At 40.7% G+C, this 552,651-nt stretch overlaps 2 protein-coding genes and 1 pseudogene across 9 annotated transcripts; 1 reads left to right on the forward strand and 2 right to left on the reverse strand.

Annotated features, from left to right (window-relative positions):
- Positions 1 to 64,153: 64,153 nt before the first annotated feature.
- On the reverse strand, positions 64,154 to 69,824 carry LOC116758306 (annotated as a pseudogene).
- A 120,286-nt stretch (positions 69,825 to 190,110) lies between these two features.
- Positions 190,111 to 423,720, reverse strand: DEUP1 (deuterosome assembly protein 1). 5 transcript variants are annotated; one of them, XM_032639856.1, is made up of 24 exons: positions 423,661 to 423,720; positions 423,020 to 423,141; positions 410,663 to 410,817; positions 339,028 to 339,179; positions 321,769 to 321,822; positions 306,131 to 306,221; positions 302,859 to 303,543; positions 301,560 to 301,613; positions 298,666 to 298,822; positions 293,409 to 293,869; positions 291,916 to 291,988; positions 265,264 to 265,435; positions 263,543 to 263,638; positions 256,436 to 256,570; positions 251,675 to 251,788; positions 249,427 to 249,669; positions 243,350 to 243,495; positions 239,856 to 239,961; positions 234,807 to 235,013; positions 233,021 to 233,107; positions 215,145 to 215,168; positions 211,847 to 211,998; positions 206,058 to 206,172; positions 190,111 to 190,898 (listed from the first exon to the last, which is right to left on the reverse strand). In XM_032639856.1, exons 11-24 carry the CDS (start codon positions 291,960 to 291,962, stop codon positions 190,722 to 190,724), a joined length of 1,821 nt encoding a protein of 606 aa, XP_032495747.1. In that variant the 5' UTR covers positions 291,963 to 291,988; positions 293,409 to 293,869; positions 298,666 to 298,822; positions 301,560 to 301,613; positions 302,859 to 303,543; positions 306,131 to 306,221; positions 321,769 to 321,822; positions 339,028 to 339,179; positions 410,663 to 410,817; positions 423,020 to 423,141; positions 423,661 to 423,720; the 3' UTR covers positions 190,111 to 190,721. The 5 variants fall into 5 exon arrangements, with proteins under 5 accessions (XP_032495747.1, XP_032495746.1, XP_032495749.1 ...); XM_032639855.1 differs by lacking the exon at positions 321,769 to 321,822 and having other exon boundaries at positions 190,722 to 190,898; XM_032639858.1 differs by lacking the exons at positions 298,666 to 298,822; positions 301,560 to 301,613; positions 302,859 to 303,543; ... (4 more) ...; positions 423,020 to 423,141; positions 423,661 to 423,720 and having other exon boundaries at positions 190,722 to 190,898; positions 293,409 to 295,088.
- A 54-nt stretch (positions 423,721 to 423,774) lies between these two features.
- SLC36A4 (solute carrier family 36 member 4) lies at positions 423,775 to 469,920 on the forward strand. 4 transcript variants are annotated; one of them, XM_032639861.1, is made up of 11 exons: positions 423,775 to 423,947; positions 434,584 to 434,707; positions 435,897 to 435,987; positions 437,437 to 437,525; positions 438,551 to 438,646; positions 440,704 to 440,788; positions 445,888 to 446,115; positions 448,055 to 448,153; positions 451,168 to 451,337; positions 459,752 to 459,921; positions 465,867 to 469,920. In XM_032639861.1, the coding sequence occupies exons 1-11, from the start codon at positions 423,896 to 423,898 to the stop codon at positions 466,172 to 466,174; spliced, it is 1,512 nt and encodes a 503-aa protein (XP_032495752.1). In that variant the 5' UTR covers positions 423,775 to 423,895; the 3' UTR covers positions 466,175 to 469,920. The 4 variants fall into 4 exon arrangements, with proteins under 4 accessions (XP_032495752.1, XP_032495755.1, XP_032495754.1 ...); XM_032639864.1 differs by lacking the exons at positions 434,584 to 434,707; positions 435,897 to 435,987; positions 437,437 to 437,525 and having other exon boundaries at positions 423,796 to 423,947; positions 465,867 to 469,919; XM_032639863.1 differs by lacking the exons at positions 423,775 to 423,947; positions 434,584 to 434,707; positions 437,437 to 437,525 and having other exon boundaries at positions 435,894 to 435,987; positions 465,867 to 469,919.
- Positions 469,921 to 552,651: the final 82,731 nt, after the last annotated feature.

Below are 552,651 nucleotides of genomic sequence, written 5' to 3' on the forward strand. Positions count from 1 at the left end.
CGCAAGTAGTGATAATCTACTCTAAGGCAGATTTATCCTAAATTTTATCCTAAATATAAAATTTGGATTTATCCTAAATATCCTCATAAAAATCTCACCGTTTAACAGAGTGAACGACACCCTCAGCTGCATCTTTACAACAGCGGAACGCACATTTTGTGCTATCATTTCCTGTAATATCTTCCAATACTGGCAGATGGTGTTACCTCCAAGTGCAATTCAGGAAGAACGCACTTTGAGGGCAGAGGAGACAGTGAGCACCAATCACCCTTTCTGGCCTTGCTTCAGCCCAGCTTGCCATCTTTTGTTCAATTCGTTTCAAGACATATGTATTGAATACCTATTATGTATACTGTGTAAATTGGAAAAACCTACAATTTTCCCTTCTCCTGTGAGTCTTCGTTACTTTCACACAGCTGACACTTCTGGTCACCAAATGTATGGGGTTTCCACCTCAACAAGTAATTCTCTGTAGGACACCAGCAGGGTGTTCTATACAATTTAACTCAATATTTAACCCTATCCATCTGGAGATGGTGTCAGATCCCACAGGCTGAGGGCTCAGTCCCACAAGAATGTTCCCATCCTCCTTCAGATGGCAATCACAAATAGCAGGTCCCCAGGTTATCCACAACTTCTGTCTTGGCTACTAATTGGAGGTTCCCACGCCCCCCCTCCTCACGTTCCATTACTTTGCTAGAGCATCTCAGAACTAAAGGAAACACATTTACCAGTTTATAAAAGGATATGATAAAGGATACAGTTGAACAGCTAGATGAAGAGGTACAAAGGGTAAGGTCTGGGAGGGTCCTGAGCACAGGAGTTTCTGTCCCCATGAAGTTGGGGTGTGTCAGCCTCCTGGTATGGATGTGTTCACCAGCCTGGAAGCTCTCTGCATCCTATGTAATTGGGATTTCAATGAAACTTCCCCACGTAGATATGATCTATTATTGACTCCATTTCCAGCCCCTCTGCCCTCTCTGGAGAAAGGGGAAGGGGCTAAAAATTCCAAGCTTCTAGTTATGACTTGACCTTTCTAGTGCCCAGTGCCCAGCCAGGAGTCACCTCATTAGAACAAAACATAGTCCAAGTGCTCTGCTCTTATCACTTAGGAATTTCCATGGGATTTAGGAGCCCTATGTCAGGACAGGGTCAAACACCAAATATTAGAACAAAAGGTGCTCCTAGGGCTCTTATCACTTAGGAAATTACAAGGGTTTCAGGAGTCCTGGGTCAGGAGCCAGGGAAGAGACACCAATATATATTTTTATTATCTCAGGCTGTGCTAATTGCTAGGGATGCGTATGTTAATAAGGTAGAGTCACTGCCCGCATGGAGTTTACCATCTGGCAGGGATTGGAGACTTTAACCAAGAGATCGCAACTGTGACAAATAAAAAGCACCTCTTAGGTGCCAGGCCTTCTCCTGGACACTTTACATCCATTATCTCTATTAAGTAGATCTTGTTATGCCCAGTTTAGGGTACCAGTGCTTAGGGAATTTAGGACATTCAGATTTGGGATTTGAATTCAAGTTCGCATGATTTGATAGTCTAGAATCTTATGCTATCCAACATGGCAGCCACTAGTCAGTCATGTGTGGGTGTTTAAATTTAAAGCAATATATATATTAGATGAAATTTAAACATTTAGTTCCTCAGTCACACTGGCCATATCTCAAGTGCTCAATAACCACATGTGGCTAGTGGCCACTGTACTGGACGGTGCAGATATAGGACATCTCCACTAGAACTCACAGAAAGTTCCATTGGACAGCACTGGTCTAGACTCTTAAAAGTCTAGATGCAAGCTCAACTTCAAGATCCTATGCCCAGAACAGATTTCCAAACCCCAGGAGTCACCATAATCAGCATTGTTTCTTTTCCCTGAGCCATCAGTAAAGAAGCTTCTGAATAGGGACTTAACCCTGGCACACTTTTCCAATGTTGCTGTCTTGGACATGACCTTGATTTGGAGGTGGATCAGAGGTTCTGTTTGTAATGGGAAGTGTGCACAATTTAATGAGATAATAAATCATACCCTTCAATGTGAAGCCTGGAACATAGTAGGCACTTGTTAAATGCTAATATGATATTAAAGAGTGTGGAATGTGGAGTCACAATACTGGATGTGAGGCCCAGTTGATCACTTTCCAACCGTGTGGCCCATACAAATCAATCAGTTTCTCTGAACCCTAATTTCCTTAATTATAACATGGAGATAATATCTGACCTTGGAGACTGTGAAGACCATGAGCTATCAGATATGAAAACACTCTGTTAAGTAAAGACTTTGTAAAGTAAGGTATTATTTTTGCCCTCCTTTGTGCCCTGAAAAAAATGATTAAAATAATAAATTCCTAATCACAGCTTGTTTACCTGTGCTTTGCCTCTTTTTCCTGAAAATGGAGGACAGAAAAGATATGGTTTATTGAGGGCCAGAATTACAAGAGACTACTCAGGGTTTACTGCAGTAGAAAGAGGAAAGAAAGAATAGGGCAACAGTGTGAGCCAGCATAAATCTTCGCTAATTCCCTGATGGTCAGGGTTGCAGGCGTTGCCCACGTGTCTGTGGAGCAGATGCTCTCCTGTGTCTTGCATTAGTGAGTCCAGATAAGCCTCAGATAAGGGCTCCAAGTGGACCCTATTGACCACCTGTGACTGCCCAAGCGTTCATGCACAAGTCCTGGGGAGCAACGTGCCTCCGGGGCCTCTGTCCTCTCCCAAACAGAGCTGTGTCCTGAGAATGTCCAGGTGGCAGACTGCCAGACATGCAGGAGAAACAATCTACCTTAAATCCAGCTCTTTCCATCTTTCCATTCAGGGACTGAGGGTTCCGAGGAAGTTTTAGCCCACTTTTGAAAAGGCTTGTTAGGGCAATTCCTTTTTCTCCCATATCTGCAACCCATACTTATAACCCCAAAGTCAAGATCCTCCCCGAAGGTCCCTGAGTCACCGAGATCATCATTTCCATGCTGCCCATGCTTCTTCACCACTTCCCAGCTCTCACTTGGTTCTCTGCCTGCCCGCCAGGGCACAGGGCTCCCAGTAGGAAGTTGCCCCTTTGTGGGGCATCAATGGAGGGGTACAAGTGGGTAGTGCACACACCCCCTTTACTGTCCAAACCCTTTGCTTCCCACAACATCATCACCCAAGAGTCAATGAATGGGTGTGTCAGACTTTACCAAACAGCTAGCTTAACTAGAGGGAACGATAATAAATGGGGGTGAGGGTGGGGTGAGGGGAAAGGGTCTTAAAGAAAAACCAAATGGCTGTCCTCAAAGTCAATGGTAAAGCATGCGCAGAATTCACCCTTCAGAGGGGAACCCTGGGCTGGGGGGACACACCCCAATTCCCAGCCAGGATCTCCATCCTCAGGTAGAACATTCTTCTTCAAAGCTCAGAGCGTACAGAACCATCACCCTTTAATGGAAATCCTGCTGCCCACCCTTAGGAGTATTAAATAACAAAAATTCAACTGAGTAAATTTGAAGATTGAATTGGTTTTATTCAACGATTGATGAATCAGGCAACATTCCATCTAGCAATAAAAAAGGAGCGCCAATGAGTTGTAGAAAAGGAAGGCGGAGAGGGGCAGAAAAGGGAAACTATTAGCCAAAAATGCATTGTTTTAGGCAGGCTCGACCTCCTAAGGGGAACGGAAGGGACCTATTGGGCGCTAACCAGGTAATTCCAGGTGGAATGGTTAAAGGTTACAATCTGGGGGGAGGTTGTAGCTGTAGTTAGGTTGGGTATTGTGTCTTGGTTTGCTGACTTGGGACCTTAACACAAGTGACTTCATTTTGGGCCTGTTGTTTCTTTTTAACAGGGTTTTTTTCTGGTCCTAAGCGCTGGGAACACAGAAGTCCCATCAGTACATTTCACAAAGTCTCTGAGTTGTACCAGCAAGTCTCAAATGTAACAGAATAGTTTAGGATCGGCTTTAACTTGTCCTCTTCAAAGTCTCTTAGCTGGGGAGAGGTGCACATGGGCCTCTTCAGCTTTCCGGGTGATCCTAGATATAACTGTTAGGGCACTTGGACACACTGGCACACTAAAAACACACGCACACACGCACAATACAACCTAAATCCATATTGAGGAAACGAAACATATTTCTAACCCGCAACATGGTCCACTGAGGTACTCTGGCCCATCGGTAAAATAAAACTATTTTGAAGGCAGGACTAGAAAATTTTTAAACATAAAATTCTCTCTCTGCTCGTTTGGGGTACTCCTCCTCTTTGGTGTGCACTGTGTATCTGATTTATACCTAACCAGACCTCCTTAGAAAACACAGGAATGCCTGCTCGACCGAAAAGAGCAATTTTCTCCTGGTGCAAGAAAGGTAACCCCTTAGGAGATAACACTCCTTTCTCAATCCTGTAAGGGGTCACGATGGCCCACTACCCACCTTGTACATGCAGATCTGGACTATATAAACTGTCAGTATGTTACTTTGATGTATAATCCTTTGTCTGGAAAATGTATATGACTGCTCTGACCTCTAATGGGTGAAACGGTCCTCAGAACTTTCTGAAAGACTGTCTCCCAGGTTATAATCCTCAGGTTGGCTCAAATAAAGTTCTCTGTTTCTTTCTTAGATTGACTGTTAATTGATTTTTCGTTGGCACCGTAATAGAAGTAGAACATTATATTATTATGCAGAGTTTTGTCAGTCTCTGTACGTTCCTTTTGCCATGCCTTCTTGGTGTAGGGAAAACTGACACATTTTGACCATCCACTACTTGGCTACTCAAAAATATCTAGTCAGGGCTTGACAATTAAAGTTGTTTGTTCAGTGTTTACTTTTGGGGATCCTAGTTTGCTAGGGTGGCTATAACAAAGTACCACAGGCAGGGTGACTTAAACAACGGAAATTTATTTTCTCACAATCTGGACTCTGGAAGTCTGAAATCAAGGTGTCAGCAGGATTGGTTTCGTCCGAGGTACGTTTCCTTGGCTTGTAGATTGCTGTCTTCTTCTGTGTGTTCACATTGTCTTCCCTCTTGTGTACATGTAAGCAGCTCTTTGCAACCCCATGCTCTACTCATCTCCAGCCCTAGCACACCTTTCGAATCTTTTAATCACACAATACTTTGCCTAACTTGTCGGTTCTTTCTGTAGATCAAAGAGGTAGAAATGAAGAATAAGTAATCAACAGATAACCAGATCTCTTCCCTAGCTTCCCCTTCAGTGATCTGGTGAACAAACTGTATGCCCAAACTGTGAACAAGATAACATCTAGAGGAAGATCAAGAGGAATCGACCAGCCTGCACACCGTGGGGGATGTCACCGACTCTGACTCCCTATCTCAATGATTAACTGAGATCACTTCGCTGTTTCCCTTCAAAAGCTTTCATAACCAAGTAGAATCTTCAGAGGTGGTTTTTGGGGGATGCTGAGTCCACCGTCTCCCCAGATAGCCGGCATTCTGATTAAAGGCACCTTCCCTTTCTACCATTTGTGAGTATTGATTCTGTAAGCGGTGAGCATCGGGGCCTGATTCGATAACATACCCATATCCTAATCTCTTCTTACAAGGACACCAGCCAGCCATATTGGATCGTGGCCCACTCAACTGACCACGTTGTTACTGAATTTGCTCTTTAAAGACCCCCATCTCCAAATACCGTTGCATTCTGAGGTTACTGGGGGTTAGGTTTTCAACATATGAATTCTGGGCAGGGAGTGGGTGGTAGAGGTAGAGACACAATTCTGCTCATAACAGGGGACGAGATTCAATTCTCGGGCTGGGTATTTTGCAGCATGTTCTGAAATCTTTGTATTCTGAAGGAAGGCAGCCGGAGGTGCTGTCATCCCCCAGTCCTAGAGACCCCCAGGGGCACAGATGGGTTGGAAAGGAGGTGGGATTTCTCCGGTGTCTACACAAACAGCGAATTCATTCTACACAGTGCTGCAGGCCTACCCCTTGTTGTTACAGCAGCATACCACTGCGTGCCTATTCTCAGAGAATGCCGGAAGATTCACCATGACCTCTAACATCAATTTAAACTCGGATAATGAGTTTTCCTCTCTCTCCTTTTTTTTTCCTGAAACAATGCTCTGCATACTATGACTCCTTAATAAAAAGTCTTGAATAGAAGCTATTGTGATAAGGCCTCGGAATCAAAAGGACCTGCCCCATGCAGAAGCTCCACCCCTTACTGTGTTCTCAGAGGCAATTCACTCAGCTCATTCCACAACCAATTACTAAGCACAGACCATACGCCAGGCATGGTGCTAAGTCTGAGAGCCACAGAGATAAATAAGATCAAATTCCTCCCTCCAGGGGTCTAGTAGAGGCTGAGGGAAAGTAAACAAATGATGAGCACACAGCATATAATAAGGGTCATAAGAGCAGGCTGCAGTGGGAGTTCAGAGCCCTGGGGAGGGGGGTCAGGAGGGGAGGCCAGGGAAATGTTCTCAGAGGCAATGACTGAGTGATCCCAAAGGAGCAAGAGAAGGTAACCAGAGGGTGAGGGAGGGGAGCGTTCCAGGCGGAGGTGTGGTAACCATCCATAACATGGGGATAGGACCACCTAACTCAGAGAGCTCTTGTCAGAATGGATGGTGAAAATCGTACGTATAAGGTGTCCAGCCCAGTCCGTGATAGGTGCTGACCAAAGGTAGTTCAGGGGGCCCATTCTGCCCTTTGAACTCTTGTATTCTCTCCCCTCGTTTCTTCTTTGTGGCAAGGCCGATCTGGGACTCAGCAAGATCTCCCCAAGATCAGTGTGAATTTAGGGTCTGGCGAAAATCATCCTTTCTCTGTCTGCTATGTCAAAACCACCCATAGTTTGTGCATCTTAATTCCAGAAGTTGCAAGGGGATTCAGCCACCTTCTCGATGGAAAATAAGGGAGTCCAGGAATGCACAAAAAGAAGCACAGTGGAATGGTTTGAGAGTGCCGGTTCATGCCCCGAATTCTCCTCTAGCCTGATCATTTCTATCACGGTAAATAGACTCTGTAATTAAAAATCACTAATGTTTCATGACAGCATGCAACTGGATTTGGGGCACAAAGGCAAAGGTTGGGGGTGCGCTGATATGGGATGGGGACACCAAACACACAGATACTGTGCTGGGAAATGGTGTCATTCACTACAGGGCCATTCACTAACAAAAATTCTTCTCATTTATATACAGAAATAATGAGGCAAAGGAGCCCCTTTTAAAAAATAAAAAGGACAGAGAAGATAAGCAAAAAAACGAGGGATCATTTAGAAAGCCACAGTAACTTACCTGCCTGCTTTCCTTTTCTGGGAAGATTTTTATCTCTGCCTGCATTGTTGTAAATTACTTAGTAAAGCTGAAATCAAAACTGGTTTTCAGTTTCTTCCACCTCTGTTTGACCCCTGTGTAAACAAGAAACCACATGGGTTTCTTCATATTCTTAGCTGTGTAACATAACAGCCCCCAAGAAACCAGGATTTCTGTTTCCAATTGACCGTGACCATGGGGCTAACAGATCGGGGATGGCAGGGAATCAAAAGTAGGTTCCTGGTGCTGCCACGGAGGGGAGGGATTCTCCAGGCTTCCTGAGAGCACGGCACCTGCTGGGTTAAGCAGAGCCTGTCCTTGGTACCCTTGCAAAGCGGCCAGAAGGAAGGGAACCTTGGAAGAAATCTAGTTCCATTCTCACCCTTGTAGGAAAGGGATGTTTTCCTCCAGCCTCTGAGAAGGTCTGCATCCTGCGAAAATAAATTAGGCAGAAAATTACTTTTTGACAAACTTGACCGAGGCTGTGAAAGTCGTTCTAAGTTTGAAGAGTGATTGGAACTGAAGGTTTCTTTTTTTTTTTTTAATGATCCTTTCTCTCTTCTTTCTTTTTTAAAAAACAGATTAAACAGATTGCCCCAGGGGAAAGAATAGGAATTCAGGTAGAAGGTGAGTCCTTTTCTAGTGTGTCTGATTCTGATGGGGAGTTCTTATCTTCATTTGCATGTCAATACTCAGGGCCCTCTTAGACTTTCTAGGTATACTGGATCAGTCTGTCAAATTTTCTATTATTTCTCATTGCACGTGTATCATGTTTATGGATTAAGCAGGCTTTCCTACTAGTCTTGGGGGAATACAACCATCATATTTAAGCTGTTGTGTCTACAATGATTTGTTATCTATTGCTGGGTGACAAAGCACCCTAAAGCTTAGCATCTTAACACAACCAAGATTTATTGTTTTCCTCAATTCTGTGGGCTGACTGGGCAGTTCTTCAGTCCCACATGGGTCACGCAGACGACTGTGTTCAGCTGGCGGATGGGCTGGGCTGGAAGGTCCATGAAGGCCTCTCTCTCATGTCTGGGGTCTGGGCGCTGACAGTCAGCTGAGATAGCTCTGTTCTCCTCCATGTGGTCTGTCTCTGCACACGGTCTCATCCTCCAGCAGGATAGCTTGGACTTCCTTACAACATGCTGCTGGCTTCCAAGAGCATGAAATCAGAGTGCCAGACCCCTTAAGCGCTTAAGAGAAAGGCCCAGAACTGGGTACAGTGTCACTTCCACCGTATTCTGTTGGTCAAAGTAAGTGACAAAGACAGCTCCGATTCAAGGGAAAGGGAAACTGATTCTACCTCTTGGTGGGAGAAGCAGCAAGGACAATTAGGCTGGGGAGGAGTTATTTGTAGCCGTCTTTGGAGACATCTACCGCAATGGTAAAATGCGTCCTAAACTGATGCTTTAAAACACATTCTGGGGCTTCCCTGGTGGCGCAGTGGTTGAGAGTCCGCCTGCCGATGCAAGGGACACAGGTTTGTGCCCCGGTCCGGGAAGATCCCACATGCCGCGGAGCGGCTAGGCCCGTGAGCCATGGCCGCTGGGCCTGCGCGTCCGGAGCCTGTGCTCCGCAACGGGAGAGGCCACAACGGTGAGAGGCCCGCGTACCGCAAAAAAAAAAACAAAAAAAACTCCATATTCTGGGAAATTGGGGATTGTCAGTATTGCTGAGTGGGTGCTGGATAGACTGATGGTAATTAATAATGATAAAACTTATAGCTACTATTCATTAAGCACCTCCTTAATGTATGCTAGGCAGGGTCTTAGGTGCATTACCTCTGTCTTCTAGAAAACAACTCTGAAAGGGTGGTATTATTATATCCATGTTACATATTAGGAAACTGGGGCTAGAGATTCTGTAACACAGTGGTTCCCTGTAGCAAGCTGTGAAAGATGCTGAATGGGGCCTGCTGCCTCTTTGCCATCCTCCCTCCCCCTGTTTCTCCAGAATGCCCCACCTTGGCTCTTCACCAGCCTGGGCCATACCAGTCAGACACCCTGCCTCCTTTCCCTGTCTGAAGGTCTGTTGTGAATAGACTCTATCCAAACTTGCTTTCTGCTCAGTGACAAAAAGTGCTAAAGGGTTTTTAGTTAAACGTATTCCATTAAATATGTTATTCTTTTAAGTTGTCAGCCTTGACTCACCCAGTTTTTCTTTTTTCTTAAAAATGTACTTAGCCCAGAAAAGTCAAGAGAATTTTGAAGAATTTAGAAAGGTACTTGCTCTACAGCTATTAAGACTTATTATGAAGCTATATTAACTTAAAAATGTGGTATTAGCGCCAAAGTAGACAGCTGGGACAGAATAAAGAGCTGAAGCTCCACCCCAACCCACACAGAGAATCCCATGTAGAAGAACGGTTCCACCAACAAGGGTGGAGTATGAGTCAATGGAGAAGAAATGGACCTTTCAAAGAATGGTTCTGGGTAACCAGCCATTCATACAGAAAAGTACAAAATTAGATCCCTAGTTCACAACATACACAAAAATAAATTTCAGGTGGATTAAAGGCCTACATGTAAACAGGTGAAGAAAATATGCAACTATTTCTAGAAACTTGAGTGTAGAAAAGGATTTCTTAAATAAGACACTAAAGTTCAAACCATATTGAGGAAAATGGTTAACTCAAATGACATTAAAATGTAGAATGTCTGTGAAGTTGAAGATGCCTATACCCCATAACCCAACTATTTGGGTTACAGGTAGATCTAGAGAAACGCTCCTATGTAGGTGTGAGGAGAAATATAAGGTTGTTTATTGAAGCACCACGACGTAAAAAATGAGAAAGAACCTAATTGCTCCTCAGCAGGGGAGTAGAAAAATAAATTGTGGTTTATTCATATAATTTAATAATATTAGCAGTTAAAATGAATAAACTAGATTTATATGTAGCACCATGGATAAATCTCAAAATCATGGTGAGTGAAAAAAACAAGTGTGAAAAATTTGTATGGAATGATGCCTTTTATGAAAAATCTTAAATGTAGGAGATGATATTGAACATTTTAAAATATAGCTACTTGCATATGTAGAAAAACATAAAACACACACAGGAAGATACACACCAAGTTGAAAACAATGGGAAGGAGGAAGGAAACTAAGATGGTACATAGGGGGCTTCATATGTATCTTTATGGTTGGTTTCTTAAGAATAATCTGGACTAAATATGGTGAAATATTAATATGTGTTAAATCTAGGTAGGGGTAACGTGAGCTTTTATTAAATTACTATATTTTTTCTTACGTTTTAAAAAGTTAATGCTTTTAGAGCCCTTAAAGAATGATAGGGGGGGGACCTTGAAGATGGCGGAAGAGTAAGACGCGGAGATCGCCTTCCTCCCCACGGATACACCAGAAATACATCCACACGTGGAACAACTCCTACAGAACTCCTACTGAAGGCTGGCAGAAGACCTCAGACCTCCCAAAAGGCAAGAAACTCCCCACGTAACTGGGTAGGGCAGAAGAAAAAACAGAGACAAAAGAATAAGGACGGCACCTGCACCAGTGGGAGGGAGCTGTGAAGGAGGAAAAGTTTCCACACACTAGGAAGCCCCTCCGCGGGCGGAGACTGCGGGAGGCAGAGGGGGGAGTTTCGGGACCGCGGAGTAGTGCACAGCGACGGGTGCGGAGGGCAAAGCGGGGAGATTCCTGCACAGACGATCGGTGCCGACCAGCACTCACCAACCCGAGAGGCTTGCTGCTCACCCACCGGGGTGGGCGGGGCTGCGAGCTGAGGCTCGGGTTTTGGTTTTGGACGGAGCTCAGGGAGAGGACTGGGGTTGGCGGCTTGAACATAGCCTGAAGGGGTTAGTGCACCACGACTAGCCGGGAGGGAGTTCGGGGAAAAGCCTGCACCGGCCGAAGAGGCAAGAGACTTTTTCTTCCCTCTTTGTTTCCTGGTGCGCGAGGAGAGGGGTTTAAGAGCGCTGCTTAAAGGAACTCCAGAGACGGGCGCGAGCCGCAACTGAAAGCGCAAACCCCAGAGACGGGCGCGAGCCGCGGCTGAGGGCGCGAGCCCCCGAGACGGGCGCGAGCCGCGGCTGAAAGCGCAAACCCCAGAGACGGGCGCGAGCCGCGGCTAAAACCGCGGACCCCAGAGCCGGGCGGGAGACGCTAAGGCTGCTGCTGCCGCCACCAAGGGGCCTGTGTGCGAGCACAGGTCACTCTCCACACCCCTCTTCCGCGGAGCCTGTGCAGCCCGCCACTGCCAGGTTCCCGGGATCCAGGGACAACTTCCCCGGGACAACGCACGGCAGGCCTCAGGCTGGTGCAACGTCACGCCGGCCTCTGCCGCAACGTCACGCTGCCTCTGCCGCCGCAGGCCGGCCCCGCACGCAGTGCCCCTCCTTCCCCCATCCCCCAACCCCCGGCCTGAGTGAGCCGGAGGCCCCGAATCAGCGGCTCCTTTAACCACGTCCTGTCTGAGCGAAAAAACAGACGCCCTCCAGCGACCTACACGCAGAGGCAGGGCCAAATCCAAAGCTGAGCTCCTGTGAGCTGTGAGAACAAAGAAGAGAAAGGGAAATCTCTCCCAGCAGCCACAGAAGCAGCAGATTAAAGCTCCACAATCAACTTGATATACCCTGCATCTGTGGAATACCTGAATAGACAAGGAATGATCCCAAATTGAAGAGGTGGAATTTAGGAGCGAGATCTATGATTTTTTTCCCTTTTCCTCTTTTTGTGAAGGTGTATGTGTATGCTTCTGTGTAAGATTTTCTCTGTATAGCTTTGCTTCCAACATTTGTCCTAAGGTTCTATCCGTCCCTTTTTTTTTTTCTAAATATTTTTTAATTCAATAACTATATTATACTTTATTTTATTTTTACTGTATCATCTTTCTTTCTGTCTTTTTTCCTTCTTTCCCTCCTTCCTTCCTTCCTCCCTCCCTCCCTCCCTCCCTCCTTTCTTTCCTTCTTTGCTTCTTTCTTCCTTCCTTCCTTTCCTCCTTTCCTTCTTTCTTTACTCATACTTCTACTAATTCTCCCTACTTTTTCTCCCTTTTATTCTGAGCTGTGTGGATGAAAGGCTCTTGGTGCTCCAGACAGGAGTCAGGGCTCTGCCTCTGAGGTAGGAGAGCCAACTTCAGGACACTGGTCAACAAGAGACCTCCCAGCTCCACATAATATTAAACGGTGGAAATATCCCAGAGACCTCCATCTTAACACCAGCACCCAGCTTCACTCAACGACCAGCAAGCCACAGTGCTGGACAACCTATGCCAAACAACTAGCAAAACAGGAACACAACCCCACCCATTAGCAGAGAGGCTGCCTAAAATCATAATAAGGCCACAGACACCCCAAAACACACCACCAGACGTGAACCTGCCCACTAGAGAGACAAGATCCAGCCTCATCCAGCACAACACAGGCACTAGTCCCCTCCACCAGGAAGCCTACACAACCCACTGAAACAACCTTAGCCACTGGAGACAGACATCAAAAACAACGGGAACTACGAAAGTGCAGCCTGCAAAAAGGAGACCCCAAACACAGTAAGATAAGCAAAATGAGAAGACAGAAAAACACACAGCAGATGAAGGAGCAAGATAAAAACCCACCAGACCTAACAAATGAAGAGGAAATAGGCAATCTACCTGAAAAAGAATTCAGAATAATGATAGTAAGGATGATCCGAAATCTTGGAAGTAGAATGGACAAAATGCAAGAAACAGTTAACAAGGACCTACAAGAACTAAAGATGAAACAAGCAACGATGAACAATGCAATAAATGAAATTAAAATCACTCTAGATAGGATCAATAGCAGAATAACTGAGGCAGAAGAACGGATAAGTGACCTGGAAGATAAAGTAGTGGAAATAACTACTGCAGAGCAGAATAAAGAAAAAAGAATGAAAAGAACTGAGGACAGTCTCAGAGACCTCTGGGACAACATGAAACGCACCAACATTCGAATTATAGGGGTTCCAGAAGAAGAAGAAAGAAAGAAAGGGACTGAGAAAATATTTGAAGAGATTATAGTTGAAAACTTCCCTAATATGGGAAAGGAAATAGTTAATCAAGTCCAGGAAGCACAGAGGGTCCCATACAGGATAAATACAAGGAGAAACACGCCAAGACACATATTAATCAAACTGTCAAAAATTAAATACAAAGAAAGCATATTAAAAGCAGCAAGGGAAAAACAACAAATAACACACAAGGGAATCCCCATAAGGTTAACAGCTGATCTCTCAGCAGAAACCCTACAAGCCAGAAGGGAGTGGCAGGACATACTGAAAGTGATGAAGGAGAATAGCCTGCAACCAAGACTACTCTACCCAGCAAGGATCTCATTCACATTTGATGGAGAAATTAAAACCTTTACAGACAAGCAAAAGCTGAGAGAGTTCAGCACCACCAAACCAGCTTTACAACAAATGCTAAAGGAACTTCTCTAGACACGAAACACAAGAGAAGGAAATGACCTATAGTAGCGAACCCAAAACAATATATAAAATGGAAATAGGAACATACATATCGATAATTACCTTAAATGTAAATGGACTAAATGCTCCCACCAAAAGACACAGATTGGCTGAATGGATACAAAAACAAGACCCTTATATATGCTGTCTACAAGAGACCCACTTCAGAACTAGAGACACATACAGACTGAAAGTAAGGGGATGGAAAAAGATATTCCATGCAAATGGAAACCAAAAGAAAGCTGGAGTAGCAATTCTCATATCAGACAAAATAGACTTTAAAATAAGGACTATTAAAAGGGACAAAGAAGGACACTACATAATGATCAAGGGATCGATCCAAGAAGAAGATATAACAATTGTAAATACTTATGCACCCAACATAGGAGCACCTCAATACATAAGGCAAATACTAACAACCATAAAAGGGGAGATCGACAGTAACACATTCATAGTAGGGGACTTTAACACCCCACTTTCACCCATGGACAGATCATCCAAAATGAAAATAAATAAGGAAACACAAGCTTTAAATGATACATTAAACAAGATGGACTTAATTGATATTTATAGGACACTCCATCCAAAAACAACAGAATACACATTTTTCTCAAGTGCTCATGGAACATTCTCCAGGATAGATCATATCTTGGGTCACAAATCAAGCCTTGGTAAATTTAAGAAAACTGAAATTGTATCAAGTATCTTTTCCGACCACAACGCCATGAGACTAGATATCAATTACAGGAAAAGATCTTTAAAAAATACAAACACATGGAAGCTAAACAATACACTACTTAATAATGAAGTGATCACTGAAGAAATCAAAGAGGAAATAAAAAAATACCTAGAAACAAATGACAATGGAGACACAACGACCCAAAACCTATGGGATGCAGCAAAAGCAGTTCTAAGGGGGAAGTTTATAGCAATACAAGCCCACCTTAAGAAGCAGGAAACATCTCGAATAAACAACCTAACCTTGCACCTCAAGCAATTAGAGAAAGAAGAACAAAAAAACCCCAAAGCTAGCAGAAGGAAAGAAATCATAAAAATCAGATCAGAAATAAATGAAAAAGAAATGAAGGAAACAATAGCAAAGATCAATAAAACTACACGCTGGGTCTTTGAGAAGATAAACAAAATAGATAAACCACTAGCCAGACTCATCAAGAAAAAAAGGGAGAAGACTCAAATCAATAGAATTAGAAATGAAAAAGGAGAAGTAACAACTGACACTGCAGAAATAAAAAAAATCATGAGAGATTACTACAAGCAACTCTATGCCAATAAAATGGACAATCTGGAAGAAATGGACAAATTCTTAGAAATGCACAACCTGCCAAGACTGAATCAGGAAGAAATAGAAAATATGAACAGACCAATCACAAGCACTGAAATTGAAACTGTGATTAAAAACCTTCCAACAAACAAAAGCCCAGGACCAGATGGCTTCACAGGTGAATTCTATCAAACGTTTAGAGAAGAGCTAACACCTATCCTTCTCAAACTCTTCCAAAATATAGCAGAGGGAGGAACACTCCCAAATTCCTTCTACGAAGCCACCATCACCTTGATACCAAAACCAGACAAGGATGTCACAAAGAAAGAAAACTACAGGCCAATATCACTGATGAACATAGATGCAAAAATCCTCAACAAAATACTAGCAAACAGAATCCAACAGCACATTAAAAGGATCATACACCATGATCAAGTGGGGTTTATTCCAGGAATGCAAGGATTCTTCAATATACGCAAATCTATCAATGTGATAAACCATATTAACAAATTGAAGGAGAAAAACCATATGATCATCTCAATAGATGCAGAGAAAGCTTTCGACAAAATTCAACACCCATTTATGATAAAAACCCTCCAGAAAGTAGGCATAGAGGGAACTTTCCTAAACATAATAAAAGCCATATATGACAAGCCCACAGCAAACATCATCCTCAATGGTGAAAAACTGAAAGCATTTCCACTAAGATCAGGAACAAGACAAGGTTGCCCACTCTCACCACTCTTATTCAACATAGTTTTGGAAGTTTTAGCCACAGCAATCAGAGAAGAAAAGGAAATAAAAGGAATCCAAATCGGAAAAGAAGAAGTAAAGCTGTCACTGTTTGCAGATGACATGATACTATACATAGAGAATCCTAAATATGCTACCAGAAAACTACTAGAGCTAATCAATGAATTTGGTAAAGTAGCAGGATACAAAATTAATGCACAGAAATCTCTGGCATTCCTATATACTAATGATGAAAAATCTGAAAGTGAAATCAAGAAAACACTCCCATTTACCATTGCAACAAAAAGAATAAAATATCTAGGAATAAACCTACCTAAGGATATGAAAGACCTGTATGCAGAAAATTATAAGACACTGATGAAAGAAATTAAAGATGATACAAATAGATGGAGAGATATACCATGTTCTTGGATGGGAAGAATCAACATTGTGAAAATGACTCTACTACCCAAAGCAATCTACAGATTCAATGCAATCCCTATCAAACTACCACTGGCATTTTTCACAGAACTAGAACAAAAAATTTCGCAATTTGTATGGAAACACAAAAGACCCCGAATAGCCAAAGCAATCTTGAGAACGAAAAAAGGAGCTGGAGGAATAAGGCTCCCTGACTTCAGACTATATTACAAAGCAACAGTAATCAAGACAGTATGGTACTGGCACAAAAACAGAAAGATAGATCAGTGGTACAGGATAGAAAGCCCAGAGATAAACCCACGCACATATGGACACCTTATCTTTGATAAAGGAGGCAGGAATGTACAGTGGAGAAAGGACAGCCTCTTCAATAAATGGTGCTGGGAAAACTGGACAGGTACATGTAAAAGTATGAGATTAGATCACTCCCTAACACCATACACAAAAATAAGCTCAAAATGGATTAAAGACCTAAATGTAAGGCCAGAAACTATCAAACTCTTAGAAGAAAACATAGGAAGAACACTCTATGACATAAATCACAGCAAGATCCTTTCTGACCCACCTCCTAGAGTAATGGAAATAAAAACAAAAATAAACAAATGGGACCTAATGAAACTTCAAAGCTTTTGCACAGCAAAGGAAACCATAACCAAGACCAAAAGACAACCCTCAGAATGGGAGAAAACATTTGCAAATGAAGCAACTGACAAAGGATTAATCTCCAAAATTTACAAGCAGCTCATGCAGCTCAATAACAAAAAAACAAACAACCCCATCCAAAAATGGGCAGAAGACCTAAATAGACATTTCTCCAAAGAAGATATACAGAATGCCAACAAACACATGAAAGAATGCTCAACATCATTAATCATTAGAGAAATGCAAATCAAAACTACAATGAGATATCATCTCACACCAGTCAGAATGGCCATCATCAAACAATCTAGAAACAATAAATGCTGGAGAGGGTGTGGAGAAAAGGGGACACTCTTGCACTGCTGGTGGGAATGTGAATTGGTTCAGCCACTGTGGAGAACAGTATGGAGGTTCCTTAAAAAACTACAGATAGAATTACCATATGACCCAGCAATCCCACTACTTGGCATATACCCTGAGAAAACCAAAATTCAAAAAGAGTCATGTACCAAAATGTTCATTGCAGCTCTATTTACAATAGCCAGGACATGGAAACAACCTAAGCGCCCATCATCGGATGAATGGATAAAGAAGATGTGGCACATATACACAATGGAATATTACTCAGCCTTAAAAAGAAATGAAATTGAGCTATTTGTAATGAGATGGATAGACCTAGAGTCTGTCATACAGAGTGAAGTAAGTCAGAAAGAAAAAGACAAATACCGTATGCTAACACATATATATGGAATTTAAGGGAAAAAAATGTCATGAAGAACCTAGGGGTAAGATAGGAATAAAGACGCAGACCTACTGGAGAACGGACTTGAGGGTATGGGGAGGGGGAGGGGTGAGTTTTGATAGGGCGAGAGAGAGTCATGGACATATACACACTAACAAACGTAGTAAGGTAGATAGCTGGGGGGAAGCAGCCGCAAGGCACAGGGATATTAGCTCGGTGCTTTGTGACAGCCTGGAAGGGTGGGATGGGGAGAGTGGGAGGGAGGGAGACGCAAGAGGGAAGACATATGGGAACATATGTATAGGTATAGCTGATTCACTTTGTTATAAAGCAGAAACTAACACACCATTGTAAAGCAATTATACCCCAATAAAGATGTTTAAAAAAAAAAAAAAAAAAAAAAAAAGAATGATAGCAAAGTTGTGAGGTCCAGGTCGGCATGAGAGAGACAATTTGGAGGATTAGATTGCCTGGGAGGCTTGTGAAGTACCTGTTGGCTGGTCAGCTTTCCATCCCAGGACCATATCCTTCAGACTCAGCCCTGGTCCAGCCAAAGTTCCAGGCTCCTTCCACTGCTGCTTTCTTCTGACCCAGTCTCCAAGCTGCCTTTGGGGATTCCCGCCCCCAATGCAAGTGGAAAACAAGTTAAGTCTTTGCTTGTCTCTACTCATCAATTCCAGTTACCCAAGTTCATTCCTATTCTCCGTTTCATCGTTAGGCATTTGAATACCAGAGATAAATAATGATGATGCTGTTGAAGAAGGAGAGGAAGTCCAGAAGGCCTTACTTCTTGAAAAATCTTTTTTTTTCAAGGCTGTGTCATCTCTACTATTTCAGTGGCTTTTCACATCAAGCCTATAGACAGAGCAGGTGTTTTTATTCCCATATTACTGTTAAAGAAACTGAGTCATTGAAGAGCTTGAAAACGTGGCTAGGCCATCAAAATGATTGGTGAGATGGCCGGCACTGGAAACTGTTCTGAAGGCACAGCTTAAGGCTCTTTCCAATATAATGAGCTGAGCGTGGTATGTGGTATTGTAATACCATGGGTCCCCAAGGGAGCAATCAGAGGGGTTGAATTGCATCCCCATGAAAGATATGTCCAGGTCCTAAGCCCCAGTACTTGTGACTGTGACCTTATTTGGAAATAGGGTCTCTGCGCATGGAATCAAGTTAAGATGAGGTCATACTAGATTAGGGTGGGCCCTAAATCCAATGGTTGGTGTCCATACAAGAAGGGGAGAAGAGACACAGCCACACACACAGGAAAGAAGGGCATGTAAAGACAGAAGCAGAGACTGGAGTGATACAGCTATAGCCAGGGAACACCGAGGATTGCCAGGAGCAGCCGAAAGCTAGGAGAGAGGCCTGGGGGACAGGAGAGGGCCTCTTCAGAACCTTCTAGAAGAACCAATGGAGAATCCACTGCCCCCACTGACATCCTGATTTTGGACTTCTGGCCTCTTGAAGTGTGAGAAAATAAATTTATGTTGGTTTAGCCACTCAGTTTGTGACAATTTGCTATGGCTGCCCTAGGAAACAAATACAACCTACAGGCTTGGGGTGATTCCAGTGGAGGTGACTTCTCAGCTGAGAACAGAAGGGCTAGAATAGGGATGGTGCTGGGAAGGTGTTCAGCCGCAAATAACAAAAATCCCATCCAAGGTGGCTGAAACAAATAAGGTTCCTTTGTTTTCACATAACAAGAGGTTCAGAGATAAGCAGTCAGGGTTTCTGTAATTGCCCATGCCATAGGGGACCTGGGCCCTTCCATATTTTTACTCTACCATCTCTAACTTGTTGGCATCTTTTGTCCTCTTGCTTGTTGCTTTATGGTTGAAGCTGGCTCCTGAGCCACTCGGCCACACATCTGCATTCTACGCAGAAAGAGGATGGAGGAAAAAGGAAGAGCCTTTTTCAAAAATCACCAGCAGAATTCTACTTAGATTTCTATGGCCAGAACTGGCTTACATTTCATATGGCCATCCCAGCTGCAAGGAAGGGACATAGATCTTTGTATTTTTAGCTTTCCAGCCTCTAAAATAGAATGTAATAGAAGGGCACATGTGAGAAGAAGTTGATAATTGGTGTTGAGTAAGCAATTCTACAATACCTCTAAAATACCATTGTTTTAGATCAAATTTTAGGACTGGCAGTATGCATTGAGAAAATCAAAATAATAGTAGTTTAAACACATAAGAGTCTGGATGTAGGCAATCAAGGGCTGGTATGGAGGCTCCACAATCATCGAGAGAAAAGATTTCTTCTATCTTTCTTTTCCTTTATCCTTAGTGTTAGCTTCCATCTTCATTGTGGACTCATAAACCAAATGGCTGCTGAAGTTCCAGTCATCACAGTTTCATTCCAGAAAGCAGGAAGGATGAAGGGGGATGGCAAAACAGCATACTCTAGACACTTGTCCTTCTTTGGGAGAGTCTTCCAACCAATATCTCCCATTCTACCTCACTGATCAGTATAAGAGAGAAGAGAGGGTGAAAAAAATTGCTTTTATTGAATAAAAACAGGGCTGTCTCAGTAAGGGAGAAGAAGATATGTATTTGGGTATGCAATAAGCAGCTTCTGCTTCATAGGGCAAGTTAGTTTCAACTCAAGTGGCGATTTTAACTTATTTGTAGTGATTTCCCAGAGCACTGTGTTAAAAAAGATTCTGAGGCAAGGATCTGGGCTCAGCGTGTAGAGTGCAATGGCTGATTATGGATCTTGATCATGGTCATGAGAGTGGGGGGTAATGATCTGTATATATGTATCTTGAATTTGCTATTCCTGGATATGTTAACCAGTGAACACTGGGGTTTAAGAAAAAAAAAAAAAAAAAGAATCCGCCTTATATCCTTTCCTTCCCTTCCCTGGGTAGCTCCTGTGCTGGCACAACGCCTGATGCCTTACCGGCCCCTGCACAATAACTGGTTGTTGAATGGATTCCTCTTCCCTTGGAAAGGGTGGGAGAAGCTCATCTGCTGGTGACAAGGGTGACTGTGGGAAGATGTATTAGTTTGCTGGGGCTGCCATAACAAAGTACCGCAGACTGGATGGCTTAATAGAAGCAATTTATTTTCTCATGGTTCTGGAGGCTAGGAGTCTGAGATCAGGGTGTCCGCAGGGTTGATTCCTACCGAAAGCTGTGAGGGAAGGATCTGTTTCAGGCCTCTCTCCTTGACTTGTAGATGGCCATCTTCTCCCTGTGTCTTCACATGGCCACCCCTCTGTGCCAGGGCCCATATCTTCCTCTTCTTATAAGGACACTAGTCATATTGGATCAGGCCCATCCTAGGGACCTCATTTTAAGTTAATTACTTATTTAAAGGCTCTATCTCCAAGTACAGGCACATTCTGAGGTACTGGGTGTTAGGACTTCAACATATGAATTCTGGCGAGGGGTCGGGGTAGGGTTTGTCCCGTTACAGCCCATGACAGAAGATGTTCTTTTCCCCCGTGACTGTGTCAACCTGCCAAGCAGCCCAGGGATTTAATAACATTGACATCCAATTACCAATCCATTATACTTCAGTTTAAATCAAAGTAATACATGCGTGTGCTTTAAGAAAAAGTCCAATTGTTCTGAAGAGCTTATGCTGGAGGATGGCAGTCGCCTGTCCATCCCCTCCCTCACCCAGCCCATCACGTATGGACTGCTTGCTTTAGTTCACGTGCTGACTCCTGCCCTTTTTTAAATAATAGATCTTTTTTTTGCAGTACGTGGGCCTCTCACTGTTGTGGCCTCTCCCGTTGCGGAGCACAGGCTCTGGACACACAGGCTCAGTGGCCATGGCTCATGGGCCCAGCTGCTCCGCGGCATGTGGGACCTTCCCAGACCGGGGCACAAACCCGCGTCCCCTGCATCGGCAGGTGGACTCTCAACCACTGTGCCACCAGGGAAGCCCTGTTAATTTATTTATTTAAAAATAAACAGACCTGGCCCTATCAATCATGGGGACTATTAGGTGGGGTCATTTATAATACACCCTATGCCATTCCCCTGTCCTCAGAGACTGGTCCATGTAGAGTCATGTAGCTCAAACTAAGCCAACCAGAGCTCTTCCCTGGAATTTTTCAAACACATCTGAGAGAGAGTCCTCCTTCCTCTAGATCATTAAACCTGAATGCTGTAAGCCCAGACCAGCCTGTGCCATGTCCCTTGCCATGTGGAGAAAATCCACTTGCAATAAAATAAATGAAGCCAAAGTACAAAAAGGAGCAGAGCAGATTAGAGAGACAGAGTTCTCCATAGCATTTGAGTCCCTGCTTATGGGGCTCCCTAAGACCAGCTGCATCCATGACTGTGGATTCCGACACATCTCCCAGTTTGGGGTGGTAGAATTGGGCATCTGTCATTGGCAAAGAATCCAGATAATTCCCCAGTAGATGGAATATAAACACATTCAGCAAACTTTCTATCTAATCAATAGGATCACTAATCACAGGCCAAAACCTTTCATTTCTAGGTTTGTTTCTTGGGGGCCCTTTTCAATTTATGGGTCCCCGATTTTTAGCAAGGCTATTTAGAGCACTAGCTAGCCTATAGCTATGGGCTGGTGGTTCCCAGAGGAAAATATCATACCTTTCACTGAGAAGATGTTTCAGGATACAGGAAAGGGGATAATATTAATATTAATTCATACAGGAACTATGATTATGTAAGTACCATTTACATATTTCTCTTTAAAGTAACTTTTATATTGAACCTTTTTTCTATATACAGATGTGGAGTTCCTCTGATGGGCTTCTAACAGTGTCTAACTCATAAATTCCCTTCTTGAAAAGACAAATACCATATGCTAACACATATATATGGAATTTAAGAAAAAAAATATCATGAAGAACCTAGGGGTAAGACAGGAATAAAGACACAGACCTACTGGAGAATGGACTTGAGGATATGGGGAGGGGGAAGGGTGAGCTGTAACAGGGGGAGAGAGAGTCATGGACATATACACACTAACAAACGTAAGGTAGATAGCTAGTGGGAAGCAGCCGCATGGCACAGGGATATCGGCTGGGTGCTTTGTGACCGCCTGGAGGGGTGGGATAGGGAGGGTGGGAGGGAGGGAGACGCAAGAGGGAAGAGATATGGGAACATATGTATATATATAACTGATTCACTTTGTTATAAAGCAGAAACTAACACACCATTGTAAAGCAATTATACCCCAATAAAGATGTTAAAAATAAATAAATAAATTCCCTTCTTGCTTTCAACTATATGATATGTAAAACACTTACAAGGCATTTACATTTGAGTGCTGGTTAGTATATAGATATGATGGCCAGATTATATTTTCAATGAAGCATCCCATCTAAATGAACGCTTATATCTCTGCTCCCAACAATATTTATAAGAAAACTTCATATTGTGACAAAATATACACATTTCATTCTGGTGAGGTGACATTGCTAATAGCAGAGAATAGTGGCCTGGAAAGTCTATTTTTTCACTGGAGATACATAGAAACACTTGCCATTGAGGTTTTGTTTGCCCTTCAATGAATTGCATAATCTAAGAATAACCAATTATACCTTCCTTCTGTCATAAAGCTCTTAAAGCACTTCACAATCAATTAGCAGCTCAGGGACATCATTATTACAGACATTTTGCAATATGAATGTATTCAGAGTTAGTACAGAGTAAACTTGACTGGTAACCAGTAAAAGTGGGGTGAGGTAGTAAGACAAACCAGCAGGCTTTGAAGTTTCTGAGGAAAGCTTTCTTTTTCTTTTTTTTTAAAAATTAATTAATTAATGAATTTTTGGTTGCATTGGGTCTTCGTTGCTGCGTGTGGTCTTTCTCTAGTTGCGGCAAGCCGGGGGCTACTCTTCTTTGCAGTGCGTGGGCTTCTCATTGCCGTCGCTTCTCTTGTAGCGGAGCACGGGCTCTAGGTGCACGGGCTTCAGGAGTTGTGGCACGCGGGCTCAGTAGTTGTGGCTCTCGGGCTCTAGAGCGCAGGCTCAGTAGTTGTGGCGCACGGGCTTAGTTGCTCCAGGGCATGTGGGATCTTCCCGGACAGGGAAGGCACTGGCAGGCAGATTCTTAACCACTGCACCACCAGGGAAGTCTCGAGAAAAGTTTTCAATGTCTCACCAGCTTACTGGCAAAGCTTCTTGGTCCCTCGCTTTTATTTTTCTCTTATTGCTTTTCTCATTATTTATGCATCGTCCATTAAATTCAGCACTGGAGCCAAGGTCCGGTGCTTCTGCTTTTCCAAGTTGCATTGCTGCACTGCTGGTCTTGCTTAGATACGCTCAATGTGTGTACCCAACTGAGACAATGTCCAATACTGCATAATTATCCAGTGTATTTGGTTGGCACAGGTCAGCAAGCTGGGTGATTTAGGTCAGAGTGGATTTTAGGTTAAGGTCATGCTAGAAACTATTCAAGACTCAAATCTAAAATTCAAATGCCACCAACCTCTGATCCAGCCCTTGAAAGGCTGTTGAAGCCCTGTCCAACGAACTATTTGCTCATAACAATGGGTGACCTGAAAGACGGTAAAATAATATGGTACAGTTACATACAGTGTTAGATATAAACACTGCCCATGACATTTTTAGTTTACATGGTAAGTTTGTTTGAATCAAACATAGGCCAGATTTAAATAGCTCTTTATGGATCCTCCTAAAGGGAATTTAAGGTAGTTTGAAAAACCTCCTACAATTTACTTCCACTCTCTGGAGGTTCTCAACGTAAGTAAAATCTGAGTATTCTGTCTTATTTGCTAGTTTAAATCAGGGAGGGCCCTAGGAGCCTGGGATGACCTGTAAGTTGTCCCAAGCTGGAATGGACTACTCAGCTCTTTTTTCTTAGCTAACCCCTGCCTTCAAGTGAGAGACAAGTCATGTTTTAGCAATCAGTAACAGTGTGGTAGGCTGAGTAATGGCCCCCCAAAAGATATTCCTTGTTTTAATCTGTGGAGCCTATGAATATTACCTTATATGGCACAAAGGAAAAAAAGAAAGAAAGAACTTTGGATAGGATAAAATGAAGATAGGATAGGATAAAATTAAGGATCTTGAAATGGGGAGATTATCCAGGATTATCTGGGTGAGCACTAAATGTAATCATTTATATCCTTATATGAGGGAGGCAGAGGAAGATTTGACACAGATAAGAGGAGAAGGCAAGGTGGCCACAGGGCCAGAGATTACAGTGATGTGGCCACAAGCCAAGGAATGCCAGCAGTCACCAGAAGCTGGACAGGCAAGGAATGGATCCTCCCTGAGAGCCTCTGGAGGGAGCATAGCCCTGTCAACACCTTGATTTTGGACTTCTAGCCTCCAGAACTATGAGAGAACACATTTCTACTGTTTTTAGACATCAATTTGTGGTAATTTGGTATAGCAGCCCTAGGAAACTAATACAAACAGTGAAGTGAACTGATATAAGGGCACAGAAAGGAGGATTCACAGCTGTCCCAGGATCTGCCTCAAATTAGGAAGTCTAAGGGCTCCAAAAGACAAACCGAGGCTAATTGTTTGTGTCCAATAATGTTAATTGCTAAAGAAATTAAGGCGAGTTTGAGACTGGTGGTAGAAATCCGGGGACTTCCCCAAACTTCGATTACACCCTGCACCGCAGACTGTACAGTGTCTCAAATCTGTGTTGTGTGTGTGTAAAAACGTTAGATGCTAATAGTCTGTGGAAGTTTTCCTTTTTCTCAGCTTTGTCTTGATCTAATGGAACTTCATTCTGAGAGTTATTTTCTCTGGTTCACTTACCTCTGTGGCAGGAGACTTTTTACAGGATGGCTCCTCAAATGGTACAACTGCACTATGCAAATCTTTTTGAAACCCAGTATCTTGGTGGTTCTTTCAGGCAAAAAGGAAAGTCTGGCATCTTGGGGGCTCTGCCTGCTGGGAGTGGACATACTGCCCCCATCAGGCTGCGAAGTGTCAGAGCTTGTCAGGGCACTGGAAAAGTGAGCCTGGAGCTGCTGGGTGGAGGGGAGCTGCTGTGCTATCCCAGGGCCATCCGAGTTTGGCTGAGAAATAACATGTCTGTTGCAGTAGGGCTCTCGCTTCTGACCAGAAGCCCCTGGGGGAAAGCACACACTGGGTGTGCTGCTCACTCTTAGGGGCTGGAAGAAATTTGGCTGAATAGAACAAAGTGATTCTGAGGACAAAATGGCTCAATCAAGTGAAAAGTGATTTCAGAGCTGACATCAGCCTGACGTTAACAACCAGGTTCTCATTATTATCTGCTTTTGAACCTCAGTAGGAGAACTTGCCTACCTTTGATACTATAAGCACAATGCTTCATGTTTAAAGATTAAAGCAGCTTTCTGGCGTGTTGGAAAGAAATCACATGGGAATGGTTTTCACAGCGAGAAGCCAGGCTCCCTCAAAAGGATGTCACTCTGCAGCAAGATTATCGTCCCCTCCCATGAATATCAAAAAAGCCCATGATTAATTCTTGCCATTAGGAGCCCCATCTCCTGCTACTCTTACGTTTAAGACCGAAACAATATAGTCTGATTACCATTGTCCTGTGCAGTTTCCATTGCAAGGGCAAAATGTGAAATGTAGGAATTTTTTTTTTTTTTAACATCTTGTCACTCCAGATGCAGATATACTTTGGAAATGGAATTAGAAACAATGCAACGGTAATTAAAGACTGGTGTCTTCCCTGGCACTAAAACACAGCCCGTAATGCCAAGAGTTTGATTGGCAGTATGTAATTAAAAGCTGCTTTAAATGGTTATACTAAACATAACCAGCTTCAAAAAGGTGACAGAGGGGAACAATTTTGTTTTTTGTTTATTTGTTTTTTTTCTGTTTTTTTGCAATACGCGGGCCTCTCACGGTTGCGGCCCTTCCCCCTGCGGAGCACAGGCCCCGGACGCGCTGGCCCAGCGGCCATGGCTCAAGGGCCCAGCCACTCCGCAGCATGTGGGATCCTCCCAGACCGGGGCACGAACCCGTGTCCACTGCATCGGCAGGCGGACTCTCAACCACTGCGCCACCAGGGAAGCCCGGGAACAATTTTAATATAGGAATTTTTTAAAAAGTTAGACACATTTAGAATATGTGTAAAACACCTGATTAAACACTTAAAATGAAATCCCTAGGGTGCACTGAAAGGGTTATATTCCACAGTTTTTGCTTTCTTATTTACATGAAGTGATAATTTAGTGCACACTGTATTTGCAAAAATTGCCAGTTAATGTGTATAAATTTTAGAGAAAAGGAGAAGTTTGAAACAACAAAATGATGGAATTTTAGAAGATAAATTTCAATATGCCTGAATTTATCCCTTTTCATTGATACAATTTAATATCATTCAAATAGAATTTAATAATTTTAAAATTTCAATTTTTGGTTTTACTGTATATAAATTATACCTCAATTATAAATATTAATTGTTGGTCAATTTGAGTACAATATCTTGGTGGGGGAGGAGGAAACATTTAAGAGAAAGAAAAGGAGGAAGCAGGAAATGCTTCTTCCTGCTCCCTAAGCAATACTTACATGAAGGCCCATTTATTTGCAGAACCATTGGAGTTGCAATGTCACTAGGGAGTTACCAAAATGCAGAGAAAAGCTTGTTTTAAAGATTGAAAAAAAATTAACTTGATTTAATATGCATATTTATGAGTTTAAAATAGTTCACATACATTTTGTTAGTGTGAGTTTTATTTGCTTTTGCTGAAAACACTACCCTTGATGCTCAAGCCTGAGGCTACCTGGTTATTCACATCCAGGCCCACAGCTGGGAAGAGGCACTGACAGAATCAGAGAGCATGCATCCAGGTCCGACAGGCCTTCCTTGGTCCCTTTAGATGACTGGTGGTTTTCTCACCACTGCCCTTACAGTGCAGCAGACCCTGTTACTTACTCATGTAACCAGCCCTGAACTTTCTTCTTTTAGAATTTAAGGAAGAGATGGAACTCACCTGACCACAAGTAAACAGGCACAGGAAGTCCTGATTGGCATTATTAACCTTTCCTAAAGAGAAGCACAGCAGGGCCCTTGAAAATGGCAAGTTGAGAGCTTTAGACAAATCTGAACAGCCCAAGAGAAAAATGCTGCTAAATGGGTTCACAGCCAGCCCCTTCCCTCCCTGCCTTCCGCTGTAAATTGCTTTGTGACAGCAGGAGAGGTGGAGAGGAACTTTACCTCCGTTGGAGCAGCGTGGGCTCTTTGTCAGGACTCGGTTCCATCCTGACTCTCAGATCAAGTATGATGACAATTCAGATAACTATCCGCAAGGGACTTGCTGTCTTTTTCAGCATTGGCAGTAACCGCTATTGTCTCATTAAGTGGCCCAGTCACACATGGGAAATCTAGAACTGCTCGTAGGTGTTGTGGGGGTAACAAAAGTGTAAGGTGAAATCCATCGGGGAGCACTGAGTCTGCGTGGGACAGTCACACACACACACACACACACACACACACACACACACACACACAGTGCTTATTTGCCACCAAAAGAAGGAAGGGAAGAAGGACGGACAGAAGGACGGAAGGATGGAAGGAAGGAAGGAAGGAAGGAGGGGAAAAAGGAGATAATTTTGTTTTATTTTTAACATTTTATTTTATATTAGAGTATAGCTGATTAACAATGTTGTTTTGGTTTCAGGTGTACGGCAAAGTGATGCCGTTATACATATACATGTATCTATTCTTTTTCAAATTCTTTTCCCATTTAGGTTGTTACAGAATATTGAGCAGAGTTCCCTGTGCTCTACAGTAGGTCCTTGTTGGTTAGCCGTTTTAAATACAGCAGTGTGTACATGTCAATCCCACACACCCTAACTATCCCTCCCCACCCTCCCCTCTGTAACCATAAATTTGTTCTCTAAGTCTGTGAATCTGTTTCTGTTTTGTAAATGAGCTCATCTGTATCAAAAAAGAGGTAATTTTAAAACAAACCCCATTGCTTTCCAAGTGATCCCTGATCATTATTTTTAAACTGAATTATTTAAGATTAATTTATTAGAGGTTCAATGCTTAATTTTTTAAAAAACTAACTTCTTCGCATTAAAAAAAAAAAAACCCCAGCATTTAATTCCTAGTAATGTTGGTTCAGACATTACACTACCTATGTCTTGCTACCTATTTTGCTCATAACAAAACAAACAGAAAAGTACTTCCTTGGAAAAGCTCTGCTTTTCACTGTGTTCTCATCCTTATTGTTTGTAATAGCAGTGAAGTAACATTCTTGCTGTATCCAGGAATCCTTGAGTTTTGAGAAGTGAAAAAGAAGCTTCTCCACTTCTCCACAGACCCAGGAGAAGGGGGTAAGAGCCCAGGAGAGATTGCGTTTAGTTACACGGGATCACAAACGGCGATTTATGCATTCCTATCTTTCCTTTAATATTTCTCCAACTCTGTGGGATGTGAAAGGGGCTGAACTCCCATCAGACCCAGCAGCAAAAGAGGGGAGACACAGCCTGACTTAAAAGCATTTGAGGGGCTTCCCTGGTGGCGCAGTGGTTGAGAGTCTGCCTGCCGATGCAGGGGACACGGGTTCGTGCCCCGGTCCGGGGAGATCCCACATACCGCGGGGCGGCTCGGCCCGTGAGCCATGGCCGCTGAGCCTGCGTGTCTGGAGCCTGTGCTCCCCAACGGGAGAGGCCACGGCAGTGAGAGGCCCGCGTACCGGAAAAAGAAAAAAAAAAAAAAGCATTCGATTAAAATACAGCTCTTTAATATTTTGGGGGGAAATAATTACAAATTTACAGAAAAGAGCCCGAATAGTAAAAGAACAACTATATAGCCTCCACCCTGTTCCCTAATCCCAAATTCCCTAATGTGGTATTAACAGTTTACCACATTTGCCTTGTCATTGGCTCTCTTTCCATATTTTTTTTTACATACAGGTTTTTTTTTGAACCTTTGAGAATCAATTGCAGATATGATGCCTCATTACTCTCTAATACTTCACTGTACATGTCCTAAAAACAAGGACATTCTCCTACATGACGACAGTACAGTCATCAAAATCAGGAAATGAACACTCATACACTACTCCCATCTAGTCCTCAGAGCCCATGTCGATTTCTCTGGTCGTCCCAATTATGTCCTTTTCTGTCCCAGGATCAAACCCAGGATCACATGTTGCATTACTTGTCGTGACTCCTTTGTCCCCTTCAATCGGGAACAGTTCCAGGCTGTGCTGCTAAACTGGCTCACTGGGAGAAAAAAGAAGCCCTAATTTGTAGTGGTTGCCAATTTTTATGGGGTACATATTCCCATTCTAGCCAATTTCAAGTTACCGGCTTGATATCACTGTCATTGAGCAGCAGTGTTAGGAAGAGATGCATGCAATTGATTTTCTAAAGTGGGTCTGAGCCAATACCAGCTGGCTCCCATACACCGCTGACTTCCTCTGTCTTTTTGTATTTCATGACTACGGTATGATTTTTTTTAAAAGAGTACAGGCCAGTTACTTTTTAGAATGTCCTTCATTTGAAGTTTGTCTGATACTTGTTCATGTTTAGATTCAGTTTATCCACTTTGTGGCAGGAATATCACAGAAGTGATGCTGTATTCTTCTCAGTGCATTATACCAGGAGGCACATGATGGTGATTTGTCCCATCACTAGAGATGATAAAAGAGATGTTCCATTCTGTTATTATGTGGTAAAACAGTATCTAACCAGATTTCTCCACTGTAAAGGTAAACTGTAAGCATTTTATACCTTATACAATAAGTCATCAATAAGCATTTTATAGGGAGATACTTCTAGACTTAAATGTCCTCCTGAAAATTTTACCTACTAGTTTTAGCGTCCATTGATGAATCTTGCTGGATCAATTGTTCCTATTATAATCACCAAATTGTTCAGTTCCATGAACTCTTTACAATTATCAGTTGTCATTCTACAATAGGTCAATCCTTCCCTTTCCCTCAATTTCTTTATTTTTATTTTGTGGATTCATGGATCTCTATTTTATTCCGTGAGTTATAATTTGTTACTATCATTATTTATTTTGATACTGAAATATTGCAGATTTGGCCAGGATGAGCCCTTTTAAGATGGTGCCTATGTTCTTCTGACAGACTCATCATTCTTGGATCAATTTCTTACTTTATGGCACAAAATGTTCCAGGTATATCTTATACTTTCCCTGCATCAGCCGTGGAATTAGCCATGTTCTGAGTAGTCTCGGTTCCTTTGAGAGAATGGATTTCATTGCTCCTAGGCCTTCTCAGAGAGCCAGGAAATCTATGTACACACCCACATGCATGCACACACATACACATATGCATTGTGGTAGACATGAAAATGTACCACTCAGATCCGCCTACAAGGAAGGACTTGTTGCGGAGAAATGTCTTGCCCAGTATCACCCCTCTCCTGGGCAGCCAGCCCGCATCTAATGACTGATTGAAGAAAGGGATACAGATTGGTCATTTTGGTGCAGTGAGAAAAAATCTGACAGGCCCTGTGTGCTCCAGAGTGGAGCTGACCAAGACTGCCCTGGGCCGGCATCGCAGTTCAACGTCTTCTTCTGCCCAAGTTGTTTCCTTCCACATGTTTTGATCCCTAGTAAATATCCTATACTCCAATCTTCATCTTAGTGTTTGCTTCCAGAGAACCCAATCTGCAACACACACACACACACACACACACACACACACACCCCTATTTCTACATTTGTAAATATATAAGTTCAGACCAATATTTCCAATTCTAACCAAACACCATGGGTTTATTCCAGTCTTCCCCTCCCCCACCATCACCAATATATTCACTTATTTCTCCATCCCTCCCTCTGTAAGCAGTCTCCTAACCAGGCAGGATGCCTCTTCATCCATAGCCCCAACACCAGGACCACGCTGGCCCTGCGGACCCCCCTGACTGTGTTAGCTGCACCCTCAGCACTGAACAAGGGGGAGGGGAATCCAGTTCACTTTATAAGATAGGGGTTTAAAAAACTCCATATGGAAATACACTTTAGTCCATTCTCTACATCTGCATCTTTATGCCTGTCCTGCTCCTAGGTTCATTAGAACCAAGACACTGTGGGGGGGGGGGGGGCGGGGGAGGCTAAGCTGACAAAGTGAGAGAGTGGCATGGACATATATACACTACCAAACATAAAATATATAACTAGGGCTTCCCTGGTGGCGCAGCGGTTGAGAGTCCGCCTGCCGATGCAGGGGACACGGGTTCGTGCCCCGGTCTGGGAGGATCCCGCATGCCGCGGAGCGGCTGGGTCCGTGAGCCATGGCCGCTGAGCCTGCGCGTCTGGAGCCTGTGCTCCGCAACGGGAGAGGCCACAACAGTGAGAGGCCCGCGTACCGCAAAAAAATAAATAAAATATATAACTAGAAGCAGCCACATCGCACAGGGAGATCAGCTCCGTGCTTTGTGTCCACCTAGAGGGGTGGGATAGGCAGGGTGGGAGGGAGGGAGACGCAAGAGGGAGGGGATATATGTATACGTATAGCTGATTCACTTTGTTATGAAGCAGAAACTAACACACCATTGTAAAGCAATTATACTGTAATAAAGATGTTGAAGAAATACATTTGATTTGATTTGAGTGTACGTTTCAACAGTATATGATACTTACTTCCATTTTACCGGTGACTGAGGTCTATTAAAAATGAAATTCTTGGGCTTCCCTGGTGGCGCGGTGGTTGAGAGTCCGCCTGCCGAGGCAGGGGACGAGGGTTCATGTCCCAGTCCGGCAGGATCCCGCATGCCGCGGAGCGGCTGGGCCCATGAGCCATGGCCGCTGGGCCTGCGCGTCCAGAACCTGTGCTCTGCAACGGGAGAGGCCATAGCGGTGGGGGGCCCGCGTACCGTAAAAAAAAAAAAAAAAAATTCTTTCTTAGAATTTCATCTTGTGTCAAATGGAGAAAGGGTTATCAAAATCAACATTCTGGCACATATGATAGAAGAGAAGTGTCAAGAGACATCCCTAATTACTTTAGGAAGTTGCTTAGTAGAAATAGCAATCTCTACCAGCTAAGTCTTCACAGAGGCAGTGGGGCTTTGAACTGGCTTCTCTAGGATGTATTGGATTTGAATAAATGGATCAGAAATGGATCAGGAAAACAGAAAGATGGGATATGGTGCCAAGAATAGGTAGAATGAGTAAAAACAAGGAGTACTGGGGGGAAGTGAGTAGATCAATTTGGCAAAAGAGAAAAATTCATGCAGGGGGAATGAGGAACAGAAACTTGGAAAGTTAGCTTGTGGAGAGGATCCTGATGATGCTTCCGATTTTATTTATTTATTTTTTGCGGTACGCGGGCCTCTCACTGCTGTGGCCTCTCCCGTTGCGGAGCACAGGCTCTGGACGCACAGGCTCAGTGGCCATGGCTCACGGGCCCAGCCGCTCCGTGGCATGTGGGATCTTTCTCGACCGGGGCACGAACCCGGGTCCCCTGCATCGGCAGGCGGACTCTCAACCACTGTGCCACCAGGAAAGCCGCAGATTTTATTTTATAGGCAATGGAGAGCTACCTTTCATCTTTGGAGCGTAAAGATAAAGATATATAGCAGCAATGGTCAAGATGCATTGGTGGGAGAGAAAGCAGTTAGGCCATTATTGCTGTGGTTTGAGTTTTGATGATAAAGGCACTGGTGGGTTGCTGGATCAGTCAGGGTTCAATCAGGAAAGCAGATCCACTCTGAATATATGGGATAAGGATTTGTTATAGATACAGACCTTAAGTATCATGAGAGAAGCCATGGAAGTAAGCGTCTGAAAGGGGGAGTTGGAGCATTTGAGAAAAATCCACTTGCTAGTCTCCCTGAAGCACTGGCACAGGTGGAAAAGTTGGAGCTTCAGTTTGGAGGATAGGTATGTGTAGCCTCCAGGGTGGGACCACAAAGGAGAGGTGGTAGAAATCTCTATGGGAAGTTGCATCTCTGTGTAGCTACTGTTTCTGTAGGTTTCCAGCCATGTGTCTGGTAGTGAGCACAGGCTACTGTTAGTCATAAGGGCCAACAGCTGGGAAAGAGAGCCAATCATGAAGTAGATGAGAGCAAGACAGCCAGATGAGAAAGAACCCCCCTCCAAAAGACCACCTCTGCATCTGTCTGTCTTCACTTCTCATCATTATGACCTTCAGAGAGCAGTGGCTGCTCATTCACCTCACCTTTCAAAACTTGCTCAGATTCTTTGAATTACTCTAGGTCCTCTGGGAAGTAGAAGCCAAAGTGGGGTTAACAATGCAAGATACTTTTTTTTTTTTTCCTGGCTGCGTTGGGTCTTCGTTGTTGCACGCAGGCTTTCTCTAGCTGCGTCGAGCGGGGGCTACTCTTCGTTGCGGTGCGCGGGCTTCTCATTGCAGTGGTTTCTCCTGTTGCGGAGCACAGGCTCTAGGTGCGCAGGCTTCAGTAGTTGTGGCACGTGGGCTCAGCAGTTGTGGTACGCGGGCCCCAGAGTGCAGGCTCAGTAGTTGTGGTACGTGGGCTTAGCTGCTCTGCGGCATGTGGGATCTTCCTGGACTAGGGATCGAACCCGTGTCCCTTGTATTGGCAGACAGATTCTTAACCACTGTGCCACCAGAGAAGTCCCTGCAAGAGACTTTTTAAGGGAACCATCTGTGAAGGAAAATGGAGAGAGAGCCAGGGTAGGAGGGAGGCTGAAAGAACCATCAGACCATGAAGGAGGTCTGGCCCTGGGTGAAGGAGAGAGGGAAGAAAGGAAGGTTGGGTGGATCAGTATAGTTCTAAGAGAGTTTGGCAAAGCCACTGGGAAGTCCTTAAACAAAATCAGAGGAAAGTCCATCAGAGGAATGTTCCATCTCACAGTACAAGCCTGCTTTAGTATCCCTGCCATGCTCAGTCATTGTCTGAGAGTGGCCCATGGGAAGTGTGACTTGGGTGCTTACATGGTGACAGATTTGAGAGTCTAGCATCTGGGGCCAGTCAGTTGCCCTCCCTCTAGCTAGAAATCCAAGAATCTTATTCTCATGGTCACCACATTCTTCTCTTGATCAAGTCTCACCTGGAACCATATAGGGAATGGATTAAGTTCCAGCTTAACCAAACTGGCCACCGTTGGTAATAGTAGGGATAAGCAGAGGACTTGGGAAATGCCTCATTAAGGCAGAAAATGACAGGATGGTGACTGGATGGATGAAGGGGCCAAATAGAAGACTAAGGTCAAAATGTGTCTTGTCTAGGCTGCTGGGGATCCTTAAGAGAAAGAGAGAAGGAAATTAGAAGCAAGAGCTGGTCTGGAGGACAGCTGACAAATCCAATTCTAGATGAACTGGAGGTCCTGGAAGGAGATGCAAGTAGAACTATCTAACAAGCATCTGGAAACACTAGACTGGCTCTTGGGCAAAAGTGCAGGGAGAAAGATTGGATGGCCCTGCATGCAGAAGAATTTGTGGAAGGCATGAGAATACGTGGGTTCTAAGAGAGTGGAGAAAGAAGAGAGGACTTAATCCAGGCTTGTGCCCACATCTAGGGGGACTCAGAGAGTAAAGGGACAGAAGGACCATTCCAAGATAGAAAGGAATTGAGAACCAAGATCACAGGCTGCCACCAGGGTCAGAGAAAGTAGAGTCTCAGGGAGGAAGCACCAGCAATATCAATGCTCCAAAGAGGCCAGGAGACTGAGGACACACCACAGCTGCCATGAGATTTGGGATTAGAAGCTCATTTGTGTTTTTGCATAGTGTAATTTCCAAGGATAGGTAGAGACAAACGCAGATCTCTGGACATGAAGAAATGAGCAGCAGGTTACAAAAATGAGGGATGTGAATGTAGGTTAGTGGAGCCATCTGACCCGCATGGAGAACCAATGAAAGGTTCTCCAGCCAAGGCAGATTTGACCAGAATTGTACATAGAGAAGGAGGAGCCAGTGGGAAAAAGAGAGACTGACAATATTAAAAAGGACAAAATCCTGAAAGAGCCTGGAAAGGTGGAATCAAGAGCTCAGGGGAAGGAGAGGTTAATGTCAGAAAGAAGACACATGTATTCTTTTCACACATACATATCCCCTCCCCTGCTCCCAGCAGAGGAAATCCTGGCTCCTTCTCTAGAGGTCATGCCCATTATCCTCAGACTAATTAGCATCATGCATTTTTACTACTAACAATACCTCATAAGCTGATCATACATTCACAAAGTAAAAATGTAAGTTGCTTGGCTTTTGCTTATTAAAACTAACTGCATGGAACAATTAATAAAGAGAAATATCTTGCAACTCACTAGAGAAGAATCATCCATAGACGTCAGTGTTCTGGTATTTTATTCCTACATTAAATTTAAGGACATGGGGGATTGTTAAACTGGCTTTTTATTTGGAGATTTGTGGAGTTAGCATATTCCGAATGTCTTTGGCAAGATAATTTAGGTAAGAAAGTTTGTGCATATCTTTTAGTGCAGGTGACAACATTCCAATAACGTATTTTACAGAGAGCAGAACACAGTCATTAATAACGCAACATCCTCACCGGTCATGCATATTTCTTTTTTGTAGCAAGCATCTTGTTTGGTAATGGCAGGACAGCAGAGTGACTATCCTGCCACACCGACATTCATGAAGTCCAATCCATTTTATGAAATGCACATATAGAGACTTTCTGCTCGACTCTTTCTAAACTGCTGTCTCTATTCTTACGACTTAGGGATTTGGGAAATACTCTCCTGGTAAAATACTTTAAAATGCATCTCCCCTGCAGTATATCCATTATGTCAATTGAACTACATAAGAAATTCTTAAAATATAGCCTGCTTTATTTATTTATTTTTTAAAAACTTTATTGGAGTATAATTGCTTTACAATGGTGTGTTAGTTTCTGCTTTATAACAAAGTGAATCAGTTATACATATACATATGTTCCCATATCTCTTCCCTTTTGCGTCTCCCTCCCTCCCACCCTCCCTATCCCACCCCTCCTGGTGGTCACAAAGCACTGAGCTGATCTCCCTGTGCTATGCAGCTGCTTCCCACTAGCTATTTACCTTACGTTTGGTAGTGTATATATGTCCATGCCTCACTCTCGCTTTGTCACAGCTTACCTTTCCCCCTCCCCATATCCTCAAGTCCATTCTCTAGTAGGTCTGTGTCTTTATTCCTGTCTTACCCCTAGGTTCTTCATGACAATTTTCTTTCTTAAATTCCATATATATATGTGTTAGCATACGGTATTTGTCTTTCTCTTTCTGACTTACTTCACTCTGTATGACAGACTCTAGGTCTAACCACCTCATCACAAATAGCTCAATTTCGTTTCTTTTTATGGCTGAGTAATATTCCACTGTATATATGTGCCATATCTTCTTTATCCATTCATCAGATGATGGACACTTAGGTTGCTTCCATGTCCTGGCTATTGTAAATAGAGCTGCAATGAACATTTTAGTACATAACTCTTTTTGAATTATGGATTTCTCAGGGTATACGCCCAGTAGTGGGATTGCTGGGTCATATGGTAGTTCTATTTGTAGGTTTTTAAGGAACCTCCATACTGTTCTCCATAGTGGCTGTATCAATTCACATTCCCACCAGCAGTGCAAGAGTGTTCCCTTTTCTCCACATCCTCTCCAGCATTTATTGTTTCTAGATTTTTGGAGGATGGCCATTCTGACTGGTGTGAGATGATATCTCAGTGTAGTTTTTTTTTTTTTTTTTTGCGGTACACGGGCCTCTCACGGCCGCGGCCTCTCCCGTTGCGGAGCACAGGCTCCGGATGCACAGGCTCAGTGGCCATGGCTCATGGGCCCAGCCACTCTGCGGCATGTGGGATCCTCCCGGACCGGGGCATGAACCCGTGTCCCCCGCATCAGCAGGCGGACTCCCAACCACTGTGCCACCAGGGAAGCCCCATTGTAGTTTTGATTTGCATTTCTCTAATGATTAATGATGTTGAGCATTCTTTCATGTGTTTGTTGGCAGTCTGAATAATTTCTTTGGAGAAATGTCTATTTAGGTCTTCTGCCCATTTTTGGATTGGGTTCTTTGTCTTTTTGTTATTGAGCTGCATGAGCAGCTTGTAAATTTTGGAGATTAATCCTTTGTCAGTTGCTTCATCTGCAAATATTTTCTCCCATTCTGAGGGTTGTCTTTTGGTCTTGTTTACGGTTTCCTTTGCTGTGCAAAAGCTTTGAAGTTTCATTAGATCCCATTTGTTTATTTTTATTTCCATTTCTCTAGGAAGTGGGTCAAAAAGGATCTTGCTGTGATTTATGTCATAGAGTGTTCTGCCTATGTTTTCCTCTAAGAGTTTGATAGTTTCTGGCGTTACATTTACATCTTTAATCCATTTTGAGCTTATTTTTGTGTATGGTGTTAGGGAGTGATCTAATCTCATACTTTTACATGTACCTGTCCAGTTTTACCACCACCACTTATTGAAGAGGCTGTCCTTTCTCCACTGTACATTTCTGCCTCCTTTATCGAAGATAAGGTGACCATATGTGCATGGGTTTATCTCTGGGCTTTCTATCCTGTTGTTGGAAGATTTTAATCAGTTTCAATTTCAGTGCTTGTGATTGGTCTGTTCACATTTTCTATTTCTTCCTGGTTCAGTCTCAGAACATTGTGCATTTCTAAGAAGTTGTCCATTTCTTCCAGGTTGTCCATTTTATTGGCATAGAGTTGCTTGCAGTAATCTCTCATGATTCTTTGTATTTCTGCAGTGTCAGTTGTTACTTCTCCTTTTTCATTTCTAATTCTATTGATTTGAGTCTTCTCCCTTTTTTTCTTGATGAGTCTGGCTAGTGGTTTATCAATTTTGTTTATCTTTTCAAAGAACCAGCTTTTAGTTTTATTGATCTTTGCTATCATTTCCTTCATTTATTTTTCATTTATTTCTGATCTGATCCTTATGATTTCTTTCCTTCTGCTAATTTTGGGTTTTTTTTGCTCTTCTTTCTCTAATTGCTTTAGGTACAAGATTAGGTTGTTTATTCGAGATGTTTCTTAAGGTAGGATTGTATTGCTATAAACTTCCCTCTTAGAAATGCTTTTGCTGCATCCCATAGGTTTTGGGTCGTCATGTCTTCATTGTCATTTGTTTCTAGGTTTTTTTTTTGCCCTATGCGGGCCTCTCACTGTTGCGGTCTCTCCCGTTGCGGAGCATAGGCTCCGGATGCACCGGCCCAGTGGCCATGGCTCACGGGCCCAGCCGCTCCACAGCATGTGAGATCTTCGCGGACCGGGGCAGGAACCCGTGTCCCCTGAATCGGCAGGTGGACTCTCAACCACTGCGCCACCAGGGAAACCCTCTAGGTAGTTTTTGATTTCCTCTTTGATTTCTTCAGTGATCACTTTGTTATGAAGTAGTGTATTGTTTAGCATTCATGTGTTTGTATTTTTTACAGATCTTTTCCTGTAATTGATATCTAATCTCATAGCATTGTGGTTGGAAAAGATACTTGATACAATTTCAATTTCCTTAAATTTACCAAGGCTTGATTTGTGACCCAAGATATGATCTATCCTGGAGAATGTTCCATGAGCACTTGAGAAAAATGTGTATTCTGTTGTTTTTGAATGGAATGTCCTATAAATATCAATTAATTCCATCTTCTTTAATGTATCATTTAAAGCTTGTGTTTCCTTATTTATTTTCATTTTGGATGATCTGTCCCCATTGGTGAAAGTGGGGTGTTAAAGTCTCCTACTATGATTGTGTTACTGTCGATTTCCCCTTTTATGGCTGTTAGTATTTGCCTTATGTATTGAGGTGCTCCTATGTTGGGTGCATAAATATTTACAATTGTTATATCTTCTTCTTGGATCGATCCCTTGATCATTATGTAGTGTCCTTCTTTGTCTCTTGTAATAGTCTTTATTTTATAGTCTATTTTGTCTGATATGAGAATTGCTACTCCAGCTTCCTTTTGATTTCCATTTTCATGGAGTATCTTTTTCCATCCCCTCAGTTTCAGTCTGTATGTGTCCCTAGGTCTGAAGTAGGTCTCTTGTAGACAGCATATATATGGGTCTTGTTTCTGTATCATTCAGCCAGTCTGTATCTTTTGGTGGGAGCATTTAATCCATTTACATTTTAGGTAATTATCGATATGTATGTTCTTATTACCATTTTCTTAATTGTTTTGGGTTTGTTATTGTAGGTCTTTTCCTTCTCTTGTGTTTCATGCCTAGAGAAGTTCCTTTAGCATTTGTTGTAAAGCTGGTTCGGTGGTGCTGAACTCTCTCAGCTTTTGCTTGTCTGTAAAGGTTTTAATTTCTCCATCAAATCTGAATGAGATCCTTGCTGGGTAGAGTAATCTTGGTTGTAGGTTTTTCTCCTTCATCACTTCAAATATGTCCTGCCACTCCCTTCTGGCTTGCAGAGTTTCTGCTGAAAGATCAGCTGTTAACCTGATGGGGATTCCCTTATGTGTTATTTATTGTTTTTCCCTTGTTGCTTTTAATATGTTTTCTTTGTATTTAATTTTTGACAGTTTGATTAATATGTGTCTTGGTGTGTTTATCCTTGGATTTATCCTGTATGGGACTCTGTGCTTCCTGGACTTGATTAACTATTTCCTTTCCCATATTAGGGAAGTTTTCAACTATAATCTCTTCAAATATTTTCTCAATCCCTTTCTTTTTCTCTTCTTCTTCTGGGACCCCTATGATTCGAATGTTGGTGCATTTAATGTTGTCCCAGAGGTCTCTGAGAATGTCCTTAGTTCTTATCATTCTTTTATCTTTATTCTGCTCTGCAGTAGTTATTTCCACTATTTTATCTTCCAGGTCACTTATCCATTCTTCTGCCTCAGTTATTCTGTTATTGATCGCTTCTAGAGTATTTTTAATTTCATTTATTGTGTTGTTCATTGTTGCTTGTTTCCTCTTTAGTTCTTCTAGGTCCTTGTTAAATGTTTCTTGCATTTTCTTTATTCTATTTCCAAGACTTTGGATCATCTTTACTATCATTATTCTGAATTCTTTTTCAGGTAGACTGCCTATTTCCTCTTCATTTGTTAAGTCTGGTGGGTTTTTATCTTGCTCCTTCATCTGCTGTGTGTTTTTCTGTCTTCTCAGTTTGCTTATCTTACTGTGTTTGGGGTCTCCTTTTTGCAGGCTGCAGGTTTTTAGTTCCCGTTGTTTTTGGTGTCCGCCCCCAGTGGCTAAGGTTGGTTCAGTGTGTTGTGTAGGCTTCCTGGTGGAGGGGACTAGTGCCTGTGTTCTGGTGGATGAGGCTGGATCTTGTCTTTCTGGTGGGCAGGCCACATCTGGTGGTGTGTTTTGGGGTGTCTGTGGACTTATTATGATTTTAGGCAGCCTCTCTGCTAATGGGTGGGGTTGTGTTCCTGTCTTGCTAGTTGTATGGCATAAGGTGTCCAGCACTGTAGCTTGCTGGTCATTGAGTGAAGCTGAGTGTTGGTGTTGAGATGGAGATCTCTGGGAGATTTTCGCCGTTTGATATTTCATGGTGCTGTGAGGTCCCTTGCGGACCAGTGTCCTGAAGTTGGCTCTACCACCTCAGAGGCACAGCGCTGACTCCTCCTGGCTGTAGCACCAAGAGCCTTTCATCCACACGGCTCAGAATAAAAGAGAGAAAAAGTAGAAAGAAAGAAAGAAAAAGAATAAAATAAAATAAAGTTATTAAAATAAAAAATAATTATTAAGAAAAAAAAATTTTTTAAGTAAAAAAAATAACGGACAGACAGAACCCTAGGACAAATGGTGAAAGCAAAGCTATACAGACAAAATCTCACACAGAAGCATACACATACACACTCACAAAAAGAGGAAAAGGGGAAAAAATCATAAATCTTGCTCTCAAAGTCCACCTCATCAATTTGGGATGATTCGTTGTCTATTCATGTATTCCACAGATGCAGGTACATCATGTTGATTGTGGAGATTTAATCTGCCGCTCCTGAGTTTGTTAGCAGAGATTTCCCTGTCTCTTCTTTGTTCGCACAGCTCCCGGGGTGGATTTGGCCCCGCCTCTGCGTGTTTGTCGCCTGAAGGCGTCTGCTGTTCGTTCAGACAGGACGGGGTTAAAGGAGCAGGTGCTTCGGGGACTCTGGCTCACTCAGGCCGCGGGGAGGGAGGGGTGTACGATGCGGGGCGAGCCTGCGGCGGCAGAGGCCGGCGTGACGTTGCACCAGCCTGAGGCGCGCCATGCGTTCTCCCGGGGAAGTTGTCCCTGGATCACAGGACCCTGGCAGTGGCGGGCTGCAGAGGCTCCCGGGAGGGGAGGTGTGGAGAGTGACCTGTGCTCGCACACAGGCTTCTTGGTGGCGGCAGCAGCAGCCTTAGCGTCTCTGGGGTCCGCGCTGATAGCCGCGGCTTGTGCCTGTCTCTGGAGCTCCTTTAAGCGGCGCTCTTAATCCCCTCTCCTCGCGCACCAGGAAACCTAGCCTGCTTTATTTATATAAGGATAATTATTTTTGGAGGATGCCATGCTTAGAAGGAGTAGGGGGAAGAACTAATCGCTGTATTGGAGGACCGTCCTGGGACTCAGCATCTTTGGAAGAGCAGCTAGGAGACCATTCAAAAATATTGGTTTGGCCAAAAACCTCGTTCGGGTTTTTCTAGAACATCTTACACGGAAAAAACCTGAACGAACTTTTTGGCCAACCGAATACATCAAGCAAATCAAAAGGTCAGCATTCCTCTCCTTTTGTAAATGAAAGGGAAAAATGAAGAAAGCGCATGCTCAGCATCGCTCTGGTTAAATTCCTTCCTGTGGGCTGCTCTGCCAAACCTGGCTTATTGAGACTAACTGGAGAGAAGTGTCCGATTTATAGAATGTTTTCCAAGAAATGCACTTAGTAACTCAAACCTAAATGCAAATGGTAACTCAAACCGGGTACAAATTTTGCCAGGTGGGTGTCCTGGCAGCGCCAGTTCCCAGACTGCAGCCGACAATGCTTTGTAATTAGCATAGCGACTGTGTGTGCAGTACATTGATGCTCCTAAAGGTCTGTCTTTAAGCCCGTTTCTTAATCTTCAATATTCTCCCCGTAACTTTGTTTACCCTAGTAAGTAACCTTTTGGAAATAAACTTTAGTCATGTCCCTGTTCCATGAACTCAAATTTAGTGGGACCTCAATTAAGGAGGATTTATTTGTGTGTGTTTGTGTGCGTGTGTGTGTGCACGTTTTCTATGCATGTTTTTAGCCATTTTACTTTTAACCCAGGAAGGAGAAAAAGAAAACATCAAGACATCCCAAGTTATAGGCCACAATGCCATATAAGTTCTGCACATGGTGATAAGGGCATGGTCCTCAAGGGAGGTGAATTGATATTTTTTGAATGTATGCCAAGTTCCGGACCCTGAATTAGGTGATTTTGTATTAGAATCTAGGATTTATAAATCTCAGCCCAGGGATTCTTGAATATAATAGCCTAGTCATCTAATTCTTGTAATATCAAAATACACTCCCTTGAAAAGACCCAAAGAAGCTCAGGAGATAGCAGAGTAATCAGGAGTCACTTAGGTAGCAGCCTCAACTCGCTGCAAAAAGTAGATGACCTAGAATAAAGACAAAGAAGAAAAAACAACCAAAAAACGTGTGTCCCTCAAAACAAGACAACAAAAAACTCTGAAGCAAATCAAATACAGAGCAAGTAAAACAAACGGACTCAAATCAGCAAACTTGAACTCATGCACTTTTCTTACAGTAGAGCTTCACGACTTCACTGAGAATTATATTGGACCCAATTTTAAGTGGCTTGAATGAGTGCTGTCTTAGCCAGCTGGAGATTAGAAGCAACGTGTTCCATTAAGGTGCTTCTAGTGGCAGCTCTAATTCTAACTGAAGGAAGAGCTATAGTCCTCTACGTCTAGCAGATGTCCAAACTCAACACCTGCCAATCTAGGGTCTCTGATGTAGAGGATGAAGTGCTTCAATAATCCCCACATGTATTTCTATATTATAGCACAGAGAACTATGACCCACATTTAAATTTTATTTTACTTTTAAAATTTTTATTGAAATACAGTTGATTTACAATGTTGTGTCGGTTTCAGGTGTACAGCAAAGTGATTCAGTTTTATATATATATATATATATATATATATATATATATGTTCTGTTTTACATTCTCTTCCATTATACATTATTACAAGATATTGAGTATAGTTCCCTGTGCTATATAGTAGGTCCTTGTTGCTCATCTATTTTATATATAGTAGTGTGTATATGTTAATCCCAATTTATCCCTTCTCCCCTTAAATTATATTGATGAGGAATATTTCATTTGTGACAGAGATGGAAAAACACTATGTTTTCTTTTACTTCATTCATTCTTTTCCTCAATCATTTACTTGCTCATTATTTTCATCCACTCAACAAAATCTGATGTGGCTGAGGTGTTTCTATATTAAGACGTTATTAAGGAAATACTGTATTTTCAGGTGGTCTGACTTCCGATTGATCTTAAATCACTTACACAGATCTAGCAACTTTTAGGATCCAAATGCAATCTGGGGAAATGTTTCCCTGATGAAAGGGAAATGAAGAACTCTGGAGTAGCCATGAGAATGAAACCACAATCCAAGGCGGTTCTTTTGAGAAAATTTTAATTGTGAGTGAATGAATGCTCTTTGTCATTAATATAGATCTTGTCCATATAAACAGAGAAAAACCACTGAGGCAATGTTATAGATTTAAAAGAATAAAAGGGAAAAGGAACAGAAGAGAAACAAAGAAGAAAGAAAAGGAAGAAAACATTAAATAAAACAAGAGGAGGTCCCCACTCTGAGCAATGCGAATACGCATTAAGCTACTTCTCAGCTCAGGATAAAATAAACTCTTCAACTGCACCAAAATAATGTGCCGACACAATAGGTACAGAGAACCAGCCTGAACTATGTCCTAAGGCAAAGTTTACCTTTGCTTGAAAACTCTCTTTCAGAATTCGGTTCCATTTATATATTCAGTTCTGTTTAGCTAATTTCTCAGACATTTATTGAGTCTTAAAATAGGGTAGGCCTATTCAATCTATGCACGCTGTTAAAACTGTCTCTTACCAATTAGTTCCAAAAATATTTGGAGACACACACACACACAAACACACACACACGCCTACATTTTTATTACTTTTAAATAACCCTAATCAAGTGTGCCACTTCCTTGTGATTACTGTCTTTTCTTTTCCTAAAAAAATTGGAAACCAGAGATGTCAAGTCTTACACAAACAGCTAAAAGTAACTATAATAAAACTGATTCAATAAAACTGTGAAATTGGGTAACTTGATTTTCTTTGCTTTCATGACTTGCCTTTCCTGTAACATCATTTAATTTCCTCATTTGTTGAGCACTTACTGTCAGGCATTAATAAACCTTTTCTCAGAAAATATTTTGATATCAGTTATTTATTTACTTATTTATTTGTTTATTTACTTACAAGTGAATATCTATCCATCTGAAACACGAGGGAAGGGGACAGGGCACAACCTTTAAAAGAATGACATAGCCATAGGACATGACAAAAACTGGTTCTAACCAACTAGGTCCAAGATGGTAGAAGACTGACTTCCAGTAGACCTTGAGCCTCATTATACACTCATTGTAATACATTAGCATCTACATGACACACCCACCAGCGCCATGACAGTTCTGAGGACAACCATAAAAAGCCAAAAAGTGGGCGGTGGCCCAGTTCCTGGAAATCTCCACCCCCTCCCCAAATAATTGCAATAATCCTCCCACTCATTAGCCTATGAAATTACCCAGCCCATAAAAACTAGCCATGCCATATTTCAAGGCTCTCTCTCGCCTACTGAGATGACCCACACTCTGTGGAGTGTGTTTCTCTCTAAATAAATCCACTTCTTACCTATAACTTTGCCTCTCACTGAATTCTTTCTGTGACAAGACATCAAGAACCTCAAATTCACCGGGAACATTATCTATCTATCTATCTATCTATCTATCTATCTATCTATCTATTCTTTTAAGTGCCAGGCTAGGTACTGGTGTTTCACCAATAAACAAGATAAATATATTTACAGTCCAAGAGTATGGTCTGTAAATCAATGTGTTGCCTTCCCCAGGGTATCTACTTTTAAACTCTCCCAGATTGCAGAATAAAAGGCTTCGAGCTGTAAAAAATCGGAGTAAAAAAACTATTTCCCTACCCTCTTATCATAGTGTCTGAGGCCTGAGAATTAAACTGACAAAAGACAGACTAAGAGAAGAAAAGTCATACCCATTTTATTTGATGTTAATATTTTAATTTTTAGCGCATAGAGACCTTCGCAGAAAAGAAATGAAGACCCAAAGAGGTGGTTAGACCTGGGGGCTTATATACCATTTTAACAAAGGGCGATATATTTGTAGAAAAATGACAAGACAAAGGAAAAGGGGTTTGGGCTTCTGGGAGCGGTAAATTGTGGGAAGGTAAATATATAGGGAAAACTAATGGAAGATAAGTGTTATTTTAGTAAGACTTGTTTGTGCAGACCCATCTCGGGGCTGACTTTCTATCTCCATTGGTAAGGGTTGTTCTCCACCTTGTACGAGAGAGAGGAAGGAGAAAATGTTCCCAAAGGAAACTTTTTAATCTGCTTTTAGGCAGATAGGGGGAGGGCAAAGAGCTCCTTCCATGTTTGCTGCTTCTTAATTTCTTCAGCTCAAAAATAATCCTTATGCCAAAGTGGCATATTTTGGAGTGGCATATTCTGACCCCTTTCAGTACCTTATTAAAGGACTCCTTATATTAAAGGGGTGGGATATTGGGGCCTGGAGACTGAATGGATGGGGACCACATCCCCATCTGGATAAAGGCATTAGGAAGGTGGAGGCTTTCTTTCTGGAACAAGTTACTGGTTATCTGCACAGCATACTCTCCAGTAAACCTTCTGCGATGGTTTCTTCTAAGCTGTTGAATTTGCCTTCTTCTTTTAATCAGACTTTAATTTGGGCTTCTATTCACTGAACTCCCTGGTTCCACCCCAGTGTTATGCTCTTCGTTTTCCATCTCCCCTGTCTTCCCCACACTCCACCCCCGTGACCTGGTGGAGCTAATTTCCTTGGGCTGTGAGCTTTCCTATTGGTTATGAATGTAGGTGAAAAGAGGGCCCTGGAGACAGCAAATCAGCACTCCTTAGTCTATAACTCAGTGACCTTGGGCAACTTACCGAATTTTCTAAACCTAGTTGCTTCAGCTGCAAAAGGCGGTGCTAATAACTTCTGCCCCAATGTCTCTGTGAGAATTATATGTATGAGAAACTCTCAACTAATAATAGCTAGCGTTTATTGCGTACTATGGAATGCCAGGCACTTTTCTAAATACCTGAAGTGTATTTATCTCAGTAAATCATTAACAGAAATTGTATAAGTAGAAATCATTCTTTTCAATCTCCTTTTTTAGAGGAGGAAATTGGGGGCAGAGGGGAAGCAGAGACACCTGAGGTCATATGGTTATTTAGGTGCTAGAGCTGGGTTTGGGATCCAATCTGTCGGTCTCCAGACTTCTGTTTGTAACCCCTATCTTATTGGCAGCCAGCACAGGCTAATATTCTCTCATTTCTTTGAGTGTTTCCAATGCTTGCCTACCGGCCTCCTGGTCCTCTCTGCGGACCCCTACTGGACACCAACACAACAGCACCAGTAGTCCCTTGGGCCACCGAGGGCTCCCTTTCATTAAAGCTTGTGGCAGATGAAACCTGGCAGGAACCTTCTCCTCAGGGATCCCCCTCTCCCTGCCCTATTGCATCACACCAGCAATCGCCAGTCTCTGCCCACAGGTCTAACCAGCTGCAGAAAACCTGAGTCTCTGGAAGGCAAACACGAAAGCTCACAGGGTCTGGCGTTCAGATCCTTCTCTTCCAGTTTTGACCCAACTCCCCAGAACAGTCACTTAGACATAGTGCAGCGAAACTGGTTTGATGAGTGATTTCCAGGCTTCGGTTTGTTCCCTCTCCTGATATCTGTTCTCACGTAGCTGAAGGCCGGTGGACTGGAAGAATAAGAAACTCTCTTTGCGGAGCCCAATGAGAAGAAACTACCAGAGGTCAACTTCAGCTCCATGCAGAGGAGACTTTTTAAATTTTTCTTCAACAATTGAGTTTGTTTCCATCTATAGAACGGGCTCTCAGAAGGATGGGCTCTCTGTCTGTGGAAGTGTTCAGGCCCAAGGAGGACTCCTAGTCCAAGGCACTGGAACGTCATGGTTCCCAGTAAAAGCAACGTGGACTTTGAAATCAAGTTGAGCTGGGATCCCAGCAACACAACTTTCTTGTGCATTGAATGAGTCACTTAATCTTGCTGAGTTTCCTTGTGTATGAAACGGAGTAAGGGCTGGGGAGAGGGTTGAATGATATGGCACCTTGACTGGTGCCACACTTAGAGGGCACTCAACAGATGGTGTTTATTTATTTAACTGACACTCGTAGAGGCCTTATTATGTGTCAGACATTATTCCAATTGCCTTGCAAATATTAACTTACTGATTCTCATGATAGTCTTATGAGGTAGTACTCTTTATTATATCTGGGTGGAATATTGGATGCAGTGATTTCTAAAGTCCTTTCCAACTCTGAGAGTCTATGACCAGGATCTTGACATGGTGATGCTAATAACAGATCCAGCCGGGCAGCTCTTGGTGAACAGAACTGATTCTCGAAGGACTGTTTGATTATATTAGCTACTAGCTTTCCTGATCCTAAGGGTCAGGCATTTAGATGGATGCACTCCTCAACTCTCATACAGCTCAGGGCCCATGAAAATACCTCCCAATCAAGCATTTTCTCCCTTACAGTCAAGTCCATTAACAAAATTTTCCAGTGTCTTTGAAAGCATACTCTGCCTGCCTGGAAAAATGTTCTCCTTTTCCCCCTTCTCTCCCTTCTCTGCCTTCTTTTGCTTCTTATAATTATTTGCTACCATGTACTTAAGTGTGCCAAGATCCATGTTAAACTATACACATGTATGTGCATATCTATACACATACATATATACATACATACACACATTTTTGAGTGATGTGAAACACTTGTGTTTTGGTAAATTCTTAAATATGGTCCAGTCTGATTTCATTCAGGCCCTTTGCTTATTTACATAGCTGCTTTATGTGCCTGGGATCTGTTCCTGTCCCCGAAGATCCCTTCCTCCCTGTCTGGGAGCCCCTGCTCCAGCTAAGTAAATAGCAAAACTCAGGTTTCCCCTGACAACTTTCTCATTATTTAGAAGAAAGGAAAAGTGCTTTATAATGAAAGGTGATCAAAACAAGATTGAGGTAAAAGACAAGGCAATCAGAAGGTAGAAAATGAATATGGCATCTAAAGAACTGCATAAGGCTGTGAGAGACCAGGCCAGTACAAGCTGGTAATTATGTGTTAAGACTGAAGAATTACTCACAAGCTAACATTTTGCATGATGGATTTTCTGTGAGTAAATGCATGGGTCGTTTTTTTTGTTGTTGTTGCTCTCATAGATTTTTTTTTAAACCAGAAACATAGCCTAGAAGGAGGGAGGAATAAAAGGAGAATCATTCCTTCATTCTTGATATAATCATTCAATAGTCATAGATTAAGTTTTTATTTTGGCTAGTTTGGGGTCCCCTAGTATGGGAAGTATTTGGAAAACTATAAAAGCAAACAAATTGATAAAACGGTAAAAAAAATGGCCTTTGCTAAAAGGTGAACAATGGTTATCCATTCAAGAAAAAATATGGAAATTTACCAGTCAGTGCCTTTAATTATAGGAGAGGTTATAATAAACAATAATGGTCAATAATTTTTCTTTGCCAGGTGGAAAAAATAAGAAGAAATAGGTTTCAGCTACAGTAAGAAGAGTTGAGAGGCTATAACGGAATCTCATTATAGAATTATTAAGAGCCCGTGTGACTAGGCTGTGTTAGCACAGCGCATGGCTGTGAGATAAGGACCTTCTCACTCTACTTTCTGTTGGTCTCATTACTCACTACACCCACACACCCTCAATCTCAGTTCCAGTGGGACAGATTGTTGGAGCTGCTCCTGCCACCTGCCTAATTGGCATTGCTGGGCGGCCTCTGCTGTGTCTGATTTGACTCCCAACATCACACCTCCCAGGCTCCAGCTGGGGCAGGGGACAGGGCAGCAAGCCCAGCATTAGGGGAACTGGCTGGCAGGTCCTGCTCCCCAGGTTGCTTTCCTTCTTTGGACTCCTGTTTTCTCATCTATAAAATAAGCAAGTTGGTCTTAATGCTAGTAGTTTTCCAACTTTGGTGTAGTGAAATCTTTACAATTATTGGATTTTTTTTTTTTTTTTTTGGAGACAGTGCTTGTTTAAAATTTAGAATTCTACCTGTTTCCCCACATAAATTTTTATTTAGTTAATCTGGAGTGGGGCACAGGACCCAAGATCCTGTTTATTAATAGGCATCTGATATGAGTGATCCTGGGCTAGGGTATTAGTTTGCTTGGGTTGCCATAACAAAGTACCACAGACTGGGTGACTTAAAAACAGGAATATATTTTCTCACAGTTCTGCAGGGTAGAAGTCCAAGATGTAGCTGTTGGCAGCTGTGGTTTCTCCCGAGACCTCTGCCCTTGGCTTGCAGATGGCACCTTCTTGCTGTGTGTTCACATGGTCCTTTTCCCTGGTGTCTCTGTGTGTGTCCTAGACTCTTCTTAGAGGGACAGTCAGATGGGATGAGGGCCCACTCTTGTGATCTCATTTTAACTTAATCAGCTCTTTAAGGGCCCTATCTCCAAATACAGTCACATTCTGAGGTGCTGAGGGTTAGGGGTTCAACAAATGAATTTGGGAGGGGGACACAATTCAGCCCCTACCAGCTAGATGATCTCTAAAATTCTACGACTGATGACAGCTAGTTCATACCTCTTTCTACGCTCAGCTTCCTTTACGAGTCTTCTTATAGAACTATCGTGGAATAGCGAAATGCCTATATTTATAGTCTCTCCACTTCTCCAGCCAGAGTTCCCAGCATTACTTTGGTGACATCTGGCCTTAATCTCCTGGCCCTAATTGCTATTACTACCCAATCTAAGGTGTCTGTCAGCCCGCCCCTCAACTCCTGCACTGATCTGAGGTCTATTATTGCTTTATTTATTTGTTTCCTTATTTCCTATCTTTCTCCCCTGCTAGACTGTAAATTCCGCAGATCAGCCTATCTGTATAGTGTGTTTTGTCCCTAGCACCACACACAGTGCCTAGCATACAGTAGGCATCACTAAATACGGATGCATGAATCAATGACTGAACAACTGATCTGAGTTGCGATGACCTTAAGGTCCAGTCAACCACAGATTTACCTTTTCCTCTTTATTCTTTCATGGGGACAACGTTTAAGAGACTTCTCCCCAGCCAGAGGGAATAAAATCTTTGGAATACTATCCTCCATATCTATGTAGAGGCCTGGGAGAGGTGAAAATTATGCTCACTTATCATCCTACTAATGTCTTAGTCACCAAAGTCCTCATAGTGCCCTGGATCTAATGTACCCGGACTGTACTACCCTGAGACAGGTCAGGGACAGAGGGAGGCAGCTCATCAGCCAAGAACAAACGTCACACACCACCCGTGATGTCTAAAGTCCTGCATGGATGAGTCTGCGTGTGAGACAGGCTGGGACCTGGGACACTCTACCAGAGTGCTTGCACCCGGACAAAGTCTCCTCAAGCAACAGAATACAAAGAAACTATAAAGGCCTAAAGGTAACTGCACGCAGGCATGGTTGGGGCAATGATGAACAATAGGATGCCAAAAGGCCACAAACCAACTGCCATTTCTGAGGTGCTGGGAGCAAAAGCAGGGTATTGTGCATGATCCCTGAACACAGCACCATGATGGAGGGGGGGCAGACCACCTAAGCCACACCTCCTGCCCAACCCACCCATCCCCCCCCCCCTCTCCCCATTTAAGGGACCAGCTCCCCACTGCCCCTGGTTGGGGAGCGAGAAAGAACACCTGCTTCTTTTTTTTGGTCCCTTGTGCTGTAGCATAGCCCCTATAAAGCCTTGCCCGAAATTCTCATCTGGCCTTATTAATTTCTACTGATTGGAGAGTTCAAGAGCCTGGGGTGGTAACACATGGGTCCCCAACTGGAATCTAGATGTGATCATCCGTCTTCTTGCAGATGGCCAAAAGCTCTTTTTATAAACTTTGGGCCTGAGACATTTGCTAGGAAAACAATTAAGCTTTTTATTGCCTGTCATTCTTTTAGCTTGATGGAGAGATGCTGGACTGTGTCAATAAAAGCAACACTATTAATGCAATAAGACTAAAAATAAATTAAAAAACAAAAATATCAACAATAGTTTAAAACAGACACAGTCTGTGGCACACTGAAGATAGGTGAATTTTAATCTCAGATTGGGTTGGATCTACCTAAATGAAAGTGGGATCATATCTTCGGGCTACAAGGAGGCAATATTTTTAGATAGCGCTCATATATATCTTCACTGAAGGCCTCAACCCCACATTGAGTTGATTGCTTTTTCCTTATATTTATTAAATTTGAGAGCAAATATTTGTTTCCATGCCTATTTCCTCTACTATACCAGTGGTTCCTAGAGAGAAATAATCACATCTTATTTATTTCTGCATCTCCTACACGTGCTACATGGCCTCAAAAATTGAATGAAGAACAAGGAGATTTAAATATTATTGACTAGTAGATATTGCCAAAATGTTTTATGGCAGATTAGACTGAGACACGTTAATTATTGCCATGATCATTCTAACATAGCCCACTCTCAATAATTCTATTTACCGAATTAAAAAAAAAAAAACCCTGGTTTTAGTCTAAGGCTAAAATTTCTTAGAATGGGGAATGCCATGCATGTTTGGGGGAAGAAAGAAGCCAGAAGAAGGATGCCTGCATGGCCCACCTCTGGGACTGCAAAATGATTTTCAAATTATCCCAAGTCAGACATAATCAAAAAAGTAAATGTACTGGAGCGGAGTCAAATATCTGTAGCACAAGGCAAAGCATCTACAAAAATCATCTTGTGCTCCAAATTCTACACAGTGTCATGCCACTCAATAATGTACATAATAGTGAATTAACTCTAATTATTAATACCAATAGTCCCATTCACTGAGAAATCAGTTTATAATAAAGAGTTATTTAGTTTCCAAGCTCCCGGGGCCATAGCCAAGCACCTACCTGCCAGAGAGGCAGTCATGGGGGATCACTATTAATTATATGTCCTATTATTCCTCTTTCCCTAAGAAAGAGCAACAATATACGCTCCACATCTAATGAGGGCACGAAGGATCCATCCGTGCCCACCTCGCTATTTCAGGTCCTTCTATCAGGGAGATTGTCCTGCGTTGGCACCTAGGACCACTCAGCAGGTAACACAGCTCCTTAAGAAGGCTTTAGAGCTGCACAGAAATTCCCTTTTATTTTTTTTTAAGAAAACATCTTTAATCTCACAGTACAGTACCTTGAAAAGTACAGTAGTGCAGTACAACAGCTGGCATACAGGGGCTGGCATCGAGTGAACAGGCAAGAAGAGTTACTGACTGGAGGAGGGAGAGGAGGTGGGAGATGGTAGAGCTGAAGTATCGTCAGCAATAGGAGATGGAGGCCAGGCTGTAATTTTACTCACGCCTGATGTTGATGGTACAGGTTCTGGTTCCTTGCTGGATTCGATTCTGTCTACCCTCTTGAAAAAAAAAAAAAAACGATCCAGTGATGTCTGGGTAATAGCTCTTTTTTTCTCGTCATAGACGACACGCTAGCCCTGTATTGCATTCTGAATGGCTGCTGCAACCTTCGTGTTCCATTCTATGTTCAAGAAATTCCCTTCTTGAGCTAATCTTTCTCACTGTGCTCCCAACCAAACTGTTTTTTTCTTGGGGGGGAGATTATAAAAGAGCCATGAATCATCCTTAAGTTGAACAAGACTTTTACAGCTGTCTTTTATTTATTTATTTATTTATTTTGCGGTACGCGGGCTTCTCACTGTTGTGGCCTCTCCCGTTGCGGAGCACAGGCTCCGGACGCGCAGGCTCAGCGGCCATGGCTCACGGGCCCAGCCGCTCCGTGGCACGTGGGATCTTCCCGGACCGGGGCACGAACACGTGTCCCCTGCATCAGCAGGCGGACTCTCAACCACTGCGCCACCAGGGAAGCCCTGAACAAGGCTTTTAAAAAAAATTATGGTAAAATACATATAAAATGTATCATTTTAACCATTTCAAAGTGTACAGTTTAATAGCATTCAGTTCATTCACGATGCTGGGCAAGCATCACCACTACCCAAGTCCTGAAGATTTTCATCACCCCAAAAGGAAACTCCATCACCATTAAGTAGTCACTCCCCATTCCCTCTTCCCCCACACGTGGCAAACACTAGTCTGCTTGTCCTCTCTATGGGTTTGCCTATTCTGAATATTTCATATTCAGTCTGTGGCCTTTTGTGACTAGCTGCCTTCACTTAGCTAGGTTCATCCACTTTGTGGCATGTATTAGTACTTCATTTTTTTATGACTGAATAGTATTCCATTGTGTCACAGTTTGTTCTTTAGTTGATGAACATTGGGTTGTTTCCATCAACCAGACTTTTTTTTCTTTTTAAAAATTTTTTATACAATTTTTAAAGATTACTTTCCATTTATAGGTATTACAGAATATTGGCTCTATTCCCTGTTCATCAACCAGTCTTTTTAAGGAAAGCCCCTATGCATTATCTCCACCTCCTTAATCTAGTGGGGTCTGGCTTCTGCCCTAACAAGAATAACAGCCAGTATCGACAACAGCCGATGGTTATGGAGAGCTTGCTCTGTTCCAAGCATTGTGCACAGTGGTTTACAAGTATAACCCCACTTAATCCTCATAGGGCAAAAGCTTGTGCAGGTTAGTCTTATACCAGGCAGCCTAGCAGAGGGGCTGGGGACTGAAATCCAGCTGAGACTCCACTGGCTGTGTCCATCCTGTGGGAGAGGCACTGGGCTCCCCAGTGTGCACAAAAGCAACTGTGTCAACAGCACTTTGGGTAAATATTATCATTATTCACAACCTATACTTAAGGAAAGTGAGAATTAGAGAGTTTCCGTAATATTCAAGATTATACAAAGATCTAACAAAGAGGAAGACACCAGGGCTTAAACCCAGAGGCAACTGAGTCCATATCCTCTGCTACCATCCTGTACCAGGATAACGTTGGAAAGGACTTCTGTGGTCTCCCTTCTTCTTCCAAGATTTTCTTCTACCATAATCCAAAGTAAAATATGTATTTTACACTGTGACCCAGTACCTAATGCACATATATAACAAAATAAATTTCATGAAACTACACTTAACCTTAGTAACTGCAATGCACTTTTCCATTCTATTCCATTAAAAAAAATACTGGTGAAGCTCCACTAAATTGACTTCTAACAGACAGTCACCCACACTTTAAAAACCATGGCTGAAAACTCAACCATCCATTTTTTCAGTCTTTTTGCACTTGAACTTCTGGTGACATTTGACACTGTTAGATGGACCTCTACTTCCTGAAATTCAACCTGTTTTTGGATCACTCTCTCCTGGGCTTGAGAACACTTTTTCCAGCTCTTTCCCCACAGCTCCTAATCTCAGTTAATGCCTTCTCTACCTTTCTAATCTCTCAAGGTATATAAAGAACTCTTACAACCAAAAGATAGAACAGACGCTTCAAAAAAGAATATATACAAATGAGCAAGCACGTGAAAAAAATTCTCAACGTCATTAGCCATCAAATAAATGAAAATTAAAACCACCGTGAAATACCACTACATATCCACAAGAATGTCTAAAATTGAAAAGGCCAACAATGCAAGTGTTGGCAAGGACATGGAGCAATGTATATTGCTGGTGGGAATACAAAATGGTGCAAACACTTTGGAGAATTGTTTGGCAGTTTCTTGTAAAGTCAAGTTTACATTTACCATGTGCTCTAGCAATTCACTCCTAGTTATTTCCCTGACGAGAAATAAAAACGCATTTCACACAGAGACTTGTACAGAAGTGTACATAACAGCTTCATTTGTGGTAGCCCCAAATGGAAACCAACAAAAACATCCATCAACAGGTGACCATTGGTACATATAAACAAATAGAATTTGGTACTTCCACTCAACAGAATACTATTCAGCAAAACAAAGGCACAAACTACTGACAAAGAAAGTATTCTATATGAATTTCAAAAATATTATGCTGAGTGAAAGAAACCACACACAAAAAAGAGTGCATACTGTAAGATTCTACCTATATGGAATTCTAGAAAAGAAAAAACTAAGTTCTAGGGACAGAAAACATATCAGTGTTTATCTGGGTTGGGCGGTGTAGGGGAATTGTTTACTGACTGTCGAGGGCATAAGAGAACTTTTGAGATGATGAAAATACTTCATGTCTTGGTTGTGTGTATATTATATATGTATTATATTATATATTATGTATATATTATATATATATTATATATGTGTATATGGGTATATATATTTGTCAAAACATCAAAACTATATACTTAAAATTGGCACATTTTAATTTTATGTAAAGCATAACTTTATAAAGTTAATTTAACCAGTCAACTGGAATTTTTAAAAAAGTGTTCAACCTCTTCCTTCTCTTCCTTTTTGTCACCTCCTACAACTAATCAGTTATTCAATTGTCCTGCCTCGACTTCAAACATTTCTCTCAAATGAGTCTCTCCTCTTACTCTCTATTGCCTGGTCTTAGTTCGGGTCCTCAATCTCTCTCCTGCGCCGAGGTGAAAGCATTCCATTTTTCCCCACTCCCTCTCCCCTCAACTCCAGCCAATGTTTTCCTTCTCATCCATCTAATCATATCCTGTCACTCCCTTTATGAAAAGCTTCCGTTGGCTACACTTTGTCTACAGGTTGAGATACACTTTCATACTTTCCTCTCTCCCTCTCTTCATCCCACAAATAATTATTGGCAAGAGACAGGCATTCAGCACACCATGCAGAACCATTCACAAACTAGACTCTCTCCAGGCTCACCTTTAGTCACCTGGAACTTTCACAACTCCATATCTTAATACATTCTGTACCTGTCACCTGTTTTTTGCTCTTCCCTCTCGCTCTTCTTATCTTTTTCTATTTCTTAGAGATTCCCCTTCTGTGAAGCTTTCCCCCACCTACCCAGGCAGATATAGGTGTCTCGAAACCTTTTACTTAACCGTAACATAACATTGCCTGGTTATCATTTCACTGTCTATGAAGTCTGTTCCCTTTTTATTTGCTTTTAAATTTTTTAAAATTAATTTTTATTGGAGTATAGTTGCTTTACAATATTGTGTTAGTTTCTACCGTACAGCAAAGTGAATCAGCTATATGTATACATATATGCCCCTTTTTTTGGGATTTTCTTCCCATTTAGTTCACCACAGAGCATTGAGTAGAGTTCCCTGAGCTATACAGTAGGTTCTCATTAGTTACCTATTTTATACATAGTATCAAGAGCATATATATGTCAATCCCAATCTCCCAATTCATCCCGTTCCCTCTTCCCCCTTGGCGTCCATACGTCTGTGTCTCTATTTCTGCTTTGCAAAGAAGATCATCTATACCATTTTTCTAGATTCCACATATATGCGTTAATATGTGATATTCGTTTTTCTCTTTCTGACTTCACTCTGTGTGACAGCCTCTAGGTCCATTGTTCCCTTTTCAGACGGTATGATTTGTTGTTACAGACCGCTGTATTCATACCTGTGCCTCTAACAACTAACATGATGGTGCTTAATAAATGTTTATTAAATTAGAAGAACCAGGCACATACATTGCCTATATTTCTATTGATGATGAAGTTAGCAACATAAATTCTCCTGTTAAAATTAATTTTTCCTCCTCCTGTCCTCCCATAATCTTTTGTCAATGCCTCTCCTGTATCACTTATTATTTCCTCACTTGATTGTGAACTTTAAAAAAGTTTAGAAATATTTTAAGCACCTCAGAAAGTGTAGAGTGAATAATACAATAAACTCCCAGGTACCCATTCTTGTCAAATCTTAGCATTTTTGCTCTATTTTCTTCAGATGTGTTAAAAAATTAAAAATAACTTTTATAGATATAGTTGAAGGTTCCTAGGACCCTTTCCCAATGTCTTTCCCTTTCCTTCCCCTCAAAGGCAATCACTGGGCTTCCCTGGTGGCGCAGTGGTTGAGAGTCCGCCTGCTGATGCAGGGGACATGGGTTCGTGCCCCGGTCCGGGAGGATCCCACATGCCATGGAGCGGCTGGGCCTGTGAGCCACGGCCGCTGAGCCAGCGTGTCCAGAGCTTGTGCTCTGCAACGGGAGAGGCCACAACAGTGAGAGGCCCGCGTACTGCAAAAAACAAAAATGCAATCACTCTCTTAAATTTGATGTTTATCATTTCTTTGCATATTTTTATACCATGTACGTACAAATTCACAAACAATGCATGGTGTTTTTACAGATTTTAAAAATTTATATAAATAAATATAATACTGCACATATTATTCTGCAAGTTGTTTTGTCTTAACATTATATGATGATCTGTCCATGTTGATACCTGTAACTCTAATTTAAATGAGTGAGATAATAAATATATGGCAGGGAATTCCCTGGCAGTCCAGTGGTTAAGACTCTGCACTTCCACTGCAGGGGGTCCGGGTTCCATCCCTGGTCGGCGAACTAAGATCCCACATGCTGCATGGCCCGGACAATAAATAAATAAACGTACACGTTAAAAAAAATATATATATATGCTAGCATAAATGTTCAACGAGGTGTAATCTAACTGTGTAAGCAGAGAACGTGTTATATTGTGCAGTCATGGTTCTCATAATTTGCCAGCTACAATATGTGACTTGCCAATCATTAGCCTGCCTTCTGCTGACTGCCGTACTGGAGACCATGTCACAGTATAGTACAGATATCTCTGAAGACACATTACATTAAGAATCAGGACTGGACAGCATCTTTCATAAACTACAGAGATGGACTAAATCTACAGGTTTGAAATTTATCAAGGACAAGTGTAAGGTGCTGCATTGGGGTAAAAAAAATCCAGTGGCACAAATATAAGAGGGGGAGATGTGACTTAGAAGAAGAACATGAGCAGAAAATGGTTTTTTTTTTAATTGACAAGTAAGCAAGGCTGTGAAAGGCAGCTCCAGTGGGGAACCACTGGGCTGGAGTCTGGAATGAGGAAGTTGGGCGATGGAGTACACTCCTCAGGGCTGCATGGACCTTACCGGAAGGCAGGCTTCAGTTTCTGAATGTGGAGCTTGTGCAGAAGAAACTAACGAGAATGGCTGAAGGAAAAGGTAATGTTTTCAAGAAAAGAGGTTGAGCTCCATGGGGATCTTGATGTGTGATTTCCATGATGGAAAGGGAGTTCCGTGTGGCCCTGAGAGAGGCCTGGGCCAGTCCTGTTCCTCTTTCTGAACTGCTACCTCGGCACCACCACCTGCCCTATCACAGAAGCTGGAAACCTGGGAAGGGTCCTCAGCTCTCCCTCACGTCCTGCCCTCCTACCTACCTGACCATCATTTTACCTAATCATTCAGCAGCTTTGGATATTGGAACCAGTCTTCCTGCATGAAACACTATCTCCTGTTGGTTTTGTGGGTCGCCTGTATTCCTAAATTTCCTCCGACCTCTAAGAATGCCAGAGGTGCAACTGGATTTTGTGGAGCCGGAAGGAGTTTCAATTTGGGGGGCTTTCTTTAAAAGAATACCAAATTATTAATAAAAGGTCTTGAATGGGGCCCATACAAGAGAGAGAATTATTTTTCAGCAAATCCATCTCAGGCCTTTTTACACTAATCTTCTTCTTTCAAGCCACATGGTAAAATTCCTGAAGACACACCCAAACCCTTTTCTCTTCTAATGCTGTACACTTTCCTGGTTTGGAGGAATTCATATCTTAAATGTCCATGACTACCTGGTGACTCCCAAGATTATGTCTCCAGCTCTGGCCTTTCTGTCTCCAGTCCCATGCTCAGACTTAGTCATCCTGACTAAGCTATCTCACAGACACTGCACATTTCCTGTGGCTGAGACTGAAAGGTGGCCTTCTCCCTCACCACCTGGTCCTTTTATAGGGTCCCCATCTCACCAAATGGCACCAGCATCTACCCAGCTCTGAAAGCTAGATGCCCAGGCACCATCCTTAACACCTCTTTCTCCCTCAGCTTATATCCAGTCACATTTAACTTTATCTCTTTTCTCCTCTCCATCTTCATTACCACCTTCCCAGCCAAGACACTATCAGGTCTTGGCTGGACCACCACAATGGTCTTCTGACTCGTCTTCCTACATTACTATCTGACATCCTCCCCCACCCCTTCTCTCCTCTACACAGCTGCTGGGGTATCTTTCCAAAAGGCCTTTCTGATCAGATATGAACCTGATCTTAGAATGTTTTGAACGCACCTATTACATTTAGGATAAAGATCAAATCCTTAACTAGGCCCTAAAGGCCCTGCCTGGTCTAGTCCTGCCCAGTTCTCAGCTCCCCTCCCACCAACCTGCCTCTGCTCTTCAGTCTCTCAGGCCCTCCGGCATCCTAGCCTTTGCCTGGAAATCTCTTCCTCAGCCTCCCACTCCTGACTCCTCAAACTAGGTCAGGTTCCCTGATTACTCTCTCTTAAAGAGCATCATTTCACTCCCGAGTCTATGGATTCAGTATTACACATTCACTAGTGTGATTGATTTGATTGATTTAATGTCTGGCTTTCAACTAGACGCGGCTCCATGCAGGCTTAGACCATGCATGTCTCTGTTTGCTTTTCCATGTGTCTAGACCTTGCTCATAGCAAGTCCTTCAATATGTAATTGTTAAAGAGTGAATAGACCCCTGGGAAGTGGATAAAACAAAATAAAATAGGATGATGCAAGCCTAGCTTCTAGGTCTTGGGCCAGAGAATCTTTAACTTTGAACAAACAAGATTCAAGGACACTATAAGTTGTGGAGGCATGTGCCCTGTTACGCCAGAAAATATATTCCTCTCAAAAGGTTAGGATTTGGCAATTCCCAAAGTCCAAGGACACGACTTTGCTGTCAGGGCCATCTGTCTGCCTGCCTGTAGCTTTAATAGACTGTTTTCCAAGTATGCATTGACGTCAGCGGGAGTTCCTTGGGCTCAGAGCACCTGACTCAGCCTCTGCAGTGCAATTTGGAGAGAAGGATTTGTCCTGAAGACATTTCACCTGCTACCTCTTTGGGGCTTAAAGTGAAATTTAGCTTTTATATGTTTTTTTTTTTTTTTTGCCGTGGTGTAATTTAACCTTCAGTTGCTCTTTGTATTTCCTATTTCATTATTTACAGACTATTAAATAAAAATCTAAATGTGGAGCTGGGGCTGGGGGAGGGGAGCAGAATGAAATTCTTTTTGGTCTTTTGCCAAAGTTCCAAACTGGCACAGTTAAAGGTACAAGGAGAAATGTTTTGTCACTTTAGGGTACGATAGAGGCTGCAGGATTTTAAGTGTTCCATGCCTTTTTTATTATTAAAAAAAAAAAAAATCACCTTCAACCTTCAAAATAAAATGGGATCCCAGAAAACCCTCACCAAAGGACTAATCAGGGCAACATATTATAATACAAGAAATATGCTTGTAGGGCTTCCCTGGTGGCGCAGTGGTTGAGAATCTGCCTGCCAATGCAGGGGACACGGGTTCGAGCCCTGGTCTGGGAGGATCCCACATGCCGCAGAGCAACTAGGCCCGTGAGCCACAACTTCTGAGCCTGTGTGTCTGGAGCTTGTGCTCCGCAACAAGAGAGGCCGCGATAGTGAGAGGCCCGAGCACCGCGATGAAGAGTGGCCCCCGCTTGCCACAACTAGAGAAAGCCCTCGCACAGAAACGAAGACCCAGCACAGCAAAAATAAGTAAATAAATTAATAAACTCCTACCCCCAACATCTTCTTTAAAAAAAAAAAAAGAAATATGCTTGTAATGAAACAGATATCCTGTCAACTGTTCATAAAAAGTAGTCACATGAAACCTTACATTTCATACGGGCTTCTTTAAAATACAATATAGCAAGATACTACAATATTGTCAGAAATGTTTGCAAAGGCCTCAAAATAAAGTTCTCCTTCATTAGTGCTCTCAAAGTGTCTTGGACACACCTTCATGTAGTGCCTCTCACGGCACTGTGATAAGTTGTTTGAGTGTCTCCTTGTTGAGACTGGGAAACCCCTGAGGCTGGAGCACATTTTTTACCTATTTGTGATAGGCCTATCTTCAGGGTGTCTGGCTCATGGTAGGTGCAAAGAGAACAGGAATCAGATTCAGAGAATTCTGTGCTCCAATCCTGCTCTCATATTTTCAGACTCTATGACCTTGGCAAATTCCTAAACTCCTCAAGTTCCATCATTCTGTAAAATGGGGAATCACACTTCCTCACAGAGCAGCTATGAGAATGAAATGAGATGTGTGTCCTGCATGCAGTAGGTACTCCATAAATGTTATTATTAAGGACTTAAGAACTAGGATTCTGGGCTCTGCCTTTTGCTAGCTCTGTGACCTTGGGCAGTCCCATAACCACTCTGAGCCTTGGCTTCTCCATTGCAAAATGGGACTAATAATATCTACCCATCAGAATTGCAGTGAGGAACAGATTTTAGACTATTGGATTCAAAGGACCAAAAACAGTCTAGTGACTAATACACGGTTGTCGATCATTTATTTTTTCATGTAGGAATGTTCCAAAAAATAAACGATCATCTACCCTCACCATAAAATAAAGAGTATTTTAACACCAAAAGAATAGGAAGAATTAATTTCTTTAAATGAAGATATCTTTAAAGAAAAATGTTTTCCAATGGCTTTATTTTAGACTGATGACAACTTTAGTCTTGTGCCAGCACTAGTCCACATCCAGCCTTTGGAAACCATTCACTATGAGGATTAAATGAGATGATGTGTGTTAAATAGCTGAGCATAGAGCCCAGCACACAGGAAACACTAAATAAGTTTAACTGCTCCTATTTAATATTATTTTATCATCATCATACATTAAAATACATAACTCCTCCATTAAAAAGACTGATAACCGAATGAACAAATGCCTGTTATGTTTGTAATCAGTGGAGCTAAAGAAGGAAAAGAGGTAATGATACGAATGACTGGTCAGAGGCTTTGGGAAGAAGAATATTATTGGTAAACATTCACTGAGGGCTTCCTACATTTCAGGTACTCCTCTTAAGTAATTTACACGTATGATCTCATCTGTGCTTCATAAAAGCCCCACTTTTACAGGTAAGGCAACAGAGAGGTTACAGAACTTGGTCCAGGTTACCCGTTAGGAAGTGGTGAGGCTGAGATTTCAACCCAGACAGACTCCATCACCATAATCTTCTGCCTCCCTCTAATAAACATAAGATATAGGATAAATTCCAATTTAAATGATACGTTGAAAAAAATAGAGAAAAGAAGTAAAACGCGATTGAGAGGGAGAGCGGCAGACTGTGTCATTGAACTAGATGCTGGGCAGCAAAGAAAAGCATTAGATGATGGGCGCGTTGCCCCGTAATCATACCTAGTTTTATGTAAAAATGTCATGCTCCGGCAATGTGTCAGATACCATTTTCAGTGCAGTTCTGAAGAATTTCATGTGTCAAGGGCTTGACACATCATCTTTGTTTTCTGCTGCGCTTCTCCATCTGGGTTTTCTGAAGTGTGTCATACCTTTGATAGCGATGCTTGGAAGGGGTTAGGGGTGAGAGTGAGGGGGAAGCATTCCCCATTGTCTCTGAGTCTTGTTGAAGTGTTTTCAATCCTCGGTATTGCCAAGACCGCTAGGGGGAAGTGCTGGGAGGGCACCATGTTCCATCTGGGGTAGGGGTGGGATGCCAGGTGGGCAGGGGTAACCTCCTTGGCACTGGTCACCTGCGTAGAACCCAGGCTGGTGAATCAAACTGCCTGAGAAGTAGCCACTGCTTCATTGCTCTCCACCAGCTCCATGGCGGGGGACAAAAGCCCGCTCCGGAGACAGGCCCGTGCAGAATAGAGTGAAATAAGAGGTCACATTTTCCCAGAGCCTCACTGTCAACACGTGGCCAGCGCCTAGCCAAAATTGGCAGCCGTGGCCACCCAAACCTCCCTCCAGCCCAAAGCAGAGAGACTGGCTTCTTGGAGATGGTTCCAGCCATGCCCTGGATCGTTCCCAAGCTGATGCTCCACAGGGACCCGTGGAGGACCCAGCCAAGGTCCCAGTGTCTTGGAGGGGGCTGCCAACACCAGTTGCTCTTTTGAAGACCGGATACCTCTGTGTGGGTTGAGATCAAGGCTCTGGGGTTCACGGGATGCCAAATCACACATGCTTTCTGCCGTCTCATTATCAATCTTGTTTCTTATTAACCCAAACAAACGCTTTAGCCTTGACATCTGTGTTAGCACAAAAAGTTATACCCTCTTCGAGGTTTAAATTGATAGCATTTTCTGTGTTCCAGGCACTGAACCAAGCACTTTATGTGGATTAGCTACTTCTCCCAGCCACCCTTCACAGAAAGTGATGGGAAAGCACAGAGAGGTGTAGTAACTCACCAAGGGGCACACAGCGAGTATGCTTAGAGACCAGATTAACTCCAAAATCTAAGAGCTTTAACCACATATCAGCATCTCTCTCCCGTGAGGGTTGCAAAAAGAACGATTATTTAAGTGTTCAAGTCTCTATTTTCTTCCTGAATGAATTACAAGCTCCTTGAGGGAAGGGACCATTTCTTACCAAGATGCTTCCATAATGTCTCCGTCAACTTGTATTGCTGTAAAAAAATGCGACAGGCTGGGTGGTTTAAATAACAGGCATTTATTTCTCAGGCTGGAGGTTGGAGATCAGGGTGCCAGCCTGGTCAGGTCCTTGTTGAGGGCCCTCTTCCTGGTCATGTCCTCACATGGCTTTCCTTGGGGAGCGTACGCAGAGAGAGACCGTTTCCCCCTCTTATAAGGGCACAGATCCCATCCATAAGGGATGAGACCTAATCATGACATAATCATCTCCCAAGGGCCCTACCTCCTAATACCATCCTATTGGGGGTTAGGATTTCTACATACAAATTGGGAAGGGGACACAGACATTCAGTCCATAATACATAGTATTCATTGGTGCATTTGGGAAACATTTATCAAGGACCTATTATGTACTAGGGACTCTGCTAAGCATTTGCCAAAGCAAAGATAAAAAATCATCAGGTCTGTTCTTCGGAAGCTAACAGTCCTATGAGGGTAATACCCAGGGAAGTCGATGAGTTATTACAAAATAACCAAGTCTACCTGGCATGACATATGCCACGCTAGCAGATCTGAGCAGGTTTTTTTATAGACTATTAACATATTTTACCTTAGATGCAATAAAAAAGAGTGTTATTATCAGATAAAATACTTAAATTAGTCCAGTGGTGGGTGTAGCTTAATCAGAAATATATATTTGGTCTTTATTTCCAGTTCCTGACACAGAGCTCCTAAATCCTTTTGGAATTTCCTGAGTGATAAGGATGCTAGGATGTTTTTTGTTCTAATGAGGTACTCTTGGTGGGGCCCCCAGATAGCTTCAGGATGGGGGCATGTTGCCAGAAAGACCAAATCTTGATTAGAAGCCTATAAATTTCAGCCTCATTCCCCAGCCTCCGGGGAGGGGAGAGAGGCTAGAGATTGAGTCAATAACCCATCATGCCTACATGATGAATCATCCAGGAAAAAAAAAACCCTAAATAACAGGGTTTGGAGAGCTTCTGGTTCAGGGAACGGATCGAGGTACTGGGAGGATGGCATCCCCAGAGAGGACATGAAAGCTACATGCACTGCCCTTCACTTTCAGGCCCTCTTCATCTCGTCCCTTTGGCTGTTCCTGAGTTCTAGCCTTTATAATAAGTTGATAATATAGCAAATGAACTGTCTTCCTGAGTTCTGTGAGCCGTTTTAGCAAAGTATCAAACCTGAGGGGGTGGTGGTGGGAACTCCCAACTTCTAGCCGGTCTGTCAGATGCCTCAGGACTTGTGACTGGCGTCTGAAGTGAGGGCAGTCTTGTGCAACTGAACCCTTTAACTTGTGGGATCTGATGGTAACTCCAGGTTGGTAGTGTCAGAATTTAATTTACCTGTAGGACACCCAGGTGGTGCCTGGAGATCAGAACTGGTCGCTTGTGTTGGAAAGGCACCTCAGTGGCATTCTTGAGAGAACAACATAAATTTGTTCTTCGTTAAATGCGATGAACATCAGAAGACACAAACTTTTCTGTCAAAAGTGGGTAGCCAACTCGAAAGCACATACAATTTCATTAAAAAATAAATAAATTTATTTATTTATTTATGGCTGCGTTGGGTCTTCGTTGCTGAGTGTGGGCTTTCTCTAGTTGCGGTGAGCAGGGGCTACTCTTCATTGCGGTGCGCGGGCTTCTCACTGCAGTGGCTTCTCTTTGTTGTGGAGCATGGGCTCTAGGCGTGCAGGCTTCAGTAGTTGTGGCACACGGGCTCAATAGTTGTGGCTTTCGGGCTCTAGAGTTCAGGCTTAGTAGTCGTGGTGCACGGGCTTAGTTGCTCAGTGGCATGTGGGATCTTCCTGGACCAGGGATCAAACCCAAGTCCCCTGCATTGGCAGGCGGATTCTCAACCACTGCGCCACCAGGGAAGTCCCACAATTTCATTTTTCATGAATTGTATTAAGATCAAAATAAGAGATGGGCGTTCAAACATTTTACCTTGTGTAACCTCGTGTCCAGATTCTTAGAATGGCCTCCTAACTCATCTCCCTGCTTCCACTCTTGTCCTGCTCTAATCTCTCTTCAATGAGCAGCCCGGGGATATTTTTTTTTTCTTTTTTGTGGTATGCGGGCCTCTCACTGTTGGGGCCTCTCCCGTTGCGGAGCACAGGCTCCGGACGTGCAGGCTCAGCGGCCATGGCTCATGGGCCCAGCCGCTTTGCGGCATGTGGGATCTTCCTGGACCAGGGCACGAACCCGTGTCCCCTGGATCGGCAGGCAGACTCTCAACCACTGTGTCACCAGGGAAGCCCCCGGGAATATTTTTAAAACAATAAATCAGACCATGTCACTTGACGTGCAAACTCCTCCTCAATGACTTGCAGTTCTTTTTAGATTAAAACACAGATTTCCTACCATGGGCTGCAGTGACCTGCATGATCTACCTCCTAACTCTACAAACTCATATGATGATGACGATCGATAGACAGATAGCACTTACTGAGCATCCACTATGTACTCTACACCCTTTGTCTCACTGAATCGTTCTGACAGCCCTAGCTCCCCTGCTCTGAAATTTACAAAGCAGCTACACTCTGCTCCTTTCTATTTCAAATACCCACAGAGCCCTGTCCCACCTCTGGACCTCAGCATTTGCTCTTGGTCCCAGAGGCTCTTGTTCCAGTTCTCATGGCTGGCTCATGTGCATCCAATCAGGAGTCTGTGCAAACGTCACCTCTTCAGAGAGACCGTCCTTGACTTAATCTAAGCAGCTCCCTCCCATTGTGAAATCCTTTCCTGTGATGACTTCTTGCTGATGAGGACTTATTGGAGCCTACAATGGCTATGTTTATTTCTTTTCTTGTGTTCGTTTGTTTTTCCACCTAGAACATTTTTTTTCTCTAATAGCTCTTGATTTTAATACTGTTACTGGCTTTCCAACATAATGAATATATTTAAAAATTCATAGCAAAATCCATACACCTGTGGTCAATTAATGACGACAATGGAGGCAATAATATATTAATACAATGGAGAAAAGACAGTCTCCTCAACAAGTGGTGGTGGGAAAACTGGACAGCCATATGCAAATCAATATGAACACTCCGTCACACCATACACAAAAAAACTTCAAGATAGCTTAAATACCCAAGTATAAGACATGACACCACAAAACTCCCAGAAAAGAACATAGGCAAAACACTCTCAGACATAAACTGTAGCAAAATATTTTCTTAGATTAGTGTCCCAAGGCAAAAGAGATATATAAGCAAAAATGAACAAATGGGACCTGACCTAAAAAAACTTAAAAGCTTTTGCACTGCAAAGGAAACCACAAACAAAACGAAAAGGCAACCTAGGGAATGGGAGAAAATATCCGCAAACGATGTGACCCATAAGGGGCTAATCTCCAAAATATACAAACAGCTCATACAACTCAATAAAACAAACAACCCAATCAAAAAGTGGGCAGAAGACCCAAACAGACACCCCTCCAAAGATGACACACAGATGGCCAACAGGCACCTGGAAAGATCCTCAACATCAATAACCATTAGAGAAATGCAAATCAAAACCACCACGAGATATCACCCTACAGTAGTCAAAATGGCCACCATCAAAAAGTCCACAAACAATAGATCTGGACAGGGTGTGGGGAAAAGGGAACCCTCCCACATTGCTGGTGGGGATGTAAACTGGTGCAGCCCTCATGGAAAACTGCGTGAAGATCCCCAAAAAAACCAAAATTAGAGCCACCACACCCAGCAATTCCACCCCTTGCCATACATCCCCAAAAGATGAAAACTCTAATTCAAAAAGATACATGCACCCCAATGTTCACAGCAGCACCATCCACAAGAACCAAGACACTGAAGCAGCCCAAGGGCCCATCAACAGATGACTGGCTTAGGAAGATGTGGCATATTTATATACAATGGAATATGTATTACTCAGTCACAAAAAAGAACTAAATGTTGCCATTTGCAGCAACATGGATGGACCCAAGAATATCACGCTAAGTGAAATGTCCAACAGAAAAAGACAATTAAAGATTTCACTTATAGGCGGAATCCAAAAAAATAATACAAATGAATCTACATAAAAAACAGAAGAACTCACAGACAAAGAAAATAAACTTATGGTTACCAAAGGGGAAAGGGAGGGGTGGTGGGATAAATTAGGAGTATGAGATTAACAGATACAAACTACTATACATAAAACAGATAAGCAACAAGGATTTACTATATAGCACAGGGAACTATATTCAGTATCTTATAATAACCTATAATGGAAAATAATCTGAAAAAAATATCTATAACTGAATCTCTTTGCTGTACACCTGAAACGAACACAATATTGTAAATTAACTATATTTCAGTAAAAAAAAAAAAAATATATATATATATATATATATATATTTAATGAACAATGCTATGACGCACCATACCTACCCCCACCTCACTGTCTTGTTCTGCTCGGAGCATAGCAAGCCACTGCTGTTTATACACAGAAGATAGCCATTCTGAAGGTACTAGAGAATCTTGTTCGATAATTCTCGTGGAGGCCAAATCACTGATAATATACTGTAACCTTAAATGTCTGAATACTGACACAAATGGTTTTCCTTGCTCAGTTTCAAGGAAGGTCATACCTTCAAAATCTTTTCTCCTCTTAGAAAACCAGACATCTGTTTCAGTCAAAAGCTGTTTTAAAGATCCATTCCAAGAAAGGACAAGTTGAAGGAACACCCACTTTTTTTTTTTGCGGTACGCGGGCCTCTCACTGCTGTGGCCTCTCCTGTTGCGGAGCACAGGCTCCGGACGTGCAGTCTCAGCGGCCATGGCTCACGGGTCTAGCCACTCCGTGGCATGTGGGATCTTCCCGGACCGGGGCACAAACCCGTATCCCCTGCATCGGCAGGCCGACTCTCAACCACTGCACCACCATGGAAGCCCAGGAACATCCAATTTTTAAGGGCTGTGTATACATCCATCTCCACTTGCATCACAAATAAGTTAGATGAACCAATGAGTTGTTTCATGACATTTATACTGAGTTCTTTAAAATGTTCAACATTCTGGTGAGTCATCAAATTGTTTAGAAGCCATTCAAGGCACTTTTTCTTTACAGAATCCAGTCCACAGGTCCCTGCCGATGTGTAATAGCCACATACGGGTTTTCACACTAATTGTTTCCTTCATTGTCTCATCACACTGCTGTATTAAACCATCCAACTGTAGCATACAAGCTGCTGCCAAAATGGCAATAACTCGACTGGGCTTTATTAAGACATCATCTCGTTACAATGACCCAAATGTCACCTGCAGTGCTTCTATATCAATATTCTGGTCTGGAGTCTCCAGTTCAATAATATTCATGCTGGACTCCTTCCATGAACCACTGAACATACTAGGAAAGTAGCCAGATTGACATAAATACATTTTGTGTAAGCTCCACTCTTCTAGAGCACAAATCTTAATGTCACTGTTTTCACCATTTAAAAATAATGTTTGATAAATATATTTGAATGTACTCTTCAGTGTTTTCCTCCGAGGGGTGTTGAGGAGTCGCTGCTGCCCATCCCCTTCCTGCTCATCCTCGTCTGTCTCGGAACCGGGGTGACAGCAGCAGAAGGCCCCGCTGCTCCGCTTGCGCTTGCGGCTGCCCGGACAGTAACAGAAGCCGTGCGCGGCCGCGTCGCCACCAGTCTCCGGCCTCCGGGCCGAGCCCCCAACCCCAGAGCCCGGCTCCTGCTGGGCTCAGGCTCGCCCCTGGTGGCGCAGCACTCGGCTGCTCAGCGAGCGCATGGGTCATGGCTCGCAGGGACTTCAGAGAGCGCACCTCAGTGAGCCCGACGAAGGCGGTTTCCCGTCATGGCCCGGCCGCCACCGCCGGCCTCCATGTGGCCTGCGTGCCTACACTGCCACCTTCTCACGTGCAGCCCGGACCGTTGCAGAGGGCGCTGCTGCCTCCATCCTCTGCCCTGCTCCCCGCGTCTGCCTGCGCCGCGCGCCCGGACCGCAGGCGAACATTTTTTTTTGAATTTTAGTTTTTTTAATACAGCAGGTTCTTATTAGTTATCTATTTTATACATATTAGTGTATATATATGTCAACCCTATCTCCCAATACATCCCACCCCCCCCCAATGTTTTGTCCCCTTGGTGCCCATATGTTTGTTCTCTACATCTGTATCTCTATTTCTGCCCTGCAAACTGGTTCATTTGTACCCTTTTTCTAGATTCCACATGTATGCATTAATATACGATATTTGTTTTTCTTTCTGACTTACTTCACCCTGTATGACAGTCTCTAGGTCCATCCACGTCTCTACAAATGACCCAATTTCATTCCTTTTTATGGCTGAGTAATATTCCATTGTATATATGTACCACATCTTCTTTATCCATTTGTCTGTCGATGGGCATTTAGGTTGCTTCCATGACCTGGCTATTGTAAATAGTGCTGCAATGAACACTGGGGTGCGTGTGCCTTTGAATTATGGTTTTCTCAGGGTATATACCCAGTAGTGGGATTACTGGGTCATATGGTAATTCTATTTTTAGTTTTTTAAGGAACCTCCATACTGTTCTCCATAGTGGCTGTATCAATTTACATCCCACAAACAGTGCAAGAGGGTTCTCTTTTCTCCACACCCTCTCCAGCATTTGTTGTTTGCAGATTTTCTGATGATGGCCATTCTGACTGGTGTGAGGTAATAACTAACTCATTGTAGTTTTGATTTGCATTTCTCTAGTAATTAGTGATGTTGAGCAGCTTTTCATGTGCCTCTTGGCCATCTGTATGTCTTCTTTGGAAAAATGTCTATTTAGGTCTTCTGCCCACTTTTTGATTGGGTTGTTTGTTTTTTTGATACTGAGCTGCATGAGCTGTTTATATATTTTGGAGATTAATCCTTTGTCCGTTGCTTTGTTTGCAAATATTTTCTCCCATTCTGAGGGTTGTCTTTTTGTCTTGTTTATAGTTTCCTTTGCTGTGCAAAAGCTTTTAAGTTTCATTAGGTCCCATTTGTTTAATTTTTTTTTATTTCCATTACTCTAGGAGGTGGGTCAAAAAAGATCTTGCTGTGATTTATGTCAAAGAGAGTTCTTCCTATGTTTTCCTATAAGAGATTTATAGTGTCCAGTCTTACATTTAGGACTCTCATCCATTTTGAGTTTATTTTTGTGTACGGTGTTAGGGAGTGTTCTAATTCCATTCTTTTACATGTAGCTGTCCAGTTTTCCCAGGACCACTTATTGAACACACTGTCTTCTCTCCATTGTATATCCTTGTCTCCTTTGTCATAGATTAGGTGACCATAGGTGCATGGGTTTATCTCTGGGCTTTCTATCCTGTTCCATTTATCTATATTTCTGTTTTTGTGCCAGTACCATACTCTCTTGGTTACTGTAGCTTTGTAGTATAGTCTTAAGTCAGGGAGTCTAATTCCTCCAGCTCTGGTTTTTTTTCCCCAAGATTGCTTTGGCTTTTTGGGGTCTTTTGTGTCTCCATACAAATTTTAATATTTTTGTTCTAGTTCTGTAAAAAATGCTGTTGGTAATTTGATAGGGATTGCATCAAATCTGTAGATTGCTTTGGGTAGTATAGTCATTTCACAATATTGATTCTTCCAATCCAAGAGCATGGTATATCTCTCCATCTGTTTGTGTTGTCTTTGATTTCTTTCATCAGTGTCTTATAGTTTTCTGAGTACAGGTCTTTTACCTCCTTAGGTAGTTTTATTCCCAGGTATTTTATTCTTTTTGTTGCAGTGGTGAATGGGATTGTTTCCTTAATTTCTCTTTCTGATCTTTCATTTTTAGCATATAGGTATGCAAGAGATTTCTGTGCATTAATTTTGTATCCTACAACTTTACCAAATTCATCAATTAGCTCTAGTAGTTTTCTGGTGGCATCTTTAGGATTCTCTATGTATAGTGTCATGTCATCTGCAAACAGTGACAGTTTTACTTCTTCTTTTCCAATTTGTATTCCTTTTATTTCTTTTTCTTCTCTGATTGCCATGGCTAGGACTTCCAAAACTATGCTGAATAATAGTGGTGAGAGTGGACATCCTTGTCTTGTTCCTGATCTTAGAGGAAATGCTTTCAGTGTTTCACCATTGAGAATGATGTTTGCTTTGGGTTTGTTGTATATGGCCTTTATTATGTTGAGGCAGGTTTCCTCTATGCCCACTTTCTAGAGAGTTTTTATCATAAATGGGTGTTGAACTTTGTCAAAAGATTTTTCTGCATCTATTAAGATGATCATATGGTTTTTCTTCTTCATTTTGTTAATATGGAGAATCACATTGATTGACTTGTGTATATTGAAGAATACTTGCATCACTGGGATAAATCCCACTTGGTCATGGTGTATGATCCTTTTAATGTGTTGTTGGATTCTGTTTGCTGGTATTTTGTTGAGGATTTTTCCGTCTATAGTCATTAGTGATATTGTTCTGTAATTTTCTTTTTTTGTTGTATCTTTGTCTGGTTTTGGTATCAGGGTGGTGGTGGACTTGTAGATTGAGTTTGCGAGTATTCCTTCCTCTGCAATTTTTTGGGAAGAGTTTGAGAAGGGTAGGTGTTAGCTCTTCTCTAAATGTTTGATAGAATTCACCTGTAAAGCCATCTGGTCCTGGACTTTTGTTTGTTGGGAGATTTTAAATCACAGTTTCAATTTCATTACTTTGTGATTGGTCTCTCCACATAGAACATTCTGTAAGCTCTTTATGGCAGTTTCCTCATCAGTCTTGCCCGCTACTCGGTCACCAATACCTAGTGTGTGCAAGGAACAGAGGAAGTGCTCAATATGTATTTTAAAAAATTTTTATTGGAGTATAGTTGACTTACAATGTTGTGTTACTTTCTGCTGTACAGCACAGTGAATCAGTTATACATATACATATATCCACTCTTTTTTAGATTCTTTTCTCATATAGGTCATTACAGACTATTGAGTAGAGTTCACTTTGCTGTATAGCAGGTCCTTATTAGTCATCTATTTTATATATAGCAGTCTGTAGATGTCAATCCCAATCCCCCATTTATCCCTCCCCACATTCCCCCCTGGTAAGCTCAATATGTATTTGGTGAATGATATCTTAAGAATATTAAGTAATAAATTCTAAAAAAATCCTATACATTTCTTTGTAAGTAGTGACCACCTAACCATGTCAATATTTGTAACTTAACATGCCTGGTTTTAGTATGGTCACTAGATAGGCATGCATTTGTTGCCTGAGTAGCCATACAAAAAGCAGGTCAGGTGAACCTTGGGGAAGCATACCTAAGGGTTTCAGATGTAACTGGATGATCAGGTGAGTACTGCCACGCAGTTAAGAGCAGAGAACTGTGAGAGGAAGGAGTGAGAGCTGTCTGGGGCTGTCAGAAAGTCAGCTGGTACGTGCTCTTTTGTTGGGGAGTGGTTTGGTGTGGGCTGGGCCTTGGGATAGAGGGTTAACGATGGAGGGGTGAGGAGTCGCAGGAGATTAGGTTGAAGGTTAGACCACAAACCATGGAGAAGGGTGCTGAATACCATGCTAAAGAGGACGAACTTTGTGCTGGAAGCATGGTTGGCCGTGGAAGTGGGAGAGAGCTTAGGAAATCAGAGTGATTAGATCAATGCCACACAGGTGAGGGAACATGGATTAGAGAAAGCAGAGCCTGTGGGCAAGACATGAGGCCTGTGGTGTAGTAAGAATGAAGAGGATGCTGGGCATTGAGGTAATGTTCAAAGTGTTTGCTCAGTAAATGGCAGATGTTCAAAATATGCAAGCTGAAATATACAACACATCATATGAACTGGTTAAAGGAAATCTGGGTGGTGCGATAGAGAGGCATATGCTTCTTTAACCCCAGTGTGACTGTTAATGTATAGACAAGCATTGTCTGTCCTTGAATGAAGGACTGTAGATACAAATTGTAGGTAAGGCACAGCATTAAGAACTAGAAGGGTGGTATGCGGGCCTCTCACTGTTGTGGCCTCTCCCGTTGCGGAGCACAGGCTCCGGACGCTCAGGCTCAGCAGCCATGACTTATGGGCCCAGCCGCTCCACGGCATGTGGGATCTTCCCGGACCGGGGCACGAACCCGTGTCCCCTGCATTGGCAGGCGGACTCTCAACCACTGTGCCACCAGGGAAGCCCTAGCCTTGCTCTTTTCACCAGGGCTTTTTTCACATTCCCTGACTATGTCACATGCTTGCCACCTCCAGATTTTTGCCCCTGATGGTTTCTTTCCCCTATCCCTGCTGGCTGAGATCCTACTCATTTTCCTTGGCCAAGATACATAGTCATGTCTGATGCCTTCCTTACTTTCATTCAGATGAAACCCATTGCTCTGCTCTGTGCTCCTGTGTCATTCGCACTGAAGTCTATTATGTGAATATGCACTCGGCACAATCTGTGGTGAGTAACAGAGTAGTCTCTTTTTTAAATTGAAGTTTAGTTGATTTACAATATTGTGTGATTTTCAGATGTGCAGCATAGTGATTCAATATTTTTGCAGCTTATATTTCATTATAGGTTATTATAAGATGATGGGTATAATTCCCTGTACTGTACAGTAAATCCTTGTTGCTTACCTATTTTCTATATATAATAATATCTGTTGATCTCATGGCCCTAATTTGCCCCTCCCCCCTTCCCTTTCCCCTTTGGTCACCAGGAGTTTGTTTTCTATATCTGTGAATCTCTTTCTGTTTTGCATATACATTTATCTGCATTATTTTTTAGATTCCACATATAAGTGATATCATATAGTATTGATATTTGTCTTTCTTTGTCAGACTTATTTCACCGAGGATAATATTCTGTAGGTCCATCCAATTTGCTGCAAATGGCAGTATATTATTCTTTTTTATGGCTGAGTAATATTCCATTGTGTATATGTACCACATCTTCTTAATCCAGTTGTGTGTTGATGGGCACTTGTGTTGCTTCCATGTCTTGGCTATTGTAAATAGCGCTGCATCAATCTTTTCAAATTAGTGTCTTTATTTTTTCTGGATCTATACCCAAGAGTAGAATTGCTGGATCATATGGTAGTTCCATTTTTCATTTTTTAAGGAACCTCCATACTGTTTTCTATAGTGGCTGCAGGGTGGTCTCTTAAACCAGACTACCTGTGTTTGCTCTTGACTAGCCAGGTAAGTTACTGAACCACCCTGTGCTTTAGTTTCCTCATTTGTGAAATGAAGGTAATAATAGTATGAATAATACTATCCACTTGTAGGGTTGTTGGAAGGATCTTATGAGCTAATATGTATGAAATGCAAGAACAACCCCTGGCACATAGTAAGGCATTGAGTATGTTAGCTACTTCCCTGCTTGACTGTGGGTTTCTGAGAGTAAGTGGTGTAGGTCTTACTCTTTTCTGTGACCCCAGAGCCTGGCCAGTGGGTGGCTCACTGTGGTCCTCAGAGAGTGCTGCTGAGTGAATGGATGGCACAGGTGAGGAAACTGGGGCTCTGAGCAGTTAAGGGGCATGTCCACAGCCCCACGGGAGCATGCATGCAGGGCCTCCTGAGACTCAGGTCAGTGCTTTTAGGTTGGCCATTGAATTGGTCATGTATGAATGTGGAGTAAGCTATTCTGTCTGTGTGCCTTTAGCACAGAAGACTCAGTGCATTTAAACTCACTTTTCAAGTTGCCTTTTATGACATCTAGGAGAGCGACATTTACAGTTACAGAACATAAAAAAAAAGTGAATGTAAATGTAACTTTCTGAAATTACTGTGATTTAGGGAATGATAGGTGTTATTTTTTCACAAGTTTTATGTACTGTGAGTGCATGCTATAGAATAATCTGAACAACAGTTGCAAATAAGCCTGAAGAGTACTTATTTCTCCGATAGGATATGATGGCAGTGTGTGCCTTATCTTTCAAACATTTGCAAAATGTGTGGCATTTCTAACAGTTTAAGTGTGAGATATTTCCTCACGATATTTATTGGCCTAAGACGCTGTGAAACAGAGGCATACACATGTTTTGGGGCCCTGATTCAGAACCTCCATTCCCTAAGTGTGTGCGCTAGGGAGAGGCAGGAGGGCAAGAGAGGGTCCAATTTCCTTCCCTCACAACGAAGACCTCTTGTCCTCTACCTGCAGGTGTCCCCTCTGCCCCGACTCTGGGGTCCAGTTCTGGTTTGAGGGGGAACTTAAGGAACCCAGATCCATTGCAGGTTAGCTCTGCTGTTGGGCCCACTGATCTGGGTCCTGATGCCAGGTAAGGAAAACAAGTTATGGATTGCCCTATCTATGTCAGGCTCCTACATGCTTTATCTCACTTACGCTTCATAAGAAAGCCACATGTGATGAAACAGGTGCCTAGAGAGGTTAAGTGACTTGACTTAACCAGGATTCAAAATCTGGTGCATGGTGGAAACAACCCAAATGCCCATCAACTGGTGAATGGATTAACAAAATGTGGCATATCCGTACAATGGAATAGTATGCAGTCATTAAAAAAGTGAAGTACTGATACATGTTATGTATTAGGATTCTCCAAAGAAACAGAACCAATAGGAGATATGTATATATGTATGTGTGTGTGTATATATATATAAAACACCTATATTATAATATATATTAAATATGTTAATATCGGTATACCTATATATCTCCTACCAATAGGAGACATATAAAATATATTAATATACTATGCATACATAATAAGGGATTAGCTCACATGGTTATGGAGGCTAATAAGTCCCAAGATCTTCAGCCTGCAAGCCAATACTCAGGAGAGCCAATGGTATAGTTCCAGTCCAAGTCCAAAGGCCTGAGAACTAGGAGAGCCAATGGTGTAAGCTCCAGTCTAAGTCCAAGTTCATGCTTGAAAACAGGCAGAGAGATAGAGAACAAATTTTCCCTTGCTCGGCATTTTTGTTCTCCTCAGCCCCTCAATGGATTGGATGAGGCCCACCCTCCCTGGGGAGGGCAATCAGCTTTACTCTGTCTACCAATTCAGATGTTCATCTCATCCAGAAACACCTTCACAGACACACCCAGAATTAATGTTTGACCAAATATCTGGGCACCCCATGGCCCAGTCAAGTTAACACATGAAATTAACCATCACAGGTTACTCCATGGATGAAACCTGAAACCATTATGCCAAGTGAAAGAAGCCAGACACAAAAGGTTACCTGTTGTATGATTCCATTTATATAAAATGTCCTGAATAGACAAATGCAGAGAAACAGAAAGCAGATGAGTGGCAGCCAGGACCTGGTGGGCAGGTGGAATGTGAGTGACTGCCTAATGGGTATGGGGTTTCTGTTGAGGGTGATGAAAATGTTCTGGAACTCGACAGTAGTGCTGGTGGCACAGCACTGTTAATGTAATTAATGCTACTGAATTGGACACTTTAAATCAGTTAAAAGGATAAATGTTATGTTCTGTGTATCCTGCCACAATTAAAAAACCAGCACATCTATCTTTGAAGACCTTGTTATTCTCATACAGCAGGATGTGCTTCGGCTGCGTCCCTGATTCACGGTGATTTCTCTCTGGAGAAACTGCTTAGTCTTCCAGTCCCCCTACTGCAGGGGCTGCTTGCTTTTTAAGGCCACCCCTCCGCGTCTCTCCTCTTCCTGCAACAGCCGGGTTGGAGATTTGTCCTGGGGGGCGGGGGACCTATGACGTCACTCATTCTGGCTTCCTGCCTGCTTGTAGCTTTTGGCTGGGTGCTCCTACATCTCTCTGGTTCCACCTGATACCTGCTGCCCGTCTAAACGCTCATCTTCGGCCTGTCATTTTGCGGGCTGGATTTCCATAGTTTGTTGCTGGGCCAGCTTGGCCTGGCCCCATCTCAGGGAGCTGGTCAGGCTGACCTGAGTCAAATGCTTTACGTGTCCTCCTCTCACTCACCTTATGCCCTTTCCCTCGTAGACACTTCCTCACTCTCCTACCCTACTCCTGACTTACCTGTTCTGCTTTTCTGACTGCCTGTACCTGTCAAAGTGTCCCCAAAGTGACAACTAGTCCTCTGCAGAAATTGGGTGAAGCCTACTCATTCTGGTGTTTCTTACCCTTCACCAGCTGGGCCCATCTTCCCAGTGTCACCCATACCCACCCCACCCCTAATTAATCTTCCTAACATGTGCATCTAAGAGGCAAGACAGTGTAGAAGGGAAGAAGCCACATGATCTAAAACAGAGAAGAAGTGAAATGATAGGAATTTTGAACACAGAAGGAACGAAGAAACCATCACAAGCTCAAAGGAACATGGTAGGGGACCCTTGGGGTCTTACAGCATCACTGAAATCACATGATACAGGCAGCTATGGCTTTCATCCAATTCCCCCATCCCAAGGCCCCTGTCCTCTCCTGTGGGTGCTTAATGCTACGGAACCCTTTCTTCCTGCCAACACGATCCACACACCACCTCCTCAGCAGCCTTCGGTCACCCGGAGACAGGGCACAACCTGCTATTCTCTGAATAAGCAGCCATACTTCATTTGCCATGAATTTCCCAATGTCCCCGCCTGAGAAGGATGATGTCATTAGACATGTAAAGGGGAAAAAGAACGCTTTTCATCTTCCAGCTACAAAGGAAACAGGCTGCCTCTGGAAGAGGTGGTAGAGCAGGAAAAAAGCCCTAAGCGAGGCCGGGCTCACCTGTGCGGGGCAGGCTGCGTAGAATGACTTGGAACCTTGTCAGGCTTCCCCGGGAGGAAGGAGAGGTACAGAAGCTGGGAAATAGGCTCCATGCTTTGGCCTGAAAAAAATCGATCTCCTGCTGATTGAGAGAATCAAGCACTTTCCATCTCTCAATCCTATCAGGTACTGCAGTAAATACAAAGAGGAAAAGGACACAGTCCCTGCCCTCAGAGAGGATTTTTGCTGAAGGGGATGGGGGTTGGGGGCGGCAGGGGGGCAAGATACAGCCTCTCTGCCAGGCGATCCCTGCACATGGTCAGTGAGCAGTGGGTGGTGTAATAAACGGGGATTCAGAGGAGGCCGGAGCACTGGGGGCTGAGAAAGCTTCTTGGAGAAGGGGGAGCCATACCCTGAGGAATGGGGGGATTTGGGACCTAGAAGGGAGAGCCATTCTGGGTGGAGGTCCCTTGTGACACAGTCAGGGGACGGTGAGGAGAAGCCTGGCTGAAGCTGAGTACAGAAATGGCCGAGGAAGGATGGAAAGGAAGGTGGCAGGGAAATGTGGGGAGGGCTTGACCAGTGTGCGACTTTGAATGACCTCGAGCCTAATTTCCTCATCTCCAAATGGCCGTGAAAAGACCATGATGCTTATAAGCATCATTTAAGGCACTTGATGGGAAACCCTAACCCAGCACTCACCACTGTCCGGGGCCTCAAAAAACGGCAGTGCTGGGCTGAGATGCTTGGGCATTATCCCGCAGGCTGTGTGGAGACACAAGGGCTGCTGAGCAGGAGAAGGATTTCAAAACCCAGACAGAGAGGGAATTATGAAGGATGTGAGAGGGGCTTGTGAAAGGTTAATCCCCGTCTGCTCTGACGGAGGCTGGCAGAGACGGAGAACTCTAATGGGAGACACTGAGGTCCTGGAGTTACCGGAATGGGAAGCCTTTCAGTGATCTCTCAGACCCTGCTTGAGGCCATCAGATCATGTTGGAAATCTTTTCCCGAAAGCTCTCTAGAGCTCTCAGGCGGTAGGGGCTGCCAACCCCCAGTTCCCCCAAGCGGAAGCAGCATGTGAGGGATAGGACAGGAGAGACCCTCCTCCCTTATCAGTCATCACTGCCAGCCGTTTTTCACTCCAGCAGAAATTCAGCAGGTATATTAAAATGCATCCAGGCACAATAAAATCTTGTTTGAGGTTTAAAATACAGCTTGTCAGATGAGTATTTAGTGGTGTGTTTTAATATGCATAAGTGCAAACTGGAATTTAATGTGTAGGCTAAAGCACACATCAGCAATTTCGTAAGTGAGCTAACATTGTAGTGTACGTGAACAACTCGGGGGGCCTGTGGGGGGAAGGGAGAGAGGAAACAAAATAACATAAAACTTTGGGATCTTTTTTCTCTTTATTATTTATTTTATTTTATTTTTTAAATTAAATTTTATTTATTTATTTTTTCTACAGCAGGTTCTTATTAGTTATCTATTTTATACACATTAGTGTATATATGTCAATCCCAATTTATTATTTATGTTTTTAAAATTTAATTTATTTTTTATACAGCAGGTTCTTATTAGTTATCTATTTTATACATATTAGTGTATACATGTCAATCCCAATCTCCCAATTCATCCCACCACCACCAACCCCTGCTTGTCCCCCTTGGTGTCCATACGTTTGTTCTCTACATCTGTGTCTCAATTTCTGCCTTGCAAACTGGTTCATCTGTACCATTTTTCTAGGTTCCACATATATGCGTTAATATACGATATTTATTTTTCTCTTTCTTACTTACTTCACTCTGCATGACAGTCTCTAGGTCCATCCACATCTCTACAAATGGCCCAATTTCATTCCTTTTTATGGCTGAGTGATATTGCGTTGTATGCAGGTAGCACATCTTCTTTATCCATTCGTCTGTCGATGGGCATTTAGGTTGCTTCCATGACCTGGCTATGGTAAATAGTACTGCAATGAACATTGGGGTACATGAGTCTTTTTGAATTATGGTTTTCTTGGGGTATATGCCTAGTAGTGGGATTGCTGGGTCATATGGTAATTCTATTTTTAGTTTTTTAAGGAACCTCCATACTGTTCTCCATAGTGGCTGTATCAATTTACATTCCCACCAACAGGGTAAGAGGGTTCCCTTTTCTCCACACCCTCTCCAGCATTTGTTGTTTGTAAATTTTCTGATGATGCCCATTCTAACTGGTGTGAAGTGAGAGGGATCTTTTTTCTTCATTCCTCTAAGTAGGCCCTTGAATTCCCAGGTGACTTTATAATGGAGTTTCCTCTTACTTATCGATTTTTTAAAAAAAATTATTTATTTAATTAATTTATTTTTGGCTGCATTGGGTCTTCATTGCTGCGCACGGGCTTTCTCTAGTTGCAGCGAGTGGGGGCTACTCTTTGTTGCGATGCGTGGGCTTCTCATTGCAGTGTCTTCTCTTGCTGCGGAGCATGGGCTCTAGGCGCTTGGGTTTCAGTAGTTGTGGCATGTGGGCTCAGTAGTAGTGGCTTCGGGCTCTTGAGCGCAGGCTCAGTAGTTGTGGCACATGGGCTTAGTTGCTGTGTGGCATGTGGGCTCTTCCCGGACCAGGGCTCAAACCCGTGTTCCCTGAATTGGCAGGCGGATTCTTAACCGCTGTGCCGCCAGGGAAACCCTGATTGATTATTTTACCTTATGTTTTACTGAGATAGAATTCACATAATATAAAATTAGCCCTTTTACAGTGGATAATTCAATGACATTTAGTACATTCACAGGGCTATGCTCTGCATCCATCATCTCTTTCTAGTTCCATAACATTTCCATCACCCCAAAAGGAAACCCTGCATCCATTAAGCAGTTACCTCTCCTTCCTCCTCCCTCTGGCCCATGGCAACCACTCATCAGCTTTCTGTCTCCATGGATTTAACTATTCCAGATCTCTCTCTTTAATTTTAAAATTTATTATTAATTTTTTGCTTTTTTCTGTCTTAAGATTCATAGAAGTGTGTGTGTGTTTCTCTGGATCACAGGCAATAATGCCTGCTGCTTTGGAGAAATTCAGAGGTAGCAATGCTGGGAGCCAATATGTCAGAGGTTGTTGAAAGGAGAGGAACTACAGGATAGAAGGTATACAGGTAAGGCTGTAGAACCAATACCTGTAAGGCTAGGAGACAGTCCTACCAATTTTTTCCCAAGGGGGCTAGTAACCTTTTTGTATTATCAGCCCCTTGGCAGTCTGATGAAGCTCTTGGACCTCTTCTTAAGATAATAATTTAGATGAAATAAAGCATACAGGATTACAAAGGAAGCCAATTATACTGAGATGCAGTTATAAAATATTAAAGTATTTGGTGATCAAGTGTTATGTATACCTTGTTAATACATTGACTAATGAAACCTAGCTGTGGATCTAAGAACACTGTAATTTTAAAGTAGTGAGGGGTGTAAATTATATTTTGAGATATCTGCAACACTATAATGTGATATGAAAACATCTGAGTTCTATTGATGCCAAAGTCACAGATATTGCTAATAATACTGTGGTTTGTTGCTTATATTCATAATGGAAAGGAACATGCATGGAAGCTAGTGAAAGCAAAGCTATCATTTTCCCCCAACCAGATTTATCCACAGACTTTGCTTAAGAATCCTTGTTCTGGAATCAGCGGTTTCTAACCTATTTTCAGCCACGGATTCTTTGAGAATCTAATGAAAGCTATCTGTAGGCCATCTCACCTACAGATAAATGCATTATCTACAGGTATAAAAATTATATCATATTTGTGGAACTCCTAATGGACATCCATGGACCATTTCCAACCATGGACCCCCGGTTAAGAACTCCAATTCTACACGTACCAGCACAGCAGTCAAGGGCAGTGTATGATTTAGCATTTCTTAGCTGTAAATAACAGAAACTAACTCTGGAGCCAGGCAGTTTTAGAGGACCTCTGTAGCAGAAGCTTCTGGACAGTCTTATCTGTATCCCATATCTAGAATAAGTAAGTTCCATCTGGGGCCAGGTTTTCAACCCTTGATCATTGTTCCAATGTCTGAGTGGGCCTAGCTCAGGTCACGTGCCCGTCTCTGCACTAGAGGAGAGCTGGGCACCTTGATCAAATACCTCAGCAGACTGTATCTAGTGAGGAAGAATAATTTCTCAGAGGAATTTGAGGCACTATTATCAAAAAAGAAAGGAAGAAAACAGAAAAGAAAAAAAATTACCGTGGCTATAAGGCAGGCAAGAGAGAAGATAAATTTTAAGTCCCATGAAAACTCATGATGAGTACTGATTTTTTAAATTATTATTATAAGACATACTTTTTGGGAACATGTTGATATCGCTCTCAATATGTGTATACACTGAAAGCAGCTCTCTCCTCCCAATGCCCAGAGAAGTAAACTGTTGTTCAATCAAATCAGCGTTGTATCTTACAGCTGAGTCTTAGAACCAGGGAACTGTGGTCTCTCAGAGTCAATCAAAGCCATACAGGCCAGATTTCCTGAAGCTTCAGAAAGTGCTTCCATTCCTATACTCTTCATGCCATTTTCTTTTTTTTTTTTTCCGGTACGCAGGCCTCTCACCTCTATGGCCTCTCCCGTTGCGGAGCACAGGGTCCGGACGCACAGGCCCAGCGGCCATGGCTCACGGGCCCAGCCGCTCTGCGGCACGTGGGATCCTCCCGGACCGGGGCACGAATCCGTGTCCCCAGTATCGGCAGGCGGACTCTCAACCACTGCGCCACCAGGGAAGCCCGCCATTTTCTCTTAATCTCTGCTCTTCTAAAGCATACTTACTTTGTCTAGTGTGGCTCTTCTTTCATATCAGATGTTTACCACACAAGTAAACGCTGAGATGAAATCCAGTTCAATTAAGCAGGTGTTCACTGAACAGCAGCTACGAGTCGAGCTCTTTTCTAGGCACTGTGAGCATCGTGCAAGGAGAATAAAACAGAGTCACCTGCTCTCCAAGAGCTTACAGCTTAGGTGTAGAGGCTGCACACACACAGGAACCAGGTAAACCACTCACCTGGACTGGTAACCTAAGTGATCCTCACTTGATGTGCTCACCCAAGTGCCGCCACCGGGAATCAGGAGTTGAGAGAGCAGAGTGTGGGTTGAGTAGTGAAGGAAGACCATCCCTGTCCTGTGTCTGTACCTGTGAGGCCACAGGTCTCCCAGGACCCCTCTCTGAAAGCAATGAGGTACCGTGGAGTTGCACTCCTTGTCCTGGCCAGCATCCAAGAAATACAGAATCCCTGGTTGAGGAGGACCACGTACCCCCACCATGGGCTCCCCATGGAGCCACCCCCCATTCATCTCGCAGGTCTCTGCTTTAAGGTCACTTCCAGAAAGGTCCTCCCAGACCTCTCACTTTAGAATTAGTTCCTGTTATTAAACTTTCTCAAGGTGCCTTGTTCTTTTTCTTCAAAACACTTAAAATCATTTGAAATTACATGTTTATTTTTCTCTCCACTGGTCTGTGAGCTTTTCTAGGGAGGGAAAGGACTGTGTATTTTTTGCTTGCCTCTGCATTCACAAAACTCAACAGCAGTGCCTGCGCATACGAAGTGCTCAGGAAATACGCATGGAGTGATGGGAGAGTTAAGTATAGGCTAGAAACCGCATCAGTGCTTTCTGATGATGATGAAGCTCCTTTGAGGACAAGCGCACAGTTGATAGGAAATGCCATTTGATGTTAAAAAATGTGCCAGACCACAGGGGCAGCTGGTATATGAGTCATTGATGAACATCTTAAGGGTTAGGAGTCTGAGAGTTAAGGTAGTTAAGAAACATTGCTTTTTGGTTTGGAATTGAAAACCTGTGGTGAAATACTTACAACCTATGCAAAAAAGGTGGGGTCTCCTGCTCTGTTCCACCCACGCCAACCATTCCAACCGTTCTGCCTTTAACGGGGCTCTGGGGAGTTGTGTGTTACTGTGCTCTTACTTTCCCGAGCCCCCCCCCCCCCCAAAATGCCATGAAACACTGAACGGAATTAGATGACCATGAAGACAGGCAAGTTAATGAAGCTCTTATTTCTGTTGAAATAGAAACTTAACACTTGTCAGCAGGGAGAAAGTTGTGAAGAAATTAAGTTGAAAGAATCCACTGGTGTTGCTGGCTTGAGAGTTTGCTTTGGTTGCTAGCGGTGGGGTGGAGTAGGGATTCCTTTACATTCTTTAGCTGAAGACTTAAATTTCAGAAACCCAGAAGCAGTGAGCATGAAGATCTTGGTTGAACTTTTCATTACTGCTCCAATGTCTTTGTACAAATGAAAACAGAGATCCTAAAACTTTCCTTATATGGGATTTTACAGCTTTATAAAAATGGGCAAGTCTCCCTTTACTGTAGAATTGAATAGGTATAAAATTTGGTTTCAAGTCTTTATTTTTTTAAAAAAGTATATATGTATGATATTACTACCAGTGAGAAAAAGACTTTTTTTTTTTTTTTTTTTTTTTTTTTGCGGTACGTGGGCCTCTCACTGTTGTGGCCTCTCCCGTTGTGGAGCACAGGCTCTGGACGCGCAGGCTCAGCGGCCATGGCTCACGGGCCTAGCCGCTCCGCCGCATGTGGGATCCTCCCGGACCGGGGCACGAACCCGTGTCCCCTGCATCGGCAGGCGGACTGTCAACCACTGTGCCACCAGGGAAGCCCCGAAGACATTTTTATTATAATACTTGATACTTATGCAGTAGTCTTCTCTGAGGAATTCAAATTCCAGCTAAGTGTATGAAATGGGTAGGCTAGCTTCTGGTGGAAATGTAAATGTATGGGACTTAATGCTACACCACTTGTCAAATACAAGAAATTGGGTATTTTCCTCAGTTTAGGGAAGATAAATTTCACCCCTTTTCTAGTTCTAGAAGAGTCTTTCCAGAATGTCAGCTTCTGGGAATTCTTATCGGATTTAACTTTAACACCAGTTGTGTACCTGCGGAGGGAAACATTGCCAAAGGTGTTAACTGTTTGACGTCTGTATTCAGTTGGGCTTTAGGTGAATTACTTAAGTGTGCTAGGTCTCAGTTTTCCCCTTTGTAACACAGGGATTAAAAACAATATCTCCTCTTAGGAGTAAGTAGCCCCCCTCTGTTGGAACGGTGTTGGTGACCTAAGAAGGACTCCCTTGGTCACAAGCACACACCTACATGCCTGCATGCATACATACACACGTGCACACGCACCTACACACGTGCTCTGTCATTGACCAGACCCCAAGCCCAGAGCCTCATTCCTGACCGGACATCTCCGGAGCCACCACCAATCTCCTCCTGACCCACGGCCACAGACGTGGTCCTGGGAGTGAAGCCTCCTTAGGCTGTACATTCTAACCAGCTAATGTGTCTGCCATGTAGGCGACAGGCAGGAAAGGAAACAGAGGCACGATTCAAACAACAACAGTTGAATGAGTGATGGTCTATTGAGTCTGCTGAGCCTTTGCGGGGGTCACCCAGGTCTCTGAGATTGTAAGGTAGTAACGTCCAAGGCTTTCAGATTGCATGGCCCTGTAACATTACAAAGACGTTTAGGGGGGGGTACTGAGATTGCCAACTTTTTATTTTGCTGAAAAATGGCTGAAAACAAAACCCCAAGCTATCACAAATCTCATATTCATTGATACAAAAATAGAATGCATTTAGCTTTACATTGCTCTAATAAGATCTTGTTTTGCCCCTGAGTAGTAAAAACATCTCCAAGGACCTGCGGCCGTCAGCAGATGAGCCTGGAACCCTGCTGTAGAGGCTACACAGCCGGGTACGGAAGGGGCCAAGGGAGCAATTTTATGAACATACACGGCTAACCTGTGCTCCTGGCAGCTGCAGCCAGGCCACGAACCCAGTTTTAGCTTTGAGGCTTCCTACTTCTGCAAACACACTCTGAGGCACGCTGCCTTCACCATTCTAGACCTCCCCTTTCTTACTTCACTGCTTCTATAATTTATTTCTCAAGACTGGCACAGCCCAGCGCAACATGGCACATCTAACGCACAAGGTAGTGTTTCCTCCTTCATCCTGAGTGTGAGTTCCTGTCGTCTCCACAGTGTCACAAAAAGGTGTGTCTTCCACAGACCTATACCCTCATGTTCTCTTTGTTTTTTTCACCATTCTTACAAAGCTAATGTCATGCGGACTGAGTCAGAGAATCATAAGGCCCGTATTATTCATTCATTCATTCATTTAATAAATATTGAGAGCCGATTATGCCCTAGGCTCCACACCAGGTGTTGGGGATATAGTAATGGGTAAACAAGCACAGTCCCTTCTCTCATGGAGGGAGACCATGACAGAAACAAACAAACAAATAAATATATATTTATAAAATGTGATGAGAACAGTGAAAAATCAGGAGTGTCATGAAAGAGTATCACAGATGGAGTAGTTAAGAAAAGCTTCCCTGAGAAAATGACATTTAAGCTGAGGCCTGAGAGATAACACAGTGGACATTCATTGGCTTTGGTCACCTTCCATCCACTTTCTCTTCTTTTGGTAACAACACCTGATGATTAATTTTGGGGGATTTCATTTGGGGAGCCCCATTCTTCTCGGGTTGGGGTTGTGATCAAGCTAGGTCATGTGACCAAGCCAGGTCAAGCTGGCTTTCATTCAGGGCTTGGAATCTTGTGTGGAGTGATGCAAGGACAGAAAAAAAATTGGAGTGGGCAGAGTGTTCTGAGGGATGGGTTTGCCAAATGAATGCCTCTGGAGGGCTAGCTGCACCAGACCCTGTGGGGCAAGATGAAGACTTTGGATTTTATCCTAAATGTAAAGGAAAGTTGTAAAGCTCTTTTGAGCATGGGGAGGATATTTTTGGTAGCAACCAATGTCACAAAGAAAAAACAACCCACCGAACAATCCAATCCAAGAAACAGTGTAAAGATCTTTGAGTTGGTCATCTTAGTTTTGCTCTGAGCCAGTTCCAGGACCCTAGGAATTTGTAAGACTTTTCTAATCTCACTTAGCCCCAGTGTCTTTATCTATAAAATGAGGTGGTAGATTAGCAGATCTAACTTCCCTTCCTTCTCTGATGTTCATGATCTATAGTCAAACCATGTCAAATTGGACAAGGTGTCCATCATCAAGAAGATTATTATAAAATAGAGAGATAAGGACTTCCCTGGTGGTCCAGTGGTAAAGAATCCACCTTCCAGTTCAGGGGATGCGGGTTCCATCCCTGGTAGGGGAGCAGAGATCCCACATGCCACGGGGAAACTGAGCCTGCACGCCACAACTACTGAGCTCACATGCCTCAACGAGAGAGCCCACGTGCTGCAAACTACAGAGCCCACACGCTCTGGAGTCTGCGCACAACTAGAGAGAAGCCCACGCCCGCAACGAAGAGCCCGCGCCCCGCAACAAAAGATCCCACACGCTGCAACTAAGACCCGATGCAGCCAAAAAAAAAAAAGAGAGAGAGAGAGAGAGATAAATACCCAACCTCTGTAACACCTGCTGTGCTCCAAGGAGTTATAATGTTTAACGTGGTTTTTAAGCTGATTTTGCCAGCTTATTGTCCCGTTGGCTGCAAAAGGATTTCAACCGGTACTAGGCTCAGTAGCCATTCAATGAAGAACTTTGAAAGAAGGAATGACTTAAAGTGTGATACTCTGCTAAGTGGAGACACATTCACTTCAATTGAATGCTTCATGACAGAAAACACTAGTGAGAGTATTGACTCTTGGCTGAATTTCACCGAGACCTTGCACCTGTCGAAACGCCTGTGTGTGATGTGTCTCTCAGTTATCTATTGCTGCCAGCACTTAGTGGATTAAAGCAACCACCATTTTATTTCTCACAACTGTTGGGTTGCCTGGGTCATTTTGGCTAGTCACGCCTAGGCTCACTCATGTGGCTACATTCAGCTGGTGGGTTGGCTGGGGTTTGCTACAGCTGGGATGGTGAGCCTCTCTCTGCCTGAGTCTTTCATTTTTAAGGAGGTTGGACCAGATTTCTTCACTTTCTTCACAGTGTTTCAAGAAGGCAAGGAGCGAGGCACACGTGCTCATCAAACATCCCTGCGTTTGCCATGTTTGTTGATGTCCTAGTGGCCAAAACACGTTGTGTGGCCAAGCCCAGGGTTAATATGGGAGGGGGCTACGTCCTGGGCATGGGTAGGCAGTGTGATACATTAGAGGTCCACACTATGTGGACTTTCCCTCTTAGATATGCATTGCAAGATATGCAACTTTAACTTATAAATTCTGGTACTCTCACACACAATGTACATGTTATTTCTAGTATAAGAAAGCATTTGGAGTCACCTTATTAAGGGACTGAACCCTACAGCAAATGGTTCTGTTTGCCTCACAAAATTATTCATTAATTTTTTGCAGTGGTCTTAGAAAGTTATGTATATATTTAGAGGAAAATGGCATTTACAATTATAATGAATTAAAGCAATGTATATTGCAGAAACACTGCCCCAATTTGGAACTGAGGCTTGCTAATTTCATATTAGCAGCATGTATATCCTTCCAACCCCTCTGCCCTAGCATGTGGGTGCCTGTCTCATCCACTAGACCTCAGACTCCTTTGAGGGCAAGAATCGTACCTCACCAATGTTTGTTTCCCTCACACTTCCAGCACCTACAACACTCAGTGGATGCTCCCTAAATGCTTGTTAAATAAATGAATCGATAGTTGCCTTTTATTAAACACCTATATGTTCCAGGGACTTCACTCACAGACTGGATCACCAATTCTCTCAATGTCACAGATAAGCACCATTCTCCACAATTTACAATTGAGGGGACTGAGGTGCAGAAAGCCCAAGGCGGATGGGCTGGGATTCCAGCCCAGTCCTGTCTGATGCCACTTCATTGCACTCACTGCTGTTTTATGTGCAGAGCAGGAAGGAGACTGTTAAAAATGAAAAGACGGCCTCAAGGTGTTGAGAGAGGGCAAGGAGAAAACAGGAAGAATCTGTAGACCGCAGGGGCCCTTAAACATTGACTGCCGTCGCAATAAAATAAACACTTGTTCATTAAGAGATTGGCCACTGAAACCCAGGGGGAAAACCTACAGGAGAGCCAGTTCTACAGCTCTTAAGACCAGCTCATAACTGGTCTTAAAACCCAAGACCCATTAATTCTTCGGGGTGGGGAAGGCCTTGCTCCCGGGGCTGGCTCTCTTGGGTAGGTGACAGTACCCCACATACAAGGGTATTAAGGTGTCCCCAGATGAAAAGGTAGCCATCATTTTACTTTTTGCCTATAGTTTTTATTACCTACTAGGTTAGTAATAATAGTAACAGTGGCTACCACTTAGATACAGTATAGGTGGGGTGGAGGGGTTGAGCAAAGTGCTTTACACAGAGTGCGGGATCTCAATTAATCCTCACGACAACTCTGTGAAGTAGATTTTATTACTCTTAATTGATAGATGAGGTAACTGCCCAGGGAGATTAGCTTTCCCGAGAGTTCCCAGCTTTTAAGTGGTAGATCTATGTAAAACCTAGGTCTGTTTGACTAAAGGCCCTGAGTAACTTTGAGCTGCGGGACTTGTGCAACTTTGGTGCTAGTCTGAGGTGGGGAATTGTGAATCCTATTTATTCATGCAACGCTGCTCAAGTGTGTGTGTGTGTGTGTGTGTGTGTGTGTGTGTGTGTGTGTGTAATTTACAACAACAACAAAAAATCCAGGTGGGGATATCTGTCCTCTGGAGGTTTAGAAGCCTACGTGGGTGGAGAGCGGCCAAAATCTCTACTCATTCATTCACCCTTTCACTGCTTCAAGAAGTATTTGTTGCGCCCTTGGATATTCCAGGCAGGGCGCTAACCTAGCCCTAGGAGAGAGAATGACGAACACGAGAGACGTGGTGTTTGTTCCCCAACCCTATTTTACTTTTTCGTAGGCGAGGCATTCAGATTTAGAGAAGCAGGAAATGTATCGACCCAGGTGGGGCACGGAGGAAGGGCGCCGAGAGGCTGGCTGGTCAGGGCAGGCTCCCCGGAGGCAGCGGCGCGGCCGGGGCCGCCACAAGGGAGGGTCTCCAGCAGAGCGTAACCGGGCTGGGAGCGAGCCTTGGCGCGGGGGCGGCCGGCGAGTTAGGGTTAGGGCGAGAGGATTCGCCTTCCCGGCGGCAGAGGGCGCCTGGCGCTGCGGTCCGGCGCGCCGGAGCCGCCCGCGCGGACGCCGACAGAAGAGGCGAGGCGGGGAGCTCGAGCGGCGGCCACTGCCACGTCTTCCCGGCAGTGGCGGCGGCGGCGCAGGAGGAGGTGAGCGGCGGCGGCGCGGGCGGGCAAGTGGGCAGGGAGCGGCGCGGGCGGGCACCGGGCACCGGGCGGGGGTGCCGGCGCCGGGACAGCGCGGTTCCCGCCACGCCGGCTCCTCCTCTGCGCCGGGCGGACTGCCGAGGCCCGGGCGCCGAGCGAGTCCCGAGCGCAACTCGTGCCGGCGGGGCGGGCCGGGGCCGAGGGGACACGAGCCTGCGCGCCATTCGCGGCGCGGGACGCGGGATCCCCGCCGCTGCGGGGCCGGCGCCGCGGCCGGGAAAAGTTGGGGCGGACAGAGCCCCAACGGGCCGGGCGGGAAGTGCGGGTGCACGGCTGACACCCGGGGCGCGGAGGGACGCGGGGAGAAGGGGGTCTGGGCCGGAGGCGGGAGACGCGGGTCCTCTGCGGGCGGAGAGGAAGGGGTGCGCTCAGATTCTCGGGCTGGAGCAGGCAAGTGTCCGGCGGAGACCCCGCGAGTGAGGAGGGAGGGAGGCCCACGGGGGGCGGCCACTGGGGGGACCGGAGGCGAGTGGGTGGCGGGGTAGAGCGATGGGCAGTGGGCTTTGCCTCCTCGCGCCTCTGTTGGGGCCGACGCTGAGAGAGGGGTCGGGCTCAGAGTGGGGGACGCCTCTTGGCGTCTGAAGATCCGGTGGGGAGTTCCAGTAACTGGTGGAGGAGGGAGCGGAGCGGTGCTTCCTCTAAGGCTTGGGTCAAATACCGTACCTCCCGGTCTGCCAGATTCACCTCCCAGACTGCAGTGCTTTTGTCTTGGGGAAGTTGAGGAGGGACCCCTGAGTGGATGGGATATTTAGATGTTCCCAGGGGAGTAAGATTGGGCTGCATGAAATCATAACTGTTGCCGGGAGAAAACGCAACTCTGACCCTCCCCTAGCCACCCACCCACCCCATTCCCTCTCCAGTACCGGCAACGTCTGGATTCCCTGGACTGGGCTAGCAGATCCCCAAAGCCCTGCAGCGCGTCTGCTCACAGGGTCGTGGGTATCCTGAAGGGGCGTAAGACATGGCCTTTTATTCTCTGGGACTGAGGTTGGCTATTTCAGAAACAAGTGGTTCTGGAGACGCTGGATGATTTATTAGAACAATCTGTGTGGTGCCCCTTGACAAAGGAGATGACTCATGTTAGCTTTTTTTTTTTTTTTTTTTTCTTCCCCTTCCAAATAAACTTCGTATTCACGACACAAGTATGCCAGGTCATTTGCAACAGTGATAGAGCTGGAGATCTACACTGTAGGCCTTGAGCCCTTGTGCTAGTCCTAGATATATTAGCAAGGATTATGGCCTTGGATGCATCACTTCCCCTCTCTGGAACTCAGTTTCCTTATCTGCAAAATAGGGTATAAATAAAGAGCTAGACAGTCTGATGGCGCAGGAGAAGGTATCTAAGGGAGACTGACATCTTTTTCCTTGTAAGTCGAGATCGGCCACACAAAATCAAACTCAGCCTATTACAAAGAAATTAGGGTGGACTGAACACAGCTAAGAAGCAAGAAAGGCTGCCTAAAGTAAAACAAACCCCAAAACTAATAATAATTGGTATTAGATTTACAGTTTGGATATTGCTCTCATGCAGGCGGTTAGTGTACATGGCTGTCCAGCTGTCATTACCATAAAGCTGTTAACTGTGCTTAAAAAAATTACGTATGTTTCATCTGTGGACCTGAATTTTATTCTTTTGTTTGAACCTTCAAGCCTGGAGTAGATGCTCAGTTGGATGGGTCTTGGCTCAGCCTTTCTCGAAGAACCTCCCCAGGATCTCTCATTGCCATAGTAGCCTAGATTTCCCTCCTGTCTGACTGATGCTGCCATCCTTGTACCAACACACTTCTGTCATCGTTTCCGTTCTAGCTTGAGAAGTGGGGAGCTGATCCCTGAGGCAAACAGTGCATTAGATGTAGCACATTAAAAATAGCTCAAGGTAATAATGTATCTGCCCCACCCGTATTCCCTAGACCTCCTGGGCGACCTCTCACTAGAGCATCTGTGTCACTTGCCGGCCATCTCGTTTTGGATGCTGAGGGTCACCACAGAGCTGAAATGACATGGTTGGGTCAAACAGCACATTCATGATCAAGCCATGATGCTGGAGGGAGAGGAGGATTTTTTGTGTGTTTTATCATAACTGAATGCTCCTGTCGTGTTCTCTTCCGTTAGTAGCTGTCAAGATCCGTATTGGGTTTGACCACATCATGTTCAGTAATCCTTTTCTGTCTGTTTCTTGGCAGCTACAGTTAGTGGTTATCTCTTAAGTTTGAGGTAGTGGTAAAATTATATCCTCTCTAACAGGTAATTAAGTTGAATCTTTAAAATATCTGTAGTTTATATGTGTGTGTGTGTATAAATTTTACTTTAGCTGAGGGCTGTTAAATTAATAAAAATCATGTTGCTAATAATAGTTGTCATTTGAGCCCCTACCATTGATCAGGGACTGTGAGGTGAGGAAACAAAGCTTAGGGTACAACTCTAAGTGCTACCACTGGCTTTCGCAAGTTACTGATGATCTTTGAAACCAAACAGTGTTTTACAATAGTGGAAAAGTAATTCTTAACTATCCTACAGGGCTGTGATATTGAATGAGATCTCATATATGAAAAGCAATATGGAAACTTGTAAAGCGCCCTCCAACCTAGGACAGTGTTTTACCCTAAGCACCTGGGGACACCCAGGTGCTTAGGGTAAAGCTTATGAGTCCGTGAGTCTTGATGTCTGATGGGCCTGGTGTACATGCTGAGCCCATCGCCTGGTCCCTCTGAGCCTGATTTCCCCGTGTGTAAAATCAGGATGATAGTATCTGCCTTGCATTAAATGAGTTGCACTTGTGAGTTGCAGTGGGTGCTCAGTGACGGTTGGCATCCAGCCCTTTCTCTCCCCTCGCCCATGGGCACTTGGGACAATGGGATTAAGTCTTCCAGTAGGAATTGTCCTCGAGGGAGAAAGGCTTGTAAAGTACATTTTTGTACTTATAAATAATTCTTTTAGCTTTTAGCTGCCCACCCCATCCTCAGCACATGCAGTGAATATTCTAGGACCTACCGTCATCTAAAAGGAGGGACTTGAACCAAGCCAGAAGCCAGAAGGGACACGTCTTTGGTAGGAGGCTGAAGATGGATGTAGCTAGTTTCCCCTTTGCCCATTGTGTGCCCTTCTCTCCTCTTTTATTCATTTTGTGGGACAGGGAAAAGATACTGAGTTTGGGGACTTCGAGCTGGTAGGAGGCACTGTTAGAGCTATAGTATAAGGTGGGAGGGCAGTGCAGATGTGGGCTGGGAAGGAGATGGAAGAGTTGACTTTGCCAGTAAAACCTGGACAGTTTGGTGTGGGGGAAGTCTCTTTTAGATGTAGGATTTGGCTAAATATGGGGCCAATTTGTATCGAGTGCTATAGGCTGTCTTGTGGGGCTTGGAAGTTTTTATGCTCCAAGCAGATTTTGACTGGTTGTGGTGGCATCATAAATGAGTTGCCATAGTAAGTTGTATGCGGAAAAGGAAATTAAATTCCAGGAGGGTGTTTGTTGTGACTGATGCCAGAATTTCTTTGAGAATTTTATTAAGATTCAGTCAGTCTATAAAAGTACTTCTTAGTCCTCTGAAGGTATTAATTAAGAAATATTTTTTTTTTAAAAAACCCAGAAGGGTCTCCTTTGTGAGCTTTTGAAATGTAATCTTCCTAAATCTTTGGAAAAAAATGAAGTCTTTAAAAAAAAATCACAGAGCTGTCTATTTTAAAAGCAGTTCCTCCAAAGTAATGTTTCCTTCTCTTCCCATCCCTTCATTCCTCTCACATTATTTTGATAATGAGTTAATTTTGGTGTCCTCTGCATCTTGGTAGCCTAATGTGTACGCCCCTTCATTTTTAGATCTCGGATATGCCTTCTTCTGCGTTTACTCGTATTCATTCGTTGCGAGGAGGTAGCACCGCGAGGTGGTGAAGAGCAGAGAGTCTGGAGCCAGCTTGGGGACAGGGAGAGTCGTGGTCATTCTTGGAGAGCCAGGCTCTCCTCAGCTTGGATTAACCCCCGTAGAAGCTCTGGAGGGCAATCCTGTTATTCCCATTGCACAGATGAGGAAACAGAAGCCTGTGCATCCTCATAGTTGGGGGCGGGGTGGCATGTGTCACAGTCCGAGCGGCAGCTGTGATCTCTGTGATGGCACAGCCTGGGCAGGCAGAAGTCGCGCCCACCCTGCCAGGGTTGGACTCCGTCCGGAGGCTGGGGTTTAGAAGGCTGGCTCCGTAGACTGTGTGGAAATGCCCTGAAGAGAGACAAGGCCATCGGGGTAATGGGCATGAGAGAGGATGAGGGCTTGAACTCAAGACGTTAAGATGGTGGCAGGGGTGATGCAGCAGAGGGAACGGGCCAGCATGGATGGTGCTCAGTGCTCTGGACTGGGGTTGAGAGACGAGCAGTCGAGCCCTCTTTTCTCTCCTCACCCCTTCCCTGTCGCCCCTCTCATCCTCACAGACTGGGTAGTGGAGATACTGTCTGTAGACTGCAAGCATCTCTGGAGAAACTCAAATTTGCCTCCTTTGGTCTCTCATGACAGCCAGAGAAAGATGCCTGAGGAAAACCCCAAAGCGCCTTCCCCTGTCTTTGCCCACCCTCCCTGGCCTTAGTTTCTGCCTTTCCTGGAGCATCTCAGGATGGAAGTCAGGTTCTCAGACCCCATTCGGAGAAGTGCTGGTTTGAACATTCAAACGTAGAGTGAAACTGTTGAAGGGGAAAAGCCCCCAAAGGGGGAAGTCTCCCTGGGGTGCAGTCGGCACCCCACAGTTCCCTGGTGGACCCAGTGGACCACAGTGGCTGTGGTCCTCAGTTCGGGCTGTTCCCCAAGGGCTGATCTGCCTCTAGGCGGGGGTGACTTGTGGTCACCAAGCATGCAGGGGCTGGTCGGGAATGGGGAGTGGAGGTGGGCGAGTTCTCAGTGGTGGCCAGCCCTGCAAGCAGGGGAGAACACCCTCCCCCGAAGGGTGCAGCCTCGGTGGGGAGCTGAGCCATACTCAGGAGAACCGGAGTCAGAGCGAGGGGACACGGTTGGTCCTGGTTGCTAGCGTCCGCTTGTCCCCATCATAGGATGCACCACTGCCGCATCAGAAGTGTGCTGGTGCCGTGCCCTCTCCCCTAGTCAGTGCCAGAGTCTGTAAGAAACTTGCCAGGCGTCCGTTTTCCAGAGTGCATAATAGCCGTGCCCTTCAGATAGTTTGTTCTTGCTGGGCTCTGGCCAGTTGGTCGGGTTCTGGCTTTGCTTGGGCTGCGTCCTCATGGAGAGGAGGCTGAGAGTTACTCTATTGGTCTGCTTGCTTCCTGGTGTCCGCAGTCACGGCCATCTCTGCGGTGAGTCACTGCACAAGGACTCCGCTCCCCTACTGTCCGATGGTCACCCCTTTCCCTCCGAGATGGGACTTCTTTTCCTTGACCTGTGGGTAGCCCCCAGCCGTGGACTGTTGAAATGACCAGTGAGTGTGGCGCACTAACAGGGTACCTATTTAATGGGAGGAGAGCGTTTTGTGTGGAGATGTCAACTGTCAGGCTGCCTCCTGAGCAGCATGTCCTAAGCACAGCCCCTCTGTTTTCCTTTTTGCTCCATGTTTAGCTGCGCGTGCGTGTTTGTTTTAATTATTACTAGGAAGCCAAAAAAGGTATTTATCAAATGTTTGAATTTACAGAGGTGTTACTATGGACAAGCAGAAATAGTAGCTATATGTTTATCCAGGATACCACTGATTTATCTCTCCTTATCCCACCTTGTTGCTGTTCTGTTGGAAGAACCCTCTGATTTGTATCCTGGTTCAGTTTGGATTTTACTGTTGAATGTGAATAGAGGCTGGCCTGGTTGTTTGCTGAAGTGGAGGGACTCGAATGGGTGGGCTTCAGGCTGCCAGCCTTGGCTGTCCCTGCAGCCCCGGGAGCCTGACATGCAGTGCCTTTGTCGGGAAGGTGGAGTTTGGCCGGGCTTTTCCTTTGCCTTTGCCTGGGAGCAGCTCTGCTGGTGACAGCAGGTGGCCTCCTCTCTGCTACGGGAAAGGGAATTCTCTCTTCATCTGGTTTTTACTTTCTTCTCATCCTATGGAGGTGAGAGGGAGGAGAGTCTCAGAAAAGTGCGTCCTGGAGCCAAGCGGGTTCAGGGCAGGACAGGTTTGCAGCTTCCACAGAGCTTACCCCAAAGTTTTCCTTGCACCCGGCATTTCCCTTCTTCCCTGTTGATCCCGATCCAGTCTTGTCATCTGTGGCTTAGAGACTGCACTTGAACTTTATCAGTCACTCTTGGGAAGACCTTGGAGTGTGGCACCGAAACTTGTCCAGATTGCTCTGTCAGTTTCACACCAGAACACGAAACCCTGTTTCGGTGGCTGTGGTGCTATTTTTAAATCAGTTCGATGGCTTTTTTCTAGATGATATAGGGGATACATGAATATATGATGCTCTTGCACCTCACCCTCCCATCCAAATAGTGGAGAAGTGAACAGCCGATGTAGAGTCCTCCTTCCTCTGGCACCCTTCCCCCATGTTGGGTCCTCAGCACTAACTAATTGTAATTTCCATCAGCCTGTGCAGACGCAAACACGTACAGTTTTGTTCCTTTTGTAAGCATAAATCTGATTGCATGATATATATCGTTTCATTATTTTATCTTTTCACATAATGGATCTTGTAGATCTTTTCTTGCATGTAGTTCTTCTCTCTTTTAATTTGTCTACAAAACATTTTATAGTATAGATATATCGTAATTTATGAGTCAGTCCCCCATTGATAGGCATATAAAGTGACTCATGAGTTTTGCTATTATATCTCCATACATACATGCTGTTATGCACACGTGCGTGTGTTTCTTTAAGGGTGGAATCAGTATGCCACAGGTTCTACTCATTTAAGCTGTTACAGCAAGTCCCCACACTGTGCTCGCCAGGGTTGTACTGGTTTAAACTACCAATAGTGTATGAGACTGCCCATTTTCCCACAGGCTGCCATTCTGCTAGGTGATAGAAATGGACAGTGTTTAGTAGGCATTTCATCCATCACTGGTATGGCTATGAGACTCGTTTGGCTTCCGGATCTTAATTGGGGCGGGGGGAGGTGTCTATCATAACCATGGAGGATGAGGGAGCTGAGCCCCCGAGGACCAAGGCTCTGCTCAGGGTGTCCTGCCGCCCGGGGTGGCAACGTGGCCCTGGAAGCCAGCGCTCCTGGTTTCACGTTCTCTCCGCTTTTCCCAGAGGCTGGGCACTGTAATAGAGCACTATAATTTTGGTGTAACCTGCCAGAGTCTTTCTGCGAGCCTCTCCCCGAGAAAGCAAGTGCTTATAAGCAGCACGTTGATACCAGTTCTGTTCTGCACAGCCAAGGCAGGGATTCCAGGCTGGTGAGCTGAACTGGGGGGAACGTATAAGGATCACATGATGGAAAATCAGACTCTCTTGCTTCTGAAATAGCCTCCATGCATGTAGTGAAGCGCGATTCTGCGTGTGGTGGGGCTTTCCTTCCAGCAGTGTGGTGATCCGTGCCCCACTTCCCTGGTTTGTTATGGGAATATTGTGATGGTTTGTCTCTGAGCAGGGTTCCTTAGAAGGTGTTCCAGGGGCCTGATCTGGTAGAGGACACATCTGGAGGCCATCACCTGGGCCGTCCCTGCAGGCTGAGCAGCCCAGTGGGTTTTGGGAGGCTCTGACTTACTGAATGACAGCGTCCTTTACCTGTGGTTCCAAGAGGGCCAGGGAGAAGGAGTGACGGAGGGGCAGCCCGGGGTGGTGAAGAGACTCTAGTATCGTTTCCAGCTCCCACTCCGTCGTTTATGGCTGTGTGACTTAAGCACGGTTATCCTTTCTCCCTGGGCCTCGGTTTCCTCACCTGTAAACCAGGAATAATATCAGTACCCACCTCACAGGGTTGTTCCGGGGATTCAGAGAGTAATGTTTGTAAAGCTCTGAGCGTATTACCTAGTTGTAAGCAACTACTACGCTTATTTGTGTCCTCCTGTCCTTAATAAGTGTTTTTTAAATGCATGAATGAGCGTTACATTTGCTAAATGTAAAAATGCACATCCTCTAGTAACGAATGTCAAGGAGGGCAGAGGCAGACCTGGATCAGCTGGGGTTGTGGGAGGGTAGCTGGCGAAGGTGGCAGGTTGGGCAGGAGAGCACATTTGATGTCCTCTTCCGACACCAGCCCTGCTGTGAGACACCGAGGCCCCAGTGCAGAGGCCTTCCCTTTTCTTAAGTAGATTGGGTGCTGGGGATCCTTCGTGCTGCCTCTCCCTTTTGTTTTTGAGGAGGCCGAGCCAGGCCCTGAGAGCTGAGGTACGGCTACGGGCCTGGTCGTTCAGAGCAGAGGTGGGACCAGGTCTCCAAGCCCTGGGAGGTTGAGGCTGCTTACCCTGCTTTACCTTCTGCCTAGTCACAGCCCTAACAGTGCTGGCCCTGGGATGCTGTCTGTGCTTGTTTCATACCCCCGACCGTGCGCACGTGCACGTACAACGGCAGGTTCGTTTGAAGTCCCTGGTTTGTTTGCTGATGGTTTTTACCCAAACTGGAGAGACCTGGGGTTGAGTGTGGGGAGGACTGTACTCAAGGCTCCAGAGACGCCCAGGCCACCCAGGCGCAGGTGGGCAAAAGGAAACCTCACTCCTGGGAGTGGAGCTTGGTGGAGGAGCCTGGTGTCTGCGGGCCTGGGAGGACCAGAGCTGGCTGGCGAGGACACAGGCAGGGCCTGGGCAGACTGCAGGGCTTACAGAATGCCAGGTGCAGAGGCCCGAGATGTGAGTCCAGTAGTGTGTGTGGAAGTGAACTACGAAAGCAAGATCAAGTGGCCTGCGGTGTGAGAGAGGTTTCAGAGTAGCACGTGGTGCGTGCCGGAGGTGCTGCCCTAAGTGTGCATCAGTGGCACGGAGACGTCACCTTGGCTCCCGGGGTCTGAGAGGGCCTCGCAGAAGCGGCGCAGATTAAAACAAGCCTTGCTTGCTCCTTGGAGAGCAGGTCGACCTGGCTTGTGATCCACCCTCAATTTGCAGATGCGGACCCTGAGAGCCGGTGAGCTCCGTGGTTCGGGGTCACGGCCCTGCCGAGGACAGGTGAGCCTGGAGCCTGCCCTGCCTGCCCTCCGCTCCACACGCGTGCTCACGGAGTGCTGCATATAGCAGCTGTTTGCTCGGCACCTGGAGTTGCTCAGGGTTACTTCTCAAAGGAGCAGGCTGGGTCCCAGTTCAGTTCTGGTCCTGGCTCTGCTGTCTCTGAGCAGAGCTGGGACGTTAGCCCCTCGGTTTTGCCCTCTTGTGGGGTGGGTATAGCACCCCTGTCTCCCTTCTAGGCTTGTCTTTGTTCACTCAAGAGCTGTTCAGCAAATACATTTTTTTATTCAGCTGGACGCTATTCTATGTGTCGGGCGTTTTGCACCAAGCAAAGGATGTCAAAATCTTCTTCTCCTGGAGCTTATTTTCTCCTGAGGGGCAGCAGACAGTAGCTGGTTATAGTTGATGGTACGTGTCCTAGTTTCTTAGGGCGCTGTGACAAAGGACCACAAACCGGATGGCGTAAACCTCAGGACCTTACCCCCTTGCGCCCTGGGGCTCTGAGGGAGGACCTGCCCCCTGCTTCTGCCCCAGCGTCTGGTGGTGCCGGCGTGCTTGGTGCCTGGATCTTGTGGCTGCACAGCTCTGCTCTCTTGCCTCCCTTACCACACGGCCTCTTTCCCGTGTCTGTGGCCCCTCTTTTCTTATGAGGGCCCACCCCCCTCCAGTGTGTCCTCATCCTAACTATGTACTTCTGGGAAGACCCTCTCTGCAAATGAGGTCACATTCTGAGGTTCCAGGTGGACGTGGATTTGAGGGGACGCTGTCCGACCCAGAACGGTATGCGAGGTAGTAATGGCTGCTGAAAAGTCCGGGCAGTGCCTGGGGCAGGGGGTCGGTGAGGTGCTGAAAGGTGGTGCAGGCAGGCCTTGCTGAGCAGGTAGTGTTTGAGCTTCCACGTGGAGGAGGGGTGAGGGGTGGAGGAGCTGAGGTATGGAGGGGATGTGGTCCAGGCCGAGGGAACAGCAAACACGGAGGCCTTGAGGTGGGCATGTGCGCCTGCCAGGCTGGTATGGGGACAGTGACGTGGAAGTCGTGTGTGTGTGTTTGTGAGGCTTTGGCCTCTTGCTCCCTGCGAGATGGGAGCCACTGTTGAGTCTGCGAGCATGCCGACAGCAGCGTTGGCGTGTGGACCAGCTCGTCAAGGATTTTTCCAAGTTCAGATGGCCATTGCAGCGCCTCGTCCGTGCGCCTAGATGTTTTGCAGTGATTGTTACTCGGCAGTTTCTTTTTGAAACGTCAGTGCTCTGTTGACCCTTGATCCACCGCCCTTTCCAGTCGGTTCTCTGTTCCTTCTGGATGCCTTTCCACCCACCCGCTTCCCCACACTGAAACCACAAGCATGAAGAAGAGAAAGTAGACAAGGCTGGGGGTGGCCAGGGCTGCTGGGAAGCCCGGCACGCGTGGCAGCCCTGGTGGGAGCTGCGCCTTCCCGCCAGCCCCGGGCCATCTGGTGAGCGCTGTGCCCACGGTGAAGGTGTTCCTCAACCTGGCAGACTTAGAAAGTGCTGAGGTCAGTGCGAGGTCAGCGCAAGCTCAGTGCGCTCAGCTCCCCGCATCCTTCTGTGGGTCAAGTCACTATGCCGTGAAAAGAGGTGAGTCAGCCGCCTCGGGCAGCGGCCTCACTTGGCCTGGAAAATACAGGGCAGGGAGGGACTTGCAGAAGCACCTGTGGAGAGCCCAGGAACCTGTTGGGCAGTCACTGCACTCACTCGGCCCGGGGCCCTCTCTGCCACCCACTTTGTCACTGGCCTGCAGAGTTTCACATTCTCATTCACATTTGCTCTAAAAACATTCAGGCCTGCGATGCGAGCGCCGTCATTACAGAGAAGAAGGCACCCCAGGTGTGGCTGGCCCCATGGTCCGGGGCCAGTTTGGTTTGCGTGGTCCTGGGGGGAATCATAACTTTGGATTCCCTGGCGTCAGAGCTGAAGGGAATCTCCTTATCTGGCTCACATTTAATTTCCTCCCTAGGCCTCCAAAGGAAAGGGCCTGGCATGTTTGTGATTGGGGCTCCGGAGGAGCGGGCCACGGGTGGCCTTGATTTCAGGCGCTCTTCCCGGTCTCCCCCTGCGAGGGTGGTGCCAGGAGCAGCCCGTCCAGCGAGGTATCCGGGAGGCCCCTGGCGCCACCGCCCCTCCGGGGAGCACCGCTTTAGAAGATAATTACGTGTAAGCAGAGATGGAAATAGAATTCCCCAGCGCTGGGAGCAGCTGCTCCTCTGTAGGATTTCAGGAGCTGCCTTTGGGCACCAGTCACTCATTAACCCCTGCCTCCCGGCAAAACACACACCCACGCGAAATGAAAGTGAGGCAGACTGTGCCGGGCTAGAGAGGAGCGTTAGAGTGTGTTTTGTGGGACTGTAGTTCCTCTCCAGAGTCTTTTCTGAGGGTGCTTCCCCAGCACAGCAGAAGAGCTTCCTTGTTTGCCAGACGCTACAGGAAACTTTGAATCAGGTAGCGTCCCCAGGAGTCTGTGGAGTCTGGCCTCGATTCCGCATTAGAGGCAGAGAGGCCATGCCCAAGAGTGGGAGCCAGGCAGGGCCCCAAGGGTTCTCGCAGAACAGGCTACTTGTCCTGTGCCCAGGTGGCCTTTGTCTCTGTGCTGACGGCTCTCAAGCACTTGGTAAAGAAGTGCTTGTACATAAGTACAGGATATGGGCCCTGATTTTTGTTTGTTTGTTTGGTTTTGGTTTTGGTTTTTTAAACTGGGCATCTGTGAGTTAGCTCAGGACCCTGAGAGCTCAGTCTCCTGGCCCCGCAGCGAGACTGGTCTCATCCCTGCAGCCTTGGGGCATCTTTAACCTAGGGGTTGGATGACATGGTCGTCACACATGTCTCCTTCCTTGTGCTCCTCGCAGCCCTTTGCACAGGTCCTGGGGTGATTTGCCTGCACCTACGGTGGGAGCTCCCTGAGGGCAGTGGGAGCCTGGCACGTGCGGAGCTTCCAGGAGCTTCCCTGCGGCCCTTGTCCTGCTTGGCCAGACCCCCAGGGTCTTGCTTTCTGGGTGAGCGTTGAGGCGGAAGGAGGAACAGGTGGGGGGGTTTGATGTGAACCCCCCTCCTGGCTCCGGGGGCAGGTGTCCCCAGCTGTTCAGCGTGAGCTCCTTGTTCCCGTCTCAAGTTTCATGCAACTTTTGATCCTTGTGCTAAACAAAGTGCCTGTATTTCTGGATGTTGTCATGAGAGTTGTTTTTGCAATTATTGGTAAGGCAGAAAAGAACGGATCATGACGACAAAGTTGTCTATATATTCCAAATTTAAGAAATGCCTCTGCATTAGAAAAACACTACAAAGAATTTAATTTCAGTGGTTGTGTCTGGATTTTGGTATTACAGGAGGTTTTTTATCTTTCTGTTTTTCGGCAGTTTCCATTTTCCATGTATTGTCTAGATAATAAAAGCTATCAAAATTGCTACAAATAATAAATAGCTGTTTATTAGGATCCACTATGTGCTATACACTGTCAGAACTTGCCATTACACTCTTATTTGATCCTCACTATGAACCTGTAAAGTTCTCTTTTTAAAAAAAATACAAATGCTGACATATTTTATTTTATTGTGGTGAAATCTACAAAACGTACCTTTTTAACCATTTTTAAGCTCTGTGGCATGAAGTACATTCACCGTGAGGTCCTTTCTTTAAACTCCTTATTTTATAAATGAGGAAGCTGAGATTTGGAGAAACACAGCTGCTTAAGGTCACAGAGAGTAAGGAGTTCCAGAGGCGGGATGTGGATGCAGGGCGATGATACTCGGAGGTCTGGGATCTCTGGTTTGTGGCTGTTGGAGTCTGTGATTACTTACCCTGCCCCATGATCGTCGCTTGATCGCAGAAAACCTGTGTGTGTCTCGTGTGTGTGTCTCCTTTGACAGCTCTAGGGTTGGGCTTTGCGTTTTTACAGGGAGGAGCGTGGTGAGCCTGGCTCGGGGCACGAGTGACTGACATAAGTGACACCAGGGTTGATGATTTCTGTAATCCTGTTTGTCTTTGTTCGAACCGTGGAAGCGTGTGTGTACATGGGGTGGCAGGGGGGCGAGGCCTGTGTGTTAAGAGTTCTGTCTCCAGCAGGTGCTCAGCCGTGGGGGACAGTGGAAGGAGCAGTGGCCTAGAGCTTAGATACCCGGCTTTCTCAGGTCTGGGCGCACGGTGTGGGGTGATTTTAGAGAAAGGGCATTGCACTTGGAGTTAGAAGTTCTGTGCTGTAGTCCTGATTTTACCACGTGGTTGACATGCTTTGGCCTCAATTTCCGTATTTCTAAGTGGGTGATAAAAATGCTTGTTGTGCTTGCCTCCCGTGATTGCAGAGGATTAAATGTCATGATGGGGGAAAAGCGCTAAGTAAACTAAAGGTCTACCAAGGAAATGTCTAGGATGGGAATTTTGAGTGCTCAGTGGTGGGGGGAGGAGTGTCTGTGGCTGACCCCGGAGACTTGAGAAGGAAGGATTTGGATGTGAAGAGTGGCAGGTTTGCTTTGGCTTGTTTTCTTTGGTTGGGGCCATCAGCGTGCTTCCTCCACCATTGCTTAGTTGGTGATATATAGGGTCCCATTGCCTGCCTGTATGTTGGCATGCTCTGGGATTTTACTGGCATGTGACTCTGCCAAGGTCCTTGGTCCACGCCCCCCCCCCCCCAACCTCCCCAAGACTCACATCCCTCTAGTGACATGAATTGTAACGGAGGAGGTCATTTTGTAGCCACATGGTGGTTGAAACTATGCAGCAACTTTCCCTAGTTTTGTCTGTCTTCCTCGTCTTTACAGCAAGTACCAGTCTGTCTGTTTCTATTCCCTAATCTTGAGGAGACAAACACAGGAGTGGGTGGGGCCTGGAGGATTGTTGCTGGTGAGGGAAGGCTCTCACCATCTTACGGTGGATGCAGTGCTTGCTTCTTCCTGCACCAAGACACCGTGCTATGCAAGACACTGTGGACTATCGCAATAAAGAAGACAGGGTCTCAGCTCTCAAAGAGCCCACTGTGTCCTGGAGAAGACGCAGCTACTCCAGAAACATCTGGGAGGGTGAGGGATAGGTAGCTTGCAAAGCAACTGTCAAGAGAGGTGGTAGCCCTTTGTCTAAATGAATGAAAATGCATCATAGGGGCTGGTCAGGGGGGTGAATTGTCAGCATGACTTTGGGACTCTTTGCTTTTTAACAACCACTTGAATCAGCTGTTTTAAAGCTAGGGCTTCTGTCTGGCTACCCCCAAGATAATTTTTTGAGCCATCACTGTTTCAGTGCACATTTCAAATGACAGGAAAGCCAAGGATTCTGTGTAGGGCCCTGCGGAAGTCAGTGGTCCCATCTCACCGCCTGCTTGGTTTTGGCTTTGGGAATGGTACTAGAAGACTAAGTAGGTCACGGAGATCTATTTTGAACTGAGCGTGGCTGGGCTGCCTGGACGTTTAATTTCCGGATCAAATCCTGTTGGACTTGTTTGCCCAGGAGGTTGGCAACGGGCATTCTCTGGTCAGTCGTGTTGTATATTTATAAAGTGTGAAGAGTCTGGAGGTAGGGAGACATGCCAGCCACTTCTCCATTCCTGTAGGTGCGCCGGTGGTGGAGAGGTTTCAGAAACCTTCCAGAAGCCAGGGGAGTGTAGTTTTCCCACGCTGCTTCCTTGAATTTTCTGAAAATGGTCGGTCCTCACTAACTTCATGAAATCTTTTTCTTTTAAAGAATGAAATTTAGGTAGTACCCAGAGCCGGTTGGCTTCTGTTTATATTAGTAAGAGCTGCTAGTTGCTGATTGAACCTTTTAGGTACATGATTTTTTTTAATCCTCACAACAACTTTGGAAAATGGGGATTACTGTCCCCGTTTTGTAGGTCAAGAAACAGAACCAGAGTGATGCAGTAACTTGCCAACAGACCCGGTGTGTAAGTAACAGGGCCAGAGATTTGAACCCAGGTCCTTCTGACCAGAGTCTGGCCTTTTGTACCACGCCACACTGGTCTTGGGAGCCCTGGGAATGGAAGACGTGCCCAGTTGGGAGTAGGGAGTGTGGTAGCAGCTCCTGGGCCTGTTGTGAGGCAAGGTGTGACCTTCCTCCCAGGAGGGGCCAGCCGTGGGTGTTGAGGATGCAGACCCCCCAACTCAAGGGGGCTTCTGGGTGCAAATGGAGGTATGTTTTAGGCTATCACTCTGAAATAACTGGACCACAGAATCCTCAGAATTTTTACTCTTTGTTGGATTTGTCTCCCGTTTCACTCTTTTGCTCTAGGTGTTCTTGCCTAAGACCTTGGGTGAGCGCGGTGAGGGGGTGAGGTCCATGAGAAAATGTAGGTGGTGATGGAGTCATTTAAACCTCCTCCCCTGCGTGCACGGGCTGTCCACCTGAATATCCCTCTATCTTCAGTACTCTGTTCTTTCCCTACATTTTTGAGAAGGAAATACAAGCTTTGGGGTATGCGTTTGCTTTGTCTTGCTCTGCAGTTTCTTCCCCCAAGCTGCTTACAGAGTCCCGGCAGTAATGCCGCTGCTCGAGGTTGTTTATATTTGTAGATGTGTTGGAGTTTTGGGTGCTTTGCACAGACATGGCCTCACCTGATGTTCCCAGCGAGACTTCCTCACCCCCAGTTCACGGACAGGGATTCTTAAGGGACATCACAGACCTGAGACTTTGAGGTAGCATACGCCATAGCCTCCTCTGAAAGTTTTGGACACATCAGAGGAGGCGTTTATTTAAAATCAGTTGTCTGGGGACTTCCCTGGTGGCGCAGTGCTTAAGAATCCGCCTGCCAAGGCAGGGGACACGGGTTCGAGCCCTGGTCCGGGAAGATCCCACATGCCGCGGAGCAACTAAGCCCGTGTGCCACAACTACTGAGCCTGCGCTCTAGAGCCTGTGAACCACAACTACTGAGCCCACGCGCCACAACTGCTGAAGCCCGTGCAACTAGAGCCCATGCTCCGCAACAAAGAGAAACCACCGCAATGAGAAGCCCGAGCACCGTCACAAAGAGTAGCCCCCTGCTCGCAGCAACTAGGGCAGCAACGAAGACCCAACACAGCCAAAATAAATAGATAACTAAATTTAAAAAGATAAATAAATAAAAATAAAATCAGTTGTCTTCTGAAAGTGAAATCATGCCCCCTTCAAGTGCTGTCCCCGCTGGCAGGTATGCAGTGGGGCTTGGGGGCAGCATCCTAGTTGGATGCTGGACCCAACCTAGTTTCCCTCCCAGCCATTTTCTAGCTTTTTACTTAACCTCTGAGTCTGTATCCTATAAATTGGGCATAATAATAATATCTAAAAGAGCTGGGTGAGATGTAAATGACACAGTGTACATGAAATCACCCAGAACTCAATGAACAGGTTATTATTTTCTGTCTTTATTTTATTTTATAGTTAATTTGAGTTTTAATTTACCTTCATTATGTAGAAAATGACACTGTTAAAAAAAGAGAAAAGAAAATGGCATTCTAGACCTGAAATTCAATTCAGAAGCAACCAGTAAGGCAATTATTGGATCTCATTCTTACAGAATTCTGAGCAGATATAGAAACTATGTGACACCATAAGCAATCTATTATAATATTAAACACATGTTCTACACATGTTCTGTCTTTATTTTAAACCAGCATGACTTGGAGAAATCAGCCCTCAGCTATAGGAGCAGAGGCCTGGGAAACTGTCCCCTCCCTAAGAGCCTTAGTAACTGACCTCTCCTGTAAACTCCCTCCTCCAAAGCAAGAGGGAGAGGATGAACCATAAGGACCCTAAAGAACCCTAATTTTAGCTAGAATTTTTCCAAGATTTTCCTATTCTTTTTGGTTTTGGAGTGGGGTAGCTGATGTTTGCTTCATTTGCTGGGACCAGAGCTCTGAGGAGTCCTTATTCATAACCACATGGCCACTCTCAAGTGCCCAGGCCCAGTATTTTAAAAAATGAAGAAATGCTGAAACAGGATTTTAGAAACAGGTATTTAAAATTTACACACTGGACACATTAATACTTTTAGCCTACACACATGCAATGACTGTATAATTATCTTGAGATGATTTTTTTAAACATCTTTATTAGAGTATAATTGCTTTATGATGGTGTGTTAGTTTCTGCTTTATAACAGAGTGAATCAGTTATACATATGTCCCCATATCTCTTCCCTCTTGCATCTCCCTCCCTCCCACCCTCTCTATCCCACCCCTCTAGGTGGTCACAAAGCGCTGAGCTGATCTCCCTGTGCTATGCGGCTGCTTCCTACTAGCTATATTTTACGTTTGGTAGTGTATATATGTCCATGTCACTCTCTCACTTTGGCCCATCTTACCCTTCCACCTCCCCGTATCCTCAAGTCCATTCTCTAGTAGGTCTGCATCTTTCTTCCCATCTTGCCCCTAGGTTCTTCTGACCATTTTTTCTTCTTTTTTTACATTCCATATATATGTGTTAGCATACGGTATTTGTTTTTCTCTTTCTGACTTACGTCACTCTGTATGAGAGCCTCTAAGTCCATCCACCTCACTACAAATAACTCAGTTTCGTTCCTTTTTATGGCCGAGTAATATTCCATTGTATATATGTGCCACATCTTCTTTATCCATTCATCTGTCGATGGACACTTAGGTTGCTTCCATGTCCTGGCTATTGTAAATAGAGCTGCAGTGAACATTTCGGTACATGAATCTTTTTGAATTATGGTTTTCTCAGGGTATACACCCAATAGTGGGATTGCTGGGTCATATGGTAGTTCTATTTTTAGTTTTCTAAGGACCCTCCATACTGTTCTCCATAGCGGCTGTATCAATTTACATTCCCACCAACAGTACAAGAGGGTTCCCTTTTCTCCACACCCTCTCCAGCATTTATTGTTTCTAGATTTTTTGATGATGGCCATTCTGATGGGTGTAAGATGATTTCTCATTGTAGTTTTGATTTGCATTTCTCTAATGATTAATGATGTTGAACATTCTTTCATGTGTTTGTTGGCAATCTGTATATCTTCTTTGGAGAAATGTCTATGTAGGTCTTCTGCCCATTTTTGGATTGTTTGTTTGTTTTTTTAACGTTGAGCTGCATGAGCTACTTGTATATTTTGGAGATTAATCCTTTGTCATTTGCTTCACTTGAAAATATTTTCTCCCATTCTGAGGGTTGTCTTTCGTCTTGTTTATGGTTTCTTCCCTTTGCTGTGCAAAAGATTTTAAGTTTCCTTAGGTCCCATTTGTTTATTTTTGGTTTTATTTCCATTTCTCTAGGAGGTGGGTCAAAAAGGATCTTGCTGTGATTTATGTCATAGAGTATTCTGCCTATGTTTTCCTCTAAGAGTTTGATGGTGTCTCTAATCCATCTTGACCTAATACATTTAGGTCTCTAATCCATCTTGAGTTTATTTTTGTGTATGGTGTTAGGGAGTATTCTGATTTCATTCTTTTACATATAGCTGTCCAGTTTTCCCAGCACCACTTATTGAAGAGGCTGTCTTTTCTCCACTGTATATTCTTGCCTTCTTTATCAAAGATAAGGTGACCATATGTACGTGGGTTTATCTCTGGGCTTTCTATCCTTTTCCATTGATCTATATTTCTGTTTTGGTGCCAGTACCATACTGTCTTGATTACTGTAGCTTTGTAGTATAATCTGAAGTCAGGGAGCCTGATTCCTCCAGCTCCGTTTTTCTTTCTCAAGATTTTTTTGGCTATTCGGGGTCTTTTGTGTCTCCATACAAATTGTGAAATTTTTTGTTCTAGTTCTGTGAAAAATGCCAGTGGTCGTTTGACCATTGAACCTGTAGATTGCTTTGGGTAGTAGAGTCATTTTCACAATGTTGAATCTTCCAATCCAAGAACATGGTGTATCTCTCCATCTGTTGGTATCATCTTTAATTTCTTTCATCAGTGTCTTATAATTTTCTGCATACAGGTCTTTTGTCTCCTTAGGTAGGTTTATTCCTAGATATTTTATTCTTTTTGTTGCAAGTAAATGGGAGTGTTTTCTTAATTTCTCTTTCATGGTTTTCATCATTAGTGTATAGGAATGCAAGAGATTTCTGTGCATTAATTTTGTATGCTGCTACTTTACCAAATTCATCGATTAGCTCTAGTAGTTTTCTGGTAGCATCATTAGGTGTCTGTATGTATAGTATCATGTCATCTGCAAACAGTGACAGCTTTACTTCTTCTTTTCCGATTTGGATTCCTTTTATTTATTTTTCTTCTCTGATTGCTGTGGCTAAAAGTTCCAAAACTATGTTGAATAATAGTGGTGAGAGTGGGCAACCTTGTCTTATTCCTGATCTTAGTGGAAATGGTTTCAGTTTTTCACCATTGAGGACGATGTTGGCTGTGGGTTTGTCATATATGGCCTTTATCATGTTGAGGAAAGTTCCCTCTGTGCCTACTTTCTGGGGGTTTTATCATAAATGGGTGTTGAATTTTGTCAAAAGCTTTCTCTGCATCTATTGAGATGATCATATGGCTTTTCTCCTTCAATTTGTTAATGTGGTGTAACACGTTGATTGATTTGCATGTATTGAAGAATCCTTGCATTCCTGGGATAAACCCCCCTTGATCATAGTGTATGCACCTTTAATGTGCTGTTGGATTCTGTTTGCTAGTATTGCGTTGAGGATTTTTGCATCTATGTTCACAGTGATATTGGCCTGTAGTTTTCTTTCTTTGTGACATCTTTGCCTAGTTTTGGTATCAGAGTGATGGTGGCCTCGTAGAATGAGTTTGGGAGTGTTCCTCCCTCTGCTATATTTTGGAAGAGTTTGAGAAGGATAGATGTTAGCTCTTCTCTAAATGTTTGATAGAATTCGCCTGTGAAGCCATTTGGTCCTGGGCTTTTGTTTGTTGGAAGATTTTTAATCCAGTTTCAATTTCAGTGCTTGTGACTGGTCTGTTCATATTTTCTATTTCTTCCTGGTTCAGTCTCGGAAGGTTGTGCATTTCTAAGAATTTGTCCATTTCTTCCACGTTGTCCATTTTATTGGCATATAGTTGCTTGTAGTAGTCTCTCATGATCCTTTGTATTTCTGCAGTGTCAGTTGTTACTTCTGCTTTTTCATTTCTAATTCTATTGATTTGAGTCTTCTCCCTTTTTTTCTTCATAAGTCTGGCTATTGGTTTATCAACTTTATCTTCTCAAAGAACCAGCTTTTAGTTTTATTGATCTTTGCTATCGTTTCCTTCATTTCTTTTTCATTTATTTCTGATCTGATCTTTATGATTTCTTTCCTTCTGCTAACTCTGGGGTTTTTTTGTTCTTCTTTCTCTAATTGCTTTAGGTGTAAGGTTAGGTTGTTTATTTGAGATGTTTCTTGTTTCTTAAGGTAGGCTTGTATAGCTGTAAACTTCCCCCTTAGAACTGCTTTTGCTGCATCCCATAGGTTTTGGGTCGTTGTGTTTTCATTGTCATTTGTTTCTAGGTATTCTTTCGATTTCCTGTTTGATTTCTTCAGTGATCTCTTGGTTATTAAGTAGTGTGTTGTTTAGCCTCCATGTGTTTGTATTTCTTACAGATTTTGTCCTGTAATTGATATCTAGTCTCATAGCGTTGTGGTTGGAGAAGATACTTGATATGGTTTCAATTTTCTTAAATTTACCAAGGCTTGATATGTGACCCAAGATAAGATCTATCCTGGAGAATGTTCCGTGAGCACTTGAGAAAAATGTGTATTCTGTTGTTTTTGGATGTAATGTCCTGTAAATATCAATTAAGTCCATCTTGTTTAATGTATCATTTAAAGCTTGTGTTTCCTTATTTATTTTCATTTTGGATGATCTGTCCATGGGTGAAAGTGGGGTGTTAAAGTCCCCTACTATGAATGTGTTACTGTCGATTTCCCCTTTTATGGCTGTTAGTATTTGCCTTATGTATTGAGGTGCTCCTATGTTGGGTGCATAAATATTTACAATTGTTATATCTTCTTCTTGGATCAATCCCTTGATCATTATGTAGTGTCCTTCTTTGTCTCTTCTAATAGTCCTTATTTTATAGTCTATTTTGTCTGATATGAGAATTGCTACTCCAGCTTTCTTTTGGTTTCCATTTGCATGGAATATCTTTTTCCATCCACTTACTTTCAGTCTGTATGTGTCTCTAGGTCTGAAGTGGGTCTCTTGAGGGCAGCATATATACGGGTCTTTTTTTTGTATCCATTCAGCCAGTCTATGTCTTTTGGTTGGAGCATTTAATCCATTTACAGTTAAGGTAATTATTGATATGTATGTTCCTATTATCACTTTCTTAATTGTTTTGGGTTTATTATTGTAGGTCTTTTCCTTCCCTTGTGTTTCCTGCCTAGAGAAGTTCCTTTAGCATTTGTTGTAAAGCTGGTTCGGTGGTGCTGAATTCTCTTGGCTTTTGCTTGTCTGTACGGCTTTTAATTTCTCCGTCAAATCTGAATGAGATCCTTGCTGGGTGGGTAGAGTAATCTTGGTTGTAGTTTTTTCTCCTTCATCACTTTAAATATGTCCTGCCCTCCCTTCTGGCTTGCAGAGTTTCTGCAGAAAGATCAGCTGTTAACCTTATGGGGATTCCCTTATGTGTTATTTTTTGTTTTTCCCTTGCTGCTTTTAATATTTGTTCTTTGTATTTAATTTTTGATAGTGATTAATATGTGTCTTGGTGTGTTTCTCTTTGGATTTAACCTGCATGGGACTCTCTCTGCTTCCTGGACTTAACTATTTCCTTTCCCGTATTAGGGAAGTTTACAACTATAATCTCTTCAAATATTTTCTCAGTCCCTTTCTTTTTCTCTTCTTCTTCTGGGACCCCTATAATTCAAATGTTGTCCCAGAGGTCTCTGAGACTGTCGTCAATTCTTTTCATTCTTTGTTCTTTATTCTGCTCTGCAGTAGTTATTTCCACTATTTTATCTTCCAGGTCACTTATCTGTTCTTCTGCCTCAGTTATTTTGCTATTGATCCCTTCTAGACAATTTTTCATTTCATTTATTGTGTTGTTCATCATTGTTTGTTTACTCTTTAGTTCTTCTAGGTCCTTGTTAAATGTTTCTTGTAATTTCTCCATTCTATTTCCAAGATTTTGGATCATCTTTACTATTATTATTCTGAATTCTTTTTCAGGTAGACTGCCTATTTCCTCTTAATTTGTTAGGTCTGGTGGGTTTTTATCTTGCTCCTTCATCTGCGCTGTGTTTCTCTGTCTCCTCATTTTGCTTAACTTACTGTGTTTGGGGTCTCCTTTTTGCAGGTTGCAGGTTCGTAGCTTTTGTTGTTTTTGGTGTCTGTCCCCAGTGGCTACGGTTATTTTAGTGGGTTGTGTAGGCTTCCTGGTGGAGGGGACTAGTGCCTGTGTTCTGGTGGATGAGGCTGGATCTTACCTTTCTGGTGGGCAGGTCCATGTCTGGTGGTGTATTTTGGGGTGTCTGTGGCCTTATTATGATTTTAGGCAGCCTCTCTGCTAATGGGTGGCGTTGTGTTCCTGTCTTGCTAGTTGTTTGGCATAGGGTGTCCTGCCCTGTAGCTTGCTGGTCATTGAGTGGAGCTGGGTCTTGGCATTGAGATGGAGATCCCTGGGAGATTTTCGCCATTTGATATTACGTGGAGCTGGGAGGTCTCTTGTGGACCAGTGTCCTGAACTTGGCTCTCCCACCTCAGTGGCACAGCCCTGACGCCTGGCTGGAGCACCAAGAGCCTGTCCTCCACATGGCTCAGAATAAAAGGGAGAGAAAAAAAGAAAGAAAGAAGATAAAATAAAATAAAATAAAGTTATTAAAATAAAAAATAATTATTAAAAAAAATTGTTTTAAGTAAAAATAAACAGACCGAGACAACCCTAGGACAAATGGTGAAAGCAAAGCTATACAGACAAAATCACATACAGAAACATACAAATACACACTCACAAAAAGAGAAAAAGGGAAAAAATATATATATATCGTTGCTCCCAAAGTCCACCTCCTCAATTTGGGTTGATTTGTTGTCTATTCATGTATTCCACAGATGCAGGTACATCATGTTGATTGTGGAGATTTAATCTGCTGCTCCTGAGTTTGTTAGCGGAGATTTCCCTGTCTCTTCTTTGTTCGCACAGCTCCCGGGGTTCAGCTTTGGAACTGGACCCGCCTCTGCATGTAGGTCGCCTGAGGGCGTCTGTTCTTCGCTCAGACAGGACGGGCTAAAGGAGCAGCTGATTCGGGCGCTCTGGCTCACTCAGGCCTGGTGGAGGGAGGGGCACGGAGTGCGGGGCGAGCCTGCGGTGGCAGAGGACGGCGTGATGTTGCAGCAGCCTGAGGCGTGCTGTGCGTTCTCCCGGGGAAGTTGTCCCTGGATCCCGGGACCCTGGCAGTGGCGGGCTGCACAGGCTCCCCGTAAGGGAGGTGTGGATAGTGACCTGTGCTCGCACACAGGCTTCTTGGTGGCGGCAGCAGCAGCCTTAGCGTCTCATGCCCGTCTCTGGGGTCCGCGCTGATAGCCGCGGCTTGTGCCCGTCTCTGGAGCTCCTTTAAGCCGCGCTCTTAATCCCCCTCCTCGCGCACCAGGAAACAAAGAGGGAAGAAAAAGTCTCTTGCCTCTTTGGCAGCTCCTGACTTTTTCCCGGACTCCCTCATGGCCAGCCGTGGCGCACTAGCCCCCTTCAGGCTGTGTTCACGCCGCCAACCCCAGTCCTCTCCCTGGAATATGACCTCCGAAGCCCGAGCCTCAGCTCCCAGCCCCGCCCGCCCCGGCGGGTGAGCAGACAAGCCTCTCGGGCTGGTGAGTGCCGGTCGGCCCTGATCCTCTGTGCGGGAATCTCTCTGCCTTGCCCTCTGCACCCCTGTTGCTGTGCTCTCCTTCGTGGCTCCGAAGCTTCCCCCCTCCGCCACCCGCAGTCTCCGCCCGCGAAGGGGCTTCCTAGTGTGTGGAAACCTTTCCTCCTTCACAGCTCCCTCCCACTGGTGCAGGTCCCGTCCCTATTCTTTTGTCTCTGTTTTTTCTTTTTTCTTTTGCCCTACCCAGGTACATGGGGAGTTTCTTGCCTCTTGGGAGGTCTGAGGTCTTCTGCCAGCGTTCAGTAGGTGTCTGTAGGAATTGTTCCACATGTAGATGTATTTCTGATGTATTTTGTGTGGAGGAAGGTGATCTCCGCGTCTTACTCTTCCGCCATCTTGAAGTTCCTAGAGATGATTTTTAAAGTCTAAATTTGCGGCCTCTGGACTTGCCTCTCAGAAGGCCTACTTAAGCATCTAGCAGATTCCGTCTCACATTTTTGACCATCTAATGGGAGGCCTTTCATCCTGCTCACCCTCCCTCCCTCTTGTAAGTTTGATTCTAGACAAGTATAGAGCAAGTTCCAGAGGAACTGGAAGAGTGGTCAGCAATTTTCGATCATTGGGGATTCCAATTTTGTGAATACTTGTCATGTGACCTTGAGCAGTTCACCTTACGTCCAGCCTAAGGAACTTATCGTCTCATCGGGGGGCAGCCCTGGAGTTGTGACTGTCCTGATGTTGCTGTGGGTGCAGACAAGGATGCTTTTCTTCCAGGCTTGAGTCTTGGCTTGGTGGTGGTGGTTTCTAATTCTTAATACATGAGCAATTTGTTAGCTTTGTTTTTTTCTATTAAAATAATTATAAATAGGATTGTGGAGTGGACTTTTCAGCATGAGCTGCTCTCTCCTTGGGCTCCTGGGCTTCAGTTACACCGTCTGGCACAGTGGGTTACAGTCACCTGTTTACCTTTCCATCTGCCCAGCTTGACGGCAAGCTCTGCAGGGGCAGGCACTTGGCCTCGGCCCTGTTACAGCTTACATGTCATGCTTTCATGTGGGACACAGCAGTTACCTACAGAAAAGATTTGAAGGCGTTGGGATCACTTGACATGGTGGAGAGGCTGTCGGGGGAGTCGTCAACTGCAGCCGTTTATTTTGCAGAATTGGCTGTCAACCACCAGGGGGCGTTGGGAGCTGTGTGGGCCCAGAGAGGCTGACAGTCCTCTGATGTTCAGGCCAGTCCTACAGAAGAGGCTTGTCTCCCTTCCCCACCCCATGCCCATAGCACCTCTGTTGAGGAACGTGGAACCAGGTACCAGGCAGGTGTCTTATAACAAGCCCAAGGGGTGAGTAGTATTATCTCCTATTTTATAGGCCAAGATCTGGAGGAGTCACCCAGCTAATACGCAGGCAGGTCGGTCACCATTTGAATGCAGGTCTACAGATTCCAGATCCCAGGCCCTTAACTAACCTGACACACTGCTGCCTCTGCCCTGGAGGCATATCCAGCCATACATATTTAATTAACCTGACAGCCCAAGAAACTTAAATTAGATGTAAGGGAGAACTTTCTGGTATTTTTTGCCTTAAAAAAAAAAAAACTTAGAGTTAATAGGGCATTCTAGAGCAGGACTTTTCAAGCTGTCATCCAGAATCCATAGTCACAGAATCAGTTTAGTGGGTTGACACATTAAAAAAAAAAAAGGAAAGGGACCTAGGGGTAGGAGATTAAGAGATACAAGCTGCTATGTATAAAATTAATAAGCAACAAGGATATTCTGTACAACACAGGGAATATAGCCAATATTTTATAATAATTTTCAATGGAGTATAATCTATAAAACTATCGAATCATTATGTTGTAGACCTGAAACTGTAATATTGTAAATCAACTGTACTTCAATTTAAAAAAAAGGAAAGAATTAAAAATATCACTGCATCACACATGATAAGGCTTAGTATATGTGAATGTGTCCCAGATTGTGATGGAAGTACATTTCTGACTGGAAATACATTTCATGGCCAAAAATGCCCTAGAGAGATGGGGATTCGTTTAGATCAGTATAGGTTAGATGGTAAAGTCCTTGGGGGTAGGGATCTGCTTTCTCTTCCTTTTTATGCTCCCACCATCCTTAACCCAGTGCTGGGTACATAGTTGGTCAGTTGGTCTGTCTGGGAGAACTCGTTAGAATTTTCCCTTCAGACTGGAAGAAGTCAGAACCCGCCCTGCGCTCTCCTCAGGAAGAGATGACGGTGGTGGTTCTTCCTGGGCTGTGTGTGTGTGAGGAGAGCAGAGAGCCACCCAGTGTGTGATAGTTTAGAGCTCGGCTCTGAAGTCCAAGCAACCTGGGTTCGTATTGTGTGTGCAGCGCCCAGGTGTGTGGCCCTGGGTCACTCTCTTAGCTTCTCTTACTAAGCTTCACCTTCTCTGTCTTTAAGCTGGGTGTAGTAACGAGGGCACCTACCGCAGAGTATGGTGAGGATGAGAAGAGAACTTGAGCTGAGGGCCTTTAGTACACTGCTTGGCATCCGTTGAGTGGCAGGAAGCCTTATCTGCTCCTCTTGTTTCTATGATTCATATTAAGAGAGATTAAGTGACTCATGCTGGACCTACTGCAGGTGGCCCCTTTTTGGGGCTCCAGTTCTGTGATGGTTGTGGATCTTGAACGGAACTAGCAGCCCAACCCTGTGGTTTGGTTGTGTAGTAAAAGGACGTGGTTGTTGCAGTGGAGCAGGTGTCTGTGCAGGGAGATGTTCTGGTTTCATAGTTTCGAGAGAACAAAGCATCTTCCGCATACAATGGGATGGCACTATTGTTGTAAAACCTGAGAATATAATGGCATTTCTTAGAAAAGTCAGGTGCTTTTTATTTAATCAAAAAGCATCAGTTTCAACTCAGTGTTATTTTTTTTTTTTTTTTTTTTTTTTTTTTGGGTTAAATGGGCCTCTCACTGTTGTGGCCTCTCCCGTCGCGGAGCACAGGCTCAGCAGCCATGGCTCACGGGCCCAGCCGCTCCGCGGCACGTGGGATCCTCCCAGACTGGGGCACGAACCCGTGTCCCCTGCATCGGCAGGCAGACTCTCAACCCCTGTGCCACCAGGGAAGCCCTCAGTGTTATTTTTTTAAACCACAATTTTCAAAAAGTAACTGTTTTCTGAAACTGAACATAGCCATGTATATGATTAAACTGGTGATTTTGTAATGTTTTTAAATCTTTATTGGAGTATAACTGCTTTACAATGGTGTGTTAGTTTCTGCTTTATAACACAGTGAATCAGTTATACATATACATATGTTCCCATATCTCTTCCCTCTTGCGTCTCCCTCCCTCCCACCCTCGCTATCCCACCCCTCCAGGCGGTCACAAAGCACCGAGCTGATCTCCCTGTGCTATGCGGCTGCTTCCCACTAGCTATCTGTTTTACGTTTCGTAGTGTATATATGTCCATGCCACTCTCTCACTTTGTCATATTCGAAGCTCCAAGATCTGGTACCTACTGATTTCTGAAATCGCCACCTGGGCCTGGCAGCACCACCGTCCAGTCAGAGTTAACTATGTGAAAGTAAATCTGTGACTTGTTGAAGACACTGGGCAAAATCCCAAAGGGACGCGATTTTGGCTTCAGCTTCTAATTTTTCAGGTCTGAGTCTGATCAGTTCTGTTGTCTAGGCTGGAGAGTCTTGAGCCTTCTTTCTCCCCATAGTTAAAAATATTTTTGTTCTTTATATCCCTTAGTGCTAATTGTTTTTTTTTTTTTTTTTTTTTTTTTTTGCGGCACGCCAGCCTCTCACTGTTGTGGCCTCTCCCGTCGCGGAGCACAGGCTCCGGACGCGCAGGCTCAGCGGCCATGGCTCACGGGCCCAGCCGCTCCGCGGCACGTGGGATCCTCCCGGACCGGGGCACGAACCCGCGTCCCCCGCATCGGCAGGCGGACTCTCAACCACTGTGCCACCAGGGAAGCCCCTAATTGGTTTTTTTTTGTGTGTCTTGGAGGGAAAGGTGATAGACACTAAAAATTATCCGGTGAAAGAAAGTTTCTGGTGTATACTTTAGTTGAAAATGTGACTTCCTCCCTTGCTTGGAAGCAGTCAAATATAAATGTTAAGAGCACGGATTTCAGCTAGACCTAGATTTCCATCCTGCCTGTGTAGCCTTTTTTCCCTCTCATTTTTTCCTGCTTCATTACGGCATAATTAACAAATAAAAAGTGTATATTTTTAAAGAATACAGTGAGATGATTTGATATACATATACATTGTGAAATGATCGTCACAATTAGGTACATTGACACATCCATCTCCTCACACAGTTACCACTTTTCTGTGTGTGTGGCGAGAACGTTTAAGATCTACGTAGCAAATTTTAAACATACAACACAGTATTATTAATTAGTCTCCATGTTGTACATTACACTCCTAGAATTTATTCATCTTATAACTGAAAGTTTGTACTCTTTGACCATCATCTCCTTGTCTCCCCGCTCCCCCAGCAAGCACCATTCTGTTCTCTGCTTCTCTATGAGTTTTGACTTTTTTAGATTCCACATATCAGTGAGATCATACAGTATTTGTTTCTCTGTGTCAGGATTATTTCACTTAACATAATGCTATCCAGGTTCATCTATGCTGTTGCAAATCTGCCTGTGCTTCTAACAAGCTGTGTGACTTTGGGCAAGTAGCTTAACCTCTCTGTACCTCATCTGTGAAATGGGCTAATGATAGTACTACTGCCTTATAGTTTGTTGAGGACTGAATGGGATAATATATGTAAAGCCCTCATTGTAATGTCTGCTCGTAAACTCTTCAGCACATGGGTGCTATCGTCGTCGTCGTCGTCGTCATCATCATCGTCGTCATGAATATTGTTTAGAGGAAGACCTTCCAGGAGACCAGGATTATAGACCTGGCTTTGCCATTGTTAACAGTTGGTCCTGGATATGTTGCTGAACCTCTCCGTACCTCGGTATTGTTTTCTCTAAAACAAAGGAGTGGCACGGATGCCTCACACTCCTTCTAGCTCTAATACTTGGCTTTGCATGCCAAGCATTCTGTTTTTTCTTGGGTCCAAGTGATGTGATGCTGGTTGCCAGGAGAATCCCACTTTCTGTGAAGGAACTGTAGCTCTCTGCCAGCTGTTGGTCCTGATAACCTTTGTTTTTCTTTCCTAGATTTTATATTCTCAGCAAATATCTCTTCCCCTAGCTTCTGTCAAATGACTCCTTGTGCTTTTCTATATTCCTTCCAGTGTATTCAGACCATACGTATGCCTGGTGGGCTGGAGTTCTCAAGTCTCAGTTTGACAGAGCCTTGCATGTAAGGGTTGTTACAGATAAGGGCGATCCCATCCCTTTGCTGTTGGTTTTTAAATCATGTCTGTGTTTGTCTTTATCACATTCCCCTGTCCAAGCACCAGGGCTGCCTGTATCTGAAGCAACCAGGGAAAGCCACTCACAAGAAAAGCATGACTTGTTTGATTCATAATAAGCTACCTTCTCGCTTTGTTTCCTTCCTGGGTTTAGTTCAAACTTCAAAGGGCTTACTAGAACTAATCTGGGTGTGATTTTATCTTTTGCAACTGCATCTTTGCTAGACTCTGCTTTTGCCAAAAGTGGAGCTGTGGAGTTAATCTCTGGCCTGCCGCTGGTATTTCAGGTGTATCTTTGTGTTCTCTGGGACAGGCGTGCACAGTGAATTAATTGAGTTGTTGTCAGCCCGCTTCCTAATCGAACACCTGCCCAGCGAATGCTACCAGCACGCCTGCCTGTTTCCTGACTTGCCAGCCGTCCCAGTCATGTCGGTGTCTTGCTTGTATCAGAAGAGTCGGTTTTGTCATTTGTGGTTAGCTAACTGTGCCTTCAGAGAGCTATTTTCTTCTTCACTTAATTTAAAGGTGTCGACGTGTCCTCTTTTGGTACAGTCCCTCTGCGTTCCCATCTTGCTACTGTCCTCCCAGCTAAAATCATTGGTGATTATCAGCCTCATAAAAGCTTCTGGAAGCAGATGTAGAGAGAGGGTATATGTGCACCCTGGGCTGCTTCTCAGGCTCGCTTCACTCTCCCTTGGTCCCAGACTAAGTTTCAAGCGAGTCATTCTTAAAGTGGTGCTCATGGTTTAGAGCTGATTCGAAATATTACTTTAAGGGACAGGACGTACAATTTTTTTTATTAAGACTTTACCTTTTTAGCGCAGTTTCTGGTTCACAGCAATCTTGAGCAGGAGGCACAGTGATTTCCCACATTCTACCTGCCTGTCTCCACCACATACGCAATCCCCCCATTGTCAGCCTCCCCCACCAGAGTGGCACGGTGGTTACAATTGACGACCCTAGGTTGACACATCATAGTTGCCCAGAGTTCATAGTTTCCCTTAGGATCCACTCTTGGTGCTGTACATTCACTGGGTTTGGACAAATGAGTAATGACATGTATCCATCATTATGGTATCATACAGAATGTTTTCATTGCCCTGAAAATCCTCTGTGCTCTGCCTGTTCGTCCTTCCTTCCCCACTAACCCCTGGCAACCACTGATCTTTTTTTTTTTTTTTGTGGTACGCAGGCCTCTCACTGTTGTGGACTCTCCCGTTGCGGAGCACAGGCTCCAGACGCGCAGACTCAGCAGCCATGGCTCACGGGCCCAGCTGCTCCGTGGCATGTGGGATCCTCCCGGACCGGGGCACGAACCCGTGTCCCCTGCATCGGCAGGCGGACTCGCAACCACTGCGCCACCAGGGAAGCCCAACCACTGATCTTTTTACCATCTTCATAGTTTTACCTTTCCTACAATGTCGTATGGTTGGAATATACAGTATGTAGCCATCTCAGATTGGCTTCTTTCACTTAGTAATATGAACTTAAAGTTCCTTCATGTCTGTCCATGGCTTGATAGCTGATATATTTTTAGAGCTGAATAATACTCCATCGTCTGGATGTATCACAGTTTATCCATTCACCTACTGAAGGACGTCTTGGTGGCTCCCAATTTTTGGCAGTCATGAATAGAGCTGTTATAATCATCCAAGTGCAGGTTTTGTATGGACATAAGTTTCACATCTTTTGGGTGAACGCCAAGCAATGTGATTGCTGGATTGCTGGTAGAATGTGTGTAGTTTTGTTAGAAACTGCCAAGCTGTCTTCCAATCCAAAATGCTTTATATTTCCACCGGCAGTGAATGAGAGTTCCTATGGTCCCACATCCTCGCTAGCATTTGGTGTTATTATCAGTGTTCTGGGTTTTGGCCGTTTTAATAGGTGTGTAGTAGAATCCTGTTGTTTTAGTTTGCATTTTTATGATGACAAATGATGTGGCAAGATATTTTTTTAAAGGGTGCTGGGGTGTTTTTTTTTGGCACCAAGGGTTTGTCTTTCCCAAAAGAAAAATGGTTTTACTAAAAATGAGAGCCAGAGCAGAGAATCCAGTCTTCCCTGATAACAGGAAGCTTTCCCAGTTTAGGGCCTGTGCTGGGTCCTCTCAGCTGTTTTCTTTGGTTCAGAAGTCTCAGAGCCCACCTCGTGGTTTTGAGTGGACCCTTGGCTTAGGTGTGATTTTGTTGTTAAAAATATTGTGGAGACACTGCAACCCTTGTTAGTTATTTGCTAGAATTGCATTTCTTAACTTTCTCTTCTTAGTGTTTTTGGCCTTTTAAAAAGAAGTGTACCGTTTGGGTTCCTTCTGCCCAGATTTGAACTTATGGAAAGAAGGGGTGAGACTAGAAAAACATTTTTTAAAAAAACTTCTTTGATCTCACTGAGGTTTTGCATTTTGCTTTCAGTGTCCTTTTGGCTTTTTGTAGTATTTCATATTTTCAAAATATTTTAAAGGGTTCCTCAAAAAGTTAAATGTAGAATTACCGTAGGATACAATAGTTCTACCCTCGGTATATGTGTGAAAGAAGTGAAAACAGAGATTCAAATCTTTATACAAATGTCCATAGCAGCACTGTTGACAATACCCAAATGGATACAACCCCGATGTCCATCAGTGGATAGATGGGTAAACCAACTATGGTATATCCATACAATGGACTGTTACTCAGCCATGCAAGGGAATGGAGTACAGGAAGATACTGCAACATGGATAAACCTGGAAAATGTTATGCTGTAGGTGAAAGAAGCCACAAAAGGCCACGTGTTGTATGATCCCATTTATATGAAATATCCAGAGTAGGTAAATCCATAGACAAAGAGGAAGCAGGTTGTTGCTAGGGGCTGGGGCAAGGGGAGCGTGGGGATTGACCATTTAATGGTACAAGTTTTCTTTTGGGGTGATGAGAATGTTTTGGAACTAGATAGAGGTGGTAGTTGCATGGCACTGTGAATGTCCTAAATGCCACTGAATCGAACAGTTTACCGTGGCTAATTTATGTTATGTGAACTTCACCACAGGTAAAAAAATCTTTGGAGGGCCAGCCCATATGTGTCCTTGCCAAGGGTGGCTTTTCCAGTGCCAACACATAAGAGTCGCTCTCCAGTGAGGCTCTTCAATGTGGGTGCAGCAGGGAGTGTGCGGCCCCCCTTCTTCGGCTGGGCTGGGCCTCGCTACTAGGCTCAGCTGATCACCAGCGGGGAGTTAGTCCAGAGAGCTGCCTGCCCTCCCCCCTCCCCTCAGCCTTTTCCCTCTTCTGTAAAGAGGGCTTGCCATGAGCATCAGGTGAGACAAGGGAGGAAGAGCTTGGCACCCTGTAAGTGGTCGTAAATACCAACCTTTGTCTCTGGTCTGTGGAAGGAGACAGTGAAGTGGACTCAGCTCAGAGAGAGAAGCAAAATGTTGGAACTAGAGAAATGGGGGTGATTTCAGTCATCTAGGTTTAGGTTAGACCTTTGAGAAAAGTATCAAAAACTCCCACTTCTCAGATTCCTTTTAGAAGCCACCATAACCACGTGCGGCCAGGGGAGCCAGCGACAACAAAGAATATTTGTAGAGCACGAAGAACTGTGCCTGGCAGGTAGCGAGGGCGAGAGAAGTGTTTGATTAAATTAAAGGAGAAGAGGGACTTCCCCAGTGGTGCAGTGTTTAAGACTCTGCACTCCGAATGCAGGAGGCCCGGGTTTGATCCCTGGTCAGGGAACTAGATCCCATATGCATGCCACAACTAAGAGTTCGCATGACACAACTAAGGAGCCCACATGCCGCAACTAGGCAGCCGGCGAGCCACAACTGAGGAGTCCGCGAGCTGCAACTAGGAGCCTGCCTGTCGCAACTAAGAGACCCGGCACAACCAAATAAATAAATAAAAAGAGGACTCCCCTGGTGGCGCAGTGGTTAAGAATCTGCCTGCCAATGCAGGGGACATGGGTTTGAGCCCTGGTCCGGGAAGATCCCACGTGCTGCAAAGCTACTAAGCCCGTGTGCCACAACTACTGAGCCCGTGCTCTTGAGCCCGCGAGCCACAACTACTGAGCCCGTGCTCCACAGCTACTGAAGCCCGAGTGCCTAGAGCCCGTGCTCCGCTACAAGAGAAGCCGCTGCAATGGGAAGCCCGCGCAGTGCAAAGAAGGGTAGCCCTCGCTCACCACAACTAGAGCCCGTGCGCAGCAACGAAGACCCAATGCAGCCAAAAATAATAATAATAATAATAAATAAATAAAAAGAGAGACACGTAGATCTCTTAAAAAAAAAAGGAGAAGGAAGAAAACCCCGGGTGGGTTGTAGCCGTGCTAACGAGGCAGCGGCCGGGTCCGTGCCTCCTGCCCACTCCTTTCCCTTACACGGGACCCCTCCGGGGGCTGAGTGCGTTAGCCCGTCAGTCTCTGCAGAGAATTGCGCTCCCGCCTTCAGCTCGGTGGACTTGGGTTTGTGTTTCTGATTCCTGGTTGCTTCCTCAGAAGGGACTTTAGCAGTCCTCTGTGCAGAGTAGAGGACTAAGAAGACGTGGACCTAAGGAGAGACCCCCTTCACTCAGTTGTAAGAACGGAGAAGGGAGGAGGGGAGGAAAGTCTGACTTTCATTGATGAAGAAACACAATGTGTATTTCCTCCTAGCACTCAGATGTAAATGGGTACATTGATCTCTCTTTTCTACTTCTGTTTGTACTAAGCGTCTTTACCGCACAATTAGCACCGTATTGTACACTGGCTGTTCTTTACTGTTGTTGCTCCACATTTTAGTGCCAAGTAGTGTCAGCCGTGGTGTAGAACGAGTGAGGTCACTGGACTTGGGGTCCGAAGAGCAGTGGCTTAGCAGTTGTGTGTGCAGGATTTCTACTTCTTTTTATTATTTAATCTGCCTTAAATAAGCCTTCTTCCTTCGTTTGGAACTGATACTTCTTCCCCCTTCTGGAGAAGTGCTTCTCTTCTGCCTACTCTTGGGACCTGCCAGGTGTGGTTCCTGATTGGTCCCCTGTGCCATCTGTGGACCACTGACCCGACTGGGCCAGTCGGGGCCCTCCTCGAATCTTTTTTTTTTTTTTTTGTAAAAGGGAAGAATTTATTATGAGGCCCCAGGTATCTCAGAGACTCCAAGGCAGTAATTTCAGCCATGTGATAAGGAGGTTAAAATGGGGCTTGAACCCGCCTGTTTCTACAGAGCTGCCAGTGCAGGGCTATCCTGTACCAAAGGGAATGTGAGGCAGCCTCCTATGTGGAGATTACAAAGGAAAAGCGTAAAACCGGTTTTACCACTTTGGGAGCCCTCAGCCAGATCAAAGAAATTAAGGGGAGGCGGTGCAGACTGTGGAGAGGGGAGAGGATTTGATGGAGGGATGTCTTAGGACATCATTTCAAAGGCATCTCCCTGGAGTTTTGAACTCGAGGCCCACGAGCCTCTTCGTCTGGGGTGGTGAGGCCAGGGACATGGGGGTCTGGCACTCCAGTGGCCCTGGTTTCCTGTCTGGAGGAGAAATCTGGGCTGCCCAGGGGTGGGAGGAAGCTGCAGGCAGAGAGAGGCCGGGAGAGGGACGGGGTCTCTGGGAGTCCCTAGGTGCCCAACGGCCCCGTCACTACAGCTAGTTTTCTCTTGTGCCCGCACCACTCGGAGGTGCTTTCTTTTGTTGCTTATAATAAAGTTCTGAGTAATAGGCACGGTGACCCTCAGCGACTCATTGAACTTGTCTCAGTCTGGTTTTCTCTCACGTGTGCAGCAGGTAACCATAATTGCCTCAGTTACTGAGATGTTCAAATAATGTATGTGAGAGCGTTGGGCAGAGTGATACATAGGAGATAAGCCATTACGAGTTTTGTGATTATTTTATTAACTACTTGACACTAATGATTTGATTATTCTGAGCGTTGTTTGTTTCTTAGTTTAAGTTAAACATTCTTGTTTTTGAAAAGTTTATTTTTATTTTTTTTGGCCTCGCTTGTGGGATCCTAGTACCGGGGGCCGCTGCAGTGGAAGTGCAGAGTTCTAACCACTGGGATGCCAGGGCATTCCCTAAACACTCTTTCAGAAACAAGTGATGCCTTTAGCACGTTCCATTTGTTTAAGTCATCGAGTTAAAATAATCTTGACCTATGTATTTGTAGGAAGTGAATGAATGGGTCTTGTTAAATTGTGGCCTTCTCAAGCCTAAAAAAGCTTTCTCCGAGTTGAGCCCTGTTTATGTCTTTGGTGAGTATTGAGTGTGGACTTCATATCAGATGGGCTGTTTTCCAGCCTCTGTGCCAGGGAAAATAATGCTAAAATTCTAGAGTGATTGCATGCTTATTTGACTTTGGAGTTAAGCAGCCTTGGGTTTGAATCCCAGTGTTGCCACTTACTAAACTATGTTGTCTTTTTGAGGCTCAATCTTGTCATCTGTAAAATGGAAATAATAATCCCAACCCTGCAGATTGAGGATTGTAGGAGATGTATTTAAGGTCCTTAGTTGTGCATTGTATGTGGTAGGTACTTAATAAATACAACTGTTACTATTAAAAATGACAGCTTTAGTAACAGTTGTAACTAAAGGGGGTAAGACTAGAAAATATGAATCTATTTGGAATCTAATGCCAAAATAAATTAATCAGTATAAAAATCAATCAACTACTATTGGGTGCCTTGTCTGTGCAAGGGATGGGGGTGGATGAATAAGAAGGTGTGTAATACCGTTCCTGTCTGTTGGGGGTATAGGTCATGTATATGTAGGAAAAACAGGTGACATACAAGGATCTGGGCTTTGGAGATGGCAGAGGATTGGAAACAGAGAGGCATGCCATAGAAGGCCTTGAGCTGATGGAAGCGAAGTGATGTAAAGAGTTAAACATCCAGCATGACCTTTGGAAGAGGCCTGGCTTTTCCTGTTTTATATTTGGTCTTCCTGATTCTCTCCCAGACCCGCTTAGTGTTCCTGATCATTATGATGAAGATCCCCACACCCATCGTGCATTCCAGAGTTTTAACATTTTTTGAAGACTCGTTTTCTCTGTGAACAGTTGGCCTTTTGTTGGCTCACACCCTTAAGTGACCAGAATTCTCCTGGCAGATTCTGCCTCCCCACTCCCATCTGCTGTGCCTTGTCTCAGTTTCCTGAACTGTAAGTGGCCTTTTCGGGAGTTTTATCCTGTTGCATCGCTGAATTGAGCACCTACCAGAGGCAGTGGGTGGGGCAGCGTGCTGGGGAGGCCTGGCGAGCAGAGTGATGCTGAGCCAGGGTGGTCCCTGCCGTAAAGCAGCTCACTTAGTAGAGGAAACAGATGGGCAGACGGACTCTAATTAAATGTGATTAGTGCTGGATGTTGGTCAGATAAGGAGAGACATTTGGCATGTCTTTCCCCAAGTCCCCAGGTCTTCCATCAGTCACTCACTCACTTCTGGGCATGGTTCACAAAGGCTGTCCACCTCCCCAGCACAGTCTGGAAAAACGCGTTCTGTATCAGTAGCTGTGGTTCTGGTGTGAGATCTCTCTACGTGGTTCCCTGCTTGGTGGAAAGCGTTTAAGTGAAGGCTCCCTTTGTCACCTCACCCAAATCCTCCCGGCAGGAAGTTTAGAATGTAGAGTCTGATCTTTCCATCTCCTCCCACAGACCTACACCTGGTTCCCGCCCCTCCCCCCCACCCTGCCACCGCCTGGTTCCCGTCTCAAATGGTACCGTCATCAATCCAGAGGCTTGAGAGTCACCTGACACCTCCCTCTCTCCCCTGTAACTGACTAATCATTCCCCAATCCTATCAGTTCTCTCTCCTCCATTGTCATCACCCAGGTCCAAGCCATCATCTCCAATTGGAGGTCATGACCCCGGTGACTGGGTTCTGAAATTGATTTAGAGGGTCTTTACCAGCATTAAAAAAAAAAAAGAAGTAGAATGGGAAGCATGAGAGTGGAGTACACATAGTAAGGTTGAGTTTTATTTTGTGAAAGTTGTGTTTGTGTATATAAGAGTTTTACAGAAAAAGGTTAACGTTGCGAAGGGCTTTTCATACACTGACTGACTTCTCCCCGCAACAGCTGATGCAGTGGTACCGTTGTTGCTATCTCTGCCTCACAGGAGAGGAACTGAGGCTCGGGGAAACTAGCCAGGGTCAGGCTGGTAGCCTGCCTCTCAGACACTGTGTGTGTGGACACATACTGGGTTACAAAGTAAAGTGTCTTTCTCACTCTGCAAGTTGTGGTAAAAACAAAAGTTGGAAAGTTTCTGTTTGACAGACATCTGTACCTTTACTGTTATCCTCTCTGCCTCTCCAAGCTGCAGCCCCAGTACTCTTCTGCATTGCAGATTGGATGCTGCTGCTTCTCTATAGCAAGGCCCTACGCTTTTAGGAGGGTGTGCAATCTATGTGGTCACAAGGCCTGCCTGTGCAACCTGGTCCTGCTGGCCTCCTGACCTCGCAGCTCTTCCTGGCTCGAAGGCTTTGAGAACCCCTGGGGCCCCTGTCTGTGCTCCCATGACCTCTCAGACTCAGGCCCTGCATGACCTGCCCCATGGTACCCTGGACTGCAAGTTCCCAGCACCTACTACATCTATAAAGAAATAGTTCCTTGTTCACTTGATGTCTGTTTGGGGTCCAGGGGTGCAGAGACTGGCATGCAGTCCCAGCCCCAAGGACAGTGTCTGGCATGTGAATCAGTGAATGCTCACTGGGTGTCCCGTTAGCTATGGGTGATGAAGAAAGGTGGAGGCTCGTGTTTGGCTTGAAGAACTGTTGGTCCACGTCTGTTGGGTGGGCTCTCAAATCCCCGTGAGGGTGGGCAGTGTGGTCGAGTGAAAGAGTCCTGGGCCTCACATCAAGAGATAGGGGTCGGGGCTTCCCTGGTGGCACCGATGCAGGGGAAACGGGTTCGTGCCCGGGTCCAGGAGGATCCCACATGCCGCGGAGCAGCTGGGCCCATAAGCCATGGCCGCTGAGCCTGCGCGTCTGGAGCCTGTGCTCCGCAATGGGAGAGGCCACAACAGTGAGAGGCCCGCGTACCGCAAAAAAAAAGAGATAGGGGTCCTGGCTACACCACTTCTTTGCATTTCAGCCCTGAGATGTAAAATGGGGGTGATGACAGTGTACCCATCCGTATCCTGGCTGATTATGACAATCAGGGGAGATAAATTGTGCATGAAAGTTACATGACAGCGGCGTTGGCTCTTTCGCAAGGTAGTGGTTTGACTTTTTCTCCTTTCTTACTTGGGACTTCTAGTGCTTGGCATGTCCCTTTGTGATTGGAGACACCCTCGGGGCCCGGTGGTAACAGGCCGACAAGGTCAAGGGCAGTTCTCTCATCTGTTGAGTGAGTGTAGCCCTGGGCCAAAGCCATTCAAATTCCTTCTTTAAGCTCACATATTGGTGATTTTTCAAACCATCATCTTTGACCTTGGGAGCTTTCTGTCTTAGAGTAGCGTGGTGTCAACTCTGTATTCTACATAGGCCCTGAAATCATACCTACAGTGAGAATAATTACAGCTTGCGTTTACTGAGCTCCTGTCACATGCCAGCTGCATGCTCACTTCCCTCTTCTCCCACCAACTTTGGGGAGTCCGTGGTGGACTCCCAGTCTTGCTGAAGAGGAAACTGAGGCCAAGTTCGAGAAACTTGCCAAGCTCTTCTAGTTGAGTTCCTTAGAGCACACCATTCTCATTTTAGTTATAACTTTCCTATTGATTTTTTGTTTTGTTTTTGTTTCGTTGACTTAGAAAATAATGACTCTATGCTCCTCGAGAGCAAATTTTAATAGCTGTCGTTTGTCTCTTCTCTGTGGTCTTGATTGGCGTAATCCACCTTTTCCTGGGTGAGACTCTTGTCGTCCAGGCGAGCATTTCCGTTCCAGTGGTGGACTCTGCACGGGCCGCCTTCCTCTCCAGGTGCTTCCTGCACCCTTTGCCCCCTGCCCTGTGGTGGAGTGGATAGATTGCGCACTCTGGAAATAGGAGCTGATTTTCCCTCCTCCCGACTTCTTTTTATTTCTAAAGGCTTCTGTTTGTCTTCTCTGGGCTGCATCCATTTTCCCTCTTTACTGCTGCGGTTTATTGCTCTTTACTGGCTCCTTTATTTTTATTCTTCAGACTTGCCCCCACTGCATCTTGATTTTGGTCTCTTTCGATTTTTAAAGCCCTGAACTCTGTTACTGATGATTTCCCTCATTTTGCAGTATTCTAGTTGGTTGCAAGTCTATTTTGCAAGACCCTGCTTCTTTCGCTTCCATTGTTAAATTTTAATACGTTTCTGTTCCTACTCTTTTATAGAAATTTATATTTCATTTTTTAGATTGTAGTAATGGACCTTCAGTGTGCTACAGTTTGACTTTCCATCAGACTGACTTGCTTTTAGAATCATTAGTTCACGGAGCAGAGGGCAGCTTTATGTTGTCCTTGCTCTTTCTTTAGAAGGCAGATCTGCCCGTGTCACTTTGGTGCACTACGCCCCTTCTCTGGTTCTTGTCTGATCGGTTCTGAACCCCTCATCACAGTGCGGGAGGCCACTGCTAGCCCTCTCCTGCTGCCTCTTCGCCCTTCCCTCCTCACCACCCATGACTGGCAGCTCGCCAACTTTTCGTTTCAGGACCCCTTTAAAAATTCTTAAAAACTAGTGAGACCCTCAAAGAGCTTTCAGTTATGTGGATTATATTTAGCAATATTTACAATATTAGCAATCAAAATTGAAAAGATTTTAAAGTATTCATTAAATTAGTTTAAATATAGCAATAATAAACGCATTACATAACACAAATAACACTTTTAATGAAAAATAACTATTTCTAAAGCAAAAAACGTTTAATGAGAAGGGCGCCATTGTTTTCCTCTTTTCCAGGTATCTTTAATATCTGCCTTAATGGAAGACAGCTGGATTCTCATCAGTGCTTTTGCCTTCATTCTGTTGCAGTATGTTGTGTTGGTTGAACTGTGTGAAGAAAATGCAGCCTTACATGGAATGTAGTTGGAAAAGGGAGGAATGGTTAATAACCTTTTCAGTTAATTGTGGAGAGTCTTTGAAACTACATCGGAGCTTGACAAGTGATAGTTTCTTAAAGGTTTGTTGCAGTATAGAATCTGAAGCCATGTATCAGTGAACTTCTCATATTCTGTTACATTAAAATCTTTTGGTCTGTCTTGCACTTTAAAAGGATCTTTTATGCATTTTGTAACATCATGCACGACTTATTTGGATAATATCACGTTTGTTAATGTCACTGCTGCTGTCATCTGAAAAGCCAAGTACTGAGATGCTCTAAAGCTCACAGTGGCCAATACAAGTTTTTCCAAATTTTAATGTTTGCTTGAAAGCTCAAACTTTTCTTTAGCAACAGATACTGTCAGTTTTCCTTGAAATAGCAAGCTCACTTTATTCCTTCTAAGAATACCCAGATCTGAGTCACCGTAGTTTTTCTGTCAGTCATTCTTTCAGTTTAAAATGGTGTTTGGTGGAAAGGAGTGGCTGATTCAGCTTGCAGCTCAGTTGTACGAGTGCTTTTTCTTCCCCAAAACCAACCACCATACTTTGGCTTGTAGCAGAAGTGCTTTATGAGTACTTCTCATTTTGTCACAAGGGATTTTAAAAAGATGTGTACTCGAGGTTAATATTTAACGAAATTAATAATTTTTACTGCCTAATTAGGATGTTCTTAGATGAAATTGACCTTTATTTTTTTTTTTAAACCGTGAGAGTATGGCAGTAGAGAGCACAATGACTACTAATACAGTCAGATGCCACTGCCTTGATTCTCGCTAAGGCACCAGCAGTTTTCCACACCATTGTTTTCGCACCATCAGTGAAATTATCACACCGTTGAAGTTAGTTTTGACCTGGCAGCACCCTCCGAGAGGGTCTTGGACCATACTTTGAAAACCACTGGAGAAGAACAAACTGTCTTCATTCCTCTGCACACATTGGACGCTCTTGCTTCCCGTCTGCCTGGAACACTCTCTCCCTTCTTGTGTCTAAGTGTGCAGATATTCACATATGTGTGTATATATGTATGTATACATGCATATATGTTCATGTGTCTGTCTGTCACTTCAGTTAATACTGGTTGTACTCATCACGTGCTCGTGGGTCTCTTCCAGTAGACGGTAGACTGTGAGCCAGGTGTCGTATTTATCTTGGGTGGCAGTAGCACCGAGTACCATGCCTATTAAATGTTAACTTGTTTAATGTTGCCTGTCTTCATCATCATCATATTATTATCATTTCAAGGGCTTAATAAATGGTCTTTGAACAAATGAAGAATTTGTGTTAGTATTTTCCCAGGGTTACCTTAGAACATTCGTTCTCTGATATCAGTAAGTGTTAATCATGAAAGGGCTTCTGTGGTTAAGTTGATTTGGGGAGTTCAAATAGGTATTTAATTGAAGCTTTCTCATATCCTTTATTATATAATATGCATTGTGATTTTTTAAGGGAGATGGGAGGCTACAGAATGTAATATTTCTCCAGTTGAATAGCACATGAACCTTCTTTTCTTGGTATATCTCATCGGGTTAGTTTCCTTGGAATTTTCTTTGGGAAATAATTTTGTAGACTGGCTTTTCCGTTTTTACAGATTATTAAATTGATTACCCACGTTTATTCATGCATTAATTTATACCTCAGGTATTTAACGAGTACTTCTTAAGGTTAGATGCTGGTAGTTTTAGGCATACAATGGCAAGCAAAAAGAAAAAAACAGACTTAGAGAAAATACACTATTTGTGTGAAGTAGATGGTTAAGTGGGAGATTCAAGTATCATCAACTGATCACCCGAAATTACAAGTGTTGTGTTGATAGTATGTTGGAAGGTACAGCTGTCTGTTGGTATCCAGGGGAGATTGGCCCCAGGACTCCCGCAGATACCAAAATCCCCAGATGCTCAAGTTCCTTGTATAAAATGGCATAATATTTGCATATAACCTCTACATATCCTCCTGTATACTTTAAATCATCTCTAGATTACTTATAATACCTAATACAATGTAAATGCTACGTAAGTAGTCGTAAATACAATGTAAATAGTTGCCAGTGTGTGGCAAATTTGTTTTGCGTTTTGGAACATTCAGGAAAATTTTTTTCTTTTTTCGAATATTTTTGGTCTGTGGTTGTCGAATCGGTGGATGTGGAACCTGCAGACACGGAGTGTGGACTGTACACAGTGCTAAACCACTTGCTTTCTATTTTTTTCATTTTCAAAGCTCTGCCAGTCCTGTTTAGGTATCCCTCCCAGCATTTGCTACTGCTGGCATCCCTGTGATCCAAAAGACTGATGAAGAAGCTCAGTAATGATGGGGGCCATTTACCCAGCCGTATCATCTGAGAGTATAGCGTGTTGGAGATAGGGTCTTTTAAAATGTGAGCCAACCTCTTCTTAGTGCCTGGCACATAGTAGGTGCTTTTATATGTTGATTGGCTGGACAAAGAGCGAATAAATGTGCTCAGAGACTAAAGGATAAACCCCGCGCTGTGGTCCCATTACTCCAGTGCCCGAGCTTGCTGCGCCGTACAGGGTGGGCTGAATAAAGCCGTATATATGCTTTTCATGCCTCGCGGCTCTGACCTGGCCCATGTTGGAGGGAACCAGTGACTTTTACCTTCTCTGCCCCCAAAAACAACACACGAAGCACATCCTCCTTTCTGTTTTGATCCAGTTCTGCCCATATATTGCGGGAAAATGTTAATACACTCTTTATATGAAAATATTTAATCAAAGGATGTGCTGTTGATACAGTAAAATTGGCCTTTGGTCCTCTGACTGCCTGGACAGATGGTAGCAGGAGGGTTTTGCAACACAATAGGATTGGACTCCGGACTTCGGTAAGAAGATTAAGCCGGTGTTTAATGTGATGATTCATTCTGTGAAGTCACCTACAGAGAAATCAAACATTTCCATGCTTATGAACCAGAGCTCTTGGTTTTGGGTGTGTGGCCCACGCCGCTTTGGGCTGGATGAGCTCTGGGAATGCGTAAAGACCTCCCTCTGGTCTCTCCTCCCCACTGCCACATGTGGATAGAGAGACAGGAAAACATGCAGCAGCTCAGATTATCCTCTTGTTTCAAAGCCTGAAACTTCTTCAGCCACATCATGTTCCTGCCAGAGTCTGAAAACAAATAGGCTTTAGAGAGGCTGAGGGTTGAGTGGAGTCACTTAGGGAATGGAATTCACCTGGGTGGCTGATTTTTCAGGTTTTGTTCTGAAACTGAATTAAGAAAATTCTCAGGGAGTTTTCTTGATTTCTGATTTTTATGATTGAGTTAGAGTTGCAGAAGTATGATGAGTTGCTAATTTAAAAAATTTTTTTCTTCGTTTCTTTGTAAAAGGAATTCACATTAATTGTAGAAATTTGGAAAAATACCAAAAGGCATAATGCTGAAAATTACCCATAATTCTAGTATTCAGAGATAATCACTACAAAACGTTTTGTTGTATTTGCATGCATTTTTATATGCATAATTAAGGTCATTGTGTATAAATTTTGATTTCTACTTTTCCCATTTAACATATGAATATTTTATCTTGCGTTGAGAGCAGTACAGCATGGGAGCTTGTGTTAGTTTCCTGTGACTGCAAATTTCTACAGACTGGTTGGCTTAAAACCACAGAAATTTATTCACTCAGTTCTGGAGACCAGAAGTCTGAACCAAGGTATAAGGATTGTACTCCCTGTGGAGGCTCTAGGGGAGAATCCATTCCTTGACCCTCTCAGTTTCTGGTGGCTGCTGGCATTCCTTGGCTTGTGGCCCTATCTCTTCAATACCTGCCTCTGTTTTCACATGCCTTTCTTGTGTGTGTGTGTGTGTGTGTGTGTGTGTGTGTGTGTGTGTGTGTGAGATCTCCCTCTGTCTCTCTTTGAGAGCATTTGTGATGGCATCTAGGGCCCACCCAATGATCGAGGATATCTCTCCATCTTAAGATTCTTCATCTGCGGAGATGCTTCTTCTATCTAAGGTAGCACATACAGGTTCTAGGGTTAGGACCTTTGGGGCCATGACTATATTCAGACTATCACAGGATTTAAGAGTATGGACTTTTTTTTTTTTTTAGCTTATGGTGGTCTACTTTATTTAATATCATGTTAATGTATGTTTTCTTCAATGGATATATATTTTTTTATTTTTCAAATTCTTTTCCCATTTAGGTTGTTACATAATATTGAGCAGAGTTCCCTGTGTTCTACAGTAGGTCCTTGTTGGTTATCCATTTTAAATATAGCAGGTGTACATGTCAATCCCACACTCCCTAACTATCTCTTCCCCCCACCGTTCCTACCTGGTAACCATAAGTTCATTCTCTAATTCTGTGAGTCTGTTTCTGTTTTGTAAACAAGGTCATTTGTATCATTTCTTTATAGATTCCACATATAAGTGATACCATACAATATTTCTCCTTCTCTGTCTGACTGACTTCACTCAGTATGACAATCTCTGGGTCCATCCATATTGCTGCAAATGGCATTATTTCATTCTTTTTAATGGCTGAGTAATACTCCATTGTATATATGTCCCACATCTCCTTTATCCATTCCTCCTCTGATGGACATTTAGGTTGCTTCCATGTCTTGTCTGTTGTAAACAGTGCTGCAGTGAACACTGGGGTGCACGTATCCTTTCGGACCATGTTTTTTCCAGATATAAGCCCAGGAGTGGGATTGCAGGATCATATGGTAGCTCTATTTTTAGTTTTTTTAAGGAACCTCCATACTGTTTTCCATATTGGCTGTACCAATTTACATTCCCACCAACAGTGTAGGAGGGAGGGTTCCCTTCTCTCCACGCCCTCTCCATCATTTGTTGTTTGTGGATTTTTTGATGATAGCCATTCTGACTGGTGTGAGGTGATATCTCATTGTAGCTTTGATTTGCATTTCTCTAATACTTAGCAGTGTTGAACATCTTTTCATGTGCTTCTTGACCATCTGTATGTAAGAGCATGGACTTTTGAGTCGGATTGTGTGGGCTCAAATCCCTGTGTGGTCTCTTGCTAGAAGGATGATCTTGAGCAAGTGTCTTAACACGTGGTGCCTCCATTTTCTGATCTGTAAAGTGGGAATAATAACAGTACCTACTGGGCATTCCCTGGTGGTCCAGTGGTTAGGGATGTGTGCTTCCACTGCAGGGGGAACGGGTTCCATCTCTGGTCAGGGAACTAAGATACTGCATGCCGTGCAGCACAGCCTAAAAATAAAAATAACAGTATCTACCTAAGTAGATTAAGAAGGTTCGTATATGTAAAGCACCTGATACGCTTAGGACAGTTCCTGGCTCATGTAAGGATTAACTGTTATTATTGTATTGTTACTTTTATTAGAAATACCGTGTAAAATGTCATTTTTATGACTGCGTAAAACTTGATTCATGAATCTACCATAATTTGTCTAATCATTTCCTTTTCTTGGCTGTTAACTTCATTTCTAATTTTTTAAATCTCATATATAACCCTGCCATGGATATCTTTGAGCATTAAGTTTTGTCCCCATTTCAGATTCATTCCCTAGTGTAGAGGTCTGAAAATGGAATCGCAACATTAAAGGGTGTGTACAATTTTAAGCCATTTAATAAGAATTTGTCAAATTGCTTCCAGGAAGCTTGTGCCTGTTACACTCCTACCAGTAGTGGAATGATGAGAGTGTCCGCTTTGCTGTGGCCAGACCTGCATCAGGTGTTATCATTTTAAACATTCTCTGGTATTTTGACATGGTCTGCCTCTTAAGGCTGAAATGTAACATAGCAAAAGGAGTCAACATAGTAGTTCCTTTGATAAGGAGTGTTCTTGCAAGGCAAGAAAACTTCCAATGAGAAATGAAATCCTTGCTTTGTCAAATTTCCAAGTGCTGCCTCCATCCTGTTATGAAGCCTGGAAACTTCCTGAGCGTTTTCTGAGGTTACAGGGCAGGATGTTGGGGGAGAGGATATGTCAGCAGCAGGACAGGCACACAAGGATTTTAATAAACCAGTTTTGTTTCCGTTCTCAAAGTTGGACATGGAAAACTCTGAGCATTTGGTGGGATGAGGGAGGCACACTTGAACAAAAAACCCTGATAAATTTAATCACTTTACAACTGAAGCCATTTGAGGGACGGGAGGATGGGGCAGGGAGGGAGCGGCTCCTGCACTGCCTGCAAGGTAAGGTGGGAGACCAGCCTTGGGAAGGGCTGAGGGAACAGTGTGCACCTGCCCCTCACCGCCCTGCCACCCGGCAGCCGCCTTTCCTTTACCAGGGGTGTCCGTTGCCGTCTGGTCTTGCCCGGGCTCCTGGGCTGCAGAGGAAGAGTTGGGGTCACAACTGAGTGAGAGGCAGGGCAGCGTTTTTTTTTTCTCCAGCAGTGAACTGATATGAGGGCACAACAGGTACAACTGGTCACGCGTGAATTCCACAGTATCTAAAGCAGTTGTAGTCGGCGGTATGGTGGCCCCAAAGATGGGTTTTGCTCTTTACATTTTCTTACATTATTGTTGTGTATTTAAATTTGGTTCTAATATGCTGTTGAATTCGGTTTGCTAGTATCTTGTTGAGTATTTGATCAGAACTCTTGAGAATGAGGAGATTTTACACTGGCTTCATTTACTCTTTCATGTGTGTCCCTACTCATATCAGGGCCCTGGAAGGCAGGAATTGAGAAGCAGCTTATGTATTTTGTATACCTGTGTTAGGAAATGTAGTATATCCTGCTGCTCCCTCCCTCCAGGGTGATCTCCCTTAAACCACATCATTATGTTGCCTTGGCAACTGCTATTTGCTATGCTTTTCTTTTCAGAAAAAGTTGTATAACCTTTTCCAAATAAGGTCCAAGTAATGTGACCTTATTTGGAAAAACGGTCTTTGTAGATGTAATTAAGATAAGGATTTTTTTTTAAAAGAAATTAAGATTTTATTCTAATGAGAGTCCACCAAGATTTCTACCCAAGGAGTGACATGAGTTAATTAACATTGCTTAAATCTTGTTGTCCTTTCTTTTTTTTTTGGCCCTGCCGTGCGGCATGTGGGATCTTAGTTCCCTGACCAGGGATGGAACCCGTGCCCCCTGCAGTGGAAGCTTGGAGTCTTAAGCACTGGACTGCCAGGGAAGTCCCAAGATAAGGATTTTTGAGATGAAGTCATCTTGGATGACTTCTCTAGTGGGTCCTAAATGCAATGACAAGTGTCCTTATAACAGAGAGGAAGAAAGAGATTTTACACACACACACACATGCACACACGCACACACACACAGAGAAGGCGGTGAAGCAGAGGAGTGATGTGGCCCCAAGCCAAGGAAAGCCAGCAGACACCAGAAGCTGGAAGAGACGGAGCATTTTCTTCTTCCCTAGAGTCTCTGGAGGGAGTGTGGCCCTGCCGACGCCTTGATTTCAGGCTTCTGACCCCCAGAACTGTGACAGAATAAATTTCTTTTGTGTTATGCCACCCAGTTTGTGGTAATTTATTATGGCATCTGCAGGAAACTTGTACACCAGTCTGTGCTCTGTTCAACAAGACAGTTCCACTGATTGTGTGCTTGGCTGTGTAGCAATGTCATAAGCAGTAAAAGCTTCAAAGCTGCCCTTAATTTCTGTACTTATTGTGAGCCAACAGCAAAGAGGTGGTGGATGGCACTGGTTTGCAGACCACCCTCTGAGTGCCACAGGTCCTGTCTCCCTCCCTGGTTTTGTGGACAAGGAAACTGAGGCCCGGAGGGGAGAAAGTGGGGCTGAGTTTAGAGCACAGGTGCCTCTGCTGCTGGGAATGGACAGATAGGATGTGGCACCAGCCTCCCGGGGGCCAGGTCTGGGGTGAGCGGACAGGATTGCTGCCCTTCAGCCTGTCCTGCAGGCCCGCTGGTGTCCCTGTCGCTGTTCTGCACCCTGCAGAGTGAAAGTTGATGCTCCAGTGAGCCCCTGGAGCACTGAGCTGCCTAGAAGGCCCAGAAGCCAGGAGATACTTGTGAAGCCATTGCTGCAGCTAATGAGAGTAACAGGGAAAGCACCCTGTCAAGGGTAGAAGTCACAGCTTGCTGTCGACTTAATTTCTAGCTGACTGCTTTAGTCTTTGTGGTTTGGGTCATATTTTCTCTCTGTAGCCCAATTTTAACATTCTACGTTTTCAGAGGGGTAATTATCTCTTAGAGAATATGGGATTAGACCACAGTCATCTTGGTCTTAATGCTGCTTGAATAAAGTCCGTCCAACTTAACCTGGCATTCAGACCCCCTGAAGACCCTTCTACCCTCCAGCCCTGCCTCCCAGCCCTCTGTTTCACACACCCTCATCTTTGAACTTCACAAAAACCATGCTCCCTAGTAGAGGGGACTAGAAGGTGTTAAGAGTCTTGGTGCCCTACAGTAGGTGAGTTCATGGTTGACCAACTCAAGAACCAATGGAAAAGTAGGTCAAGGGGTTAGAGGGCATAAATCTTTCAAGATCTCAGGGAAAAAAAAATGTTCACATTTACTAAAGTAGGCTCTAAAGGCAGCACAAACAGCTAGTACCAGTCACTAGCATATGAGCTAAGTCATCTGGTCTACCATCCGGCTCCGTTGAGCCACCACATGACTGTAGCCACATGAGTAAACCAGAAGAAAAACCACCCCGCTGAGCCCAGCACTAATTGCTGACCCACAAACCATGAGTAAATAAAATGTTGATTGTTTAAGACAAAAAAAAGCACAGCGCAGTAAATCAAGACTTATCCTTGAGTTATTACATTTCTCTTTTTAGTAGTGATAGGCATTGTATAGTTACTCAATTATTCCTTACTTGCTATAGACACTTTCAGAGTCTCCCACCTTTGTATTTCATTGAAATTCTTATTTTGTTTTGTTATGGATAGTACCCATGTTAAGAGCCCCTTTCCCCCAGTATCTGGGTCTCTATCTTAATATTTAATACTGCTGGGATTTTTTTTTTAAACATCTTTATTGGGGTATAATTGCTTTACAATGGTGTGTTAGTCTCTGCTTTATAACAAAGTGAATCAGTTACACATATACATATGTTCCCATATGTCTTCCCTCTTGCGTCTCCCTCCCTCCCACTCTCCCTATCCCACCCCTCCAGGCTGTCACAAAGCACCGAGCTAATATCCCTGTGCCTTGCGGCTGCTTCCCCCTAGCTATCTACCTTACTACGTTTGTTAGTGTGTATATGTCCATGACTCTCTCTCGCCCTGTCAAAGCTCACCCTTCCCCCTCCCCATATCCTCAAGTCCGTTCTCCAGTAGGTCTGTGTCTTTATTCCTGTCTTACCCCTAGGTTCTTCATGACATTTTTTTCCCCTTAAATTCCATATATATGTGTTAGCATACGGTATTTGTCTTTTTCTTTCTGACTTACTTCACTCTGTATGACAGACTCTAGGTCTATCCATCTCATTACAAATAGCTCAATTTCGTTTCTTTTTAAGGCTGAGTAATATTCCATTGTGTATATGTGCCACATCTTCTTTATCCATTCATCCGATGATGGGCGCTTAGGTTGTTTCCATCTCCGGGCTATTGTAATACTGCTGGGATTTTATGAATAATTTGTTGGATCTGCTCTCTGGGTTTCCCACATCTCTCTTCCTTTCCTCTCAGGTATTATGGGACAGTAGTTCAGAGGCCCAGGTCACTCCCTCTCATCTTTTATTTTTCCCAAGGCTTTGTTTCAGAAGCCTTTATTTCTTCACCCTCTGCTTGTTTGTTTTTTTAGTCCCAACTCTGGATCTCTTATTTTTAAATAAGTAATTTTTGTTTGCAAGGAACAGAAATGCTCTCATGCCAGCTGTAGTTAGCAGAGGGTCTGTTGCAGGAATCTCAGGAATGCAGGGAGCAGGCTGGAGCAGGAAGGCTCCTCTAGTTCAGGGGCTGTGCGGTCCTGTTCATCTCGTGCGTGCGTGTGTGTGTGTGTGTGTGTGTGTGTGTGTGTTTCTCTGGATCAGGGCTCACTGCTGCCTGCCTAAGTTTGCATGTCTTTATTCTCAAATGAGGAAAGAAGGAAGGGAGGGAGGCAGTGTGGCTGCTGCAACACGCCAGTCCCTCGGGGGAGGGGGGTGACTGACGCGAACGGACTTGGCGGGGGTGTCACAAAAAAGAGGTCTGTGGAGGGTAGTCCCACCAAACCTATTATACCTCTTTTCTGATTTCTCAACAGGAATAACCCGAGTCACCTTTCCTGGAAATCAGTTTGCTGAAACTATTGAAACAGCAGTTCTTGAAGAAAAGGTAAATAGAAGTGAATTTGTGTCCTACTAAAATTCTCTTAAGAGGGAAACCATGTTTGGAGGGTTGACCATCCCTGTCGTTCCTTAAACACACCCAGTTCTGTGTGTATTATTTTACCTTCCTCTGCCTGACCAAGGTCCTAGTCATCCCTCAAGGCCTTTATCAAGTACTGCCTGCTTTTGAACCCCACAATACTCTCTCCTTCTTACTGACACGATCCCAACGGGCTTTACGTTACCATTCGTGCCCCTCCTCTGACTGTTCTCTTGTGGCTGTATGGAATGCAGACGCTCCTTCTCTGTGACCCCCACCCCATCGTAGCACTTCCACACTTGATTGTAGTTGCCTGTTTTCCCCAGTTACTTCCCCGAGACATATCTGAATTGGGCCTTGGACATAGTAGATGGTCCATAAACGATTATTGAATTCACAGTGAATTGGCCTCCACTCTAGACGGTCAGCTCCCATGCGGATTCACTTTGTACCTCCACCACTACACCCTTGTAGGGTCTGTACTATAAATCCTTCTCAAATTGATTCTGTTCTTTGAGCATGCATCAGAAATTGTTAATCTTCTCTAGTTGTCCTTTGTGTTTTGGCTGGTGGTGAAATGAAGCAAAGCTTTTACATCTAGTTTTTATTTTTCATGGGCAATTTGGGTCCATGTAAAGAGGAGTAATCCAGAAGTGGGAGGGGAAGGGAGGTGACAGGCAGGTCAGGGAACCGGTGACGGTGGGAGCATGGCTCCCCACCCTGCCTCTGCCTCCCTGTGGTTGAATGGGATCACTCGAGGTGGGGTTTGGTCATGCCCCTCTTGTCTGCTGGATGGCAGATGCCCTCATCCATCCATCCATCCATCCATCCATCCATCCATCCATCCATCAATCCATCCATCCATCCATCCGTATGATCTTCCAAGCTACCTCAATCAACAGACAGTTGCATCTGAACCCACCTCCCTGCTCCAAACCTTTTTTGCTTTAAATCATTGAGTCAGCGGATTCCTTTTCTCACCTGCTTTTACTGCACCTGCTGAATATCCTGAAGACGTTCCTCACTGATGTAGGAATGTCATGTAATGTTATCTGTTTTGTTGGTCACCATCCTCTTAAGGGGACTTGTCCCAGCCTTTCCTACCTGACAGTAACCAGCAGTTGTCTCTTCCATTTGAGGAGTTCTTCTCCTTTTAGAGGGTGCTTCTACACACAGCACCAGAGTTTCTTCTCCTGCCAATTCTAGGAAACAGGCAGGGGCAAACGGTAACTTCCCATTTCAGTAAACAGGTTCAGAGCAGCTAGGCGTCCTGCGTGAAGCCACGTCGCCAATGCGAATGGCGTCTGGTTTTTCTCTCCCCTGCGCCACCTTGCGCATTCCCCTTGGAAGCAGCCGCTGCTGTCACAGAACCCAGGGGCTCTGTCTCACCCACTCCAGTGTTCCTCTCAGTGGGGGGAGCTTTGGCCTGCTGTGGAGAGATGCCGTCTGACCCTGGTGTTTCCTCTACCGCCAGCCAGGCCGCTTTCTTGAAAAAGTAGGTCTCTTCCTCCCGAGACCTTCCGATCAGTCTTATAAGTTTTATTTTGGTTGGGGTTTATTTAAATGCAGGAACTTTTAATTAGTTTACGTGAATGCTGTGCTGTCTTACTCTAGGAAGACATAGGAAGACACTCACAGGGTCTAGAGCAGCTTAATCTAGCTGTATCTAATGATCTTCTTCCCTTGCCTTCGCCTGTAAATAATTGCAGGTGGTACCATCAGTCAGGGTGGCAAAGCACACTGCTTTATTGCCATGTAGAATTGTTTAGTTAAATGTGATTTTTTAAAAAAATGGCTCAACTTTTAATTAGAAAGCAGATTGTCAAAGAGATTGGAAAATAGACCCATCATGATAGGAAACCAGGTTCCGGTCCAGAAGGAAGCATGTTAACTTAAGAGCAGGATGTGATTTCAGTGAGTCATTGTTTTCCTAAAATAGGCCGTCTTCTCCGGTGTTTTTTTGAGAGAGAGACCTTCCTCTACATCTGTACCGCCTTAGATTAACATTTTCCTGGGGGAGAGTCTACTTGGAATCCCCCGAACAGGGTGGTACAACCCAGCAGCGGAACTGTCAGGGCACAGGGCTAGATACCGAAACCCTTCTACCGGGACTCCTCGAAAACATCAGTGTCAAGAAATCAGCAGACCTGTTAATGATGCTTGTAATTGAAGAATCATCAGGTGCATACTTTACTTCCCATTGTGGTGTGATGCAAATCCCATTTTACTGTTAACAGCACTGTTTTCTTAGCCCCAAAGCTGGTGGTATCTGCTTTACTACTGGAGATCATCTTAGAAGCAGCTTGCGCGTGTCCTGGCCGAGTTTGGCCCCATGAGCTCCCTGTGTGGTGCACCACCCCACCTTGAGCTGGCACAGTGGTGGACACACAAGCACCCTGAGAGGAAGGCGGGAAGGGTCACCTGTGAGAACGGCCCCAGGCGTCCATCACTCCACACGACTCCTCTGTGCTTTGTACCTCCTTTTATACCTTTGATAGCAGCTAGTGAACTTGGATAGGTCATGGGCACCTCAATTTCAACTCTTGCTCTCCTATCACAGACCCTTTCCAGACCTCCCTTCCCCCCATTTCATTAAGGTGCACAGCTGTTAATTCACTTTCTCAAGCCAGAAACTGGGGAGTCGTCTGTTATCGTTCACCTTTCTCTTCCTCCAAATCACCAAGTCCTAGTGGTGCTTCTGAAGCAGATCTTGAACTCTTCTGGCTGCCCTTCCACATCCGTCTCCCGAGTCCCGTGACATCGTCATTTGCCTGAGTCACTGCAAAGGCCTTTGAACGGTTGCCCTGCTTCCACTTTCCCTCCATTCTGCTCACCACGTTGGACCCAGGGGATCTTTAACAATGCTTGTCATATCATTTCACTCCCTTGCTCAAAGCTGTCAGTGACCTCCTCCCACACTGGGATGGATCCCATGTGCCCAGCATGGCCCACAGAGGGGACTGTGCGATCTGGGCTCCGGGCCTGGCTGGAGATCCCACAACATTGTTGCCATCATGTTGAAGTAACTTGTGAGATGCTTTGCCCTTTCACTTTTGACTTCCTCGGCAGATCGCAGTGACTGATTTTCCAAGTCACGTTCCATGCAGTGGAATGCTCCCGGGGGACTTTACACTGGGGAGATCCTGGACGTTTGATTTTACAGTAGGGATTCTGTAGGCTGGGTCTCTACTTCTGAGGCTCCCTCCTGGATGGCAGTGATCTGATTCAGACATGCAAGTCCTTTCATCAATTCCCACAGGTGTGGGACTCAAAATTCCACAGACTCCCAAGTTTAAGGCATGACTGCAGGCTATCTACTAGTAATCACAGGGATGTCATTAAAAGTTACTGGAAAAAAACAAAACAAAACAGGGTAATGGTGCGATTTCAAGGATTGGATATGATGCGATGGCCACTGTCTCTAACTTACAAGATGACTTCCTCCCTCAGAAGAGGCAAAACCCGCCTGCATCTAAAGTGGAAGCCCACCAAGGTCAGTCACAGGGTTCTCAACCTCCTAAATAGGGTTCAATGGGTCATCTTCAAAACTACTTCCAATATAAAATAAATGGCAAAGTGCAACTTACTTAAATTTAATGAGAATTTAATACGTAATACTATGTACTGTTTGCTAATGCTGAACTTTTCTATTTTCATGAACTTTCAATAATTCATAAAGTTGTACATAATCTTAAGAATAAATCTCAAGATTAAGGTTATCTTGAATAAATTTCATCTAGATAAAACCACAAAAAAAAAAAAAAAGAAATGTGATTGATGTTAAATTACAGTCCATCCTCCATGCAGGTTCTGCACTGGGGGATTCAACCAACCATGGATAGAAAATATTTGGGAAAAAAAAATGCCAGAAAGTTCCAAAAAGCAAAAGTTGAATTTGCCACATACCAGCCTATTCACATAGCATTTACGTTGTATTAGGTATTACAAGTAATCTAGAGATGATTTAAAGTATATGGGAGGATGTGCCATAGCTTATATGCAAATACTATGCCATTTTATAGAAGGGACTTGGGTACATGGGGGAGGCGGGGTCCTGGAACCCGCCGCCTGCGGATCCCGAGGGACGACTGTACTGCAGGCTGGAGTTTCTGGATGACTGCCTCATCCTCCACTAGGAGTCTGGCTGCCTCGCCACGCATGCAGCGGTGTGTTCCAGGCTCCCATGGAGCGTGGACTTACACAGGCCCTTGGATTTCCCCTAGAATTTGGAAACAGTACCCTAAGAGTGCACTGTCACCACCGTCTTGAATTTGTGACAGTTTTTAATTGCTAGGAATCTAGATGTTTAATTGTCAATCACTGTTAGCTTGGCTTTCTCACTATTAGTTTAGCACCATTTGGTTGGTTGTTTACCTTGAAGAGTGAAGTGGTGCATATTTACGCCAGGGATGTTTTTTGGCTAACAAGTTTCCAACAACCTGGACTTTAAAACATGTGTGAGATTTAAACGAGGTCATTCATACCCCTCTCCTGAAGCAAGACATGCACCTCTCCTGCATTTGCTTCTACAGTGATTCTTCCCAGTTAACCACTGCATATGTTTTGCTGGGAAGGGGAAAGTGTGTGGGGGCGGGTCCCACACCCATCCACGGGCAGTGATTTTAGAGGGATTTAGAAGTGTTTGTCCTATTTAGGGCTTGAGAAAGCGGTGAGGTAAGGCAGGGAAACACAGGTTAGGCTGTTGCAGAAATCCGCATGAACCAGACGAGGGCCTACTGGTAGTGGGGATGAAGCGGGAGGATGTGCTGGGAGATGTTTAGGAAGAGGGGTTGGTAGGTCTTGGGGGACAATTTGACACAGGGGACGGGGGGGAGGGGAGACATCGAGGAAAACCCCCAAACCTCTGGCTTGGGCACCATTAGCAAGAGGAACAGGCTTAGATCGTTCATCAAATACTTACTGAACCCCTGGTGGGGGAGGTGGACAGAAATGATGAACTCTGAAAAGAAAAGGTGGAACGGAAGAAGGGTTATTTTAAAGGTGTAGAAGTAGGTGAAAGGGCACCTAATTTTGACTAAGGGGATCAGACAAGTTTTCTCAGCAGAGAGAGTGTATAATGCAGGCCAAGACGAGAAGCCCCGGGCATAAATGCACGTTGGCTTGTCCTGTACCACGTGCAGCGGGACAGGAGTAACGGCTGCTCTGAGGAATGGGGAGGCTGGAAGCAGGAAGACGTGCGGGGTGAGGCCTCGGTGAGGGCGGGGAGGACAGACGGGCTCTGGGTATGGGTGCAGCGTTGATTTCACTTGGAGGTGGGGGGGTGGGACCTAGAGTCGGGGCAGGAGGAGAATAATCAGGCCCTGGTGAGGGCGGCAGGGGGAAGCGGAGGTGAAGGGGACCAGGGCTGCCTTAGGAAGCAGCCTCACCGTGGTGAGCAGGGTCTCTGTGGCGCCCGCAGATGGGCCACAGGCAGAATCAGCAAGGCCGATTTCGTCTTCAGCGCTCCAGGGCCTCTTGTTCTGTGCCCTTTGCCCAAACCGTCCTCATCAACCGTTCAGGTTGGTAAACAGGCTTAAGGTTCAGCAAACAAGGCGGCCTTCAAATTAAAGATCAAATATGTATCACTTTGTTAGCGGCAGGCCCCACTTCAGCAGCCCGAGTTCATTGTCTGATGGGGTCCTTCTCCTCCCCCGACCCCGAGCTGACCCTTCGGAGACTCCAGAGAACACCTGGCATGCCACCGGGTAAATATTGGATAGCAGCCCAGTTTACCGCCTGCCTTTTGCAGAGTATTTGGATTTTGGCGGCGGTCAGGGCCTGCAGTGAAGCACAGATGATGGGCTTGGAGCCTTCGCCAGTGGGTCTGTAGCGTCCTCTTTGGAGTGATCTGCTTGCCTCTGCTCCTCGTCTGGCTCACCGGCTGTCAGCCGCAGGCCCCCGTGACCCTGCATCGTGGTGCTGCAAAGGCACACTCGTTTCAGGCGCCCTCCTGCCCTAGTTCTGCTCGAGGCTTGCTCCCACCTTTTTTTGTGGCCTCTGCTCTCTAATCAGAGGTGCAGCCCCTTGTAATGCTGTCTGTACTACAGCACGTCCCCCGCTCTCTGTCACCTTATGCTGCTTTGTCTTCCTTCATAGCACTTCACTCCTTGACACACTACATATTGACTTGTCTCTCGTCTGCCTCCTTTTCCTGGAATGTACGTTCCGTCAGAGCCAGAACTTTGTGTTGTTCATTATTCCATTCCCGCTGCCCGGACAGTGCCTAGCGCATCAAGGTGAATCAGTACCTGATGAGATGGACCAGTCAGTCCATCCGTCTGTATATGCACAGCAGTTGAGCAGTGCCTGGCCTGTGGTAGGTGCCCGCTAAGTGTTTGATGGAATGAATTGGTGAGTGAGTGACTCTGTGTGTGATGGGCTCGTCCCCAACACTTAGGTGCCCAGCAGGTGTCTGTGGAATAAATGGATGGATGTGAGAGCTTGCCGGTCTCTTTCTGGTGCTGGCCCTCTGGGTGGGGTGAGCCCCAGTCTCTGTATCTGAGGAAGGCCCAGGCGTGCAGCCTTGGGCGCATGTTAGTTGCGGCTGCTGTTTGCATTTGATGCTTCCGTCAGTCCCTCACTCTCTCTCAGTATGTGTGCCATCAGCCAGGCGCTGTAATTAACTTGCTGTAATTTAGCTTAGGGATGAATTTTTCATTTTAAAAATGCCATAAACAACTGGTGCTTGTGAGATGTTGGTTGTTAATGAAGCTCATGCCTAAGAGAACATGAGGACGGTGCTCCGCGTCTGGGAGAGAAGGGCTGTGAGCCCGCTTCCGGCCACAGGAGTGTAAGGAAGGCAGGGGAGTTCTGGCGGACTCGTGGCTCTGCATGCCCAAAGGGTTCCCCAGCGTGTAGGCAGAGCCCTGGGGTGCGTGTGGGTCCTGTTTACCCAAAGGTTTGGGGGAGATAACATTTAAAGAATATTAAAACAAATATGGTTGGTTGTTGGAGGAGAATTCAACATAGCTTCGTGGTTACAAGCAGGGCTCTGGAACCAGACTGGGTGCGTTTGAATCTGTCCCACCACTTATTTGCTTCGTGGTCCTGGGCAAGTTACATAACCTCTCAAAACCCCATTTCTCACCTCTAAGATGGGAGCCTGGGACGCAGTGAGAGCCACGGCAGGCTCTTATCACAGTGCCATGCCCGTTACGAGTAAACAGCAGGGGATAATGTTATATATGATCGCTTGACATTTAAAATAAGACACAATTAAAATTTTATTCTTGCAGTGGCTTTGCCCCAGACTTGGCCTCCAGGAATGAATGTCCCCTCTCCATATTTGAGATGGAAGAGTTAGAGAAGCACTGCCTGGAAAAAAAATCCAAAACAGTGCATACAATTGGCTGGTGTGCATGTCTTCATGAATTTCCCCCCAACCTCGCCTTAGTCTTGAGCTGCCACAGAGTTGAGCTGTCAATAACAAAGGGATAAATTAGTGACTCTTGCTTTTAGTACCTGCTGTCTTAAAGTACCTCATTGAATAGCACATGAAATCGAGAGAACCTGCAGGTTTGGATAAAGAATTGCTGTTTAAGGAATGACCACACCTAGAAGAGCCTGTAAATTTTCTCGTTCATTACTTCCTTTCATTCTCATAGGAGCCTATTATTCATCAAGGTAGAAAGACTGTCAGGGTGTTTCGGTGACTTCTCCTGGGAATGGGATTGAAACACTTACCAGCCCTTCCTGCCTTGAGGTCTCCATCCAGTGTTTTTCGAAGGCAAGTCACTTTCCATGGGATTAAACTGACATTTTTTTCTAATGAAATGAAACAAAGTAGAAAACTTCTGAGTGTGTTGCACATAATAAGCTTACATACCACGGCATAAAACTTTGGTTTTAGTTTGTGCTGTTAATTGTATTTCTTTCTGTGCATCTTAACCCTTTCAAAGCGTTGTTTTGTACCTTCTTACGGGAATTTCACTTAACTTCGTTTCTGTTTAGTCATCTCCTGTGTCCTTTCCGTGGTTGAGTTTGCTTCGGGTCAACTAGTGAAAACAAATTACTGTGCTTGAAGTTGCTGATCGCTGTGAATTTAACTCTAACTTGTCTGCGTTACATAACGAGATCCATCAAAGGCTTTTTTGCCCACCCGTCTTCAGTGGGAGGAACTGATGGTTGAGCCGCACCTGCAGAGCTTGGTGGAATTGCAAGGCAGGTCCCGGAAAGCCAATATTTCCCCAAGGCTGGGAGAGCCTCTTCACTGCTGGTTCTTGGAAGAAGCGTGCGGGGACTAGTCTGCCCTCACATGACCTTCTTTGTTCTCTGAGACCAGCAGGAGAGGCCTGGGAAATGTGACAGTAGCTTGAACAGAAAAGGGAGGGAATTGGCTTAGTGGAATGAACAGAACTGAGGCTCCTGCAGAGTTTTCCGCTCCTGAGCTCTGTGTGTGTTGGGGGTCAGGGAGGCGCACGTGGAGGGAGTGGGGCTCCTTGGACAGGCCACTGAAGCCTGAACAGCGGCAGCGCTTCAGATGCCGGGTCCTGGGCCAGGCGCTTTTCTTTTGCAATCTCATGTAACCCTCACCTTGTGTCATAGTGGCCTGACAAAATCCTGTCCTGGTTAAGTCTAACATCCGCCGACTCCATCCCCTGTACCTGCACGTTGGTGCCAGCCCCCAACCGCCTTGCTCTAAGATCTGAGGCCTCTGACTGCAGGCTGGTGGTCACCCGTCGTGCTCTGATGCATCCATCCCGCTTGCCTGCTGTTTCACGGCTTCTCTCTCTTCAGACTCCAGCATCTCCTCCCTCTTCCTGCCTCCCAAGCTGACGACCTTCTTCCCATTTCACCGAGAACCAGCAACAACCCTGCGAGAACTTGCACAGACTCCCACCGTCACCTTGGGCCCATCCGGGGCCAGCCCAGCTGGTGCTCCAGCTCCCCTGGGCGGCTCGCCAGCACTTCTTTTTCCTTCCTTCTCCTGATCCACCTTCCCCTGTGACACAAGCATTCTATAAGTGCCTTAAAAAACATCCATTGCTGATGGATGATGATACTTACATAGTAAATACTACGGGCCAGGCATTGTTTTCATATGCCAATTCCTTAAGGGATTATTCTCCCCATTTTTCAGATGAGAAATGTGAGGCACGGAAAGATTAAGGAACTTGCCCGAGGTCACAGGGCTGATAAACGGCAGGACTGGGATTGCAGTGCAGACACTCAGCCCCCGGGTCCTGCCTTGAGAAGCGTTGGCGACTCGTGGTCTCCGTTCTCTAGCCTGCTCCCTCCCTCCCTGCGACCCCCTCAGATCCGGGCCCCCTCCCCACCTCGCCACCCCACCAAAACTCTCCCCTCAGGTCACCGATTACCTATACGTGACCAAGCCTGATGAGCGGCTCCTTCTTCCTGGAGCACTTTCTGCACTTGCCTTCCAAGACACCTTACGCTTCCCGTTTTCTTCCTTTCGTACCTTTTTAGTCTCTTACTCGTTGCTCTTCAACTCTGCAAGTCCTAAACCTCAGAGCGCACTGGCCCTTCTCTGTCTGCGCTCGCTCCCCAGCCTGGCGGCTTGCAGTGCTGACAGCTGCCACGCTCCTGTCTCCAGCCCAGCTCTCTCCCCAAGCACGGCCTCATGCATCCAGCTGCCTGCTCAGTGTCTCCACTGGGGACAGCTAATCGCGTCTCAGACTTGACGCATCCCATTGTCCCCACGCCCCTACGTGGCGCCTCCATTCCTGCACTTCCTTGGGCCATAGAGCCTTTCATCATTTTATGTTTTCACACTCCAGTTCCAATCTGCTGGTGGATCTTGTTGGCTGTCCCCTCAAAGTACCCGACCACTTTTCCCCACGTCTGCCCTTCCCTGGGACCAAGCCACCACGTACCTCCTGAATAATTCACTCATGTCCTCGCCGAGCTCCTGGCCTCAGCCCTTGCCCCCTGCAGTCAGTCGTCCAGCAGTGCTTTTCCTTAGCACAAGCAGAGCCCTCCGGTGGCCCCCGTCTCGCACAGGTCACTTCCTCACCTCCTTTGAGCCTCTGGTCCGGTGTCACTTTCTCATGAAGCCTTCCTTGATTGATTTCTCTAATTTTGCAGCCTCTGTTCCCCCAACCTTTATTTTCTCTAAAACACGTAGCATCATCTGACACATAGTCTGTTCATTTGTTGGTTGTCTGTCTCCCACATTCCCTGTAAACTACCCAGCATGTCTCCCGACGTATAGTTGATGCTCAAAAAATATTTAAATGCTAGGTAGTTTTATCCCTGTTTTACAGACAGAGTAATTGAAGGTCTAAGGGCCACAGACTCCAGAAGTGCCAGGATGGGGATTAACACCCAGACGTGAGCTTAATTGCTCTGTCTGCTCTTTTTCTTGTGAAAAAGGACAATAATAGGTAAGATAAAGAGTTACCATGAGGAGGAAATGAATACTGCACAGGAAAGCACTTTGCAGGAATGTTACTTATCCGATTTATTGAGAACCCTAGCTTTTTATGTCTGTGTTATTCAGCAACCCACCCCAAAGTTCTTTTGTGTTCTCGGGTTTTTATTTGGGAGTAGCTGACACTGCCACCGAATTACACAGATTCTTCTTCCTTCACCCTCGGTGAGAGAAGTATGTACACGTGTTTGTGCCTGTCAGCTTCCGTCTGTGGCTCTGACCCTCCCCACAGGCCGGCCGGTCGGGAGCTCCCCGACCTCTGAGGCCGGTCGGCAGCGGGGCGCTGGAGCCAGCGTGCGTGGCTGTCACTGCTCATGTCTGTGTTCCCGGGAAGGCGCTTGTGTTATCAGCTGGTGCCTAGCGGGTGTCGGGAGCCCCATCCCGCTCAGTTCTCCTGGCAGCCTGCCCAGCCCCTGTCCCCGTCTCTGCGGCAGACAGAAGTGAGGTGATCACGGCCCATTACGGCTAAACCCCAGGGACGTACGGTGAAGTGAGCACACTCCATGAGCCACAGAGCTGCTGTTCTCGGCACGCAGTTTAGGTTTCCCTGAACTCAGGGCAGCTTCCCTGGGCTCACGGCGTAGAGCATGGAGTGGTGCAGCCCTCCTGATGCTTCATGTTTATAATGACGCAGCCAAGAGAAGAGCTGGTGGAGATCTGCCCCACATACACCCTTCTTACGTGTTGTTTATTCATTTGTGTTCCTGATTTTGCAGTAGGAGAAAAACGCAGCCATTTTCTCAGTGAGCATCTTACACCGCCTTTTCTGGAGACAGGAGAGCTGCAGGGCTTTGAAAAGGTGGACAGCGTGGAGGATGGGCGGGCAGTCTCTGGCCTCCATCCCTGGGAGCGGCCCTCCAGGCGGGCCGCCACCTGGGCCGGGTGTCTGTCCTTGCATCGACTGTGTGGGGAGGAGCGGGTGCAGCCGACACAGTCTGCAGCCACTTAACGGGCGCCCGTGCAACAGCCTGGGACATCCTGGGGGCCTTCTTTCTGAGCAGCCTGGCCCACCATGAGAGTTCAAGCAACCTGCAGTGCGTCTTTAAGCCCAGGACAGCTTCTGGGGGTCGGAGCAAGTAAGGAACAGGCTTTATCCGCTGCCAAGTGAGACAAGCACCTGGAGGGCCTGTGCTTCTGCTCACATACCCTCCCTCCTCAGCCTCCAGAGTTGACGGGCAGGAACCCGCCGTGAACTCTTGACCCTGTGTCCCGTGACTCCATGGGATGGCCCGGCTTCCTGGAGGCAGCTGGGTTGGATGGGAGGCAGACAGAGCTGGGTCTGAATCCCAGATGCACTCTGACTTACTACCTGGGCCCTTCCCTTCTCTGAGCCTCAGTTCCCTTGTCTGAAAATGGGATAAAAGCCGCAGTGCGGTTTGCGTGTTTGTAGAGGGCTTTAGTGCGGTAGCCTGACAGGTAGTGAGCCTTCGGGATGTGATAGCTACTGTTCCTAATTGTGGGCTGACCTGGAGGCACTGTCACTGTGGGGTCATGCAGAGAGGATGGGTGCACTTTGGAATTAGGTCTGAGTCCAGATCCTCGGTCCATTCATTCACGCAATATTTAATGAGTGATTGTTATGGATTTTATACCAGGGTTGAGACTCTGCTGGTTTCCTAATGGTCTTTGATCTTGGGCAAGTCACCATACTTTTCTTTTTTCACAAATTTATTTATTTTATTTATTTATTTTTTGGCTGTGTCGGGTCTTTGTTGCTGCGTGCAGGCTTTCTCTAGTTGCGGCGAGCGGGGGCTACTCTTTGTTGCGGTGCGCGGGCTTCTCATTGCGATACCTTCTCTTGTTGCGGCGCACGGGCTCTAGGCATGTGGGCTTCAGTAGTTGTGGCATGCGGGCTCAGTAGTTGTGGCTCAAGGGCTCTAGAGCGCAGGGTCAGTAGTTGTGGTGCACGAGCTTCATTGCTCCGTGGCGTGTGGGATCTTTCCGGAGCAGGGATCAAACCTGTGTCGCCTGCATTGGCAGGCGGATTCTTAACCACTGCACCACCAGGGAGGTCCCCATACTTTTCTGGATCTCATCTTCTTCACGTAAAGTGGGAGTGAGAGTGCCAATCTTGTGTTGAGAATGAAATGAGCATTTCTAAGTGGTAGCTAGCTGGTTTATTATCTTCTGCTATAACCTTTTCTCCTCTCCTGTAGAATTTTCTGCTGTAACTCTGTGCTTAGTACATGAGATGACTGCTTGTCCTCCAGCTTTGGTGTTCGATCCAGAGATGCTTGCTGAGCACCTGTTATGTGAGAGGCGTCCTGCCAGCCCAGGGCAATATTATTACTAGCAAGACACATTTGCTCCCAGAGGAGTGCTTAGTCCAGTGGGGACATCAGGGGCCCAGCCAGTTAGGCGGCGGCCACTGGTCGGTGCTGAAATAAAGGCATAAACCGAGTGCCGAGACGGCACCGAGGACGGAGTGCTGAAGGCCAGGCACAGGGGTGACCAAGGACGAGCGTCTATACCAGGAGGATGCTGGTGCATGGGGGAGGGCATGCGGCAGAGCTCCTGCACGGGCACGGGCACGGGATGTGAGCGTGTGGGGTGGGCACTCAGGCGTGTTGGTAGCCGTGGGTCATGTGAGGTATGATGAGGCTGGAGAGATCCATTAGGGCGGGGCTGTGAGGGCCCCGAAGCCCTCACCGTTGTGAGTTGAGGCTGTGATGTGGGAAGCTTATCAGGGGGCTGAACCTGGTGCTTATTGCATGGGGCACGCACAGCACTGCCCAGTTAAAGTGCCATGTGAGCCACTCATGGAATTTGAAGTTTTTGAGTAGCCCACGTTAAGACAGTGAAAAAAAAAAAACAAAAAAAACCCCAGGTGAAATTAATTTAATAATACATTTTATCGAACCCAGTATATCCACAATGTTATCATTTCTTGTAATTAGTATGGAAGATTTTAATGAGACAGTTTATATTCTTTCTTTTGGTACGGAGTCTTCAAACTCTGGTGTGTATTTCACACTACAGCTCAGTTTGGACCACAGCCACATTTCCAGTGCTAGTAGCCACATGTGACGAGTGGCTGCCATACTGGGCAGTGCAGCATTAGCCTGTCTGGGATACGGGAGCTGGGGGTGGTCGCTGTGATTCTGAACCTTCCCTCAATTGCCCAAGGCAACCTTCTTCTCCCATCAAGCCTCTGGGAAAACCTGCCCAGCAGCAGACTGGTAACCGGTGGTTTTCAGCAGGGAAGAGAGAGAAACTGGGGGGTTCCATCACCCAGGGGTTATATGGTTCAAAGCCAAAAAAAGGGCAGCATTCCCTGGTACCTCCCTCCGTACCTGTATCTGCAATGGAAAACCCTCCCTGGAGAGGGCGTTACTCTGTACCATTTACTGAGCATCTGGCTTGGCCTGTTAATCAATACCTCAGATAATACTTCAGTCTTTCTCCCCCAATGACTCTACAAAGCAGGTTTTCGTATCCCATTTTACAGAGGAGGAAAGTCAGGACATGAGAGATTAAGTACATTGCCCAGGGTTGTATAACTAGACACGGCAGAGCTGAGGCTCAAACCTGGTTTCAAACCCACGTTCTTACTTCTGCTCCTGGCTGTTTCCCTAATAGGTTCTAAGGCTGTCATGTACATTGTGATTTCTAAGTAGGAAGAAATATACATAAGGATTTTAATAAGCGTGTGTGTGCGTAGTATATGTATATATATGTATATGGAAAAAAGACTGGCTCAGCCAAAAAATCATAAAATGATTCTGTCTGAAAGGATGTGTTCCCCCTTCCTCTCTGCCCCCCCCGCCCACCTGCCCACGCACCCTGGGGACCGGTTGGAACATTCCAGTGCTGACCAGTTGCCATGGGCTTGTTGGTGGGGGAGGGGCACTGGTGGAACTCAAGTGTTTGTGAAGTTTCCGATCCCTTGGTTAGGGGAGCCAGAGGCAGGGGGTGGCCAGGTGGCAGTCGTGGTCGGGTTGTGAAGCTGGAACTCAGCTAGCGGCTTCTCTGTCCTGCCTGGGCTGCTTGCTGGGAAAGAGCCAGACTACACCTTACAAGCTTCATCTCTGATTTCCTCTCTGCAAGGGGCTGGTGAGCAATGACGTGGCCCCAAAGTGGGTAAAGGGCCGGGAAAGTACATGGGGAAGGCACTGGAGGATGCTGACTCTTCAGGCTTCGTGGTCAGGCTGATGTGTGTTTGCCTTTTGACTCTGACACCCCTAATTCTGTGACAGTGGCAGGGCTTTGGACTCCTCACTTGCAAAATTGGAGTAATCATTTTATCCGGGGCTCCTTCACTGGAAGGTACAGAGACCCACTGGAGCCAGCTCAAGTTCAAAGAGACGTCTATCCTAAGAGTCAGAAACAGGCCAGCATAACTCAACTCAGGAGTCTGTATAGAGCTGGGCCTTGCCGGGGCTGTGCTGGAAAGGTAAGAGCAGAGTCCCCCGTGTCCAGCTCTCAGAGCGCTCCCCTCGCCTCCCGTCTCCTCTCCCCAGCTTGGCTTCCTCTGTTGTCTTCCACACGTGGCATTGGATGGCTTCCCCGGTGCCCCCATCTGCAGGATTTTCCAGCTTGTGTGCCTTCATGTTTCTTGGTTTAGATGTCTGAGATAGAGGCTGATTGGTCCACTCCACTGAAGTTCCTCTGGTCAGTTCTCCAAGCCGCCGGATCCAATGGCCGCTGCTTTAGTTTCACTTTGTCTCGGCGGCGTTTGGAAGCCGTGCTCTCTTCTTGACTCTTGGTCCCTGGGTCCACACTTCTTTTCTCTCTTCACTTGCGTCTTCTCCACAGGCTCCTTTGCTTGCCCTTCCCCTCCTGTTCTCTGACTGTCACATGCTCAGGGCTCGGGCCTGGCCCTCGTCTCCATCTACCTTGTCCTTGGTGAGCTCACCTCATCCATGGCTGATGACTTCCAAATATAGATCTTCAGCTCAGACCGAGCTCTTGACTCATGTCCTCAACCACCTCCTTGATATTTCCATGGTGATGTCTAATAGGCACCCTCACACATGGATAGATGTGAACAGAGCACTTACATGTCCTTTCTCAAATCCATCGCCCCTTCCTGCCATTCTCCCTTCACCTCATAAGGCAGGATCACCATGCTGCCAGGTGCCCAAGCTCCAGACCTTAGGTCCACCCGTTATTCTCTTTCCCTCACACGCCATGTCTCATCTGCCATTAGGTACCCCCCAAATAAAAGCCCACTCCATCCTCCTGTCCATCACCACGGGCCCTCCCTGCCCTGCTCTAAGGGCCTCCCTTTTCATTCCCCTGTACCCCAGTCTCCACAGACCGGCCAGAGGAGCTTTTTGAAACTTGCACCTCCCCGTGTGAAGCCCTTCAGTGCCGTGTGCTGCTTTCGGAGTGAAACCCGACTCCTCACGGTGGCCCGCCAGCCTAAGGATGGCCTGGCCTCTGCGCCCTCTGCACTTCCCCTCCTGTCACCCTTCTGGTTCCTTCCGCTCCCCCTCTGCCTGCGGCTCTTCCCCAGCCTGTGTCCTGCTGGGCCCTTTTCCCTCGCCTCAGCTGTCATCTCAGAGGTGTTTTCCCTCCCTCCTCACCACTCTCTCTTCAGCCCCAGGGAGAGTGCGGGGCTGCGGTTTGAGGCCCACAGCACAGGTGAGTGAGATCAGGGAGGCCACCCACTGGAGCCTGACCAAGACCCCAGACTTCAGGCTGGCGTGTTTGTCCTTTAAATCCTGACCCAGACCGGCACTGTCCCAAGTGACGAGGCCTTTTTTTAAGCCTTGGAGAACTTCTGAATGCATCTCACAGGTGTCAAGAGCTGGTTGTCACGGGGGCTGCTGCCTATGCTTGTCCGCCACACCTCTGCGAGAGGATGCAGCCAGCAGCCGAAGGAGTGGGGCTGGGGCCCTTGTTAACTCTGGGCCTCTGGGGCTACCTGCCTGCGGCCAGTCCTCTGCGGGTGTGTGTGTGTGTGTGCCCTGTGAAGGGTCCTGTGGGAGAGTCCAGCAATGGGTCCGGTGAGGGGCCCTGTGGGGGGCTGGGTGACGGGCCACAGTGGGGTCCTCCTCTTTTCACAGGCCATTAGGTCCATAGGGAAATGGCTACAAATCAGGGTGCTGCCAATGGCCTGTCTCTTTTTAGACAATCTCGTGAAGCTGTGTCAGGGAGAGAACAGACCACGGCTCGGCTCATAGCTTTGGACAAGGGATGCCATCCACTGCTCTGTTAGATACTCTTTACAGACCAGCTGACTGTGCGCAAGACGTTTTTCCTCTTGCCCCTTGGTGTCCTCATCTCTGAGCGGGGGTAACGAGCCTGCCCGTCTCCCCGCAGGCTGTCTGTTGGGTGGGCTTCAGGAGCGTCAGCTAACGTGGATCCGGTGCCTTCTCTGTGCCAGGTGCCGTGTTACCCGGATTCTTGTCTCCTCCTCACCACGGTCCTGCGGGCGGGGCACTGCCATTATGCCACCTCCCCGGGGGGCGGCAGAGGCTGGTGAGCTCCGTGAGCTCTGACCGGGACCCCAGAGTGGGCAAGCGGTGGGGAGGGAGGAAGCGGCTGCGTCCGGCTGGCCGGCCCGTCCTGCCAGGTGTGGGCGGGCCAGGCACCATGTGGAGTGTTTTCTTTTCAAATCCTCAGTCACTCCTTCCGAGAAATTGTCCTCACTGTTCACATGATGACATTGAGGCCTCCTGAAGCCCAAAGCCATTCAGCCCGGAAGTTGTATGTCCTTAGTTTGAACCCAGGCCTGCCTGCAAGTTCTCTGAAAGATTTGAAAAGGAGAATTTGTAAAGCCGGGGGTTCCTACACCTGTCAGGTCTTAAGGAAGTTAAGAGTGGCTATTTTCAAAAGCCTGATGGAAGGCTTAAATTTGCCTAAATGGGGCTCTCCAGAACGTTAATATTTGCTTTTGGCTGGCATCATGTCATTCCAGGGCAATAATTTCAGCCCTCTTGCACCAGGAGAAACTGCACCTGATTATGGAGAATAGGAAAAAATTTCCGGGGTCCAATCGGGGATGAGAGGAGTGGTGAGATTAGGATCCCTCTACCGACAGGGAGATTCACACAAGACTTTTCCCGCCTCGGAACCCACATTCCACGTCCTGCCTGCCACTTGACACGTTCATGTAGGTGTAAATGTCATCTTCCTCGTCAGGGTGGTGACAGGCCACCCACTGTCCTGGGGCAAAACTGGGTATACAGTATCATGATACAAAAGTCTCTCTGTTAGAGGAATATTGGTGTGCACTGCTCGTCTGCCTCAGAGGGTGCCTCTCTACCAGCCCCCCAGGATGTTTTATGAAGGACATTTGTCTTTTTCATTTCCCTGCCCAGTAGCCAACCCCCCCCCCGCCCCCGCCGACTCCTTCACTGTGTTTAGAAACACTCCCGCTGTTTATAGAGGTTGGAAGGCTAGGCTGCGGGTATATTGGGTCTCAGCTTGGCTGGTCACATGCACCTGGTGACACAGAGAAGCCAGGGCCCTGGAGAATTCGTCCTGAAGGCAGTAACAGCAGCTCCATCTGGTTTCCAGGGGCAGTAGTTGTGGCCTCAGTGCCCCCTGCTTCAGTGGCAGTGTCCAGGTGATGATACAGCCTGAGGCCTCCTCCAGGCTCGTGGTGTGAGTGGGGCTCAGGTGATGGCTGCACAGCTCCTTGCCCTGCTTATTTCCTGAGCCAGGTCCTCTTTTCTGGGGATCCTATGAGGTGCCAAAGGCCTCTGTGTAAACTCCATCTCAACTTGAATCAGCCAAAGTCTGTTTCTGTTGCGTAAAGCTCAGAATCGGACTCGTATGGAGCTGTTGCTCTATAGTTACCCACGGCCTTTGATTCATCCCCCAGGCCCCTGACAGCACCGCTTCACCGCCTGAGCACCTCCACGGGGCACAGAATTTACGAGATCCTAGGTTGAGTGGGTGGCTGGACCGGAGGCTCAGCTGATCTCTCTTTATCGTCTGTCTGACCCAGCTCTCGGCTCTGCTTGCAACCTAGGGTGCACCCCTAGACCATGGGCTCTGTGAGCACAGCCCCGTGTGTTCCACCTCTTCCTCCACGCCTCGAGCAGAGCCTGGCACATAGGAGGTGCTCAGGAAGGTTTGGGTGGATGGGTAAAGGATCAAATGGAGATCAGAAAAGTCGGTGCCTCCGGGTTCTCTTCGGCCCCAGTGAGGCTGCCGCAGCCTGCAGTCAGGCCCTGGGCTCGGGCAGGAAGGGAGCCACGGTCCTGGGATCTGCAGGCTGCCGGCGGTTCAGCGCTGGAGGTTAGCTGGGGAGACGGTGGGATTTAGAACAGTGAAGTAAATAGGTGGAGCCTTGGAAGGGAGAAGGGTGCCCCCCTTTCCGCTGAGTGGAGGCGGCATAGTTAGTGCTTCCCAGTCCCTTTGTGTCATGAAAGCAGTCTTGTTCATCTGGTGCCCAGCACCTGGCCAGCTGCCCCTGGAGCTGAGGGGCCCTGTCTCAGTGTGCCGGTCACCTGTGCACAGCACACCTGCAGAAGCGCTGACGGTGATAGAGCCCCAGGAGCGTCCTGCTTAGCTCCACCACCCACCACTCAGAGGGGCTACGAGACCTCTTCTGTCCTTAATCCTTGGGCTGCTAAGCTGCAGATATCTTCCTGGTTTAGCGTTTGCCTTTGACTTTGCGATTCCTTTTCCTTTCAGTCTGTTCATTCTTGATCATGGTTCTCTCTACAGGAGATTCTGCACCCTGACCAGAGGAGCGTGACCCTTCCTTCAAATCCCTCTCCGGACGCACCCTCCTAGCATCCCCTAGGAAAGATGCGGCAGCTCAAGGGGAAGCCCAAGAAGGAGACGTCCAAGGATAAGAAGGAGCGAAAGCAGGCCATGCAGGAGGCCCGGCAGCAGATCACCACGGTGGTACTGCCCACGCTGGCTGTGGTCGTGCTGCTGATCGTGGTGTTCGTGTACGTGGCCACGCGCCCCGCCATCACCGAGTGAGGGACCTCCCCCCCAGAGCGGAGGCGCGGGAGGGGAGAGCAGAAGAAGAATGGCTTTCATCTGCAGAGATTTTCCTGATGCTGAGCTCTGAGCCAGAGGACCCTGTCTTCTCTGGTCTGTGACTTGATTAAAGTTTCTCCACTTCTCTTGGGAGGGAATAGGGAACGCTTTATCAGTGAATGTGCCACACACCTTATGGTCCACTTCATGTGCCTTTCAGACTTCAAAGCCGTGTGTGTGTGTGTGTGTGTGTGTGTGTGTGTGTGTGTGTGTGTGCGTGTGCGCTTCTCGCCTACAATCGATATGTAGCTCCACCTGGTGAGAGGAGGAATCTCTGGGTCATGGATCAGTTGGAATCAGTGCTCACCCCATCCCCTTTGCTTTGAACATGACTCTTTGCTACACGTGTTCATGATTTCCAAAGGGACTGTATTTCTTCTCTGTGCTTCATGTGATTTGAAATATGTCGACTCAAAAGTGAAATATTTATTTTTTGAATAAAGGAGATAATAGCCTTAAACTGGATGTTTATCTTGTTTTGCCAGGAGGTGGCCTTGCTCTCCCGGGAGCACAGGAAGGTGCTCTCCGTGCGGGTCCCCTGGCTGGGAGGTATGTCCCTCTCACCTCCAGTCCTCTGGGCTTTCTCCGTCTCCCCACTTCACTCCCTGCTGTGAATCACTTCCGGTAAAATTGTGTTTTTTGACGGGCTCGTTTTAAGATTGAGAGCCTCTTGAGAGGGCCAGAAAGGATGCATAAATTGGACTGTTTCAGCAAAAATAAGAGTTCTAATTGGAATGAGACCACAACTGCTTTTGACACCAGTTAGCAAACAGCAGCAACACAGATGTGGTCCTGGAGGTAAAGGTCAGGCTTGGTTCAGTTCCTGCAGAAAGGGTACAAATTGTCAACAGTCCAGCTGAGTTTGGGATGCAAATTGGCTGTGCTGGAAGGGTTGCTTCATTGTATTTTAGGGCATCGTTAGCCGTCCTGGTGGCTGGTGGAGTGGGCCCCTTTTGGAAGTCAGATTCATGGTTACTGCTCTGAGGGTGTCTGTTCCTCTGTCATTGCTGATTACGGGGAGATCTGTGGGGAGACAAGTGCTTGTCTAATCTCCGTGGCTGCATGACTCGCTCACTGATTGCACAGGCGTGTTCTGGGGGCATGGAGCGTCTTGGAGTGAGTCTCTAAGAAGACGAAGCAGCTGCTGGAAGGAAGGGCTCCAGCTGAAGCTCGGATGCTGGGCTGGGCAGGGCCGACGGAGCTCTGCGGGCCTCCGAGGGAGACCGCGTGCTGCCCCACGCTCACTCCAGTGCCTGTGGCCCTGGAAAGAGATTCGCTGAAACATTTATCAAATGCAGAGGCTGCTAGCATCAAGTTCCCCTTAGGTTTCCGTTTTCCTCCCCCTTATTTGGTTCTCTGAGGAGCCTTAGTGCTTGCTGGTCTGAGAAAGCCTGGAGCCTCCTGCCCCCAGGACGGCTCATTGGGGTGAAGGAGGGGGCGGGGCTTCTGCACCATCCCTGCCCTCACGATGGCCACTTAGCCACGAAATGCAGAGCTCTGCCCCTCCCTCCCCAAGGACAGCCTGTGTGAGGACAGCCTGTCCGCTCCAGAAGGAAGAGCCCAGGCTGTGCTGGGTCCTGGCCTCATCTGTGTTCAGTTTCCAGCCTACCCCTCAGAGCTGTGGATTTCCCAAACCCCCAGAGCTCAGTTTCCCCATCTGTAGTAGGCAGTCCAGGCACTTTCAGGGAAGTGGGCCTCTAGGGGAAACAAGGCTTTTAGAGCCAACCTGACTTTTTATGCAGGTTTTGCTGCCAGAACCCCTCTCAGTCCACTTCCTCCTGTGAAACTGGAGGCTCTCTTGCCTCGTAGGACTGTTGGGAGGAATCAATTGAAACAATACATTTGTGATGCCAAGTCTAGCACCTGGGATGTAGTAGTTACTCTGTAGTAATTTCTAGCATTTGACATGTATTCATGTAATACAGGTAATGTATACATGCACTGTTTTCCACGTATTAACTCATTTATTTCTCATATAGCCCTAGGAGTAGGTACTGTTAGCACTCAATTTTACTGCTGAGGAAACTGAGGTGGGCCAAAGGACTTGTTGCTGTCATACAGCTAGTCAGCGGAGGAACCCAGGTTTGCTTATTTTAATGCTTTTGTTATGGGAAGTTTCGCACATACACAAAAATAGAACGGTAATACAATATACCTCACGTACACCTCGACCAGCTTCAGCAAACCGCAACACGTGGCCACTCCTGCTCACCCATCTCCACTGCCCCTCACACCCAGACACCTTCCTGTGCACACGCACACCGGATTATTCTGTAGCAGGACAGGAGATGGGATTTAAACCCGGGCAGTCTGGCTCCAGAGTCCGTGCTCTTCATTATGAAGACCTGTTACCTCTTAATAAACACTAATTTCCCCCTCTCCACTCTCCCAGCCTAAAGTAAGCTTTCCTGCCCAGGTGTGTGAACAGCCCTCACTTGCCCACAGCTGCCGTGAACAACCTTAGATGCCATCTTTGGACCAACAGGCCGTAGTTTAGCTTTACCCACTGAGCGTCTGACACCCTGCCCAATCTCTCACCCTGTAGCGATCAAGGAGAAATACCTGTTTCGTGGGCTCCTTAGAAAAGCATCTCAGTATTCGTGCTTCGGACATTTCGGGTGTGACGTGAAAAGAGCCTGAGGTTTGGGGAGCAAAGACACGTGTGAATCCTCAGCCCGCCACTTTCTAACCAGATGACCTCAGTCAGGTCCCGTGACCTGAGCTGTAGTTGCCCCACATCTGTCAGGTAAGGTTCATTTTAACTATGTAGAGGATGTTGGGAGGATAAATGGAAATAAAAAAGGGGTGTGACATTGTTCCTAGGACATTGTAGATGCTCAATAAATAGCCATTCTCTGTTTGTCAGTGCGTTCAAACCTCACAGGACATGCATGAAGGAAGGCCAGCCTCCCAGGGTGTCACTTGCCAGACTGACACAAGACCTCACACTGGATGACAGATCCTGAGGTGCTTCTGGCCCTTGTTTTCTCCCACTGTTTTTCTCTTTTGTTGTCCATCGGGAAGCCTGGTGGAGTTGCACTGGATTTTCAGGTGAAGGCAATTACCAGGCAGGCTTGGTGAAAGCAGGCTGAAGATGGACTTCTGAAAGTTAACATAACTTTGATGTGAGCCCCCTCCTGGCGGGAACGAGGTGCCAATTTATTGTGGACTTGCTGGGTGGAATCGAACGATTCTCAGGGTAAACGGTACTCTCGTGTGGAGGCCCTGGGTGATGATTTGAGACACCAGCTTCCAAACTGGGCTCAGTTATTCAGTGGCTTCAAGGCAAAACCGAGTGATTTATTAGGAGTTTCACAGAAGGTCATGCTGGGGTTCTGCAACAGGATCTGGGGCTCTTGGCTTTCGGGGTCCTCATTTCAAAGCCTAACATTTCTCGAAGAGCAAATTCCAAAAGAGGAATCAGATTAGAAACAGGAATAGAAACCATTGTCGTTGGTTTGAAAGGCGTCACTTGTTGTCTTTTAAGAAAATCATACCAAGATGTATTTGTGTGTCTGCCGGTTCTAAAACCACCAGCTTTAATTCCTTCTCAGTCGGTTCAAAGGCAGAACAGCACACGCCTGTCTTTCCTTCCTGCATCCTTCGTGAGGTAACAGGAAGGAAACCTGTAGCCAGACTCATCTGTAAACTGGAGATGGTTTTTAACACCTGCCTCAGGTTTGTTTCGGAAGATGAACGAGATGACTGTCTTTCCCTTTTCCCCCAAAGGGTCTCACATCATTATTTACTTGCTAGAGGTAGAAAAAGAAGGAAGTCAATTATGGCTCTTGGATTTCGTTTTGGAAGGCTGCCATCACATATATGTGTGTGTGTATGTATTTGTGTGTGTGCATATACATGAATATATGTATCTTTTATAGCTCTGTGTTGAAAATGCCCCACGTGCTCTGTCACCGGAAGATGTCTGCCTTACTTTGAATGCAATTTCTTTTTCGGGAACCACCTTTAATTCTGTGTTCTCTACAACAGCGGTCCCCAACCTTTTCGGCACCAGGGACTGGTTTCGTGGAAGACAATCTTTCCGTGGACTGGGGGTGGGGGGATGGTTCAGGCGGTAATGGGAGCGATGGGGAGCGGCTGTAAATACAGATGAAGCTTCGCTCGCTCACTGCTCACCTCCTGCTGTGTGGCCTGGTTCCTGACAGGCCGCGGACTGGTAGTGGTCAGAGGCCCTGGGGTTGGGGACCCCTGCTCGACAATATTTGTCATGGACTCGCTTAAGCATTAAAAATCAGATACAGAATCTTTGGATCAAGGAGATAGATGAGTACCTTCCTCAGCTCTTCCAGAACATCTGTACTAGGATTGGGTAGGGGCTTGCACATCCTCGGAGGCCTGTCCCACCTGCCCCTGTGCCTCAGAGATCGGGGAAGAGCAGTTGTGCACGTATGTCCTGCCTCACCCACTGCATCAGGCTTAATTTTTCCTTATGAGTCTACGTCGTGCAGTAGCCAGGCTGTCCTCTTCTGTTCTGAGTATTTTCTCATTACTCTACAAGGCAAATGTTTCTGACTTCAGACTATGTCAGTTGGGTCATCTGTATTATCCCCCCGCCTGCCAGTTCTGTGGAAAGGAGCCAGTCTTTTCAAAAAGATTTTAATCACTTCAGCTGTTGAGTAATAACTTCAGGAGGGTAGACCAGAGTGAGCTTTGGGTACTCAGTGATGCCACGGTTAAGGGTCTCTCTCCTTCTTTTGTTCACTTCCTAATCATTGCATGAAGGCTGTCTCTTTGAACCCTCCCAGGAAGGAAACTTCTCCAACCTGTGACTGTTCCTTTTCCAACTGAAACAAAGCACAGCTGGCCACACGGATCACAGCCACTCTTGCAGAAAGCACAGTGAACTCTTTGGGATAAGGCCCAACTCCCAAGGCATCAACTCGTTTGGATTGGAATAAATTAAGAAAGCCCGTGATGAACTCCTCCTGCAAGGCCCTCCACCTGGAGTTACTTCTGCCTCTTACTGCATTACTGGTTCATTGAAAGTCTTCCATTTAATTCATCCACCCACATTCTCCAGAGACATTGTAATTCCCTGCCTCACACAGTCCTCCCAGGTTGGGCTTTAAAAGATGTAGCAATATCTACAAAAGATATATTTAAAGCAAAATTATATTAAAGATTGAAAATTTAAAAGATGGAAAAAGGGCTTCCCTGGTGGCGCAGTGGTTGCGAGTCTGCTTGCCGATGCAGGGGACACAGGTTCGTGCCCCGGTCTGGGAAGATCCCACATGCCGCGGAGCGGCTGGGCCCGTGAGCCATGGCCGCTGAGCCTGCGCGTCCGGAGCCTGTGCTCCGCAACGGGAGAGGCCACAACAGTGAGAGGCCCGCGTATCACAAAAAAAAAAAAAAAAAGTGGTCCACATCAAAAGATGGAAAAAATATGTGTCAGGCAGATTGAACAAAAGCCATGGTAGCAGTTTTAACATTAGCAAAACAGTTATAAGATGAATATGCCATAAGGGGCAAAGGATGTCATATTAGTAGTAACAAATGATATTTTATCGTGGACATGTATGTTGCCATCAATATAGCCTCAAAATATATAAAGCAAGTGACTATCACCAGACTAGAAAGTTTTAGTTGAAGATTTTAAGATATACCGTGCAGAAATGGATAGATCAAAAGCTGAAAAGAGCAGAGATATAGATTTGAATTGTAAAATTAATGAACTTGATCTAGTAGATAAATATAGATCTTTTCACTCAAGAGAGAATAAAGACTTTTTAAGAGCACACATGGTACAGAAACAAAAGCTAGCTTAAACATTTTCAAATTTGATGAAAAATATAAACCCATAGATTCAAGATGTATAACAATTTCAAGTAAGATTAAACACAAAGAAAATGACACTTAGGCACCTCAAGGTCAAATTGCTGAAAACCAAAACTAAATTGTACTGGGGTAGAAATCAGAGAGGCCTCAAACTTCTCTCTTTTAGTATTTGGCACTAGAAAAGCCATGCTGACAAAATTCTCAGAAGGAAAAAGCCCAACCCCAAACCTTTTTTTGTAATTTTCCTTTGTATATTGTTCATTTAACAAATATTTATAGTGCAGCTATGTGCCAGCTACTGTTCTTGGCATCGGAGATACACCAGTGAGCAAAACAGACACACGTTCCTGCCTGTGTAGTGTATACTCTAGTGAGGGAATATGTCAGACTGCCACTTATGTTTGAGTGTAATACATCGACGTTTATAAACATGGGAGAATTGACTGTATTTCTTATGAGCATTTCATGAAAAAACTGCAAGAGGATAAGCTCCAAACAAGCGGTAAATGAGAAATCACAGCAAAGGAATTTGCTGTAGGATGAAGACAGGATCCACAGTGGAAGTTACAGTTACAAAAGTTGGAAGTAAGAGAAGGTAAGAGGTGGCATAAGTATTCTGATTTCTTACTCTTTTATTATTAGGAGTAAAAAAGTTCATAATATACTTTATCAATTTATTTATTTATTTTTGTCTGCATTGTTTCTTCGTTGCTGCACGTGGGCTTTCTCTAGTTGCAGCAAGCGGGGTGTGCGTGCTTCTCACTGCAGTGGCTTCTCTTGTTGTGGAACACAGGCTCTAGGCGTGCGGGCTTCAGTAGTTGCAGCACGCGGGCTCAGTAGTTGTGTCTCGCAGGCTCTAGAGTGCAGGCTCAGTAGTTGTGGCGCACGGGCTTAGTTGCTCTGCGGCACGTGGCATCTTCCTGGACCAGGGCTCAGACCTGTGGCCCCCGCATTGGCAGGCGGATTCTTAACCACTGCGCCACCAGGGAAATCCAGTAATATACTTTAAAGTATAAAGGTAAGTACTGAAAGAATAAATAGAAATAATCAGCTAATTTAGCGGAGAGGAGAGTATGAGGAAGTAAAAGCATACCATTATTTTATTTTTTATATATGGTGTCAGTAGATAGAAGCTAAGAAATAGAGCGTTCATCAATAGGATAACCGCTGAAAGGTAAGACAGCGTAAACATTTTTTGAATGATCAGAACACATACATGAGCAAAGGAAACAAACCATATATTGAAGTTATTTTAAAGCATCAATGGAAATAGTTTGTGTATGTAAACATGATGACAGAAACAAGACCAAACAGCCGTCCTATCTGTAAATGTAAATGGTCCAGATATACTTAAAGAAAAAGGCTCAAATTGGATTATAAGGAACACCCAAGTATATGCTATATAAAAAAAGATACACCTTGAAGTGATTCAGAACAGTTGAAAGTAAAAGGATGGGCAAAATGTATGTCAGTGATACATGTGGAAAATAACAATACCATTAAAGGAGTGCTGAGAGGAACATTCACAGCTTTAAATACTTATATCTGTAAACATGAAGAAATGACACTGTCAGAGAAGAAGGAAACAGTGTTCACAGCCTCACTGTTAAAGTTGAATGGGAACGAAATATAAGAGGGAGAAAGGACACATGATAAAGTATATAATTCATGATGAAGATCTAAAAATTATGGATATGTATAAAAATCACATTTTTCTCAACAAAAATTACAGGAACTACAAAGCAATAGAAGCATATCAGTAAATGGAGACTTTAGTTCACCATTTTCAGCCCATGACAGAGCAAGTAAGTAAAAGATAAGGGTTTATAAGACCTAAACAACATAATAAAATAGACCTGACTCATATATATCAAATTCTGTCCTAACGATAGAGGCTGTGTCTTTTCAGGTTCCAGAAATATTTACAAAAATTATGTTACTGGGGCTTCCCTGGTGGCACAGTGGTTGAGAGTCCGCCTGCCGATGCAGGGACACGGGTTTCGTGCCCCGGTCCGGAAGGATCCCACATGCCGAGGAGCGGCTGGGCCTGTGAGCCATGGCCGCTGAGCCTGCGCGTCCGGAGCCTGTGCTCCGCAACGGGAGAGGTCACAACAGTGAGAGGCCTGCGTACCGCAAAAAACAAAAAAACAAACAAACAAAAAAAAGTTACTTGTGTTTGTCTACTTCCTGTAAATGATGAGCTCTGTGAGATGAAAAGGGAAATTTTAGAACCTTAGAGCTGAAAGCTCTATAGAAATGACTGGTTTAATCGCCTACTTCTTCCTGTATCACCCTGATAACCCTTTATCCCAGGAAGTAACAGAGGTGACCAATAAATATTTTTGAGTAAGTGAAAGAACAATGCACAAAAGAAAAACATAAATGGTCAATAAGCTCATGGGGGAAAAAAAGCACAACTTTATAACCAAAGTTATTTCTATTCAGATATCATAAGAATATAATTTTACCTATCAAGTTGGCAAAGCTTAAAAAAAAATAACATGCTCTAAATCCTTGCTTTATATATATAAATGCATACCTAGATACTGTGGTCAGCTCTGCAAAATGTCAAGCAGAACAGGTAACACACACGGTTCTTCCCAGTTCCAGATCCTCTCACGCAAACGTCCAAGGTGAGCCATGACCTTGAGGAAATGTACTACTTGTGTTAGGTCACATTCTAACTTTCCCTTTATTTCAGTGGGTGGCGTGGCCACAGGCAAGATGGCATCTCATCCTGATAGGCCCACAGCTGAGGTCGACCCATTTCCGAACAGCGCCCAGGAACTCTCTGCTTAGCTGCTCTTGCCCGTCACTGTGAGTCTGCCCCGCTTTGGTGCTCTCCCCCAAGGGAGTATCTACCCTAGGCTGACATTTAGCCTATAGCTGACGTGTAAATTTGCTACATGAAACTCAGAGTGCATTTCCACATAGCAATACAAGGTGCATATTTCATGGTTAGGTTTCCAGACTGGCCCACAAAAAACGGTTTGAATTTTAGAACCTTAGAGCTGAAAGCTCTATAGAAATGACTGGTTTAATCGCCTACTTCTTCCTGTATCACCCTGATAGATTCTGATTAGGTATCTAGGATTAGGAGAGCCTACAACTGGAGAGGATGGGCCCCAAATGCTTGTATTAATGAAACAAAAATCAAAAGCAGGCGAAAGGGTGTTGAAGAAGATTCCACATCCAAATACTTCCTCCTTCAAGTTAGGCTTTTGGGATTTGACCTCCTGCCTTCTTGTCTAACCACCTCCAGTTATGATGAGAGCTCATCTCAGCTACATCCAGAGTGGTAATTTGAGTCCATGTGCCTGAAGTAACCATGGGGCTGGGGCACATGATGACAAACCCAGATGTCACGTTAAACCCTTACAACCACTTTAATTCCTCATGTGTTGGCTCAGGCTATGATTATTTAAATAAAGACCTCTGGTTAATGAAGGCGAGTCAAACACATGCTCCCTCCTGATGATAAAACAACAGTGAAGGAAAAGGAACTAAATTCCCAGGAAGAAGAGAAAGTGAGAGGCCCTTTATCCACATCTAGGCCCCCAGAATGCGTCAAGGAGGATCATAAACTTCAGACAGAAGAGTATCTTCTCCAGGTAATTTAATAGACCCAGGAGAAAAGACCTAAGGACTAATGTTGTGGGCTCCCCAAGGAAGCGATCTATTTGGATTAGCCTTCAGTAGAGCCCTGGGCTTCAGTAAGCTCCACCAAGCCTCACCCACGGACGCAGAGCTTTTTAGTGCCTCACCCTTACATACAAGCAGACAGCTAAGGATCACAATACAATTGTTAAGAGGCCAAAATAAACAATTACAAAGCAATGCAGCGGAAACAGAGACCACACCGAATGGCTGGGTAATGACTGCTGTATTGGATGAAAGATTTCCTAACAGGAATGTGAATACGGATGCTTTAAATATGGTATTAAATTTTTTGTGTGTGCTGCACAGTGGACAAAACTGAGATCGTTAACGGGAAGACTGAGAAAGTTAATACCAGTCCATGCAATTTAAACAGAACTCCTGTTCAGAGAGCAATCATATTTACATGGACCACAGCAGAGTTGAATAAAACAAACAACTAGCGTCCATGATGCGGTGAATATCCGGGATGTAGGAAAATAGGGGTGGCGTATAACTGGAGAAGATGCGCTCACAATACTGATATGAGAGCAACGATAAGAGAAAGAGGATTTTGAAGAATCCAAATCCGGAGGGGGTTACATACCCACTGCTCTTATCCCCTTCCAAGTTAACTTTGGGAATGGACACTTGCCACCTAGGAAACCACTGCAAAAAGTGTAAGAACTAACTACTGTAAACACATTTAAGACCTCTGATTGTGTCTAGATTTCTCTAAAGTTTTAGCATCTAAGACAGCATTGAAGGAACATGTAGTGTTTCTTGTTGTTTGCATTAAGCTCTATAAACTACTACAGCCTGTGGGCCAAATTCAGCCTACCACCTGTTTTTGAACAGATGGAGAGCTAAGAATAGTTACTTTTTAAAAAATTAAGCCTTTTATTTATTTATTTTTTTTGCAGTACGCGGGCCTCTCACTGTTGTGGCCTCTCCCGTTGCGGAGCACAGGCTCCGGACGCGCAGGCTCAGCGGCCATGGCTCACGGGCCCAGCCGCTCCGCGGCATGTGGGATCCTCCCGGACCGGGGCACGAACCCGTGTCCCCTGCATCGGCAGGCGGACTCTCAACCACTGCGCCACCAGGGAAGCCCTAAGCCTTTTATTTTGAGATAATTGTAGATTCAAATGCAGTTGTAAAAAGTAATACGGAGCGATCCTATGTTTCCTCTACCTAGTTCTCCCCAATATTAACTTCTTCAAACCTGTAGTACAATGACCTAGTACAACCAGGATATTGACACTGGCACAGTCAACGGAGGCTACAAGGACGCTCTGTTCCCCTTTTATAGCTATACCGACTTCCCTCTTGCCCCACCCTCTCCATTGTCCCGTGGTGACCACTAACCTGGTCTCTATTTCAATGGCTTTGTTATGTATATATTTGTTATATAACAAAATGTACCCATTTAGGCTTTTTTTGCTCAGCGTAATTCTCTGGAGAGTCCTCTAGGTTTTATATAAGTCAGTTTTTTGTTTGTTTTTTTTTTTAATTGCTGTGTGGTTATTTCATGATAAGGATGTACCCTGTACCACTCCCCCGTTAAACTATTCACCTGTTGAAGGAACATCTGTGTTGTTTCCAGTTTGGGCTGTTATGAATAAGGCTGCTATGAACATTCATGTATAGCTTTTTGTGTGTGAACATAAGTCTTTACTTCTCTGGGATACAATGCCAAGGAGTGCAATTGCTGGGTCATGTGGTAGCTACCAAACGGTTTTTCTAGAGTTGCGGCCGGTACCACTTTACATTCCTACCAGCAATATAGTCCAATTTCTCTGTGTTCTTGCCAGCATTTCGTGTTGTCACTATTTTAAAATTTTAACTATGCTGATAGATCTGTAATGATACCTTACTGTGGTTTTAATTTGCATTTCCCTAACGACTAAACATGTTGAACATCTTTTTATGTGCTTATTTGTAACCTGTATATCCTCTTCAGTGAAATGTGTCTTCATATTTTTTACCCATATTCTAATTGGATTATTTGTTTTTTTGCTGTTGAGTTTTGAGAGATTTGTATACATTCAGATGCTAGCTCTTTTTCAGATGTGTGATTTGCAAATATTTTCTCCTGGTGGTAGCTTTTTTCATTCTCTTAATAGGGCCTTTAGCAGAGCAAAAGTTTTAAATTTCGATGACTTCCAATTTATCAATTTTCCCTTTTATGGAATGTGCTTTTCCTTTACATCTAAGAACTCTTCACCTAGCCCCAGGTCTCATAGCTTTTCTCGTATGTTTTGTTCTAAAACTTTTATAGTTTTACATTTAAGTCCATGATCCATTTTTGTATAATTAATTTTATAATTTTTTAATTACCAAAAAAGTTAATTATTGTATAAAGCATGACAAATTCTCTTGGTTTTCCTTCAGCTGAGAGTGTCTTGACTTCACTCTCATGCCTGAAGGACTTTTTCACTGTGTATAAGATACCGGGTTAATAGTTCTTTTCTTTCAGCCCTCAAAAATATTGTGCCAGTTACTTCTGGTCTCCATGATTTCTGATTAGAAATTTGCTTTAATTAAAATTGTTTTCTCTTTATAGCTAAGGTGTTGTTTCTCTCTTGATGCTTCCAAGATTGTTTGTTTTGTTTCAGAAGTTTGACTATAATATAGGCTTCCCCTGTTACCTGAAAGTAGAGCATTCCTGTGAAGCCTTTTGTAAGCCGAAACGGTGTAAAGCAAAGAAGCAATTCTTTTTTTCATAAAAGCAAAAGTTTTCTTCAGATTCCTTTTAGTGAGTGAAAACAGATACTAGCATAGGTCTTTTGTAGAAGCAAAGTGGTTTAAAGCAAACTTGCGAAAAGTAGGAGACACCTGTATGTCACAATGTGGATTTCCTTGGGTTTATCCCATTTGGGGTTTGCTCAGCCTCTTGGGAAATTTTCAGGCATGATTTCTTTGAGTACTTTTTTAGCCCTTGCCTTTCTCTCCTCTCCTTCCAAGACTCCAGTGACACAATTGTTGGGTCCCTTGTTATAGTTTCACATGTTCCTGAGAATCTGTTGATTTTCATTTTCATTCTGTTTTCTCCATGTTGTTCAGGTTGGGTAATTTCTATTGTTCACTGATTGTTTCTTGCATCTCCTCCATTCTGCTTGAGCCCCTCTGCTGAGTTTTTATTTGATATGGTATTTTTCAGTTCTAAGATTTCCATTTGGTTTTACTTTACATCTTCTATTTCTCTGCTGAAACTTCCCTTATTTTCATTTCTTCCTGTTACGTTTCTGATTGCTTGCTGAAGCATTTTATGGTGGCTGCTTGAAATCTTCGTTGGTTCATTCTAACGTCTGTGTCATCTCCGTGTTGTCCCTCATTGATTGTCTTTTCTCATTCAGGTTGAGATCTTCCTGGTTCTTGGTATGACAGTTGATTGAAACCTGGATATTTCGGGCATTATATAATGAGATTCAGGATCTTAATTAAAGCTTGTGTTTTAGTGGGCCTATTCTGACAATGTTAGAGCACAGATGGGGTGCAGCATCGTTCCCATCAGATGGTAGTGGAAACCCCAGTTTTTGACTCAGCTTCTATTGACACCTGGGGAGAGGGGTTCCTCATTACTGCTGGATGGGTGGGAGTTCTGGCCCCCCGGTAGTCTGTTACTGATACCACCCTGGCTGAGAGGGGCAGGGGTTCCTCATTACTGCTTCTGACATGGACTCCAGTCTCACTGTGGGGCACAGGAGGGTGGCCTCATTACCACCCAGCTGTGGTTAATATCCTGACTCTCCACTAGACCTCACTGATGCCCCCTAGTGGAGAAGGGTAAGGATGCTTTGTTACTGCCTCCTGGGGGCACCCCACATTAGTCTCCACTGGTACTCCTGAGGTGATGCCTCCTTACCTGCTGGCTGGGATGAAAGTGCTGCTGTTCTGCGGCCCTCTTGACACCACTTTGGTGGGGGATTTGGGTTGACGGTGGAAATCTAGGTGCTCTGCCTACCTTTGCTGGTGTGGTGGGAGAGGGGCTCCAGGTTGCTCTGTGGTGTTTGGCTCAATTAGAGTGGTTGTTGTCTAGAGGTTTTCTGCCTTGCTCTGCTGCCCCTTTCCTTGTCTTTTGTCTAGAGAGAGCAGACTCTGCGGGGGCTTTTTTGTTTGGGCCCATTGCCCTTTCAAGGTTGTCAGCGTTTTCAGCTCCAAGTCTGGGATATATAAGTGGATTAGTTTGCCTGGGCTCCTGTAACAGAGTACTACAAACTGGGTGGCTTAAATAATAGACGCAAAATTTGGAGTGCCTTATACATCTAGCATAGTGTCTTCAATTAAATAAATGCATTTTCTCCAAAATGAAGCTATTATGTTTGGCCATTAAATCCTTTATTTCCTAAAGTACTCGTTTTTTTTTTTTTTTTGCGGTGCGCGGGCCTCTCACTGTTGTGGCCTCTCCCGTTGCGGAGCACAGGCTCCGGACGCGCAGGCTCAGCGGCCATGGCTCACGGGCCCAGCCGCTCTGTGGCATGTGGGATCCTTCTGGACCGGGGCACGAACCCGTGTCCCCTGCATCGGCAGGCAGACTCTCAACCACTGCGCCACCAGGGAAGCCCTCATATTTTTAATATTCAAGTAGTGTCTAAACTAAGTTTTTATTTTCTAACCTCTGAGACTTATTTTTTTAACTTATTTTATTTTTATTTATTTTTGGCTGTGTTGGGTCTTTGTTGCTGCACACGGGCTTTCTCCAGTTGCAGCTAGTGGGGGCTACTCTTCATTTTGGTGCGCAGGCTTCTCACTGTGGTGGCTTCTCTTGTTGCAGAACATGGGCTCTAGGCGCGCGGGCTTCAGTAGGCTCGAACCCATGTCCCCTGCATTGGCAGGCAGATTCTTAACCACTGTGCCACCAGGGAAGCCCTGAGACTGTTTTTAAAATTAATTAATTAATTAATTAATTAATCAATTTATTCATTTTGGCTGCATTGGGTGTTTGTTGCTACATGCGGGATTTCTCTAGTTGTGGCGAGCAGGGGCTACTCGTGGTGAGCGGGCTTCTCATTGCGGTGGCTTCTCTTGTTGTGGAGCACAGGCCCTATGCACGTGGGCTTCAGTAATTGTGGCACGTGGGCTCAGTACTTGTGGCCTGCGGGCTCTAGAGCACAGGCCCAATAGTTGTGGCACACGGGCTTAATTGCTCAGTGGCATGTGGGATCTTCCTGGACAAGGGCTCAAACCCATGTCCCCTGCATTGGCAGGCAGACTCTTAACCACTGCGCCACCAGGGAAGTCCCACTGAGACTGTTTTGATTCATGCTTGTTTTTGTAAACTACTGTATTGAGATATAATTGACATATTAAAAAGCTGTGCATATTTAATGTATACAACTTGATGAGTTTAGAGATAAATATACATCTGTGAAATCATCTGTGCCGTTAACTTATCTATCAACTTCAAAAGTTTCTCCCCCTCTTTATTTATTATTTTACTGATGATTATTTTCAGAACATTGTGTGTATATATGTATGTATGTGTATACGTTGCTTACATATACATACATGTCTATATACATATACACACATTTGTGTGTATACATATATATGTATATGTTTATTTTCCTGAAATTCTTGGGTGCAACTCTTGTTAATATAAAAACCTTTTGTTATAAGCTAAACATTTTATGCAGCAAATGAAGCCAAAGAGCTGTTTTAATTTGGTTACTCATCATTTTATCCATCAAAGTCATTTGGGAGTGACTCATCAAATAATTTATCTCAGCTGAGAGATATGTTTGGGATTGGAAATGGTTTGAACTGAAACAGTACTGACTTTTGGAAAATTTTCCTCAAGCTGATGAAAATGAGGAATTTCAAAGCTGTTCTGATTTTCAGAAACAAACAAACAAAAAAGAAAAAGAAATCAAACCAAAATGGGAAGAATGTTAGCTCAGTTCTTTTTTTTTTTTTTGCAGTACGCGGGCCTCTCACTGTTGTGGCCTCTCCCGTTGCGGAGCATAGGCTCCGGATGCGCAGGCTCAGCGGCCATGGCTCACGGGCCCAGCCGCTCCGCGGCATGTGGGATCTTCCTGGACCGGGACACGAACCCATGTCCCCTGCATCAGCAGGCGGACCCTCAACCACTGCGCCACCAGGGAAGCCCAGCTCAGTTCTTTTCTATTTTGTCACTTTAATGTATAAAATTTTCTGATATAGATCTGTTATGTGCACCTCAAGTACAGCATAGCATCTACTTAGTATGGGCCCTTTGGCCTCATCTTATATAATAATCCTTTAGGTGGTTCACCATCCCTGATAAAAGGCATGTTGACTGGATAAGTGAGAAGCCTAGTTCTTTATTTTATGTGAAGCACACAGAGCCAAATAAATTTTATTGCTGATGGTTCTTCCTGTTAAAGGAGCAACCATATCATTTCTGTGTGAGTAAACAAAATTTAGGGAGTCACACATCAGGCTTCTCTTAATCTAGAAGCGATCTGGATTATCAGTTGTCAACTGTCATTGTCAAAACAAGTGTGGTTCAGTCTGACCACTTATGTCCTTGGGCATATTTTGTTTTTCCCCTCCTTGGCAGGCAGGGGAGGAAGGTGTACCAGTTTAAACTGTTAAGTGCAGCCTCTGCCATTAGGTGCCTTCCCGAGAGGGTTTACCTCTATCATGCTGAGTGGGATTCCTAAGGCAGTGATTCTCAATGGGGCTTTAAAGAAGGGAGAACCCTGGGCTGTGGGTGGCATCCCTGCTGCCAGCAACTCGTATTGCAGGGAGTCACAAGTCTTTCTTTGATTAAAAAAAACCCCAAACGTGGATAGATTAAGTCATCCACAAAAAAGGATTGTTTTTAGTGGTGACTCTGGGGGTTGGGGGTCACCTTATAAAGCCCTATGTCTGTTTAGAGGCAGTGTGACCTGGTAGAAGCAGCATGGACTTTGCAGTCCCACTGACTGGACATTTTCCAGATATCTGACCTTGAGATAAATCACTCAATCTTTTAAGTCTCAAAATAAAATGGGCCTAATTATTATTTTGAGGGGTTATTATAAAGATTACATTTAATGTAAAAGTCACCAATCATCGAAATTGACCCAAGAAGAAATAGAAAACCTTAATGGATCTATAACAAGGAGAAAAATTGAATTAATTACTAAAATTTTCTCACAAACAAAAACCCAGGCCCAGATAGCTTCACTAGTGAAATCCATCAGATATTTGAAGAAATAATGCTAGTTCTTTACAAACTCTTCCACAAAATAGAGGAGTAAGGGAAACTTCCCAGTTTGTTCTATGATGTAAAAATTGGGTTTCCCCTGGTGGTGCAGTGGTTAAGAATCCGCCTGCTAATGCAGGGGACACGGGTTCGAGCCCTGGTCCAGGAAGATCCCACATGCGGCAGAGCAACTAAGCCCATGTGCCATAACTCCTGAGCCTGTGCTCTAGAGCCCGCATGCCACACTACTCAGCCTGTGTGCCACAACCACTGAAGCCTGTGTGCCTAGAGCCCGTGATCAACAACAAGAGAAGCCCACGCAATGAGAAGCCCGCGTGCTGCAACGAAGAGTAGCCCCTGCTCGATGCAACTAAAGAAAGCTCGCGTGCAGCAGCGAAGACCCAACACAGCCAAAAATAAATAAATAAATAAGTAAAACTTTTTAAAGATTAAAAAGATAAAATAAAATAAAAATTGCCCTGATACCAAAGCCAGATAAGACATGACAAGAAAACTGCAAACCATTATTGCTTATGAATATAGACACAAAATCCTCAACAAAATGTTAGTAAACCAAATCCAACAGCATGTAAGAAAGGATTATACATTATGATTAAGCAGGATTTGTCCCAAGAATGCAAGATTGGTTCATCCTAAAAATAAGTTTATATAATATACTATATTAATAAAGAACAAAAACCACATGATCACCTCAATAGATGCAAAAAAAGCATTTGACAAAATCTAACAGCCAATCATGAAAGCTTTCAACAAATTAGGAATAGATGGGAACTTCCTTAACCTGATAAAAAGCATATAGAAAAAAACCTACAGCTAACATCATGCTTAATGGTGAAAGACTGAAACATTTTCCATAAGATCAGGCACAAGGAAAACATGGTTGCTTTCACTACTTCAAGTTGACATTGTACTGGAGTTTCCAGCTAGTGCAATCAGGTAAGAAAGAAAAAAAAAGACAGTGCACCCAGAATGGAAAGGAAGAAGTAAAAGCTGTCTTTATTTAAAGACAACATGATCCTTATGTAGAAAATTTTCTCTTTTACGGACTGTGATTTTGGCATCATAGCTAAGAAATATTTGCTTGACTCAACGACACAAATATTTTCTGCTACATTTTCTTCTAAAAGTTTTACAGTTTCAGGTTTTACATCAGGTTTATGATCCACTCTTAGTTAACATTTTTGTATAGTGTAAGGGTCTAGATTCATCCTTTTACATGCAGATGGATACCCCATTGTTCCAGACCATTTGTTGAAGACTATTCTTTACCCCATTGAATTATCTTGGTACTTTTTGTTGAAAAATCAACTGACCATAAATATAAAGCTTTATTTCTAGACTCTTAATTATTTCCCATTGATCTATATGTTTTTCCTTATGCCACTACCACAGTCTTTTTTTTGAATATTGGAATTTTATTTCATTTCTTTATACAGCAGGTTCTTATTAGTTATCTGTTTTATACATATAAGTGTATACATGTCAATCCCAATCTGCCAATTCATCACACCCCACCCCCACCGCCCAGAATAAATGAGCTCAGCAAAGTCACAGATGACAAGACCAATGTACAAAAATTGATTATATTTGGACTGGCTAAAAGTGCCTTCAGTTTTTAAGTAAAAATAAAAGACACATTTTTCATTTTCACCGAGAACTTGATAGAACAACGTATTCATCCTTTTGTTCCACTACCTTCTGCAATTTTTCCAGGACAACATTAAACACAACATTTGCAGTATAGGGGTTCCAGAAGGTGAAGAGAGAGAGAAAGGACCCGAGAAAATATTTGAAGAGATTATAGTTGAAAACTTCCCTAACATGGGACAGGAAATAGCCACCCAAGTCCAGGAAGTGCAGAGAGTCCCAGGCAGGATAAACCCAAGGAAAAACGTGCCGAGACACATAGTAATCAAATTGACAAAAATTAAAGGCAAAGAAAAATTATTGAAAGCAACAAGGGAAAAATGACAAATAACATAAAAGGGAACTCCCATAAAGTTAACAGCTGATTTCTCAGCAGAAACTCTACAAGCCAGAAGGGAGTGGCACAATATGTTTAAAGTGATGAAAGGGAAGAACCTACAACAAAGATTACACTACCCGGCAAGTATCTCATTCAGATTCGATGGAGAAATCAAAAGCTTTACAGACAAGCAAAAGCTAAGAGAATTCAGGAGCACCAAACCAGCTCTACAACAAATGGTAAAGGAACTTCTCTAAGTGGGAAACACAAGAGAAGAAAAGGACCTACAAAAACAAACTCAAAACAATTAAGAAACTGGTAATAGGACCATACATATCGATAATTACCTTAAACGTGAATGGATTAAATGCTCCAACCAAAAGACACAGGCTCGCTGAATGGATACATAAACAAGACCCGTACATAGGCTGTCTACAAGAGACCCACTTCCGTCCTAGGGACACATAAAGACTGAAAGTGAGGGGATGGAAAAATGTATTCCATGAATGGAGATCAAAAGAAAGCTGGAGTATCAATGCTCATATCAGATAAAAGACTTTAAAATAATGAATGTTACAAGAGACAAGGAAGGACACTACATAATGATCAAGGGATCAATCCAAGAAGAAGATATAACAATTACAAATATATATGCACCCAACATAGGAGCACCTCAATACATAAGGTAACTGCTAACAGCTATAAAAGAGGAAATTGACAGTAACACAATAATAGTGGGGGAGTTTAACACCTCAATTACACCAATGGACAGATCATCCAAAATGAAAATAAATAAGGAAACAGAAGCTTTAAATGACACAATAGACCAGATAGATTTAATTGATATTTATAGGACATTCCATCCAAAAACAGCAGGTTACACTTTCTTCTCAAGTGCACATGGAACATTCTCCAGGATAGATGACACCTTGGGTCACAAATCAAGCCTCCAAAAATTTAAGAAAATTGAAATCATATCAAGAATCTGTCCTGACCACAACGCTATGAGATTAGAAATGAATTACAGGGAAAAAAACGTAAAAAACCACAAACACATGGAGGCTAAACAATATGTTACTAAATAACAAAGAAATCACTGAAGAAATCAAAGAAGAAATCAGAAAATACCCAGAGACAAATTACAACGAAAACACGATGACCGAAAACCTATGGGATGCAGTAAAAGCACTTCTAAGAGGGAAGTTTATAGCAATACGCACCTACGTCAAGAAACAAGAAAAATCTCCAATAAACAATCTAATCTTAGACTTAAAGGAACTAGAGAAAGAAGAACAAACAAAACCCAAAGTTAGTAGAAGGAAAGAAATCATAAAGATCAGAGCAGAAATAAATGAAATAGAAACAAAGAAAACAATAGGAAAGATCAGTAAAGCTAAAAGCTGGTTCTTTGAGAAGATAAAAAAAATTGATAAACCTTTAGCCAGACTCGTCAAGAAAAAGAGGGAGAGGCCTCAAATCAATAAAATTAGAAATGAAAAAGGAAAAGTTACAACAGACACCACAGAAATACAAAGCATCCTAGAGACTACTACAAGCAACTCTATGCCACTAAAATGGACAACCTGGAGGAAATGGACAAATTCTTAGAAAGGTATAAACTTCCAAGCCTGAACCAGGAAGAAATAGAAAATATGAAAAGAGCAATCACAAGTAATGAAATTGAAACTGTGATTAAAAATCTTCCAACAAACAGAAGTCCAGGACCAGATGGCTTCACAGGTGAATTCTATCAAACATTTAGAGAAGAGCTAACACCCATCCTTCTCAAACTCTTCCAAAAAGTTGAAGAGGAAGGAACACTCCCAAACTCATTCTATGAGGCCATTCTATGAGGCCTGATACCAAAACCAGATGAAGATACTAGAATAAAAGAAAATTACAGACCAATATCACTGATGGCTATAGATGCAAAAATTCTCAACAAAATACCAGCAAACAGGGCTTCCCTGGTGGCACAGTGGTTGAGAGTCCGCCTGCCGATGCAGGGCACACGGGTTCGTGCCCCGGTCCGGGAAGATCCCACATACCGCAGAGTGGCTGGGACCGTGAGCCATGGCCGCTGAGCCTGAGCGTCCAGAGCCTGTGCTCCGCAATGGGAGAGGCCACAACAGTGAGAGGCCCGCGTACCGCAAAAAAAAAAAAAAAAAAAAAAACACCAGCAAACAGAATCCAACAACACATTAAAAGGATCATACACCGTGACCAAGTGGGATTTATCCCAGGGATGCAAGGATTCTTCAATATAGGCAAATCAATCAACGTGATACACCATATTAACAAATTGAAGAATAAAAACCATATGGTCGTCTCAAAAGATGCAGAAAAAGCTTTCAACAAAATTTAACACCCATTTATGATAAAAACTCTCCAGAAAGTGGGCATAGAGGAAACCTACCTCAACATAATAAAGGCCATTTATAACAAACCCACAGCAAACATCATTCTCATTGGTGAAAAACATAAAGCATTTTCTCTAAGATCAAGAACAAGACAAGGATGTCCACTCTCGCCACTATTATTCAACGTAGTTTAGAAAGTCCTAGCCACAGCAGTCAGAGAAGAAAAAGAATTAAAAGGAATACAAATTGGAAAAGAAGAAGTAAAACTGTCACTGTTTGCAGATGACATGATACTATACATAGAGAATCCTAAAGATGCTACCAGAAAACTACTAGAGCTAATCAATGAATTTGGTAAAGTTGCAGGATACAAAATTAATGCACAGATATCTCTTGCATTCCTATACACTAATGATGAAAAATCTGAAAGAGGAATTAAGGAAACACTCCCATTTACCACTGCAACAAAAAGAATAAAATACCTAGGAATAAACCTACCTAGGGAGCCAAAGACCTGTATGCAGAAAACTATAAGACACTGATGAAAGAAATTAAAGACAGTACAAACAAATGGAGAGATATACCATGTTCTTGGTTTGGAAGAATCAATATTGTGAAAATGACTCTACTACCCAAAGCAATCTACAGATTCAATGCAATCCCTATCAAATTACCAATGGCATTTTTTACAGAACTAGAACAAAAAATCTTAAAATTTGTATGGAGACACAAAAGACCCCGAATAGCCTCAAGCAGTCTTGAGGGGAAAAAACGGAGCTGGAGGAATCAGGCTCCCTGACTTCAGACTATACTATAAAGCTACAGTAACCAAGACAGTATGATACTGGCACAAAAGCAGAAATATAGATCAATGGAACAGGATAGAAAGCCCAGAGATAAACCCACGCACCTATGGTCAACTAGTCTATGACAAAGGAGGCAAGGATATACAATGGAGAAAAGACAGTCTCTTCAATAAGTGGTGCTGGGAAAACTGGACAGCTACATGTAAAAGAACAAAATTAGAACACTCCCTAACACCGTACACAAAATTAAACTCTAAATGGATTACAGACCTAAATGTAAGACTGGACACTATAAAACTCTTAGAGGAAAACATAGGAAGGACACTCTCTGACATAAATCACAGCAAGATCTTTTTTGACCCACCTCCTAGAGTATGGAAATAAAAACAAAAATACACAAATGGGACCTAATGAAACTTAAAAGCTTTTGCAAAGCAAAGGAAACTACAAACAAGACGAAAAGACAACCCTCAGAATGGGAGAAAATATTTGCAAATGAATCAATGGACAAAGGAGTAATCTCCAAAATATATAAACAGCTCATGCAGCTCGATATTAAAGAAAAAACAACCCAATCCAAAAATGGGCAGAAGACCTCAATAGACATTTCTCCAAAGAAGACATACAAATGGCCAAGAGGCACATGAAAAGCTGCTCAACATCACTAATTATTAGAGAAATGCAAATCAAAACTACAATGAGGTATCACCTCACAGCAGTTAGAATGGGCATCATCAGAAAATCTACAAACAACAAACGCTGGAGAGGGCGTGGAGAAAAGGGAACCCTCTTGCACTGTTGGTGGGAATGTAAATTGTTACAGCCACTATGGAGAATAGTATGGAGGCTCCTTAAAGAACTAAAAACAGAATTACCATATGACCCAGCAATCTCACTACTGGGTATACCCAGAGAAAACCATAATTCAAAAAGACACATGTACCCCAATGTTCATTGCAGCACTATTTACGATAGCCAGGTCATGGAAGCAACCTAAATGCCCATCGACAGACGAATGGATAAAGAAGATGTGCTACATATATACAATGGAATATTACTCAGACCTAAAAACGAATGAAATTGGGTCGTTTGTAGAGGCGTTAATGGATCTAGAGATTGTCATACAGAGTGAAGTAAGTCAGAAAGAGAAAAACAAATATCGTATATTAATGCATGTATGTGGAACCTAGAAAAATGGTACAGATGAACCGGTTTGCAGGGAAGAAATAGAGATGCAGATGTAGAGAAGAAACGAATGCATACCAAGGGGGAAAGTGGCAGCAGGAGGGTGGTGGTGTTGTGATGAATTGGGATATTGAGATTGACATATATACAGTAATATGTATAAAATAGGTAACTATTAAGAACCTCCTGTATAAAAAAATAAAATTCAAGTTTTCAAAAGAAAAGACTATGTGGTAGTGGCATAAGGATAAACATATAGATCAATGGAAAATAACTGAGTCTAGAAATAAAGCCTTATATTTATGGTCAGTTGATTTTTCAACAAAAAGTACCAAGATAATTCAATGGGGTTAAGAATAGTCTTCAACAAATGGTCTGGGACAATGGGGTATCCATCTGCATGTAAAAGGATGAATCTAGACCCTTGCACTATACAAAAATGTTAACTAAGAGTGGATCATAAACCTGATGTAAAACCTGAAACTGTAAAACTTTTAGAAGAAAATGTAGCAGAAAATATTTGTGTCGTTGAGTCAAGCAAATATTTCTTAGCTATGATGCCAAAATCACAGTCCGTAAAAGAGAAAATTGATTAACTGTACTACATCAAAATTCAAAACTTTATGTGCTTCAAAAGACACCATGAAGAAAACGAAAAGAGAAGCCACAGACTGGGAGAGAATATATGCAAATCATATATCTGATAAAGCATTTATATCCAAAATATATAAAGAATTCTTATAGCTCAATAAAAGAAGAAATAATTATAAAATGGGCAAAAGATCTGAACAGACATTTCACCAAAAAAAATATATGAATACTCAATAAGCACACAAAAGATGCTCACATGATTAGTCATTAGGGAAATGCAAGTTAAAACTAGCATGAAATACCACTCACACCCACTGAAATGACTCACCAAAAAGATAGTACCAGGTATGGGAGAGGATATGGAGAAATCGGAACTCTTAGGCCTTGCTGGTAGGAATGTAAAATGGTGTAGCTACTTAGGAAAACAGTTGGACAGTTTCTTTTAAAAGTTAAACATAGAAGAAACTAGGGGTAAGATAGGAATAAAGACGCAGACCTACTGGAGAACGGACTTGAGGGTATGGGGAGGGGGAGGGGTGAGTTTTGACAGGGCGAGAGAGAGTCATGGACATATACACACTAACAAACGTAGTAAGGTAGATAGCTGGGGGGAAGCAGCCGCAAGGCACAGGGATATTAGCTCGGTGCTTTGTGACAGCCTGGAAGGGTGGGATGGGGAGAGTGGGAGGGAGGGAGATGCAAGAGGGAAGACATATGGGAACATATGTATATGTATAGCTGATTCACTTTGTTATAAAGCAGAAACTAACACACCATTGTAAAGCAATTATACCCCAATAAAGATGTTTAAAAAAAAAAAAAAAAAAAAAGTTAAACATAAATTTACCATGTGACTCAAATTCTACTCATAGGAATGTACTAAATAGAAACAAAAAGATGTCCACACACAGACTTGTATGTAAACGTTCATCATGGCTTTATTCATAATAGCCTCAGTGGAAACAACTCAGATGTCAATGAACTCGTGCAATGGACAAAGGGAAATGTGGTTTATTGATACAACAGAACACTATTCAGCAACAATAAAAACAACAAAATATCAATACATGCTACAGTATGGACCACAAAAACATACCAAATGAAAGAAGCCAGATGCAAAAACCCACACTGTATATGAATCCATTTATACGAAATGTCCAGGTAAGTCATAGAGACAAAGTAGTTTAGCAGCTTCCTGGGGTCGGGCGTGGGAAGGGGGGTGACGGCACATGGGCACTAGGGATCTTTGGGGAATGATGGAAATGTCGTAAAATTGGGTTGTGGCAATGGTTGCAAAACTTTGTAAATTTAGTAAAAATCATTGCATTATACCCTTGAAATGGCTGAATTTTATGGCTTGTAAATTATTAATAGAACTGTTAATGATTAAATGAGTATATATTATAGTGGCCGGCACGTGGTCCTCCATAAATGATAGTCTTATTCTTTGAAGATGTATTTTCTCTTCTATGCCTCAAGAGGGCAAGGATGGCACGTGCTCACAGCTAGCATTTACTGAGTACTCACTGTTCCAGACTCTTTGCTAACCGTTTTATGTGTATTGCCTTCTTTAATCTCACAACTCTCTGACATTGTGCCTGTTCTACAGAAAAGGAAATGGAAGCTTTGTTATGGTCCTGGGGTCAAGGCATGAAGAATACCTGGCCTCCAACAGATCTAACCTGTCCAAATGTGTCAGGAACCTTTAAGACCTAAGAATTTCTAGTCTGTTCATGGGTCTGGCTAGGTGGCTCTGAGCATCTCCTTTGTGCTCTGCTTGGCCCTCCTGAAGCCTTTGCTGTTTGAAGCCTTGCTGTTCTAGATTACCTGGCAGTTCTGTGCAGTGAAATTGCTGGTCACCATAGCAATAATTACCTGGCTGACTCTGACTCATGTTTCTCCTTGTCACAAGACTGTGACTGCTCTTTGAGGTGTCAAAAATTTTTTTTAATGAAGTATAGTTGATTTACCATGTTTCAGGTGTACAGCATAGTGATTCAGTTTTGTATATATACACACACACACATATATAAACATATATATGTGTTTTTCGGATTCTTTTCTATTATAGGTTATTACAAGATATTGAGTATAGTTCCCTGTGCTATACAGTAGGTCCTTGTTGTTTATCTATTTTATATATAGTGGTGTGTATCCATTAAACCCAAACTCCTAATTTTTCCCTCCCCTGCCTTCCCCTATGGTAACCATAAGTTTGTTTTCCATGTCTATGAGTCTTTCTGTTTTGTAAATAAATTCATTTTTATCGTTTTTTTTTTTAGATTCCACATAGAAGTGATATCATATATTTGTCTTCCTCTGACTTACTTCACTTAGTATGATAATCTCTTGATCCATCCATGTTGCTGCAAATGGCATTATTTCATTCTTTTTTATGGCTGAATAATATTCTATTGTATATGTCTAACACATCTTCTTTATCCATTCATCTGTCGATGAGCATTTAGGTTGCTTCCAGGTCTTGGCTATTGTACATAGTGCTGCTGTGAACATTGGGTGCATGTATCTTTTTGAATTAGAGTTTTTGTCTTTTCTGGATATATGCCCAGAAGTGGGATTGCTGGATCATATGGTAACTCTATCTTTAGTTTTTTAAGGAACTGTTCTCCATAGTGGCTTCACCACTTTACATTCCCACCAACAGTGTAGAGGGCTCCCTTTTTGCCACACCTTCTCCGGCATTTATTATTTGTAGACTTTTTAACGGTGGCCATTCTGACCGGTGTGAAGTGATACCTCATTGAGGTTTTGATTTGCATTTCTCTAATAATTAGCAACACTGAGCTTCTTTTCATGTGCCTGTTGGCCATCTTTATGTCTTCTTTGGAGAAATGTCTATTTAGGTCTTCTGCCCATTGTTTGATTTGTTTGTTTGTTTGTTATTGAGCTTCATGAGCTACTGTGACCCTTCTTGACCTGTGTTGGAGGATGGTGCTGTGTGGCAGGTAGCCTCTGAACACTGCCCAGTTGGCTTCTGTGACTTGTGCCAATGTTTTTGCCTCATGCCTGCCTTGGGAGTCCCTGGTGGTCATGAAAATTTTTCCCCAGGCTCTTCCCTCAGCCAGGACTCATAGGCCCATTGCGCATTCATTGTCATCCCTGGCACAGTGAGTGCATCCTCTCTGTAGCAGGAAAGAGCCTTTCATCAGTTTGGAATGCTTTATCCCTTAGGGTTTAGCTCTTGGTGATGCTCTAGGCTGTGGGATTGGGAGGGTAGGACAGAGTTTCAGTTGCTAGTTGGGTATAAGTCCCTGGGCCCAAATCCCTCTCACAATCCTGGGATTCTAATGGTTTCATTTGCTCTATTAAGCACCATGGCTGCTGTTCTATATTAGATTCCTATTAGACATTAGTTAAAACACATAAAAGGAGTGTGTAGATGCTCAGATGGTCCTACGTTAGGTCAAGTATGAAGTGAAAATCTCCCCCCACGCCCATCACCATTCAGACAAATTCACAGTTCTGTGCTCCTTTCTGCAGCTGACAATTTGATATGGCTAGTAGTTTGTCTTGTATCTAAACTGCCTCAAACTTCCCCTACTTTTTGCCTTTGCTAAAGGCATTCCCCATGTTTGGATTCAATCCACCCACTGACTGCTACTTATCCAATACCTCCCTGTGCTAGGTGCACAGGGGAGGCAAAGAAGCCTAATACTCCTCTTTTCTAGGAGCTTTCAGGCCAGTTGGAGAGACTGGAGGCGCATGTATAAAGAGGAAATGTACATTAAGTGAGATAACGGGATGGGGAGGGGATAACTGCACAGCACTGTGAAAACCACGATTACGGATTGCTTGGGTCAGGTTAACCATGGTTGAGGCATGGCAGGGATCTAGACAAACTCACTGCAGGGCAGGCCTCTGTTTAGGCAGCCCAAGCTGCTGAGCTGATTTCTCTCCCAGAGGGGAGGGCGCTGTCTCAGGATCATGGTCCTGGGGCGACTGCATCCCACTTAGCCGGAGGGCGCTGTTGACAGATAATCCAGAGCTGTCCATCATTTTGTTTTAACTGACATTTGGGGGTTATCTGTGTTTTTCCAGCAGCCTTCCCTCCTTCAAATTTGGTTGATTCTCAAACCAGTTTGCTCCTGGATAATTAAGAAGTAAAAGTATATATTTAGGCCATTACAATGCAAAAGTTAACTCAAGTCCCACCTCCTCTTTGAGTTGCCTCCCAGCGTTAGGTGACCTGATTGGTCTTTCTCCTGTGGCTCTGCTTCTACTCCTTTCATTGTGTTTTAGCTCAATCATGGGCTAAACTGACTTTTGTAATATGAAGGGGGTTATAACCCTCTTCATGGCATGGTTTCTGTAGGAAACTGTATTCTGTCCTGAGGTAGTAACAGCACAGCTGCCTCTCCTTCGACCCCTCCCACAGCAACACATGGGCAACTGCTCTGTCAACTCCCTGGGTCCGGGGAGGGGAGGGGACGGGAGGAGGGGGGGGAGGGGAGGGGAGGGGCTGGGAGGGGGGGAGGGGAGGGGAGGGGCTGGGAGGGGGAGGGGACTGGAGGGGAGGGGAGGGGAAGAGGAGGGAGGGGAGGGGGAAGAGGAGGGAGGGAGGGGAGGAGGGGAGAGGGGCTGGGAGGGGGAGGGAGAGGGGAGGGGCTGGGGGGGGAGGGGGAAGGGGAGGGCGGGGAAGGGAGGAGCAGCAGGTAGGCCTCACTCCTCTCCTTTCACCATTCAACCAGAGCTGCTTGCTTTTTATCTTGACTGTATATATGTTGGGCTTCAGCATATGATTCCTTTCAAACATTGAATCCTGCAGTTAAGCAAAAACTATTGAAAACCAGTGTTTTAAGAAAGTGGGTATGAAGAGGAATGCCGAACCTAGTGATTTAAAAGAAGTTTGCTTGTGGACTTGACATAATAATCTGGAGGGGCAAATGCACTGTGAGTCCTGGCCATATTCCAGGTTCATGCTCTCTTGACTTTGTTAAGTTTTAAAATCATTGTAGTCCAGAGTCTTCGATTCAGCATGCAGACGTAGCGTATTTTAAAGATACGTACCTTTAAATTTTTGCATTGTTTGCATTTGCATTAGGGATATAAAGGTTTTAGAATTTGTTTATGGACTGTCCTTTACCTAAACATACTTTTTCTTTCCCATCTTCTAAAGATAACACTGAAAAGTATTCTATTTTCTCTGTGTCCAGGCTAGAAATTACTAAATTTCTAATTAAAGGTATGGTCACGGGTTATTTTCCTCACGTGGGTCATTGTACCCTCTGATGTTTTGCCATGAAACATGGCTTCTGTGGATAGAGCACTGCTCACCACCTGCTTGCTGACAAGACATAATGCTGGGAAGTGGTAAGAGCCAGAGCTGGGAATCAGAGGCTGGCGTTTCTGACTCTTGCTCACCGTGATTCTAGTAAGTTCTTAACAGCTTGATTCCCAGGAACAAGGATACTAGCCTTGCTGACTGCACAGGCTTGTTTTGGGCTGAAATGAATAATGCTCTCTGAAGGCTTTTTGCAAATATCAAGAGCTCTACAAACCCACGTGGTTGTTTCAGCTGAAGTGAACAGGGCTCTGCATTTCCCGTGGCAATGACACTTGTCTAAGGACATTGTGACTTATCTTTCCGTATGTGGAGATTTAGTTTCTTCAAAGAGAAAAAGAAAACTATAAAAACTGTAGGACTTAACCTGGAGTAATGACATGGGGATTTTTCGTAATCTTTATATAAATGTCATTTTTAAAGAAAGAAAAATGGATTATCATGCTTGTGTATCTGGAACTTGAGTTTCCTTGTTCACCACCACGCTATTACTATTCTTTACAGACTTGGCATTTATGTTTTAAGTCCAAAGAATTTCTCATTCTTTAATTGTATTTAAAACAGAGGTATGACAAAGGAGAAGGTAACAACAGCAGTGCTTTATAGTTTCTTTATCTTATGTCCATGAAGTAATAATTAGTACGAACAGGAAAGCATTAATATTTGGCACGTATGTTTTAAGTGTGCAAACAGCACATTCCAGGTCTTTTGTGTTAAAACAGAGAGACAGGGGGCTTCCCTCGTAGCGCAGTGGTTGAGAGTCCGCCTGACGATACAGGGGACACGGGTTCGTGCCCCGGTCCGGGAAAGATCCCACATGCCGCGGAGCGGCTGGGCCCGTGAGCCATGGCCGCTGAGCCTGCGCGTCCGAAGCCTGTGCTCTGCAACAGGAGAGGCCACAACAGTGAGAGGCCCGCGTACCAAAAAACAAACAAACAAACAAAAAACAGAGAGACATTACAAAGATGAATGCAGTAACAGTAAGCTGTATCTTTTTTTCCTAAAAGAAATGTTAGGATGTTTACATAGCTATTCATTTCAAAAAATCATTGGGTTTTCAAACCTAGTACAACAGAGCTGCACTTGATCTGTTTGTATTTAGAATATAGTGTGTCCCTTTCCCTCATCATGTGTTGTTACAGAGGAAATGGGTTTCAGTATACATGATTCAGGGGGGGGAAAAAACTGCATATTTAATTCCAAACTATTCCTCAGACTGGAGAAAAAAATCTCTTTTGGAGAAGTCATGTTTATTTTAGAGTAACTGTAGCTGAACAATTTGTTTGTTAATGCAGAAATACAAACAGCTTTATTGAACAAAATACTATTTTCTAGCTGCCTTACAGAAATGATTTACTCAGGACAACAGAACAAAATTTCTCAGTTTCGTGAATCAGCTTTGTAAATATTTTGCCAGAGCTTTTTTCCTTGGGGTGGGCGAAGCAAATAAAAAAGTTTAAAAGCTCATATGTGTCTGTTTTGTTTTAGCTTGGTGTATTTATTAAGAGTAAATTCTGTGTGTCTTTGCAGTTCATCAATATGTGTATTCAGAAGTTTTTCAAGTTCTTTTGCTCGCTTCTCCTCCTCCAGAAAGAAATGCTGTGCAGCCAAAGAAGCGGGGAAGGCTATATCTGGGGGCGACTAAAAAAAGAAAAAGAAAAGTTAGATGAGGAACACAAGGTCTTTTACAAAAAGTTTTCATATTTCTTGGTAAGCTTCACCCCTGACAAAACACTGCGACTCTTAATGAAATAATGTGTCTTAAGCTGAACTCTCTACACCAGTGTAATACAGCTGCTGCTAATGAAACGCTTAAGGAACGAAAACAGCAAGTGAAGAGTACAGTCGAGTCGGGCAAAGAAAGCTTATAGAGGAAAGAAACTTAAGGCTGGGCTTCAAGGGAGCTCGCTGCTGCATGGAGGTGGCCAGGTGAGGTGGGATAAAAGCATGATGTATAGTGGAGGTGGGTGCGTAATGCTGGGGCTATCTTGTTTGTCCAACTGCAGTTGAGAACACTTCAGTGATGAGTGCCTGCTTCCACCCTTCATGTGGTATGGAAGTGCTCAGTTAACTGTGACCTGTGTAGTGCTTATTTACACACGCACACATATACAATGTGTGGCTGAGGAATAAAGGGCAATGATACCATAATTTTAGTGTTTCATTCAAAATAATTTGTTCAGTTTAAAAAAAAAATAAGTTGGGGAAATCTGTACTTTAATTTTTTTAGTTCTGCGGCACCCCCCAGACTTTTCTTCAACTTTTGTTTTATGGGAAGAATGGGATTTTTATAAAGCGTTTGGAGAGTCAGCGATCTGTATGCAGGTGAACTGTTATAGGGGGATGTAGTTCACAAGTCTGGCCTCTGCCAGAAGTGTAGGGATTGTGGCAGATGACAGTGGAGTACTGCCAGCTTATCCAAGTAGTAGCCCCAACTGTAGCTGCCGTGCCAGGTATCACATCTTTACTGAAGTAGAATGTCACAGTCTTGGGGACATGGTATGCTGCTGTTGATCTGGCAAATGCATTCTTTTTAATACTCAGCAAGGAGGAAGATCAGAAGCAGTTAGCATTCTCATGGGATAGATGGTACACATCCATGTTCTCGCCCCAACATGTTTTATGTTAACGATGCTGTCATAATACACTCTCAAGGAGCCTGGACCACCTGGACGTTCCACGGACTGCAGACTATAGGACATGATACAGTAACATGAACATCATGCTAAGCCCTGATGAGCAAGAATTGGCAAGCATGTTGAAGGCTTGGAAAGACACAGGTACTCCAGAGAGTGAAAGGTAAACCCCAGAAGCAATTCAAGGCTTGACACTTTGTTTGTAGGTGTCTGGTGATATGGAACATGTCAGGACATCTCCTTTTAAGCACAAATTAATGTGCCTTGCATTTCTTATCACTACGAAAGGAGCATAAAGCTTGGTAGGTCTCTTCGGGTTTGGAAGGCAGCATGTTCCACTCTTGGGAGGAATAACCTGACTCATTTATTACGTGGACACAGAGGTAGTTTTGTTTGTTTTTGAGCAGGGCCCAGAGCAAGAAAGGGCTTTGCAGTAAGTTGGGAATGGGGGGGAAAGCAGTCCTGCTAGTTGGGTGAAATGACTTAGCAGCTCTCATACTAGAAGAATTTCTCATAGAGAAAAGTGCTCTGTGGAGCCTTTGGCAAGGTTTGGCGGGGAGTTGTGTTACAAACCCTTGAGATTCTGCAGCAAGGCCATGCCATCTGCTGCAGAAAACTGTATACTATGTGCAGAACAGTTCCTGTCACGCTAGTGTGCCCCGGTTGAGACAGAGCATCTAAGAAGTAGACAGGATGACTTGATCTAGCTTCTGTCCTTGGCCACTCCAGTGGAAATTATGCATGGGCCGAACAGCACCATCTCCCTTTTACCCAGGTTCATCTAGCTGCTGTTCCTGTTGAATGGCTGATCTGCTTGCAGTAGAGGCCAAAGCTGAGCTTCTGATACGGCACCGTCCCTCAAGGACATCAACCAGCCTCTCGGTGGCAATTAGATTACATCAGGTCCCTTACACTTTGGAAAGGGCAATGTGTTATCCTTACCAGAACTGATGGGTATCCTATAATTTGCCTTTCCTGCCTGCAGGGCCTCGGTCAGCACCACTATCCGAGGGCTCATAGAGTAACTGATTTACTGACATGAGATCCTGATTAATAATAAACGAACCTACTTTACAGCAGAGGAGTATGGCAGTGAGGGCATGACCGGGTATCTACTGGTTCTACCACATACAGCATGAAGTGTCTCCAGAGGATGCTGGCCTGATAGGCTTCTTGAAGGCACAGCTGAGGAATTAGCTTGGAAATCATATCCCGTGAGGATGGGGTGCCATTCTTCAGCATATGGTAGAGACTTTAAACCAATGGCTGTTATAGGCTACTGTGTTTGTAACAGTGATCTGGGAACAGAAGGGAGGATGTAGGAATGGCTTCACTCTCTGTTGGTCCTCTTGGAGAATTTGTTCCTTCTGTCTCTGTCTGGTTGGTCTACAGGTCTTTGGTCTCAGAGAAGCAATGCCTCTCACCAAGTGAGACTGTAAGAGTCTCCCTAAACTTAAAGCTTTGGCTGTACCTACTCACTTTGGCCTCCTAATGCTGACAGATCAGAGGCACAGAAAAGAGGTACTATACTGGCGGCAGTAACTGACCCCAAGCATCACGAAGAGGTAAGTCTACTACTACATAATGGAAGCAGTGAGGAATATGTTTGCAACTCAGGTAATCCACTGAGGTGGTCTTTTGGTGCTCTCATGCCCAGATTTAACTGTAGATGACAAACCACATCCTGATAAGGGCACGGGAACCAGGGGCTCACCCCACGAGGCAAGCCACCTGGACCAACAGAAGTGCCAGCTGAGGGGGCCGGGAACCTAGAGTGGGTGAGGAGATGATGAGTATCAGTTAAGCCCTTGAGACAGCATCAAGGGCTGTAGTTTGCTCTACCAACCCTCCTCTGCAAATTTTCCCAGAAATTATAACCAGCCAGAATCTTGGAGAAGCTATGCCTGAATGGAATGAACAACATGAAAAGCACATGTGGCTCCGAGTGGTTCAAGAAGTGGACCGCAGTGGATGCCGCTGGTGCTCCACCTGGATCCCTTCACCAGGCTGGTGCACCTATCCTCCAGCTGCTGTGGGTTTCGGCTGCTAACAGCTCAGAGCTGGCCACTTCTCTGGAGATCTGCCTGTGGCTAAACTGGAGCCTCCTGCCTCACCTGGGAAGTTACTCTTCCCCCCCTCTTCTCAGAGGCAGTGACTGATTGACACAGGGCCCAAAACACCAGCCAAGAAGATGGCAGAGTAGAAAGGCCCTGAGCTCACGTCCTCTCACAGGCACATCACAATCACAACTGTCTGCAGAACAACCATCGATGAAAAAGACTGGAACCTTCCAGGAAAGATCTTCTACGATGAAAGGCATAAAGAAGGAACCACAACAAGACGGGACTTGCGATATAATCAAATCCCATACCCTCCCAGGTGGGCGACTCACAAATGGGAGAATAATTATATTGTAGAGGTTCTCCCACAGGTGTGAGAGTCCTGAGCCCCACATCAGGCTCCCCAGCCTGGGGTTCCACCACTGGGAAGAGAAGCCCCCAGAGCATTTGGCTTTGAAGGCCAGCAGGGCTTAACTGCAGGAGCCCCACAAGACTAGGGGAAATAAAGACTTCACTCTTAAAGGGCTCACACAAAACCTCACGTGCACCAGGACCCAGGGCAAAAGTAGTAATTTGATAAGAGCCTGGGTCAGATCTACCTGCTGACCTTGGAGAGTCTCCTGGAGAGGTAAGGAGTGGCTGTGGCTAACCCTGGGGACAAAGACACTGGTGTCAGACATACCGGGAAACATTCAACTGCATGAACACTCCTGACAACTGACATCTTGGATCATTAGCACCAAGACCAGGCCCCACCCGACAGCCAGCAGGCTCCAGTGCTGGGGTGCTTCAGGCCAAACAACTAAGTGCGCAGGGACACAACCCTACCCATCAGCAGACAGGCTGCCTACAGACTAAAGAACCCACAGCCGCCTGTGGACACACCCCTAGACAGGGCCCAGCCCACCAGAGGGCCAAGACCCAACTCTACCTACCAGTGGGCAGGCACTGGCCCCTCTTGCCAGGAAGCCTGCACAAACCTCTAGATCAGCCTCACCCACCACAGAGCAGACACCAGAAGCAAGAAAACTACAATCCCACAATGCAGGCCTCCTGGGACTAGCTGGGCCCTGGCCCTGCCCAGTAGCAGGCCAACGCAACCTTCCAGACACCTTGGACCCCATAGTCAGCTGCCTCCCCCCGTAGTGATCTGAAATGAGCTCTGGGATCCCAGGGCCCTGCAGCCAGACTCTAGGAACCAGCTCTCCCTGCCACTATTCCAGCACTAACCCCAGGATCTGGCTTTGCCTGCCAGTGAGTTGGCGACAGCCTCAGTCTTTGGGACCCTGATTCCACCCACCAGTGAGCACTAGCCCCAGGGCCCCCTAGGATTCCACAACCAGCTGCCTCGTGACCAGGCCCCACTAAACAGCAGCCAGCAGCAGCAACTGCACAAGGCAGGGCCTGGCAACCAACCAGACTAGGGGCCAACCAAGCCTACCAGACCACCCACATAGCCTGTCATAAGAGGAGGACCCACCCAGCCCTCTTAGGGGGAACCCCTAGAGCATATACCGTGGGTGCACTGCTCGGATGCATAGGATGCCTTCTCCAAGGTCAAGAAACGTTAACTTACCAACCACATACATAAAAATACAAATAGCAACTTAGACAAAATGAGGTGGTAGAGGAGTATGTTCCAGACAAGATAAATCTTTAGAAGAACTAAGTGATATGGAGATAGTCAATCTACCCGAGAAAGAGTTCAGAGTAATGATCATAAAGATGTTCAAAGAACTCAGGAGGAGAATGGATGCACAGAGCAAGAAGTTAGAATTTTTTAACTAAGAGTTAGAAAACATAAAGAACAACCAGAGATGAAGAATACAATAACTCAAATGAAAAATACACTAGAAGGAATCAATAATAGAATAAATGATTCAGAAGAATGGATCAGTGAGCTGGAAGACAAGAGTAGTAGACATCACTGTTGCCGAACAGAAAAAAGAATGAAAAGAAATGAGGACAGTTAAGAGACCTCTGGGACCACATCAGGTGCACTAATATTCACATTATAGGGGTCCCAGAAGGAGAAGGGAGAGAAAGTGCCCAAGAAAATATCTGAAGAGGTAATAGCTGAAAACCTCCCTAACCTGGGAAAGGAAATAGTTACCTAAGTCCAGAAAATGCAGAGACTCCCATACAGGATTAAGCCACAGAGGAGTACACTGAGACACATAGTAACCAAAATGAAAAAAATTAAAGATAAAGAGAGAATACTAAAAGCAGCAAGGGAAAAGCAACAAATAACATACAAGGGCATCCCCATAAGGCTATTAGCTGATTTTTCAGCAGAAACTCTGCAGTTCAGAAGGAAGTGGCACAATATTTTTAAAATAATGAAAGGGAAAAACCTACAATCAAGAATACTCTACCCAGCAAGGCTCTCATTCAGATTGGATGGAGAGATCAAAAGCTTTATAGACAAACAAAAGCTAAAAGAATTCAGTACCACCAAACCAGCTTTACAACAAATATTAAAGGAACTTCTCTAGGCAAAAAAGAAAGGCCACAACTAGAAACAAGAAAATTATGGAAGGAAAAACCTCACCAGTAAAGGAAAACATAGGAAATCATCCACACACAAAGCTAGTAGGGAGGTTAAAACACAAAAGTAGTAAAATTGTCTATATCCACAATAAGCAGTTAAGGGATACACAAAACAATTAGATGTAAAATATGATATCAAAAACAGTAATTGGGCTTCCCTGGTGGTGCAGTAGTTGAGAGTCTCCCTGCCAATGCAGGGGACACGGGTTCGTGCCCCGGTCCGGGAAGATCCCACATGCCGTGGAGCGGCTGTGCCCGTGAGCCATGGCCGCTGAGCCTGCGCATCCGGAGCCTGTGCTCCGCAACAGGAGAGGCCACAACAGTGAGAGGCCCGCATAACGCAAACAACAACAACAAAAAACAAACAAACAAACAGTAATCATGAGGGAAGGAGAGTACAAATGCAAGGCATTTAAAATGCATCTGAAATTAAGAGATTAGCAACTTAAAACAATCATGTATATATGTAGACTGCTATACCAAAACCTCATTGTAACTACAAATGAAAAATCTATAATAGATAAACACACAAAAAAGAAAAAGGAATCCAAACATAACACTAAAGATAGTAATCAAATCACAAAAGAAGAGAACGAAGAAAAGGAAAAACAAAAAGACCTACAGAAACGATTAACAAAATGGCAATAAGCACATACATATCAATAACTACCTTAAATGTAAATGGATTAAGTGCTCCACTAAAATAAACACACTGGCTGAATGGATACCAAAACAAGACCTGTATATTTGCTGCCTACAAATTACCCACTTCAGTTCTAGAGACACATACAGGCTAAGAGTGGGGGGATGGAAAAAGATATTCTATGCAAATGGAAATCAAAAGAAAGCCAGAGTTGCAGTACTTATATCAGACAAAATAGACTTTAAAATAAAGGCTGTTAAAGAGACAAAGATGGACACTACATAATGATCAAAGGATCAATCCAAGAAGAAGATATAACAATTGTCAATATATATGCACCCAACATAGGAGCACCTCAATATATAAGGCAGATGTTAACAGACATAAAAGAAATTTACAGTAATATACTAATAGTGGGGGACTTTAACACCCCACTTACATCAATGGACAGATCATCCAGACAAAATCAATAAGGAAACACAGGTCTTAAATACCACATTAGACCAAATGGACTTAATTGATATTTATAGAGCACTCCACCCAAAAGCAGCAGAATACACATTCTCTTCAAGTGCACATGGAACATTCTCCAGGATAGATCGCGTGCTAGGCCACAAAACAAGCCTTGGTAAATTTAAGAAACCTGAAATCAAATCATGCATCTTTTCTGATCACAACGTTATAAGACTAGAAATCAACTACAAGAAAAAGAATTGCAAAAAGCACAAACATGTGGAGGCTAAACAATATGCTACTGAACAACCAATGGATCACTGAAGAAATCAAAGAGGAAATAAAAAAAATACCTAGAGCACAGCAATCCAACACCTCTGGGATGCAGCAATAGCAGTTCTAAGAGGAAAGTTTATAGCAATACAATCCTACCTCAGGAAACAAGAAAGATCCCAAATAAACAACCTAACCTTACACCTAAAGCAACTAGAGAAAGGAGAACAAACAAAGCAAAAAGTTAGTAGAAGGAAAGAAATCATAAAGATCAAAGCAGAAATAAATGAAATAGAGACTAAAAAAATAGAAAAGATCAATTAAATTAAAAGCTGGGTCTTTGAAAAGATAAATAAAATTGATACATTTTTTTAGCCAGACTCATCAAGAAAAAAGAGAGGACCCATATCTTAGAAATGAAAAAGCAGAAGTTACAATGCAACCAACACAACATAAATACAAAAGATCATAAGAGACTACTATGAGCAACTATGTACCAATAAAATGGACAACCTAGAAATGGACAAATTCTTATAAAGGTATTGATACAATCTCCCAACACTGAGAAATAGAAAATATGAACAGACCAATTACCAGTACTGACATTAAATCAGTAATTTTAAAACTTCCAACAAAAAAAGTCCAGGACCAAATGGCTTCACGGGTGAATTCTATCAAACATTTAGAGAAGAGTTAAGACCTATCCTTTTGAAACTATTCCAAACAACTGCAGAGGAAGGAACACTTCTGAACTCATTCTGTGAGGCCATCACCCTGATACTAAAACCAGAAAAAGATATCACAAAAAAAGAAAATTACAGACCAATATCACTGATGAACATAGAAGCAAAAATTCTCAACAAAATACTAGCAAACAGAATCCAACAACACATTAAAAGGAGCAAGTGGGATTTATCCCAGGGATGCAAGGATTCTTCAATATATACAAATCAATCAATGTGATACACCATATTAAGAAATTGAAGGAGAAAAACCATATGATCATCTCAATAGATGCAGTAAAAGCTTTTAATAAAATTCAACATTCATTTATGATAAAAACTCTCCAGAAAGTGGGCATAGAGGGAACATACCTCAATATTAATAAAGGCCATACAGACAAACCCCCAACTAACATCATACTCAATGGTGAAAAGCTGAAAGCATTCCCTCTAAGATCAGGAACAAGATAAGGATGTCCACTCTTGCCACTTTTATTCAACATAGTTTTAGAAGTTCTAGCCACAGCAATCAGAGAAGAAAAAGAAATAAAAGGAATCCAAATTGGAAAGAAGTAAAACTCTCACTGTTTGCAGATGACATGATGCTATACATAGAAAGTCCCAAAGACGCTACCAGAAAACTACTGGGGCTCATCAATGAATTTGGTAAAGTTGTAGGATACAAAATTAATATACAGAAATCTGTTGCAGTTCTATACATTAACAAGAAAATATCAGAAAGAAAATTAAGGAAACAATTCCATTTACCATCGTATCAAAAAGAATAAAATACCTAGGAATAAACCTACATAAGGATGCAAAAGACCTGTACTCCAAAAGCTCTAAGACACTAATGAAAGAAATTGAAGACCACACAAACAGATGGAAAGATATACCATGTTCTTGGATTGGAAGAATCAATATTGTTAAAAATGACCATACTACTCATGGCAATCTACAGATTCAATGCAATCCCTATCAAATTACTAGTGGCATTTTCCACAGACCTAGAACAAAGGATTTTTAAATTTGTATGGAAACACAAAAGTCCCCAAATAGCCAAAACAATCTTGAGAAAGAACGGAGCTGGAGGACTCATAATCCCTAACTTCAAACTGTACTACAAAGCTACTGTAATTAAAACAGTATGGTACTAGCACAAAAACAGACACATAAATCAATGGAACAGGACAGAAAGCCCAGAAATAAACCCATGCACTTACGGTCAATTACTCTATGAGAAAGGAGGCAATAATATACGATGGAGAAAAGATCATCTCTTCAATAAGTGGTGCTGGGAAAAGTGGATAGCTACAGGTAAAAGAATGAAATTAGAAGATTCTCTAACACCATATACAAAAATAAACTCAAAATGGTTTAAAGGCCGAAATGTAGGACCAGATACTGTAAAACTCCTAGAGGAAAACGTAGGGGAACACTTCATTTCAGGCACCCACTCCCGTGGTCATATTCTTGACATTGTCATCAGTGATAACTGCATTACTTACTAATAAAGATTTTATGCAACCCACCTATTATCCTTCCATCTGACTTAGTCTAGTATTCCCACTTTCTCATATCTTCCATTCTTTTCTAACTCTGCTCATATTCCATATCCATTATGATAACCATTCAGCAACTTGTCCCTCCCTATATCCTGGCTCTATCCTAGGTATTTGGTAAAACCCAGGCCTAATTAAACTGCCTGCACCATGCCTGTACCTGAGCAACTGAATGCTGGGCAGGTGGATGGAGGAGAAATTACATTACTGTAGGGACTGGTTTCACTTGAAATTCATGACCACAAATTCAAATGGTCAGTTAGCACTGCCTGGCCATTCTACTGCACTTCCCTAGTATGTTCACTTTCTCACTCATGGCATTGTGGCCTTGCCTCTTTCTCAGGTGGAAACTCCTTCATCTCTCCACACCACTTGCACCTGGAGCCATATTTTAGACCATACTCTGTTTCAGAGTCTTCCTTTTACCTACACTGTGGATTCTATTCCTTCTTACCTGCTTAATGACTTCTACAAATGAACCTCATCCCTCCCTGGGTCCCACCCCACCTCTTTCACCATCAAACTTTCCTCCTCTCCTTGAAGATGCCCATTGGACCATTAAATGTTATGGTTTAAGGCTCTGTCTTGGGACAACTTTTCCATTTATACTCTTTTAAGTATTATCAACCAGTCTGATAGATTTAAGTATCAGCCTTATGCTGATTACTCCCATATTTTATTTCCAGCTCTGATCTTTTCCTTGATTAACAGGTTCACATATCTATTGCCTATTTAATATCTCCATTTGAATGTTTAATAAACACTTTAAATTTAAATGTCTAACCTAGAAATCATGATTTTCTCCTCTAACCCTGGCTCCTTCCTAGCCTTCCATGTCAGAGAGTGGTATGAGCATCTACCTGAGGCTCAGGCTGAGATCCTAGGAGTCATCTTTGAGTCCTCTCTTTCCCTCGCTCCCATAGCCAATCCACTGTCAAGTCTGATCTCTCCAAAACATTTCCTGGATCTAACATGTGGTTCCACCTCCACCGTTCCCAAGCCAGCAGCATCATCCCTTGCTTCGACTACTGAAATAGGCTGACAATTGTTCTCCCCACTTCTACCTTTGCCCATCTATAATTTATAATTTATTCTTTATTTGGCAGTCAAATGGATCTCTTAAAAATTTTTAAACTGATCATATACTCCCCCACTTGCAACTTTCCCATGGCTTCCCATTGCTTTAAAATAAAATCCAAATTCCTTCCCATGGCCTACAGTCTCTACATACCTGGACTTCCCCTGCCTATTTCTCTGTCCCCATTTCATTACATTCTCTCTCTGTCCTTCTAAGCTCTAGACCACCCCCTTCCCTTTTTCTGCTTCTCAAACTTACCAAACTTCTTCCTGCCATACAGATTTGCACCAGTGGTTCCCTCTGCCCGAAGTGCTCTACTTCCAGATCTTTTCAAGGCTGGATCTTTTTTTGTTATTTAGGTCTCATCCTAAACGTCCCCTCCTCAGTAATCATTTTCTTGGCCACTCAACCTAAAGTCATCCCCCATACTCTCATCACTTCCTATCACATCGTCTGCTTTCTTTTCATCATTTTTTATAGCATTTATAACTTTTTGATATTTTCTTACTTGTTCATTTGTTTCTAGTCATTAACTGTTCCCTCTTTTTTGAGATAAAATGCACATAAAATAAGATTAACCATTTCAAAATGAACAATTCAGTGGATTTAGCATATTCACAATGTACTAAAACCACACCTCTATCTAGTTCCAAAATATTTTCATCATCCCAAAAGGAAACTCTATAGCCATTAAGCCACTGCTCCCTAATCCTCCCTCCCCCTTTACTCCTGGTAACCACCAACCTTCATTCTGTTTCTATGTATTTACCTATTCTGGGCATTTTGTATAAATGGAATCATATAATATATGACCTTTTGTGTCTGGCTTCCTTCACGTAGCATAATATTATCCAGGTTCATCCACATTATAGCATATATCAGTACTTTACTCCTTTTTGTGACTGACTAGTATCGCACCATGTATACATACCACTCTTTGTTTATCCATTCACCCATTGATGGAGTTCTCCTCATTTTTCACCAGTCTATAGACTTGTCTGTCTCATCAAAGATGTGTTTAGAACAGAACCTGCCATACAGTGAGTGCTTAATACATGTTTATTTTATCAGTGACTGAGTGAATGATGAACTCTAGTATTTAAGGGACAGGTATAGGAGGGAGAACCTTGGAAGCAGACTGGGAAAGAGTAACCAGAAAGGCAGTAGGGGAATCAGTGGAGAACAGCATCTTAGAAGTCAGAGAACATAAGAGTATCAAGAGAAAAGGGTTAAGGAAGATGAGTTCTTTAAACTGTGTATTTAATTAACAACTAGGATGTCACTGGTGGTCTGAGTAGGAACAGTATTGGTGTAGAAGTAAAAATGCAGCAGTGGATGGAAATCACTGGACCCAGAACGGTGGGTTGGGCTATGTCTTTCAGGAAATTCTAGGGCCACCATCACATCTTAAGTTCCCTGTGCCCAGACCTACAACAGTAGAGAATTTTCTTTCCTGGTTGACTCTGTAGTTATGAACTCCTCAAAGGAATAATGTAGAATTTTAGAGGTGGAAAGAAACCCCGTGTTAAGTTATACAATACTCTTGAATGCTTTTTGTGCCTGCTAGTGCCAGGCACTGTTTTAGGTGTTGGGGTTAAAACAGAAAACAAAAATAGAAAAAAAAAAATCCTACTTTAATGCAGCTTAAGTTCTAGAAGAGGGAGGCAAACAAACAAAATATCTTATGGTAAAGTGCTATGGAAAAACAAAAAATAGGATGAGGGGACAGGGAGTCTACAAAGGAGGTGCTACTGTAGGGTAGCTGTGCAGGTGTTTCTGATGAGGTGATATTTGAGCAGAGACAAATCATCCTAAAATCATCTGATATTAGAACAATGAAGGATTTAGCAGTTTATCCCTTTTTTTTCTCTTGCTGGACTGGAGTATGTGCTTACTTTGGAGTACTTAAAGATCAGTTTTGTTGATCAAAATTTGCTAAGTCCCCTTAGATGTTCCCTTAGCTTAAATGAGGAAATTTATGTACTTTACTTTATTGTTATGGAATTTTATTCTGTTCAAATAATTTTGGCATTTTATGTTGAGATGAAACAAAAGAGCATTTCAGGGCTATAGAGATCTCTAAAACATCCAAAGTTAATGGACTTACGTCTTCTTCTTCCACAATAGCTTAAATCTTACTACCAGTCTCACCCAAAGAAGGTGATAGATTCCAGAAAAGCAGAAAAGTACTCATGGGATGCCTAACCAGTTTAAACATTTTCTGGGTTTTTTTGTTATTGTTTGTTTTTATAATTTGTATCTAATAGTGGTATATCATGGAGAGGCACTGAAAAATTACATAATACACTTTGAATATAAGCAAAGGTAACTGCTAAGAGTACTACTAGTTTCTGAGGTGAAAAACCTACATATCTTTTAAAAATATGTGATTATGTTCAGTAAATCAAATCACAAGGTAGAAAATTTCAGCCAAGAACTGGAAACTAAAAAGAAAAATCAAATGAAAATCCAAGAACAGAAAAATGATAAAACTGAAATTAACCTACATGAGGCCACTTCCTCAAGCCTGGGAGAGGTCAAGGCTGGGAGAGGTGGCTCTTTATCTTATGCAGAGAAACCAACACAGAGAGTCCGGGAAAAGGAAGAACAAAGGAATATGAAATTTAAAACCCTTCCCACCTGTTTTATGAGGTCGGCAAAATATGATACCAATGCTTGACAAAGACAACAAAGAAACATTACAGACTAATTTTTCTCATGAACATAAAGCAAAAATTCTAAACCAATATGAACAGACCAAAGCCAGTAATCAAGTGTGTTTATTCTAAGAATTCAAAGTTGGGTTAACAATCTAACGTCAAGAAAAAAACACCACATTAACAGAGCAAAGGAGAAATTATATGGTCATTTCAATAGCAGTGGAAAAAGCATTTGATAAATTCAATATCAACTCGTGAAAACAAATTTAGCAACCTAGGAATAAAAGGAACCTTCTTAATCTTTTAAAAGGAACCTACAAAATATATATAGCAAATATTATGTACAATGATGACATATTGAATGCTTTCCCTTTGCAATTGAAAATAAGAGAAAGATGCTGGCAATACCACTTTTACTACTGAACATTTACTAGAGGTCCTAGTGTACAATAAGGCAAGAAGAAGAAAAGAAAGGTATAAAGATTTGAAAGTAGGAAGTCTAACTATCATTATTTTGATTCTGAATATAGAAAATTCAAAGAATCTACAGAACTGGAAAACATGTATAAATTCAATTGAGTATTTCCATGGGAAAAGGGACTGAGGTCATACCTTGCACTAAATGCAAAAAATTAATTCCAGGTGTATACTTAAGTAAAAAATAAAGAGCCAAAGCTTCCAGAAGATAACATAGGATAATATCTTTTATAACTTTGGGACAGACAAAAGCTTTAAGTAGGACACCAAAAATATGAAGCATAAAGGAAAAGATTCATAAGTACAAATGTATTAAAACTAGGAACTTCTGGTTATCAAAACATTCCATTAAGGGAAGAGGCAAGCAAGAGTGGGAGAAGATACTTGCAATACATATACTCAACAAAGGGCTTATATCTAGAATATACCAAGAACTCCTATAAATCAAGAAGAATAAAGAGAATCCAGTAGAAAATTAGGCAAGAAAATCAAACAGATACTTTACAAAGGAGAATATCAAAATAGCCAATAAATTTATGAAGAGGTGCTCACCTCATTAGTCACCAGGAAACAAGAATTAAAATCACAATAAGATGTTGCTACACACTGACCATAAAAGTTAAAATTAAGACCAATAACACCAACTGTTAGAATATAGAAAAGGAGACTACTCACACACTACTTGTAGGGATAAGAACTGACTCAAACAGTTAGGAAAACAGCTTGACAGTACCTGCTAAAGCTGACCTTATGCATATTCTATAACCTAGCAATTCCACTCTTAGATATAGATCCAATGGAAACATGTACACATGTGCACCAAAGGACACTTGCAAGAATGTTTTTAGAAGCAGTATTTGTAATTGCCCCAAACAGCAATAATTCAAATATCTGTCAATAGCAGGATGGATAAATTGTATCAGTATCATTATATAACACTATCATTATATATAGTATTTATATACAATGTAATACTATAGAGAAACAAAAAGGGATAAACTACAGCCAACAATATGGATGATGACTCTCATCAAACAATGTTGAAACAATGTTGAGCAAGGGAAGCTATACAAAAGAACACATATAGTGTAATACCATTTATATAAAATTTACAAATTGCCACAACTAATTTACGATGTTAAAGGTCAAGACAGTGGTTATCTTGAGAGCGAATCAGAGTGACTGGAAGGGCACAGAAGGGAGCCTCTGGAGTACAACTAATGCTCTTTTTATTACTTGGGTGGTAGTTACACTGCTGTGTTCCCTTTTCAATAATTCATCAAGCTGTCCAGTTCTGATTTGCACATGTTTCTGTATGTATGTCAGAGTCAACAAAAGTTGTTTGTTTTTTTTTAAAAAAAACAGGCACAAAAAATCACTTGTAGCTCTTTAAAATATACAGATCTTTGAGAGGTCTTAGAATGTGCAGAGGTGACTTGCATTTTTTTAAAAAAAGAGTCACCAGTAATTCTGGCCTGTTCTATAAGTGAAATACTTCATGAAACATTATGGATCCTTTCCTTCTATAGGTAGTCATGGCCAGATGATTCACAAGACCCATCTTGGAGTCCTATTCAAGGAGCAATGTTTTTTTTTAACCACTATGTACACATCAGTATATCAGTATCAGTGTAAGAGTAATCACCCTATAAAGGAAAAAACAATAACCAATAATCAGCAACTCACCACTGGGAATACTTCATCATCACTAACCAAAGGACTTGTCATTTCTTTGGTTTGAAATGGCGAAGGTGGCAACGAAGGTGTTGCACTTTTGTTTGGCTCACGATCGTGGTTAAATCTAAAAGAGAAGGACTGGTTGTCGTTATTGCTCCCAAGGACACCTGCTTATTTATGGGGCTAAGGATTTAAATATCTCTGATATCTAACTGTGAGGAAAACACAACAAAACGTTTGTGCTTGTTATCTGGGTATTTCTTGGAAAATAATTTTCCTGATAATTTCTATTCCACTTAAAAGACTTAGAACAATTAATAATGAAGCAGAAAACTTTTATAATTGTTAAAAAATATTCTGCCATTCTTATTGCCTACGTTTTTTCCCTTTCTGTGTTTTACTGTTTTATCTCTTGGCCATTTAATTAAATAATATTAAAACAGTTTGAGAAAAATTTCAAAACAGTTAACACGGCTGCCCTTGACAGTTATAAATAGGTACTCTTTTTTTTTTAATTTTTTATTTCACTTAACCTCACTGGCTTTCTTAGCAGAGTTATTCCTTTTTTTTTTTTTTGATGCTAATACGTCTCTGTATAATAATAATTCTAATTTCTAAGGAGCTTAATAATTTATAGCATGTTTTCAATTTACATCATCTCCTGAACTCCTCCACCCTTAGTTGTATGACCTTGAGCAGGTGACTATATCTTTCTGTGACCTTAATTTTTTCATTTATAAAAAAAGGTTGTTATGAGAATTGAACTCCACAATTTGATGAAAGGCGCAGTATAGAATTTGCTGTTTATGCTAAGATATGGGGTAGAAGATGAGACTGAACAAAGTACCAGTGAGATTTTAAATTTTGGTATGCTGACTAAACAAATGAATAATGAAACAAAGAAAGAAACTTACCCTAAAATTTTACACAAAAAGGTCCTAACAGTAGGGGCTGTTTGGAGCTTGATAAATATTTTTTCTGAACCTTAATTCATGAAAATGGGGTTTAAATTTAATCAAAATCATCAAAGACCATGAAAACATAAAAACCCCTTGAATTTAAAATTATTTATTTTTACTAATAATCCAAATTCTCCACAGGTATTGATTAACCATTTTCAAAGTCTTCATATTTTAACTTCACACCATTCAAAAAAGTTTCATGCTTTTCCTCTGTTCTTATCCAAAGACTATCTATATAAACTTGTTTTTTATTATGCAAACATTTTCAAAGCTATGCATACAAATAGCAATAAAAGGTAAGTGAGGCATCTGTAAACTGGTACATAAAAACAAACACAACATGCTTTACATTTTTACTTATCTTGAAATAGATCTTTTTTTAAAATTCGTTCTTCCAAACCATAATTACCATGGAAACAGAACAGCAAATTAAACTGAAATAACATGGTTTATGATGTGCACAATAAAATGAAACATCCCACAATTCAAGTAGAATTACAACAATTGCCTAGTACATCTGCATAGAGTCTTCAGCTGAACCTTTTAATTTGAGTGAGGCTACCATCTACACTTCAAAGCACAGTGGGGAAAAAATAAGATAATTATAGAAGTGGTTCAAGAAATATACGTCTCTCTATAATCTCAACTATACAGAGAATTCAGGGAAAGTATTATTTGTCTTAAATTATCTAAATAATTATCTCAATTATCCATTTGGCTTTGGATGTATAGATACAATTGTACGGTCTTAACTACTAAAATTTATGTACGAACATTCTCTTTATTGTAAGATCAATAAAATGTAGAAACTGAAAGGAAAGACTACATTATGAAGTAAAGTACTTTTGCTTTAAATCATCTTTATATCTAAGTTGTTCTTCTAGAATACAGCTATTCAAATACTTCATAAAACCACCTTGCAAAAACACGCTAAGAATATCAATTTAAAAGCTATCTTAAAAATTATTTCAGAAGGCTTTTAATACACTCTCACAAGCCGGTCTGTTCAATTAGCTTTTCCACAGGCCCCATTCTAAGGCCTCTGCCTACTTTGCCAGGAGTGCAGGACGTGGCTGCTTTGTTGGGGAGCAGAACTCTATCCAACGGGAGTCAGCTTGAGACCTCAGTCAACTCTGCACAGTTTACAGAGTTGTCCGACTGTACATCCAATCCTGGCCCTCCATTAATTTTATAACCCTCCTTGGGCTGTCGCGTAATGTCCTCAGCATGGAACAGGATCCCTGCACAAACTATGCTAATTTACCTGCTTCCAGCCTTGCCTTCTAACACTCCACATAACGCTCCCTTATTCTATGAACTACTCATTATTTCCTGGCCTAGAACTCTTTCGCCTGCTGTGTTTTTCTCCTGATTAAGCAACACCATGGTGCCAAAACTTACTCAACTTACTTTTTTTGCTTCTAACCAGCTATTCATTCCTTGACAAGGGATCCTGTAGAGTGATTAAGACAAACCTGACTTTGTGGTTTTTTAGTATTACAAACTTTTAATTTATTGACTAGATTTGCTTGTGAATACCAAAATCTTTCCAGTACAGGATATAATTTTTAAAGCTGTATATTCAGTTTTAAGTATGAATCGTATATAAAGCTCCATTTATTATAAAACTGATTTGCCATTAAAATTAGTTGTATATTAATAGCTCTGGATACCACTACTCTAAGTGAGAATGTAAATGATCCTTAAACTTCAAAACTCTAATTTAAAAAACTTTTAAGACATTTAATGCATCCTCACCAAATTCAATTTCATCTCATTCATTAATTTTTTTTAAAGTGCTGAATAACTTTCTTATTGGAAAGTAAATCCTCTGGAATATCCTAAAATGCTTCACATTTTAAGTGGATGAGCATGAAAATTTTCTTATCACTTCTAACAGGAGTGAAAAACAACAACAAAAACTGAGTCACCTCCAAGTGGATAAAAGATTATTTTAATAATACAGTATACAAATCTTCCTCAGGTAAAAGCAAGAAGTGGCTAAAAATTAGACTACAGACTTAAAAATTTTGTGGAACGTTATCTTTATATACCTTTACCTAAAAGCTTTTTCCTTTCTAAAATAGCTTAATATGACCTTATTGCATTAACCATTGATATGTAAATATGACTATGTGTTTTTTAAAATTATTTTCTGCCTAATCAATACACACAGCTTTCACTATTTGACTTCACTGAGCCGTGCTGTGAGGGAAGGAAAGCACATTGCCTTTTTCACTTGCTAAAATTAATAGATATGTGCTTTACAGTTCTCCACTGGTGAGTTCACAGTGTCCTTGCCTCTCAACAACTCTTTCCCCATAGTGGGTTTTACATGGTAATAATTTATTCAGAACATTTGAAATGCTGTTTCTTTTAAAAAAAAAAAAAATCAGGTCACTGGAGAACACTGAAATCAGACAAGCCATTAAAACAAATTTAATGAAACTTTCAACAAATCAGACTGGCAGGACACAAGGCTTTGCAGCAGGAATAGTCACCCAAACTGCTTATTAAGAGTCTCCTGCTGAGCATTTTACCTCTTATGCTGCTCTCTGTGTCCCCTACTGTCTTGTTTTCGTCAGGCATGTTTAACACATTCCCTACTGCCTGGCAAAGAGAAAAGGGAGCAATCCAAACAATAAAAACACTCTTTTAAAATAGTAAAAAGCAGAGTAGCTGTCTTTTTGTTTAAATAACAACACCTAGTACCTTCATCCAAGGCTTTCAAAGTTATTCCCAACAAGCAAGAATAGGAAACAGTGTTGTGCATCTAATGGGCACTCAACACAGACCAGTGACTAAGATACACTGGAAGATCCTTTGTAACACAGGGGCCTGCTTTCTCCTACAATGAGAAACTATACAGATGGGGTGGTGAGTTGACCCATGGAGAAATGAATCCATAGTGTAGGGAAGCACTTTGTAAAGCGTTCATTCTATATTAGAAAATACATTCTTACCCTCAAATCAAGATTAGGCCCCTTTGGACAGATGTTCAGTTATACTGGCCGGTCAACGTGGGCACGCTCACCAGAGAACCGGGCCCTGGTGGCGCAGTGCCCGCTTTCATCCTCCCCACACTGCTTTTGTGCTGCTGCTCCCACCCCATCACAGCACCCCATGCACAGTGCTTGTTTTGGGTAGCAGCCAGTCTTCCCTCATTCCCTTCCCTAACCACCTGAAGAGGAGTTATTACTTTAGCACTTCTGAATGCTTTCTGTTTCTTACATCAGTTTAGAATATATCCCTCTAATACATACAGGGCTGGGGCGGTGAAAGTGGGAGAGAGCTGTACTACATCCGCAAGAATGCTGAGCAGACATTTTTAGTACGGCCCCTGGATTTATGGATTTATCTACCTGTAGAACTGGACCGCTTAGTTACAAAGATGAGCCTGGCATCACTCCTCCCCAACAGGACTATCTTTTGAGGAAATGTCAGATTCAGCCATTCGTTTATCCACCAAAATAATATACTTTTTAGGTACTGTGAGTTGTTGGAGCAGTATTAACATTATTATAAATACTAACAATTTTGTTGGTAATAATAACATCAATGATAATGGCTAACATTTAGGGGACTATATATTTTACATGGAAATATGTTTTCTCCTATAATCCTCAGAAAACCCCTATAACTATTATCTGTATTTGTCAGATGGGAAAACAAAGGTTAAGTGAATTTCCCAAAGTTGCAAATATTAATTATATTTTATGAAAACAATATGTAAAGTTTTCATGCTAAGTATTATGAGCTTCAAAGCAAAAGTTGTATTGAAGTTGGGTCTGGACTTATTAATTTGCCGTTTCTAAGCACCATGGAATGTTAATAAATCAAATAAGTTTGGGGAATGTTGCACATCATACCTGTTCCTGGAAACTCACAATGTAATTAGCAATATTAATGGCTTTGAGAAATCCTGTAGAAAAGAAACTTGTTTGTCTTGCTGAGCATTTTCCAAGTATGGGAAAATGGTGAAAGAACTCCAGAGACAGTTCTGACTCCATAAATACTTTACTAAAGTTGAAGAAATTAGCCAATTTTATGGCTGATGTATTTACTTAAATTTTGAACTAAGACTTTTTTTTTTTTTTTTTGCGGTACGCAGGCCTCTCACTGTTGTGGCCTCTCCTGTTGCGGAGCACAGGCTCCGGACGCGCAGGCTCAGCGGCCATGGCTCACGGGCCCAGCCGCTCCGCGGCATGTGGGATCTTCCCGGACCGGAACACGAACCCGCGTCCCCTGCATCGGCAGGCAGACTCTCAACCACTGCACCACCAGGGAAGCCCTGAACTAAGACATTTTAAAGAGCCTGGGGATAACGAGGGCAGCAGATATTGATTTTCCACACTCTTCTTTTCACACAGAAAAGACCTCTCTTACACATTCATAGATTCTTTCCTATGAAATGACCACAGTTTTTCACCACTGCCGGAGTGTCAATATAAAGTGTATATATATTTGAAGTTAAGTCAGACATGCTATCTTCCTATATTTTGACGTAAAAAATAAGATTACTTATTTGTATATTTTGTGTGCCACATCAGGTTCTAAGAAGGGTGTGAAGTGACGAAAACTCATTTTAACATTCTACCCATTTCACTGTTATACTTTGAAAGCTATTGGCAACACAGAATTTCATATAAAAAACGGTATATCTAGACTATTGAATTATCACCATAAAATAAATGTTAAACAACTGAAGAGAAAGTATATAAAATTATAATTTGAATTGTTTAAAAATAAATGTCTGTACATTTATGTCCTTATGTGATGGTGTCAGCATACCAATCTTCATTTTTTCCCTTATTTTTTTGGCTCTGATAGGCATACCTTCCTGTTTCTTTGTAGGTATTTTGGTTAGCCCATGCTGATTTTCCAATGGCATGAAGTTTTGCAAGACCATTTCGGAGCCTTTCATTCTCATATTCCAGTTTGTTAATAGATGTATGCCTTGCATGTTCCCTGTTAGTGAAGTCCATACTCTAGAGAATAAAATAAACTATCATTGAAAAAATTGTTACTTACAAGTGACACACGTTGGAAAGACCCTTTAATTTGAGTCAAGTGATGTCGCTCTACTCCTGTATGCCTCCTTAATGCCTCTTCTCACCCCCGCCTTCTCACAACACAGGTACTCAGGGACAGCTGCCACTGAACACATCGCAGTAAAAGGGGTGCACACACTACTGCCCACGCTCCAGTACAGAAAAGGCTCACTCCATGCATTACCGTTCTCTGCAGCTAGAAGAAATTGGCTAGATAAAGGAGTTTTTGTGTTTATAGGGTATGCCTTCTAGTGCTGATTAATAATGGAACCAGAATTAACATAGCTTTCAATTTTAAAAGATTTTTTTCTGATTAAAACAATACGTGTCATTATAGAAAATCACACATCAATTCCCCACTGTTGGGTGATGCAACAAATTATATACTAAATCCATGTAGACTGGGATATGATTCTGGACCATTCTATACCAAGATCATTAGATCCTGGTTGAGACCGTGCCAAAACCACACAGTTTTGAGCAATGTAGCTACATGATAAAGTTTTACTCTCTAGTACGGGCAACCCAATTTTAATGTCTTCATAAAAGAATAAGCAGCATATTTAAATCACAAAATGAGAGGTTTAGAGCAAGAAGAAAGATTCCTGATGCTGTTTTAATTAAATGCTGTAAGAAGTTTCTTAGGGAGAGTCTAAACTTTTTTTTTTTTTTTTTTTTTTTTTTTTTGCGGTACGCGGGCCTCTCACTGTTGTGGCCTCTCCCATTGCGGAGCAACAGGCTCCGGACGCGCAGGCTCAGTGGCCATGGCTCACGGCCCCAGCCGCTCCGCGGCATGTGGGATCTTCCCGGACCGGGGCATGAACCCATGTCCCCTGCATGGGCAGGCAGACTCTCAACCACTGCGCCACCAGGGAAGCCCTAAACTTTTTTCTCACAAAAATTTAAAAAACAGGATATATACTCACATGAAAATGCTTTAAATGACCCCATGTAGTCCTTTACAGTGTTACGATTCGAATACCCATGAATTATGTAGTTGCTGATTAAACAATAGCTCTCTGCTTTCAGAAGGATAATATTTTAGCACAAAAAGCATGGCATGAGTAAAATATCTTTTGAAGCTACACATGTCTATGTTTCAAAGCTCATAAGACTATAGTTGATTATGGCTTAGAACTTTCATTTATAAGTTTCTAAATTTAAGGCTTTGAGTGCCATTTCATATGGGCTGCCATGCCATAAAGTCATTCAAAAATTTTTGACTAATTGCACATTTAAAATCATTCATATACTATCATATTAGTATCAACATTGATACGTATAGAACTATATATTAGGCATTTAAAATGTTTACCTATTTGTTTTATTTTTTGCTTCACAGGCAAAGTCTGTTTATTAAAATTTTTGTTTACTGCCTAATGTATTATAGAAGTTTATGAATTTTAGAAAGATCTTACTTTTGAATGAAAAAAAAAAGTGCTCCAGGAGATCAAGTGTCCTCAAAACAGTACAGCAAGGGTTATATACTTATATGTCTATTGACCAAGATGCCCTTTGGGAAAGAAGAGCCATTCAAGGTATTTCTCTGCTTGTTAGGCCCTTGCCTTTAGTATATCTCAACTTTGCTCATTTGAGATACACTGGTGCATATAAAAGAGTAATCTATAATCTGCTTTAAAAGAGAAAGGATTGTTTATTCTAAAATTAGAGATTTGTGATAAACATAAAGGAGGCAGATCTTATAAAATTTGTACTCATAAGGAGAATACTCATATGCACAGATCTGTTTGAAAAAGATCTTGGAAAAGATTCAAAATTTTACTCCTAAAAAGACATCTACTGGTCAAAATATATAATTCTTGATGGTCTGCTGCTCTGTTACAATTTTATTCAAAAATTTTCTATAAAATTAGATTTCATCTGTGACTCTTTGGCCCAGTGTTGGTTTAAAGTAATTAAGAATGATAGTAATGATTTTTTTAAAAACCCAGAATTTTCTAAATGCACCAAAATTAAATGTGTTGTGAACATGACCTGAAAGAATTACACAGGTAATGTATTTACACGATTTGTATTTAAAAGCATCTTCCAGTTTCCTGGACAACATTTTGGGGCTCTCTCATTTTATTTTTTTCCTAAATACTTTTCTAGGGATTTCAGAAATGTATCCTCCACTAGATGGTTATCATGCATTGATTAAACTTTACCTCTGTACTGCTGATGGGTTCTTTTACAGGCCCATTATCTCAATTTCTTGTTTTTTTCCTCCCAAATTTTAGGGTTTCATAGTTTTAATTGACTTTTTTTCTTGAAATGGAAAAACCTGCTGGTGCCTGTTTACTTGAACTCACTGGCTCAAGGCCATCTGAGTTGCTGAACTGTCTGAATGATAGTACTTTGTATGTGCACTTTTTCTCTTAAATTCACTACAATAGTAATTAGGCTAACAAAGTACTTCTACAGAAGGACTGGCTTTAATCATGTTAATTTAAGGTTACTATATTAATTTTTAGTATATAAATGGATGTTTTAGATGCTTATGAGGGTACTAATTTTTTATACTGTTATTTTGTTTAGCAAACTTTATGGATAGTGAAAGGCAAATTAGCCTTAAAATTACCATATATTCTGAGTTCTGATTAAATCTAACTGGATTACACCTTCATTAAATAAAAGAAAATTTAACAAATACAAATATAGGTCTAAATAAATATGGAATCACAAAAATCTATCATGATAAAATTGATTCTTCATAATTTACCCAGGAGCAGAATAAAGATAAACCCCTCACTTTTCTCCATACAGTCAAGTTTTTGCACAAAAAACCTCTTGCTGGTACTGTTCCTATTCTAAGTGTCTCACTGAGACCGTCGGAAAACTTACATACCAGGTGGATAGTCCCAACAGTAAATTCTCCAGAGGAAAATGGGGGTGGTCACAGCCCCAGGTATGCAATAGGTTAGAACTGAGTGCAGGGCTGCTGTTCCTACCTGGGTAGGTCCTACCACTGGGTGGGTGTCATTTTTCAACCTTTTTTTCCCCTAAGTGTAAATAATCAGGGAGTTTCACAATTAATTAAGCAGAAAAGTTCTCAAAGCTCTAGTTATTCAGAAATGACCTACCTTTATATCAGTAATTCCATTTGTCTAGGAAGGAAAAAATAATTGTTATTTTAATATTATACAAATACTACATATTTTAGAAGATCTAAAAATAATGATGTAAATATTATGTTTCTTATTGCACGAGGTAAAGTTTCAGCACAAATTATTTAATTGTATGTTTACTTATTAATTTTAGTGATTTCAGAGCAAATTAACTATCTAATTATGGGATTTTAACATATAGCAGATATGAGTTTTCTTTATTTAATCTTTAAACAGATAAGTGCTAAATAGGTGACAATAGATTATAAAGGCTTAAAGAGCCGAGTCATATTGAATTCTTTTTTATTATTCAATAGACACAAGATTTTTCTCTTTGGGCAGTGGCTTGACTATTTCAATTATCAAAGTCAATTCCAAATCTTCATATATAAAAAATGGAGAGCAATTATAAAGTCAACTTCCTATGAGGGGAATGTGTTCAAGATGGCATAGTAGGAAGATCCTGAACTCACCTTGTCCCAGGGGCACACCAAAATTACAACTACTTATAGAGCAACTACCTATGAGAACGACCTGAAGACTAGCAGAGAAGATTTTCCATGACTAAAGTTATAAAGAAAGAACCACAGTGAGACGGGTAGAAGGGGTGGAGACACGGTATGGTCAGGACCCACATTCCTGGATCAGCAACTTTCAAACCGGAAGAATATCATAATTGCAGAAGTTCTCCCCAAGGAGCAAGGGATCTGAGCCCCACATCAGACTCCCCAGACTGGGGGTCCTGTACCAGGAAGATGAGCCCCTAGGATGTCTGGCTTTGAACACCAGCAGGACTTATGTTAAGTCGGATGGCTCTAGGGAACAGAGACTCTGCTCTTCAAGAAAACACACAAAATTTCTCATGCTCCAAGTCTCAGCACAGAGGCAGAATTTGAAAGGATCCGGGATCAGATAAACTTGCTAATCTTGGAGAGCCTCCTGGAGAGGCAGGAGGCAACTAGGACTCCCCTGGGGATGATGATACAGGTGGCAGCCATTCTTGGGAGCTCATTCTACCACATGGACACCAGCACTGGCAAGCGCCATTTTGGAGACCTCCCTCTAGCCTCTTAGTGCCAGGGGTTACCTGCCCACCAGCTGGATGGCACCAGTCCCAGGACTTCATGGGCTGCACATCCAGCTGTGCCAGGACATGGCCCCACCTATCAGAGGTCTGGAACCAGCCTCAGGCCCCACAGGCCCCATGGTCAGCTATGCTGGGGCCCAACCCCACCCACCTGTGGGCCAGCATTCACCACATGAGGCAAAGCCTGGCAGCCACCCTCGCAAGGGCCCAGCCCTGACAACTAGTGTGCCCACAGTAGTTAGCCATGCCATAAGAGAAGGGTTCATGCAGCCCACATATGAGGCATCCCAAGAGCACACAACTCTGGTGAATAGAGGGGAGTGTTCTGCTGGGCCCCATAGGACATCTCCTACATAAGGCCACTTCTCCAAAATCAGGAATCATAATCAACCTACCTACTATGAAGAAATAAAAACAGAAAATTAGGCAAAATGAGGTGAGAGAGATATATATTCCATATGTAGAAGAGGTAGGTGAAGGGAGATAAACAATCTACCCAATAAAGAGTTCAAGGCAATGATTTTAAAGATGCTCAATGAGCTCAGGAGAAGAATGGATGAACACAGTGATAAGTTTAACAAAGAGTTAGAAAATACAAAGAAGAACCAAAAAGAGCTGAAGAATACAATAACTGAAAAAATACACTAGAAGGGATCAATAGGAGATTAGATGATAGAGAGGAATGGGCCAGTGAACTGGAAGACAGTAGTGGAAATCACCCAACCTGAACAGAAAAAAGAAAAAATAATTTAAAAAAATGAGGACAGTTTAAGATACCTTTGGGACAACATCAAGGATACTAATATCCACATTATAGGGGTCACAGAAGGAGAAGGGAGAGGGAAAGGAGCAGAGAACTTACTGGAGGAAATAATAGCTGTAAATCTCCCTAACCTGGGGAAGGAAACAGACATCTAGGTCCAGGAAGCACAGAGAGTCCCAAATAAGATGAACCCAAAGGGCCCTTCACCAAGACACATTATAATTAAAATGGAAAAAAATTAAGGTAAAGAGAATCTTAAAAGCAGTAAGAGAAAGCAACTAGTTACATACAAGGGAACTCCGAAAGACTGTCAGCTGACTTTTCAGCAGAAACTTTGCAGTGCATCAGAGGATGGCATGATATATTTAAAGTGATGAAAGGGAAAAGCCTACAACCAGGAATACTCTACCCAGTAAGGCTATTATTAAGATTTGAAGGAGAGACAAAGCTTTTAGCAAAAGCTATAAGTGTTCAGCACCACTAAACCAGATTTACAGGAAATGTTACAGGGACTTCCTTAAGCAGAAAAGAAAAGGTCACTACTAGAAATATGAAAATTAGGAAAGGAAAAACTCTCATTGGTAAAGGCAAACATACAGAAGGTAGTAAAGCTAGTAGAAGGTTAAAAGACAAAAGTATTAAAATCATCTATATGTAAAGATGTACAGCTTTACATATGTAAAGCTAGTAGAAGGTTAAAAGACAAAAGTATTAAAATCATCTATATCTATAATAAATAGTTAAGGAATACACAAAACAAAGAGATATAAAACATGACCTCAAAAACATTAAACGTGAGTGGGGAGTAGAGTTGTCATGTACAAATGTAGAGTTGTCAAAATGCATCTGAACTTAAGAAATCATCATAAACATAGTCATCAAATCACAAGGAAAAAAGCAAAAGAAGAAGAAAAGAACAAAAAAGAACTATGAAAACAATGAACAAGATGGCAGTAAGCACATAATTATTAATAATTACTTTAAATATAAGTGGCCCAAACACTCCAATCAAAAGACACAGAGTGGCTGAACAGATTAAAAAACAAGACCCATATATATGCTGCCTACAAGAGACACACTTAGATCTAAAGACACAAACAGACTGAAAGTGAGGGGATGGAAAAAGGTGTTCTATGCAAATGGAAATGAAAAGAAAGTTGGGGTAGCAATACTATCAGACAAAATAGACTTTAAAACGAAGACTATAACGAGCCAAAGAAGGACATAGCATAATGACAAAGGGATCAATTCAAGAAAAAGATATAACAATTGTAAATATATATGCACCCAACATGGGAGCACCTAAATACATAAGCAAATATTAACAAACATAAAAGGAGAAAGTGAAAGTAATACAATAATAGTAGGGGACTATAACAACCTACTTACATCAATGGACTCATCATCCAGATAGAAAATCAATAAGGAAATACTGCCCATAAATGACACACTAGAGCAGTTAGAGTTAATAGATACATACAAAACATTTCATCCCAAACCAGCAGAATACACATTCTTTTCAAGTGCACATGGAAAATTCTCTAGAATAGATCACATGCTAGGCCAGAAACAAGTCTCAATACATTTAAGAAAATTGAAATTATATCAAGCATCTTTTTCGACTACAATACTATAAGACTAGAAATAACTAAATGGAAAATTGTAAAAACAAAACAAAACAAAACAAAACATGCTGTTAAACAACAAATTGGTCACTGAAGAAATAAAGAGAAAATACAAATATCTGGAGACAAATGAAAATGGAAACACAATTCGAAATCTATGGGAATGAAGCAAAAGCAGTTCCAAGAGAGAAGTTTATAGTGATACCAGCCTACCTCAGGAAACAATAAAAATCTCAAACAATCTAACCTTGCACCTAAAGAAACTAGAAAAAGAAGAATAAACAAAACCCACACTTAGCAGAAGGAAAGAAATCATAAGATCAGAGCATAAATAGATGAATTAGAAGCTAAAAAAATAGAAAACATTAATGACACTAAGAGCTGCTCCTTTTAAAAGATAAAAAATTGATAAACTTTTTAAAAGATAAAAAATTGATAAACTTTTAAAATGAGTCAGACTCATAAAGAAAAAAAAAGAAATACAGCCCAAATAAATAAAATCAGAAATGAAAATGGAGAAATTACAACTGACACCACAGAAACACCAAGGATTGTAAAAGATTATTATGAATAATTATACACCAATAAAATGGACAACAAGAGGAAATAGATAAATTTTTAGAAATGTACAATCTTCCCAAACTGAATCAAGAAGTAGAAAATATGAACAGACATTACCAGTCATGAAATTAAAGCAGTAATCAAAAAACTCCCGATAAATAAAAGTTAAGGATCAGACAACTTCACGGGTTAATTCTACCAAACATTTAAAGAAGAGTTAATGCTGATCCTTTTCAAACTATTCCAAAATATTGAGGGGGAAGGAATGCTTCTGAACTCATTCTGTGAGGTCAGCATCAGATTGATGCTGAAACCAAACAAAGACACCATACACATACACACACACACACACACACACACACACACATATACACACCCCACAGGCCAATATCACTGCTGAACATAGATGCAAAAGTCCTCAACAAAATACCAGCAAATCTAGCTCAACAACACTTTAAAAAGATCATACACCATGATCAAGTGGGATTTATCCCAGGGATGCATGGATGGTTCAATATCTGCAAATCAATCAATTTGATACACCACAGTAACAAATTGAAGAATAAAAGTTATGTGATCATCACAATAGATACAGATAAAGCTTTTGACAAAATTCAACATCCATTTATGATAAAAGCTCTCCAGAAAGTGGGCATAGAGGGAACATACCTCAACATAATAGAGGCCCTATATGACAAACCCACAGTTAACATCATACTCAACAGTGAAAAGCTGAAAGCAATTCCTCTAAGATCAATACCAAGACAAGGATACCCACTCTTGCCACTTATTTGACATAGTACTGGAAGTCCTAGCCACAGTAATGAGACAAGAAAAACAAATAAAAGGATTTCAAATTGGAAAAGAAGAAGTAAAACTGTCACTGTTTGTAGATGACACGAAACGATATATAGAAAACCCTCAAGATGCCACCAAAAAACTATTAGATGTAATAAATGAATTCAATAAGTTTCAGGATACAAAATTAATATACAGAAATCCTTTGCATTCCTATACACTAATAATGAACTATCAGAAAGAGAAATTAAAAAAACATTCCCATTTATAATCACATTAAAAAAATAAAATACTTAGGAATAAATCGACCTAAGGGGGTGAAAGACCTATACCTGGAAAACTATAAGACACTGATGAAAGAAACTGAAGATTACTGAAACAAATGGAAAGATATACTGTGCCCGTAAGTTGGAAGAATTAATATTGTTAAAATGACCCTTTTCCCCAAGGCAATCTACAGATTCAATGCAATCCCTTTCAAAATACCAACCGTATTTTTCACAGCACTAGCAGAAATAATTCTAAAACTTGTTTAGAAATGCAAAAGACCTTGAATAACCAAAAGAAATCTTGAGAATGGAGAACAAAGCTGGATATATCATGCTCCCTGACTTTAGACTATACTACAAAGCTACTGTAATCAAAATAGTATGGCACTGGCACAAAAATAGTACATTGATCAATGGAACAGACTAGAGAGCCCAGAAATAAATCCACACTTATATGGTCATTAATCTACAACAAAGGAGGCAAGAATATACAATGGGAAAAAGCCTCTTCAATAAATGGTGTTGGGAAAACTGGACAGCTACATGCAAAAGAATCAAACTGGACTACTCTCAACGCCATTCACAAAATAAACACAGAATGGATTAAACATTTAAATGTAAGACCTGAAACCAAAGAACTCCTAGAAGGAAACATAGGCAGTATACTCATTTACACTGGTCTTAGTAATATCGTTTTTGGATCTGTCTCCTCAGGCAAGGGAAACAAAAGCAAAAATAAACAAGTGTGTTTACATCAAACTAAAAAGCTTTTGCACAGGGAAGGAAACTATAAACAAAATGAAAAGGCAGCTTAACAAATGGGAGAAGATATTTGTAAATGATACATCTGATAAGGGGTTAATATCCAAAATATATAAAGAACTGATACAACTCAACATCAAAAAATAAAACTGATTAAAAAATGTGGATGTCAATAGACATACAGATGACTAAAAGACATGAAAAGATGCTCAACATCACTAATCATCAAGGAAATGCAAATCAAAACCACAATGTGATTATCTGTTAACACCTGTTAGAAAGGCTATCATAAAAAAGACAGAAAATAACAAGTGTTGGTGAGGATGTGGAGAAAAGCAATGTTCGTGCACTACTGGGGGGAATATAAATTGGTACAGCCTCTAAGGAAAAAAATATGGAGGTTCCTCAAAAAATTAAAAACAGAACTGTCATATGATCCAGCAATTTCACATCTGGGTATTTACCTAAAGAAAACAAAAACACTAACTCAATAGCTAAGATACGGAAACAACCTAAATGTCTATCAATAGACAAATGGATAAAGAAGATGTGGTGTATATATACAATGGAATATTATTCAGCCATAATTTTAAAAAAATGAAATCTTGCTATTTGGGACAACAAGTGGATCTAGTGGATGGATCTAGAGGCTATTATGCTAACTGAAATAAGTCAGACTGAGAAGGACAAATACCATATAATCTCACTTATACGTGGAATCTAAAAAACAAAACAAAACAGACTCAAGGATACACAGAACAAACTGATGGTTGCCAGAGTGGAGGGCGTAAGGGTGGATGGGTGAAATAAGTGAAGGGGATTAAGAGGTACAAATCTCCAGGTATAAAATAAATAAGCAATGGGATGTACTAAACAGCATATGGAATATGGTCAATAATACTGAAATAACTTTATATGGGACAGATGGTTACTAGACGATTGTGATCATTTCATAATATATGCAAATGTTAAATCACTGTGAGGCACACCTGAAACCAACATATTTTATGTCAAGTACATTTCAATTAAAATAACCTTCCTGTATGAAGTAAAATGTTACATAAAATATATATGATTAAATGCTATTTTAATAAGTTCACATTGAAGGCTATACATCAATGGCATTCCATTTTATGATAGCCCATTAACAAATCTTTAGACATATATATTATATATGTGTATATATATATATATATATATATATGTGCTAAGTTCTCCAGATGTAATCAAATATCAAAAAGTGACTCTGCCTTTATGGAAAATATAATAAAATTGAGTAGGCTAAAGTAACATGTATGAAAAAATAGTAAATAATATAGATATGGTATAATTATGTGTTAAATTATGTTGCACCAAGTAGGAACTCTAATGTTTTCTGAATCAATGAATGTCAACAATTATTGGGATTGAGATCATCCAGAAAGTGAGATAAGACAAGGCTTCAGTGATCTTTTTAATGATATTAGAAATGATTTTCATGATAACTTATTCATGCTTCTTAGACTACAGGTGAGTCCCATAAATCCGCAAGTATTCATTGAGTCCTACACTATACCAAACCCTACATGAAGAAAAAGTATAAAACATAGTCCACTTCTTCCCTCAAGAAGTCTATGATTGATGAGACAAAACATACCCATACTAAATAATTAAAAAAATAAAAGAAGACAATTCTAAACTTAGTGCTAAACTGTTATAACTAAGTGCTAAAGAAAGTCAAAGACAGGAGAACTAAATGGGCCCTAGAGTAATGGGAAATGAATTTATGGAGGAAATAAAATTTAATCTAGTCCCTTAAGGGACTGGTAGGATTTTTTTTTTTTTTTTTCCAGTACGCGGGCCTCTCACTGTTGTGGCCTCTCGCATTGCGGAACACAGGCTCCGGACGCGCAGGCTCAGCGGCCATGGCTCACGGGCCCAGCCGCTCCGTGGCACGTGGGATCCTCCCGGACTGGGGCACGAACCCGTGTCCCCTGCATCGGCAGGCGGACTCTCAACCACTGCGCCACCAGGGAAGCCCGGGACTGGTAGGATTTAATAAAGAAAAGGGTATGTCTTTACTCTCGTAAAGTAAAGGAAAGGTGGAGGACATATAATAGGTTAATTAATTCATCATTCACTCATTCATTTATTCATTCACTCAACCAACAGAAGATTTTTTCAGTGCCTCCTATATTCAGGCACTATAGTAAGTGCTGAGGTACAATGGTGAACTAGGACCATAACTGCCCTCAGTGAGCCTACTGGTAAGGGAATGGGTAGCTGACAAGAAACAGGTAATTTTAATATTGTGGTATGATAGGTGTTAAGTAAAGGATGCTATGATGGCTTCGAGGAGGGACTCTTAACAGAGGAAAATCGGGGAAGATTTCGTATAACATGTAAAATTTATGTGGAGAGACTTGAAACATTAATAGGGCATGGCCATGTGAAGTAGGGAAAGGGGATTTTTAGGTAGAAGGAAAAGCATGTGCAAAGGCCTGGTAATAAGAAAGAACATGAGAAATGAGCATCACACACACAGATAAGAATAAGCTACTCTAGCTATAGTGGAGGCTTTGTGTAAGTCGCTACAGGGAAACAAAGTGGGTGAGCCAGATTAAGGAAGCCGTGGAATGTAAAGAGTTCTGACTTCCTATGAGAAATTGAGCACATGTTCTACAAGGAAAGCTTATGTAAAGAAAGCATATCTGGTCTGAGAAGTGCCCAACTTGGAAGCCATTCTATGATCCAGAAGAGATAACTGACATTATCTCTATCCTTTAAGAGAACGTACACAGCCAGAGAAGCAGAGGGCCAAGGCCAAATCTGAAGGATGAGTAGAGGAAGAAGGGTGAGGAGCCAGTGAAGAAAACAGAAGAAACAGAACCACGGGATATAATAACAGTTAATATCATGCACTTGGAGTTATCAAGCTATGTGATCTTGGGCAAATTACTTACAAGCTATGTGATCTTGGGCAAATTACTTAAAAACTTAAAGATTTCATTTCTTTTTCTGTGAAATGGGGATAATAATACCTACCCTACACACACGGTATAAGGATGTAGACACTAATGTATGTAAAGTATCCGGCAGAGGGCAAGGCATGTAGTAAACACCCAATGAACAGCAGCTCTTTGTTGTTATACAGTTCTACCAGTCTCCCTGACTTTTTATCTCTAGTCTCTGTTCATTATATTACCTTATCATGACTCATTCCCACTACTCTGTCTGGCTAATTATTCCTCAGATGCCTTTTCTGACTCCCAATACTGGGTTAGGTAACCCCTATACAGCCCCCTGCACTCTGCAATTTCCTATCACTCTTTAGCATAACTATCTAGTTAATTGTCTGTATCCACTAATGTATGTCTCCTTCCACTAATATTAAGCTCCATGAATTCAAGGATGTAGTCTGACTTACAATCCTAACATACTGCCTGACACATAGCAGACATTCAATAAGTATTTATAGAATGAATGAAAACATTCTGTGGTGATTGTGGCATGCGATAAATACAGAACAGAATAGAGAACCCAGAAATAAACCCATACATGTACAGTCAACTAATCTTTGACAAGGGCACCAAGAACACACCATGGGGAAAGGATGGTCTTTTCAATAAGTGTTGTTGGGAAAACTAGACGTTCACAAGCAAACAAATGAAACTAGACCTCTATCGTAGACTACTCACAAAAACTAACTCAAAATAGATTAAAGACTTAAATGTAGAACCTGAAGCTGTGAAACTCTTAGAAGAAAACACAAGGGAAACAGCTGTTTAACATGGGCCCTGGCAATGATATTTTGGATATAATACCAAAAGCACAGGCAACAAAAGCAAGAATAGACAAGTGGGACTACACCAAACTGAAAAGCTTCCTGCACGGCAAAGGAAACAATCAACAGAGTGAAGAGGCAACCTATGGAATGGGAGAAAATATTTGCCAACCATATATATGAAAAGGGGTTAATTTCCACAATGTATAACAAACTCATTCAACTTAACAGCAAAAATACGAACAATAAAAATTGGGCAAAGGGCCTGAATAGACATTTTTCTAAAGAAGACATACAAATGGCAAGAGACACATGAAAAACTTATTAACATCACTAATCATCAAGGAAATGCAAATCGAAACCGCAATGAGATATCACCTCACACCTGTTAGGATGGCTAGTATCAAAATGGCAAAAGATAACAAGTGTTGGTGAGAATGTGGAGCAAAGAGAACTCTTGTACACTGCTGATGGGAATATAAAGTGGAGAAGCCACTATGGAAAACTGTACGGAGGCTCCTGAAAAAATTAAAAATAGAACTACCATATGACCCAGCAATCCCACATCTGGGTATATATCTAAAGGAAATGAAATCAGTATTTTGAAGAGATATCTGCACTCCCATGTTCATTGCAGCATTGTTCACAATAGCTAAAATATGGAAACAACCTAAGTGTCTATGAATGGATGAATGGATACAGAAAATTCCACATAATGGAATATTACTCAGCCATGAAAAGAAGGAAATCCTGCCATTTGTGACAACATGGGTGAACCTGGAGGACATTATGCTAAGTGACATGATCCAGACAGAGAAAAACAAATGCTGTATGATTGCAGTTATATGTGGAATTTCTTTAAAAAGTCAAACTGATAGAAGCAGAGAGTAGAATGGTGGTTGCCAGGGGCTATCTGGGTGGGGGGGTGGAATGAGCAGATGTTGAATCAAAGAATACAAACTTTCATTTATAAGGTGAAAAACTTCAGGAGATCTAATGTACAGCATAATGACGATAGTTAATAATACTGTATTGTACACTGAGAATTAGCAAAGAGAGTAGATCTTAAGTGTTCTTACCACGTACACACACAAATGGTAACTATGTGAGTGAAGGATGTGTTAAATAATTTGTGGTAATCATTTCACAATGTATATATACATCAAATCGTCACATTGTATACTTTAAATATATACAATTTTACTTGTCAATTATATCTTAATAAATCTAGGGGGGAACAAAAGAAAGCTTTAAGAAACCAATGTGAAACTGACTAACTTCATTAAAACTTGAGTGCTAACTTCTCTGTGGGATATATATTTTCTAATATTCTTGTTTTGAGGAGTGAGGGAGACTTCGAAGTTGGCATCTTGCTGCATCTCCCCTGTACCATGTTTACTTCTAACCTTTTGCTCCTGAGCCAAGTGAGTGAGGCTCCTGTCGGGGAAAGCTGGTGAAGACTCCTTCCCTCCCTCAGAGCAAGCAGGGCCACGTAACCTAGGAGGGGCTTGGCTGGGTCATATTAGCCCTCTTGGGTGTGCCTGATCGTCCAGTTCTCAGAGACCAAGCCCACTCTATGACTGGCAGAGTGCATTTGAAGAGAAACATATAGGAAAACATTTCACAGCAAAATTGATGGGATGCAGCAAAAGCTATATCCAGAGGAACACATAGAGCTTTAAAAACCCTTACAATTAAAGAAAAAGATATAAAATTAAGAAATTCAGTATTTATCTTACGATATTAGACAAAGTACAACAAAACAAATCAGGAAGAGGAAATTAATAAAAGACAGTAATAATGAAATTAGGAAGAATAATAACAAATCCAAAGTCAATACTTTTAATACTAATAAAATAAGCAATGATTCTGTGTGCCAGACTTAAAAAAGAGAGAGAGTTAAACTATACAAACCTAGAATTAAGAAAGGAAACAAATACAAAATATAGAAGAGATGCAAAGAACTTTAGGATATTACTCCCTTTGGTAACAAGGAAACATACTGGAATGGGTAAAGATTTCCTAGAAAAATAAAAATGACCACAAACAACCTAAGAAGAAGTGAAATTTGAGTATACCAGGTACCCTGAAAGAGAATAGAAAGGTAATTGAAAATCTACTTCGCTGAAACTTCAGTTACATAAATATACATTCTTTTTTATATTCTTTTCCATTATGGTTTATCTTCACTGGTTCAACGTCCAGACAGTTTCATAGCTAAGCTCCTTCTAACCTTTAAAGAACTGTAATTCCAATATTATTTAAACCATGCTAGACTGCTCATAAATATGGAAAGCCCCCAATTTATGTTATAAAGCCAGCATAACTGTATAACAAGCAAGAAAAAAGAGAACTATACACAAATCTCATTTATACACACACATCTTTTTTTTTTTTTTTTTTTTTTTTTTTTGCAGTGTGCGGGTCTCTCACGTTGCGGAGCACAGGCTCCGGACGCGCAGGCTCAGCGGCCATGGCTCACAGGCCCAGCCGCTCCATGGCATGTGGGATCTTCCCGGACCGGGGCACGAACCTGTGTCCCCTAGCATCGCAGGCGGACTCTCAACCACTGTGCCACCGGGGAAGCCCATATACACACACATCTTAATTTCTAAATAAAATATTACCACATAGAATCCAGAAATATATCAAAACTGTTAGAGTATGACTGTGATATGTTGAAGTCCTAACCATTATTAATGCCGTAGAATGGGACTTTACTTGTAAACAGGATCTTTACTGAGGTAATCAAATAAAAAATGAGGTCATTAGGGTGGACCCTAATCCAATATGACAGGTATTCTATAAAAAAGGGAAATGTGGACACCGGGAAAGACATGCATAGAGGGAAGATGATATGAAGAAACAGAAAGAAGATGGCCATGTGAAGACAAAGCATTGGAGTGATGCATCTACAATCCAAGGATTGCCAAAGATTGTTGGCAAATCACTAGAGGCTATAAACAGGCAAGGATGAATCCTCCCACACAGCTTTCAGAGGGAGCATGGCCCTGTTGACACCTTGATTTTAGACTTCTAGCTTCCAGAACTATACAACAGTTTCTATTGTTTTAAGCCTTTGTGGTACTTTGTTATGACAGCACTAGAAAGTGAATACAATGACCAAGAAGGTTTATTCCAGGAATTCAAAGGTGGATCAATATCAGCAAATCTGTCAATCATAGTCTATTACACATCGACAAATTAATGGACAAAAACTACATGATGTCACATATGCTGAAAAGGCATTTGATAAAACCGGCAGCAAATCTTAAAAACCCTAATTAGGAATAGAAAGACAAAATAAAGACCATAAGTCAAGAATAAATATTATCCTAAACAGTAAAACTCTAAAACAATTTCATCAATTAGACAAATTTGTCAACAATCACTATTATTATTTAATATTCTCTTGGAAGTGCTAGCAAGTTCAATATGACAAAAATTACTGATATGAACAGGAGAAAGGAAGAGATACAGCTATTTTTGTTGAGACAACTGCATATCTCAAAAAACTTAAGAATCTCTAGTAAAATGCCTACTAAAATTAAAAGATAATTTGGCTTTTTTTTCTATATTAGCAGTAAGTTTTTAGATATGGAAAAAGGAAAATATTCTACTTACAATAGTGACAAGAATTATAAAATGCTTGAGAACAAATTTAAAAAGAAAGGCACAGAATTTATACAAAGATGATTGTAAGGTCTTATTGAAGAGCATAAAATAAGAGATGAAGAAATGGAAAGCCATGCCATATTCTTGGATGGCAAATTTTACTATTATAAAAATGCCAATTCTTTCAAAGATAATATATAAACTTAATTCAATTCCAAATAGAATCCAACAGGAAATTATCAGGAGAAACTGGATTAATTGAGCTTAATATTTATATAAAAATTTAAATCGGATCCCTGTTTTATATCACACGCAAAAGTGTAATTCAAATGGATTAAAGACTTAGATGAAGAATATAAAAATCTTTGAATAAACTATATGTATTGTCTAGAAGTTGGAAGAACCATGTTACACAAGGAAGGAAATTCAGATGCTATAAACAAAAGGATGTACATGTTTGACAAATAAAAGTTAAAAATTTTTTGTATGATAAAAAGATATCATAAATAAAATTAGAAACAACAACTTTAGAAAAACGCTGTTATAAATTGACAAGATTGCCCAAAGAAAATGAGTTTGAGCTTTGCTCGAGAAAAACGAGCAAAGAATATAACTAATTTATAGTACATTGTCAATAAATACACAAAAATATGCTTACTGTAGTCAGGGAAATGCAAATTACACTACTACTGAGATATCACTTTACACCCATCAGACCGACAAAAATATAAAAGAGCAATAACACCTGTTATTGCCACTAAGGATGAAAGAAAAGGGTACTCTCATACAGAGATGGCAGAAATATGATTCAACAAATATTTTAAAATTAAAACATATTCTTTGAATCGGCAATTCCATTCTCAGAAAGCTATTCCGAGATGTATGTACAAGGATGATTTTGACAGTATTGTGTATCTGTGTAAAAATCTAGAAACAGTTATTAATTATGAATGAATTACAGTTGACCCTTGAACAACAGGGGTTTGAACTGTGTGGGCCCACTATACATGGATTTTTTTCACTAAATACGTACCACAGTACTACAAGACCCACAGTTGGTTGAATCCTCAGATATGCAGAAGGGCTGACTATAAAGTTATGTACAGACTTTTGACTGCATGGAGTCAGCACCCTTGACCCCTGCGTTATTCAAGGGTCAACCATAATTCTGAAAAAATAGCTGAATAACTTTTGATACATTCACATCATGGGATATTATTAAGCTACTCTATACAATCAAATAAGACCTAAACTTGTTGACATAGGATCTGCAGAGGATACAAGACACAGAGAAGTGTGTAAAATCGAAACCATTTAAAAAAAAAAATTAAAACCACTAAATAGGTATATGACTACACACACACACAAACATATATGAGAAAACACAAAATGATACATACTGAATAGTTAACGTGCTATCTGGTGGATGGGTTATGAGGTGGCTAGAGAAATGGAGGAAAGGGGAAGGGGAGAAGCAAGAGAAAAAGAGAGACTGCACTAAAATCACTAGTGTGTAAGTTACCCTTCAATTCATTAAAATTTGTATATACCTTACATGACTATATATACATTTATTTTTTCTAAGAAATTAAGAAAAATAAAAAGGTGTTTCTCTCCTGACTTGTAGAGATGTCCGTGATACATAGTCAAAAGGCAGTTTAGAATAATGTATATATTACACATGTATTTCTGTAAAACAACACTCAGCTCATCCCTCCTAAGTGCGTACACCAGCAAGGAAAAAGTTAAAGAAGGCTACACACTAGCTGGTTAGCACTGAATATCTCTGGAGTCCAAACTGGGATTGGGGATAGGAGCAGAGATAATTAGCTTCTTCTTTACACATCTTCACGTGTTTTATTTCTTGAAAAAATGAAAACCAATAAATGAACAAAGCCAAATGCCTACAGGAGCCAGAGTGAAGCAGGCTTAGTTGGGGGCTGTGACGAACTGTGAATACACAGCTTTTTTAGTTTTAGTTGTGAATGCACAACTAAAAACATCCAGAATGGGGGCTTCCCTGGTGGCGCAGTGGTTGAGAGTCCACCTGCCGATGCAGCGGACACGGGTTCGTGCCCCAGTCCAGGAAGATCCCACATGCCGCAGAGCGGCTGGGCCCGTGAGCCATGGCCGCTGAGCCTGCGCGTCCGGAGCCTGTGCTCTGCAACGAGAGAGGCCACAACAGTGAGAGGCCCGTGTACCGCAAAAAAAAAAAAAAAAAAAAAAATCCAGATTGAAATGTAAAAAATTAACATAAAAACCATATATTTGAGAGAGAAAAAGACACAGATGAGGGCAGGATTCTAAATAACGTTTTCGTGTGTCCAGTTTAGAAAAAAAAGTCCTTGTGTTAAACAGATTTTCTGTAACAGACAGGGAAATCACACATACTTTACTTTTTATCTATTTATACTCCAATCACAGGATCCATAACAAGGCCGAAAGAAGAATGCAGAATGCTTCTATTCTTTGATGCTAGAATACAGACTATTAGGAGAACAAGGACATACTATCACAGAAATATAGTATCATCATAGGCAGAACACGCTTTGACATAAATTGTAGCAATATTTTTCTGGATCTGTCTCCTAAAGCAAAGGAAATAAAAGCAAAAAAAACACAAATGAGACCTAATTAAACTTAAAAGCTTTTGCATAACAAAGGAAACCATCAACAAAATGAGAAGACAACCTACTGAATGGGAGAAAATATTTGCAAATGATATGACCAATAAGGGTTAATATCAAAAACAGCTCATACACTCAACATCAAAAAAACAAACAACCCGATTAAAAAATAGGCAGAAGAACTGAATAGACATTTTTCCAACGAGGACATTCAGATGGCCAACAGGCACATGAAAAAATGCTCAACATTCTTAATCATCAGAGAAATGCAAATTAAAACCACAATGAGATATCACCTCACACCTGTTGGAATGGCTCTCATCAAAAAGAACACAAATAACAAATGTTGGTGAGAATGTGGAGAAAAGGAACTGTCACACACTGTTGATGGGAATGTAAATTGGTGCAGTCACTGTGGAAAACAGTATGGAGGTTTTTCAGAAAACTAAAAATAGAAATACCATATGACCCAGCAATTTCATTCACGGGTATGTATCTGAGAAAAACAAAAAACACTGATTCAAAAAGATATATGCACCCCAATGTTCACAGCAGCATTATTTACAATTGCCAAGATACAGAAGCAACCTAAGTGTCCACCAACAGATGAATGGATAAAGATGATGTGGTACACACACACACACACACACACACACACACACACACACACAATGGAGTACTACTCAGCCATAAAAAAGAATGAAATTTTGCCATGTGCAACAACATGGATGGACTTGGAGGGTATTATGCTAAGTGAAATAAGTCAGAGAAAGACAAATACTGTATGATATCACTTATATGTATAATCTAAAAAATACAACAAACTGGTGAACATAACAAAAAAGAAAGAGATTCACAGATATAGAGATAGGGCTAGGGGATTAAGAGGTACAAACTATCATGTATAAAATAAACTATGAGGATATATTGTATAACACAGGGACTATAGCCAATATTTTATAACTATAAATAGTGTATAACCTTTAAAATTGTGAGTCACTATGTAGTATACCTGTAACTTATATAATATTGTAAATCAACTATACTTCAATTAAAAAAGCAAAAATAAAATACTGACAAAAAAAGAAATACAGTATCCTGGCTTAAGAAAGGACCTTGGAAAATGCCCGATCCAACTTCCTCACTTTACAGCTGAGGAACGTGAGGCCAGGTTAAGCGACTGCCGTACTCAATTCCCTCCATTCCCTGCATGGCAGAAAATTATTTTATCTCAGAATTTTCACTCAGAGCAAATAAATGGTAGACAAGTAACAATGGTATTTCATTAGTTCAATAAATAAAAGTTCTTCTATTTTACATGTAAAAAACCAACCCTCAACTGTTATATTAAACATTTGAAATGAAAGGCACAGAACCTGTTTAAGTTGCCTTGTGTAAACCTGTAAAGACACTGCTTGAAACCACACGGTCAGTCCTCAATCATTCGCTGATCCATCCTATTTATTCAACCAGCATTCACTGAACACCGTCTATACTCCTGACGCTGGGAGGTACTCTTGACACACACATTAGTGAGGCACAGTCTTTGTTCACCATCCAGTGGGGAAGTGATAAGCTATGAAACAAGTTGGACCCAAAATACAAACCAAGTGTAGATGGAATGATTTATTCTGACTGGAGTTTCAGGAGCAGCTTCATCAAGGGGAAAGTTGACACATGAGTCAGGCCATGTAGGATGTAGGATTCCAGAGGCAACAGCAAGAGCACAAGCAAGGAAGTAGTGTGTTTGAGGAAATGATCAGAATTGAGCCCAACGCAAGAAAAGAACAAGGGAGAAAACTAGAAATTCACATGGTCTAGCCTGAGGATAAAAGTAAATTCAATCTAAGTGCAAGATAATTTGCCACCCCATCTCCTGCATGCCTGACATGTGGGAAGCATTCAGTAAAGAATGTCTGGGTAAATCCTGACCAACTAAGTAATCTCTCTGTTCAAGTTACTGAATGATTTCAGCATATTACCATGTACCGTCCAGGGTCTAAATCTCCCATCATGCCTTTCAGGTGTGTGTTTTCAGTTCTGACAGCTTTATCTCTCTTATCTGAGACCTGAAAGGAGATTAGTAGTTAAAAGTGAATGTAAAATTCATAATAAAAGTTCACAATTCTATGAAAATTAATTTTATTTTGTTAATGTAAATATTTTCAAAGTGTAGTGAAGGGAAACACTTCTTAGGCAGGATCATCATAAATCAGGTATTTTCATTCAGTTCTCAGATCTTTAGCAGGCCCCATTTTACCCTCCTTTTCTGATTGGTGCTAAATTAAAAATAGATACTTACAATAATGATTCATTATACTTTTCTATTCCAAAATTCCATTTCTCACTTCTATTTTTTTATGGTATGCAAATTACCATCAGAAAAATTACAGTTTTAAAAACATGCTTGGATAATAGTGTCCGTTAAATTTGTTCATGACCTGATTAATTTTTACAGTATGCAAATATGATTTCATGTTTAATTTTGTTCTTCTTGATACTTCTGCCAAATTTCCTTCTTTTTTGTGACAACTTCATTTTGTCTCCTCATTTATTTTTTCCCCCTAATTTCTTCTACTTAAGAGCGCTTAGACATAGCATTTGCCCTTTTATTTATCTAGGGCTCATTTCCATATAAAACACTTCCCTTAAAAAGGTTTACTTTTGTAAATTACAAAATATATTCTCCTTGACAAAAATCTAAAAATATAGAAGAATGTAAAGGTGAAAATAAAAATCATTCATGATCCAACTACCCAGATCACTGTTAACACCTGTAAAAATATCATTTCCTTTACAGGTGCAACCAATGCTATTGTCCTATCTATGCTGTTTTCCTGTAATATTATACAAATTAATCACAGTTTAAAGCTTATAATTGGGCAAAGGCAGAATCTTTTCTTGTTTTTACAATATTCAGGATTGAAATAGCCCTGTTATTTATGAAGTAACCCTCATATGCCTAGAAAATTATTGAATGGTGCTCTCAAAAACCCTATTTGGTGGTGAGATGAATTGGGAGATTGGGATTGACATATATACACTGATATGTATAAAATAGCTAACAAATAAGAACTTGCTGTATAAAAATGAATAAATAAAATAAAATTTAAAAATCCCTCTATATTTGGGGTAAAAACACTGAGAAACCCTATACTTTCAGTAGCAGGCCACCAATTTGATGATGAGTATGGGACTGAGGGAATTTCAAAATGAATAGGAGGGGAGGGAGGGAGGGAAGACTTAGAAGTCACTTGCAGTATTTTAACAGTAGAACGTTATAATGGCTGTTTTTCCCCATGAACCACGCTACGCATTGAGTGAATGTTCAGTAAATATGAACTAATCTTTGTGTTTCATGTCCATTTTTTAAAACTCTAAAATAAAGGTATGAAATGTCCAAGAAAAACTGGAGTAGAAGCTTTTTTTAAGATACAAATGTTAATAGAAGAGAACTATGGAAAACAAATTCAGGAAGAAACCTTTGACCAGAGCATGCTGTGGGAGGTGATCAGAATATGGGTCACTAGAAAATGTTAGCATGAGATTTAAAGAAATTTTCTTGTGCTGTCACTTGTTTCCCTGGTTCTTGTTTGATGACACTTTGCATTATCTCACCAAGGTTTTATGTGACTCCACAAAGCATTCCTGTGCTGTTAGTCTCAGAAACAATACAAGAAATACAACCCTTTTATTAATCAATAAGGAAGGCGACTATTTGCACTGAGCAAGAGTGACCTGGACAGGTGCTTCCTGCCGCTTGCATACCTGTTGTTTCACCAACATTTTCTCTTTTATTTCTAACTCCATTTTTAACCGTCTTTCCAGAAATGCAGCTTTCTTCATGATAGTTGCTATAGTGATTTCCTTCTGATGAAGCTCCTCTGTTAGGTCAGAGATTTCATTCCTCATTCTTTCCTGCTCAGAGCTATGGTACTCTTCCTCCTGACAGAGTTGGCTTCTTATCTGCAGCAGCTGTTTTCCAGAAAATAGTAACAAATCCTTTATACAGCAGCTGAAAAGTTTTATTAGCCATGTTCGGTCTTCCCATCCTATCTTAAAACTTTGCCAGACCTCACTTGACCCTCCTTTTCTGATCAATGCTAAATGAAAAAGATACTTACAATAATGGTTCATTTACTTTTTCCTTCCAATTTCAAAATTTTGTTTTCACTTCTATTTTCTATTGTATATAAGTCCTCACCAACTACTGATACCACTTTAATGACGACTTTGACAGGAAGGTGAGGAAAGTATTATCAAGCACTTTCCCCCCAGCTTCATTGAGGTATAATTGCTATACAAAAACTGTACATAGTTCGTGGATAAAATTTGGTGAGTTTGGACATACACTTGTGTTACTATCACCATAATCAAGAAAATAAACATGACCATTACCCCTAAAAGTTTCTTTGTGTCCCTTTGTTGTTTTAATTTTGTGTACGTGTGGTAAGAATACTTAACTCAAGCTCTACCTTTTTAACACATTTTTAAGTGCACAATACCTTATTGTTTACTGTTGCACTGTGTTGTACAGCAGACTGTGGAACTCACTCATCTCGTGTAACTTACTTGATACCCATTAAACCACCACCCCGGACTTGGTGCCATGGAAGAGCTCTGGACCCACAGCGCAGAGGCTGATGAACCATATTTTAGGGAGAAAATAATTGGCTAAGAGAGGTTAAGTGACCTGCTCAAATTCATAAAACTATTAACTGGCAGAGTTAGGTCTAGAACTTAGTACTGTTGGATCTAAATTCAGTGCTTTTTGGGACTAAATCATGCTGTACTATTTGCGACTGAACACTATGTTTTTTAGAATCTTGCTACAATAAATTTCAAACTTAAAGTGTCCATCAAAAAGCAACACCTACATTTCTTAAGCCGGTGGAGTCTCATATTCTTAACTTTAGCTAAACCTTCCACGGTAGAAACCTCTGGATCACCCTGGACTCCTCCCGTCCCTCATCCTCCCAAATCAAGTCAGGTAGCAAATTCTGTCCCTTCTGTTTCAACCTCTCTTAAACCTCACCTCTGCTTTCCATTCCTACTACCACTGTCTTAGTCCAGCCTCCTCCCATCTTTCTAGAAATCTTTCACTCTCTCTAATTCTTGAGGTTCAGAGATAAAGTATGTAATTACCGGCCTCAAAAAAAAAAAAAAATCACAGTCCATCGGGGGAAACAGGAAAATAAACAGTTAGAACACAGTGTAGCAACTGATATCAGCAGTATGTAGTGGAGTAGGGCTTACTCCAGCCTGGGGATGCCAGGATAGGATTCCCAGAGGAAGGGACATCGCACTGAATACTGAAGGATGAGTGGAAGCCAGATGGAAGAGAGTGATGGAGGTGAGCTCCCAGGCAACGAATGCAGTGAAGGAGAGGGGTCAGAGGGAGAAGGCACACTCAGTGAACCAAAAGGAGTTTGGAGTGGCTGGGACTTGGCGCATTGTGAGAAGTAAGGCTGGACAGTTAAGGAGGGGCCATTCACAAAGAGATTTATATGAATTTACCCCTCGGAACTTACTTCAAAAACTTTTTTTCCATTTCATCTTTAAACATCTATATCTCTAAAAGAATAGCGGTGTGCTCTCTCTCTTTTCTAACATAACCAGAATACCATTATAATGTCTTAAAAATATTAACAACAATTCCTCGATATCATACAATATCCAGGCACTATCAAATTTAAAATTATATCAGAAGTGTAATGAATGGTTTTCAGGTTTGCTTATTTGAATTGAGATCTAAATATGGTCCACACATTGAGACTGGCACCTATCTTCTTTTTTTTTTTCCGGTACGCGGGCCTCTCACTGTTGTGGCCTCTCCCGTTGCAGAGCACAGGCTCCGGACACGCAGGCTCAGCGGCCATGGCTCATGGGTCCAGCCGCTCCGCGGCACGTGGGATCTTCCCGGACCGGGGCACGAACCCATGTCCTCTGCATCGGCAGGCGGACTCAACCACTGCGCCACCAGGGAAGCCCCTGGCACCTATCTTTTTAAAGCCGCTCTTTGTGCATGCATGTGTGTGTGCACGTGTGTGTGTGTGTGTTCTGAGTACTCTGCATACATCGTCTTATTTAATCACCACAATCTCTATATTCCAGAGCAGAAAATTAAGATACATAACTGTTCACAGTCACATTCTTGGTGACAGGCAGTCCGATTCCAGGTCCTTACCCATTGTTCTATGTAACCTCTGTGAGCATAGCCCTAGAATGTGGTTCCCACATTGGAAAAAAGCCAGAGTGGGATGACCTAACATGGAAAGTTCTCAGGTCAGTAAGGCAACCATGGTCCAGCCTCAGGCTTTATACCATCAATTTCTCATCTGAGTCTATTCTTTTTACTAAAATTTTTAGAATTTCAGAGTTGGACATAACCTTAGAAATCACATGGTCTAACTCCATCATTAAAAAAATGGAAAAACAAAGGCTCATAGGGAAAGGAACTGACTGGGTCTAAGTTATCCAGCTCCTAAGAGCAGAAGCGTAGACTAGGAGACTGAAGTACAAATACCCTCACCCCAGGACAATATTACACATCTCCCATCTTCTCTCTCCAATTTTTTCTCTTATAATTTATTTGATGAACAATGGGGTTGTTCTATCATTTGCCCCAATTTGGATTTTGCTGATTGCATCCCCATGGTGTAGTTTAACATGTTCTCTTAAAATGGTATTTTTTAAAATGTGGGGAAAAAAAGAATATATTATCATGAAGAAGGAGTAAACTATTTTCATTATTTTCACAACATTTAGATATTAAAACACGCTATACTGCAAAATTTCTTTTTAAATGAGATTAATTTACCTAGCTGTAAATGACTTTTGGCTTTATTAAAAATGTCAATTTTATCACAAAATAAGTTACTAAAAATCGTTCTATATTGACAAAAGAGAAAGAAATAAAACACTTGCAAGATTCATAATACATGGCTCTTGTTGGTTTTATTACAAGAGAATGAAAATGCTCTCTACAAACACTTCCCAGAAACTATAGCTATTTATACACAATTCATTTGTTACCTTTTCTGCACAGCAATGCATTATCTAGAGGTCTCCCAGAGTCTGTAAAGAGATTTGTGTCTTGCAGTCTCTCCCTCCACATCAAAACTGTGCAAAATCAGTAGATTCCTTCTAAGTTTTATTACTCTACTTAAATCTATGAGGTTAAGAACGGTGTAACTATACTTTAGGAGGATTTAATCAACCTTTTATCATAATGTATTCACTGGGGACTCCAGTCAAGAACAGTTTTTAAAGTTATATTTTAAAATATCAGTAAAATAAGTTTCATGGGATTATGTGAAAAATATAAGGAAAATGATAATTAATTCATAACACCTTTTCTACACTTAATAGTTGCCTGACAATCAATTCTTCAGGAGATGGGATTTGGCTTTTACATTATTATATTTCCTACAGAAATAAGCAGTACAGCAACAGTCCTACTAGATACTCAATAAATGTTTGGTTAATTTATACAAACAACTGAATTTATGACCCTATACAATTATGGGAGACTTCAGCCTTAATATTAATTAATTTGTTCTCTAAATATTTATTTTCACTCATCGTGTGTCAGGCACTTTGCTGGGCACTGGATGATAATTCAAAGCCACATCCAGTATTTTCCTGCTTTTAACAATTGTTTAGACTATATAGCATTGAATATTCTGTGTAATCCTTAAACTGAAAGACCAAAGAAGTGGGTAGCAGCCGTGAGAAACTCATGGGAAAGCCACTACTGAATTTGACGAGAGGATGAAGAGAAGACAGTTTTTGTAGCTGCCTAGCTCCTGGCAGAGTACTTGGCACATGTTAGGTGCTCAATGACAAAATGTGGGTGTCACCAATAACAATAGCAGCCAACATCTATTAGGTGCCTCCTCTGAGCTAGGTAGGCCCCATTTTAAGCACTTTACTTGCATTATTTTATGGATTTAATGGAAGAGTATGAATTCACACTCTTAAAGGAAGAGTATGAATTCTGGAGCCAGATTGCCTGGATTCAAATCCGGCCACTGCTACTTACTATTTATATAATATTGGTGGAAATTACTGACCTTCTCTGTGCCTTAGCTTCCTTAAGTGTAAAGGAGGATAGTATTAGTACCTACCTTATAAGATGGTTGTGAGGAATACATGAATTAGGATTTGTTAAGCCCTTAGAACAGCTTCTGGCACATGGCAAGAGTTGTTTAAGCTTGTTTAATCCTCATCACAACCTTGTGAGGTAGGGCGAATTATCCCACCCCCATCCTAGAAATGAGAAACATAAGCAGCTCGCATAGGCAACTTCCCAAAGCTCATGCACCTAGTGTGTGGTTGAGTGCAGGCCTCTGCTCTCACACTTCCTGCACTCAGCTACCCTGCACCGAGCCACAGGCCCTCTGTGTTTCCTGGGCAGTCTCCCAGCAGCAGAGTGATGACCTAAGTTTGTCTTTCTTATAGCATCACACAGAAGAGTGTCAGAATTAGCAGCTCGGTAGGTTATTATCTTAGGAGAAAACACAGAAGGAAAAAGAAGGGAGTGTGGGGGCTTCCCTGGTGGCGCAGTGGTTGAAAGTCCGCCTGCCGATGCAGGGGACACGGGTTCGTGCCCTGGTCCAGGAAGATCCCACATGCCGCGGAGAGGCTGGGCCCGTGAGCCATGGCCGCTGAGCCTAGGCCACGACAGTGAGAGGCCCGCGTACCACAAAAAAAAAAAAAAAAAAAAGAACAGAGTGAGAGGGAAGATGTTTTTCCCCCTATGTATTCAGAGACTTCAGATCTGCCTGGAAGAACAAAGCTCATTATTTGCCATACCTTGTTCAATTCTTTTTCATGATTTGGTTGATCTGGGGTCACTGCAAACAGCTCTTTCCGTTGTTTTTCTGATTCTTTAATAGATGGTGAATAAGATGATTCAAGTCTACAAATTATAATGAGTAAAAATTAAGCTTAACTTGATAAATTGTTATGATTATATTGTTAATTTAGGCCATCATAGGATGCAGAGATAGATTATTAGTCTGCTGGAAACATTTCTAGTTACAGAAATGGCAAGTTCTAATACATTCAGGTCCCATAAGTATTTGCATATTTAACTGAGTGCAAATAGTCTTAGTGAAAAAAATAAAACCTAGTTATTAATATGGAATTTCAATTATACATTAAAAATTGGCTGAATACTGGATTTGCATATGTAGATAAGATTTTTGGATAAGATGAAAAGACTGTTTGGTATAATAAAATAGCTTGGGAGCCAGTTTAAAAAAGAAAATACACCTGACCTGCTTCTACATCGTGGAAAGGAACTATGTCAGGAGATGTCCGAGGGGAGCCGCTACTCTGTAAAAGTGATTCAAAATGATTAAATCTGACAGGCTACCCAGAGAGAGTGCAAATATGTCTATTTTTTGGCTGCTCAATTTATAAAATGGAATAGCAACCATATATGGACACTAGAGAGGAAAGGCAGAAACTAGTATAAAAAGTACCATTTCCAAAGGAAGGTTGGAGAACTAGAAACAGGTAATGTTCACTTCCACATCAGGGAGGTTGGTAAAATTAAAAAAACATTAAAACAGAAAAATAAAGATAACCAGGCAAGGAAAGAAACATGCTTTCCACTATTGCTGGACTAACCTGGTAGAGTCTGGGGTTTTGAGGAATGTACCCACCTATAAGTGAGCATAATTTTAGATTTCCAAAGAGCTTTTAAAAAAGTTCCACAAATCAAAAACTTAAGCCACACATTCAAACACAACAAAATCTGAGTAATGATAGAGAAATAACTAATGTAAAGATGGAAAATAAAGGGCTCTTTTAAAAGGTATAAATGAATAGTGATATCCCTGACGTACATATGTCTGGACTAGACTGCTTTTTTTCTGATTATCAAATATACATGTTAAGTGTAGAAAACAGTTTATCAGAGTATATACTGTGATAAATTGTCATCTAGGAAAAACTGTTGTCAGCATTTTTGTGTATATTAATTGTCTTTTTTGCCTGTGCATATGTGTATAAAAACATACATGTTTCCTGTACAATTAGAATGTACTGAACACATTATTTTTCAGTCCCCTTTTGTTTCCCACTCAGTAATATATTGTGAGTGTTTTATCCAATATTCTCCTAAAACATTATTTCAGGATCAATCTTAAATTTCTCTTGTTTGCTATGATTTTAAAAAGGTGAAAAATGAAATTTCCTATTTTTTTAATTCTTCCTAAGCAATTCAGGGAGTGGAATGCTGAACTGAATGGTAAAACCTCATAATGATCTTATAAATTTCAGCGAGTGAATGGAACAAACGTCAAGCTTTAATGTGGACAAGTTCAAAGAAGAAAACAATAATCATGCTAATATAAAGGAACTATTATTTAGCTTGTAAGAAGGGAATGTAGAAATTATTTTTATAACTCTCAGAACATATCAGTCCAAGGTGTTTCTATAAGTGAGAAAAGAAAAAGCTAACAAAATCTTAGCATTATGGAGAAAGGCTCTGAAAATGAATGAAGACATTATAATGCTACTATTATAAAGCTATTGTGTGTCTACAGTCAGTCGCCTTGGCTGCTTCACCTTAATAGAGCTGTAAAGACAAAACAGAGTCTAAATAAAAAAAAAAAACCAAAACAATAAAGAGGATAGAATCATGTTCATATGAGAACAAACTAAAAGAATTAGAAACTTTCAGTGGGAAAGATGAAGGCTGAGAAGACCCTGCCCAAAGTCTAAAATACAATGGAAGCTGTGAAAAGTTAAATATCTATCTTTTCATCAAATCTCAGAATACTAGAACTGAAGAATATCCTCCAAATTAGAAAGATGTAGCTTGGAGACCAAAATATATACCAACTTAAATAGAAGACGGCAAGCAGGCATACCAGAAGAGTCGTATTAGCCAAATATGTGAATAACTGCAAGATTTTAGATTAAATCATGTATTGAAGGACAGTTGGCAATGTCTGGAATTCAGCATTGGCCTTGTGAGGAAGTTCCAGAGAAAATACCTACAATGCTCTTCACAAACCAGAGCTAGACATGGGTTGAATGGTTTGCTCTTGTAGGAAACTTCTTACGTTTTTAGGCATATACATTCCTTGCGCGAAGACATTTCTCACCAACTCACCACGCTGGGACAGTGCCTTGCACATAATATATTTCCAATGGATTTATTAATGATCAGTAGTGATGACATATAGCTTATATATTTGAGCACTCTATAATGCTAACTGGCTAACAGGCATTCTACCATCCCTGGTTAGATGCACAGTAGGTCATTTTTACGGATCTTAATTTGCCATTTGTTGTTAAGTGTAGATCTCAAAGAAATGCTAGCAGATCCCACAACTTTGAAGAAATAGTTATTGCCTTTAAAACAATGTAATTATCCTTCAATAAAATATCCCTTACCATTTAGCTATTCAGTTTCTAAAGTCCTATCATTGGTCTGGCATTAGCCTTCAGATGTATGAAGGATTCAAGTTCTAATGAGAATTAGAACATCAGTGAATAGTTAGAACAGTCAAACTGTCTATTCACAAACATAAACATTTAATAATCCTCTGAAGTCCCATTTCCTTTGTGGTTATGTAGTACACAATATCTGTCTGATTTTAAAAAAGGGAAAAAAAGTCTGGTCTAACAAAACCTCTAATGGAACTGACACGGTGGTGAGCGTGGAGGCCAAAATAAATACAACATTTATGAGTGAAAAGTTAGTAACAGGTTTAAGGCCAATAAAATAAAAACATTTGAAAACTATGGAATAAATCTTATGTATCAACACTGATAATTAAATACCAGCTCTATACTATTGCTTTTACGATATTCTGAAGAATAAAGTTCTAAGAAAGTCTCTAACTTCATTATGACACATAAATATCCACATATCAGAACATGATATAATTTTCTAGGTGAGTAAAGATACTGATTTTGAAGATAAAATAATCACTAACTTTTTTTTTTTTTTGCGGTATTCGGGCCTCTCACTGTTGTGGCCTCTCCCGTTGCAGAGCACAGGCTCCGGACGCACAGGCTCAGCGGCCGTGGCTCACGGGCCCAGCCGCTCCGCGGACCTGTGCACGACCGGGGCACGATCCCGCGTCCCCTGCATCGGCAGGCGGACTCTCAACCACTGCGCCACCAGGGAAGCCCCCACTAACTTTATTTTTAATATTACCTAATAATTAACAGCATGTTAATATAAAACTGACTTTTAATTCTAGTTTCAAATATAAAACTCTTAAAAATATTCAAACATGATGTTTTGAATAGTTTTTCTCTGGCTGCTGAATATAAAAATATACCTTTTTTTATTTTCTGGAGCACTTTGGCACTCTCCTAGCTTTAATAATTCTCTGTGCAACTGCAATCGTTCCATTTCTATAATTCTCAAGAGATCATCACGTGATTGTAACTCACTTTTCACCTCTGAGAGTCCTGCTGCCATGGCCTAAATAAAAACATCAAAACATTTCAATCCTCACATTTGGATACCATGATGTATAATACTTTTAAAAATATTTAACATCTATGAAGCAGTCTAATTTCCAATGAACTGATATATAATCCTTTGCTGGCTCTGTCTTACAGAATTTCATTCATTTATTCAACAAATATTTACTGAGCTCTTACTCTGTGCTCAGCACTGAGGATACAGTCACAGGATCTGTCCTCATGAGCTTACAGTCTAGTGATAAAGACAAAGAAGCATCCAAATATGGCCATACTGTATGAAAGAGGGAAACATAAAAAGTATGAATAAAATATCAATGCATAAAATTTGAATTAATGCAAATAATTCCCAATTTAAATAAGATAATAGCCAAGAAAAATCTAATTTCAAAGCTGGCCAACAAAGTGAATTATAAACCATGGTTTACGGTTCCACTATTGCCCAATAGTAGCCCTACTTCAGCTGGTAACTAGAAATACCAGCAATCCTGTGAGCCCAGTGTTTTATTTGGCTAATAGCAGGGATTTGAGCAAGTTTAGAAGCTGTTGGGAAGGATCTAGTTGGGAGAGAGAAGGGGTAATACTAACAGTGTCAGGTTCCTGAGAAGGTAGGTGAGGTGGGTCCCAAAGCACAAGTGAAAGAACTGCCTAAAGCAAAAGAGTCCCTCTGCTCCTGCAGTAGGAAAGAAGGAAGGAAGATGGAATGGAGACACGTATATGCATTTGGAAATGGGGAGCTAGGAGAGGGGCTACCTGTTGGCTTTTATTTTCCTTGTGAAGGAAAAAGGCAATGTCAGGTCAGTGGAAGGAGAGGTGGAGGTGGGGGTAAGGGAGGGGTTTTTGAGAGTGGAGAAGGTTTGAGATGGCCTTCAATGGGCATGGGAGAGTTAGTTGTTTGGAGCAACACAGTAGGACTCCTGGCAATGTTGATACTCATTTGAGGTTTGTGCCCATGACCTGTTGAGTGACCTTCTCCAGCAGAACTTGGCTGCTCTCTGGGAGAGAGGAATGGAAGAGTCCTTTCATATCAACAGTTCTCCTCCACTCAATTACACAGAGAAATGAACATTTATTAATGTAATTAATATTAAATACATATTAATATATTTGATGACCCAAGTCATCAAATCCATCACCATTTTTATAGATGAGGAAATTGAGGGCCAGACTTGGTCCAAAGTTACATAGCTCATAACTGGCAGATTCTGGAATGGAAAAATCCAGATCTTTTGTCTACTAGTCCAGTTAGAACATTCAAGACGCAAAAATAATTGTTTCGTGCAAAATAAGTAAAGCAGACCTGTAGCTTATCGGTAAAGATGGGGGGGGATGTTGCTCTGAGGGCACTGCTAATAAAGGCTGTAAAGAAACCACTGTTGACATTTTCAAAAAATCATTTGTTCAATAATGCTTTATATATCAATAATAGATTCATTCAAATATAATCCATATACCATAAGATGCACCCACTTAAAGTGTACAGTTCGGTGGATTTGAGAATATTCACAAAGTTGTGCAAGCATCACCACTATCTAACTCCAGAACAGTTTCATCACTCCTAAAATAAACCACATACCCATTAGCAACTGCTCCTCATTTTCCCTTCCTTCCAACCCCTGGCAACCACTACCGTATGTTGTGTCTCTATGGAATTACCTATTCTGCACAATTCATACAAATGGAATCATATGACATGTGGCCTTTTGTGATTGGTGCCTTTCTCTGGGCATAACGCTTCCAAGGTTCATCCATGTTGTAGCATGTATCAGTACTTCATTCCTTTTTATTAATAATATTTAATTGTATAGATATACCACTTTATTTATTCATCAATTGATGAACGTTTGGGTATTTCCTTTTTTTAGCTATTACGAATAATGCTGTTATGAAATTCATGTATAAGCTTTTACGTGGACATACGTTTTCTTATTAATTCTTATGCAAAATTCACAGCTTAGGATTATAATCATGCAGACAGTATAGGACATATGGGTTCCCAGATAAACTGTCCTTTTTTTTTTTTTTTTTAACCAAAGCCTTAAATATAATGTATTATTTTCCAGGAGACCTAGAGACCTGGGCTCAGTAAAAGACCTAGCTGCAATACTTTAGCCCCAGAAATTCCTGGCTGATTTGGAAATAAGAATGAAAATATATTCAAATAGGTGACCTAACAGACTTGTTTGGATAAAGTCCTTGTCTCAAACAGCAGGGATTTTTCAGATGAGGTTAAAATTCCAAAATAAACAAAAGAAATGTGAAACAATAGATTAGCAAATAGAAAGACAAATTAACTTGATGTGAATTTCATCGATTACTTTACCCAATTGAGGAAGGCACTCTCCCGGCTCCCTGCATTGCAGATTTACTACCAGGAAGCAATCTAACATGAACCTGCATCTAGAAGAGTGGGCCTGCCTTCACTTGCGGAAGGGGTGGGGTACAAAAGGGCTCTAACTCCAGGACAATGAAATGTAGTGTCACCATGGAATTCTGTAAAATGTGATAACAATGGAGTCTATTTGTGTACTGTCATTAGAAAATAATACCTAAAAGAGAGACATTTGGGGCTTCCCTGGTGGCACAGTGGTTGAGAGTCCACCTGCCGATGCAGGGGACACGGGTTCGTGCTCCGGTCCGGGAGGATCCCATGTGCCACGGAGCGGCTGGGCCCGTGAGCCATGGCCACTGAGCCTGCGTGTCTGGAGCCTGTGCTCCGCAACGGGAGAGGCCACAACTGTGAGAGGCCCACGTACCGCCAAAAAAAAAGAGTGACATTTGGAGATATCATTAAGGGAAAAAAAAGCTTATTTGTGATCTAGCTGCACAGGTAGAAGAATTTATATTAGAATTGAAACTTTTACAATAATAATGATTTGACAGGTTTTTCTAACATGAAGGAATATGTGAAAGTTTTTAATTATAATTGACAGCATTATGTAAAATTGACTAGAAAGTGCAAAAAAAGAAGCTTTGTTGATAGTGATAAATTGATTTGTTTTTTGACTTGTGTAGTATCCCTTTGAATTCAATGTTAATAATACTGAGTTGACACAAGAATTGGTGATTTAACTTAGATTAGGTGATTTAAAATTAGCATGCTTTTGTATAAAAGTCAAATCAATTATTTGTCAGTGTGGATGCAAATATTCAGGAAAAATGATTCTTTGGTACTTGATTCAGTTACTGGAACACTTTCAAGTTTGCTTGGAACAACTTGGGTATGTAAATCTCTACTTTTTTAACTGTAAATTTTATGAAATCTTAATACAGATTGGGAACTTCCGGTGAATACTAAACATCCAAATTGAGATGTGTAAGTGTAACATACACACCAGATTTTGAAGACTTAGTATGAAAAGAAATGTAAAATACCTCATTAATAATTTTTTACATTGATTATATGTTGAAATGATAACTCTTTGGATATATGTTGTGCTACATAAAGTTTATTACTATTATCTATTAATTTCATCCATTTCGTATTACTTCTTTTAGTGTGGCTACTAGAAAAGTTTAAATTACGTTTGTGGTTTGCATTATATTTCTATTGGACAGTGCTGCTCTAGTACCTTAATGACACATTAACAAGCAAACAAAAAAGGTCCATTTTTTGGGCATAGATATTAGAAAAAAATGCAGAACAATTTATTTCTGTCATTAACTGCCAATGGGAAATATTGTACACTTTCAAAATGTGAGTAATGCAGCACAGTAAATAAACATACGCAAAGGAATTAATAGCTATGCTGACACATTTCAAGGTTGTGGAAAGACAAGTGAGAAGATGTGATTCGTGTGAAAATTCAGAAGCAGTTGGCATTAAAGTGTGTTGTAAACTAAAGAGAATTTTATATACAATAAGTGACAGTAATTCAGACTGAAATGGTTGTCTTTTTAAATTCATGTGCAAGACGTGGAACACCATCATATGACAGTTTTGCAAAAAGAGAAGAGAAACTTCTTTCTAAATACATGCACTGGTTACAGTGATTATTCACTTCTAATTATTCCCATTTGGTAAAATATAAATTTTGTAAAACTAGTTTGAGGCCCATCTGTTTAGTTAGAAATTTGCTTAATGGTTTGAGAGAAGCAGTGAGTTTGAACCCTCAATCAGCTATCAAGCAGTAAATAATTGATACTTATTCTAAAGCAAAAGAATGAAACGTAAGTAAAATTTGGAAGTAAAACAGGGAAAAGGCCAAACAAAAGCATCATTTTCAGCATTTTTTTCTAGTTGCATCAAAATTAATTAGTGTTTTCCTGGAAGTAGAAATCTTAGCTTTTAGACACCTTGAAGTTTTTGAAGCAAATTACTTCTCAAAAATCTTTTCATTAGAACTATAATATATATTTTTTGTGTGTGTGTGAAACATACTCCAGAATAATTTGCTTTTTTTTCCTGCAAGTGAACCCTTGTGATCCTGGTGCAGCCTCTAGAAGTATAAAGACAGCTGCAAAATGTAAATTTAAGTCGTCTTTAAATCAGGGCCAGAGGTGTGACCCGTGGCCCCTGTCCAGGGGGATGAAGGGGAAGCAGCCCCTGGGAGGAAGGGGAGCCTGTCAGAACTAGTAGTCACGCAAACCCAGCTCCACCAGGACTGGTGGGCTGATGGCGAGCTAAACACTAGAAAACTAGAACCTGGACAAGCTCTAGAGCAGAAGAGGGGGGCTCGTCTCACTTACATTCTAGTGAATCCAGAGAAAGCATCATGGATAACTTTTCTGTTTCTAGAAGATATATGACTTTCTCAGTGTTTAGCATTTGTGGTTTAGCCTGGTTTGTGTACATCTGCTTTCTCATTTGTATTGGAATAACACCCCCTCCCCAAACAAAGCTGGAGTTTGGGGTGGGAAGCTGTACTTCTCGTAGAAATGCCACAGGATAGGAGAAGCTGGGAGCCTGTGCTCTGTCCCCTTCCCAACGTGGGGACAGGGGAACACAGAAGATAGATGCTGGCAGAGAAAGAAGTGAAAGGATGAATCCCACACGTAATCCCACATACAATGTGGCAGAAGGAGGGAAGGAGAAGTCGGCCCAACACTAAGAAGTGACCCTGGGAAGAAGAGCCTGAGGTGGAATATCTTAGAGAAGTGGGAGTCTGCTCAGGCAATGACCTGGAAAGGTGACCTCAGCCTGAGGAGGGAATAGAGCGGAACTAAGAAATGGGCCAACTGACACAGAGGAATCAGTAGAAAGAGGCTGAATGTTTGCTGGTGGGAGATAAGACCTAGAATGGGAGAGAAAACCACAGAATGTCTCAAGTAACTGGGAGAGCCATGAATAAGAAATACATATTTAGTCGAGAAATTGGTAATGATCAATTTTGATGAATTCTGCATAACCTTCTTAGCGGTTCCAAGAGAGAGACAAAAAAAAGATTTTTGAGTTAAGAAAAAAATTATTCCTTGGAAAAACCATCCATCACATCTACCAAGGTGGAGTTACCTCCTATTTGGTAAACGATTATGATAAGGTTAATGGTGATAAATCACAGGGAGTGACCCTCATGCCTCTCAGGGAGGTGATTAGATTGTCAAACCCTTAATCATTTCCTGGATCTCCAGCCCAGGATTCCTGAGAGGCGAAGAGGCACAGTGTCAGAGAGAATGAACACTGGGGACAGAGGGTGTGGTGTGGCTAAAGGGCCATGGCTTTTAGGAAGAGAGGTCTGTGAGAGACCACTGTTCTACTGCACTGGTAATATTTATTATCACGTCGCTGCAGAACCCGAGTGCACCTAGTGGGGAAAAGTACCCATGGAAATACTGAATTTACTCATCAAGTAAGAATTACTTATTAAGAGGAAATATGAGCTGGATTTACATATGTAATAAAAAATTAGCTTTCTAATCCACATGGCTGTTGAGTCATCATTTGTACAACTCATGGGCTACAACAGTTGAAAAACAAATAAATCTTTACCTGGCACTGTCTTTGGTACATTTTCAGTTCTTGTAAGAGCTTCTGATTTTCATCTTGTAACTTATTCCTGCTTAACGCTATTTCACTCACAGCTGATTTTAATTTTTCAATAATGAACTCATCTCTTTCATTGGTTTCACAACTGGTATCTGGTTCGCATATCCAAGGAATTTCAGAGCTGCTGTCTTCTTCTATGCCCTGTTTTTTACTATTTAGTGGAGTTTGGTAACTTTGCGCCTGTTTCTGAGAAATATGAAAATTGTGTCAGTTAAGTGAAGAATATCATATTTAAGCTTACATAAAGTTCAAGAATGATAGAAAAGAATTAGTAAAAAATCTTTAAATATATTATTAGATAATGAAGCTTTGTCCTTCATAATTCAGTCTTGGGTTTATTCTAAAACCTCAATTTCAGGTGGCATAAAGAGAAAATATATCTGTATAACCTCAGAGCAAAGATGCAGAGTAGAGCAGATGGCTTTTGCTAGGGAATTCTTATTCAGCAAAAAAGAAAATATAGAAGATATGAAAAAAAGCATAGATTCAATTACATAATAGCTGAAAATGTCTCTATGACAAAAAATAAACAAAATAAAACAAAAAATCTGGATTGTACAAAAAAGTTGTCAACATGTATAACAAGGGTAGTTTCTGATGTACAAAAACTTCTACACATCAATAAGAAAAAGACAAACAACACAAAAGAAAAGTGGGCAAAGTTTATGCACAGGCAATTCACAGAAGAGGAAATGAAAAAGGCTGAGAAACACAAGAAGAGATGCTCAACCTTACAAGTAGTCAGAGAAACGTAAAGCAAATGAAGTCAAGGTTACTATTAGTCCATCAAGTTAGTAAAAATCAAAAGACAGATAGTCCATGCTGGTGAGAGTAGGGGTAGTCTTGTTGCCTGTTCATGAATTATAAATTACTATCATTTTTAAGAAAGGAATCTGCTATTTATTAAAATTTTGAATGAACACACCCTTTGGCTCAGCGATCATTTCTAGGATTTTTATTTAACAAAACGAAAGTATTCGTATTTAAAGATGTACATACAAGGGTATTTGTTACACTACTGTAATAGCAGAAAACTGGAAACAACCTGAGTGTTAGTTAATAAGGAAATGATTGAAAGAATTATGGTACATCTGCGATATACTATGGTATATATGATATATATACACTATATACTTTGAAATATTTTAATTAAGTAGTGACTCAAAAGGCTATTCATGGCTTATTAAGTAAAAAAGCAAAATTTAAAAAAGAAAAATATACAATTTCCACACAAGCATATATTTACATATCTGTACAAACAAAAGAAAATGTATGTGAAGATAAACACCTAATTGTTAACAGTGTTTATATTAAATGGATAAGAATGAAATAGAGGATGAGGCTATCAGTTTTACATCACATTATTTTGTATTGTTGAATTCAGGGAACATGTATAACATATAATTCAAGTAACTTAAAGAAAGAATGAAAAATAAGTATATATCAAACAAAAATGTTTCTTACCAGCTTTAATAAAAATTCAAAATTCCTTAGGTAAGCCTTTAAGGCTTATTACAATCTAATATCCAACTCGCCAGCCTTCCCTCCCGCCTACTGCCCCTTCACCTCCCACATGGACTTCTAGCCAATTGGCCCACTTTCCATTCCCTGAATTTGCCTTTTGCTCTCTTGCCTCAGTGACTTTGCTCATGTTATTTCCACCACCTGGAATACATTCTCTCTTGTCTCAAAGTATAGCCATTCTTCTTCTAGGCCCAGGCCTAGGCCCACCCCTGCTGAAGGATGTTTCCTGACTATCTCAGTCCAAATTTTTCTCTTACTCCTTTGACCTCCAAAAGGATTTGTATCCTTTTCATTCTCTTGTCAGTAATTATCTGTAAACCTGTACATGTATTATCTGTGTCTAGGCTGTAAGGTTCTAGAGTGCCAGGACCAAGCAATCTTAAGACTTTCTAAATGACTTGCTCATAGGCATGCAAAAACATGTTATTTAATGACATAATAACAATGGAGACTTTTAATAGCACCACCTTCTGAGACATACAGACTAAAGTCACCATTACAGATATTTCATGCACTTGTAACTCTACCCAGTGTTGGACCTACTCTGGTTATTTTCCCTTAGTTGGCATTTGTATCTGTAGAAGGATTACATGCTGAATGGTAAAAAGAGTAATAGTATTTAACCTCTAATTTATTCTGATTTAGAGGATAGTATTAGATAATGTACCTGAAATTGATTACACTTCTCAGATAATACTTCTTGTTGAGCATCTAAAGAAACCAGATGAGTCTGATATAGTATCTCCTGCTTGTCCCATTCTCTTGACTTTGCTCCAAATTCCTGTAAAAAGTGGAGAGAGAAATATAAATTGAAAAAATTATTCATTTTAAAGCACAATGAACAGGGCTTCTTTCATTTGTACATCTTCTGAGAAAAAAAGTAAATCCATTCTTTCCCCATTAGGAAAACAAAAAAGTATCAAATCACTCATCTTGGATTTACTAATAGATATATCTTCTAATTTTTGCTAGGAAAGTATGGAATTGAATCCACTATTTTATTTTTATTTTTATTGGAGTATCGTTCCTCTACTGCATCTTTTTAAAAATAAGGATTTTGTTTGTTAAAAATATAAACAAATTTTATAACAAATACTGATAACAAATAGCAGAGTTTCAAACAATTTTTTGCATCAACCAGTACTTCCTTTCTATTTCCTGAGCTGACACCAGAAGTTTTTTTCCCTTCTTTCATTCTTTACACTCAGTCACCAAACCTGCTCCCTTGTTTTTGAGGGGGTGGGGCTTGGACTGATTTAGTGACCTTGTCCCCTGTGGCTTTCAAAACTGTTATCCCAGGTGAAGCCAAGATTGACCCATTCTTGAGAACAGACAGAACAACCATCTCAGGCCTCCGTTAGGCAGTACCAACTGGGCTAAGCTGGAGAAGAAGTGGTAGAACTCCTTGATACAGCATGCTCTCAGTTCTTCACCGTTTTGCTCAAGTAGTGTCTTCATGAAGCCTGGTTATCTGTTCACAAATTTATAAGAGGAAAGAATGTGGCTTTGGGAATCCCAAAGAAAACTTCACTGCTTCTCAATTTTGCCTAGGGCTGGCCATCATATCTCATCTTTCTGTCCAGGCTGTAAGCAACTTAAGGGTAAGGACTATGTATTTCATTATTTTGTATTGCTCACAGTGCATGACAAAGTGCCAGGCACCACGTACAGGGATGTACAAACAAAAGCATGGTATTAATATTTCCAAAAATGTAAACATTTCTCACTAAATTTTGCAAAGAAAACAATGTGGTTGGAAACAAACTCTATAGCTACTAAGTCCATAGCGATATATTACTGAATGTAGATACATGGCATGAATGCACCGATGTTTCCAATTATCAACTCAGTAGTATTAAGTGTAGTATTAGTAGTATTAGTGTCCAGCAGGTACTGTGGAGAGAGGAGAATTTGGAAGTATTTCATGATTAAAAGAAACAAATTTTTGAAAGAAAAAATCAATTTATATATAAAATAAAGTAGGGAAATGTACATGTAAATAATTGTGAAGTATTAGTACAATAATAGTGCCACATAAAAGCCATGCAGATGATGCCATGATTATCTTAGCCATCCCCAATAATACGTCAATTGGAAAAGAGTTCATTTGGCTAGAGAGATTGGCGATGTTTTGAAGATGGTTGAAATGACTGGATTGGCTAGCTGGAAAATAAATATACTAATTTAGAGAATGAAAGCTACAACTTGCTTAAAATGAGAATATGGCATTTCATATTTTCTATAGAGAAATGATTTTAAAGACTATTTGGGGAAATCTTCATTTTATAAATCCAAAAGTCCCAAAATAATCAGTGAAAGAAGGCTATAAATTGGGAGGCTTTTATAGTAATTAAAGGTGACCTGAAATTGAGTGGTGGTAAGAAAGATGGAGAAATATAGATAGACCCTGTTTTAAATATATAATAATACCCTGATAAATAGACCATATTTATTAAGATAAATGGACACAGTTCATTTAAAGTTATTGACTTTGATTCTGATATTTGACAATTTAAAATTAGGTACATGAAAACAGGGTCTTCAGAAATAGTGACAAATTTACAAAACTAGGTACACTTCAAATCAGTACAAGGTGGATTAAAAAATTGCTGTTTAATTTAGAAAGGAGTATTTGGAGTCAGAAGTCAAAATGTGGGCAAGGTTGACTTGCACAGTTCATATCTTTCAATGATATTAATACTTAACACCCAACAATCTCAATCTTGACAATAAATATTTCCTAGCATGCTTTAGGAGGAGGCAGGAACATCAGCCTCACTTCCTTACAAATTCTACAACAGGTAGAAATGAGGCCAAAAATTAGGCCAAACAAGGCTAAAAATGTGTGTCACAAGCATATAGGCTGGTCCTTATAACAGTCCTGGCTTCCTTGGTCTTACAGATGTATTGGTTTCAAGATCAGCAAACAAGCAAGCACATCTCCAGCAGTCATGGGGCCGTGCAAAGACAGAGAAAAGCTTTATGAGGATTTTGTAGAGACTGGAGGTGTCGGCCCAGGCTCCAGTTCCAGAGGCTCTGTACACTTGCTTAAACCTCCAGAGTACGTTCTCCACAGCTAGAAACCTTTTCTGGGTCTTGAAGTTTGAGAGTGGATCAGAGGCATTAAAATCAAAGTTTCTAGCAGAAGCTATATTATTATATATAGTTTTTAATCCCTCTACTAAATCTTGAGAGGTAGAATGACCATTTCTTTAGTGATTACTGTATGTCAGGGACTCTACAAACCTCCACTTGCAAGATAGTCTTAACTTTTTAGTATGAAAATGTCCATACTTACATAAAAGTAGAGAGTAAAACAAACTCCCATATACCCTTCACCCAGCTTAACTACTGTCAACTCAGTCCATCTATATTTCATCTATCGCTCCACCCATTCTTGTTGGAGTATTTTAAGGCAACTTCCAGACTTCATGTATTTTTACCCCCAAATGCTTGAGTGTGCATCTAAACACACATACACACACATATATTTTTTTCTTCCATAACCACAATGTCACTTATATTTTTAGTCCCCATTTATTGGTGAAAACTGTAATCTCTGTGAAGTTAACAGCTTGTCTAAAGGTCACAGGGCAAATAAATGAGTCAGTCAGGTCCTATTTTAAGTTGTAAACTGTCAGGTTCTTCCACTATAGCAAGCTGCTTCCCATTGCTCGATCGCTGTACCAGTGTATAAATGTTTGTCCCCAAGGAGAAACATGCTTAGATGTAGACTAAAACTGGAACAGCCCATCTCCTACACATTAATTTTTCAGATGCTTCTAAGCAAAAACAGGTACATGAAGCATTTCTGTAATAAAATAGATTAAACTGTATCTACATAGTGTGCTTAAAAATGTTTGTATAAGTACAAACATATCAAGTCATACTTTGCTACTAATTTCCACTATAATTTCATGAGATACATTTTATATAAATATTTAGCTCCCTAAATGTAAAATGTATACACACAAAGTACTTAATTTAAGGCTTTTTCTTTGTCCAAACAATTTATATGAATGTAATTCTCCCACTAATCCCCATGAGAAGTCAATCAATTGGAACATCAGTGACTTAACTGCATTTTCAGTGAAAGCTCGTGTATATTATGTCGCAGTCTTTGGGCATCTTCTGTGAGACCAGAATATTTCAGAAGCCAGTCGAGTTACACCACTGCAAGAGCCAGGGAGTTATACACAGTGCATTTTCCTAGAGGGTCAACCTTACTCAGTGGTAGTAATTTTGTATTTAAAAGAAGGCACATTTATTATTCAGTACAATATAAAATTTGCAGGAATTTAAAAACTAAAACCAAAGACTTCCAACAAAGTTCTTGCAATAGGCTGGTTTTAGGACTGTGATTCCAGATTTTTTTTTTTTCCTGCTCTTAAAAATATTTTGGAGGAAAAGTTTGAGAAGGACTTAATTGAAGAGTCATGATAAAGATGAAGAAGTATGAAACAGGGCAAGGACAATTAGATAGGAGAAAGACAGAGATAAGAGGCATTAGACAAAGGAAAGGGGCAAATCTGGGCTGGAATATGAGAGTAAGAGAAAGGAACACATCAAAGATTCCTCAGGGGTTTCTACCTGGTTGATTGGGAAGTACAGAACCATTACCTATTAACAAAGTAGAAGAAACTGAAATCATTGGCTGACGGTGGGAGAAGCTGGGGTTTAGGGCTTGAGAACAGTGAAAAAAAAATGACTGGGATAACATGATAGGGGTCAACTTGAGGTCAATTAAAAAACAATGATTGAGCAGCGCTGGGAATTTAGCTAAGGTTAGAGAACAGGGATTCATACTAGAATCTATTTGCTGTTATGTGACCAGTAGCAGGAATGCTCAAGGGCACAGGGAAGAAAAATAGCTGGTTTATTTTTTCCAAGGTTGGAAAGTTAAGGGGATTAAAATAAGTGTATCTATGTCATAGTAAACCTTTATAGGGACTGAGATTTTAGAATTTCCGGGTAACATGGGGTAGCTATATTGGAGTGGCACTACCTCTTCAAAGAAAAGATCCTGAAACTTCAAGCTCTGTTCTGAAAACTGCTATGAGGCTTCATTGGGATTTAAGTACCTCATAGTTAAACAGCCATTAAAAGATTTACTAGACACTCGCTTTAAGTGACCCCAGGGATGTCCTTCAACTTCACTCAACATCTGCATTCCTTTGAACTTTTTTTTTTGCTCTCCAAAAATGCTGATATACATAAAAGATGTATAAATCGAAGTGATGTTTTAATTCACTAAGTGCCTGAAGGGAAGGTGCACTAAGAAAATATATTCAATGAGAAGTTGATTTCTAATGGAGTTTGTTACCACAGCGGTACATGTCATTGTGTACACTAGAGACAAATAGCCCTCAACAGCAACAACAAAAACCCATCTCAATACACAGGGAGAAACTAAGAAAATATAGCTCACCTCTAATTTCTGGTTCAAATTGCTCAGTTCAAAGGGTATTTCTTCTTTGACGTGTGGTACTTCTTTTTGTCGAAATTTATTTTGTTTCATCTGGTGTAATCTCAGTTTTTCAAAGCTATTAGTTAGTTTGGAGAACTGTAAATAATACAGAATGATAACATTTTACTATTGGTTATTTCTAACTCGATTTCACGATAGTTCTTTTCTTGTGTACCTCTTTCAAAATTTAAGTCACGATTAGCAAATGCAGTAAAGCTTAAATGTTCCAATTAGTGAAGATAGAACTAGTTATTAAAACTAAATTATTGAAGTTGAACGCAATTCAGCTTTCATGTAAATTTGGAACTTCATTAACTGCCCAGTTAAACAGCGATTCACTTGATAAAATGTTTTGTTCAGTTTTGTCTTAACCATATGTAGCAAGGCTCAAAATTTAAAACAACCAAGTTTTTTTCTTATTTTTATTTAGTGACATCTTGTGTTGACGATTTTAATTTCAGTAACTCAATCTATAAAATAACCAACTTATACTCCATTTAAGAAAACTGACGACTTAATTTAAAAGATACAAACAACATACACTTATTCATGTTGATATAAGTTTAAATAAAATTAAATATCAAGCTTGATATGATCTTTTTCTTACCAGTAATTCTTGTTATAACTTAGACTCTGTATTATTTTTTTTCTTGCTTCTACTTTCAAGTAATTGATTATAAGTGTCATGGTCTATCAACATCTGTTGATAGGAAATTTCTAAATAACAAGATTTTTTGTTTTTTTTTTTTATCTTGAAATAAGTATAGATTCAGAGGAAGTTGCAAAGATATTACAGAGAGGTTCTGGGTCCTCTTCATCCAGTTTCCCCAAATATTTACATCTTATTGAACTATATAGTACAGTATCAAACCCAGGAAATTTATGTCGGTACAATATGTGCATGAGTGTATCAATAGTTCATTCCTTTTAATTGCTCAGTATTATTCCATGGTATGGATGTAACCACAGTTTGTTTGACCATTCACGTATTGAGACGTTTTTGGTTGCTCCCAGTTTTTGACTATTATAAGTAAATCTGTGACAATTGTGTCTACTTTATCTGACAGTAATGTAGTCATTGCTGCTTCCTTTTTCCTTCTCACATTGTTTTTAAAATTGATATATAATTCACCTACTATAAAATTCACCCTTTAGAGTATATACTTCATTGGTTTCTAGTATATTCATAGTTGTATAACTATCACACTATCTAATTTCAGAGTATTTTCATCACCTCCGTTAGAAACCCTATATCTATTAACAGTGACTACACATTTCCTCCTTCCCCAAGGCCTGGCAACAACTAATCTACTTTCTGTTTCTATAGATTTGCCTATTCTGATCATTTCATATTAATGGAGTCATACAACATGTAGTCTTTTGTGTCTGGTTTCTTTCACTTAGCATAATGTTTTCAAGGTTCATCCATGTTGTAGCATGTATCAATATTTCATTCCTTTTAATGGCTGAATAATATTTCATTGCATGGATATACCACATTTTGTTTATCCATTCATCAGTTGATGGACATTGGATTGTTTCCACTTTTTGGATATTATGGAAAAATGCTGCTATGAACATCTGTGTACAAGTTTTTGTGTGGATATATGTTTTAATTTCTCTTGGGTATATACCTAGGAGTAGAATAGCTGGGTCATATGGAAACTCTAAGTTTAACTTTTTAAGGAACTGCCAAACAGTTTTCCAAAGTGGCTGCACCATTTTTCATTTCCAGTGGTAATGTATAGGGTTCCAATTTCTCCATATCCTCACCAACATTTGCTGTTATCTATCATTTGGTTATAGCTATCAGCAGGTGTGAAGGGGTATCTCATTATGGTTTTGATTTGCATTTCCCTAATGACTAATGATGTTCAGCACTTTTTCATGTGCTTATTGGTCATTTATATATCTCCTTTAGAGAAACGCCTATTTATACCTATGCCCATTTTAAAATTTGGTCTTCTTTTTATTGTTGACTAGTAAGAGTTTTTTTCTTTTAATTCTGGACACTAGTCCCTTATCAAATATATGATTTGCAAATGTTTTCTCCCATTTTGTCAGTTGTCTTTTCACTTTCTTTTGGTGTGCTCTGAAGCACAAAGGTTTTTAAAATTTTCATGAAATCAAGTTTACCTAATTTTTCTTGTGCTTTTGGTGCCAAATCTAAGAAACTATTGCCTAATCCGAAATCATGAGGATTTACTCCTATGCTTTCTTCTAAGAGTTTTACAGATTTAGTTTTTATATTTAGGTCTTTGATCCATTTTGAGTTAATTTTTTTCTATGGTAAGGGTTGAACTTAATTCTTTTTCATGTGGATATCCAGCTGTCCTGTCACTGTTGAAAAGACTATTTTTTCTCCACTGAATTATTTTGGCACCACTTCTGCTTTCTGTTGATTAATATTTGTAGGGTATATATTTTTCTATATTTTTTTGTTTTTTCTATTTTTTACTTTCAATTTACATATGTAGTTATATTTGAAGTGAGTTTCTGGAACACAGCATATAGTTTGGTCATTTTTAAAATTTACTCTGTAAATCTCTATCTTTTAACACGTGTATTTAGACCATTTTCATTTAATGTAATTATTATTATGTTAGGGTTTAAGCCCGACATTTTTTTGTTTTCTGTTTGTTATCCAGGTTTTGTTTTCTCTGTTTTAGATTTCCTGACTTCCTCTGGGTTCTTTGAACATTATTTAGAATTCCATTTTGATTTATCTATAGTATTTTTGAATGTATTTCTCTGTATAGCATTTTTAGTTATTGCTCTAGGTGTAATATTATAGATACATAGCTTATTACAATCTACTGGTGTCAACATTTTACCAGTTCAAGTGAAGTGCAGCATCTTAGTTCTCTTTAATTCCCTTTGCCATGACCCATTTCTAACATTATTGTCTTTAAGAAATTTCTCAATATACATTAAGAATCACTTTAGACACTGTTATAATTTTTGCTTCAGCTGTCAAACAATTTATCAATAGAAAACTCAAGAGAAGTAAAGTCTATTGCATTTACCCATGTTTTCACTTTTTCCATTTTTTTTCTTCCTTCCTGATGTCTCAAAAGTCTTTATCATTTCCTTTCTACCAAGAGAACTTCCTTTGGCTATCCTTTTAGGGCAGATCTATTACTGACAAAATCTCTTAGTTTTCCTTCATTTGAGAATTTCTCAATTTCCTCTTGATTCTTAAGGATATTTTCTCTGAACATGGAATTCTGGGTTGACACTTTTTCTCTTTCAGCAATTGAAAAACATTCCACTTCCTTCTGGCCTCCGTGGTCTCTGATAAGAAATCCATTATCTGAATTGGTTTTTCTATATAGGCAAAGTGTTATTTCTCTCTTCCTGTTTCCAAGACTTTGTCTTAGTTTTCAGAACTTTGACCATGATGTGTCTTGGTGTAGATTTGTTTGGATTTATCATATTTGAGTGTCACACAGCCTCTTGAATCTTTTGCCAGGTTTTGAAACTTTTCAGTCATTACTTCTTTGAATACTTTTTCAGTCCTATCCTTTTTTCTCCTCTTTTCTGGGACTCTGATGATACAAGTTTTCAACCTCTTGTAATAATACTACAGGTCCTTGAGGTTCATTTTCTTTTAGTCTGTTTTCTCTCTGTTGTTCAGATTGGGTAATTTCTATTTTGCTATGTTCAAGTTCACTGATTATGTCCTCTGTCCTCTCCATTCTGCTTTTGAGCCTATCCATTGAATTTTTTTAGTTTGGTTATTGTATTTTTCAGTTATAAAATTTCTAACTGCTTGCTCTTTAGTTTTATTTCTTTGCTGAAACGTTCTAATTTAATTTGTTTCAGGGATGTTTGTAATTGCTCACTGAAGCATTTTTATAATAGCTGCTTTAAACTCCTTGTCAGATAATTCTAACACCTATATCAACTCAGTGTTGGTGTCTCTTGATTTCCTATTCTCATTCAAGTTGAGATCTTCCTTGTCTTCGGCGTGATGAGCGATTTTTTAACTGAGGCCAGTTTTGGGTATTGTGTTACATGACTCTGGATTTTATTTAAATATTGTGTTTTAGCAGTCCTTTTCTGACAACATCCCAGTAGGGAAAAATAGAATGCTGCCTCGTTGCTGTCAGCTGGCAGGGAAAGTCCAGGTCTTAACTTGGCCTCAGCTGGTAACTGGGAGGAGGTATTCCTCATTACTGCTGAGTGGGAGTGAGAGTTCAGGCTCCCCACATTTTCCACTGACAACACTTTGATTGGAGGGGCATAGGTGCCTTGTTACTGCTTCTCACACAGCCTTCAATGATGCTGTAGTGAGGGGCATAGCCCTGTTACTATGGAGAGGTGGTGAATGTCCTGACTGCTCATTAGGCTTCCTTGGATACCATTCCAGAGAAGAGGAGGAGGGCTGCCTCATCACCACCAGATGGGCAGAGAAGTCCAGGCTCTCCACATGGTCTCCACTGACACCATGGGCTGGGGAGGGCCTTGTTGACACCCTGTGGTGATGAAACTCCTGGATTTCCACTCAGTCTTCTCTGACTCCATCCAGGTTGGGGCCTGAGCTACCCCATTATAGATAGTAAGGGTGGAACTGAGGCTGTCCACTCAGTCTCTGCCAGTGAAGTGGGTTTGCAGCCATAGTCTTATTCTGTGGCCTTTGGCTAGTGTCAAGCAGTTATTATCTAAAAGTGTTTAATCTTGGTAGGTTGTCTTTTCTTCTGGTTTTTCAGTTGTAGGCAACAGGCTTTCCTTGGGGCTCTTTTTGTTTGATTGTGCCCACTGGAGTGTCTGGGTTGCTGGCTTCTCTGTTATCCAGTCTGGGATATAAGAGGTAAAAAGAAATTCCAGGAACTCATCACCATGTTGTTCCTTGGGTCCCAAGGTCCTAGTTGGTCTGTCTTTCCTCTCCACTTCTCAGAGTCTTCTTATTGTTTTATAAATAATGCCCAGGATTTCTAGTTCCATTTAGCAGGAAGAATAGGGGAAAGTACATTGACTCCATCTTTCCAGAAGTAGAAATCTCAAATATATATATAATTATAGTTTTATAATGGTTAGAAGGAAAAGAAAATATCCCATTTTATAAAAGGAAGCAATTTCTACAAGAAAGTTTTGACAGAGTTGAGTTTTTTAAGACAGAGTGTGGTAAAATGTACCCTTAAGAAATTTTAGGAAAATAAGGTTGCAAAGAAATGAGGAATTTCAAAGAAAGAAGCAGTAGAGTGAGACAGGAGCAACAAAAGCATGTTTGCCACAAGATATCATTTTCTGGTTAGAGAAATGACATATTACTAGTTATTATGCAAACCAAGTCATATACCTAGTACTTTTCTTTTTCTCTCTTTTTCCCTCCTTTCCTCTTCCTTCTCTTCTGCCTTCTCCCCCCAACTCTCTCCTTTCCTTTCTTTTAACCAGAGAAGAAAAGAGAGGCAGAAAACTGCAGCAGAAGCATATGGCTGTTCTCTCAACAACAATGTAGTGTTTCCAAAGTGTATTCTATGAAATACCTGTTTATGGTGTTTACACTGTAGCTGTGCTATGGTGTTAGTTGGTTTTAGTTTAAAAAACAAAAGGGTTCCATGGTCAAATATGTTTGAAAAATGATGGATTAAAAAGGCTAAATGGATGTTTTTAAAGCAAGACTTCTCACAGCCTGTAATACGCCACTATGCACTGTGAATGTCCAGGAGAAGAGGAAGAGTAAATAGCATTTCCTAAGCTTTCAGTGTTAGTACACAGAACAAATTTTTGTGAAAATTGCCGTAAAGACATTTGTTGGCTAGCTGGCAGTTGAGTAATAAAATAGAGCTGCAAAGCATCAAATGGCAAGGATTCATATATTAAATGACTGCTCAGTGCCTGTAAACAAGCCCAAAACTTTTTACCAACAGACATGAAAAAAAAAAATCCAGAAATTAAAGATCTGGTAAGCTGCAGCTGAACTCGTTAAATATAATTTAGAGATGGTACTTAACTTGTATCTAGATTTCTGTATTTTTTCAAACTTATTCCAGGTTGTGATCTCTTTGTTTATACTGAAAAATTATAGTGATTCAATATTTATGTTGCTATGTTAGAGCTTCATCTTTATAGAAAAAGTAAGGTTGATTGACTTAAGTGTTAAATGCTTAGAGTCTTAACTAGGAAAACCCATATAAAGTTTCATAATTCAAGCTCCCATCTAACAGCAGCTATTTAAATTGCAGGCAAAATATCTAGGTAGACTTAAGAGCTGGTCTTGTAAGATCATACCTATTAAGTGGAATCAAATGCTTCATATTCCTATTGTAATGGCTGATCACCTCCCTAAAAAGGTACATAAGGAGAAACTTTAACTTCTTTGGGCTCCTTTAACTATATTATCATCTGTGAAATCTCTGCACTCCAGAGAAAGCTGGTTATAAAGTAAAATTCATAATCAAACCATATTTCCCATTGATTAATTTACTAAGTGAAGCAAGGATACAGTACCTATGAGACCTGAGATGCTCAGATGCTTATTGCCCTATGTGTCACCTGTGGGAAGAAAGAGAAGACTTTTTGCTTCCTAGCACAGTGGGGAGTATAATATAGGGATAAATCAGAAAGAAATCAGTATCCCTCTCATCATATATGCAGAAGCCCTCTCATTTATGAAACAGCCCTACTAGTAATAAAGCAATAAAGACCAGTTTTGTTCTTTCAAATATCTATTTCATAATAGCAAACCTCCATATTTTAAATTGCCATAGAAGAAAGGACACCCCTATTAGGAAGTAGTGACTACAAAAGATAATACTTTGTTTTTGTTGTTCACAAAGCTAATTATCATGATATAATTAATCTACTAATCACTTGATAAATAGAAAGCCATTAGTCTAGCACTGTGCTAAGAGTTAAAGGGATACAGAGCTGACAATCTAATAAAAGAGACAAAATCAATACACATAAAACAATGAAAGACAGGGCCAAACATATAACCTGTAGTTGAAATACTAGAACTTTTGCTTGTACTAAAAATAATTCATTTTAACAAAATTAACACAATTTTATAGGTCAAAACATATACCAAAACATATAATATTAAATTGTAATAAGTTTCCTTACTTGAGCTCTTAGGGTTTGTAGTTGTCCTTCGTAATTCTGAGTCATTGCTAAGTTACATTTTTCCAAACTGTCCAACTTCTGTCTAAGTAACCCCACCTGAATTAAGAATAAAATTTAATTTTTCTAAATTTTGCCTGACAAAATCAGAAAATATACAAAAGAGGAGTACAGTTCAAATAAAACTGCTGTACCAAACCAAGAATAAATATTTGTACTGTGGTTCTTAGAATAGTTATTAATAATTAAATTCACAAAAACCAAATGTAGCTAGCACTATTCCACTGGGTACACATTAAGACAGTATGGTATGGATGTTTGACAAAAGATCCTTCTCACCGGCACATTCTAAAGCAAGATTTAAAATTTACTTCACATTATCTTTTTGGAAGGCTTATGTCATTGTTCCTGGGGCAGAACCCCTGCAGACACACTTCAGCCTTTATTTTAGGTGCTACTACCTTCAATGGGAGCTCTGTTTTAGTGGTGTTGTGGAATAATTGTTACATTTTTATAAGAACTAACAAATTAGAAAGAAAAAGAAAAATGTCTAAGAGGAGTTCTTAGGGATTTGGCTTACAGAATTTGTCTGCTTAAAAAGTAGGCGAGGCCCCTGTTCGCACATCTGTATTGTGACAGGTACAAAAGTGAGAAAATAGTCCCTTCCATATGCCAGGTCTTATGACCTGCCTCTATTGATAACTAACTAGGCCAAACATTAACTTAGTTAACCATGACAAAAAACTAAGTTCCAGGGCTTCCCTGGTGGCGCAGTGGTTGAGAGTCCGCCTGCCGATGCAGGGGACACGGGTTCGTGCCCCGGTCCGGGAGGATCCCGCATGCCGCGGAGCGGCTGGGCCCGTGAGCCATGGCCGCTGAGCCGGCGCGTCCGGAGTCTGTGCTCCGCAACGGGAGAGGCCACAGCAGTGAGAGGCCCGCGTACCGAAAAAAAAAAAAAAAAAAAAAAACTAAGTTCCATTGAGAGGCCACTAGAGTTAGAAAAATGGCCACTGAACAAGTTGACTTGATGTTTTAGTTATTAGCATGTGACCAGTAAACATGTTTCTTATGCCTCACCCCAAAGAAAAATTCACAGACATGAAAGTCCACATCAGGTGAAGCGTATGCCTTTCCTGAACTCCTCTGCAGGCCCGAGAGCACTCAGACCTCCTTCTAACATCACCAGCTTGGCCACAAGCACCTTCTCCGGGGCCCAGGGCATTCCTCCCAAGTGGGCGCCCAGGTAGACACACACTCCCTTCACCAAACTGTTTTCTCTCTTGTTATGCAATCAAGGCTTTACCTTTTACTTCTTTTAGGAAAGATTTTTCTAGCAGATGAGAAAAGGCAAATGCTCCTGAACTCTGCCTCATCCAAAGGCACAGCTTTGTTGACTACTTTGTTTCTACAGCAGCAAAAGCACGGACATCTTTGCTTGCAAACAGCATTTACTTCACATACGTATTGAATGTTTGTTCACTTCCCTAGAGGACATTGACTAGACTCTATTTCTGTCTGCATTGGCAAATTACTACCGGTTTAAGCTCTGCTTGCCGCTTATTTGATAGAATACACGTAGCACACTGTGACAGAATTTCAAGCTATGAATGCTATTGCTGATGCCTGATAAAAAGTATGTGTAATGAAAAATATATTCGGACAGGACAAATACTATTTATAACAGTCTGAGGAATTAACAATTTATTAACACATCTATGCAGTACCTCTTGACCTTTCTGTTCTAAACAAGTTTGTGCACTTGCCAACTCTTGATCCCGAAGATCTAATCGTGTCTCCAGAGCCCGCATCTTCCTTTCCCAATCCAGTTTTTTGTTGTTTACCATGATGTCAATTTGTTCCATTAATTCCTTAAGCTCAGCCTCACAAGGAGAAACTCTGGCAATTGTAGAAAAGTAAAATACATTTAAAAAGAGTGAAATGTGAGAACAAGAAAAATTATGATCTTGCTTTGAATAGCTTGATCGTTATTTCCTCAAATTGTTCAATTATTTAAATAGGAAGAATTCCGAAAACCAGAGGTTAACGTTTTAAATTAAAACTAAAAGCTAATTTCAGAGCTAACAGTGTACATACTTTTCAAAGGCATTTTAAAAAGTACAGTTGCTGCCATAATATAATGCAATATATTGATAGTCACTGCCTGCACTTCTCTTATGTACTGGTGGTAATGCATGGATCTCCCTGACCCAAAAGTTTTGACTTAGACAAGGGAGTCCTAAAATGAAAAAACTATTGTGTGGATTACATCAAAAATAAGGTCACAATAAAGAAAGTTAGTTTAAAAATAATAAATTAATTAATTTTAGAGTGGGCTAATTCAAAGGAAAATTCTAATTATGAAAAATGATTCCATGCTCTTACATGTAAATATACATATACCTATGTGCCTATCATAAGTTGAGGAGGTTTGACGGCAGGTCAGCTGGGGTTTCAATTGTGCCTGCCAGGGAGAGAGGAACAAGCCCAGGCTAGGTAGGACCAGATTCAAATGTACTATCTGGGCTACACTGCTGCTCCTTCAGGAGAGAAACTTGGTGTGATCTGGCTGGTGGTATCTCTTCGGAAGGAATCTAAGTGGGCAGGTGTGGGCAGAGTAATGTAAGATTTTAGACAACGGGGATACTATTAGTCAGAAAAGTGGTAATATTTTGAGTCTAGGAAGGTCTACTGTGTTTGAAACAAGACGCTTGATGATAACTAGAATTACAGAGACCGAGAGTAGGAGAGATTGCTAAGTGCTCCCAGGGCAGGGTTCTCCTTCATAGAAGCTGAAGCATTCTGCAAGGACCTGGTATAAATCCAGTCATTCAGCCTGGATAAGTAGGTAGATGTTGAGACCTCAGACTTCAGCTTAAAGAACACACAAATGTCCAGATGAGAAAAGCAAGTTACTTCAGTATCCATTCAGTGGTGCTAATAGGGCTTCCAATATATTTGCCTAGCTGGGAGGAAGGCAGGAGAGGCAGGTGTAAAAGACATCATTTCCTCCATTTAGTTGCACCAAATCAGAATTTTAGGGCTAATTAAGGATCATTTAGCATTTTTAAAAAACTGAAGCCCGGAGACATCAAGGTCACACATTAATTAATGGAAGAGACAGAACTAGATCTTAGACGGCTGCTTCCCATCTTAATTAAGCTCCTTCCTGTATACCACACAGCAAAAGACATGGTGTTTTGCATAAGAACTTGTTTGAAAAATGTAGTACAAATTAGCTCTGTTGCAATAGGTTTAGAAATAGGTATTTGAACTCAAAGAACTCAGAATTTCCAGAATCCCTTTCTCAAGTACCCAGAGTCATCCTGAACAAGAGATGTCCCTTTGATTGGCTTATTCAACAGCAGATTCACCAGTTTTGACACCACAGAGGTTTTAAGTACAAAATGCCATTCTTAAGTCTTCTAACATTCCTGGGCTAAGGCCCAAAGGCTCTCAATTTTTACTTAAAACCTAAAACAAGTCTGAGGAAAGGAAATACTAGTTCCTCTATAAAAAACTTGATTGGATTTTGGTTGGAGTTCTGATGTGGGGAAAAACAACAGAACGAAAAGAATGGTTTTCACACCATTTTTATTTCATAACAACATGTATCACCCTTTACTGTAAATACATTTTGTCTATTTTTTTCTGCTGGTGTAAGCTCTGAAAGAAAAAGGACTACATCAGTCTTGTTCATCACCATCTCCCCAAGGCTTAGCACAGTGCTCCAGCACATAGCAGATGCTCAATAAATCTCTGAAGAGTCAACAAATGAGTTTTTTCCATTACTATCTCCTTGGCATATAGGAATGTACCATGCTAATAGAATTAAAATATAGGCCTAAAGTAGAGTGTGGCATAATATGAGCTACTCAATCAGTATTGTTAAATAAGTGAACAAAGTGTTTATTTCCTGGTTATGACTATGATATGCAAAAGTAAGAATATTAGACTTCAAGGTGGAAGGGCTTTTACAAGACATCTAGTCCAACTACCCATTCAGTGTTTGCATACCTTCCATAAATGTTTCTGGAGAGAATCATCTATCATAACCCACTGATCAGATTCAGCAAATCTAGGACAGAGCCCAGATTCTGCATTAGTAACAAAGGTATCAAGTACATGCCACTTGGTGCATGTCAAAGTTTGTGATCTATTTTGTAATATCACTGCCAAGAGGTCACCCAGCCTAGGTCTGAACTTTTCCTTTAGCAGGTAACCACTGTCTGAGATTGCATCTAAACAGAAGTGGGTTTTTAAAAGTTCTTTCTTATACTGAAGAACTTTTTCATCCACTGGTCCTAATTTGATCCATTGTAACCACTGAGAACAAATGCCTTTTCAACACTGTAGACTATAAAATACTTGAATACAGTTATCAATATGCTGAATACAGTTATCAGTGTACCTCCAGATTCTCCCTGAGTCTTCTCAATGTTCAATATTTGAGACTGAACATACTAACAGACAATGCCAGAATATACGGTAATGGATTCTGACCCAAAACCTTTGCAGCAACAGTCCTAGAATGGTCAAGACTTGGTCAATGACTGACAGCTTCCCCAATTTTGCCTGCACTTCCAACTCAGGACCAACCAGAGAAAGGCAAATACGTTCCCCAAACCAATCACATAGGAGGCCCTGCTTCTAACCATCCTGCCTCTAGCTTCCCCATGTCGACGGCCTAGGGCTGAGGCATACCTGAAGCCTTCTGGTTTTTCACTGTTAAGCCTTCCCACTCTCCTGCCTGTCTTTGAGTCTGCCAAATGCAAGTGATAGCTGACTCCCTTTTTATAGAAATCTTTGAATAAATAGCCTTCATTTGTTCTTATTAAGTGGTCTTTGTTTATTTTCACAAGTTATCTTTATTTCCTTCAATTGCTTGTAGAGATTTTTTTTTTCTCTACCATTCACTACCTAGTATACTGTCTAGGAAATACTACATGCTTAATATACAGTTGTTGAACTGTGTATTAGTTGAAGAAATGAATGACTATTTTAAGATTTTCAGAACCTTCATAATCCTGGTGGCTCTCCTCTGAACAAGTTCCTTCCTGTTTGTCGATTTCCTCCTTGAAATGTATTGTTCAGAACTTTAACATGGTACCCAAGGTATGGTCTAATTAGCTCAGAGAGGGACTCTCACATCCTTTGTTTTAGGTGATACATACTTTCATTCAAGCAGATGAAGATCACCTCAGCTTTGAATTTGGGAGGGGGAAGGGTAAAGCAGTGATATCATATGACTTTTAAGGAGTTTTTTCTTGCTAAACACGCTTTTTCCTTTTCATGAATGCTATGAGTAGAGCCACCTACTCACTATCTTGTGATTGTTTCATTTTGGGGGATGCTCCAAGGGCAGGGATTTATATTTATTTTCATTACATTTCAGTGTTACAGTTTCAGCCTCGATGTAGGTTGTCATCACTGATTCTTTAAGGAAGCAAACATTCACAGGTGACTTCTCCCCACTGTGAGAGGAACTAGGAAGATAGAGACACAAGACCAACTGTCTGTGTATAGGAAGACTTGCAAGGCAGGCAGGTACAGTAACAGATTGATGAATACATACAGTTCTTTTGGGAACAGAAAGGAGGGGCCCGAATACCCCTTGGGTATTGGACAGCGTGGACTATCACAGAAGACTTCCTGAAAGAGGTAACACCTGAGCATATATTTTGTGATCCTGGTACTGTCAGAGAATATATTCACTATACCTCCCAATTTTGTGTCAGCAGCAGATTTGATAAGCATTACTTGTTTTACATATACAGTTTTTTTTCATACAAGTGATTGTTAAATGTCATAAAGGACAGGAGACAGGACAGAGCCCTCTGGCCTTCCATTATCAAGCCCTTCAGGGTCACAGTGATCTGTTGATTATTTCTTTTATTATAATCAGATGTTAATCCACTTAATTAACCTTACTTTTTTTCCCACAAAATATGTGGTGAAAAGCCCTATAAAATATGCCAAAGCCCAAGTACATCTCTGTCTATATGTTCTCTGATGTACCAGCATATTTGCACTTTGAAGCAAGGCTGGTCTAGCATGCAGTGGTCCAGGTGCATCCACGCTGAGTCCTGGTGGCCACTGCTTTCTCTTCTGGATGCTCACAAACCACTGATAATCTTTTCCAGAGTCTTACCTAAGATTTAGTCAAACACACTTTTACATCAAATTCAGCTTTTGGTCATATTTAATACTCCCTTTTGAAAGTCAATGGTCTAATCTTGTAGTATATTTTCCCTTCTTCAGTTTCTCAGAGATAATTAATAGCAGTTCAGCTGTCTCAGTATCAATATCTGTTCCTAAATCTAGTGAACTTTAAAATAAAATACAAAAGGCTTAGTTTAGCCTCCTCCATAACTGGACAGTACATTATTTATATTTGTATTTCTTCCTTTAGTCAAATGCTGACTAACACTATGCTAATTACTTTCCTGTACTTCCTGTCATGAAGCCTCATAACATCCCATAAAGTAGACCTTATAATTCCAAGTTTAGAAAAGTTGACTGAGGAGCTAAAAAAGAAAAAAAAAAATTCTCTGAATCTTTCAGCATTGGAGACTGGTTGGATTGTGCTGGATAACACTACTTAAGACATGTAAACCCCCGCCCTAACTATTGGGTTTATCCTTGGGAGCAATTCACAAGAGAAAGATCCTGAGGTCAGGACAGCAGTCTGAATGCATTAAGCCAGAAAGGAGGGGGCACATTGAGACTTGCAGGGTAACATATCAGTCTGGGGATCCTAGAGTTAAAATATCAGGACATCATTATTTGGAGATGAAGAGAGAGCAAACTAGAAAGCTGGTGATGTAAATGGGGGCAGTAGTGGCAAGTGTGTTGGGAAAGGGCAGGGGAATGGAATGTGGAGAGAGTCATTCAGAGTAAAAGGGGCTAGAGTAAGATACATGTAATATATGTCACCCCAAAGTCCTTTAACAATGGGCTTAGGTGCTGATTCTTTTTTTTGTGTGTGTGTGATAGGCAGGCCTCTCACTGTTGTGGCCTCTCCCGTTGCAGAGCACAGGCTCCGGACGCGCAGGCTCAGCGGCCATGGCTCATGGGCCCAGCCACTCCACGGCATGTGGGCTCTTCCCAGACTGGGGCACGAACCCATGTCCCCTGCATAGGCAGGCGGACTCTCAACCACTGCATCACCAGGGAAGCCCAGGTGCTGATTCTTAAAAGGCAGATCTTCATCAGACAGATAACTATGGTGACCATATGATTTGTTATCCAACCCAGGACAATTTTAAAAGTGAAAGGGGCACTAATGTTAATTATTCCAGGACAACAGATATAAACAGTGGCTGTTCTCGGCAAACTGAAATGTAGGGTCAGTCTATACATCACCAGTCTGGAAAACAGAAGAGGATAACAGGTCTATTTTAAAAAAAAAAAAAAGAGTGAGTTCAGTTTAGGACATGAGAGGTGTCTGACAGAAATGGATCTTCACCTTGGGAGAGAGAAGAGGGGCTTTGCCTTAAAAAACAAATATAGAAGTCATCACGGAGAAAGGGGAGGGAGAGAGGAAGGGAAGCAGGGAGAAAAAATAAAGAGGACACTATTTCATGCAACATGGACAAGCCTAAGAAAATGAGTTTCCAAAAGGCTGATGAGCAATCTTATCAGGTCTTACCTTTTTCAAAATATTCTAATAAAACTCATTTTAAAAATGTATTAACATACTATCTGTCTTAGTTATATTACTATTATTTAGTTCTACTAAATGTATAGTGACACAATGTATTCAAAGTGGTGAAAGAAAAAAATTTTCAACCAAGACTATTCTAACCAGCAAAAGTTATCATTCAGAAAAGATATAAAGAATTTTCCAGAAAAGCAAAAGCTAAAGGAGTTCATCACCACTAAATTGGCCTGACAGGAAATGTTAAAGGAACTTCTTGAAGCTGAAAAGAAAGGGCACTGATTAATAACAAAAACACATATGAAAGAATAAATCTCACTGGAAAGGTAAATATATAGTAAAGGTAGTGAGTTAATCACTTATAAAGCTAGTAAGAAGATTCAAAAACAGGTAGTAAAAATAACTATGATTACAACAATTAAGGGATATACAAGATGAAAAGATGTAAAATGTGACATCAAAAACATTAAATGCAGCAAGGGGAAGAGTAAGAATGTTGAGCTTTACAATGGTATCAAACTTAAGTTATTATCAACTTTATATCAACTGTTATAGATAGCAATTGTTACATGTAAACCTCATGGTAACCACAAAGCAACAACCTATAGTAAATACCCAAAAGACAAAGGAATATAAGCATACCACTAAAAAAAGTCATCAAATCACAAAGGAAGAGAGCAAGAGAAGAAGAAAGGAACAGAGAGGAACTGTAAAAACAGGTAGAAAACAATTAACAAAGTGGCAGTAAGTGCACAGCTATCAATAATTACTTTAGGGATTTTCCTGGTGGTCCAGTGGGTAAGACTCCACACTCTGAACACAGGGGCCTGGATTCCATCCCTGGTCAGGGAACTAAATCCCACATGCATGCCACAACTAAGAGTTCACATGCTGCAACTAAGAGTCCGCACGCCACAACTAAGAAGTCCACATGCCGCAACTAAGAAGCCCTCATGCCACAACTAAGAGTCTGAATGTCACAGCTAAGAAGTCCACATGCCACAACTGAGACCCAGCACAGGCAAAATGAATAAATAATAAATAAAAATAATTTTTAAAATTGAAAAAAATAATTACTTTAAATGTAAATGGACTAAATTCTCCAATCAAAAGACACAGAGTGGCTGAACAGATAAGAAAATAAGGCCCATCTATATGCTGCCTACAAGACGCTCATTTAGGATGTAAGAACACACATAGACTGAAAGTGAAGGGATGGAAAAAGATATCTCATACAAATGGAAACTGAAAAAAAAGTTGGAGTAGCTATACTTTTATCAGACAAAATAGACTTTAAAACAAAAACTGTAACAGAGACAAAAAAGGGCATTGTATAATGATAAAGAAGTCAATCCAACAAGAAGATATAACATTTGTAAATATTTACACACCCAACATAGGAGCACCTAAATATATAAAGCAAATATTAACAGACCTAAAGGGAGAAATAGACAGCAATACACTAATAGTAGGACACTATAATACTCCACTTACATTAATGGATAGATCATCCAGACAGATAATCAATTAAAAAACATCAGCCTTTAAACAACACATTAGACCAGATGGACTTAGTAGATATTTATAAAATACTCTATCCAAAAGCAACAAAAACACAGTCTTCTCAAGTGTACATGGATCATATGTTAGGTCACAAAACAAGTCTTACTAAATTTAAAAGGACTGAAGTCATATCAAGCAACTTTTCTGACCACAGTGTTATGAAACTAGAAATTTATTATACAAGAAAACTGGAAAATTCACAAATGTGTGGATATTAAACAACATGCTACTGAATAACCAAAGGTTCAAAGAATAAATAAAAAGAGATAGTAAAAAAATACCTTGAGACAAATAAAAATGGGTATGTAACATACAAAATTTATGGAATGCAGCAAAAGTAGTCCTAAGAGGGAAGTTTTAGCTATAAATACCTACCTCAAGAAAAAAAAAGTCTCAAATAAACAATCTAACTTTACACCTCAAGGAACTAGAAAAAGAACAAACAAAACCCAAAGTTAGTAGAAGGAAGGAAATAAAAAGATTAGAGCAGAAGTAAGTGAAATAGAGATTAAAAAGACAATAAAAAAAGATCAGTGAAACTAAGCTGGTTCTGTGAAAAAGATAAATAAAATTGACAAACCTCTAGCTAGACTCACCAAGAAAAAAAGAGAGGACTCAAAACCAGAAATGAAAGAGGAGATATTATAACTGATACCACAGAAATAAACAGATAAGAGACTACTATGAAAAATTATACACTAACAAATTGGACAATCTGGAAGAAATGGATAAACTCCTAGAAATATACAATCTACCAAGACTGAATCATAATGAAATAAAAAATCTAAACAGACTGACTGCTAGTAAAGAGATTGAATCAGTAATCAAAAACCTCTCAATAAACAAAAGTCCAGAACCAGATAGCTTCACTGGTGAATTTTACCAAACATTCAAAGAATTAATACCAGTCCTTTTCAAACTCTTCCAAAAAAAAGGAGGAGGGAACTCTTCCAAACTCATTTTATGAGGCCAGCATTACCTTGATACTGAAACCGGACGAGAAAGTCACAAGAAAAGAAAATTACCTGGTGAACACAAATGCAAAATCCTCAACAAAATATTAGCAAACCAAATTCAACAGGCATACACTACGATCAAGTGGGATTTATTCTAGGGATGCAAGGATGATTCAACAACCACAAATCAGTCACTGTGATATGTCACATAGACAAAATAAAGGATAAAAATCATATGATCATATCAATAGATGCAGAAAAAGCATTTGACAAAATTCAACATCCATTATGACAAAACCCCTCAATAAAGTGGGTACAGAGGGGACATACAAAAGTACTTCAACATAATAAAGGCCACATGTGACATGCCTACATCATACTCATAGTTTTTCCTCTAAGATCAGGAACAAGAAAAGGATACCTACTCTTACCACTTTTATTAAATATAGCATTGGAAGTCCTAGCCAGAGTAATTGGGCAAGAAAAAGAAATAAAAGGCATCCAAATTGGAAAGGAAGAAGTAAAACTGTCACTCTATTAAGATGACACTATATATATATATATATATATATATATATATATATATATATATATATATATGGTATAAAGACTCCATCAAAAAACTGTTAAAAACTAATAAACAAATTCAGTAAAGTTGTAGGATAAAACATCAATATACAAAAATCTGTTGTATTTAAATAAACTAATAATGAACTATCAGAAAGAGAAATTAAGCAAACAATCCCATTTACAATTGCATCAAAAAAGAATAAAATACCTAGCAATAAATTTAACCAAGGAGTTGGAAGACCTGTATATTGAAAACTACAAGACATTAAAGAAATTGAAAACAATACAGATAAATGGACAGATATTCCATGTTCATGGATTGGAAAAATTAATATTGTTAAAATGTCCATACCACCAAAATCAATCTACAGATTCAATGCAATCCCTATCAAAATCCCTATCCCAATGGAATTTTTCACAGAAATAGAACAAATAATCCTAAAATTTGTAGAAACCATAAAAGACCCCAAATAGCCAAAGCAATCTTGAGAAAGAACAAAGCTGAAGGTATCACACTCTCTAATTTCAAACTACATTACAAGCTATAGTAATTTAAACAGTATGATATTCAGAGAAAAGCAGACACACAGATCAAAGGAACAAAATAAAGAGCCCAGAAATAAACCCAAGCATATATGGCTAAATAATTGATGACAAAGAAGCCAAGAATACACAATGGGGAAAGGACAGTCTTTTCTATAAATGGTTTTGGGAAAATTGGACAGCCACATGCAGAAGATTGAAACTGGACTAATACTTTTACACTATACACAAATATTAACTCAGAATGGATTAAAGACTGGAGCATAAGCCCCAAAATTATAAAATTCCTAGAAGAAAACAGGTGGTAAAGCTCTTTGACATTATGCCTTGACGATGATTTTTTGATTCTCACACCAGAAGTACAAGGAACAAAAGCAAAAATAAACAAGTGGGACTACATCAAACTAAAAAGTTTCTGCATAGCAAAGGAAATCATTGACAAAATGAAAATGGAGAAAACATTTGCAAATATCCAAAATATATAAACAACTAATACAACTCAATACAAAAAAGTATGATTAATAAATGAGCAGATCTGGGGCTTCCCTGGTGGTGCAGTGGTTGAGAGTCCGCCTGCCGATGCAGGGGACACGGGTTCGTGCCCCGGTCTGGGAAGATCCCACATGCCACGGAGCGGCTGGGCCCGTGAGCCATGGCCACTGAGCCTGTGCGTCTGGAGCCTGTGCTCCACAACGGGAGAGGCCACAACAGTGAGAGGCCCCCATACCGCAAAAAAAAAAAAGCAGATCTGAATAAACATTTTTCCAAAAAAGACATATAGATGTCCAAAAGACACATGAAAAATGCTCTTTATCATTAATCTACATCACTAATCATTAAACATAATGCAAAAAACCCCCACAATGAGATATCACCTCACACCTGTCAGAATGGCTATTATCAAAATGACTAGAAATATAAAGTGTTGGCAAGGATGTGGAGAAGAGAGAACACTTGTACACTGTTGGTGGGAATGTAAATTGGTACAGTTGTTATGGAAAACCGTATAAAGGTTCCTCAAAAAATTAAAACTAGAACTACCATACGATCTAGCAATTACACCTCTGGGCATTTATCTGAAGAAAATGAAAACACTAACTTGAAAAGATATATGCATCCCCATGTTCCTTACAGCATTATTTAACAATAGCCAAGTTATGGAAACAAAGTAAACGTCCATTGATGGATAAATGGATGAAGATGTGGTACATGTATGTATATGTGTGTGTGTATAGACACACACACATACAATGGAATATTATTCAGCCACATAAAAGAGTGATATCTTGCCATTTGCAACAACATGGATGAACCCTGAGGGTATTATGCTAAGTGAAATAAGTCAGACACTGAAAGACAAATACCATATGTACTCTCTTATATGTGGAGTCTAAGATATATATATATATATATATATATATATATATGATATATGTATATATAAACCAAACTCATAGATACAGGTAACAGATTGGTGGTGGCCAGAGGCAAGAGGTGGAGGTAGGAGGAATGGATAAACTGTTTTTTCAGTTTCAAAAATAATAATAAATAAATAGAATTTAACATTTCTGTGGTGGCTCACAAATCCTATTTGCACGTCACATTCTGTACTACACCTGAAACATAATTAGAACCAAATGAGAGAGACTCCAGCAGAACTCCTAGAACTCACTTTTGTAGACATGTCTGTGGTGTCAGCCTGCTCTTTAGTCAATTGTCTCTCCTAAAACAGTAAATGAAAGATTTATCACTTTATGATTTTTAGGTCATAGTTTCATGGTTGCCCTTGTTCAAAATTAATTATTGAATTATAGTTAAAAGTAGCTTTTTCTCAAGCACTTTTTTTTGTTGTCCAAAAAATGTTATTTACTGTCACCATGAGTGTTTGCTGACATACTAGCATTGCAATGCCTATTCTTATTGCATATTTGAGATGGTAGCTCATATTCGGTCCATTCTTTGCTCTCATTTGATAAGCTTAATGTTAGGATGTGGAGGAGGTGTAAATCCCACTATTCCAATAAAGCATGCTTAACTGTACTTATAAAGGCCTTATTCTAAAGCCTTCATTATAATCATCAAAAAAAGATGTTTATAGAAAGAAAATGCAGTGTCATAGCTTTCAAGTCTCTATCAATGTTTTATAAGAATTCTAGGTACATACAAATTTAAAATCTCATTTTTTTTATGTTCTAAAGGGAATGGAAATTCTGTTTAAAGATCTACATTACAGATAAACTTTTTCTTGAAACTTTTCTATGATAATTATTCACATTCTGAGTAACATCTTGGTTCACAGATTGAACCAAGGTAAGGAGGTTTGGAGACAGTGTAAGGAGGTAAGGAGACAGTGAAATGTTAGCAAGCACTAACCCTCTTTCTTCAGGGTGATTTCTAAAATCATCTAGAAGCATAAATAATTATCTGAAAAATTATTCCATATTAATACATACAAACATAGGATACAATTAATAGTAAATAAATATTTACACACGCATTAGCTTAGATTTTTTTGTTTGTTTTTTTATATTTCTTTTCTTAAGCCTGTGGGAGAGGTTGAAACTAAAGCAAATCTGGACATATTATAAAGCCACTGAAAAAGTATGAACCCCAAATCAAATTTGTATCTGACGTATATTGCTATCCCATTTTCAACATCTAAAATTACCCTTTGTACTTTTTTTGACTATTTAAACATTTAAATATTTAATAATTGACTTCCACTAATAACCATAAGCATGGATTCTATAAGCCAATCTCTTAAGACAATTAAAATTCCCTCCTGCCAAAAGGTCTATCTGATGAGAGACTGCAGTGTTAGTACATGTGAGGACAGTCACTTTACCCTTTTTCTATTTAAAACTACAGCCATCTATTTCACTGGATCCTAACAGTGAAGAATTAGGCAAACACTGATAAAATCTGTTTTTCCAATGCTAGAAAACTAAGAAATATACTGTTCCCTAAATATTAGAAATTTCTAATGAAACTTCTAATGTCAGCTTGTTCTGATAACTTCCAAATCTGTATCTGCAGCCTGAGCTGCTGAGCTCCGGACTTCTCTAACCAACTACCTATTCCACACTGACATTCCCATAGGCATCTATAGGCATCTCAGTCTTCACAAGTTCAAAGCAGAGTGCTAGACTCCCTGTGCCACAAACCTGCTCCCACTCCAGTCCACTCCATTTCTTTAATTGGCACCATAGTTACAGTTACTCAAGATAAAAAAACTCTTCATGATTCTAGATTTGGGTTTTCCTCAAACCCCAGAACCATAGTCCTATTGACACTGCCTCCAGTATACTAAATTCTGACTACTTCTCACCATATCCAGTGATAAAACCCTAGCCTGAGTCATCCTTATCTCTTGTCTGCTTCCATCCTTATCTCCTATGTGGCTAGTTGCCTACTCAACATCCAGCTTTCCTTTCTTCCATACCAACAGAGCTCTGATGTTATTCAGTGTGGAAATGTATCCAGCGAAAAAAACAACTACATTTCCCAGTCTCCCCTGGAGTTAGGCATGGCCATGTAACAAAATCTGGCCTATGAAATGTAAGCGGAAGTTGCCGTGAAGCTGTTGAAAAGAAGGCCACAGCAGTTGCTGTTGGTGTCCCACACATCTCTCACACTTACCACTTCAGGGCACTCAGCCTGACTTCCAGTGGACAGAACCTGCATTTCTTTGCCTAAGTGTCTTCTCTTGCTACTGGAGTCCTCTTTGCCTCCTGTGTGATAGGCCAGCAGTGACAGGGAATTGAAGCCCTCCCAGGAGCAACCTTCAACCAATAACTGTCGGTTACTGGTGTATAAACATTCATTTGCTCCTTGGATGGAAGAACTCTGAGGAGTGTGATTTACACTGGGTTCCAGAGTTTCCCCATCAGGATTTTGCTCCAGTCACCCTCAGTGGTACTTGGTTTGATAACCTGCCTTTCCTTGTTTTAATTCCCCAACCCTACAGGTGATAGGCTGAAAAATGGCCACCAAAGATGTAAGGTCTGAGTCCCCGGAACCTATTAATGCTATTTTATTTGGAAGAAAGTTCGTTGTATAAATTAAGTGTCTTGAGATGGGGAGATTATCCTACATTATCTGGGTGGGCCCTAAGAAAGAGGCAGAGGGAAATTTGACACACACAAGAAAAGGGGATATGAAGATGAATCAGACACAGATGAGAAGATGCTGGCCTTAAGGATCAGTGATGTAGCCACAAGCCAAGGGATGCTGGCAGTCACCAGAAGCCTGAAGAAGCAAGGAACGGATTCTCCCCTAGAGCATCTGGAGGGAATGCAGCCCTGCTGACACCTTGATTTTGGCCCAGTGACACTGATTTTGGACTTCTGGACCACAGAACTGTGAGTAAATGCATTTTAGTTGTTTTAAGCCACTGAGTTTGTTATACAGCAGTCATAGGAAACTAATAGACCATACTTTCATCTCCCAAATAAACTACTTGTATCCAAATCCTTGTTTCAGGGCTTTGGCTTCTGTAGGAACCCCAAATAAAATGCTGGCACGCTCTCTTTTGTTTTTACCCATTGCCCTTCCTCTGCTCCCTTCCTGGAAGGCAGATGAGATGCTGGAGGTGGTTCCGCCATCTTGCAATCATTAGTTGGGGCCAAACAATAAAGCCACACACTGAGGGTGATAAAGCAGAAAGATACATCTAGACTTGGATATACAGCTAATTATTTGATCTTTACTTGGATGGGTAACAGGCATCTCAAACCAAGCTTGCATTTTTTCCAGTCTTCTTTATTTTAATAAATGACAATCTTATCTTTCCAATTGGTGGGACAAAAGCCCACCATCGCATCTCCTTCCTGCACACTCTACATTCAATCTATGATTTCTAAATATTATCAGCTTTTCTGTCACAACATCCCCATTTGTCACTATTTCTACCAACCTGATCCAAACCACTGCCATCTCCCACTGAATTAGAGTTCAGCTTGTCTGTCTTTTCTACCCATGCTTTGCTATGGTCTAGTCTTCACATAGCAACCAGAATGAGCCTTTCAAAACTTTAGGTCAGAAAATGTCACTGCTTTGCTCAAAGCCTTCCAGTGACTTCCCATTGTACAGAGTGAAACCTAAAGTCTTTACCAGGTCTGCAAGGCCCTACAGGACTTGGTTCTATTTGTCTCTCTGAGGTCACCACCTACCACCTTCCTCCTGGCTTGCTCCTCTCTAAACACACTGGCCTTTTTTTTGTTCCTTGAAAATACTAAGTATGTTCCTGCCTCAGAACCTTTGCTTTTGCTGTCTCCTCTGTCTGGAATGCTATTCCCCAGGCCATATTGAATATATGAATACATATGAAGAGAACCCTCACTTTCTGTAGGTCTTTCTTCAGATTTCACCTTATCAGATTTACTTTGTAACTCTCTACTACCATAACCTGATTAATTTTTCTTCAAAGCAGTCACTACCATCCCCCTGACAGAATATACCCTCATTTATCTGTTAAAATCTGTCCCCCCACTGCACTGTAAGCTCCATGAATCCCTGATGGTATGGTAGAGCCAGTGTCAGCTCTGAACTGCCAACCTGCAGAAAAATTAAAACCCTAATCTGTTTGGGTATCATGTTATGAGACTCTGGATCCTTTATAAAATTTGTATTCAACAGGCCTTTTCTGAGAATGCACCATCAGAGAGATGGGGTGCTGTCTCACTCCTGCCAGGCCATGGTGGAATCCACGTTCTTGACTAAGCATCTGTTGCTACTTGGGAGAAGGGACTCCTCATTACTGCTGGGTGGCCGGGGGAGGGGTTCAGGCTCCCCACTAGTCCTTTGCCAATACCACCACGGCTGAGAGGGGCAGGGGGTGTCCTCATGGCCCCCATGGACACTGTGGGAAGTGGGTGGCCTCGTTATCATTCACCGCTCAAAGTGTCTGTTTTTCTTTGCCATCGTAAGTATGTATGTATCTCCCTGAGATTGTCTGTGATCTGAGGCAAGATTTGGGTATTCCGGGATCCCTGGGCCACAGCACCGAACGTGCCTCATATCCCACTTCAGTTTCTTATATGAATGGGTACAGACTTCATCTGTACTCTGACCAGCTGTCCTTCATGAGTCAGCTGTTTTGCTGATCCACCCATTTTTTCCTATTCTCGAACTTTTTAAAAGTATTTTCATAATTTGAAAATAAGATTAGCACAAGATATTTGCATTTCTGCTTTTCTCTTTTTTAGAGAAAATTTGGAAGCCATTTCACTGCATGATTCTATAGTGCACCTGGCTCTGTTATGCTCTTTTTGTACATAGCTTTTACATGACCTATGGTCCAGTGAGACTGCTTTTTCCCCCGCAGGGGAGAGAACTAATGAGCTCCTCCTGTTTCTATCATTTTCATGTTTTAGCACCTCTCTGTTTCACCAATGCTCTGACAAGAGGCTCGCAACTGCTCCAAGTGGTTCCAAGGTGCCAGACCACAGAGCACCTGCAATGTCAGGTCAGGGTGAGTGTGCCTGGATCCTGATGTACATGCCTAGGTTTACACATATCATGGCTTATTTCTTTTTCATTTTTAAAAAAATGTAACTTGTAACTAACACAACCAACCTTTTGTAAACATTGTCCTGTAAAAATTACGTACAAATTTATCCTACACAGAGGTAATCTTTAATCTTTGCCTTAACTTAATAGCAGCTTGAGTCTTTCACAGGAATCTTTCTCTTCCCTTCTTTCTTCCCTCACTCCCTCCTCCCCTCTATCTCACTCCCTCCCCTTTCTTCCTAAGTGTCTTTCCCTCCTTTCAAAGTCACTCAGTGAATTCCTACAACCACTTAGCATTGTGCTAACACTTCAGGGTCTAACTTCAAAGTCTGAGATATCAGAATTCTACCCTAGGTCCACTTCACTTTGCTTCTTCAGAGAAACAAGAAACTAGAACTCGTTAAATGTGATTACTCTGGAGAGGAATATGTGTATTTTGTGGGGGATAAATTATGAGGGAGGGAGAATAATGGGGTATAGTCTGGGCCACTCAGATACGAGAATCAATTAAATTAAAAATAATTTTCAATGTGCAAAAATAATACATGACAATTTATTAAACTACAAATATATATTGACTTATATTAGAATTATTTACAAATTATAATTAAAACTGTATTTAACTCATAAGAAACAGGTAAATAAAGTTGTGATTATGAATATGCCTCAGAGGGAAAGGACACTCTAAAGGTTAAGAAAGTTGTATACTCGGGGTCTTTTGTCTTTCCATAAAAATTGTGAATTTTTTTTTTTTTTTTTGTGGTACGCGAACTCTCACCATTGTGGCCTCTCCCATTCCAGATGCACAGGATCAGCGGTCATGGCTCACGGGCCTAGCTGCTCCATGGCATGTGGGATCTTCCCAGACCGGGGCACAAACCCGTGTCCCCTGCATCAGCAGGCGGACTCTCAACCACTGCGCCACCAGGAAAGCCCAAATTGTGAAATTTTTGTTCTAGTTCTGTGAAAAATGCCAGTGGTAATTTGATAGGATTGCATTGAATCCACAGACTGCTTTGGGTAGTAGAGTCATTTTCACAATGTAGATTCTTCCAATCCAAGAACATGGTATATCTCTCCATCTATTTGTATCATCTTTAATTTCTTTCATTAGTGTCTTATAATTTTCTACATACAGGTCTTTTGTCTCCTTAGGTAGGTTTATTCCTAGGTATTTTATTCTTTTTGTTGCAATGGTAAATGGGAGTGTTTTCTTGATTTCACTTTCAGATTTTTCATCATTAGTGTATAGGAATGCAAGAGATTTCTGTGCATTAATTTTGTATCCTGCTACTTTAACTAATTCATTGATTAGCTCTAGTAGTTTTCTGGTGGCATCTTTAGGATTCTCTATGTATAGTATCATGTCATCTGCAAACAGTTACAGCTTTACTTCTTCTTTTGCGATTTGGATTCCTTTTATTTCTTTTTCTTCTCTGATTGCTGTGGCTAAAACTTCCAAAACTATGTTGAATAAGAGTGGTGCGAGTGGGCAACCTTGTCTTGTTCCTGATCTTAATGGAAATGGTTTCAGTTTTTCACCATTGAGGACTATGTTGGCTGTGGGTTTGTCATATATGGCCTTTATTATGATGAGGAAAGTTCCCTCTATGCCTACTTTCTGGAGGGTTTTTATCATAAATGAGTGTTGAATTTTGTCAAAAGCTTTCTCTGCATCTATTGAGATGACCATATGGTTTTTCTCTTCAATTTGTTAATATGGTGTATCACACTGATTGATTTGCGTATATTGAAGAATCCTTGCATTCCTGGGATAAACCCCACTTGATCATGGTGTACGATCCTTTTAATGTGCTGTTGGATTCTGGAGGAATCAGGCTCCTAGACTTCAGACTATACTACAAAGCTACAGTAATCAAGACAATATGGTACTGGCACAAAAACAGAAATATAGATCAATGGAACAGGATAGAAAGCCCAGAAATAAACCCATGCACATATGGTCACCTTATCTTTGATAAAGGAGGCAAGAATATACAATGGAGAAAAGACAGCCTCTTCAGTAAGTGGCACTGGGAAAACTAGACAGGCACATGTAAAAGAATGAAATTAGAACACTCCCTAACAGCATACAGAAACATAAACTCAAAGTGGATTAAAGACCTAAATGTAAGGCCAGACACTATAAAACTCTTAGAGGAAAACATAGGCAGAACACTCTATGACATAAATCACAGCAAGATCCTTTTTGACTCACCTCCTAGAAAAATGGAAGTAAAAGCAAAAATAAACAAATGGGACCTAATGAAACTTAAAAAAATTTGCACAGCAAAGGAAACCATAAACAAGATGAAAAGAGAACCCTCAGAATGGGAGAAAATATTTGCAAATGAAGCAACTGACAAAGGATTAATCTCCAAAATTTACAAGCAGCTCACGCAGCTCAATATCAAAAAAACAAACAACCCAATCCAAAAATGGGCAGAAGACCTAAATAGACATTTCACTAGAGAAGATATACAGATTGCCAACAAACACATGAAAGAATGCTCAACATCATTAATAATTAGAGAAATGCAAGTCAAAACTACAATGCGATATAATCTCACACTGGTCAGAATGGCCATCATCAAAAATCTATAAACAGGGCTTCCCTGGTGGCGCAGTGGTTAAGGGTCCACCTGCAGATGCAGGGAACACAGGTTCGTGCCCCGGTCTGGGAAGATCCCACATGCCACAGAGAGGTTAAGCCCATGAGCCATGGCTGCTGAGCCTGCGCATCCAGAGCCTGTGCTCTGCAACAGGAGAGGCCACAACAGTGAGGGGCCTGCTTACCGCAAAAAAAAAAAAAAAAAAAACTACAAACAATAAATGCTGGAGAGGGTGTGGAGAAAAGGGAACCCTCTTGCACTGTTGGTAGGAATGTAAACTGATACAGCCACTATGGAGCACAGCATGGAGGTTCCTTAAAAAACTAAAAATAGAACTACCATATGACCCAGCAATCCCACTACTTGGTATATACCCTGAGAAAACCATAATTCAAAAAGAGTCATGTACCCCAATGTTCATTGCAGCTCTATTTACAATAGCCAGGACATGGAAGCAACCCAAGTGTCCATTGACAGATGAATGGGTAAAGAAGATGTGGAACATATATACAATGGAATACTACTCAACCATAAAAAGGAACGAAATTGAGTTATTTGTAGTGAGGTGGATGGACCTAGAGTCTGTCATACAGAGTGAAATAAGTCAGAAAGAGAAAAACAAATACCATATGCTAACATATATATATGGAATCTAAATAAATAAATGGTTATGAAGAACCTAGGGGCAAGATGGGAATAAAGACGCAGACCTACTAGAGAATGGACTTGTGGACACAGGAAGGGGGAAGGGTAAGCTGGGACAAAGTGAGAGAGTGGTAGTGTATATATGGACATATACACACTATCAAATGTAAAATAGCTAGTGGGAAGCAGTCACATAGCACAAGGAGATCAGCTTGGTGCTTTGTGACCAGCTAGAAGGGTGGCATAGGGAGGGTGGAGGGAGGGAGATGCAAGAGGGAAGAGATATGGGGATATATGTATATACATATAACTTATTCACTTTGTTATAAAGCAGAAACTAACACACCATTGTAAAGTAATTATACACCAATAAAAACATTAAAGAAAAAAAAAAGGAGAGCTTCCCTGGTGGTTCAGTGGTTGAGAGTCCGCCTGCCGATGCAGGGGACACGGGTTCGTGCCCCGGTCCTGGAAGATCCCACATGCGGCGGAGCGGTTAGGCCCGTGAGCCATGGCCGCTGAGCCTGTGCGTCCGGAGCCTGTGCTCCGCAACGGGAGAGGCCACACAACAGTAAGAGGCCTGCGTACCACAAAAAAAAAAAAAAAAAGAAAGTTGTATGCATAGAAGAGTACTCCTTTAAAGGATTTTTCTGAATTCAGATGTGAGAATATGCTTTAATATTCATCTGCCTTGGTCTCTGAAAATATGACTTTCACAGCAGATAAAAACATTTTGGTAGATCATGTAGCAGTACCTAGATTTTTAGGAAGGATCTGACAAGATTCTATGAATGAGATCAATGACTCAGATATAAGTCACAGAATAAAGAGTAAATGATTCAGTAGAGAAAATGAGACTTTTGGTTGAAGGCGGATGAACATACAAATTTTGCTCCCTTCCCAAATCCTACTAAAATAAAGCAAAGGAATATTTTTAACCTACAAGGTTAAACCTACAGGACAAAAAAATGGGAGCTAGTATTGGAAAAAGCCAAGAAGCAACCCACTAGATATTTCTGGAAGTAGGAGGTGAACGCTGGCTGCCCAACTTATACCCTGTAAGCAGGAGGATTTCGAATCACGTTCTCTGGAAACTGATCAGCCTGAGACAAAGGAAAGAGACTACCCTGATAATCAGACAGTGAAGACCACTATCAACAAGCCCTACCCCTGTACACTGGATCTTCCCATCAGCTTCCGATGCCATTACTCTTAAATAGGAGCAAGCAGTCAGAGATCACAGACATCTGAGGAAAGCAGTTCACACAGCGAGGTCAAATACAAACAGAAAGACATTGTTTGAAGAAAATTATGCAGAAAGAAGAAAACTTCAAAAAACTTATAATTAAGATACTAGAGGTATTAGCTCCAGGAAAAACAAAACATGCAGGAAAGGAAAAGTAATCACAGTATTCTATATGGCTCAGAGGTGAAGAGTATTTATAAAGGTAGAGGTATTTATAAAGTCATAACAAGGCAAACAGAATATTGATCCAACCAAAATTATGGTGTATTGAGAGAATGGAGGAATGGGGTGTGTGTGTGTGTGTGTGTGTGTGTGTGTGTGTGTGTGTGTGTATAGCAGGGATGACGAGGTGACCAAAACTGAAAAATCAAGAAGTAGCAAGGTAAGCATGTTCTTTAGAGATATGGAGATAAATATCAAAGGATTAGCCAAAAGAAATGAAAGTGGTTGCCTTTCGGGAGTGGAAAACTGGAGCAGGAATAGGAGATTGCTGTCTTTTGGTAACAGTGACAAAGAACCAAATGACTTTTTAAATTACATACATGAGTAACTAAGTAAAGGAAAATCTGGATAAATATTGTTTTTCAGTTAGAAAAGATATTTTAAAGAAAAAAATCCATCATATGTGCATCCACTTATACTGTACAAGGAAAATGACATTTTTCAAAACATCACTCCAGAATTCAGAAATTTTGGGACTCTCTGTTTTACTGACCTTAGCATTGCTCAGTGCATTTGTGGAATTCCTATTTAGAAATGACCTTCAGAGATAAGTTTATTAAACATAAGCTTTAATAATCTTAAATATATTACACTGCACAGCACATTGGATGGTGGTTATACTGAGCCCTTAGGGAGCTCAGTAATTGACAACTTGGTATATTCTCTAACCTGAATTTTTCTTAGTGTCACTAAATTCCCAATTCCTGTTTTCTAAAATTAGCACTATTAAAAGATATCTCTTTATGCCCACCCTCATCACTTAGGTATTTAAGAATTTTCAATGCTATGAAACAAGGGAAAGACAAAACTATTCTCAAAGAATATCCAGGGCTTCCCTGGGGGTGCAGTGGTTGAGGGTCCGCCTGCCGATGCAGGGGACACGGGTTCGTGCCCCGGTCCAGAAGGATCCCACATGCCGCGGAGCGGCTGGTCCTGTGAGCCATGGCCGCTGGGCCTGCACGTCCGGAGCCTGTGCTCCGCGGTGGGTGAGGCCACAACAGTGAGAGGCCCGCGTACCGAAAAAAAAAAAAAAATTTGTAAAAAATGTAAATTAAAAACTTATAAAATAGGATGTAGAACTTCTAAGAGAAAAAGAAAAAAAAGAAAACTAGATAAGACTAGCAAATGCTGGCAAAGCAAAAAGGGTCAAATGTTAATATATTAATGATCATAAAATCCTCTTTTTAGTGGCAAAGACATTCCAATTGAGGTATATGTATACATTAATCTAACCATATGCTACTTATAAGAGACACAATATGATATTAAAAAAATATTGCAAACAAGGGTATGAGAGGATAGAAAACATGTATTGGTCTCTGCCCCCGGTTCTTGGCACAAAGTTCCTAAAACCCTTGTAATTTCCTAAGTGATAAGAACTCTAGGGGCATCTCTTGCTCTAATATTGGTCTTAGACCTTGGTTCCTGAAACCTTAGTAATTTCCTGGGTGATAGGAGTGTCTTTTGTTCTAATGAGGCAACTTTGGGCAGGTTCCTAGATGACTCCTGGATGAGGGCTGGTCACCAGAAAGACCAAGTCATGATTAGAAACTTGGAATTTTCAGCCCCGCCTCTCCCCCCTCCATTCCCTTGTGTAGGGAGATGGTCTGAAAATGGAGTTAGTGATCAATCATGCCTACGTGATGAAGTCTCTATAAAAATCCCCAAAGTATGGGGTTTGGAGAGCTTCTGGGTTGGTGACCAGGTGGACATGCTGGGAGAGTGGCATGCCGCGTCCCATATACCTTGCACTATGCATCCTTTCCATCTGGATGCTCATCTGTATCCTTTAACAAGCTGGATGAAAGTAAGAGTTTAAAGGTAAGTGTTTCCCCTAGTCTGTGAGCTACTCTAGCAAATTAATCAAATCCAAGGAGGGGCTATTGGAACCTCTGATCTGTAGCTGGTTGGTCAGAAGCACAGGTGACAACCTGGGCTTGCAACTGGAGCTGAAGAGGGTGGTGAGCAGTCTTGTGGGACTAAGCCCTCAACCTGTGGGATCTGATGCTGTCTCTAGGTAGACAGTGTCAGAACTGAGTTGAATTGCAGGACACCCAGCTGGTGTCCCAGAGAATTGCTTGGTGGGGGAAAAAATCTCCACACATTTGGTGACCAGAAGTGAAGTGTTCTCTGTGAAGGTAAAGGAGACACACAGGGAAGAAAGACACAGTAGGGAAGAAATGGGTTTTTCCCTACAAAGGAATGTAAAAACTGAATTTTTTCCCTTATAAAAGGGATGAAGAAGGCTATTACAGACTAATGCAAATTAAGAAGAAAGCAGAGATGGCAATATCAATATCAGGCAAAGTAGAATTCAAATAAAAATCACTCACTTATACTTGTGAGACATTCTATAAAGTTAAACCATATAATATACCACGAAGATATAACATCCATGAACCTCAATATATCGAGCAACAGAACACTGGACATATAAAATAAAAACTGCCTGAAATAAAAGAAGAATTGGATACAAATTACGATTATAGTAAAGATCTTTCTTAAAATGTGACAGATCAAATAGACAAAAAGGTAATAATGGATTTGAAAAGCATAATTTAAACATAATAATAATAACAATTAAACAGTTTGGCTATATATGTATAACTTTTTAACCTTTTTTCTTAAGCAAAATATACATTTGTTTTCAATGCCTAAAGGACATTAATAAAAGTTGATCATGTAACAAATCATGAGAATAATCTTAATGAAACTGAACTATCACATAGGTCATATTCTATGACCATGGATGTAGGGGGATTAGAAAGTAATAATAAAAAGATAATTAAACCCCGCCCCCAGAAGTTACATCTCCCAAATCTCTCTTGAGTCAAAGAGGAAATCAAAGCTGAAATAATAGACAATTTAGAAAATGAGAGTGGGAACACTAATTCTACGGCCTGCAGCAAAGTTGAGCCCAAGAGGAACTTTAGCTTTAAATGCTTGTATTATTTAAAGAAATCATGAAATCCAGAAATCATGAAAATAACTGAATCATATTTTTCAACTCAAAAATCAGAACAGGATAAGTAAAATAAAACATAAAAGGACAAAGAGTAGTAATTCATGAATAAAACAAAAACAAAGTAAAATGTAGACATGGTTCTCTTAAAAAGTCCAATAAAAGTAGATTATTTATTCATTCTATAGTTATTTATGTTCTGGGCATACACTCTGAAAACAAAAAGGACAAACTTGTCTGATTCCCTTTGTTGTACAACAGAAACTAGCACAGCATTGTGAAGCAGTTATACTCCAATAAAGATGTATAAAAAACAACAACAAAAAACCCCCATGACAAATATAAATAAATAAATGTTTCATTTAGAAGTTTAGGTTGATAATTATGGCACAAACACCTATAATTGGGAGAAATCTTGGACAAATAAAAATCAAACCCTGTTATAACCTAGATGTCAGAGAATCATGACTCACCCACATTATAAATGTTCTGTGTAAAAGCTCCCACCTCAGGCCTTTGTGTTTTCTGTTCTTCGTGTCTGGAACTGTCTTCTCCCAGACGTAAGCTCTGCTCAAATGCTGCCTTACCAGGAATCTTTGTTTGACCACCCCATTTTCATCCTCAGCCTGCTTTATTCTTCTTCATATCACATATGAAACGTGTTGATATCTCCCATTGTCTCTCCCACTAACGTAAAAATCCCTTGGAGGAGCGGGCTCTAGTGTGTTCACTGCTGTCTTCCTGGTGCTTAGACCAATGAATGGCTCATTGTAGACTTTAGATAAATGAAATCTTTGTCAAATGAAGGTTGCTCCACAAATCATTACTGTGTATATAGGTGACATGGTTTGATAAGCATATAACAAACCCCTGATGAGTGAGGTTTTATCATCTTCATGATCTAAATTTTTACATATTTCTCAATAGTGCATGGGACAGAGGCAAAGCCAACCCGGCTCTCCATTCTTTGGAGGCCAAGGTCGACAAGGTCTGGTCCCATGTCTGCTGTGGTAAGTGGTGGCTTTCTCATGGAAACCTCCAGTAATTCTCATTCACTTCTGGTTTGTAATTACATTGTACCCAAATGAGCTCTATGGCTCCCTACTAAATACTAAGTTCTTTAAGGTTTGTTTCTTAACGGTCTTTGTATGAGTCAGAGAGCTTAGTGTTGTGCCTGGCATACATCCAGTCCTCCATACTTTTTTCCAAAAGAATGAAGAGAAACAGCAGTCTCCATGCCTCAGATTTGCAGGAGTGAAGTGATAGCTGGTACCCAACCTTAGCTTCAAGACCTTCAATCTGCATCATAGCCCTCAGTGCCATCTTCACACCAGGGACTTACCACCTGCTCAATTCACAACCCTATCCTGGCTCTGCTATGGATTCCAGGCAGGATGCTCCCCACATCTTTTTCCCATCCATTTCTAACGTAGCAAAATGCTGGGATGGGAGCCAGACATATCTGCTGAATTCAAATCCTACCTTCTCCACAAACCAGCTGTGTATTCTGGGCCAAGTTCCTGCTTTATTTCTCTTTCTTTCTACCTTTCTGAACTCAATGTGACAGAGGCTGCTAGTTGTTCACCAATATCCATTCTTTTTCCTTTTATTATAGTACCTCTAAGCTTTAACTGGCCATATGGCTGCCCAGTTAGAGTCTGCATTTCTCAGCCTTCCTTGCAGCTAGCTCTTGCCCTGGGGCTAAGCTCTGGCCAATGCGGAGTGAACAGAAGCAAGGCTTGTCACTTCCAGGTCATACTCCTAAGGGGAATGGTCTTACTCTCTCCTCTTGCCCTTACCCCTTCCCTCTGGCAGGAGCACAGTCATGACGGTGGGAGCTGAAGCAATCACTTCAGGCCCAGAGCTGGAAATCATGTAGTGAGAATGGCAGAGCTGCCCTACCAGCCCTGGTCTGCTCATCTCTGGTCTTGTGGATGAAACAGAAATACACTTCAATCTTTTTTAAACCTCTGTATTTGGGGGTCTCTTTGTCACAAGAGCTTAGACTATACTCTAACTAACACGCTCAATTTTGTTAGTTGTAAAATGAGAATGATACCTAGCAGGGCTGTTCTAAGGAGGAGTATGCGGTAGAATTTTAAGACTCGTGCACCTTTTAGCCTGATGTCAAAGTCACAGTCAGAGCAGAATAACTGAAAGTAAGATATCTGGAGTGTTTGACTAGTGCCAAAGTGAGTCACAGTCAAGATCAGGTACTATAGTATCACCCCTACCCCCCATGCCTCTCCCACTTTCTCCACTCCCTCTCAACTCCCTAAGCTCTAGGGTCAGCCAGTGGCCAGTTGGCTAATGAAACAGTAGGAAGAGAAACCTTTATGGTGCTGGTGGCAGGGCAGGACAGACATTTGTCAAAAAGAATTTAAATTTTTACAATGGCAAATGCCATACAAACTCTATTCCTTATCTCTTCCTGAAACGTTTGGTAAAATATCCAGTTCTTGCTGCAGTTTTGAGGAGCTAAATCTGTTTTGAGGCTATGTTTACGTTTTGAGTTCAGCCTTAAGGGCAAGCCTGGAGGGATGCTTGGACACTCAATGCAGCAGGAAAGGAGCAAGCTGGCCAGGAGCTGCTGCACTGTGGAAACCCAAGAGCACATGAGGTCTATGTGGGCATCCATCACCCTAGAACACTGGAAAATTTCACTAAAAGTTGGAAAATGGTGATTTTTGACTACAAATCCATAGTCAAAACTGGAAAGACTCAAACTATAGATTCTTAATTAAAGTTACTTGAATTGCTCCCAACCTCCTCACCAAAAATAATTGGTACATCCTCTATTAATACTAAATTTCAAAATTCACATATCATCAGGGAGATTTTGGCATAATTAAGTACCAACGTAATTAGAAAGCAATGTCTCAGCACTTACTCCACTGTATTATGGGCTTGGTTCTCCATGTCAAGAAACTGCTGCATCTGGTTTGAATTTCTTGATTTTTAATCTGTGAGGAGGAAAAAAAATGATCTAGATTCCTAAACTGCTTACATTTATTAACCTATAAAACAAGAAAATTTTGCTACTGGCAAACCATGTTGTTATATGAGTTTTTCTGAGTGTAGTAGCTCTTGGTTCCACAAAACATAGAAACTTGCATGTGTGCGTGTGCCCCATGCATTTACTGGCTTAGTGATGAGTTGAAATAGATGCTACTGACTGAAGTGAACATTCATTCACCATCTAATGAACAACAGCTTGGTGCCAGGTACTTTGCAAAGTGCCAACACATGAGATAAGTAAAACAGAATTCCTACTCCAGATGGGTCCCAGCTGAAGGTACTCAAGCTTTCCTTCCTGGTGGTTCCCCTAAAGGTCTGCCTTTATTTGAGTAGATTCTTTCTTTGGTCCTGTCTGGATTTAGTTAGAATGAATATACCATGAGATTTAGGACAAAAAACGTAAAATTGCCTAAAAATAGAAATCTTAACAATTCCTCAGTGGCTCTGTGGGCACCTGCTCACCCTTTTGACAAAATAGGGATGTTAGTACTTCCTAAAGTAAAAAAAAAAAAAAGGTTTTCCCAGCAACGTAGTTTTAATTAAAAAGAAAAAAATCTATGAGGATAAATGGACAAATATTGAAAAGGACTTTGACTCCTCTGAATAAAAGTTAAACAGCATTCAAGATGGTAGAAAGAGGAGGAAGATAGGCGGGCTCAAGTCCCTGTCAAATCAAAGGGATTAAAGAGAAACCCTGGAATTGAGAGTGGAGCAGAAGGGCGAGGAGCAGGAATGGGCAATGAAAACTTGACCAATACGTTGAGATGAATAATTTCATTTTGTAGGTTCTCAAATCCCTCACTTTAACATCAGCGAAACTGAGGCACAGACGAGCCAAGTGACTTGCCCAAAGCCACACAACTAGAACACAGACCTTCCAGTTTAGGGAAAATCTCTGTTCTGAATTCTACAGGGTCAGTCCGAGCCTCTCTCCACCCGCCCCGCAGCCCGCGCCCCCCAGGAGGGTTCAAGGCCAGCCTCCGCGGAACAGCCTGTCTGTTGGGGGTCCCCCGCCCCTCTTGGGCAAGCTGGGCTAAAGGTCGAGGGTGCGAGGAAGGTTACCTGCGCCGCGCCGCGCTCTCCCGAGAGGTCTGAAGCCCCGAGAGCAGGAACGCCGGGGCCACCGCCAGCCCGGCCCTCCCCGAGGGGCCCAGCCGCCCGCCTCCCGGGCCCGCCCGCCCGCCGCGCGGCCTCCGAGGCCGTTACGGCCTCTAGCTCCCGGCCCGCCGCCGCCGCAGAGCCACCGCTGGCTGCCATGGGGACGCGGCCGAACTCGCTGCTGCGGGGGGTGAGGCGGGGGATGGGCTCGGCGGCGCGGCGGGCTGACCCGCGGGAGGCCGCGGCTGGCGCGCCTTGCCGGCCTACCCGGGACCTCGCCGCCCTGCAGTTCTGCGTGTGGGGTCTGCTCAGCAGGCGGAGGGCTCCCCGCGACCACATTCTGGGTGCTGTCCTCTTTGTGGCTCCCACCGCTTAGCAGAGTGTCCGGCACTCGACGGGTTCCGAGAAATATTTGTCGAATGAATGAAATAACGAGGGAACAAAGTGTAAACAGCTGGGGGGAGGGAGGGTTCTGCATCCAGGTTCCTTAAATCCCCCTGGCTTCCCCCCTCTCTTACCCACATTTGAAATGATACGAAAAAGAAATAGACTTACGGCAAAGAGAGCTGCCTTTCGAGTCGCCCAAGTGTCCCCAGCTAGGAAGAGCTGGACTTTCAGCAGCAACTGTACCTGTCTTTCCCGTCCAGCGCATTGGGTCCTTAGAGCAACTCTGCGAGTTAGACGGAGCAGATAGTGTTGCTTCCCTTCTAGGGAGAAGGAAATACCTCCTAAGGGGGGGAACACGGACGGAACTCAGAGTGATTGATTCCAAATTCTTTCTTTTTTTCACCAAATTCCAAGTATAATTGATGACAGAAGCTCTGTCTCATGGTTCTGATTTCAAAGAAATGATAGGAAAGAATATATGCATAAATACTTGTACGTATACACACACACACACACATATATATATACCCTTTTTTTTTTTCTACTGATACCACGAGTGATATTTTAAGCACTTAGATTTTGTGTTTGGAAAATTTTCTAGCATCTATTTTAGGGACAATTCCTTGCAATACATTCAGTCGATTAATTCCTAATTCTTAAAATCTTTTATTTGCACTCCACTTTCATAATATTAACATTAATTTGTTACTTTAATATGGCTATCAATTTAATACTGACCTCAATTCCGCCATCCAAATTCCACCTGAATTTCAAAAAAACATTTGCTGTTTCTTGACAAATTGAGTTTCATAGATGAATTGTGTTAAAGTAACTCAGGTCATTAGTGCAGGGTGATACCTAAAACTTAATGATACCTAAAACAATAAGTGTTTCATGGTTCTCATTATGATTGAATGAAGAAAGTGATCATTTTGTCTTAACTTGAGACCTTCCATTATTCTGTAAACCTTAGTCATATTCTCTATTCTTGTCTAAACTGAATGGATCAATGTATTTATTCTGACCCCAGGAAGGGAAAATGGAACTAGGAATGAAATTTAATGAAGTTTCAGGATACCCAATATCACTCACGCTGTGTAGCTCTTTACCATTGGTAAGTACTTTTATGTTCATTAGTTCCTTATATGCTCAAAATGTACCATGCAACACAAGTGTAACAGGTGTTATTATAGCTCCTTTTAGCATATTAGGAACCTAAGGTTTAGAGAGAATAAAAAAATTTTGTCCAAGAGGATACATCTAGTTCAAGTGCAGCTAAGATATGAACCAAGATCATCTTACTTCAAATCCAGTGCTCTTCAAACTCTGTCCTAAAATTGAGGTTGAGTAGGTTTCTTTAGCAGTAAGAATCTGGCACAGGTAACTGTAGATGTATTTAAAGCCATATTTTCACAAGAAAGAATGAATGTGAGCAGGGCTTGCAAAGCATAGGCATGTGAGAGTTCACATACTATGACAGATTTAAAGAAAATTTCAATACAGAATAGAAATACCCTATTCAATTTAATAGGAATAAAGGTTTCATTTCAGGGTGATACCTAAAACTTAAAATGCAAAGACCTACCCTCCCCCCCTCCTCACTGCTCCATGACTCCCCGCCATCAAGTAAGAACTGCAAAGCCTTGAATTTACCCTGAAATGTACCTATTATTAGATCTTTTCAGGTGAAATTGTTTTGAAAGGGATGAGGAGAGGATCGAGGATGGTCTTTGGAAGAAAAGCTAAGGGATGAATTATGTAGAAGAAATAATAATCATTATAGACTGAACCTTAAACATTGAAAAACCTTCATTAAGAAAACAGTTTTCATGCCAAAATTTATAATAGTAGTACAGAAAACAAACATACAACTTTAATATATGGAAGGTTATATAAATTATCTTTATGTCTGTCTTTTTATCAACATGGGAATATTTATTTTTATATCATTTTCAAAAGAAGGCTAAAAAATTATATATATATTACAATGAAAAGTTATGACTACCTTATGCATGGAAAATATTTTAGAAAAAAATTTTAATAATAATAATTATGAAATAACCATAGAATTGGAAGAATTCATTAAGGGCACCTAGTCCAACCCTTCATTTTATATAAAGAAACTCAGACCCAAAGAATTAAAATGATTTGACTAGTTTTATTTCTAGTTAATGACAAAAATAGAGATTAGAATCCAGGTTTTTTCCTTATGGTATCTTGCCACTTCTATAAGTGGAAGCAGGTTGAGGGAGTTTTCTGGAGATGCTTCAATGCATACTCCAGTTGAGAAAATAGCCATTCAGGAAAAGGAGATTCGGTCTTTAGAACCAAGGCCACCCTAGAGACAGCACTGTCCCATAGAAATATAATGCATACCACCTATCCACCCATGTAATTTAAAATATTCTAGTAGTCAAACTTAAAAAGTAAAAAGAAACAGGTGAAGTTAATTTGAATAGTATATTTATTTAACCCAACATATCCAAAATATGTTTTCAACATATAGTCAGTATAAAAAATTGAGATATTTTACATTCTTTTGTTCTATACTTAGTCTTCAAAATCTGGTGTGTAGTTTATACTTCCAGCACAATCAGTTCCTAGAGCCACATTCAAGTGTTGAATAGCCACACGTGACTGGTGGCTACCATATTGGACAGCATAGCTCTGGAATACAGGTGCCTGGTCAATGTACTAAAGCCTTTTGTTAAGTGTGAAGCCTCATACAATGAGAGAGATTCTAAGTAATTTGGGTGTGATTTGAGAGGGACTATGAAAGTCTCCTCCCTCAAAATCCTCATTAACCTTCTCTGCATTGGGAGAGGGATTGGAGAAAAGCATAACTAGGCCCCTTAGCCAGGCAGGGTGAGGCCTTTCACTGCATCATGACTCACAGTCCTGTCAATTCTCCTCATCAGGGCTGCTTCTCCAAAGAGAATTCAGACAATTCAGGTTTGATGGGAGGGCCTCTTTGTGTCGGCTGGCCAGGGGCCCAGGTGCCACAGAAGCACGTCCTCCTGATGGGAATTAGGAACACCGGATCTCATTTTAGGTTCAGAAAACAAAATTAAATTTTTTGGAAAATGGCTTCCATGATTTTTTCCTGTAGTTTTCCTTCTTAGAGGTCCTTAGTGTTTTGCTTTGTGGTTTTGGAAATGTAACCCTCTCTTGGATATTAAAGGGAACCAAAGATTTTTTACAGTCTTGAGCTAAAGTTTCATAGATGGAACAGCTTATTTCCTGGAATCAGGCATGGCAGGGTTAATGCTGAAGTGAAATGTTCCCAATGGGGAAGACAAATTTGGAGCCAGGGGTCAACTCTTTCCAAAAGCTCATCTCTGTTAAAACCTTTCAGGTCTCGAGCTAATATGATAGTGAGAAATTATCGGGTCAAAATCGAAGAAAGGCAAGAACCTAGAGAAGTGAGCCCAGAGCTCAATGCTGCTTTTGCCTGGAAGGCATTCGATGTTCTGGAAGGAATAACCACAAAACTGAGGGGCAGTTCTGGTAGTCTTGGGAAGCAAAGCGGCCAAAAGACAAAGCCTGGGCTCACCCCAGATAAGGAGTCAATAAATACCCTCTGCCTTTAAGCTGGAATCCCAAAGAGCTTTGCCCTCAGGAAAATGGTGAAGTGGAAATAAATCAGTCCTCTCACTAACCTGCAGCCCAGCTTTGGATCACCTAAGTAATTCAGGACAATCTCAGTCTCTGAGCATGGATAAGGCAGTGTTGGACTGGTAGATTAAAACACCTGGAGAATGTTAGCAAAAATTTTCTCTGGTGAAGATTAAAATCATTCTAGTCCTCAAATTCTTCCTAAGAATAATTTCTCAAATAGCAGAACAGACGCAAATATAATCTAGGAGCAGGAAACAAGATACCATCAGGGAAAACTGGTAGAAAGTACACACCACAGAAACAGAACCACAGAAGATTTATATATTGGAATCAGACAAAGATTATAAAAATATGGATAATATGATTAAAGAAATAAAAATAAGATTGAAAAATCTGTAAGGAGTGCTAAATATAAAAAGCAACTTGGTGTATTTGAAAAGGAACCAAATAGAAATTCTAAAGCTAAAAAAATTACTAATAACAAAAATTAAGAACACAGCAGATGTGTGTAATAGTAGATTTGATACAGGTACAGAGAGAATTTGTGAACTGGAAAATAGATCAGAAGAAATTTTCCAGATTGTAGGGAAAAGACAAAATATTGGAAAATATTTTAAGATGAAGGTTTACAACTTTAGTACTTATTAATAGAATTATTTGTTGTTATGAAAATAAAAATAGATACTATATATGAAAGTATCTAGTACATGCCCTTGCATTTAGTGGGTACTCAAGAAGTATTTGTTGAATTTGAAATTTGGTTATTTCACAAATCATCTTTGTCACTTTTTATAAGTTCCATTTCTTTGTCAAAGTGTTCAGGTTTCTCTTTTAATTTTTAAACATATTAATCATAGTCATTTTTTATTCTGTGTCTTATAATTCCAATCTGAAATTTTGGGATCTATTACTGCTATTTCTTATCATGTTATCTTAACTTCTTGTATGTTTTATGAGTTTTGACTATAAGATAATTTGGGGGAGGATTTATTTCTGGGACATCTTTGAGGCTAGAATTGAGGTTAAATTCTTCCAGAGGATTTGCATTTGCTTTTGAGAGTTGCCTTCCGGCATAACAAACCCCAAATTATTTTATATTAAATTTTTGACAGGAGATTTTTAAGACAACACAGGTAATATGAATGAATGAAAAATAAGTGTAGGGACAACTTATGATACAAATTTCCAGAGAAAGAATTTTCCTTCACTTAGGGTCAAAGTTAAGATAGGTATGTGTTCTGCTGTTCCATTTTTGTTACAAAAAATAAGTGTCTTTTATTTTAGAATAGTTTTAGATTTACAGAAAAATTATGAAGATAATACAGAGAGTTCCCATATACCCCACATCCAATAGCCCTTATTATTGACATCTTTTATTAGTATGGTCCATTTGTTACAATTAATAAACAAATGCTGTTGTATTATTATTAACTACAGTTTGTACTTTACTCAGATTTCCTTAGTTTTTACCTAACATCCTTTTTTCTGTTGCAAGATCCCACCCAGGATAACACATTACCTTTAGTTATCATGTCTGCTTAGGCATCTCTTGGCTGTGACAGCTTCTAAGAATTTCCTTGTTTTTGATGATCTTGACAGTTTTGAGAAGTGCTGGTCAGGTATTTTGTAGAATGTCCTTCAATTGGAATTTGTCTTGTGTTTTTCTCATGATTAGACTGGGATTATGGGTTTGGGGGAAGAAGATCACAGAAGTAAACTGCCATTTTCATCACATTATATCAAGGGTACCTACTGTCAACATGGTTTATGACTGTGGGTGTTGATCTTGGTCACCTGATTGAGATAGTGTTTGTCAGGTCTCCCCACTGTAAAGTTACTCTCCCCTCCCTTTCCACTCTGTGCTCTTTGGATGGAAGTTATTATGTAGAGCCCACACTTAAGGAGTAAGGAGTTTTGCTCCATCACTTCCTTAAGGGTAGGGTATCTATATAAATTATTTGAAATTCTTCTGCATGGAAGTTTTGTCTCCTCTCTCTCATTTATTTATATCTGTATGGACTCATGGATATTTATTGTATACTTTGAATTATAATTCAAAGCTTTTTTATTTAGTTTGTTTCTCAAATTGTTCCAGTTTTGGCCATCGGGAATTCTTTCAGTTAACTTCTATGTCCCTTTGACATACTCTCATCATTGTGGGTTTTAGTTTAGTTTAGTTTGGGGTTTTTTTGAAGCACTTCATGACTTTCTGGCATTATAAGATGTTCCAGGCTCATCTATATCTATAAATATCTATATCTACAAGTATCTATGAATGCTTCTGTACGTAACCATTTGTTTCTTTATTAGGCTAAACATGAGTTCCCATTGTAATCTCCAACTAACCTATTATGTGGATCATTCTAACCTCCTCTCCTTGCTTATGTGTAAACTTCTACTCCAACAGGAAAAAACTGGCTCCCACCATCCACCATCTATTTACTTAATTACTCAACTGCATAAGTATACAGGTATCACAGTATTGGAAGCGTTAACCTGTATCCTCTGAAAAACAACTTTATCAGTTAGAGTACAGTACTTAGGTACAGTTAATTTTGCCTTTTTTACAGATTCTATTCATACCTAAAGTTACTTAGATCAGTACCTTTTCCCCTTACCTCTTTCATACATTTATAATACAGTTAGAATGTCACATTTTGCATTCCATCCTGGGATCCTTCAACCCCCTAAATCACTTTTTAAAAATTTGTATGCATTAAAGTTTACTCTTTGTCTGTCATTTACTTTTATAGTGAGAGTAGACTTTGGGGATCCCAGTTTTTTGCAGGGGTCTTCTATTGGAATCCTCACCTGGGCTGGTCCTGGGCTTTATATCCATTGCCCTTCTGCCCATAGTCATCACACTGTAAGAAGAAACACTCAGGGCAAAGCTGCTGTTAGCATTCACTCCCTTGTTAGAGGACTTGCTTCTACTTGGGTTTATAAATCTATCAGTTCCGTTCTTTCTTTCCGACTCAGCGATATATTTATATTTTATATTTTATTTGTTTTGATAAGGAGGGTTGTTCAGTATACCTAATCAAACATGCTGCCAGAAATGGAAGTCTTTTCTACATTATTTAAATTTTTTCATATCATATTATATATAAATGTTCTTTAGGTTTCCTCAGCTCTTTATTTTTAGAAACAGCAACAGTAAAAATTATGAATGAGTTAAATAAATAATGCTTCAAGATCAGCCCCCATCTGCTATAGATAGTGTTGTTAGTGAGAGATTAAAGAACAGACTATAGCAATGTGTAGAGTAAGAGAATATGGCTTTAAAATATATTTAGAACACAGATTTTATATTAGGAAATCTAACTATCATTATTTTATTGTTATTTAATTTTATTGAAATGACTTCTATGAATTGAGAATTCCTTTCTGTGTATCTCTGAGTGTCATGTTTCCTAGTTATCCTATAAACAGTGGTTAATGTGCAGGTAGCTGAGTAAAACTGAATTAGAGATACATGAAGAAACAGATTTCAATGGATAAACATTCTATCATCACCATGAGAGACTGCAGCTCCTGTTTTAGAGAGATACCAGTGTTTTATCCATTTTAGTGTCACCCTTCATTGAGCATGTGAAACAACATGAAGGTTGAAGGAAAGTGACTCCTAGTACCTTTGTTTCTTAGGTTTGTGTTGCAAGACTACTCATCATGTTGCCACCATTATGCCTCTTTTCGTTCCTGGTATAAAGCATGTTAGCACTGTCCCTGTTGCTACCTAATATGAGTTGTTATGCCTATAATAAAACGTTATTCCAGGAGGCATCTGAGTTCAGTGTTGAGGGAACATGAGTTTGCCACATTCAATAGGAAAAAAGAAAACCAGAACGTTTTTCTCTTTTCCTTTTCCTGGACAAAAATGATGAAACCTCTTAGATGTGTCTCAGAAAAGGAAGCAGAGAAATATGTACCATGAAATCTAGTTCCCAGTGCCCTTACATAGAGAGCCACTTACTCCCCACCTGCTTGCATTCTACGGTGCTTGATTCTACAGAAAACTTGTTAGAAAACAACTTTTGACAATTTAGGGATTGATCATCTCTAAAAAATAAATTTACATCATTCTGATGGAACATTGTGGAGTGTCACCTGAAAAGTATACTTGCCTTCAGTTTATGGTAACCTCAACATCCAGAAACCAAAATTATCTCTGAAAGTTTGTAAATTGCTTTGTAAAGAAGGCATCAATCTCATTATCATGGGGTTGTGCCGAAATTCATTATGCAGTCCTATATCTGAACTGACTGGGAGAATTTTCTCAGCTTGACATAGATCCTTAGATGGTAGAGACTGATGATCATTGTGAGAAGAAACCACATTTTCTTTTTTTTTTCTCTTTTCATTGTTAAATGTTTCAATTGCATTTCTCACTTTAACTGGGGCTAAGTCACTTACCTGTAGATGGCTGAATTAGGTTTGTTAACAATGAAGGAAAGGAAATTCATTCTTCTGAAAAAAGAATCAATAGCAGTAGACAGTGCCCTCCAAGCAGGAAAAAATATATAATTTCAATGTCCATCATTTAAAATTGTGGAATTCTTATCTTGAACCCTTCTTTTCCTTTGAATATACAATATTAAAATACAACTATACAAGTGATTTATTTCTGAGAAATTCAGCTGAGCATTACAGAAAGAAGATGGGCTTTGAATTCAGACAGACGAGAGTTTGAATCCCAACTCTGTTATTTAACAGCCATATGACTGGCTAATTTATTTAATTTCACTGAATATTAGTTTCCTCCTTTCCATAGTGGGAAATAACAGTAGTTACAGGGCTGTAGTAAATATTAAATTAGGTCAATGATGTATTTAATGTGCTGTGCTTGTCACTCAGTAGGTACCTAAGAACAGTTGGAATTAGCATCACTACATGGTTGTTTCTATTGTAGTGTTATTATTCGTTATATAACTATTCTGCTGTGTTTTATATATTCAGAGAGAAAAACTTTTAGAAGCAAATTAGCCTGGACAAGTTAAAATAAAGAGCTTATTCAGAGAACACCTGAATGATAATTAAATATTGATAAAAGGAAAGGGAAAGGTAATTAAATTAATTGGTTGCTAAGGTATTTTTCCCAATTAAAAGTCAATCCCATGGGGTTAAATAAAGACTTTCTGTGTGTCAAAATTTCGTTTACTATTCCATTATTCATCCATTCAAAAACAGCACATTTATGTAATGTGAACTATATGCTAGGCATTGTGGGAGAGGAAAGATCAAGGGATAGGAGCATGCAAAGAGAAATTCATATGATAAGCAAGGTGCTTTTTTCAAATCATAAATGCTCATCCTCACCAATAAAGAATACAAATTAATAAAACTATCAAATAGGACTGAGAAAAATTAGAAAGACTAATAACATTTAAAATTGGCAAAGAGAGAGAGACATTCTCATCTACTGTTTGGGAGAGTATAAATTGTTACAATTATTCTGGGGAGGCAATTTAACAATATCTACCTAAATTTAAAATGTGCAAGCCTAAAATTCCAATTTTAAGAATTTATCCTATTGAAATAATTTCTTGAGGACATAAAGATATACATATAAAGAGGTTTTGTTGCAGCATTGTTTATAATAGCAAAAAAGGAAGGGGGAGAGCAACAGAATAGTGTACACCTGTATTAGCTATGTATTGCTGTGTAACAAATTACCCCCCAAATTATCAGTTGAAAACAACAAATATCTATTACCTTATTTCTTTAAGGGTCATGAATTTGGTTTTGGCTTAGCTGGGTGCTTCTGGCTCAGAGTCTCTCATGAGATTACAGTCAGGATGTTGACCAGGACTGGAGGCTTTGAAGACTTGACTGGGACTAAAGGATCTGTTTCCAAGATGGCCCACTCCTGTCTGTTGGCAGAGGACCTCAGTCCCTCTCTACATGGGCCGTGTGAATCTTTCCATGGAGCTTCTTGAGCATCCTCATGACATGGCAGCTGGCTTCTCTCAGGAAAGATGATCTAAAAGACAGCAAGAAGGAAGCTGCAATGCCTTTTATGAACTAGTCTTGGAGATCACACATTATCATTTCTATAATATTCTATTCATTAGCACCAAGTCACCAAATCCAGTCTAAGCTCAAGGGAAAGTGAATTAGGCTCCATTTTTGGAGGGAAGGGTGTTGAATGATTTATGGATGTACTTTAAAACTGTTTAACTTGTCCTCTGGCCACAGATTAAAATTATTCTCACATAGAAAATATACTCATCCCCTTCCAACACCCCCCAACCAACCCTGTTTCAACAATTTATTGCATTGGTTTAAAGTCCAGAAACATGTCAACTTAATCAGATCCAGGTGAGGCTTCGGCTTGTCAGGTGTCATTCCTTAAGTGAAACTCCTTGAGTATGGTTCCTTAGATCTCAAGCCCTGTGAACTAAAGAGACAAGTTATCTATATATATATACACCCATATACACACACATAAATACATACATGAGGGGATAACTCATCCTATATATATACATACATATATATATATATATATGTATGTATATATATGTATATGTATATATGGGACAGACACAGGATAACCACTCTGGACATTCTTGTTCAAAAAGAGAAAAAAATGGGATGTCCAAAGCAGTCACTGTTCCATAGCAATTCTGAAATCCACTCAGCTACATGTTAGAAGTTCTTGATTCAAACTCATTCCTACTCCTGACCAGGAATGATTGTTCATGGCTCTTGGCTTCAAGAACCTCTGAAGGTCACCTGGTACATCAGGTACATTTTCTACTTTCCTGATTCATTCCTTGAAAGTTAGCCTATTTTGGAGCTGTGTAGTTTTCTCAGTAAAATTTTGGAGTTCCAAATGCCTGTTTTCATTGTGTACTATCTCCTTCATTCTAAGCTGGTGTTATTTCTGTAATTATAATTATTTTTAGAAACTCTGTGGGCCTCCCATGAATCTTTTCAGGGTTCACTTCATTAGACAAAAGCCACACCCACAGATCTCTTCAAGGTAAATTCTTCTCTACCTTGAGCTTCTGCTGAACTATGGAAGGATTGTATCCTTTAGCTTCTTCAAAGCTCTGTTGTTTGAACAGTTCTCTAAGGCACCATCTTAGATCTTCCTGAGGTCATAAGCAAAGTATTTTAAAGCTATACTCCTAGCCTCATCTCTAAACTAGGCTTTCTTGGCAGTGGCCTGGAATTGATCTTTGCTACAAACCCATTTCTTCATTTTAGTTTTGTTTGCCGTCTGCAAAGACAGAATTTTAAAAAACCATCCAGTTCTGGCTTCTTTGTGTTTAACAATCCTTCCTTTGGATTCTCTCTTTCCTCTCATATTTCATTACAATCAGCAAGAAGAAACCAGGTGGCACCTTCAGCATTTTACCTGGAAATGTCCTTAGCTAGATCACCTGGCACATCAGGTACATTTTCTACTTTCCACATTACCACAGGGGACAGTCTTACTAAACTTTCTGCCACTATGTAACAAGGATCCCCTTTTCTCCAGTTTCCCTAAAGCTGTTCCTCACTTTCCTGTAAGCTCTCACCCTATGGCAACCAGGCCTCTATTGACACTTTCTGACACTCTCCTCAAAGCCTTTACGGCCTTTGCCCACTACCCAGTTCCAAAGCCACTTCCACAGTTTTAGGTACTTATTAGGATAGCACCCAACTTTCAGGTATCAAACTCAGTATCGTTATCTACTGCTGTGTAACAAATTACTCCAAAACACAGCAGCTTATAACAACCATTTATTATATCACAATTGCTGTGGGTCAAGAATCAGGAAGCAACTTAACTGGGTGCCTTTGGCTCAGGGTCTCTCATGAGATTATAGTCAAGATGTCAGTGGGGCTGTTTTCACTTTTGTAAATTGAAGTATAGTTAATTTACAAAGTTGTGTTAGTTTCAAGTGTACAGTGAAGTGACTCAGTTTTATATATATATATATATATATATATATATATAATCTTTCTCAGATTATTTTCCATTATAGTTCCATTATAGGTATTACAAGATATTGAGTACAGTTCCCTGTGCTATACAGTAGGTCCTTGCTGTTTATCTATTTTATATACAATAGTGTATATATGTTAATCCCAAACTCCTAATTTATCTCCTCCTCTCCCTCCCATGGCATTCTTTTCTTCAGTGGGGCTGGGGAATCCACTGCCAAGATGGTTCACTTGAATGTGTACTGTCAGAGGGCCACTGTTCCTCACTGGCTGTTGGCATGGGACCTTAGTTCCTGGCCATATAGGTCTTTCTTCAGGGCTTCTTGAATGTCCTCATGACAAAAAACTGGCTTCTCTCAGAATGAGTGATCTGAGCGAGAAAGAGAAAAGGGGAAGCTGCTATGCCTTTTATGATCTAGTCTCGGAAGTCACATAATGTCACTTCCACCACATTCTATTCATTAGAAGCGAGTCACTAAATTCAGTCCACACTCAGGGGAGGGGAATTAGGCTCCACCTTTTGGAAAGGAGTATCAAGAATTAATGGACTTCTTTTACTTTGTGAATGTATTTTAAAACCATATTGATACCCATTAAAAATAATGAGGTACGTTAAAAAATACTAACTTAGAAAAGCATTGTTGATATATCATTAATTTAAAAAAACAGAGCAAGCAATGATATATATAGCATGATTTTTTATTTTGGGAGAAACCGACCAAATCTTACATACGTAGGTGTGAGCATAAAAGTTTCTAGAAGCTTACAGATGAAAATGTTGATAGTACTTACAGAGGTATGGTAGGTGGTTGGAAATGAGCCTAGTGGACTGCAGAGGAGTGAGTTTTACACATTACATTGAAAAAGAGGAATAATTACAAGTAATTTTTTACTCTTTCTTTGTGTCTTTCTGTGATTCCAAACTTGCTAAAATAAACACGTATTGCTTATATAATTAGAAGGTAGCAAGTGTGCATAACATGGAGAGATTTAACTTTTAGCTATAAACATTGGATTGAGATTGGAAGAGAATGGAGATGAGACCTTACCCAAATCTCAACATAATGATCAAAAGCCCAACAGGAACACCAGTTTGTTAGTACTGAAGATCTCATTTGTTGAAAGTGGATAAAATCAGCCCTGTAAATTGTGAAAAACATAATTTCAATTCTATCTGTTGGACCACAGGGTGTTGACAATATTTTAAGAAAGAATATGTAACAAAGGATTTCTGACTAATACAGCAGATTGAAACATGCCTTCCCTACTCTCCTCTCCTGAAATTCCACTACAATGTCAATAGAAGATGAGATAGACACACACACACACACACACACACACACACACACACACACACACACAAATAGAAGGAGAGGGGAGAGGGAGGTAGATATTGATAGAGAAAGAGAGAGGAAGAGAGAGAGAGATTGCAAGAGAGAGAGAGAGAATGAGAGAGAGAAGGAGGAGAGAGAAAGGGAAGGGAACAGGAAGAGAAAGAACAAGAAGGAAGACAGTGGTGTAATTTTGGCAGCTGGAAAGCTGATGGATTAGTGGTGACTGACTACTTAGGCCAGGGGAAGCTGAAATCTAAGCTTACAAGAGCTGAAGCTAAGAAGTATGTCAACTTATGCCAGGGATGTCCAAAAAAGAAAGCTCAGGAATTGAATCCACCAAGTACTTCAAAATATTGGGGAACAGGTAGGGAAGAAAACAGAGTGTTGATTGAACATCTACATAGGGTGTACCCAGATCCTTCCCTCTATACCATTCCCCAGCTGGATAACTGCCTCTTCTTGAATCTGGCAGAAAACTAGAGGTTTACTCTCTGGAGATGTCAAACCAGAGGTCTCCGGACTTAGGGCATTCAGCAGAAAGGAGGATGGAGTACCATACCAAAAACAGGGGAACTGAATGAAAACCTCTATTCTAAACAACCTCTTCCATGGCTCAGCTCTTAGAATGCTGGCAGTCATATTTAAAGGCAGGAGATTAGAGGATTCCTCTCTGAGGAAAGTGATCAGCCAAAGAGGAAAATGAGAAAAACAAAATAAACTACTTGCACTTGGGAGACCCCTAATGAAATGGCTGTGTTCTACTCAATTACCCTTCAGTGAAGCCAAGTCTTTAATAAGCCCTATTCTCTCTTCTCACAATTTTAAGTCCTCTTTCTTAAATATGAGCAAAATAAGAATAACAAGAGATTTGGGGAAACTTTTAACATCAGAGAGACCAAAACAAATAGAAAAAGGTAGCACAGATGAAACAATATAGGAAGCAGAAAAAACAAAAACAAAAAAACTATAATCATCTTCAGGGGAGACGGGGGAAGATGGCGGAAGAGTAAGACGTGGAGATCGCCTTCCTCCTCACGGATACACCAGAAATACATCTACACGTGGAACAACTCCTACAGAACACCTACTGAAGGCTGGCAGAAGACCTCAGAGCTCCCAAAAGGCAAGAAACTCCCCACGTACCTGGGTAGGGCAAAAGAAAAAAGAAAAAACAGAGACAAAAGAATAAGGACGGCACCTGCACCAGTGGGAGGGAGCTGTGAAGGAGGAAATGTTTCCACACACTAGGAAGCCCCTCCGCGGGCGGAGACTGCGGGAGGCGGAGGGGGGAGCTTCGGGACCGCGGAGTGGTGCACAGCGACGGGTGTGGAGGGCAAAGCGGGGAGATTCCTGCACAGACGATCGGTGCCGACCGGCACTCACCAACCCGAGAGGCTTGTCTGCTCACCCGCCGGGGCGGGCGGGGCTGCGAGCTGAGGCTCGGGTTTCGGTTTTGGACGGAGCGCAGGGAGAGGACTGGGGTTGGCGGCTTGAACATAGCCTGAAGGGGTTGGTGCGCCACGACTAGCCGGGAGGGAGTTCGGGGAAAAGCCTGCACCGGCCGAAGAGGCAAGAGACTTTTTCTTCCCTCTTTGTTTCCTGGTGCGCGAGGAGAGGGGTTTAAGAGCACTGCTTAAAGGAACTCCAGAGACGGGCGCGAGCCGCGGCTAAAAGCGCGAACCCCAGAGACGGGCGCGAGCCGCGGCTGAGGGCGCGAGCCCCCGAGACGGGCGCGAGCCGCGGCTGAAACCGCGGACCCCAGAGACGGGCGGGTAGACGCTGGGGCTGCTGCTGCCGCCACCAGGGGGGCTGTGTGTGAGCACAGGTCACTCTCCGCGCCCCTCTTCCGCGGAGCCTGTGCAGGCCGCCACTGCCAGGTTCCCGGGATCCAGGGACAACTTCCCCGGGAGTACGCACGGCGGGTCTCAGGCTGGTGCAGCGTCACGCCGGCCTCTGCCGCAGCGTCATGCCGCCTCTGCCGCCGCAGGCCCGCCCCGCACGCAGTGCCCCTCCTTCCCCCATCCCCCAACCCCCGGCCTGAGTGAGCTGGAGCTCCCGAATCAGCGGCTCCTTTAACCCCGTCCTGTCTGAGCAAAAAACAGACGCCCTCCAGCGATCTGCGCGCAGGGGCAGGGCCGGGTACAAAGCTGAGCTCCTGTGAGCTGTGAGAGCAGGGAGGAGAGGGGGAGGTCTCTCCCGGCAGCCGCGGAGGCGGCGGATTGAAGCTCCACAATCAACTTGATGTGCCCTGCATTGTGGAATACCTGAATAGACAGGGAGTGATCCCAAATTGAAGAGGGGGAATTTAGGAGCGAGATCTGTGATTTTTTTCCCTTTTCCTCTTTTTGTGAATGTGTGCGTGTATGCTTCTGTATGAGATCTTGTCTGTATACTCTTGCTTCCACCATTTGTCCTAGGGCTCTATCCGTCCATGGTTTTTTTAAAAAAAAAAAAATTTTTTTTCTTAATAATTAATTTTAATTGTAATAACTTTATTGAACTTTACCTTCGTTCTTTCTTTCTTTCTTTCCTTCCCTCCTTCCCTCCTTTAGACAGCGAATCACCCCAGGTTGAGGGGGTGGTCTCTGGGAGCAGGATTTATGATTTTTCCCCCTTTGCCTCTCTTTGTGAACGTGTATGTGTATGCTTCTGTGTAAGATTTTCCCTGTATAGCTTTGCTTCCAACATTTGTCCTAGGGCTCTATCCGTCCATGGTTTTCTTAAAAAAAAATATTTTTTTCTTAATAATTAATTTTAATTGTAATAACTTTATTGTACTTTACCTTCATTCTTTCTTTCTTTCCTTCCTTCCTTCCCTCCTTTAGACAGCGAATCACCCCAGGTTGAGGAGGTGGTCTCTGGGAGCAGGATTTATGATTTTTCCCCCTTTGCCTCTCTTTGTGAACGCGTATGTGTATGCTTCTGTGTAAGATTTTCTCTGTATAGCTTTGTTTCCAACATTTGTCCTAGGGTTCTATCCGTTCTTTTTTTTTTTTTCTTTCTAAATATTTTTTAGTACAATAACTATATTATACTTTATTTTATTTCTACTGTATCTTCTTTCTTTCTGTCTTTTTTCCTTCTTTCCCTCCTTCCTTCCTCCCTTCCTCCCTCCCTCCCTCCCTCCTTTCTTTCCTTCTTTGCTTCTTTCTTCCTTCCTTCCTTTCCTCCTTTCCTTCTTTCTTTCCTCATACTTCTACTAATTCTCTCTACATTTTCTCCTTCTTTCCCTCCTTCCTTCCTTCCTTCCTCCCTCCCTCCCTCCTTTCATTCCTTCTTTGCTTCTTTCTTCCTTCCTTCCTTTCCTCCTTTCCTTCTTTCTTTCCTCATACTTCTAATAATTCTCTCTACTTTTCCTCCCTTTTATTCTGAGCCGTGTGGATGAAAGGCTCTTGGTGCTCCAGCCCAGGAGGCAGGGCTCTGCCTCTGAGGTAGGAGAGCCAACTTCAGGACACTGGTCAACAAGAGACCTCCCAGCTCCACATAATATTAAACGGTGGAAATCTCCCAGAGACCTCCATCTTAACACCAGCACCCAGCTTCACTCAACGACCAGCAAGCCACAGTGCTGGACAACCTATGCCAAACAACTAGCAAAACAGGAACACAACCCCACCCATTAGCAGAGAGGCTGCCTAAAATCATAACAAGGCCACAGACACCCCAAAACACACCACCAGACGTGAACCTGCCCACTAGAGAGACAAGATCCAGCCTCATCCAGCACAACACAGGCACTAGTCCCCTCCACCAGGAAGCCTACACAACCCGCTGAAACAACCTTAGCCACTGGAGACAGACATCAAAAACAACGGGAACTACGAACGTGCAGCCTGCAAAAAGGAGACCCCAAACACAGTAAGATAAGCAAAATGAGAAGACAGAAAAACACACAGCAGATGAAGGAGCAAGATAAAAACCCACCAGTCCTAACAAATGAAGAGGAAATAGGCAATCTACCTGAAAAAGAATTCAGAATAATGATAGTAAGGATGATCCGAAATCTTGGAAGTAGAATGGACAAAATGCAAGAAACAGTTAACAAGGACCTACAAGAACTAAAGATGAAACAAGCAACGATGAACAACGCAATAAATGAAATTAAAAGTACTCTAGATAGAATCAATAGCAGAATAACTGAGGCAGAAGAACGGATAAGTGACCTGGAAGATAAAGTAGTGGAAATAACTACTGCAGAGCAGAATAAAGAAAAAAGAATGAAAAGAACTGAGGACAGTCTCAGAGAGCTCTGGGACAACATTAAACGCACCAACATTCGAATTATAGGGGTTCCAGAAGAAGAAGAAAAAAAGAAAGGGACTGAGAAAATATTTGAAGAGATTATAGTTGAAAACTTCCCTAATATGGGAAAGGAAATAGTTAATCAAGTCCAGGAAGCACAAAGAGTCCCATACAGGATAAATACAAGGAGAAATACGCCAAGACACATATTAATCAAACTATCAAAAATTAAATACAAAGAAAGCATATTAAAAGCAGCAAGGGAAAAACAACAAATAACACACAAGGGAATCCCCATAAGGTTAACAGCTGATCTCTCAGCAGAAACCCTACAAGCCAGAAGGGAGTGGCAGGACATACTGAAAGTGATGAAGGAGAAAAACCTGCAACCAAGACTACTCTACCCAGCAAGGATCTCATTCAGATTTGATGGAGAAATTAAAACCTTTACAGACAAGCAAAAGCTGAGAGAGTTCAGCACCACCAAACCAGCTTTACAACAAATGCTAAAGGAACTTCTCTAGATAAGAAATGCAAAAGAAGGAAACGACCTATAATAACGAACCCAAAACAATATAGAAAATGGGAATAGGAACATACATATCGATAATTACCTTAAATGTAAATGGACTAAATGCTCCCACCAAAAGACACAGATTGGCTGAATGGATACAAAAACAAGACCCTTATATATGCTGTCTACAAGAGACCCACCTCAGACCTAGAGACACATACAGACTGAAAGTAAGGGGATGGAAAAAGATATTCCATGCAAATGGAAACCAAAAGAAAGGTGGAGTAGCAATTCTCATATCAGACAAAATAGACTTTAAAATAAGGACTATTAACAGGGATAAAGAAGGACACTACATAATGATCAAGGGATCGATCCAAGAAGAAGATATAACAATTGTAAATATTTATGCACCCAACATAGGAGCACCTCAATACGTAAGGCAAATACTAACAGCCATAAAAGGGGAAATTGACCGTAACACATTCATAGTAGGGGACTTTAACACCCCACTTTCACCCATGGACAGATCATCCAAAATGAAAATAAATAAGGAAACACAAGCTTTAAATGATACATTAAACAAGATGGACTTAATTGATATTTATAGGACACTCCATCCAAAAACAACAGAGTACACATTTTTCTCAAGTGCTCATGGATCATTCTCCAGGATAGATCATATCTTGGGTCACAAATCAAGCCTTGGTAAATTTAAGAAAATTGAAATTGTATCAAGTATCTTTTCTGACCACAACGCCATGAGACTAGATATCAATTACAGGAAAAGATCTGTAAAATATACAAACACATGGAGGCTAAACAATACACTACTTAATAATGAAGTGATCACTGAAGAAATCAAAGAGGAAATAAAAAAATACCTAGAAACAAATGACAATGGAGACACAACGACCCAAAACCTATGGGATGCAGCAAAAGCAGTTCTAAGGGGGAAGTTTATAGCAATACAAGCCCACCTTAAGAAGCAGGAAACATCTCGAATAAACAACCTAACCTTGCACCTCAAGCAATTAGAGAAAGAAGAACAAAAAAGCCCCAAAGCTAGCAGAAGGAAAGAAATCATAAAAATCAGATCAGAAATAAATGAAAAAGAAATGAAGGAAACGATAGCAAAGATCAATAAAACTAAAAGCTGGTTCTTTGAGAAGATAAACAAAATAGATAAACCACTAGCCAGACTCATCAAGAAAAAAAGGGAGAAGACTCAAATCAATAGAATTAGAAATGAGAAAGGAGAAATAAAAACTGACACTGCAGAAATAAAAAAAATCATGAGAGATTACTACAAGCAACTCTATGCCAATAAAATGGACAATCTGGAAGAAATGGACAAATTCTTAGAAATGCACAACCTGCCAAGACTGAATCAGGAAGAAATAGAAAATATGAACAGACCAATCACAAGCACTGAAATTGAAACTGTGATTAAAAATCTTCCAACAAACAAAAGCCCAGGACCAGATGGCTTCACAGGTGAATTCTATCAAACGTTTAGAGAAGAGCTAACACCTATCCTTCTCAAACTCTTCCAAAATATAGCAGAGGGAGGAACACTCCCAAATTCATTCTACGAGGCCACCATCACCTTGATACCAAAACCAGACAAGGATGTCACAAAGAAAGAAAACTACAGGCCAATATCACTGATGAACATAGATGCAAAAATCCTCAACAAAATACTAGCAAACAGAATCCAACAGCACATTAAAAGGATCATACACCATGATCAAGTGGGGTTTATTCCAGGAATGCAAGGATTCTTCAATATACGCAAATCTATCAATGTGATAAACCATATTAACAAATTGAAGGAGAAAAACCATATGATCATTTCAATAGATGCAGAGAAAGCTTTCGACAAAATTCAACACCCATTTATGATAAAAACCCTCCAGAAAGTAGGCATAGAGGGAACTTTCCTCAACATAATAAAGGCCATATATGACAAGCCCACAGCAAACATCATCCTCAATGGTGAAAAACTGAAAGCATTTCCACTAAGATCAGGAACAAGACAAGGTTGCCCACTCTCACCACTATTATTCAACATAGTTTTGGAAGTTTTAGCCACAGCAATCAGAGAAGAAAAGGAAATAAAAGGAATCCAGATCGGAAAAGAAGAAGTAAAGCTGTCACTGTTTGCAGATGACATGACACTATATATAGAGAATCCTAAAGATGCTACCAGAAAACTACTAGAGCTAATCAATGAATTTGGTAAAGTAGCAGGATACAAAATTAATGCACAGAAATCTCTGGCATTCCTATATACTAATGATGAAAAATCTGAAAGTGAAATCAAGAAAACACTCCCATTTACCACTGCAACAAAAAGAATAAAATATCTAGGAATAAACCTACCTAAGGATACGAAAGACCTGTATGCAGAAAATTATAAGACACTGATGAAAGAAATTAAAGATGATACAAATAGATGGAGAGATATACCATGTTCTTGGATGGGAAGAATCAACATTGTGAAAATGACTCTACTACCCAAAGCAATCTACAGATTCAATGCAATCCCTATCAAACTACCACTGGCATTTTTCACAGAACTAGAACAAAAAATTTCGCAATTTGTATGGAAACACAAAAGACCCCGAATAGCCAAAGCAATCTTGAGAACGAAAAAAGGAGCTGGAGGAATCAGGCTCCCTGACTTCAGACTATACTACAAAGCAACAGTAATCAAGACAGTATGGTACTGGCCCAAAAACAGAAAGATAGATCAGTGGAACAGGATAGAAAGCCCAGAGATAAACCCACGCATATATGGACACCTTATCTTTGATAAAGGAGGCAGGAATGTACAGTGGAGAAAGGACAGCCTCTTCAATAAATGGTGCTGGGAAAACTGGACAGGTACATGTAAAAGTATGAGATTAGATCACTCCCTAACACCATACACAAAAATAAGCTCAAAATGGATTAAAGACCTAAATGTAAGGCCAGAAACTATCAAACTCTTAGAGGAAAACATAGGAAGAACACTCTATGACATAAATCACAGCAAGATCCTTTCTGACCCACCTCCTAGAGTAATGGAAATAAAAACAAAAATAAACAAATGGGACCTAATGAAACTTCAAAGCTTTTGCACAGCAAAGGAAACCATAATCAAGACCAAAAGACAACCCTCAGAATGGGAGAAAACATTTGCAAATGAAGCAACTGACAAAGGATTAGTCTCCAAAATTTACAAGCAGCTCATGCAGCTCAATAACAAAAAAACAAACAACCCCATCCAAACATGGGCAGAAGACCTAAACAGACATTTCTCCAAAGAAGATATACAGAATGCCAACAAACACATGAAAGAATGCTCAACATCATTAATCATTAGAGAAATGCAAATCAAAACTACAATGAGATATCATCTCACACCAGTCAGAATGGCCATCATCAAAAAATCTAGAAACAATAAATGCTGGAGAGGGTGTGGAGAAAAGGGGACACTCTTGCACTGCTGGTGGGAATGTGAATTGGTTCAGCCACTATGGAGAACAGTATGGAGGTTCCTTAAAAAACTACAAATAGAATTACCATATGACCCAGCAATCCCACTACTGGGCATATACCCTGAGAAAACCAAAATTCAAAAAGAGTCATGTACCAAAATGTTCATTGCAGCTCTATTTACAATAGCCCGGAGATGGAAAGAACCTAAGCGCCCATCATCGGACGAATGGATAAAGAAGATGTGGCACATATACACAATGGAATATTACTCAGCCTTAAAAAGAAATGAAATTGAGCTATTTGTAATGAGATGGATAGACCTAGAGTCTGTCATACAGAGTGAAGTAAGTCAGAAAGAAAAAGACAAATACCGTATGCTAACACATATATATGGAATTTAAGGGAAAAAAATGTCATGAAGAACCTAGGGGTAAGATAGGAATAAAGACGCAGACCTACTGGAGAACGGACTTGAGGGTATGGGGAGGGGGAGGGGTGAGTTTTGACAGGGCGAGAGAGAGTCATGGACATATACACACTAACAAACGTAGTAAGGTAGATAGCTGGGGGGAAGCAGCCGCAAGGCACAGGGATATTAGCTCGGTGCTTTGTGACAGCCTGGAAGGGTGGGATGGGGAGAGTGGGAGGGAGGGAGACGCAAGAGGGAAGACATATGGGAACATATGTATATGTATAGCTGATTCACTTTGTTATAAAGCAGAAACTAACACACCATTGTAAAGCAATTATACCCCAATAAAGATGTTAAAAAAAAAAAAAAAAAAAAAAGAAATGAAATTGAGCTATTTGTAATGAGATGGATAGACCTAGAGTCTGTCATACAGAGTGAAGTAAGTCAGAAAGAAAAAGACAAATACCGTATGCTAACACATATATATGGAATTTAAGGGGAAAAAATGTCATGAAGAACCTAGGGATAAGACAGGAATAGAGGCGCAGACCTACTGGAGAACGGGCTTGAGGATATGGGGAGGGGGAGGGGTGAGTTTTGACAGGGCGAGAGAGAGTCATGGACATATACACACTAACAAACGTAGTACGGTAGATAGCTGGGCGGAAGCAGCCGCAAGGCACAGGGATATTAGCTCGGGGCTTTGGGACAGCCTGGAGGGGTGGGATGGGGAGAGTGGGAGGGAGGGAGACGCAAGAGGGAAGACACATGGGAGCATATGTGGATGTATAGCTGATTCACTTTGTTGTAAAGCAGAAACTAACACACTATTGTAAAGCAATTATACCCCAATAAAGATGTTAAAAAAAAAAAAAAACACATTTAAGAGTCACAATAAAAGTCTGTGAAATGGAAAAAAAAAAAAAAATCATCTTCAGGGATGATTACATCCCTGCATTACATCCATGACACATGCACACAAAAGTTATAAAAAGAACATTTAGAAAACCAAATAGACCTTAGAAATTTTAAAATATGATACAAGAAATTACAATTCTGGAATAAAGTTTAGAATGCATTAATGATAGGTATATAGAAAGTTATCAAATAAAAAAAGTTAACTATTAATTCTAGGGAAAACATAACATATAAGAAAATATAATACAGTACTTGGCTAAGATAAAAATAATGTTCACATAGAGAAAATAATGCAAGCTCAAATACTGATCTATTTAAAAATATGATATAGAAAAATGTGTGGGTAGATGAAGAAGCAGTCTGTGTGGTGTCCAGGGGTGTGAGGATGTAGCTCCAACAGTGGGGAGAGCCTAGACAATCTCTAAAATACAAAATTAATAAATAGTAGAATAAACTTGCTCATTAGAAAGCTGTGGTATGTATTTGTCATTTCTTTTCAGGCTGTCTAACTCCTTTTGAACAACATACTGTTATAATTGGGGAATTTACTGCCATATGAATCCTGTATCCCCAAAATAAACTCCCAAATTCTGTTCCAGTGTCCTTTTCAGCTAGCACAGACACATGTGACCTGGGCTCTGCCAGCAGACTCACTCCCAAGAGATTCTGATCTAGAAGTGAGTGACTTGAGGAAGGTGATCCCATATGGAGAACATTTGGCTGGTGAGGGCTGTAGCAGAACAATTCAGCCTTGGAGGGTGGCCACAAGGTTGAGTTACAGAGCAGAATTGACATCCATGGGGCACGTGGTGGTAGAATGTGTCTTTTTTCAGGGGAGTTTTCTGTATGGTTTAATCACTGTTCTTGGAAGCTTAGCATCCCCATGAGCTACCCCACGTCTAGAGTCAGTCTGTTGTTTCCAAGTACCTAACAACCCTCAGAACTACAGAGGCAAATACGAAAAGAATAGCTAAAGAACTTGAAATGGTTACCTCTGGGAGTGAAAATCAAGGGTGGGAAGAGGTTGATCAGGAAACTACTCTTTTTTGTCTTTCTCTTGGGCTTTCTAACCATGACTATTTGACTTTCTAGCTATGTACATATATAAGTTTGATAAAAATTAAAACTGAAACAAAAGAAAACAAAGAGACAATAAGAACTATCTTTTGGAGAGTATAAATGCACCACAGGGTGCTACATCTCCTGTTTTTGTCTGCGGGAGACATCACTAACTGATAAAGCTCTCATTCTCTACAGAGGCTGGAATCTCACTCACAGTCGTTCCCAACACTTATTTTTAGGTATATTGGAGTTCGGTCTTCAGTTGAAAACTCTTTGCCATTGTTGGCCTAAGAGGAAATGCTCAGTCTTGTGTAGGCCTGGCCTTGCATTTCTGAACTTAAGTGAAAGCAAGCCCTGAATATGTTTCATGGTATACAGAATTAGAACATATATCCTAATTCTGAGAAATACCTTTATTAAAGGATGTATGTCAGCGCTATAGAACTCTGTTATTCCAGTGAAATTGCTACAGTTGAAAGAAGTCATTTAGGTTTCCGAACATTAACATGAAGATATACTTTGAAGCTTTACAGCACTATGATTAATAGAATTTTATTACCTCAGAGTTTTCAAAGTAGCTTAATCTCTTCACTAGCAGTATCAGCCTAGCATTTTATAAGAAAATCATGTTCCTTCAAGTCAACATATAGTTAATTCACATCTGGAGACGAGGCTACTATGACAACATGACAATTTATTGTGCTTTGAACACCTTTGAAAAGGAATTATTAAAAGGAAGAGAACAGAAATGCTTTGGGATAGAAAAATAGAATACCAGAATTATCTGGACAATTTTTAACAGTCATTTGCAAGGACTTATTGGCACTCTTTTATCTTGGTGTTCTTTCTTTCTTTTTTCATTTCTATGACACAGTGGCAGGATTATTTGTTCTATAATGAAAACGAGTTTCTGTACAAGATTCAAGAAGCATACTTAAATCCATCAAACACAGCATCTCCTGGCATTAAAGAAAATGTTTAACTGGATTTATTTCCAACCTTTTTATGAAATGTAGAACAATTGAGAACTAATTAGAGATCTAATAACCCTCTCTACCATTTCTACAGGTTGGACCATTGCTTTATGTAGAGAGAGGTATATCAAAAAATCACTTTCTAAACAGCTTTAGGGTAGACATGAAATTGAATAGAAGGAATACATTTTTCTCTGAATCTACTGTCTTCATTGTAAAGGTACAGAAAGAAGTTAGCTATGAGATTAAAGCCTTATGTGAAATGTGTATAACAGGAGCTAGTGGGTTCCCTCAGAGTTTCCTGACACAGCCATAGCATCTGTGCTATTCCTCAAGGAGGACACATCTGCAATGTCTTTGATTCTTCCTGCTCTCTCACTTTTTTTTCTCAAATTGAAGTATAGTTGACGTAAAGTTTTTTTTTTTTTTTTTTTTTTTTTTTTTTTTTTTTTTTTTTTGTGTGTGTGGTACGCGGGCCTCTCACTGTTGTGGCCTCTCCCCTTGCGGAGCGCAGGCTCCAGAAGCGCAGGCTCAGCGGCCATGGCTCACGGGCCCAGCCGCTCCGCGGCATGTGGGATCTTCCCGGACCGGGGCACGAACCCGTGTCCCCTGCATCGGCAGGCGGACTCTCAACCACTGCGCCACCAGGGAAGCCCGACGTAAAGTTTTATATTAGATTCAAGTGTTCAACATAGTGATTTGACAATCAAACACATGACAGAATGATCAACACAATAATTCTAGTAACCATTTGTTACATACAAAATTATTACAGTATTATTGACTATATTCCTTATGTTGTCTATTACATCTTGTGACTCATTTATTTTATAACTGGAAGTTTGTACCTCTTAATCCCGTTCACCTATTTTGCCAAACTCTCCCTCTTCCTCCCCGGCAATCGCCTGTTTGTTCTTTGTATCAATGAATCCATTTCTGTTTTGTTTGCTCATTTGTTTTGTTTAGATTCCACATATAAGTGAAATTATACAATATTTGTCCTTATCCGACTCATTTCACTTAGCATAATACCTCTAGGTGCATCCATGCTGTCACAAATGGCAAAATTTTATTCTTTTTTATAGCTGAGTAATATTCCAGTGTGTGTGTGTGTGTGTGTGTGTGTGTGTGTGTGTGTGTGTGTGTGCGTATTATATCTTCTTTGTCCACTCATCTATCCATGAGCATTTAGGTTGCTTCCATATCTTGGCTTTTGTAAATAATGCTGCACTGAATATAAGGGTGCATATATCTTTTCAAATTAGTGTTTTGTTTTCTTAAGGTAAATACCCAGAAGTAGAATTGCTGGATCATATGGTAGTTCTGTTTTTAATGTTTTGCAGAACCTCCACAGTGTTTTCCATAGTGGCTGCACCAATCCACATTCTCACCAGCAGTGCACAAGGGTTCCCTTTCTCCACATACTTGCCAACACTTGTTATTTATTGTGTACTTGATAAATGCCATCTTAACAGGTATGAGGTGGTATCTCACTGTGGTTTTGATTTGCATTTCCCTGATGATTCGTGATGTTGAGCATCTTTTCATGTACCTGTTGGCCATCTGTATGTCTTCTTTGGAAAAATGTCTATTCAGAACATCCACCCATTTTTTAAGTGGATTGCTGGTTTTTTTAAAGAAAAATATTGAGTTGTATGAGTTATTCATATATTTTGGATATTAACCTCTTATCAGACATATTTTCAAATATTTTTCCCATTTGGTAGGCTGCCTTTGCATTTAGTTGATATTTTTCTTCTTGTTGTAAAAGCTTTTTTAGTTTGATATAGTCCTATTTGTTTATTTTTCCTTTTTTTTTCGGTTGCCTGGCTCCAATGCCAGCCAAGGGCACCTGCCAGGCCTGGTGAAGTGTGTGTGTGTGGGGCACTTTGGAAGGGCGCCATACTGTTGGGTTCATGGGTGAACCCAGGGTTAATTGGTTGCATGGGGAGAGTCAGTAATGGCACCTGCCAGCACTGGGCCAGCTAGGTAGAGGGTGAGCTAGAAAGAAAAAAACCTAACCAACCAAACAACAAAACTGGCATCCACCAGCTCCTTTATAAGAAAAAGTTCCATCAGATCCCTGCCCCTCAGGCACATACCCTAAAATTAGTCAATGAATCTCCAGGTGCCTTTCATACTGCTGCTTCTGTGTTGGGCCTTGGAGTTTTTGTGTGTGCCCCTTAAGTGTGGATTCTCAGTTTCCTACAGCCCTCTGGCCCACTTGGATATAAGTCCCACTTGTTTTCAAAGTCGGATGTCATGGGGGCTCATCTTCCCTGTGTGGGTGCCCCGGGCTGGGGAGCCCAGTGTGGGATTCAGAGCCCTTGCCCCTCAGGGGGAACCTCTGAGGCTGTGATTTCCCTTCTGCCTATGGGATGTGGATCCCAGCCAGACCATGTCTCCACCCCTCCTATTCATCTCAATGTGGCTTTTACCCTTTACCTTTTTACTTATTTATTTTTTGGCCACCATGTGGCATGAGGTATCTTAGTTCCCCTACTGGGGATGGAACCTGTGCCCCCTGCAGTGGAAGCATGGAGTCTTAACCACTGGACCGCCAGGGAAGTCCCTACCCTTTATCTTTAGTTGTAGCCCTCTTTTTTGCTAGTCTTCAGGCTGTTCTCAGAGACAGTTTCCCCATATGTAGTTGTAAATTTGGTGTGTCCATGGGAGGAGGTGAGCTCAGGATCTTCCTACTCTGCCATCTTGAACCACCTCCACACCTTTACCCTGGCATTTTTCAGGCACACTTTCCTATTCCTTGGAATTTGATTGTGTCTGTCTCGTCTTTATTTTAATCACATGGCTAATGTGCAAGGGCACATGTTTATAGCTTGACTTTTCTGGCCCACAAAGTCTCAGAGGAGGCTGCATCTCAGGTCCTGGAGAGGAAGACCCAGCAGGGCATGGTAAATGAGATATGGGGCAATGTGGGTAATGACACAGTGTTAGACAAAGCATCGGAAAAACTAGGCTCCCAAATTCTGCCAAAGCAGTGGAGCGACTTCGGGTAAACCACTTAACCTTTGAATCTCATTTCTCTCATCTGTGAAATGTGATGATTGGGTTTAATCATCTCTAAGATCCTTCCCTGCACCCAAATCCCTTAATATTGATGTGGCATGTCTTAATCTTTTAGGATTCCTATGGATGAGTGTTAAACATAGAAAGTATGTAGGAAGGGTAGCCTATATTCCCTTAGGGTAGAGGTTTTTTTAACCAAAAAGCATGACCAGTGTTAAAGCAGTGCCAAGACAAGTAGAGTTCACGTAGGAATCCATTTGAGTAGTTTAGGGTTGCTATGATTATGTCTAGTGAGAAAAAGGTATTAAGAAGCTGAGTATAAAATATCTTTATAGGAACTATCTATGTAAAGAACAAAGCTTCAAGAAAAATGAAAAGTAAACTCCCTAAAGGCATAAAGTGACTCACATATGTTTTTAGTTCTTTGTTTTTGAACAATGTATAAAAAGGAATAGTATACTTTTTTGGTAAGGATACTTAACTTGGTTGGGTAGGATATGGGGGGTGGGGGCAATTCAGATCACAGCCTTAGCCCTATCTAACAAATTTGGGCAAATTAATTATTTTTCTTTATTTTTGGTTCATCATCCGTTAAACTTTGAAGGTTTACTGTTTACTTTTTAGTACTGTATAAAGGAAGGTAATTCAGCAGAGTGTTAGTGGACAAAGACTGTAGAGTCAGACAGAACTGGAGTTGAATCCCAGCCCCATGACTTACGTCTCATGTGTCCTTGGGAAAATGAAGTAATCTCTCTGAGCTCAGTTTTCTCATCTGCGAGGGGAGAACAGAAATCTTTTGTGACAGAAATCTTCCATTTTTGCCTGCCAGGCATTTTTCTACCTTCCTGTAGGGACACTCACTCCATGTGCTTAGCTCAGTAGGGGTTGAGCTCTGTTCTATTCACATTGTTGGATATGACCTGGGCCTGGTCAACCACATTGCCCACCTCCCTAATCAATCTCAGCTTCAGGGAGAGGCAGAATGCCCAAGGGAGCCAATCAGACAATTCCCTGGGATTTTACTCCCAGAACTGTAGAGAAGATGCTTCCCTTTTGTTTGGGTTACTAAGGGGGTAGAATATAAGTTTGAGTCTATTGACGCCCACCATGATTGCTATAGGAAGAGAGATTTTGGCAAGATAGAGATGGGGATAAGGAAAGGGATATAGATGGAGCTCAAGACAGAGGAGAGGATAAAGATAGAGCTGAGGAGAGGAGTAGAGTTAGGGATAGGAATAGGAATACAGTTAGGGATAGGCATAGAGATAGAGTTGGAAGTAGGAATAGGGATGAGGGTGGAGCTAGAGGTAGGGACGGGGATGAGGGTGGGGCTAGAGGTAGGGATACGGATAGTACCTTAATAGCACTGTTTGAGCCCTGGATCCAGCTGAACCACTACCCCCAGATCCTTTGGCTAATTGAGCCAGTAAATGCGTTTTGCTTAAACTAGTTTGACTTGTGTTCCTATCATTTAGAACTAAAAGAGTCTGAACATAATACTTATCTCATGGAGTTATGGCAAAAATTAAATAGAACAAAGCATGGAAAGCACATACCACAGGGCTTGGTAGGGACAAGTTGCCACAGTAAGATGCTAAACAGACGGTGGCCATTATGATAAGTAATTAAAGCTAACATGTACTTATTTATACTTTTATGCCATTTTTTACCCTAAGAAGGTTCAAGACAAAGAAGGTAAAATATAAAAATTTAAAACAGTATAGTATAAAATGTTGATATGTTTTTTTAAAAAAATAAAAGAGGGGCTGCCTAAAATCATAATAAGGCCACAGACACCCCAAAACACACCACCAGACATGGTCCTACCCACCAGAAAGACAAGATCCAGCATCATCCAACAGAACACAGGCACTAGTTCCCTGCACCAGGAAGCCTACACAGCCCACTGAAACAACCTTAGCCCCTAGGGACAGACACCAAAAACAGCGGAAACTATGAACCTGCAGCCTGCAAAAAGGAGACCCCAAACACAGTAAGTTAAGCAAAATGAGAAGAAAGAGAAACACACAGCAGATGAAGGAGCAAGGCAAAAACCTATCAGACCTAACAAATGAAGAGGAAATAGGCAGTCTACCTGAAAACGAATTCAGAATAATGATAGTAAAGATGATCCAAAATCTTGGAAATAGAATGGAGAAAATACAACAAAAGTTTAACCAGGACGTAGAAGAATGAAAGAGCAAAAAACCAATGATAAACAACACAATAAATGAAATTTAAAATACTCTAGAAGGGATTAATAGCAGAATAACTGAGGCAGAAGAACGGATAAATGACCTGGAAGATAAAATAGTGGAAATAACTACTGCAGAATAGAGCAGAAAAAAGAATAAAAAGAATTGAGGACAGTCTCAGAGACCTCTGGGACAACAGTAAATGCACCAACATTCGAATTATAGGGGTCCCAGAAGAAGAAGAGAAAAAGAAAGGGACAGAGAAAATATTTGAAGAGACTGTAGTTGAAAACTTCCCTAATATGGGAAAGGAAATAGTTCATCAAGTCCAGGAAGCACAGAGAGTCCCATACAGGATAAATCCAAGGAGAAACATGCCAAGACACATGTTAGTCAAAGTATCAAAAATTAAATACAAGGAACAAATATTAAAAGCAGCAAGGGAAAAACAACAAGTAACACATAAGGGAATCCTGAAAAGGTTAACAGCTGATCTTTCAGCAGAAATTCTGCAATCCAGAAGGGAGTGGCAAGATATATCTAAAGTGCTGAAAGAGAAAAACCTAAAACGAAGATTACTCTACCCAGCAAAGATCTCATTCAGATTTGACAGAGAAATTAAAACCTTTACAGACAAGCAAAAGCTAAGAGAATTCAGCACCACCAAAGCAGCTTTACAACAAATGCTAAAGGAACTTCTCTAGGCAGGAAACACAACAGAAGGAAAAGACCTACAATAATAAACCCAAAACAATTAAGAAAATGGTAACAGGAACATACACACTGATAATTACCTTAAATGTAAATGGATTAAATGCTCCAACCAAATGACATAGACTGGCTGAATGAATACAAAAACAAGACCGGTACATATGCTGTCTACAAGAGACCCACTTCAGACCTAGGGACACATACAGACTGAAAGTGAGGGGATAGAAAAAGATATTCCATGCAAATGGAAATCAAAAGAAAGCTGGAGTAGCAATTCTCATATCAGACAAAATAGACTTTAAAACAAAGACTACTATAAGAGACAAAGAAGGACACTACATAATGATCAAGGGGTCAATCCAACAAGAAGATATAACAATTGTAAATATTTATGCACCCAACATAGGAGCACCTCAATACATAAGGCAAATACTAACAGCCATAAAAGGGGAAATCGACAGTAACACAATCATAGTAGGGGACTTTAACACCCCACTTTCACCAATGGACAGATCATCCAAAATGAAAATAAATAAGGAAACACAAGCTTTAAGTGACACATTAAACAAGATGGACTAAATTGATATTTATACGACATTCCATCCAAAAACAACAGAATACACATTCTTCTCAAGTGCTCATGGAACATTCTCCACGATAGATCATATCTTGGGTCACAAATCAAGCCTTGGTAAATTTAAGAAAATTGAAATCATATCAAGTATCTTTTCTGACCACAATGCTATGAGACTAGATATCAATTACAGGACAAAATCTGTAAGAAATACAAACACATGGAAGCTAAACAACACACTACTTAATAACCAAGAGATCACTGGAGAAATCAAAGAGGAAATAAAAAAAACCTAGAAACAAATGACAATGGAGACACAATGACCCAAAACCTATGGGATGCAGCAAAAGCAGTTCTAAGACGGAAGTTTATAGCTATACAAGCCTACCTTAAGAAACAAGAAACATCTCAAAAAAACAACCTAACCTTACACCTAAAGCAATTAGAGAAAGAAGAACAAAAAACCCCCAATGTTAGCGGGAGGAAAGAAATCATAAAAATCTGCACAGAAATAAATGAAAAAGAAATGAAGGAAATGATAGCAAAGATCAATAAAACTAAAAGCTGGTTCTTTGAGAAGATAAACAAAATTGATAAACGATTAGCCAGACTCATCAAGAAAAAAAGGGAGAAGACTCAAATCAATAGAATTAGAAATGAAAAAGGAGAAGTAACAACTGACACTGCAGAAATACAAAGGATCATGAGAGATTACTACAAGCAACTATATGCCAATAAAAGGGACAACCTGGAAGAAATGGACAAATTCTTAGAAATGCACAACCTTCCGAGACTGAACCAGGAAGAAATAGAAAATATGAACAGACCAGTCACAAGCACTGAAATTGAAACTGTGATTAAAAATCTTCCAAGAAACAAAAGCCAAGGACCAGATGGCTTCACAGGCGAATTCTATCAAACATTTAGAGAAGAGCTAACACCTATCCTTCTCAAACTCTTCCAAAATAAAGCAGAGGGAGGAACACTCCCAAACTCATTCTACGAGGCTACCATCACTCTGATACCAAAACCAGACAAAGATGTCACAAAGAAAGAAAACTACAGACCAATATCACTGATGAACATAGATGCAAAAATCCTCAACAAAATACTAGCAAACAGAATCCAAAAGCACATTAAAAGGATCATACACTATGATCAAGTGGGGTTTATCCCAGGAATGCAAGGATAAGAATCAATATAAGCAAATCAATCAACGTGATACACCATATTAACAAATTGAAGGAGAAAAACCATATGGTCATCTCAATAGATGCAGAGAAAGCTTCTGACAAAATTCAACAATTTATGATAAAAACCCTCCAGAAAGTAGGCATAGAGGGATCTTTCCCCAATATAATAAAGGCCATATATGACAAACCCACAGCCAACATCATCCTCAATGGTGAAAAACGGAAACCATTTCCACTAAGATCAGGAACAAGACAAGGTTGCCCACTCTCACCACTATTATTCAACATAGTTTTGGAATTTTTAGCCACAGCAATCAGAGAAGAAAAAGAAATAAAAGGAATCCATATCAGAAAAGAAGAAGTAAAGCTGTCACTGTTTGCAGATGACATGATACTATACATAGAGAATCCTAACGTTGCTACCAGAAAACTACTAGAGCTAATCAATGAATTTAGTAAAGCAGCAGCATACAAAATTAATGCACAGAAATCTCTGGCATTCCTATACAGTAATGATGAAAACCATGAAAGAGAAATTAAGAAAACACTCCCATTTACCAATGCAACAAAAAGAATAAAATATCTAGGAATAAACCTACCTAAGGAGACAAAAGACCTGTATGCAGAAAATTGTATGACACTGATGAAAGAAATTAAAGATGATACAAATAGATGGAGAGATATACCATGTGCTTGGATTGGAAGAATCAACATTGTGAAAATGACTTTACTACCCAAAGCAACCTCTGAATTCAATGCAATCTCTATCAAACTACCACTGGCATTTTTCACAGAACTAGAACAAAACATTTCACAATTTGCATGGAAACACAAAAGACCCCGAATAGCCAAAGCAATCTTGAGAAAGAAAAATGGAGCTGGAGAAATCAGGCTCCCTGACTTCAGACTATACGACATAGCTACAGTAATCAAGACAGTACGGTACTGGCACCAAACAGAAATATAGATCAATGGAACAGGATAGAAAGCCCAGAGATAAACCCACGCATATATGGTCACCTTATCTTTGATGAAGGAGGGAAGAATATACAGTGGAGAAAGACAGTCTCTTCAATAAGTGGTGCTGGGAAAACTGGACAGCTACATGTAAAAGAATGAAATTAGAACACTCCCTAACACCATACACAAAAATAAACTCAAAGTGGATTAAAGACTTAAATGTAAGGCCACACACCATCAAAGTCTTAGAGGAAAACATAGGAAGGACACTCTATGACATAAATCACAGCAAGATCCTTTTTGACCCACCTCCTAGTGAAATGGAAATAAAAACAAAAATAAACAAATGGGACCTAATGAAACTTAAAAGCTTTTGCATAGCAAAGGAAACCATAAACAAGATGAAAAGAGAACCCTCAGAATGGGAGAAAATATTTGCAAATGAAGCAACTGAGAAAGGACTAATCTCCAAAACATACAGGCATCTCATGCAGCTCAATATCAAGAAAACAAACAACCCAATCCAAAAATGGGCAGAAGACCTAAATAGACATTTCTCCAAAGAAGATATACAGATTGTCAACAAACACATGAAAGAATGCTCAACATCATTAATCATTAGAGAAATGAAAATGAAAACTATAATGAGATATCACCTCACAGGAGTCAGAATGGCCATCATCAAAAAATCTACAAACAATAAATGCTGGAGAGGGTGTGGAGAAAAGGGAACCCTCTTGCACTGTCGGTGGGAATGTAAATTGATACAGCCACTATGGAGAACAGTATGGAGGTTTCTTAGAAAACTACAAATAGAATTACCATATGACCCAGCAATCCCACTACTGGGCATATATCCAGAAAAGACAAAAACTCTAATTCAAAAAGATACGTGCACCCCATTGTTCATAGCAGCACTATGTACAATAGCCAAGAACTGGAAGCAACCTAAATGTCCATTGAGAGATGAATAGATAAAGAAGATATGGCATATATATACAGTGGAATATTACTCAGCCATAAAAAGGAACGAAACTGAGTTATTTGTAGTGAGGTGGATGGACCTAGAGACTGTCATACAGAGTGAAGTAAGTTAGAAAGAGAAAAACAAATACCATATGCTAACACATATATATGGAATCTAAAAAAAAAAAAAAAAGAAAATGGTCAGAAGAACCTAGGGGCAAGATGGGAATAAAGATGCACACCTAGTAGAGAATGGATTTGAGGATATGGGGAGGGGGAAGGGTAAGCTGTGACAAAGTGAGAGAGTGGCATGGACATATATACACTCCCAAACGTAAAATAGATAGCTAGTGGGAAGCAGCCGCATAGCACAGGGAGATCAGCTCGGTGCTCTGTGACCACCTAGAGGGGTGGGATAGGGAGGGTGGGAGGGAGGGAGATGCAAGAGGGAAGAGATATGGGGACATATGTATATGTATAACTGATTCACTTTATTATAAAGCAGAAACTGACACACCATTGTAAAGCAATTATACTCTAATAAAGATGTTAAAAAATAAAAACAATAAAAATTGACTTATCAAAAAAACAAAACACAAACAAACAAAAAAGAACAAGTTGACTTGTTCAGGCAACAATGATCACAAGGACAAGCCCACACTCACGCATGCAGTAGTGCATTTGTTTTGCTCCATAAAGATCTGAACACTTATACATGTGTGTGCATATATGCACATGCACATACACGTACACGCACACACTATACAACAGATCAAAAATGTTGCACTACAATTCCAAGTAGGTTGGTCACAGAGACTAATAATAAACATGAAGCAGCCCTGTCAATTCCAAAATCCAGAGGATTCAGCTTTCTTTTTAATAATGGTAAAACCAGAAACAGCCTTTTAAATATTTTTAAACATAAACTCCTAGGCTGTATTCCTTACAAAAGTTTTCAAGTTCAGGGGAATTCTGAATATTTTATGATGTCAAAGGATTTTGGGGGATTTGGGAATTTTTAAGAGCTAAAATTTAAATATTTTAGGTAATAGTCAAACTAAGTATAGTCATTAAATCACTGTTTTAGACACTGTGTGTATCTGTAAATCAGAGACTGGTTTTCCAATTCCCAGGACAATAAGTCCTGAAAATAAATAGTCCAGTGGGTTTTAGCAACAGCAAAGAACAACTTACGAAATCCATGACACTGTTAGATTTCCATCTGTTCCAGGAGCTGTTGACGATACATGTGCGGTTACCCAGGCACTATTTCAAAATGATGTGAACTGTAGGTACCTTTAATCATTTGCAGAGTCACTATGTGAGGAAGCCACATGCCAGGTGCAGGACAGCAGATGCAGTCCCCAATTTACCAGGTTCATGTCACAATTCATTCCCATTATGGCAGTCTGGTATTCAAAATCTGCTTGAAACTAGGCATATGCTGGATGGCTACATGTTTCTCAGGCTCATATATTATACCTAGCAGGTTTCTGGATAAATTAATTTATTCCTGATCTGCAAGAATCATTTGGAATTGTCTCTGGACATCCATGTCAAAATCTTAACGTGCTAGAGACTAAACCAGGATGAAACTCCCAGGCTTCCCAGGACCATGACAGAGCCTTCGACATTTGATGCTAATATATTGTAAAGTACGTGCTAATGAATTACAAATGGTGTCACACAGTCTTTGCACGTTGTCATATTAATTCAAGATTTCAGAATTTCAAAATGCATTTTCAATAGGTTCAAGTGTATAAATATCAAGGAGGCATTGACCTTTATCAAAATGATTTTTTCCTGTGTTAAAAAGATCAAAATTTAACATAACAGGGCACACGATTTGACTTTGCTGTAAAGTGGTTGATGAGGAGAACTGTATCTGCCCCCAAATTATTCACATGAGGACTGTGAAACCTTTCATTTGCACTTTTTTTGGGAATGGCAGGAGTGTGGATGGGAGCTGGGGGAGAAAGAGGAATATTGCAACTAGTGAGAAAAGAGTAAACTGAAGGATGTCAGTTCTTTAATTAACATGCTGCTTGTCATCTTTAGCACAGAGAATAACAAAACCCTGCAGGCACTAAATAAAATGAGCCTTTGAGAGGTTTCTCATCCTAGGCAATCTACAGTTTGTGTCAGTTTGGAGTCACTGATGCAAACATTTTGTTCAAATACTTTATTGTTTGCTAGCTGCATGACATCCACAAGAATGTTTTCAAGGTCAAATGAATATTTTGATGAGTCAGAGTGTGGGATTCTGTGAAGTGGGCTCCTTGAGGCAGATCAGGGACCTTGAATGAAGCAAATTGGAGCTTCACCTCAAGTCCCCAAACCACTGGTATGCTTACACAGCTATCAATTTCCCAACCCCCCCCCTTTTTTTTTTACTTTAGGTACTTTTTTATTGAAGTATAGTTGATTTAAAATATTATATTAGTTTCAGGTGTACAGCACAGTGATTCAGTATTTTTACAGATTATAATCCATTATAGCTTATTACAAGATAATGGCTATAATTCCCTGTGCTATACAATATATCCTTGTTGCTTATCTATTTCATACATTGTAGTTTGTATCTCTTAATCCCATGCCCCTAATGTGTCCCTCCCCCCTTCCCTCTCCCCTTTGGTAACCATTAGTTTGTTTTCTATACCTGTGAGTCTGTTTCTGTTTTGACATATTCATTCGTTTGTATTATTATTATTTTTTAACATCTTTATTGGAGTATAATTCCTTTACAATGGTGTGTCAGTTTCTGCTTTATAAGGAAGTGAATCAGTTATACATATGTCCCCATACCTCTTCCCTCTTGCGTCTCCCTCCCTCCCATCCTCCCTATCCCACCCCTCTAGGTGGTCACAAAGCACCGAGCTGATCTCCCTGAGCTATGCGGCTGCTTCCCACTAGCTATCTATTTTATGTTTGGTAATAACACCCACTTTGTCTCCAACAGGATTTACGACTGGAATCAATCAGTTCCAGCCTCAGGGGAGCCCAGACCAGAAGAAAATAAAACAGTAAAAATACTGCTTTTTGTCTTACCTTGTCAGAATCTTCAATTTCAGGGGCAAATGTTTTGGGCACCTTTATGACCACCGCATCATTCCCCATACCATTAGAGCAGCAATCACATTGAACTTGTTCATTGCCATGTCCCCATTTTCTGGCCCAGTGCTCGGCACATAGCAAGTACTCAATAAATATTTGTTGAACAAAAAATAGATTCAAGGGTCACACGATTAAAACTACCTCTTCAAACTAACTTAGGGAACATCCCGGGGAGTTTTAAGCAATAATTAAAATCTTATATTTTGACTCATGTCCCAGAAACTTCTTAAGGGACTTGTGAATTTCTAATATGCTAACCTCTCATTTTGTAAAGAATCGTTGTGTGTGCTTCTGGACTTATATGCTAACAAATAATTGAGGTATTTATCTACTCGTAACTGTAGAAAACGAGTGCAAACTGTAGGAGCTTTCTGTATTAAAACAACCCTCCCAAAAAAGATTTACTCTTTAGGGGAATAATATAAATTGTGGGACATTTTAAATTGTGATTACATAGATAATTCTAATAGTACATCACCCCATGGAAGAATAATACATTCTATCCAACATTTTCATCTCTTTCATTGGGAAGGGAAGTCCTTTCATGAAAACATCTTACACAGCAACCATCAGGGGGCATCATTAGTGTGATCGTAGCATTGGGGAACCTCTGTTCCCCGTCATACTGAACAACACCTTAACGTGGGTATCTTGGGTTGAACTCTGATTAGAGTTCCCATGGGTTTATTTGGGAGAAAAGGGGGAGAGTGAGTGATGAGTTCCCTCTAAGTAAAAATACAGTAGGACATCCAGGCTCACTTTATTCTCCCCATTCTCCATTCCCAAGTACTGCCATCACTAATCAAATCGGTTTCATTCTTTCCTAGTTTATCATTCTAAAAACTATGTATTGGGCTTCCCTGGTGGCACAGTGGTTAAGAATCCACCTGCCAATGCAGGGGACATGGGTTCGAGCCCTGGTCCAGGAAGATTCCACATGCCACGGAGCAACTAAGCCCGTGCGCCACAACTACCACTACTGAGCCTGCGCTCTAGAGCTCGCGAGCCACAACTACTGAGCCTGTGTGCCACAACTACTGAAGCCCGCATGCCTAGAGTCCGTGCTCCGCAACAAGAGAAGTGCAACAAGAGAAGAGCACTGCAACAAAAGAGTAGCCCCCGCTCACCGCAACTAGAGAAAGCCCGCGCACAGCAACAAAGACACAATGCAGCCAGAAATAAATAAATAAATATAAATTTAAAAAATAAATAAATAGGGCTTCCCTGGTGGTGCAGTGGTTGAGAGTCCGCCTGCTGATGCAGGGGACACGGGTTCGTGCCCCGGTCTGGGAAGATCCCACATGCGCAGAGCGGCTAGGCCCGTGAGCCATGGCCGCTGAGCCTGCGCGTCCGGAGCCTGTGCTCCGCAACGGGAGAGGCCACAACAGTGAGAGGCCCGTGTACAGCAAAAAATAAAAAAATTAAAAATAATAATAATAAAAAAATAAATAAATAAGTAAAAAATATGTATTGTCATTTGCTGGATACTTCCTAAAATGTGAATATTTAATACTTAATTTAATTTTTAAATGGTTGCTGTGGCACTGACTGCTAGTTATCACCCAATACATTATATAAATGAGTTATACAAACATGTTATAAAAGATGATCTTGGTCTATTGACCCGTGGGTTGTTTATCACTTCACCGCATGTTGAGATCTATTTGTTCAAAAGTCTACTGGCATCATGCTCAAAATTGTACACATCCAATTCTTTTAAAAATAGCCCCAATAAGCAGATTTTTAGCCATTTAGAGCCCAACTGCTTTGTATACCCTGTGAAACCTTTCCCAAGGTTGTCATGATACCTGTCATGTCCTGATAAGGTAGAGCCCTGTGGTTATGAGATCCCAAGCTGCTATGGCCCTTCCGAGCTCTCTGACCCAGAGACTTATCACCCTCTCCTGTCCTCCTCTCCTGTGAGGTCTCTTGTTCTTTTCTTCCTAGATGGTTGCCCCCACATTGTAACCTCTGGACTTTCTCCAGCAGTGATGGACTTCCCTCTCACACAACTTCATCCAAGTGCTACCCATGTGAGGACACAGCGAGGAGACAGCTGTCTATAACAGGAAGCGGACCCTCACCAGACACCAAATCTGCCAGTGCCTTGATCTTGGACTTCTCAGACTTCAGAACTGTGAGAAATAAATGTTTGTTGTTTAAGGCACCCAGTCTATGATTTTTTTGTTACAGCAGCCCAAACAGAATAAGACAACAATCATCATAGGAGAAAGATTACAGGCAAGGCTCAGAGAAGTGTGAGCAGGAAGGATATTTGGGGAACAGCAAACAGTCTAGTGGTTTAAATCATACAGTGCATGCAGGGAATGATTGGGAGAAACGTTTGAAAAGTGTGTTTGGGTCACATTAGAAAGCCCTTAAATACCAGGGCCCTGAATGCCATTGATTTTGGCTGGCAGTAGAGGGTCCCTAAAGGCTCTTGAGTGAGACAGTGATGTGATGGGAGCTGTGTGCCTGTAAGATGTATCTGGAAACTGTGTGAAGACTGGACCAGAGAGGGGGAAGACAGGACATTAAAAAGATACCACTTCAGTGGCTTTGTAGTAATCCAGCAAGACAATGAGAGTCTGAACTAAAGTGGTGGAGGGGGAAGATACAAATAACATTCAGACGTTATTGATCATTCTTCCAACCGTAATACAGATGATGCCATCCTAAGCGTCTCATTCCGTCTATTTTTATCATTGATGCTATAGGTAGCCAGACAAACTGGCATTGCTTGTAGCATGATTATATTTCTTCACATCAAACACATCAACATACTCACAAAGAGATCTTGAGCTTCCCAGAAATACACAGAGTACATAGGTAATTTACCAAACTGATAGAATTAAATACTCTAATAGAATAAAAACAAAATGGTTAACTAAAGAGCCTTGTTGGCTGGAAACAGCAATTTCCCATAAAGACATTTATTCAACTGAAGATGAAGTTCATGTGTTGGTGGGGTATCTTTCTATAAAATACAGTTGCATTTTTCAAAATACCTACTAGCCTCATAAACTAATAAAATTTAGGTTAAAGATTTCATTTGGAAGGAAATAATCAAGGATAGTGGGCTTCTACAATACATGTGAAGTAATTATCTCAAATAACATTAATTGCCCAGGTGCTGCTAACAGGGCCCAGGCAACTGGGACATTAAAACTGCAGCCATAATAGAGAATTATTTCAGAAGTTACTTTAAAAAGCTTTTGCCTATTAGTCTCAGTGGGCTGTTTGCCTCTCTGGCATTTCTTTTACCTCTTCCTCTTCCCCAAATTGTGGGGCAGTCCTTTGGTTCTTGAAAGTCACTTGGAATAAACAAGTGACCTATGCTATACTACTTATTGTTTTCCATCACTGAATGTTTCCATTTCCACGGCGAATGGTTCAGGACTCACGATCTGACAGGGAATCTATGGAAGATCACTGGCTTTTCCTTGTTAATAACAAAAACTCTGACTCAGATTGGCTAAAATAATAAAGACTTTTATTTCCTCTTACAACAAGAATTCTAAAAGTAGAACAATCCCAGCCATACCATAATAAGCTTTCCAGGGGCTTTCCTGGTGGTGAAGTGGTTAAGAATCCGCCTGCCAGTGCAGGGGGCACGGGTCAAGCCCTGGTCCGGGAAGATCCCACATGCCGCGGAGCAACTAAGCCCGTGCGCCACAACTACTGAGCCTGCGCTCTAGAGCCCACGTGCCACAACTGCTGAGCCTGTGAGCCACAACTACTGAGCCTGCATAGAGCCCTTGCTCCACAAGAGAAGCCACCACAATGAGAAGCCAGCACACTGCAACGAAGAGTAGCCCCTGCTCGCCACAACTAGAGAAAGCCCGTGTGCAGCAATGAAGACCCAACGCAGCCAAAAATAAATAAAATAAATTTATTAAAAAAAAATAATCTGCTGACCTTTAAAAAAAAAAAAAAGAAGCTTTCCAGGTCTCAGCTTTGTCTCCTCCATAGTTTGGTATCATCCTCAGGATGGTTTTCCTCATGATCACAAGAGGCTGCCAGTAGCAACTACCACAACACACTTCCTTTCTTATACCAAGCAAGTGAAATAGAGAAGGAACCTCTTGCCTTTTGATATAACTGGGCTAATTTAGGACATAAGCTCAACCTGAGATAATAACAGACCAGGAGAATACTTTCCTGATTAGCTTAAACCTTAATTCCTGATTCAATCATTGGTAAGAGGGGTAAAAGTACTATGATTGGATTATACTAGTCAAGATCCGTGCTAGGGGCTAGAGATGGGATGAATATCCCCCCAAAGCAGTGTTCTCTTAGAAAGGCAGAAATTAGAGGTGGGGAGAGATGATGTAAAAAAATGTTAAGAATACATGTATACATGTAGCAACAATATGATCAGTGAGTTGCAAAATAGATTACTCTGCAGAAATGTCAAAGTAGGTGTAAGAGATGGCAGGGAACTGATTAGATGAGTCAATCCTATCAAGGACTTAAAATAGTAGAGGGTAGAGAGAGAGGATTTGGTGTGAAAAATTTTTAGAGAAAGAGATGCTGGTGTGCTATGAGTCTCAAGCCCCCATCCTAAGGGGGAAGGGTGTCTACTCCTATGGGGGCAAAGAATGTCACCTGCACTTCAGTTAACAAAGAATGTCGCCCGCCATCAAGCTATCAGCCATTGCAGCCATGCCCCCCTCCACCCCACCCATGGTGTGCCCTGGGGGGAATTCCAATGGAGAAAAACATATTTTGGCCATAGATAGTTATCGAAAGTATAATTCCAATAAGCCCAGACTCTTGGATCTTCTCACACTTAGAAAAGCACTAAAATCATTAACTTGATATGTCTGTTTCTTGTGATTAGCAGTAATCTTTTGATGGTCAACTACATGTTTGTTTTTGTTTCTGAGCAAAAACTCTTGTATTTCATGGCTTCTCCCTTACCTCCTTGGAACAGTTCCTCGGAGCTATCTGAGAGCTTATCTCCCGGGCTATAATCTTCAGTAAGGACTCAGGATAAAACATAACTTGCAACTTTTAGGTTGTGTGGGGTTTTTTTTTCAGTCAACACCTAACACAAACTGAGTAAGAGGGGCCGAAAGGGAATCATTTGGGTAGCTTGCTGTTTCCCCTGCAGTTACAGAATCAGCATGGATGTGGCTTGACTCCTCTCCTCAAAATCTACAGGCTGGAGATGGGTTGGCAAGCTGTTTTGGTGGCAGAGTGACGGAGGGTTGCTGCTATGCTATTATGGACCTGCACTCACAGAGTTTTGGGGACAAGGAATGTGGGAATGTTTCCAGTGGCCGGGATGTGGGCTATATGCGTGAACTTGAGAGCCAGTGGGAGAACCACCTTTAATCCTTTCCATTAGGATCATCGTAGAAACAAAGAGACCTCAACAGAAATGATACTGAGCTGGATCACCCATTCCCTAGAGCTTGTAGAGGAAGGAATTGCAGGAATAGCATGTGTTCGCCCAGATCAGAGAAACTGCAGGTGAAAGACCACTATGATATCAAGGTCTCTAAAGAACCTCTAAAAGTGAGTAAACTTTAAACGTCTGCCAGACCCAGAAAGTGTGAAGCCATATTACAAAGTACCAGTCAAATGATATCCGCTTCCCAAGGGATCATATGCTGGAAAACAAGCTGGATAAAGAAAGAACGAGGAAAGAAAGAAGGACCACACCCTAGAATGCCCTGCAGGTGGCCAGTCTATAGCAGGACCTGGTTTTGTTGATTTTAAATTTAAATCAAGTTCAGAGAGCATTTTAAATTATTGAATTGACACTGTCTTTGTATTCTAAAGTGACTTTTGAACCTTGTATTAGTTAAGAGAGATCCATAAATCATATGCTCTCCAAGAGTTTTCACCCTGGAATCACTTTCCCGTGGCCATGATCTGCATCAGCAAAAGGGATACTCTGTGCCTTGCCTTCAATATCCAGGAAGCTAGCGACTGACTCTCGGACCTCTGCTACAGCTGCCGTAAAAAAGCAAGTGCTTTGACAACTGTGCTTGCAAAAAGCAGCAGAAGCGTGGCCTCTTATGCATGATGTCACTTCCTCCCAAATGTGGCACGGGTCTATCTGCCTGATAGACTCTAGATCAAGCTGAAGGGACTCTGGGCATATAATCTTAACTTTGCAGGCTCCAGCATGAAGCAAGCACACCCCTGTCAGGGACTGGCATGGGATGGAGGGAGCCAGCCTGCAGTATCCGCTGTAATGCCCACACCACACACCTGGTGGTCTATATCCTGAGTAGTTTCACTGCATGAATGTGTCTACTCAAGAGACAGGATTAATAAGAAAGTGCTTCATGGCCTTACTGTACACTTGGAAGCCATCTACTCACCGGCATCCAAGAGCAAGCTCCAGATCCAGGTGACATCCAGGTGTGACCTCTCACTCTCTCCTGCCAATTGGCCACCTTTCTCCTGGCTCCTCCCTTTCCTTGAGCAATGAAGCTTCTCCCCACAGGTCTCTTCAGAGCCTGTTCACATCTTACCCACCCTTTGTGGTCTCCCTGAAGGGCCCCCTGCCCCAGGAGCCTTTCCTTGTCTTTCCAGGCTCCTCTGAGTTCCCTCTTTTTCTTCCTGTCCAGAACAACATTTTGACGTGGGATTATATAAGCCTTGGATTTGTCTGCTAATTCATTCATTCGACAAATGTTTAAGGAGCCCATACAAGGTGCTTTGTTGAATGTCAGGTGGTAAAGGCACGGTCCCTGTCTTCTTAAAGCTTACAGACTATTATAGAGGAAACAGACATGAAACAAGTAAACAGCATGTAAATGTAGAATTACAGATTGCAATCAGAGCTATGAAAGAAAACTTTCAGATGTGTTGAGAGAGTCAATCAGTGGTCTGTCCTGAGTGGTCAAAGAAGGTGTCGCTTAGGAAGTGAAATCTAAAACAGGAGGTCTAAGTAGGGGCTAGCCCGATGAACAGGGGGAGCAAAAACATGCCAGGAAGAAGGAATCATTAAAGGCCTTGAGTCAGGAAGAGATGAAAGCATTTTAGCAATGGACAGGACAGTACATTTGGGGCATTGTGGCAAGGGGCAGGTGGCAGCAGTGAGATAAGTTTAGAAATATAACCTGATTATGTGGGTCCTTCCTGGTTGTGTTAGGCACTTTGGACTTAAAGCTAAGGATACTGGAAACATTTTTGAAGGATTTATAGCAGAGCAGTAATATGACCCAATTAATGTTTTAGAAGAATACCCTAGTTCCTCAGTGGAAAATGGATTGCTGAAGAGCACGAGTAGAAAAAAAGGAAATTAGCTAGGGAGCAATTACAAAAGCCCAGACGAAAAGTCAGTGGTTGGCCACTAATGGTGGTGGCAGGGGAGATGGAAAGAATGGTTGATAATTGAGATCAATAAGCTTCGTCTTTCGTGCATGCCAGGCATCTGGCTTGGTGAAAACCTATAGCTCTACTCAGTAAGTAAATATAATAAATCAATACAGTAATTAGTTAATTACATGCTGCTTTAACCTTCTAAAAAGAGGAGCTGATCTATATTGTTAACTGGATCAAACATCTCACAGCAGCTGGGAAAGCAATTATGTAGACATATAGTCAATCTGGTTTGTTTGCTATGTCAGTCTGGTTACTTTGACAACTGAATAATATAGACCATGTGGTTACCCAGAGTTCTGTTTAGTCACTGTGCTAGTTCAAGATAATACCAGTTCTGTTTAGGTCATTTTCATTGTTCATTAGATAGAGCTTTGAATGCACAACTTAGGATTTTATAGTATATAACTGTGGTTCCTAAATATTTTTTATTCTGTAAACCAATATTCTTTTCTTTTCAAAAACTGGGGGAACTGCTTAATGTGACCCCCTTTAGGTTGTCAAGAGTGGGTATTAGAACAAACAATCAAATAACTGCTCTCATAGCGAGGGTTCTTAGCTGCAAGCAATAGAAACTAAATTCTGTCAGATTTAAGTAGGAAAGAATTTATGATGAGGGTTTTGTGTGGCTCACAGAATCACCAGGAGGGCTGGAGACTTAGGGCCAAGCTATCAAGAACACTGTCCAAATCTTTGATGTGATGAAGATCGCACAGCCACTGCCAGTGCCATTAAGCAGTCGACGCCATAGGTTAATCACTAAGATCACCAACGCTGCCACTGAATGGCTCTGAGAACTGACACGTGGCCCTTGGAAGTAGATATAGCCACTGCTGTTGCCACCGTCCCTCCCCAGAATGGTTGCTGGGCAGTCCTGCTTCACAGTGCCGTTTTCGGTTCAAAGACTGGTATGAACTTACCACTAGTGGAGCGTAGCTCAGGGGCTTGTGTCCTCACTGCAAGGAAGATAGGAAACTGAGCTTCCAGGGCTGGAGGTAGGCAGGGCTTCCCAATGAGATTTATAAAGTGCAGAATTTTCCAAATATAGGCATAGACTTTGGACATCAGGATCCTAAAAAAGAGTAACAACTACCATTTATTATCCCCATCAGTTCATACGAGAAAAAAAACATTTAGTTCTAAAATGTAAAATGGGACAAATTACAGTATATAGAATAGCCTATTAATGGAATAAAGTGTTTTTTTAAATAGAAAACTCACTGTATTGTCCTGACTGTTTTCTTTTCTTTATTCATGGGGAAGCTCTGCCTTGAGGCAGCTTGATTGACAGAACAATTTTGGAAACCCATGTGTATAGAGGACACGGGCCTTGGATAACAAACTTGGTCTTGGCATTTCAGCTCTACCACTTACTTAAGCAGTTGTATAATCTTAGGTATGTTAGATCTGAAATTCAAGGTCATCCTTTTTAAAATGGGGATAATACTTCCTAACTTTTAGACCTGCTGGGGGATTCGATGAGATAATGTATGTAGATGTATATAGCAGGACCTGGAACATAGGAGCCAGGGGTAGATGCTCCTCTTCTGTTCTTCCCATCTTGTGCTGTAAGGGGTCTGCAACCTGCACTAGAACCTGAGACTCTTAGCCCTTCCAGCCATGGGCTGCACTAGTGCTGTTTGCTGTTGAATCTCCAAAACCTAGCTCAACGCCTACAAAATAAGTGCTCAGTGACTGCTTGCCAAATAGACAAGTAGGGCTTCCCTGGTGGCGGAGTGGTTGGGAGTCCGCCTGCCGATGCAGGGGACACGGGTTCATGCCCTGGTCCGGGAAGATCCCACATGCCGCAGAGCGGCTGGGCCTGTGAGCCATGGCCGCTGAGCCTGCACGTCCGGAGCCTGTGCTCCGCAATGGGAGAGGCCACAACAGTGAGAGGCCTGCGTACCGCAAAAACAAAAACAAATAGACACGTAGCTCTTACTTAAATTATTACTAATTATGTGAAGTAATAATGTAAAACACATGATATCATCCTTGGCACAGAGTAGATATTAAGTATAAATGTGAGCTCCCAACTTCCATTTCTAATAATAATCAGCAAGTTTCTTTGGGCCAATCCTCCTCCTAGAATGTTTTTCAATGTAGTAAAATATATATAATATAAAATTTACCATCTTAACCATTTTTAAGTGTACGTACAGTTCAGTGGTATTATTTTCACAATGTTGTGCAATCACCACCATCCATTTCCAGAACCTCTTTTTTTAACTTAAAAATTTTATTTTTTTAGAGAAGTTTTAGGTTTATAATAAAATTGAAAGGAAGGTGCAGAAATGTCTTGTAAACTCTGCTCCCACACATGCATAGCCTCATCCATTCTCAACATCACTCGCCAGAATGGTACATTTCTTACGAAGGGTGAACATACATTAACATATCACAATCGTCCAAAGTCCATAATTTACCTTAGGGCTCACTCTTGTGTTGTATACTCTAGAGTGTGGACAAGTGTATAATTACATACATGCATCATTATATCATACAGGGTATTGTCACTACCCCTGTGCTCTGCCCAGTCATCTCTTCTCTTTCCCCACCTCCCCTCACTCCCCCACAACCACTGATCTTTTTACTGTCTCCATAGTTTTGACTTTTGCAGAATGTCACATAGTTGGAATAATACAGTATGTAGTCTTCTCACATTGGCTTCTTTCACTTAGTAATATGCATTTAATATTTCTCCATGTCTTTTTATGGCTTGGTAACTCATTTCTTTTTAGCACTGAGTAATATTCCAATGTCTGGAGGCACCATTGTTTACCCATCCATCTACTGAAGGACATCTTGTTTGCTTCCCAGCTTTGGCAATTATGAATAAAGCGTCTATAAATATCAATGTCCAGGGTTTTGTGTGGATATAGGTTTTCATCTCCTTTAGGTAAATACCAAGGAGCATGAACGCTGCACTGTATGGTAAGAGCATGTTTAGTTTTGTAAGAAACCTCCAAACAATCTGCCAAAGTGGCTGTACCACCAGCAATGAATGGGAGTTCTTTTTGCTTCACATCTTTGACAGCATTTGGCGTTGTCAGTGTTCTGGATTTCTGCCATTCTAGTAGGTGTGTGGTGGTATCTAGTTTTAATTTGCATTTTCCTGATGACGTATGTGGAGTATCTTTTCATTTGCTTATTTGTCATCTATATATCTTCTTCAGTGAAGTGTCTGTTGAGGTGTTTGGCCCAGTTTTTAATTGGGCTGTTTGTTTTCTTATTGCTGAGTTTTAAGAGCTTTTTGTATATTTTGGATAACGGTCCTTTATCAGATGTGTCTTTTGCAAATGTTTTCTTCCTACTGTGGCTTGTCTTCCAATTTTGATATTCTTTCACAGAGCAGAAGTTTTTAATTTTAACTAAGTTCAGCTTATCAATTATTTCTTCCATTGGATCATGTCTTTGGTGTTGTATCTAAAAAGATATCACCATACACAGATCATTTAGGTTTTCTCATATTATTTTCTAGGAGCTTTGTATTTTTGCATTTTACATTTAGGTCTATCTATGATTCATTTTGAGTTAATTTTTGTGAACGGTATAAGGTCTGTGTCTAGATTCATTTTTTTTCATGTGGCTGTCCAATTTTTCTAGCACCATTTGTTGAAGAGACTATCTTGGCTCCATTGTATTGCCTTTCCTCCTTTGTCAAAGATAAGTTGACTATATTTATGAGGGTCTATTTCTGAGCCCTCTATTCTGTTCTTTTGATCCATTTGTCTATTTTTTCTCCAATATCACTCTGTCTTGATTACTGTAGCTTTATATTAAGGGCAGTGTAAGTCCTCCAACTTTATTCTCCTTCAATATGTATTAGCTATTCTGGGTCTTTTGCCTCTCCACATAAACTTTAGAATTAGTCTGTCAATATCCATAAAATAATTTGCTGGAATTTTCATTGGGATCACATTGAATCCAAAAATCAAGGTGGGAAGATATGGCATCCTGACAATATTAAGTATTCCTATCCATGAACATGGAATATCTCTCCATTTATTTAGTTCTTCTTTGATTTTTTCATCAGGGTTTTGTAATTTTCCTCATATAGATCTTAAATATATTTTATTAGGTTTTACCAAAGTATTTCATTTTTAGGAGTAGTAATGTAAATGGTATTGTATTTTTTATTTCAAATTCCACTTGTTCATTGTTGGTATATAGAAAAACAATTGACTTTTGTAATGATAACCTTGCACCCTGCAACCTTACTATAATCACTTAGTTCCAGGGTGTATTTTTGTTAATTCTTTTGGGCTTTCTATATAGACAATCATGTCATCTGCAAATGAGGACTGTTTTATATCCTCCTTCCCAATCTGCATACCTTTTATTTCCTTTTCTTGCCTTATTGAGTTAGCAAGGACTTCTACTATGATGTTGAAAAGGAGTGATGAATGGCAATATCCTTACCTTATACCTGATCTTAATGGGAAAGCTTCAAGTCTCTCACCATTAAGCATGATGTTAGTCACAGGGGTTTTGTAGATAGCCTTAACCAAGTTGAGAAGGTTCCCCTCTATTCCTGGTTTACTGAGAGTTCTTACATGATGGGGTGTTGGCTTTCCATCTTTTCATCTGCCAACACTAGAATTCTGTGCACATTGAAAAACAACTCTCCATTCTGTCCTCACCCCAGCTCCTGGCAACCACCATTCTACTTTCTGTCTCTATGAATTTGAATCCTCTAAGTGCTTCATATAAGTGGAATCACACAGTATTTGTTCTTTTTTGATTGATTTAGTTCATTTGGCACAATGTCTTCAAGATTCATCCATGTTGCAGCATATGTCAGCATTTATTCCTCTTCAGAACTGAACAGTATTCCATTCTATGTATAAACCACATTTTGTTTAGCTATTCATGTGTCAATGAGCACTTGGGTTGCTTCTACCTTTTGGTTATTATGAATAATGCTGCTAGACATGAAGAAATGCAAATATCTACTCAAGACCCTGCTTTCAATTCTTTTGGATATATACCCAGAAGTAGAATTCTGGATCATATGATAATTCTATTTTTAATTGTTTGATGAACCACCATAGTGTCTTCCACAATAGCTGCATAATTTTACATTCCTACAAACAGTATTCAAGGGTTCCAATTTCTTCATATACTTACCAACTTGTTATTTTCTTTTTTTGACACTAGACATCCTAATGGGTATGAAATGGTAGAGCAGCCCTCCCATTATGTGCAGTTTCACCCTCTGAGGTTTCAGTTACCTGCAAACAGCCATGGTCTGAAAATGTTAAATGGAAAATTCCAGAAATAAACAATTCATAAATTTTAAATTGCAAGCCATCCTGAACAGCAGGATGAAATCTTGTGCTGTCCTCTGTCCCACCTGGGATGTGAATCACCTCTTTGCCCAGTGTATCCTGCCCTTAGTCACTTAATAGTTGTCTTGGTTTTCAGATCAATGGTCAAGGTATTTCATTACTTAATAGTGGCCCCAAAGTACAGGAGTAGTGATGCTGGCAATTCAGATATGCCAAAGAGAGGCTGTAAAGTGCTTCCTTTAAGTGAAAAGGTGAATGTTCTTGACTTAATGAGGAAAGAAAAACAATTATGTACTGAGGTTGCTAGGATCTACGGCAAAGACAAGTCTTCTATTTGTGAAATTGTGAAGAAGGAAAAAGAAATTCATGCTAGTTTTTCTTATCGCAACTCAGACCGCAAGAGTTATGGCCAGGGCTTCCCTGATGGCGCAATGGTTGAGAGTCCGCCTGCCGATGCAGGGGACACGGGTTCGTGCCCCAGTCCAGGAAGATGCCACATGCCACAGAGCGGCTGGGCCCGTGAGCCATGGCCGCTGAGCCTGTGCGTCCGGAGCCTGTGCTCCGCAACGGGAGAGGCCACAACAGTGAGAGGCCCGCGTGCCGCAAAAATAAATAAATAAATAAAGTTATGGCCAGAGCGTGTGATAAGTGCTTAGTTAAGATGGAAATGGAAAAGTCATTAAATTTGTACAATAAGATATTGAGAGAGAGAGAGAGAGGGAGACCACGTTCACATAAGTTTTATTATAATATACTGTTATAATTGTTCTATTTATTATTAATTATTGTTAATCTCTTTCTGTGCCTAATTTATAAATTAAACTTTATCATAGGTATGTAAGTATAGGGAAAAACATACTATATATAGGGTTTGGTACTATCTGCAGTTTCATGCATCCACAAGGGCTCTTGGAATGTATCCCTTGTGGCTAAGGGGAGACTATTGTATCTCATTCCATTTTGAATTTTAAATGCTGGATTAAAAATAACCTTCCTAGGCATAAAAGAGCAATCACACATAACAAATATTCAGTAAGTCAAAATCTAAGGAAACTTAAAACAGGGAGAACTTCAAGTCACTTTTGCCCTGATTACTTTTATTGGTCCAGAAGAAACAAAACTTTATAAATGAGTCTCGGTTCTGATAGCCTTGCATTCCAATGGGGATCAAATTCCATGTCTCCTACCCGAGGAGTTTCACTAGGTCCCATTTGTTTATTTTTGTTTTTATTTCCATTTCTCTAGGAGGTGGGTCAAAAAGGATATTGCTGTGATTTATGTCATAGAGTGTTCTTCCTATGTTTTCCTCTAATAGTTTGATAGTGTCTGGCCTTACATTTACGTCTTTAATCCATTTTGAGTTTATTTTTGTGCATGGTGTTAGGGAGTGTTCTAATTTCATTCTTTTACATGTAGCTGTCCAGTTTTCTCAGCACCACTTATTGAAGATGCTGTCTTTTCTCCATTGTATATTATTGCCTCCTGTGTCATAGATTAGGTGACCATAGGTGTGTGGGTTTATCTCTGGGCTTTCTATCCTGTTCCATTGATCTATATTTCTGTTTTTGTGACAGTACCACACTGTCTTGGTTACTGTAGCTTTGTAGTATATTTTGAAGTCGGAGAGTCTGATTCCTCCAGCTCCATTTTTTTCCCTCAAGATTGCTTTGGCTATTTTGGGTCTTTTTTGTCTCCATACAGATTTTAAGATTTTTTGTTCTAGTTCTGTAAAAAATGCCATTGGTAATTTGATAGCAATTGCACTGAATCTGTAGATTGCTTTGGGTAGTATATGCATTTTCATAATATTGATTCTTCCAATCCAAGAACATGGTATATTTCTCCATCTGTCAGTATCATCTTTAGTTTCTTTCATCAGTGTCTTATAGTTTTCTGAGTACAGGTCTTTTATCTCCTTAGGCAGGTTTATTCCTAGGTATTTTATTCTTTTTGTTGCAATGGTAAATGGGAGTGTTTCCTTAATTTCTCTTTCAGATTTTTCATCATTAGTGTAGAGGAATGCAAGAGATTTCTGTGCATTAATTTTGCATCCTGCTACTTTACAAAATTCACTGATTAGCTCTAGTAGTTTTCAGGTTGCATCTTTAGGATTCTCTATGTATAGTATCATGTCATCTGCAAACAGTGACAGTTTTACTTCTTCTTTTCCAATTTGGATTCCTTTTATTTCTTTTTCTTCTCTGATTTCCATGGCTAGGACTTCCAAAACTATGTTGTCTTATTCCTGAACTTAGAGGAAATGCTTTCAGTTTTTCACTATTGAGAATAATGTTTGCTGTGGGTTTGTCATATATGGCCTTTATTATATTGAGGTAAATTCCCTCTATGCCCACTTTCTGGAGAGTTTTTATCATAAATGAGTGTTGAATTTTGTCAAAAGCTTTTTCAGCATCTATTGAGATGATCATATGGTTTTTATTTATTCAGTTTGTTAATATGGTGGATTGCATTGGTTGATTTGCATATATTGAAGAATCCTTGATGCAAGGATCCTTGATGCAAGTGCTCACTGGGATAAACCCCACTTGATCATGGTGTATGATCCTTTTAATGTGCTGTTGGATTCTGTTTGCTAGTATTTTGTTGAGGATTTTTGCATCTATGTTCATCAGTGATATTGGTCTGTAATTTTCTTTTTTTGTAGTATCCTTGTCTGGTTTTGGTATCAAGGTGATGGTGGCCTCATAGAATGAGTTTGGGAGTGTTCCACTTTCTGCAATTTTTTGAAAGAGTTTGAGAAGGATAGGTGTTAGCTCTTCTCTAAATGTTTGATAGAATTCACCTGTGAAGCCATCTGGTTGTGGACTTTTGTTTGTTGTATGATTTTTAATCACAGTTTCAATTTCATTACTTGTGATTGGTCTTTTCATATATTCTATTTCTTCCTGGTTCAGTTTTGGAAGTTTGTACTTTTCTAAGAATTTGTCCATTTCTTCAAGGTTGTCCATTTTATTGGCATATAGTTGCTCGTAGTAGTCTCTTATGATCCTTTGTATTTCTGTGGTGTCATTTGTAACTTCTCCTTTTTCTTTTCTATTATTTTTTTTTAATTTGAGTCCTCTCCCTTTCTTTCTTGATAAGTCTGGCTAAAGGTTTATCAATTTTGTTTATCTTCTCAAAGAACAAGTTTTTAGTTTTATTGATCTTTGTTATTTTTTTTTCTATTTCATTTATTTCTGCTCTGATCTTTATGATTTCTTTCCTTCTATTGATACTAACTTTGGGTTTTGTTTGTTCTTCTTTCTCTAGTTGCTTTAGATGTAAGGTTAGGTTGTTTATTTGAGATTTTTCTTGTTTCTTGTGGTAGGATTGTATTGCTATAAACTTTCTTCTTAGAATTGCTTTTCCTTCATCCCATAGGCTTTGGGTCATCGTGTTTTCATTGCCATTTGTTTCTAGGTGGAAATTCTGTATCTTGATTGAGGTGGTGGTAACATAGGTATATACATTTGCAAAACTCAGTAAACTATTCTTTATATGGTGTACATTGTTATCCATAAATTATGCCACAATTCATATGATATAACAAATTTAAAAATAAGCACAGATGTAAAACTACAAGGAAAAGAAAGAAAATGATTATCTCAGTGATTTCCTCCATCTAGAGGAACATATGGGGGGGAACTTCTAGAGTCCTGGCAATGTTCTATTCTTGACCTGAGTTGTGGCTATCTCAGTTTCACTTCATAGTTTTTTTTTGTTAAACTGTAAACATATGTTTCATGTACTTTGTGTGTATGTATATATTTCACAGTAAAACAAAAAATGAAACATAACTAATTTCATAAAAGCAGTGTTTTCCTCTTTTGCACTCATGGAGTGGAAAATCATGAGGCAATCCTCATTACCATTCACAGTTAGGGAAGGGGTACAGTGAACAGAACATGTTACAGTGATCACGTTGGTGGAAGGACCTAAGCTTATTTATTTAAAACAATTTATGGCAAATGCCTTGTTTCAAAGAATATTTTAGTTGCATATAATTTCCCTCTGATGTAAGTATGGGATTTGGTCCCTGCTTCAGCACCGAGCACAGAGAAATTTCTCTAGATTTTGAGATGGAGACTCAAGTTAAGAGAGCTTTAACACCCTTGTAAAGTAAACTAGATTCTTTGGATTATGTTTGGACTCTGAAATGTATACTTTTCAGATAAGTGTTTTTTGTTCATGCTTTTGGTTTTTATTATTACCATGTTTATATTCCCAGTAAATTGCCATATTTTTTCATGGAAATGAGTTGATGATTTTATCAGCCAGGATAAGTTAGATTATGCCATGGTAATAAAAAATGGCAAAATCTCAGAGGATTAATAGAATACATGTTAAGTGCTCAGTCATACCAAGTTTCCTTTTGGTCTGGGTGGTTCAGCACACAGGGGTTCTCTATGTGGTGCAAGGTCAGGATGCTGGGTTGCTTCAATCTCATGGTACCTCCATGTCAAAAGGCACTTCCAGGACCACCAGTGCAGGGTGGAGGGGCAGGGGGAAAGGAGAGCTGCACAGTCAAGCACTGGCAATGAATTCCGCAAGCAAGTGATGCATGCCATGCATTTCACTGGCTAAAGCAAATCACATGTTTATTATGTTCTGGGGAGGGTTGGGGGGTGGGCAGGGAAGCATAATTCTCCTACGTGGTCAGGAGAGGAGAACCGATGTGATATAATGTCCGCCTCCATTACATAGCAGAATTAGGCCAAATTAATGTTATATTTTGTAAAGACGAATTGAGTCCCACTCAAATGGCAAGCATAATGATGATGATAATATCTTACTTTTGTTTAATACTTTGGAAGTTATGAAGCATTTTCTCAACATATGTTTCATTCATTTATTCAGCAGAGTTTAAAGCAATGGTTATGGGCCAGGCACTATGCTAGGTACAGAACATGTGAATAAGACAGAGGCTCTGCCCTTCTGCATGATAATCATGTGGTAATTGCAATATCAAAGCTTGGATGGGTACAATGATGGCCAGAAGGAGAGTGCTCTGTATCATCAGGGAAAGAAAGAGGAGGACTTCTTACATGAAGTGATACTTACTTAAGTCTGGGTTTCAAAGATAAGTAGAAATTTATCAAGCAGAAGGGATGGGGAGATGGGAAAAACAATATAGTGAGAAAAGCAAGTACAAAGGCATAGAGAATCATCTTTCATGTTCTCCCAAACCTCCAGGAATTCGGTACTTGCCACTCGCAATTGTATAGGTAAGGAAACTAAGGTACAAAGGAGGAAATGATTTTTCTCAGCTCACAAACTTACTACAACGGAGACTAGAACTGAAGTCTTTTAATCCTATGTTCTAAACACACATCATTAGCATCTAAACAAAAAACACATTTTAAAGTAATGAACATATATAATTCACTCAACATATCTTATCTATAATTAATGGCTGGCATAAAATCAATATTCAGTAAAGGATGGTAAAATGTTAAAGCTCTAGATGACCCTGCCTACTATGCACAAGGTATTTTTGCTCCATATGGGCAAAAATTGCATCTCTCTCATTTTCTTTTTAAATTGAGGTATAATTGACATATAACATTATATTATTTTCAGGTGTACCATGTTATGATTCAAGATTTGTGTATATTGTGGAATGATCAACACAATAAGTCTAGTTAACATTCATCATCACACAGTTACAAAATTTTTTTTTCTTGTGATGAGAACTTTTAAAGTTTACTCTTTTAGCCACTTTCAAATATGCAACACAATATTATTAACTATAGTCACCATGCTGTATATTACATCCCCCTGACCTTTATTTCATACCTGGAAATCTGTACCTCTCATGTCCCTTTTTTTATAATCATATCTGTGGTTTCAAGTACAGTATCTGATACCTTTTAGGTTCTGTATAAGCATTTATGAAAGGAAGGAAGGAAGGAAAGAAGGAAGGAGGAAGGGAGGAAAGAATCTCTAAGTCCTTACTTTTAAACTAATGGGAAAAGTTTCCTTAATCTATTTGAGCACTAAAATAATCCCTTAATTCGCATTCATAGACCTTCCAGTCCACTATATGTTTTTGTGTGAGACAGTTCATTTTTCACTATGACGTACAGTAGATAGGACACAGAAGCATGGGTCACAGGGAAAAAGCCCAATGCAGTGCTTTGAACATGGTAGCTATTCCCTAAGCATTCGTTGAATGGCTGAATGGCAAAGTCAGGTCGGTCATTATTCATCTGAAACAACTCATCTGTGTGGTTTAAACCTTCAGAGACTAGAGATTTAGTGCACATTGGCGATTACTTCAAACACTGGAGATTAATGAGGCATGAGATATTACTTCGGACCTCAGTGATCTCAGGAGTTTAGTAAACACTGCAAGCTCTCCAGTCAGTATTGAAAGGTCTGATGGGGCCACAGCAGGCCTTATTTATAGAAACTCTGGTTCTGTACCAGTGATGGGTCTGCCCTTTTTCCTGTGAGAGAAGATTCAAAAGACTGTCTAGGGTGATTGCATGTCAGTACTTATCTCAGTGGCATATCAAAATGCCCCAGGCAGTCACCTTCAGGACTAACCATCTTCCTGTGGCTATTCAGACAGCCTTGTAGCTGAAAACACAGAAGCTAAAGGCCACCTATCAGTCAGCAATGAGTTTTAACAACTTACTATGCACCAAAGAGTACATCAGTCAGTCATTGGAATGGATACTAGAGAAACAAACATAAGGAGTATTCTTTGCTCTTAAGAAGGATGCAAACCAAATGGGGCAGTATAAGAGGATAATGAAAGAAGTCTTGGATCAAGTGTCAAATAATCGGCCAATAGCTCTACAAGAAAGGAGAGGCCACAGGGTACCAGGAGCACCTAGGAAGACTTAATGAAGGGAACAAGACTTGAGGTTGCTTAGTTTTGGACACTCACTCCTGCCTTCGGACTCCTGTGATCCAGGCACACAGTATTTCACCCCATGTGAAATACATATATTTCCTGCGACATATATGAAATTATAGGTGTCATGAAGTTATTCATGGGCTGCTCACTCTGCCTAGAATATTTTTCCTCCACTTTCCAGCCTGGCTGAAGCCCTCTTCAAGGTCCAGTTTAAAGATGGCTTCCTTTCCCAGGGCACTCCCCACCTCCTTCGGCACCCGGGCAAAAGTTAATCACTTCCTCCTTAGCGCTCCGACAGCCCTTTGTACGTGTCTCAGATGCAGCACTAACCACGCTGCACTGGAATGAATTGTTCATGTGTTTGCTTCCCCACTTCATGCTGCCTGGCAAGGCATGAGCCCTCATTAAATACTGCTCCTATGGGTGGATGGATAAATTAACTGCAGGAGAGCTTTCAAATGAGAGACCAGTGGGAGATCTGGTAAGATGGGTTCAGACTTTGAAGGACCTTTTAAAGACAAGGCAAAGGGACGGGGGGGAAGGAAGGAAGGAAGAAAGGAAGTAAAAGATATGCTTAAGTAGGTTAAAGGGAAAAGACTGGAGCTGGATTATTTTTTTAGATGACCTAGAAAATAAAAGCCCTCCATGATCCCACTTCTCAGTGTTATCTACTATGAACATTATTTGTGTCTCCCCAGCAGTTTTTCTATGCATAGAAATACATTGGCAAATTTCCCTACAGTTTACATTACCACTATTCATGTAGGAGAGTGTCCAAAAATCCAGCCAGGCAACAAATATTTATCGTGTGCTTATGAATTACTATATAATTGTAGACAAACCAAACATTATCCCTGCCTTCCATGGATTTTACAGTATAGTGGATAAAACAGCACCTAAAAAATTATATATTGTTAAGTAGATGATTAAAATGTGCAAAGGCTCATCTCCACCATTGCTTTGGATGTTTTCAGCAGAAGCATGATATGATGAAAGCAGTACTTAGAATGATTAAGTTGCCAGCAGAATAAATTGAAAAGGATAAATGTTATGGGGAGCTGGGCATGGGTGATGGCAATGAGAATAGAGAAAAAAAGTGAACCCAAGAAATACTTTAAAGCAAAATTTCTTAATCTGTGGACGATTTGGGGCTACAAGGATAACTATAGAATTCTGAACCCTCAAGTTTAGACTTTATGTATAGTTTATCTATGTATTTTTCTATGGACAGTAAGTTTTATAGGTTTCATTAACCTCTCTGTAGGGCAATATAGCATAGTGTTTTAAGATGACTGACACTGGAGTTAGAAAACCTAGATTCAAACATTATATCACTTACTAGCTTTGAAACCTTAGTAGTTACTTAACCTTCTAGAGATAACAAAGCAACAAAAGACCAATGATGTAAAGTACCTATAACCCAACTGTTTTTATTCTACAGGGTCCATTATCCAAAAGATAAAAATCAATACTTTAAATAAAGAATGGATGGGAATTCCCTGGAGGTCTGGTGGTTAGGACTCTGAGTTTCCAGTGCTGGGGGCCTGGGTTCAATTCTTAGTCAGGGAACTAAGGTCTCGCAAGCCATGTGCCACGGCCAAAAAAATAAAATAAAATAACATAAATAAAAATAAATAAATAATAAGAAAGAATAGACAAGGCTTGATGTCAGACTGGTAACGAGGGAGGAGAGAGGAGAAGGAGTAGAAGAAAAGGGATTCTGGCACAGGAGGTAAAATGGATTAAGATTTACCATAGGAGCATGAAGGACTCCCAGAACAGTCCACCTGTAGTGCACAGTTTTCAGAATGCAAGGAGGGGCCAGATAATAGACTTGCTTTCTCAGGTTTAGAGAGTTTGGATCACTTTGCTGATTATCAAAAATGTTGACTCATTTTCACTGAATACTAAAAGCAGATGTGGCAGAGTGGGGAAGGGAGGAGGGAGGAGAAGAAAGCTGAATGGGAGAATGGGGGTGGACAAGAAGACTTCCAAGGTCCTTCAAATTCTGAACATCTATGAGTAGACACTACTGACATTGCAACTGATGAAATCGTTATACTTGACTGGGAGTTGGGGAGGGACTTCAAGACTTTGTTTACAAATAATAATGTTGGGCTTCCCTGGTGGCACAGTGGTTGAGAGTCCGCCTGCCGATGCAGGGGACACGGGTTCGTGCCCCGGTCCGGGAAGATCCAACATGCCACGGAGCGGCTGGGCCCGTGAGCCATGGCCGCTGAGCCTGCGCATCCGGAGCCTGTGCTCCGCAGTGGGAGAGGCTGCAACAGTGAGAGGCCCGCGTACCGCAAAAAAAAAAAAAAAGTTTACATTATTGTTATAATGTAATATAGTACATTACACTATAATAATAATGTCTCTGTCTCAACAGAGACACTCTGACAAGATTCAAAGTTGTCAAAGATCATACAACTTAAACATGTGTATCTCATTGCCAGACCACACCATCTATAGTATACTGTCAGTTAATGTATTTATCTTACTATATTTTCTCCTTTTCCTTGTATAATTTTGAGACTAAACTATAGAAATGCTATAAACTGACCATTAAATTATTTTTGTAATACTTCCTTCATTAATACTTGTGTATATCTTTCAATTGTCTTAGAAATAATAGAGTTGTATTGCATTGTTTTGTGTTTTATAATCTTCTTTTGACTTAAAAATATTTTTTAATGCACAAAAAATAGAAGTGACCTGGGCCTCTCTTGTTGTCTAAGTGATCCTTAAGATCTGTTAAGCCGCTGTGATAAAAGTGGCAGAAAGTGGCACCTCAGGCTAGGAGAGCACAACATTTTTAAAGAACTCTGGAGAATTTCTGCTCTAGCTGTACCTTGAACGTTGTAAAAAAATAGAAGAAAGAAAGAAAGGAAGGAAAGAAGGAAGGAAGGGAAGAAGGAAGGAAGGAAGGGAGAAAGGAAGAAAGAAAGAGGGAAGGAGGGAGGGAGGAAGGAAGGGAGGAAGAAAGAAAGAAGGAAAGAAAAAAGGAGAGAAAGCAGGGTACCTTCAAGATGGTGGAAAAGTAAGACATGGAGATCATCCTCCTCCCCACAGATACATGAGAAATACATCTACACGTGGAACAACTTCTACAGAACACCTACTGAATGCTGGCAGAAGACCTCAGACCTCCCAAAAGGCAAGAAACTCCCCACGTACCTGGGTAGGGCAAAAGAAAAAAGAATAAACAGAGACAAAAGAATAGGGATGGGACCTGCACCAGTGGGAGGGAGCCGTGAAGGAGGAAACATTTCCACACACTAGGAAGTCCATTCGTGGGCAGAGACGGTGGGTGGCGGAGGGGGGAAGCTTCGGAGCCACGGAGGAGAGCACAGCAACAGGGGTGCGGAGGGCACAGCGGGGAGATTCCCGCACAGAGGATCGGTGCCGACCGGCACTCACCAGCCGGAGGCTTGTCCGCTCACCTGCCGGGATGGGCAGGGGCTGGGAGCTGAGGCTTGGGCTTCCGAGGTCGGATCCCAGGGAGGGGACTGGGGTTGGCGGCGTGAACACAGCCTGAAGGGGTTAGTGCACCACGGCTAGCCGGGAGGGAGTCCGGGAAAAAGTCTGGAGCTGCCGAAGACGCAAGAGACTCCTTCTTCCCTCTTTGTTTCCTGGTGCCGGAGGAGAGGGGATTAAGAGCGCAGCATAAAGGAGCTCCAGAGACGGGCGCGAGCCACAGCTATCAGGGCAGACCCCAGAGACGGGCATGGGATGCTAAGGCTGCTGCTGCCGCCACCAAGAAGCCTGTGTGTGAGCACAGGTCACTATCCACACCTCCCCTCCTGGGAGCCTGTGCAGCCCACCACTGCCAGGGTCCCGGGATCCAGGGACAACTTCCCCGGGAGAACGCACAGCGCAGCTCAGGCTGGTGCAACGTCATGCTGGCCTCTGCCGCCGCAGGCCCGCCCCGCACGCAGTGCCCCTCCTTCCCCGCCCCCTCCCCTGGCCTGAGTGCGCCAGAGCCCCCGAATCAGCAGCTCCTTTAACCCCGTCCTGTCTGAGCAAAGAACAGACGCCCTCCAGCGACCTACACGCAGAGGCGGGGCCAGATCCAAAGCTGAACCCCGGGAGCTGTGCGAACAAAGAAGTGAAAGGGAAATCTCCGCTAACAAACTCAGGAGCAGCAGATTAAATCTCCACAATCAACTTGATGTACCTGCATCTGTGGAATGCCTGAATAGACAACGAATCATCCCAAATTGAGACAGTGGACTTTGAGAGCAAGATATATATATTTTCGTTTTCCTCTTTTTGTGAGTGTGTATGTGTATGCTTCTGTGTGTAATTTAGTCTATATAGCTTTGCTTTTACCATTTGTCCTAGGGTTCTGTCTGCCCGTTTTTTGTTTGTTTGTTTGTTTTTTAGTATAGTTTTGAGTGCTTCTTTTCATTGGTGGATTTGTTTTTTGGTTTGGTTGCTCTCTTCATTCTTTCTTTGTTTTTTTTTTTATTACTTGCAAATATTTTATAATTATTTTTTATTTTAATAACTTTATTTTATTATTTTTTCATTCTTTCTTTTTTTCTCCCTTTTATTCTGAGCTATGTGGATGACAGACTCTTGGTGCTCCGGCCAGGTGTCAGGCCTGTGCCTCTGAGGTGGAAAAGCCAAGTAGAGGACATTGGTCCACCAGAAACCTCCCAGCTCCACATAATATCAAAATGGCGAAAATCTCCCAGAGATCTCCGTCTCAACGCCAAGACCCAGCTCCACTCAATGACCAGCAAACTACAGTGCTGGACACCCTATGCCAAACAACTAGCAAGACAGGAACACAACCCCACCAACTAGCAGAAAGGCTGGCTAAAATCATAGTAAGGTCACAGACACCCCAAAACACACCACCAGACATGGTCCTACCCACCAGAAAGACAAGATCCAGCCTCATCCACCAGAACACAGGCACTAGTCCCTCCACCAGGAAGCCTACACAACCAACTGAACCAAACTTAGCCACTGGGGGCAGACACCAAAAACAATGCGAGCTATGAACCTGCAACGTGCGAAAAGGAGATACCAAACACAGTAAGTTAAGGAAAATGAGAAGACAGAGAAACACACAGCAGATGAAGGAGCAAAGTAAAAACCCACCAGACCAAACAAATGAAGAGGAAATAGGCAGTCTACCTGAAGAAGAATTCACAGTAATGATAGTAAAGATGATCCACAATCTTGGAAATAGAATGGAGAAAGTACAAGAAATGTTTAACAAGGACCTAGAAGAACTAAAGAGCAAACAAAAAATGATGAACAACACAATAAATGAACTTAAAAATTCTCTAGAAGGAATCAGTAGCAGAATAACTGAGGAAGAAGAATGGATAAGTGACCTGGAAGATAAAATAGTGGAAATAATTACTGCTGAGCCGAATAAAGAAAAAAGAATAAAAAGAATTGAGGACAGTCTCAGAGACCTCTGGGACAACATTAAATGCACCAACATTCGAATTATAGGGGTCCCAGAAGAAGAAAAGAAAAAGAAACGGACTGAGAAAATATTTGAAGAGATTATAGTTGCAAACTTCCCTAATATGGGAAAGGAAATAGTTCATCAAGTCCAGGAAGCACAGAGAGTCCCATACAGGATAAATCCAAGGAGAAACACACCAGGACACATATTAATCAAAGTATCAAAAATTAAATGCAAAGGAAATATAAAAAGCAGCAAGGGAAAAACAACAAATAACATACAAGGGAATCCCGAAAAGGTTAACAGCTGATCTTTCAGTAGAAACTCTGCAATCCAGAAGGGAGTGCAAGGACAGGTTTAAAGTGATGAAAGGGAAAAACCTACAACCAAGATTACTCTACCCAGCAAGGATCTCATTCAGATTTGACAGAGAAATTAAAACTTTTACAGACAAGCAAAAAAGAGAATTCAAAAGCTAAGAGAATTCAGCACCACCAAAGCAGCTTTACAACAAATGCTAAAGGAACTTCTCTAGGCAGGAAACACAACAGAAGGAAAAGACCTACAATAACAAACCCCAAACAATTAAGAAACTGGTAACAGGAACATACACACTGATAATTACCTTAAATGTAAATGGATTAAATGCTCCAACCAAAAGATATAGACTGGCTGAATGGATACAAAAACAAGACCGGTACATATGCTGTCTACAAGAGACCCACTTCAGACCTAGGGACACATACAGACTGAAAGTGAGGGGATGGAAAAAGATATTCCATGCAAATGGAAACCAAAAGAAAGCTGGAGTAGCAATTCTCATATTAGACAAAATAGACTTTAAAATAAGGATTATTACAGGAGACAAAGAAGGACACTACATAATGATAAAGAGTTCAATAGAAGAAGAAGATATAACAATTGTAAATATTAATGCACCCAACATAGGAGCACCTCAATACATAAGGCAAATGCTAACAGCCATAAAAGGGAAAATTGACAGTAACACAATCATAGTAGGGGACTTTAACACCGCACTTTCACCAATGGACAGATCAACCAAAATGAAAATAAATAAGGAAACACAAGCTTTAAATGATACATTAAACAAGATGGACTTAATTGATATTTATAGGACATTCCATCCGAAAACAAGAGAATACACTTTGTTCTCAAGTGCTCATGGCACATTCACCAGGATAGATCATATCTTGGGTCACAAATCAAGCTCTGGTAAATGTAAGAAAACTGAAAGTGTATCAAGTATCTTTTCCAACCACAATGGTATGAGACTAAATATCAGTTAGAGGAAAAAATCTGTAAAAAATACAAGCACATGGAGGCTAAATAATACACTACTTAATAACCAAGAGATCACTGAAGAAATCAAAGAGGAAATCAAAAAATACCTAGAAACAAATGGCAACGAAAACACGATGACCCAATACCTATGGGATGCAGCAAAGGCAGTTGTATGAGGGAAGTTTAGTTACAATCCTACCTTAAGAAACAAGAAACATCTCAAATAAACAACCTAACCTTACACCTAAAGCAATTAGAGGAAGAAGAACAAAAAAAACCCAGAGTTAGCAGAAGGAAAGAAATCATAAAAATCTGCACAGAAATAAACGAAAAAAGAAATGAAGGAAATGATAGCAAAGATCAATAAAACTAAAAGCTGGTTCTTTGAGAAGATAAACAAAATTGATAAAGCATTAGCTAGACACATCAAGAAAAAAATGGAGAAGACTCAAATCAATAGAATTAGAAATGAAAAAGGAGAAGTAACAACTGACACTACAGAAATACAAAGGATCATGAGAGATTACTACAAGGAACTATATGCCAATAAAAGGGACAACCTGGAAGAATTGGACAAATTCTTAGAAAACCACAACCTTCTGAGACTGAACCAGGAAGAAACAGAAAATATAAACAGACCTATCACAAGCACTGAAATTGAAACTGTGATTAAATATTTTCCAACAAACAAAAGCCCAGGACCAGATGGCTTCACGGGCAAATTCTATTAAACATTTAGAGAAGAGCTAACACCTATCCTTCTCAAACTCTTCAAAAATATAGCAGAGGGGGGAACACTCCCAAACTCATTCTACAAGGTCACCATAACCCTGATACCAAAACCAAAGCAAAGATGTCACAAAGAAAGAAAAGTACAGACCAATATCACTGATGAACACAGCTGTAAAAATCCTTAACAAAATACTAGCAAACAGATCCAACATCACATTAAAAGGATCATACACCATGATCAAGTGGGGTTTATCCCAGGAATGCAAGGATTCTTCAATATATGCAAATCAATCAATGTGATAAAGCACATTAACAAATTGAAGGAGAAAAACCATATGATCATCTCAAAAGATGCAGAAAAAGCTTTTGACAAAATTCAATACACATTTATGATAAAAACCCTCCAGAAAGTAGGCATAGAGGGAACCTACCTGAACATAATAAAGGCCATATATGACATACCCACAGCCAACATCATCCTTATGGTGAAAAACGGAAACCATTTCCACTAAGATCAGGAACAAGACAAAGTTGCCCACTCTCGCCACTATTATTCAACATAGTTTTGGAAGTTTTAGCCACGTCAATCAGAGAAGAAAAAGAAGTAAAAGGAATCCAAACTGGAAAAGAAGAAGTAAAACTGTCACTGTTTGCAGATGACATGATACTATACATAGAGAATCCTAAAGATGCAACCTGAAAACTACTAGAGCTAATCAGTGAATTTTGTAAAGTAGCAGGATGCAAAATTAATGCACAGAAATCTCTTGCATTCCTCTACACTAATGATGAAAAATCTGAAAGAGAAATTAAGGAAACACTCACATTTACCGTTGCAAGGAAAAGAATAAAATACATAGGAATAAACCTACCTAAGGAGGTAAAAGACCTGTACTCAGAAAACTATAAGACACTGATGAAAGAAATTACAGATGATACAAACAGATGGAGAGATATACCATGTTCTTGGAGTTGAAGAATCAACAGTGTGAAAATGACTACTACCCAAAGCAATCTACAGATTCAATGCAATCCCAATCAAACTACCAGTTGCATTTTTCACAGAACTAGAACAAAGAATTTCACAATTCTTTTGGAAACACAGAAGACCCTGAATAGCCTAAGCAATCTTGAGAAAGAAAAATGGAGCTGGAGGAATCAGGCTCCTGGACTTCAGTCTGTATTACAAAGATACAGTAATCAAGACAGTATGGTACTGGCACAAAAACAGAAATATAGATCAATGGAACAGGATAGAAAGCCCAGAGATAAACCCAGCACATATGGTCACCTTATTTTTGATAAAGGAGGCAAGAATATATAATGGAGAAAAGACAGCCTCTTCAATAAGTGGTGCTGGGAAAACTGGACAGCTACATGTAAAAGAATGAAATTAGAACACTCCCTAACACCATACACAAAAATAAACTCAAAATGGATTAGAGACCCAAATGTAAGACTGGACACTATAAAACTCTTAGAGGAAAACACAGGGAGAACACTCTATGACATAAATCACAGCAAGATCCTTTTTGACCCACCTGTACAGAAATGGAAATAAAAGCAAAAATAAACAAATGGCACCTAATGAAACTTAAAAGCTTTTGCACAACAAAGGACACCATATACAAAACAAAAAGACAACCCTCAGAATGGGAGAAAACATTTGCAAATGAAGCAACTGACAATGGATTAATCTCCAAAATTTACAAGCAGCTAATGCAGCTCAATATCAAAACAACAAACAGCCCAATCCAAAAATGGGCAGAAGACCTAAATAGACGTTTCTCCAAAGAAGATATACAGATTGCCAATAAACACACAAAAGCATGCTCAACATCATTAATCATTAGAGAAATGCAAATGAAAACTATAATGAGGTATCACCTCACACCAGTCCGAATGGCCATCATCAAAAAATCTACAAACAATAAATGCTGGAGAGGATGTGGAGAAAAGGGAACCCCTCTTGCACTGTGGGCGGGAATGTAAATTGATACAGCCACTATGGAGAACAGTATGGAGGTTCCTTAGAAACCTAAAAACAGAACTACCATACGACCCAGCAATCCCACTACTGGGCATATACCCTGAGAAAAATCATAATTCAAAAAGAGTCATGTACCACAATGTTCAGTGTAGCACTATTTACAGTAGCCAGGACATGGAAGCAACCTAAGTGTCCACTGACAGATGAATGGATAAAGATGATGTGGCACATATATACAATGGGATATTACTCAACCATAAAAAGAAATGAAATTGAGTTATTTGTAGTGAGGTGGATGGACCTAGAGTCTGTCATACAGAGTGAAGTAAGTCAGAAAGAGAAAAACAAATACCATATGCTAACACATATATATGGTTTCTAAAAAAAAAATGGTTATGAAGAACCTAGGGGCAGGACAGGTATAAAGACGCAGACCTACTAGAAATGGACTTGAGGACACAGGGAGGTGGAAGGGTAAACTGGGACAAAGTGAGAGAGTGGCATGGACATATATACACTACTAAATGTAAAATCGATAACTAGTGGGAAGCAGCCGCATAGCACAGGGAGATCAGCTCGGTGCTTTGTGACCACTTGGAGGGATGGGATACGAAGGGTGGGAGGGAGGGAGATGCAAGAAGGAAGAGATATGGGGATGTATGTATATGTATGGCTAATTCACTTTGTTATAAAGCAGAAACTAATACACTATTGTAAAGCAATTATACTCCAGTGAAGATGTTAAAATAAAAAAAGGAGAGAAGGAAAAATGCAGGTTATTTTCCATTTACTGCTAAGCAAATGTTTGTCTTCAATAAGACAGGTCACAAGTGCTGTTTGAGAATCTATTTTTTATTTGCCTAGGAACTTAGGAAATAAAAAGAAATTAAAATGTATGGTTTTCTGTTCTCAAGCTCTCAATCTAACTGTGGCATCAAAATTTATGTCTAGGAAATAACTGCGAAGTAAAAGTAGACAAACCCTGGACCGTCCCTTGGGATGCTGTTTTTCTATTTCTTTCCTTTTATGGTGTAGGAGGACAGTTTGTAATAATGTCTTTAATTATATAAAGCCCAAACTATATCACCAGGCTGATGATGCTAAATGCATCCCATTTCCTGAACACAATTGTGTAAAGCACTAAGCGCACGCCATGTTCATCATCCCTTCCAGAAAAAAGATGGTTCCTCGCACTCAAAGTTACCTGGATTAGTGTCACGTGACCCTGTTACCTGGCCAAAATTGATTGAACCAGAAATCAGGGTCAAAAGTAATTGTCAAGAACTGAGCATAGTAATAGAACTAAATATTTAATGAGCACTTAAGTCTGTGAGTCAAACACTATGCTGAGGTCTCCATTGGATTGTTTTATTTGATCTTCACAACAGTCCTATGAGATTGGCCAGAATATTATCAAATGCATCCTAATAACAATACACATATAGTTACAGAGATACCCTGACAGGATTGAAAATGTTGTCAGTAATCATCCAACTTTAACTGCGTGTCTCATGACCAGCCCACATCATCACAGAGGCTTAGTAACTGGTCCAATGTCACAGGCTGGTAAGTGGGGCTGCTGGGGCTTGAACCCATCTTTCTGTTTGCCTCACTCTAGAGCCCTTACTCCTCACTCTTAGCCTGAGTGGTCAGCTCAGCCTGTTCAACAAGGATGTTCCATATTGTTTGGCTTGACTGAATCAAATCCTCTCTCCCTGGAGGGTATGTTGAATGTGACATTTTTAGAGAGAGAGGATGGAAGTAACAGAAATATAAAAGACGTAAAAATAAGAGAAAAGGCTTAGGAGAATGGACGTTAGCAGAAACCAGGAAGATTGAGATGATAGCTATGTCATTAGGGATGAGGCAAGGTCACAGAAATGCTGAACACACTAAATGACCCTGAAAATAAGTTCATTTGTATCATTTTTTAAAAGATTCCTCATATAAGCAATATCATACTTCACTTAGTATGATAATCTCTAGGTCTATCCATGTTGCTGCAATTGGCATTATTTCATTCATTTTAATGGCTGAGTAACATTCCACCATATATATGTACCACATCTTCTTTATCCATTCCTCTGTCAATAGACATTTACGTTGCTTTCATGTCTTGGCTATTGTAAACAGCACTGCAATGAACATTGGGGTGCATGTACCCTTTTGAACCATGTTTTTCTCCAAATATATGCCCAGGAGTGGAATTGCTGGGTCATATGGTAGTTCTAGAGAATGAATTTATGGTTACCAGAGGGGAAGGGTGGGGGGGAGGGATAGATTGGGAGTTTGGGATTGATAAGTACATACTGCTATATTTAAAATAGATAACTGGGGACTTCCCTGGTGGTCCAGTGGTTGGGACTTCGCCTTCCAATGCAGGGGGTGTGGGTTTGATCCCTGGTCAGGAAGCTAGGATCCAACACGCCTCTTGGCCAAAAAACCAAAACAGAAAACAGAAGCAATATTGTAACAAATTCATAAAGACTTAAAAAAAATAAGATAAAATAGATAACCAACAAGGACCTACTGTACAGCATGGGGCACTCTGCTCAATATTCTGTAATAACCTAAACGACAAAAGAATTTGAAAAAGAATAGATACATGTATATGGATAACTGTATCACTTTGCTGTACACCTGAAACTAACACCACATTGCTAATCAACTAGACTCTAACATAAAATAAAAATTTTAAAAAAGAAAAGTAAGCAAATAAAAAAAATAATGACCCTGAAAGATATTCAGCATTCCAGCTTCACTAGGCCTGATGCTGTGACACCTCTTCAAAGAAGTTACCTGAGCACATCTCTGCCCTTGCTCCCTGAGCAGCCTAAGTGACACAGAAATGATCTTTTGCTTGGGCAACAATTAGGTTCCTAAATAAACTGTCAGAGAAGAAAGTTAACTCTGGTACCTAAAACACATGGAGTGCTCTTTAATTAATGACATAGATTACCCGCATTTCAAGAGAATTTAAGAGCTAATTTGACTATGAATTCACACCAGTTAAAAGCTTACTTGAAGCAGTTTCTGAGACTGAGAGTCTTGGTAGTTTTCCAGCCCCTCAGCTTCTTGAAGTTCTCTCCCAGCATTAAATTAGACCACTGTTGTGTGAAGATATAGTATTATAGTTTTTGCTCTAAAGGAGAGTCATGTAAGGAGCATCATTTGAAATAATAAATTCATTTTGTTTCACTGGAAGGAAAAGTTCATTTTTCCAGGTGAATTCCTTCAATCATAAAGAGAATTTTAATAATGGATCTCAGATGCCTGGGACCATTTATACAGCTCCTGTTCAAGTACTTTTTATTCTCACTTAAAAAAAAAATGACCTGTTTTATATGTTTTACTATGATACGTTATCCCGGACATTTTTCAAAGTGTTAGGTTGAACCATCTGAAGTTGGCAGTAGACAATCATTTTTAACCTGCAGAAGGAGCAATTCCAGATGGTTCAACCTGTAAATCAGAAGTAAATACTTTTGGATATACATGCATGGGGAAAATTCCCAAAGGGAATATGGCAAAATTTAAACTGTGAAATCCTGTAGTGGGACAATATACGTTTTTTATTTCCTGCTTTTTGTATTTCCTAAATTTTCTATTGCTTCTACTTTACTCAACAACATTGTTGCTTCTTTCTCTTTACTTCTTTCATAGATTGTGCCTTAATACCCTGTACCTATTACCCTGCACTTATCATCCACAGTACTACCTTGCACTTATTACCCTGTGATTATTATCTTGTATTGCACCTTTTTTAAAGGAACAAACCCTATGTGTCTCTTCTGTGAATTTCTTGAGAGCAAATACTGTGTCTATTTTATCTTTATGGTCACCGTACCTGGCACACAGGAGGGATTCAACAAATGTTTTACCAGTTGAATGAATAAATGTATCTATGTCTGGCTTAACCAAATCAGAACACAATTCATATACAGTTTTTTCAAGTAAGTGATTTCTCTAAAAATAATTGAATAAAGCTTCATAATGACTTCTCATACTTTACATCTTCTACTAATGTGCTAACCTTTGGATGACATACATTCTTATATTATATTCAGGTGATGTTTACATTTCTTTTCACCTTATTCTGACCGAACAGTAGCTTTTAGCATTGCCTGACTATAGCTCGAAGATCATACTTGGATGTTTTCCAGATTTTTTAAATTGAACAGAGGCCATGTTCAAAGGATGTCCTTGACTCTTGTCCTTGTGGCTTGGAATTGTTTCTTTTAATGAACCTAGGATATCCCAATTCTACAGCAGATAACCTTGAGGGCATTTTGACTCAGAGCTTTCCTCTGTGTTTTACATCAGTCAGCCTGTGTAGTTTACAGCATCTCTTTAAGAATGACCAGTTTCAGATCATAATGATGCCTTGGGCTGAAATGTATTAACAGCTCCACTTTCCCATGTACACAGAGGCGATAGGCTGTGATAAAAGCCAGTGCTTCTCAAAAGTTAATGTGGGGCTTCCCTGGTGGCGCAGTGGTTGAGAGTCCACCTGCCGATGCAGGGGACGTGGGTTCGTGCCCCGGTCCGGGAAGATCCCACATGCCGCGGAGCGGCTGGGCCCGTGAGCCATAGCCGCTGAGCCTGCGCGTCCCGAGCCTGTGCTCCGCAACGGGAGGGGCCACAACAGTGAGAGGCCAGCGTACCGCAAAAAAAAAAAGTTAATGTGCATACAAGTCACCTGGGAATCTTGTTAAAAAGCAGATTCTGATTCAGTTGGTCTGGGTTGGGCCCGAGGTTCTGCTTTCTAACAAGGTGCTGCAGGTCTGAGTCCGCAGTTTCAGCAGGAAGACTGTAAGTCTTCTTGTGTAGTCCTTGGTATTCTTAAGTGCTCCAATTTTGGAGTCTTAAGAGGGCTCATCTCTAGTAAAAGTTCCACAGGCTGGTGGCATTGCATATAAGCCCTGCCCCAGGTTAGCTAAAGTTTCTAGTGGTTCTCCATCTCCCTTCATCTTTCTAAATGCCCTCTACAAGGTGCCTCATGGAAGCTCAGGGTTCTCACTGTGGCTTTCTACCTGGGCATCCATAGCCTTTCCCTATTCTCCAAATGTCCTGTCATGCATCCAATCAATCCAAGTTCCCACTTGAAATTAATTTGAAGAACCAATGCTCAATAATGTGTCAACAGACAACACAGTTTAATGTGGTGATTTTCAATTTGAAAACAAAAGTCTTTGGTTTACATCCTTGCTCTGCCATTCACTAGCTATGGTTCTCAGCAAGTCATGTAGTGCCTGTGGTAGGCTGAATAATATCTCCCAAAGATCCTAATCCCTGGAACCTGTGACTGTTACCTTGTGTTGCAAAAGGGACTTTGCAGATGTGATTACATTAGGATTTTCAGATGGGGAGATCCTGGATTATCTTGGTGTGCCCAGTGTAATCAGAGGAACCCTTATAAGAGGGAGCCTTGAAAATAAAGTGGGAGAAGGCAATGTGAAGATGGAAACAGAGATAGGAGTGGTGCAGCCACAAGCCAAGACAGCCTCTAGAAGCTAGAAGAGGCAAGGAACAGACTCTCCTGGAACCTCCAGAAGGAACCAACCCTTCTGATTGATTTTAGTCTCGTAAAACTGATGTTAGACTTCTGGCCTCCAGAATTGTAAGAGAATAAATTGCATTGTTTTAAGCCACTAGGTCTGTGGTAATTTCTCAAAACAGCATTGGGAAATTAGTACAAAGTTTCTGTTTCTTAGTCCGTAAAATGGGGCTAATGATAGGAAGGCTAATAGCAGCATTGACATGAGTTTTCAAAGGGATGCCTTCCTAATTGAGGACACCTGAATCAAATGCACCTTGTCTATAAAAGCAGTGCTTAAAGAAGAGGACAGACAGATTTAAAAGAAAAAGTAAAGAGATTTTATTTTGCGTTAGGCACTAAGTTTCTGTTCTGAAGGAACTCACAATGAGCTGGGCATAGATATGGAGCCATCACAGGGGCACATGTAAAGGTTCAAAAATACTGGAAGAGTCTTTTGGTAGAGGAGTTAAGAATAGCCAGCACTTATGGTGCTACTAACCACTTTAAAGTGCCTACAGCCATGCCTGTACCTTTCCTTAAATACGCCTGTCCTTCATACTGTTACACGAGCCCATAGCGGGATAGCTAATTCTGCTTGGGGATGGTGTGGTGTTCAACTTTATGTGTTGACTTGACTGGTGCTCAGATATTTGGTCAAACATTATTTTGAGTGTGTCCGTGAGGATGTTTTTGGATGAGTTTAACATTTCAAATGATGGACTGAGTAAAGCGGATTGCCCTCCCTAATGTGGATGGACCTCACCCAATCAACTGAAGGTCTGAATAGAACAAAAAGGGTGACCTTCCCCAGAATAGGAGGGAATTCCTCCTGCTTGACTACCTTTGAGCTGGGACACTGATCTTTTTTTCCTGCCTTCTCGCTCAAACTGAGATATCGATTCAAGACTGCTGGCCTTCAGACTAGAACTACACCACCAGCTCTCCTGGGTGTCCAGCTCGCTGACTGCAAATCTTGGGACTTGTCTGTCTCCATAATTGCATGAACCAATTCCTTATAATCAGTCAATCAATCGATCAATCTCTCTCTCTCTCCCCATCTGTATCTCTATCTCTATATACGTATCCTATTGGTCCTTTTTCTCTGGAAACTCTAATACAGATGAGTATCTGGAAAGGCTTCACAGAGGAGGTCACTTTTCAGAGAGATGTTGAAATCATGGATAATCTATTTCTAAATATTCTACTTCATAATTATAAATTGTCAATTCCTCTGCCATTCATCCATTTCAAAATACATTTACGGTTGAGATGAATTTAGTGAGTGCTTATTGTGTGCCAGGCACTTTGCTAGGCACAGAGGTGGTGGTATCAAAGAAGACCTCAGCGCTGACCCTCTAGTGAGGAAGTAAGGTTTGACCCTCTAATGAGGAAACAAGACAGAGCAATGTCATGTGTACACATGATCTTTTAACAGTGGCAGTCCCATTCTTACAAAAGAAAAACATGATGTCCAGTTAAGATTGCCAGATAAAATACTCCATGGTTCATGCAATTATTTGTTATTTATCTGAAATTCAGATTTAGTTGGGCACCCTGCGTTTTTAATTGCTATATCTGGCACCTCTATGTCCAGTTCTCACCCTACATCCAGAAGAGTATAGAGATTGAGAAGACATGGCTCTCCTTTAGGCTCAGAAACGAAGATGCTCTTCTCTTCTCTTCTAGATTATTGCATTCTGTCCTGCTGCCTCTACCTAGGACTTGCACTGCAGACACTGCCCTTCACACTTGCTGGCAGAGCAAATCCCCTATATATCCTTTCAGAAATGATGGAGGGAAGTCCTGCTGGGACACAGAAGAATGCCTGGGTCTCTGCCACCGGGGAGTGGAGAGGACCTACATGACCTGACCCTATTCTGCTTTCCCCAAAGCCCCACCTTCCTCGATTTGCTGTTTGAGGTACTTTTAGTTAGTTAAGGTCAGGGCCAGGTTGGGAAAGATGCAATCACTGCTCAATGGAGGTTGAAAGCAGGGGATTTGGAATTAGCAAGCCTGCGTTTGAATTGTTACTGTGTCACTTAACTTGCTCTATGAACTTGGGTAGGTGACTTAACCTTCCTAAGCCTCCATTTCTTCATTGATAACGTGGGGATGATCACTCTGCTATGAGGATTAAATACAGTGATGTGCATAAGGACGGTGTCTAGTACGTAAGGACATGTGCTCAATAAATTGTTGCTGTTATTATTAACACTTTTGGGTCTCTTTTACATCTAGTTTATTACTAATTTTTGTTTCAAATATGCTAATGCTAACATTTTTGTGCATTGGCTTTTTTTTTAAGTTTTGGATTTGTTTCTTGGAATAAAAGCCTAGGAGTGGGATTATGAGGTCAAAGACTATCAGAGGCACAGACACTGAGCACAGACTCTGGAGCCAGACTACCTGGGGTCAAATCTCGGCTGCCCTGCTGCCTGGCTGTGTGAGTTGGGACACGTTCCTTCACTTCTCTGTGCTGTGGTATTGTAGAATTTAAATTAGTGTTAGTTGTTATTATGACTATGTGATGGATCTTAGCGTAACGGGCAGGTTATCTTCAAAATTGATAATAATTTGATAACCTATGTTAACTATCCCAACAGACTAACAGTGGACCTTCTTCTTTGTGTATCAAAAGTGTTTTCACATTCCTTCTCTGCTTTTTAAAAATCTAAATCTTGGTTTTTTGTGTCATGTATTTGTTTATTTTTGTTTTTCACCTGATCTGTCATTTCCATCACAAAATTTTCCATTGTTTCAAGGGTAAAATTTGGTACTTTGAGAAGTGAATGGGGAAGATCTTTTGGGAAAAGGAAGCCTTTTTAGTTTTTAATTCATCAACTTCTTTTTTTAGTCATTATTAATTCCATTCTTACATTTTCCTTAGGTTTGTTTGTGGTTCTCTTTTTCTGATTTTTTGGGTTGAGTGTCTAATTGATCTATTTCCATTCATTATTTTTTACTGGAGTTTATAATGTTATATTAGTTTTAATTGTACAACACAGTGATTCAATATTTTTATAGATTATACTCCATTTAAAGTCATTGTAAAATATTGGTTATATTCCCTGTGATGTACATTACATCCTTGTATGTTATTTACTTTATATCCAGTGGTTTGTACCTCTAATCCCCTACCTCTATCTTGCCCCTCTCCCCAGTCTTCTCCCCACTAGTTTATTTTCTGTGTCTATGAATCTGTTTCTGTTTTGTTATATTCATTTGTTTTTATTTTTTAGATTCCACATATAAGTGAAAACACAATATTATCTTTGTCTGACTTATTTCACTAAGCATAATACCTTCCAGGTCTATCCATGTTGTTGCAAATGGCAAAATATCATTCATTCTTATGACTGAATAATATTCCTGTGTGTGTGTGTGTGTGTGTGTGTGTGTGTGTGTGTGTGTATCATATCATTATCCATTCATCTGTTGGTAGACACTTAGGTTGCTTCCATATCTTAACTACTGCAAAAAATGCTGCTATGAACATTGGGGTGCAAATTAGTATTTTTGCTTTCTTAGGGTATATGCCCAGTAGTGGAATCATATGGTACTTCTATTTTAATTTTTTGAGGAAACTTTATAGTGTTTTTCATACTGGTTGTACTAATTTACATTCCCACCAACACTGAACTACATTTCCCTTTTCTCCACATCCTCACCAACATTTATTATCTTTTTGACAATAGCCATTCTGACAGGTGTGAGGTGATATCTTATTGTGGTTTTGATTTGCATTTCCCTGATGATTAGTGATGTTGAGTATCTTTTCATGTGCCTGTTGGTCATTTGTACGTCTTCTTTGGAAAAATGTCTATTCAGGTTTGCCCACTTTTTAATCAGGTTGTTTCTGGTTTTGTTTTGGTTTGTTTGGGTTTTCTTTGATGTTGAGTTGTATGAGCTCTTTTTTTTTTTTTTTCGGTACGCAGGCCTCTCACTGTTGTGGCCTCTCCCATTGTGGAGCACAGGCTCTGGATGCGCAGGCTCAGCGGCCATGGCTCACGGGCCCAGCCGCTCCGCGGCATGTGCGATCTTCCCAGACTGGGGCACGAACCCATGTCCCCTGCATCGGCAGGCGGACTCTCAACCACTGCGCCACCAGGGAAGCCCTGGGCTTTGTTCTTTTTCTACTTCATTCCTTTAGATGAAAAGGTTAGGTTGTTTGAGATTTTTCTTGTTTCTTGAGGTAGGCCTGTACTGCTGTATATTTCCCTCTTAGAACTGCTTTTGCTCTGTCCCATATATTTTGGAAAGTTTTGTTTTTATTTTCACTTGTCTCAAGGTATTTTTTTAATTTCCTCTTTAATTTCTTCATTGACCCATTGGTTTTTTTAGTAGCATATTGTGTAGTCTCCATATGTTTTTTTCCCATTTTTCTTCCTGTAATTGATTTCTAGTTTCATACCATTGCTTGGAAAAGATGCTTAATATAATTTTCTCTTCTCTGAATTTGTTGAGACTTGTTTTGTTTTGTGGCCTAGTATGTGATCTATCCTAGAGAATGCTCCATGTGCACTTGAAAAGAATGTGTAGTCTGCTGGTTTTGGATAGAATGTCCTGAGGTTATCTATTAAATCCAACTGGTCTAATGTGTCATTTAAGGCCACTGTTTCATTACTGATGTTCTGTCTGGATGATCTGTCCATTGATGTAAGTGGGATGTTAAAGTCCCCTACTCATTATATTATTGTCAATTTCTCCCTTTATGGTTGTTAATATTTGCTTTATATATTTAGGTGTTCCAAATTAGGTGCATGTATGTTTACAAATGTTAAATACTCTCCTGTATTGATCCCTTTATAATTATATAATGCCTTTCTTTGTTTTTTTATTACAGACTTTGTTTTAAAGTCTACTTTGTCTGATATGAGTATTGCTACCCCAGCTTTCTTTCTGGCTTCCATTTGCATGCAATATCTTTTTACATCCTCTCACTTTCAGTCTGTGTGTGTTTTAGCTCTGAAGTGAATCTCCTGTAGGTGGCATACAGAAGGGTCCTTTTTTAAATCCAATCAGCCATCCTATGTCATTTGACTTGAGCATTTAGTCTAATGACATTTAAAGTTATTATTGATAGGTATGTGCTTACTGCATTTTGTTATTCACTTTCTGGGTTTTTATAGTTCTTCTCTGTTCTTTTCTTCTTCTTTTAGTCTCTTCCCTTGTGGTTTGATGCCTATCTTTGGTACAGTAAGTCCCCTACATATGAGAAATTTATGTCTTTCAAAGATGCAAACGTGTGTTCCAACAACGTCAGATGTGAGTGAAATTGCAGCTTGCCCTCTGTCTCCGATTGCTGACGATCCTTCAGCTCTACCATCTCCCACCTCCTCACCCTCCTCCAGTCAGTAACTCTCCTTGCCTGTTCACTTGATGCCAGCCCCTGTATGCCAGCTGTTGTACTGCACTACTGTACTTTCCAAGGTACTGTACTGTAGATTAAAAATGTTTTATTTTGGGGCTTCCCTGATGGCGCAGTGGTTGAGAGTCTGCCTGCCGATGCAGGGGACATGGATTTGTGCCCGGTCCGGGAAGATCCCACATGCCGTGGAGTGGCCGGGCCTGTGAGCCATGGCCGCTGAGCCTGCATGTCCAGAGCCTGTGCTCTGCAACGGGAGAGACCACAACAGTGAGAGGCCCACGTACTGCAAAAAAAAAAAAACAAACAAACTTTTATTTTGTTGTTTGTTTTCTATGTATTATTTGTGTGAAAAGTATTATAAACCTATTACAGTACAATACTATAGAGCCGATTATGTTAGTTGGGTACCTAGGCTAGCTTTGTTGGACTTACAAACAAATTGGACTTATGAATACACTTTTGAAACGGAACTCATTTGTATGTAGGTGGCTTACTGTGTTATGTTTGTGTTTCTTTCGCTCTAGTTTTTGTATATCTATTGTAGGTTTTGATTTGTGGTTGTCATGAAGTTCATATATGTTGACCTATATCTACTTGTATAAAACTGATAGTTATTTAAGTTCAAACACATTCTAAAAGGTCTACAATTTTTACTCCCCCACCTATGTTTTTTGTTTTTGACATCATATTTTACATATTTATGTCTATCCTTTAACTGTTTATTGTAATTTTAGTTGATTTTACAACCTTTGTCTTTTAACCTTTGTATTAGCTTATTTAGGTGGTTGATCCACACCTTTACTATATACTTGCCTTTATCAGGGGGATCTTCCCTTCCTATAATTTCTTATTTCTTGCTGTAGACTCTTCTATTTCACTTAGAGAAGACTCTTTAACATTTCTTTTAGTGTCAGTTTAGCATTGATGAACTTTTTTAGTTTTTGCTTGTCTGAGAATCTCTTTATCTCTCCTTCAGTTCTGAATAATAACATTTCTGGATAGAGTATCCTAGATTGTAGGGTTTTTGCCTTTCAGCACTCCAAATATATCATGCCATCCCCTACTGGCCTGCAACTTTTCTGCTGGAAAGTCAGCTGATACCCTTATGGAGGGTCCCTTGTATGTGGCCCTTTGTTTTTCTCTTGTAGCCTTTAGAATTCTCTCTTTATCTTTAACTGTTCCCATTTTAATTATGCTATGTCTTGGTGTGGGTCTCTTTGGGTTCATCTTGTTTGGGACTCTGTGCTTCCTGGACCTGGATATGTTTCTTTCTTCAGGTTCAGGAAGTTTTCAGGCATAATTTCATCAAATACATTTTCTACTCTTTTCTTGCTCAGTTTTCCTTCTGGGACCCTTATAATGTGAATGTTAGTATGCTCATTCATTATTACTTAATAATGAAAGAACTTAAAAATACAAATTTACCTCTGAGTATAAAATTGGCCATATCTCAAGTGTTTGATATGTAGTGCTATGATTGCTGTTTTCTAAGTAGTCTGTAATTACAGTTTGATTTCTCCTTTCCTCTAAGTTTCATGGAGACAGTTTTATTATTTTCAGAAAGTTGAATTTTTTTGTTCACACTTGTCAATAATTTCTGTTTCTATTGTATGTTGATAAAGGATATTGATGGCAAATTCTGTTTATTTTTAGAATTTATAGAGATTTTCTTTGTGGTTTCCTATATAATCAATTTCTGTAAGTAATCCTCTGAGCACATGAAAAGGAAAAGTGCAATATTCTAATTTTCTTAGGTATAGAATTCTACATATATATTTATTTCATTACCTCATAATTAAATTATTTCTCTTGTCTGTATTAAGATTTTTAAAATGGGTGACCCATGGACGAGCTTCAGGAGATCTGTGTGCACTTTTTTTAGGGAGAAGGCTCACAGTTTTTTCAAGTTCTCAAAGGGATCTGTGGCCCCCAAAACATTAAGAAACTCTGCTCTATATCCTACTTGATCTGTCAAAGAGTAAGAAAGGAGAGTTAAATTACTAAATATAACTTAAAATCAACATTAAAAATTATTCTGAAATAAATAAAAATTATAATTATTTTATTAAGATACAGGATTCCTGAGAAACGGTTATATTGATATTTACTACTTATACATCCTGTAAATAGTGCTAAGTGGTTTTGCTTATTTTATTCCAGGACCTTGAATGAGATTCATAAGGAAGCTGGGCTTCTATAGGATAGCAGAAAAAGGGCTAAGTCCCTTTAGCAAAATTTATTCTGGAACAAGTTGCTCACATGTTTTCCATTTTCCCTGTGAGTTTTGCCCTCAGTCTTTTGCAATCTCCTCTGATGAATTCTTCTTTGAATACTCCTCAGTTAATGCTCTGAGGAAAACGTCCCATTTTCGAAAGCTAATCATGTCCTTAAGGTGACTCAGTTCAAAGTCACATACTTCCTAAAGTGAGGCAGAGAGGTAAAGGCGTCAATTTCTAGGATGGGAATGACAGCCACTTAAAAACCAACAGCCAAGTTATAGGTGTACATGGAACAGAAAGTATCTGCTGACAAACAAGTCATGCATTTTTAAATGATGTACATGAAGAATTTAAAGTCCACCTTAAAAGAAAAATTGAAGAGGTCTTAAAAGGAACAGTGATGATTGAAATTATGACTTATGCTCTACAAAAGTCCCTATACCTAATCCTTAGAAGAATTAGAAGTTCTCAGCGCTAACTTATCCATTAGATACACAATACTAGGCTCCTATGCATAATACTTTCAGGGCCCATGAAAATACCTTAATTTTAATTTTGTTTAAAAGCTGAAGAAAAAATGACTATAACAGTAATAATGTATATATAATAATGAATACAGCCTGGACTGCATTTGCCTTTATACCAATGCAGTCATAAATATAATTGATAAATATATATTATACATAATATACATATATATTAAAGATGTACATCATGGGTCCCATTTCTTTTATGGAAGAAAAGACCCATGAAGGCAAAAGTGCCTACATGCCATTAAAGTCATAATGGGGCCATGCAAATAATTATCTTCTCAACATTGTGAATGGTCAGTAACTAAGTAGATGCCTTTTGAAAGTTTTTGATGTGTGTTTATGCATGATTTTGAGGCATTGTTTAAAATAAATTATATTCTCTTAGTAGAATGAAATTTGAGGCTGTGTAGCCTCTTTATATCTGTGTTTCTTTCTTCCTGTTTGCTTCACTCTGGCTCTTTCCACGAACTTTTACTTGCTCAGTACTTGCACATGGCTCAATAGTCCCCAGCCCCAACTCAGCATCAGATCTACCACTGACATTGGTTTTTTGTGGATCTGAGTTCAAATTCTCTGCTGGAGCAGCCTCTAGTCAGCTGTTCACCGTACATCCAATTAGCTGTAGCTAATCTTTCCCCTCTCATTCTTCCCCCCACACTCTTGCATGCCCTTCAGTCCCATGGTATGTGTGGCTGGCCCTCCTGCAAGCTGTGTTGGGGCAGCTAATGAAATATCTTCTACTGTATAGTTTTAATATGACTAGATTATACTCACAGCAAAAAACAATTACAGGAAGAATGAGCGTAGCAGTAAGTAGTGGTCTTACTGTAATTATATTATTATACTTTCTCATGCCCTTGATTGTCATTTTGCCACCTATTCAACACATAGAAAACAGGAGGCTCCTCCCCAGGAAATGCCACTTGCAGAGACTATGTCCAATCTAGGCATCAGTGAAGAGCTACGTTTCATAATCAAGCAGGACTCCTGCCTTGAGACTAAGCCATTATCTGAAGATTTACAGACATCCCTTTAAGTCCCTTTTTGCTGGATGAGTGACCTATCTGAGTATTCACATCACATATGCTTCCTGTCACTTTGGGGTTGTAATAAGCCTTCTTCATTAATGGTTATGTATTAGGAACATCTGCGTAGATGTGACTTTAATAGCAATTTGAACTTTATTTAATTATCACAGTGTCACACACTTTTCTACCTTTGTAGAATTTTAATACTCAATAAGCACAATATTGTTTCACTATAAAGAAGTATGATTGGTGCATAGCAATTTGGTATTACTAAGACTTGTATTATCTATCTCAGGTAAGATGAACTATGAGATACAAAACTTTTATCTGTCATATTTTCAATTTATAAGTGTCACTCCTATTTAAATTGAAGAACAGGAAAGCTTATGGTCTTTCGTGATAAGAAGAAAACCTTGAGCAAAAAAGACTGTATCAATGCCTGTTGTTTTTCTTTTAATATTATCTTACTAACAGAGAAGTAGGAAAAGTTCTTTTATGGATATTGTATCAGCCATGGTTAAGTTTTGAAGAGCAGAATCTATTCAACAAGTTTAAGAGAAAGGGATTAATTAAAGAATGTTTTATCATTTACTGTACCATTGGGAGGCAAAAAAAAAAAATGCCCTTTTTTGAGGGCTGAACTTCCAAGATCAGCTCCCAAGATGAAACTATGGAAATGCGTCAAGGGAATAGTTGCCTCTGCAGTGGTCAAGAGGCTGCAGATTCAGGAAGCTGGTATCTTAGCTCCCTGCTCCTAGACACATTGCCTCTCTGCCAATGCCACTGTCCATAGCCAAATGGTATGCCATCTTGTCTCTCTTCCCTATGGCTTAGGTCTGAATCAAGCCTCATTTGACTACACTTGCTTTGTGAAGCTCTAACTGCAAGGAAGTCTGAGAAGTGTGGTTTTTAGCTTTCTGGCCTCTACATGTTAAAAGGGGACTAGAATGGGGGTTGAATGAGCCAATTTAGAGTATTAACCATGGGTACGTGATTGGGTAATATTGAAAACTTGAGTAACAAAGGTGCAAATAAGATATGGTCATCTTTGGGGTTTATTTTTCCCCTTTCAGGACTGGAAATGTATTAATCACAGTCTTTGGTTCATGATACACTCATATCAGTGACCTGTGTATGGACCCCAAATTACTTAATAGTAAATTAATATCATGGACCCACCCATCACCCAAATAATAGCTAGGTCCTTGACAATAACCAGCATGTAACCAAATATTCCCTGATACTCCCTTACCCTAGGAAACCATCACCCTGAATTTCATGTTTTATTGCATCTATAGGTATACTTGCAAAATACCTTTTAAAAAATTTTAGTAGTTTCTGTACTGTTAAAAAGATGGAATCATACTCTATGTAACATTTGGTTCTTACTGTTTTCATTGAATATTCTGTTGCTAGATTCATCTATATTTTTGCATTTCACTGTAGTTCATTTCAACTGTTGTATTCTATTGCTGAATATGATAATATTCCATTATGTGAGTATTCATCCATTTTTCTCTTAATAGACATTTGGACTGCTTCAAAATTTTGATGCTGTGAATCGTGCTGCTGTAAACATTCTTTCATACATACAAGAGTTTCTCTGGGGTATTTACCAAAGATGGAATTACTGGGTCATGGGAATTTTTTAGTTTGGATTGGAGTTCTACATGTTGAAGGTCATCAAACTATATATAATTTTCAGCCAAGTCTGGCTTAAAAGTAATAAACTAGGGCTTCCCTGGTGGCGCAGTGGTTGAGAGTCCGCCTGCTGATGCAGGGGACATGGGTTCATGCCCCGGTCCGGGAAGATCCCACATGCCGTGGAGTGGCTGGGCCCATGAGCCATGGCCACTGAGCCTGTGTGTCCGGAGCCTGTGCTCAGTAACGAGAGAGGCCACAACAGTGAGAGGCCCATGTACTGCAAAAAAAAAAAAAAAAAGTAATAAACTAATCTAATCATCAAAGAATATGAAGGGCTTAGAGTTTTTTCTCAAAAAGCCTATATTCCATTGGAAGAAACAATTAATATTTTATCTTTGGTATTTTTTGTACCTACTCATCTTCCGAAATACTTCTTACCCCAGGGACCCAACATACCTTTCCTATGCTCATTTGAGAGTGGTCAGCTAATAGAAGTTCCTTGATATTCAACAAACAATCATGCTTCTTAGACTACAACCTTAGGACCATGATCTCCATCACATTTCTCCAAAACCAATTCCTGTTCACAGTACACTCCCTTAGCCATTGAAGCACAAAGCTATTCTGCCACACTGTAGGGAAATCTTGGGGTTCCAACCACATTAGTAGGAAATTGATGAGGATACAGGGTGTCCATTAAATCCAGCATGATTTAGTGTAACATAATCATCAGAGGGTGATCAGGCTTTTGATTTACATCAGGCTGCCTAAGCTATAGAGAGAACTCTTAAATTTCATATCTGTCATAGGATGGGTTCCCCTGGAAAATGACTCTGATATAAAGATTTATGTGCATGTGTTTTATTGGGAGGACTCTCAGTTACAATAGCTGTCAGGGAGTGAGGAAAGCAGGATTGAACAAAAGAAATTAAACTGCAATACAGTTGCAAGAGAGGCCTCAGCTGAATTCCTGGGAAGCTCTGACACTGAGATGAACCTTTAGAGATGTCCTGAATTCAGCAAGGGGCCAAGACCTTTGTACCACATATAGAACAGTTATAGGATGCATGCTGCCCTTGGGAAGGGGGTGTAATCTTGAGTGAGTCAGCTCCCTTTGACCAATGGTGATTCATGGGGAAGGCCTCTTGGCAGCTGGGAGGAATGACTGCTCAGTTCTGAAGAGGGATCTGGGCAGCATATCACAGCGTCCACACAAGTCCATCTCTTGGGCTACATGGATCCATTTGCTTCTTACAAATTCACCCCATCTTGAAACAACAACCTGAGGATTCTTGTTGGTCTATTTTCTTGGGGAAAGTCACAAGAGGAAAGTTAGTGGCCTAAACTATATGCCTCTTCAGCTTATGGTCATAAGTGATGCTCCAAGTGTTGCTCCTTTGTCTACTGCCCATTCTAAATTCCCCACACCCCAGCTAGCACCTGTCACACCAGGTCAGCCACCTAGACCAGTTCAGACTCTCATTACCATGGGGTCTGAGCCCCTAGTCAACATGCAATTCTTGGGCCATGGCTACTGTTAAAATTAGGTAAGAGAATAACAAGGGATACTGCAGTGGTTCATTGGGATGCTAAATATATTCTTTTTTGCTCCTGCTGTGTAAGAACATAGCAGCTCTATTCACAATAGCCGAGACATGGAAACACCCTAAATGTCCATCAACAGATGAATGGATAAAGAAGATGTGGTGTACACACACACACACACACACACACACACACACACACACACACACAATGGACTACTACTCAGCCGTAAAAACAGAATGAAATAATGCCATTTGCAACCACATGTATGGACCTAGAGATGATCATATTATACTAAGTGAAGTAAGTCAGAGAAAGACAAATACCATATGATATCACTTATATGTGGAAACTAAATTATGGCAAAATGAACCTACGAAACAGAAACAGACTCACAGATATAGAGAACAGACTTGTGGTTGCCAAGGAGGAGAAGGGGTGGGGAGGGGATGGACTGGGAGTTTGGGGTTAACAGATGCAAACTATTACATATAGAATGGATAAACAACAAGGTCCTACTGTATAGCACAGGGAACTATATTCAACATCCTGAGATAAAAAACCATAAAGGAAAAGAATATAAAAAGATTGTATATATATATATATATATATATATGTATAACTGAATCATTTTGCTGCACAGCAGAAATTAACACAACATTGTAAATCAACTATATGTCAATAAAAAATAATTCAGTGGCACCCTTACTTGTCACCTGGTGGAAGCATTACGTATCTGGGAATCAGAACCTCTAAACATGTAGAGCATACAATGTGAAGATAAAAGCATAAATTACCCCAATGGGTCACTGGGGGTGATGATAAGTGGGACCGCTTCTACTTCTACTCCTTCTTGGACCTATGTAGTCTACATATTGGGTCCAGTACCTTACAGTGATCATTGGTTTAGTATACATATCAGGCCCTAAAGGATGGTACACCATACTCAGAAAGCATCATCACCAATCTGGTGTCTTAACTGTGCCTTCAAAGAGCTGTTCCATTGCTCTATCACGCCAACATCCTCTGGCTGGTGTGATATGGAATAGGACCCTTGGATCTCATGGAATAAGTCCCTTTGTTGTGAATCAGGTCCCTTGGTCGATTGCAATGTTATATGGGATCCCATGTCAACAGATCAGTTATTCCATGAGCCCTCAGATTGTAGTGCTGGCTGAAGACATGCAGGCAGGAAAGGCAAATACATACTCAGAATATACATCAATTCTAGTCAAGATGAAGTGCCAGGGTCAAAGTGGTCCCATTTAATTATTTTGCCATCAAATGGCCAGTTAGTCTCTTCAGGAATGGTATAATAGCAAAAGCTCAGTCCTTGTCTCTGTTACTGACAGGTTAGACATTTCACAACAATGGTAGTTGTATTAGTCTTGGAAAGTGGGAGGCCATGTTATGAGGCCCACACACAGCGTTTATCCTTGAAAGCATGGCTCCTCTTTTCATGCACTCATTGTGCCAGAATGACTTGGCTGGCCAAGTCATTCTGTCTACTTGGTGATTTAGTGCCTATTTCATGGTGGATGCTCTCTAATGTGATTTAACATGTCATACAAAAATCTTCACACTTTTCATCCACTCCCTAAGGTCCATACACATGCCTCTTGCCCAGTTCTCCTGGATTGTGACCTAATCTTTCTTCTTCTAAGCCCCTGACCATGAGTTTGTACAGACACACACACACACACACACACACACATTTAATCTCGGGACAGTTGTCTTTCCACACAAAGTGTCTGGTCAGGTACATTTTCTGAACTCTTTGGGAGGATTTCCCTTCATTATTGTCTTTTACAGCCATTCTTGATTGGGGCTGCAGCGCAGTAATAGTCTAATATCAGTTTCACCTACATATTGAGCTGGCTCACCAATGAACCAAGTTCATTCTATTTCCTCTTTCATCCCCAGGTCATAAAAGACCCATCTTAGTGTGAGCTAAGGGAGAGGCAACAGTGGTGGATGGCATGGGAGTCTAACTGACCTGATCATTCAGCTTACTTATGCCCCTTGTCCCTGTTCACGCTGGTCCCAGATACACCACTTCCATCTTTTGGAGAATCGCTTCTGGAACTGCCAGACTTCATGATTTAGTGAGTCGGACAGAATCCTGATCGTGATGGACAGTTTTGATCAAATCATCATCTATATCCTATGGTCAGGCTCTATCATGGCTCTTTTTCAAATAACGTATAGTTCTCTGCTGTCAATGGCATGCCTTACTCCAGAACCCCAGAGTTCCATGTTGTGATTTTTCTTACTGAGATTTGTCATAAGCTTCACGTGGCCTCTCTCTACACCACAGATACATCTAATACTATGCAGTCTGTCATGTTATATGGCTCAAGTTGTAGGGCCACTTGTCCTACAACCTGAACTGCTGCAAAGCCTGTTCCTACGCTGGTCCCCACTCACAGCTGGCAGCCTTCCATGTCAATTGGTGACGAGGTTAGAGCAATTGCCAAGTGTGGAAGTTGCTGCCTTCAAAGCTGAGAAGGCCTTCTAGATGTTGTGCGTCTTGCTTAATGGTGGGAGGTACAAGTTGTAATAATTTATCCTTTACTTTGGAGGGAATGTCCCAGCATGGCCCACACCACTGGACTCCTAAAAACTTTAATGATGTGAGTCCTTGAGCTTTAAAGAGTTCATTTCCACTCCCTGGTGAACATATGTCTTTCAAAGACTTCTAAGGTTTCTGATGTACTATTTGCTCGTCTGGTTCAATTAACATGTCACAGACATTGTAAACCAATTTGATGTACTATGGAATGATGAGATGGTCTTAGCCCATTCAGACTATATTATGACAGAGGATGGTAGAGTTAACATAGTTCTGGGGCAAGACTATAAATGTATACTGTTACCTATCCCACTTGAATGTCAACTGATCCTTCTTCATGATAGGGATGGAAAAGAAAGCATTCACCAGATCAGTAACTGCATACCACATACCCAAGACCATGTTAATCTGCTCTAGCAAAGATACTACAACTAACACAGCCACTGAAAACGGAGCTGCTACTTGGCTGAGTTTGTAAAAATCCACTTCATCCTCCAGGATCTGTTTGGCTTTTATAGGGACCAGACAAGTGAATTAAATAAACGAGGATATGATGGGGCCATCATGCCTATATCCTGTAGGTCCTTAAGGGTAACACTAATCTCTGCTCTTCCTCTCATCAAGTGATACTGTATTGATTATATAGTCTTGGTCAGGAAGAAAGGAAGTTTCAGAGGCTACCATTTGGCTTTCCCAACTACAATAGCTCTTACCCTGTACACAAAAGAACAAATGAGAAGGTTCAGCCAATTACCAGGATGCCCACGCCAACTATATATTTGGGTACTGGGGAAAGGATCACTGGTGGGTCCATGGAACCAGTGAACACACAGTGAACCAGGAACTAGACCATGACTCTGTTTATTACTTGCCTCCATATAACCCCACTCTTATAAAGGGGCCATTTTGAAATAGGCCTCAGTTGTTCACATGGGTATCATTGTCAACTTGGACTCAGTTTCCAATAGTCCTTGAATGTGTGGATATTCTTCTTTCAGGATATGGTAGCCTGAATAGATGGCTGTGGGTTCCTCTGGGGAAGGACTGGACTGAGGGAATCATTACTCCCATATATTTGCCATAGGTCCACACACTTGCAGGTTCCTTCTTTATGGGGACTTGGCCTCTCCTTCAGCCAATGGGTTCCTTGACTGAAAGTTGCTCATATAGGACAGGGGAGAAATTGAATGTCAATGCATTATAACTCAGCCAATCCTATGGGGAGCTCTGAACTGGGATGGCCATTCAGAGATGATCTGAATCAAAGCAAGGGGCTGGGCCTTTGTATCCCCATATCAACTAGTCACTGGATGCAGGCAGCCCCTGGGGTGAGACCACAGACTTGGGCCAGGCAACTACCTTCAGCTGAGTGCAATGTCCGGATAGGGCCTCATCTGTGAGCTGTCAACTTACATTTCTCAAAGCTGGGGAAATGAGTTCCTTGATCTTCAAGGGGGCATCTGGGTTTTGTCTCATGGTACCATTATAATATCAGAAGTACTTTCTCTGGAGTCTCTTAAGCACCATCTGAAAATTCTCTCCTCAAAATCCAGTTAACACCTCATTAGCAAGTTGTCAGTGTCTTGGCTGTTTTCTTTTCTCAAAATGTGTTCTACAGAACACTAATACTATGAGATGTCCATCAAAAAGAATTCCATAATCAAACAAGTTTGGGAAATGTGGCCTAGCTTATGCCACTCTTGCAGGCTCACAAGCATATTAACACATTAAATTCTCTGAGATGACTGTCAGTATAACAAATTGTTTCCTAATATTAGTATTTCTAAAACTTTCCTTCTTTTAACAGTCCATGCAACTAGAATTCCAGAGAACAAACTTTGGATGAAGCTGTTTAATGCTTAGAGATTTCTCTTGGCTTTCAGCTTTCAAGGATTTTTCTAATTGATTGCTCTTCAATCAGGTAATGAATGTATGCCTTTCTTTTCATTCCCACTGCTCTCAGCCTGATCTAAGTCATTATGATCTTGCAAACCTAGACTACTGCCATAGTCTCCTACCAGTGACCTTCCCCTAAGCTTCTCTTACTTTCAATCTTTTACATAGACCTGAGTAGAATCAATGGTCTAGAACTGCACTCTCTAATAAGTATCCACTAGCCACACGACGGAAATAAAACATGTGCAGATGAAGCAACTTGAATTAACTAGAAAATAATAGATCAACCACAGCATGTACTTAAAATAGCCTATAATAGTGTGATTCAAATTGAATACATAAAAGCAGAGGAGAAGAACTCTTTATTCCCCAGCATTGTGTACACAGTTTCAAAGCCAGAGGTCAGAGGACTGTTTTATGATGACTGGCTGCCTTGCCCAACAATATGCCAGATGGAGGCTTAAGAAATTGTCTCTCAATTCTAAAATAGTAACATCTACAAAGCTGAACACTGCTCCTCTGGTTTATCAACCGTTAAGGAATAAGCGGGGGGCCAGATTTTTTTAAACAGAATTACCTGGAGTGATAATGTTCTAAATAAAGATCACGTGAAGTAAACATCAAAGTTAATAAAATTACTCTCTTAGTTTCCTTTATTTCGGGAAGGTACTTAACTGGACCCATGTAACTTTCTTGGCCTGTGCAAAGGATAATATAAATCCCTGAAATTCATAAAAAGATAATGAGGCTCTCTCCAGAAGGTATAGGTCTCAGGGTAAACCACACTATGTGGTCTTCCCAACAGCCAAATGTTCATGCCATTGAAATCTGGATGAAAGGGACACAATTTTAGCTTTAGAGAGGAAACTGAAGGGCAAGAGGATGCAAAAGGGCAAGATACAGCCTGAAGAATGAAAGATTGGGGATGTCAAATGGTTGGGTACAGTTCCATTTACTAATTTACTAATTAAACATTTAGACTAAGAGAGGCAAAGTAAGATGAATATAGAGTCCATAAGTAAAATAGATGAGGGAAGCAGTAGAGAGAAAAAATAGCAAAGCCTCAGATGTCATGCTTTCAAGTAAGAAAGGTAGTAGAGAATAGTTGGGGCCAGGCCAGTTAGAGAGTACATGTCCCATACAAGGAGGGCACGGCCTCTACACAATTTCCAATTGTTGCCAAATGGAAATTCAGAACTTGGGTCGGCAGAGCTTCTGATTTTATAAGAGAAATATTTAAAGTATCCCATTTAAAAAAATGTCCTGGGGAGCAGTTGTAGGGTTGAGGGAGCGATTTAGTATATTTAACTCCAGAACTACTTTCATAACTCATGCTTTGGACCTTGACTGGTCCAAAGCATGAGTCTATCTTGAAGAGGTTGATGTGATCAACATTGATTGTTTAAATGAGTCGCATATAAAACAGGCCACAATATATCATCAGGCTAGATTTAAACATATAATCTGTAAATGCAAAATCTGCATCGTTGTTATTCAGTGATGACACATTGAGAATAGTTTCCTCAGTCAGGTGCCCAGTAGTTTTCTCCACAGAGTCAAGGAAAACAAGGCTTGGAAATGACCCTTTTCTCTTTTCCAATGTTAAGCCCTTCAAAACTGCTTCTTAAAGACATTCAGTCTTCCATCATTGGCCTGAACATTAATGTTGAGATCATAGATGCCAAATGAATCGTGGGAATATCTCAAGGGAGGAAATCTTCACAAACAAACACAGGTTTTATCTTCCTCATTCAGAACAGCTGCCTGATATCACATAGGCAAAATCTTGCTATAACACAGTGTTTTGATGTTGTGTAGGTGCTGCCATTATAGAGAATGCTGCCTACAGAGGTTCATGGCTCATCAGGAAAATGTTGCTCAAGTGCCCTTTCTTCCATAAGAAAATTCCAGAAAGGCTGTTTTTGTATTTTTATCTTAAGAACCCTGGAGACGCCCATGAGCCTAACTAGACCTTTACACATTGAAAGTATCCTGCTGCACTGATGGGAAGGAAGCAGGAGCCCCTTAAGTCATCAGACAGCAGCTATGAAATGGCCCCCAATTCCCAGGTACAGTTGGGACAAGAAAGCTCTGGATGGGAGGGTAGAGGAAGGGATCCTGAGGGGCTATTTTCAGAGCTAACTGCAGGGTTGTGGTCAGGCTTAATCTCATAGTCATAGCAGCAAGTGCTCTGTGGAGAAGAGAAAAACAGAGAGATTGTCCTAGATGTCACTTTTTTGGGAGGTGGGGTGGGGGAGGAGATGGAGAGGGCAGAAGATAAAATATAATTAGGGTCAGAATCAAAAATTCAGAATCTTTTATACGTAGGAAAATCTCTCTGCTGTTCCAACTAACCCCATCAGTCTATCAATTGCTTGTCTGTGATACTCCCTTGCTATATTATTTCTAACTCCAGCTTGCTGTTCCCTATCTAATGCTTTTGAAAAAGGATTGAACTAATGAACTTTTATGGACTAATGAACTAATATTGTTCATTTTAACTAAATTTTACCTATATAAACATTGTGATTGGACCAGGGGGGAAGAAACCCACGAGGATTTCAAATATCAAAATTACCAAATAGATATAATAAAGCAACTATGCTGACGTTTTTAAAAGAAATAAAATACAAGGCTGAAAATATTTTATGGAACAGAAACTATGAAAAGGGATATAACACATTTGAAAAAAAACTAAATAGAATTTCTAGAAATTATATATATATATGTGTTTGTGTGTGTATATACATATATATATATTTGATATTAGAAACTCAGTGTACAGACTTAGAGATGGAAACAGCTGAAGATAAAATTACTAAGCTGGAAGAAATAACTGAAGAAATTAAAAAGAATGAAGCACATAGAGACAAAAAGATGAAAATATGGAAGAGGAATTGAGAAACATGAAGAATAAAATGATACATTAATTATATCTAAAAAACAAGGTCTAACATACATTTAATTGGAATTTCAGAAAAAAGAGGATCAAGAAAGTGGGCTGAAAGATAACAGCTAAGATTTTCCAAAACTGAAGAAAATAATACATAGTTTCAGGAAGCACAAACAATTATAAGAAGGATAAATAGGAATAAATGAATCATAGACAAATCAAAGTGAAATTGCAGAATACAATGGCAGAAAAATCTTAAAAGTTAACACAGATAAAATACTACTTTTTTTTGAAGTTTATTTTATTTTTTTATGCAGCAGGTTCTTATTAGTTATCTGTTTTATATATATTAGTGTATATATGTCAATCCCAATCTCCCAATTCATCCCACCACCAACACTCCCCAACCCCCAACTTTTCCCCCTTGGTGTCCATATGTTTCTACTCTACATCTGTGTCTCTATTTCTGCCCTGCAAACTGGTTCATCTGTTACCATTTTTCTAGATTCCACATATGTGTGTTAATGTATGATATTTGATTTTCTCTTTCTGACATACTTCACTCTGTATGTGAGGTGATAACTCATTGTAGTTTTGATTTGCATTTCTCTAATAATTAGTGATGTTGAGCATCAATTATTTTCATGTGTCTCTTGGCCATCTATATGTCTTCTTTAGAGAAATGTCTATTTAGGTCTTCTGCCCATTTTTTGACTGCGTTGTTGGTTTTTTAACATTGAGTTGCATGAGCTGTTTATATATTTTGGAGATTAAGCCGTTATCAGTTGAATCATTTACAAATATTTTCTTCCATTCTGAGGGTTGTCTTTTCATTTTGTTTATAGTTTCCTTGGCTGTGCAAAAGCTTTTAAGGTTCATTAGGTCCCATTTGTTATTTTTGGTTTTATTTCCAATATTCTAGGAGGTGGGTCCAAAAAGATCTTGCTGTGATTTATGTCAAAGAGTGTTCTTCCTATGTTTTCCTCTAAGAGTTTTATAGTGTCCAGTCTTACATTTAGGTCTTTAATCCATTTTGAGTTTATTTTTGTGTATGGTATTAGGGAGTGTTCTAATTTCATTCCTTTACATGTTGCTGTCTAGTTTTCCCAGCACCACTTATTGAAGAGACTGTCTTTTCTCCATTGTATATCCTTGCCTCCTTTGTCATAGACTAGATGACCATAGGTGCGTGGGTTTATCTCTGGGCTCTCTATCCTATTGCATTGATCTATATTTCTGTTTTTGTGCCAGAATCATATTGTCTGGATTACTGTAGTTTTGTAATATAGTCTGAAGTCAGGGATTCTGATTCCTCCAGCTCTGTTTTTTTCCTTCAAGACTGCTTTGGCTATTCGGGGTCTTTTGTGTCTCCATACAAATTTTAAGATTTTTTGTTCTAGCTCTGTAAAAACTGCCATTGGTAATTTGATAGGGGTTTCATTGAATCTGTAGATTGCTTTGGGTAGTATAGTCATTTTCACATGTTGATTCTTCCAATCCAAGAACATGGTATATCTCTCCATCTGTTTGTGTCATCTTTAATTTCTTTCATCAGTGTCTTATAGTTTTCTGCATACAGGCCCTTTGTCTCCTTAGGTAGATTTATTCCTAGGTATTTTATTCTTTTTGTTGCAATGGTAAATGGGAGTGTTTCCTTAATTTCTCTTTCAGATTTTTCATCATTAGTGCACTGGAATGCAAGAGATTTCTGTGCATTAATTTTGTATCCTGCAACTTTACCAGATTCATTGATTATCTCTAGTAGTTTTCTGGTGGCATCCTTAGGATTCTCTATGTATAGTACCATGTCATCTGCAAACAGTGACAGTTTTACTTCTTATTTTCCATTTGAATTCCTTTCATTTCTTTTTCTTCTCTGCCGTGGGTAGGACTTCCAAAACTGTGTTGAATAACAGTGGTGAGAGTGGACATCCTTGTCTTGTTCCTGATCTTAGAGGAAATGCTTTCAGTTTTTCACCATTGAGAATGATGTCTGCTGTGGGTTTGTTGTATATGGCCTTTATTATGTTGAGTTAGGTTCCCTCTATGCCCACTTTCTGGAGAGTTTTTATCATAAATGGTGTTGAATTTTGTCAAAAGTTTTTTCTGCATCTATTGAGATGATCATATGGTTTTTATTCTTCAGTTTGTTAATACGGTGTATTACATTGATTGGTTTGTGTATACTGAAGAATACTTGCATCACTGGGATAACTCCCACTTGATCACGGTCTATGATCCTTTTAATGTACTGTTGGATTCTGTTTGCTAGTATTTTGTTCAGGATTTTTGCATCCATATTCATTAGTGATATTGGTCTGTAATTTTCTTTTTCTGTAGTATCTTTGTCTGGTTTTGGTATCAGGGTGATGGTGGCCTCGTAGAATGGTTTGGGAGTGTTCCACCCTCTCCAATTTTTGGAAAGAGTTTGAGAAGGATGGGTGTTAGCTCTTCTCTAAATGTTTGATAGAATTCACCTGTGAAGCCATCTGGTCGTGGACTTTTGTTTGTTGGAAGATTTTTAATCACAGTTTCAATTTCATTACTTGTGATTCCCTCTTCATGTTTTCTATTTCTTACTGGTTCAGTCTTGGAAGGTTATAGTTTTCTAAGAAATTGTCCATTTCTTCCAAGTTGTCCATTTATTGGCATAGAGTTTCTTGTCTCTTACGATGCTTTGTATTTCTGCAGTGTCCGTTGTAACTTCTCCTTTTTCACTTCTAATTTGATTTTTTTAAAATTTATTTTTAAAGATTACCCATTGGTTTGCTTTATTTATTTATTTATTTATGGCTGTGTTGGGTCTTCATTTCTGTGCAAGGGCTTTCTCTAGTTGTGGCAAGTGGGGGCCACTCTTCATTGCGGTGCGTGGGCCTATCACTATCGTGGCTTCTCTTGTTGCGGAGCACAGGCTCCAGACGCACAGGCTCAGTAATTGTGGCCCACGGGCCCAGTTGCTCTGCGGCATGTGGGATCCTCACAGACCAGGGCTCGAACCCGTGTCCCCTGCATTGGCAGGCAGATTCTCAACAACTGCGCCACCAGGGAAACCGTCTAATTTTATTGATTTGAGTCCTCTCCCTCTTTTTCTTGATGGGTCTGGCTAAAGGTTTATCTATTTTTTTAATCTTCTCAAAGAACAAGCTTTTAGTTTTATTGATCTTTGCCATTGTACACTTTGTTTCTATGTTATTTATTTCTGCACTGATCTTTATGATTTCTTTCTTTCTATTGATACTAACTTTGCGTTTTGCTTGTTCTTTCTCTAGTTGCTTTAGATGTAAGGTTAGGTTGTGTATTTGAGATTTTTCTTGTTTCTTGAAGTAGACTTGTATTGCTATAAAGTTCACTCTTAGAACTGCTTTGCTGCATCCCATAGGTTTTGGATCATAGTGTTTTTGTTGTCATTTGTCTCTAGGTATTTTTTTTGTTTTTGTTTTGCGTTACGTGGGCCTCTCACTGTTGTGGCCTCTCCCATTACGGAGCACAGGCTCCAGACACGCAGGCTCAGCGGCCATGGCTCACGGGCCCAGCTGCTGCGTGGCATGTGGGATCTTCCCGGACCGGGGCACGAACCCGTGTCCCCTGCATCAGCAGGCGGACTCTCAACCACTGTGCCACCAGGGAAGCTCCTCTATGTATTTTTTGATTTCCTGTTTGATTTCCTCAGTGACCTCTTGGTTATTTAGTAATGTGTTGTTTAGCCTCCATGTGTTTGTGTTTTTTACATTTTTTTCCCCTGTAATTGACTTCTAATCTCATACTGTTGTGGTCAGAAAAGTGCTTGATATGATTTCAATTTTCTTAAATTTATTGAGGCTTCATTTGTGACCCAAGATGTGAACTATCCTGGAGAATGTTCCATGTGCACTTGAGAAGAAAGTGTAATCTGCTGGTTTTGGATGGAATGTCCTATAAATATCAATTAAATCTATCTGGTCTATTGTGTCATTTAAAGCTTGTATTTCCTTATTAATTTTCTGTCTGGATGATCTGTCAGTTGGTGTAAGTGAGGTGTTAAAGTCCCCCACTATTACTGTGTTACTGTTGATTTCCTCTTTTATAGCTATTAGCATTTCCATTATGTATTGAGGTGTTCCTATGTTGGGTGCATACATATTTATAATTGCTTTATCTTCTTCTTGGATTGATCCCTTGATCATTATAGTGTCCTTCCTTGTCTCTTGTAACATTCTTTATTTTAAAGTCTATTTTATCTGATATAAGTATTGCTACTCCAGCTTTCTTTTGATTTCCATTTGCATGGAATATCTTTTTCCATCCCCTCACTTTCAGTCTGTATGTGTCCTGAGGTCTGCAGTGAGTCTCCTGTAGACAGCATATATATGGGTCTTGTTTTTGTATCCATTCAGCAAGCCTGTGTCTTTTGGTTGGAGCATTTAATCCATTCACATTTAAGGTAATTTTCTCTGTGTATGTTCCTATTACCATTTTCTTAATTGTTTTGTGTTTGTTTTTGTAGGTCCTTTTCTTCTCTTGTGTTTCCCACTTAGGGAAGTTTCTTTAGCATTTGTTGTAGAGCTGGTTTGGTGGTGCTGAATTCTCTTAGCTTTTGCTTGTCTGTAAAGCTTTTGATTTCTCTGTCGAATCTGAATTAGATCCTTGCCGGGTAGAGTAATCTTGGTTTTACGTTCTTCCCTTTCATCACTTTAAATATATCATGCCATTCCCTTCTGGCTTGTAGAGTTTCTGCTGAGAAATCAGCTGTTAACCTTATGGGAGTTCCCTTGTATGTTATTTGTCATTTTTCCCTCGATGCTTTCAATAATTTTTGTCTTTAACTTTTATCAATTTGATTACTACGTGTCTTGGCATGTTTCTCCTTGGGCCTATCCTGCCTGGGACTCTCTGCACTTTCTGGTCTTGGGTGGCTATTTCCTTTCCCAAGGAACTTTTTGACTATAATCTCTTCAAATATTTTCTCAGGTCCTTTCTCTCTCTCTTCTCCTTCTGGTACCCCTATAATGCAAATGTTAGTGCATTTAATGTTGTCCCAGAGGTCTCTTAGGCTGTCTTCATTTCTTTGCATTCTTTTTTCTTTATTGTGTTCCGTGGCAGTGAATTCCACCATTCTGTCTTCCAGGTCACTTATCTGTTCTTCTGTCCCCGTTATTCTGCTATTGATTCCTTCTAGTGTATCTTTCATTTCAGTTATTGTATTGTTCACCACTGTTTTTTGTTCTTTAATTCTTCTAGGTGTTTGTTCTTTAATTCTTCTAGGTCTTTGTTAACATTTCTTGCATCTTCTCAGTCTTTGCCTCCATTCTTTTTCTGAGGTCCTGGATCATCTTTACTATCATTATACTGAATTATTTTTCTGGAAGGTTGCCTATTTCCACTTCCTTTAATTATTTTCCTGTGGTTTTATCTTGTTCCTTCATCTGGTACATAGCCCTCTGCCTTTTCATTTTGTCTATCTCTCTGTGTGGTTTTCGTTCCACAGACTGCAGAATTGTGGTTCTTCTTGCTTCTGATGTCTGCCCTCTGGTGGATGAGGATACCTAAGAGGCTTGTGGAAGCTTTCTGATGGCAGGGACTGGTGGTTGGTAGAGCTGGGTGTTGCTCTGGTGGGCAGAGCTCAGTAAAACTTTAATCAGCTTGTCTGCTGATGGGTGGGGCTGAGTTCCCTCCCTGTTGCTTGTTTGGCCTGAGGTGACCCAGAACTGGAGGCTACAGGCTCTTTGGTGGGGCTAATGGGGGACTCTGGGAGGGCTCATGCCAAGGAGTACTTCCCAGAACTTATGCTGCCAGGGTCCTTGTCCCTGCAGTGAGCCATAGCCACCCCCGGCCTATGCAGGAGACCGTCCTACACTAGCAGGTAGGTCTGGTTCAGTCTCCTGTGGGGTCACTGCTCCTTTCTCCAGGCCCTAATGCGCACACTACTTTGTGTGTGCCCTCCAAGAGTAGAGTCTTTGGTTCTCCAAGTCCTACTGAAGTCCTGCAATCAAATCCTGCTAGCCTTCAAAATCTGATTATCTGGGAATTCGTCCTCCCGTTGCCAGACCCCCAGGTTAGGAAGCCTGATGTGGGGCTCAGAACGTTCACTCCAGTGGGTGGACTTCTGTGGTATAGGTGTTCTCCAGTTTGTAAATCACCCCCCAGCAGTTATGGGATTTGATTTTACTGTGATTGTGCCCATCCTACCATCTCATTGTGGCTTCTCCTTTGTCTTTGGATGTGAGGTATCTTTTATGGTGAGTTCCAGTGTCTTCCTGTCGATGACTGTTCAGAGTTAGTTGATTCTGGTGCTCTCGCAAGAGGGAGTGAGCACACGTCCTACTACTCTGCCATCTTGAACCAATCTCCTAAAATACTACTTTTAGTGGTATTAGTAGTAGAGTAATAGTTGGACCAAAAGCTGACTACTCAGCCACAAAATGGAACACAGAATATTTTCAGTGTGTTGAAATTAACTGCTAATCTAGGATATTATACCTACTTTTTATTTCAAAAATGAGGAGAAAAGACATATTTTTAGCTCAAGGACATCAGACAGAGTTTAATATGAGCAAACCCTCACTAAAGGAAATTCTAAACAATATACCTCAGGTAGAAGAAAAGTAATCCCAGATGGAAGGTCTGAGAAGCAAAAAGAACTCAAGAGCAAAGAAAGTGATAAATAAGTGAGTATAAATAATAATAATGCATTAAGTTAAAAACAAAGAAAGAATGAAAATACATGATGATAGGGGACTTCCCTGGCAGTCCAGTGGTTAAGACTTCACCTCCCAATGCAGGGGGTGTGTATTCGATCCCTGGTTGGGGAGCTAAGATCCCACATGACCAGAGGCCAAAAAACCAAAACATAAAAACAGAAGCAGGGCTTCCCTGGTGGCGCAGTGGTTGAGAGTCCGCCTGCCGATGCAGGGGACACGGGTTCGTGCCCCGGTCCGGGAGGATCCCACATGCCGCGGAGCGGCTGGGCCCGTGGGCCATGGCCGCTGGGCCTGCGCGTCCGGAGCCTGTGCTCTGCAACGGGAGAGGCCACAACAGTGAGAGGCCCGCGTAAAGAAAAAAAAAAAAAACAGAAGCAATAGTGTAACAAGTTCAATAAAGACTAAAAATGGACCACATTAAAATAAATCTTAAAAAAAAAGAAAATACATGATAACATTTATGTTGTATGTGTTAGAAAAATGGATAAAAATGTTCTACGGTTCTAAGGTTATATTATGAAGGGGGGTAAAGTATTAATTAATTTTAGAGGTTTATAATTTAAGTATAAATGTTGTAATATTTAGGAAACCACTACAAGAATGGAAACAGCAGGCACATGTTCTAAACTCATGGAAATAAAAATAGAATGATAGAAAATATTCAATCCATAAAAGACAATAAAGGGGAGAATAATAAAGAGGATTGGTGGGACAAATAGAAGTACAAAATGAGGTGGTATATTTAAACCCAAACATTATCAGTAATTACATGAGATATATAATAATTAAATGCTTCTGTTAAACTTGTATTTCTCCAAACTGGAAACTACTTAAATGTCATCTACAGTAGAATGAATAACTATAGTATAGACACAGTATGGAATATTGTACTGCAAAAAATAACGGTAAAGACAATTTTAAAAACCTGCAGCTATATACAACAGCATGGATGACTCATACAAATTTAATACTGAGCAGAAAACAGAACACAAAAGAATGCACACAATATATTCCATTTAAATAGAGTTAAAAACTAGTCAAAATCCAACTACTTAGTTTAGGCATGCATATATTGAAGGAAAAACTATTTTAAAAGTAATGATATGATTATCATTCAATCTTGAATAGTGTTTATCTTTGAGGAAAGGGAGGGTTTGTGACCAGGACATGACACATATGCGGAGAGGGTCTGGAAGGCTGGTAATGTTTTATTTGTTATTCTGCAATGACTGCAGGGTGTTCACTTTATAAATATTTGGGAAAATGTACTTATATGCATTTGTATGAATGTAGGTTACATTTGACAATAAAATGTTTTTAAATCATAAATTTAAAATTATTTACTCTCATATTCTCATGAATATGATTTATTGTCAGCCATGTATTCTACTCATTATATAATTTTGAGTGCTCTGCATGTACTCATGCAAGGGGACGGATTTCTGTCTTCAAGAAACATAATTTGTACAGGGGCCGCTAACCTTTCCAAGTTTAATAATGCATTTTTAATATAAACAATTTTCAGCCTCAGGAATTAGGCATTTTGGTAGCTGTTACTTGGAGATTTGTTAATGGGAGGGGGGAAGATTTTATTAAATCAATAAAGCCTTTTAATAAATTTTTATTTTATTAATCACAATAGTATCTATCTGTCAAACAGTAGAATGTATTTATATGAGCCAAATATTTCATTTGTAATTTCATTGGTAATGCTTTATGTGCATATTCATTCATTCATTCATTCACAAAGCCTTATTGAGATCTACTTCTAGCCAGACACTATGACTATGGGTTCATGGACCCTGGGCAATATTTTTAAGTCCTCTCTGCACAGGTCTGTGGTACTCAGGTTGAGAATCATTGATTTATATCACTTCATCATAGTAATGTCTCTATACTGGCCTCTCTGTTGAGAACTTCACACAAAAAATTAAAGGGACACAGATCTTGCTACACCAGATAAAAAGGATATGATGCAAAGTCATGGCTGTGTACACAGATTCTCAGAAGGGACCAAATCTAATATATTTGTTTTAAGATATCATCCCTTTTATTTCTCTAGCAGCCATTATTTGCCTAGGATTCATCACAAGCACTAGATGGACATTGTTCTGGTTCTCAAGTCTATTTTATTTTTGTTTATTAATTCTAATCTTATATATATTTCCAAATTCACCTCCAAATCTGCCCCTTCCTGCAGTGTAGCATAGGAGGTAAGAGCATGGGCTCTGGGCTCAATCTTTACTCGTGACTTCAACAAGTTAATGCGTTAATGCACCTCTCTATGTTAGTGAAGAGTCTCTTGGATGCAAGCATCAGAAAACCTAGCTGGAACTGTATTGTTTGTAATTTAGAGAATAAATTGTTAGTTTCTTGATTTTCACTTTTGTCCAGATAAATGGCACTGGAACTAGACATTTGCTAGGGAATAATACTCCTAATTTGCAAAGATAGGAGACGAGGAGAGCAGTGCACAAGAGGTATTGTAAGATATTCTGGATAAAGCTGTACCTGGATTCAGCTGTGCCTGAACCAGATTGATCCTGACTTAGAACAACTGAACATATGCTGCATTGCCAAGGTTTTGTTTAGGTCCCACTTCTGCAAGGGAGCTGCTCCTTACCAGGAAATTCCTAGAGGCCATACTGAACTGGGAGGGTTGTTTCCCTGAGTAGCTGCAAGAGTGTGTGTGTGTGTGTGTGTGTGTGTGTGTGTGTGTGTGTGTGTTTGGCAGGGGGGTGGGGGGGAAATGAACTGGACTCAAATGGGCAAAACCAAGGTTGCGGGAAGGCAGACAGTTCCAGAAAAAAAGTGAGGTCATAATTAGACGATGAAAAAGGAGGCAGAAACTGATGGGATCAAGACCCAGAAAACATAAGAGGTCATAGAGCAGAGTGGTTATACGTGGATCCAAGAGCCAGAATCCTGGGGATGATAGCCAAGATCCACTAGCTTCTGTTTCACCTTGAGCAGGTAGCTGAACCTCTCTGTGCTTCAGGGCCCTCATTGAGGAAATGCACATGAGAAGTCAAAGTGTGATACTTGTCAAGCACTCCCATCCATGCCTGTACCATGGAAGGGACTCAACACATGTTAGTTATAGTTACTACTCCAACAGCATCATGTTTTGCTTTCACAATCCATATGCTGGTGTCTGACTGCCCAGTGCTCCCGAGTTTTACAGGAAAGCAGGGAGCCACCATCCTCTCCCTTCCAATCCTAGCTCTAAAGTTCCCACAGAAGATATCTTCCCTGCATGAAAGCTATGACTAGAAAACAGGGTCACATTGTAAAAGAGTGACCACTCACACCAAACCAGATGAAATAGGGATCATAATTCAAGAAAAGGGGGAGCAAATCAGTTTCCATAACAACAGAAGTGAGGAACGACTTGGGAGATAACATAGCAGTACAAACAGCCCATTGATGGGCCACCTTTATTCAAAATTAAATCGTCCTTCTCTATACACAATGCCAAAGTGTACATTAAACCTGAATATGTGACTCAGATGGAACTCTGTGCTTAGCCAGGTCAAAAATGATATTTCTGTGGTTAAGAAAAAAAAAAAAAATGTAGGAATGAATGAATGACAGATCAGGCTTTTGCTATCGTTAGCATATAGGCATTTTGATAAATCATGAAATATTAAAATTAAAAGGGGCCCAAAAAATCCCTTTGTCTACTTCCCTCACAAGTGGTTTTAGCTGAAGTACCTCAGAATCTTGAGTGAGAATTAAGAGCCAGTAAGAAAGAAAGAAAAAGAAGTAAATACTGAAGCATAGTTTTGTTTGTTTGGTTTTTTTTCTTTAGGGAATACCAAGTGTTCTAGAATAATGGATCACTGAAGGACAGTTTTTAGCAAAAAAGCTATCATGGGAGAATTGGAAAGGACCCCAGAAAGTTCACTTGTCATGCCATCTCTCCTTTAGCTGTAAAATGCAGAAATCTTAGTTAATACCAACACTGTTCTACATTTGTATAGTACTTTTGGTTCCCAAAGTGCATTCAAAGACATTATCTCCATTAATCCTCACCAGGAAGTAGGTATTCTTTTCTGGTATCAAAAGAAATTACTAGCCCAGAAGTAATGGGTACTTGTTGACTTACAGAAGCACAGTTACCTGAAGACAGAACTATGGAATGTCTTTATAAAAGACTGCTCCACAAAAATACACATTCGTTCATTTGGTAACAGGGAGAGCTGTTAACTGGTATCTTGTCTTTTTGAAGCTGTAAATTCATCAGCATTAATTTGGAAAGTATTTTTCTCTCCCCATCCCAAGACCACAGCAAGGATGATTATCTAAGTGGGGAGGGGAGGGAAAGTGGGGAGTGGTCCCGCCCTTGAGAAGACTTCTCAGGCACTGGGAAGGGTAGAGGGGGTGTGTGTTCTGGGCCTCACCTTGTACCTGTGCACCAATTGTAGGCAGTGTTGGAGAGGGACAGGATTTAGAAGGGAGTCCTGCTGGCAGGGGTCAGAATAATAGGGGTGAGGGGTATAGTGTAATCCTCCCAGAGCAGCGAGCCCAACAGGTTGCAAAAGACCAGAGCTTCACTGTACAGCACAAAAGGCCCTTTACCTCCACTTCCCTCAACTGTATAACTCTCTTAACCCTGGGATTTTGCTATGAACTGTAGGAGGTAGAAAGAATTTTTAAAAATAATAAACTAATACTGGACTTGCTGTGAATCTTGGTAAGTTGATATTTGATTTGATTTAGAAATATAAAGAGGTAATGTTTCTTGCACTTGAGTATCATAGAACAATTGTGCTTGGGTTAGTCTTCATTCAATAAGCATTTATTGAGCACCTACTGTGAATATGAACATACTTTGGGATACGTGCTGGGGATGTAGTGAGAAACAAGACAGAGATGGTCCCTGTCTTTGAGAAGCTGGTTCCATCTATCAGGAAAGATAGACAAACAAGGAATAACACTGCAATGTGCTGAGTGTTACAACAGGACAAGTACAGGCTCTGACACACCAGTGACCAGGGTTACGTAACCTGGTCTGGGGGCCTGGGAAGGCACCCCTGCAAAAGCCATATTTAAAAAGAGGCCTGAAGGATTCTGTCCTGCATTACGCACTTCACTCCCACCATTACCATATTAAGCCCTCACCACCGTTACAGGGTATTCGCCATTTTCAAATCTCTCACTCAGTATTAAGCTCCTGGAGGTCTTGGAGCACGATGTAAAAAAATTTTTTTTAAGTCTCTGTATCCCCAGCACCTCTTGCAGTCCCCTTCAAATAGCAGCCTTTCAGTGCATGGCAGCTACATGGGAAAAAAAAAAACAAAAAACGGAATAAATGAATAAGTGAATGAATGAGTGAATGAATGGCTGGAGTCTTAATCGCACTATATGGCAGAACTGCTAGTGTTTCTTTTCAAAGGATGCAGGCTGTATGCTGCGTCCTAGCTAAGCAGTGCCAGGACAGTGCTCTTTTCCACGTGGCCAGGTGAGAAGCATCCGCTAATTAAGGCTACACTGCCACTGTGAGGACAATGCAGGTAGTACCAAGATTGGGCAGGACCTGATACCCACTTCGGTTCTCAGCTTCAGGCTGGTGAGAGCGCTACCAATGCAGATTCACTGATGAAGTAGGGAAAGGCCTCCATCCTCATGGCCCCCTTATTCAGGCAGTCACCTGCCCTACTGCAAAGCAAGGGCTTGCAGTCTCTCTTGAAAGTGGCAGCCCAGGCAAGAAACTGGAACCGCATCTTCATGGCACAACTCTGGGTACACAAAGAAATTGCCACATTTCTTCCTCATACATAGGCTGGAGAAGAGACTTCTAACCCCGTCCCACTGCTCCCATTGCCCTGGAAGAGCCCCTTGTTGACCACGGACTTAGTTCAAGTTGCTTTAACCAAATGCCAAGCATAGGGTGGCTTAAACAACAGAAATTTATTTCTTACAGTTCCAGAGGCTGGAAGTCTGAGATCAGGGTACCAGTGCAGTCAGATTCTGGTGAGAGCTCTCTTCCTGGTTTGCAGATGGCTGTCTTCTTGCTGTGTCCTCACATGGAGAGACAGATGAACTCTTTCGGGTCTCTTCTTCTAAGAGTACTAATAATCCCTCTCCTGAGGGCTCCACCCTCATGACCTCATCATCTCCCTAAGGCCCCACCTCCAAATATCATTACATTGGGGATTAGGGCTCCAGGATATGAATTTGGCGGGCGGGGGCCCGGGGAACACAAACATTACGTCCCTAGCAACCATTCTTGGATGGCCATGATGCTGATGCAAGACCTGGCACGCCTTAACTGAAACGTTGTCCTCATTGGTGTCACTTCTTCTCTCCTCTCCAGGGGGCTTTAAATGCTGGTAAAGCACCTTAGAAGGAATAATGTGCTAGCGCCTCCCTCAGTGAGTCTCCTGGCCAGTCCCCCAAACTTCTGTCCCGGCCACTGCTGGGTGGCCTGAGGCACTGGGAGCGAGCCAGGACACCTGGGTTCTAACCCCAGCTCTGCCCATTCTAGGCATTAAACCTCAGGTCAGTTGATTAATGTCTTTGAACCTTAGCTCATCTGTAAAATAAACATGAAAATACCCTATCTATCTTATAGGACTGCTGAAAGAATCATATGGTATGTATATTAACTGTCCTTTGTAAGCTTTAAAGCACTACACACACACAAAGTATTAGTTTCATTAAGTCCTACATGCCTGAAAAATGTATGAAATAGCGATGCTGAAAAAATGTGCGTTCATGTTGTGGAATTCTCACTGTCTCTGCTTGTCACCCACATAGCCCAGGGAACCACGAACCTGTGTCCCTTTCCCTTCTTTCTCTCATTTCTTTCTAATTATATCACTGAAACAATAGTTATGGGCAAAATTTAACATCCAAAATATTTATTTAGTGCCTACTATGTATCAGGAAGGGTTCCAGGTGCTGGAGATACCAGAGATGAATGTAGACAGGTTCCTGCCCTCATTCACCAGGGCTAGAGCAAGGGGGTGAAACAGTCCCTGCCCACAGGGGCTTACAGTTTAGTGAGGGAGGTGGGAATTAAACAATCACACAAAACTTAACTCATGCTAAGTATACAGAAAAGAAGGCAAATGTTTCGTACTGTCCAGAGTTTCTATCTTGTCCTTAGAAACCCCCAACTGTTAGCCAGGGGGAGCATTAACTAAATTTCCAATATTTTAAAACTCCTTTCAAACCAATATTGTAAACAATTCTCCATCAGGCAATGCTCAGAATCACCAGCAAAATGCTCAGCTTTTCAGACTGTCCTCCCTTACTTCTGTTTCAGTTCCAAAACAGGTGGGGCGGTATAGGATGTGAGGCAGGGGCAACAGTTGAGGTCCTCAAGCTGTGCGTCCTCTCCCTCTCGCAGTCTCCAGGGAAGTGCCTCTTGCAAAGTGCCTCCTGTCCTCCGGCGGACCCGAGTCTTTGCCACATTCTCTCTCTAGCCTGTGGGCTTGACAGTCTACTCCTGACGTCTATTGTGACCTGCCATGGCTGACCTGATGGCGGACCCAGTGGCTTTCCACTCAGCGTCTGTTCGATATGGGAACTGAAAGGTCTCAGGAGAGTTAAATCTCACGGCCTCCCTCTGTGACCACACCACTAGATGTGAGACCTGTCCCAAAGACCTGAATGAGAAAGGGCGGTAATGCTCCAACTGACCTGATGAGTCGCCCCCAGTCCAGACCCAAATGAGGTCTACTGGGACGCACACGTCTTGTTCTCCTCTCGCTCGCTACTTCTGCCTCTTCCCACCAATCCTCAGGTTTGGAAAGGGGGTGATATTTCTTTTACTTCCTATACATGATATTTGTCTCATTGTACCGTTGGTGAGTCTTGTGGCTTAACTAAATACCCTTTGGGAGAACCTGGATGCTAAGTCCCTGCTCCCAGTGAATTCATTATCCCTGTTTACTCCCTGGTCTCCCACAGCTGCTGGCCTTTTCCACACTGCTTTCCGCATGCCTGGACCCCGCTCCCCCTGCCTTCCGTCTAAAGCAGTGCCAACCATGGATGTTACATGCACTAGACTCCTCCTGAGTGACAGGGGGTGAGGGTGTGGGGATGCAGCAAAACACAAGATGGGAAACAATTGGAAATCAACTGGTAGAAGGCACTGACTTTAAAGACCCTCTGCTGTCCCCACCACAGTGATTATCTCACGTGTGACAATCTCAGCTCCTTCAGAAAGCCCTGCCTGCCATCATTTCCTGGACTCCTTTCACCTCCCTCTAGCCAAACATTTCTCCAACTCTCTCAGTACCAGAGACACTTGTTAACTGTCCTCCAGGCAGCCAGTCTACTGCTCTGCTATGGAGAGAATTTTAGTTCTCATTTTATCTGATGCTAAGCTGAGAAGCAGCATAGAATAATGGTTAAGCTTATGGGTTTTAAAGCCATTCTGCCCAGGTTTCAAATCTGTACCACAGTTTCCCCATCTGTAACTTGGAATAACCAACAGCTCTACTGACTGGGGCTATCATGAGGGTTATATGAGGAATATACATATGTAAGATGCTTATAACTGTGCTTGGTACCAAGCGAGCACTCAACGAAAGGTAAATGTTATTTTCTCAACTTCCTCTTTCCTAGGCTATTCCTAGACCATTGGTTCTCAAACTTTAGCACACAACAGAATTATCTGGAGGGCCCAACCCTAGAGTTTCTGATTCAGTAGGTATGCAATGCAGCTGGGGAACCTGTACATCTAATAAGTTCCCAGGTGTTCCCATGAAGCTGCTCCAAGAATCATACTGTGAGAACCATAGGTCTAGACAATTTTTTTCCATTTAAGAAAGTACCATTAAGGTTTTTTCCTTGACATGAAAACCATTGATCTCGCCTTCCTACCCTTAAGAAAAAGTAGAAGCTTCAACTTGTACTTTGTACAAATTCCACAGGCAGAAAAGAATATATTGAGTATGTTGCGTGTTCTGTGCGAAAGAAGAGAAAAAAATATACACACGTAACTTCATTTATTGCAAAAAAGAAACTTAGGAAAGATAAACCACAAACTAAGAGAAATGTTTACCTAGAGTGGGGTAGAAAGGACAGGAGATAGAATGACACTTCTCTGAGTATACTATTTTTTTGTATACAGTTTTAACTTTTGGAAGCATGTTAGTATTTTGCATACTTAAAAATTAAATCTTGGGCTTCCCTGGTGGTGCAGTGGTTGGGAATCTGCCTGCCAGTGCAGGAGACACGGGTTCGAGCCCCGGTCTGGAAGGATCCCACATGCCGCGGAGCAACTAAGCCCGCGTGCCACAACTGCTGAGTCCGTGAGCCACAACTACTGAGGCCTGCACACCTGGAGCCCGTGCTCTGCAACGAAGAGAGGCCACCGCGATGAGAGGCCCGTGCACTGCAACAAAGAGTGGCCCCCACTCACTGCAACTAGAAAAGGCCCGTGTGCAGCAATGAAGACCCAACACAGCTGTAAAAATAAATTAATTAATTTTTTATAATTTATTATAGTTTATAAAAGAAAGTTTATAAAAAAATTAAATCAAAAAGTTTGTTTTTCTTTTAAATCTATCTATCTATCTATTTATTTATTTATTTATGCTGTGTTGGGTTTTCGTTTCCGTGCAAGGGCTTTCTCTAGTTGCGGCGAGCGGGGGCCACTCTTCATCGCGGTGCGCGGGCCTCTCACTATCGCGGCCTCTCCTGTTGCGGAGCAAGGCCCCAGATGCGCAGGCTCAGCAGCTGTGGCGCACGGGCCCAGCTGCTCCGCGACATGTGGGATCCTCCCGGACCAGGGTTCGAATCCGTGTCCCCTGCATCAGCAGGAGGGTTCTCAATCACTGCACCACCAGGGAAGTCCAGTTCCTCTTCACAAAAAGGTTGTGGAGAGGAACTGAATAAAAATTGAATTAAATAAAAACAGAAACAAATTAAGTTAACAGTATATCAAATGGATGACAGAACTACACAGAAGGGGAAAAAAGAGAATGAGCCCAAGTCATTTGGAACACAGTACTTAGATATATACCCTCAGTCAAAAGAAAAACAGAAATGCAAACATATACTGTTTTTGTAGTGATATGGGTGTAGCAATTCTGAAACTATTTTGTGTGCATTTTAGGACTGAGCAAATGAGTAAATATAGTGATGCTTCTGGAGGGCCAGGTTTTCCATGTGGGGAAAAGGAAGTACAATTTATGGAATGGGGAGAAATAAGGAAGAACCTATGCTATTTGCTTAAAATTAGAGATATCAGTATAAAATCATAATTTTAAAAAATTAAAAAATAATCTGTATATGTGTATATATTTCCCAGGTCAGTTTGCTGAAGAAACCTAGAAGTAATGCTACCCCAATAGCAATGAACAGATGTAGCACTAGCATGTAGCTCTTGGTGATTAAATATCATTCCCCATTAAAAATAGCTGAGTCAAAAGTACAAGATAAGGGCTTCCCTGGTGACACAGTGGTTGAGAGTCCGCTTGCCGATGCAGGGGACACGGGTTCATGCCCCGGTCCGGGAAGATCCCACATGCCGCCGAGTGGCTGGGCCCATGAGCCATGGCCGCTGAGCCTGCGCGTCTGGAGCCTGTGCTCCGCAATGGGAGAGGCCACAACAGTGAGAGTCCCATGTACCACACACACACACACACAAAAGTACAAGATAAGACTAGAACATTTTGTGTGCAGAAAATCTTTAAAAAAATATGGGACTTGACTGTGGAGAACAGTATGGAGGTTCCTTAAAAAACTAAAAATAGCATTACCATATGATCCAGCAATCCCACTCCTTAGAAAATATCAGGAAAAGAGAAAAACTCTAATTTGAAAAGATACATGCACCCCAGTGTTCATAGCAGCACTATTTACAATAGCCAAGACATGGAAGCAACCTAAGCGTCCAAAGACAGATGAATGGATAAAGAAGTTGTGGTGTATATATACAATGGAATATTACTCAGCCATAAAAAAGAGCAAAATAATGCCATTCGCAGCAGCATGGATGGACCTAGAGATTGTCATACTGAGTGAAGTAAGTCAGACAGAAAAAGACAAATATCATATGATACCACTTACGTAGAATTTTAAAAAATGATACAAATGAACTTATTTACAAAACAGAAACAGAGTCACAGACATAGAAAGTAATCTTATGGTTTACCAGAGGGAAAGGTGGAGGAGGAATAAATTAGGAGTTTGGGATTAATAGATACATAATACTATATATAAAATAGATAAATAATAAGGACCTACTGTATAGCACAGGGAACTATATTTAGTATCTTGTAATAATCTACATGGAAGAGAATCTGAAGAAGAATATATATATATATAATATATATATATTCAGTATATATATACTAATCACTTCACTGTACACCTGCAATACAACACTGTAAATCAACTATACTTCAATTAAAAAATGTACAAAAAATGGGGCATGTAAAAGAGACAGAGGAAGAAGCGTGGATGGATTTCTACCAGCCAAATCACTGACAATTTGAGCAAAATAATAATAATAAAGAATAATGATAGTAATGGATTATAACACATTGGGGAAAAAAAACCAACCAAGAATCCATGAGTCCTTAATGATACTAAAAAAAGAAAAAGAAACAAATAATAAGGATGGCAGGAAGGCTGTTCTTTATAGTTGAACGTCAACTAATAAATGTAGAAGGAATAATAGAAAATCACATTTTTAAACTATGATACCAATATTTGGCTTAGATAAGAATTATCAAGGAATGCTAAAATGATTAGGTGGAAGTCTGTTAGGGATGAGCATATTCACACATTCTGAAAATTTCTCCTCACCGATTATTAACTATAAGAGGAAAAAATTACTTTTACAGTAGGCAACACTGTAGCAAAGTAATCATCGATGGGATAAACTGGTATCACACGTTTCCTGATAAGATGCACCAAGGTCACAACATCACTTATGTAACATTCCTCCAAAAGTGTATAACCAGAATTTAATCATGAGAAAATTATCAGGCAAACCCAAATTCAAGAATAAGCCGTAGGGCTTCCCTGGTGCCGCAGTGGTTGAGAGTCCGCCTGCTGATGCAGGGGATACGGGTTCGTGCCCCGGTCCGGGAAGATCCCACATGCCGCGCAGCAGCTGGGCTCGTGAGCCATGGCCGCTGAGCCTGCGCGTCCGAAGCCTGTGCTCTGCAACAGGAGAGGCCACAACAGTGAGAGGCCCGTGTACCGAAAAAAAAAAAAAAAAAAAAAAAAAAGAATAAGCCATAAAGCAAGTGGTTTATGCTTTTCAAAAATACCAATGTCAGAAGAGACAAAGAAAAGCTGGGGAAAAAATTGCAGATTAAAGGACATTAAAGAGCTATGACAATGAAATACAAGCCACAGTTCACTATTGGGTGAACAATTAGGGAAAAAAAACCACATTGTTATAAAGGACATTATTGGGACAACTGCTAAAAATTTTTATGAACTGCCTATTACATAATAGTGTTATATCATCATTACATTTTCTAAATGATCATTGCTCCATGTAAAAGAATGTCTCTCTTCTCAAAAGATAGATGCTAAAGTATTTAGGAATAGATGGTTGTGATGTCTGCAACTTGCTCTCAAATGATTCATCAATAAAATTATAATATATATACATACAGTTATGTATGGAGAGAGATAAAGCAAATGTGACAAAGTATTAGCAATTGGGGAATCTTAGTGAAGGATATATGGGAATTTATTGTTCTAATTTTCCTATAAGCTTGAGACTTTTGCAAAAGAGAAAGGTGAAACAAATTTTTTAAGTCTTTAGGTGAAGTTCTCTCCCCAACAAGATGACATTATTTTCCCTTTAAGCCCAGGGGTCTTCCACTAATTTTGTTTTACTATTACACTTTTCTGTTGATAACTTTTCCTTCCCTGGCTTGGGAAGCAGGTGGAGAGAAGGTGATGGGCACGATTTGGATTCAGTGCATTTACAGTGTCTCCAAGAGATCCAATGAGACAGGGACTCAGGGGAGAGGTTTAGGCTAAGACATGGAATTAAGTGTCAGGTGGTACTCCTTTGAGTTTTTCTGGGGGGAGCTTGGAGAATAAGAGTATCACAATGAAGGAGACTAAGAAGTGGCACACATGAAGGGAGAACCCAGGGGTGCCATGTCTCAGGAGCTGTGGAAGGACAGAATTTCAGCATGGAGGCCATGGCCAGCAGTGTGAATGCCCCGAGGAGTAAAGCAGACATCTGCAAAGTCCACTGGATTTGGCAAGTAGGTGGTCCTTGGTGACCTGGTCAACAGCAGCTTCCAGGGGGAAGGCAGTGGGATTGGTGTCAAAATCATGCTTGGGTGTATTGGGAGTGAAATTGCTGAGTCTACAATTCCGATAACCCTATTTTGAAGACAATGAGAGCAAAACTGTAGCATCATAGTGACAGTTGGGTGAAGGGAGATTTTTATTTTTGATTTTTAAAGCTGGAAGGGATCTGCCCATGGAAATTTGCAGAAGTGGAAAGGGGAGATTCCCAGATTAGCAACAGTGCAGAGGAACCCATGGGCAGGGGATCTTCCAGCCCTAAGGGGGGAAAAGAGTGTCTTTTCCTACCTCGTAGCCTGTGGTCCTCTGGGTCCTGCCTTCTGTCCTGGATGCCCTTTCTCTTCTATAGGGTTCCCCTCTCCTCTCTCAAAAACAAGCCAGAATGTTCCCTTCTTTCCTAATATCTCCCCTGATGAGCCACCCACAGGATCCTGCAAAGCATTGTACTGATCTGGGTAGGACTCAGAATTTGGAGTCAGAAGACAGCTTAGATTTTTCCACTTGACTTCCTGTGTTATCCTTCCCGAGCAGCAATTTTCTCGTCTTTAAAATGGGAAAATATACTTTATTGTGTAGGTTTTTCTGAGACTAACTTAAGATAATATATGAAAACACTTTAAAAACTCTAAAGCGAACGTGATTAAGTAGCTTCCAGTTTTCATTGTTTGTTGTGTGCATATTTTGTTTGTTTGTTTAGGTCTGTTATGATCGTGGCAAAGATTCATCCAGCAGTTATTTGTCAAAGGCTTACCATGTGCCAGACCCTCTGTCCTCAGCATCTGGCAAAGTTCTAGTGACCAGGAGACCTGGAAGTTGCCAAGAACGCTCTCTACAGCCACTGGTTTCTGACTGGGCAGCTCACACAAGATCATGAGCCTTTGCTTTTTGGGAGGATTAAAAAAAAAAAAAAAGCGTGGCAACACAGACATGAACTCTGTCTGTGTTTTGTAATTGTGATGGACTGTATAGTGCAAGTCAATGGGAGCCAGCTGGCAATGATCGCAATGAGGTTATAACTGAGGACAGCTTATAATAATCTAATTTTCCACTAGGTGACAGCAGAGCCCACGGTATTACCTTAATCATTGTTCCTTTCCAACAACTAGGTCTGAGAATCTTCTGAAAGATCCTGCCATTCTGGAGGGAGTAATTATTGCTAAAACGATGATACATGGCTTTGAGATGTCATTGTTGGTCTCCTGAGAGACCTAAACTCCAGATTTTTAAAATGAATTTTAGTTTTTGACATTCTAAGTCACTTGAATTTATGGAAACAACTACAACAGTAGTTTTAAAAGCTAACATGTATTAAGCATTTGCTACATGCCAGGCATTGTTACATGTGTTCAGGGCCCCCGAGACGACCCTACTTCTTAGAGGCTTCTCAGGGACAGAAAGCTTCCCCTGTAATAAAGAGCTAAGCCTTCCCCATGCTGCTCCTGTAACCGTAACGCTAACTACATAAACATGTCCTCACAGTTTACCCTGCCTGGGAAAGGAGGAGTTTGGCTAAGCATACGAAGAGCCCTTTATAGGGTTGTACAAACAATTTCATTTATAATTGGTGTTTCTCAGAGCACTTTTCTTTTTTAAAACCCTTTTTCCTCAAACTCATGTTAACCCTCGGTTGGGTCCCCTGTTGGTGGTTCACTCATCTTGGGAATGTCTGGTGAGTTTCTAAGTGACTCAATGGAGTCTTTTTTTCAGGGGCTGAGGCTGAAAAGCCAGGCAGAGTGAGTTTGGCTCACTGTGGCACAAAGCCTTAACCATCAGAAGGAAGAGAATTAACCAAAGGCTGGCATTTGATTCTGTCCCGTAAATGTCTTCTAAATGCTTGTCTTGGCCCTGAGGAGAGCAAGGACTGAGAAGTAAAATGACAGGGCAGTTTTGGAACACACTGAGGCACAAGCAGGCCTGCTTTGGTTTTTTTCTACCAGAATATAACAAAGAAACCAGAGAGGCATTCTAGCTGGCTCCTACACAGCTATTTAAATTTGTTACTTATTTCTATATCTGAAAGAATGCTATAAGTATAGAGAAATTTTCAAAAGGCACAACAAATCGTACAGTTAAGAAGTAAGTATTCCCTCGCACACTTATTCCCCACAGGCACCCACTGTAACCACAGTTAAGTTTCCAATGCTGCCCAGCTTTGGCACCCAGAGAGAACCGCTATGCTCAGTAGAATTGCAATAGAGATGCTGGCTCCTGACACAGCAGCTCGGGGCAGCTCAGATAGCGCAGTCTGTTAACACATAACACCTCCTACTGACTCTCAGGGGCTAGGAGGTCACGGTGTGTGGGAAAATGAGCCAGAGAAAACTGGGAATTAATGAGAAGATGGCCTTATTTCTACCCATAGACTGGTGTGCCCTGGGAAAATTCAGTGTACTATTACTATAGAAATGGCATATGTTCTCAGATGAAAGTTTAAAAATACAGCTAAGTATATCTCCTTATGTAAATGCAGATATATACATGTGTGTGTATATATATATATACATATACACACACACACATATATGTGCACTTTCACATGTATATATGAGTATATATCTCATGCAGTTCCTCCCTGCAATATGGACCCAAGAATTAGCAAACAATGTCTCCGTGAGAGAAAAGCTGAGATTCTTAAAGTCACCAGGAGCCTGATCCCACAAGGTCAGCTGGAACCACGAGAAGGAACAACCACTGCAGAGTGGCAGCCAGGCTGGACGAGCACACCCCAGCCCCTGGCACTGGCCCAATGTGCATTCACAAAGCACACATGCTGCTTGACCATCTCGGCTGACACCTAGCGTAATTACCGCGTCCTGTTCCAGTCACAAAAAATGTCCCAAGTTTGTCAATAAATTATATGATCACACTAAATACAATTCTTCTGTGCTTCATCTTCCCCAGCACAGCTCCTTCAGGGGGTTGGAATGATTATGGACCTCTGAGTTAGGGCAGGCTTAGGAGTCTAGCAGCTTATGTACCCAAAGCTCTAACCATCTTTCTCTCCCTAGGGCCGCTCCTGTCTAGCAGTTCCCTATTTCTGGGGTCCTTGAACATAAAAGGGCTACCTCCAGTCCAGACAATGAAACTGTCCGCCCTCTCTTCGAAGATTGGTTGTCCTAAATCCCTATATCCCCTTTCTTCAAAGGCCTGCACTCAACAGCACTAAGGGAAGTTACTGCTGAGAAGAGTAATTTCTCAGGATAGTTCCTTTGGGTCCCATCAAATCCCTAGCATGTCATCTGTAACACAAGAAAAAGAAGAAAATAAAACTCCACCATAACCCTCAACTAGAAATTTCCAGTGGTTACTATTATTAAAACATCTTCTTCTGGATATATATGTAAAGTCTTTTATTAGAGCTAGCAGTTTTTCATCTGATTTGTGTAACTTTTCCGGGTAAACAATCATGATTTGCAACTAATAGCTATGTTGACACCCTTCCAATATTTATTTATTTAATCTTTTAAATATTCTTATTTTAGAGTCTAAAACTTCTAGGATAAAATTAAATAATAACAGTGATAGCTGGCTTGTCTTCTTCCTGACTTTAGTAGAATGCCTCTAGTATTCTACCATAAAAACTGATGTGTGCTATTGGTTTAGGACAGGAATTTGTATGAAGGGAGTATCTTCCTATTCTAAGTTTACCAATTACTTTGGTTGTAATTTATAGAATAAATTGTTAGTTTCTTGATTTTCACTTTTGTCCAGATAAATGGCACTGGAACTAGACATTTGCTAGGGAATAATACTACTAATTTCACAGCATTGTTGCATCAACTTATCACATTGCCTAGAATGTAGCAATTGCTCAATGAATGCATTATTATAGCTATTGTTAATTATTATTCTATCCTTCAGTGGGATCATAGTGAAAAATCTCCTTAGAACGGATTTTGAACAGTTAAAAGTGTTAAATCTAAGGCTATCTAATGATCATTCTAAGGTTACTGTGCTCTTTTCTTTAAGGGTGGTAGGGTGACCAACTTTCCTAGGTTGCCAGGATTGACGGGTTTCCAGGGATGAGGGCTAGATGTACATTTCTGATTGTCTGGTACCCTTGACCTAAGGTTGCCCAGGGCCATCTCAAATTCAGTATGTTCAAAACCAGACTCATCATTTGAGCTTTCAAATATGATCCTTTTTCTGTTTTTTCCATCTCTGCCAGGACTAGTACCAACCAACCAGTACAAACCAATTTAGCCTGAGCTTAAATATCAGAGTTATCTCATTCCCTCCCCCCATCTGGCCAATGCACAGACCCAGCTGGTTCTAACACTGTGCTATGTTCACCTCAGCAGAGCATGCCCACTGTCACCTCCCATCAGGCCTCCTCACACTTCACTTGTATTGCAGGGGTGTATTAACTCAGCACCCCGAGATTAGGCTGTGTCCCACCTGATTATCCTCTACGTTGCTGCTTATGTCCTCCTAGAGCTAAAATCTAATCACAGCAGTCCCCAGAAGATTAGTGGTTCTCAACTGGGATGTCTCCCCAGATTGCCCAGGAGTTTTGAAAAACTGAACTGCAAATGAGACTTACTTAGTCTCTGGCACTGGGGCAAGGGCCTGTGTACTTTGAGAAAGCTCCTCATGGGTTCTGATGATTAAGAGTCATTGCTGTAATGGAACCTCAATGCCTAGTGAAAACACCTTAGGTTTGTTATTGTGATATTTAAGGCACTAACTTTTGCTTCGAGCCATATCTCCCTTACTCCTTACATATCCCAAAGTCTGGCGCAAACTGACTACAACAGTTACTGTTTCCTGAATGCCTCCTGATGTGTCATACCTTTCATTAGTCTGCTTTTGTTACCAGGAATACCCTTTCTTCTCCATTTGTTTCTCTCAATTATGCCTTTTCTTCAAGGGCAAGCTTAAATGAGACTAATTTCGATAAAAATACATTTGAAGCACTTAGAATAGCTCTTGAGTGATAATAAGCCCTCATAAATACTAGTGGATGTTGTTATTATGATGATATAAATTTTAAAATTCCACTTCCATGAATCCTTACCTTCCCCTAAGTCAAAACTACTCTCTCCTTCTTTTTTGTTTCCATTGCCCTTTGTTTCTACTCCTTTTAGGGTACTTGTCAGATTCTATTTCATTTTCCAGTTATTTTTGTACCAGCCTCACCTCTCCTGGTAAGTGCATCCTTGTTGATGAATTCTGGGCTGGTCAAGGACCACATCATATTCAAAACCCTATAGTCGGGGCTTCCCTGGTGGCTCAGTGGTTAGGAATCCGCCTGCCAACGCAGGGGACACGGGTTCGAGCCCTGATCTGGGAGGAGCCCACATGCCGCGGAGCAACTAAGTCCGTGCGCCACAACTGCTGAGCCGGCGTGCCTAGAGCCCGTGCTCCGCAGCAACAGAGGCCACCCCAATGAGAGGCCCGTGTACCGCGATGAAGAGTAGCCCCCGCTCGCCGCAACTATAGAAAGCCCGTGGGCAGCAATGAAGCTCCAACGCAGCCAAAATAGACAAATAAAATTTATAAAAACAAACAAACAAAAACCCCTCCAGTCCCCACTTAGTCTTGCTCACAGTTATATTCTCAACAAATTTTTACTCTTTTAAATTGAGCTCTAAATGATCCATGTTAATTGCCCATCCAGCCAGAAGCAGATGTTAAGGGGCATTTCCAGCCTTCATGCCCAGCACGTCTTATCTCAGAGCTGAGCAGCGGAGAAGCCTAAGAGCCCTTTAAATTAAAAGTGGCAAGAGAATTTCCAATCAGAGCGGGGAGAAGAAGACATTAACGTTGTTTGAGTACATACCGTCTGCCAGGACACCATGGTCTGTTCGCCCTTGAAACAGCTGTGTGGTGTGGAGCTGCTCCTGCCTTGTCATGTACTCTTCCCTCCCGTTGTTTGCTCAATGTAACATTTACGTCTGACATTTGCTTAGCGCACCTCCCCAGTTGTTTCTGAGCCTGGTAAAGAGGAAACAGTTCACTGGGTGGTAATGCCAGGTACTCAAGATTTTCCTCTGAGAATTCGGGACCAGAGCTGTCGAGCAAGGGCACAATTTGTGACTGATGTGTTAGCAGTGCTCTTTTGAAAAGTGTAACATACTGTTAAAGGTCAAAATATCTATAATTTGTCCTTACTGTCGGCTAGGTGGCTATTTAAATTGTTTTCGAAGGATGAGTTTCAAAGAGCAGTGGCTTTACCCAAATCTACCCTCCTGGGAGGGGTGACAGTATTGGACCATGGCATTATGTCCCTGTGAACGGTACCAGAAATGTAGATCCAACTCGCTGGAACAAGGGACAAGAGTGGCTCTCTGGGCATGTGCTCCCATGTTGGAAGGTGACTAGCACTGTGTATAGGGTGGCCATAAACTTACTATTCGAACTGGGACATTCCAAACAACAGAGTAAATTGGGGCTATCCCAGGCAAACTGGGACCTTTGCTATCAGAGCATGGATCACCCCATGGGAAATGGAGTCAAGGCAGCCACTCTTTTCAACAACAGATAAGCGCCAAAAGAGAAGATGTGAATCCTGAGAGCAAGTACAAAGATCTCTGGATGTGCCGGATTAATCTTGAAGTGACTGAACTATTCAATAAGTCTCTGTACTGTGACCTAACGTAAGAGCAGCCTTCTCAATCAAAAGAGCAAGTCATGCATTGGGTCGGCTGAGCAGAGTCAGGCCTCTTCTTGTAAACACCGCCCTGTGACAATGGGGAGGTGTGGACTCTGCCTGTGCACTGAAGCTAACACCTGAACTGGGAGTGTCAGTGGGGGGCGGTCGTCACACTGACTGCATCCGCCATCTTCTGGACTCTCCAGCCAAGTGGTCATCCTAGGGCCTCTCCAAATCCTGACTCCATCTTCAAGGCTCAGTCAGAGGTGAACTGCTCTAGGAAGTATTCTCACGGTCCTTCAAATGCCACCGCTTTCCACTTCCTCAGAACTGCTATACCTCCTCTACTACAGATTTTGAGATTTAAGGGGAAATGCATCACCAGGCCAACTAGAAGGCACCTCTACTTATTTTAAACCCCTGTCACGTTGAGAAGTTGTTCAGTCCAGTTGTTCCGCCCTTGGCATATACAGCTGTGCATGGGTAAGTGTTCTTGCACGTGGACTGTTTTGTGTTCCCAAATTGACTGGGCAAATGAACCATTGTCCCTCCTCCACGCACATGACTCAATGATCAGTGAATACTTGTTGATTTTGAGAAGCTTGTTTTGTATGTAGAACCATCCTGGGTTTGTTCCAAGTGGAAGAGCTGTTAACTTCAAAAATTACCTGAGCTTTCCCCTTATTTCTCAACACATTACCAAAAAGCCCTATCCTAGTCTGGTATGGATAATCAGACTGCTTAGAGACACAGGGGCATGGAGTCAATATTTTAGCCAGCAGGGTGTTGCTGACAGCCTGAAGTATGCAGTGGAAATGGTATAATCAGTAGAAGCTTTAAAATCCATCAGATCAGAATTGGGGTCCTGGGTCTGGTTTTTACTATGGGGCTTTGGGATTCACTTCCTTTCTGAGCATCAGTTATTTCTAAAATATTGATAATAACATCTGTTTTGCAGGGCTGTTGCGAGGATTAAATGAGATAACATATAAGAAAGCACTTAGCATGAGGCCTAGAACAGAGTAAGTGCTCAGTACATGTTAGATAATCCTCAAGCTGAATGGGTTCCCTATGTTGTTTTAGGGGATGCCAAATCCTGTAAGCCTAGGACAGAAGATGAGAGTGGTTGTAAGAAAAAGAGGAATAAAGAAATCTCAGTGATTACACCTGATGCCAGATGCCTGGAAAGGAGTGTGGTAAAGAAACAATAATCCTGGAGTTTGGATTGACTTCTCTGGAACCTTTCACTTTAAATGTAATCAGTTGTAAACTGTATCTTCAGCCTGAAAATATTTCAGCAAATTTGAGAAACTACAGAAAAGCATTTCCCAAAGTTTGGTCCATGGAACACCAGTCGTAAGAGTTAATTCATGAAAAATGGTTCTGATGTCAAGTGTGCTTGTTAAATACTGCGTTCTGTATCACCCTCTTGGATATGGCCATGCACATTAACATATTAGAGACTATGAAAACTCTGCATTAAATAAAACTGTTTCGTTTTGTTAAACTTATTTGACCATGGAACACTTTCCACATGACATTTGTTTACACTGACTTTACTATTCCAAAAACAAATTTCAGGAAATACTGCTTCAAAATGGTGGCTCTCAAACTTCAGCATGCATCAGAATCACCCTGGTGGGCTTGTTAAAATACAAATACCTGGGACACACCCTCAGCATTTCTGAGTCAGTAGGTCTGGGGTGGGGGCCAAGAATTTATATTTCTAGCAAGTTTCTACGTGATGCTGATGTTACTGGTCTAGGGACTACACTTTGAGAACTAGTGTTTTAGAATATAGAAATTCCACCAGGCTCTCTCATGTTATTTCCTAGAACAATGCTTCTCAAACTTGAATGTGCCACCAATCACATTGTATTGTTTTACAAATAGAGATTCTGATCAGTAGATCTGGGGTGTGGTCTGAGATTCTTCATTGAAAGACAAGGATGCTGTTGGTTCATGGACCCAACTTTGAGAAGTGAACCAATAGAACGTGATACTGCCCAAGCTCTTTTGCTTTCCAAGTAATGAGGCATCCTTCTATCAAAACTTCTCTAAGTATTTCTGTAAATTCCAAGTTAACCAGAAAAGTAAACTGATTTCCTTTGTCTATCTGGACAAACACAAAATTTCACAGGATTTGTGTGGAGCAAGTTTTCTGCTGACATTATCAGGCTAACATAGACTTGAGTAAGAGTCTGTAATCTTTTCTTCGTATGATTTACTGTAAACCTTATAGTCATCTGAATGAAAGCTTGTATTCATTAGCTGTGGGTGACAGAGACCCAACGTAACAATGATTCAAATAAGATTTCTCTCTCATAACGAAGTCCAAGATGATGTTACTAGTTCTACTCTAGGAAATCATCAAGGGCCCAGGCTCCTTCTGTTTTGGTGGCTTGTCATCCCTAGAGTGTTACCCTTATTTGCATGGTTCAAGGGCAAGACTCATATGCTGCATATTCTTCCTGCTCAGATCTTATTGGCCAGAGTCTAGTCATACAGCACACAAGGCTAGGTTCCCATGTGCAGAGTTAAAAGTTGTATTTCAATGAAAGAAAAAGAAGGGACAATGAATAATCTCTGTTATAGCAATGATACTAATAAATTGTGGAAGGGGAGGGAAAATGGGGGCATGGGGATAGCAATTTGCTTGAGGGACATTCACTTAAGGTATTAAGATATGCCTGTGTGTTACTCTAGACCTGGTGGAAAGTACTGTTGTAGAATACACTTTTTAAATGTTTCCTGGTTTATCTTTCTTTCTCAACAGTAGAAGAAGATAATTACAAAGACAGTAGATGGTTCAGCAGCAAATTTTTATAAACCCGTTAAATGGGCTTCAGGAGTCCTGCAAGGAACCAATTCCTGTGAATAGCAGCCGTTACCGACGTGTTCTTCCATTGGTTTGGATAGTATACAGGAGAGCAGCTTTTCTGGGGGAAATTCTTTGACCATTCAGTTGTAACAACCTGGAATTCAGCCCAATTTGGGCTAGTGGCTTCATGTTTTCAGGACATGCTTAAAGAAATCAAGCTGTGGAACATGCATAGCAATTGTAAGGCACTATTTTGTACAGCACGAGGATGTAATTTATGGTCAACTCCAGGAGGTACCCTCTTATGCATGGAAAACCTATCCGCCATGAATGGAAAGTCTACTCTGTCCCCATTTCTACTGTACTAGTCCAAGTCCAGAAGGTATGAGGCCAGGCAAATTTTATGCACGGAGAGCTATATTCCAGAATCAAGTTTTTTTGTTTTTACATTTTTTAATTGAAATATAATTGATATATAATGTTTCAGGTATTCAGCATAGTGATTCAGTTTATATATTTATATATAAACACATATATATATTCTCTTTCAGATTCTTTTCTATTATAGGCTATTCCAAGATACTGAATACAGTTCCCTGTGCTATACAGTAGGTCCTTGTTGTTTACCTATTTTACATATATAGTGTGTATCTGCTAATCCCGAACTCTTAATTTATCCCTCCCCCCCATTCCCCTTTGGTAACCATAAGTTTGTTTTCTATGTCAGAATCAAGTTGTGGTAATTGACATGTAAATGAAGATATTAAGAGTCTTATTTTTAAAAACCTAAGTGTTGTGATATAAATAGCTTTGTTTTTTATTTCCTGAAAGAGCCACATTTGAATGATCGCCAATAAAGTCAAACTTGTTAGATGGTAAAGAATTTCTTGACACAATTAATGTAGATCCAAAGAGCTGATTAGAGGATGAATTAGGAAACATTTATATAGGCAAAATGAACTGTTCCTTGGTCAATTTCTCACTTCTCTGACTTAATACAATAGCCCATCTTTAAGAAGTCAATCACTGATCTAATTTATTATAAAATGGATGCAGTCTATTGAGAAAATCAGGTCAAAGTGCTTAGCCATTTTATGAGGGAAAAATCAAACAATGAACAATCATGGGCTATTATGACTGAGAAACAAAATTGACAGGAACAGAACCATATAAATGGAGCCCAGTGTGGTTGGCTACCAGCTTGGCCTTAAAGGAAACAGGGTGGTGACATTTTCTTTTTAAAAGGGTACCTTTTTCTAAGGACGTCTTGTCTTATAAACGTCTGAGGACATGAGCTGGAATGCAATCCTCTAGCTGGAAGATCTCCTGTCTCCTGAGTGGAAACTTTCTAACTTCCACGCCACTCTTTTTCATTACAAAAAAGCAGATTATGTGTACTTATTTTCTCTAATGAGGTCCACTGGGGATCGGCATCTCCTAGGCAGATTTCCCTAGTGAGGTATGGTTCTACTCCTTCCCAATGCAGCTGGTATCACTCAACGTTATTAAGTTGTGAGCAAGCTCCTCAGATCACCGTGGAGAGTGTTCTAAGTAGTGGAAATTCTAGGATTCCTCAGGCCTGACATGTGTCTCTGGTGACCTACTTACCATCAGTAAGTCTTTCACATACTCCCTTTGAACTGTGATAAAAAGTAGGCTACACAAAAACTGACGGGTATGGCCTATCAAATCAAATCCCAAACCAGACCCTGATGTTAAAATCCTGAAACAGAGGGGGCTTATCAAGTTAAATTTTACACGTGAGGATAATGAATTCTTAGTGACCAGAGAAAACCCAGACTTCTGTACTTGGCATGACAATAGTTTCATTAGAAGGCAATGCAGGTTAAATAACTTCCTTGTAGGTTAATATTTAACGAATACATAATGTTTAAAATGGAAAGAAGCACATTTTTGAAAGCACTCTTCTTCTTTTAAGCCTTTTGGAAGGACACCTGGGATTTATTTAAGTACAAGTTTTAAGTCTTCTTACCATTTATATTAAATACCAAAAGGAATAAATAACACGTGGGAAAATAAGTGTGTGCTTCCTAGCACCTGCCGTAAGTCACTTTTTCTGTTGCCCTTCACAGGGTAATATTTTCAGAGGACAATGTTGAATATGTGAGTAGTGACATTTATGTCAGAGTTTAGCCCCAAGAGTGAAGCTCAATTACCTGATTTCCCGAGGATCTTCCTTACCTTTCATTGGCTCTATGAGAACGGACAGACAATACGTACAATGCACTAATGACTCAATCACACCACCAACCAGTGGCCTGCAGCGTGGAAATGCACCCACAACCTGCCAGCTCAGGAGTCACGCCCTCCTTCAAGTGGCTGGGATGCTCAGTGGTTTGCAACATGCATCCCAGCGTTGCAACTGAACTTGGTTTTCAGCTGTGGGACTTTGGGCAAGTCGCTTCATCTGTCTAAGCCTCAGTTTTTTTCAGCTAAAAAATGGGGTAATACAACACCTGCCTCGTAGGGTTGCTGTGCAGGGTAAGTGGGGTAATTTATGAGTGAAACTCACTTAGCGTGGGGCTTGCCTCCATGAAAGTTAGATTCCCTTGTTGTTACATTTATTACTATGACTACTTTCAACAAAATTAACTAGACCCTTGTGATGTGAGAACTCATTTTCTTACCTTTTTAAAATATGACTTAGAAGAAAAGGTTAAGAGCAAGAATCTAGTTAAAGGGACCAAACTGAACTAACCTAACCTAGCTCTTATCATTTTACCCCCTCTTTTTAACCCCATCTTTGCCCCACTGCCAAATGGCAGAAAAGTGGAGCCTCCATGGACAATTTTTCTAGGATAATTTACAATTTCATATACAGCCCTAGGACAGTATATCCTCAGTAGGGCCCTCCAGGAACTGGACATGGGGGAGGCAAGATGAGAGGACGGGACTGCAGAAAATTCTATTCCCAACTTAATAGCCCTGAAGAAAGGGGAAGAGCCTGGAGATGATAGATGGATAGGCAGAGAGAGTGACATATGATAGGGGCCCTCACTTGGTACCCAGGTACTGCTCTACCCAGCATGCTTTCGTTTTTTGGTCAGAAGCCTGAGTGTTTCGCCAAAATCAAGGCAACAGCTGCTTCACTAACTGCCGCCCTCCTACCTGACGATTATTGGCCTGAATCAATAACCACCCCCAAGAAAGTTACTGAGGTGGTAATGAAAGCCATACAGGATTCCAAATCTTAAGAACTTTCTGGGATACGGATGTGATTTCCCATTGTCTGAATAAATGTTTCTGGAGACAGTGTAGTTGAAACTTGACACTACTATTGGATTTTGAGCAAATCGTTTAACTTCTCTTACTCTCAGTTTCTTCATTTGTAAACTGGAGATAATACATGAAGTCTTCTTAGGGAAATAAATGAGATTATGTATGTGCAGTTATAAAGGTCTCACCAGGAAACAGCTGGCAGATGCATACATACTCATACAAAGTGCTAACTGAGGAGAGTCGAAGAGAGGAACTCTTTACAATGATATGGGCAGTTTTTCAAGAACATCAACAGGGGATGATGTAGTATCCGAGGGCAGGCAGTGGGGAGGAGGAACATTCCTGCCTCTATGCCTGGAAAGGCAATAAGAAGGAGTGTTTACCGGGACCCTGGAAAGGGCTGCCTGATAGAAGCTGTGACTTTCTTAGAGGGATGCAGCCAACCTGTAGGGTACTTAGTAAGGAGGGTACCAGAAAAATGAATTCCTGACCTCCTTCACCTCTGTCCTAGGATCGACCTCCTTCCACTATCTCCAAACCTCAAAACCAATTGGAGGCCCATTGAAGCATTCTATACAGGACAGCCTTCTGGGACCCAGAACAGGATGGAAAAAGTGGGAAAGAGGATCTGAGGGGGAAACAGAAGACAAGTGGAGAACGCTTTCAGGCACATAGTATTTTGCCTGGTGCCTAGGTGGTATGTAATTATAATTATTACAGCAAAGAAAAGAATACACAGACCAGGTTTCAAATTCTAGCTCTACCTTTGCGGGCGTGAGTGGCAAATAATCCAAGAATTTTTCAGAAGTGTTCAAAGCTTTATAAATGTAGACTTGCTGAACATTTTCAGAGATGTATTTCAGTTGTCTGCTTATTGTCAAGGGGCTTTTTCCGATAATATTGTCTCGTATGCTCAGTGGTACATGTTTCAAGCACAATCTTAACTGTATTGCTTCAGCTTTCTGGGAAAAGACCCTAAGTGTGGTCGATCTGGGATTTAATGGGAATTCCACTGACACCCAGTTCATTTGGGTTCCCTTCGTCCTGAAGTGTCAAGCTTTTCTAGGGAGTCCTTCTTGGGTCCATTAATGAAACAAGTATTCAATTCAGAGTCTTCAATAAATGCCACGTTGTGTGGAGAATTTACCTTTTCCCAATCCAAATGACAAAAAGACACTATTTATGATGGTGATACAATTTTGTATATAAATAATCTAAAAGCAGGATGTAGCAGTAGTTGGGTAAATTGATATTTAAAAACTCTATTTCTTGTAGGCCAGCAGTCTTTCTCAAGACGGGTCCCTCTCATTTTGACTATAAAATTTCAAAGGACTTTTGAGAAAATCTCCTCTCTTCAGTCATTCCCAGTCATTCGAATGTAAATTCTGAAACTGCTGTCTCCCCAGTCACAGAGATAACTGACATTAAAAATGAAGTATTTGAAATCAACTAAGAACAGGAAAACGTAAATTTAAAAAAATAACAAACTTCACATATACATGACTTTCTTGAATACCTGTCTTGACAAAAATTAGTGTTTGGCAGGGACCATGACTTTCCCTTTTTGTAAATTTAGTGTTTGTTTTTATCATGTACGCAAAGAATCAAAGAAGACATAATGAAAAACCAGTTCTCCCTACAATTCCCTTTCTCAAGAGGCAACCACTTCGAACTCCTCTGGTAGTTTCATTTGGTATTTACCTCCGTATCTGTAAATAACACTCTTACAGTAGTATTGATGTTTCAGCTTTAGATATTATCTATTTTCTCACCACTCTGAAAAGTGAGAATTTAGCTCTTTTACACAGCCTTCATAGAGAATATTTCGCCCCACCACACCCACATCTTCGAACAGAGTTGTAATACATTCTCTGTTAAAGTTATGTCTTGTGTTTTTATTATTATGACTTGACACATGTTATTCACCGCCAAGGAAAATGGCACACTGTACTTGTATTTCTTTTATCAATGTTTTGTGTTTGAAGGTATCCCTTCTTGGTACCTTCTGTTCTCCTGCCCCAATTTGGACTGCTTACTCTCTAGGACTGCTGCACAACTGGGACCCTGGCATTTGGCATTTTCTTGGGATTCACCTCTCCTGTGTTGGATCCCTGCTTTCCTGGATCCCACGTCTACTTCTTCCTAGGTTTACTCCTTAATTTTGATGGAGCATTCCTCCCATGCTTTCTAAGAGAAGGAACATAGGAAGTATATTTTTTGAGCTCTTATATATCTTAAAATGTGTTTATTTTATGCTTTCATCTGATTGATAGTTTGGCTAGGTATCAGATTCTAAGTTGGATGTGTCTTACTTCGGAAGTTGTAATGCACTGCTCCACCGTCCTCCAGCTTTTGTTGTTGCTACTGGGCAGTTAGATGCAACTGCAATTGAATGTGATCCCTTCCTTACCTTTTATTTTTCATTTTTTTATCTCAAAAAGCTGTTAGGAGCTCCCTATTACTTTCAGTGTTCTAAAATTTTACAATTTAGATATGTCTTGGCTTAAGTCTGTTTTCATTTGCTGTACTGGGTATTCAGTGTTGTACTGGGCAATCCTTCTAATTTGGAAACAAATACCCTTCAATTCTGAGAAATTCTGTTGTATTATTACTTTGATTTTTTCCTTCTCCTTGGACCTGCTAGACGAATCCTTAATTTTATTATATTTTCTATTTTCCTTTCTTTTCGTCTTTTTGTTCTACTTTTCGTTCCATGAACATTCCTTTTTTCCGTGGCATTCTATTCTTGTTTTATGGATGCACTATCTTTTAAAAAATTTTTGTTTGAGAATATCAGGTTTTTTTAGTTATCTTGTACTACTTGCATTCTCTTTCCCCAAGGCACAGTCTTCAGTTAATTTTAATCTACTAACTCAGTCATAAAGAGTTAAATAAAACAAACTTATTGGTAATAAAAGTATGGTTATCAGCAACAATTACTCCAACAAAGAAACTCTTAAGAGGACCAGTGCTGGTCAGCATGTTTCCTAAATTCTTCAACAGAAGACAGAAGTCATTAAAGTGGATATTAATTAGAAGATGGTGAGAAATTATCTCTATATACATTGAAAACATAAGAGGGTAAAACATATTTAAGATACATAATAAATAATATTTTACACAGAGGGAATCAAAATAGAGTAAATGCTGAGGATTTGGTCCGCTCAGCTTTTCTTTTTTGGAAACTGTTACCTTCTTCACACCGTCATCTGCAATAATTTCATCAGTACCTACCACATATATGACTTCGTTCACCCCTCACTTTACCAGTCTGGGGTGAGAACCTGATCTAAGTTGATCTAATCACAATTTTTTCCTGAGAAATTTAAAAACTGAAACTGAAAAAAAAGAAACTAGTGTCTTTCTGGACACCTGAACCATAAAATACAGAAATTGCGAGGGTTTAAGAACCATGTTTCCTGCCAGGTAAACCTGAGAAGCAGAGGACCTCTGCAGCAAAAAACCTGCACAGATATACAAGCAGGTGCACAGAGAATAGCAATGGCAGGAGAAGGAGACAGAGTCTCAGAGGCATCAAAATTAGCTGTTCCTGACCCCAGTCAAATCTCTGTCCTGGGGATCTCAGTAAAAGTCCCCCTTTGTCTTAAGTTAGTTTAAGCTGGTCCCTCTCTCTAGTACAATAAAAAACTCCTAATTAATATGTTCAGTTTACTTGATGCTTTCTGTGAACTAGGCAATGGACTAATGTTCTAAATACTTTATCTCATTAAATCTTCACAACAAACTGTGATGTTGGAAATATTATTTTACACATGAAGAAACTTTTGAGATCTAACTACTGTATAAAAGATGCTATCTAGATGTTCCACAGGTGTCTCAAATCAACATGTCTGAAACACAGCCGTTTCTCCATCTGTGAAATGGTGAAGGCTATTCTCACAGCCTGAACTGCTTGTCTCCCTACATACATCTAACTCCTTCTAATCTTGAGGTGTCAGCTTAAATGTTCTCCGAGAAGACTGTCCTGCCTACTCAATCCGAAGTAGTTTCTCCAGTAGCACCCTATTACTATTTTCTTCACCAACACTGTAATTACATAGTTAATATTTTGTTTAGTTCTTTTCTTTTGCAACCTCCTATACTAGACTATTAACTCCAGTTCATACCAATATTCTTTGCCATTACAGACTCTGCATCTAGCATAGTCCCTGGCACAGGGGAGGTGCTCCATAAATGTTTGGATAAATTAAAGCTTTCTAAATATTTCCCTTCGTGTATCCATGAGGCTATATTCAACAACTTTCAACACCTATTTACTGAACCACTGATACATGCAGGACACTCTGCTAGGCCTTTTGAGACAAAGACACAGACAAAGATACAGCTTCTCTCCTGCAGGCATTCACAGTATAGCAGAAGACTCGGACAGGGAAATAATTATAATGCACAGGGAGAGATGTTACAACAGAGATATGAACAAAGTATGGTAGTTACAAAGGAGGAAGTAATTGACAAATGATCCAGGAAGTTAAAGTGAGGAAAAGAAAGAAAGGAATCGCCAGGGTTCAAATAGTCAGATTCTTTATAATGTCTTTATTCTAATATAGCTTTTCCCTATACCCTCTTCTAGTTCACAAGATCTGGGGCAGAAGTCACAGTAAATATCTTCTCAAGTAGTGCAATATGAAACCATATAATTGTCTTGAATTTTACGATCATCCCTATCACTTGGCTTATCTCCATATCAGTCTGTAAAAACACTGAGCCTGGCTGCCTGCCTCGGCCCAGGCCTCCATTACAGGTCAGACCTTTTTCCCTTCCACACTGCCAGATCTGCTTTTCCTGATGCTGAGATTAGAGGACAATGGCTTTTGATCCCTTTTAACACTCAAAGGATAATGTTGCTCTTTCAAGACACTGTCCCAAGTGTTCTCACTACAATGGGTGGTTTCTTGGACAGTTACCTATCCGATGCCTGTCTTCTCTCCCACTGATCTGTAACTAGGTACCCCACCCCAATACGGCTTAGGGACTATTCCTCTAGTTATGATCCACCACGATAGAGTTCTCTATCTCCCCTACATCTTTGTTATGTGTCAGGAACATTTTACAGAAAACCTTTCTTTGGGGCTTGCAAGTGTATGTTTGTGAATGACTGGGGTTGATTTAAGGAAAACAAAGGGTTTTGGCAAACCACTAGTAAAACTCACAAAAGATGCAACAGGAGGAAAGATACAGATATTATGTAACTGCGTACTTTTTAAATCTTAGCATTTTAAATATTTATCACTATCACCATGTAGTTATATCAGTGATCCTAGAAATCAGACCCCCCCCCCCCCCCCATCAAAACAACAAACCAACTTTCCTCAGAAGACCCTACTGAAATAGAACGGACAAAAAGAAAAAGTCTTATGTCCTGGCTTTAAAGAACTATGAAATGAAAAAAAAAAAAAAAAAAGAGCGATTTCAAAATTAAAGCATTTTCATTCTATCCAAAAGCCTGCTTCAGATGTACCCACCTGAGGGGCCAGCTGCATATTGTAAGCCCCAGCTCTGGCTGCAGATAGAATTCCATCTTTGCCATTTACTACTTTATTATCCTTGGACAGGTTACTTAGCTCTGTGTGTTTAGTTCCCACATCTGTAAAATGGATATACACATCAGAATTATCGCACAGGCTTGTCATCTGAATTAAATAAGACAATGCATGTACAGTGCTTAAGAATATTTGACACTGCATCAATATAATTACTCTTAACCTTAATTTCCTTTCAACACTGCAGCTAACGTCAAGTATCTGAAGGGCACTGAAAAATCCTTAAAGTGAAACTATCTGACTAAATGAAACGCTACTTGAGGGCACCCTCTATCTCTAAATAGAGACATAGAGACAGAAAAACAAGTAGTCAGAACTCCAACATGGATGGGGCAAATTCCCTCCTACTTTGCATTCTTCAAGGTGCCTTGCAGAATGCTAAAGGCTTGCAAGTGGATGGCGTCCTGGAATTTAAGCTCGCGGTCATCTGTAAAGACACTCTCCCCACCCCCATCCCCACCAGGGAGCTATAGGCCTGGGTCTCCGCCAGCTCTAAGTTACTACCCCCAGTTATCTCCAAAACGTCCCTCCTCTCCCGTTACCCTGCCCTTCTGCAGGCGGACCTCCTCTCACTCGGGTCTTCTACCCCGAGCGCTGCTCACTGGCCGCAACCCAACGCCCCAGGAAGGCTCCTCGAGCCCCGGCGCCTCGGCCGGGCCGTCCCACTGCGCATGCTCCCCGCCGCGCGGGTGCGGTGCGCCTGGCCGGGCGCGGTTCCCGCTCAGCCGGGAAGGCCTTGGCCACGCAGCGGCAGGAGCGCGCGTCCCGGGGCGGCGGCGTCCTGGAGACCCCCGAGAGATGGAAGCTGCGGCGCCGGCGGCGGCCGAGGCGGCTGGGCACGAAGAGCTCGGTGGGTGCTGGGCGCGGGTGGGGGCGCTGGCCGACGTGGCGCAGGGATGCGCGTCCGCGGGAAGCGCCGAGGCCCCGAGCCTGCGCTCGGCCTCGGCCGGGGTTTTGGGGGCGGTGCGGGCCCCCGGGCGGCCGCCCACCCTGCCCCACGCGTCAGGGTTCGCGTTTCCTGTCCCTAGACAGGGAGAAACGCGGAGTGCCTTTCCGGTCGTTGTTGAGGTTTCTTGGGGGTCAAGGTTCTTAGGGTTGTGGGGCTGGCGTGGGTTTGAATGTAAAACCATCAAAGCGGACCTCCCTGGGACATTTGGGTTGAGCCGAGGCTTAGGAGGTGACTGACCTCCGAGTCAGCACCTGCACAGGAACGAGTTGTCCGATATGAGAGCCGGGCCAGGCGAAAAGCTAGGCCCTACAGAGGGCGTCAAAATGTACGTGTGTGTCTGTGTGCGCGCGAGCGCGAGCGCGCGCTGACGGTTGTCGTGCGCTGGTGTACATTTCAAAGGCAATGCAGAGCCTTCGCAGACTCTCACTGTTTTTTTCCAACGATGCTTTAAGGAAGTTGCCATGGTTTGGCCTTTCAGACACGGCAGCCCTGTTCGGAGTCCCTGGTGAATCCTTAATTTACCGTCTGCCACCCCAGGAGTGGCGAGTGGGACGTGCTGACCAGACTGAGATACGACATGTAGTTGGCTCACTTGGCAGAGTTTGTTTTCCTGCTTTCCTCTGGTGTCTTGTCTCCTTGGCGACAGGGAATGCGAAACTTTGTTTATGGTTTCCCGCTGTCAAAAGGAAAACAAAAATAGAGATCGAGGTAGTAATAATATTGTTCCTCCCAGTTAGATGCATTGTATTAGGAATATTTGTAATTCGCTGCTAAATGATTAAAAAAGAAGTTGAGCTTTAAAGAAATACTTTATTATAGTAACAGATTGCTGTCCTGTAATAATGTGCAGGGCACTTTGCAGTTGATTTCTTTCAAGTCACAGTAATGGTAGAAATAAACGTAACATGTTGTTGAATGTTTACTGTGTCGAGCAGTGTAAGTGCTTTACATATGTTTTGTTTCCTTTAATCCTCACAGCAATGGGGAGGTAGGTGCAATTATTATCCCTGTTTTATAGATAGAATAATTTTAAGCTCATTAATGGCAGTACCCAGATAGGAATCCAGGTTTATCTGTTTTAAATTCGTTAATAACCCATCTTAGGAGGTGGGAAAATGTGCTTTCTCACGCATTGCTGGTAAAAGCAGTATAATATACTTATCCTTAAAAATGCACACATCGTTTGACTCAGCATTTCTACTTCTAGAAATATTTCCCAAGGAAATAAGTCATGTAACATATCAGTAGATGTTCATTACGTTATTTATAAATGAGAAAAGCTGGTGACTATCTAAATGTCCAATTAAAGGAAATTGTTTAGGTAAATTGTGATATAGCTGTGTAGTCATATACTCAATAGCCCTTTAAAGTCATGTGGGAAGATGTTCGCCATATGTATTTTTACTAACTGAAAAAGTTTTCTAAATTATTTTAATTTTTTAAAGTTATGTCTCTTCATTAATTCAACACATATTTGTTGAGCTTCTCCTATGTGCTAGGCACTGCTTTAGGCATTTGGGATACAACTGTGATACATTTGTGAACAACACAGATCAAGATTCCTGCTCTCATGGAACTTATATTCTAGTAAGAGGAAGCAGACAATGAACAGTAAAGACAATTATCAGTTAATTTAAAGTACATTAGGCTAAAAGTGCTATGGAAAAAAGAGCAGAGTAAGGGAAATCCGGAGAGAGCGTGGGAGTTAGGCAGTTTATAGCATTTTATAAAGTAGTCAGAATGGACCTTATTGAATAGGTGGGACTTGAGCAAAGGCTTGGAAGAGGTGAGGGAATTAGTCAAGTGGATATCTGAGGAAAGACTCTTCTAGGCAGAAAGAACAGCTGGAGTAAAGACAGAAGTAGTGAGGAGGGCAAGGAGGCTGAAGCAGAATGATCAAGGTGGTGATGAGGCCAGATTAAAGCGGTCCCCAACCTTTTTGGCACCAGGGACTGGTTTCGTGGAAGACAGTTTTTCCACCCGGTGAGTGCGGGGGGTGGGGTGGGGGGATGGTTCAGGCAGTAATGGGAGCGACGGGGAGCGGCACATGAAGCTTTGCTTGCTCACCTGCCGCTTAACTCCTGCTGTGCGGCCTGGTTCCTAACAGGCCGTGGACCGGTACCGGTCCACAGCCTGGGGGTTGGAGGCCTCTGATGTAGGGTCTTGCAGTTCCATGTGAAGCCTTTGGCTTTTGCTCTGAGAGAATGGGGAGCCAGTGCAGGGTTTCAGCAGAGGAGAGACATGATCTGACTTAAATTCTAAAAAGGATCACACTGTGTGAACAGTGTACTGTACGGGGCTAAAGTAGAAGCAGGGTATTTCAGCAATTCAGGAGACAGGTGTACATGTCCTTCACAGCGGTAGTGGTAGCAGCAGTGGGAGTGGAGAGAAATGGTTAGACTCTGGATATATATTTAAAGTAGAATGAGAATGATTTCCTAACAGATTAGATGAGGGGTGAGAGTGAGACAGAGACAAGGATAACTCCAGGGGCCTGAGTGTCTAGAAGAATGAAATTGCCATCAAATGAGATGTTGTGGTTGTTGTATAATACATCTACAAATTCTCTGATGTTTCTCTCCTCAAGAGGAGGAACTTAATTTCCTTCCTTTTGAGTGTGGGCTGTATTTAGTAACTTGCTTCTATTGAATAGATTATGGTGGAAGTGATGATGTTTGACATCAAAGCTAGGTCCTAAAAGGCATTGTGCCAGGCTCTCGTTTTTGGATTAGTTACTTGGAGAGAGGCAGCTGCCATGTTGCAAGGATACTCAAGCAATTGTAAGGAAGGGCCCACATTGCATAGAACTGAGGTGTCCTGATGGCAGCGATAAGTTGTTATACAGTAATCCATAGCCAGTTGAGATGGGTTAAGCCAGGAAGAGCAGGTTTGGTGGTGAAGATGAGGAGTTCAGTTTGGGGCATGCTGAGTTTGAAATGTCTATTAGATATGAAAGTGTAGATGTCAAGTAGGCAGGTGGATTTATGTCTAGAGTTAGGGCGATGTCTTGGCTGGAGATATGAATTCGGAAGTCATCATCATGAAGATAATATTTAAAGCCATGGGATTGAATGAAAATATACTGGAGTGAGTGTATGTGTTTGTGTATATTCTAAAATGTTGCCAGCGGTAGTTTCTAGGTGATGAGGTCATTTTATTTTCAAAAATGTTGCTTATCTTTTCTGATTTTCTACAATGACCAAATATTATTTAATTTAAAAAAGAATTTAAAAAATTGGGTGTCTGTGTGAAAAGCACTGGTAGAGTTGTTAAAATACAGGTTTCCTTAAGGTCTGCACTTTATTTCAAAGAGGATGGGGACCTCTGGAAGGTGAGCGAGTGAAGCTTCATCTGCCGCTCCCCATCGCTTGAATTACCGCCTGAACCATTGCACCCTCCCCCTCCCAGTCCGTGGAAAAATTGTCTTCCATGAAACCGGTCCCTGGTGCCAGAAAGGTTGGGAACCACTGCTGTAGTGAATTTAGCAGTTTCCTGATTGTTGCACATTTAGGTTGTTTCCAAATTTTCAGTATAGTGGGGTTTTTTTGTTGTTTTTTTTTGCAGTATGCGGGCCTCTCACTGTTGTGGCCTCTCCCATTGCGGAGCACAGGCTCCGGACGGCAGGCCCAGCGGCCATGGCTCACGGGCCCAGCCGCTCCGCGGCATGTGGGATCTTCCCGGACTGGGGCACGAACCCATGTCTCCTGCATCGGCAGGCGGACTCTCAACCACTGCGCCACCAGGGAAGCCCCAGTATAGTGTTTTGATTAAGATCTTTGTGCAGAAATCCTTTTCTCCATATACTGGATTTGCAGAAGTGGAATAACTCGGTGAAAAGGGTAAACATTTTAAAGGTTTCAATACATATTGCTAAATGAATGTAATTTTTCTCTATTCTGACAACAGGTGGAAATTTAGGTTGATTTTAGGTTAGAAAATTCAGGTTGAAACAATTGCCTGGGCAATATAAGAGAGCATAAAAAGCACTGCCTAATAATGTTCCAATTGTATGCACCATTAATGTATACATGTGGTGTATAATGTATGGTTTATAATATTGAATGAAGCTAGTATTTCTTATTCATTTATATTTTTCTATTTGTAAATAGAAATAATTTTGTCTAGGTAGTTTGATATCCATTGAGTAATAATTTATTTATAAGGCATTGTTAATTCTTTTTTTTTAACTGAAATATAGTTGCTGTACAGTATTATATAAGTTACAGGTGTACAATATAGTGATTCACAATTTTTAAAGATTAGATTCCACTTATAGTTACTATAATATATTGGCTATATTCCCCACATTGTACAATATATCCTTGTACCTTATTTTATACCTAATAGTTCGTACCTCTTAACTCCCTACTTCTTTATTGCGCCTCCTCCCTTCCATCTCCCCACTGGTAGCCACTAGTTTGCCCTCCATATCCGTGGGTCTGCTTCTTTTTTGTTATATTCACCAGTTTGTTGTATTTTTTAGATTCCACATATAAGTGATATCATACAGTATTTGCATTTCTGTGTCTGACTTATTTCATTTGGCATAATGACTTCCAAGTCCATCCATGTTGTTGCAAGTAGCAAAATTTCATTCTTGTTTATGGCTGAGCAGTATTCCATTGTGCAATCTACAAATTCAGTGCAGTCGCTTTCAAAATACCAATGACGTTTTTCACAGAGCTAGAACAATTACATTTAAAATTTGTATGGAAACACAAAGACCCCAAATAGCCAAAACAGTCTGGATAAAAAAGAACAGAGCTGGAGGAATCACAGTTCCCAACTTCAGATTATACCACAAAGCTACAGTAATTAAAACGGTATGGTACTGGCACTAAAACAGACACAGATCAATGGAACAGAAAGAGAGCCCAGAAATAAATCCACACACTTATGGACAATTAATCTGTGACAAAGGAGGCAAGAATATACAATGGAGAAATGATAGTCTCTTCAATAAGTGGTGCTGGGAAAACTGGATAGCTGCATGTAAAAGAATGAAATCAGAACATCCTCTAACACCGTATAAAGCATTGTTAATTCTTAGCTATAGTAATCACAAGCATTTTTCAGAGCTGTCCAATTCAATAATTGGCCAAAGGCAAGACATTGGCAAGTAATAGACTTTATGTGTAATGTAAGTTAGATTTTGTAATTTTTAATTACTTTGCACGAGTATTCCTGTTGTATTTCATATGTTCTTACCTCTATTAAAGCTTATCCAATGTTAGGTTTTTAAGTATTTGTCTCCTTCGCTAGTCTCAATTTCCTTCTATCTGGCATAACATATTTTGTCTGTATGCATACTCGGTATTATAGCACAGTTTGTAGCGCATAAGTGCTCAGAATTATTAATTATTAGTAGTAAATGAATTAATTTCATGTCAGGTTTATATTTTAGAATCCTGTAAAGCAAAATTTTTTTCTAATATTTCATTATGTAGGAAGGGGAAGAAAGCTAATATTTATTGATTACTTATTATGTGCCAAGGACGAGGCTCTATGCTTCATATATATTATCCCATTTCACTATCACAAAACCCCTGTGAGGTAGAAATTACTACTCTCATTTTCTACATGAAAAGATAGGCCCAGAGGAATCCTGGTTAAAATATAAATCAGATCATGTCACGCCTCTGCACAAAACTTTACTTTTGTCCAGCATGGTAGCCTTTAGCCATATGTGTATCTGATCTGAAATACGGTTTGTCTGAATTAAAATACACTGTAAAATACACTCTGGATTTCTAAGACTTAGTATGAAAAATAGAATGTAAAATATCTTGTTAATAATTTTTATGTTGATTACATTATCATTGAAATGATAATAGTTTGGATATATTGGGTTAAATAAAATGTTATTAATGTTACTTTTTTGCCTTTTGCTTTTTGATAATGGCCACCCTACCATGTATGAAGTGACATTTCATTGTGATTTTGATTTGCATTTCATGATGATTAGTGATATTGAGCATCTTTTCTGTTGGCCATTTGTATGTCTTCTTTGGAGAAATGTCTGTTCAAATCTTTAGCCAATTTATTAATCAGGTTATTAGGTTCTCTTTTTATTTGTTTTTGTTTTTCTTGCCCTTTAGTTGAGGGAGTTCCTTATGTACTTTGGAAATTAACCCCTTATCAGATATATGGTTTGCAAATACATTCTCCCATTCCTTAGATTGACTTTTCACTCTGTTGATTGTTTCCTTTGCTGTGCAGAAGCTTTTTAGTTTGATGTAGTCCCACTTACCTATTTTTGCTTTAGTTAACTGTACTTTTGGTGACATATTCGTGAAATCATTGCCAAAACCAATATCTAAACCTTTCCTCCTGCGTTTTCTTGTAGAAGTTTTACAGTTTCAAGTTTACATGTAAGTTTTTAATCCATTTTGAGTTGATTTTTGTGTATGGTATAAGATAAAAATCCAATTTCATTCTTTTGTATGTGGATACCCAGTATTCTGAGCACCATTTGTTGAAAACACTGTCTTTTCCACATTGTGTATTCTTGGCACCCTTGTTGAAGATCAGTTGCATAGACTGATTTCTGGGCTCTCTATTCTGTTCTGTTGGTCTGTATGTCTGTCATTATGCCAATATCATAATGCTTTAATTACAGAAGACCTTAAATATCCCAAACAATTTTGAAAAAGAACAAAGCTGATCACACTTCCTGATTTCAAAATATATTACAAAGCTAAAGAATCTTTCAGTATCTTAAAGCATAACTTTACTCTTGTGAAAAACTGTTGTGCTGAGTTCCAAATAACACTGGGATAATGGCAGCTGCCTAAATCCTAATCTCTCCACATATCCTCCCCCAAAGCCTGTTAATTCAACAAGGAGCACAAGTAAACACATTCATGAAATTATTCTTACAGCATTAATAGGAGACCAAGGATACCACAAACTTCAAATAATCTGTAAATAGAAAAATAAACAAAATTTCAAACAGAGCTCCTGTCACTGCTGCAAATATGGAGAATGGAGGAGGAGTCTTTAGAATCTCTGTGGAAAAGAGGAGAGGGGAGCAGGAGGCTTGGAAGAAGCACAGTGAAAATCTCCCTTAGAAAGAGAAAATCTAAACTAAAGTGTTAAAAGTCTAAACAGAGGTCAGGTCTGGGAGTTGGTAATTCACAGGGAAGGAATACAGGGTATTCCTGTATTCCAGGAATACAGGGAAGGAATTTGAACATTAGCAGGAATAGAGGAGGCAGCCTTAGCAAAACATTGCCTCTGGAGGAGAAGGAGATAAAAAAGCAGTGGAAATGCCCCTCAGATCCCTGGAAGTAAAGAGGAGAAATTGAAGATTCTGCAGAAATGGAAAAGAACCAGAAGACATGCCAGTTACTCCCTATGACCCCTGATAACACAACATCATCCATTAAATAAACTGAACTTCACTGTGCTAACAGAAGGAAATACTGTCAAACTAGGATCCCTGTCCATGAAATGCCTAGCAATAGGAGATATCATAAATAAAGAATAAATTACAAGGTGTCTAAGGGAAATATTGAAATGAAAATTTAAGTCATTGAATTTCAAAAAAGAGTTTAAATGAGGTAAAGAAAGACAGTAAAAGGGTTCTAGAGAAAGTAGTTGAAATGGAAGACAGACAACAAAGATCCAGCATGTAATTGGAATCTCTAAAAAAGAAAAACAAAATATTTAAACCAAACAAATGCTTAAAGATATAATCCAAGAAAATTTTCCAGAAATAAAGAAAACCTAAATCTGTATATCAAACAGACCTACTTTGTACCCTTTTGACTCAGACTGCTCAACCCTAAGACATAAAATAAAACCATTAGACTTTTAAAACAAGGGAAGATTCCTCAGGACCTCAAGCGAAAAGAACAAATTATGTAATGGCTGAGAAAATTAGTTTGACATAAGACTTCTCAAGAATAGCATACAAGGTAAAGTAAGAGTAGAGCAGCATTTTCCAAGAAACTCAAGGGTAGAAAGTATGAGCCAAGGATGTTCTGTCTAGCTGTCCTTCATATCAAGGCTATAGAATATAGTTTAAAACATACAAAACTTCAGGGAATACTGAGCCCATGAGTCCTTCCTGAGCAATCTACTAGAGCACTGGTTCTCAGAGTGTAGTCCCCAGACCAGCAACATCAGAGTCCCCTGGGACCTTGTTAAAAATGTATATTCTCAGGTCCACCTCAGACCTGCTAAAATCAGAAGCTTTGGCATGGAGTATATCAGTTTGTGTTTAAGCAAGCCCTGCAGGTGGTTCTGATGCACATTCTATAGGAGAATGAACTTCTTCCAGCAAAGGGATGATTGAGGAAACTTTGGCAGAGGACTGATCACAAGCATTTAACACATTGATTGTAGATTTAAGTCTAAGACATGAGTGGCGACATGATTGAACAACAGTATGTAAAGCATTTTGTAAATTGCCAAAGTAGATAGAAAGAATACAACTGAAAGATGAGAGAATAAGAGACACAGAAAGGCAAAAGTAGAATTAGACCATTAATTGTTGTATAGGTGGAAGTCAGAGGACACCATTTAAAACTGATAAACAAGATAGTAAAAGAATAAGAATGGGCTTCCCTGGTGGCGCAGTGGTTGAGAGTCCGCCTGCCGATGCAGGGGACACAGGTTCGTGCCCTGGTCTGGGAAGATCCCACATGCCACGGAGCGGCTGGGCCCGTGAGCCATAGCCACTGAGCCTGCGCGTCTGGAGCCTGTGCTCTGCAACGGGAGAGGCCACAACAGTGAGAGGCCTGCGTACCACAAAAAAAAAAAAAAAAAAGAAAAAAGAGGATTAAGGGCACCATAAAAGCTAAAATGGCAAAGGTAACTAGTAGAATAGCTCAACTAAATGCAATACATGATCCAAAAAAGAATTACTAAGAGAACCTTATTAGTACAGTTGATGAAACTGGAAAATAGAATGTAGATTAAGTAAAAGTATTGATCAATATTAAACTACTTGAACTTAATAACTGTACTGTGAATATTCAGGAAAATATTCTTGTTCATAGGGAATACATGCTAGTGATAGGGTAAAATGGCATGATATATGTAACCTACTCAAATAGTTAATAACAAGTGATAAACATTTGAGAGAGAAAAAGAAAACATGACAAAATGTTAAAATTTGTTGAGCCTGTAAAGGGTACATGGGAGGGTTTTCTATACTATTCATGCAAATTTAATGTAAGTTTGAAATTATTACAAAATAAGTTTTAAAAAGTTATGTCAATCAGTCATTTCCAACTAAATCATTTAGGTTACCCCAATTCCCTGTTACGTAGGTTTATTGTATGTATTTGAATGGAACAAACTTTCACTTCTTTAAAATATCCTATACTTCAGACCTTACTAATGCATATCAGTCATCTCAATAAATTTGAATTTAGTGAATTTTACGAGAACAAGACAGACAGTAATGACTAGTGTTATCTTTCTCCTCAGAAGGAGCAAAATCATGCTAAAAATTGCTAGATATAAGAATAGATTGTGGTACTAAAAATTTAAAGATTGGAATGGCTTTATAATTTTCTTAAAGCATTTAAAATTATGCTTGCCAGCAATTCCACTCCTGGGTATATGTACAAAAAAACCCAAAACACTAATTTGAAAAACTACATGCACCCCGATGTGCACAACAGCATTATTTACAATAGCCAAGATATGGAAGCAACCTAAGTGTTTATGAACAGATGGGTGGATAAAGAAGATGTGGAATGTATGCACAATGGAATACTACTCAGCCATAAAAAAAGAATGAAATTTTGCCATATGCAACAACATGTATGGACTTGGAAGGTATTATGTCAGACAGACAGATACTGTATGATATCACTTATGTGGAATCTAAAAAATACAACAAACTAGTGAGTATAACAAAAAAGCAGACTCACGGATATGGAGAACAAACTAGTGGATGCCAGTGGGGAGAGGGAAGGGGGAGGGGCAATATAGGGGTAGGGGATTATGAGGTACAAATTATTAGATATAAAATAAGCTACAAGGATATATTGTACAACATGGGGAATATAGCCAATATTTTATAACTATAAATGGAGTATAACCTTTAAAAATTGTGAACCACTATACATACACCTGTAACATATAATATTATACAACTCTACTTAAGTTAAAAAGTTTTTTTAATTTTTAAGAATAAAAATAAATAAAAATATGATTACCATTTATGTACTCAGTATGATTTGAAACTAACAAGAGATGGAAGTTCATTTTATTATTTCTTCACATTTTTCACCCATAATTCTATCATCATTTACTATAAACCTCAGGTAGACAAAACAGAAAACATTTTGCATTAAATACTTATGCTTTTCACTTTGCACTGCTTAGTCCAAACCAAATATCCAGCAAATGAGTCTAGTTGTTTCTTTCTAAATACGGTAGAACTCAAAAGTATTAATGTGAATTAGGGTGGAAATAGTAAAGATGCGTACAAATGGCATGTCCTACTATTAAAACTGTTACTTATACCAGCTTTAAGCCAAGTTTTAAAATGGTAGTGAAGCACTTTTTCTTTTTAAAGATATGGATATAATGAGACCCTTAATAAATGAGCAAAACTTTGATGGGACATCAGATGAAGAACATGAGCAAGAGCTCCTGCCTGTTCAGAAGCGTTACCAGCTTGATGGTCAAGAGGGTATTTCGTAAGTGTTAAGGTTAAATGTCATTTTCTCTTTTCACTCAGTGTATATTTTCGTAATCATCTTCTATGGGCCAGGCACTTAAGTAGATACTACAGAAGACACAAAGATGAATAAGATACGGTTCTCACCCTCAAGGCGTTTATAGTCTATTTGGGAAAGAAGAAATACATCTAAATTACAGAGCCGTGTGTAGGAATTACTAAAATGATGATATGTATCAAATGCTATGGATCTTGAAAGAAGGGAGATCAGATTGAGAGGAAGAGAAATTTTAAGAGAAGGGGCTTCTGAAATGGTTAGGAGTTAGACCATGGGAAGTAGGTAGTAAACGCTCCTTTATGTTGAGTCAATGGTATGAAACAAAGTCATGGTCCCAGGGAAGCAGTAGAACATTTATTAAACTTTTTTTGTTATTTTGTCATCATTAATAGATTTAAATAAGGTGTTATTCTAATAGTGATTTAACAGTTAAGCAAAGTAACATTTTAATTGATCAAAAAAGAATAAAGTAAAAAAAAATTTTTGTTTCATAAGTTAAAAATTTGTGCTATCCTTCCTAGTTTAATTTGTTTTTTCTTGGTCAAGAGACCTCCTTCAAATGCCTCTTGGAAACTTTTCTTAGGTGAAATCCCTTGGGAGTTCATGTTGTCTGAAAGTTAATTAGCTCTTACCTGATGACACACATCTTACCTGATGATACATCATCTTACCTGATGATACACATAATTTTAGAAATTGTGTGGTTTTTTCTTTTAATTAACTTCCTCTGAGGTTGATAATCATAGATCAGCTATGTTTAATAACATGATTACATAGATAGTGCAACAAATTGCTGTTTTACCAGCTTAGCTGTATATAGTCTTCAACATTGTTCTGAATATCATAGCAGCAAAGAATCTTATGAGAAAATTACCTTTTCTTTATTACTTTAATAAATACAAAAATACTTTCACTTAAATAACTCATTTAATCTCCATAGTAACCCTCTGTATTCCACTTTTAAGTAGCAAAGATAGGACTTGAACCAAATATAACTTTTGGCTCATTCAACTTCTGGTTGAATGGAAATGTTAATTTGATTCCTTGCCTAGATTAATTTTTAGTTCCCTTCTAATGCTAAAACCATGGTCATGTGATTTTAATAGCTTTTGTTCTAAAATGTTTAAATCTTACAACTTTTACTTTTCAGATTTGTACAAACTCTTATGCATCTTCTTAAGGGAAATATTGGAACTGGTCTTTTAGGACTTCCACTGGCAATAAAAAATGCAGGCATAGTGGTAAGACTCATCTTTGTAATCTCTAGTTAAAATACAGTTATCAGTCTTAATTTACAGCAAAAATTACAAGTTAACATCTGACCTAGTCAAATATAACCTGGTCAGGTGACAACTAGATAATCATTTAGCTGTTGCTGATAAAATTATGTGAACTGTGATAATAATATCTAAAAATGAGAGTTAATTTACTCTTTTCATTTCTACTTAATTACTTATTTATAATATTTGACAGAAAGATCCTAAATCACTATTTGATTTTTCCAGGTATGGTTATATCTTATTATTCTTTTGGATTTTCAGGAATTTAAGTAATATGTTCATATCAACAAACATTTATAGAGTATTTGTATTGGTGAAATTTTATAGTTTTTTAGATTCCAAATATGTAGTTTTCAGACTTAAAGAATAATAGTTAAGAAAAGGAATAACAATATCTTTTTTTGTTGTTTGTTTTTGTTTTTTTTGCGGTACGTGGGCCTCTCACTGCTGTGGCCTCTCCCGTTGTGGAGCACAGGCTCCGGACGTGCAGGCTCAGCGGCCATGGCTTATGGGCCCAGCCGCTCTGCAGCACGTGAGATCTTCTCGGACCGGGGCACGAACTCAAGTCCCCTGCATTGGCAGGTGGACTCTCAACCACTGCGCCACCAGGGAAGCCCCTAGGAATAACAATATCTTTTGAAAACAAATATTCAAAGTTTTGTTAGGACCAATTATTGTAATTATAGAGAATCCTGATAGGGGAGAATTCACTTATGAGGTAGTGAAATTATATTTAACTTTTTTTAACTGACCAGTTTTCTTAACAACAGTTGTAACTATCATCTTTCTCTGCATTGGACTTTGTCCACCCTAATTTAGAGAAACTTTAAAATTTCTGATTATAAAAATAAACTTTGGCAACATTTTGTCTGTCTCTCAATAATCAGGCATCATTTTAATTTTAGTAAATAAATACTTGAAAATTTTTATGTACCACTTTTTCAAATAATTATTTTCTAGGCACAGTTTCTCACACATAATTCTCAACAAGCAATCTATGGAAGAAGTAGATTGCCCTCAATGCCAGATGATGCAGTGCTTTGTAGTCATTTAGATAATGATTCATAGTTGCGTATACTTATAATGGTGAGACACTGAGAGTCACAGATTTGCCATCCGATGTTAAGTATGATGTTGTATTCTGTTCTACTTTGTGGCATACCTATACTCTACGTTCATAGCTTTGGACAGCCAAGTCGATAAGATGGAATCGTATGTGGTTGTCTTAAATATTACTAAATTCTTTCTGTATCAGGTTCACTAATTTCCCTTATGCAAATGACTCTCTAATCATTTTGTCTAACATATTTACTCACTGCAAATTAGTAGTCTGTTGTCTCATTGTTTGTAAGGTAACTTGATTTTTATTAAACTGAAATATTTAAATATTATAAAATGTTTCCCTCACAGCTTGGACCAATCAGCCTTGTGTTTATAGGAATTATTTCTGTTCACTGTATGCACATTTTGGTACGTTGCAGTCACTTTCTATGTCAGAGGTAAATGTGGATTTGTCAAGTCTATTTAATTTATTTTAAATCTATATATTTATTTAAAGTATCAGATAGTCTTATATTTCTACTGTGCTTTGCAACTAGAAGTTGTATTTCCTATAATCTGTTACATAGACAAGTCTAGGATAATGAATATGGAAGAACGTAGGATGTCATATAATTGCAATCTAGTCAGAATATATATACTTCTTTTAAAAGAAGTGAAATAGAATGGTTTCTTTTATTTAGTGTAAGTGAAAAAAATCAGGGAAGTTATATGAGGAAAGTGGAGGCAGCAGGGCTACTTTTAGTTAAAGAATAATGGTCTTTAATTTGTTAGTAATTTCATTTTGGGTGTAATGCCTTTGCTGCTCTTTGCTGATATGTGGGTTGGTAGATAGTCAATGAAACAATATTTTGTTTTCTTTATTTTTGCATCATAAAATGATTCTATTGGATAGTGAACCAACTTTTTAAAAAAACGAATATTGTCTATTCTGATAAACTAACATTCTAATCTTAACTCTTTTTTGTTGTTGCTAAATGTTCTTAAAACTTCGGGCACGTCATTTATGATCTTTAAATAACAATATATACTTAAAAAAAATAGGAGAGACAACATGGCTATTTTGATGATTAAATAGGGTAGTTTGTGTAACAATATATTATAAAGCCCTGTACAGATGTATTAAATAATGCTGTTCTAAGAATGGAATAATTTAAGCATGAACAGTGTAGTTGATATTTTTAGATAATTGAAACATTTAAATCAGTGAAACACAAATACTACGTTATATGAATTCAACAAAAACATACACTTTAACAGTGGATAAAAACTAATATACCAGTAAGAAGGGTATATAAAAATTTTTAATTTCATGAGATAACTTTAGAAGTATGCAGATCTCAAAATTTCGAAAACTCCTCTGTCAGTGTATAGCCGATTTATCTGATGTTCTTTTCAAGAAATGGATTTATGGACCAGTTAAAAAATTTTCTTTTTCATATGCATGTATGTCATTAAATTTCAGGTTTAAAAGGTCAACATTAGGGTATAGTGACACTGTGAGTTTTGCTATGGAAGTGAGTCCTTGGAGTTGTCTGCAGAAGCAAACAGCATGGGGACGGTAAGTACTTGCTATGTTATTAGTAATTATTTTAAGTATTAATAATATTTAAACTTACACTAATTTTAAGTATTCTAACCTGGCAAGATACATTAACAAAAGTGTGATAAAGTTGGGAGGAAACAATATTTAGAGTTAGACAGACTTGGATTCAAATCTCAACTCTACCATCTTACAAATTTATGACCTGGGTCAAAGTATTTTTATTTTGTTTTAGTTTTTCACTATCAAATGAGTAATCCTGTGAAGTATTATTATGGTAGTCTAAATAAAATGATATTTTTAAAGCACCTAGCTAACCTCTGGTATAATCCTGATCAATAATTAAGTAAAGGAAAAAGAGCAAGAGAAATGTTGCTGTCTCTATTTCAAATAAAATTGTGGTGTTTAGCTACATGTTCTTAAGACATCCGAAGTATGTATTTTAGCATAATCTTGTTTTTATTTTTGTATTGTTTAAATGTAACTTTATTATTGGTGGACATGGCTAATCAAAATCAGGTAAATACAGGACTGGAAAATAAGCACAGGCAATTCACAACATGCTGACTATGGTACAAATGATACATGCGGTGGAAATTAAAAGAAGGGAAAGAGCAGTGTTAGTAGAGTAGTTTATGGTTCAATATGGCCTTTCTGGGGATTTTCAGGATGTTAGATGTGTTTATGAGCTGCTCAGAGTTCACAGCCTGATATGCTGTGTAGGAGAAGGAAGAAAACAGAGCCTAATGCCCTAGGGATTTGCCCCCAGAACACTGTCTTCTTCCTCCTTTGCCCCCAGTCTATAGGCAACTTTGTCTATTTTTTTCTATCAAAAAGAATGGCTTTCAGATAGAAGTGGCTGGAATGATTGTTGGTAAGGATACTAAAATCAAAGGTGGATGAAGAGATCTTAAGGGAATACCTTGTATGTAATTCATCAGTGAGAGGAAACTTGAATTCATTTCAAGGTACCAAGATTACTAACTAAATGAGATCCCTGAAGAACCATAGAGAACTAGAGAGTTATGGCAAGAATGAAGATGGGCACGGGCGCTTCAAGTTTCAGATGGGAGGAGGAGGGTCTGTAGATTTTTTAGACTAGGTTGCTTGACAGCTTGACATTAATGGTCAAACAAGAGACTATAACGAATTAGTAAGTGCAAGCTCTTGTGTCACTAATTGTTCCCAGAACAATAGGGAAAGGTATGGGCTGTATACTAATAACATGTAGGCCGACTTTTGATTATAATAATACCCAAATAAAGCTCATTTGACCGGTGATTCCCCTTTCCTACTCCCATATGCTATTTTATGTAGCTGGAATTTTTTAGAGTACCTAAAAAAATATGGACAGAGCTAAGCTCCTGGAGAGGTCTCTGGTGGAATGACTTAGGGCCATGCCCCCAGTCCTCTCCTATTCCTGTGCTTATTAGTGATTTGGACAGTAGGGAATATGTTCATCCTGTTTGCTGGGAAATACACTGGGTTGATCTGAAAAAGATTTTGAGAAGTAGGAGAGATGGGCTTAAAGTAACTGATGAAATGTTCTCATGAAATCATTTTATAGACAGATACTCTTTTTTTTTTTTTTTTCTTTTTTGCGGTACGTGGGCCTCTCCCTGTTGTGGCCTCTCCCGTTGCGGAGCACAGGCTCCGGACGTGCAGGCTCAGCGGCCATGGCTCATGGGCCCAGCCGCTCAGCGGCATGTGGGATCTTCCCGGAGCGGGGCACGAACCCGCGTCCCCTGCATCGGCAGGCGGACTCTCAACCACTGCGCCACCAGGGAAGCCCTAGACAGATACTCTTAAACTGTTGAATTTCAGAAGGAAATGATGGGAAAATATGGGCTTTTAACTTATGTAACATATTTTTGCTTAATAATAATTCTAGTGATATACAGATCATAAATATGTGCTCTTTGTAGAAAATAAATGCTTTAAGCCTATTTCTTATTGTAATGAAGTAGAAAGAATAAATACTATTATGAAATGTTTTAAAATAGTTAAAAAGAGAAAAAATACATCGACATCTTAGCAGCTCTTATTAATACTTATTTGTGGGTATCTCTTTTCAGGAGTGTGGTTGATTTTTTTCTGGTGATAACACAGCTGGGATTCTGTAGTGTTTATATTGTCTTCTTAGCTGAAAATGTGAAACAAGTAAGTATTTTTCTCCAGTTTTTGAAATCATTTTCTTCTGATGCCGTGGTTATGGCATCATATTTCCTCTGAGTAAGCTGTGGTTGAATATGAAAATGTGTTTCTTTCATAAATCATGTATCTTTCTAGATTTTCCTTTAGTCGTTTTTTTTTGCAAATTGGATTCTGCTATAATTGAATTTTACGTTTCTTGCTATTATATCAATAATGCTTGTTCTTTCAGATCACAACAGGCATAATTTACTGATTCTTGGCTATTTGGAATTTAGATCTCAAAAGCAGATACACAGATGTTTGGTAACATATTTTTTACATTGATATTTTATAAAAAAGTATGTAAGGCATTAGCCAGCAGACTAAAAAATGAAGTTAAAAAGTGGGCATTATTAAAATCTCATAATTATTGCCATTGTCTAAAAAGATACTGTGTCCAGAAATGTACAGTGTTCTGTAGTTCTCTCCATATTATGAAGGTTTTTTTTAAGAGTGGTTTGCAGTCTTGGTAGAGACTGTCAATTAGAACAAACATGCAAAGCACTGAAATAAAAAAGCTCCCCTATCAGAATAATGCCAAAGCACATTTCTTTATGTGCTTTAACTGGTAGTTGGCCTATTATTCCTACTTCACCCTCTGCTCTTCTTTATTTTAATCAGTAACATTTATTAGTATACACAAGTGCATGGTGCAGTAGTAGGCATTATATATAGTAATATGTAGAACTTCTCGTAAGTATTTTAATGCAGAATATGTGTTCTAAAGAATCTATATGTATGTATCTAAGTATATATTTGACTCATTTTTCTAAGTTATAAACTGCTTCATTTTATATTTAGACCAAGATTTGGCAACATTTTTTATAAAGGGCCATAATAAGTATTTTCTGTTTTGCAGGCCATATGATCTCTGTCTCAACTCAGCCATAGACAGCAATACATTAGATATGGCTGTATTCCAATAAAATTTTATTTGCAAAAATAGGTGGTAGAATGGGTTTGGTCTGCAGGCCAAAGTTTAATAAAGCCACCAGGTTAGCTTTTTAATGTTGGAAAGGGTCACTGAGTCTTTCTCTTATAAATAAGAGAGTTGATGGTTTTATCAGCACGGCTCATTATAGATGATGTGCCTTTGAGTTTACAAGTATTTAGTTCCACAAGTCCCATATTTTTAGGGCTGCTAACTCAGTTAAGAGGCTGTTTATTGGCAAGATAGACATACCATCTTAGCAGTCATTTACATAGAATACAGTGGAAATGGTGCCTTTCTAGGATGGTGCAGCATGGTAGTACTATATCTTTTCTGTCATCTCCTAAGAGAGCTACCAACAAGCTTGATTTAAAGTTATAAACAATGCTAATAATGCCTTATAATCTTATATTTATAAGCTATGATATATATCCTTTAATTTTTTACAACTACTCTGTAATATAAGTTCTATGCTCATTTTATGAATGAGGAAACCTAGTCTCACAAAGCATGAGTAGTGTCCCTTAGGTCATGTGAATTGGGCAGAAACTTAGGTGCCTGACATAGCTGCCACATAGTATATTAATTGTTCATCACTGGACAGGACATTGTCTGATTTTAGTTGTGTGTATGTGTATGTGTGTGACATGGACTGTGTTAAGTACATAAAATAAATATAAGCTTAGGATTGGTGACTTTCTCCTATGAAATGATATCAGATGCTTCCAAAGTTGAATGGAAGAATTTAACTCATTTGCACATATCCTAAGAAGACCAGGTAGAAAAAGTGACTCTCTGGAAGGTAAGGAGAAGCTTGCTGTAGATAGATGAAAGATCTTTTGAGGCATGAAGAGCAACATGGAAAAAGACATTCAGTCAGACTTGAGACTTGAAAAGCTGATTTCGCAACGCTGAGCACCTCACCTCTTCAGAGCAGACAGATGGTCATTGAAACAGCATCATCAGAGATTTTCCCTCTCTGCAGAGGTGTTCTCACACTTGATAGCAATTTCCAATAAAGGACACATGGTTTGATTAAACCTTACTAATTGCTACTACTTTTACAGTTAAAATTTGTAAGATTTTTACCTCCTTAATCTACATAAAATTAAAGGTTCAGTATTTCATCGAATCAAAGAATTAAGAGTTTAGTTCGCATACAAACGTGTACATCTCCTGCTTTGTAACTGTCACATGGCTGTTCTTCATCCCATTAAGCCACTGTGGACAATCGACAGGGGGAAAAGAACTGTGGAGCTTCCAGTGATTCTAGTCCGTGGTGGTTATAGTAGCTCCTCTCTGTTCTCACTCTAAGATACTCAAGAAAATGTCAGGTAGACAAAATAGTGTATATGGGCATGAAGAGTTGGGAAGGGATTTTACATTCAGAGGAAAAAAAATGTTGTGATACCAAAGACCATGGACTTTAGAGTCAGAAGATCTGAATTCAAATCCGTGCTCTCAGTTTTAACTCACACATTGGGTAAGACCCTCTTGTCCCTCGTCAAGCCTCGGTTTCCTTATATGTAAAATGGGAACGGTAGCAGAATCTCCCCATGTTCCTCATAAATTTATTGTGAGGCTCAGCTGACAAAAGGTTTGCAAAAGCCTTTATAAAATGCATTATGCATTTTATATGCAGTATGCAAATGTAGCGTATTGTGTCTTTAATTCTACATTTTAGCTTTGCTGAAGAACATAATCTGCCTTTGGAATTTTAACCATTAAATTACTGAATTGAAAAGTTAATAAATAGTAGAATTTAGTAAATTTGAGATCTCAATGGAAACAACTGAATTTAGTAATTTTATTTTATAATATTTATTTCAGTGTTTTGCATTTTGGTAAACATGTGAGATCATAGGAAGTCCTATTAGATAGCCAGTCTCTGTCTCTAGAGGGCACCAAAGGATTCAAATGTTTACCTGAATCTTGCTCTGGGTATGTATCTACATTTTTATTTTACTTTATTTTTTAATCTTGAGAATTTTTATAATCATCTTTCTGCCAAAGAATACTAATTATTATGAGAGATTTGTGGTAGAATTGATTTCAAATTCCCAAGCACCTAATGACTCAAACAGTCCTTTCTAAAATTGGTTATGTAACTGCTTTTCTCTTACCTGGTATCCTTGTTAGAGCTTAACTTTGATCATTATCTAATCTGATTATTGGACGTACTTCTTTGTTACAGAAGTATTTGGCTGTAAATAATTTGATTACAGAGGAAATTGGGTCAACAAATAAAATACATTCTTAAAAGCCAAGTAATGTGAATTATCAAATTTGCTTCTATTTCAAATTATAGAAAATAAAATTAAAAGTTTTAATGGGCAATTACAATATAAATGAGAGCTATGCATTTCTTAAATGGTACATGGTGTAACCTGAGAGTTTGTTAGTCCTGTGTGAGTTATAAATTGCCAATATAACTTAAAACTAGTAGATATATTCCCTGCAGTTTAAGATGATATGTACATTTGTAGTGACACTAAACATTGCTTATTGTGGATAAGTGTAAAATTAAACACTTAAATTATTATTCATATCAGGATTTTGTTCTGTACTTCTGACTTTTTGGCCTTTTGTTACTGTATTTAAGGGGAGAGAGAGAGAGATGTCAAGGTGGAGGCCAGGTGGCTACTTGGGCAGGGCCCCTCTTTAAGGATTGCAGCATTTTGGTCAGGTAAACATGTACCTGTCACAAGCTAGATTCTGGGATCTCAGGCCTGGGTTTGAATCCTAGAACCAGGACTTACTGGCTTGATATTATATAGGGTATTTTTTTTTTTTTTACACTCCCTAAACCTCAGTTTCCTCAGCTATAAATTGATATTAATACTACCACCCACCTCAGAGTGTTGTTTTGAGGGTTAAATGAGATGTTGTATAACATTTAGTTCAGTACTTGACACATAGAAAGTACTCAGAAAATACTTGCTGTTATTACTATAGGGTCTGGGTCTTAAGAATTTATGTATCCAGAGACTTGATAAGTCTTTGCGTTCCATTGTGTTCAAAGGAGGGTACAGTATTTGGGGCAAATAGATTTTCACTGGAATTTATATTATAGTTTGATCTGCCTGTGCTGTGAGTTTTTAAGATTATTTTTAAAGTCCTCTATAATTTCATTTCTATTTTTGTAAGTTGGATTATGTGATTAATTGAATCAAGGACAATTTTTTTTTTTTTTTTTTTTTTTTTTTTTTTTTTTTTTTTGCGGTACGCGGGCCTCTCACTGCTGTGGCCTCTCCCGTTGCGGAGCACAGGCTCCGGACGCGCAGGCCCAGCGGCCACGGCCCACGGGCCCAGCCGCTCCGCAGCATGTGGAATCCTCCCGGACCGGGGCACAAACCCACGTCCCCTGCATCGGCAGGCGGACTCCCAACCACTGCGCCACCAGGGAAGCCCAAGGACAATTTTTAATAAATGGAGCCTATAATCATTGAATCTCTTTTGAAAGTTGAATATAGTTTTATAGACGTGGCCGAATAAATTCTGAGGCAAAGTTGATTTATCTTGTAGAAGTTTTTTGCTCTAATAAAAATTTATTTAGCGTCTAGCATGCATGAAGATAGTTGATTTTTAACAAATATTTATTGACAGTGATGATCATTCATCAGCAGTTGCTTTATAAAATACCTTTAAAGTTAGGCTCTGATTTCTAAATTTAATTTTGAGTACTGTACATTTCTAAGAGGTACTTAGAGATTGTTTCTTACTTTGAAAAAAGTATGTTAGTAGAATACCCAGTGGCCATTCTGGACAAGCATGCGTCCACTTTTGATTATCTCAGAAGCATGTTGAGCCTTTCTAGGCATCATGAACATCACAGTCACCAAGCTTCACAATAAATTAGTAAATCCATCCTCATAATTTTCTAGGGAACTTTCTTTTCACAGTATGATAAAGTTATTTTGCAAAGAAGATTATCCCATTTTAATTATCCTTAAATTTGATATATATATTTCTAAGACACTAGAGTATCTTAAAACTGTGTATTTTATTTATTGTAAATGAATTTATCATAGAGTGTATATAGATCATAATTTTCTTCATATTTCTCCTTTATTATTATAAGTTGATGGAAGTTTTTTTCCCCCCTCTTCCTTATTCTCCTGGTAATCCTGTATAGGTTCATGAAGGTTTCCTGGAGAGTAAAGTGTTTGTTTTGAATAGTACCAATTCATCAGATCCATGTGAGAGAAGAACTATTGACCTAAGGATATATATGCTTTGCTTTCTTCCATTTCTGATTCTTTTGGTCTTCATTCGCGAGCTCAAGAATCTATTTGTGCTTTCATTCCTTGCCAACGTTTCCATGGCTGTGAGTCTTGTGATAATTTATCAGTACATTGTTAGGGTAAGTATAACGTGTTTTTAACCGTGTCATATGTTTCTTAACAAGTAAATATTTTTCACTTTGGAGGTAAAAGTAATGATAAGTAGAGACTGTACTTCAATGTGTCACACAGGAGATAATCAGGGAACTCTGGTTTCCTTCTCGGGGATACTGCTTAGTTGAAAAAGCAGTATATGACATAGAGGTTGAAAGCATAGGCTTTGTAGTCAGATCTGGTTTTGAATCCTGGTAAGTATGTTTCTGGGCTGTATGATGTTGCTTCAGAAGGTAGTAATACCTGACTTACTAGAGTTGTGAGATTTAGGATCGTGCCTTAGTGCACTGCCTAACATGAAACAAAGAACTGATTAGCGTTTTGTTTATTCCTTTAAGATTTAAACCAATCGCAAGAGACGGGAGTATAGACGTGATTTTATAATTTTCTTTCACTTCTGAACCTTTATTTGCTGCCACCACTTCAGCTCACTGCCACTATACTAGGCTGTAACCTCTTCATCTGATGTATGCAATAACCTCAACTCATTTCCTTGTCAGCAGTCTGGAGATTCTTAGCCCAGTTTCCTTAAAATATTCTATTGATGGGATTCAGGGGATCTGCAAATCCCTTAAAATCATTTATAAGATTTAGGGTTTCTGTATGTATATATGCATTTTTCTCCTGAGCAACTGTATAGCTTTCATCTCTCATAGGAGCCAATGACTCAAAAAAGGTGGAGAATCCTATTTTTTCCTGATACAGTCCATTTTATACATTGCTGCCAAAGCAGTTGTCCTAAAATCTCCATTAGCAATTCATTACAAATTCTCTTATGATGGATCTATGTTTCCTTTTTGCCCCATCTTAATTCCAAAGCCTGTAGACTCTTTGTTATAGCATGTGAGAGTGAAAGGGGACAGGCAGGAAGATCTCACAAGGCTTTCTGGAGTTCCTGACCCCTTGGCTGGACATGTAGGAGTTAGTGGAGCAGAAAAGGAGGCTCCTTAGGTAGAGGGAACCATGTGAGCCTTGAAGTACAGTTTAGCGTTATCCAATAATCCAAACATTTTAATAATCTTTTCATTTTGACCCTAGCTTATATTTCACCATTATATCACACAGTTCTACCTATGCTTCAGATCTTCTAAATCTATTCCCCAAATTTTCCCTGTGCTGTCACACTTCAGTTTCTTTGTTCATCCTCTTTCATTGGCCTTGAATTCCACTTCTAGTCAGTTAAAGGCAGAGAACACAGGCTGGTGAGGAGACTTGGGCTAGCTGGAAGAAGTGGCCAGTGTGGACCCAGGGATCTTGAACAAGATGCGCAGTCTTTGAGCTTCCAGATAATGAGAGTTAGAAGAAGGCTATATGAGTCAGGACTAAGAAATCAAAGCCAGAGTCAAGGCATAGGCACAAGTAATAAGGGTAATGGCAACTGTCAGGTCAAAGAGTAAGATGCTGAAACCACGAGGAGACCTGTTCTAGAGAACAGCACAGTGTTATTGAGATAGAAAGCCAAAGTCAGGAAATCTTAGAGACCAAAAGAGCAATGAAAGTAGAGTGGGGAATAAATTTCATTGGACACCGTCAGAAGTGGTTGATAACTGACTATATGGCTCTCAGCTTAGACGTTGAATATGCTTATGTATTTCCTGTTGTGGTAGGAGCCATACCCAGTGAGAACAGCCTGGGACTTACAGGTGGAAACAGGTAATCAGGAGCATTTACCTCAGATGGAATGTATGGGCTTGAGGGAAACAATTGCTTTTGGCAGTGAAATCCTAACAGCTTGGCTACGTTTAACATAGGATGCTTAAAGTTTTTATTGAAAGAGTTATTCACATTTATAATACACGTTTGCTGCTGTGAAGCTCAGAAGTACATGATTTCGCTCTTCCATTTTTAATTCTTTCAAGTAAGTAAAGATGTAACTTAATGACATCTTATTTTTTCTTTCTCCAGAATATGCCAGATCCCCACAACCTTCCAGTAGTGGCTGGCTGGAAAAAATACCCTCTCTTTTTTGGTACTGCTGTATTTGCTTTTGAAGGCATAGGAGTGGTAAGGATTTAGTCTTTATTACTATTTTTTAAAATCTTAAGTTAACACAAGAACTTATTTACATTTAAAAATGCCTGTTTTTCTTTTGTTTCTATTATTTTATTCCTAGAAAACAATTTGCATTTTGATATGATAGACTTGAATTATAGTTTACTTCTTCTACTTACCAAGACTTTTATCTTAGATGTATCACTTTTTCTTAATCTGTAAAATGAGAACATTCGAATAGATGATTTTTTAACATTTTATCTTGGAAAGTTTCAAACCTATACAAAACTTAGAGAATAGTGTGATGAACGCCTGTGTAAGCATCACCCAGCTTCAAACACCATTAACTTATGGCTAATTTTGTTTGATCTGTATTCTGCCTACTCTAGCAAGTCTAGGTTATATTCAGACAAATCCCAAGCATCATATTTTATAGACTAGATGATTTTAAATGAATTGAAATTGTTACAAAGTTACTATTGCATAAGAAGAGTCAAATATAAATTCTCTTCTTAGATTTATACGTATCATACTTGTTTTGAGAAATGATGTTATCATAAAGCTAATACCAAGAGATACAAACATCCTGAGAATTCTGAGATCCTAAATATTTCCATTAAAGATGCTTCCAGTTCATTTCAAGCCTAGAATATGTAGATTTGGGGAAAGTTGAATATTGCTGTTTACTCCACAGCTTATGTTTCGTAGCCTGATGGTTTGGTATGGGAGCAAAACCATTCATAAACATCTATTTATATGAACCGCAGACAAAACAGAACTAAAAGACAATTTTATGCCATTTTACTTGGGTTTCTGCTCTCTCTGAATTCTCCTTTATAGAATCCTCACTAATTCTTACAGCTCCACTTATCTGTGTTGCAGACATAAGTGTAGATTTTCATTTCTGCTTTAACTAGTAAGCTCTAGTTAACTGTTGGACATTTCCAGTTAAGTGTTGTTCCTCTGACATCTCAAATTCAACAACTCCGAAGTCTGACAGATAGCCTTTTTTTTTTAATCTAAAACCAGTTTCACTTTCTCATTTCTCTATTTATTTTAGTTTTACTTCCAGTCACTCCAGCTTGAAATGTTGGAGTATTTCTTTTCACTGTGTCCCTGGTTTCCCCATTCCAGTCAGTAATTAAGACATGTTGAGTCTTCTTTTCATATTTCCCCAAATCTACTCCATAAAGGAGATTATGTATAAAACACTTAATGCTGTTTGAGGGAGCCTCTGTAAATGTTCATTTCCTTCTCTTCCTCCTTTTCTAGCTGCATTGACACCGTTCTTGACTTTAGCTTCTTATTTCAGGTCTGGATTATCTCCGGAACATACAAATTGTTCACTGTTCTGTTTTCTGTTAATCACTTAAAATTTCCACGTAGACCTGCCTAACGCACCTGAAAAGTGGAGATGAAATTAGTTATTATCTCATGAGGTTATTGTAAATACGATGTGATGTATTACATGCAAAGCTTTTGAAAAATACCTAGCACATTGTAAGCACTCAGTAAATACTTGTTATTATTATTACTTAGTGTTTTACTGCATGGTCAAATTGTATGGCCAAAATCTCCAAATATTTGCCTAAATAATTAACCTTTCAGTTAGCCTTTTTTCCTTTAAAGGTTTTTTTTTCCCCATAATGAAAATATTCATCTTATTAAATTGATGGACATTAGATACAGATGGGTAGATATAGGAACAGTTATAGACATGTATATACATGGGTTAGTGTACATACATATATTTCCTAACTCTGTCTGCTGAGAGAACTGGAAGCAGTGGCACCCAGTAGCAATGAGCACACTCAGCGCCCAGATCTTGAGTTCTAAATACAGTTCTCCAACAAAGGAACCAAAGTTCTTTGGAGAAATAGCTGATCATAGGGCTGAAGCAAGGAAATTCAGTATGGGCCTGGAGCATCTTGTAGTGCCAGAAAGTATGGAAGTGCTCAAAAATCAAAAGAATGGATGCATGTCAAAGGGACACAGGACCCAACCTGATAGAATTCACGATGACCAAAGATGGAACGATATGAGCAACAAAATAAATAATAGTGTTTGGGATTCATACTCAGAGTATAAAACAAATATACATGAATCCATACTTATACAAATAAATGATTAAATAAATAAATACATAGGGCAGATTTTCAAATAACTTATGTAGATACCCCCCCTCCAGGAGCTCTAATTTTATCCCCTCTATCTGTAGTGACTTACTTCCAATGAATAGAGTATGATGAGGCAGGAGGAAAAATCTCTACAGGCAGAGAAACCTGGCAAACACTGTCTTGCCCAAGTGATCAAAATTAACTTCACCAGTGATAAATCACGTTGATAGCATGGGTGATGAGAAGGGCACTGCACCTCTGTGGTATCCTTTTCTGAAACCTATTTTCCCAGTCTAGTCATGAAGAAAACATCAGACAAACCCAAATAGAGCGACAGTGTACCAAATACCTAACCAATGCTCCTCAAACCTGTCAAGGTAATGTATAATAAGGAAGGACTGAGAAACTGCCACAGACCAGAGGAGATTAAGGAGACAGGACAGCAAAATGCAATGTGCTGTCCTGGATGGGACCCTGGAGCAGAAAAAGGATGTTAGTGGGAAAACTAGTGAAATGCAAATAAAGTTTGGAGTTTAATAGTAATGTACCAATATTGGTTCTTAGTTGTAACACAGGTACTTAGGTAGTGTGAAATGTTAACAATAGCGGAAACTGGTCAGGAATATATGGGAGTCTTCTGTTTATCTCTGCATCTTTTCTGTAAATCTAAAATTATTCCAGAGTAAGAAGTTTATTTTAAAAAACCTGACAGATAGTTTTGCCTACTAAGAGCTGATTTCAAATCTTTTTATTTTAAGAATAAAAAAATCTGTAGTGTGAAAAAATATATAACACGTAGAAAAATACATCAACAATTATGTTTGCATATAAACTATAGAAAGATTAATTTGTGTGTACATATAAGACGGGATATTAGATTGTTTTAAATTATTTGCATTCTCTTCTTAGGTCCTTCCACTGGAAAACCAAATGAAAGAATCAAAACGCTTCACCCAAGCATTGAATATTGGCATGGGAATTGTTACAACTCTGTATGTAACATTAGCTACCTTAGGATATATGTGTTTCCATGATGAAATCAGAGGCAGCATAACTTTAAATCTTCCCCAAGATGTGTGGTAGGTAGACAAGAGTTTGTTAACCTAGTTTGTGTATTTTGTAGTATAATTTACCAATGTTTCATGATAAAGGTGTATTCTTGGTTTTATGATTTAAACATTTAAAATCTTTACTGTGATTTCTTTATTTGTGTAATCTAAATTTTTTTCATAATCTTCAGAAGAGATCACCTGCGATTTTACATATTCTTGTGGGATTTTTTAAAAGATTCAGAATTATAGGGTATTCCAAATTTGAGTAACATATAAGAGTAAAACATGACTTTTATTTATTTTTATTTTTTGGATTTTTCGAATTTTATTTATTTTTTTATACAGCAGGTTCTGATTAGTTATCCATTTTATACATATCAGTGTATACATGTCAATCCCAATCTCCCAGTTCATCACACCACCACCACTCCCTCCGCTGCTTTCCCCCCTTGGTGTCCATACAAAGCATGAATCTTTTAATATAGACTCACCTTATTGAAAAAATTTAATACTTATCCTTGCTGTCAAAAATACAACACTCTGGGTTCCTGATTAAATAATACAACCCATCACTCATGGCCCTCACTGTTTTACTGGTCACCTTTAATACTGTATGTGCCCAAGTCCTTTCTGAACACAATTAAGCCACATTGTACAGTTGACCCTCAAACAACATGGGTTTGAACTGCGTGGGTCCACTTATACGTGGATTTTTTTCAATTAACATATTAGAAAAAAATTTTTAATTATTTTTTATTGGAATATAGTTGCTTTACAATGTTATGTTAGTTTCTACTGTACAGCAAAATGAATCAGCTGTACATATACATATATCCCCTCTGTTTTGGATTTCCTTCCCATTTAGGTCACCACAGTGCACTAAGTAGAGTTCCCTGTGCTATGCAGTATGTTCTCATTAGTTGTCTATTTTATACATAGTATCAATAGTGTATATGTGTCAATCCCAATCTCCCAATTCCTCCCATTCCTCCTTCCCCCTTGGTATCCATACATTTGTCCTCTATGTCTGTGTCTCTATTTCTGCTTTGCAAATAAGATCATCTATACCATTTTTCTAGATTCCATATATATGCGTTAATATACAATATTTGTTTTTCTCTTTCTGACTTAACTTCACTCTGTATGACACTTTCTAGGTCCATCCATGTCTCTACAAATGACCCAATTTCATTCCTTTTTATGGCTGAGTAATATTCCATTGTATATATGTATCACATCTTCTTTATCCATTCCTCTGTTGATGGACATTTAGGTTGCTGCCATGTCCTGGCTATTGTAAATAGTGCTGCTGTGAATATTGGGGTGCATGTGTCTTTTTGAATTATGGTTTTCTCTGAGTATATGCCCAGTAGTGAGATTGCTGGATCATATGATAGTTCTATTTTTAGTTTTTTAAGGAACCTCCGTACTGTTCTCCATAGTGGCTGTATCAATTTATATTCCCACCAACAGTGCAAGAGGGTTCCCTACGCCACACCCTCTCCAGCATTTATTGTTTGTAGATTTTTTGATGATGGCCATTCTGACCAGTGTGAAGTGATACCTCATGGTAGTTTTGATTTGCATTTCTCTGATAATTAGTGATGTGGAGCATCTTTTCATGTGTTTGTTGGCCATCTGTATACCTTCTGTGGAGAAATGTCTATTTAGGTCTTCTGCCTATTTTTTGATTTGGTTGTCTCTTTTTTTGGTATTGAGCTACATGAGCAGATTATATATTTTGGAGATTAATCCTTTGTCAGTTGCTTCATTTGCAAATATTTTCTACCATTCTGAGGGTTGTCTTTTTGTCTTCTTTATGTTTTTCTTTTTGTTTTTATTTTCATTACTCTAGGAGGTGGGAAAACTGGACAGCTACATGTAAAAGAACGAAATTAGAACACTCCCTAACACCATATACAAAAATAAACTCAAAATGGATTAAAGACCTTAATGTAAGGCCAGACACTATAAAACTCTTAGAGGAAAGCACAGGTAGAACACTCTTTGACATAAATTGCAGCAAGATGTTTTTGACCCACCTCCTTGAAAAAATTGTTGAGATTTGCGACAATTTGAAAAAACTCAGAAACTACATAGTCTAGAAATATCAAAAAAATTTAAAAGGTATGTCTTAAATCTATAAAATATATGTAGCTATACATATAACATACAAAATATGCGTTAATTGACTGTTTATGTTATCAGTAAGGCTTCCAGTCAACAGTAGGCTATTAGTAGTTAATTTTGGGGGGAATCAAAAGTTATATGCGAATTTTCAACTGTGTGGGTTGGCACACATTTTGATAAATGCAAAGAATTTTCAACTGTGTGGGTTGGCACACATTTTGATAAATACAAAGAATAAATGCTGATTTAATTAAAATCACACCACTCCCTTAGCTGCTTGGGTAGAAGTCTGTGAAACCTTAAGTTTAAATAGTATATATTTTGTAAAATAGATAACTAGTGGGAAGCAGCCGCATAGCACAGGGAGATCAGCACAGTGCTTTGTGACCGCCTAGAGGGGTGGGATAGGGAGGGTGGGAGGGAGATGCAAGGGGGTATACGTACATGGGGATATATGTATAGCTGATTCACTTTGTTATAAAGCAGAAACTAACACACCATTGTAAAGCAATTATACTCCAATAAAGATGTTAAGAAAAAATACAGCATTGTTTCCCATTAAAAAAATAAAATAAAATAAATAGTATATATTTTGGCTGGCTTCCTAATGAGAGTTTGACTGCTATTCAGTAATCATTTGAATCCTGGGCCTTCACTGGAGTCCAGAATGTTGTTAGAACAAAGGTATGTAGGGAACTATTTATGACAGAGAGAAAGTACCTAGAATAGTTTCCAGGTTGCACAAGAGGCATACATGCAGTGTGTTTATTTATTTATTTTTAGTTGTAGTTTTACTTTAGCTATGACATATTTACAAAGGTATTTCAAGATGGAACATGTTTTAATGTCATACATTTGTTTCAAGCTGGAGACATGACTACAAACAAGATATACGGTTGTTCAGCATTTATTTCATTAACCTATTTTATAGTTGATTATGTAATTTTGTTTCCTTCAAATATGCTTCTTTTTTTTGTAACAGTTTAATGTGGAGTAGAAACTTAAACAGCTTAATATAAGAGCATCAAGGCTAAAAATTATGGTAGCTTAGTTCCTCTTTCAAAGACAATATAATGTCTAGAAAATAGGATGGTATTTTTCTCCACTTGGAATAATATTTAGACTAAATCCTGAAAACAAATTTATAAATAAATTTGACAAGTACTTTTAATGTCAACTATAAAATGTAGGTGGGGAAACAATCTCAGAATTCGTCCCTACTCTTACTCACGAAAGTATTTAAAGAAAGTCTTAAGGGCGAATGTGAGAGTGCATGCATGTCAAGTTGAGATGTTCCTGTCCGCAGGGAATTAAGAACATGGTGAAGGAGCAGTGGGCAAGGCTGTGGAGGGAGTGCTTTTGGTGTTCACAACTAAATCCTGAGCGAGTTATACTGTCCCTGCAGTAGCTTTAATTAATCCTTCCCTTTTTCTGCATCCCCTTCTCACCTCTTGCCTTATCCCTAATTGCTGTGGCTCCCCAGTTAGAACGGAACTAGTCGCAAGCCTTGATTAAAAAGGGACTATCAGATCATAGTTTCTATTCAAGAAAGCCTAGCTAGACACCTGCTTTTTTATTTTGAAGAGGAGAGCCTTGTATCCTAAGAAACAAAAATCTGGAAAAAACAGGAAAGCAAGTCAAGATACTCTCCTTTAGAGAACTTGTAACACCTTCTCATTGTGTATATATGCCTTCTGTGGCCTATAGTCTTATTTCTTTATGGTCTTCAGCTGGGACAGTTAAATAAAATACTAGCCATGGCTGAGGGATACTGGAGAGGAGATGCTTGTCTGTTATAGTGATAATCTTCCAAAATGAGAAGTTTGGACTAGAACAGTCATGGGGTTATATCTAATGTTCCTTTCTTGAAATGCTATGTATGAGTCTCTTCTCCCCGCAACCCACCTGTGCTTCAGGCAATAGGCCTAGCAATTTAGAGAATATACAGTGTACTCTTTGTTGGCTGGGCATGAAATCCAATGACTGTCACAAGAGCCTAGGGAACTCATAGCTGCTAGCTATGGGAAGCTGTAAAGGGCTTTTGATGCCACATTGACTTAAAGTCTCAGAGTTCATACGGGGTATTTCTACAAGAAAAGATTGAATTAGAAAGCAGCCCCAGAATAAAGCAAGTATGGATTAGAGAGGCTCCAAGTTATTATTATTTATTACCCTCAATCTTAGTGAGGCATCATTTTTTAAAACTAGTTACGAATACTATTGTTCAATATATTGCATTTAGCTTTTGAAGTAAAGGGTGTATTTTAAAGATGATAATGAAGTAAATTCACAATTCTGAGCTAGAACATTAGCACCTTGAGGGCAGGAGCCCTGCATCTTCTGGGTTTGTGATGCATCTCCACAATCTAGCGCATTACTCAGCATTTAAGAGGCACTTAGTAAACGTTTGTTAAATAGTATTCTAGGCATAAAAGCATTTCTCTTGTTACTACTAGTCTTAGTTGAATGATGTTTTAGCAGAGGTTTTCCAAGATTTCCACTAAAGTAACCCAAGTAGCAGACACACTTCCACTAACAGATATCACGGATATTAGGTTTTCATATAGACAAACACTGAGAAGCAGTTAGGTGACTTCTGCTGCCTCACACGTGGCATTCTTCGTGAAGCACACAATGGATAGGGGAGATTCAACCAAAAATAGGAAAGAAGCATATAAGAACAGGGAAGGTATGGGGTAGGTATTTTAATGTATTTAGTATTTTGAACTGGGACTTCATTTTCCCCCCAAAACAGAACAGACCTTCAGTCTGAGCTCATGCTTGCAGCATATAGGAGCTAGGATGCTGAGTATTCTGGGAAATATGAACTGGGACTTCATTTTCCCCCCAAAACAGAACAAACCTTCAGTCTGAGCTCATGCTTGCAGCATATAGGAGCTAGGACGCTGAGTATTCTGGGAAGTAAAACTCACAAATAGTGGCAGGTAATCAAGCTACACTACACCTTAACTGACCCTACCACACAATCAGGGAGCTGAACTCTGAGGAGTTTGTCCCCTGAGATGAAAATATTTAGGCAAGAATGGACTCACCAAGAGGCACAGTAAACAAAGAAGTAGAGCAGTAAACTTAGGGAAACTGGAAAAAGAAGGTTTGTATATTCTGGACCATTCCCTCTGTCCTCTCCCTCAGTAATTCTTCATGATCTTCCAATATTAAAGTTGCCTATATCTAGGAATCCTGGCCCAAACGGCTTCTGCCTCTCCTTTCCTCTGTCATTTTCTTCCTCACAGTGAATATTATTACATTTAAAATGTAGGGCGTCTATCAAATTCATTTTTCATCTAACAGATATTTATTGTATGTGTTTTTTGTACTAGGAAGTGTTCCCAGGCACTAGTGATAACAGCAGTGAACAGATAAAAAAATCTCTCCCTCGTAGTGCTCACATTCTAGTGAACATGCTACAGGATTGTAGCTAGTTCTCACAAAGACTTCTTGACAGATCTTAACCCTCGAGATTCTTGACAGTCATGAAAGGTCCAAGAGGGAAAGTGACTTATTAGATTCTTTCCAAGAGTCGCTTCTGTATTCAACCTTGAGAGAAAGAGAATCAGTCAGCCACCTATTTCCCAGGTTAGCTTTAAAAAAATTAAGATATTCTTATCTATGAATTTTGTTTAGGTATTGATTTCTTAGCCGATGTGGGGAAAAGAATAGAAACATTGCTATTTTTGAAATTCTCTGTTTTCAAAACTTACGCTTTCACTGGATTATTGAGTTGTTTTCTCCCCCATAATCTGATTCTGTATATTGACTGCAAAATAATTATTTAAAAAATATATTTCTGCTCTTTACTAAGATACTACATTTCTTTGCTACCAGTATAACAGACTTTGTTTTCAAGCAAGAGTCATTTTATTTTTGAAGTATTTTTATTTGTGATAATGATTAGACGTAGTTTCTAAGAATCACCTATCCATACCCATTTTTGATCATTAATATTAATTTAATTAACATTTAATAAGTATCTATCCCCTGCCAAGTGCATGGGGGGTTATACAGAGAAGAATAAAACATAGCCTCTAACTTTCAAGAACTATGGCACTGAGTTTTGTTGTTTTAAGACTTGTTTTCTTTCTTTTTCTTTCTTTTTTTCTTTCTTTCTTTCTTTTTCTTTCTTTCTTTCTTTCCTCCCTCCCTCCCTCTCTCCCTCTCTCTCTCTCTCTTCCTTTCTTCCTTTCTTCCTTTCTTTCTTTCTTTCTTCCTTTCTTCCTTCCTTCCTTCCTTCCTTTCTTTCTTTCTTTCTTTCTTTCTTTCTTTCTTTCTTTCTTTCTTTCTTTCTTTCTTTTCTTTCTCTCTCTCTCTCTCTCTCTCTCTCTCTCTCTCTCTCTCTCTCTCTCTCTCTCTTTCTCTCTTTCTCTCTTTCTCTCTTCACTCCACAGCATGTGCGATCTTAGTTCTCCAACCAGGGATCAAACCTACACCCGCTGCATTGGAAGGCAGTGTTAACCACTGGACCGCCAGGGAAGTCCCTGGCACTGAGTTTTAAAATACCCTTTAACGTGTACCATATGTTATTTAAAAGTTGTTTTATGTTCTTATATATCATCAAAACAAATTCCTATCACTTTAAGCAAGTTTTTTTATCCTTTTGAGAGACAGTTTACTGGGTAGATTCTTCTTTCAACTCTTCATTTCTAAAACTTAGTACCTATGGACAATTACCATAGATACATGCTTAAAACCAAAATGAGAACAAAGGTTGATAAGATATAGAAAAGTTGAGTAGAGAAAAATAGTACGTGAACATGTAGATATCAAACATAGAAATTAGTGGGTTTTTAAAACAAAAAATAAGTAAAAGTGGAAGAGTTGATTTTAAAAGACTGTAGCGCTTCTCTTAAACACTCATTTCTATATTACTCTTTGGTGGATGATTAGCAAATATACCAGCTTCTAAAAGACCCAAACCATTTTATTTCCCATTTCTACTCTGTGTAACACGAAGTGATAGTAATTACATATAGTTAATATTACTGAATGGTATTAATAATAACCAGATTCTTAACCCATACAATTTGTTTTATATAAATAGAAAAGTAATTATACTTATAAATATAATGATATATTTTTAGATATATTGGTAATCATATTTTTAAAACATGTAAGTTAAAATATAATTAGAAAAAAAGGAATGTTGTAATAATAAACTGATAAGGATATTCGTTTAATTCTCCACAATTACATATCAGAGTATATGAAGCAATCTTTTGGTTATTTTGTACATTTCAATGGCTTGACCATTTGTGTTTAAGCATCAAGCTGAGAAATATACCTTGAATCATTTTAAAATTAACATAGTATTGTTGCTGGCCCTAAGGCATTCCTTCTTGCCTTAATTACACTGTTTGTAGTATTTTCAAATCTATTTCTCTCTCTTTTTTTTTTTTTTACAACTTTTTCACTTTGTATTTTGGGGACTTCATTTTTTTTTTAACATCTTTATTGGAGTATAATTGCTTTACAACGTTGTGTTAGTTTCTGCTGTATAACAAAGTGAATCAGCTATATGTATACATATATCCCCATATCCCCTCCTTCAAATCTATTTCTACTCAGCTTTCTTCCTTCCTCCTTCACTTGTATGATGAATACATTATAGAAGGAGACTTACCGAATTCCTTCTTGCTTGACGACAGTTTAGGAAACTGTTTATAATCTTGACATCTAAGTGATACCATGCAGGATTTGTCTTTCTCTGGCTTATCTCACTTAGCATAACGCCTGCCAGGTTCATGCATGTTGTTGTCTTAATCTAACTTTCTTTTTAATGACTCAAATAAACAGAGAATAGATTGGTGGTTGCCAGGGGCTAGTGGATGGGGAAGAAGAGGAGAGTTTAGTAAAAGGGTACAAATTTTCGGTTAAAAGATGGATAAGGTCTGAGGATCTAATGTATAACATGGTGACTGTGGTTGATATGTGTTATGTAATTGAAATTGCCAAGAGAGCAGAATCAAAGTGTTATCGCCAGAACGGAAAAAAAAGGCAAATATGTGAGGTGATGGATATGTTTATTAATTAACTCAGTTGTGGGAATTCTTTCACAATGTTTACATATATCAAATCAGAATCAAAGTGTTATCGCCAGAACGGAAAAAAAAGGCAAATATGTGAGGTGATGGATATGTTTGTTAATTAACTCAGTTGTGGGAATTCTTTCACAATGTTTACATATATCAAATCATCACCTCGTGGACTTCAAATGTATTGTAATTGTATTGGTCAGTCGTACCTCAATAAAGCTGAAAATAAAAGAATGACTAAGTTTTGAAATTTTTTAACAGGTTATATCAATCAGTGAAAATTCTCTATTCCTTCGGCATCTTTGTGACATATTCAATTCAGTTCTATGTTCCAGCAGAGATAATTATCCCTGTGATCACATCCAAATTTCATGCTAAATGGAAGCAAATCTGTGAATTTGCAGTAAGGTCCTTCTTGGTTACTATTACTTGTAAGTATCACTGCATATTTATAGCATAATGATTTTTATTGTTGAATTTCTTATAATGAAGCTACTTAAAAGTAGCTTTTATATATATTTTTATATATAAAAATATTTTTTATATTTTTAAAAATATATATAAAATTTTTAAAAATATTTTTAAAACAATTTTGTTCACCTAGCTGGGATACATTTTGGTTTAAAATTCTGTTATTCTATATCTATAGAAGAAAAACACAAACTAGCTCCTATCACACTTAAAACAACTAATCAAATTATTATTTTGGAAATGACCTCACTCGTGATTGAAATATAAGTATATTTAAATCACATGCGTAAACGACCCCTTATATTGTTGATACACATTTTACTCTGGTTTTCTAGTTTTCCTCAACTTTTTTGTATCTGTTAACTTTTGTATATTTAACATTTTAACTCTCCATGTCTACCTATACGAATGGGTTTTTTTCTGTTTTGGTCTTTAATAATTTCAGTGGCTTATTTTACTTATTATTTGAAGGAGTGTGTATAATCTCTTATTAAAGTTTCACATTGTAGAATGCCTCCACAAGGTAGAATTAAGGATGGAGGCTCGTGGAGAGGGAGCTTGAGTTTGGGATAGTGGAAAGAGTATGAGTTTTACAGTCACACTGGACTGACGGTTCAAACTCAGGCCTCCCACTTACTTGCTGGTGTCTTTAGGTAAGTTACAAACCACCTTTGAGTCCTGCTTTCCTCAACTGTGAAATGAAGATAAGACATTTAAAAATATTAACAAAGTAGTTAGAAATTATTGTTTTATTGTCACCACTTTTACGATAATCTCAAATAGAAAGATGACTGCAACACTGAACTAACGGGATTGCTTAGAATGATACCAGGGACCAGATTACTGGGGATTTTGGGGAACAAGCAGCTTTGGAAATTCTATAGAAGATGTGAATAACCATCTTGGCCCACTTAAGGTTAGAGAACGTTAGAACTAGAAATTCTGGGCAACTCTGTCGATTACATTGAGCAGCTTGGGGTGGAGCTTATGCCTACATTTAAAGAACTGGGTGTATTACATTGTGTTCAAAGAAAAAGCAAAACTGGGAAAATTAGATAAAACTTATTTTTCAAAGTAATCACTTAAATGAAATAAGTAAACTAAGAAGGGAAATCACATTGAGGAATGACGTCAATAGGCCCATACTTTGATGACTAATGAAACATTCAGGAGGAAAAAGTTATTTTAAAACATTTTGGAATGTTTTTTATACATTGCTTTTATTGACATTTTGACAACTACTAAATACAAAGACTTATTTCAGTCAAAGTCCTTTTATCAGTAGATGTAAGACAGTTCTATTCTGATAGTATGTCTCCTTTTAGAGTTAGTAACTGAATTTTAATAACTTCATCCGTTTCTGCACATGGGCTGCTGTCGTTATGTTGAGCTGCCTGTCTGCTGAGGTACAGACCATACTGCACATCTGTTACCAGGGTTTATTCCCAGAAGCCAGGGCTTTTCCTCAGGAGCTGAGTTCATGTCACAGAGGATTGCAGCTTTTTCTTTGCTGCTGCTTTCTTTTAGTTAAAAGTAGGTAAACCTACTTAATCATATATGAGGGTTATATTTACAGCATACTTTGAACAGAGAGAACACAAAGTGTGCCATATTCTGTCCTACTTCACTGAAACACATCATTGGACACTGAGCTTCATTTACATCTTTGGCCCATCCTTCCAAATTAAAGTAAAAGCCAAGTGATATTCATGACTCGACTGTTTTGAATCTGTTCTTCAAAGCACTTGATAAGATTCTGGGTCAGGCTCTTCATTGATGAATGCGTGGAGAGCTGATGGGACCTTGTCATATCTGTAGAGCAGGCAGTGCAGCACTAGCAATGAGAGTGGAGGCTCAGCTGGGTTTGCATGTTTCAGCATTCCATAATCCCTTCCAAGTACTGAATCCACGTTTACAGGATGGGTCTTCAAAGTAGTGGGCTCATCAGCTTGGGTTATACTGGTTATGTCCAAGTCTCCATTTAGTATTTGAATCACCGTTTCACAGTATCTTCTTGGTGGAACTCAAAAGCTTGAAAGGATGGGTCAGACTCTTCCTGCATGTTCCCTGTAGGCACTTACCTGCTAGATAGGCATTGCACAGGTGAGGGAGAAGAGTGGATAGAAACTGGCCAGAGGCCACCTTGGACTACAATAAATGCCTTTTATTTTAAAAGCAGACCTGTAGAAAAAGCTGTTAAATCTTGATTTGACACGAGTATTTTGATTCCCTGTTTGAATTGAACCTGCAAAATATGTTAAATACTGCTTATTTCTGTTATTGTCCAATTCATTGATCCTTCTACTATTTCTAATTTGAAAAGCCCTTGGATTTGAGAGTATGCTTTCTACTTTTAGTCAACTATGACGACATAGAGCATAAATCTTTGGTAGTTTGTAGAATACTAAGAAGACATACTAAAATCCTTCATTTAAGTTAGTTGTCACTGCAGATGAGAAAAAGTACCATTCTGTACCCTAATATTCTATCTTAAGAGTCAGTAGGTATATGGAGAGGACCATTCACTCTTTGTGTAATTAAAATTTATGTGCTAGAGTGTTTCTCACAGTTTTGTTGTTGATGTTACAATATCAAGCATTTTATTTTCTGATGTATCTGCTTTCACCATTTAGATGCAAAAAAATGGACCTAAATAGGCTTTTTTTTTCATGTTAGAGGAAACTTTGTACCTTAAGGATACATTCTTTTTCTCTATAATATAGTTTTGGGAAATACTGGATAAGCTTAATTAGTACTTAATAGATATATTCATAACAACTGTCTGTAAATGACATGGGGCAACCTATTTATAGTAATCCTCTAGCAAATATTTGTAATGAATAAACTATCCTTATCCCAGGCTTTCCTTTGACTTACTGTTTTTGTGATTTTTGAGTTCTTCTGTGTTGGATTTGCCTAAAGTGTATATATTTCTCTTCCTTGTCTGACTAATAACATTATCAAATAACGTTTCAAGCCATTTTTTACTTGCAAATATCTATTGGTTATATAACATTTAAAGAATGACTTTAATCAATAAATTTCATGATTTAAAAGTGTTTGATAGGGCCTCCCTGGTGGTGCAGTGGTTGAGAGTCTGCCTGCCGATGCAGGGGACACGGGTTCGTGCTCCGGTCTGGGAAGATCCCACATGCTGCGCAGTGGCTAGGCCCGTGAGCCATGGCCACTGAGCCTGCGCGTCCGGAGCCTGTGCTCCGCAACGGGAGAGGCCACAACAGTGAGAGGCCCATGTACCGCAAAAAAAAAAAAAAATTAAAAGTGTTTGATAAGTGGAATTTTAGTCTGAATGCGTAAATTATAAAATACTATAGTGTTCCTCCGAATGGTTTTCCAACATTTCACTTGATTTACTAGTAACATATTGGATTATCGGAAAACACTAATGATGAAAAATAGATTCCATTCTTCAGATGGCAAGGTTGTAGTCATGTTTGTATGGTTGTCCTTTTAAATACTGCCACCTACTATAAGTAGGTGAAGCATGTTTCCACAAAATGGATATAGTCAATGAATTTTAAAAGGTTCTAATTTTGTTTGAGAGTTATACTTTATAGTTCCCTTGAGAGAAATGTTAAAAGGATGTAGCACGCATCCATTAAACAGGGGTCCACTTTATAAAGTATTTCTAGTTTAGAGTTCCAACTACTTCAAATTCAGTTGTTTTACTTAGGAAGGTTTCTTGTACTTCAGCCTTGTAGGTGTGCAGCTATATTTATGATTTCAAAATAATTTTTAGGGTTTTAGCTTTCGTAATAATTTAAATAAAAAGTGGTAAATAATTGTGGTTCTAAGAAATGTGGTGTTTCCAAATTAATCCCACATCCTCCTGAAAAACATCGAGGGCCACAAAGAGAATAGGGGAGGGGAGAAAACCATAAACTGAAAACTAAGAAGCAAAGAAGCCAGTAGACTGCAAACTCAAGACTTAATTACAAAGAGCATGAATTAAATTGTATATATACCACAGAAAGTTCAGTAAGAGACAAAGACAGAGAAAAAAGAAAAGCAAAAGGAGGTAAACTTAGAAATAAAAGAGGGATAACAAAGATTAGAGAGAAAACTGATACCTTTTGAAGGCAAGTAAAGAAAGCCAACACATACATAATTAGAGTCCTCACAGCTGGAACTGTGGTTACATAGTCACCTTTGGTGGCAGTGGTGATATAGTTGTCACAGCTTTCATGTGAGCAAACTCAGCTGTTATTTCTGATGGCAGCTCCAACCCTCAACAGATCATTCAATGAACCATCTAAGGACAATTTGGAGAAAGAATATGAGTCTTTTCAAAACAACTTATTTAATTTATTTATTTATTTTTGGCTGCGTTGGGTCTTCCTTGCTGTGCGCGGGCTTTCTCTAGTTGCGGCGAGTAGGGGCTACTCTTCGTTGCAGTGCGCGGGCTTCTCATTGCGGTGGTTTCTCTTGTGGAGCACAGGCTCTAGGCACGTGGGCTTCAGAAGTTGTGGCACGCGGGTTTCAGTAGTTGTGGCACGTGGGCTCTAGAGCACAGGGTCAGTAGTTGTGGCGCACGGGCTTAGTTGCTCCGCGGCATGTGGGATCTTCCCGGACCAGGGCTGGAACCCATGTCCCCTGCATTGGCAAGCAGATTCTTAACCACTGAGCCACCAGGGAAGTCCTGAATATAAGTCTTGATTTTTGCAAACCTTCTGTCGGTATTTGGTAAGATAAAGATAAAGATCAAGAAAGTTCCAGATCAAAACTTGCAGAAGACTTGATGGTAGCTTGGACTAAAATCCTGTTGACAATAATGGTACATTATTTTTTTTTTAACTTTTCATTTTGAAATCACTTAGAAAAGTTGTAAAAGAAAGTAGAATTACCATAAGCCCTTTACTCAATTTCCTCTAATGTTATCAGCTTACATACCACAGTATAGTTAAGGAAATTAACATTAATACACTGCTGTTAACTAATCAACCTTATTTTGATTTTGCTAGTTTTCCCACTGATACGCTTTTTCTGATCAAGGAGCCAATCCAAGGTCCCACGTGAATTTAGTTGTCACGTCTACTTAGTCTCCTCCAGTTTTGACAGTTATCTTTTTTTAATCTTTCTTTATTTACCTTGATGTCTTTGAAGTGTCAGTAATTTTGCAGAATTTCCTTCAGTGTAGATTTATGTGATGCTTTCTTATGATTAGGTTGAAGTTAAGCGTTTTTAACAAGAGTGCCACAGGTGATGCTTTGCACTTCTCAGTACATCACATCGTGGCATCAATATTTCTTATTACTGGTGATGTTAACGTTGATCACTTGGTTAAGGTGGTGTCTGTCAGATGTCTCCACTGTAAAGGTACTCTTTTTCCCTTTATAGTTGATAAATATCTTGTAGAGAGATATCCTGTTCTCATACAGTTTTTGCCCACTAATTTTAGCATCCTTCAGCGACTTTTCCTGCAACAGTTATTACCGTGGTGTTTGCTTAATAATGATTTTCTATTTCCATTGTTTCTTCTATTTTGGTTAATTGGAATTCTAATGTAAGGAATAGCTATCTCTTCTCTCTCATTTATTTAATGATTTATTTATATCACACCACCCCAGGTTTTGTGCTTTATACAATGAGCTATATGGCAGAGTAATGAAAATACATTCTTCACCCAGAACTTCATAGCAAAAATTAAAAGTCGTTTATGTAAGAAACTCTGTTGATAAGTCAAAGTCCGAGAAATATCACTCACTGTTTTGGTTTCTTTGTTTTCTTTTTTTAGCTCAGAACAGAATGTGACAGATTCTCCCACAAGCAATAGTTTAGTAGTGCCTACTTGCATCAGTTAATTTTAATGTAGTGAATGTATCCACAGTTAGTATTCATATAAGTATTAAATATTTACATAAAAAAATTTGTATTTTCAATTTTCTAGGTGCTGGAGCGATTCTGATTCCTCGTTTAGACATTGTGATTTCCTTCGTTGGAGCTGTGAGCAGCAGCACATTGGCCTTGATCCTACCGCCTCTGGTTGAAATTCTTACATTTTCTAAGGAGCACTACAGTATATGGATGATCCTGAAAAATATTTCTATCGCGTTCACTGGAGTTGTTGGTTTCTTGTTAGGTGCATATGTGACTGTTGAAGAAATTATTTATCCTACTGTCAAAGTTTCCGCTGGCACTCCACAAAGTTCCTCTTTAAATTTGAATTCGACATGCATTACATCTGGTTTGAAATAGTAAAAGCATAATTATGAGTCTCAAGTCTGAAAATGATGAAAATAAGAACATTGGAACACATTGCCATACACTTAAAAACCGTTTTCTTTCGGCACAACATTGATATTTTGGCAATAAATTATAATTCTTTACCAATACTGATAAACTACGACAGATTTGTGGTTTTATGTATTAGCAGCAATTTCAAAAATTTTAGTTCTGAAAATTGAAAAAATTAAAATGTTAAAAAAATTAAAGAATGAAAATGCTTGTTATTCTTCTCTCAATCAAATACTTTAACCAGGATTCTCTCTTTTACCTCCATGCTACTCTATTGCCACCCAGTTGAGGAGAGAACAGGGTTTCAACAATAAGAGAATAAAAGAAGTATAGGTGAGTAAAATCTGACCATCCCAATGAATTTTAAAGTATACTTTGTATATAATGTAGAAATATCTCCATTATGTTTTTATTAGAGAGCCAAATACTTATGTTTTCCCTGTGGAAGTTTAGAAAACTCTCATTAGCCATAATGTAAGAATCAGAAAATCCCCCAAACCAGAATTCTTTTTACACTATTCTTTAATGGTAGCTGATCTTCATATTGAAAACCAAAAGGCACCGTGCAAGATTCTGACTTAGTGTTTCAACCAAATTTGAGACACTTTAAAAGTTATCCAATACATATTCCCTTGTTTTTTTTTACCTGAGGAAATGAATAGCCAGGATGGTTAAGTAACTTGATCAAGACCACTCAGCCTTGAGATGAAGAGAACCTGATCTTTTGATTCCCAGTCCAGGATTTTTTATCTTTCACTTCACATCCTAGAAAAAGAATCAATTATGTTGTTTGACTTTAGTATTAAGTCTGTTTAATTATATTTCAGTATTTTGTAAGTCATGACCTTTGACAAGTATATGTGACCTGAGCAGAAAGTCAGGGAACTCTAAAAAGCCTGCACTATGGCCATGCAAGCCTCAACATGGGAAAGAAGCAATGGTTTTTAAACAGAATAGAAATGCCTTGCTGGTTTAACTGCTGGATGGTAGAAGGTGCCCAGCTGTCCTGTGTGTGGATTCAGCTCTCCTTATTGTTTCTTTCTTTCTAGGTTTGTAGGCACTATCTTTCCTAATGGCAAAAAATAGAGATCTGACACAATACAGGACTTTTCGGCCTCATGGCTTTCCTTATCATAGCCTTCCACTGATCTGAATGGGCAGAATAAGAGAAAGATTCAGGCCTAGGAAAAAATCAAGACAATAATAAACTCTCTGCTAGATACTGAGACACTCCAGGCTTCTTCCAGAGAAATACCTTTTATTCCTCCATATTCTTCAAGCCCAGTTATTAACCAAAACAAAGAATCTCAGTGGGCATGGAGTATGAAAATGGTTAAGTTTAAAACTAAGAATCTTGATTTTTTTTTTTAATTCATACTTTAAAACTCATCGAACTTTTTAGTCAGGTTGGTGATACTCTAATTTGTAATACTGTAAGATATCACCAAGATCACAGTAGTGTATATATTCTATATTTTTATATGTAAATGTTAGCTCAAGTATTTTTTTGCTTACATCATTGAGTCATCAAGTATAATCCAAAGATATATCAGAAGCTTTATTTTGGTACAAATTCTTAAGAATCAAAACTTTTTAAAAAACATTTGCATTGAGAATCACCAATAATTGTGACACTTTTATGTCAAATCTGTTATGTTGAACCTTTAGTCACGGGAGAATGTGGAAGAAGTTATAGGCAAAGTAATTGTCATTGAAACTAATGTTATATAATCTTGAATCTAAGAGTAAATTAGGTGTTTTTTAACGTATAACTTGGTATAATATGACTTGAAAACTATTATTTAATAGAAAGCACTATTTGGTTTTTGTCAGCTGTCTTCAGATAGTATTTCTAGTCTATGTGAAATTTTATTTTTATACTTTCGCCTTTGTTTATTTTCCTTATGGAATTTATCACATTTAATGAAATTTCAAATAGCTGATGATAGTAATATATAAATTTTTAATTCAATGAACAAATGTTGAGTACATTATCAACCAGGCTTCCTTAAGCAATGAGTGCTGACTCGACATACAGTACTCAATTCACTAAATTATCAGTACTTTAAATACAAGAGAAAAGTTGAAATGCAGAAAGGAAGAGGGGCTAAGAAGGGAGAGAGCAGTTTTAATTCTTAACAAGAAATACTATTTAGATGTATAAACGCACTCTTACTTAAGGATTTTTAATGATGTGTTTTATTTGCAAAAAATCAAGCAGTATTTTTCCTCTGAAAATTTAGTTTTAATGAGTCATAACATTTTCTAAGATGATTGGAGAAGATATTTTGATTAAACCAGCTGTTGATTTTACTTTGGGACCTGGAAAAATGAGAGTGATTGCACCTGTCAAATTTTGTATCCAGTATCTTTGGTCCATTACATTATTGCTTAAATGACTTCAGCATTTCATCTGCCACCACAGTAAAGCACCCTCTTCTCTGAAAGCTAATCAGGTGCCTACGAGCCTTTTCTACTAGTGGAGTGGTGGGGGGAAAGGAAAGCTTTATTCACCTCTGATGACCTCTGAGCTAAGTCAGTCATCACTGTTTCCTTACAGCCAAAAGGGTTTCACCAGTTTCAGAGTCAACTTGTCAAAACAGTGGCTTTCAGACCTTTTTTATTTTTTATCAGAGTATTTTCTTGTCCCGCCATGGCCAGATTTCTCCACAACTGAAGTAAGACCTAGTTTTTTCTTAGTTAAAGACAAATTTGTATGGTGTTACCAAATGAAAAAAAGCACTGTGTTAGCAAGTGCTACATTATGTTTTAATTCTGTCCTCTCTGGATTCTCCTCTATTAAAACAATTTCTGCCTTTTGCCTATGTAATGCAATTAACATTTTTGTAAGCATTTTATGCAACGTGCATGTTGTAAATATCCTAACGTGGGGTGATTTCATTCACTGTTTTCATAGTAGTTACAGAAAAGCTCTCTAACTGTAAAGTACTATACAAATATTAATTGACGTCCTACATTAGTGCCATGTCCAGCTGTGGACATGCTTACTGTAGCTTCCCCGTGGCATCTTCTGGGACTGACATGCCAGAGATGGCAGTACAGCAGCTTAGTACTGCATTTGTTTACTGAAAGTATGTACCCACTCCTTTCTTCATTTGAAAGGGAGAGGATACATAATAGAGCTAATGGAAATAACAAATAAAATTATGTAAGTGATACCAGTGGCTCAATGAATATGTTCTGCTGAGAAAATAATTTGGTAAAAATATAGACCATTGATACTATAAAATGAGTTTTTAAAAAATGAGTCTTTTAATCTTTTTGGCTCAACTAGCTCCCCTTCATAAGAAAATTTGAGAGACTTTGATCTAAAAGTCATAACAAGATACTTCTTAATACTAAATGGCTGACTGTAATAGTTAACACTTCGGCAGTATGATTAACCATAATTAATCTTATTTATGCCACTAGTGCTCACTAGGCTGAACACCTTTCTGAAAGTGGTTGGTTTTGACCTAGGGGATAAGAAAACATGCTTTAGAAATGCTGTTTAGGGGCTTCCCTGGTGGCACAGTGGTTGAGAGTCCGCCTGCCAATGCAGGGGACACGGGTTCGTGCCCCGGTCTGGGAAGATCCCACATGCCGCGGAGCGGCTGGGCCCGTGAGCCACGGCCGCTGAGCCTGCGCGTCTGGAGCCTGTGCTCCGCAACGGGAGAGGCCACAACAGTGAGAGGCCCGTGTACCGCAAAAAAAAAAAAAAAAAAAAAAAAAAAAGAAATGCTGTTTATTGCCCTATGAAAAAATGAAGTGACAAATCACTCTCATTCTTAAAATTTTATATCAAGGTTACCTAGTTCTTATGTATACACATACACACACTCCAGTAGTCTGTGGAGTTAGATACTAATACTAATTTTCCATTTAAATCGGATCCAGGAAGGTGATGTGTTGAAAGATTACTCTGAAGATTATTCCATTAGGTTTCTTGATGAGAAATAGGAAAATATGTGCTTATACCGTGAATAAATGAAGCTATGGATTTTGGTTTTTCAAAATGATGTTTGTTTGAGTGAAAACTAAATATCAGTGCACTTGAGTTAATTCTCTTTTAACTTATTTTTCTTTATAATATGAAAAAATGTCTTAAAGTACTGTAACTTCTGAATTTTCAATAAAATATTATTTTGCTTGCAAATACCTTTTTAAATAAATTTTTCTTTTATAAGGTTAAATGACATTGAAAAAGGTCATAAGCTGGAAAGGGCACTAGTATATTCTCATAATAACAATTTAATAAGTCTTTGCGGTTAATTCCTTGTCATGTGACCCTCAATCTTGGAAGCTGATATTATGCACCTCTGGGATTTAAGAGCAGAAGTTGACTAAAAATGAAATGTCGTACTCAAAACCATGACCAGAACTTCCTTCAGAGTGAATGCAGGGAGGGCAGTCTGCAGATGCCTCACCCATGAGGTCGTTTACCACTCTCTTAAGGTCAAGGATATGTACCAGTCCCACTAATACATTTTGCTTGCATTATGCCAACCCCAAATCAGAGACCATAAAGGTATTTATACTTTTACATAAATAATTCTGCTCTTTGAACTTAATAAAAAGACATACTATAGTTCATCAGAAGAGAAAGACCCTATACCTAAAGGTGCATTGGCAACATTATGTTTAATAGTGAAAAACTGAAAACAACCTAAATGTTCAACAATAAGGAAATCATAAATTCTGATATCTTAGCCTAGCATACAATGGGGATCATATTAATTATACTAATGTTATATTGAAGATTAGTAATTTGGTAAAGAATAAATACAATTAATTTTTAACTGCAGCTGTGTAAAAATATGCTTTTGGACCAAGAAAGGAGGATCGGCAGAAAGTGGAACCATAATGCTAGGAGAAAGAGATGGGTTTTACTGTTTTTAAGTGAGTAGTTAAAGGAAGGCTGTGAGAGAAAAATAAGATTTTGAGAGAGAAACAAGGAGTTTATAAAGCTTTAGTAGTAGTAGTACATGTTCTTGTCAAGCAACGGAAGGAACGTAAAGACCAAAAAAAAAACAACAACAAAAAACAGCGAAACAAAAAAATACAGAGTGGGGATAGGGCTGGGTACGTAACATACAGGTATAAATGCAATGAAATACCCTGTGGAATACTTGCTGGAGGAGAAAAATATGGCCACCTTATAAAATTAGTTTTTTTTTTAATGTAAAAAGTTTAGTGTTTGTTCTTAACAGATATGCACATTCTCTCAAAATTTTGCATATAGGTTTATGGGGTTCATATTTCAAGGGGTCCACAGACCCCAGGGGAAAGAATTCTTAGAAAATGTACATCAGTTTTTGAAGAACAGGTTTGGTTCAGAGTTTCCCTATGGAGACGGATTTGTTTGAAGGCTTAAATGGTATGAAGGTCTTTGATCATCACTGTCAACCTGGTGCCATGAAGCACAGGACCACCTGTACGAGATAATAGAATGCTTCTCAAATGAAAGTTAATACATTCATCTTGCCAAGGAATTAGGGAATAACTTCCCCATCCTCCATCCTGGATCTAGATCCGGGCTACAGGACGAGGGCTGGACACTGACCACCCAGCCTGCACTGAGTGGAGAGGAAAGGTATGCTGGGTGTGAGTCAAGGCTGAGCAGGTCTTCAGTAGAACAAGAAAGTGAACAAAAGATGGGCAGTGCAGAAGCAAGCGCCTTCAGATCATGGACCTACAGTGCCTTACATACTTTTGTAGCTCCAGTACCTAACAATACTCCACGAGGGCACAGACTAGGTGCTACAGACTCCCCTGCCCTAAATCTTCTCTCCTTCCCCAACCTCAGCTGTGCAAATATCAAGGGCCTCACTCACTCCCTGCCTCAGCCTCCAAATTACACCAAATTGCCGGTTGCACCACAAACACACCACACACCATCTGGTTTTCATCTGCATGACTTCATCAGGTCTTCGTGCTGAAACTACTTCCTTCTACTCCCTCCCCCATTGTTTCCTGGCTAATCCTTGGTTATTGTTAAGATTCAGTTTAGGCATGTCTTCTACCAGGAAGCCTTCCCATCTATCCTCTCCCCCACCCAGAACGAGTTGTGTACTCCTTCCGTCACACTAGCAAATGACCTTGGGTTCATTAACCCACTTTTCACACTGTGATAATTCATTTTCTGTGTCCATCTCTCTATTAAATTGGGAGTTCTACAAGCATACAGTGTGTGTGTGTGTGTGTGTGTGTGTGTGTGTGTATAGTTACATATATTCATTTTTTGGTTCCCTCTCTGTCTGTCCTCCCCTAGAGAATATAAGTTCCATGAAGGAGGCAATTTTCATTTGTGTTCCCTACTGAATATCCAGTGCCTAGAAGAGTGTCAGTCACATTGGAGAAGCTCAAAAAATATTTGTGGGATGAATGAATGAAATGACAAAAATAACAAGGAAAAAACCCATATTAAGTGCCAGAGTTCTGGCACTTAATAAAATCTTCAGGTGCAAGGGCCAAGTCAAGCTTTTTGTACTGGCCCCTCCAACCCTGTGTCTATTTATTGAATGACTGTGGCCGATGACACTCTTTTCCCACTTTGTATGTGAGCTTAGCCAGCTACAGAACTATAAAGCACTCAAGTCTGAGTCTCTTATAGAAAATCCTATGAAATAGTCAAGCCTTAAAAACACATTCAGGAAATTCTGGGAATGGATGTGAAGTCTATAAGTAGGAAAAGATTGAAAATCCTTCTTCACAAGCCTTTATGTCTTCATGTTTTATACAAGCAGATTGTTCTGTAGGGAAAAAAATGATGTTACACTTTCTGCCTATTGTACAAAAGATTACATCTAACTTAGAATGCAAGTGGACAATTTCTGCCTAAAAAAGTATCTGTCTAAAATATAATATCTAGTACTGATATCTGAGGGTATTTTCCTGAACTTTTGATGCCTAATGGATCCTTGATGCTAAGACTCATACATTCAGTTTCTTGGAATCTTCTCACACAGGAGAGTATTCTCTGGCTGTTCTGAGAAGCTACCTCTTGTCAAAGTGCATCACAGTATATGCCAGAGAGGGACCCCAGTGCAAATCAAGAATGAGAAGCTATCACTGTTGGGAAAAGTGATTGCCAAGGTGATCATTTTGTAGAAATACCTAAAAATGGAAAGTGAAATTAAGAAGAATATCAGAGAGGGCAGACAGCAGAAGGAAGAAGAACTACAATTCTTCAGGCTGTGGAAGGAAAACCACATTCACAGAAAGATACACAAAATGAAAAGGCAGAAGACTATGTACCAGATGAAGGAACAAGATAAAACCCAGAAAAGCAACTAAATGAAGTGCAGATAGGCAACCTTCCAGAAAAAGAATTCAGAATAATGATAGTGAAGATGATCCAGGACCTCAGAAAAAGAATGGAGGCAAAGGTAGAGAAGATGCAAGAAATGTTTAACAAAGACCTGGAAGAATTAAAGAAAAAACACCTAGAAGAATTAAAGAACAAACAAGCAGAGATGAACAATACAATAACTGAAATGGAAAATACACTAGAAGGAATCAATAGCAGAATAACTGAGGCAGAAGAACAGATAAGTGACCTGGAAGACAGAATGGTGGAATTCACTGCCATGGAACAGAATAAAGAAAAAGAAATGAAGACAGCTTAAGGGAACTCTGGGACAAGATTAAACGTACCAACATTCGCATTATAGGGGTCCCAGAAGGAGAAGAGAGAGAGAAAGGACCTGAGAAAATATTTGAAGAGATTATAGTCGAAAATTTCCCTAACATGGGAAAGGAAATAGCCACCCACGTTCAGGAAGTGCAGAGAGTCCCAGGCAGGATAAACCCAAGGAGAAACATGCCAAGACACATAGCAATCAAATTGGCAAAACTTAAAGACAAAGAAAAAAAATTGAAACAACAAGGGAAAAATGACAAATAACATGCAAGGAACTCCCATAAGGTTAACAGCTGATTCCTCAGCAGAAACTCTACAAGCCAGAAGAGAGTGGCATGATATATTTGAAGTGATGAAAGGGAAGAACGTACAACCAAGGTTACTCTACCCGGCAAGGATCTAATTCAGATTCGACAGAGAAATCAAAAGCTTTACAGACAAGCAAAAGCTAAGAGAATTCAGCATCATCAAACCAGCTCTACAACAAATGCTAAAGAAACTTCTCTAAGTGGGAAACACAAGAGAAGAAAAGGACCTACAAAAACAAACACAAAACAATTAAGAAAATGGTCATAGGAACATACATATCAATAATTACCTTAAACATGAATGGATTAAATGCTCCAACCAAAAGACACAAGCTCACTGAATGGATACAAAAACAAGATCCATATATATGTTGTCTACAAGAGACCCACTTTAGACCTAGGGGCACATACAGACTGAAAGTGAAGTGATGGAAAAAGATATTCCATGCAAATGGAAATCAAAAGAAAGCAATACTCATATCAGATAAAATAGACTTTAAAATAAAGACTGTTATAAGAGACAAGGAAGGACACTACATAATGATCAAGGGATCAATCCAAGAAGAAGATAAAGCAATTATAAATATGTATGCACCCAACATAGGAACACCTCAATACATAAGGCAACTACTAAGAGCTAAAAAAGAGGAAATCGACAGTAACACAATAATAGTGAAGAATTTTAACAACTCACTTACACTAATGGACAGGTCATCCAGACAGAAAATTAGTAAGGAAACACAAGGCTTAAATGCCACAATAGACCAGATAGATTTAACTGATATTTATAGGACATTCCATCCAAAAACCGCAGGTTACACTTTCTTCTCAAATGAACACAGAACATTCTCCAGGATAGTTCACATCTTGTGTCACAAATCAAGCCTCTGTAAAGTTAAGAAAATTGAAATCACATCAAGCATCTTTTCCGACCACAACACTATGAGATTAGAAATGAATTACAGGGGAAAAAAATGTAAAAAACACAAACACATGGAGGCTAAACAATACGTTACTAAATAACCTAGAGATCACTGAAGAACTCAAACAGGAAATCAAAAAGTACCTAGAGACAAATGACAATGAAAACACGATGATCCAAAACCTATGGGATGCAGCAAAAGCGGTTCTAAGAGGGAAGTTTATAGCAATACAAGCCTAACTCAAGAAACAAGAAAAATATCAAATAAACAATCTAACCTTAGACTTAAAGGACTAGAGAAAGAAGAATAAACAAAACCCAGTGCTAGTAGAAGGAAAGAAATCATAAAGATCAGAACAGAAATAAATGAAATAGAAACAAAGAAAACAATAGCAAAGATCAATAAAACTAAAAGCTGGTTCTTTGAGAAGATAAACAAAATTAATAAACCTTTAGCCAGGCTCATCAAGAAAAAGAGGGAGAGGACTCAAATCAATAAACTTAGAAATAAAAAAGGAGTAGTGACAACAGACACCACAGAAATACAAAGCATCCTAAGAGACTACTACAAGCAACTCTATGCCACTAAAATGGACAACCTGTAAGAAATGGACAAATTCTTAGAAAGGTATAACCTTCCAAGATTGAACCAGGAAGAAACAGAATATATGAACAGACCAATCACAAGTAATGAAATTGAAACTGTGTTTAAAAATCTTCCAACCAACAAACAAATTGGACCTAATAAAACTTGAAAGCTTTTGCATAGCAAAAGAAATGATAAACAAGACGAAAATACAACCCTCAGAATGGGAGAAAATATTTGCAAATGAATCATCGGACAAAGGATTAATCTCCAAAATATATAAACTCATGCAGCCCAGTATTTAAAAAACAAGCCACCCAATTTAAAAATGGGCAGAAGACCTAAATAGACATTTCTCTAAAGAAGGTATACAGATTGCCAACAAACACATGAAAGGATGCTCAACATCACTAATCATTAGAGAAACGCAAATCAAAACTACTATGAGGTATCACCTTGCACCTGTCAGAATGGCCATCATCAAAAAATCTACAAATAATAAATGCTGGAGAGGGTGTGGAGAAAAGGGAACCCTCTTGCACTGTTGGTGGGAATGTAAATTGATACAGCCACTATGGTGAACAGTATGGAGGTTCCTTAAAGGACTAAAAATAGAACTACCATATGATCCAGCAATCTCACTACTGGGCATATACCCAGAGAAAACCGGAATTCAAAAAGACACATGTGGAGCTTCCCTGGTGACGCAGTGGTTGAGAGTCCGCCTGCCAATGCAGGGGACATGGGTTCGTGCCCCGGTCCGGGAAGATCCCACATGCCGCGGAGAGGCTGAGCCCATGAGCCATGGCTGCTGAGCCTGCGCGTCCGGAGCCTGTGCTCCGCAACGGGAGAGGCCACAACAGTGAGAGACCCGCGTAATTAAAAAAAAAAAAAAAAAAAAAGCTACAACAATATGTTGTACAACATGGGGAATGTAGCCAATATTTTATAATAACTATAAATAGAGTATAACCTTTAAAATTTGTGAATCACTTTATTGTACACGTGTAGCATATAATATTGCACGTCAACTATATGTCAATAAAAAAATTAAAAAAATTTTTAAAAGACCACTGCCGCAATTGCATAATTCAGTGGCAGAAGATGCTCATTAAATGGGCATGCCTTCAATGGTTCACTTTTCAACCGCTGCAGTATAGTATGTATATGAAGGAAGTGTTTGATGACTTAGGGTTGTTGTAATACAGAAAACCCATACCGCAGGAGAAGAGATGTTTTAATTAAAAGTTTATTTTGGAGCTATTATACAGACTGGTGATGTGTTGTGCTCAATTCTGACAAAGGCCCAGATTCTTACAAGATTAGAAAAGTAGCCCCTAAATGCAAATCCATGTACTGCTTGGTTTTACAGAGATTAATTAGCAGTCTCTGGTAATAGTGCCTCCTGATTGCAAGTTTATGTTTAATGAAGTAATAGTGAAAATTATAACTGCCATCAACTTGCAGCTATTGCGTGTACACCTTTTCAGGACTTTCTGCCAAGAAATGGTCAGTGACTATAAAACAGTGCTTTTCCCGACTGAGGAATGCTGGTTGGCAGAGAGAAATGTGCTTCTAGGAGCTGTGAGATCAGGGATGGGGACATTCCTTCATGACATTAATAATGTCAATAAAGACCATTTCTATCATTTCAAATGCATGGTGCATCTCAGTGACATCTTCAATTATTTTGACAATCCTGAACTCATCACTGCAAAGATGAACTATTGCCAATTTTTCATGGTGAGGATGTGTCAGGATTAAAACAAAACAAGACATGAAGATATGGGTTGTCAATAAACAATTCTGTCCTTCCCCCATCAAGTTATCTTTCTAAATTCTAGCTGTCCTGTAAATCTACTTATGGATTATCTTCTATGTTTCTGCTTACTTTTGTGATCTGAGAGACATAGGAAGCAACAGAAGGACTTACTATTCTGGGCTGATTTCTGATTAACCCCAAATGTATAATTAAATGGAAGCAGTGAGAACACATAGGTCAGTAATTTCTTCAAAGAAGACAGTTCAAACCCCACTTCTTTAATGAAAGTTTTCCTCAGCATCACAGCCTGGGATGTTCTCTCCTAGATTGGAGTGCCTGCATTTGCGGCAAAGAGTTTTGGGCAACAATTTAGTATTTAAAAATTAATCTTCTATCTACCTGTGACTTGTTTCTTCAATAAATATTTCAGTTCATTGAAAAAAAACACAAAAAACAAGACAAGACAAGCTAGGGTACAAATGCCTCAGTCACTAGGAATTTGACTCATTCCCAATATTTGGTGATTTTCTTTCCCATTAGAGAAAACAAAACAATGAAACCGTGGGTATGTTTAAAAGCCACATCAAGATGCAGCAATACAATATAAACTAGTGTTTGACAGAGACAATGCAACCAGAGTAGATTAAGAATTTGTTTGTCGCTACCCCAAATAAACTGTCAGCTTTTGATTTGATTGTGGACTTAGAGTTTTCAAGGCACTACTCATTAAATCTCTCCATTAATTCTGGGTCCATGTTTGACTTGAATATCCAGATTTATCAGATGGCGCCATCAAACATTTACATCCCCAATCACCTATAATTGTCATTTTAATCCTCTAATTAACCAGCAGTAAAAGAGGCAGGAAAGAAACATAATGCACGTAGAGTAGAACCTAATGCTTGAATTATTGAGCTCAAAGTGAAAAAGGTTAGCAATGAGATCATCCCTCTTCCACTGACATGAAATAATTAATCTTACCATTAGTATTATGTTCCATTTTTATAATTTAAATACTTATCATGTCTCTTTCTAGTCAATTAAAATTAATGGTCCACGAGCACACTGAGTAAACCATTTGGTGGTTTGGGGATAACAAAAATTTGAGAAATGCTGGTGAGAGATTGTTGGTGGAAGGAATGGCTAAGGGAATTGGCTAGGCTACAGAAGACCTGACAGTAATAAAAGAGCTCCCCCAGGTGGTGTTTCCTGGTTGTGGACATGGAAAATTGGGAATCAGTGCTGAAAACGGGTGCAAATGTCGGCATTTGCCGTTGGTGACGACAATGAATATGGGGATGACTGAATCTTTTGAGACTTAAAATATAAGTGATGGAAATGATCACATTTTTGTAAAATAAATTGCATCATTAGTCACCATTTTTCAATAAAAATTGAGACGCTGACAGAATGACAATAGATCAGAAACCCTTTAAATCTGCCAAACGATGCAAACAATTTTTCCTCTGACAAGAAGATTCACTTGCCAAAATTTCAAAATGCAATATTGCTTTTTATACGGTATTCGGGGCATCTTCTCTCAACGATTACCGTGAAAAAGCTCATTGGGCTTTGGGAAAAAAGAAACAGGTGAAAGAACAAATATTTTGGGTATCCACATATTTTGTTAGTCTTAGGTCTAGAAATATTGTCACAGCAAGAAAGAGAGAAACTCCCTAGATACTAAATCTCATAATATTATCACCCTTCAATTCAACCTCATTTTCAAAATTGATTAACTCAGTGAAATTGCATCGTGATGGGTATAGCTGGCAGGAAAAAATTGTTCTAATGGTATGTTAGTCAGGACAAGTAATATAGCTGCTCTAACAAATCACCCCTGTAGTCTTAGGCAGAGGGAAAATGTGCTCCTAGGAGCTGTAAACATTATAAAATTACTACTTCTTGCTCATTATAAAATTTTACTTCTTGCTCATATCACAATGTGCTGTACATTGGACCCGCCTCTCCCATGTGGGGATACAGTAATAATAAGTTCTTTGCATCTTGTGTCGCTGCCACATTAAACTCATGGCCTCCAAGGTCACCAAGGAAGAGAAAGAGAAAGCATGGACAACCTTTAGTGGAGCTTTGTAGCCAAACCTAGAAGAGGGGTACCTCGCTTCTCCCCACGTCCTATTGCCTAGAACCTCATCACATGGCTTGTATTACTAATTCCAAGAGGGACTAAGAGAGTCTTTCTGTTTGCCCAGGAAGAGGGAATGGGGTTGGCAATCATGTAGTAAGTCTCAGCTAGAGATGGTAATAAAAATACTATTTTACACCAAAAAACAATTATACTATTAAGATCCAAAAATCACGTAAATTTTAAAAATAAAGCACAATAATTTAAAGAAATTTTGAGCTTAAGGGTTTCGATGGAGTTAAACTATGGACCCCTGAGAAAACACATTCGCACACTGATGTTTGAAGAGATATCTCAGTAACGAAGTTTGAGAAGTTGCTAGCAATGTCCTCAGACTGAGCAAGCCACATGTTTTCATCTTCATCTTGGTGATCAATCAACATCAGAGAGTCAGGATCAGGTACATGATCTGTACACTTAGCACAAAGCTTCCTCTCACACATTCCCTCCCATCATTCCATTAATGGACATAACCGACTCGTGAAAGATGGAAACAGCTGAGGTGCTGATCTTATTAACACTGTGATCTGAACAAAGAGACCTCAACATGGGAACCTAAAAGGAGGAGGTGATTGAAGATTAATTGCTGTTATAAAAGGGGTGGAGGAATCCAGTCTGTTCAGACTTTTAACAATTTAAAAAAAGGAGAGGAGAAACTTCACAGTGGAGAGGAATATGGAATGATGTTTCACACGTGCTTCCCTCCTGAAATTTGTATGTAATTTTTCTCTTCAAAATAATGGCTAGAACTGCACAAGAATCAAACAAGGAATGCAGCCACTGAACCAAATTTAAAAGTCCCTTCTGAACACTGCAAGGTGTCAATAAACATTTGATGAATTAAGGAACAGAGGTAAAGAATTGGATTGCAGCACTGACAGCTCCTGAGTATAGCACCCGGTCATTTTTCATTAAAAAGGTAAAGTCAATCATTAAACTTGCTGTTTTGAGAATTAATTGCCTGGAATTTCAATAGCATTAAACATGTAATCATTACATGACTTCAAGTAGTTACTGTAAGTTTCATGTTGTTACGTAAAAAGCATAATTTAATACAGTTAGAATAAATACATCTGGAGATAACAGGTAAACATGAAAGTAACCAAATCTTTACAATGAGTGCAGACCCTACCAAATCACAGATTAACCCCATGTGGTTTGCAAATATTTTCTCCCAGAGTGTAGGTTGCCTTTTCATCCTTTTCACAGGGTATTTTGCAAAGCAAAGATTTTAATTTTGATAAAGCCCAATTTATAAAGTTTTCATTTTTTAGCTCATGCTTTTGGTTTCAAGTCTAAGAACTCTTCGCCTAGACCTAGATCCTAAGGATTTTCTCTTACTTTCAAAACAAGTTTTACATTTTTACCTTTTACATTTAAGTCCATGATCCATTTTGAGTGAATTTTTGTTTAAGGTATGACGCTTAGGTCAAGATTCATTTTCCCCTATCGATCGATGTCCAATTGCTCCAGCACCATGCAATAAAAAGGCTATTGTTCCTCCATTGAATTGTTTTTACACCTTTGTTAAAAATCATTTGGGGTTATTTGTGGGTCTATTTCTGGGTTTTTTATTCTGTTCCACTAATCTATGAATTTATTCCTCCACCAACATCACACTGTCCTGATTATTGTAGCTATAGAATAAGTCTTGATGTTTGGTAGACTTTATTCTTCATTTTCAAAATTGTTTTAGCTCTTCTAGTTCCTTTGCTTTCCCACATAAATTTTAGGATAATCTTGCCTGTATCCACTAAAAACCTTTTAGTAGGTTTTTTTTTTTAGCATAGTTATTTGCTTACAACTTTAACAAATGTGAGAAGTCATTGTGTAATCATTTTATGTTCACATCAATTGTGTTCCCTTCTTTCTGGAGGATTCCAGTTTCAGCCTGAGGTCTTCAAGCCTGGTAGCTGTCCATCTATGTGGGAGCACAGAATGGCTTCCATCAGAAAGAGATGGAGGTCCTCATGTTCCCTTTCCACCAGCTTCTCACCCCCAAGAATCTGCCTCACTTGGCATCCTGAGTATAGTGCTGTCTAACCCCTTGGTTTGGCATCTTGCTTCTTACTTCTAACCTGCTGCTTTGTGTCTCTATTAGACTCTGTTAATGGAAGTCCAATGCAGAGAATAAAATAACCTAGGAATTATTTCAGCTATTTCTGATAGTCGTTTTGCCAGTGGTAGCTGAGAGTTGCCACCCAAGCACTTCATCTAAAGATTTTTCACAATAGGGCTCAGCAAGGCTTAGGGGCACTTGACTTCATAAATGGCACTTAGAGCATTTATGTAAGAGAATTGAGCATCCCCAGATTTTGGTATTAGGGTTGGGGGAGACCTGGAACAAATCCCCCATGGATAAGGAGGGACAACTCTATGTATTATATTTTATCACTTCTTTGTGGAGGACAATGACACTGAACAGTTAAGGGATCAAATTAATTATCATCCTCTGACATTATTCAGCTTTAATGGTAATAGCTCTTGGCATTTTTCAAAAGTCAGACGATGAAGTAGTAACTTCTTTAGGTGATTATACGAATGCCGCCAGGTAGTTTTACTCTCCTTAAAAATGTAAGGAGAATAAAAAAAGGAGACAAGGTCAAATTAGAGCAGGTCAGATGTGAAAAAGAAGTTCCCAAAAGTGTGATAAGCATGGAAATGTTTTATTGAAAGATGGAGTGCGTTATCTTGAAATGTCTGCAAAAGATTTAAAGATTTCAGCTTGGAGCAAGAGGAATTGATTAAATTAATTCAGAAAGTCTTTACAGTCTTTAAAGTCTTTTCATTATTAAGGAAATTCTGAACCAAAATTCAGATCCTTGCAAACACATGTCTAAAACCTCTTTGGTTATAATAAGGCAGGACCAAACAATCCCAAATCTCTCTGAATTATTCAGACAATTAAGATTTTGGTATGAATTTAGTAAATTAATTTGGATTAATGTTGACAATTAAGATTTTATTACTGATTAAGACCTCCAAAGAAGAGTTGGCTTTGCAATGAGAATTGCAATGTTACTTCAATATGGCTGAAATATTTTGGACACACACACTCATATACCATACATAAGTGTGTTGCAGGTGAATGTGTGTATACTCCTATGTCATTAAAATTATTCTAAAGTATTTATATAATTAAATGAAAACTTCTAAAAAATATATTTTTTATTTCAGTTACATGTTTAGAGATATAAAAGCAAAACATCTGACACCCAAATGTTGTAAATTAAAAAAAAAAATTGAAAGCTGTGGTATAAACAACACACTATAACTGCTGAAATCCCAACACTATGGATTTAACTGAATTCAGTTTCATGAACATTGAGGGAGCATCTTCTAAGTATTGATCTCTATGTTGAGTACAAGATTTTCATCTCATGATGGTGGACTCAGCACGTATTGGGCTGTCCTCTGTCATCAGACCCCTCTGAAATAACAGCAAAGAGATACAAAGGGAATAAAGGCATTATAGCAAAGAGAATCGCAGGAGAGTTGTCAACAAATGAAGGAGACTTGAACTCCAGGACCTTCATTCAGACGTGTCAGCTCCTCCATCCATTAAGCCAGGGGTCCCCAATCCCCGGGCGGAGGACCTGTTAGGAACTGGGCTGCACAGCAAGAGGCGAGCGGCGGGCAAGTGAGCGAAGCTTCATCTCCTGCTCCCCATTGCTCCCCGTCACTGGCATTATTGACTGAACCATCCCCCCCCAAGTCCCGTCCGTGGAAAAATTGTCTTCCACGAAACGAGTCCCTGGTGCCAAAAAGGTTGGGGACCGCTGCATTAAACCATTGAAGTCTCTGTTGCTGACTCTGGGCTCTTTCTTCGGTCTTGAAGCTGCGCAAGGACAGGTCTTGTAGGCCTACGGGGTATAGGGGGGAAATGAACAAGGCGGGTGATGTGGTGCTAGTTGGCACTCTTGATCCCTCGTTCCTTGCCCCCATCAAGGAAGCCCAGACAGAGCAGAACTTATACCCTCACTCCAGGGCAATGAGACTGTGAGTAAATGCTCCCGTTTCACCAGGATGTATCAATGGGGTCAAACTGGGAGCTGAACTTCCACTCTCACCTAGGCCAGTACCCCACACCTAAATTGAGTGACTGCCTGCAAAAATGAAGAGAAATAGGATCCAGGACTGATCTTGGGTGGCCTTGGCCTGCAGCAGCTTGAAGCAAGATTTCTGTTCTGCAACCAGAGATTGAAATCAGGCCAAGGCAATAAGAGTGCTGAATCCTAGCCACTAGACCAGTGGCCAGTGACAAGGCCCAGGTCTGTTGGCTTTGTAGAAATGAATTCCCACAAAGAGACAAGTAAAGTGAAAGTAGTGAAACAAGTAAAGTGCTTATTAGGAGGAAAAAGGCTACGTGTGGATAGACACATGGGCGGGCTCAGAGAGAGTCATGCCGTTGTGGTAGTTTGAATCACTTCTATGGGACATTTCTTCCAGGTTTCCTTTGGCCAATCATCTTGCTTTGCCTGGTTCCGAGTCCGTATTTGGTTTAGCTCAGGGTCCTCCCGTGTGTGCGTGCACATTTCTTAGCCAAGAAGGATTCTAGCAAGGAAGTCTATGGGTAGGTTGACATGACTAACTGTGGGGTGGTGCCCCCTCCTTTTGACCTCCGAGGGGCCTTTCTGCACATGTGTAGTCGGGAAGGCCTCCTTGACTTCGAGAATGAGGAATATCTCTTATCTGGGCAGGGCACAGCTCCTTGCTCCTGCTAATATCTTCATCTTGGAGAATCTGTGCACAGGGGACAAACTCCAGCTGCTCAGCCTGGGGCCCGTCTATCTCCTGCCTCAGGATCTCACAACATAATACCCAAACTGTGGGGTACAACCAAAAAAATCACTTATAACAAGAATCATCTCAACGTGAATGAGAAAACACAATCCATGGACGCTGCAATGACAGAGATGTTGGCATTAGCTAGTGAGGATTTTAGAGCAGCATAAAATGAGCAATTAAGACCATGTTTGAAATAAAAGATAAAATAGGGAGTCTCAGCAAATAAATGATATATATGAGGAGAACAAAGTAGAAGTTTTAGAATGGAAAAAATACAATATTGGACATTTTAAAAAGTCCTCCATAAACTGACATAAAAAATGAGTCCTCACTGGATGGACTCAATAACAGAAAGAATGTGACAGAGGAAACAATCAGTAAACATAAAGATATGAAAACAGAAATGACCCAATCTGAACAACAGAGAGAAAATGGGTAGAAAATAAATGAACAGAATCCCAGGGACCTGTGAAACTATAACAATAGATCTAACATTTGTATAATCAGAGACCCAGAAGGAGCAGAGGAAGAGTGGGACTCAAGAGTATTTGAAGGAGATAATAATAATTTAGACCTTTTTGAGCAAGAGATTCCTCTTTTATTTTTTATTGTATTTAAAAATTTTGGAGCTTCCCTGGTGGTGCAGTGGTTGAGAGTCCGCCTGCCGATACAGGGGACACGGGTTCGTGCCCCGGTCCGGGAAGATCCCACATGCCGCGGAGCGGCTGGGCCCGTGAGCCATGTCCACTGAGCTTGCACGTCTGGAGCCTGTGCTCTGCAATGGGAGAGGCCACAACAGTGAGAGGCCCGCGTACCGCAAAATTAAAAAAAAAATTTTATTTTATATTGGAGTATAGTAGATTTATAATGATGTGTTAGTTTCAGGTGTACAGCAAAGTGATTCAGTTATACACATGCATATATCTATTCTTTTTCAGATTCTTTTCTTGCATAGGTTATTATAGATTACTGAGTAGAGTTAAAACAGCAAAAATTTTCAGAGGCCTCCCCATGGTAGTTTCCATACTTTTTATATGCATCCATAGGAAAAATACAAATAGCAAAAAACTACAATGAATTTAGTGGTGCTTTTAAGTAAATCTGTATTGTGTTATCACAATTACCTTGGACTTTAGCAAGCATGGGTGTATGTGTGAAATATTTCCTCAGCCGTCCAAACAAGACTTGTTGTACACCATCGTTTGCAGATCCCATGACATAACTCTGACTTCTAAGGATGGTCACTGGTTCATCCACTTGTTCATTCATTCAACAAATACTTACTGTTCCCTTAGTCTGGCCCACATACTGGGAAGTGTAGTGTTACAGAGAGATTTCTGCACTGGACACTGCTGTTTCGCAGCCGACCCATTATTTTCTGCTGCTGTAGGAAATGTCTCCTCTTGGCACTGGCCAGCATCAGCTTATCAGTGTGTAGCTTGTAAATCTGATGAGGACCTAGTTGGTCTTTTTCAGTTTTGTTTTCTGAAGTTCTAAAAATCTTCTTTGTGTTAGAAAGCCATTTTGGTATTTGCTATTTAATGTTCTGTAAACAATCTTTCCTTGTAGTTGGGTTTTGGTTTTGGTTTTGGTTGTCACAGTGTCCTGTACTTATTCAACTCTTCACCAAAAGCCTAGTCTCATTCTGGTTGGATCTTTCTGTTATGGAACTACCTTCTAGTTCCCCATGACAACTGCTGCCTGCTTTGTCTGTTACCATCACTGTTGCAACCACTGTCAATAGGTTTGGTCATGACTATGTGAATTACTGTCAAATGAATTGGAAATTCGGGTGAAGGGAACTTGTTTCTACTTGGATTCAATTTTAGGACTAGCAAATATTTTGTGACCATCTTGCTCTGTTGACCAAGATGGCAAAAGGTCACATATCTATTCCTCATCTTACTAATTACTGAAATAACAATTCGGTATAATTACTAATTAACTAAAGGTTTGTGAAAATTAAATGTGATGTCAAAGGATAATTTTCAAAAATTGATAAGAAATCATGACTTTCAGATATAAAATGAACAAAGATTTTATTCGACTTATTATATGCATGAATTATAATGCAGTAAAGAAATGTTGAAATAAATTTACAAAAGCTATTCTATGCATAGGGCAATAGTCAATTTTATCCCAGCAGGGCACATGTAATTTACATTTCCATAGACAAAAATTGTTTGCATTGCTGTCAGTTTGCAACAAATTAACTTCTATCTCCACAGAGTTGTAAAATAGCCTAGTCAAAGTCACCTGGTGATGGAATTAAATATCAATAATTCCCGGGGCCTTCAGCCTTTTATTGAAAGGATATCCAGTAACCTCTCACCCATTTCAAAGTCTTAAATTTTTCTCTATAGTGATAAAAGCTATAGTTTGCCTTAGCACAGTTACGGAAGGCAGAATAAAAAACATATTTGCTAAAACTACAGAGGAAGAAATTACATCTCTTTTATGTCTTGTGCTTAGTTTTTTTTAACAGATAAAAAGAACAAAGCAAGCATAAATATTAATAATTATGGTGAAGACATTGTAAAAACTAACTTCACTTTAGTTATCCAAAATACAAATAAAAAATGCAATAACTATTAACTAAATGCAAAATAGAAACTCATGGTAAATGTGTGTTTTGCTTATGCACAAAGGGCATACACCCTATCAAATGAAAATAGAGATTTGTGTTTTTTTAAGATGTGGAATTATTCCAATCAATTCTTTTCCTTTTAATGAAAAAACGTGCACCCCCATGTTAGTAAGTCAGCTGGGAACATGGGCTCTTCTTGCTTAATGTAAATAGCCTAAATGTGACATTCAAAGTGATCTCAGGTGGCCTCAGCCTGCAGTAGCTTGAAGCAGGATTTCGGTTTCCAGCTAGAGATTGAAGTCAGGCCGCGGCAGTGAGAGTGCTGAATCCTAGCCACTGGATCACCAGGGACCAGTGGCAGTGACAAGGCCCTGGCCTGTCAGCTGTGTAGAAATGAATTTCCACGTAGAGATGGAAAGTACTGAAACAGATAAAGTGTTTATTAGGAGGAAAAAGGGTACTTGTAGATAGATCCACGGGCGGGCTCAGAGAGAGAGCTGTGCCCTCGTGGTAGTTTGAATCATTTCTATGGGACATTTCTTCTGGGTTTCCGTTGGCCCGTCATCTTGCTTTGCCTGGTTCTGAGTCCGTATTTGGTTTATCTCAGGGTCCTCCCATGTGTGCGTGCACATTTCTTAGCCAAGATGGATACTAGTGAAGAGGTCTATGGGTAGGTTGGCATCACTTACTGTGGGGTGGTGTTCCCTCCTTTTTTGACCACCAAGGAGGCTTTCTGCACATGTGTAGTTGGGAAGGTCTCCTTGACTTCGAGAATGAGGAATATGTGGTCTTTTATCTCTTATGTGGGCAGGGCCAAGCCTCCTCTCTTGCTCCTGCTATCTTAGAGTATCTGTCTACAGGGGACAAACTTCGGCTGTTCAGAATGGGGCCCATCTATTTCCTGCCTCAAAAGGAGTCTGAGAAGCAATTTCCTTAAATTATGGGCATTTGGTTGACTTATTTGATTTAAGATTAATTTATTCTTTTGTCTACAAGTTCAGTGCATTTTAATTTTCAAACAGTAGTTTGTTCAGCAAGCATTGATTCTATATCTTTACTAAGTGCCTAAAGCCATACGAACTAGTTTTGTCTTCTATCATTCAATATTATAAAAAATGTTATTATCAAATCAAATTGTAATCAACCATAAGTGGAAGGCTAAGATCAAAGCAAAATTTTTGAACTCAACTGGTAGGAAAGCTAAGTGGGTAAGACAGCACTGGAAAATGCTCACTTCTTTGACTTGGATTTCCAAAAGACATTAAGAGCTAAGCAGTATGTTTCTCCTGCAGCTCCCCCCCACAACCCCATACAAATTCACAGACCTCACAGAATTCTTCGTAGAGTTCAGACAAAAAGGATGCTCATTCACTTTTCCATAATTGTACCAAAACAGAATTCCACACCTTGTCATGTTAATTTCCACTACCGGAATCCCACCCCTGTCTCCTCCTTCCATACTAGACTGAGTTCTTTCTAGGGCAAGATTTGTGTCTTGTACTTAGGTAGGCACCATACGCATGTTCTTAGCACCTAGAGTGCCCAGCGTATAGTAGGCATGTTTTTTGAGTAAAAAGTTTGTTAACAGGTTAAAAGAAAGAACAAGTTGATAAAAAATGAACAATTAGAGATTTTTCTGAGTTATCAAACATCCTCTATAAAAATTCAAACTTCTCCTAAAGGATTACGGGATCACCAATAAATGACACCTAGCTGATTACTTTCTGATACCCAGCTGTAAACAAAAAGGTGTTGGAAGTTCTGATGAAAGAGCCTGGGGAAGGATGGAGATGTTGTTTCTGAGCTTGGGGCAGGAAGGAAAAGACAGTGCCAGGAATTGGGAGAGACAGCGAGAGATGGGAGAGGTTTGAGAAATAATCTCCTTTCCTTCATAGCTCTGCCCCTTACCTACTTGCCTGGGAACTGCTAGGGAACCATTTCTTTTTATAGAGAACTGTGCACAGCAGTAATAAAAGTTGATTGGGTTGATGAATGCTCACCGCCACACATCAACCCCATCATCTCACCTTGAAGGGCCAAGGAGGCCAGTGCAAAAACCAGGGTTCTTATAGCCTGGGTGAGGAATGGATTCTCCAGACCCTTCTTCTTCCTATGATTTCTGTTTCCTGGGTAAGGGAATGTCATCCACTGGGAAGAGCAGGGATCAGCCCTGCAGGAAAGGGCCCCTTTTTCTATGAGGAGAATTGAACTAGATTGCCAACTTGCATCTCACAGGCAGCCTTGCTTCTAACATCACTGAAGGCACGGTGACACCACATGGGAACTCCCTCAAGTTCCCTCTCCTCCTTTCCTAACACCTCTCACAGCAGCACCACCTGCATTTCTTTCTCTCTTGGGTGGGCAGGTAGAGTTATAGACATGAAAAATGCTGAATCTCACAAACAAGATGTCCTCTAGTAGGTGGATAAATAGACTGGTACATCCAAACAATGGAATATTATTCAGTGCTAGAAAGAAATGAGCTCTCAGGCCATGAAAAGACATAGAGGAATTTTAAATGCATATTACTAAGTGAAAGAAACCAATCTGTAATGGCTACATACTGTCTGATTCCAACTGTGTGACATTCTGTAAAAGGCAAAACTATGGAGCAGATATCCTAGTTAATGTTTTTAGCGCTGTAAGCAGTTTGGGGCAGGAAAGAGCTCTTTGCAAGAAAGAGCTCTCTACAGGAGGCCCCTTTTGTCTTGTCACTAAACTTAAACCAGACACCCCCATGCTCTATTAGGAAGTTTTCTAATGATTACTGCTGAAGAATGTCTTGCAATCATAAGAACCACAAGGGCCGGTCCAGTGGTAAATTGGTTTGGAAAGGGGAGAAGTCTGTGGGGACCTCACTAGGGCCCAGGTGGGTGCCCCAGGCATTTCTAGCTTATAATGTTACTATCCATGGGCTGAGACCAGCACAAAGCATTCGGGGCACCGTGCACACACACTAACAATGATGGAATGGCCACTTCTCATTACGCACTAGAATACTGGCTAGAACATTCACCTGTCTTGAGTGGCGCATAATAGAAAATGCAATCCAAACTGGGATAAATGAGAAAGAAGATTTGTTGGTCTGTGTGCCTGGAAAGTCCAGCAGAAGAGCAGGCATTAGCCTTTCTGATCCAGCAGCTTAACAATGTCATTGCCAAGGGTGCAGTTTGCTCGCACGTCTTTCGCTCTGCCACCCAGAATGTTAGTTCCATTTACAAGCACATCCCAGTAAGTTGGAAGCTGCCTGACTTCCAAATGAAGACTTGCAGGAGAAAAGGTACATCTTCTGCCCCAGCATTCCAGGTGGAATCCTGATTAGACTAGATTAGATCATGTGCCAAGTCTCAAGAAGATGACCATGGAGAAGACAGTCTCATGGTCACAAGTGCTGCTCAGCCCTCAGTATCAGGGCTCACTGCAGGCTGGAGGGGAGGCTAGTCTCCCCAAGTACAGGGTCTGCAAGGGGCAGAGATGGAAACCTGAGTACTGTAAGCAAGAGGGGAGGGGTGACCAGTGCTGAGTAGACCCCCATAAATGTCCACTAAGTCACCCGAGGACACTGTATGGGAACCGTGAGTTTAAGTGCGATCAATCACTGGGAGTGATTGAATGAAACCAGGAGTAGAAATAGAATAATGCTGGCTGTGAATTTTGTGAGCATTTCTTTTTAAAAAAATTTTTAATTGAAATATAGTTTCAGGGGTACAGCAAAGTGATCCAGTTATATATATATAACTGAATATGTGTGCATATATATATATAAATTTTCAGATTCTTTTCCATTATAGGTTATTACAAGATATTGTGTATAGTTCCCTGGGCTATACAGTAGGTCCTTGTCGGTCTTGTTGGTTGTCTACTTTACATATAGTAATGTGTATATTTTAATCCCAAACTTCTAATTTATCCCTCCCCACCATTTCCCCTTTTGTAACCATAAGTTTGTTTTCTATGTCTGTGAGTCTATTTCTGTTTTGTAAATAAGTTCATTTGTATGATTTTTTTTTTAGATTCCACATATAAGTGACATTATATTTTATTTGTCTTTCTCCATCTGACTTATTTCACTTAATATGAAAAACTTTAGGTACATCCATGTTGCTGCAAATGGCATTATTTCATTCTTTTTTATGATGGAGTAGTATTCTATTTTATGTATATATATATATATATATATATATATATATATATATATATACTACATCTTCTTTACCCATTCCTCTGTTGATAGACATTTAGTCTGCTTCCATGTCTTGGCTATTGTAAATAGTGTTGCTATTGGAGTGCATGTATCTTTTTGAATCATAATTTCTACAATATATGCCCAGGAGTGTGATCACTGGATCAGGAAAAAGGTATTCCATGCAAATAGAAGTCAAAAGAAAGCTGGAGTGAGCATTTCTTTCTAGCGTTAAGGGCAGTCACTAAGTATGAAGGCCTGTTCATTTTCAGTTAGAGCAAGAAATCCTTATTTTGGGGAGTTAGGTCTGAAATGGTGCCCAGGCTGAGTATGAGCTCTTCCTTTGGCTGAGCAGTTTTCTCCTGGGCTTTAAGTAACTTGGCTGTGAGTGAGGACAAACAAAATCACTGGACTTCCTGGAGGTCAGCACAGCCTGTGATGCCGTCTGTGTTGGCTGATTTGCATTCTCAGCACACAGAGAAAACAACAACTTGAGTTTCTGCTTTTTTTGTAGCAAGGAAGCTCATAGGAGATCTCAGAAGTCAAAAAAAAAAAAGAGCTTAAGCCAAGTGTCTGGCAATACTCTGACCTGGGAAAGGAAGCCCAGACCATGGGGAAAGTGTCACTTACAGAGGCTTCACCTCTATTGGCCTGGCACACACCTCTCTGCTTTGGGCTACTTTGTGCCCTGAGAAGGATTTGACATATCATGAGTCCTGGGTTTCTTCATTGCCCTTCAACAATATTTAAGGAGGAGCTAGAGAATAGGGATGATAATGAACATGATGGAAAGGAGAGGAAAGAATGGCTGGAGAGTGTGGGGGCATGTGCAAATGTGTGTATGAGATGTGACTGGACTAGCAGAGGTGGATTGGTCCTTGGGGGCTACCTCTAGACACAACCCAGAAAGTTCCCTGACTCTGTGTGTCCTCTTAGTTTTCTTCTGTCTGTCTGAAGAATCTGGTCTGTAGGTCTGAGTCGCCTGGACATTAAATTGCTAGAAGGGTGAGCAGGAAGGGAGCAGATAGAGCAAACCACACAGTACCCACGTGGCACCCACATGGACACAGTGCCACTGCACAAAGCCAGGGAGGGGCCTGCCTTTCAGACCCAGCCAGAAAGATGAACCATGCTGCTACCAGCCATGAACTCCCACCAATACAAGGAGGAGGTTCAGTCAGGACTCAGGTGACAAAGAACAGAAACTCTCTCAAGTTAGTGCAGATAAAGGGGAATTTTCTGGACCCCAGGGTAGCATGTAGGACTGTGCCTAATGGGGTCTGGGAGGTTGCTGGGCAGCTGTCCTCTCCACCTCATTTTTCTTGACCACATAACCCTTACGTTGGGTTCTTTCCATGCTTCTGCTCTGGTCTTCTCTCAGCAAACAGCTTTCTTTACCTTCCCATAAATTCAACTTGCACGTGGCTTGTTGTACCATGGTGCTGATTGATCCCAGCCTGACAAGACTTTATAGCTCCAGTACTCAGAACCCGTGACCACCCTTCCTTTGCCAGTTAGTTAGTTAGTGAGAGCCAGCAGCTGTGTGGTCAGGGTGGCGTCCCTTGGCATAAATGTGGCCACTTAGGCTCCTTCCCTCAGTATGGGCTGTGGGGATGAGGTGGTCATGCATATTGGGGGCATGTTTATATTAAAAACTAATTTCTTATTTATTAGAAATTCAAATTTAACTGGGTGACCTGTAGTTTTATTTGCTAAATCTGGCAGCCCTACAGGGGGCACTCTGAGGGAGTCTACCATAAGGGCCAAGGAAGCGATAATCTTTCAAGAGCACCTTTTTGTCTTTCAGTCAAAATATCAGCTTTGCTGTTTGTAACAAGTTTGAATCACGTAATTTTCTGAATGAAAGTTATGAAATGGGGATAATTATCTTATTAAATAAAAATAATTAGATAAGATAATTATTTACATTGTTCCAAAATAAAATATGAAATAGAATAAAAAATAAAGCTAATGTGAGTGGGTGGCAGATTTGACCCTATGTGTTCCAGGGGCCGGACTGAAGAATCACCAGGTAAAGTAAGTCAGGCTCCAAACAAAATGTGGAGACTCAGTAATTTTTGGTCCCATTGCAGTTTTCACCTTTCCCCTGCTTTAATCCATTCTTTTATAATGAACAATTCTCATGACTGTCCCATGAACATCCAGAGTTTCTTCTGGGGGCTTCTAATCAGTAACTTGAGAAATACTAATTAGTTGTAAAATACATTTAATAATGTATCTATGGAATGATGGCAACCATGTTTATTTTTTTAGTGTGTGTAAGAATGACAAAGAAAATGCAAGAATTGTTAAGGTAATGGGATGGTGAGGGGTTTCTTTTCTTTACAATTTCATTGACAGTCGAGGTGCTGAGGTAAGGAATACAACTTTATTTGGAAAGCCACCGGCAGACCGAGAAGATGGCAGACTAGGGTCCTCCAAAAGCCATCTTATTGGGTCTGGATGCCAATTTCTTTCATAGAACAGAGAGGAGGAGGAGGTGAGGAAGTAAAGTAAAAAGGCCATTTATCTTGCAAAACATGTCCTTGCATGGCCTGCCCGGGGGAGGGGATGTGTTAATTTCTTCTTTTCTGCAGCCATTCACACACAGGTGGGCAGGTCAGATTGTCACCCTGTGAGCTGAACAAAGGCACTTTGGTTTAACATTCAGGCAGAGGGGCAAGGTTCTCTGAGGCAGGCCATTATGTCTGATTATAGTAACAAAAGCAATGAAAAGCAAAAGTTAAAGTCAAAGAAACAGATCCAACATGGAGTCAAAATTGGCTCTTCCCTGTTACAACTGGATTAAAATGATAAATGACCACTCTACCCCGTGGAGGAGTAAATTCTTTCTAGAGGAAGTTTACCTCTTCTGGAGCTTAAACACGGTTTTGTACACAATGCCTGGCAATAAATAAACATTATTAGACATGCCAAAGACAGGACACTATGACTAAAACCATGAGAAAAATAGTTATAGAAGACCCACAGGTGATCCAAAGATTAGAGTTAGCTAACAAGGATTTAAAAAGAAACATGAGGGCTTCCCTGGTGGCGCAGTGGTTGAGAGTCCGCCTGCCGATTCAGGGGACATGGGTTCGTGCCCTGGTCCGGGAAGATCCCACATGCTGTGGAGCGGCTGGGTCCATGAGCCATGGCCACTGGGCCTGCGTGTCCGGAGCCTGTGCTCCACAAAGGGAGAGGCCACAACAGTGAGAGGCCCGTGTACCGCAAAAAAAAAAAAAAAAAGAATGAAAGTGCAATAAAGGCATTTCAGATATGCAAAACTGAAAGAATTAATTACTAGCAGGCTCTGAAGGCAAAAATGATATTATCCCTGAATGAAGTTTACAAATATTGGAATAAATAATGAACAATGGAAGAAGGCAAACATATCAGTAAATTTAAATGAATATTGTTTCTATAAGCTAATAATAATAATAAATTGTGACTTATCCATATGTTAGAAAGAGAAGGACACAGAAAGGGAAAGGAAATAGAAAGAGAACAAAGAAAAAATAAGAGAGAGAGAGACGGAGGTAAGGGGGAATTTAAATATATAACAGCATATACATCAGCAAAAGTGTAAAAATTCAGAGAGGGTGAATAAAGTTAAATTATTTGAAGCTCCTTGCTTTATTGGTGAAGTGGGTAAAAAATTAATATTTGTTTTCAACAATTCTAGAATTAGTATTATAGTTCCTAAGAGACTAGTAAAAGAACATATTACTTCTACATGAGCATAAGAAAACAAAAGGAATCATCAAAAAGAATCCAAAAAAAGGCTAAAAAGGAAAGGAAAAGGAACATAGAATAGGCAAGACAAATAGAAAGTACATACAAATGTATGTACAAATATATAACAGATAGATATAAATTCAAATACATCAGTAAGTACATTTAATGTAAATAGCTTTATATCATAAAAAAGGTAAAATAATTCAGACATTAAAAACAAACAAAATCTAAACACAAGCTGCTTATAAGTGACATGCCTTAAATAAATAGATACAGACCTTTGACTGCAAAAGGACAGAAAAAAATGCAACTATACCAATATCAGACAAGATAGGTTTTAAGTTTGAAAGCATTACTAGAGATGAGAGATGCTTCATAATTATAGAAGGTTCAATTCAACAGGATAATATAGCAATTCTGAGTTAGTACGAATGAAATAACATGGACTTAAGATATATAAAGCAAACACTGACAGAACGACAAGGAGAAATCAACAAATTAACAATTATAATGGGAGATTTAACATCTCTCAGTAACAGCTAGAATAAAGACACTAAATCATTAAAGCTATAGAAGATTTGAACATGATAAACTTGATTTAATGGACATATCTAGAACATTGCACATGACAGCCACAAATAGACCTTCTAGTGGGTCATAAAGCAAGGTGTGAAACAAACTTCAAAAAGTGGAAATCATACATTATATTTTCTGTCCACAATACAATTAAGCTAGGAATTAATAATAAAACATAACTAGAAAACCCTCTTATGTTCAGAAATGAATAAATATATTTCTAAATTTTTAAGAAGATGTCAAGTGATGTTAGAAATGTAGTACCTTGGACTATAGCTCAAAGCAACGCTTAAAGAAAAATATTTGTTCTTAAATGCATATATTTGAAAAGAAGTAAAGTTGAAGATTAATGAGCTCAGGAGTCATCTAAAAATTTGAAAAAACCCCTGCAAATTAAATCTAAAGAAAGTAGAAATAATGACAAGAACAGAAATTACTGAAATAGAACCAAAGTGGACTAGATCAGCAAAGCCAACATGGTTTACAACAGCCCAGGGGAAAGGAATTAAAATTTACTGCATGCCTGTTCTGTGCTTTACAGTCTGCTAGGGCCCTTAAAAATGCTATTTAATTCCTTTTAATAGCTTTATTGAGATATAATTTACATACTATAAAGTTAATCCATTTAAAGCATACAGTTCAGTGGGTTTAGTACATTCACAGGTGGTGCAACCATAATTACAATCTAATTGTAGAACATTTTGGTCCCCACACAAAGAATCCCCACACTCCCAGGCAGTGACTCCCCATTCCTTTCCAGTCTCCCCTCCCCTTTCAAGCCCCTAGCAACCACTATTCTACTTTCTCTCTCTAAGTTTGCTTTTTTCTGACATTTCATATAAATGACCTCTTACAATATACTGTCTTTCATGACTAGCTTCTTTCACATAGCGTAATGCTTTCAAGATTCATTCATGCTGTGGTATGCATTAGTACTTCATTCCTTTTTAGAGGTGAATAATATTCCCTTATATGAATTACCACATTTTGTTTATCCATTCATCAGTTGAATGACACTTAGCTTGTTCCCACTTTTTGGCTATTATAAATAATGTTGCTGTGAACATTTATGTACCAGTTTTTTGTGGATGCATGTTGGATTTCTTGAGTTGCAGGAGTTCTTTTTGTATCCTGGATATAAGTTCCTCATTAGATACATGATTTGCAAAATTTGTTCCCATTCTGTGGGTTGCCTTCTCACTTTCTTGACAGTACTATTTGCAAAACAAAAGTTTTAAATTTTGATAGAGTCTTAACAGTTTGGTAATTTTAGCAGTTACATTTAGGTTTATGATCCATTTTTTGTTTATTTTTGTGTATAATTTAATGTTTACAACAGCTCTGTAAGATGAGTGCTATTCTATTCATTTTAGATGAAAAATAACTGTGACTCAGAGTCTAAAGTAGCTCCCCAAGATGAAACCAGCATGCACTGAAACAGGGACTCAGACTCAAATTTCAAATCAAATCCAGATACAAAGTTCACGATTCCAAAAAGCCTGACTGGCATTTCTAGTATATGAAATCTCAGTCATTTTTGAAGTTGGCACTTTATTCAAGGGTATACTCATTTCATAAAATGCTGTTTCATTTAGTGTTTAAATTGAAAAAAAATTAAAGCAGTTTGGCAAACATCTTCTGGGGCTGAAGTTCATTAAAAGGACATGTACTATAAGATGAAAATACATACCAGAAGACCAGCTAGACTCTCCAGAGCATGGTTAATGTGTCTCCTAAACCACATCCCATTACATCTTATTCCTTAATTAAATGCTACATAAACTATTAAAATGCACCATTTCTACTGTATAGCTAGCAATAGCACTACTATCAAAGGACAGTAAAGAGGTGTCTTAAACCAGCTGCTTCATGGCATCAAATAGCTGATGTTTTCTTTGGGTGAAGAAAACTCAGATGATGCATAAATGAAAAATAGTTACCAGGAGAAAGAAGAAAAATAAGTCAGGAAGGAGGGAGCCATCACTTATTTTTGAAGGCAAAGTATCTAAACAATGTTTGTTTATGAAACTGTCAGCCTAAAATGAATCTAATGAGCTGGCCATTTAGGAATATGTTTTGCTGGAAAGTTTCAAAGCCTTGTACAAAGTGCAGAGAGAGAAAGAAGAGAAGAAGAGGGAGAGACAGAGAGATACACACAAGTGATGAATGCTTTCTTCTGTATAGAAAATCTGATGTAAACACTTGCTCCCTGATTTGGAGGTGGCCTAGAACTCAACTCTCCTATGGAGCTCCCAAGAGACAAATTAAAGTACTTGAAACTACTTCACTGGAAGAAGAGATTGGCAGCAATGGAAAAAGTGAGCCATGCAGGATGTGCTGACATTACAAGTGTATTAGCAAGAACTTTAAGGAGAATTGTGCTTTTGGTTTACTGTCTTAGTCCATTTGGGCTGCTCTAACAAAATACCATAGACTCGGTGTCTTAAACAATAAACATTTACTTCTCACAGTCCTGAAGGCTGTGAAGTCCAAGATCAAGGCACTAGCAGCACTGATTCCTGGTGAGAGCTCTCTTCCTGGTTTGCAGAATGGATATCTTCTTGCTGTATCCCTACGTGGACAAGAGAGAAATTATCTTTCTGCAGTCTCTTTTTAAAAGGGCACTAATCTCATTCATAAGGACTCCATCCTCTTGACCTATCACCTCCAAAGGCCCGGTCTCCAAATACCATCACACTGGAAATTAGGACTTCAACATAAGAATTTGGGGGAGACACATTCGATCTATAGCACTTACTAATACATGAACCGCATACTATAAGTAGGAATGTAAGACAAATTACCAAGAAGAATTTAGTGAGCTATCTACAAGTACCCTAGAGCATAGGTAGTCAAGAAGTGTGTTGTTGTTTTAGTAACAAACATCCTGATTTTCGAATAAAATCTTCTAATCAGTCTCAGAGCTCTCAGTATGTGAAATAAATAAATACAGAGCCTGTCTTCTCTTAGTGGAGGAAATAGCCCAGAACCCCAAATGGTTCTGTCTTCTCCACTTCCATCTAAGATACCTTTAGTAAAACATCGGGAAAACTACAGCTGCTCCAGAGCAATATATTTTCTTTATTTTTTTACAGCATTAAAAATATTTTAAATGAAACGGTGGAAATAATAGATGGCAGATATTTTGTTTTTAAGACTTTAAGATTTGTCTTGGCAAAAACAAAGCAAAAAAACTGGCAACTATACATCAGTAACTCAAATTAAAAAAAAAAGCAATTAAACTGTTATGCATTGAGTTGTGTCCTAGCAAAAAGATGTTGAAGTCTTAACCTCCAGTACCTCAGAATGTGACTTTATTTGGAATTCGGGCTTTTACATAGGTTTCATTTCAAACTAAATTTCATTTCAAACTAAAATGAAATTATTAGGGTGGGCACTAATCCAATATAACTGTGCCCTTATTAAAAAAAGAAAAAGGGAAATTTGGCCACAGAGCCATACATGTGTAGAAGGAAGATGATGTAAAGACACAGGAAGAAATCCATCTACAAGGCGGGGAACACTGAAGCTACCAGAAGCTGGGAGAAAGGCACAGAGCAGACCCTTCCCTCACAGCCCTCAGAAGGAACCAGCATGCTGAAACCTCGATTTCAGACTTCTAATCTCCAGAACTGTGAGGCAATAAACGTCTGCTGTTTAAGTAAGTCACCTAGTTTCTGGCACTTCACTATGGCAGCCTAGGAAGCTAATGCACAAACAAAACTTGAAATCTCAGAGTCTGGGGAACACTGGATAAGCAGACTCAAAAGAAAAATAAGACACTGTCTTTTCCCAGAGAAGGAAGGCAATCAACTTCAAGGGAGTCCCTCCCATGTCCCAGGCATTGGGAAAGGTTTGATTTTACTCATTGTCACATCTAAATTCTCATAGCAGCATTAAGACATTGGTTATTAATCCAGTTCTATGGATGAGGAAATTGAAACTCAGAGAGAATAATCTGATCTTGTCCAAGATCATACTACCCATAAGTGGTGAGGCTGAGTCCAAAAACATGATAGGTAATATTACTGAACATTTCCTATGTCTAGGAGCTATTATAAGGGATTTACAAGTATTAAATCATTCAATTTTCATAACAACCCTGTGAAGCAACAATACAATTATCTTCAAGGAATTTTCCACGTAGATATCTTGTAATTCTTTCTTAGATTAATTCCTCTAAAATATAGTTTTGTTGCAGTTATAAATTTTTCAATTGTTTATTGATAGTAGAAATAAGTGTTATTAATTGTTGTGAGTTATAGAACACCATGGTTAGTGTCTAGGCTCTAGATCCACACCATCTGCAGTTTCACCCCTTGCTCTGTGACCTTGGGCAAGGTATTTAATCTCAGCTTTGTGCCTTTGTTACTTTATCTGTATAATGGGGATAATAATAACACTTATAGAGCTGTGCGAATTAAATGAATTAACATATTTAAATTATAAAACTGGTTTATAATAAGTATTATCTCTCAACATCATTTTTTATTGTTATTATCCCATTTTATCTGTAAAATGTAGTTTTTGCCTGTTTGGCCAGAAAAAGAGGTTTTCAAGTCAGGCTGACCTGGATTTGAAATGCAATTCTGTCATCTACTAGCTGTGTGACTTTCACAAAGTTCTTCTCCAGAAGATGGGGAAAAGACGGTCTCTCTAATAAGTGGTGCTAGGAAAAGTGGACAGCTACATGTAAAAGAATGAAATTAGAACATTTTCTCATATCATATACAAAAATAAACTCAAAATGGATTAAAGACCTTAATGTAAGACTGGAAAACAAAACTCCTAGAAGAAAACATAGGCAGTACACTCTTTGACATAGCCCTTAGGGATATTTTTCTGGATCTGTCTCCTCAGGCAAGGGAAACAAAAGCAAAAACAAGCAAGTGGGACTTAATTAAACTTAACAAATTTTGCACAGGGAAGGAAACCATGAACAAAATGAAAAAACCTACTGAATAGGAGAAAACATTTGCAAATGATATGTCTGATTAGGGGTTAATATCCAAAATATATAAACAGCTCATACAACTCAATATTTAAAGAATCTGATTAAAAAATGGGTAGAGGAACTGAATATACATTTTTCCAAAGAAGACATACAGAGAGACAACAGGCACTTGAAAAGATGCTCAGCATCACTAATCATCAGGGAAATATAAATCCAAACCACAGTGAGATATCACCTCACACCTGTCAGAATGGCTATTGTCAAAAAGACAACAAATAACAAATGTTGGCGAGGACGTGGAGAAAAGGGAACCCTAGTCAGTGCTAGTAGGATTGTAAATTGGTGCTGTCTCTGTGGAAAACAGTATGGTATGGTTCCTCAAAAAACTAAAAATAGAACTATCATATTATCCAGCAATTCCACTCCTGGGTATATACCCTCAAAAAACAAAACCACTAATTCGGAAAGATTATGCACCCAAATGTTCACAGCAGCATAATTTATAGGGCTGCCCTGGTGGCGCAGTGGTTGAGAGTCCACCTGCCGATGCAGGGGACACGGGTTCGTGCCCCGGCCCGGGAAGATCCCACATGCCGCAGAGCGGCTGGGCCCGTGATCCATGGCTGCTGAGCCTGCGCGTCCGGAGCCTGTGCTCCGCAATGGGAGAGGCCACAACAGTGAGAGGCCCACGTACTGCAAAAAAAGCCAAAAACAACAACAACAGCAAAACAGGTGGGTTTCTGTATTTAGGTCATATTATATACATTTCTGTGGAAATTTCAGTAAGACATCCTGCTCATCATTAAATTGTCTGGCAGGTTATTACATAAGTGTATATGTTGTTTTGAACTTCAACCTGATGGTACAAATTTCTCTACTAAACTCCTCATTTCTGGAAAAATAGTATTTGCAATATAATCATTTCTTATTAGGCATTATCAATATTACTAAAGGGGCTCAAGTAAGAACAATGAAGAAAACTTTCTCTGTTTCTCACTGAGATTGACAATGTCCTTTCAGACAAAGGGATACACGTTGCTTATTAAACTTTTATGTTTTCCTTGTCCTTTTGCACTCTCAGGTCATTTTTAAGTTCTTTTCTCCCTTTACCATTAAGTTGTTTTTCTCTTTCCATATACACCTGTCTTCATAACAAGAGGGGAAGATTAGCCATTAGAGTCCAGATACCCCTCACATTGTTGGATTCATCTTACAGTTTATGTCAAGGGAGAGGTAGAAGGTTGACCTTCTTCTTCTTCCAGCATTTTCTTTCTATGTGCATAATTGTAGTGTTTTTATGTAATAGAGATGACCAGACGCCTTTGTATTTTGAACTCATGCTCTTCCCCCAATCACAGGTAAGACAAAGAGTACCACTGAACGGATAACAATGAGTATCATATCATTAGTACTTAGCTACCTCATCACTCTGTTTTAAATAGCCTGTAATTACTTTCAGCTGCTACTAATGAGCTTCAACTGTGGGGAAAACACATCCTTAAGTAAACATATGGAAAACTACATTTGCTCACCTTTTCAAGTCAGTGGAGAGAGTACACTGGCAGGCTTATTGGCAGTAAAAGTCAGGATGATTTCTTTTCTGTGGACAATCATGTTGAACTTTCATCCGATTGACCATCTTCACTCCACATTTTGGCTTTTATTTTTCCAAGAGATTTTTCTATTCAGGGATCAATCTCTGTGAAGCATCTGTTTAATTTCATTCAGTTCACTAAAATCTGGAGAAGTTTCAGCTGAAGGAATAATTTTTTTTCCCCTGGTGAGCATCTTCAGATGATTGTTCAGAATGTTCAGAATTGTTCACATGTTCAGAATGATTAGTGTAGACTCTTAACAACCTTGGTAAAGCATATAAAGAATTATGAATAGTGTTTACTCTCCCAAAAGCACTCTCCTTCATTCCATTCCTCAGGAATTCACTGAGCATTTACTATACGTGTTTTTTTGTTTGTTCGTTTGTTTTTTTGCGGTACACAGGCCTCTCACTGCTGTGGCCTCTCCCGTTGCGGAGCAACAGGCTCTGGACCCGCAGGCTCAGCATCCATGGTGCAGGCTCAGTGGCCATGGCTCACGGGCCCAGCCGCTCCGCGGCATGTGGGATCCTCCTGGATCGGGGCACGAACCCGTGTCCCCTGCATCAGCAGGCGGACTCTCAACCACTGAGCCACCAGGGAAGCCCAATACGTGTTTCTGCATCACTGGGCTGCTGAAAAAATTTCACTGGTGTTCCATCGCTTACAGAATAAAATCCAAGCCCCTTAGCCTAATATTGTGGATGCTGCTAGGATGATTCCACTCCCCATCTTCCCCCAATTCCTACCAACACACACACACACACATACACACACACACATACATGGCCCTCCAAACATGAATACTATTCCTACTTTCGGACCTTTGCTTATGCTCTGGCTACTGCCTAGAGTCCTCCTCTCATCCTTATAGATATAGATCCTCACCATCCTTCAAGGATATCTATTATAAGGAAGCTATAGTATGCTGGTAAACATTTCACAATCAGCTCTCCAGAAAACAAAACAAAACGAAAAACCCCACCCAACCTAACAAAAAACCAAAAGCATTTACTGATTTCCATAGAGTAAATATTTCCACTCACGCCAATTTCAATCTACCTATGTGATGTCACTGAATGCAGAGTTGGGAAGAGATGAGCAGAAGCACATCTTTATAAAGTATTTGTATCATCAGACACAATAAAATAAAATAATCTGAAACATAAAGATAATAATAAAAGAAAGTAAAGTAATTAAGAAGTAAGGAGTTGAGGGGCTTCCCTGGTGGCGTAGTGGTTGAGAGTCCACCTGCCGATGCAGGGGACACGGGTTCGTGCCCCGGTCCGGGAAGATCCCCCATGCCGCGGGGGGCCTGGGCCCGTGAGCCGTGGCTGCTGAGCCTGCGCATCCGGAGCCTGTGCTCCGCAACAGGAGAGGCCACAACAGTGAGAGGCCCGCGTACCACAAAAAAAAAAAAAAACCAAAAAAAAAACAAAGAAAAAAAAAGAAGTAAGGAGTTGAGTACCACTTTTATTTGTAATATATTTAATTGTAACTTTAACTTAATTTTTAATAATGGCTGTATTTAACAACTGAAAACTTGACAGTTGTCTCTTGCAAGCTGGCTAAAGCCAGCTCCAGCACACCCCTGCATGGACCCTACCATACTTCTCAAGCCCACAGATATCTCCCTCTGTACACATGTGCCATCTGTATAACTATTTTCATAATTTATTCAAGCAATCATTTATTGAATGGCTACTATGAACCAGACATTCTAGTTCAGGAATTCAGGCAAAAGGCAGATAAAGAAATGAAAACACAATTTCAGCTGTAATCAGTTCCACCAAGAGGACAGTGACTGGGGGGTGAGAGGTACCATTTATAGGGAAGAGAGAGATTAGTGGATGAGCAGGAGTGGGGAGCTGAGGCAGAGGAGTAGGGCTTGGTGTTAGAATACATTAGGTTTCAGATGACTTTAGACACCCAAGGAGGAGATGCAATTGGACAATTTCTATGTAGATTCTACAGCTCAGAGTGGAACCAAGGCTGAGGGTATAGTTAAGGGTATCATAAGCATAAATGGTATTTAAAGTCACAGGAGGTGATGAAATCATACACAGAGTAAAGATGGAGAAGAAAAAAAAGACAGAACCCTGATACTCCAACATTTGGAAACCAGGTGTTATAGGATGAACTTTGTCCCCCTAGAATTCTTATGTTGAAGTCGTAATCCTCAGTACCTCAGAGCGTGACTGTATTTCTGTTCGTGCAAGTTCGTGTGCCCGATGCACAGTGAGGCCAACCAAACCAAAACGTCGGAGTTTGGAGCAGAGGAAGGTTTGTTGCAGGGCCCTGCGAGGGAGGAGGCGGGCGGCTCATGCCCTAAAAAGCCCAAGCTCCCCGAAGGGTTTCGGCAAAGCATCTTTAAAAGCCAGGTGATAGAGGGAGGTCCCAAGGTATATGATCAGCTCATACACAGTTCTCTGATTGGCTGATGGTAAGGGAAGAGTGTGGTGTCACAGTGTTAACATTATCAGTACTTAAGCTCTAGGAGGCCTGGACCTATGTGCTCATGGCAAGTAGTTAACGCCTTCTATTTGGTGGGGGGTTTTCACATCTGTAAAAGAACTCAGGAAATGTGCATCAAATACTGTTATCTTGGTACTTCAGAGAGGAGTTAAAGCAGCGGATATGGGGGAAGGCCTGTCCCAGAAAGGCCCCCTAGGGTCCTGCTCCGTTACATTTGGAGACAGGGTCTTTAAAGAGATAATTAAATTAAAATGAGACCACGTGGGTGGGTCCTAATCCAATGGGCCTGTGTCCTTATAAGAAGAGACTTTAAGACACAGACAAGTAGAGAGGGAAACCACGAGAAGACCCAGGGAGAAGATGGCCACCTACAGGCTAAGGAGAGGGGCCTCAGAAGAAACTGATCTTGACACCTTTATCTCAGACTTCTACCCTCCAGACTTGTGAGAAAGTAAATTTATGTTGTTTAAATCACCCAGTTTGTGGTACTTTGTTATGGCAGCCCTAGTAAACTAATACACCAGGCAAAGAAATGAAATATATTTTGCCTTCCATCCACTTTTCAAATAGGTATTTCTTCTTTCCTCAGCTAAATTATAAGCTCCTTGAAGACAGAAACCTTGTATCCGCTCAGTGTCTATCACACAGTAGTGGCTCTTATCATTCTTGCCTGTGTGGGGGTTTAATTGGGTCCAACGGCAGCAAAAGAGTGGCTGGAGCCCTTTATAGAAAGCAGAAAAACTGCTGAGAACATCAAGATCTTTGTTCCATGCAAAACAGCTCTCAGGCATTCACATCATCCCCTGCCAGTGTGCTTGTGTTATAGGAATACTGGAACGTCTTATATGTGCACTGAATTTCTTTCACACATCATCTTTCCCCCCAGTCACCCACCTGCAAGATAGGCAAAGTGTGTATTTTTACCACCATTCTACAGCAGAGAAAGCAGGCCCAGAGAGGGGCAGAGACTAGCTTAAGGAAGGTCTGGGGCAAGGCAGGGATTTAATTCAGGTTTCCTATATCCCTGCCTGATCAGAGTCCTAAGGAGTTCTTGGTAAAAAAGGGAACTCAAGGATCCAAGAAAGTATCACATTAAAAGTGTCTTCAAGAGTATAGGACAAAGAATTCCCCAGAGGACAAATAGCACATAAACCAAGGAAGGAAGAAACAATCTTTGTACCAAAGTCAGAAGTAAACAAGTTTGTATTATGCGTTATTCAGAAAAGACATTCCCTATCATGAAATTAATTTTAATAGGTTTCATTTAACCCATTTCCAAAATATCATCACTTAACATGTAATCAATATGAGATATTTTACACTATCATCTCATACAAAGTCCTCAAAATTCAGTATATTACATTACAGCACATCTCAATTCAGACGAGCCTCATTTCAGCGGCTCAATAGGCACATGTGCCTAATATGGGACACTATAGCTCTAGGCTTGATTGGATATAAACATTTTTGGCAAGAATACTTCATAGACAATGTTGTACACTTCATATCAGGAGGCCTAGGATGTCATGGTGTCTCACGATGAGTGATGTAAATTTTATCATTTGAGTAAGGGGGTGATCGTCAGATTCCTTCATGACAAAGGTATACTTTCATTCGTACATCAGTGAGAAATCTGTAGGCTGATACTTTGGCACCATGCAAATATCCTGTTCCCCAATCAAATTTCACCTACAGATTTTAGCAACCAGTGCTGTTGTTTGCCTTACCGTAACAGAGGCTGGAATCTACTGACTCTAGTTCCATTATTCTTTTATATTCATTAATTTTACATTTGTAAAGAAGAGCTTTATCTCATCCTTTCCCCCTTTTTTGAGGATCACTATGGCTTGTGGATTTTTATTTACTTGGTATGTTATGGTTAAATCAGGTTTTAAAATACTCAAATTATTGTAAATTTTGGTGCCTTAAAGCTTATTTCTGTAAAACAACTGGTAAATTTGTCTTTACTTAGACACTTGACTAAATAGTAGTTTTCCAAAAAACTTTATAATCTACTTTAAGGTAAAATACTGATAACATTTCAGAAGAGGAATATTCCATAGTCTGTAACATGTGGCTATATCACAGCTGTTTTTAAAGGTTCATTTCTTATACTAACAGTGGCAGGGATTATCTGTTAGCCAGAATGTAGTAAAGTAGCCTCTGATGATGTCTGCTCTGGTCCACGTGGGGCCTTTGGCATCCTTCCAACCAAACAAAGCCATATCAGCACCTCTGAGTTTCCAAGAGGACATATCCGAAGAAGATGAAAACTGATGGTTGCAAGCTCCCACGCTTCTCACTAAAGTGGTATTGGAGAGATTGGACCATACTTCAAATTTATTCCTCCAGCAGCAATCTCATTAATATGCTGGGGGTTCAAAGTAAACACTCTCTAAAGCAACTGTCCTCAATACAGGACCGCTGATAACCGCACCCCAGCTGGGAAAGTAATGCTTCCTGCTTATGACAAAGGTGATGAACAAACTCACCCAGAGGACTTTAAAACGCCAAGCTTCACAAATCTCAGGGACATTATCTGTCACTTCCAGCACTGCATTTACTCCTACAGTACCCTACAGAATACCAAGTCACTGCTGTGGCTTTATATGCCTAGAGGGATGGGTTAGCTGATCTCAGCCTGGGTGCAGTAGAGCACAAATATTAGCTTTCCATCCATCCTGAGAACAGAGCAGAAAAACATGCCCATTAGAGTGAATACATTTTGGCCCTTTTCCAGATCAAAATGATGGTTCTCAGTATCTCAAAGGTATCATAATTAATCTGTGGGTGTATTTCATCTTATCCTGAAAGTAATATAAACTTACGCTATCAGAATGGCAGAATGGGGTGCCATCTCACCTGTCTTTGAACAGTGGTGTAAGCAGATAGCATTCATTCAAACTCCTCTCCCCCAAAGGAATCCCTGAGTTGCAGAGGCAGGGGTCATCCGTGCAGCTTTCGAAAGCCCATCCTGAAGAGAGACTCTCTAGAGAATGTAGTTGACCAGGGACCTAGTGGATATCACCTCACAGGTTGCTCTAATCACAGCACTGCGCTCACTCCTCTGAAGCAGGTGAGGTAGCCATAGAAGAAAACAAGCACTAAATTCACTGGACACTGACTCCAATGATCATTGCTCCCATCGCAGCAGGCAGGCCACGTGGAGATGTCCTACAGTACGCTGGATACCCTAGCACTCGACAACTAACCAGGATGGAATGACCCTCCCACCCAGAGGTGGCCATCGGGGAGTCACCAAGTCAGCACGCGTGTATTGACAGTTGAGGCTGCTCAGCCATGCACATAGAATAGAGAGCGTCATGTCCACTGCATACATATTCAAAAAGATAGATTTGTCTGAGTACTAGCTTTGTAGAACGCCAGCCGTAATCAGAAGCTGTACATTCTTCATACAGCAATGCCATCACTCTCTCTATGGATCAAACAACTTATTCTCTTTGTTCGACTGTAAAAGCTCTTCTCTGTCAACTGGCATCATCTGGCCGACCTCTAATATTTCAGAGCTCTCATGGACCTACATATTTTTGATTCTGAAGCATTTTCGTAAAATGGGGGCGTTGTCCCATATTCCCCAGGAAGCCCAGGGCTCAGAGTGGTCTCCTCCCAAGTGATCGTCTGCTGTAATGCACTCATGCTAAGTCTTGAATTGTGGGTGATAAACAGTCTCAAAGATCAGCACTGATAAATTTGTTTAACTATTATTAAAATTGGTTCTCAAGTTCCCCCTTTAACTTACTCTGAACATGTGTGCTATGTAATTTAATATGAGGTGTGTAGCCTGGGTTCTTATATATATTCTAAGTATTTTGGGGATCCAAAAACACATAGATATTTACCCTTCACAAAAGTCCTCCACTTATGCCATAGCAGAGCCTCACATTCATATTTCTTTGGGGAAACACATCAAAACTCTGACCATTCAGTGTCTTTCTTGAAAACTAATCTGTGTGGTATTGTCTTTCCATTGTGCCATTCTGAAAGCTTAGGAGGAGCGGGGAATGCGCTGTGGAACAATTCTCATGCTATGATGATGGACAGCTGTGAGAAAAATATGTGTGCAATTGCGTTGGTGTTTATTCTTACAAGTTACACGGCATTGGCCACAGATGCGAGTCAACCCAGAAACATCCTATTTGCCATTCTGTTATAACAGAGTACAATTGTATAAAAACAAATTGGGGGCATCGCTGACCCCCCAGAAACAAGGTGTTCCCATTCACCATGGTCACATATTAGCCACATCTAAATGTTCCTCAAACAATTCCCCACCTCTCTGCTATGTCATTGTTTGAAAGGAAGACCCCCAGGCCTTGTGAAGCACCCCTACCTGGGGCACCAGCAGCATCTTGCTTTTTTCTGGGAATTGCATCAGAGTGGCAGCAAAAACAGGAGTGAGCCTCCAAGGGATTAAAACTCACAAGGTACTGAACATTATAATGAATCACCTGAGTCCAAAGAACAGATTTTCAATTTCTCTGTGCCCTTCCCTCTGATTATTTACCACCATCATGTTATCCTCCTCAATCTATCATCAATAAGCTTGCTTTACTCTGCAACAAGGAAGCCCACAGCCTGCTGGACTCACATGAGGCCCAGGGCTGTTCACACTTCTCTTGATTATTGGAGATTATCATTATTAACCTCGAGGTCCACCTCTTCCAATGAGTCTCGGCAAACTCTTGATGGCTTCTACAAATTATAGTGTCTGGTTTCCATTCCCGAAATGGAATTTGTGGTCATAGTCAATACTATGAAAATTTCACATAGAAATTCTCAGTTTCTTTAAAAAAAATCTTTTCGACCTCCCCGTTGTGGCCTCTCCCGTTGCGGAGCATAGGCTCCGGACGCGCAGGCTCAGCGGCCATGGCTCACGGGCCCAGCCTCTCCGCGGCACGTGGGATCTTCCCGGACCAGGGCACGGACCCGTGTCCCCTGCATCGGCAGGTGGACTCTCAACCACTGCGCCACCAGGGAAGCCCCTGCCATATTCTTAATAATCTGTGTTTCTAACTTCAATTCTGTTATTGTAAGTAGCTAAGCATTTCCATCAAGATGGATGAGAGCTTGCTATTTTAACCCCACAGTGGTTTATTTGCTTTCAGCCAGACTACATAATATTATAATCTACATACATACAAAATATATGTATATATTATATATACATATTTGTAATATTAAAATTTTCAATAGCACACACCTGTATCACAATTTCCAACTCTTAGCAAGCTTATCACTGGCACGTTTTTGTGCATCCAGGGGAGGGCTAGGGGTGGTATTTGAAACTGTTTTTGAATACCACCATTTTTATTGCAGCTTCTCTCATATTCATATAACAAAAGCCATCACCATTATATAGAAGACGGAATGTGTCCAAAAAAACCCACACATTTCCTTAAAAAAAAAAGTTATATACAACCAATTTTAAACATACTTGCCTACTAACCCTCAAAAAGGAAATGTTTTCACTTACCTTGTGTTGTAGGTATAACTGGACACATGGGGTGAAAAAGTATCAATACAACAAACCAGCCTCCCACCATTTCCCACCATAATTTATTCAAATGGGTAAGAACTGCCCCATATTCACTCCCAAAATGTTTGCTTCAAATTACTGGCAGGTGAGATTCAGGGATCAATCAAAGTGTCCTGGTGGGATTAGCAGGTGGGCATGCAGCCTCTAACGTGGAGAGAAAAGAGTGGGCTCAGATTACCCCTTTATTTTTGTTCATGAAGGCAAAAATAAAGCACAAATTGAGAGACACATCTTTCCTTCCAAAAACCAGGTTAGTTACTACATAGACCGTCTATATTTTTGAGTCTTTTCTAGATTGTCAGGAAAGGACTCTTACCACAACCTGAGGAATAAGGAGGCATTTGAGCCATTTCAAGTCAACAAAGTGTCCTTTATTTTAATGTCCCCAAATAAGATCACCAGCCCCACTCCAGGGATTTGTTTGCTTCAGATGTCTTTCTGGAGACTTGAATCCTCCTGGAGTTACATGGTTGGTCCAGAGATAGCCCACTCACAAAGCTTCTTTCTTAAATACGGCCGGGGAGATCAACATTATACCATCTGACAGTTAGGAAAATTTATGAATCTGATGACAAGATCATGCCCTTATTAAGTGGTTAATGAGACATACTTTTGGAACTACTCCATCCATGTTGGTGCTGGCAAACCTTTATCCATTATTTTTCAAATGAAAGGATGCTATGCTCATATGCAGACAAGATACCTCCACGTATCATTGACAAAATGTGTTAATAAAATTACTACTCATTCCTACAAAAAGTTATAAAAATACTACTTAGAGTAGCAGAAATGAGTCTTTTGGGAATTATTTTAACCCCTCCCACAGTAACCTTGGGAGTTGATGGAGTGCCAGGATCTATAGATCCAAGTCCTTTCATTCCAAAGTCATGTCTAAAATGAGTAATATGCATGCCGATGGAATGTTTTGTTTTAGGTCTCATTGTCTCTTTTTTGGAAAAATTTAATTTTTCAGTGGTATAGGAATAGGGGAGGTGTGTTTTTGTATTGCTAACAATTTCCAGAATCATCAAAGGTCAATGGTGAGAATTTTTGAGTCTGACTTTGTGAGAATTTTATACTTTTAGAAAATATGGTCTATTTTCTATATAGTAATTTATTTAAAAATACTTTAGTAGTAAAAGTGTGGTATAAATCCCTGTTGAGGTTAACCTTATATTATTCAGAAAGATTTGTTTAACTGAGAGTGTCACTCTCCCCCATCAGCCCTGCCCACCCCCCCGGGAGAACATTTTCAGAAACCCTAGCCAAAGAGTGATGTTGATTCCCTCTCTCAGACACACAGCATCGCTGGTTGCTGGTTTACACGTCTTCTGGTGTTTGAAGGCAGCTGTTCTCATTAGTACTCTCTAGCTGTGAATGGGAGTTAGAGACCACCACTTCACCTGTTTGCTCACGCCCTGGGAATAAGAGAGGAGTGGCTTTATGTTTCCAAAGGAGAGAGGTACCTTCCAGTACGGTTCATAGGGCAACAAGAAGCATTTTTCAGAATAGGTCACTCTTTCACCATTACATAGGACTGGAACAGCACAGGTGGGCTGTGCACATGGACTCTGTGCCCAGAGAGAAGAGAAACGTTCAGCTGCTTTGTGGGCCTTTCCATTCACCAAGGGCTTTAATTACCTTTAGAATAATGGCAGCTCCAGATCTATTCTCTCCAGCCAGGAATTCTCACCTGAGCTCCAGACGGACAGATCCATCCAGCTGTCCACTGGCTCTAGTGTCCCACACATGATCATTATTCTCTCCCCGAAACCTGTCCCTTGCTGCTGTTCCTCCTCTGTATCTATGCCACCCAGTGTGTCCTCACATCACCCGCCATCCAGAACCCTGTGTGTGTGTCCATACTTCTGAAAGGTGAACAGCTTAATTCAATAGAATTTTGCTTTTCATTCATGGTGGAGGAGTCTGTCTCCTTTCTGTCCAGCTGAAAGATGCCATTTTCATGTGTGGCTCCCAAGGTCACTCTGGACAAGGACACCCAGGCATATGACAAGGGCAGAGAGAGTACATTTGGCCTGCAGCCTGTAGTTTGCTGACCCTCGATTGAGAATGTCAGCTCCATAGAACCAGGAGCCTTACCTGTCTCATTTATATTTCCCGTGTGCTCAAACATATTTGACCTTCTTGGGGAAGAATCTTCATATTGTGTTTGAACTGAAATCTGCTAGGGGTGCTCTTTAGTTCAAGCAGAGGGAAAAATCTTTACTAGATTCTGATGTTTTCTCGCTTATGAAAGAAAGCACTCAGCATATATAAAATAATGTGTTAATTAAGAGTAGACTTGATGTGTGCATTTAAGGCTTGTGAGCAAAATCAGTTTCCTTTAACAAGTGTATTTGACCGTCTAAATGAACAAATAAAGTTTTCTAGAATAAATGTTAAACAAGTTTTGTGGTTCTAACAAATGTATGGCTAAAATTTACAGTGCTGTGAAAGTAAATGAAATTTTTGTAGTTAAATAACTGAATATCTTGGAGAACTGTCAACTTGCTTTTCAACACCCTGGAATTATTGGTGGGAGAGAAAGAGAGAAATTTTAATCAAGAGAGAGATATGTAACCAAGATTCATTGGATATCAGTAGGCACTGAAAAAGGGAACATAATACAGACAGGGATTACTTGGGCCAACTTTCCTCCTGAAAACAACTGCAAATACTATATTTAAAAAATACCTCCTGGGCTTCCCTCGTGGCGCAGTGGTTGAGAGTCCGCCTGCCGATGCAGGGGACACGGGTTCGTGCCCCGGTCTGGGAGGATCCCACATGCCACGGAGCAGCTGGGCCCGTGAGCCATGGCCGCTGAGCCTGCGCGTCCAGAGCCTGTGCTCCGCAACGGGAGAGGCCACAACAGTGAGAGGCCCGCGTACCACAAAAAAAAAAAAAAAAAAAAAAAAATACCTCCTCTGTCTGACTTATTTCACTTTGTATGATAATCTCTAGGTCCATCCATGTTGTTGTAAATGGCGTTATTTCATTATTTTTTTTATGACTAATATTCTATTGTGTATATATACCACATTTTCTTTATCATATAAAATATTATATGATATCACTTATATGTGGAATCTCTTGATTTAAAATGATACAAATGAACTTATTTACAAAACAGAAATAGACTCAGACATAGACTACAAACTTATGGTTGCCAAAGGCGAAAGAGGGCAGGAATAAATTAGGAGTTTGGGATTAACAGATACACACTGCTATATATAAAATAGATAACCAACAAGGACCTACTGTATAGCACAAGGAACTATATGTAATGTCTTTTAATAACCTATAATGGAAAAGAACCTGAAAAAGCTGAATCACTCTGTGGACACCTGAAATTGACACAACATTGTAAATCAACTATACTTCAATTAAAAAAAAAAACCTCCTTAAAAACATTGAAGAGTTGACACGTATGCTAGTTATCAGGGACGTTTAGCACTATTTCAAGTTCTCTTTCTGAGCCCATAGTAGCTTTGCACTTCCCTACCCTCTTGAAGCTGATGCAGCCTTGTGACTTGCTTTGCACAGTGAAATATGAGCAGAGGTAAAAGATTTGTACTCCTCTTGGCAGACCATTAAGATCAATGTGTGATTCACCACGACACCTTCTTCCCACCATGACAGCCAACAACACTGCAGACGATCATGCCTCTGTCAGCCCGCATGGATCCGTGAGAAGGGAAAGTGTGGAACACACCACTGCAAACTTGACACAGAGATGTATGTAATCAAGAATACATCTGTGTTGTTTTAAGTCACTGATATTAGGGGGCTTTGTACTGCAGCATACATTAGTTTATTCTGACTTATGTATTAAGATTGTAAGAAATTACCAGACTAAATTGTAAGGGAGAATGTGAACCCAGATGGCTTAAGCAGGAATAGAGCACGTAGAAGCTGCCTTTACCTTGGAGACACTTGCTGATCTGGTAAAATTTGAACTTGGTTTTGATGGTCTTGTGGTGCTGGGGATAGAGGTCAAAGTCCAGGGACTGTCAAAGGAGACCCCTATCATTTTATCCTCGAATCCTAAAGGAACTACACATTAGGGTAAGGTTGAGTCAGAAGGAAACTCACTCTCTGCACAAGAGACTTCAAAGAAAGTTACCTTAGCATAGAGTACAGCCAGGAAGGGATTAAAAACAAAAACCAAAACTCATCCTTGCAAAATTGAAACCAAAATCTAGCCCTATAATGGATTTATAGTCCAAATTCTCATCACATCACCTGGTGGCATTAGCCTGGAAATGCCTCCTTAGATGCTTTACAGAAGAAAACACAAATTCTTCCTACAGGAAGGATCTTTTATCCTAGACTTAAAAGAACACCACAAGTAATATTTCCAGGACAGCGATCAGTAGTATACGGTAAGATCAACTTTACTAAGTACACAAGGAAGCAAAGCACTATAAGTGAGAGACAGCAAAAAACAAGAGTTAGCAGAGAATTATGAGGACTTCAGATATTAGAATCATCAGAAGCATTTTTGCTTTTGCTTTTAAAGAGGCTTATTTTGTTTAGAGACAAACGTGAAAATAACTGCAGGGAAGAATGCAGTGATGTAGAAGATTACAAAATGAATTAAATAGAACTTCTAAAAATGAAAAATGCAGTTCCCTATTGTAGATTAATGACCTACCAGACAGGTTTAAAAGCCAATTAGACAATAGACGAAAAGAGAGAGCTAAAAGAGAGGCCAGCAAAAAAGTCATATGCAGCACAGACAGGTAAAATAATAGAAAACATGGAAGTGAGGTTAAGAGATTGAAGGACAGAGTGAGACGTTCTAATATATGTTTAATCTGAGTGCTAGAAGGGAGAAGGAATGGATGGGGCAGAGGCAATATTTGGTTAGATAATGAGAGTCTTCCAGAACTGATGGAAAAATACCAATTCACAGATCTGAAATTATGATTCCCAAGTAGGATAAGCATAAAGAAATCCCATCCAATACACCATAGTGAAAGTGTGTACAGTTTTGCATGCAAGGAATAAATCTTAAAATCAGCAAGGGAAAAAAAAAGGTAGTTTCCTTTCAAAGGACCAATTTAGTTAGATCACCAGCTGACTGCTAAAGATCTTCTGTGGGAGTGTCAGGAGACAGGAAAGCATTATCTTCAATGTGCTGAGAGAATGTAAACTTCCCTTCTCAAACCTATAAAAATAATTTTTTTAATGAGAGTAAAATTGACATTTATTTCCAGACAAACCGACACTGAGAGAGTTCACCAAAATCAGTCCTGATTAGAATGAAATTCTATGGATGTACTTTAAGTACAGGTGGAAGTCTGGGGTACCAGATGGAAGGAAGAGCTAAGAAATGGTAGATCTGTGGGTAATTCAAAATGGATGTGGACTGTATAAAACAATATCAATGGTTGGTAGGATTTTAAAAATAGAATGAAACCAATAATCTAGGAATTATTAGAGGTGTAAATGAAGTAAGTGCTCTAATGTCCCTGTGTGATCCAGAAGGAGGGTATAAGATTTGATTAACTCCAGAGGTCTGTTAGATATGCATGTTTAATTTCTAGGGTAGCCACTAAAAGAAAATAAGCTTCCAAACTATTGGAATTAAAAGGAAATTACCGAAAAAAAAAGAGCCCCCCCCCCCAAATAAAACCAGCAAGAAAGAAGAGACAAGGAATATAGAATAAGCGGGACAAATAGAAAGTACAGAATGTATACTGGTAGACTCAAACCCGAGTAAGTCAGTAATCATATTAAATATAAATGTATTAAATGTCTCAACAAAACAATTAAAAATTGAGAAACCAGGGGATTGATCTTGCTTAAATGAGGACAGAAAAAGGTTGAAATTAAGAAAATAGAAAGATACACAATGCAAATATTAACCAAAAGAAATATAACTACGTTAATATCAGTTAAAATAGCTTTAGAGCAAAAAGCCTTATTAATGATAAAAAGATCATTTTTAATGATAAAGCATTAATTTACCAGGAAACATAACAATTATAAAATCTTATTCACCGCTAATGTCACCTCAAAATGTATAAATCAAAAATTTATAATACAAGGATAAATAAATCCAAAATATGGCAACAGATTGTAAAATAATTCTGTTAGTAATTTGTAGAAGAAGCAGAAAAATGATTTCTAACCATATACAAAATTTTAACAAGTTAACAATCCTGACCTAATAGATGGATACATGCTCTATCTGACAAATGCAGAATACATACTATTTTCAAGACTACACAGAATGTTTTTATAAATTGACCAAAATAGGTCCATAGTGTATGACCAATGTATTTCAAAGGTTTGCACTCATTCAGAGCATATTCCCTGACCACAATGAAATAAAACTAAAAATATAACTAGAACATATCTATATTTTGGAAATCATAAACACTTTACGTAACTCATGAATCAAAGAAGAAATTATAACTGAACTTAGAAAACATTTTACACTAAAAATTAACAAACTATGACATATCAAACTTGAGATGCAGCTAAAGACAGACTCAAAGGAAAATTTATCTTTTCTGTGTGCATAATAGAAAAGAAGGGAAGTTAAAAAAATTAAAGAGCTAAGCATTCAAACAGCAAAATGAATGCAATGAAATTTTTAAATGAGACAATAAAAATTAAAAAAGAAAAAGAAAACAAACATACAACAGAAACGTTCTTTGTAAAATTAAGAAAACTAACACATTCTTAGCAAGATTCGTAAAGTAAAAGAGAGAGAATTTACAAAACAGAGAAATCTCTCATTTGCAGCAACACGAATGTACCTTGAGGACATTATGCTAAGTGAAATAAGTCAGACAGAGAGAGACAAAAAATATGATCTCATTTATATGTGTAATCTAAAAAAAAAAACTGAACTCTTAGATGCAGAGAACAGATTGGTGATTGTGGGGGTAGGGGGCAGGGCATGGGAGAAATGGGAGAGAGGGTTCAAAGGTACAAACTTCCAGTTCTAAAATAAATGTGTCATGGAGGTATAATGTACAGCTTGGTGACTATAGTTAATAATATTGTATTACATATTTGAAAGTTGTTAAGAGAGTAGATCTTAAAAGTTCTCATCACAAGGAAAAAAATTGTAACTGTGTGGTGATGGATGTTGACTAGAATTATTGTGGTGATCATTTCACAGTCTATATAAATATTGAATTATTATGTAGCACACCTAAACTAATCTGTCAATTATATTCAATTAAGAAAGAGAGAGAAGGTACAAATAATCAATGATAGAAATATAAAGAAATATTACTACAGATGTTGCAGATATTAAAATATAGTATTATTATAAAAATTTTAGGGCAAAAACATTAAAAATTTATATGAAATAGACAAATTTATAGAGAAATGCAATTTATCAATACTGACAAGGAGAAATAAAAACTTTGAATCAGGTGAAAATCATCTAACAAATTGAAATCAGGTAGTAAAGAACTTCCCACACAGAATACAAGCCCAGCTTATTCCAAATGCAAATTCTATATATTTTTTAAAGAAAAAGGAGAAAAGGGAGGAAGGGAAGAGAAAGGAAGAAGATGAGAGAAAGGAGAGAGAGAGTATAAATACTGGAAAGGAAGATAATGCATATATTTATTTAAAATCTAAATGAAATCTACTGAAATTGATAAAAGAATTTAGCAGGGTTGCCACATTTTAAAAAAATCAATATATAAGAGTGAGCTATATTTCTACATATTAACAAGAAAATTCTAGAAATGACATTTAAAAAAGTATTCCATTTACAATAGGATCAGCATTGTTAGTTGCAAACAATGGAACTGACTCCAGCGACTGGGTAGCTCATGTTGATGCTAAGCTTCTAGGAACAATGGTTTAAAATCCCGCAGCAGAACTGCCCTGAAAAGGAGAGGAATTCAACCACTCCTGCCCTGGCTGATGCCTTCTCTGCTCTGGAACTCAACCTTGTGACTGCCCTTCAAAGCTGAATAATTCTGTCAGAGTCCTCACCCGTGAAGGCTTTCCCACAGGGGGCCGCCTTCCTCAAGTTGCTCACTTCTAAATTGAAATCTCATGTGGGTGAACCTGGTTGGTGGAACAGGTGCAAAGGACACTGTGGAACAGAACTTTCTGGGTTCACTTTAAAAATATGAAGTAACTTGAAAAAAATCTAATAAAATGTGTTCAAGAACTTACAGAGAAATTTAGTGGGCTTCCCTGGTGGCGCAGTGGTTAAGAATCTTCCTGCCAATGCAGGGACATGGGTTCAAGCCCTGGTCCAAGAAGATCCCATATGCTGCGGAGCAGCTAAGCCCGTGCACCACAACTACTGAGCCTGCGCTCTAGGGCCCGCGAGCCACAGCTATGGAGCCCACACGCCACAACTACTGAAGCCTGTGCACTTAGAGCCCCTGCTCTGCAACAAGAGAAGCCACCACAATGAGAAGCCTGTCGACACAACTAGAGAAAGTCCATGTGCAGCAACGAAGACAGAACACAGCCAAAAATAAATAAATAAATAAATAAAAAGAACTTACAGAGAAATTTATAAATGTTACTGAAATAAATTAAAACAGGCCTAGATAAATTGAGTAGTATACTACAATCATAGAATCAAAGTCTCAATATTGTTAAAATGTAAATTTTTCCCCAAATTTATGTACAGAGTTTTATAATTCCAATCAAAATTCTAACTTTTCTGTGGATTCAACAAGATGATTCTAAGATTTTTAAAATAGAAATTGCAAGAATGGAGTAGAGATTTTGGTCTACCGGAAATCAAGACTCATTTTAAAGTTACAGTAATTAAGAACATGTGGCTTAGTTCAGGGATAGATAAATAGATCAACGAAACAAAGTAAAGAGCCCTGGAATACATCTATTAATATATAGGTCGAGACACATAATAGAAGTGGCACTGCAGAATAATGGAGCAAGGTCAGTCTTTATGTAACAGGGAAGAACAAATCTGACTCCATATTAGATTTTTTTCCTGTACTTTAACCTTTGCATTCTATTGCTTTTGCTACCAGTTAATCACTAAAGTGATGTTGCCTACAGTTTAAAATATACAAAATGGCCTATCCCCTGGAACCCTGCCTCCCATGCCTGAGGTTAAGCTAAAATACCTTTGTTTAGCTCACAGGAAACATCCTGACCAGGCCCACCTGTGAACGGTTGCAGGAAAGAAGGAATGAACACATCTCTTCAGGAGTCTGGCTGGAACCAGGAAACATTTGCAACAACTTATCAGCTTTTTTACTTTACTTCCACACCCCCTCTCTTTGCTCTGTAAAAGAAACCAGCATCCAAACCTGAGCAAGATGATTCTTTGCGACATTAGTCTACCATCTTCTTTGTCTGCTGGGCTTCCGAAAAAATTCGCTATTCCTTGTGCCAATAACTTGTTTCTTGGTTGATTAGGCTGTTGTGTGGTGAGCAGTATGAGCTTGGACTCAGTAATTTTACCAGAAGTGGTGCTGAGACAAGTGGATATGGATATGGATAAAAATGGAATTGCATTCCTACCTTATACCATACACAAAGTCAAGTCCATGTAGAAGGCCAGATTATAAAGGATGATTCTTTCAAAAGGTAAAAGGTTAAAAAAAAAAAAAGAAGAAAAAGAGTAGTAACAGAGGAAAAGTTTGATATGTTGGACCACACCAAAAAAATTATAAAGAGAATAAAAAGGTAAGGCACAGAGAGGGAAAAGGTATTCATATCACATAAAACCAACAAAATACTAGAATCCAGAATACAAAGCAAACTCCTACAAGTCAATAAGATAGAGATTAACCCAGTAGAAAAATAGACAAAATTCTTGAACTGTGTACTTCACAAAAGAAGAGATCTAAATGCACAATAAGCGTATGAAATAGTGCTCAACATACCACTCATCAAGGAAATGCAAAGTAAGGAGATAACATTGCTTGCCCTCCTGATTGGCAAAATTTAAAACATCTTGCGCTATCCAACGGTGGCCAGGAGAGGGAGTCTTAATAGGCACCATCACTCTGAAAAACAACTGGGTGTGTTAGTAAATTTGAAGATGCCCCACTCCTAGGAGTATTCTCTAGCAAAACATGTGCACCAGGATACATGGCTGTTCATGGCATAAAAGAACACACACTGTATGATTCCTTTGTACCAAATTCCAAAACAGGCAAAACTGACTGATGTTATTTAGGTCATAAAGTGATAAAGAAAAGCAAAGAAATGATTATGACTCAATTCAGGGCAGTGATTAACTCTTTGGGTGGAGAGGTTTGTGATGGGGAAGGGGTACAAGGGGGCTTCTGGGGTGTTGACAATATTCTCTTGCTTGACTACAGTGGTAGATATGTTAATATTTGCTTTATAATTATCACTAAATAATCCTTACATACTATACATTATGCACTATTTGCATGTGTTACATTTCACAATGAGAAAAGAAGCAGCGTTTTATTTTATTATTTGTTTGCTTTTAATTATTCTGTATTGTTTATAACATTATAAAGTTTCATGCATATAATATGATATCCTGACTTCTGTATACTCTACAACCTGCTCACCACCAAAAGTTTAATTTCCATTCATCACCATTCTGTTCGTCCCCTTTACCCATTTTGTTCTCCCCCCACTCCCTTCCCCTCTGGTTACCACTACTCTGTTCTCTGTATCTATGTGTTTTTGTTTAGTTTGTACATATATTTTTTGTTTTTATTTATATTCCAAATATGAGTGAAATCATATGGTATTTTTTAAAAGTAAGACCTTTGTTTTACTTGCCTAATCCCCTGATGGTGCTCCTTTTTCATTGTGCTCCTGTGATCATAAGAGTGCAAATATTCCCTGACTTTCTCTTTCTCATTTGCTGAGAATCCAACACTTGGATTCTCCAAATACTTCCTTCAACAGAATTATTTTCTCTATGAAATATCATAGTAACATCGTTTCTTTTAATACTTGCGAAGTTTGATTTAAGTTTAAGCTTATCCTTGAATTCCACGTATGGTAGGTGCTTAAATTTTTCAAATGAATGCATATCCCATCCATACAATCCTTTTCAGTATAAAGAGTCTATCTCTTTTTTTCTCCTAGGAAATATCCCTTGATTTTAATTATAGTTGCACTGGAAGCCTCTGTGGGGACTTGTAAACTTGTTGAAAGTACTAGAAACCAGAGTTGAATTAGTTCCATTTTTTGTAAAGAGGAAGAAAGTGGATTTTGCAAGTCTCTGACAGGTCAGGATGAGGTCAGTTCAAAGCAAGATTCTGGGAAGGGTTGATTGTGATCATATAGATTTGATTTTAGCACTCTTAATAAAACAGGATGTGAACATTTTCTTGTAGAACTAAATAGTAGACAAAGCTTTTTTCCTGCTAGTAACCAGCGTGAATTTTTTTTTCAATTTCAATAATAATTATGTCGTGTACTGTCTCAAATTTTACTGTAAGTTCCTAGGAAATAGCTTTAGGTTCTACATATCAACTATGAAAACCTTTACAGTCTGCACAATTACATTCTATTTTCTGCCCGTGGTCAACCTTCCTATTCTGATTTAGAGCTCCTTGGTCCTGCTTTATCTTGCTTATTTGTGCTCTACCATTACAATGTATGTTTTCTGTATAAGACACTTTCAAATCCTTAGTAAAACAAGATAAAGGCAGCGGGAAGATAGAGGAGGTGAGAAAGGAGGCCAGGGAATGTAAACCTGGTAGAGAAAACCATGACCGTAGGTTCCAGCATGGTTTCTTTGAGCAACAAATCATGGTGGACAAATCTAATTTCCTTCTTTAATAATAAAGAATTAGATTGGACAAATAGATAAGGAAGGTAGGGAGCATAGGTACCTCTGTTTGCGCAAGGTCTTACCTGAAGTGCCATGATACCCTTCTGGTCGGCATGGAGAAATCTATAACAGAAAAGCACCAGGGAAATTTAGAACATTTGCCCTCAAGTCAAGAAGGTGACCCAGAGGGAGTTTCTGAGTGGCAAGGCTTGTGCTTGGACCCAGGCCGTGGCCACAGACTCAGTATCTTCACCAGTGACTTAGGTAAAGACCTAAACAGCATCCTCATCAAAGTTGATAACATAGTAGATGAAAATTGGGACCATGCACGGAATGCAGTGTATCAAAACCGAACGAGGCACGGAGTAGGAGTGAAAAGATGCTGGTTTCAAGTTCTACCTCTGCCCACCTATTAGGGTGTCATCTTGGGCAAGTCATTGATGAGCCTTTCTTTCATAACCTTTAAAATGGGAATGTTAATAATATTTACCTTGAGGCTTGTTATGAAAATTAAAAGCAATATATACAGCACCTGGCATAGAGTAGCTACTCAATAAATGTCGGATATATTTGATTGCATAATTAGGATCAGAAAATATTCGGCAGACTGGAGACATGAATCAAATCTAATGAAATAACATGAGATGGTTTTATTTTATAATTCAGATTTGGTCAAAAACAAACAAACCAGCAAATACATCAAAACAGCTTGCAAAAGTTCAGGAAGAGAAAGCTGCGGGCATAGCTCTCTCTACAAAACTGTCTGCACTGGACTCTGACCGGGTTGCTTTGTGCAAATCTTTTAGCCAGAGCAGATCTTGTAAAGAAACTGGGAGCTTTCAGTCAAAAAGCAAAATCGCCATATGTCAGTTGTGTGATCTGGCACCACTCCGACAACAAAAGCTGGTGGTTATTCTGCCCTAGGAGTCTGCATGGCAACCTTCCAATGATGGAGACCATAGATCCCACCACAGTCATTTACAGCCCCCAGGGCAGCACGTGGAAAGCATTTGCTAAATTGCATCTCCCTCACTCTGCTTTTCCTAAATCCATCTCGTCACTGCTTTGAGCACATTCCAGGAAAGCTCTGGCCCTCCTTAGAATTCAGAGGTAGAACTTATTCTTGGTAAGGACCAGAGATATATTGGATTAATATTTTATCTAGACAGATTCGTGACAGCTTCCAATTCATAGAGAATAAAAATAATCTCTTGAACTTCTTTGTGCCTGAAGAGACCAGGAGGCTTAAGAGTTTCACACAAATCCCCTTCACCGGGTCTGAGGAGAAATGTAAATCTGGCCTTTATTTTTTGGCCCCATTTATTCAACAGAATTTGGTGTGTAGCTACCATGTGTCAGGCACCACATTAGAAACATAAAAATTGTCCACCGAAATAATCAATGCCAATTTATGATAGAAATAAAAGAGTTTTATTTGAGCCAAACTGAGGAATATAGCCTGGGAGACACAGATTCAAGAAGCACTTGAATTGTGTTCCACCAGACTGCAAAATGGGGAAGTCTTATAAAGGTAAAACCCACAAAATTATCAATACCTAAGTTGTTTGTCAAGAATTATAACTGGAGGGGCAAGAAGTAAGGGTGCTTGTTAAGCAAGGATTGATTGGGGTCTGAAATGGTCACATAGTTACAAGGGGAGACCTTGAGACCATAAGGTTCCAGTTGGCATCTGCTAACAGACACTGCTTTGAGAACAGGCTGGTGGCATCCTTGAATCTGATACAGTTCAGAAAGTTCAAGTTCTCAGCGATACAGGAACGTGCCTGAAACCATGTCCACAATGGCCTCTCAACTCTATATTAAATGAACCACAGTTACTCCATTTTTATTTTTTAAATGCATTCTTTTCTTTAATGGGTAAAGCAGATGTATAATGCAGGCTTAATAGGCCATAAACAGGCTGTTCTGGTTGGCCTAAAGTTCAAGTTAAATCATGTGTAAGCCAGAATGACTTCCCCATAACTCAACATGTGAAAATTTTTTTCGGGCAAAAAGAATAACACGGTCTCGTGTTGGTCCCTTAACTGGCCATGCCCAATCATGCCAGTGGTCACGGACACCCCGCGGAAAAGCAGTAAGCTCGTCCCTTAATTCTGGCTCAACTCCTCCAAGCTCCTATACCCTCCACCCACTGTGACAGTCAGTTCTCTGAAATCCCCAACCTGCTTGCTTGTTTAACGCCTCATCTATTCTCATTTGACTTTACACACTGGACTCAGACTCTTACCTTGGCTCTGGCCCAAAGTCCACCCCAGGCTGCATCCAGTGACAGCTTCCACATCCCACACCCTGTGCCACAGGCAAGTCGAGCCCAGGCCTGGGTCGCTGTAGGTTTGCCGGCAGCCTCCCCTGCTCCTTAACCACCCAGGAAGGGAGAAACAGCAAACCTCAGCGGATCTGTCAACTCACAAGGCCCTCCGGACCTGCCTGCCCATCCCACAGCCAGCACAGCCTGAAGCCTTCCTCACAGACCCCTCCCGGGCCCCCAAGTGCAGACCAGGTGGGCTCTCTGTATTCTCCTTGGGAAATAATCCATGCAAATGCACAGATATTTAATACTGGTATTCACAGGGCTCCCAGGACCTGGAAGGGATAGCCAACCTGTTGGATCTCTGCTTACCTTTAGCTGTTGCCTCACTGATGACAAGCCGGCACCTGCTTCAAAGCCAGCCGAGCCTCTGCTCTTGACATCCCACAGCTGAGCTGCACAGCTAACTAATGGTCCACACAGCTGGGCGCCTGGCTTCCAGGTGACTTCTGCCATGAGCAAGTCTCAGCAGAATATGCTCATGCTAGAATCAAGGAGCCTTTCATAGGAACTCAAACTGTGGCTGCATTTCACAGGCAGGAACTCTTCTTTTCTGCCATTAACCTATCTCATCAAAAATAAGTGTTATTCCCCAGGCTTGAAGGAGCTGGAATGTTTCTATTAAGAGAAATTGCACAGTGTAGGCGGAAGAAATCTGGACTAAGCAGAGAAAACGAAAATTTATTAAGCACCTACTATTTTCCGATACTTCAATCTTCATCACAGTTTAATTTGCTAAATATTTTTACCTCCACTCTACTGATAAGGAAACTTTGAGACTCAGGAAACTTTGAGACTTTGGAAAACGTGCCCAGTACCATGTGGTTGGTAAGTGGCAAGGTCAGGATTTGCACCCAGGTCTGCCTGGAAAGCTTATCCACCTGCTCCACCACCAGCCTCCTTCAAGCCAGGAGCACTGAGGGGCCATCTTGAATGGTGGCTATCACACACCACATGGACCAGCCGCTTTCACTCACTTGCTGAGCCCACTGTCTCCTCTCTCAAAGGGGAATGGCCGACCTCACAGTACTTGTGATAATCAAATGTGAAGGCATTTTAACAACTCTGAAGCCCTGAGGCCTGAACTACACCCTTGAGGTAAGAGCTGTTGACACCAGAGAATCTGCATGCGCCCTCAGCGGCTGGGACCTTAGGCCACAATTTAAAATGGAAAGGCAAGTTCCCCCGGGGTAGGCAAAGTGAGGGCCACAGTCAGAAGATTCAGGTGTCCCACTTCACTCGCCCTGGGACGTATCGTATCTCTACATGGGGACTGGAAGGCTGTGACTTAGAGTCCATCTTGTCTCAGCTCCTGGGCTAAAAACCTGGGTGATACCTAGTGCGATCCAGGTGTAAGTATGAGTCTTAGGGAAAATGTGGGGTTTCTTCTTTCTGAGTAAGGGGGGAAAGAGGGTCCTGTAATCACTGAGAGTGAAAGATAGTGGTACTAACAAGGCCAATGGGCAAGACCCAGGGGAGCCTCCTGCCTTCATGAGTGGGGATTACAGTCATTCAAGAGAGGCAACGCCAGGATGAGGGCCTTCCAGGAGCAGCTACAGAGAGTGTGAGAGTAGGGGAAACCAAGGAATCCTCATAGGGACACTCAGAAGGGGACCTTTGCCTCAGGCATCTGGGGCAAAGGGACAGGATGGATTATAGGGTCACCTTTGTATTGGGCTGTCCAAATTAACCACAGAAAAGAAATTCAACTCCTTACGGCTGGTTAGGACACATCTGTATGTTAAGTTGTTGGGGAAACAGTGGATCTTTCCAACCTGACCAAGATTCATATCATCTCTACAATTCATGCCTTCTACATGAAAGAGGTTAATCTGATTTTTCCTGTGAGGGTACCAGCCAATTTGCATATAAGTGTATGACACCAAAATGAAGCAGTATCTCCATCATTTTAAATCAGTGATAACATTTTCTCTCCCTTATTTCATGGAAGAAAATTAAAAGATGCAGACAAGTGAAAAGAAGGAAAAAATACCCATTCTCCTGTGACACAGAGATGGCCCCTTGGGGGAACCTCTTGAGGGATTACCCTTCCACATGTATTTTTACACAAATATTTTCTAGAAGTAAGGTCATGCTATCCCTGCTGATTTATGTGCCTTTTATTCACTCAACAATACGTTTTTAAAATATCAATAACTATTCATCTTTAACATCATTTTTGATGATGGCATACTATTCCACAGCATTGATGTAACTTGATGATTCTTCTATTGGTTGAATATGTAGATAGTTGGCAATTGAAATTTTAAATTTTGGGTGGCATATTTATTTATTTTTAAACATTTTTATTGGAGTATAATTGCTTTACAATGTTGTGTTAGTTTCCGCTGTATAACAAAGTGAATCAGCTACATGTATACATATATCCCCATATCCCCTCTGTCTTGCATCTCCCTCCCACTCTCCCTATCCCACCACTCTAGGTGTTCACAAAACACGGAGCTGATCTCCCTGTGTTATGCAGCTGCTTCCCACTAGGTATCTATTTTACATTTGGTAGTGTATATATGTGAATACTACTCTCTCACTTTGTCCCAGCTTACCCTTCCCCTTCCCTGTGTCCTCAAATCTATTCTCTATGTCTGCGTCTTTATTCCTATCCTACTCCTAGGCTCAACAGAACCATTTTTTTTTTTTAGATTCTATATATATGTGTTAGTATATGGTATTTGTTTTTCTCTTTCTGACTTAGTTCACTCTGTATGACAGACTCTAGGTCCATCCACCTCACTACAAATAGCTCAATTTTGGGTTTCTTTTATGGCTGAGTAATATTCCATTGTATATATGTGCCATATCTTCTTTATCTATTCATCTGTCGTTGGACACTTAGGTTGCTTCCATGTTCTGGCTATTGTAAAGGGTGCTGCAGTGAACACTGTGGTACATGATTCTTTTTGAATTATGGTTTTCTCAGGGTATATGCCGAGTAGTGGGATTGTTGGGTCGTTTGGTAGTTCTATTTTTAGGTTTTTAAGGAAATTCCATACTGTTCTCCATAGTGGCTGTATCAGTTTACATTCCCACCAACAATGTAAGAGGGTTCCCTTTTCTCCACATCCTCTCCAGTGTTTACCGTTTGTAGATTTTTTTCATGATGGCCATTCTGACCGGTGTGAGATGATATCTCATTGTAGTTTTGATTTGCATTTCTCTAATGATTAGTGACTTTGAGCATCCTTTCATGTGTTTGTTGGCAATCTGTATATCTTCTTTAGAGAAATGTCTATTTAGGTCTTCTGCACATTTTTTGATTGGGTTGTTTGTTTTATTTATATTGAGCTGGATGAGCTGCTTATATATTTTGGAGGTTAACCCTTTGTCAGTTGCTTCATTTGCAAATAGTTTCTCCCATTGTAAGCGTTGTCTTTTCTTCTCATTTATGGTTTCCATTGCTGTGCAAAAGCTTTGAAGTTTCATTAGGTCCCGTTTGTTTATTTTTGCTTTTATTTCCATTTCTCTAGGAGGTGGGTCAAAAAGGATCTTGCTGTGATTTACGGCACAGAGTGTTCTGCCTATGTTTTCCTCTAAGAGTTTTATAGTGTCTGGCCTTACATTTAGGTCTTTAATCCATTTTGAGCTTATTTTTGTGTATGGTGTTAGGGAGTGTTCTAATTTCATTCTTTTACATGTAGCTGTCCAGTTTTCCCAGCACCACTTATTGAAGAGACTGTCTTTTCTCCATTGTATATTCTTACCTCCTTATCAAAGATAAGGTGACCATATGTGTGCGGGTTTATCTCTGGGCTTTCTATCCTGTTCCATTGATCTATATTTCTGTTTCTGTGCCAGTACCATACTGTCTTGATTACTGTAGCTTTGTAGTATAGTCTGAAGTCAGGGATTCTGATTCCTCCAGCTCCATTTTTTTCCCTAAAGACTGCTTTGGCTATTTGGGGTCTTTTGTGTCTCCATACAAATTTTAAGATTTTTTGTTCTAGTTCCGTAAAGAATGCCATTGGTAATTTGATAGGGATTGCATTGAATCTGTAGATTGCTTTGGGCAGTATAGTCATTTTCACAATGTTGATTCTTCCAGTCCAAGAACGTGGTATGTCTCTCCATCTGTTTGTATCGTCTTTAATTTCTTTCATCAGTGTCTTGTAATTTTCTGCATACAGGTCTTTTGTCTCCTTAGGTAGGTTTATTCCTAGGTATTTTATTCTTTTTGTTGCAATGGTAAATGGGAGTGTTTCCTTAATTTCTCTTTCAGATATTTCATCATCATTGTATAGGAATGCAAGAGATTTCTGTGCATTAATTTTGTATCCTGCTACTTTACCAAATTCATTGATTAGCTCTAGTAGTTTTCTGGTAGCATCTTTAGGATTCTCTATGTATAATATCATGTCATCTGCAAACAGTGACAGTTTTTCTTCTTCTTTTCTGATTTGGATTTCTTTTATTTCTTTTTCTTCTCTGATTGCCATGGCTAGTACTTCCAAAACTATGTTAAATAATAATGGTGAGAGTGGGCAACCTTGTCTTTTTCCTGATTTTAGAGGAAATGGTTTCAGTTTTTCATCATTGAGAACAATGTTGGCTGTGAGTTTGTCATATATGGCCTTTATTATATTGAGGTAGGTTCCCTCTGTGCCCACTTTCTGGAGAGTTTTTATCATAAATGGGTGTTGAATTTTGTCAAAAGCTTTTTCTGCATCTATTGAGATGATCATATGGTTTTTATCCTTCAGTTTGTTAATATGGTGTATCACATTGATTGATCTGTGTGTATTGAAGAATCTTTGCATTTCTGGAATAAACCACACTTGATTATGGTGTATGATCCTTTTAATGTGCTATTGGATGCTGTTTGCTAGTATTTTGTTGAGGATTTTGATATCTATGTTAATCAGTGATATTGGCCTGTAGTTTTCTTTTTTTGTGACAACTTTGGTTTTGGTATCAGGCTGATGGTGGCCTCATAGAATGAGCTTGGGAGTGTGCCTCCCTCTGCTCTATTTTGGAAGAGTTTGAGAAGGATAGGTTTTAGCTCTTCTCTAAATATTTGATAGAATTCGCCTGCAAAGTCATCTGGTCCGGGCTTTTGTTTGTTGGAAGATTTTTTGTTTTAATAAATTTATTCATTTATATATTTATTTTTGGCTGTGTTGGGTCTTTGTTGTTGCATGCAGGCTTTCTCTAGTTGCGGCGAGTGGGGACTACTTTGTTGTGGTGTGCAGTCTTCTCATTGTGGTGGCTTGTCTTGTTGTGGAGCACAGGCTCTAGGCACACGGGCTTCAGTACTTGTGGCATGCGGGCTCAGTAGTTGTGGCTTGCAGGCTCTAGAGTGCAGGCTCAGTAGTTGTGGCACATGGGCTTCAGTACTTGTGGCATGCGGGCTCAGTAGTTGTGACTTGCAGGCTCTAGAGTGCAGGCTCAGTAGTTGTGGCACATGGGCTTAGTTGCTCTGCAGCATGTGGGATCTTTCCAGACCAGGGATCAAAGCTGTGTGCCCTGCATTGGCAGGTGGATTCTTAACCACTGTGCAAACAGGGAAGTCCCTGTTGGAAGATTTTAAACCATAGTTTCAATTTCAGTGCTTGTGATTGGTCTGTTTAAATTTTCTATTTCTTCCTCGTTCAGTCTTGGAAGGTTGTGCTTTTCTACGAATTTGTCCATTTCTTCCAGGCTGTCCATTTGATTGGCATATAGCTGCTTTTAACAATCTCTCATGATCTTTTGTATTTCTGCAGTGTCAGTTGTTACTTCTTCTTTTCCATTTCTAATTCTGTTGATTTGAGTCTTCTCCCTGTTTTTCTTGAAGAGTCTGACTAATGGTTTAATTTTGTTTATCTTCTCAAAGAACCGACTTTTAGTTTTATTGATTTTTGCTACTGTTTCCTTCATTTCTTTTTCATTTATTTCTGATCTGATCTTTATGATTTCTTTCCTTCTGCTAACTTGAGGGGTTTTTTGCTCTTCCTTCTCTAATTGCTTTAGGTGTAAGGTTAGATTGTTTATTGGAGCCTTTTCTTGTTTCTTTAGTTAGGATTGTATTGTTATAAACTTCCCTCTTAGAACATCCCTTAGGATATTCTAAGCATCCCTTAGGTTTTAGGTTGTCGTGTTTTCATTGTCATGTGTTTCTAGGTATGTTTTGATTTCCTCTTTGATTTCTTCATTATTCTCTTTGTTATTTAGTAGTGTATTGTTTAGCCTCCATGTGGCTGTATTTTTTTACAGTTTCTTTCCTGTAATTGATATCTATCTAGTATCATAGCATTGTGTGGAAAATATACTTGATATGCTTTCAATCTTCTTAAATTTACCAAGGCTTGATTTGTGATCCAAGATATGATCTATCCTGGAGAATGTTCCATGAGCACTTGAGAAGAAAATGTATTCTTTTGTTTTTGGATGGAATGTCCTATAAATATCAATTAAGTCTATCTTGTCTAATGTGTCATTTAAAGCTTGTGTTTCTTTACTTATTTTCATTTTCGATGATCTGTCCATTGATGAAAGTGGAGTGTAAAAGTCCCCTACTATTATTGTGTTACTGTCGATTTCCCATTTTATGGCTGTTAGCATTTGCCTTATATATTGAGGTGCTCCTATGTTGGGTGCATAAATATTTACAATTGTTATATCTTCTTCTTGGATTGATCCCTTGATCACTGTGCAGTGTCCTTTTCTCTTGTAGTAGTCTTTATTTTAAAGTCTATTTTGCCTGATATGAGAATTGCTACTCCAGCTTTCTTTTGATTTCCATTTGCATGGAATATCTTTTTCCATCCCCTCACTTTCAGTCTGTATGTGTCCCTAGGTCTGAAGTGTGTCTTGTAGACAGCATATATATGGGTCTTGTTTTTGTGTCCTTCAGCCAGTTTATGTCTTTTGGTTGGAACATTTACATTTAAGGTAATTATCAGTGTTTATGTTCCTATTACCAGTTTCTTAATTGTTTTGGGTTTGTTTTTGTAGGTCTTTTCCTTTTTTGTGTTTCCTGCCTAGAGAAGTTCCTTTAGCGTTTGCTGGAAAGCTGGTTTGGTGGTGCTGAATTCTCTTAACTTTTGCTTATCTGTAAAGGTTTTAATTTTTCCGTTGGATCTGAATGAGATGCTTGTTGGGTAGAGTAATCTCGGTTGTAGGTTTTCCCCTTTCATCACTTTAAATATGTCCTGTCACTCTCTTCTGGCTTGCAGAGTTTCTGCTGAAGTTCACCTGTTAACCTTATGGGGATTCCCTTGTATGTTATTTGTTGATTTTCCCTTGCTGCTTTTAATATTTTTTCTTTGAATTTAATTTTTGATAGTTTGATAAATATGTGTATTGCCATGTTTCTCCTTGGATTTATCCTGCATGGGACTCTCTGTGCTTCCTGGACTTGATTGACTATTTCCTTTCCCATATTAGGGAATTTTTCAACTATAATCTCTTCAAGTATTTTCTCAGACCCTTTCTTTTTCTCTTCTTCTTCTGGGACCCCTATAGTTCGAATGTTTGTGCATTTAATGTTGTCCCAGAGATGTCTGAGACCGTCCTCAATTCTTTTCATTCTTTTTTCTTTATTGCGCAGTAGTTATTTCCACTGTTTTATCTTCCAGGTCACTTATCCATTCTTCTGCCTCAGTCATTCTGCTATTGATTCCTTCTAGAGAGTTTTAAATTTCATTTTTTGTGTTGTTCATCATTGTTTGTTTGCTCTCTAGTCTTCTAGGTCCTTGTTAAAATTTTATTTTATTTTCTCCATTCTATTTCCAAGATTTTGGATCATCTTCACTATATTACTCTGAATTCTTTTTCAGGTAGACTTCCTATTTCCTCTTCATTTGTTTGGTCTGGTGTGTTTTTACCTTGCTCCTTCATCTGCTGCATATTTCTCTGTCTTCTCATTTTGTTTAACTTACATTGTTTTGAGTCTCTTTTTCACAGGCTGCAGGTTCATAGTTCCCATTGTTTTTCGTGTCTGCCCCTAGCGGGTGAGGCTGGTTCAATGGCTTGTGTACGCTTCCTGGTAGAGGGGACTGGTGCCTGTGTTCTGGTAGGTGGAGCTGGATCTTGTCTTTCTGGTGGGCAGAGCCACATCTGGTGGTATGTTTTGGGGTGTCTGTGAACTTAGTATGATTTTAGGCAGCCTCTCTACTAATGGGTGAGGCAGTGTTTCTGTCTTGCTAGTTGTTTGGCATGGGGGGTCCATTGCTGGAGCTTGCTGGCTATTGGGTGGAGCTGGGTCTTTGTGTTGAGATGGAGGTCTCTGGGAGAGCTCTTGCCAATTGATATTACATGGTTTCGGGAGGTCTCTGGTGGTCCAATATCCTGAACTCAGCTCTTCTACCTCAGAGGTTCGGGCCTGACACCAGGCAGAAGCACCAAGACACTGTCAGCCATAAAGCTCAGAAGAAAAGGAAGAAAAAAAGAAAGAAAAAAGTTATTAAAATTAAAAAATAATAATTAAAAAAAAGAGGAGAGCAACCAAACCAATAAACAAATCCATCATTGATAACAAGCACTAAAAACAGTACTAACATAAACATAAATATCAGAAACTCTTCTGTCACACACAGTAAACCCCAAGTCTACAGTTGCTCCCAAAGTCCACTGCCTCAATTTTGGGATGATTCATTGTCTATTCAGGTATTCCACAGATGCAGGGTACATCAAGGTGATTGTGGGAATTTAATCCACTGCTCCTGAGGCTGCACGGAGAAATTTCCCTTTCTCTTCTTTATTCGCACAGCTCTTGCAGTTCAGCTTTGGTTTGGGCCCCACCTCTGCATGTAGGTTGCCCATAAGCATCTATTTCCCACCCAGACAGGAGGGGGTTAAAGCAGCACCTGATTAGGGCTCTCTTGCTCACTAATGCCAGGGAGAGGGAGGGGTACAGTAGTCATAATTGGAACACGGGGCAAGCCTGCAGTGGCAGAGGCCAGCGTGATGTTCCAACAGCCTGAGGCACACCGTGCGTTCTCCCAGGGAAGTTGTCCCTGGATCATGGTACCGTGGCAGTGGCGGGCTGCACAGGCTCCCAGGGGTGTGTGGATAGTGACCTGAGCTTGCACACAGGATTCTTGGTGACAGCGGCCAGAGCGTTAGCATTTCATGCCCATCTCTGGGGTCCGAGCTGATAGTTGTGGCTCTTGCCCATCTCTGGAGCTCACTTAGGCGGTGCTCTGCCTTCTGTGGGCATACGGTGAAGGAATCCCCTTTCCTTGTACACCCCGAAACAATGGTCTCTTGCCTCTTCGGCAGTTCCAGACTTTCCCAGACTCCCTCCCAGCTGGCTGTGGCGCACTAGCCTCCTTCAGGCTGTGTTCACACAGTCAATCCCAGTCCTTTCTCTGGGATCTGACCTCCAAAGCCCGAGCCTCAGCTCCCAGCCCCCACCTGCCCTAGCGGGTGAGCAGACAAGCCTCTCAGGCTGGTGAGTGCTGGTCGGCAGCGATCCTCTGTGCAGGAATCTCTCCACTTTGCCCTCTGTACCCCTGTTGCTGCATTCTCCTCCATGGCTCCAAAGCTTCCCCCCTGCACCTCCTGTCTCCACCACTGAAGGGGCTTCCTAGTGTGTGGAAACATTTCCTCCTTCACAGCTCCCTCCCAGAGATGCAGGTCCTGTCCCTATTCTTTTGTCTCTGTTTTTTTCTTTTACCTTAGCTAGGTACATGGGGAGTTTTTTGGCTTTTGGGAAATCTGAGGTCTTCTGCCAGCATTCAGTAGGTGTTCTGTAGGAGTTGTTCCACACGTAGATGTATTTCTGATGCATATGTGAAGAGAAAGGTGATCTCTACATCTTTCTCCTCCACTATCTTGAAGGTCTCCCTGGAGCATATTTAAAATAGACCTAACAATATTTTAAAAATTGCACAAAAATATCCAAGTAAAAATTGCATTTTGACTACTATAAAATAGATCAAATTTCTTGTAGTTAAACTTTGTGCTTATCTTTAATTACATCACTAGTATTAATTCTTGGAAGTTAACTACTCTCTCAAGTTGTGTGCACATTTTCTCCCAAATTTTTATTTTTAAAATATTCAAGTGTAGAGAAAAACAAAAGAATAGTACAATAAACATATAACTTTCACCAAATTCATTTCACAACATTTGCTTTATCTCTCCCTATAATTTTATTTTGGAAAGTATTAAATACTACAAACATGACGTTTCACCCTTGTCTACTCCAGTTCACATCTCCTAAGAACAAAAGTCACTAACCCTTTAACCACAACACTAGTAGCATGCCCCAACTTTTGACATTGATTCAGAAATGTTACCCAAATTTTCCCAATTATCCTCCAAATTCCTGTTAGCTGTCACCCGCATTTCCAGGATTCAATGACAAGTTATGCATTACATTTGGTTGCCATGTTCTTTTTGTCTCCTTTAATTTGGAATAATTTCTTTGTTTTTTATTTCCTTTCACAATGTATTCGTTATCTACTGCTATATAGTAAATTACCTCAAATGTAGTGATTTAACTCTAAACACTTGTTAACTCACATTTTCTGTGTGTTTGGAATTTGAGAATGGCTTAGCCATGCAGTTCTGGTTTGGGGTTGGTCATGAGACTGCAGTCATAAGTCACTTGAGGATGCAGTCATCTGAAGGCTTGAGGCTGGGGGCTCACTTCCAAGGTGGCTTATTCACATGGTGGAAAAGATGGTCTGGCTGTTGGCAAGAGGTCTCAGTTCCTCACTACATGGACCTCTCCACAGGACTATTTATGTGTCTTTCACATGACATGGTGATTACCTTCCTCCGGAACAACTAAGAATATACAAGGCAGAAGCCACAATGTCTTTTATGACCTGGCTTTGGAAGCCTTACATAGTCAATTCTGCAATACCCTATTATTTACACAAGTCAGCCCTAGTCAGTGTGAGAAGGGACTATACAAGGGCATGGATACCAAAAATTTAGGATCACTGTGGGGGGGGCGCATCTTAGATGGTGGCTATCACACATGACATTGACGTTCTGAAAAGTCCATGCCAACTGTCTTATAGGATACCACGCGTTCTAGAGTTGTCTGATTGTTTTCTTCTAACTAGATTCAGGTAATGTGTATTTCCCATTGTATTACATCTGGAGATGCATAATGCAGTTTGTTCTCTTACCGGTCATGCTAAGTTTGGCTACATAGTTGAGATATGCACACTAATTTTTTGACTCAGTATTACCTTCTTGACAATCTCTCTTGGCAAAGCATCAAAATCACACATGCCAATGTCTGGGCTGATTTCTCCACCAAAAAATGGAAAGTTTCCTTGTATTTTTGTTACTGAACCAAACTTTGGTCTGCTTACCCAAGCAGCACAGAAAAGCCAATCTACTGACACTGGGTTGTGGTGAAGGAAAGTAAAGCATTTATTACAAGGTACCAAGCAGGGAGCATGGGCAGCAAATGCTCAAAAGGCCCAAACTCCCGAATGGCTTTTGGGGAAGGGTTTTTAAAGGCAAGGTGAGGGAGAGGGTTGCAGGGTACCTGATCAGCTCATGGATATTGATTCTTCTAATTGGTTGGTGGTGAGGTCACTAGCTGGTATTTGGGGAATCTTAATTATCAACCATCTAAACTGGTCTGGGATCTATGGTGGGCAGCAGTTAAGTTCTTCCACCTGGTGGGGCTTTTTAGTATATGCAACACAACTCAAGGATATGGCTCAGGATTTTACCCATAGCTCATGAGGAGGAACTAAATGTCCTTGACTTTGTTTTATGGCTAAACAATTATTATTTTGTCTGGACTGCTTTCCTTTGTTTCTGCATTTTCTCACTTCTCTGATTAAATTTGTCTTTGGAACTTGGGGGAGGCCTAGGAGGCTAAAGTTTTCCTACAAAGAAGAAGCAGGGGAAAGGGGTGGGGGAGGGAATGTCTGTCCTCAGGAAGTTCCCACAGGGTCATGCTCGGTTTCATTTTTCATCAAAGATAAACACTACTTATCTTTTAGTTAGCAACAAGCTGTGTGTGTGTGTGTGTGTGTGTGTGTGTGTGTGTGTGTGTGTGTGTGTGTGCTGTGGGGAGTAGGGTGTTTGATGTTGATATCGATGGACATTCTGAACCGAAGAATGCCATTTCAGTAGGGAAGAGGTGAAGGGGCACACCAAGGAGTGAACTCTGTTTTATTTTTCCTTGTATTCTGATTGCCTTATACAATGTTAGACAAATAAGGTAATAGGCACTTAACAAACATGTGTTGAATAAATGCAAAAACAAATAAGAAAGGAAAGAAACCAGGAGAAGTAGAAAGGTACTTTCTAATTTATAAAAATGTAGAAACCAAAATATTACTTTCCACCAAAATAAATGATTAAGTCCCTCAGAAGTGCAGCCTCTCCCATTCCCATCTCAGGGTGGTTTAAGTCTTCTGTCCCTCCTGTCCTCGGGCCCTGCCACCATGAGGGCTCTGACTTCTGACAGTCCAGGTCTACAGTCTCCATGCTTCATTAGAAAGCACACTACATTCATCATAATAAAATAACTTTAAATGAGAAAAAAAAAGAATACATATGTGTATTTGCACAAAACATTTCTGGAAAGAAAGAAGAAAAACTTGATACCAGTTACCTATAGAATGGAGCTGCTAACATATCATTGTGTGCCCTTTTGTGCTCTTCATATTCTTTAGCATCTGTCTGTTTTCCTCTTGTTTAAATAAATGGCTAAAAGAAAAAAAGAAGAAAGCACACTACATTCTAAACCCACTTTTCCTTTTCTGTACCATGATGACAAACTGCTCGCATTGCATCTTGAGTCTTGCTTGACCACTTCGTCACCCCAGGAAGGGAGTAAAGTACTGAGTAATGATATTTTCCTAATGGTGAGAGCCACGGTAAATGGAATTGCCTGAGCTAATCTGAATGCACTTCTGTGTTCAGAATTACCCTCTCACATTCAATTCCATTTTCAATTCATTTTCTCTGTGCCATATTGATTCATGAGACCTTTCTGTTAGTTGCATAAAGCTGTAGTAATGTGTCCCATGCTGAACAAAATAATTAAAATGGAAGGTCTCAGTTTGTAACCACATTTTCTTTTTTTTTTTTTTTTTAACATCTTTATTGGGGTATAATTGCTTTACAATAGTGTGTTAGTTTCTGATTTATAACAAAGTGAATCAGCTATACATATACTTGTGCTCCCATGTGTCTTCCCTCTTGCGTCTCCCTCCCTCCCACTCTCCCCCTCCCACCCCTCCAGGCTGTCCCAAAGCCCCGAGCTAATATCCCTGTGCCTTGCGGCTGCTTCCCCCCAGCTATCTACCTTACTACGTTTGTTAGTGTGTATATGTCCATGACTCTCTCTCGCCCTGTCAAAACTCACCCTTCCCCCTCCCCATATCCTCAAGTCCGTTCTCCAGTAGGTCTGCGCCTCTATTCCTGTCTTATCCCTAGGTTCTTCATGACATTTTTTCCCCTTAAATTCCATATATATGTGTTAGCATACGGTATTTGTCTTTGTCTTTCTGACTTACTTCACTCTGTATGACAGACTCTAGGTCTATCCATCTCATTACAAATAGCTCAATTTCATTTCTTTTTAAGGCTGAGTAATATTCCATTGTGTATATGTGCCACATCTTCTTTATCCATTCGTCCGATGATGGGCGCTTAGGTTCTTTCCATCTCCGGGCTATTGTAAATAGAGCTGCAATGAACATTTTGGTACATGAATCTTTTTGAATTTTGGTTTTCTCAGGGTATATGCCCAGTAGTGGGATTGCTGGGTCATATGGTAATTCTATTTGTAGTTTTTTAAGGAACCTCCATACTGTTCTCCATAGTGGCTGAACCAATTCACATTCCCACCAGCAGTGCAAGAGTGTCCCCTTTTCTCCACACCCTCTCCAGCATTTATTGTTTCTAGATTTTTTGATGATGGCCATTCTGACTGGTGTGAGATGATATCTCATTGTAGTTTTGATTTGCATTTCTCTAATGATTAATGATGTTGAGCATTCTTTCATGTGTTTGCTGGCATTCTGTATATCTTCTTTGGAGAAATGTCTGTTTAGGTCTTCTGCCCATTTTTGGATGGGGTTGTTTGTTTTTTTGTTATTGAGCTGCATGAGCTGCTTGTAAATTTTGGAGATTAATCCTTTGTCAGTTGCTTCATTTGCAAATGTTTTCTCCCATTCTGAGGGTTGTCTTTTGGTCTTGATTATGGTTTCCTTTGCTGTGCAAAAGCTTTGAAGTTTCATTAGGTCCCATTTGTTTATTTTTGTTTTTATTTCCATTACTCTAGGAGGTGGGTCAGAAAGGATCTTGCTGTGATTTATGTCATAGAGTGTTCTTCCTATGTTTTCTTCTAAGAGTTTGATAGTTTCTGGCCTTACATTTAGGTCTTTAATCCATTTTGAGCTTATTTTTGTGTATGGTGTTAGGGAGTGATCTAATCTCATACTTTTACATGTACCTGTCCAGTTTTCCCAGCACCATTTATTGAAGAGGCTGTCCTTTCTCCACTGTACATTCCTGCCACCTTTATCAAAGATAAGGTGTCCATATGTGCGTGGGTTTATCTCTGGGCTTTCTATCCTGTTCCATTGATCTATCTTTCTGTTTTTGTGCCAGTACCATACTGTCTTGATTACTGTTGCTTTGTAGTATAGTCTGAAGTCAGGGAGCCTGATTCCTCCAGCTCCTTTTTTCGTTCTCAAGATTGCTTTGGCTATTCGGGGTCTTTTGTGTTTCCATACAAATTGCGAAATTTTTTGTTCTAGTTCTGTGAAAAATGCCAGTGGTAGTTTGATAGGGATTGCATTGAATCTGTAGATTGCTTTGGGTAGTAGAGTCATTTTCACAATGTTGATTCTTCCCATCCAAGAACATGGTATATCTCTCCATCTATTTGTATCATCTTTAATTTCTTTCATCAGTGTCTTATAATTTTCTGCATACAGGTCTTTCGTATCCTTAGGTAGGTTTATTCCTAGATATTTTATTCTTTTTGTTGCAATGGTAAATGGGAGTGTTTTCTTGATTTCACTTTCAGATTTTTCATCATTAGTATATAGGAATGCCAGAGATTTCTGTGCATTAATTTTGTATCCTGCTACTTTACCAAATTCATTGATTAGCTCTAGTAGTTTTCTGGTAGCATCTTTAGGATTCTCTATGTATAGTATCATGTCATCTGCAAACAGTGACAGCTTTACTTCTTCTTTTCCGATCTGGATTCCTTTTATTTCCTTTTCTTCTCTGATTGCTGTGGCTAAAACTTCCAAAACTATGTTGAATAAGAGTGGTGAGAGTGGGCAACCTTGTCTTGTTCCTGATCTTAGTGGAAATGCTTTCAGTTTTTCACCATTGAGGATGATGTTTGCTGTGGGCTTGTCATATATGGCCTTTATTATGTTGAGGAAAGTTCCCTCTATGCCTACTTTCTGGAGGGTTTTTATCATAAATGGGTGTTGAATTTTGTCGAAAGCTTTCTCTGTATCTCTTGAGATGATCATATGGTTTTTCTCCTTCAATTTGTTAATATGGTTTATCACATTGATAGATTTGCGTATATTGAAGAATCCTTGCATTCCTGGAATAAACCCCACTTGATCATGGTGTATGATCCTTTTAATGTGCTGTTGGATTCTGTTTGCTAGTATTTTGTTGAGGATTTTTGCATCTATGTTCATCAGTGATATTGGCCTGTAGTTTTCTTTCTTTGTGACATCCTTGTTTGGTTTTGGTATCAAGGTGATGGTGGCCTCGTAGAAGGAATTTGGGAGTGTTCCTCCCTCTGCTATATTTTGGAAGAGTTCGAGAAGGATAGGTGTTAGCTCTTCTCTAAACGTTTGATAGAATTCACCTGTGAAGCCATCTGGTCCTCGGCTTTTGTTTGTTGGAAGATTTTTAATCACAGTTTCAATTTCAGTGCTTGTGATTGGTCTGTTCATATTTTCTATTTCTTCCTGATTCAGTCTTGGCAGGTTGTGCATTTCTAAGAATTTGTCCATTTCTTCCAGATTGTCCATTTTATTGGCATAGAGTTGCTTGTAGTAATCTCTCATGATTTTTTTTATTTCTGCAGTGTCAGTTGTTATTTCTCCTTTCTCATTTCTAATTCTATTGATTTGAGTCTTCTCCCTTTTTTTCTTGATGAGTCTGGCTAGTGGTTTATCTATTTTGTTTATCTTCTCAAAGAACCAGCTTTTAGTTTTATTGATCTTTGCTATCGTTTCCTTCATTTCTTTTTCATTTATTTCTGATCTGATTTTTATGATTTCTTTCCTTCTGCTAGCTTTGGGGCTTTTTTGTTCTTCTTTCTCTAATTGCTTGAGGTGCAAGGTTAGGTTGTTTATTCGAGATGTTTCCTGCTTCTTAAGGTGGGCTTGTATTGCTATAAACTTCCCCCTTAGAACTGCTTTTGCTGCATCCCATAGGTTTTGGGTCGTTGTGTCTCCATTGTCATTTGTTTCTAGGTATTTTTTTATTTCCTCTTTGATTTCTTCAGTGATCACTTCATTATTAAGTAGTGTATTGTTTAGCCTCCATGTGTTTGTATATTTTACAGATCTTTTCCTGTAATTGATATCTAGTCTCATGGCGTTGTGGTCAGAAAAGATACTTGATACAATTTCAATTTTCTTAAATTTACCAAGGCTTGATTTGTGACCCAAGATATGATCTATCCTGGAGAATGTTCCATGAGCACTTGAGAAAAATGTGTATTCTGTTGTTTTTGGATGGAGTGTCCTATAAATATCAATTAAGTCCATCTTGTTTAATGTATCATTTAAAGCTTGTGTTTCCTTATTTATTTTCATTTTGGATGATCTGTCCATGGGTGAAAGTGGGGTGTTAAAGTCCCCTACTATGAATGTGTTACTGTCAATTTCCCCTTTTATGGCTGTTAGTATTTGCCTTACGTATTGAGGTGCTCCTATGTTGGGTGCATAAATATTTACAATTGTTATATCTTCTTCTTGGATCGATCCCTTGATCATTATGTAGTGTCCTTCTTTATCCCTGTTAATAGTCCTTATTTTAAAGTCTATTTTGTCTGATATGAGAATTGCTACTCCAGCTTTCTTTTGGTTTCCATTTGCATGGAATATCTTTTTCCATCCCCTTAGTTTCAGTCTGTATGTGTCTCTAGGTCTGAGGTGGGTCTCTTGTAGACAGCATATATAAGGGTCTTGTTTTTGTATCCATTCAGCCAATCTGTGTCTTTTGGTGGGAGCATTTAGTCCATTTACATTTAAGGTAATTATCGATATGTATGTTCCTATTCCCATTTTCTATATTGTTTTGGGTTCGTTATTATAGGTCGTTTCCTTCTTTTGCATTTCTTATCTAGAGAAGTTCCTTTAGCATTTGTTGTAAAGCTGGTTTGGTGGTGCTGAACTCTCTCAGCTTTTGCTTGTCTGTAAAGGTTTTAATTTCTCCATCAAATCTGAATGAGATCCTTGCTGGGTAGAGTAGTCTTGGTTGCAGGTTTTTCTCCTTCATCACTTTCAGTATGTCCTGCCACTCCCTTCTGGCTTGTAGGGTTTCTGCTGAGAGATCAGCTGTTAACCTTATGGGGATTCCCTTGTGTGTTATTTGTTGTTTTTCCCTTGCTGCTTTTAATATGCTTTCTTTGTATTTAATTTTTGATAGTTTGATTAATATGTGTCTTGGCGTATTTCTCCTTGTATTTATCCTGTATGGGACTCTCTGTGGTTCCTGGACTTGATTAACTATTTCCTTTCCCATATTAGGGAAGTTTTCAACTATAATCTCTTCAAATATTTTCTCAGTCCCTTTCTTTTTTTCTTCTTCTTCTGGAACCCCTATAATTCGAATGTTGGTGCGTTTAATGTTGTCCCAGAGCTCTCTGAGACTGTCCTCAGTTCTTTTCATTCTTTTTTCTTTATTCTGCTCTGCAGTAGTTATTTCCACTACTTTATCTTCCAGGTCACTTATCCGTTCTTCTGCCTCAGTTATTCTGCTATTGATCCTATCTAGAGTACTTTTAATTTCATTTATTGCGTTGTTCATCGTTGCTTGTTTCATCTTTAGTTCTTGTAGGTCCTTGTTAACTGTTTCTTGCATTTTGTCCATTCTACTTCCAAAATTTCGGATCATCCTTACTATCATTATTCTGAATTCTTTTTCAGGTAGATTGCCTATTTCCTCTTCATTTGTTAGGACTGGTGGGTTTTTATCTTGCTCCTTCATCTGCTGTGTGTTTTTCTGTCTTCTCATTTTGCTTATCTTACTGTGTTTGGGGTCTCCTTTTTGCAGGCTGCACGTTCGTAGTTCCCGTTGTTTTTGATGTCTGTCTCCAGTGGCTAAGGTTGTTTCAGCGGGTTGTGTAGGCTTCCTGGTGGAGGGGACTAGTGCCTGTGTTGTGCTGGATGAGGCTGGATCTTGTCTCTCTAGTGGGCAGGTTCACGTCTGGTGGTGTGTTTTGGGGTGTCTGTGGCCTTGTTATGATTTTAGGCAGCCTCTCTGCTAATGGGTGGGGTTGTGTTCCTGTTTTGCTAGTTGTTTGGCATAGGTTGTCCAGCACTGTGGCTTGCTGGTCGTTGAGTGAAGCTGGGTGCTGGTGTTAAGATGGAGGTCTCTGGGAGATTTCCACCGTTTAATATTATGTGGAGCTGGGAGGTCTCTTGTTGACCAGTGTCCTGAAGTTGGCTCTCCTACCTCAGAGGCAGAGCCCTGCCTCCTGGGCTGGAGCACCAAGAGCCTTTCATCCACACGGCTCAGAATAAAAGGGAGGAAAAGTAGAGAGAATTATTAGAAGTATGAGGAAAGAAAGAAGGAAAGGAGGAAAGGAAGGAAGGAAGAAAGAAGCAAAGAAGGAAAGAAAGGAGGGAGGGAGGGAGGAAGGAAGGAAGGAAGGAGGGAAAGAAGGAGAAAATGTAGAGAGAATTAGTAGAAGTATGAGGAAAGAAAGAGGGAAAGGAGGAAAGGAAGGAAGGAAGAAAGAAGCAAAGAAGGAAAGAAAGGAGGGAGGGAGGGAGGGAGGGAGGGAGGAAGGAAGGAAAGAAGGAGGGAAAGGAGAAAATGTAGAGAGAATTAGTAGAAGTTTGAGGAAAGAGAGAAGGAAAGGAGGAAAGGGAGGAAGGAAGAAAGAAGCAAAGAAGGAAAGAAAGGAGGGAGGGAGGGAGGGAGGAAGGAAGGAAGGAGGGAAAGAAGGAGAAAATGTAGAGAGAATTAGAAGTATGAGGAAAGAAAGAAGGAAAGGAGGAAAGGAAGGAAGGAAGAAAGAAGCAAAGAAGGAAAGAAAGGGAGGGAGGGGGGAAGGAAGGAAGGAAGGAGGGAAAGAAGGAGAAAATGTAGAGAGAATTAGTAGAAGTATGAGGAAAGAAAGAAGGAAAGGAGGAAAGGAAGGAAGGAAGAAAGAAGCAAAGAAGGAAAGAAAGGAGGGAGGGAGGAAGGGAGGAAGGAAGGAGGGAAAGAAGGAAAAAAGACAGAAAGAAAGAAGATACAGTAAAAATAAAATAAAGTATAATATAGTTATTGTACTAAAAAATATTTAGAAAGAAAAAAAAAAAAAAGAACCGATAGAACCCTAGGACAAATGTTGGAAACAAAGCTATACAGAGAAAATCTTACACAGAAGCATACACATACGCGTTCACAAAGAGAGGCAAAGGGGGAAAAATCATAAATCCTGCTCCCAGAGACCACCTCCTCAACCTGGGGTGATTCGCTGTCTAAAGGAGGGAAGGAAGGAAGGAAAGAAAGAAAGAAAGAACGAAGGTAAAGTACAATAAAGTTATTACAATTAAAATTAATTATTAAGAAAAAAAAATTTTTTTTTTTTAAAAAAACCATGGACGGATAGAGCCCTAGGACAAATGTTGGAAGCAAAGCTATACAGAGAAAATCTTACACAGAAGCATACACATACACGTTCACAAAGAGAGGCAAAGGGGGAAAAATTATAAATCCTGCTCCCAGAGACCACCCCCTCAACCTGGGGTGATTCGCTGTCTAAAGGAGGGAAGGAGGGAAGGAAAGAAAGAAAGAAAGAACGAAGGTAAAGTTCAATAAAGTTATTACAATTAAAATTAATTATTAGGAAAAAAAATTTTTTTTTTTTAAAAAAACCATGGACGGATAGAGCCCTAGGACAAATGGTGGAAGCAAGAGTATACAGACAAGATCTCACACAGAAGCATACACGCACACATTCACAAAAAGAGGAAAAGGGAAAAAAATCACAGATCTCGCTCCTAAATTCCCCCTCTTCAATTTGGGATCACTCCCTGTCTATTCAGGTATTCCACAATGCAGGGCACATCAAGTTGATTGTGGAGCTTCAATCCGCCGCCTCCGCGGCTGCCGGGAGAGACCTCCCCCTCTCCTCCCTGCTCTCACAGCTCACAGGAGCTCAGCTTTGTACCCGGCCCTGCCCCTGCGCGCAGATCGCTGGAGGGCGTCTGTTTTTTTGCTCAGACAGGACGGGGTTAAAGGAGCCGCTGATTTGGGAGCTCCGGCTCACTCAGGCCGGGGGTTGGGGGATGGGGGAAGGAGGGGCACTGCGTGCGGGGCGGGCCTGTGGCGGCAGAGGCGGCGTGACGCTGCGGCAGAGGCCGGCGTGACGCTGCACCAGCCTGAGACCCGCCGTGCGTACTCCCGGGGAAGCTGTCCCTGGATCCCGGGAACCTGGCAGTGGCGGCCTGCACAGGCTCCGCGGAAGAGGGGTGCGGAGAGTGACCTGCGCTCGCACACAGCCCCCCTGGTGGCGGCAGCAGCAGCCCCAGCGTCTCCCGCCCGTCTCTGGGGTCCGCGGTTTCAGCCGCGGCTCGCGCCCGTCTCTGGGGTTTGCGCTTTCAGCCGCGGCTCGCGCCCGTCTCGGGGGCTCGCGCCCTCAGCCGCGGCTCGCGCCCTCAGCCGCGGCTCGCGCCCGTCTCTGGGGTTCGCGCTTTTAGCCGCGGCTCGCGCCCGTCTCTGGAGTTCCTTTAAGCAGCGCTCTTAAACCCCTCTTCTCGCGCACCAGGAAACAAAGAGGGAAGAAAAAGTCTCTTGCCTCTTCGGCCGGTGCAGGCTTTTCCCCGAACTCCCTCCCGGCTAGTCGTGGTACACTAACCCCTTCAGGCTATGTTCAAGCCGCCAACCCCAGTCCTCTCCCTGAGCTCCGTCCAAAACCAAAACCCGAGCCTCAGCTCGCAGCCCCGCCCGCCCCGGTGGGTGAGCAGCAAGCCTCTCGGGTTGGTGAGTGCCGGTCGGCACCGATCGTCTGTGCAGGAATCTCCCCGCTTTGCCCTCCGCACCCGTCGCTGTGCACTACTCCGCGGTCCCGAAACTCCCCCCTCTGCCTCCCGCAGTCTCCGCCCGCGGAGGGGCTTCCTAGTGTGTGGAAACTTTTCCTCCTTCACAGCTCCCTCCCACTGGTGCAGGTGCCGTCCTTATTCTTTTGTCTCTGTTTTTTCTTTTTTCTTTTGCCCTACCCAGGTACGTGGGGAGTTTCTTGCCTTTTGGGAGCTCTGAGGTCTTCTGCCAGCCTTCAGTAGGTGTTCTGTAGGAGTTGTTCCACGTGTAGATGTATTTCTGGTGTATCCGTGAGGAGGAAGGCGATCTCCACGTCTTACTCTTCCGCCATCTTCCCTGTTCCCACATTTTCTATTATAGAAAAAGAACATGGAAAAGCACCGGGTACCATGGAGTTAAATGTCCCCTCTTCAAGCCTACCTCATTCAATGCCCTATTACCAAGCTAAGCTGGGTCAGTGGAACTTCTCAAACATTTTCTTTCTTTGATCCATTTATATAAATGCAAGAACTGAGAAGCCAGAACATAGCAGAAAGAAGAAAGGAAAGGAAGGAAGGAGAGATTTACCCAGACTACTGTGTCCAGGCACCATCACACAAGCTATTAACACCTCACTTGAGAGATGTGGGCTGAAGGGCATTAATAACTTGCTCAAGGCCACAGGTAGTCAGGAAGTGTCAGGCGGAATTCCAAAACTAGGTTCTCTCTGCTGCCAAAGCCAGTGCCCGGAACATCACACCATCACACTATTATTCCTTTTTTCACAATTGGGATAAAAAGCCCTACACCTCCAACTTTTGGGGGCTTATCTCCCATACCTCCACCCGCCCAACACAGTGATACACACCCTGAACTTCAGTCACAGTAGACGATTCTCTAAATACACGACACACTTTAAAGTTATCGAAGGGTGTATATATCCAAAGGAAATGAAATGAGGATCTCAAAGAGGTATCTGTGTTCCCCTGTTCATCACAGCATTATTCACAATAGTCAAGATATGGAAACAACCTACCTGTCTGTTGACAGGTGAATGGATAAAGAAAATGTTGTATACGTGCACAATGGAATACTATCTAGCACTTAAAAAGAAGGAAGCCTTGACATTTGCAACAACAAGGATGAATCTGGAAAGCATTATGCTAAGTGAAATAAGCTAGGCATAGAAAGACAATATTGCATATCTCACTTATATGTAATTAACCTAAATGTCAAATTCGTAGTAACAGAGAATAGAATGGTGATTACCAGGGCTTGTGGGGAAGAAGGAATGGGGAGATGTTGGTCAAAGGGTATAAAGTTTCAGTTATGCAAGAAAACTATGTTCTGGAGATTTAGTGTACAGCAAGGTGACTACAGTAAACAACACTGTAGTTTATACTTGCAATTTGCCAAGAAGGTACATTATAAGTGTTCTCACTACAAAAATAAAAATGGTAACTATGTGGGATGACAGATACGTTATTTACTTTGATTGTGGTGATTATTTATTACACTATATATATCTATGTCAAAATATCAAATTGTACACCTAAATTGTATGCAATTTTATCTGTCAATTACAGTTCATTAAAACTGGGGAAAATTTATCTGACGATGTTTGACAGGTAATATGGTTACATTCAAAAAGTATATCATGAACATCCTCCTGTCCATTTCTGCACCCCACCTCCCAGTTTCCCTCCTCTGAGTCTACACATTTTGTTTCTTGTTCCTTTTCAGAGACATCTTATGCATACATTGCTGAATACTTCCGTTTATTCTTTATTCTATTTTGTCCACTTTATTTACATAAATAGTGGTCTTCCCTACCTGCTGTTCTGCACCTTGTGCTTTTCCTTTATACTATATCTTGGAGATCATCCCATATCGAATTATAAGGAGACTTGTCATTCTTTTATGGTGCCATACTGTTGCATTGTAGGACTACACTGATGTTTCTTTTCACAGTCCCCTGTGACATACATTTAAATTGTTTCCAGTCTTTTGCTACTACAAGCACTGTTGCAATAACTAACCTAGTAGGTTTTGCACAAGGATGAGTGTGTCTCTAGGACAACTCCCTAGAAGAGGAATTGCTAGATGACACGTTGGTGTCTTTGTAATCATGAGAGATCTGCCAAACTGTCCTCAGTAGAGCTCAGCCCAGCTTACGCTGCAACCAGCAACACACAAGAGGGTTTGTTTCCAGCACTGCTGCCCGCACGGTAGCATATACATTTTTTTAATCACTGGCAATCTGATAGGTAAAGAAATCAGACTATACATCTCAGGCATCTGTGCCATTGCTTTCGTAGTTTCCTCTGCCTCTCACACCCAGCTCCCTCTGACCGGTGGCCTATCTACTCTGAGCAAAGCCCAAAGGCCAGTCTCTATAAATCCCACAAGCAGAGGACATGTTCCCACAGCACGTTGTCCTTTCTGTTATTACATGTTCTACATTATTTGTTTAGGTGTCTATCTTCCTATTAATTTCTCTAAGACAGGAGCCTTAATCACCTTGGGGTCCTCAGCACCCAACACCAGGCCTAGCTCATATGTACTTGTTTAATGAACACTAAAAATATTTTGGTTGCATGTGAGTTGGTGACAAAATTAGCACACTAGATTTTCGTAGTTTGAAGTACTTTATCCTCTCTGATATATTTGGGTGATGCCCTGCCATACTGGAGCCTCTGCATCAGGAGCCTCCCCTGCTTTGCCTCTTAGTACCCATTCCGTGCAGACAACATGGAGATGGTGACTGGAAAAGAACTGTAGAGTCCATCATCAGACCTGACTCCATGCTTCCTGGAAATGGTCTGGCTTTGACTTCTGAATGCACGTGAGCAAATCTGGAAAAATACTAAATCCTTTCTGCTGTCATGAGTGCCAGGCTTCAAGGGAACTCACACCATCCAAGACTTAACTAGAAAGGTGTTATAGCTTTAATATTTCAGCCATGGAAAATTTCTCCCAATTTTCCTTGCAAATGTTCATCACTTAAATAAAAGGTTATATTATTGCCAGATAAAACAAGGCAGATTGCTTTTAATTGCAACCATGGAGCTAGTTTGTACACTAAATATGAATTTGAGGTTCATGAGAACCACTCCTGACTACCCTGAAAAGGAAATGAATGTGACTTTATCACCAACTGTGCCCATTTTTCTCATTATGCAATGTGTCTTCCTCCTAGTCTACTTCTAAGCTAGGTTAAATGAAGAGAAATGATGATGTATCACATCTATTTACCTTAATTTCATTGTTTCTCATCATAAGCCATTTGTATGAGAACTGACATTAATTAATTCCACCTTCATCTATCATGTAGTTCAACATTTAATCTAGTCCCATGTATCAGATAAAAATATAGTATTCTAAATTCTGGAGTTTTTATCTTGAGTGAAACAGGAGGTCATAAATCTAAGACAGCACTTGTGTCTCTTCCTTTTGCCTGCCACTCCATCAACTGTAAGTAGCTACTGGCTTCAGGAAAGTTCAGGAGACAGAGCCATCAAGATTGATGGACTTAATGTGGAGGTGTGTATTACTGTGACCAGACTCTCAGTTCCTAATGACTCTCAAAATATGAAGTCGATTCTGAGGAATATTATCAGAAATTCTAGAAGCCTTCACTTTGAGTCAATTCTATTTCTAATATTTCTTTATTGTTGTGGATTCCTTTTTTTGAGCTGCAGTCCAGACCCAGCACATTCTGACTCTACAGCTTTGGAGAGCCAACCAAGAGGTTAAGGTCTACAGCACTTTCTCAATCACCTGGAATGGCACCAACGTCTGCCCGTGTTCCCTCCCTACAGCCTTCTTACCCAGAGCTCAGAACATTTGACTCACAAGTGTAGGCTTCGACTTACCCCTCACACTGCTCAGTGGTCATGTTATAAGTGAGTGGATCTCTTATCTCTGTTCTAAAACTGGGCTTTGCCTTTTCCTTTACAGGTCCATGGCTGTGGCCCTATCACTCTCCCTGACTCAAGTTTATGTGTCCTCTGAAGGTTCTCATTTGCTCTTGTCACCTCCTTCTGCTCCACCCTAAGGGCTGAGACACTTCCCTTGCACTTGAGGCTTTGGCTAGGCCTCTGATTGCTGCTGCCAAGCACATTCCAGCCTACACTCCTAGCTAGCCACCCGGGGGTAAGGATATCCTGTACATCTCTGGGACCACACACACTGGCGATTTGCCTCAACCTGTTACCTCTCACCATTGTCCTTGAATACCTGATTCTAGGTGTTGGATGTGCTTCCTCCCAGTCTTAACAATGCAACAACATCTCCCTCACCCCATTACTCTGTTAGTACATGCAGATCCAAAGAGTTCATCCAGACCCTGCTCTGTCTGTCCTCTTTTGCTGTGGTTAAGCCATCCTTGCCCAGTGATATCATGATAGATGACAAGTCCTAGCCATGTAGTAGACTTAAAAACATTTTGGGGGAATTTCCTGGTGGTCCAGTGGTTAGGACTCTGTGCTTCCACTGCAGCGGGCACTGGTTTGATCCCTGGTCAGGGAACTAAGATCCTGCATGCCGTGCAGCATGGCCCCCCCCTCAAAAAAAGTTTTTAAATCTTTAATTGTTATTAAATAAGACATCCTCACATTGAAAAAAACCAATAAAGAAGTAAAGTGTAAACTGAGGGTCCCTCTCCTTCAACCACAGTCCATCCTTTTCTCCAAAGGTAAAAATTTGGTAAATATATCTCGAGACTTTTTATTGTGTGAAACACATTAAAAGCAGATGAACAACACATAAAAAAGATATATTTGCGGGGGGGAATGATACCATACTATACATGATTATCTTCAATTTGTTGTTGTTTTTCATAACGGACACAATTCCATGTCGGTATGTAAATCTATCCTTGAACACCTACATAGTATTCCATAGATTTTCTGTACTATTTTCTAGTTAACCATAATTCTGTTGATATAGAATCCAATTTTTCAGCACTACAAATAATGAGGTGATATACATTCTCATACCAAATGGTACAAATCGTCCCACAAGTTAAATTGTTAGGTATGTACGTACATTTACAAGAGAAAGAGACAACGGAGCAGCTGATCATGCAGTTGGAGAGAAAGGCAAGGAAAAAATCATGAAGAGCTTGTGAAATTCATAAATGTGAAGGCATACAAGAATGATATTCATAGGAGGACGAAATAACCATTTGTACATTTTGGAAACATCACTTTGGTTGGATTATGAAAAACAGATTAGAAGGGAGTGAGATTAGAGCCACAGCAATATTAAAAGATTGTTGCCACATAACATCCAGGCTATTGTGATATGTATATACGTGGAGGGGGGGTTGTTCACACATCATTCAATAGGTTAAATAGCCCTTCAAGCTACATTAATAATGATTCATCATTTTAAAAGGCAAAATAATGAATTCACAAATACACTGCTAGCATATTGATTTTTATCGGTAATGAGGTAAAGCAGTCAACAAAGTATGTACATAAACAGGAAACTGGGCAATAAAAGTTGCCTACAAATAAGCTCCTAGAAAGATTTTTCTGAGTCACCAAAATAAAGGAGACTTAATCGCAGGCTACATTTTAAATTCCAGCCAACCTAATCTTCTCCCTGGATGAAATTTTGAGAGGGGACATCGATCTTTTTGAGGTCTAAAACATGACTTTAGATCCAATCAATTCTAAACAATGATTCTGGGTATGGTATTGGGATAACTGGTGAGGCAGGCAGTACCCTTCAAGGGCTCTTGAAAGGGGCTCCAATCAGATTGGGGTAGGGGGTGTTCCCCACTTAAGCAGCAGGGATCTGAAAGCCAATATGCTTGGAAAATAGTTCATCTCCACTTGGCCCTCAGGATACAACCCATTGTCCCTCTGCATTTTCTTACAGACTAAGAAAGAACACGGGCATTTCCTTTTGCGCAAGAAATATTCACCATTGTCTTTACCCACATTTTTATTTTATATTCATTTAATATCAATTGATCAGTTAATATTTGGCAAGAATCAAAGAAACACCCCTGAACTGGTTCTAACCTCCAGCTGGAAAGTTTTCAGTAACTCATGAGCAGATATCATCTATCTCAAGACACTAAAAGCTCAAGGGAAGAGAATTAGACAGGAAATCTGAGGCTGAACCAAATAGGAGTCATCAGGCGGGTTTGCATCGTCTATCTTTCCTGATAATGGTTCTGCTACTTGTCATAGGATGTGGTTGTTATAGTGACAGCATAGAGGAGTGGGGGGAGTAGAGAGGGCAAACTTGGACAGCAGAGTGAAATGTAACAAGGTAAAAGAGCTGTGGGCATATTTGCTTCTTCTCATTTAATCTTGCTCAAGTCTTAAGACATCCATAGCCTGTTGACATGATGAGGCCAAGAAGACCTTGGATTGGCTCCTTTATCCTCCCTGACACTGACATGCAGGCATTCATGCGGGTTGTGTCCCACTGCGCCTGATGCCTTCCACTCACTTTTGATGATTTTTCTGTCATTCCCCCCACCCATGCTATCTTGCTTCCATCACAGCCACTTCAGCAGTACATCAACCCTTGTCTGTTTATGCTTAAGCTTTCATTAGAAACAATGTGTCTAGATACTGTGTGGTGTGCTGTCACCTGTTTCCCCCCAGCAGCATATCCGAACCTGAGCTCCATTCAGGCAGGATCCCCACTACGTAAGGCGCCCAACACAGTGCCTAGGACACACATTTCAAGGGGGATTTATAATAAGGGGAAGAAGTAGATAAATGTTTCAACACACTAAACCAAAGGTACAAAAGATAGAAAAGAGAAAGCCAGCTATAACAACAGTACAGGACTATCCTAGGATACCTAAGCTGATGAGCTTTGGTGTGTGGATTTTGTGTGTGTGTGTGTGTGTGTGTGTGTGTGTGTATGTGTGTGTAAAGAATACAAAACAGACTAAAAAGGAATCACCAAAGACTTTGAAAAGAACTAGAAGAAGCCAATTTGGTAAAGCCAAATGCAATTCTGAATTTTAACAGAGGTCTAGCTTTTATACTTTTTGCCTAAAAGGAAAAAAATAAGGATTTTACATTCCCTTTGACTTATTCTCCTTAAACATTTTGGAAATCTTTCAAAGCACTTTTAGAATGAGCTTGTTGTGCCCTGGTCATGTGCAAGGCCCAATGTTGGCATCTTCAATTGAAATACAGGTGGCACTGCAGACAGTGACAAAATAAATATATAATCAGCTCTAATATGAGGCAAAGTAAAGGAGGTAACAGCAAGAATGTGTGTGTCCAGGGGGACGGCATTTCAGAGAAGGGAGAGGCCTCAGAGCTCGAGGGAAACATGCATAACCATGCGTGATCATGGTCTCTGAGAAAGACAGGATTCAAGCAGGCAGTGCGGGCAAAACACAGGGAATCCTGTCTAGTGGTGGA

The sequence above is a fragment of the Phocoena sinus genome, chromosome 8 (assembly GCF_008692025.1).
Source record: "Phocoena sinus isolate mPhoSin1 chromosome 8, mPhoSin1.pri, whole genome shotgun sequence".
In the NCBI taxonomy this organism is placed as follows: Eukaryota; Metazoa; Chordata; class Mammalia; order Artiodactyla; family Phocoenidae; genus Phocoena; species Phocoena sinus.

Excerpts from the sequence above, each read along its gene's own strand:
- DEUP1 (XM_032639856.1), bottom strand. The coding sequence starts at position 291,962 with ATGCAGCAGTTTCTTGACATGGAGAACCAAGCCCATAATACAGTGGA. Across the intron at positions 251,789-256,435 it reads ATTTGAACCAGAAATTAGAG|GAATTTGGAGCAAAGTCAAG; the intron begins GTGAGCTATATT and ends CACTTTTTACAG. Across the intron at positions 190,899-206,057 it reads ATGATGAAGTATTCCCAGTG|TCGCCCCCAGATATAGCCTT; the intron begins GTGAGTTGCTGA and ends TTCTTTTTTTAG.
- SLC36A4 (XM_032639861.1), top strand. The coding sequence starts at position 423,896 with ATGGAAGCTGCGGCGCCGGCGGCGGCCGAGGCGGCTGGGCACGAAGAG. Across the intron at positions 437,526-438,550 it reads AGTCACTTTCTATGTCAGAG|GTTTAAAAGGTCAACATTAG; the intron begins GTAAATGTGGAT and ends ATTAAATTTCAG. Across the intron at positions 448,154-451,167 it reads CTTTTGAAGGCATAGGAGTG|GTCCTTCCACTGGAAAACCA; the intron begins GTAAGGATTTAG and ends TTCTCTTCTTAG.